Source organism: Pelmatolapia mariae, linkage group LG7 (assembly GCF_036321145.2).
Source record: "Pelmatolapia mariae isolate MD_Pm_ZW linkage group LG7, Pm_UMD_F_2, whole genome shotgun sequence".
NCBI lineage: Eukaryota > Metazoa > Chordata > Actinopteri > Cichliformes > Cichlidae > Pelmatolapia > Pelmatolapia mariae.
The window spans coordinates 45,875,212-46,383,947 of record NC_086233.1 but is presented as its reverse complement, the minus strand read 5'-3'; the positions used below and the strand labels follow the sequence as shown (position 1 = coordinate 46,383,947).

Here is a 508,736-nt window from a genome sequence, read left to right as displayed (position 1 = left end):
CCCCATCCTAACCCATCCCATCACTCAACTCACCCCAGTTTCTACTGAAAGCACCCAGTGTAAAGCCAGAGCACCGTCCTTCCAAAATGTCAGCGTCATCTTCAAGACATGAAAACAGGTGTGACAACAAAGTCCCAGCTGTTGGCTTTGTAAAGAAAAGTTTCTCTCTCTTATTCTTGGCCCTTATTTCCCCCTATTTCTCCCCGTTGTTCCTGAGTTTTAGCGCTGTAAGTAAAGGAAGCCGATCGGAAATGTTGAGTGCAGCCAGGAGGAGGAGGCAGGATTTAAGCTCTGCTGTGTCACATGTCGGCTATGAAGTAAACCACGCCCCCAGGACCATTCACTGGAAAATTGTAAATAAACATGCAGGAGGAAAGAACAGTGAGTCCTGACGGGTAATAGATCATCTACAAACAAATACTCACTGTATTTCAGAGCATCACTGCTATTCTGTCTCTTCATTAATGGATTTAACTGAAAGAGGGGGAGGTGGATGTTTAACAGTGGCATTACAGCACAGGCAGTTCATCACATACTCTGATTTCAGCACACCGAAGGGCCGCCCGGGCAGTGAGGCCTATCATCCCCCCTTATGCTCATTTTTATTTTCTTAAATACCTTACAATAGCATATGTTCATATCGAGCATTCCAGATAATGAGTATGTGAGCCAAAGATCAGGCTTCAGACTGCTCCACAAAGTCTCTGTGACGTCAAAGGCAGATATCCCTAATGTGATCATCTTAGGAGTAACATTCACAGGAGCAAAGGAACAAATACAGAAATGTCCGGTAAGAACGTCGCACTTCTCCTGCAGTTTACATAAACTTTAATTATCTTAGTGCGATGCGTTCAGGGTACATCTGTAGCTCCAGGTATAAAAGCATGGGTTGCGCTATTCTCAAACGGGACTGCTGAGATAATTGAGTCTTAACCAACATATGTTAAAATATGTTTTTAGCCACTCTGGTGGAGTCGGGAATAAAGAGGAGGATAAATGTGGAAATGAGTGGAAGAGCTTCACTCCATCATAATATTGCTGCAGACACTGGAAATCCAGGAACTGAGGGCACATGCCAAAACACCAGAGGCTCATTTATATTCAGTGTTAATTGTAGCCAGGCTCAAAGTGCCACCCCATGCTACCCTTCTAGAGCCGCCCCTGCTTTGTGCCTGAGATCACACTTCCCTGAGTTTCCACTAAGTGTTTCCAGTAGTGCTGACTGACTTGCTGTTACCTGCCCACAGACTGTGGAGAATGAAGAAGGCCTGGGTAAGGTCCTGGAGCAGGTGGGCGTGCAGAGCGGCCAGAGCATCTCCTTCGACAACTTCTGGAAGCTGATCAACAACCAGGCCCTTCAGCTGTTCGGCACCACGCACAAAGAGAAAGCCACCAAGTGCACCTGCCTGCTGCAATGAGTCCTGAAGCCAAAACGCCACCATGCCTGAGCCCGGAAACACCACACCTGTAGGGTTTCTCTGTGCAGACCACAGGGGGGCGCTGTAGGGTAACAGTGGACATGAAGACACAAAAAAAGAAGAGTTCTAAGGGTGATATTCAAACTTTGTTCCCATTAAAGACGAGTTACAACCTGCACTCTGTTTTAAACCCACTGAATATACGGAGGACCAAAGGTGACTTGTTGAAAAACAAACAGGCCAAATGAATAAACACATATGTAAATGAAAACATGTGTTTAGAAATAAATATAAAGTTTTATAAATTAAAATGATTTTAAGAGCCAAGAAGTTATTGACCAAATACATCGTAACACTGAAAAGTAACAAATCAGTAATAATATGTAACAAAATATTCAAGTAGTAAATTGATAAATGATGATAATAATAAAATAATACAACGTGAAATAGGGAAAACTGATAAAAGGAGAATTATAGTCACAGTTCTGCGTGTAAGTTGAAGCCTGACTTATTCAAACTGATCTTAAATCATAAAATACTGAAATAATATTTTTAAGGTTCTCTAAAAGTAATACATGAATTTAAAATGATGAACAAACACCATGAAAAAGTGTTTAGTTGTTTGTGTATTTTTTGCATTTGTATTTCAAAGTGTTTTATATGAGTTGTTTTTATCAGCTTCATTACTTTATTTTCATGAAGTCAGCTTTGGTCCTCCGTAGATGGATGGTCACATCTAAGTCGAGCTGAGGGAAAGGTCACCAACATGACCGCACTCCCACAAAAAACACAAACATGGAACAAGAATGTTTTTAGCTAATAAATGTCTTTTTTAATGTAATCCTGGAGTTAATACAGTCTTATAAATTACTTCTCATTTAGACTTCATTTCTTAAGTGAAACTGTTGTGTTTGTTATTAACATCATTTATATTCACTCTGCATGTTACTAACATGTTTTCATTGACTGTAAACATTCTGATCATCTCAATCTTAATAAACCTGTGACTGTTTTTAGTAAACAAACCTACTGCGGTGTGCCGACTGAATTATTATCTATATAAGAATAATTATTTGTGAGAAAATCAACGTTGGTGTGTATCGGCTCACTGAGTGGAAAGGAAGGATGGGCCTACATCCTCAGTGGTGGAGGGGTTGGAGTTTGCTGAGCCCTCACACTTTTATAGGTGGACACGTTCTCTGTGGACACAGCAGGCAGAGGATGACTTATTGCAAAAAATTGGCTAAATGAACAAAAAATGGTGAAAGATGCTTTTATTTATTTATATAAGTATTGATTTGTAGTCCACATGCATTGACTAATCACATCTTTGGTTGCATGTCATTACTATCCTTTTCATCTTTTTTGTTCACATGTAAACAACATTGTAAATCCACTGATATCCACTGCTATGGCTGCCTTTACACTCATAAGCTCTAAACATGGCCGTAACTTTGCGCTGAACATTGGGGAGGTCAAGATCACTGTCTAAATAAATAAATAAATTTGTTTTAACCGCCAGAGGAGCACCAGCATTTTTGCTTGTCAGCTCTCCACTGCTGTATTCAGAATCAGAATCAGAATTCTTTATTAATCCCTAAGGAAATTATTGCCAGATGGCAAAAGTACGACATGGCGACTCTGCTTATTTATATATACACTCAATCATTTACATCACTGTATTGACACCAATAAACTATACCAACAACTATAACTACATGACCTCGTAGAGCTAAACTTTGCCAAGATAAGTATTTGATGGAACCTACAATCTTCAGTAATCCATACCTTGCTTCCTCCTGTTGTCTGGCAAAAGCTAAAGAAAGCTGTGAAGCTACAGTGTTCCCATTTTGAGCACAGATGTTCATGGCATGGACTAGGGATGGGTATTGATAAGATTTTCACGATTCCGATTCCATTTTCGATTCTGTTTAACGATTCGATTCTTTATCGATTCTTTTTTAAAAAAAAGGGGAACACTAAGGTCGATTAGCTTAGAACTTTGTTTTATATCTTCTCTTTGAACAAGATAGAAATTTAGGAGTAACATGGCCTTACAAACCCAACAGTGAGATCTTAAGAGATCCACAGCCTACGGCTCTTCAATGGGGTGTCACAGTGTCCCCAGGAAAAAAAATTGTAAATGTAAAACAATAAAATAAATATTCTTCTGTAGCAATAACAAAGTATAACATAAATTATTCTGTAGCAATTACACAAGAATATCCAGTAATGTCCCTGCCTACAATTAAACACATTCACTTACCGAAAATCGGGGGCATCTGCTGTGGCAAATGGGTGCAAGCCTTTTACCACAAACTTAGTCACTGCTCGGTGACATTCGTCTATCCTGGCCTGAAAGGAGACCCTACCGGTAGACTGCAGCGACAACTGCCAGCATCTGAGCCAGCCTGACTCTGTCTGTCTCTCTCATCATGGTCACCTAAATGCAGCGCACAGTAATGGCAGGTTTTGTAATAAGGCAGATCGCGCTAACATAATATGCACTGTTAGTTGATTATTTACCTGCCGCATTAACGGGAGAGGACGTGCAAACGTTACCGCTGCTGCTGGGTTGAGATTCACGAGTCCGGAGCGGAATTAAAAACATGACATTCATTTAAGGTTATCGCGTGTTTTGTGAGCAAATGCTTTTGCATATTCGTAGGGTTTCCTCCCTTAAATGAAATATCTACTTTGCAAGTATTGCAAGTTGCCCTGTTGTCATCCGTTCTCGTAAAGTATAACCAAACTTATTAGCGTTTGAGCCGCCTTGTTTCCTGCAGGTAAATGACGCTCCGCAACATGGTGACGTCATTCGGGGAGACTGGAATCGATAAGGGAATCGTTTGCAAAAATGGCAAACAATTCCAAGAAATTGAAACAGTGGGAACCGGTTCTCAACAAGAACCGGTTTCGATACCCATCCCTAGCATGGACTGACTTTATGCATGTCCTGAGAACCTGAAGAGAGCCTTTTTCCAATTTCTAAAGCCTACATTCACAAAGACAGGGTCACACTTGCTTGGATTGACTGATTTGAATAAATTTTGGCAAAGTGAAAACACAGCACCCCTTGTAAAGTGGCACTGTAATGCAACCAAGGAAAAGTTGCTCTACTATAAACTCAGGATCAGGTTGTTTTTATTTATTTAACCTTTATTTAACCTTTATTTAACCAGGAATGTCCCATTGAGATTAAAAACCTCTTTTTCAAGGTTGTGCAGGCTTTGTGCAGGTGATGATGTCAGAAACATCAAATCCTTCTCTGTCCCTGTCATATCTGTTTGACTGGTTCCTGTCATGGGGCTCAAGTCCTTTTGGTAAACATGACATGACAACATGCCTGTTATCTGGTCATCCATGCCTCCTGTGCAGCCTTTCTCTGTGCTTTCTCTCCCTCTCCTTGGTCTTCTGACCCACTGTCACCTCCTCCTTTCTCTTGCCCAAGCTCTACACCACCTCTGCCGCCTTCTTCTGTCTCTCCCTTTTCAATTGCTGCAACGCCTCTGTCACCACCCTCACTCTCCTCTGCACCTCCTCTTTTGCCTCCTCTCTCTCTGAACCACTCCTCCTCTGTTGCCTGCTCTCTCTCTCTCCTCATCTCTGCTTCCTTGTGTCCCTCTTTGATCTCCTGCTCTGCAAACCTCTTGAACCTGATATTAAAAAAGCTCAGTTAATTTTTAAATGTTTTGACAGAGGTGGTATATTCATATGGTTTTGGAGAATCCATGTTCCCTTACCAAGAAGTTGGAAAGCATTTGAAACACCTATTGCCCTTTTACCAGCATATTAAGAAAATTTTCCTTTTAATGTTGTTTCTCTTCAACACTGTAGCCAGGCTGACAAAAACTCAGAGCACTGTTGAGCCAACCATTCCTTCAACATTAACTAGTAATGACTTCATGAATTTCTTTACAAATATAATTTTAATCATTAGAGAAAAAATTACCCATAATCATCTCACAGATGTAACAATATCTACAGCTTCTTTCAGTACCATTGATATTCATTTACAGTCTTTTTCTCCAATTGATCTTTCTGAGTTAACTTCAGTAATTACTTCCTCCAAACCATCAACGTGTCTTTTAGACATTATTCTTACAAAACTGTTCAAAGACGTCCTTCCATTAATTAACGCTTCAATCTTAAATATGATAAACCTATCTCTAATAATCAGCTATGTACCACAGGTCCTCAAGCTGGCTGTAGTTAAACCTTTACTTAAAAAAAACATCTCTAGTCCCAGCAGTCTCGGCTAATTATAGGCCAAACTCCAACCTTCCTTTCATATCAAAAATCCTTGAAAGGACAGTTGTCAAACAGCTAACAGATCATCTGCAAAGGAATGGCTTATTCGAAGAGTTTCAGTCAGGTTTCAGAGCTCATCACAGCACAGAAACAGCTTTAGTGAAGGTCACAAATGATCTTCTTATGGCCTTTAACAGTGAACTCATCTCTGTGCTTGTCCTGCTAGACCTCAGTGCAGCGTTCGATACTGTCGACCATAATATTCTATTAGAGCCATTAGAATATGCTCTAGGTATTACAGGTACTGTGCTGCAGTGGTTTGTATCATATCTATCTAATAGACTCCAATTTGTTCATGTAAATGGAGAGTCTTCTTCACACGCTGCGGTTAATTAAGGAGTTCCACAGGCATCAGTGCTAGGACTAATTCTGTTTACATTATACATGGTTCCCTTAGGCAGTATCATCAGACGACATAGCATACATTTTCACTGCTATGCAGATGAAACCCAACTCTATCTATCCATGAAGCCAGGTAACTGCAGGAATGTCTTAAAGACATAAAGACCTGGATGGCAGCTAACTTTCTGCTTCTTAATTCACATAAAACTAAGGTTGTTGTATTCAGCCCTGAAAATCTTAGAAATATGGTATCTAACCAGATTCTTAATCTGGATGGCATTACCTTGGTCTCCAGTAACACTGTGAGGAAACTTGGACTCATTTTTGACCGCCTCACTGGCTTAAAACCTGTGCTCTGCTTGTGCTGTTGTGGAGTTTATGCTGATGTGTACGGCTGGCAGCGGGAGAGCTGCAGCCGTTGAATGTACTGTTATAGCAATCGTGTAATTATTGTAAGAATAAATGATGCTCGAAGCATGAAAATGCAATCGGGTCTGCCGTGGTGGTTTACAGTTGTCTAAAAAAAAAAATTTCTTTTAGAAAAATCTTAAATAAAAAGTGACGCAAACCAGTAAACAAATTAAAAGAAACAAGTACTGTTGAGAGACTACAATACAAAAATTACAATTGAAATTCTCAACAACAAAAGCAACTGGTGAAAATATAAGTAATATGTAAACAACTTAACAACCCCCAAAGTGTCTAAGTCACATCACGTGACAGTGCAACATCTAAACACAAGAGGGGGGAGCAAAATGTGCCTACTCTGCGCTGACACAGGAGCGGCAGACTCGCCGACTTTGCCGAAAGCACTTTGCCGAAAGCACAGCATTGCAAACAAGAGGAGAAGAATGGATCTCAACAGGCTAGTATCGATGTGATACCGATACCGACTTGGTGTCGATACAATCGATATTTGGATCGATGTGCCAACTACTACTGCTCATCTGTTTGCAAATGTTCAACAGTTCTCTACAATGAGAAAATTCTCACACTGTTCACTCAAACCAAGAAAATCTCATTTGTGATACAACAATGGCAACACGCAGCAAAAATGAAAATTCAGTCGTGGTCACACCAGACCAGATTATGCCACCTATCAACAGGTGCTTCGAAAGGCTCTCTGAAGTTCAGTGGAGCATGATAGAAAATGGCACATGCGACTTGGGTGTCCGAGCGGTGCTCGCTGATATGATTTGTGAAATCATTCAGATTGCCTCTAGCAGAATCCTGAAAATAGCCCTTCTTATTATTCAGGATTGCATGACGAGGGAAGGTCCGGAGCCTTTAGATGCGGGGAAAATAAGCCCGTCCCTCGGAGACTCGATCTCAGCCGCCATCGCCAGCGCTCTTCATGTCCCGAAAAAGCGACATGAGAGCGCTGACGAACTGACACGGATGGTTGAGGAAGAGATCTCTGAAAAGATCAGCTAAACAGCTGAACTCATTACAAAAAGCCCCAGTCTCCCGCAAGACCATGCCGTTTATGTTAGCGGGAAATTTAGTAATATTGTCACGCTGCCTCGTGCCTTAAAAGGCATGTAGCACGTAAGCTGCGCTGCCGGTGCGATTTAAGAGGGTCTGATTCCGGTACAGAAAGTACGGATTCAAAGATCCCAGTGCAACCAGCAATCGCAGAGATTTCTGCGATTCTGTCGATCAAACGCAAGGTTTGATCTTTGGTTTCATTCTATAATACTGGACTTATTTTTCTACAAAGGTTTGAACTTTGAGAGTGTTTAAAGAAGAGAGAAAAGTGTGAAAATGTTCTTGCGAGTCTGAGAAAAGTGTATAAAGTGTGTAGTGAGGGGTTTTACAGCCTTAAAACATTTAAAATAATTGTAAAAAATAAAGTTCTACTTTGCGGATTTCACCTATCGCTGGTTATTTTTTAGAACATAACACCTCCGATAAACGAGGGACCACTGTATACAAATACTGAGAAATATAAAATTTGAATCCTTTCTCTCTTTTGCTCTGAGGCCCGCGGGAAAAATATCGACAAGACGATGAACATCATCTACAGATATATTCGGTAAATGCCCAAGGCATCTCGAGAAATGTAAATCGCCACTTGATTCATCCATTTGGTTGACTTGTTTTGGAAAACCCAACCGTAACGAAGCGCTATACAGGAGTTTCCCCACTGGAAGTAGCATATGCTAAGGTGCACATAGTCCAGGGGTCTCAAACTCGCGGCCCGCGGGCCATTTGCGGCCCACTTTACCTCTACTTGCGGCCTGCATATTGATGTGAAGAAATATATATTTTTTAAATTATTACACGAAAAATGATTTAATACGAGGGCAGAGTGTTACAGGCATGGCCCTTTAAGACTGTAGCCTCATGGGCGGTGTAGTCCTTGCTGCAGGGAGAACGTGTGGGACCGCCCCTCCCGCTGTGTGAGCGTGAGGGAGGGAGAAAAAAGTTAAGTCGAAAAGTCCGAGCTGTCACGGAGCAGAAACGGGAGCTAGAAGCATGTAAATATAATAATAACCACTGCAGCCAAACAGAGTGTCTTATGAGCCCAGCTGTAAGTAAACTATTAAGACTCGACTGTACACCGTGTTTGTGTTTTCCTCCGAAACAAGCTGTTGGAGCAGCCTTTCAACACCTCTCTCTGTCTCTCGCTAGCAAAGTTGACCCAGACAACAAAGTAAAGCTAGTTTTCGGCTACGAGCCCGACACGTATTAGCCAGAGGTTCGGAGCCGCGGACCTGGCCGAGGTAAGCATGTTGAAGGGTTGGCTGTGTTAGTTCAGTGACAGATTTATTTGTATGTGTACACTTATGCCTGCATTTTTATTTTGTTAGATACAAACAAAATTGTAGCAAAAGTGCTTCCACGTGTCTGGCCAGAAAGAGCTGTTTATTTGGTAGTTCAGTGAAACTACTGTACTATACTGCTGAGTGACTGTCTTCTGCTCGTCAAATACATTTCATTGCAATGTTGACCCTGCGCTAACTTGCATATGACAAATGAAACTGAATGGCTTCACATAGTTAAGAGTGAGAAAAATATTGCGTTCATGTTTGCAGTTTTGTCTTGTTACACAATATTTGGAATTAAATAAAACAAACAAAACACTACATTTTAGGAAATATTAGAGGGTGTTTTCGTGTTTGTTTTTTGTACTACTTGGACACTAAAGTGGCCCTCCAATGAGATGACGGTGCCAGAAGTCATTTGAGTTTGAGACCCCTGACATAGTCTATTAAGCAGGCAGGTGTGAGCCTGGTTGCTATAGCAACTCCAGCCAGTGGTACCACAGACACAGACATGTGCCTCTCTTCTGCTGCTTTAAATAAAGAGAAAAGTGACCCCGAAACAAATGCTTCCCAATAAAAAAACTACATGTTGTATTGACAAAATTCTTTCACCGTGAGCGCCAGCAATGTCCGGTCTAAAGAATTCTCAGTTTTCATGACTGTGGAGTTTATTATATGGATGTGGTGACAGTGTAAAGACAGTCAAAACATTGGACTCTATGGAAGAGTTGCAGGGAGGAGACTGTGCATTGGTGGCATTTATGAAAGAACCATAACATCTATTACAATAATAATAACATTAGATGAAAGAGGACAACAATGGCTAAGTTTTTCTAAGTTGAACGGCATTGAAGGAGATAGCAACCAAAAAACGTACGGAAGATGAAAAGTAGAAGAACAATACTGTGGATGCTTAATCAGCATCCACACTAATTATTGAACGTCTGTGTAAAGACGTCATCTGATCCATAGATGGAGACATATCACGCACGATTCTGGGAGCCTGTCCAGTCTGTTTTTCCTGCTCTTCTCTTACAAGAAGGATGCAAGGGAGAAAAAACGGAAGTACAAGGGTCAGAGAGGTGATCTAATTAATGCAAGTGAAATACTAGAACACCGTAAATGCTGACTTTAAGAAAGGATACAATTTTATGATGTAATTTAGCTACATAGCTACAATCTAATAAAATGTAAAAATAATGTAAATTTAATGGAATCAGGTTTAAAGAAATGTGCTTGGTTGATATACATTCAGTTTACACCAAACATGTTGTCATTGATGATTATTACTTTGAATAAATAAACCGTTGATTTTATATGTTTCAGGTGAAGTTTACTCAAGATTTTTGTATAATGAAGAAACTTTTTTGTGTGGTGTCATTAAAAATGGGCCAGTTGCTCATTCATAATGCTGTAAAATAAGTCTTTTGTTTTATAACCAAGTATTCCTTAAGAAAACAGGGGTTACTGCAGGACTTGAGGCGACTGTTGCTGTGATTCAAAATAGAAGTAAGGTGACAGGTTACAGGAGTAAGAAAGAGGAAGAGAGAATAAGTTATGAAATCATAAACAGTTTTGTTATGTTTGTTTTACTCTTTATGGGGAAGTTGAGAAGTCTTATTCGGAAGTAGCAACTCTCTGTATGACTGTAAAGAATAGCTTTCTCTGAAAAGCTTTGACATTTATTTTCTTGATTTGCTGATAATTAAAAAATAAAAAAAATGTTCACAAAAACAAATGTAGTGTGACAAAGAATTGTATGTTTTATCTAACAAAAACCAAGAAAACTACTGATAATCTGTTTAAAAAAGCAAAACAACAAAAAACATAGCAAGTCTGACATTTGTGATATAAAATCATAACTAATCAAAATCATGTTTATTGGTGAATAAGATAAAAAAAAAATATTTATATAAAACATAAGTAATTCAATTCTAAGTCCTGACTGACAGATAAGAGTTCACAGTATTTTGTCTGGCCATTATAGGAAGTGCCAGGATATTCCTGAACAAATTTCCTTAGAGAGTGCTCAGGTGTTTCTTTATTATTTTTCCGTAATCATGGATAGCAAGTAAAACAGCTTCCAGGATAACAGGCTAAGGGAAAGGGCAGCACAGGGAACAAAACACACTTTGGGTGTGATTTCAATGTCACTTCCTTTGCTAAAAACTGAGGTCTTGCAAATAGCCTACTATGCACCATCAAGTACTGAGAACTTGTTTGAGCTGTGTTCATAGTCATCATGTGGCTCCCCTGGACAGCGGGCTCAGTACAGTCTCAGGATCCCAGCTGTAAGCTTGATAGAGGACTCAGCAACACAATAAGGTGGGATAAACGCCAAACAGATGTTGCTAGCCTCCACCTTCCACCCTATTACCCCCACAGCTATTGAAGGACAAGCTAGGCTTTTTAGATCTCTCTTGCATTTCAAAGGGGAGGTCAGGGTTTAGGCTCAGAGATCAGCAAGATAGTTGCTTTGCTGAAGTGATGCTGTTTGAAACTTTGTGAAGGCACACCCAGGCCTGATTACTGTCAGACCTGTTCAATCAAAAAATTACTTAAATAGAACCTGTGTGACAAAATGAAGTAGGCTAAAAGATCTCAAATAGCTTCAAATCACGACACGAGCAAAAGAAACAGCTGACAAACAAATTTAATTCAGTTCAATTCAATTTTATTTATATAGTGCCAAATCACAACAACAGTCGCCTCAAGGCGCTTTATATTGTAAGGTAGAGCCTACAATAATACATACAGAGAAAACCCAACAATCAAATGACCCCCTATGAGCAAGCACTCTGGCGACAGTGGGAAGGAAAAACTCCCTTTTAACAGGAAGAAACCTCCAGCAGAACCAGGCTCAGGGAGGGGTGGCCATCTGCTGCGACCAGTTGGGGTGAGAGAAGGAAGACAGGATAGAAGACATGCTGTGGAAGAGAGACAGGGATTAATACAAGTATAATTCAATGCAGAGAGGTCTATTAACACATAGTGAGTGAAAAAGGTCATGCATCATGGGAGTCCCCCAGCATAACTAAAGGAGGATTCAGGGTCACCTGATCCAGCCCTAATTATATGCTTTAGCAAAAAGGAATGTTTTAAGCCTAATCTTAAAAGTACAGATACTGTCTGTCTCCCAAATCCAAACTGAAAGCTGGTTCCATAGAAGAGGGGAGTGAAAACTGAAGGCTCTCCCTCCCATTCTACTTTTAAATACTTTTAAATAAGAACAACAAGTAAGCCTGCAGTGTGAGAGCGAAGTGCTATAATGGGGTGATATGGCACTACAAGGTCATTAAGATAAGATGGGGCCTGATTATTTAAGACCTTGTATGTGAGGAGCAGGATTTTGAATTTAATTCTGGATTTAACAGGGGGCCAATGAAGGGAAGCCAATACAGGAGTACAGCCAATACAAACAAAGTAATTGACATCTATCAGCCTGGGTTACAGAGCCATGTATAAGGCTTTGGAACTCTAGTGAATCACAGTGAGAGCCATTATCCACTAACAAAGAAAACTTGGACCAGTGGTGAACCTTCAAAGGAGTGGCCAGCCTACCAAAATTACTCCAAGAGTGCGTCAACAACTCATCGGAGAGGTCACAAATGAACCCGGAACAACATCTAAAGAACATCTAAAGAAATCCCATGGGAGGGTTTTGAGGAGAAAATAACTTTTTGGAAGGTTTGAGTCTGGTGTAAAACTAATACAGTATTTCATAAAAAGAACATCATACCAACAATCAAACATGATGGTGGTAGTGTGATGGTCTGGGGCTGCTTTGCTGCTTCGGGACCTGGACGATTTGCTGTAATTGATGGAACTATGAATTCTGCTGTCTACCAGGAAATAATGAAATATAATATCGAGCCATCAGTTCATGGAGCAGGACAATGACCTGAAATACACTGGCAAGTCCACCTCTGAATGGTTAGAGTGGCCCTGTCAAAGTCCAGACTTAAATCTGGCTGAGATCCTTTGGCCTTTTGACCTTAAGCAGACTATTCATGCTCGGAACCCCCCCGGGGTGACTGAATTAAAACAACTCTGCAAAGAAGAGTGGACCAATGAGCCAGTGTTATGAAAGACTCCTTATCTTCTGGTTATCACAAACACTTGATTGCAGTTCGTGCCAAGAGTGGCACAACCAGTTACAAGGTTTGGATAACTTTTCCCCCCCTCTAACTAAAATAAACGCTCAAAAAACTACATTTTGCATTTACTCTGGTTATTTTTGTGTAATTAATTATTTTTTGATGAAATCTGTAAGTGAGACAAATAAGCAAAAAAAGAAAAAAAAACTCAGAAGGAGGCAAATACTTTTTAACAGCAGTGTATGTGTGTTATTAGTTATCTATGGTGTAAAAAACTACCACAGAGTATACACTCTGAAACATGAATCACCCAGAGTCAACACATGACTGTTGTACAACTTTACATTAAATATGTTTTCATATTTTGGCGCTTTGACATTCTTGTTTACAGAAACGGTCACACCAATAAAGCATATTTAAACTTTAATAGACCCATTAAGCAAAAAAAAAAAAAATGCAACTAATGCTTGATTAAAGTATACAACACCTGCAGGCGCTCACAGAGCAGTGCTGCTGTTAGGTAACATTTTTCAATCTAAGATGTGACTTTAGTGAATGTCTCACATCAACATGTCTTCGGCCTCTTTAACATCTATTTCACTGCATGTTCATGTGTGGTTTTTGACAGGTTTGGAAGAATTTATGTCTTTAAGCTTCCAATAATGCACTTACTAAAGAGAGAGAGTGTGTGGGTTTGAACAAGTTAATATTCAATGGCCCTGGTCATCAGTATGCCTGTCCGGTCTTGTTTTCTGCTTTCTCCACAGGATCATTGAGTTACCCTGCTGCCTTGGCCTTAAGATGAGGAGCTGAATTCCTCAGTCTGTATTTCCTAACACAGGATAGGTCAGTAATCAGCTCAAACCATTTTCTCTCTGAAATCTTACCACACAGACACACACACAGAGCATTTGGATCACTTAACTACCTGTGGTTGTTGTTGCCACTGCTTTTTGGTCACATGTGAAGTCTTTGAGAAGATAAAACTGATTAATTGGCTCCCGGAGTTGGATTTTTATTTATGTATTCACTTGCGCTCAGCTTTGGTCCTTCCTGCGCCATTCTTCCAGTTTTTTTCCCCCTCCACTCGGTTTCCCTAGCAACCAGGGCTCCAATCGCCCGGCCAGCTGCAGATTAGTTCAGCAGTGGGGGGTTTAGGTGGGTGGGAGGAGTTGTGGTGGTGGTGGTGGTGGGGTGATGATGGAAAATGAAGAAGGGGGAGAGAGAGCGAGAGGAGGAAGGAAGGGGAGGGGGTGGCTCGAGGGAAGGAGGGGTGGGAAAAGTTTGAGAAGGGGCGAGAGAGAGAGAGAGCAAGTCAGTGTCACTGAGAGATAGGGAGTCTCTGAGTGTGCGTTTAAGAGCTGGAGCGCATAAGGAGCCGTAAAGGTTTTAGTTCGCAGGCAGAAGACTGAAGAACAGAGGAGGAGGAGGCATATCCCCGACTTTGTGACTTTTTCAGAGTATTTTTTGTACCCTGCACCCAGTGTCTTTTCTCTGTGTGTATACGTGGGAGGTACTGACAAGGGCAATGCAAAGTGAGAGAAGTGAGAGGCAGGGGTAAGGCTGCTCAAACTTCAGGAAGAGAGAGAGAGAGGAAGAAAGGCAAACTACTCTGATGCAAAGGAAGCATGCAAGTGGATGCTGTCTTCTGCGGGGTCAGGATTCGCAAAATGAGAAACTGCCCCAGGAGCACTTCACCAGGGCTCACCCAGCTCAGAAAGGTAAGATTTCATTTCTCACATGTTTCTATAAATTATTGTTTTTACTGAACTAAGTGAAAACTTTTTTCCTGGGAAGCTACTGCTGGTTTTGTTTTGTTTTTTTATTAGTATTGGCAAAGGATTTAAAGCAATCTTTGTGCGTTTACAAGTCATCCTCACATATAATGTTTGTTTGTATAAAGAAAGCGCGTCCATGTTTCTTCAATGCAATATGTACGACAGAAGTTAGGGTATGGTTTCCTATGAATTTTTATGAGTCACCGGTTATCCCGGACTGCTTTGGCTGCAGTTAAGGTATCCTGAGTGTTGCTCAAGTAGTCAGTCAAAAAACATCTGAATCAAGTTCACGGATCTCAGCTCTCTGGACCTCTGTGAGCTGTTTGCGCACATGCGTGCTCAACGGTTGTCAGCTCTCAGCGTTTATTAAATGAAAACAGCGTGTGGGTAGATGGTCTGGTGACAATTTGGATAATGGTCAAAGTGTGTGCTGCATTCCAAACTTGGCTTGTTAAGGGAGAGAGAGAGACAGAAAAGAGAGGATAAGTGAGATGAGCATTCTTCGCGGTGAACAAAGGCACCTCTTCATGCATTGCTTGTATTGTTGTGAGGGGGCAAGCTGGGGTGGAAACCTCAGGTAGTTCCAGAAAAAAGTCAGCTTACCAATATCGGGAAATGATCTGTATGCACGAGTATGCATTAGTGAGAATTTGGAGCTGGGATAAAATGTCATTACACCGAGAGCCCGCAGTTCATATGTTATAATATACTGTATGTGCTGTAGTCATTAAACAGAGGTCCACAACAGTACTTTTCTTCTTTTCAGATTTTCCAGTTTAGCAAGCTTTTATCTTTGGACTCTGGTTCACAGGACAGTGTGGATTTTGTAGATATCCACATCAATAGCTGTTAACTATCTCTTTAAATATATAGACAAGTTTCACAGTAACCATGGAGAAACAGAAACCAACCAGAAGGAATCTTTTTTTCTTTTTCTTTTTTTTAAAAAAAAAGATGAATGAATGAAAATATAGCGCATCACAATGTTGGCTACGCTGCAAAGTGAATATGGGGCATGGCTGTAAAATTACAAGAGTATTTAATACTACAAAATCACCACCTACATATAAAGAGGTCACCGTGGTGAATTAAACTATAGTTAATATTAAACTTTAGTTAAACTATAACTTACTGTAATATGTTGATATGTCCCAGGAGATAATAAAAAAAGCACCATGATGTTAAATTCACTGTAAACAAACACAGTCTTGTTTATCTTCCTTCTCCGAATGTGGCGTAAAGGCTGAGCAAAAATCTTGAATGCATTTCCAACCTCTTAAAACAACATTACAACATTTTATTTGTTTGGAAATATTCCGAAACTCGCTGGAGAAACTTCATCTTTCCATCATTGTTGTACTGATGTTATGTGGTATTGCCAAGAAAGCGGAACACCAGCCGTAGCTTCTCCTCTCCGTTTCCTTCAGCAAATATGGTTGCTTTTTGTGTTGAAAGCCAGTTGAAGTAGAAATGCCCATATAAGGCGGTTATATTTGTCTGTCCTTTGCACCTATGTAGTCTAAAGATGCAGCTACCAACCATACGTGGTAGCATTAGCTCATAACTTTGCGCTCCACCTTGTTATCCAAACGTGAATACTTCTGTCTCATAAAAACAACGCATTCTATGGCGTGCACACGCAGGATGAAAAACACTGCTCTACTATGCCACTAGTGGTCAAAGAGACAATAATAACCCTTTAAGTTTGATACTTTCTGTTTCAAAGCAGATTGTAAAACAGAAGGATCGTCTGCGATGTCCTGTAAGCAAAGGATGGCTATCAGTCAGCCAATATAATCCATCCCAGTGGATTCCTCAAGTCTCCCCGAGTATTTCAGTCTGTTGGGTGATCATTAAACCCAAGAACAAAATCCTTGGAACATGCAGCACTGGAATATTTATATTTCTGACTGAGGCGCAGCCAAACTTTTTTTTTTCTGTACTTTAGGTTCATGTTGGGGTAAATGAACAGCTTTAGCAGGTCAATGGGAGTTTTACTGAGCACAAATCAGCATTCCTCCACTCTGTCTCCTGTTTCTGTCTGTTGTTGTGTTCTGTTTACTTAAATGGGTAAGGTTGGGACGTTTATTGAATTGAGAATGGCTGACTCCCCCGGCGTTGCAGAGAGAAGGTTTATAGAGCTGGAGATAAAGACACAGGGACCGTCTGTCTGCTAGTCAGCAAACTTATAATAAGTGGGCTGCCGTCTTTTCCTGTGAACACATTGTGTCTATCTCTGTGTTTGTGTCTGGTAGTAGTGTTACTATCGTACACACACTGGCCTGGCAGATTGGATATTTGCATTCTGAGTTAAGATCGGAGGCTAATTGCCTCCATGGCTGCGGTGTAAGACAATATGCACTGTAGAGGAAAAGTCAGCACTTGTGACTTTGCATTCATCACACAGGATATCTACCCTCCCTATTTTTCAGTCGCCCCCCTCCTCTGTTACTCATTTTTGCTCTCAGCCATTTGCTCCACTTTTCCCTGTTTGACTTTTCACACAAAAATCCTGACACACTCATATCCATGGTATTTTCACTCAGCGTACATCTATGTGCTCCCTCATGATAAACACACTTAGACACATCAACACATGCAAAGCACAAGGGCTTAAATCTACTCACTGTTGGCTCTGAGAATGTTTCATCAGTATGTATTCATTGTGTGTGTGTGTGTGTGTGTGTGTGTGTGTGTGTGTGTGTGTGTGTGTTGGGGGGGGTCCTGAATTCTGAAACACCAGATGTTTAGTATTGTGACAAATTGGTCATCTTTCATGAGTGCACTGGCTTGTTTTTTTTGTTTTTTACTTGGATGCATACCGAAGTGGAGAAATCAGTCTTGATTCATTGGAATGACTCACTAGAGTACGAGTTCATCCAGGAAAGCAGCGTTTAGCTCCGAGCTGGACCTGTTTTTACGCAGACCCACACTTTTCATGGATTTGTTTTGCAAATGTATCAGATAGCTGTGCACACATGAAGCCCACTGCACATATCTGTGTACTGCAGTTTCACTGTATTGTAAATTGTGTGCATATTTTTGCAGTGTTTCTATGTGTGTGTGTGTGTGTGTGTGTCCGTGACATCTGTCTCCTCTATTGTTTTCAACTCCAAAAAGTGACAGCAGGCCTTTAGGAGGTTACGGCCCATCCACCCCTCCTCTTATAGGCGCTCTGCTCTTGACAGGCGCTCCGCAGGGTGGCGTGCAACTTAAAGACCCCCCCAGGCCAATCTCCTACAGCCGCCGTTGTTACCACAGTGACATACCCTGAAAGAACAAGCGATGGTCAAAGAATTCCTCTGGTTTCCAAGTTGTGGTGGCAGAGGGCATTTATCTGTGATGTTGTTAGATGGCCATGGGTTTAATCATAGTAAAAACAAAACAACATTTGATACCTCCTCTCTCTCTCTCTCTCTCTCTCTCACTCACACACACACACACACACACACACACACACACACACACACACACACACACACACACACGGATGCAAGAATAATTCGTACCATCTTAGAGACCTGGAATCCTGTGTCAACTCACATAAATGCATATATTTATGCACTGATAATGCATACCATCACACTGGATACTGGAGTCATTTATCCAGTTGGCAGCTGGCCATATAGCTTTCAAGTTCACCCGTAACCTTGACACAAACACACACAAATACACACAGAGAAATTTGGGTGTCACCCCCCCCCAGCCTCTCGCATGCAAGCTGTCGCTCTGTCTGGCATCTTCTCTCTCTTTCAATGTCTGACTTATATTAAAAAGAGCTCTGACCACAGCCAGAGGGAAAATGGTTGCTGTGACACTAATTGGAACGTTTAACAGGACATGGCAGGCCGAATTTCTGTCCTGCTGCGCTGTTTACATAGACAGCGGTGCAGAATGTGAATCTCTAGCAGAGAGATGGGCATAGGCAGAGGCAGCTGCAGTTGGATGGCAGGTTGTTAGATGTGGCCTTGGAAAATCATCACGGGAAAACCAGTGCTGACAACCACCATCCAAAGCCAAAGTGCCAGCCCCGTGTGGCTTTGTAGCCTGTGCCCGTTGGTGGCGTGTGGCATAAACCCGAACACACACATGCACACACACCACGAAAAACACATGCAGAAAAACAGGCGCAGACAGATTCAAACAAAAACATGGAAATACAGGCGAGAATGTTTACAGCCTCACTGGTACAAAACCTTTCCATGCACATCTACAAACACTGTGTTTAAGAAGAAACATGCATTTACTCTTTGCTTAACACCCCCAACTTGGTGGGGGTAAAAAAAAAAAAACGTACTTGTAGGCGGAGAAGGCTGCAGTCTGGAAAGGAATGTGTCCATCTGGGTTCAAAGTGTAATTATAATGTGGCTGTACACCTCATTGATTTGGGCTCAGGTTGCCTTGTTATGATGGGCATTCCAAAGTGGGAAAAGTTTAGTGCACAGTTTGAATCTCTTCTCTTCTCTTCTCTTCTCTTCTCTTCTCTTCTCTTCTCTTCTCTTCTCTTCTCTTCTCTACATTTACAGGTTGTTTACCTGTGAATTTAGGGATCTACTCTAAAATGACAATTAAAACAATACTTTATCTGGACCTGGAGCTGGAGATTTCATCAAAGTGTAACAACATAATGAGTAGATGCCCCAGACAATCTGCAGACACAGAGCAGCTTTGATCATACCAAATCACATCTAAGCACTGTCTTGTTAGATGGAGAGAAAGTAGTAGTTGTCTCTTTGTCTGTCTCCAGCTTAATTACGGTTTTCATAATGTAATTTTTGTATTTTATTGCAATACAGTTCGAATTGGCTGGTTTGCAGTTCTTTATAAACATCTAGTTTAGCAATATTGAACTAAAAGAACAGAATACATTTTTGCACAAGTTTCTTCTTTGTAAGTTTCTCAGTGACTCTGGTATCTTACAGAAATTATAAATCAGTTAGATGAACTGACAAAATGAAACACCTTTCTTCTTGAAGACACGAAAGCGGAAATGCACGTCTTTACATCAGTTTACTTTGGCTTGCTCCGCTGGTGCTAAACTCTCTTCATCCACCGGCGCTCTCGGCCCAGGCTTGCAGTTGTCGGTCAAGGGGTGTGTGGAGGTCAAAAGCGTCAGCTCTGACTCTGGAGTTTACACTCCGGAAGAGCACTTTCCCAAGCTCTCGCCTTTTTCAGCTCCCCCAGGGATTGGCGGCGAATTACAAAAATCTGTTTCTGTGCAGGCACGCAGAGGAGCAGGGGAGCAGGGGATGGGATGGGGGGTGGGAGCTCTGGTGGGAATTCTCAAGTGGAACCCTTAAAATATGAAACAGTGAAAAAAACAGGAAGGAGAAAAAGAGAGAGAGAGAGGATTTTTTGACATTGGAGCTCAACTCAGAGACTGCGGCTTGGAGGAGAAATTTGATCAGGGGCCCAGAGGATAATGTTAGCGTGCTCAAGAAGCCAGGTTATTGTTGAAAGGATGTGTAAGTCCACTCACTGCAGCACATTCGTGCAGGCTGAAGCTTTCTCCGAGAGGAAAGGTTTTACCATTAGGCTCAAGAAACCCACATTGTGTGTCAGCACAGTATAATATCAGATAGCCATAAATGCTGCTTACTGTTGGATGTGTTTTCCCCACATGAATTATGGCGTATAAAGTGACGCTTCCTCGCATGTCTGTAAAATCCTGGCCCTTTGGGTGCTGTTGATAGCAGAGCCAGGTCTCAGGTGTCATGCCCTGGGATTGTTTCCATCTCTTCGAGGGCTTGGTAAAACATAGACATCTATGGTTGTGTGACAGCAGTAAGTGTGCGTAAGAGGCGCCTCTATCGCTATGCTACTTGCGGGTGTTAAGAAATCATCCGCTGAAATTCATCACATCAAATAGAAAGTCTCATTGCCTTTTGTTTGGCAAGATTTCCTGTCAAAGACCTTACTTACTATGTCAGTGATAATTTATATGAGCTGCAACTACAGGTGCTCCTAGACCGAGGCCTTGTTTCTTAGCATAGGGTGATCCCATTGTATTTGTGGGATAGGAGCTGAGTGTTTTACATTTTAAAGGGGTTTGGTGACTTTTCTGCGGATAAAACTTTCAAATAAGGGAGTTGCTAACAGTACTCATAGAGATTTTGAGAGTCTCATGAAGCTGAGCTATTTCATACGTTAAAACTTTGATCTGCTGGCGTGCTAGAAGACGGGATCAGTGACATCACATAGCCTTAATAAAGGTAGAAATGACCTTAACTATACATCATATTTCTGTCTGGACTGAAAGTGGTGCACTGTAAAAAAGAAACAGACTATGTAAAAAAAATGAACATTTCCTGGTAATGTTCTACCAGGAAGACAGAGGCTTCTGTAAATGTTAAACAACAATGTGATGTTAAAGCATTTCAAAAAAATTACGAAGTAAATAAGGAAAATTCCTTCATTTTAAAATGGACAGTATACTATATTTAAGTAGATTTTTTTTCTACTGTTTCATTAGTTAAAATGAAACACCGTGGCTCCACATGTTTCTATTGCTGAAGCTATGCTGCTCACTTGACTAAAACATGAAAAAAACCAAAGCAGCAGAATAAAGGTGAATAAAAAAGTAGCAATATTTAAAGAATTTGAAATACTTTGCTTGCAGTAGGAGAGAGCATGCTCTTGTACAAGGAAAAAGAAATAATAGCAGCTGTTTGAAGAATGAAAATAGAATCTTTAACCCTGCTTAATTTCTAACCTCTGCACATCTGGCGAGTCACTAAGTAGTTTGTGACTATCAGATTGTCTTTTTCTGACACTCCTTCTTTGAGTTTGGTGTTGAAAATGTGTTCTGTCTTTTTTCCTGTCTCTCTCCCCTCACCGCCAGCCGGTTGTGGCAGATGGCTGCTTCTCCCTGAGCCCGGTCCTCTCTGAGGTTACTTCCTGTTAAAAGGGAGTTTTTCCTTCCCACTGTTGCCAAGTGCTTGCTTATAGGGGGGCATGTGATTGTTGGGGTTTTCTCTCTAATATTGTAGGGCCTTTACATTACAAAATGAAGTGGCTCGAGGCAATTGCTTTGTGATTTGATGCTATATAAACAAAAATAGAATTGAATTGAACTGAAAAATTTCATTCTAGTTATGCAGAAAATCCCAAAAGCACTTTTATTTAAGCATTTTGAGGTTTAAACTACATTCTTCCAGGTTTGCTGAAACTAAAGTGGTGTATTAGCTGTAAAGGTACCCTATTTTGGACTTAACAGGGACATTGTTATGGGGGTAATGTAGGCCAAACTGAAAGCTGAAAATTGGCCTTGGAATGAGTTGGCAAGGTCTTTGGTCCTTGGAGCCAGAAGGGTAATTGGGAGCAGACTGGGGATGAGTCAGAGCTGTGCTGATGGGAGCTTTGTGTCAGTGGACAGGAGGGGCTGACAAGTCCATGGGAGGGATTTGGCGAACAGATGCTCCACCTCTGCAAGGAGAAGAAATACGACACGCTTTCCCAGATGGGGGGATAGAAAGAGAAAGAGATTTGTTTGCTATGCCTCCAAGTCAGACTCATCATCCTTCACTTCTATTTTTTCTTCTCATTTTGTTCACGAAGCTTTTCTTCACTGATGGAGATAGTTAATGCCTCTTAGTAGCCTCTCAGCTTCTGTTGCTGATTAGTAAAATCCATTGTTAAGATGGAGGAAATACTTCATTTTGCAATTTTCCACCGGGTCAGTTGAGTTTTTAAAAAGAAAGACTCAGAGGATCAATCTGATTTTCAGCATTTATCTTGCAAACAGTGTTTAAACGTTCTCCCAAACATAATCACAATATCACATTTAAGTCTTTAGTGTACGACTGACCTGCTAACCACATGAAAAATGGAAGCCACAAACTCTAATGGAGTTAAAAGCCTGAGATGAATCATTTATAAACTCTTGACAAGTGGAGATCAAGTGTGAAGGACTTTTGGGGAGGATTTTGCTGAGCTTGTGTGGAGTTTTCCTTCTGCTTGTTGCCATTTTGACCTTGTGGCAGCCAAAGTTGTCCCATTTATCAAAAGCAAACCCAAGTTCTTACTGTATGGGGTGAATTTGTAAGCAGAAACACTTTGTGCGGAAAAGCCCAATGACTTCATTTCAGGGGGTTGCTCTTACTTAAGCTTCCTGCGAACTGAATCACATTTCCTATTCATCTAAGTGCACAAAGACAAACAAGTAAATAAGTACTCACTTGATGTGTGAAAAAGCCTCACAAATGGTGTCGCATTCTGTTGCATGGCTGTGCCTTCGCACCATAATTGCGCCTGCAGTGGCTTTCTTTGTCACCCTAGTTATAATTAAGATTTGTTTACATTTTCTGAGGTAATATTTTGGTCCATGATCCCAGCTCCCAGTGGGATAGACTCTAGACACCAGTCATCGGGAGTCTCTTGTTAAAAATGACAACCACAATAACAAGAAATGCTATATATGCGACATTAGAAATATAACAATGGATACAATGGTATATTTAGAATGGACTGATAAGCAAAAACACACACACAGGGAGAAATTAATTGTTTATGGTATCCCCCCACAGTTCCTGTCTGCTTTTGAGGCTAACCCAGTTTCAATGCTGTCTCACGTCCATCCTCCTCTTACAATGGAGGGAGAGTGCCAAGGGGACACACCACAGCAGAGCAGGGGGATTATCAATGGGTTTGGACAGCACGGCGCACAATGTGTGTGCATATGTGTGTGTGTCTGTGTGTCGGTGAGTGGGCACTTTCCAGGCTTGTAAAATTGTTTCTGTGCGTGGCCAAATATTGTACACGGGCACTCATAGTCATAGAGTCTTTCTGTTTGGATTTTCTCCAAGACCTTGCTATGGAATCAGCTTGGGAAAGCAGCAGGGGCCCTGAACAGGACACAAAGAGAGAAGCAGAGAGAGGGAGACTGCAGAGTTGTGATAAAATTCCATTCTTTATTTGCCAGACCATCTCCTCCTCTTCCTCTCTATACATTTTTTCTTTTACCATCAAACCTTTCTGCCCTACTTCTTTAAGAACCAGGCACAACCTTTCCAAGCCCTGCAAGGGCTCAAGACAGCATGCCAGTCATTGGGATTCCTAACATATGCCTCAAAACCAAATGCTTCATGCTAAACACGTTCGATTTGACAACCTTGCTGGGCTCACAATAAATTGGCTCTACATGATTTCTGCTTTCTGTATGGAAGAGAGTGGGCAAAGAATTAAAACCCCGTCCCTTTTTTCCTTTGCTTCTTCCTCTGCATCATACTTTGCTCCCCGCAACTTTAAGACTAAGTAGGAATGAAAGAGAGGTAATGAAAGAGAGAAATAAAAGAGTGAAGGACGGGTAGGGAAAAAACCCACCAAGTTTGCCATTCCAGAAGAACCTGGCTAAATGTGCAGTGGTGTGTTAAATTGATCGCAGGCACGGCTTTGGCACGTCGTATACTGAACCACATCATGTAAGGGATACGGTCCCCAGCTCTGCCTCGGTTGCAGAAAGAATCAGAAGAACATGAATGATCGTCTCTTCTTTACTTGCTATAACTCACATTTTGAGCAATCATTTTTTTAGTGTTATGTAAAGGCTAACTTAAGTAGTTTATCCACCCAAAGTTACTTCACTGTATTTACTCCAAGCCGTGATATCTGTGAAATGCAGTGTGAGCGCTGAGTAATTTTGTCCTTTTTAGGTATTTCGCAGTGACAGAGAGAAAAGAACAAGTTTGGGGAAGGACAAGTAAGGAATGATGATGTCATGGTGTTAGCTGTTCCTGCAGGGCTGGACAGAGAGACGGAGAGGAGGATGAAATCTTTATGAGAAGCAGCTGTAGAGAAGAGGCAGACAGGCAGGCAGGCCTCCCGAGTTTGATAACAGCAGCCGGCCCACAGCTTGCTGACAGTGACTTAAAGGTCTGATAAAGCAGAGAGTGAAACACTGATAGCACCCCCTGCATAGAGTCTGATAAAGGTTTCATTCCAATAGCAACATTTTGTCAAGTTATCACCAAATATCAACACCTGAGATGATTCTTGGAGCAAAAGTACACAAAAATAATATTCTGCCAAGTTAGAAAAGTAAGAAGCAGACTGGTAATATCACTATCTGAATGCATAAACAATATATTTGCACTTCATAGCAAAGACTACATCAACTTCTATATGACTAGTCAAACAAGTAGACCCTTGTGTAGAAAATTTGGTGTGTGTGTGTAAGCATTAATACATTGTCATCAAATAATTGAGTTCAGCATCATCTATGAAAGGACTGCTGTGTGTCTAGCTGGGTAATTTTTGTGCTTGCTAACATATATAACATATAGCATACCTTGGAAAAACACTTGATGTAAGGATTACTCAAAATTCTTAGCAAACCACAAGACTTCTGAAACAGTGTCTCCAAAGTGGACATGTTTGGCCATAATGCACAGCGACACATTTTGCAAAAATCAAACAGAGCATGTCAGCACAAACACCTCACACCAACTGTCAAGCATGGTGGTGGAGGGGTGAATATTTAGGATATTTCACAGCCATAGGACCTGGGCACCTTGCATTCATTGGGTTGATCATGACCTCCTCTGTACAGCAGTATAGCAAGTATTCTACAGTCAAATGTGAAGCTGTCTTTGACAGCTGATAATGATAATGGATAATGATCCAGAGCACAGCAGTGAATCTGCAAAAGAATGTCCGAAAAAGAAAACAATCGAGGTGTTGGAATGGCCCAGACCTCAACCTGATTGAAATGCCAGGACCTTGAGAGAGCTGTGCATAAATGAATGGCTGCAAACCTGAATGAATTAACATCTTAAATAAGTGTGGGCCAAATTTGTTCCATGATGATACAAGAGAGTGATGAAGTCACACAAAAATAATTACTAATGATTATTATTGTACTTTTTCACAGAGTTTCACAGAGTGCTTCTGCATTTTGGCTTATTTTTAGTAAATAAAGAATGACACCGCGCAATATGTCACTTTTTCGTTGGGTTTACCTAATTTTAAGACCTGGTAAGCACTGGACCATTATACCTTAGAACTGAGAGGCTTTTTAGCACGACCGTAAACATGTTTAAAAACTGTTCTCTCTCTTATGTGTACATTTACCATTATATTCAGCGTGTATTTTTTGACATTTAGCAACATAAGCAACATCCTTCTCTCTGTGGTATATTTTTGGTGTGTTTATGTGAATCTGTCCGTGTCCAGATACCGAGGGCCCATCTGCTGATAAAATCTCCCACGGGGTTTGTTATGCAACTGATGCTTGGCTCTGATGCCCTACCTCTGACACCAGCTTCTGTTATCTTTTAAAGGTTTAAAGGTATTTAGCGCTGTGTAGTGTTTACCAACCACCAAGACTCTTTCCATCCTGAGTCCATGACTGCTTTGAAATTTGTCCTTTGTTGGATATATTTTTGTCATTGATTTTTTCTTGAGTTTGCTGGATGAATAATATAAATATTAAAAACAGCAATAGAGTCAGTGCATGACAGAATGCAGCAGAAGTACTGTTTGTAGATAAATCACTTGGTATCCAAAGCATAATTGTCATAAACATCAGAGAATCATCTCCATTCCAGGCGATTTTCCTCTCCTGTGGCATCCACGCAGCTGAGGATGAACAGTACCCCTTCCATTTCCTCTGCCCCACATGTGCAGCCTGTCACACATCACAGGACAGAGTCTGAAGGGGGCGGGGCAGGTAGAGGTCTTTTGGGTCGCAGTTTCCCCGTGATGTTTTTATTGGTCTCAGCAGATGACTTCCCTCAACCTCTGCATTGTTATGGCGGCCATCTTTTTTTCTAGAGGTCAGCGTTAACAATGGCTGCCAATAGATGTTGCAGACAAAAGCCTTAGCACCCTCCCAGAAAAGTTTCCTCAGTAACCGAATGCTGTAAAACTAGCAATGCTGTCGAATTTACCGCTTTTACAAGCTGTGAATACACCGCTGCTCGTCAGGTTCAGGCAAGTGCTGGGAAGCGCTTGCCTTAATGCATCAGTCAAAATGTTAGAATCCAGTAAGGCAGAATCGCGTGAAAATACCAAATTACCTTTTAAGGCTGAGAATTTTGGCCTTGGGGATCCTAACAATGAAGTGGGACAGCCTAAAAGCATGCACTGTTTTCACAGTGCAACAGTATACTCATATTTTTCTTTGCAATATCTACTTTCCTCTTTGACTTTGACAACCCCTGTCTCTCCAGCTGCACCACCACTGCTCTCCTCTCTTCCTGTCTTCCATCCACCCCACCCCCTTCCCCCTCGTGACATGCAACGCCCTTCTGCAACGCAGAAAAGAATTAAATCGTAAAAGTTTTACAGTTTAATTATGGCATAACATCCCTGTGGAAGTCTTCATGCTTCCCCGCGCCCACCCTCTTTTCCATGCTGGATTTCTGTTCTTCGTTTCTTTGTTGGGTTTTTCTCGTAAGAAGAAAATAATCAGGTGGGGGAGGAAGAAAAAAAAATCACTTGATGTTTCTCCTCAAACATGTGACCCCGCTCAGCTCACAGCTGAAAATAATTTGGGCCTACAGGCCAGTGGATGGCTGACGCAAACCTCCCTCCTCCTCCTCCTCCCTCGGGGGCTAGGCTTCGGACTGATGGGGAGCTAAACACAAAAGAATGAATGGCTTGAGCTGTGGGCAAAAGCTAGAAGCTAAAAAGGATGACACATTGTTCTTGTGGTCAGCTTCTAATCAGACAAGACCACAACTCTTCCTCATACTCCATTTGCTCTTTCATTCTCAAAGAGGAAAACACATAAGGCAAAAATCGTTTTAAAACACTGAGGGCTATTTATGCTATTAGCTCAGGGAAGAGTTCAGCTATTTATATTATTTTGCAATTTACTTTTTTTTCATTTGATATTTTGACTTTTTTTTGGACTCTTCCCCCCTCACTAGCAGTTAGGACAACAATTTGTGGAATTTGGGTCAATTTGGCTCACATACCCCTCAGAGAGGGAGAGCCAGGCCAGGAAATGTTTAACGGCCTGCAAACACCTCTAAGTATCCGAGCACATGTGGTAGAAGTCAAACACATAAATCCGCGTGTGGGCCTGGCATATGGACTCCTTGGCAGGATGTAGAAGTCTATGTAGGTGTGTTTTCATATGGGGTTTTGTGTTTGGCTATGCAGCAGGGTGGCAATGCATGTATGGCTTTGTGAATTTACTGTAGAATTAAAAGCATGAATACAGCAGGATTTGGCCCTGAACTATCTCTTTTTTTCCTTGCGACTACTTGCCAGAAGCAAAAGGCCAGGGCCTATTGCTTCATGCCAGCCCTCCACCAGTGTTTACAGGCCAAGCAATGAGCACTGTGCACCAGTGGCTCCAGTTCAGTGTTGCATATGGATGGCCTTGCTGCGCTCCAAGTGGATCTGGTTTCATTGTGCGCTGACAAATGGACCCAGTAATAATTTAAAACTGAGCATGTCCCCTCACCCTCGCCTCGGCACTACTTGCCTGTGATAAACAACAGCAGGAAAATGTGTGGCAGGAAGATAGACAACAAATTAAGGAAACTCTTGTCTGAAATGAAAGGAGAATTTGTAATGTGCAAAAACAAAATGTGTGTGTGTGCTGCAGTGCATCAGAAATCTGATCTGGCAAATGCAAAAAAGGGCAAAACGCTGAGGGTAACATAAAAAGTTGAGTGCTCCTCTCTCACCACCGCCGATATAATCCTAATGGATCTTAATTGCATTACAGTGTGGGTCTCTTTTCTTTTTTTGTATTTTTCCATAATGCCACATGGCTAATGGGAACCTAATAAGCCTGTTGGCTGTTTAGGCGTTTTTCAGTGCTGTTCTCCAATTACTGACCAAGTGAGGAATGGTAGTTTGGTGGTATTCCATGCAGTCTGTGAGGTCTGCTTCTCTGCGGCTGTCTTCAAAAATGAGTTTTAAAATAAGAGATTTGTTTGAGCCATTTGGTAGTTTACTTTCACACACCACTCCCTAACAGAGTCCTCGAAAGGAGCATCTTCTTTTGACCCAGTCCTCGTTCATCAATCTATATGTCTGCCTACTTATGAGAAAAAATACAAGCTGAAATATTTTTGCTTATACTGGTTTTTTTGTAACTTTTTGACCTGCAAGCTGAAATATAATTCTGTTTTCCTTTTTAATAGACACTCCATCTTTCTGACTGACTGGCTGACCGTCTCTCTCTTTTTTTTTTTTTTTACCTGTCTTCTCAGGATGCCAGCTGCTAGCACCATGACCGGTGGGAGGGCCCTGCTGCTCTGTACAAACACTGACAACTGCATCTACCAATCAGTCAACGGGTGGGTGCCTTAAAAGCCAATTGAATAGGTTGCCATTTTGCTTCTATGATATCCTGTAGTATGGTATCTGATTCCAACTTGTAAATAACAGTACGGTTAATGCCAGTAGTGGAACATACTAGCTGGCCAAAGCACAACTTCCTCCAAATTTCAAGAAATGGTCCCATAGCCAACAGAAAGCTCTGAAGTGGACTTAAGCAAGGAGGAGACACCCCTTTTCATTAAGGTCAACAGTACAACAATAGCAGGGAAGGGGAGCAGAACAGGGCAGAGGCAGCCATCTGGCATCTTGATACTGTTACTGCCCCCCTGCTGCCACTGTCTGACGCGTCCATGACCACTCTCCAAGGCCCCTTCTGTCATCCTTACAGCATTCATTAGTTTCTATTTAGATTATAATGATGGGATTTTCCTTTTTGTTTGTGCCAATAGGGGTGGAAGATTTTGATGCCTCTTGTTTTGAGGGCCTGCCATGTCAGTCACAGTTGCTCAAAAGGTTCCAGACATTTCTCTCAGGGAAAAGTCCAAAGCCGATGAACAGGAATATTTTTGTCCATTTCAAACACTCCTGCAGTAGCCTCCTTTCCGCCTTCAGAGACCCACTGAAAGTACCGTATCACCCTCATAGAGAACTTTGCTCTAGGATGGCAGACTTACTTGTAGTTCCTAGAGTATTTAAAAGCAGAATGAGAGACAGAGCCTTCATCTTCCAGGTCCCTCTTCTGTTGAACCAGCTCCCAGTTTGGATGTGGAAGACAGACACCATCTCTACTTTTAAGATTGGGCTTAAAACCTTCCTTTTTGATAATGCATAGCATTAGAGCTGTCCCATGTGACCCTGAATCTGCCCTTAGTTACATTGCAGTAAATGTCCGCTATTTATTGTTAGTTTTTCTTTATCAAATGAAAAAGACTACCAATTTTTTTTCTTCTTTGGCTCCACTTTTTCTGTAACTCAGTCACTTGTCTCCTCTACCTAATCTGACTCTCCTTAACTTAGCTTTTTTTATTGACCTTCCTAATTTGGAAGAGAATTATATCTTTTCCTCCGTGATCATACTTTCATCAAGTTTTGCCTTGTCTTTGAAGGTCTTTGAGGAAAGTAATTCCCCCCTCCCCCTCCCCAGAGATTTCCTCTAGATTGCATGACTGTTGGTTTTCACATCCAGCAATGTCATCAGAAGTCACCCAGCAAGGCCGCATTTCCTCTGTTTGTTGGAAATTCAAGTCATTTGATGAATAGGCTTTTGGGCCAGAACAGAGTTTTGCGGGTCAGGAGCAGAAAAGAAAAGATGCACGTCCACACTTAGCTCCCTCTCGTCATCTGCGCATACTTGCATCTCCCTCTCCAGAAATAGCTTTGTGTGTAGCTCGTAAACTTTGACCCCCAAACCCAGAGTTCAAACAGTCATGACTCAGTAAAGTTCCAGGAGTGAATCACAGCTGAGACAGAGGCACCCAACAGATGTTTGAGCTCTTTTAACAAGAATTCCTGTTTGGCCCGTAAAACAAAGCTCTGTTTGGGTGGAACCGTAAGCACTGGGATTGTGTGGCCAATTTTAAGATTCTCTGCTGTGTACAGTAAAAGCGGAAGTGGACAATTTAAAAAAAAATATTGCACAATTCATTATTAGATTTGACAACAGTCCAATGTAATCCCTCCCTCTGTTTTTTTTAATCTACATAGTTCTCACTGCTGCTTTACCAAGAAAAGTCTGCAGCTTTTGCCTTTCTTTTTCTTTCAGTTTCCTTTCGCTTCTTCCACACAGTCTGGTTGTATCTTTTGTTTTCTTTTTGTTCAAGCTTGCAGAGAACTTCCTTCCTAAAAACTGTAATACACTGTTTCAGAAGGACTGAACCTTTTCTTTTGTCCCACATGAAATAAAAGCTCTGGTTATGGAAGATCATAATCTATAACAAGAAACATTTTGTAGTCTTGTAGTCATGTGTCGAGTTGAATTTCTTGACAGATTTTTGACAGTTTTAAGGACATACTGTGTTTTGAGAGGGGTGTGGGTTTTTTTTAGATATTATTTCTGAATTATTTTTGTTTTCTGTTGGCTTTTTTCATAATATGGCTTTGTCAAAAGTGTATTAGTGTGTGCAGCTTCCTCTGATAATGTCAGGGCTTTAAGTCCTCATCTGAAGTGTCATTGCGCAAGACACTGGAAACAGACACTGACACATTGTGAGGTGATTTGGTATAAATGCAGAGTTTACCATGTGTTTTGCTATTTTCCTTCTGGTTCTTCATTGTGTCTGCATTAAAATCAAACAATAATGAGAGTTAATTTTGTCCTTTAGTTCTGTGTACAGGTTTCGTAATTAACGTATTTACTGCCATGTCTCTCCAGTATTTTTTCTCCTTTAATTTGTGTGCATGCTCATCTTTCCATATCTTTCCTTCCTAGGCTCCAGTGCTGTGGTTTGAAGCTTGGCGAGGCTCCATCAGCAGTGGTGCCCCAGCCCAAAGAGGTGTGTGGGTCACCAGTGGACAGAGACAGGAGGGACACCGCTGTGTCCATAAAGAATCACCTCTCTCCTCTCCTCAGCCCAGGTCCTCCTGACTCCATGCTGGCTCACAGGAGAGCCACGACTCCTGCTACTGACCCACGGGCTCCCAACATGGAAAACGGGCTGTGCGCTCAGCTGAACCACAACAAGAGCCCAGCAGGAGCCAAAACCGCCAGCATCCGTGATAAGATATCCCAGTGGGAGGGCAAGAAGGAGTCTGCCCCAGTAACTATTTCAGGAACATGTCCACTAAGTGCGACACTGAAGGAAGCTGAGACAGTGAGGAAAAAGGAATCCAAAACTACAGAAGTCCAAAGGACAGACAGCAAGAGGTTTGTCAGCTGGGACAGACAAGACTCAGGGAAGGAGAATGTTGGTAAGCTGGGAGATTCGAGACCTAAATCCCCAGAAGCCCCAGCAAACAAAGACAGAGAAGTGATGGTAGAGAGGGGATTTCGGGCTTCTAAGCCAACAGAACAACCCCAAGACAAGAAAAGTGTTTTAACTCATGTTAAGAAACTGGAGAAGGCAACAAAGGAGGTTCCTGACAGACCTTCACTGGCATTCCCAGGGAATTACTTCTGTCCTCCCTCTAAGGAAGAGCTGGAGGAGACAGAAAAGAGGGGAAATGAGCCCATTTTTGGGACTTTTGATATGGCTCGACCTAGTGGGACACGGAGATGGAGGGATGGAGATTCAGAGAATGTATACAATGAGCCAGGTGCTCCATCTATAAACCCTCTCCCTAAACCTCAAAGAACCTTCCAGCACCACACGCCGCCCGCCACCCCAGCTTCAGGGCCTTTCTTGGGGAAGGGAAGAAGGAACTTGCCTCCTTTGCCCTCCATTCCTCCTCCACCTTTACCCACATGCCCACCCCCAGGAGTTTGCAGGAGACCGTGGGCAGATAAAGCACGTAACAGTAGCAACAGGTAAGACACTGAAAAGAAAGAAGGGAAAAATATCCTTCCTGACCAAGAATGTTAGATCTTTACTCAAGTTTAATAACATGCTGAAAATGTGGAAAAATAAAGTTAACCCAGCCCACACACCGCAAAAGCTAAAATTTTCCAAAAGTTGTTAAGTGAGAACTGGATTGGCCGGTGATAGCTCGGTGTACATGTCCTTAAACCCTTCCCCCATCAGCACTAAACAAACATGGAGGTGCACAACATTTCCCACATCTGCTATAAATCAGAATCACCGGTGACTTCATCCTTTTTTCTAAATATCCCACAAAATGAGCTCATTGGTTTGATCTCAGGAATGTACACACCGACGCAACTAGTTCCTCCATCCAAAAAAACTCCACTGGAATAATAGAAGAGCAACATGAAGAGTCATGTCAAAGAGCTGAGGGAAAGAATCTTTGCTTTTTCACAGAATTACAAAAAAATGAGCTGTTAAAAATTCATTTGGCGTAATTACGTTAAAAGTGCAAAATCTGATCGATCTGAAAAGTAGTCTTTTGATCACAAACGGTTAAAGATGTTTGACTTTTCGGCTCTCGGTAGCCCTTCAGTTCAGATGGTTACAATCAAAAAAAGCAGGACTCTCTGTAGGGAAACCAAAAAATGTGAACTCTGCAGTATTGAGCACATCTATTGTTCGCTTTTTCCAGTGGTCTGAATTCTTGTTTCGGAGCTTGGCTTGGATCTGTTACATTCCATACCATATGTGGAGGCCTCGCTCAAGTGTGTGCTCAAGTGTGTTGCTGTGTCAAGCCCTTTGTTTGGTCAGGCTGTCTCCCTCTTGAGTGTCCATTGCAGGGTGCTTTTCCATAGATGTGCCTTCACCAGTCACCAGATCCACTTCATCCAGTATTGTTCAGTTTTGGCTAAAACTGCGTCAGAGCGGCGACACTGCATTTACTTTATCTAACTTTATTTCATATAAAAGGAGCAAGGCATGATACTGTGATGTACTCTGTTAAATAATTATTCTGCATAATCTAATGCAGTAAAATTGCACAGAATTACTTTGATTCCAAGACTTTTGATATACTGATTGTGCACGCATGTGTAAATGTATGTATTGTGCTCCAATGGATACATTTGGATTGATGAAACAGATGTGGTTATTTTGATGATACAGCTAACAAAATGAAATATCAGTTTCATGTTTTGCAAGTGAAAAGAAAAAAATCCAAAATATTACCGTGACACATGTTCGCTTTAAGATGTCAGTCAAAACTCCTTCGTCTCTGTGCTCCTCTGTCCACCAGGAAGTCCTATGAATTTGAGGATCTGCTTCAGTCGTCTGCAGAAAGCTCCCAGGTGAACTGGTATCATCAATCCAGACTGGGCTTAACACGCACTTTATCAGAGGAGAATGTCTATGAGGACATAATAGGTAAATATTACATACCAAAAATCATCTCTGTAACATTTTGCCTTGCACGCAAATTCATAAACTGACTCAAAATTTGCAAGAAAGTGTTTTGTGACGATGCTTTGAGACGCTTGAGTTGAATTTCTCATACAAGCATGTGTTACAGAGTTCACTGACAGAGTTGACAAAGAGGGCAAAATCTCTTTACTCTACTCTTTTTATTTTTTTTGTAATTTAGAGCTTTGCCGCTCAGCTTTTATTAAAAAATTATAAATAGAAATTCCTCACTTATTGTCTGTCGTATTATGCCAATCCCACCTAGAGCGCGTTTAATTTCATAACGCACAATAGTGGCGTTGTGTGAGGTTGCATTGTAGCTGAGGTTGGCTTCTGTGATTGTCAGGGCTCTGGGATAGCGGTGGGGGAGGGGTCGGGGTGGGGGGCAGACTGGTATGTAATGGTGGCTGTTTTTGCCGGCAACAATCAAATTAAGTTCAGCTACTTCTGAGTGATGCTGGAGCTTATTTTAACCTTGTTAGTTTCCTCCTTTTGTACAGCAGTGTTAGTTAAAACTCTCAGACATTGTTCACTGAACTCTCAATAACCTCCCATGGGTAAAGCGAGTCAGACTAACTATATGTCTACTAATAAAACTGTTCAGGGAGGCAGTGATGAATGCTTGTGATGTCCTCAAAGTCTTGCCTCCCTCCACCCACAAGCTTTTCACAAACACCCTTTGAACACACAGTCGCATGTCACTCTTTGCAGACAGAGAGGAAGGCAACTGTTGCCATTACATGTGTTCAGTCTTATGCCTCTTTGATGGGTTTGACTAGCTGATAGCACAGAGAAACACATTATGGAGATTAGTGTGACATTCTCTTCAGCAAGCAATGTGGAAAACAGCACACTGATCTGTTGTTTTTCTTTTTTTCCTTTGTCTTTTTCCTGAGCAAGAAGGAACAGGGAACTGAACGTCCCTCTTTATTTGCGTACAAGTCACATCTGGTGGATGGATTGATAGAGCAGGGGAGAGACAGAGGCAGATGGAGAGAAAGAAAGAGACAGGCTTTGGAAAGCTACCCCACTTCGTATACGCAGGGCTTGCTTTTAACTTTAGCTGTGCAAACGTCTTATCATGATGAAATATGAGCTGGGTTACACATACTGCTACTTGTAATAGCTCTCGGCACATCTGGAGTAGGAATCGTCTGGCAAAACAAACGTGAGTGATATGGAAAGAGTGCTTATCTGTGCTTTGGAACGAGCGCGCTATTGTGTAACTTGTGACGTTAAAAAGATGTCTTTTTGCTTCTAAAGATCCCCCGTCCAAGGAGAACCCCTATGAAGATATTGAGCTGGAGAGAAGCTGTTTGGGAAGCAAATGCATTTCACCTGCCTCTTCATCTCCTGTCCCCAGCACGCCAAATAAGGTACATTAAGGATGGATAAATATGGATAAATACGATAATCAAATAGATCCAATGGAATCGGAAAACCTAACCTAACCTAAAAGTATGCTAAAATGTGTTTGTCCCCATCAGCTCTCCTCCAAGCCCGGCTTTTTGAGACAAAACTCGGAGCGACGAAGCTTCAAGGTCCCCGAGCTACGTAAGACCAACAGAGACACTGGCATCTCCTCACCTTCCCGTATCAGCCCCCCCTCCACGCCCAGCAGCCCCGACGACACCCCGTGTCTCTCAGGGGACCCTTACAATCGCAGACGGAGGAAAATCCCTAAGGTACGAACTCCCACTTTGGGATTTATAGAGGAGCAAGAACATTTCTACTGTACGTTTCCTGTGTGGAAGAGTACCTAATGAAAAGGGCTCACTGAGGTTGCACTGAAAGGATCTTGGTACAGGCACATTTTTGTTTATAGTTTAAAGGGTTAAAGCCTTTGTGTTTCTGTTCTCAACTCCTCCAGATGGTGGTGAAGATCAATGGGATCTTCGAGGCGCGCAGAGGGAAGAAACGCATGAAGAAGGTGTCTCAGTCTGCTGAGTCCAGCTCAGGGAGAGGTGAGCCATCAAGTGTAACACCAGGCTACTGTCTATCTCTGATTTAGTGAAAGAAAATCGAAACTGACTGCACGGACATCTTCAACTTGTGAAACATTGTGTCCAGGGTCTGCAGCGCTTTCAAGAAGGAGGTTGCATTTTTCAATATGTCTGTTGTCTCAAGTAGAGACATGAATTCAATTTTACTTAATTCAGTGATTGTCTGGCACCATGTGGAGTTTTTAGTAATCTTCATAAGGGAAACTAGATTGGTAGTCCAATGAAAACAAAAGACAGAAAATAGGCAACTCATAGACAGAAAAACAGGACTTTACCATGCAAGGCAACGTTTAGACAATCATGGGTTCCCAGTTGCCATTAAATGCAGTATAACACTAACTAAGTCCACAGTGCGCTTGGCAATAGAAAGCCCATGTGGGGCCCACATTCAAATATTACGTGCTGCTATAAAACTTCAGTCGCTAATAGCTGTTTTCTGTTTTCTATTATGATAACTGTTTGGTCATGACTAGAAAAAATTTGACAAACTGGAAAAAAAAATCTCATACTACTTTGTGTTTGATTGTGATCATTGTTTTAAGAATATGTACCCTTTGGTACAAATTATATTATTGTTTTTTTTATTTCTTCATTTTTTTCTTTGTTGTAGTTTATTAATAGTTTACCTTTAATACTCTCAGCAGTCAACCCACTCCATGTGCTTTGCAGTCTTGCCTTTATGTGTCCATTCTATCTCATTATTTAAACAAGTATTGCATAGGTCATTTAATATTTTGGGGGCCTTTTCCAACTTTACTGGTGCTGTAAATCAACCAAAAAGAGGGCAAATATGTGATTTCCTGTGATTGTTATTTGTAGTCTTGTCACACTCTTTCCTTTTTTCACTCTCTTGTCTCTCTCACTCTTTTCTTCTGTTTTGTTTTCAGTGACAGACGAGAACAGCGAGTCGGAAAGCGACACGGAGGAGAAACTAAAAGGTGAAAATCCAAAAAGACATGCTACATAGTGTAATCTATAATGTAAATGTTTTTCATTCAGCAGGACATTTTAATATTAATGACACAGATTACAAAGAAGCACAATGTGAGCTTGTGTAGTTTTCTTCCAGTTCTGTTATATAGCTAAAGCTGGAAATGCAGGTTGTACTTTGTGGTTTCACTGCAACTCACACACACACATTATATATATATATCTGTGGATCGCATACATGCATGTTGATGAAATGTGTTTCTGTGCTCCACAGCTCATAGCCAGCGGCTTGTGTCGGTCCAGTCCATGTTGAGGCAGACGGGGCGGTACCGGACCTTGGAGAGGGATTTGATGGAACTGCAGGAAAGGAAACTCTTTGAGTATTTTATAGTTGTTGCGCTCCATAAGACCAAAGCTGGAGTTCCATACCTGCCGGAAGTCACACAGCAGTTTCCTCTCAAGGTAAAACAGAAGTGTTACTGGAGCAAAACGAGTGACGCTGAATATTATATGTAAACTTTTTGAAAAATCTACATTGTCTGCTGTCTGCCTGACCATTATTTATGAGGAAACATGTACACCCCAGTTTATGAGCAGTGTGGTGATTTGAGCAGTGATACTGCTTTAGTTTTGATTGAAGAAAAAGACACGGACCTTAAATTTTAATAAGTTAAAATCAAAGATGAAACAAAACTGATTGAACTCAGACATGTGGGGCCAAAATATGAAAGTAGTTTAACTGTGACTCTTTATATATTCAGTCATTACACGCCTGCTGTGCAAATGCCTGTCGCTGTTTCTTTCTTTAATTTAAAAGCTGCGTCTGCGAGATATGATGTCCTAATACTTTAATGGTGCTTAGTAGCCTAATGCTTTGACCTCTATTTGGAATCTCTTTATTTTATGTGGGTTTTTTTCTCATCCAGCTTGAAAGGAGCTTTAAGTTCATGCGAGAGACTGAGGACCAGTTGAAGGTCATCCCGCAGTTTTGTTTCCCAGACGCCAAAGACTGGGCACCCGTCGACAACTTTCCCAGGTCAGTTTGGATCTGAATGCTGCCACGGCACACAAGCACAAAGTGAAGTGAAAGCAAACAGGGACACGGGAATTTCCCTCTGGAGTGGTGACAGCTCACTCAGCTGTTTTCCTCACTGATTATCACTTGGTTGTTGAGAAAGTTGAAAGCTGAAAGTCCCAAAGACTAATCAGTCATGACTCACAAATTACTGGAAATTAGCAAATTTTTAGTGCCTTCAGGAGAAATGGTAGCTCTAACACCATGCACCTAACTTGTTATTACAGAAATTACTCTCCTTGTTTGCTCTACAAGCTGTATTACTCAATGCCTCCGGTCAATGTACACATTGTTCTGAGAAGTGATGATTGTGTGCTGATGGTGATGGCTAATAATTATCCAGAGGCAGATGTCTGAGGGGTGAGGGGCAACCAAGCATATGATTAAAGTGGACTGGCTGACACTCTCCCCTGTCATGAAGGTTAACAGCAGTCAATGATTACCTGTCAGGTAGAGGTTAGGAAGTGTTGTGCGATTGTTTTCCAGCGTGACCCTGTCCCGAGGGCTCTCTGTGTTAAGTACAAAGTAAGGTTTTGGTGGTAAAAACCTGACCCTGCGTTTTTTGTTTTTTTGTGATTTAACAGTTTTGAGATGTTTTTTATATGATTGTTTGAATTATCTTTCCCTTTTACATCCCCAGCGAGACCTTCTCATTTGTACTGACTGGTGAAGATGGAAGCAGACGTTTTGGGTATTGCCGTCGTTTACTGGTATGCTCTTAAAATGCTTCCGGTTACGGTCGCAGGTTTCTGCTAATTCAGGCTTAATAAAACTAATCCCTCATTTTAAATTAGTCTGTTTAAAGCCTTCTGCTGTTTTTTTCTCATTCCAACGTATTTCTTGAATATGGATGATTTTTTTATGTTTTTTTTTTTCATGAATGTAGCTGTAAAGTTTCTGTCAAATAAAGACTTTGGTTTGCTTCACTGCTCTAATCCTCTAGTTGTAGTTGGTTGAGCAGTCTTGTGTTATGAACCTGCCTGTCTCTTTCCTTCTGGCTGTTCACAGCCCAGTGGCAAAGGCCGAAGGCTCCCTGAAGTCTACTGTATCGTCAGCCGCCTGGGATGCTTTGACCTCTTCTCCAAGGTAGACATACAGCAGTGACTTAAGCACAGGCACAAATGTGCAAACTATACTCAGAGCCGTGACTTGCATTCAGTTACACTGCTCTGAACTGCACGTGTTAACACAAACCACCATTAAAAAGTACCACCATTGGTGCCCAAAGAACTCCACCCACACTTTCCCCAGTCCCCTTTCCCACAGGGCCTCGTATCCATGGCTACAGTAAAGCGACACATGTGCAACGCAGCTGATGTGGTCGCTTCAGTGGAAGAGCTCCCCTGTAATGAGCCTTAGATTTATCTGCATGTTGACCTGTGTAAATGCTTTGCAGCGTACATATGCTATAGCTAAAGTTTGATTACTAAGGACACATACATGGGCATGGAAGAGTTTTCTAAATATCTTCAACATGTAGTCAATCAGCTACACACGCTTTAATTCAGCACAGATGCGTAGAGTGTGTTTGTAGAGTAGAGGAGTACACATGATTGAGTCAGGGTGTTAGCTGTTTGTTGTGTTTTAATGTGGCGCCATATTCATACTGCATTATGGTCAGAATAAATGCATTTGGATAATAATATCCACTTTCCTAAAAGGAAATTAGGGATTTGAGTCTGGAACTATAGTGACAAGAAGATTGATTTTTTTTTTCATTTGCAGCAATTTATGTTAGATGGTCATTTATATTTGGCAGTATGGTTGCATTCTAGGGCCTTCTACTTGCACAGCCACAGGAGGAGAGAGCAGGAGCAAAATCCAGCACATTATTATTATTATATTAATTAAGTAAGAACCAGCATGTAAGGAGAAGCTGGTTGTTGTGGCTTTAACAGTGGGCACTACTTGAGATTTGCCAGTTGAATGTGTTGAGTGGCATCAATTGATCAGCTGATCTGTGCTTGACTTTGTGTGGGCTGCTGGGCTAATGAGATGCTTGCAAATTAATTTAGAATGGAAAATTAATCAAATGCAGTTTTAACAGCTTTAAAGTCATCTCTTTTTTTTTTACTGGTGAAAGGAATTCTATAAGAATAAATAGCAGGGAGGTGAGTAAAGTTTGATTACAGAGATGTTATTATATTTTATCTTTTAACTACATTTTGGCCCAAATATTTGAATGGTAAATTAGATTTGTATAGAGTATTGTCATTTTTTTGTAACACAATAACTACAGGTTGCTGGTGCTGAAACCAAAGTGTTCCCTTTCCTGTCTCTTACAGATTCTGGATGAAGTGGAAAAGAGGAGGGCGATCTCCCCTGCCCTGGTGCAGCCTTTCATGAGAGGCATCATGGAGGCTCCCTTCCCTGCTCCAGGAAGAACTATCACCGTCAAAAACTTCCTACCTGGCTCTGGGACAGAGGTACAAAGACATTTTTACAAAGGAGTCTCTTAACCAAATCAGCATTGTTTAAAACTATAGAAATAATCGCATTAATAGCTTTGTAATTTGTATCTAAGGGTCTTCTTTCTTCTTTTTGTGTGCCTTACACGCCTCTTTCTTTACTGCAGGTGATAGAACTGTGCCGCCCGTCAGATTCCCGCCTGGAACACGTAGACTTTGAATGTCTCTTCTCTTCGTTAAATCTGCGTCTTCTCCTCAGAGTGTTTGCCTCCCTGCTGCTGGAGCGCAGGGTCATCTTCACTGCTGACAAACTCAGGTTGGCTCTCGTGCTGCTGGGTTCAGCCACTGTGTTATTTAGTTCGTTTGCTTCATAAATCGTTGCTGATAAGACTATTCAAGACAGGGCTGTGATGCTAAAAAGATCAGAGAGTTTGAATGATATGACAGAGAGATTTCAAGTAGACAGGCAGTCTCGGGAAAAGAAGATCGCTGACCAAAGTGTGAGAGGAAGGAATGCTGTTGTGTTATACAGTCGCCTGGGGAACAATCAGTTTTTCCCTGGAAAACTGTCATGGATGCCAGACAAGAAGGAGTAAGGCTTTAAAGCATGGCTACTGAGCTAACACCATGTGTGCAGTTTGACGTCTACAAACAAACATGGTTCCCTCAAACCTTTCACTTCATACCGTCACAATAGTTGTCATCCCCCTCCCCACCCCACCCCACCCCCAAAGGGCTTTCTTACTGCTGTGATATACATGCGGTATCCACAGAAGTCCCTCTTAATCTGATTTAAACACCCTAAAGGTTCATGCTGTATGAATACATAAAGCTGTATTAATTGATGAAGCTCTTCAGAGTGAACTGTTTTGTGTGTTTTTGTTTTCTTATCCTTAATATTCAAACTACGGTATTCAGACAGTATTCCATAGTATTCAAACAGCTTACATTAAAAGTATTTTTACCAGAGCTGTTAAGCAGAGTTGTTGCACTTTCTCTGCCGTGAAGTGGAAATTTGGCCTGGTTAATTGTTTTTTTTGTTTTTTTTAAATAATGAATTAACTGCAAGCAGATGGAAATGCAGTGGCGATTAAGCCAACAGTGTGTGAGTGTGTCTGCTGTCACTGTATAGAGTTTGCAAGTGTTGCATCACACTCCATTAAAACACTAATTTTAGGGTGCCAGCGGGTTTGAATGGGGAAATAAGTGGTTGGCAGGGGAAGTTATTTTTTGAGAAGGAGGATAGCGCCATCTTGTGGTAGGGATTTTCTTTCTATTTTAGACTTTTTTTTTACTGTGATTTTGTGTTTTCCTTTTGTTGTGAATGTCAAGGATATATTATCATATATGAACCAACATTTCTCCAGAACATGTGACTCAAAGAGCAAAAGCTATTATTATCACTGCCTGGACATTATCCATGTTTACTAGCTATGATTTCTGGGAATTCCCAACATATTAAATAGGATTAGATATGAAAATAATGTTATCTCAGTACAGGAACAGCCTACATTGTGCTTTCATATTAAAATAGTTACAGGTTCTATGTATATATTCAAATATAGAAGTGTTTTATCTAATAGTACAGGGATTTGGGATTACATACGACATGGTGAATGATACTAATGTTAAATTAGTTTAAAGTTTAAATTTGACCTGAGAAACAAAATCTCCTAAAGGCGCTTTATACTATAACATAAATCGTAGGATAATAGAGAGAAAATCCAAACAATCAGACAACCCCTTATGAGTAATCAGTTGGCAACAGTGGGACAGAAAAACTCGCTTTTAACTGGAAGTAAGGTGGTTGGTGGAGGGAGGGAGGCAAGACAGAAGACAAATGATAACACTTGCCCATTTTCTGGTTTTATTGGAAGATTTATTCATCTGTTTACCAGATTATGACTATATTTTTTCACACTTTCTTTCTCTTTCCACAGTACGTTGTCTCAGTGTTGTCATGCAGTAGTGGCTCTACTCTATCCCTTCACCTGGCAGCATACATACATCCCGGTGCTCCCACCGTCCATGTTGGATATAGTCTGCACCCCGACTCCCTTTATAGTTGGCCTCCTTTCCAGCTCTCTACCTCGACTCAAAGAGCTGCCCATAGAAGAAGTAAGAGAAGGTTTTTCTTTCATTTTTTTGTAATTTACTGCCCATGATGCCCTTTACTCTGGGCACTTCCTATACTGAACAATAGCTTCAGGAAATAACATCATTCTCCCTCTTGTTAGGTCCTGGTGGTTGACCTCGGCAACAGCCGCTTCCTTCGACAGGTAAAAAAAAGAAAAGGATAAAAAAGAGATTAAAACAGAAAGAGCACAGTAAAAAAATGTCATTAGTCACACAAGAGTTCCTTGTTGTGACTGTAAAAGATGTTTTGTGGAGTGGGCTGCGTGTTAAGTTTGTTTAAATTAGTTTTCTTTCCTCTTCTATAGCTGGATGATGAGGACTCTATTCTTCCACATAAGCTGCAGGCAGCTCTGGAGCATGTGCTGGACAAGAGAAGGGAGCTGGCCTGTGAGAAAGGAGATCTATCCAATGGTGACTTGTCATACTTGTTATTTCTTGCATATATAATGTGGGTTTTCGGGTTTTTTGGTGTGTAAACAGAATGTACTATGAGCAAGAAAGTTTTCACAGGACTAGCAGAACCACCTTTACCAGCAATAACTTGAAGTAAGCATCTTTAGTGTGACTTTCAGTCTCTCGGGGAGGAATTTTGGCCACTGTCCTCTACAGTGTTGCTTCATTTCATTGAGGTTTGTGCGCATTTGTTTATGTATAGCTCTCTTAGGTCCCGCCACTGCACATCACTCAGGTTGAGGTCTGGACTTTGACTGGACCATTGCAACATCTTAATTCTTTTCTGTGTCAGACATCCTGTTGTAGATTTGCTGCTGTGCTTGGGATTATTGGCCTCAGTTTCTGCCAAGCTTTAGTTGTCAGACCGCTGGCTGTGCATTTGACTTTACAATACTTAATAACCTCCACTACCATGTTTGACAGCTGGTATGAGGTGTTTGTCTTGATATACTGTGTTTGGTTTTCATCAAACATGGTGCTGTGTGTTATAACCAAACATGGTCAAACACGCTCTTGTCTGTCCAATAGACATTGTTCTAGAAGTATTGTTGGTTGTTCAGATGCAGCTTTGCAAATCAAAACTCTTTTAGAGAGGAGAGACCGTCTTCTGGCAACCCTTCCAAACAAGTCATACTTGTTCAATCTTCTAATTGTACTGTCATGAACTTTAACATGCAACATGCTAAATGAGGCCTGAAGAGTCTGAGATGTAGCTCTTAGTGTTTTGGCAGCTTCTCTGAGAACAACATGGTCTGAGGTAAATTTCCTGGGGTGTCCACTCTTGCCAAAACTTGTGCTTTTATTGAGGTGCTCACAAGAGTGCATTTGGTTAGCAACTCCTGGCTACTACTTAACATCTTAATTCTTATGAAAGCAGTAAGGGTGCACCTAAGTACTGCATAAAGTCCTGTGGAAACTTTCTTTTTCACATTAATTGCCACTGCCTTCTTTTTAGTGATATTAGTCTGCACAAATCTCTGGTTTAGAAAGCTTTGAAGTGTTTTCATTACCAGTCATATCTTCCTGGGTTTCATGTAATGAATATTATGTACCACAGCTCTAATGTTCATTGCCAGCTGTTTTCCAATGAAATATATTAGGTACATACGAAACACCTACAACTTATCATTCTGCAACTTGATCATAGTTTTGTGGTACACTGAAGAATTTTTCCAAGAGAACATTCCCAGAGATTTTCATCATTTCCCCTAAATTTTTAATATGACTGGACAGCTTCATTCCAGTATTCAAGTTTTTCCTCCTTAATAATTCACCTTTAGCGTTAAAGGGTCCTTGAAGTATGACGAAATTCAAAGTAGAAATTTTGTGGTTAAAAATACAAAACCATAAATGTGGTGTAACTCTGCATAAATCTCATGTTCTTTGTGGTCGCGAAACCTTTCCAACAGAGTTCACTCCAACGCTGCTGGAACATTCAGTCTAACCAAAGTCTGTTTCTCAAACTAGATCAAGATCTAGATCAGTGTCAATACTTTGAAGTAGTCTGTGTGAAACAACCTTGTATGTCTTCTGATGTGTAGCAGTTTTTTGTTGTAATTGTTTTTGGGGGTGGCTAATTTTTACCCCTCTTCTCCGATGCTTTTCTCTGCCAGACTCTAGCTCGCTGAGCACAGTGGTGTCGGAGGCTTTTGTTCGTTTCTTCGTGGAGATGGTGGGCCACTACTCCCTCTTCATGGGTGGAACAGAGCGGGAGGAGGAGTCTGTCTCCTCCACCACCTTGCCCAGCCCCACTTCTTCCTCATCCTTTCAGCGTGAGGCCTTTCGCAAAGCAGTCACTTCCAAGAGTTTGAGGAGGTTTCTGGAGGTGTTCATGGAGACTCAGATGTTCACCGGCTTCATCCAGGAGAGAGATCTGCGCAGGCAAGGCCTCAGAGGTAATAAGCTATGAGCAATGTTAGTGCACTTTAACGTTGTTAAAGTGTATCTGCTCCTTTGTGCAAGTAGGAACAGGATGAGCACTGCCAGAGCTACAAGATAACCTAGGCTACTCCACTGGTATGAATGTCTCTGCCTAAGCAATCAGAAACAGATTTCATGAGGATGGCCTGAGGGCTTGATGTCCTGTAGTCTGCCCTTTGCTCACTGCCCGACTGTCATTTGTTGTAGAGTACCAGAACTGGCAGGTCCTGTGCCCTGTGCTTTTCACAGATGAGCACATGTGACTGATATGAAAGGGTCTGGAGAAGCTGTGGAGAATGTTATGCTGCTGTAACGTCATTCAGCATGACCGGTTTGGTGTGGGTCAGTGACGATCTGGGGGGGTATAGCCATGTAGAGACGCACAGAGTTCTAGAGTCTAGGAACAGCACCGTATCTGCCATTATGTATCAGGGTAAAATCCTTGGACGTATTGTCAGTCTCTACGCCGGTCCTGGACAATGCCCAGCCTCATGTGACAAGAGTATGTGGTTAGTTCTTGGAGGATGAAGGAATTGATACCATGGACTGACGCTCGCCTGACCTAAGTCCAAAAGAACACCACCAGGTTGCACTTCAGACTGTCCAAAAGTGATGCCCCAGTCCATATCTGGGAGGCGATCCCCCAGGACACCATTTGTCATCTGATTAGGAGCATGCCCTAACATTGTCAGGCATGAATACAAGCACATGGGTGCCATACGTACTGCTGAGTACCATTTTGAGACTGCAATGAAATTTCAGCAAAATTGACTAGTCTGCTACATCATTTTTACTCTTTGATTTGCAGGGTGTCTTTGAATTCATTTCCATCAAAGGATGTGGGGATGTTAGGAGTGAAAGGCATCATTTCATTCATACCCCATCACTCGGCCCATATTCGTACAGATATCCAGCAGTTAGTTTTTTTTATTGAGATCTAAAGTGTTGCTTTTTTGAGCAATGATATTATGCGATGTGATATTATGCTTTTTTTGGCCAAAAAATTAAGAAAATGATCAGAAACATTTCAGTGCACCGATGATTCGGACTTTGCTCTGACTTCAGTGTGAACTTGTAGTTACATTTTGTATACCACAGCACATTTGACTAGTTCTTTTTTTCCCTCCAGGCCTCTTTGAGGTGAGAGCACAAGAATATTTGGACTCGCTGCCTGGGAGTGAGCAAAGAGGGGTCAACAAGTTCCTGAAGGGCTTAGGTGAGAGTCTCTGCACAGCCTCAGGCAGTCAGCTTATCAGCTGATCAATTCATCATCTGTAAAATCTTCCAGTTTTTCTTTATGGAAACATGCTCTTTGTCTCAAATGTGTCTTCATGTAGATATGTTGCTTTTTCCAGGAAACAAGATGAAATTCCTTTCCAAAAAATGAGACTCGGAGTCATTGCTGAAAGCAGAACTAAAAGGAGGTGCACTCCCTGGATACAGAGCATGCACAGATGGAGATGTGTCTTTGGGTTACAACAAATGAAGACCCCTGAATGGAACTGGACTCATATGTAGTGCTTAGCATGAAGAGCTGGTTTAGCTCTCAGCTTCATCGCCGACGATTCTGTCAGTGTTGGATGGGGTTTACTTAGTGTGCTCCAAAACTCCCCACAAACACGATAAAGCAACAGTGTCTGGTCTTACAGTCTAAATGTTTTACAGATTACACTCATCTCCTACAGTGTATTACAGTATAACACAGTGTAAATGTCTTAGGAACAGTGTTCTCATCACTAACATCAACTGTAAACCTGTAAGGAGGAGTGTCCCTTAAGATCCAGTTTTGTATAATATTGTCCTATACATTCCATGTATTTTCTATAGGAACTTCTATAAATGCAATAGTACAACTTCTTTGTCAACAGGAGGCTGTTAAGTTAATTTATATTGCTTTTTTGTTTTGTTTTTTAGACCAACTTAATCTCTTGTTTTAATTTCTTTTAAATGAGTCCAAAGGAATCTCCTGTAGTTTCTAATACACTTTATTTAACAGAGTCTAGACTGTTTGTAGACCACTTTGGATTGTTGGGTATACGTGCCACTGTTTTAATTAAATGTACTGTTGATGGACGCTATTGTACCGATAAACACGTACTGATCAAAAGGAAATCAATGTGAATATGCCTGTGTGTGTCTTAGGCCAATTAGTATCAGTATGTTTCACAAAAACAACTAAGGTTGGCTTAATATGATCGAACATACAATGAAACTTCATAAATAAAGTGATTTGATTTAGACAAACGACTCCTGTTCTTCAAATCCCATTCCTGTGTTTTGGCAGCTTTACTCAATTAATCCATCATTTTCTGTTCATATTATCACTTTTTTGAAGACATAAAGTTATGAAGTGGTTTCAGTCTCCACTGACTAGCCAACAAACCAGTGTAATTTCTAAGAGGTTTCAGATTCAGATTTTTCTTTACATTATAGAAACTTATATATACACACAGGATGCTGTCTAAGAATTTGGCAGGAGCCAATGCACGAGCAAGAAACTTAGCCAGTCTTCTAGATCTATGCGGTTTTTAAAAGTTAAACACAGAGGCTATAAAACTGACAATATGAAGATCAATATGAAGATCTGTTTATCTCTCTCTCTCTCTCTCTTTCTCATATATGTATGTCTATCTATCTATATACATATACATATATATGTAAATATATATAAATATATCCAAGAAAGGGTCTCCAGTATGAAGTGTTGGACAGCATCAGGCCCCCACATGGTTCACGCCTACTGGCTGAAGAAGCTGACTGCACTCCACGAACGTCTGGCAGTACCAAAGAACCAGCTGCTAGTCGATGAGAGACACCCAGAATGGCTAACCAAAGGCCAGACAGTCCTGATCCCCATGGACCCAGAGAAGGGACCAGTCCCATCCAGCTACCGGCCAATAACCTGCCCAAGTTCCACAAGCTCCTGTCAGGCATCATAGTGGTAAGATGAATGGGGCACAATACATGAGAGGGGCCCAGAAAGGAATTGGCAAGAATACCAGAGGTGCAAAACACTAGCTACTGGTAGACCAAGCAGTCAGCTGAGACTGCAAGACTAGGCTGACCAAGCTGTGCACTGCCTGGATTGATTACAACAAGGTCTATGACTCGATGCCCCACACCTGGATCCTGGAATGCCTATACAAGATCAACAGGACCCTAAGAGCTTTCTCAAGAAGCCCATTGAGTTCTCAGGAACCCAGTGGGGATGTGGCATACAACACTAGAGGCCAACTTCAAGCCCATAGCACAAGTCATCATCAAGTACGGGATCTACAAAGGGGATGCGCTGTCCCCACTGCTATTCTGCACAGTCCTGAACCTCCTCAGTGGGATCATTGACAGGACTGGCTACGGATACCGGCTACGGAATGGAGCAATCATCAGCCACCTCCTCTGCATGGATGACATCAAGCTGTATACCAAAAATGAATGAGACACAGAGTCACTGATCCACACCACCAGGACTGTACTGAAAGACAGCACGGAGGCACTAATCGTGGCAGCACAGGAACAAGCTCTGAGCACAAGATCCATAGAGGCTGGGGTCTATCACACCAGGCAAGACCCCAGGTGCAGGCTGTGTAAAGATGCCCCTCAGACAATCCAGCACATAACAGCAGGGTGCAAGATGCTAGCAGGCAGAGCATACATGGAACACCATAACCAAGTGGCCGGCATGGGTATACAGAAACATCTTTGCCATGTATGGCCTGGAAGTCCCTAGGTCAAAATGTAAGATGGTGGTCAAGAATGACCGAGTTAAGATCCTGTGGGACTTCCAGATACAGACAAACAAAATGGTGATGGCCAATCAACTGGACATAGTAGTGGTAGACAAGCAGAGGAAGACGGCCGTAGTGATAGACATAGCGATACGAAACGACAGCAACGTCTGAAAGAAGGAACATGAGAAGCTGGAGAAGTACCAAGGGTCAGAGAAGAGCTCGAGAAGATGTGGAGGGTGAAGGTAACAGTAGTCCCAGTGGTAATCGGCGCATTCGGTGCAGTCACTCCCAAGCTAGGCGAGTGGCTCCAGCAGATCTCAGAAACAAATCCGAGATCTCTGTCCAAAAGATCACAGTCCTTGGAACAGCTAAGATACAGTGCAGGACCCTCAAGCTCCCAGGCCTTTATTAGAGGACCCAAGCTTGAAGGATAGACCGCCCACAGGGGCAAGAGGGGAATAAAAAAAAAAAGTTTCAAAGTCCTATGTAACCTTGTTTTGAAGTTATTGCATTTACACGATTTTCAGAAAACGACCTCTCACCTTGACCTTGACGTCACTGAGATTCAAGATTTTTAGTAGATACACCTACAGTATCGATTTAGAGCTCCTACGTCGCTTCATTCTCAAGTTAACCTATTTGCAAACTTGGGTGTCCCCCACCCACTCAGCAGGGTGATGACAATACACCAACAGCCTTTTACAGCTGAGGGGTGAAAAGTTTTTTATTTGAGGAAAAATGCTTCTTTGGTGTCACTCTATTTGGCTGCTCTATTACAGCATGACATAAACTGCGGTTGAATAAAATGTACAGCTGTGTGGTTCTTTCGGGTGACACAAAATGTTATCTAGAGCCGTCACTGATCTGTGGTGCTGAAGCAGAGCTTTGGACATCTTAAAATAGAAGCTCAAAATACTGAGAGGACAGCATCATATGGCTTTTATCACCAACATCACACATATTTTTTTATTGTTGTTGTTAATGTTTGAAACAATAATTACATTGACATTGCCTCTGCTTTCTGTGTACTTATACATAACCAGGACATCACCAAGAGAGAACTCTTCCTGCATTACCAAGTGCAGCTTGTCCAAATGAAGATGACTGTGAGTCTTAAAAACAGTATGGCTAAAATAAACCCCAGGTTACAACCTTTAGAGAAAACTGTGATGTCTTTCCAGTGAACGAACACGTCGCACCACACAGAATGTCCAGCAGGGGGCTCTGTTACCCAGTTCACGTTATTCCGCATATGTTGCCTTGGAAGAGTCCAAAGTTCAGAATTACATCTCAGACAATTATGCCTCCAGGCCTTTAATGACTTGCACAATATACCCGAGTCTAACAATATTATCGCCTTTTGGTCTGATCATGTGACATAATAAGCAAACTAGAGCTGAAAAGCAAAAGGTTACAAGTTATATGGGAGGGAAAAAAAACTTTTGAAAAAAAGATAGCCATCTTGGATAGACATTAATATGGGCAATTTGATTTTAAAGACATATTTAATATTGTTTCTTTAGTATAATAAGACATAAGGCCTGGAGAGTATAAATTTAATAGCAGCGCTTAAGGTAGCTTTATCTGTTCAGGTGTATCACAAGTGATAGAAATACGGTGGATAAAGTATAAGCATTTATTATTCAACAAGTCAAAGTGCAATAGTGATTCTTTATAGCAGGCAAAAAAATAATAAATGTTGAGCCCCTATAGTATGGATCTGAAATAATACATTTGTGGCAACAGTCGTTCATTGTACCTGATATAAAGCTTAATAAACTTTGAAGGATTAAACCAGTGATTTCAGTTACAGTGGGAATCCAGTGTAACACGGTTGTCCTATAAATGGTGTGTTTGTACACCCAGTGTCAGTGTTCATGAAGAAGTTGAGTGCTATAATATTGTGTATCCTTTCTGTTTTATTTAGTTCTTTTTAAATTATTCTTCTTAATGTCATGTTCTTCCACCCTTTCCTCTCCTTTCTGAGCCCTCCTCCCTCCTCCTCCTCTCCTCCTTTTCGTCATTACGTGTTGGCCGGTCAGACCTCCTCGCGCCCTCCCCTCCTCTGTCTCCCCCCCTCCTCCTTCCCTCCCTGGGTCTTTTTCTCTGGCTTTTTCCAGGCTTCATGTCATACCACGGCTAATTCCTGAAATTCCTGCCCTCCTCTCGCTTCAAACAAGCGGCTTCAGGAAGGAGACGAGGCAGCAGAAAACAAACAAAGAACAGAGAGGGAAAAATAAGAAGAAACCCCCCTACGGACTCCTTATTTTATTTTATTTTTTAAAAAAAATCATAATAATAAAATAAAATACTACTCTACCTGCCCGACTGCCTGCCTGCCGGACTGCTAACAGGAGTTTGACCAGGTAAGCCGGTGCAAATGTTTCACAGTTTTCAGAGTGTTGAGCGCTGTTCAGGTTTCAGTTGCGGGGTCTGTCGGAGTGAAACTTTCAGTTTGTTGAACAATGTGGATGTGAAGTCAGTTGTTTGAGCGCCTTCTCTCTGAATCAGCTCACACTCGCTGTCGGAGATAACATTCCATAAATTACTCGCATTTCTTCGCTGGAATTCCTGCATTTTCCCCCCTTCTTTTAATTCCAGCGGTGGAGTAAGTGAGCTCTGACTTCCTGTGCTTTAGCCGGAACCTTTCTCCTTCTCTCTCTTTTTTTGTGAGGGAATAACGTCAGGGCTGTGCGGTCAAACATTAGCGCCCGTCTGGGTAAAGTTTTACTCCGGGATCATTCAAACGGTGTATTTATTAACCCGCAGGATTAATTAAGTTGTCTGCCCCTCCACCACTCCCCTTCTTTTCTTCTCAACAAGTGTGAGTAGTGTGTAAGTGTTTTGACAGGGTAGTGTCTTCTCAGTCTGCTATTGATTGAATTGTATTTAAGTGTGATTAAAAGCTGGGATAAATGATGTCATCAGTGGGACGATTAGGTAGAACTTCAAGTAGAATAGTACTAGCAAAATAAAAAAAATTGCTTTGTGTCTTTTTAAACTATAATTTATTATGGCATGAACTGTGGGAATCCCGATGGTTTTTTATTTTATTTTATTTTATTTTTTAAATGTCTAATATATTTGTTTAGTTCGGCAAATAGGCTACAGTCAGCGGGATTAAAGACATGACGTGTTTTGCATGTATGCATTTACCCTGCGCTCTAGATTATAATCAAAGCAGTTTTTTGGCCATTTAAAATATCTGTTATGTTATATTTGTTGCCGTTTCTGCTGCTCTCTTGACCAGGTCTGTCTCGAAAAAGAGTTTTGAAATCTCAGACTTTTTTTTTAAGGATGTATAAAAATCACTTGAACAAACAATGATTGTAGCTTCTACCTTGTGGACAGAAGGGTGCTTAGATGACTTGATATCATTCACGAGGGGTCTGCTTTGATACCTTACAGGTCAACAAGCCATTTACAGCAGTTTAATTACTGCCAATACTTTATTTTATTTTTTATTTTTTTTGAATACTGGTGTTGTGCAAAAAAGTGATCAACTGTCAAAAGTCATTTCCGATGTATGTGTGTGTTTAAATGTAATTTTTTTAAAAATATCTACCAAATTGCTTATATTGGTAAATTGAATGTAGTCAGGATAAAGAAATGACATGTCTTGTTGGTATCTTTATGATTGTGCTTTATTGTAACTGCACTGTAATCAGTGCAGTCTTTTTTGGTTGTTTACCGGTAAATGTCCCCACAGAACTGTGATGTTGTATTTTTTGCAATCTCTGCCTTCCTCTTGGCCAGATCTCTCTTTAAAAAAGACATTTTAATGTTCTTTTTGGCTAAAATGACTTGATATCATTCATTAGAGATATGGGTTGTTTTTTTTGTTTGTTCTTTTACTTTTTGGCACATGTAAGAGGTAAGATGGAGCTGCCATTTGCTGTTTAGTGTATATCCACTTAATAGTTGTAGTCATGCTTTAAGGTGTAATGTAATCATCATAGTGTAGCACACTGAAGAGGAGTTGAGTTCAGCTTTTAACAGTTGTGTAAATCATTACATGACTTGTTGTCATACTCTTTATTTTTAAAGAAGCTGTACCTGAAAAAAAATTAATAAATGGAAATAAACAAGCAGAGAAGAAGCTCTGCGTATTTGCACTTAAGCAAAATCCAAAAATACAGTGTAATTAGTTGCTGTACACTGCTGTACATCAATGCACACATACTCCTCAGCTTTTAGTGGTGGTAGTAATGAAGTTTAAAATAGTTATGCAGTTCTACTTTATGTGTGTATTTGATTTGGCAGCTCAAAGTTTTGCAGATTATGACAAATTGGTGTGATATGAATCACAAAAAGCAGCATGTAGTGTGATAAACCTCTTAGAGTTAGAAAGCACCAGCTACAACTGTCTGCACTCATCAACGCACTATATTGTCTAAATTCTCGTTACACTGTAATGCATCAGCAGCAGTGTATCAGTCAACGCGAGATGTAAATGTGGTTTGGATAGGAGGCCTTCATGCTTATGCTGGATTATAGATTCTGGATCATGTTTCTCTTTGTAATACCCACAGTGACATGGGAATCTGTGGAACTGCTAGAAATGAAATACAAGAAAAGAAAATCTACACAAAGCAATTTTATAGTATATAAGTCTCTATTAATAGGTGAGCTGTGAAAATGATCTTTTAAAAAAAAAAACTAGTTTGCAAAGCTTTATTGATGTTTTCAGTTAAGTGTGTGTGTGTGTGTGTGTGTGTGTGTGTGTGTATGTGTGTGTGTACAGTGTGTACAGTGGCTGGGACAATTGCATTTAAGCAGCTTTGCTTCAAAGCGAAAAGAAAAAAAAGTATTTTATATTATTATTTTTGTCTCAATTTCTGATTTTAGCTTTACTGCGGTGTCCATTTTGAATCTGGCATCTAGATGAATACCTGTCATGTCCCTTAGGTCAGGCTGCTAAACACACGAAAAGGTCCTATCAAGACTTGTTGATTAGTTTGTCTGTTCTGGGCTACTGTAGAAACATGGTGGTATCTACCATGGATCGATTCCCTGGCTACTCTGATCTGCATGTCGAAGTATCCTTGGGCAGGATACTGAACCCTGAGTTGCCCCTGATGAATCCATTATCAGTGTGTGTGAGTGTTACACAAAGCAGTTATAGAAGAATGCATGAATGTGTGTGTCATTGAGTGAATGAGGTTTGTAGTGAAAGTTTTGAGTAGAAAAGCGCGGTCCATTCACTCACTACTTTGCAAAGGAGAACAGAACTAATAGAACCAAAGCAGTTCCTATTTTCAGGTATTAATACACAAAGCAAAGCATGCTTATCAATACTTTATTCCTTTCCTCCTGCATATCCACCAAAATCCTACACGCTGGATCTTTAAAACAATAAACATATTCAGATTTCGGCCTTATCTGTGTATTATAGACTTTTCATTGTTCAATATATTGTAATACATGTACAGTTCAGAGTGTGGATCGTGTGTGTGTGTGTTATGGTGTTTGTAGGTCAGATAAGTGAGTATATTTTTCAGAGGAGCAACAGGTGTGAAGGAGCAGGAAAATCACACCTGCCAGAGCCTCCTCTGAAGAGTCTGGCAGCTAGAGGAGTTGGCCTTTCTGTTTTCAAGGCTTTGGGTTCACTCTTGTCCCAGACACATGAATTATAATGTAATCTGAACTCTAAGGTTGCTTTGTTCACACTGGAGTAGCATTTGTGTGCGTGTGGGTGGATGTGGCGGGGCCTAGAGGTGGATGTGTTTGTGTGTTTGTGTGGGTGAATGAGTGGAACGAGAGGGGAGGTTAAAAAAGGTGTATGATCAAGAAGAGAAATATGTGCGCTTTCATCCTTGTTTGGGAATCATTGTGTGTTTGTGTGTGCATAGCTGCCCTGAGACAGGTCCTCTCCACAGTGGAGGAGTTTCTTTTTTTTTTTTTTTCCTGTACTCATCCCACATAGCGATCATTCCTCCTCCGCTTGCACGAGAAAAACGAATAATGCCTCAGATATGAGCCTTGTAGAACAAAGACTTTTTGCACAGCCCTCCCCTCCTTTTCTGCTAACGCTGCTGAGCACCCGTAGCACTGTGCAGTGTGTGTCTGTGTTGTCTATTGATTCCAGCCAGTCTGATAAATCTTTACATTTGGATTATCTGGGATTCATATGAAAGACCTCAGCTCTTTTCTCCGGTGGCCTGTAGAAAGGGCAGAAGTTAAGTCTTGAGGAGCGTTAACTGTGGGATTCTATATTATAATAACAAATTAACAAAAGAAGCAAAAGTTCAAAGTCTTTACCAGCCCTCATCATGTTCAAGCAGTTACGGAAGCATTTACACCTTGGACTGTTGAGAACAACCACTCCACTAACTTTTGGCAGCTTAGCATACCGCATGTTATTAGTGTTAATAGTTTGTTGTCATTACCTGCTTATCAGCCCAGCATTTGGAGCCCCCTGTTTTACTTAGTTTAAACCCACCATGACTGATTTTATTTGCACAGCTTCCTGTCGCCACAAGTCTATAACACTCTTGATTGATGCTGGGAATTTAGAGCAGCCTGCTGCAGGTGAACGCTACATCTGGCTGCAAGCGGTGAGACCAAATGATCATAGAGGGGTTGTGGACTGTGCAACCAGGCAGAGCTGTCAGATGATCATTTTCACTTTAAGTGCTAATCAGTCAACTGATCAATAAATCGACAGGATGATTGTGAAAACAACCTTTGGCTGCTGCCTGTGATGTGTAAATATACTGTGAGGGGTTTACATTGCCATATCAAAGTCGTCCTTTTATGTCTAATATGCAAAAGCCACTGTGTTGTGCATGCATGTGTTTGTTTAGTGTGTGGAGCTCGGAGACTCCCGCTGGGGCAGCCCAGTGGGACTCGGTGCCAGAGAACACGTGCTCTCAGCAAAAACCTAACAAAAAAAACCTGTTTGCAGCCGGAGGCTCTCACTGCCACTTTATTTCTATCACGTAGCCTGATCCCATACTACCTCCTTTTTGCCAGAATGTTTCCTGCCTGTCTTTACATTCCCGGCCCGATTAGTGGAGATTGTGACCACTTCAGCACAACGCACACACTCGCACACAGACACACTCTGTGAGTGTGGCAAGTACTGTGACTTCTGGATATCTACACAATATCTGTCTCAGTCTCTGTGTCCCTGTCTGGTCTCATGCTCACAGTAACACTGCTAATAGGTGAAAATTGTTTCCTTCTGAAGAAGATGAGGTTTTACGCTAAAACCACTAAGATGAAGTTCGGGGTGCAATTAAAAATAATCAGGACATTACCAAAGTCATTAGCAGTGTCTGTCAGTACAGTGTTTCCAATAACGGGTGTGAAATTTCCATCTGAGCCAAAGTGTTGAACTGCACAGCTGATTGACGTTGTTTATAAAAAGCCGCCCTGCTTGCCCACCTGGCTGGCTCTGGTCCAGAACAACCTGAGGCTCATCTACCTGCAGCTTCTTGTTGGCGTTTCCTCATGTTTTACAATATGTGTCAGTATGTGTGTCAGAGGGAAGGTTTCATTGTTTCTGTGTATGTGTGCCTCAGCCTTGCATATGACCCTGCTCTGATAAAGTCTTTGTTAGTGTTTTAACTTGTGTATGTGTGGGCATATTTTTGTTTTTGTGTGTCCCAAGTGTTTTTTTTCCCTCTGTCTCACAAGTTTTAACCGTGACCGGGTTTGCTTAGTTGGTCAGTGTGTACAGTTGTGTAAAGGAGTCGGGGCAGCCAAGGGGTTACGTGGCCCCTTGACCACAGCACCAGCTGGGGGATTATCCTGTTGAGCAGATCCAGGGTAGAGGGGCCACGCTGGGGCTGGTCTGGAGGCGTGAGGGAGGGGAGAGGGCTGTTTTAAGGCATGGCTTAGGTTAATTAACCTCCTGGACGCTTCGAGAGAGGCACAGAGCTCCACACTAATGGTTTATGGCCCCCACAGTTCTCACTTTGACATGCAGTGACCCTGAACTGGAGTTGTGTTTAGTTTAAAATCACGTCCACAAACAATAGAAATGTCACACTGGGATTATATCTGTCAGTTTCAGAAAGTTTAGTTTTATCGCAACTTTAGCAAAGCCATTAGATCTCGAGTAGCTGGTCAGCTTGTGATCGAGATTACAGCTTTCATAAGCTTTTTAACTAGTTTGAATTATGTGAGGGATTTAATTCAGAAAACTTAGGTTGGATAAGGCTGGAGGGATCGTTTAAGCGAGCCATGTTATGTGACTTAGTTTCCTAGTTTTCTTCTTAAGGGCAATAGCTCTGTTAAAATCTGTGGATAAACTAACGCCACTCCGTTACACTGCACATGTCACACAGATGCTTGGCTAGGCCGAGTATTTTTTAAGCATACGTTATAAAAGCAGTGCCACTTTGACCTTCACAGTGTCACAAGAGTAGATCTGTTAACTAGTTGATTATGAACAATGTCACACTTTGAGTGCAGGGTCAGGTCAGATTTTTTTCCTTGAGGGTTATCCAGAGTTCAAAGGTTTGACTCCTGTTTACAAATGAATCATCACCTGGACACATGGCGAGTGCGTTATGCATTTTATTAATGATTAAATCTTTAAAATGGGAATTCTCGCAATTTATAGAGGTGAAACCATGAAACCTTATCCAATGGATGGTTTCTGTAACTGCTTCAAATGCTTCTTTCACAAACCCTAATCCTAAGTAGAACCGTTTTCCTGAATCCTTTTTATATTTTAATCTTCAGAATTAAACACTGAGAAGAATTGCTCATAAGTTTGTGTATGGACAGTCTGCTCCCTTAGTAAATATGGCATACTGCTTTTAGTGTTTTCTGACTTTTTGCTTTTCATGTGTTGGAGTTTGTGTGGGTTCAAGTTGTTTTTAAAATCTATATCTGTTGTTGTTTGTACACATGTAAGTTCATGTGCGTGTAAGAAACAGAAATTGATGGGGCCGAATGGCTGACTGGCCGGACGCCTTGCAGGAAGCTTTGTGGAACATCGGGGGGCTCAGAGGAAGTGCAGGGGTGGGGAGAGCAGGGGGTGGGGGATGGCTGGAGAGTCTTACTCACTACCCAGATCTCTTGCCAATCACAGCCTTTTTCGTTTAAGATCCTTGTACTCTCTCAACACACGTTCAGGTTTGGCGTTATAACTGACGTAATGGTCACCGCTTTTCTTGTTGCTGCCCTAAATGGCCATGGAGAGCACCGGCAGGAAAAAAGTCAGTGACACAAACCCCTGTTTGTATTGACTCATGAGTGCGGAGCTCTTTCTTCACCGCGTCCTACTATTGTGGCCGTTCTCCCATTTTTCTCCTCCTTCTCCATTTGTCAAGAGGAAGCGGTGGAGCCGACAACTGTCTCGTTCTCCCCTCCCAAATATACATAAGGGCTGTGTGCATATCCTAAAGAAATTGGTGTGTAGGGAAAACAGGATGTGAATCTGCTGCGACTCAAACATCCCTATACTGTCACCCTTCCCTCTGGATTTCAGCACTGTTTAGAAGTTTGTTTGTTTTTCCCCCCTGTCGCAAACAATCACAGGAATGCATAAGTTAATCGTTTTAATAACTCATCTTGTTGTTACAACACTCTTACACCCCAAACAATGCATAAACACATTGATTAGGACCTCAGCTGAGGATTTTAATAACACAGTCACTTATAGCGCTGATGAAGAAATGGACAATCCTTAAAAAAGCCCCATGGCTTTAATATCCTGCTGTGATTCCACTTGGCATGTGGGTCTAAGTGTGTCTGAGGATGCAACTTGCAACGTGACGCAACTTTAATGTGTCTTCTCATTTGTCACACCCCTCCTCTCCTCCAACACCACATGCCCTCTGTTATTTGTTTTCATGTTGGCATTAAACTTATTATTAATCTTTTTTTTTTTTCCCAGTGAGGGTTAGCAGATGTTGAGCTGATGTGATCTAATAATGGCCCTAATGTAGCAGCTAGGTTGCTAATAGTGTAGCTAAGAACTGGGTCTCAGTGACATTTCCTCAACATGATTCACTTTTCTGAAGATATTATGAAGACATGAAGATATTTGGTCAGTATTAAGAAAATAATAACATCCCACTGCCTCTTACATCTTCAACATATCCCTTTTCCTTTCCATCCCTGTGATCTGTTGATGATGCTGTTGTAAATCAACATTTAGTACTTAAGCATCAGTTAGCTACTGAAAAAAGCGAGCAGAAACAGAATAGAAATGTTAAATTGCAATTAAAAAACTTTTTTAAAGGTGCCGTGTAATTTCAAACTGCAACTTTTCAAACAGCTCCAAAAATTTGTCACAAAATGTTTCTGTGAGCTAAATGTACAGTTTCTCCCAGGGAGAGAAAAACCCCCCAAAAACATAAAAAGGAGAGGAAAGGACAGGTGTAGCTGTTCAGCTAGTATATTTTTCTAATCTTTAAATTTTATTGTCCTGATTTATTAGTTTTAATTCCGATATTGGATCTGCATGTGATGTTGATAAATTGTGTTTTTGTGAAATGTCATGAAAAATAAGTTGTTACTAGTTTTGTGTTATTCACTGGTTACCAGGCACTTTAGTCCAGGCTACCTTTTATACTAACTTTGTAGTGTCTAGGTGATCGAAATCTGCCATGTAGCTCACTTAAGATCTGCTTATATCAGTTGTCAAAATCCACAAAGAGCAGTGATGTCGGAGTAGCAACACAAATCAGCGGATCACATTCTGTACACAAAGAACAATGTACTGGAATGCACAAAACAAATTATTATGTGACTCATTTCTGGTTAATTCTGCATTGCTACACCTGACCTTCAGGTTCCCCAACGCACCGAAGTCCATTTTAACCCCTGCTTCTAAATGAAAGAACTAAGATTTTGAATAATGGTCTTTATAGGCTGTGTGTGATAACTGTTGTAGCTGCTGACCATGTCAATTAAGCTGAATAAATGATAAAATTATAAAATATTAGTTAATAACAGTCATTGGTTTTGTGAACTGCTTATCATAGTAAATGTTCTATTGTTGCTGTTTTTGTAACAGTATAAATGATATCAAACGTTTAAAAGCATACATATAAGTGGTTGTCCTTGTTAGATAACAAAAAACACTACTGTTATCTCTACACTATTTTGGAAATAATGTAAAATCATTAAAACATTTTCTGTAAACTGACAGAGCACCACTTCAATTTTTTCCCCTTCTGCCTTTCTTTTCTGTCCTGCCACATCCAGACGCAGCATCACCATCACACCTGTGGAGTTCATACAGACAGATTTGCTCCCTGCGGACACCTCGATCTCCTTCCACGTCCATCTACCACAAAGCTCAGACCCTCCACCACTCGCTCTGTGGTCCTCTCTCTGTCATCCCACCACGTCTGCGGAGTGGGTGCCAGCTCCCTCCCCCAGGGGTGGGAGTGAGGAGCTGGGGGACGGACTCGACAAACCCCTAGAGAATGATGCCGAGGGTGTGTGGAGCCCTGACATCGAGCAGAGCTTCCAGGAGGCCCTGGCCATCTACCCACCCTGTGGCCGTAGGAAGATCATCCTCTCAGATGAGGGCAAGATGTACGGTACGCCCATCTCTATAGTCTACTCTCTGTGTGAAGGACAGGATGATGTTCTCATGTGCACCAGGGTTCAGGATAATTCTCCATAAATTAAACAAGTCAAGAAGTCTCCGATTTGGTTAAACACTATGTTACACTTTCAGACACACAGGTCCTTAATTCAATTCAATTCAATTCAATTCAATTTTATTTATATAGCGCCAAATCACAACAAAAGTCGCCTCAAGGCGCTTTATATTGTACAGTAGATAGCACAATATTAAATACAGAGAAAAACCCAACAATCATATCATATGACCCCCTATGAGCAAGCACTTTGGCGACAGTGGGAAGGAAAAACTCCCTTTTAACAGGAAGAAACCTCCGGCTTAATGCATAGTGTATCATATTTGATACACAGAGTCTTTATGAGTTGTTAAGACTTCTACATCATTGGTGTGTGTTTTTATTTCTTTTCTCTCCGAAAAAAATCTACAACTCTATAATATGTTTTCAAGCGCTAAACTGCAAAAAAAAATGCTGGATGTAGCAAATATGACACAAATTAAAACATATATATAGAAATGCATGATTTTTTAAATTTGTCAGAAAGTTTAATAAGCACTCCCCCCCCCCAAAAAGAATTTTATGGCAATTAATTCACAGTTGAGGCTTTAAAGGGTTAAGCCATATTCACTTGCTATATATATATATGCACTCTTGACTCTTGACAACCATGCAAATCATTTGGCTTACTTAGACACTCAGAAATTGGCAAGTCACAGCTGATCTTTTTATGTTATAGACTAGGGGTGTCAAACATAAGGCCCTGGGAACTTAATCAGCCTGGCAAAGACTCTTCTGCTTTATAAATACAGAACAGTCTGGGCAACGGGCTACCAGAACCTTTTCTGTAATTTTACACATTTATTTCTTAAGATTTAGGTCCAACGATTTCTGCAGCATTTCTTTAGCATTTGAAAAAACTGAGATGAAATTACATTTCTTTTTCTCATATTGACATTTCTCAGGGATTAAACTACTTTACACTGACAGAAAGGGGATTTTTTACTGGTCTTGCCACTTAAGATCAAAGTGAGCTGTATGTGGCTCATGATGTAAGATGAGTTTGACATCCGTGGCAAGAGTGTTAAAGTATTAAATTTATAAATTAAGAATGATTTTTTTTTCTTACATTCACAACACAAATGTTGGTCATGGCATATAAAGCAAATAGTGTGAAGGTATCTCCATGAATTAGATTTTGCCTCAACAGAAAAGACAGCTGAGGCGGGATCCAAATTCTTTGACTGTGCTAAATGTGCTGTTTGAATAATATATTGATTAATATACAGTTAACTTTACTGATGCATTCAAAGCTGTGAGAAATTAATGTGTTCATTGCTGGTTTGTCAGTAACATAATGATTTCTTGTAACTGGACTATTGTGAAAATCCACCTGTGAGCCTCTTTGAATACTTCCAAACCTTTATAACTTGTTGTGGGGCAAAAAGAGATAAATATTCACCCCCACACATGTCTCATTATAAACTGTACTGTATATCTGCTTAAATTAGGGCCAGTGACATTTTTAGATATGTGTTTGCATATACATGCATGGGTTTAGGTTAACTGGTGATCCAAAAACGCCCTTAGGAGTGAATGTGAGCATGAATAGTTGCTCTGCGACAGACTGGCAACCTACCGTGCCTCGTGCCCTTTGACAGCTAGATTAGGCTTAGATCAAGTCAGTGTCTTATTTGTAAAGTGTAACAAAAGCAATTGCAAGGAGGTCTCGGTGTGACCAGTTTCACACTAGTGACTGCAAGAAACCTAGCAACCACTTGCCAACCAGTTGCAAAATACACTCTTTTCCTTAGTGAACAGTGGTTACCGGGGGAATATTGACCAGTCTCCTAGCCAGTGTGACTAGGTCCTTACACACTCCCGCTTGTTATTAAACTGGATCGACATCATATTTAGTTGGTCTAAGCTGGAGATGTTGGTGATGCTTAGGTACAAAGGTTTTGAACACATCTACATATTAGTGTTTGGCAATTATCATAGGGCCACCAAGTGGATACAGGAAATATTATGTTTCATGCTTTGATGTACTTCTTCCTCCTGTTATATGACAGATACCCAGAAACCTTCAGACCTTGAGTCCTGGCTATATTTAAAAAAAATCTAAGCTTGCATAGAATGGTGCATCCTATCAGTATGGTAAATGTGAAGTTATTGTAGAGGTAATAGGGATGCTTAAAAACAGTATGAAATATCGAACACACTGAGATGTGGTAACAGCTTTTTAATTTTTTATGGGTCTTGTATGTGAGAGTGGCAAAATGGCTCTATAGCACCAGCACAAAATTTCAAAAAAGAAGCCCTACATTTCATCTTCATATATGAAATCTAACATCCCAAATTCAACCCTAAAATAATCGTCTTTAGTTTGTAGTTGCTACATAGCTACACTGCAGGTCTTTCCATAATGAATGTGTGGAAAATGTCATTCCCAAACAGGTGTTGGGAAGGTGAGGTGACATTCCTTTACAGCATTTTGCTGAAAGATGTTTGGCGACAGATGGTTTGGCCCCATGAGTGACTGTTTGATAGTAGATCTGGTAGGTGGAAAACAGAGAGCCAGAGGTAGTGGTGCTTTCAGACAGACTCTGTCATCGCCTTGTTTTGTCACCGTGCCAGACAGCTCCTTTAACTGTTAGCTTTGCCTGGCCTAGCTTAGTGACCTATTGAGGTCATGGCCATCCTCTGATCATCACTTAAACCCTTATAAAGCCTGTAATAATAGTTGGAGTAGGGCATGAGAGAGGGGCAGGTGTGTCATTCTGTGTCACGGGGCTGTGGCGAGGGGTGGGGGAGCACTGGATCAGCAAAGGTGTGGGGTTAGGGTTTTTTTTTGACAAGGAAAGCACTGAGGGACCCCTTCCTCCCTGTGGGGGTCAGGGGCAGGTGATGCGTGCCAGGGAGTGCGTCGGCTTGCCAAGAATGGCATGCACGCTTGAAGCCCGGGGGTTCAAGGCAGCTTGGCTGTAACCCTAAACCAGAATAGACGTTTACCCTTTGAGCGCCTGGAGGGGGGAGGAGGGGTGGACAAATAAACACCAAGGTGGGCAGCGGTGTCGTGTATGGCCTCGATACATGGCGCAACTCTCTCACACCTGTCTCAGCTGTGCGTATATCTGTCAGTTTCATTTTAGGTAGAAGTCATATTCTGTTTTTCTGCTATCTCTGATTTACCGCCCTCATATCTTTTTGTCTCAGTCTCTTTTCGTTCTTAATGAACAACCGCTTTTCTCTCTCTCTCGTGTCTGCTGGTGTAGCCGCCTTTCATTTCGCCTCCAGCTGTTCCCTGAGTTCAACCTGACAGCCTTGTGGCAAATCCGGATTTATGACTTGAGAAATGAGGCAGGACTGAGCCCATGCATGGCCCACTTTGCCCCCATTGCCTCTAAACAGAAAGAGCAGCCCGTCCCTTAAAGCCTTTGCAGCCCCTGCAACTCCCCTTTTATCGCCATCCCCGAGGTCACCGGTGGCCAACAACTCAAGTTATTCAAGCAACCACAATCGATGCAAAGCCACTTTGAAGGTCTTTAGTGTCGTTAATGTTGTTAAAGCGCAGATGGGTGGTCTTTAATCAGGTAGCTAAATCAAATATCAACTTAGAATATCTCTAAAGGCATACATGAAATAGTAAATCCATGACTTAATGCTTTTAGAAATGTCATTTAGTTGTCTAGTGCAGGTTAAATATGGATACATAGACAAAACAAACTGTTAGCAAAATAACTGTGTGTCTGTTGGCTGAGGACGACATGCTCCGAATTTCAGGTTGAATTCCACTTCGAAGAATGAATGCCATTCTTTGCTAAACAATATGATATTGAGTCTCCAGGCAGGCAAAACAGAAGCAGAGTGTTTGGATCACCTTCTGCATTGTAAATTCCTAAATCGAATAAAAGCTTTTTCACTGCATACTCTGCATATACGCGCCACATTTTTTCCCATAATACTATGTATTGCCCCGGCCCCCGTGCCCATTACTCAACAGACCTATTAGCTTGCTTATTAGGGACGGTGTCACGGATATTGTGGCGGTTATGTGCTTCAGCAGTAATTCGACATGCATCTGCCAAGGAAAACATTTCCTGCCTCGTGTGGCTCTCAGCAAGCGATGTGCCCCGTGGTCAGAACGAAGGCCCCATGCTGCAATAATGGAAAGAAAGTCCCAAAATGTGCTGACAGCTCTCACTAAAAGAATGTAGCTCTGGAAATATGATTATCTCCCCCCTTTTATTTGCGGCCATATATCTGCCACGCTAATTTATGTGCTGCTTTTGGAAATGTAATTGTTTTCTTTTAATGATGTCTTTTTAATACCTTTCTTTTTTTTAATTTAGCAGCATTATCTCTTTTTTATTATCTCTTGCGTCACACAAAGTTTTATGCAGCTGTTTGGTTTTGTCATTCTGGATTTCGTAACATCTGTGTAGGGAGCACTTTTCTCACATTTTGACGTGTCTTATTTCCTGTTTGGAAAAAAAAAATGTCTGTGTTAGTGAAGTGGATAAACTCAACAAAGCTCCCCACAGTAGTGACATATTCTTTCTGTCAGTTCAGAACAAAGAATACCCACACAGTGAATCATGCTCCCGCCGCGCTTGGCTTGCGCAACGTGTCAGCCCATTGTCGCTTTTTGTCAGGCGATGCAAACGTGTTTTTGTCTCAAGTCGTGCTCCTAATGAACATAATGGTAAAGGTCAGCGGAAAGCTAACAGCGAGTCCTCACCTAGGTCCAGACTGTGGCAGTAAAGTGAGAGATTCACCAGCAGTGTTGACCCGGTGACCTTTGAGGAAGCTGAAGGCCTGTGTTTTCAAGTGGTTTCTTTCAGTAGCTCTGCCTCAGTTGCCTGCTTGAAAAAGTGAGCTCATATATGTAAGTAGAGGTGAAATGAAGCCACTGATACAGACATAGTGCCATCGTTTGGAAAAATGAATAATGTGTTTTTTATTTATTTAGGTTTTTTTGTAGCAGTCCAGATTTTGAATTAGTGACGTTATCTGTTTAACCTGAAAATAATTTAGAAATAATAGAAAATCATGTATTTAATCACCTTAATGAACTTTATGATAATAGTATACTGCCACACAAGTGTTTGTGGATATATTTTTCCTGCAATTACATTGCATATGAATCATTTATGGGAGACACCCAAGCCTTAGTGATGATAGGATGATGATAGGATGACATGGAAGGTTCTCATGAGAAATCTGGAGTCTTTACTCCAGGCTTAAGGCTGTCTGCTGACTTCTGGAATCTTACACACTACTCTCTCACTTTTTTTTTTCACCACTGACTTCTCTGTCTGTCTCAGAGTGTAACCGGTAAGATATGGTGAGCAGCACCATCCATGTAACAGGGTTGCCTCTGCCACTTTATCTAATCTTTTCAGATCTACAAGGTTGAAAGAAACAAGTAGAAAGATCTGCCTGCAAAATTACACACACATTTCCCTGCGTAAGTCATAGCAACTCTTAAGACACCAGTGGATTTGAAATCTGTTAGATCTTCATGCCTCTGCTCTAGTCTGATCATGGAAGTTACTCTGATAGGACAGTTTGGTTTTTGGAAGTATGCACGACACATAGTAGCTCATAGAAACACACAAATACAAAGGAAGAGCTGCTGAAATCATCTAAAACAACACACAAACTTAAAACTGAATACTTTGATGCTGGTTCTATATATTTTAAGTGTTGTAATGAAGGGCTTGACTTGTTGCTGAAGTTGAGGCTTGAGAGCAGACTTTTCAGAGCTCAGTGAATCACTTCCAGTTTCTGTCAAAGGGGAAATGACATGCAGCCAAGACATTCCTGCAACCTAAATGTGACCTTTGTTTTCCTGAGCAGACACACACACACACACACACACACACAGCTGAACATATGTTTATTGGAGACAAACTGTATGGCTGGCAGATGTGTCTTTAGAGAGTATCATAGGAATTTCTATACAGTTATTATTACTATTGTTATTAACAATTAAATATGGCAAAGATGCAACACAGCGTAGTGTATGGATATTTGACACACTGTTTTATGTGAATATATAACTGTATAAAATATATACTTGCATAATTTATAAATGGGGTAGTCTTATCAGTTAATGTGATATGGATATCCATAGGACTTTATGCATAACAGGTTATTTCTTTACACATATATACTAGGGGTGCAACGATACTCGTATCGATATTGAACCGTTCGATACAGTGCTTTCGGTTCGGTACGCATGTGTATCGATCAATACAAGATTTTTAATTTATTTTATCAACTTTTCTTCTGACGATGCTGTCTGTGTTGAGAGCTCAGTGGATCTGCGTTCGACTACTCCGCCTAGGCTGCACTGTCGAGCGCAGATCCACTGAGCGCAGCGCAAGCTAGCAAGACAGAAGCTTAGCTCGTTGCAACATGGTAAATTGAACCTCCCCCACCCTCATTCAGATCTGGCCTTTGGAACTATTTTGGTCTTCATGTGAAGTATGACCCTGAAGGTAAGCGCATTATGGACAAAAGTAAAACAGTATGTCGGATGTGCCACGCAGTGTTCAATTACATGGGTGGGAACTACTGCGTTAGTGCAGTTTGCTCGTTAACGTGTTGACGCTGTCCAGCCCCACACACGGGGCGATCCGCGGTAGCTCGTTAACGGAGATTTGCCGTGTTGTGGCGTTAACGTCATTTCAGATTAACGCTGACAGCACTAGTGGGAACACAATGAATATGACTGCACATTTACTCCGACATCATCCTAGTGCAAAGACAAGTGGAAGCAGACAAAAACAACAAGCACGCATGCTACAGACTTTACCCGAGTCATTTAGACAGCCGTTAGCACATGATTCTCCTTATGGGGACCTGATATGTTTAATATGCTGCTGAGAATATACCCCAGAAGAAGCGTATAGTATAGCTTTTATTTTGGAAAGAGACATTTCTCTGTAATAAACTCTTTTCCAAAGATGAGGGATTTCTCCATCAGATATTTATTTTTTTATTACTTTGTCATTTCAGCAACATTAAATTTAAAAACTGTACTTTTGAGTTAAAATATATATTTATAATTTTAATAAATGACAAATTAAAAAGGCATGAACATTTTTTTGTATCGAAAAAATATCGAACCGTGACACCAAAGTATCGAACCGAACCGAACCGTGAATTTTGTGTATCGTTGCACCCCTAATATATACATACATAATGGATAAAGGAAAATGTCAAAACAGTCGATGCAGGACCCAGCACAACAGTCGGTGTCTATATGGTAATGTCATGAATGCAGTGGGTAGAGAGAAACACCGAAAAGCAGAGGGAGTGAGATCAGACCGGGCCAGTTATAACCGCATCTGCATCTGGGAAGGGCAAATTTATGAATTTTACGACCAGCCAGGCCTGGCGGTTGACTTTGGCAGGGTTGCGACAGACCTTTACAAAACCCGTCCACTTTTCCCTGATCTTTATCAACAGGCCTGAGGAGGAAGAGGAGAAGACAAAAGACAAAGGAAGGCAACAGCTTTTCTAACGTCTTGCATGACGTTTTTTTTTCTCCATTACTGAATACAGTTAAGAGATGTTTTCAATTGTCTGCAGGCTGGAACAGGGGCAGCTGTTTTTATGCTTCTTTTATACGAATATAGATGTTTCTTTTAAAATAACTTTATTTCAACACCAGTATTTTATTTGAAACCCACCTCCCAACTATTAGTTTGATAATCCAAACAACTAATTTGATTAGCATTTGGCATACAAAAAGTGTACATGTTCTAAGAATACGAAATCAGATGTGCAACATTCATAACTTATAACTCTACTTTGCTGAAATGTAACCACTTGTCACCGTTGTAAGCTAACTGTTATATAAATAACAAATCAGATTGATGTAGGGGGCACATGTATGGCGTTATTTTTGTACCACTATTCTGAGCGCACGTAAAAAAAATTTGAGCACATGTAAAAAAAGTTTGCAGGTGTAAGTGTTGCATTTTGAGGAGAAATTTATTTTGAGCGAAGAAAAGCTAAATTTGAGTGAACAAAATTCATTGCTGCATGCAAAAAATGTATTTCAGTGTTTGCTATTATCCATACACACACACACAAAAGGAGCCCCTCTCGCTCAGTTTTTGCATTTGCGCTTGCTCGCAATGTGTTGCTTGCGCTCTCAACATTTCTGCCCGTGCGCGCTCAACTCTTTGTGCACACCGTTATATTCGTGCCACAAACCAGCCAATCACAGACTTGGATGCAAAAAAAATCTGATTGGCTGTTTTGGTCTCCAATCAGCTCGAAATGACGAAATGCCCAGAATGCATTTCTTCCAAAACTCAAACGAGGCAGTGGCGGAGGAACACAGAGTGGCGGAGTTTGAAATATTACTCTTTCTGGGTCACAAAATAAACTTTTAAGATATTTTCATGCGAGAATGGTGCTGTGTAAACTTCAGATATCTGCTCGATTTATCAAGACATCACATATTTGCATAAGTGCTCTAACGTTTTCGGACCCAGTGACTCAGTATTGGCCAATGCCCTAAAATGAGGTGTCAAAATTCTTATCTGAAGTGAAAAAGCTGGCTCATGTCACACATCTTGTTTGCTGACCACGCGATTTTTACTTGTGCTACTGTTGCAGTACATGTTGGATGTTGCAAATACATTTTACTTTGGCTTATTCAAAAATTATTACGCAACTAACAAAGTATACATTAACCTTGTCTGTCATTCACTTGTCTTGTTAACAGTTAACAGGTGTGTCTCTTTGAATGGTGGTCCAAGTGTGAAATAATGTTATAGATTAATGTTATTACAGCTTTATAGAAGCTCTTCTAACTTACACTTTTCCCTCACTCATATGGTGGTGATATTATTATAAACTTTTTCCTACATTGCAAAGCCCAGCAGTATATCTTGAGCGCCGTAAAACCCTGACTTGGCTTCTTCTGCATCACTTTTCGTACCCTTAAGAAATGTTTCCAGAATCAGATTCCCCCTTAGACAAGTCCGTGACTGCAGGCAGTGTGATAAACAACATCAGACCGCTGACCGCTGGGTGATGGTATAATGTTCCTACTGACTTTCCTGCAGCCTTTGCTGGCACTGGTTCTCTGTCTGTGCTGGTCCCATTGGATATCATGATCTCATCGCTGTGTGACTGAGTCGCCCCTCTGATCTCATGGGTGTGTTGGAGGGTATTTTTGAGGGGCCCTTCCCCAAGCACACTAGGAGTGGCAGGGCATCTGATATGTGAGCATGAGGCGAAGTGTGTTTGACGGCTCCTTAATGACGTTGTGTAACGCTTGAAATACATACAATATTGTCATATTGTCCATCGCTATGGTGATAGAATAATTTTGAAATCATTCAATTTTGAATTGAATTGTTAAATTGTTTCACTTTACTATAGAACAGAATAACAATAGCTCTTAGGAGCTATTGTTTGTTTTTTTTAAACCATAAAGCCTTTCAGGAAGCTACAGCTCTAACCTCACTGTCTTTTGCTTGCTCTAAGAATGGCACTTTACAGGTTGATCAAGTTTTACAACAACTTACATTCAGGGCATGACAAAGGTTCAAAAAATCTGGCGAGAAAAATGACAAAATTGAAGAACTGCATTCATCTGTAGAGACATGCTCACACATCTGTGTCTGCTACTTTGAAAATCCCTATTGGATATGCAACGTACATCTTACTGTACACTGAAGATAAATCGGCGGGAACTGGAAGAACTTGCTGCTGTAATGTGAGGAACTCAATGCAGGCAACTTAATGTTCATTTGAGGTCAAGTACTGTGAGGACTTTGACAAAGCTCTGTGTTCGTCTTTTCAAGAGTTTGATTGCAAGGAAATGTGGAACACTTTCTTAATCCCTGGGGAATTAAAGAAATATGCATTTAGGGGCTCAAACAATCGGCCAGCGAGTGCACCTCCTGATAAACACTAAACGGTTGAGGAGTTACAGCCCTGAAAGGAAAATAAGATTGAGACGGAATGAATGCCGCAGCTGGGGCTGGAGTGTGTGTGTGTGTGTGTGTGTGTGTGTGTGTGCCAGTATATGTCTATATCGACTTGTGTGGTTGTGTGTATAAACTGGAGTGCAAAGCATTTTGGAGCAGGGTTTAGTCCACAAAAGCCTTATACAAAAGCAGTCCTACAGTTGGATAATACTGAATGTGTGTGTGAGTGTGTATGTGTTTCAGGGGCCTGAAGCTTTAGGCAGAATAATATCGACCATTTTTTCCTCTTTTGCTCTCCAAACCAACTCTCATTTATTCTGATTCATGTCCTTATACCTTGACCATAGCAGCACGTTAAGAAAACACATTTTCTGCATATTTCAACTGTGTTATATAATGTGTAACACTTTTAGAGTTTTTACATGAACTGTAGTCCTTTTGACTCAGACCACCAGATCAGTAAAGTCTTCCACATGTTTTTCTAGTGGGAAAGGAGGAATAATATATTTTATTGTTGATTCCACAGTGGCACCATAGACCTATAGGTTGCTCTTTATTTTATTTTATTTTATTTTTTTGTGCAGTAGGAATTTGTGAGTCCCACATTTCCAAAAGCGTTTCATCAAGCTGATCTAAGTTTAAGTCATTTATAGCTATTTGAGTTGGTTCAGGCAGCCAACAAAATCAAGCTTGGCCTCAAGTTGCCTGAGTTGCTTTAGTTGCTCACTGTTTTGTTTTCAAGCGATGTCTGACGTAATCAGTGGCAATGAATGTCCTGGCTGAAATACCTGAATACAAGAATATGAATATATATACATATGAAATCATAGATCTGCCTTTGAGTTTTTGCAGCGAGGCCATTAAGCCTTTGCTCGTGCTCGACCGCTCTACCAGTTTTCGTAAAAAGCAATTTTCAAATTTTTGCCAAGTTACACAAAACACTCCCACCAATCTCTCACTGTTTAGTATTTTACTACAGTTGGATTGCTGAGATCGGGAAATATAACACAAGTCTCCTGGGGTAAGAAACACATGCAGTCACAGAGTCAGTTTTTTAAACTGATTTGTAGTAGAAAACTAAAACTTTATACAAAAACAGACCCAGACAAAACTGATGGCTTGTTTTAAACTGGTTAGTCTGCCAGTTGGTGTTACTCAATGTCTGACTTCTTGGAATGGTGTTCTGCGCTGGTTCGAGATCTTAGCGATTACTTTGTTGAGTAGAGTGAGAGTGATGGTGCAAATGGTGAAACCAAGACAAGAACTTGTGATGAAATGTAATTCTAGTTTTGATTTAACTGATAGTTAATCAGTGCATCAAAGCTCTCCATCCAGAACACAACGTGGTTTGCAATAATACGTTATAATTATCTATTTGAGGTTTCAAGAAAGCGCTTTACAAGTGGCAGATGTCTGGTTGAAAGGTTGTCTGTTTGTATATTTAGCAGCAAAACTTTCGTTAACACATGCTTTCGAAAAGCATTAGGTGGAAATTCATGTCTGAGTGAACTGCTTGGGTGGGATCTAAGTTTACCATGATCTCCGAGTAGAAACTGTTTTGAATTCCGCACAAAATCTGATCACTTTTACTGGCTGACAAAATGTTTGATGGGGCTTGAGCCAGGTGTTAGGTTTCCATTTTTTCATCATTCAGAGTCATCTGATTGGCCGGTTTGAGTAGCGTTGTGAGGTCTGACCCAAACATCACTATGTGAGGGGAAAATCTGACGGGTTTATACCAGGTTGTGTGTCGTGACTGATCCGTGTGTTAATTCACATGGAGATGTGGTGCCAGGGGAAAAATGACCGTGTTTAAGAGGTGGTGCAAAGACTAGCGAACTCTTGTGTGACTGGTTGTGTATATTTTTGTGAGTTTGCGTGGGTGCATGAGAGGTCCTTCGAGAGTGATTCACTCAGTGTGTGAGTGATCCGGGGAGTTTGTCTGTGTCCTCGCTTTTTCGTAGTGTCTAAAATTATGTGAATGTGTTGCTGCAGGGTTTCCATTAATAAATATGTTTCTAATTGCTCCCTTGAATAATCAATTATGAAAAAGCCTCTTCGAATTTCCTAGCACCCACGTTGACATTAAACTGGTTATTTTGTGATCATTTACACTTACAAAAGAGTCACATGGTTGTGAAGTTGCAGCCAGGTAATATGTGGAATTTTTGCCCAACAAATGATTATAATCAAAGTGTACATTTGTATGACAGAAACCCACAAACACACAAGTTGAACCGTTTCCTGTAAAACCTTCACTTATTGTAGCAACAACAAATGAAGGCTGCATTTTTCATTTTAGGCCTTACACTGCAGTTTAATTTTGGAAGATGAGTTAAAGAAACCACATGATTGTTGGCCTCTATAGCAATCGGGGAATTTGGATGGGAGAGAACAAGCTCAAAATTTACTGCAGGCGTAAAAGCATATTCCATAAACATTGACACACACGCCAGCTGCCTTACAGCCTCACCAGACCCGCCCCCTTTGGTCAGTGGCCTGTGTCGTGTCTGTCCTGAGTCCGGTCTGAGGATCGCATGGCTGCAGCCTCCACCTGCTCTGCCAATTGGACCTGTCTGTCAGCAGTGGCAGAGCACAGGCACACACTGTGGGGATATGAGCTGAGCGTATACTCGGGGGGGGGGGGTCACCCCGGGACTGATGCAAGCTCTCTCACAGGCAGACATGTACACTTAGCGATATACTTACACTTTTTGCCTTCAGCGTTGACACATTTGACAGCCTTGTGGTTACTTCAGGCACGTGCGTTTGCACAGTTCTCTATACGTACAGCCATCTAAATGCTTACAACAATGTGCACACTCAGGCAAATCTGTTTCAAGCTATTCATTTTGCTGATTATATTCATGATATGTGAACACGTAAACAGAGATTGTCTTGCCTTATCTATTCAATTGTTTCAGTTTTCCTAACAAAGAAGCCGCGACAATCAATTCATGTCCGTCAGTACGATTGCAATGCACTGGACGATGGGTTAGATCTGTTTTAAACCTCTGTAAAATTTCCAGTAACTGGTCCTTATAATTAAAAAGTAAAAAAAATTTTTTTCTCTCTCTCTTTTTGGACCTTTGCAGGAAGAAATGAGTTGATTGCACGATACATCAAACTTCGCACAGGGAAAACGCGGACCAGGAAGCAGGTGAGTTCTCTGCAAATACCATTTGTAGCAGCCTCTATTTTTGAACCCCTTCAGAAAATCCACTCCTGTTGAGTGATGCGCCAACACCCTATACATCCCCCCCCACTGAACCCTCAATCCCTGGAGGGCTGGAGATGATGATTGATTTAGGGCCGTGGCCCAATGCACAGATGCTATAAGATCATGTGTCGGTGTTGTTTCTTCACCACCTCGTGGATCTGGTGCTTGTTAGAAGGGAAAAGAAGCTGGGGAAAACAGTGATCTGGATGGGAGACTGAGGCAGGACGTGGAGGGATTTGGAACCCAATCCTCAGTCCGGTATCTGATATGGAAGAACTGATGTATGGGGCTGTGATGGATGTGGAGAGAAAGGGTCTCTGCTAAGTCATCTGTCGGAGACACTGTGGGAATGAAAAGAGATGATTAGAGATGGAAACAGAAGGAGGGGCAGTGGCAGATCAGAGATGAGTAGTAAGACAGGTTGGAGGCAGAGAGGGACACCTGCTGGTTTATCTGTGGCAAACTGACTGCTGTTCTCCAGAACGACTACATAAGACTATAGACCTGAAATCACAAATTGGATTTCGTCCAAAATGTGTTCTGTAAATTTTTCATAATAATTATAGAATTCAAGCGAGAAATGGGATGAAAATGACAGTGTTTCAATAAAAATACATAAAAACAAATTAGTTATCAATGAGTTTGTTTAACATGTTATAACTTAAAAACTGAAACTTGAACTAGTGTGTAGTTTGTACACTTTTTAGTTATTGTTTTATTAAAGTATATATATTTCAGTTACATTTCTATCACTGTTTTTTTCTTGTTTTATAGTTTTTGTTTATTAGTGAATGAAGAGAATAAAACACATTTGAATCCATGTAAGCATCTCCATGTGGCAGAGGCCCAAAATGCAAAGCATTTATACCACATTGTTGTTAAAGCAGCTACGCACACCAAAGCTCTGCGTTACAAACATACATTCATCTCTTGGGATCTGCTTTTAGACACTGTCTCATGCACCACCACAGACAAATTAAAACTTCTTTTTTCTTTGACTTTAGTAACACACAGCACCAGGTTAAACAATTCAGTTAAATCCAATGTATTGTATGTATGTAGCATCAAAATACAACAACAGTCACCTCAAGATGCTTCATATTATAAGGTAAAGACCCTAAAATAGTATAGCGAAAACCCCAGTAATCAGATGACCCCCTATGAGCAAGCACTTGGTGACAGTGGGAAGGGAAAAAAGTCATTTTAACAGGAACAACCAGAGTCAGAGAGGGACAGCCATCTGCTGCCACCGTTTGGTGGTGAAAGGGGGGAAGACAGAACAAAAGACACACTGTGGAGGAGAACCAGAGATTAATAATAGCTAATTCTATCTCCAAAGTGAGAAAAGGAGCTGTGCACAATTTGAGTAAGTGGCACATTTGTCCTCTGGGGTTTCATTTTGGTCTTACATATCCAAACTGTGTTTTTTTTTTTTTGTGCACATCAGACAGCTGTGCTACGCATGTATTCAGTTCCTACAGTGAGATCATTGGGAAAACATGGATTGTGCTCAGGATTGATCCATCACAACTGTAGTTAAGTTTTAATTATTATTATTATTTCCTCGAGAGAATCATTATTCTTTAAAAGTGTTCAATTACTGAAGGAATTTCAGTTTTGCACCATAAATGCAGTATCATTTGCAAAAGTGATATTGCTGTGAGTATGAAACCTATCTGATCATTTAAGTATATAAAAAAAATAAGGCAACAGACAGGTGGTTAAGAAATCTATGTTCACCCTATAGGTTTACTTTAGATACCACTTTTGCTAAGATAGGTGCATTTTCTTTATATGCACACCTGGAATGTCAGAATTCCCAGAAAAAGAAAACAAATTTTGATACTAAATTGTATCTGGGAATTCACCGGGCTTTACAGATTTCAATGTTCCTCATTTAAAAGGCTGTTTAACCAGAAAGCACTGTACATAAATACATTTTTTTTTAAAAACACACCAAGAGAAAGCAGGACTGAAAAACAACACATAAAATTTTAGTTGCAACATATCTTCCCAGGAACAGTCTTTGCAACTCTGAGTATCCCAGAAGAAAAAAGTAACTACTTTAATAAACTCCTAGGCACTAAACTCAGTGGACAATGGCTCACTTTTCTCATAAACCATAAATCTCATAAATCCTAATTTAGCCCCTGGATATACCATACATATCCTATCAAATAACAGGTATCAAATAACAGTGACAATGTGAAAGGGATCTCTTATAGTGATGCACATGTGGCTTGAAAACAACTTCAGATGGATGATAATGTTTGTCCCTGACTACTGGACATGTAATGGTAATTAATATTAGTTGACCTTAGGTTTAAATTCACCCGTTCTCTAAAGTTGCTGATCGTGCACAGATGAGAAACAGCAGCTCGTAGTTGCCACACGGTCAAACATGTACACCTTTGGCCAGAGTTTCCAGTTCACCTGCCTTTGTCTTTTAAACTGTGCGAGGAAGCTCGACCAGTGGGAAAACCATGTAGACAGACCGTTGTGGTGCTTTATTACATTCAGTTGTTTTTGTTGTCTGTGCTTTCCAGGTGTCTAGTCATATCCAGGTTCTAGCTCGACGGAAGGCCAGGGAGATCCAGGTGAAGCTGAAGGTACGCTACGTGAGTCAAACTACTTTTATACATTCTCAAAATGCTTTTGACTATTCAAGATATTGTTATTATCACTATTACTGCTAGATTTGACTTCAGGCTATAATCAGACCAAAGTATCAGAACTGAGGTGCCGTTAATGCGGTGATATTAATCAGCTTGAACAGTAACAGATGGAAAAGAGGTGAAAATATTATTACCCTATATTATTTTCTCTCATACTGAAGTTCCTTGCTTCGTTAAAAGCGCTGCGCTGCCGTTCACATTCCATTAAAACAAATACACAAACGACCAGCTATCTTAATTGCACCCTCTAATTGATGCCGGTTTTAAATGCGATGCTGGTCACATTTCAGTGAAATGTGAACATGTTTCCCCAAAGCCCGAGGCTTTCTGTGCACGCCTGTGAATATGATGATCCAAACACAGTTTTCAGGAAATATATGAATCCTTGCATTATTACTGCCAGGTATTACATTTATTAAGTGCCACAGTAAAAGTGTTCCGAGTGGTACGCTGAGCATTTACACATCCCTGTCCCCCCAATACTTTCTCAGTTTGCATTTCTCATCCGCATGCGCTCGCATACTCGCAGTCACAGCAGGCAACAGGACTCTCCCTCGCCTTGGATGGTAGCCACGAGGGTTCAGCTGGCAGGGCTCTGCGCTGGTCACAGGGTTGGCCCCTGTGACAGGCCTTTTTTAAATGCGTCTTTGGTGTAACTGAGATCCCTGCCACATGTACCCCCCATATTTCAGCTATGCCCTTGTGTTAGCCAGTTCTGGGAAGAAGAATGCACCCCGTGGCCTTGCCCATTTGGGCTTGGCGGCAAGTGCTTGTAGTCCTCTGTGGTCTGCGGACTGCCGAAGGAGTGGATTCAAAAACAAGAGCGATATCACTTTACAGTATTGCTCATAGTTTAAACATTTTGTCCTTTATCTCTTTTTTAAAATAATTTTTGTGACATTAGAATTTACCAGTTCTGGGATTGTTATGATAAGCATATCAACATATCACCCCGTTGCCTGCAGTGACTTAAAGTATGACCTCTAACAGAAGCTAGTTGTCATCACTGGCTTGCCCCTGCCAAAGCAATAAACTTAACTCTTGACCTAAAGGACCTTGACTGTAATATCACCTTCCCTGCAGCTCTCTGACTGGCAGGGATTCACCGATGATGCAAGCTGGCCTCTGCCTTTCATTTCCCCTTTTAGGGCTCTGCTTGTGTTAGTGGAGAAGTAGGACGCTGACTTAAATGGAGTCTGATGAGTGCTGTCCCTTTGCTTTCTACTGTCTGTTTAATCTTACTCTCACTCTCTCGTCTTCTGTTTCTGTAGGATCAGGCTGCCAAAGACAAGGCCCTCCAGAGCATGGCCACCATGTCATCAGCCCAGATCATATCACCCACAGCCTTCCAGAACAAGATGGCTCTCCAGGGCCTGTCTCGGCCAGCTTACCCCACTAGTGGTGGGGTGAGTCTTCACGTCTTCCTAAAAACCTGAGCAGTAGCTCCATTTGTATAGAAAATATCAGTGTAGCCATCAAGGATTCTGTGGGTTTAATGCAAATGTTTTAAAAATCATATACTCGTACATGTATATCATATTCTGGTAGGCGAGTTATTTGGTGAATTCAGATTGTCTGCTTACAATTTTTACATTTCAATTGTGAATAATGAAGCTTGATTTCTTTTAAGAAGCACTTGTCAGCTCAGGCTTACATCTTGAATACATAATAAGCACCTCAGTATGAGGATTACTGTTATGATGCAACAATTTAACGTACTTTCCCTTCTTTCTGTTTTGTAAGTTTTGGCATGGGGCACTTCCAGCACAGCCAGGAAGCCATGAAGAGTAAGTAGTCATTGGTTGTTTTCCTGAGTGCTGTCTATCATTAGTTTCTCATGCTATAAGTTTAATAACCATCAGATAAATTTCACCTGTGGAATTAATCTCAGAGCAAATGAAAACACATCAGTGCAATTATAAAGAAAAGTCTTCAGCTGCCTGACATTCAGCATACCACTCTAGCTCCTGCGTCTTCAGAGGTCAGGTGCTCCAATTAGTATATGAGAAGTGGTCATGAGGCCAAGATGGTGCATAATGTCTCTCCCCCTCTCTTGTCTGTCTCTTCTCTCCAGCATTAAGCCCTTTTCCCAACAGAGTTATGCCATGCAAGCGTCTGGCCCGGCCCCGATAACAGGTGGGTGCTCTTTCTTTCCTCCGCCGCGTTGACAGAAGGCTGTCGTGTCAGCAAAGTGACGAGACAACCCAGCTCATCATAAAGAGCTTGCATAATGCTCACACAAATCGCAGCAATTTTGCTGCATTATCAACTTTTACTCAAGTCACACTCAAACGACACGTTCACATGGTTGCGGCCTTTTCTTCTGCAGTTTATGATAACACACAGGGGCTGTCCATGTCTCCCGGTGCCCCCCCTTGGCAGGGTCGAAGTATCGCCAGCTCCAAGCTGCGAATGCTGGAGTTCTCCGCCTTCCTAGAGCAACCTCAAGACCCGGAGACTGTAAGTAAAGTGGATCCATCAGTGGTTTAGTTAGAGTTATTATTACCATGGTTGAAACAAAGGCTTACTCTTAAAAAATGAAAATGAATAAATAAAAGAATCCTGCTCACTTCATTTACACCTGACAGTGGTCCTTATACCTTGATTAGGAAATATTTTTCTCCTATAAACAAAAGTAAAGCTACAAATTTTGAAGCCAATAACTTTTGATTTGATTTTATGGCAAAAGCCGATGTTAAAAGCTAATCTGGCAGTTGAAAACTGCATTGAACTATGCAAGTGTGACTGCAACTAAAAAAAGATCATGAGATGATCTCAAAGAATACACACAACACATCAGATGATCAGGAATGTTGCAAGTGGAAAGAAAAAGGGTGGGACCCTTGAGACAGGTGATGGGATATCACAATAAAGGCGATCAAATGTAGCGGCTGGCTTCTTATAACAGATGTCAGATAGCAGCCAACAGAGCTCGGCATTCAGCAAATGAAACATTTGCCATTTCTGGATGCGTTCATTTCCTGATATGCACTTTTGTTTCTCCAGTTCAACAAGCACCTGTTTGTGCATATCGGCCAGTCCAATCCGAGCTACAGCGACCCCTATCTGGAGTCAGTGGACATCAGGCAGATCTATGACAAGTTCCCAGAGAAGAAAGGGGGCCTGAAAGAGCTGTTTGACAAGGGGCCACCCAACGCTTTCTTTCTCGTCAAGTTCTGGGTAAAACATTTCTCCGCATTTGTTTTTTTTTTTGTTTTTTTTTATCTCTTTATAGTTTTATATGATCTTCCCTTGTTTCTTCCTTCAAAGCTCACTTCATTTATCTCAAACTAATTGCAGATGAAAATCTCCACTGTAATTTTTTACTCCATATAAAGCCCAGTATGATAGCTGTGTGTGGCATGTTTTATACATCATCATATAATCCTCCTGAAGTCATGAAGGTGAAGTGAGAGTACAGTGAATGCTCTTGTTAATGTTTTGTAGCACCTGTTGGCTGTTAATGGCCTTGCGGTGTTAACTGTGTTGAGATAGCTTAAGCATTGGAGTTAAATGAACTTAAGTGTGATTTAGGGCTAGAATGAATGGAAAGTCATGGCTCCCTGACCCGATTGGTGGTTTATATGCCAGCAAAGAAGGCCTTGCTGTCCAACATGCATTTGCCTTGTGCGTATTTGTATATTTGCCTGTGATGTGTGTGAGTGTGTGTGACAGGAACCTTGGGGAGAGTGGCAGGCCTGATCTTTCACTAGGAGAAATGTGATCCGAGACACCTGTCTCTGCACTATTAGACTGACCAACCCTCATACCCCCTCCTTATATTCTTATTTATAGATAAGCCCCACCAAAAGTGCATACATACACACACACACACACAGACAACAACGAATCACTCTCATTACCTCCACCATCACACACTGAGAGTGATTTAGAAAATAAAGCATGATAACAAAGTCAACATAAGATACAAGCAGACAAATAGATGGTAGTGTGGACTGGAAATCTGAGGAAACTCCAAGTTGAGGACATAAAAATGGGACAGAGAAGAGAGAAAGAGAGCAAGAGACACAGACATTGACTTTGTTCATTCTTTTGATTTGTTTCTCTGGCCATGTTGCTTTAGTATTTGCCTCACTTCTCCACATAATATCAAATAAAAACACTTTTAAAAGGACCAACTCTGAAGTAAATAAATGACAGAAAATCAAGGATGGACAGCCTCTTTACCAGTGGCTGTGATAGAGCAGGTCATCTGCTAACCTAAAGGTTGGTGGTTCGATCACTGGTTCCCTGGTTACTCCAGTCAAAGTATTTTTGTACAAGATGCTGAACCCCAAGTTGCCCTCCAGTGGATTCATCCAAGATAGGAAAATAGAAAAAAATGTGCGAATGGGTAAATGAGGACAGTGTAGAGTAGATAAAACAATCGGTCTATTTACCAGTAAGACTTAGTGAGTTTATAAGAATCCAACAACAATATATAACTTGGCTATGGGCAGACAGTTTAGGCTTATGCATTATTTTAGTGTGTGAAGGGTTGTGTGGGGGTAAATCTATGTTACAAACACATCCAAAGCAGAGGTTTTGCTGTCTGAGACAGACGGCAATGGTCAGTGTTTCCTACTGATGTTCAATAAACAGATCGGCATCCAACTGCCGCGGCAGGTGCCGAATCTGACACGGTGGGGTGGGGTGGAATTACCTTTAAGCTTAAAATGAGTTGAAAGTATGGTGTGTTTGAGGAGAAGCGTTGTAAACAACCATGGGTTTCATACAGCATTGTGTATACTTTCACCACTTTGCTGTGTTGCTTGCATGTTGATGGCTGAGGCAGAATGGAAGCTGAAGTGACAAAGTAACAAAAAACAATCAAATCTTACTGACTTAACAAATTACTGGATCGTTTCACACAAAAATATGCCCATGTCAAGGTGACACGGTATATTAAAGCATTAACTGCTGCTGTGTGAGGCCTCCAAAGATGCTGAATGTCAGGTTCAAAGTGCCGCCTTGCATCCGATTCCACCAGATGGCTTCGTATGTATGCCATTACCCTTCTCACATGCTTGACTTACATATTATTTATTGTAGACAGATAAAAGACATTGGTGAGTGGCACCATATTGGAAGTAGTTTACTCCAGGGTTGGGAAGAGCAGCTGGTCGAGCTGTGGCATTTGAATCGGGGGCGAGGGGAAGAAGGGGATGAGTAGCCCTGCCATATATCACTGAAAGAAAAGAGAGCAAGACAGCAATAACGGGCAGGAGGTAGAAATAGAGACACAGACGGTGTGAACAACAGATAGGGATAGCAGGAGAAATGCTGGGTGGCATTAACCCAACAAGTCATCAGTGAAATATTACTCTCTTGATTCATGTCAGAGCCTGGTGGAGTCAACAGTTATGACATATCCAACTTGCTAGAGGAAAACAAGCTCATAACACTGTCCCCCCCCCCTCCCCCCGAGCCTGTTCATTTTATCATGTCCCAAGGGGGTCCTCCAATTCTCAAGGCATCCATGACAAAACCCAGAAATGCTGCAAAAACAGCTGGGTATTTCAACAGCTACAGTGGAAACCCCCCCAGAAAAGACGCTCTTGGCCATGAGAATAAGCAAAATGAAATCCTTAACACATCTGAAAATATGATAACCTTATTTAAGCCATTGTAAAAGATGGAAAGAGGCTATTTGCTATCACTGCAGTCATATAGCCACATAGCAGGTTGTGACTTCGGGGTGTGCTGAGGCGCAGGTTGGCATGGTGATGGTGACAGGCGGCTGACCCGTCTCCAAAGCTATGGTATTCTAGATTGAATTTCCAGCAAACCTCCCTGTCGGCCACTCTCTGCCCTGCTCCTCTCCCCATCTTCTTCTCCTTCACCCCCTCGGCGCCCGTGGCCCTGTCCTAACGGATTGTCTCACGCCTTTGAAGTGCAGAGGGAATCTGATTTGAGCTGGCTCTGCTAAATTGTTACACAGCCAGCCTGCCCACCATGATCTAATCAGCCAATTGCACGCTGCTGATTGTAATTGGATGAATTCCCTCGCAGGCTGTTAGGGAAGCAGGGAATGGCAGTTTGAGGAGGGTCACTAGGCCCCAGGGATGAAGACAAATAGAGGAATTACATGAGCCAGGGATGAAGATGAACGGGGTGATGAAGAGATGAGAGGAGGCTGAGCGGTGTCTCAATGGCCCATTAGGAGACAAGAGCCCGACAGGGGAAAAGGTAAAGCAGCTCAGCTGTCTGACAGAAGAGGCGTCACCTCAGTCTGATCCAAAATCTGATTATGCTCACCTCAGTTCAAACTTGAGCTAGTGGGGGGATTAGAGGTGGGTGAACCTGCTTCATCTGAGAATAAAGAAAGTTGAATCTTTGAACTTGTGAGGCCATATTCTTCTCATAGAAACGGTTCAGCATTCCAGCACTTTTGGTTCTTGCTTATGACAGATGTCAAAATAACTTCTTTTGCACAATCTAAGCAACTTATCGTCTTGCCTCGGGCTGCTACATGTTATATAGATTTTGTGATTTTTGATTAGAAACACTACAAGTCCAAGATAAATCCAATGGACGCTTCTTGTAAGTAGAGTGAACACAATGCCACTGGAATGCTCAGCAGAATCATCTTGCACGCTTATACATACAGTGAGGTAGAGGAATTATATGAGCCATGAAGATGAACGGGGTGATGAAGAGATGAGAGGGAGCTGGGCGGTACATCTTGGCAATCTTTAGGCTGGATTTGACTTGGGTAAATGAGGATCTGTCCTCTAAGCACTTCTTGGCTTACCAAGGTTACCTCTCAAGCTTTGTTGAGCCGGAGCACCTTTGACGCAGAGATCCATAGGTGTGGAAATCTGTAGATTACAGAGCTGTATGAACTGTTTATCCTCAAGTATTTGAATGTGCAGTGTGGTGCATGGGTAGTGCACACATCTCCATTTAAAGGGGCTGAGGTTTGTAGGTCTTTATACACCACCAAGCTGTTTTAATCACCATGGTTCCCTTTGGCCAAGTATATATTAACACATTATCTCTTTCTTCCTTCCAGGCGGACCTTAGTGTAAACCTGCAGGATGACAGCAGCTTCTTTTATGGTGTGTCCAGCCAGTACGAGAGCTCTGAGAACATGATTATCACCTCATCCACCAAGGTCTGTTCCTTTGGCAAACAGGTGGTGGAGAAAGTCGAGGTAAGAATGCGATACTGGAAGGTGTCAAGTGTCATTTGTTATGTCAACTTTTATTAGAGTATATACACTTATGCTGCCATGTTAATGGAATTTTTGCACTGTTTTGCATATTTTTTCGGCACAATTTGTTTTTCTTACTTTTTCCAGCCTATTCATCCAAATGTGCCCACTGGGCAAAGAGTCAGGCTTCCTCTTATTTGTTTGGGGTCCCAGTAGAGATGTTATCTAACAGATGTGGCAAACTTCTTGGCTCGGAGCAATGCCGTCTTCAGAGTTTATTAAAGAGGCCCTTTGAAATATTTATGACATGAGCAGAAATGACATTTTATGATTTTATAGCTGTTCCTTTTATGAGAATTGTTTATGAAAAAAACTCTTGTCGGACCAATAAACGTCATATAACCTGTAATTCTAGCTGTTGTCACTCTGGAAATGTACCCAGCAACAGACTGGGATATCTCTACATGCTAGTCAGGAGTGAGAAAAATTAAATTTGCAGCTTTTTTGTTAAATAAGATAGTTATGTTTGAAAGATTTTAATCGCTATTAAAAATGTTCTATTGAGAAGATGTGAATTTCATCCAAAACTAGATTCAGCTGGAGGACTGTATTCTAAGAATATTTTTAGTCATCAGTGATTAAATTTTTTGTTGGTGAGATATTAATATTAAATTAATACATTAAAAAATGTGACCACTTATAATGTTTAATTGCTTAATTTTTAAGCAACATTTATTAGTCAGCCATTTTTTTCCTGTAAATATCATTTTTTTAGTTCAGCTGTTTTACAAAGCTGACACCTTCCACTTTTCCCATTTATCGGCAGTAAAGTATATATTGGGCTCCAATTCAGGAAGTTTGCGTCACCGATTGAATGATGGAGGAGTGATGTTACGACATAAAGAGGTCATGACCACATCAAAAGCCACAATTATCACACTGAGGAGTGAATAACCCCCACCGCAGATTCCAGTCAGTTACCGCTGATCTGTGGTCTGTAAACTGACGCGATTCACAAGTTTCCCCAACATGAATAACTGTTATGTTTCCCGTTAACCGTACACAATAGCCGCCCCGCCCCCACTCGCTGCTGATGGATTGTACAATATAAGCACATACACACATATCCCTAGGTAGAGCCATCTGCCTCAATCGGCCACATGATGATATTTAATGGCTTCATTATTTGATTACGGTTGTCACAAGAAATATGTTTATTGTCAAATCTGGCATGCCATATGCCGCATTAGGTATATTATATTACAAACAATACTGCTTATCACATACAGTAGAGCTAGACGTTCACATCCAATGCATCCATTTGAGTTTCAGTGGGCTGCGTTTTTGCAACAGATTTCACATTTCATCCATAAATGTGTTTTTTAAATTCTCTTTCAGTGTGATATATGTTCGCAGATATTAAACTTCACTCGTATGTGTCTGTTCCCCTAGACGGAGTACGCGCGTTTCGAAAATGGACGCTATGTGTTTCGGATCCACCGCTCTCCGTTGTGCGAATACATGATCAACTTTATCCACAAGCTTAAACACCTGCCGGAGAAGTACATGATGAACAGCGTACTGGAAAACTTCACTATCTTACAGGTACCAACTTTCAAATCTGTGTAGTACGTATAAAACTACAGCTTACCTTTCCCCAGGCTGTTAATGAGGAGAAATAAGCTTCTTCTCTTAAGCTGCACTGATATCTTATAGTTTGGACTCAAATTATGAGCAGCAGAGTGGAGTCGAAGTATTTCACATCACAACTCAGAAACTAGACTAAAAATAAACAGTTTAGCCAGCTAGTAAATACTAATGGAGAATACAAAACTATAATCACTTGTTTTAATAAAATCATATATTTCCACACTACTTCACCCTGGATTCACTTGCTAACTAATTACAAATATGCAACAACAGAAAATAAGCAGATTGCAAATTTTATACAGGGTGAGTGTACATTTAGTAGCAGTGCTGAGTTTAACAGCAAATTTTGGTTTTGTTTGAGTCGTAATTTAGGCATCTAAATTCTTTTTGTTTTAGTCTAGTTTTAGTTGAATAAATCAAATCAAGCAATTATTCAGCTGACTAAAGTATGAAGTGTAAAAGTTTTGGTCCACACAGTCAGTCTTCTTTTAAGGGTCTTATTTTCAATATCAAATGCAAACTGTGTCTACTCTTATCTTTCTCCCAAGCATTGACATTTTGTCATGTTTTCATGAGAAACAAGGAGCTTGGAAGCCAGCTGTTACACCCTCCCCCCTCCCAACCAAAATAAATAAATAAATAAAAAGGTGTACTGTTACTGGGGGCAGATAAAATGTGCATGTCTAACCATAGGAGATTAGTTCTGATTGGATAACTTCCAAATTCGTCCCACCTTTCTACACAACTTAACTAGTTGGATCTCATCTCTCCAGAATATTTTCATCTTATTATTTGTTGACAAGCGTGTTAATACTTGTCATCATAGTTTTTGTCCTCCTGCGTTAGTTTTTATTCAGTCATGGTCTTATTTTCATTGGAAAAAAAGGCTATTGACAAAAACTCTACATATATATATATATATATATGTAGAGTATATAGAGTGTATATATATATATATATATATATATATATATATATATATATATATATATATATATACACACATGTATTAACAACATTTGTGGAGGCACTTTTTCTCAAATTTAGAGTTCTTTTTGTAGACTTCACCCTGCTTTGTAACGGGTGTGAAACAGGAAATCCGTGGTCTTCAGCTAAGTACTGCTGTGGTATTTCAATTGGTTAACCATGACAGACCAGAAACAGCTGGAACCATTTTAATTTTATGCCTTCTAGTTGGACTTTTCTGAATGAGCCGGTGTGCTCCTCAGTGGATAGAGGGGCCTAAAAGACAGGGTTTTTAAAAAATGTGTTTCTTCTATTGGAGGCTCCATTCCTACACCCCTAGCAAAGGCACAATGACCATATTGAGCCCACACTGATGACTACATGGCAGCACGTCATTAGGCTTCTCAATGGGGTTATTTAGCTCATATGAACCACAAACATCTCATACACAGATGTTCACATACATATAGATGACAATACACACAGACAATACTGCAGGGCTGAGCACAATGATGTGACAAAAGTTGCTTTCAGTGCAACGTTGTTAAACATAAGGAGGTTTTTTTTTCCTATCATGTTATGCATGTTGCCTTTCCATGAATGCCAAGCAGTACTTTAGATACATATCAGCCTTATGTATAGAATAGCACCATTTCAGCCAAGGGATTGTGTGTCCAGTTACTCATTATTAGTGTGTATGTGTCAGTAATTAGTCAGTGTATTTAACTAATGAACCGGCCAGGGAGACTAGTTAGGGTTAGGTGTCTAGGCTCTAAGCTCATCACTCCACATGAATGTGCTACATTTAAAACTGGGAAGCGATAAGTAAATACGCCCTATCCACCATCCCCACAAGGTGGATGCTGGGCTGGTAGAGAGGTTGAAACGGCGAGCACTGATGAAGGGAACTGGTGGCAATGTGATGTCCAAGTGAGCATCGGGAAACTTTACTGCTTAAATCAACTGCCAAATTGTGAGGGTGTATTCGATATCGGCGTGAGAAGAGGAGGTATGTTACGTGGGTATGACGCAGTGGAGCTCGAGTTGCCTGCCTAAACTAGCTGGCAGCCTCACTTCATTAGTGATGTAGCAGAAAGCCACGGCTCTGCCAGAACCACAAAAAAAAATAAAATAAGAAGCTATAAAAATCGGTGTTGTCCAAACTGTGGGTAAATTTACATTGTAAGTAAAAACACGACAAACGAAGCTTCACAATATGACACCGGTTTGTGTTTGTCTACAGGTGGTGACTAACAGGGACACACTGGAGACCCTGCTGTGCATAGCCTACGTCTTCGAGGTGTCCACTAGCGAGCACGGCGCGCAGCATCATATTTACAGGCTAGTCAAAGACTGACACGGCCTCTCACTCTGAACTTACCAGTTCTAGACCCATTGTAGCACACCGGTGAGCAACGACACTAAACAATAGACTACTTCCTCTACAAGATGAAATCATATGAGGCGGTCGGGAGCCTGGAGAAGCACAGGCTGTGACGGTTTGTGCAGGAACACAACTACTGCTGAACAAGAGTTAGATTTGGGACTGTGGAAGTTGAAACTGGCTGTGTGTGAAGAGGAGGACCACTGTGTACACTGTGGTTTCTATGCCAAAGGAGCCAAACATAGCTAAGAAGACCTGCATGAGAGAGTTGTAATTGGTGGTGTTTTTTTCCATCTCATTTTTACTAGCGCTTGTTTTTAATTTAGATTCTTTTACACACATGCATGTGCAGGGGATGTTTGTGACAGAGACGTCTGGCTGCCTCAGGGTGCCATCTAGTGACTTAAATATAAATATATATAAAAATGGGAAAAATAATAAAAGTATACTGAGAATCCCTTATTTGCACATCCAAAAGAAAAAAAATCACTGTTTTTTGTGCCAATGTTTTGTGTTACTGGAGCGATTATGTACAGTGCCACAACCTTCTCTTAACAGAGTTATGTTGACAGGTGGCTAAAACGATTTAAAAGAACTTGTATTCACTTTGTTTGATGTTGAATGTTGAATGTTTCTTGTCTTACTGTTTTTTGATTGAAAACTGTCTGACTGCAACAAAAGGCACATAATAACACTGCTAACTTGAACCAGATTTGGACTTGTAAGCCGATTATCGAAGTTTTCTGCATCTGTAACTTGCCCTGAGGTGTCACATGAAAATACAAGTGTTTCTTACATAAGTCCTCGCTGGTTTTGTAGTATTTCCACTAACTGCTACACGCTGCATAAACGTGTTTAGGAAAATTATAAAATGTGCAGGATTTGACAGAGCTGTCAGAGAGACTTTCCTTTGACAGCTTTTTACAGCTTTCCCAGTATGTTGTGTGCACACTGGAAAGGTGATAAAATAAATATATTGAAAGTTTAAAGTGTGCATAGTAAATCAGTTTATTTTTGGAAGGTGTTGTTGATGAGCACCATACTGTTCTATAGTGGATGAACAGCCTCATGCTGAAGAAAGTCGAAACTAATTGCAGATGGCAATACTTTAGCTCCAGTGAGGCCCCGGAAACCAAAAAGGTAAGTATTTAAGGGTGCAGATTAAAATGACTGATTAACCTGTTGGTCATTCATTTTCTCTGATTGTCAATGTAGAGAGGATTGTGTAAGCAAATCATCACATTTAAGAGGCTAAAGTCAAAAATAATTTAAGCTATTTTTGCTAAATAGCTGACCAAAATCATGAATTAGTTATTAACATAAATGTGTAACAACATTTTACCTTCTCTTAGTGGGTTTTTTGGGGGGCAGTGTCACTACATGCTCACAGTTTTAATCACATCCACGCATGCATCCGATATTTTATATTTTAAAAAAGAACTACTACAGCAAGCGCAGAGAATACACTTTTTTAATGTAGTAGCGACACAGATATTGTTAATAGTAGTGACGATTGCCATCTAGTGGTGCTGTGGCAACATTAAACTTTGTTAGTTCGATTTAACTTGGTAGGTTCAAATCGGTGTAAATGTAGTATTTCTAGGCGCTATATTTTGTATTGTAAGAAACCTTACACATCATACTCCGATGCTCATGTGACTTTATTAATATGTGAACTCTGTTGTGTTTCCTGGAGAGCAGTACTTACAACTTCTTATCCAGTCCATGGTAACAGGGAGCTGGAGCCTGTCCCAGCAATCATAGTGCGAAAGGCAAAGTACAGTTCAACGGGGTTAAACCAAACCTTCTTTTTATTATTCATTTATTTATTTAAAAAAAAAATTCCACTAACGGTCCGTTTGATTGCTTCTATTTTTAAATCACTCTATCAACTTTAGTCTGCTGTGGTATTTGTTAGAGCTGCATTAATGCTATAGAGAGTGCATAGTTAAAATTAAATACACAAATAAATAAATACTGGCATACTTTGTGGTAAAATATAAAGTACGTACATTTTAAAGAGGGTAACAGATAATACAGATATGTCTTTTGGTGCCATTATTCTGGTAATGTCATTTGACTGACCTAACCCGTAAGAGCCCAGACCTGTCAGAAAAACTATGAGAGAGTCAATGTTAAAACGTTAACAGGAACTTTTCTCAATGCGTAAAGGGGCGTGGGTTCTTGTGGGTTAAACCAGATTGCGACAGTTATGGAAATACACTCAGATATATGACTAAACAGAAAACACATCACAGAGGGCCTTGTGGCCTTTTCTTTGATAACACTGGAAAACGAATGCAGATTATGTAACGTATTTATGGCCACAGTGTAAATTCACATAATCTGAACATCAACATTTGTTGATTTTATTTGTAAAGTAAGTTGATCCCATTCTGTTGGTCAAGCAGCCTAGTGCGCTCACACGTGGCACAGCCCTGGACACCTTACGCACGGCTGGGTCTCCACCTCCTGTAGGTGCGTAGTTGTGACACAGCTGGCACCAGTAAAACCAAAGCACTGGCCCCATTTCATGCCTGTCAACTCCAAGTAATCAGCTCCCAAATATGTCGAGGCTTTGTCTTGATTGCAATCTAACATGGTGTGATTTACAATATGCGCAATGAACGCCGCATGGGGTTTGCTGGCGGTTTTCAGTCTGGTGTGTCGCGTTGAGTCGAGGTGCTCGCCGACCTCCTATTATAAGAACTGCTGGATTAGACGGTTCCCGGGGATTTTCATCGATATTGAGGAGTCTCAGAGGAGAGGAGCGCAGCTTTTGAAGCATTATCAAGAAGAGACCGCGCTGAAATGCAGCCGCACCTGTTGCCTTACCAGAAACTGTGAGTTATACGATCATCACTGGTTTTCTCTTCTTTTACTCCTGATTAATCCTCTTTCTGTCTCTTCTCATAGTTTCCTGTAATCTGGCTATATTCCACTATGATACCACTCAAGAAATCTTGAACTGCTTTCACCTCCACTGTCCGACTCTGGAGAGCTGCATTCTGAGTCACAGAGACAACGTTGTTCTCTACAATATCACAAAGGGTAGGTCGCTTTAGTGTCTGGTAGAGGTGGACTTCTGTTCTTTTAATGATATGAATACTGTGCATATCAAATCCTTTTAGATCCTGTTAGATTCTTAGGGATTAGATGTAAATTTTGAAATATGCTACTGCAAAATAACAATTTCAAAATACTGTATCTTACAGTAAATGTCTATAACTATAGATGGTTCAAATTCTACATACAGTACTGTGTAAAAGTCTTGAGTCAACCCTGATTTTGTGTATTTTGCTTCCAAGGAGTCAGACTTCCTTGGAATTTTTTAAAGTGGTCTTGAGCAATAGTTCTCCAGGCTTTCTGAAGCCCTTTCAATTTTTTTTCTTTGAACAGTGCCTGCTTTTCACTCATTTGTTCCTGACCATTTTCATATAACTTTGTGTGTGTCTGTGTATTAAGTCACTTAACATTCAAATATAAAAAAATAAATGAACCAGTGACATCTTTGCAAAAAAAACAAAGCAATTTTAAATTGTATCTTTAGCACCTTGTTAATATCAGCCTCTGGCAAAAACACATAACATGTTCGATGTTCAAGTTATCATCAGTATTTACAGAGGAGGTCAGGAGAGAGGCATCGGCGTAACTTTGTGCTGAACATTGGGGGGGGGGCGCCTCAAGATCTCTGTCTAAATAACTAAATAAATCTGGGTAAATTCCCAGATGATTAAACATGCGACTATTTTGCTGGTAATAAAGAAAATTATGAATTATGCAAGATAATTCATAATTTTATTGGGGGGGTTATATTGGGTGGGTCTGATTATTGAGGGGGTCATAACCCTCCTGGAAATTACACCCCTGGAGAGAGGTACAGCAGCGGGTCGCTACAGCAAAACATGGTCATGATTTGGGGTGTGTTAATAAAAAAGTACAGTCAGATTTTTGATCCATCATGCAATGCCATCTGGAAAGTATCTGATTGGCAATGATTTAATTTTTTTGCATGACAATGATCCCAAACATACTGCCTAATGCAGTCGATACATACCTGGACAATAAAGTGTACAGTGGAAAACTTTTAGTCATGCATTGGCCTTCCCCAGAGCCCCCAACCTTAATGTCACTGAAGCAGGGTGGGATCATCTTGACAAAGAACAGAACTAAAGGCAGCCAACACCCAAAGAAGAGCTTTGAATGTCCTTCAAGAAGTCTGGAGAACTATTGCTGAAGACTGCTTAAAGAAATTACAAGAAAGTTCACTCAGAGAGTTCAGGCTGTGATGAACAATAAAGGTCATTATATCAAATACTGACTTTTGTTAGACTTGCACAAATACTGTTTTTACCTTGTATACTGTATTTCCATGTAGGTTTGCATATTTAGGTAAACTGTTGCGCCTACTTCACTTACTTTAAACAAAATGTAAAGACATGAGTTGTGACGTGAAACTTTTGCACAGTACTATGTAAAAAATATGATTGATCGGTCAATAAAATATTTATCCAAGTGACTAATAGTAGTTAAAACGATCCCCACCAACGGCAAAGCAAATATATACGACTGAGAATCAAATATTTGTAATATTTCTTCTTCTGATTTTAGCATGTTGCATAGGAGATTCCCAACTTCAGTGAAGTAAATTATCTGAAAATCGTTTTGCTTCCAGCTTTGCTTTTCTTGCAAAAGATGCATAGCATTGTAGTTGTCACTTATTTTGGAATAACAAAAAAATCACTCGCTATTAAACGTTTAGATAAAAACACCAGCAAAAACATGAAAAGCAAACAAACAAGCACATTTTTTCGTATTCTAGGTGTGGATCCTGATCTGTTGGTGTTTGGAAAATACTTCACCTCTAACGTGCGTGTGTTACCCCACCACTACAGCCGCAATAACGCCTCAGAGCCATTGCTGTCAGACAAGCGCCAATTTATTCATCCACCTCCGCTCGTTAAACCCTCCACTACAGCAGGTAGAGTTCATGCCACCACAGAGGCCTCTGTCATTGCCACCACAGCACTGCAGAGCACCGGTCAGCCTTTAGCAGGTTCCACGACTACGACTGCTGTGCCTTCCACTGAAAAAACTCCCCCATCTTCAAAAAAATATACACAAACAACAGCCGCAGTTGTCTCCACCACTTCTCTTCCAGATAGCATTACTCCATCTCCTTCATTCACCACAGTTAGCACTCTGGGCCATTACAATTCCAAGATTCTGTCTGCTTTTTCTACCACAAGTCCACAATCCCCAGTATCCACCCCTACCCGTCATCCCACCGCCACTTTCTCTCAGTTGGCCAGCAGCCCTCCAACTTCTGCAGCTCTTATAAGCTACACAGAAAGCAGCAAGCTGTATCTAAATGAGACCAAGGGCAACCATGGGAGGAACCACACAGTAAGCAACGAGGGAGCCAGTGGAGATGACACCCTACCAGGCCTCGGACATGGGTGGTATGTGGCTGCTGACACCTTGCTGGTTGCTGTGGCCATTTGTATCACAGTGCTGCTGAGCTGCTGTTGCTCTATCCTGCTGGTGGTGAGCTGGAGGGGTCAAAGAAAGAGGATGGGACGCTACAGTACATCATGGAGAGGGAAACGAGGCTCCATGCGTCTGATAAAATACGTGCTGGTCAAGGAGAGCTCCTGAAAGTGAGGATATTTTGTAACATTGTTGAGGAAGAAATCCAAAATGAAAGGACAATTTACTTAGAATGTATATGATTACATAAAGGATTATTTTAGGTTAAAGTATTTTGTTTTATTCTAACTAGATGGGGATGGACAGCTAAGGCAGCTCACCTGTGTTTTCCAGTTCTATAAAAGCTGGCCCAGATAAACTGCTTAATCTCTTTCTGCCACTCCGACAGGTCTCAACCTATTTGTGATGTTTATCTGTTGGTTAGATTATGTTAATTAAATTATTTTTTATTTCTGTAAACCTTTTGTGTGGACTTGCTCCTTATCACCTAATTTGTGCCAATTTGTCATAAATGGGGGCTTGTCCGGGATATTGAAACCTGTTGGTAAGATTAAAGTGTATGCAGTGTTGATGGCTAACTTTAACCTATGGTTTGATAAATGCTTAGCCTAGTTTGGATATTTAACACTGTGACCAAAGTTTTAGGGACTTCCACACATGAATTAGATTAATTAATTACATATATTAATTAATTTTGAGTTATTTTTTAGGCGATTAGCAGGATTAATCCCTATTTTTTTTTAATTGGTCTTCAAACCAAATGTCTTTATCTTTTTGAGTGAGTCTAACCACATGTGTAAGAGCCATGCATCCCATCAGATTAAACTGGCTTATTAGGAGACCAACCAAGTTTTTTTTTTTTTAGTGAGCCTTGAGGCACCTGTTGTTGTGATTTGGCACTATATAAATAAAAAATACCATGAATTGAATAGTGTGGTGGAATGTGGTTGAAGAAATTGTCTTTGGAACATTTCTGTTTTCTTTCCAAAAACTACAAAGTCTCTGGCTCGTTGGTGCCAGTGGAACTGGTGTGCAAGCACTAACAAGTATATGTCTAAAGACTGAGATTAAGATTAGTTTGTACTCAATAAATAGGACTAGATAGCCTGCACTCTGTGGTTAGTTCATCACTATTGAACTTCTTATGAGTAGTCCTCCCTGCTCTCCTGCAAGCCTTACAAATGTGTTTGGAATTCTCAAAGATATTTGTGGTACAATTGTGTGCAGTAAATGTACACAACTGGTACTGGTAAATGTATGATGGGTAAGAACTGCAATCAGTAGTTCGGTTCCCTCTTTGTTAACGTTTTAGACATCTTGATTGGTTCGATAGCCTTGCTTTGGAGGAACCTTGTTGTATGATACTTTGGTTCATACTAGAGATGGACCGATCCGATATTACGTATCGGTATCGGTCCGATACTGACGTAAATTACTCGATCGGATATCGGAGAGAAATAAAAAATATAATCCGATCCATTAAATATCAAAAAAGCACCTCACAAAACTTGCGACACGACGTAACTCGGGTCATAACCGTAGCATGTCGGAGCAGTATGCCTCATGTGATAGAGCAGCTGTGTGTATTTGTAGCCTCGCTACCAAACCAGCATTTCATCTCCGAGGAAGTTATCCCAGAGAGAAGTAAAGCAAGTGTGTAAGTTCATCTCTGAATGTTTGTAAAGCATTCCCACGTTAAGCTTAACAACCAATATATGGAGCGACTGCCTCTCCCTCTCCTGCTGCTACTTCAATCGTGAAACTGCTTAATGATCAGCTGATCGGCTTTTCTGTGCGAGTCAGTCTCTCTTCTTTGTTTTTGGTCCACTTTGCACCAGAAAGAGGAAACCAGCGGCTGAACAACAGCAGCACATTTAACCTTGATAAGCTGTTGTTAGAATTTATTTAATATTACTTTCTACACCAGGATCCTTTTCTACGTAGCTGACGGCTGGTAACTGTGCAGGGGCGGATCTAGCAAAGTTTAGCCAGGGGGGCCGATAGGGCATTAACAGGGAAAAGGGGGCACAAAGACATACTTTTCTTTATTATTCTCATTTAAAATGTCTAGCTTTTAATAAATAATTATCTGAGTCTTACACCCAAAGTTTTAATCTGATGTAAAAAGTATAGAAGTCTATTACTGTATATAGTAACTGTTAAGTCTAATATACCCTAGTAAGCTATACTACTTTTTCCTTTGGGAAGGTACCATCCATGCAGTCTGCAGTTCTGTTGAAGAAAGATGTTGAATCTATTTAATTATTCTTGAAAAATAATTTATTTCTGTGCATTTTTTTTGTCACGCTGCATCAAATTAAAGTTGATTACGTCGATTAAGCATCATGAGGTGGAGGGTGGTTCCCTATTTTTTTTTGCTGGGAGTTGGCAACCCTATTAGTTAGGTTGCTTAATATTTCTGCTAAGTACTCTTTAAAATACCAGAATAGGGAGGATGGAGTAGGTTTAAGTTTATTAGATTGATCAGTATTGCTGAACTATAAAATATTTTGGGTGCAGTGTATTTTTTACATACAGGTATAACAGAATAGCTTTAGTTTTGTTGTTTATTTAAACTTGAGTATGAACTTATACAAAATGCAGCAAGATATTAAAAAAAAAGTTTTATTGATTAAAAAACACACTATATCGGATTCATATCGGTATCGGCAGATATCCAAATTTATGATATCGGTATCGGTATCGGACATAAAAAAGTGGTATCGTGCCATCTCTAGTTCATACTCAAACTTTAATTCCAGGTTTGTTTGTAGCTGGAATATTTGCAAAGCAGTGTGATGTTTGTTTGTAGCTGCAGGCAGGCCATATGGTGCTGGGACCATTGTGAGGAACTCTGGTGTTCATTCAGGGAGCAACGCTTTGATTTGCTGTTGAAATTAACCAGTTTTCTTGCAAGATTAAAACTGCCATTTAAGGGAGGAAACTTGTTGCGCTTTTCTCTATGCCAGTTTGATTTTTTTCAAACAAACTGTTTTAAGCACCTTACTCTATAATACCTTCTTTACTGGTAGTTTCCTGTTGCCCTTCATTTGCTCTGACAAGGGAAAACCTGGGCTGGTAAGATGGGTGGAGCTGGCAGCGAGTACAGGTAGTTTGTGGCAGCCACTTTAATGACTGGGTATATTTTTTTTATATATTTTCTGTTACCTTGATTTATAATTTTTCAGGTTAAGTTCTAGTTTTGAGGTGGAACCTTGATTTTAAGATGGCGTGGGGGGTGACACCATCTCAATGTCTAAAGGAAATCCTGGCCTGTTATCAATTGCCTGACATGGGAGGATCGTCAGCTAGTGCAGATCCCTTGTGCCTTTCAGGCTATAGATGAACTGTTTAGTCTCTCTTAGACTCCACTTGGATTCAACCCATTTGTAATGTTTGTCTGTTGGTTAGATTATGTTGAATAAATTATCTTCTATTTAAGAAACCCTCTTGTGTGGACTCTCTCCTTTGAGCCAGTTTGTGACATTAAGGTTTAGGCGAAACAACCAAAAACATAGCTGCAATAGTTCTGGTTTCATTCTGATGCAATGAATGAACATAAGAGCTGCCTACAGCCATTTTCTTTAAGAAATTCGATATAGTGTCCTTTTGGCTGGCCTACATTTTGATGTACTTCAGTCACTTTAAATGTAATTGATGCCAAACCTCAAAACATTGGCCACTTGTCTACACCAGTAGTAGGTGGAACTTAATGGGCACTTTTAAGCAATTAATGACTACGATTCAAGGATTGTTTAGGTCATCAATTAATCGTCTTTAGTGGGATTGATGACAGATTGCTTTTGGATCTGTGGCTTTTAGTGTTTAACCTTTAATTCATCACACCTAAGCACACCAGGCTGCCCCTGACCTAAAAGTGCACAGATCACAGATGAAACTAAAGGTACCTTTCAACAGCTTGCTGGTGAAAGCATGCATTCACGGGGTGCTGTTCTCTAAATTCACAGTGCGGGAAAGGGATAGACGTTAGAGCAGTAACTCTTACAGTGTGTTTTTATTGTGTTAAAGCATTGCCTCGTCATGAAACACTGCGCATACAGTTTTATCTTTGTATTAATGACCTCCTCACATGCCAGTGAATATTTGTGAAAATATATACAACTAACACATTCAGACCCATGATGTTGAAATATCCTGATGCATTATGTACAGGGACAATTCCAAGTATGTAAAAATGTTTCTTCTTGTTGCTCTTGTTCACTGACATTACATATTGAATACTTTCTTGACTGCCTCTTTGTACTGCAGCATGCTGCTCTCGCTCTCCCCTTCGTTCTTCAGCCGTGTGACCGAGTCTTTATAGTCTTGAACGTCTTTCCTTCCCAGCAGCTGCTGTCGCACTTCTTCACCGTCTCCCTCTCCTGCCGCTTTCATGCGTAGGAGTACATCCAAGATATTCTTTTGAGACGGGCTGTCCTCCCAACTGTAGTCCTCCATGTCTGCCACAGTCTTCTCAGCCTCCCAGGCCTCAGTTTTCTAAAGAAAGAAAGAGAATAACATTTCTAACTTTAAACAAGCAAAACAAATGACCACAGGTTAAATTATGAAAATTTAAAAAAAAAAATGTTTTAAAAGAAAATTTGGATTTGTAATTCAAGCCACATTTTGATTGGGGTTCTGGTTCAGCAATACCCATTCTTTGAAGCTCCTCTCACAGAGATAGTATTTCCCATATGTAGCTCTCCGTTTGCCGCCTGTCTCGTTCTCATCACATTCCCTGAAGAACAATACGACCCATTGTGCAGCAGCTTAAAGCAGGGCAGCAACAGGGCCCTGCTTCCAGGTGTTTGGAGGTTAATGACCATCATTAGCTACATATATGTATATTTGATCCCCAAGCTGTCTCCAGCAAGTCCAGATCTAGTGACTGAAGAGCAATCAATACTTCAGAATAGGTAAGCAGCAGCTATTCTACTGTTAATCACAAGCATGAAGCAGTTCTTCAGCCTTGAGTCTTAATGAATAATAGCTTTACATTTTTTGGAGTGGGGCTCGCAGCTGACACACTGACGCTCTAACATTTTATTTTTCCACATTCAGAGTTTAATACAAAATAAAACAATGCAAATTGTTGTGATGTTTGCTGTATGCAATGCTCAGTAGTTTGATCAACAGGCAGGATATTTGATAGCTCACCAGTGGGTTAAATGCCCCCCAGTTTCTTGAAATGACAGGTGCTAGGCATGCGGGCACAAAAGCAGGCAGAGTGCCTCTTAGTGGTAAATGCGTGTGCATGTTGGAGGCAGCTTTGAGCGGTCAGCCCAAACGCTGGCCTGAATTAGCACACACTGGAATTAACAGGCAAAGTCCATCTCTCTGACTGAGGAGATATAATCACCTCAGTGGCTGCTAACAATTGGCCCCTTTGTGAGCTATCGTTACAACCTGATCAGTACGCCACTCTCACAGCTTCCACAAGCCTGCTGGACAAGCACTGTGCCTTCCATTGTGTGTTCAAAAGGGCAGTGGACAGTGTTTTGCTTCCTGGCTTTAACAGCCTTTTCTCAACTTAAACTTTATTTTTGGCTAAGCCATGTCAGGAAGAGCTCCTAAAGGCAGAGGTTGCACAATCATGCTCTTTTATGTGGCTGGCTGCAGATTCATGCCAACAGTGCCTAAGCTAATGACCTGGTGGCACACCTCTCCGATGTGGCATGGTTGGCTTAATGTGAATGAGTATCAAGGTCAACACCTGAGAGGGGAGTCTGTTTTCTCGTCTTCTGTGGGTAAATGTCAACTGGACAATGCTGCTGTTTGCCATCCTTCTGCCCATTCAACTCTGATACCTCCCTAATGGGCTTTAGTCTCTCAGATCGCTAAGCAAGATGGACAAGATTGCCCACAGTGAAAGGTGTGCCATGTTGCTAGTTGTACGTAAATGCCACCGAAGATGAAACAATATGAAAACATTTTAAGTTTTTGTGTAACTTAGTGTACCCCAGGCTTTGACCCAGTTTCTCTTCCTTACAAATGGCTTCTTGACAGCTGTCATTCGACTGAGACCATTTCTGAGGAGACTTCAGTGAACAGTAGATGGACCAACTGAAGGGTCAAAAAAATGTTTTGGGTCCATGTCGGATGTTTGCTGGATTTTTTCGTTTCTTAAGGACATGACCTTTAAATAATGTTCATCTGCTGTCGATAGTTTTTTAGGACTGACACTTCTTGTTTTCCACTCGCCCATTTTCCTCAAATTCTTTTAGGGAAACACTGCACACTATGTCAAGATATGCCAAGTTTTAGTAGCTCTTTGGGAACCACCTCGTGGCCACAAAAATACTTTACATTTGTAGATGTAACTGTAGATTCAACTAAAGAAATGGGAACAAGTTAAGCAGTTTTGTGACATGCTGTTATTAACAAAGTGCCTAAAAATACAATTAAAATCGGTTGTTTGCTAATTATCTGTTATGTGTAGACACAGCACTGGTTTAGCCCCTTGAGTTACTTGACCTGTTGTGCTTGAATGATTCATATTCTATCAAAATTTAAAACTAATGTCCTCATGTGTGGATCTGGCAAAAAAAAAAAGATATGGTAATTCTTTGTTTTTACATTCATCAGGTCCCAATCAGCCCAGATAGCAAAGAGAAATTAAAAATGCATGCCATGAAAGAGTTCAGGTCTTAAGAGGTTAATAAAAAATAAAATTTCCTTTGGAAATGGTCTGAAAATTAGTGAAAAAGTAGCCAATACCCGAAGATTATTTTAAAGACCTTCAAAAATGCTGCAGAACTATTGCTCAGGATTACTTTTAAAAACTGTATAAGAAAGTCAAAATATAAAGAAAGGGGGGTTACTCAAGATCTCAGCACTGCATTTATTCTAATCTGGGGTGATCATGATATGATCATGACAAAGAAGGGATGTCATATGAAAAGAAGCTACAAATATAAAAATATTAGAAATCTGAAAAAGAAATGCAGTCAAAAGAAGACTTCACTGGCTTTTCTGCTAAATGGTCTAAGGTACCAATTTGTTGGTACCTAGTGAAAGCCAGCAGGATTACCCTGCCGGCCCGTGCAGGAGATACTGTTAATTCAAAAAGCGTTTTTTCTAAAATATTGAAGTTTTGCCTCTTGTCCTCATAAACCAAATATACAAGACAACACACAAAATCTCCCCCACATCAGCACTGTGTTTATATTTCATATATCCACACTAAAAAGCAATTATTTTAAATTACATATCTTTTTATAATGGCAAATAATAGATCAAGTAAGAACCCTCAGCTGATGAAGGCCCTGTGACACTTGTACATTGCATAGAGTGGTGCATTAGGTAAGACATCATGATGCATTTGAACTAAAACCTCTCCAGGGCAAATGCGTTAAAAGTGACAGTGGGTTGTAGAGGGTACGAGTAATGCCAGACAGCACCTGGCCTTTAAATGAATGGATGCTTGTTGAAAGAAGACAAAAGGTCAGAAAACAAAAAGAGAAACTCAAGTGGACGTAGAAAAGGCACAAATATCCCATCTAACACCAGGTAGAGTTGCTGAGTTGGGCCGAAGACTTTTACCATGGATATCCTGTTTGAAACTGTGAGTTCAGTAAGTCCGACTCACTCAGTTTACTGCTCCTTCAGTATTCAGTCACTGAGGCCAATTTATCGGACCTCCCTTCAGTTGACACAAGAACTAGTTAGAGTGGAAGAAAAATGTACAACTTACCCAAGACTCGTGGTAGAGAACTGTGAGCAGATACATGGCATAGTCATAGTTCTGCTGTCTCAGCGGGCAGCTAGCAGAGAGGAGAAGAAAAAAAAATGTACGAGGACATCAGTTTAATCTTCTTTTAACCCTATATTTTCAGGAAGAGGTGTTTACCTGTCAGTTTTGATGGTGAGGACATCTGTGTTTTTGCAGTATCTCTCGCCAACGAGTTTGATCATTTTCTTCCTTGCGTGGTCATCTAAGTTCAAACTGGACAGCTTTACCTTGAAAGTTGAAGATATGAATAGATTACCACATAATTTAAATCTAGTCCTTCTGTGACACTTCACTAAATAAAGAGACGTTCACAACGAGATTAGGGCAAATGTGATGTGATTATGTGCTATAACTCCACCATACATCTGTCTCTAAGGATTTAAGAATAAAACCTAAAGTCTAAACTGCAATATGTAATATTTATTTTTTTAACCTTTGCAAAGCTTAGACTGCGTGGATTAAAAAAAACTATAATTTTTACAGATCAAACACATGCTGTGTCCCAGAATCACCTAAGCTGCTTGTAGAGATGATAGATTTGACCTCCACTACATTGTTTATGGCTCTGCTTTGAACAATGCAACATTACTCCATTTATAGGTATTACAAAGCACAGGTGAACATTTATTTTGTGCACTGCACTGAGGTACTGCTGATACAAACATGCAATGAGCTGCTACAATGGTTGAGACTACGTGTCCAGCATAAATAAACCTCTGTCACAGATTTGATTTCCAGGATTTTCCTCCTATAAAATATTAAACCACAAATTAAAAAAAGAAAATATATGTTAATTCAAATATTGATGCCCCCCACCCCTCTTACAAATAAGGGCTTAGTCAACTTGTTCTAGATTTGGAATCTAACTGTGTGAGATTTGCCCTTCAATCTATCTCCCTGCCTAATCCACCTGGATTACTGTTTAATTCCTACCTTGCTGATATAATCTAAGGCAATGTGTCAGGAGCAGATGGCTGGCGATTAATGGTAAGAAAAATAAAACAAAAAAAGCCAAACCCCAAACATTCCAGTCTGGGAAAGAAATCGCACATTTGTCAAAGGCAGTTTGTGATGCAAAGCAGGATTTCTTTGGCACTTTTTGGAGTTAAAATGACTACAGGCAGTGTGATAGAATAGGACAGGGAAACAACAGCTTTGTTTGTCAAGGTTCAGTTGAAGGAAGTTGTGTTTTTCTCTCCTCTACCCTTAACATCACCCTGTAAAATAGAACACAGGCCCAGTAACTTCACAATTAAGAGGGCATTATTTATTACATTTATTTGATTGATTCTTGCAGTTAAGTTAAAGAGACGTGCATTTCCATGTATGGTCCTGCTCATAGGGAAGGATTGCATATTGATGGATTAGTTTTGGGAGGGGATTAAAAAGAATATTAAAATGTCTCAGCAAATATTTTTAAAAAAAAAATGTTGTTACTTTTTTCATTGAAAACTAAAAAGTTGCCAAAGACCCCCATAACAATTAACAAGAATATTAACAGAGCCTTGGCACAGGAAATATAAAGTAATGACCAAAGACTAATCTCTCTGTTGACTCGATAGCATCATTTTGCAGATTTTAGGTCACTAGACGATGAAGATCTTTCTAGGAAGTCAGACAGACACGATGTCAGCTGGTGATTATGTATCCCTGTAAATCTTTAATCTCATTTTACATGTGAGGTTTTTGATCACTTGTACATTAACAAAACACAGTTAAAGTCAGCATCAAGTAAAAATGGCAAAACTCACTCTGAGATGGACGATACGAGCTGAAGGGTTTCTGAGAGAAGGGCCAGCGGACACATACTCTTTGCTCTCTACTTTAATGGGGAAATGCTCATCACACTTGGTATCAGTCTCCAAGGCAGAGGGCCACTCTGTACAGAAAGCTGATAGCACAGAAAGGCATTTAAATGTGCTGCTGAACAATAATGAAAGAAAGAAACTGCTTTTCTCTAACTAAGTAAGTAAAATATGAACTTACGTTTCAGAGCTTCACAGTGTTTCTTAATGGCTGCTGGTGTCAAATGTAGAAAGTTTGGTATCTGAAACAGAGAAAAAGAGAAACGTGACAAACTTTCCCTCTCTTGATTTCACTCTCTTGGCAAACTGTTAAATCAGCAAGTCTACAAACTGTGAAAAAGTATTTGCCCACTACCTGATTTCTTTGTTCTTTTGCATATTTGCCACACTTACATGCTTCAGATCAAACAATATTAGTCAAAGATAACCAGAGTAAATACAAAATGTCGTTTTTAAATTTGGGTTTGGGTAAGTTGGGTTAACTTGAACAGAACCTTTCTGACAAAGTGAAGTAGGCTAAAAAAAACAAACAAAAAATAAAACAAACCACAGTTAAAGTCATCCATAAATGGAGAATAACCCAAGAGTGACTGGCCAATAAACATGTCCAAGAGTCCATCAACGACTCATCCAGGGGGTCACAAAATAACCCAGAACAAGACTTAAAGAACTACAGTTCTCACTTGGTTCAGTTAAGGTCAGTGTTCATGATTCAACAATAAGAAAGAGACCAAAAAAATGAGTTACAAGGTGAAAACCACAGCTGATTGAGTTACTTTGGCACAACCTTAAACAGGCTGTTCATCCTTGAGAACTCTCCAATGTGGCTGAATTTATGGCAATGTGAAATGACCAGTTATCATAAACGCTTATAGTTCTTGATGCTAAAGGTGGCCTATCCAGTTATTGGGTTTAGGAGGTACTTTTCATATGGGACCAGGTATATTGGTAACTTTTTCCCATTAATAAATGAAACCATCATTTGAAAACATTAAATATATAGTTGTTGTGGTTTCCAAATATTCAAACTTATTTGATGATTTGAAACATGCCAGTGTGACAAATTTGCAAAAATCTAAGAAAACAGGAAGGGGCACATATTTTATCATAGCACTGTATGTCATATTATATTTGCACAAATACTAGAATAGATTTCTTTACTGCCAAGGCTGAGCTCCTTAGAACAGCCGAGTATGATCTGGATGATTACAATCTCCATAAACTATCATTCATCTATAGAACAGTGATGGCACAGGGGATATAGGCAAAACACTAAGCAGTAAAGATTTGTTGCGTTTCTCCTTAATGACAAACAGTTCATGACCTTTACAACAGAGCTTAAAATATATTTAGACATAAACATCACCCATTTCACGTGACTGTTCAAAAGCTGATTTGCAAGCAAGTGGGGCGCTAGAAAGTATGTGTTTAGAAGTTAGAACATCAACAAAAAGCTGAAAGATGCAGTTGAAGGCAGTTTACTAATAAAACATGAACATGGTAACAAGAAAAGCCAGATGCTTCGATTTTAAACCACTGAGTTGGTACAGATGTTTAAAAAAGGTGATTTTTCTTGGTTTATTTTTTATTAGGCATTCCCATATTTGTTTGAAAGATTAAATAAATCTTTATTGCGAATGAATAAGAACCGTTTTGAGGCACTTTAACCTCCATCTATCTGTAAATGAACACAAGCCTTCGAATTTCTCCCAGATGTAAGAGCTACAAAATGAATTCTGCATCACAGATAAGCATTAGCTGCTGCCATTAGTGAAGATCACATGAACCACAGACGGGCCAGTGGCAATGAACAAAAAGAATATCAGCTAACACCAATGTTTGGCCAATAAATCAAGTCATCCACATTTATTATACCTTATTTTTTGAACTGAGGAATCAGGGACCAACAACTGAACTGACAGAGGCAGTGAGAGTCGATTTCAATCAAATATAACTTGTTAACAAATGCCAGAAACAAAAGATAACTAAAATAAAAGCGGAGCCTCACTGTGTGGAGTTTCCATATTCTACCTGCGCCTGTGGAGTTCTCTCCTGGTATTTGATCTTCCTCCCACAGTACAAGGACATGCACATAACATTATTTGGCAATACTAAATTGCTGTAGGTATGAATGGCTGTCTGTCAGGCCTGCACGGGTGTAATAGTAGATGAAAATCTGACGTGGAAAATGTAAGAGATTTATTAGACTATAAAACAATGCGCATTTTATATTTTTCATTGTTTTTCTCATATTTTAGTTACTGTATTGAAGTCTGGGGGAATACATATGAGAATACTATAAAACCTATAAACTTATTACAGAAGAAAGTGATACGAATGATTCATAATGTTAAATATAGAGAACATACAAATAAATTATTTATAAAATCGAAATTATTAAAATTAGGAGATTTAGTGAAATTACGGACACTATTAATTATGTTTAAGGCTAAAAATAATGTTTTGCCCTTTAAGTTACAAAGAGTATTTTTAATGTGTTCGGGGGGAGAAGATAGCAGAAGGAAATTTTATTTTAAGCATCAGTTAGCTAGGACTACACAAAGATTAATGAGTCCAACGGTTAGGGGTATACGACTGTGGAACTCACTTCATTATAATTTAAAGAATTGTATAAATTTATATTGTTTTAAAAAGTGTTACATGCTTAAAACGATAACTCAATATGAAGAATGTGAATGAAATTGGAGTTCATTGAAAAAGGATCCATTATAATTTTTTGTTTTATTTATTTTCATTTTATTTTTCTCCTTGTTAGTATGTGGAGTGGTATATTCTGATTGTAAATTTGTTGTTTGGTTTGGGTTAGGACCGGAGATAAATGTTAATGTTAGCTTGTTCTCTGATTTTTGGTGCCCACTTGTTGGATTGTAGATAGGGGGCAGGGTTTAATAAGAATATTTTCTTCTTCCTGCTCCTTTTCACACATGGTTGTAGTGCTTTTTGATAGAAAGTGTGGTTGGTTTGTTTGAATTGTTGTACCAAGTGTGAAATAAATAAATGAAATGAAATGAAATGAAAGCCTGATGTTATCATTCCATATTAGCTTTGTCCCAATAAATTGGTATTGGCATTTACAATGGCCAAAAATGAAAATTTAAAAAGTAAAAGCAGAGGTGGGGATAAACGTTGATGTGTCATAGTTTGTCCATTAGGGGGCACTCTGTAACTTCCCTGTTTTTAAACTGCATCGTTATGTTATCTAGAGATGAATTATATAGATCTATGTAATATAATATATTAAACAAAAGTTATGACTAGCTATATATATATATATATATATATATCTTTTGTGCATCTGAAACAAAGGAAAAAAAATATCGGCCAATATATTAGAATATTGGAATTTTTAAATCATCAAATATCGGTATCAGTCTGAAAAAAAAAAATCTGCCTGTCCAGGATGTAACCCACCCCTTGCCCTATGACAGCTGGGACAAGTTCCAGCTCCTTTGCCACGCTGAATTAGATAAGCTGAAGATGACGGCTGAATGGATGATTTATACCCTTTTCTCCTACTGAAAGCACATCATTATGCTCACTGATCCACCACAACACTCCGCTTGCAGAGGGAGGCCACTAAAGTGATAATAAACAAAGGCCCTCTAAATTCCATTCTTTTGAATAGAATATATCAAAACCAAGTTCAAACCATCTTCACCCTTAACCCCTGTTGGAGGTGTTAAGTGTTTATTCTGATTTAATTAATGGAGGATGTTGGAGTACCAGAACAGAATTTGAACACATGTGACATTGCTAACCACTACATCACTGTAGTAAATACAGATATCCTAAATACAGATATCTTCTGTTTTTAAAATTTTATCGGTGGAACTTTTTGCTCATCCTTCACATATTCATGTTTTTGCTATTATGATCTACTTGCACATTTTCAGATCTGCATAAATAGTAATGGTGGAAATAAAAGCTTGGAAAAAACAAAAAAAAACTTATTGTACAAATCATATTAAGAGGATCCATAAAGTGTATATTAGAATAAGTTGGTTGAACCCGACCTTTCAAGATAAAAGGTCTGGATCTGAAAGATAAGCAAACCAAATATAGTTTAAGGCTTTAAATATGGGCAAATTATATAAAAAGGTTGAGTTTCTTAATGCCCCTAAAAATGGATTGCTCATCTTTTCATTCATAAAGTAAAACACAAACATATCCAATGTAAATGCTGGAAACTGTAAGATCTATAATATATAAATCAATGAGCCAAAATGTTGGACAGCAGTTACAGAAATATCTACATCCCAGAAAACAGAAGTGACACATTTCAAACACAGAATCATTATAATGCTCTAGATAAAAACATTCAGCACTGAATTGTTCAGAATACTCTGCTTTTAAAGGGCACGTAAACAAAGTGAAAAACAAAATCCGCTTGATCCTTTGAGTGAAGGATATTACATAAGACAAACAATTATATAAATTATCCTATACTGACACCAAAGTAAACTTATGGTTCACAGTCGTGGCAAACGATTACACAAAACCCCATCTATGACTTATAATTAAAAAAGAACAAAAAAAACAAATCACCAAGCGTAACCAAGGGACATACAGCAGTTTAGCTCCTCATGATGAGCTGAGAGAATGAAATCAATATTGTTATGCTGCAGATATCCAGCTGTGATGGGTGAAACTACCAGATCTGCAAGTGGCTTGAGTCCAGATGGAGCAGCTGGTGTCTGGACATAGCAGCTCAGTAATCCGGGCACAGAGATACAGCGACTAAAGCCATGCAGGAGAGCAAAAAGGGCTCAACTGGAACTGCAGGAGCACTCGCCAGCTTCAATTAACTCAAACCATCAAAGATAAACAAAGAGAATACATCCAGATACAGCCCAGAGTCAAACGTGTGCGCCTAAATGTTGTGTAAATAATCATTCAGTTCATCACAAAACCATTTGTTCTGTCATTCTTTATCAGATTAATTCATACGTTGTGCACATTTATCACTTTATCTGAGGAGAAACTGTTGTTTTCTTTAGGGCCTCTGTGTGCATGCTGGAAGTAATGAGGTCTGACCTTGATTAGCTCCAAATTGCCTTTCTTCTCTGGAGGAATGCCCCCCTTCACAGGGTACCCCATCCTCACAGGGAGGGGGACGGATCCTGGCCTGAAGGGCGCTGCCGCTGGATAAACTGCAGTCCAGTCCTGATCCACTGGCATCTTTCCTGTCCTGGGCTCCCCTGCCTTTAACCCCACACAGAGTGCAAAGGAAACCATGAGGAAAAAAAATTGTGCCTCTAGCCACAATGGCAACTTTTTATCGTATCATTCAAAGTGCATGCATTGTGTTACACTCAGTTTTGATAAAAGCTGCACACTCACTTCTCTTCTGGGCCTTCGAACAAAGGATCCTCTACCACCTCTGTCTGGAAGGCCTAAAATAAAGTATCATATACATTTTATTGTTATGAAAACACTCAAATAGAGTAAAAGTCACAACATTGTTAACCATCAGACTACATCTAGCAACTTTATCTGTGATCACACACTCTTAACAAACAGTAGGTTGTGTATTGTATGCAGGACCTTTGTTTCATTTTTGCTTTTTTGCTCTTAATTCAGTTTGTCAATGCACAGATAAATAAACCACTGTAAACCAAGAACTCAGTTAACTTTGCTTTTAAATAAATTTAGTATATGTATTTCTTATATGGATAAAGTAAATATGTAGCATTCATTTAATTAAGTAATAAATATCAAATAAAAATGTGTTTGACTGAGTTAAACACCTAAAAATTATTCTTATTATCACTCTACATGTATGTAAATGATGTACTTGAATATAACTTGTTATTATAATGAACATAACAAAATAAAAACAAAATGAGTAAACTATACTGAAAAAGTATCCCATGCCACCATGTTCTCATCAGTCTGAAAAGCTGTCATTTTAAATAGCTATATATAGCACTATTATCACACTAACCTTCAAAACAATCTACCTTGAAGAAGAGGTCAGAGGTCAAATGTGACAATTTGTTAAAATCTTTATACAGCACTTGCTATACATTGACAACACATACTACACTTGTAAGATTCAGTTTTTGCATTATAAGGCTTTTTCTCAATTTTTGATCAATAAATCATTAAGTTGACCTTGAAGACATTGGTGGATTAACATGTCCCTGCTCTACACCCCTACAAAGTTTTATCAAAATTCATTCAAAACTTTTTGAACTATCATGTTTACAGACAGACTGCCATGCAAACGCTACCAAAAACATAACCTCCTTGGCAGAGGTAATTAAAGTTTAGGACCATCTTTTGCTGCTACTTTCACTATTATTTTATCTGTTCTTTCCCCTTAGCCCCACAACGTATCATAGCAGGTGGCTGCCACTCCCTTAGCCTGGTTCTACTCTTCTTGTTAAAAGGGAGTTCTTTCTTCCCTCTCTTGCAAAGCACTTGCTCATAGCAGCTTGCCTGATTGTTGAGATTCTCTCTCTATTAATTGTAAGGTCTTTGCCTTGCAATATAAAGCACCTTGGTGAAACCACTGTTGACAGATGGAGCTATATAAATAAATATAGAATCTAGTTTTTACTTTTATTTTGGTTAATTTGATTTTGGTTAACTGAAACGTTCTTTTTAAATTTACCTTTACTTTTTTGGTTTTAGTTAACTAACCTTGGCATTCACTCTCTTTTCTCAGGCGTGGAATGAAAAATTGGATAAACGAGCCTCCTGATCAGGCGTAGTAGGGTCGAAATATCCAGGATGTTCTTTTAATCTGTATAACTAGGGTTCGTTCACAGACCGTCTGTAAGTATCTGTCTTTGTACTTCTGCTGCTACTGTGCCTACACATCTTTTTGCGAGAGCAATGGAGAGTTTTTTCTTGTAATGACGATCTGCCATAATTTACAGCAAGTGTCTATCTTTCGGTGGATTCTGATGAGCAGTGTGGTCACTGACAGCCCAGGTAGTGACACATGGTGAAGCAAAAACATATATAGGAAGCTCAAAAGGACATCAAAGACTTTCAGCAACCCAGACATGGTCACCAGACAAATCCGCTTTTCGTGTAACTAGTCACCTAAGTTTGGATGCTGCAGAAGTCTACACAGGAAGTGCTATAGCTACTCTTGTTAATAACAGCACTTCATGCAGTTAGCTTAGCTTGCAGCTATGGTTTTGAATTGGCATAAATTCCCTTATAGCGACAGTGAAACTCACCTTTATTTCCAGAAGAAGAATTTATAGACAGAGCCGTTGCATATGTGACTTTACCGGATGATTTATTGAATCCAAGGAGAGGGATATTTATTCGACCTAGGGACAGGAATGTCTTGCTTGTGCGTGAAGCCATGTTTTCTCAGTGAACTACGGAAGCCGGCGAGGGACGGTCAAACCCGATTGCGAAGCTTTTTACTCAGCGCGGAACAGCACAGGCGCAGTTAAGCGTTTAGATAAGCACAGGTGTGAAACGGCTCACCGCGTGTCGTAAACACTGGTTTATCTGGTAGGTTATACTTTAACAAAGCAGTCATAATAACATACTGCTACAATGTTAATGGAGGTACTCCTGTTTCTTTGTGAGTCAAGTGAGAGGACTCTGCCAGCTGCTGCTTTTTGAAACATAGGGTGCGTTCAAAGACCGTTTGAAAATATTAATTAGAAAGTTGAAGAGCAAACAAATAAACAACAACAACAAAAAGATGAAAGTGTTAAACATCTTAATATCTTAACGGATTGGAAGTGTGGAAGGCTGTATTTTAAAAAAGATTTTGAAATCTGTTTTCTGAATTTGGAATTTGAAAATGGTTTCTGAAATTCCTTTTTTATTCAGTTTTTTTGTGAAATCGTTTTTACGTATTTATTAACTGATTAATAATTCATTTAAAAGTATTGATTTATAATTTATCTTTGCTTTGTTTTAAATTAAAATATTGGAGAATAAATTACTATAGTAATATCTAAATAAATAAAATAATTAAAAATCAAATTTGTATTTGATTTAATGAGGTATTAATAAATGTTTATTCTAACTCAAATGACGATTAAAGGGCAACTAATTTCGTCATATTCGTCACTTTGTGGTCATGCTGTCACATTCAAAATATGTAGTAAAGTTTATGACTTCATGAACCTGTTCTGGTGCCTCCGAGTAAAAACTAATTCTCTTGGTTGTTCTCTTCATTACCATAACTAGATTTGCTTCTTCTTCTTTTTTAATTGGAAAAAACAACATGTGACGGTGGTTAATTGTAACAATATGCTAATAAAATACATTAGCCTTTCACAACATTAAAATATGCTTTGAATATTACCCCCAGCACACCTGAACAAGCAGTTTATTTATGAAATAACCTGGTATGTTCGTAAAATCAAAATGTGACTGAAAACTGAGCGTTTGTTATTTCGGCATCAGAATATATTTGAGGGCGTGACTTTCGATATAGACAGCACGTGATCGATTGTTTGCCATCGCTATTATTTTACTGAGTGACTGAAGAAATATCGATTGGATTAACACAACAACAACAACAAGAACAAAGTTATAACTGTTACTTGGTTGTTAGAGAACTTATTACAAAAACGATAAATCTGGTATATGTCCTATATTTTAATTATATTTTAATTTTGGACATATCCCAAGTTTGCATCCCGATTGTGCAAGATTTCCTCTCGCCCGTAAAGGCATCGCGTGTCCTGGCAGTAGCGACGATGCTCTTCAAAGGGACAAGTCCTGCAGACTGCAGCCGCTTAAAGAACTGTGGCATCCCCGTGTTTGCAGTGTTCCTTATGTGTTTGAGCGCTGGAGCATCATTTCTACCTGAAGGAAGCGAGTACCTGGAACTTGCTGTGACACAAAGCAGAAAAAGAGGAACTTGGTGCCCCGAAAACAACTTGAGTCGTGGTGTGTAAGTTAAAGGTAAGGTCTAACGCAATATTCTCACGTTGTTGTTTAGGACAGCAGTGTTTGTGTAGTGTTAAGTGATGGAGACAGCACTTTCATTTAAACAGAATTTACTCGCCTATGCTGCTTTCAGGAGTAATGTTTAACAGATGGACGGGGGACGGGGGGTTGGAGGTTTTTAGGTAGTGTGAGGCGTTTTATGTTTAAAACACGCTATCATTTGATTTGTTATATGCCCCCACCTGCCCACCCACATGGGTCGGTTCAGTTTAACGGAAAGTCACATAATACTCTGTAACCGTAGAGTCCCACAGCAGCCTTTGCATGTCTGGCAGTTCATTGTGTGCCTCATGACTGTGTGGTTTCCATTTTTTAAAGGTAGAAACTCTATCTAAAGGGAGACATGTGGCTCCTGTCATCACTTCCACCGTAGCCGAGGACAGATATGGACGGGGCTCGTTGCCTCCAATTAGATCTTTCTTTTTTCCGATCCTTTTAGGTAACATCCGGTCATCTATCACACCGCCTTGTTGAGTATCTTTCCAGAGAAGACACTATATCGCCTACCCGCTGTTTATGCATTCATTAATTGTACATATGATAGCAAACAGAGGCTTTGATTTGGTCAGATGGAAAGTTGTCGGCTTGCCAGAATTAGGTTGTTTACAGTATCTATACTTTAAAAAAGGCAGCTTATTTAGGGGAGAGCATGATTTATGAGATGGATCGTCCTCAAATTCTGAGCACATTTTAATGACCTTTAAATGAGTAAATTACTTTCCAAAATTATTAGTTAGTACAAGAAAACACCCTTTTCAGCTTTTTCAGGTATTTTGAAACTGAGTTTTTTGGAGACCTAGAATATAAAAATGTCTGCTTCTAAAGCACTTTGGTATTAATCCTATTACAATAGTATCAATCTGATAACAATACACATCTGTATCAATACTGTCAATATTTGGAACATCCACCAACCTCTAATGAAGAGTCATTACGAAGAGTCATTTAGCATAAATTAGTTTTATGTTAGAAGGGCTCTTTTTTTTAAGATAAGATATCCTTTATTAGTCCCAGAGGTGAGAAATTCACATTGCTACAGCAGGAGATTGGACAAGGCAAAAATAAATAGATGCAGCATAACCTAATTATAATAATACTGTGCAAAAAAAATACATAAAAAGGAAAATGTACAATATATAAAGTAGAGAAATATAATTTAAATAATTATGTATATATGATAAAACAATACAGATGACTACTTTTTTATGAATTTGTGTGCATCTTTAAGTAAAGACACACAACTTTAACCTTGATCTGACTAAACAAAAAACAAGTTGGAGAAAGGTGAGAAAGAAGCCGCAAAAATAATCATTCACGTGGTTGCAGCCACCCAGCGCTTTAATCGGTCTAATTTTTGGGCGGTTGCACGTTGATTAAGCATTTGCGGTGTGACACACTTTGTGTAACCAGCGCTGAAGGTCACATTGTGACAGCAGAAGCTTAAATGCCGTCACTGGCTGCTAAACACACTGCGTTTTTTTTCTCTGAATTTAAACTGAACTGTAACAGAGTGCACACCGCACATCTGCATTGCCTTCCAGATGGAAGAGGAGAGAGGTTGTGACACCCATCAGCGATACTCTTAACAGGATGCTGTTTTTTTTACAGTAGAAAATCTCCATCAGAATGAGCTGGTGGAAATGGACTAGTGTGTTGACCTGTCACTCCCACATTAACTAGTGTGCGCTCGGGTCTTGGGAATATTATGTGCCTGTTACACTTTCATAATGCTCACAGCTTACAAGTCACAGCACAGCGGTCTAAGCAGCAGGGAGCGCTAAAAGGAATATTGCTAGGAATTCTTTACTTTCATTTTCTTTCTGTCTCAAACAAAGGAAAAAAAACTAGCAATAGCCATGACGCTATACCTTCTGAAGGTGCATCTTAGAGCAAAAACTAGGGCAATTAGAGTTACACAATGGAAAGCTTTAATCAGCATCAGTGCCCTAAGCACAAAACATCCCTGATCCGCATATGGTCACAGTTCAAAAGCAACAGGCTAAAGGGAACCACATTTAGTATTTGTCAGATTCTAATCTGTTAATATTTTTAGAGTCAGCATGTTTTGGTTTTTGCTGTCAATGTCAATCATTTAATCCAGGTGATATAATACAAAAAAGGGCTTTTTATAAGAGTATCTCTCCTTTCCAGCATCCAATTATCATTTTGTCTTTCGACACTAAAATAACAAGTGTTATAATAAGGCTTTCTCTCAGACTAATGTAACATCTTCTGCTGCAGGTATGGACACAGATGCAGCCCAGCAAAGAGAACTCTTCTCAGCAGCAGGTAGCTAGCCATGCCTGGCTAGTTTTTTAATTTGGCTGCCCTGTTCCCTTCGCTAGAACAATCAGGATTTCCCAAGGCTTTTCATTCCCCTTTGGCCCTATTCTTTGAACTGGACCATCCCGCGGGGCAACATGGGGGAAAGACGGACACGCTCCTTTCACGCGACGTGCCGGGTGCAGCGTGACTGTGGCAGCAGGCTGGGGAGCTCCTTCATAAGTTGCAGCCCAAACGGATGCACCAGCACCAGCATCAGCCTGGACCAGGAGATGGACGTTGGCCTCGCGCCTCCCACCTGCGCGGCTACCAGCAGCACTGCCCTCAGGTCCCCTGCACCTGACAGGAGCCACTACTCTCCTGTTTCACTGGAACCGGAGCCCGCGGCGGTGAATAATGGATCAGGCATTCCCTGCTGTCCGCCTGCAGACACAAAGGACCCGGCCCTGCAGATTTTACAGAGCCAGCCCTCTCTCACCGCCATCCCGCCACCTCTCCCTCGTTCAAGCTGGCTGCGTCATCATCAAAAGGAATTCCACAGCCCTTACATCAAGACTAGCATGCAGGGGGATATTTACAACTTCCTAGAGAGGCCTGCTGGATTGAAGTGCTTCCTCTACCACTTCCTTGTGTGAGTACCTGTCAGTTTCTGTGCACACTGATTTAAGTCCACACTTCACAGGCGAAGTGAGTCGATTGAAGAAGACGATGAGCTTGTGTTAGGTACAGTTGGTAATCTGAGAGAGTTGGGAGTGCTCAAAATCTCAATCCACGTGAATTAGGTTAAAAATAAAGTCTAGTTAAGTAAGAATAGGCTCCCATGAAAATTACCTGGGTGACGATGTACAAACTTTCACAGAAGTGTTAGAAGATGTAAAAAATTCACGAAACAGACTCTGGTGTCATTTCATTAGCTCCAGACACTCTCTTGTTAATTACATCTAGCGCTTCTTCTTCCAGTTATAGGCTCTGGTTCCCGGTAGCAGGAGGACCAGTGTCTTTAGGCCTGCTGTGTGTCGGTGGTTGTTTTAAGAAAGCCCAGCAGAATCAGGTCAATGTGATCTGGCTAATCGCACGTCTGGTTCTGAGTTGCCAGGTCTTTTCTGCTCTTTGTTTTGTCAACAGATGAAATGAACTCATCCATAAAAGCAGAGTTTTTATGCTGTGCTGCATAAGCATGTTTTGTCTGACCCATGTCAGGTACTCTAGAAAATAAAATGAATTCCTTTGAATAGTAATTGAAATATTATAATAAAGCTTCATCCATCAATTTTCTTCCACTTATTCAGCTGTCACAAGAAAATAAAAATCTGCGGTTAGCTTACTTAAAACAGAAGTGGTAAGATTAGAAACTGTGGAACTCAAATTTATTCAGGAGCCCGCCATCACATCACATCACATCACACACCGAGTCCATAGATTTAATAGAATAGAATAGAATTCAACTTTATTGTCTTTGCACATGTCACAAATACAAGGCAACGATTTAGACCACATTGAAGGAAAATAGAAATAAGTCAGAATTTTAACTTCCTCCACTCAACAAAATAGAAGCAATTCTTTCTGGGAAAGTAATCTCAGTGATAAAGTCTCTGTATTTCAAGGATGTTTTCTCCTTTACCTTAATTCTGATTAGTGGTTTTAAATTGTCTGCAGAGATGACAGCATTTGGGCTTGATGTCGATTTCAAATAAGATTATAATATAATATATAATATAATATATAGCTTACTACTGTTCATCTGCCTCTGTAAAGCTGTGCTTGAAGAGAAGTAGAATTAGTCTGTCTCATTATTAGTTTTGTCCGTCACAGATAAGTGGAAACAGTGCAAAGATTCTGTTTGCATTGCTGATCGTCCTTAATTGAGGCTCTAAAGTTCTAACAGTGACAGTGAACCCGAGACTGCTCTTCATTCAATATTAAACCCTTCTAACCGATCCCCACTGACGCTCCTTTAAGTAACTCTTACGTGTCGAAGGCTGTAGCCGGCGGCCATTCAATCCCTCGTCCTCTTCTCAGATTTGGCAGGGGAGAGCAACGATACAAAGGACTTCATCCAGCACTCATGACAGCACTAATAGGTCAGCTTGAAAAGCCCTGCTCTACATCAAGATGACATACACACAAACAGCACACGCACAATGCAGCTAGTTAGTTAATTCATCACTGCCTTTATTGTGCAACGGTCAGGGACATTTCCAGCGAATCGGCACATGTGCAGATGCTGAAATTTGGGTGGACTGCAGAATAAAATGCTGGTAAATCCATATCTAAAAACAAACAATCAAACAAAAAAACAATCTCATAATATCTAGAATATATTAGTTATTTTTGTGACCGTTATAGATGTGATATTGCAGTATACCAGTGATGGTCTTGAAATCACGTGTTCAGAAGAGCCGTTTTTCCATTATTATGTAAGAAGAGACATGTGAAGCAAAGATAGCGTTACCTGAGCTGAAGTGTTGGTAATGTCATTTAAGTTGACGACAGGCGTTTGTGTTACTATACGTGTAATGAAAGCACCTAATAAGTGTTGGCACCTCCAAATGCTTTGCTTATGACCAGGTGATTGTCCACCTTGTCTCACGTTTTAAATCCGTACTGTGGATTTCCTCTTTCTCACTGGAACAACACAGAATTCTGTGTTCCAGGTCTTTTAATTTACACATTAAGCAGTGTTAGTTTGTCTCCTGAGCCGGTGCTGTATCCCCTTCTGTTTAGCAGAACAACTTGTCCCTGTACTGTACTTTCTGTCTTTCACGTGCACAGGGAAAGTACGGTGAAGGGACTACGCAAGCATTACTTTGAGGGACTTATTTTGCTTATTCATTTATGAAAAATATTTTAAGATTTTGGATCAACAGGTATAGTTTTTTTATTTGAAGGACTTTAACCCATTTTACAAGCAATCCTTAAAAGAAAGTTTTAAAAAGAAGCGAAGGTGAGCTTTACGAGGGTATTTGGTCTATTACAGTAGCACAAAGCATTTGTCTGAACACAGTTCAAAAAATGAGCTCTACCTGGATTTTACCTTGTGGGCTTCACATTACCACAGCTCATCATCCATTTTGGGCTAAAGAGAAATTTAAAATGGGCCCTGATAGATGAGATTTTTCTTTCTTTAATTTATTGCCAAAATTACATAATAATAACTCCAGGTGCCCTATGTAAACTTGGGTCATACAAACTTTAGAGAAGGATTACAGAAATTTATGAATTATTCACATTCACATAATCATTAGATAATTAGATGAAATATATAAACAGTTATATTTAATATGGGCCCAGCACACTGACAGGAACACAAGCAGGCACATGCCACACTAATGGTGCCCGAGTTAGTCAAAGTGGGCAGAAATCCTTTGGACCCCGGACAGCATACGTGGACATGTGTCCGAAAAGAGTCTTATGCAATACACACTCACCAGTGTACAGAGAACCTGGGGCAATGATCCACTCCATGTTTGGGCCACTCCCTCTGAGTCTTTTACATAACCAGAGGGAATAAACATGTATATCCTCATGATTTCTAAATGCCCTTCTCGGACTGCAAGCTGGATACCTCTTGGTCCTTTTATCAGTCAAGTTTATCCATCAGTTTCTTTCAAACAAACCTGGACAAAAAAAAGTTGAACTTGAAACAGTGGAAGTAAATAACATCAACTTATTATCAAAGCCACGTTTTATTTTTAACTACCTATGTGTGTGTTAAAAATGTTGGCGTATGATTAAAAATAGCTTTAAGAAACCCAACCAGTTTGCGGTGGAGGAAGAATTGCAGCTGTTTATCCTCTTGAAAAAAGCACTGGGCCAGATGTTGTCTTAAATACTGGCTTTTGTTGTGTGTTTTTATATCTGGACAGATTATTGAAATGGCTATAGTGAATCCTCAGCTTCCAGGCATTCCCCTCTATCTATGCAGGCAGAGCGGAGAACTCTTGTGTCTGCTTACGAGAGATTACTGTTAGACTGGAGTGAACTGTATGTCTCATGTCCATTTTACTCTAAAACACCAGTGTATTCAGGGAATTCTTTAGGGGCACGTTTCACTCATCAAGTGATTCGATTTTTAATAGTTTAGTGATATTTTTTGAATATATAAATAACATATCCATAGGCTTATTTTTAACAGTCAGTATTGTTTACTAACTACAATAACTACTTACATGGAAAATGATTATATAATTTAAAATGATTATTATTTTTTACATTATCCTCCTCATGACAGATTGATCACCCAGCATTTTAACATCCTGATCCGGCTAATTCAGCGGGAATGACACACGGTTCTAGAAACCTAGATGTTACAGTTACATGTGTTACAGTGTTTTGTAGTAAATATATTGTTGGGTGTGTACATTTGCAAATGAAATGGGTGTAGAAGCTAAGGATTTGACTTTGGGTGCTTCTGATGCTAAATGTACATTATATAAGGTTCAGTTACGTTTTTCCTTCATTTATCTACAGTTAATATCTAAAGTTCCACATGTAAGGCATATCAGTGCATGAAGGCATGTAGACATGGTGGAGATGAGCTGCTGAAGTTTAAACCTAGTAACAGAATGAGGAAGAAAGGCGATCAAAGTGACTCTGAACATGGTGGCTCTTAGAATAGAATAGAATAGAATAGAATAGCCCTTTCTTTTTATTGTACATGTACAACCAAATTGTGGGTGGTTCATACCAATGTGCGGGAATAAAATATAAATAGAAAGACAGCAGGAATAAATAACAAATGCAAGAAATATATACAGGCAGAAGAATTATGTACAAACAGGAGGGAGGACATATACAAAAAAAAGCAAACGGCACACAATAGAAAAGGCACCCATTAGGGGACAGGTTGCATAGTGCCAGGTTGGATTGGTCTGCCTTGTTGATGTCAGAGGTCAGAGGAGAAGCTCCAGGTCACTTTCTGCTAAGGCATTTGGATGTCAGGATCCAACTCAACAGTAAAAAAGTATACCTAATAAAATATCTGGGGAGTTTATTCAGAGCTTTTATCTCGTGACTTAAGGCACTTTTAGCGGTGAGTATAGCTGAGTTTTGTTTGCACGGGGCAACAAGCATTGCGTCCCTGGATTTGGGTATTTTCGGCCATTGGTTTGGCAGTCTCTCGAGCTCAGTTAAGCTGGATGGCATCTGTCGGCTGTCAGCCAATTTTAGGAGCCATTTTCTAGAAATGTTTGTGAATTGAAGTGTGTCTGTTGGTAGGTGTTACAGTGTAACAAGTCCCCCTCCCACTTACCTGGTTTTCCTGTTCACTGCCTGCACTTCTGACTAACCTGAGCTAAATGTCAGTCTGTGTCTGAATAATAAATGTATTTTTCCCTTTTTAATAAACAAAAAAATTTGGCTTTGTTGCCATAAAATAGCGAGTTTAGATAAGAGAAAAAAACACATAAAAATCTGTTTAGCATAAGCAGCATAAATGTGAAAAAGAAGTGAGGAAGTCTCAATGTTGAACTGTATACTGGTGCATGATACTGGTTATGAATGACATGGCCATGTGAACTATTTCTCTATGATTGATCTTGTGCTCCAGCCTATGAGGAGATTTTTCTTCTCTATTTTCCAAGTATTTGATGGACAAGATGATAACTAAGCCAGGATAGAATATCCGTGTTTATGGCCGGTGGCTGATGTGGTGTAATCCACCTTAAGCTCTTTCATGGATGGGATGGGGAGGGCACGTGGGTTAATAAAGAGGGTTTTGGAGGGCTCTCTGACCGTGCTCTCTAGCAGAATGGTAAGGGCAATTTATGTTTGTTTAGCTCGAAGTTGTTTTGTTTTTTGTTTTTTCACTAAAGTCACAGATGTGATGTTGGTCTGAGACTCTGTGCTTACAGGCAAATACAGACCTTAGATGCTAAAAAAAAGCATTAAAAAGCACCTACAGTGAAGGTAAAAAGAAAGCAGCGTCTCCATCAATTCTAAGAGTTTATTTAATGTGACGTAGTAAAAATAATCTGGACATCAGGACATCTTGAAACAATCTAAATACAACCTCGGATAAAATACAAAACAACCAAGCCAAAATGCTGTGTTGTATTTCTGTCAGTGTCTTTTTCCGTCTTTGTTATCATTTGTAGTTTCACTCTTCGTGTTTCTGAGTTTAGTGTTTTTCTTTTGGTTATTTCCTGTTTTACTGTGAAAGCCAGCTTTCTGTTGTGTTTCCTTTTCCTTTTTAGCTTTTCCTCCTGTGTGATCGCCATCCTCCCCCTTACTGATTTCACCTGTATTCGTCTGCCTTTTTAGGTTAAATAGTCCACTGTGTAGTCCTGTGTTCCTCTTTTAGGCTGTCCCCTGCATTTTCACTTCAATATTGACTCTTGAGCCCATGTTATAGGTGGACACCTGATTGGTTCATGGATTTAGGAAATATGGACATTTAAAGAGAAACTTTAGTCTGGAAATTGGGTTACACTTTCATAGGTTTGCCAATCATTCATAATAATCATGACAGCATAATTAGTGTTTAAATTTGGAAACTTATTTGGGAGTTTAAAACATTACAGCAAACAAAATTAGAGTATAACCTAAACTACCTGTTTAAATATCAGCTTTTACAAATTGATCTCTTGTTTGAACTTTGATGCAGGGTGTCATTGTAAAAAAGAGGGTGTTTCTCTTTTAATTCTAAGGTTTCTGGTCCTCATCAGTTCTTAAAATGAGGTAAATGCAACCTTGGATTAACAAGAAGATGACATATTACACCATGTCATTTTTTATTTTACAAAAACTAAGCAAAATGCAGAAGCCGTGTGTGTGAAAAACTAAATACGACAGGATTAAGTGGGTAAGTTGGTTGCCAGGGTAAGAGTTTACCAGGTGCTGCTAATCAAATGCACTTGATTAACTGATCATCAGAAAGTATGACCACTTTTAAAAACAACAAGAGCAACATCTCACTCTGCATGTCTCAGTTAGCATGTTAAATGTTAAAGTTCATGACAGTGCAAGGAGAAAAAATTGAACTTGGAGCTTGTTTGGAAGGGTTGCCAGGAGAAAGCCCTTTTTCTCTTGGAGAAAACATGGCAGCACGGCTTAGGTTTTCAAAGATGGATGTGAATAAACCACAAGACTTCTGGACAGACGAGACCAAAGTTGAGATGTCTGGTCTTTAATGCACAGCACCACGTTTGGAGAAAACCAAACACAGCCTATCAGCACAAACACCAACTGTCAACACGGTGATGAAGGGGCTCATGATTTGAGCTTGTTTTGCAGCAACACCTTACAGTCATGGAGTCAAGCATGAACTCCTCTGTATAACAAAGTATTCTAGAGTCAAATATGAGGGCATCTGCTGAAATTAGGTCATACAAAAGGACAGTGATCCCAAGAACAGCAACAAAATACGGCAGATTGGCAGAAAAAGAAAAGAGTGTCAAGGTGGCCCAGTCGGTCCAGACCTCCACATGACTGAAATGCTGTGGTAGGATCTTAAGAGATTAGAGAGATTGATGAAGTCACACAGAAAAATGACCACTTGATGAGGTGCAGTTAGTTTTCCACACACTGCTTGCATTCTTTGGCTTTATTTTCATTAAATAAACAATTACAGAGCATGATATATCATGTTGTTGTTCATCTGATGTTATATAATTTAAAATTTACTATTTTTTTCATTATGCCCTGATATGTAGATACTGAAAACCTAGGGCTAAACTTTAAGTTACCACCAAGTCCCCATCGTGCTCTGTAATACAAGCCTCAGATCTCTGGCTTCCTATTGGTGCATGGAGCTTTAAGCAGCCTAAAGAAAAACATGGCTGACTCTAGTTAGTCCTCTTAGGGTGAGTCGATGTCTAAAAGGCATAGTTATAATCACTTCAGTTATTGTTTGTTGTTTGTTGAAAGTGCTTTTGGATTGCCATTATCAGCTTTACATATAAACATCTAATCTTTGTCCTGATTATGAAATTGTATTATCTTTGTGCTTTTTTTTTTTTTTTTGTGCTACTCATGGCCCTGTAGAGTTATGAAAGAACATGCTAGTTAGAATAAAAATGTTACTTGAGTCGTTTTGATTAGCATATTAATGTCCGTGTGAAGCCTGGCTGTTTTGAACTTATGTTTGGTGATGTGTTTGATGGCGGAGATAAGCTGCTTTGATGAGTAGCAAAGAGAGCCCTTTTAGGTTTCAAAGAGTTGTTGGCCACACAAAACTCCTGCTTAGTTTTTTGATTGCGAGGGCAGTAGTGAGTGTGTGGCTGCAGATAAAGGGGGTTGGGAGGTAGTTCTGGTTTGGTGTAATTATTCAACGTAACAAAACACCTGTTATTGAAAAGGGTCCCAGCTGATGACCCAAGTGTGGCACAAAACAAATCTAGGCAGGTAGTCCTCATTACTGCATTTATCTCCTGCACTATAGAGAGCTTTTTTGTGTACTCATGCCTTAGGTTTTTTTTTTTGGTTGCAGTTTTGTAGGGGTCAAGACTGTAATGGACAGACACTTGAACTGGCCATTGCTTCCCAGCAGAGAAGAGACACAAACCAAATGCAGCTCAACTTAAGCAAATACGAGGCTAATATTTGGCTTGTTGATTAAGCTGGCTTTTCCTTTTGCATGGACACTCAGAAGAAATGCAAATGTTTAAACGTAGGTTAGATTTTGGTCGGCACGGAACTGGAGATAGTTTTATACTCAGTTGGCGTCACATCAGTCAGTAATTTTAACCATTTGTGCTTCACAAACACCAGTATTTGCATGATAATCATCATTATGTAGTACTCTAAAACTGAACAAGCTTTCTGCCACCTGTCAACTTAAACTGGATGTGCTGAACTGTAGTGATGAACCTGATGGTTGAACAAAGGAAACTGAATAACCTGCAGTGATTTACAAGCAAATTTCCCACTGAAAGGGTTTTTAGACATAACTTAGTAGGCCGTACTTTTTGTCTGTTTACAGTGTAAAAAGTGTGTTTCTGTGCTCACATTATTTCATAGACGTGAAGATGTTCTGTTCTCATTCGTTATCAGTGTTTAGGTGACGCTTCCTGAGCTCATACTGCCGTAGGTTTGCTGCTGATTGAGCAGAGGGTTTGGCGTGGCTTTATGCTGTACTTATTTTAGAGAAGCTGGATGGATCTGCTGTCAATAATGCTAAATCACTAAAGCCCCAGCTGTTTTGTTTTAATCAGATCCCAGGGTTTTTGGCCCGCCTAAATAAGGTTGGCTGGGTATGAGTGACCGAGTCCTGTCCTGCAAACACCTCTGGGGGGGGGGTTACTGCAGAAAAAAATGAGATGTGACATGAGGAGAATCACTATATCTAGCTGTAGTCATGGTCAAAGCACATTAACTTAAGACACTGGACACACTGCAGACTACAAAATCTGACATTTATGGTCACACAATCTGATATTGTCCTAATATTTTTGTTTAGTTTTTTAAACTTGCATGTGTAGTAAATATATCATAAGAAATAAAATTTGTTAGGCTCTGTGTTTTTTGTGATCAATTACAAAAATCTTGATCATTTAAAAACACATTTTGATTTATTTTAAGCAGTGGAATGCTGGAAAATATAACGATTTTACTTATGTGATTTTTGAGTTTTCTTTTCTGTTTAAATGATCTGCATTGATCAGATCTGACTGCAGCCATATGCTGGATGTTGCCACCACTGATACAGTATATGGAATCCCAGTGATATTACATTGCACTGTTATCCCTACAAAGCAAAACAAATATAATCTAATGCGCTAAAGGAAAACACGGATTACATGGCCTCGTCAATGACCTACATGACTATTACATCAACATCCTGACAGTATCATATTTATGCTCGTCCTAATAATATGATCCGATCTCAACAAGCAGGAAATGGACATTTGGCTTTACCTGCCCTCTTCTTAACCTGTATCTCTGACTGATCTTTGCTTTCCCAAAAGTCTGGCATTACCACTGTTTGGATCCCTGGCAGCAGCATGACACGAACAGTTGTTTCCTGTGACCACTTACTGCACAGCATAGATCAGATAGCTACTAAAATATAGATGCCATACCACAGGGGTTTACCTTATTTGCCTTGTATGCGTGGTCTTATTTGTATCTTATTTGGTAATAACTTAAATCGATCTACCGGCCTATCTATCTGATCTCACAGTTTGATTTAGTGTAAAATGCACCCACTGAATTTAAATAGTTAACATAAAGTAAGATAATAATTTAATCCCATATTTAGGAAATAATTTTATAATAATAATAGAAATATTAGATAAATAAAACCACCAAAGAAAAATGCAATTTTAAATGGCAGTAAAATGTTAATTAAAGAGAAAACTTTCTTGTATGTGCCCTGATGACTTCACAGGAAGTTGAGCCTGCTTATATTTTGTATACAGCCTCTGAGTTGGTCTTTTGTTGCCTAGGTGATAGACAGATAGATCGATAGATAGATCTTTGGTTTTCAGGTCTTGAGGTGGAGGGTTAGGATGTGAACTCCTACTACGCCACTTCCCTAAAGCCTCAATGAGACTTCTGTATTTCTGCTGCTGTCCACTCCTGTTATGCCACTATAGCAGTATCATCAGATTATTTTTGCATTTCTCCAGGTGTCTCCTGTCCACTGGAGTTGGTGAGGTGTAGTTAGGTCTGAAGATTATTGGAGGTGTGTGGAAACAAGAGGTGTATGGTGGTGGCAGCAGAGGTCTGTGAACTAAAACTGCTGAAGAAATAGTTGACCTCATGTAATCTCTCTCTTCTGCTCCAGTGTAGCCTTTAGGTTCCTGTAAGAGGCCTTCTATTTCTTAAGCTTCACGCTCAAGGCTTAGTTCTTTTTATTGAGAAGTGTTTCAAGTCACTTGTGAACCAGGGCTTGTTTTTCAAAACCCAACATACAGTCATGGTCAGTATTGCGGTGTATCCACAGGACTTGGTTGTTCTGTGATAACAGGCCATCAGACTGTGTCCTCTCCATGTAGTTCATAAAAAAACAATCCAGGCTGTAGAGTCAAAGCAGTCCTGCAGTGCCTCCATAGCTAACTTGAACGAGTCCTAACAGCTCAGTCTGTGGGTACAGGGTGGACGTTGAGCAAGAGGAACGTATTTTGGTGTCAACAGGACGAGAGTTGGATGAGACTTGCTGAAGGGTGAGAGGTGGAGGTGGCAGTTGCACTTTGTACATTAGCAGTGTTAGCATACAGTGGGTCTAGTACTGCTTTCTCTGGTGGAACCGTTTATATAGTCTGTCTAGTGGAATGTGGTTCAAATCACCAGTAATAACCATAAAAGCATACATACAGTGTTGGGTTAGCATGCATGCTATAGTCAAGCAAGTGATGTTCAGTATCTGGACCACAGAAATGGTCCTTCACAGTAACATCTCCAGGATTAGACTACTTTTCTTTAACCATTCCTCCCTTCATACAGTTCCTCCATCTTTCTTATCGCCGGTCAGACTAAAATCTCTATTCTCCTGAAAAGTTCCAGGAAGGATTGGCTGAAAGCTTAGTTTTCAGTTAGAGTTACAATAAAGTCAAACCTAACCATGGCACAACATGTGACTTTCTGATGCAGGCATCCAAGCAAATAGCACATCTATTGCCATCTATTGCCCCACGCTGGCATCCTTTTATGTCCTGGAGTACCCCCAGAATATTGTATATAGTGTTCCAGTGCTTTTATATTTTCTTCTGAACAGAATTCAAAGAAAAGTAAGAGGGAGGAAGAAATGCTTGTGTGTGTGTGTGTGTGTGTGTGTGTGTGTGTGTGTGTGTGTGTGTGTGTGTGTGTGTGTGTGTGTGTGTGTGTGTGTGTGTGTGTGTGTGTGGTGAGCAGTAATCCCGAGACAGTAAAAATCACTGTCCCATCTGGCTTGTGGTCTAAGTGTAACGGGGAATCCTCGTTTACGAGTCGCCCCTTCATCACCCTTTACATGAATGTAATTCTAAGATCTGTCATACAAGTGTTGAGCGTGATCTTTGAAGAAGAGAACACCTTCAAAACAATGTCACAAAGGTGTGGCTCGCATGAGGGAGTATTTTGCTCAGATGGGGGAAGAAAAAATAGATTTGCAGTATAGGGACCTTAGCAAAGTATATACTGCCTTAAACTATGTACTGCTGTATATATGGTGCATTTAGATGATTAAAATAACCCTTCCAGCATATGGCGTGTAATCCAGCTTGTGGTGCACAAAATCTTAATGCAACCACACACACCGCTTAGAAGAAATGTTTTTAAGTGAATTTTATGATAAACATTAATAGAGTGTAATGGAAAAGCTCTTATATGTATCAAGGATTATTTCTGGCTGGTAAACATTCAAACAACCAGCCGCACTTTCGGTGCTGGAGGTTCAGTAAAGAAAATTCAAAAAAAATTTCTGAATTTAATAAATGAATATGTAAAAAAATGGGTGAGGAGGTTAAAGGCGGAAATTTTTAGTAACTATAAATTTAGTAAAGACGAGACCCTGCCCCAAGTGGAGGAGTTTAAGTATCTCGGGGTCTTGTTCACGAGTGATGGGAGAAGGGAGCGGGAGATCGACAGACGGATTGGTGCAGCGGCCGCAGTGATGCGGACGCTGTACCGGTGTGTTGTGGTGAAGAGGGAGCTGAGTGTAAAAGCGAAGCTCTCAATTTACCGGTCGATCTACGCCCCTACCCTCACCTATGGCCACGAGCTGTGGGTAGTGACCGAAAGAACGAGATCGCGAATACAAGCGGCGGAAATGGGCTTCCTGCGAAGGGTGGCTGGCCTCTCCCTTAGAGATAGGGTGAGAAGTTCGGCCATTCAGGAGGGGCTCGGAGTAGAGCCGCTGCTCCTCCACATTGAAAGGAGCCAGTTGAGGTCGTTCGGGCATCTGACAAGGATGCCCCCTGGGCGCCTCCTGGGCGAGGTTTTCTGGGCATGTCCCACCGGGAGGAGGCCCCGGGGCAGACCCAGGACACGCTGGAGAGATTATATCTCTCGGCTAGCCTGGGAACGCCTTGGTGTTCCCCCAGATAAGCTGGAGGAGGTGGCTGGGGCGAGGGAGGTCTGGGCTTCTCTGCTTGGACTGCTGCCCCCGCGACCCGGCCCCGGATAAGTGGAAGAAAATGGGTGGATGGACCTTTTAGTAGTAGTGTAAAATAAAAAAAACATATTCAATTGGCTTTTAGCGGTGTGTTTGAGGTCATTATTACTTTGTAGTGTTTTAAAGAGTTAAAAAAAAAAACGAGTGGTTCATTGAAAAACATTTTTCCATTAATGAGCAAGAATTTTTTTGTTTTTGTTTTGTTTCATTGTATTCCATATTCATTCCCCTTTCCTCTGCTTTTTATTCATTACATTTTTTGTCATCTCTCTCTGCTACCCTCTCTCCTCACTCCTGTGGCCTGTGGATTGCCTCTCGCTGAGCCTACTTTAGCCAGAGATCTCCTGCTAAAAAGGAACCACTTCCTCTCTGCTTTTACCAAGTGCTTGTTTGAGTTCTCGTTCTAATATTGTAAGGTCTTTCCATCATATTGTAAAGCACCTTGAGATGACTTTTGATATGAGCTATATAAATAATATTGACCTGATTAGAGGAGAAAACCAGACTTTTATGTGGCTCTTTTACTTCTATTATCCATAAAATATCACTGAAATGTTGCTCAGTCAAATAAACCAAATTGAATGTGCCAACTTGGGCTTCGTGACGATTTGAAGAAGGGAACTGTTTACTTTTTTTCTGACGAAGATAAAAATCTGCAGGTGAATTGCTCATTAAAATGCTAATCACGAGTTGCGGCACTACCGTTCCTTGCCCTGTTTGACTCCTTTGCTTTCTCCCTTCACTGTCACTTTAACCCCCATCCACCTTTCTCATCCTCATTTAGTCGTGTGCCTGGTGGATGTTCAGCTCACAGGCCTGTATTTGTAGACGATGTATGTACACGGACAGATGGACTGTCTCGTCGGAATGTTTCACAGTTGCTAGGCAATGTGGAAACATCCTGTCAGCTGTTCATTTAAACAGAGTGACGAAAAACACCTTAAGTGCCTTAAACTTTGTACAGTAACTGGGTGCTGTACAACTTGTTTTGTAACAAAAATTATTTATTGATTGTTGCTTTGAATCCATAGATGTCAAGGCGATATATGTAAGCATATTCAACATTTTTCTGACTGTGTTACAGTTCCCCTTCAATCATAGTTTTAGATCCTGCTGTCATTTTTATATTTTATTCATAAAAACTTCAAAAATGTGTTATTTTCTACATTTTTACTTTGTAGTTCTATCAAATGTTTGCATGCTCTGCATTTTACTTCTGTACAACCAAATGGTAAAATGAACTGGTACTTACAGAGTGCTTTTGTAATCTAACTGAGCAATCATGGCACTTTTTACAAGCCTTATTCTCTCAGTCTCACACACGCATTCGTCCAAGCACTTTTTCTGTACCTTAGCACTTTGTCTAACATTTGCACACGCGCTCACATGATTGGTTGGTAGAGTGGTTGGCTGAATGATAGATTACCCATTCCTTGTGAGCCACAGCCACCAAATGTGACCAAGTTCTTCAGTCGTGTATTTTTGAAATGCACTAGAAGAAAATGAAATGCAATGAGGAGAAATATATTCAGGTCAGAGTTATACAAAGCCTTAATATGTTCACTGTGTTGTGTTGTTTTACTGCATCGTAATACGATGCTTAGTGATATGTGGTGAGTGGTGGTAATGGACTGGATGTGCTGTGTCTCTCTCTGCAGCTTCGTCATGGTCCTGGTGTGTCTAATCTTCAGTGTGCTGTCCACGATAGAACAATATGCAGACTTTGCCACGGGTACCCTCTTCTGGATGGTGAGTAGTGATACACCTAAACGAAACCTTTAGCAGTGTTCACCACCAAATGGAAGGCTTATGCCACAACAGCCCTAAAATAACAGTTATGGTAATTACCCAAATCATTTTTTGTGATTGTGTGATGGTCCATCAGAAAAACCAGCAAAGCATGTCTGTAATTGTATAATAAATGAGCTGCAGGCTGTTAAATACCTTAGCAACAGATCCGAACCCAGCCCGTGGCACATGGGTGACTGCAGAGGAGAAAGCCATACCTTACATTAAACCTCTTGTATACACATACATTATAGTGTTGGTCTATAAAACATATTTAAAATATAAACTTGCATTTCTTTTCTTTATCTTTAGCTAGTGTTTGTATATATAATATCTGGCGAGTGGTGTAAAGCAAGCAGTACCTTGAGTTGTCCACATGATGGCGATATAAGATTGTAGCTGTGAGAGATTTTAACCGCCATCTTATAGCTCAGTCTGATATTACGGCACTTAGAAAGAATAATCACTTTCATTTATTGAAAATACCACGAAACACACTCATCATCTTGTACGGCGTTCATCTGAAAGCCCGTGCAGTAACATGTGTCTTTTGAACCTACAGTTAAGACACTTGTAATGTGGAATCATGTGGCTCCACAGAGACTGTATTTGTTGATACATGCTGGTGGATTGCCTTTTTTGTGGCTTATTAGGCTATTAAGGCTGCTAAGTGATGCAATAAATCGGGGGATTACAGCAGGTAGCGAAAATTATTGCTTCTGTTTGGAAACTCTACAAAGAGGCCGGATCATCTGTCTCCTTCTAGCACACTGTGAACATCGGCGCACACACAGCTACTGCATGCTCACACCCGGTTTGCACATATACAAAGGCTTCACAGATACACAACGCACCACCTCCTGGGTCCTGCTGCAATCAGAGAACATAGTGGACACTATGTTCTATAAACTTTGAAGACTTACTATCACAGTTATTCATTTATTTTTATCAAGAAGAAACAGATTTTCTTTAAATCTGAGTCTCCCTGTCTCTCAGTCCTTCCCTTCATTCACCTTAAATTTTTTTTGTTTCAATCAAAAATGAACAATATATATCTATATTTTTTAAATCTTTTTTTAACCCTGTTTGTTTGTGCACCTGGTTGTGCGTTTGTGCATTTGTATGAGTGTATAATGGCTCAGCGCTAATACTGAGATAAGATAAAGCCTTATCTGTTTTCTGTGTGTTTGCATGTGGGTGCACGTGCAAGTGTGTTTGAGGGTGGGTGTGGAGGCAAAGCTCCGACTGGTGTCACGGTGGCACGTACTGGTCGTAGTAACTATACTTAGAAAGTTCAAGGTTAGCTAACATCCGTGAATCACAAGCTGCTTATTCTGGATGGCAGAGGGGACATTAGTCCTTGAGGATATTTGGCCTTAAAAGCAGCTGCCAAAGTAAAGCTGACCAGGCTAAGCAGGAGGCACAGGGGGAACGTACACGCTCGGTGATGTTAATGAGCTATTATTGGGCACCGTCACTTCCAAATCCCCCCCACCTGACCAAAAACCTCCATGACGTCCCCAGTTTATGGTCAAAGAAAAAGAGGGACCTCTGGGTCATGGTCTAAATGACACATTCAGGACATTTCTAAAGAATGCATTTGAGATTTAATGAGAGGTTTGGTAAACTAATATATAAACTTTAAATGACACTTGTGGGAGCAGTGGCATCAATTATGCAACTGACGGCAACATGTTATTTGTAGACTGAAAGAACAAACTCAGTTGGCAAGAGTAAATTGCTGACATGGTGTCATTTTGTCATATGGTTATGGTTATTTCAATATTCATGAGCATAGTTTGCAAATTAGAAGAAATAAAAAATCCATTTGATATAATAAACTTATGTATGGCATGTCAAATAACTCAGAGAAAGCATTTTCAGTTTGAGCTGATGGGCCCACGAGTGTGTGTTGATATACATAAGCCTCTCGTGCAATGTGAAACGCAACGATGAAGCGATCTAATCACATTTTCATGTGATACTGTAATTCCCGAGTGGGTCTTTGAATGAGCTTCATCTTTGTCTGGCTTGATGAGATTATCGCTGCACCAATAGGCAGCTGTTTTCAGTAAACACATAGTTGCCAGTTTAGAATTCACGTACAAAATACCCCAACATCTGGGTGACCTATTTTATGGCATTATTGTGACTAATCCCTTTAAATTTCCCAAATTCATGCGTACCTTTGACTTTCAGATTTTACCTAGCTGTCATAAATACTAAGCTCAATAAACTGGTATTCTGTAGGCTGTTTTGTGTTGGGTGTTAGGTATTATTAAATGACAGTTTAAGACTTGGTTTTCAGGATGTCCTGCAACAACTAACTTTGTAGTCCAGCATACAAAAATACAGCCTGATCTGCTGTCAAAACTGCAAAGCACTGGGGGCATGGAAAATAATCTGTTTCTGTCCTAACACAAACAAAAACCTCCTACAGCTTGCTGGAGAAAGTTCAGCTGAAATGGATGTAACAGGCAGACTGGTTAGAGACATCTGAATTCCTGCCCATGTCTCCGATTTGTTTGGTTTCACCGAATGAATGCAGTGAAAGCAAAAAGGTTATTCAGTCTGATTATCAGGCTATGTTATAGAGATTTGCTGGACCATTTCTCCCCGTCTCTGTCAATTATGCCTCCTTAGCGGCTTCTTTCTTTGTCTTTAACTCAGTGACAGAAAATGTGCAATTCATGCGGATGAATGAGAAGCGCAGGATTCCCAGGGGCTGGACGACTCAGGCGTAAAAATGAAAGTTGTAAACATATTCGAGTGGCGATAATGAGTAAACAGATAATTTAGAGAAGCGAAAAAAGAAAGACAGAAAAGAGAAAAGGCTTTTGTTTAATATTAGAGCGACACTTCTTCAGCCGAGATAGAGTCTGGCGTGATTGACAGGTCATTGTTTTGAAGTCTTGTGGTGCTGGGTTATTGCAGCAGGGCTCATGGTATTAAGTTTCATACAAGGGGTGGTCAGGGAGCAGCCAGTTTAAGCAACTGAACTCAATGAATTGACCACCCACATCGCCCATAGGTCCTGACAGTAAGGTAGCTGAGTATTATGGATACTCGGTGGCCAGGAAAATGATCTCACGTCAGTTGAAGCCGATTCATCTATGACTCCACACTTGCGTGCATGTGTTACGAAACAAGTACACAATGACACAATGCAGATATGCAGGTGCACATGATTGCAACTAATACTGAAGTTGTTATTTGGTTATTTTTTTCTTTCCATTAAGTAAGCTTTCTCACTTAATGGTTTTTCATCCTGTGGCTTTAATCACTTAGCCATTGACCCTGCCTCATGTATGAGCTGTTATCAGCTGTGTTGTCAACCTCCATCTTTACTCCTGGGTGGCCTCATTTGGTCCTTCTAGACCACCTTTGTGTCTCTCTTCTTCTGGCTCATGCACCTGTCATTACCCACTCATATCAATGCTGTAAATCTTGGTGATTGATTAAAATAGCTTTAATGCTTTTAAATTAGTGGCAATGCATAGCAAAGCATCAATGATTTAAAAAAACAGAAAGATAACGTATCTACTTCCACATCCTGTATGTGTTTCAAAGTTATAGTCTATGTATCAATGGATTAACGTAACCCTGAATCCGTGTTTGCATTGTTCTCCGCAGGAGATTGTGTTGGTGCTGTTCTTTGGCACGGAGTATGTGGTCCGGCTGTGGTCGGCAGGCTGCCGCAGCAAATATGCAGGCATCAAAGGACGCCTCCGCTTTATCAGGAAACCCATATCAATCATAGGTGCACCTGGCTTTTTCCTTTGTTCTCATTTAACACAACACATGCCATAAAGTATATTTGTAGATGAACATCTCAGATAATTCCAGCAAGACTTCACTTTTGTATCAAACTAAAAGTAATTGTAGCCCTTATTTGGTTGTGGGGTTTTTTCTCCTTCTTCTTTTTATGTGTCTTTCTCACAGATTTAATAGTGGTCATCGCCTCAATCATTGTGCTCGGTGTGGGGTCAAACGGCCAAGTGTTCGCAACATCTGCCATCAGGTAGAGCAGTGATTTTCTTCTGCATTTTACCATGTGCTCATAGCTATAGTGGGATGAAACAGCTGAGATGATGTTGTGTGTTGCAGAGGCATCCGTTTTCTCCAAATCCTGCGTATGCTGCACGTGGACCGTCAGGGAGGAACGTGGAGGCTGCTGGGGTCTGTAGTCTTTATTCATCGACAGGTAAGATAAGAAGAATCTAGCTAAATATATTAGCTCCACAAATCTGCCTGTATGTTATTATTTATTCATTTTAAATGTCATTGTTTAGAATCACTTTAACACATAACGGCCAATCAACAGAAGATATAACAGTAAATGCACAGGCCTTAATTGTGCTTATACAGGGCAACAGACACGCTAGTTGACGTACTCACAGTAACATTTACTGCTTATGACAACAAGTCCAATGCACAGAGGTGCATAAAACAATCAGAGTAAACCTGGCTTTATAAGGAGAAGAACAGAAGTTGTCAAGGTTGGCTGTGCTCTCTTTTTTTTCATTCTGCTAGACTTGTTTTAGTTCTTTCTCAGGCCGATACACAGTGAAGTCAGATGATGTAATGTTCTCTTCTTAATCCTTCAAGTACACCAAGTTCCTAGGTTGTGGTCAAACCTGACGTTCATACCTCTTTGATGCATAAGAGGAGAAGGGCTTATCGGTGAGGATTGTGTGCAGAGAATCATAAAAATACATTTAAGATGTAGCCAAACTGAGCCTAATGTGATTTGGTGCCATCTCCCTGTTGTCAGATGATCGCCTTATTAAATGATATGCTCTGTTTAGTGGAAACACTTTGTAATGTGAAGAAGCTGATGGGATCTATGCTCAGACTGCTATCTCTGATTTTTGCACTTCATTTAATCATATTTATGAATTTATTTACCATTGTTTTTTTAGGGGGATAGGTTTAGGCTCAAAAAGCTATGGCAAAAAACAGGTACATTTAAATGATCATTTTTGTACATCAAGTACAGATCAAGTTCAGTCCTGTATAGTCACAGGCAACAGTTTCTGGTGAGTTAATTTAAGGTAATTCGCTGAGCTGAGCATGTATATATAGCCCAGTATAGGTTGTGCTATGGCATGGTACTTGATGGGCTGACATTTATTTAAAAAAAAACAACAAGTTGACAGTTGCAAAAGAAATTAGTACATTTTCCATTAGTCATTATCCAGTCATATTTGAAGGAAAACCATAGCAGTGACGTTTAGACCTGCTGAAAACCAAATACAGTCCCGATCAAAAGTTTAAGAACACTTGAAAGAGGGCAAAAACAAATCACATTTTGCTTGGTTAGATCTTAACAAGGTTCCAAGTAGAGCTTCAACATGCAACAAGAAGAAAAAAGAGTGAGGCAAAATGTTATTTTGAGCATGCATTTTATTGAAAACAATGCTTAAATTGAAACAGGCTGTTTTACAGCTGATCAAAAGTTTAGGACCACACCTCCAGAAAGACCTGTACACCCCCCTGAAACAGAAATCAAAATTCCAAACATGAACTTGTATATTGACATGGAAATTGTAAATATATAACAAGAAGTAAAAATATAGCATTCTAACTATTGGTGGTACCCCTTATTTTTTTCTTATACAAAATTCAATCAAGATGAAATAAATTACAAATATCAACTCACTAAAATAATTTTAGCAGGAATAAAACTTAATAAAAGTGAACGCCAACATATGCAATTTAAGTTTAATAAAAACTGCTGTAAGATCACAAAACAAACAGCCACTTCTGGCCGTTGCATAATAATTGAAACATGAATCATATATATGTACAACTTACCACATATACTTGAGTCACCTATCATGACAGCTTAGTTTTAGGGAGGATTGAATTGAAGATTGTATTTGATCTCTTCAGAGAATGAGGTGCACTATGTACATGATCCACTCTATTATTTCTTTAGCGAAGCCTGTGAGCAGAAAATAGCAATCCCAGTTTGTGCAGAAATTCTCTCATCTCATAGTGAGACGTGAAACTGATCTCTTTATGTATGCCGAAAAGACCCAAAAAAATCATTTGGGGTAAACTAGCCTGACATGTTTAGGCTGACTTGCTTATGTCGGCCAGCAGCAGTTCTGTGACTCACTGGTCATTGTGAAACACTGATGTCTTTTGAAAGCGACGGAGCTAGATCATTAGAATACATTTAATGTGATGCCATTAAAAAAGCATATCTTAAACCTTTTTGCAGCCCAGAATTTAGCTTTGGCACTCACAAGGATCTCCAGCTATATGTGGAGTCAAAAAGTGCCTCGAGGCACAATCAGAGTCGAGTTCTGGATACCATGGTAAGTCTTCCATATTAGATTTTCATAGTCTGATCTTTGGTCAAATGTTGTTTTATTTCAGGAGCTGATTACCACCTTGTACATTGGCTTTTTGGGCCTGATCTTTTCCTCCTACTTTGTCTACCTGGCGGAGAAAGATGCTGTAGATGAGGAGGGCAAAACGGGCTTCTCCAGCTACGCCGATGCCCTCTGGTGGGGTGTGGTAAGGCAACTAAAAGAGAAGACAAATACTTTGTACAAAAGAAAGTCCCTCACTGATGCTGGGCATATATCCTTGTGCCCTTTTTTAATATTGTTCAAAATGCATATATTAGTGGGATCCTTGAATGCTACATGAATTTGCAAATTTCGCTTGCAAATTTAAAAGGCTACAAAACGTGCACGTCAAATGAGATTCTTCTCAATAAAGAGCTGAAACCAATTATCTGTACAATACCCACTCGAGTCCTAGCTGGGAAACGGAGATGGCTGACCACCCTGGGTGGACTTATTATTTCTCCCTCTTGTGTTTTTATTCTCCTCATTGGATAGTATGCATGTGTTGCTGTAACACTTGACACAGAGACAGGTGTGTTTATGTTTTTCGTGCGTGGAGCTGGATTTGCCCATTCTCCTGTGTGTGGAGGCTCAGGTTTCCAGAGCAGTTAATTAAACATTTGAATTGAAAGCGCAGAGTAATGAGAAACCTATGGCAGCCTTGTGCAGGGGATCAGTATGCCACAAAGAGACGGGTAATAAACCATTCACCTCTGGGATCTTTGACTCAAAGAACTTTTAGAGCACCAACATAAAGTGTCAGTTCCCTTAATTAAAACTTTAATTGCGGGATTGCTACCTTTATGTAACGAGGGTTAGAGAGGTCACGCCGCTTCTAACTGCTCCGTGGAAGCGGTTATTTGTGTTGCTTTGTTCACAATGCAAAAAAAGGAGAAAAGAAAAGAATCGCGCTCGAGGATTTGCACCTTTTTTGTGTTCCTGAGACTGTAAATTCGAGTGTAACGATATCTTTTCTCACCAGTTTAGTAAGCTTTTGCTCAGCTCTTGTGCATGCGTCTGCTGAAATGCGATTGCACTGATTGGAGCTAAGCTCTCGCTCTCACAGAGTATTCCTTCGCTTGGCATGATTTTCACATTCGGATGTGCAGGTGCACGGCGCAGCTGGAGGACAAGCCAATGCCATGATTCATATCCCCTTCTCTACCTCCCTCCCTCACCTTCTCTGTTCTTTGTCTTTTTTTTCAGTTGATGGTTAGGTAATGGGGCTTTTATTCATAGAGCGACTTTGCCAATCTCACTGGTGATAAAAAGGCAAACTGGCATGTTTGTAGATACAGGATGGTGCACATGTAGAAATAGCTGGGTGTGATCACACATACTGTACATACAGTACACTTCCCTTCATGTAAGCATGTATGAGTGATAGGTCTGGGACCTTTTTGTAGGCATGATGTGGTTTTTGCCCCTAAACCCTACATACTGAATGAAATGGGTGTTTTTGAGCAGACCAGTCCGCTCTGATGTCAGGAGGACATTGTTTAGTCATCGGATTTGTGGATGAGGGATTAAATCCCCCACCACTCCACTCACTCCCAACATACACCCACCTGCCCTTCCCACCTCTGCTCCTTCTTCTTTTTCTTTTTTTTGGCTCTCAAAGCTCTTTAAAGAATCTCACCTTACATCAGCCTCTTTGTATTAGTGCTCAGCGGCAGCTCACGCGCCGATACCCCGCAGGCACTCACAGTAAGCTAAAGTGTGTACTGAATGTGTCACAATTGGCTCTGCTTTCAGAATGGGTGTACATGCAAATGCAAGAGGTATTTGTTTTTCCTCCTCACCCTAGCAAATTCCTACACTCACTAGGGATTAGTGGTTGGGAATCTTATTCCCTTTGAGAAGCAAGAGCCTCAAATGCCCCAGCCATCGCTGACAGTGGTGGAGCAAATCCAGGTCGGCTGATGAACTTTTTCTTTATCGTCTAATTCCCCTTATAGACTGCAGGGGTAAAGCCTTGAGGACTCCGCATTGACTGACATTTTCATTACACTGGCAGTTTATTAAAAAAAAAGAAAAAAGAGTGTGATCTTTAATGTTGAAATAGGAATTCAGTACAAATCTACTTTATCCCCGTCCCTCTTCTCCGCTGTTTTTTTTTTGTTTGTTTTGTTTTTTCCCCCCTCTTTCTTTCTCCCTTTTCTTTTCCCCTGTCAAAAAAAATGAAAAAAAAAAAAACAAATCTACAAAAAAAACCCCCCCAAAGCTATTGAATTAAAAGCTTTGACAGTTATTCTTTAACCCTGACACCTCTAAACACTGTAATTACACTGCATAAGATGTGATATCATTTATTACACTCTTCGTTTCGTGCCTCATCGGTGAAGGGCTTTGATCACTGTGTGATTTCTTTCTTCCATAGAGCTATTATATGCAAGTTTACGTACACTTTATATATCATAAGAGGCACCTCATCCACTCTTTGTCTTTAGGTCACCGTCACCACAATCGGCTATGGAGACAAAATTCCTCAAACCTGGATAGGAAAGGCCATCGCCTCCTGCTTCAGTGTCTTCGCTATCTCCTTCTTCGCTCTACCTGCTGTAAATAAAGTTTTCAATTTAATTCATATGAAATCCATGAGTTCAGCTTTAAGGAGATCATTTTTTTAATGTTTCATTTATACCAAACTGTATATACTTTCCTTAATTCTACAGTAAAAGTTCACTTTTTCATATTCTTGCAGTCTGGACAGTAAAAAAGTAAAATGTATTTCTCTTTGATCAGGGTATCCTGGGTTCAGGTTTTGCCCTGAAAGTCCAACAGAAGCAGAGGCAGAAACACTTCAATAGACAGATCCCTGCTGCAGTTGCCCTTATCCAGGTAAATCCCTAACTCCCAGTGTTAGAAATGCATTTTTCTTTTGTAAAAAACAAAAACAAACAAACACTGGAAAGCACAGAACGTATCAATGTTTTGTGCAGAATATTTGCAGGGTCTTTATCGTACGATATAAAGCGTCTTAAGGCGACTGTTGTTATGATGTCATGCTATACAAATAAAATTTAAATTGAATTGAGAATGTTTTGATTACGCTTCTAATAAATTAAGCTTTTCTTTAAGTTGCCTGGGCAACACGTATGCTGACAGGTTATTGCAGGAGCCTGGCTTTGATGCCACATCGGGTTGTTTCCTCCATGTTGTTTCTTTGTTCTCTTTCCCGCCTTTCCTGTTGTAAAAAGAAAAAGGATAAATGTCCCCAGAAGCAATTTTGAAATGATCATATGTTTTATGCTATAAAACAAAAATTAATTTATATGATTAAAGAATGATAAAATAATCAGTACACATACTCAAGTTTTGCATAATCAAATCATTACAAACTGGGTCAGATACAGTGATTTAGTGGAAGACAAATGTCCTCTGTGCCTGGCATAAATAGATGAAATTAAATATACACTCCTTTAAATTTAAGCCCTGATACCATTAATAAAAACAGCATAAAGGAAAATAACGTTGTTCAGTTAAAGCTTATTCACAATAGATGCCAGTTAGCTTCAGTCGAGGCCTTTGCTAGCACTGCAAAGGCCCGTTGGCCTGTCCAGGGTGGAACCTGCCCAACTGGCAGCTGTGGGATTAATCTCCACGAGCCTCTACAGCCAGATTTCTTAAACTGCACAGGACAACAGGCCAGTGGTGGCCCTGGATAAAACTTAGTGAAGCCAACATTACAAACACTAAAAAGTAAAGACTAAAAATGTTACAAATAGTGACTGAAGTGACCTTTAAAAAAAAAAGTGTACAATTTTGCTGAATAGAATAAGGCAAGTATAGCTTATGAAGGATTTATAGCTGAGGTGTTCGCATGACCTTTAAATTCATTTCAGACTATATCATCATAAATATAATGGAGAGTTTTCCATCCATAGTTTGGGGTATTTTAAATGTAATTCGTTAAACACGTCTGTGGTTTGTCCTGTATTGCCTTTCTTAGACACTGTGGAGGTGCTATGCAGCGGAGAAACCAAACGGCTCTGCAGCTACGTGGAAAATGTACGTCCTGACTCCAGAGGGCGTTGCTGCCGCAGAATCTGACAGAAGGAAACGGAACTTTTCGGTAATCGCTCACCTTTACTGAAGCCAAAGCTGTTGAATAGTTATGTATATTTTTCCGTTGTGATTGATTTGCTTTTCTCAAAAGGCATTTAAGGCAGGCCTTTAAACGCTAAGTATGTCTTTGTGGGGGAAAAAGGTACCAGTCTTGTGATGTCCTGCTTTGAATCCAGCCTGACCTTTTCCCCCCCGCATCTGAATCCTTTTCTTTCTTATCAATTGCGTATTGTGTCTCTTGACTTTGATCTATACAAAACAGGCTGCGAACCCCACCCTGAAAATATCGTGACGGTGTGTTTGATCATTCCTGTGTGCCGTTGTCTGACTTTGGAATTCTGATAAGAATTTTTAGTGTTTCTCAAAAATTAGATTTTTTTTGACATAACAATTTAACCCTTTGAACTCAAAATGCCAGCATATGGACTGTACTTGCTGACAGTGCAGTTGGAAAAAGCCGTTAGACTGCGATACCCTGATTTGCATACGTGTGGCCCACACTCCATTGTCTCCTTGTGTAGTTCACCTTCTGCAACAATATTAGCTATATTGCTCCAAAAGCCGTACAGAATAAAAGGGGAGGCCGAGTTCCCACAAACAAACACACACATGTAAGGACACAATGCGCACAAAACACAAATACACACAGACACACACACAACAGCCCCTTTTCCCCTTAAAGGCCTGACTCCACCAGGATGACTCGAGGCCTTTGTCTCTCCTGGACAAAGACTCAGTCAGTTGAGATGATGTCACCACCGCCTTTCTCATGGGAGTAAACCTTTGTCTAGTAGAACAACAACAAAAAAATCTTTGTGTAGCATTGAACCCACATGCATTCGGGAGAATGAAGGCTTCTTCCGCTCTTTTCTGTTTCAGCATGTGACTTTCTTCTCTGTCTTTCCTCCCTCTCCCCTTTCTCTCTTTCAAGATCCCTGCTTTTTTTTCTCCGTCTCCCTGTTGAGCACATTTTATTTTGCTCTTTTCCTTTTTCATCCCGGCTCTTCCTGTCTCCTCTCTCTGAGAATTTTCACCTTTCTGTTTTTTGTTGTTGTTTTTTTCACTTCCTTGCTAACAGTTTTTTCCCCCTCTCACTCTCCTTTCCGTGTCCGTTACTTTAGATTTCTATATCTTAACCCTGCTGTTAGCTGCACATTCTCTTTACGGTTTGTCTTCTCTTTTTTTCTCTTTAGTCTTTCAACACCCAACAAAGCTTCCCGCTCTCCTAATGACTGCTTCAAACATTTGGATTCAACTGTTGGCTACTTGGGAAATGCCAAATTCTGATGCACTGAGTCCAAATAATTTAGTTTGTATAAAAGGCCATGTCAATAATGTTGATGTGGGTCAGTTGGTCTGTGGAATGGACTTGGGCACCAATTAGGTTCTCACAAACTCACTGACTCACATAAAATATAGCTCTTAATTCACTCAACTGTGATTACACAGGTATCACTTATCTCGTTTGTACCCAAGAATCAGTACCCAAGAAGGAATTAATTAGGGCAATGATGCATAACAACAATGGCTTAAATATAAGGCTGTGTTGATGACATTATTTCCGTGGCATTATTTTGGTCCATTGTCGAAAAAGCATTTCAGCATACAGCGTGAACCACTGTTGCAATTCTTTAAATACTTTTTAGAAATGCAGTTGCCATTGTTTCTTTCTCATTTCCTGATTGTTCTCTTCTGTCTGTTAGAAAAAGTTGAACAAGAGGAGAACGAAGTGCCGAGGAAATGGTTCTATGGGTGTCGGTTCAGAGAGAGCTGTGTCGATCCCCCAGATCACCTATGATCATATTGATGACTCTGAGGAGAAGAAGGACGTCTCGTTTTTCCGTGAAGAGCAAAGGGGAACTGTGGAAGGTAATATACTTAGAGGACCACGTCTCTTGTGTTACTGTAATGTGCACTGACAAATTTACAATTCATTTCAAATAGACATCACGGGTTATTGTCACTCCCTAATTTTTGATGTGCTAAATTTGATCTTCACTCTGTGCAGCAAGGTTTTTCTAAGAAAAATGGCTAACCTCTGTAAAATGCCTTTCTTCCAAGAAATCGGTCTAAAATCTGTGAGCTAGCCAAGATAACACGTGAAGACTCAGCGCCTCGTTTTGATTACTCTTTGATCAGACTGACTCAGTTTTGGATCTCTTAACAAGGGAATTTTTGTTTTAAGCCTAACACCTTAGACTGCTGTTCTGAGAAGGTGTTTAGAAGAATTACATTTAATATCTTGTGAAGCTATATTTGCTCCGCAGCCAACTTGGAATAAAGTTGAGTCATGTAGAGAACATTTGATAATGTGGATAAATACAATAATAAAGCTCTCCTTAATGCAATTTTGTTTGATGAAATGATGTGTGCTGAGAATTGCAAAGTGATTTCAGGACTTTCAAGTGGCCAAAATAACACCATGAAGACTGTTATTATTTATGATACTTGTGGTAGTTTAGAGCTATTAACTGTTGGCGTGGTTTTGAATAGCTGTGATAATAAATATTGTAAATAAAATGTTGCATGCAAATGAATGCAATCTGATATTGCCATGTTGCTGTTGCTCCTATGTTATCATAATGATGTTAATTCAGGGTCAGCATTACAACTAGCCAGTGATGTTGTCTGAGCGTTTAGATAACATTTAATTAACAGGTAGCCAAGAAGTTATCTAATGCTTTTATAAACAAGCAAACTAATATGAGTAACCTAAATTTCACCAACAGCAAACATAACTTATGTAATAATAATAATAATAATAATAATAATAATAATAATATATTTATTATATTGTATAAATTAATAAATAAAACACTTAAAATGTTTACTATTTCTTCCAGAAATTAGACTTACTGGCTGGCCACAAAATTATATCACAACAATGTGATTGGTCCATTTCAATTCTGACCCTGAACCAACATTTTCATGAAGATGCAGGAACATGATGCAGGAAGACTCTACTAGCCTTAAGGTTTATGTTTATCTTAAGGCTAGTAGAGTTGCCATAAAAGCAATGCACATCATGAGGATTGACTGCCGCTCAGCAGTCGTTCCTCATGATGTGCATTGCTTTTATGGCAACATTTGTGGCCAGCTAGTAAGTAATTGCACTCTGCATGAGAAAAGAACATATTAAATAATGTTAAATCATAACAGTCATCTCATTGTTCATTTTTGTGAAGCTTTGTATTGGTAGTGCTAAAAAGTAGTGGTCATCATCATCATCATCATCATATTGTGTCTTCTAGAGCCTCTTGCTTCCAAAAGATAACAACTTGGTGCTCTCAGTTCATAAACCAAATTTCAAAATTTCATTAGGGATTATTAAATTATTCTGATTCTGATAAACTGTCACCGTTAGCTAGCTAACTAACTAGCTAGACCTAACATGTGGGTGGTTTATGCCAGGCCTGTTGTGCTTTAAAAAAAAAAAAATCTTTATGTTGTGGTGACTTGAACAAAATTCTATCGCCAATACAAATTTGGAATTTATGCAACGTACGTTTAGTGTGCCGTGAAACAAACTCAAACGGAGAACGTAACATTGCATTCGCAGGGAAGAAGCTCGAAACAGTTTGGATTTATCGTAAATCTTTAAAAAAAAAAAACCCAAACAAAACGTCTAGATGCTAATAATCACTGAATATGTAACAGTTTTTGTGTAAAGTTTCGTTCAGATTTGCCCACCCGTCAAGGAGGAGATAGAGTAGATACGTGAATATATACATACCTGTATATGCGCTACAATCATTATAGAAAGAGGTTTATCTGAGCAGCACTAGTTCCTTCTTTTCACATAGTAAACAGGGGCTCTATCCTGATCCCTTTAGAGCCAAGATGGCTGCCAGGTGTAAGCCATATGGAAGCCATTACAGCTTCAGTGGTGATTAGAGGTCATGGTTACAAGCTCTTTACTGCTTCACTTGTCCCCCGCGCTGGCCACAGAAATTCACAGTGGGCTTAAATGGAAAAATCTTTAAAACACCAGCTTGTCAGCAAGTTACAAGTGGGAATTTGTTGTAATGCCAGTTGCATTTTAGTAATTCCTTGGTCATACCAAAGCCATTATTATTCATTATTCACATAGTGAAAAATCTGGCCTGGCGGCACCCAGTTCATTGCAGCCCAGTTCATATCAATAGGGACGTCTACTTTAAATGCAGGTCTACAGACACAGTTTATGATTGATAATTAGTTAAAGAGAGAAGTGGTTTAGCTTCCTGTGTTGAAAGCCAACCCCACTAAATGAACTGACCCAGACGCCAGGTTAATAAATGCACTTTATGAGTTTTTCCTGTCAAAGCATGGAATCTTAAAAGGAGCTGGAGTGACATAAACTTGACATAAAGGCGAGACCATCGCTAGAAGAACAAACTGCACAGAGGAAAACATACGTAGTTGTCTGCTTAATTAGGTGGATCTCAGATAATGAAGGAAAACATATGGCTGCACGTATGTGGGGATAAAAAGCAACCAAATCAAAGTTGATATTAAACAAGTTATTTAAGAAATCTTGTTTAGCATCCATCCACTTATTTACACATAGCCAAGCAAATTTACAGGCCAATAAGCATTTAAATGTTTTGCATACTCTGTGTAAACAATAAATAATACTAAATAGATACACATGAAAGACTGCAAGACTATGGAGTGGAAAACGGAATTGGAACAAGTTATGGATGACATAAAACCATTGAAAGAAGCCGAAGTCTACAGCCTGCTGTCACTAATTATAACGTCTGAGTTTAAACAGCACGGCACTGTATGATCTCTGCTTCAGATCCACCCATAAAACAGACATCTGCAATGTCAACTGTCTAAACCAGGGCTGTTTTATTGTTTTAACCGACACTCTTTCAACTTGGCACCGGGCTGGATTTCTTAAAAATAATTTACCCGCAGTCATTCAGTAGTTGTTGCTAAGAAATGTCACCAATCACTGAGGCGTCTTGATGATCCTAAGTGAAAACAGTGTTGAAAGAACTGTGTATACACGCATTAACATTTACAGCACTAAAGAACTTATTTATAAATTTATACTCATGCTTTCTGGGAAGTTGGTCAATTTCACTTTGATGGTTTATTGCCGTTGCCGCTATGGGGTATCTCTTCCCTTACCCACAAGTGAAATGCTTAGCAGCAGGAACTAGATTTACAGGGTAATATTGCCTTCTAGTAATAATGCACATTTGCAGCTGTATCTGGCTTACTTTTAACACAAGTTACTCATTTTTCATGAAAGGAAAAGATGAAGGTGTGAAAAATAGTTGAAAACATAGTCAGATTGTGCATTTCTTTGTTGTTTTTTATAGGAATCACCAGGATGCTCAGGCAATCAGGTGAGTATACCACCAGATCATTTCATCTCATATGTGATAATGTCAACAAAGTGCTTTAAGCAAGCTGGTTCAGTGGTTGATGCCACCATATCTGAAGTTTCCGTTGTGTAATCTTTTTCATTACAGTGCTGAATTTGAAAAAATGTCACACTATGTTCATTATTTCTATAGAAACCAACCAAAAAAACTGAGCACATGCAATAAATATCACTGCACTGTAACCAGTAGCACCTTTCACCGGCTAAATAGTGCTTTTTCTTCCACTTGCCTGTGTTAATCATTAGCTAGCCTGTCTATGTAATGTGGCCCAGACAGTATTTTAATTAGACTTACTGGCTGGCTGAGCCTTTGTGCTCAGCTAGACCAAACCAGAGCCAAGCAGATAGACTGGGCCCGTGTTGACCCGTCTGTTTTCTTTACTGGGTGCCCTGCCAACATCATGGGCGAGGAACGGGGCTGGACAGGGGCCTTGGGGACCGTGGGGACCCAGACTGGGACGCTGAAAAGAGGCAGGGAGGGAGCGGGGTTGTGGAGTTGATAAGCTGCCATTGTGGAGCTCTAGTGGTTAGAAATAAACTGGTCATTGTTTGATTTAGTCAGTGTCCAGCTTATCGCTCCACTTATCTGTCTGGCCCCACCCGAGTCCCCGTCTGTGAGAATCTCTCAATGGATCGGCTGCACTTTCACTCTGTTTCTATTGCAATCTTGTTTCTGCACTCCGCTCTCCCTTTCTCCTTTTCCTGTGGACCACGGCCTTCACCGAAAACATTCAAAATGACGGAGCAGATTAACCAGATTGTGAATAAACCCCTGTCTTGTTTTCATAGCCAATAAGCCCGTTAATGTCTTCTTCAGTGATGTGAAGTTGCTGTTAAAAGTGGCTCTGGGTAGAATCTATTCCTCTCACTTCTCTCCACTATCTCTCTCTGGCTATCTCTGCTTCCACGTTGGACAATGTCAAACAAACTCGATGATGGAATACAAGAGAGGTTGAATGCCTTTTGCTTGAATTGGAATGGTCATTCTGTTCTTGGACGAAGATTTGCCTCTCCATTCTTTATCACAATAGAGGCTCGGTGGTTTGGAGGAGAGGCACGTCAAACTCTGCTGACAGCCTGACTGCAGGTCAAGACCCTGCTACACATGATGTTCTGTGCTGTTGTTTTTGCCTGCACCAGCAGCCAGCTGGCTAGACTGTTGAAACAGAGAACTGCAATTTCAGCTTCTCGTTATGTTGTTTCTCTTATACATTTTCTAGAAATGGGCACTTTTCCTCTTAGCTGGTCTGTGAAAATTATTTCAAACAAATTGCTACATGTTTGATTTATTTATTGAACCTGTATTAATACTGTACACTGTCACAAAAAGTGTTTTTGCATCCTTTTCTAAAGTTCATTCAGAACTGCAGCGCCTTTGCTGTACTGTAGCGAGTATGCTCTTGAAATGCCATTAAATGCATGATGAGTGTGTTTATTTCTTATATTCTTAAGTCTCATTTTTACCCCCTTTCCTCTGTTTTTCTCCCTTCCCCTTCTGGTTTAATTAATTTTCATGGCTTCAGGCCCTCCTCAACATTCTTGGTCATCTTTCACTCTGAGCTGTCCTGGCTCTCCAGGTACCTTTCAGTTTTTTCTGTTTTCTCCCCCCTTCGTATCTCTGCCTTAAATCATATCACAATGCTGTGTGTCTTATATTGTGATGAAGTCTTACAATGAAATCTTACATCATACATTTTCCGATCAACCCACAAGGTACTTTTATTACTGTGTGACGCATACTAGAACTCACAGACGCCAAACTGTGTTGTGGTAAAGTGTCCGTGTGTTGTTGCGAGTTATTATGCATTTGGTACCGCAGTGTGTGACATCTTCACACTCTACAGCCACTCACAACTTTAAAACCTTTAAAAAAAAAACACCCTTTCACTCGACCCATTTAAAAACATCCCTTTTGTATTAGTTAACTGTGTATAAAATTGTATCTGGAAATGTAGTTGCTGTCCTATCACACTCCCCTCACCCCTACCCGGTCATGGCAGATGGCTGCCCCTCCCTGAGCCTGGTTCTGCCGGAGGTTTCTTCCTGTTAAAAGGGAGTTTTTCCTTCCCACTGACACCAAGTGCTTGCTCATAGCAGGGGCGGATCTAGAGAAATTTTCTAAGGGTGGCATGAGGGTGGCAAAGAAATCAAGTGGGGTGGCAAAATCAAAGCCTTTTTTTCCCACATATGCAGGTGGTTACATATGGTTAAAATAAATGCAGTTAGCATACACGTTTTTTATTTAAATATAGTCTATAACTTAATTATTGTCTGTAGCCCACATAATTACACACTTTAGTTACATAAAACATGTGAGTTTTGATTTTATGTACTGTATAGCCTGTATAATAAATAAATACGTAGCCCAATAAGTATAAAATCCAGAAAGCTACACAACATGGGGCGGTTCATTTACAAACACAATTCTAACTTAAGTTTCACACTGTTTTTTTCTTTTTAGAAAACAATCACATTGTTACAGCTTAAATTACACAAAATGTCAGAAATCTGCACTGTCATGAACAAAAATTTAAACCTAATTTTTCATGATTTGTTGGATTAAACCACTGAGGTCTGAAATAAAACTGGCCATTTTTGACTCCTTTTGAGTTTACATTTGTAGTTCACCCTCAAATTGTTTCATTTTATTTTTCTCCTTGCCTTGTTTGGTATCATTCTTTTCAGCTCAACTGAATTTAGTTGTTTTTCTCACTGACATACTGCATTAGTATTACTGATCTGAAATCACACAAAGAACTTAAATTCTAGTAGTATTTTTTTTACAGTAAAAAAAACACAGACATGTTGAGTAAATATTTATAACTTGAAATGCAAATATAAATTGTAAAATTTGTAAACATATACAACTATTTATCTAAAAATGCAGCCAATACACCTGCCGTTTTTTTCATTTTGTACAATCATTTAAAAATATTACTAAAACTAAAATGAGAGAACAGTCAGGTTTCACAATAAGATGCCCCACAAATGATGTGTGCCAGTAAAAAAACATGTTTTTCCACCAAAAGACAGAGGAGACCAGCACAGGGATAAACCTGCAGACCTGACAACAGGAGGTGTATCACTCCGCTGGTTTTCTACTTAGTGACAGTGTTTACATTGCAAATGTGCCTTTGTGACATAAATTAGTGCCCTCACCGAGACACAAAACAAAACGACTACACAACAGAACAACTACACAAGACAACACAACACACTAAGTATACACTCAACACTAAAGGTCACAAATCTCCCACATCTAAAAACTCGCTCGCTCTCTCTCTCTCTCTCACTCGCTCGGTCTGTCTCGCTGCCGTTACCATCACTCCCCAAACTTTCCCCTCTTCCTAAACAACCAAATCCCATGTGTTGACTTTTTTTTAAAAATTGGTGGACATGGTGCATTTTTCCACCGATAGGAAAGAGGGGGCTTTTTTTCTTTCTTTACTGTTTTCGCGCTGTCCTTAGAAAATGCTTAAAACACACACACACAAAAACGTGACGACAGTATTTAGAAAAAAGCGTATATTATCATAACTCTGGATTTACTGGCCTGTAATTAAAATTTAAAAACTTTGAAGTCCGAACTTTAAATGTGGGCTGAAATAGAGACTCAGCGTGGCTGCAGCGTGTTGCTATGTCAGCTTAAAATAGTCATGTGATTTGGAGGTGCAGCGTGTCCGTGGACCACGGAGGGTTAATAACACTCACCTTCCTTCCATTTCCAGAGTGCAACAACCAACCACCTGTGTAAAATCCGAAATTCCCATGGTGTTGTTCAAAATGTGCTCTGGCACAATCATAAGCATCGCTTGCTACTGAAAACAAGAAAAAAGCCGGTCCTGCTATGGGCTGAACCATTTGTTAATGGTGGAGGGGGGGAACACTGTGCAATATATTCAGTTTTAGCATTTATATTCACTGTTGACTGTAACTACACTCAAACTGTTAATGCTATCTTATTTTAATAAACAACACTGTCATATGCAAAACTGGGGTGGCACTTGGGGTGGCAAGGGATCATTTTAGGGTGGCACTTGCCACCCCATGCCACCCTTCTAGATCCGCCCCTGGCTCATAGGTGGTTGTCTGATTCTTTTCTCTCTATTTTTCCAGATATAAAGCACCTTGAGTCGTCTTTTGTTGGGATTTTGTGCTATAGAAATAAAACTGAAATGAATTTAATTGAATTGAAATGTTATATTTCTGTCATTGCAGTGAAGAGGAGTCCTAATAACAGCACGTCCATCGATATCTCCCGAGCCAACAGCTTAACTGATGAGCTAGACGACATGAGCGAGGATATTCCACTGCCTGTGGTAACTGACAAAACTCAGTAAGTCCCAGAGAGCTTCGCCTCCTTCTTTTCTTAAGGCCCCATTTTCTTCCCATCCATCACCCAGCTCTGACCTTTATTCACTCATCTATAATATACTGATTTTCCTACTGGTCATTCAATTGAAAGGCCTTTTGTCAAAACAGAGAGCCCCTCTAGCTGCTTTCTAAATGTATTTGTTTTTTTCCCAACTCCCTTGAGGGTTAAAGAGACTCAACGGCCATATCAGGTACGTAGTGGTGTAAAGGGGATTATCCCTTTAGTCTTGTGAGAAATGTCAAAGAGATCCTTCTCAGCTGATTACATAACACATTATGGAGCAGCCGGCTTGTCGTCACATGCCCTCAGCAGAAGAGAATTCACTAATGTTGTTTGCTGGTCCAATGTGTGTCCAAGTGTTCAAAAGCAGGAAGGTTTTGCACAGATATATCAGTAGGGTGTGTTCTAAATAAGTCTTAAATAAGTGAGGCATCATTACCTCCAGATTGGTGTTTACCTGCTGCATTGAGAAGTAATACAGAGTCCCTAAAGACTAAACTCTGAAGGCTGGAGGCTTAAAAGATTATAGGCGGTAAAAAGGTTGATTCCTACTTTAAATATGTAGACAGGCCAAAGTGTGCATTTCTCAAAGTGAGCGCCAGCATTTTTTAATGCAGAATTAAGAGCTTGTGTACTGTAAACATGTAGTAATTTTAATTGTACTGCACTGAGGCACTTGTATGGTTTTGTCCTTGGAGTGAAAAAACCCCCCAGCTTCAAGTGTCTTAGCGCGTTTTCACACCTACAATTTGTTGTTGATGATTTGAGTTGTCGAGTTGCAGCGTCCTCCTGCGGTTTGGTTTCTTTTCACAGAGAAAACACCAAGTGAACCAAAATGTGACCATGTCACCATGCAAGAACTTTCATTGGGTGTTTTGGCCAACTAAAGTAAGTACAGGAAGAAGGTGCTGTGTTTTGCACCATGTGGAAAATGTAGAGAATTTACTCCTGGCTACAGGAACGCGATTGGCTCAGATTTTCACTGTACACCTGGTAGTTGGGTTGAAACTAAATCCCAATCTCAACATAAAGGAACTCTGGAGTTCATTTGGAACCGGACCGCCTCAAAAGGGTGTTGGCGAGGTTGCTTTGCTCCTTACACAAGTGCTGTTGCCCTTTTTACATCTGCACAAACAAACCACATCATGGTTGGAAAATGAAGTTCCATCTAATGAACTAAGTACCTCAGATGTGAAAATGCTCTAAGTAAGGTGTTGGACAACCATGTGTCACAAGAACAGCTTCACTGACTCTTGGCAGTGATTTTCCAAGTCTCTGATTTGTAGTTTGAAGATGTTGGTGGAGAGTGTTGTCATCCAGAATCTGCTGTTAAGTGTTCAATTTGGTTGAGATGGTGATGGGTTAGTGGTGTTATTGTTATTCTGGAAGAAACCGGAATAAGTTCTGAATAGGCGTTCTTCAGTCTGCTATGGCTCTGTGAAACACATCCATCACTCACTGCCATATCTGGTTTGCCTGCTTTTTTTGTTCTCCTTTCTCTGCTCTCTCGAAACCTAAAAGCTTTGTGCACTTCTGTGAGGAATACAGAATCACTTCCATGGTAGATGGAAACCATACAACAATATCCATCAAGTTCTAATTCGAGTTCAACATATCTGAGACGTAATAAAATCCTCTTCACCCACAGTTGAAGCCAATTCTGGTTCTTAATTGAACTTTAACAAAACCAATTTCAATAGCAAGTTGCACAAGAATGCTTCCACTCTTTCTCTTGCAGGCTTTTCCCCTGCTTGTTTGTGGCGTTGGTCCAGGATTGTTCCTCCATAAAGCACTTGAATTCCACTGACTCTCCTGCTGTTTTTCTTCATCTCTTTCCTTTCTTTTCTTTGTTTTTCTTTTCTTAACCTCGTCATCCCTCCATGCCCCCCTGATCTTATCTGCTGGTCAGAGGGACGCTGTGGAAAATGTAAGATTTTGCAAGTATAGTCTCCGAAACTAACTAAACCCCTATTTATCATTTGATGTGTTTGCCACTCCTGTAAAAATGTGATTACGTAAAACATATATTTTTATGATAAAAGTACTGATTTACTATTATCTGGAACTCTTGGAACAGAAAAGAGCTCATCTTGTTAGTACATGCTGTGTTGATTGTTCATTGCTGTTGTCTAGTGTAGAATAGATTGACACCATTATTATATGATCAGTGGAAACAAGACAGGTGTGCCCATGTATAGTGACAGGCTGAGTGCTAACTACAGATACCATACTAATTAACTGTTAAAATGACGCACTCTGAATCCAAAGAGCTTTTACAGAAGTGTTCAGGTGTATGTTTAAAAAATATGCAAAGAAACTTTATTTATAACTCACATGAACTTAATCTTTCCTGGTTTTTTTGCAATTATCTATTGTAACACATAGGGAACATTATGGTATACTATACAGATAAGTACAACATTATTAGCCTCACTATAAAATTTCAAGTTTGTGTCAAAACATTTTAAAGGTACTTGATGATGTGTTTTAACTTTGTAATGCTCAAAACTTGTAAAATCAAGTTAACCTCTTAAACCCCAACGCCCCCTGATACGGGGGCAAAAGGCAGGAAATCAGTTAGGCTTGGGGCTTAAGAGGTTAAAACTGAGGGTTTTCTTCCAATTTACACACAGTAGAAAAACTTGAATGAGGGTTTAAGCTGTCACTTGAGAAAGCATCATGCTGAAAACAAAATAAATCTCGTTAGACTTGAGAAAAAGAATTGCTGACAAAGGAGGAGGTAGATATATAAAGTTATCACGTTGTTTCCAAGTGAAATTCAAAGAGAGCAACACAGCCTGGCAGAGGCAGCAAGCAAAATATTTCAAAGATTGTAAAGAAATCTAGTGAGAAATGTGTCCAAAGACTCTGGAACAACTGCTAGTGACTTATCTAAGTCAGAAATTGGAGTCTCAAAGAAGTTAATCACTAGAATCCTTCACAGGAATGGACTGAGAGGTTGCAGACCAAGAAAAACTCAAGAAGCACAGATACCTTTAAGCCACACTGAAGTATGCTGAGGACAACCTGGACTGGAAGTGCATCCTTTGATCAGATGAGACAAAACTAGAGCTCTTTGGCCACAGAGACGCTGCTTATGTTTGGAGAAATAAGGGAAAGGCCTACAACCACAAGACCTCCATCCCCACAGTGAAACAGTGCTGGGAATATTAAGCTGTGGGGACACTTCAGTATGTCTGGAACTAGGAATCTCAACAAGGTAGAAGGAATAATGAGGACAGAAGGTTATGTGAAGACTTTAAAAGAAAACCTCAAGCAGCAAAACTCAGTCTGAGTCATCGCTTTGTTTTCCGACACCACCACGACAACTCAAAACATACGTCGCTCCTGGTGATGAACCACCTCCAGTAGTCCAATGCGAAAGTTATTCTGGATATAGTTTAATTTATTCAGAAATAGTTTAATTTACTTTGCACAGAGAAACTAAATTAAGCATCCCAATAGCCAAACTAGTATGTTTGTAAAAGCTTTGTTAAAAAACTTCTTGCTCTATTTAACTGCACTTGGGAAATACTTAAATGAATCTGATAAAAATCTGGACTTCCTTAGCGACAGCTATGTTTATCTGCGTCTGTTTATCTTCCACATGCTCTTTTTTTTGCCTTACGTGTGTTTGTGCGTGACAGTTTGCGTGTGGGTGTGAGACCCTTTGAGTGTGTGAGAGTGAGGTCCAGAGACAGACAGTAATTTGTTTTCATTTGTATCCATCTCAGGGCTGCTGTGCCCATAACTTTCAGCTGTAACAGCCAAGCTCATATTTGGGCCTCGCTGGGCACTCCCATAACAGCGGGTTTGTTTTGCCCCTGGTGTCACGCCACCAAGGACAGCACTGTCATTTGCCATCCTTATCTGGATTTCTGCAGCTACTAGATCCACCCTTTCTGCCCTGGGCGACTTGCGTGCGCCCACGCTATATCAGTTTTCTGTTACTTTATATTCTGAAATGTTTTGGACTTCCTTCCACAGCTTCCAGCTGTAATGTGAGTTTAACTCTTTCTGTAGCGACGGTTGCCACTTGTTCATTCACTCTACATTTCTGGTATCTCTATCGCTTTACTTTTTCAGCGACAGCAGCGTCTGGAACATTCCACTGTTTGTTTGGCTTCACTAAAGCAGACTACCCCCAAAATGTGCATGCATGTATGTTTATTCACATGTGAGAGAGAGAGAGAGAGAGACATCAATACAGCTGGCTGTGATGTCTCTGGGCTTCTGAAGAGGAAGTGGTGCGGGGCAGCGTCCGCACGCAATCATGTCTTTGTTCCTCTGAACCCCAGACATGCACAAGCTCACTATTTTTTGTTTTTTTCCCCCGCTGAGAGCATACGTCACTGTTGTTTGCCCTGTTTGTTTCAAAGCGTCTCACTGTGATTCTTTTATAGGTCCCATGAAATAAGTTTTTTTTAAAAAAAGGAACACAAAGTGAAGAAACGCAGACATTAAATGCACTTGTTTCACAGTCATCAATGTAACTCTTCCTTTTTTTAAAAACATGTCCTTTGCTCTTTGTTTACCTATCCTCCTGCAAATGAGACTTGGTTTTGGTACGATTCAAGCAAACACTTGTTTCCGTGGATTGTGTACACACATGTGAGAACCTAGTGGCTTAGTGGTTTTGATGTGATACTGTGTGCTGTGTGTGTACTCACGTACTGTCGCGCACTCTGATTTTGTAAATTTGTGAGATTTAGTGGTTGGCTGTTTAATGAAATCATAACAAACCCCAGCAGGGCTGCTGATCCTAAACCCAACCCCGCAGCAGATTGACATTTACCCTCTTGGAGAATGAGTAAATGTTTCCAAGTACACTTCTTAGCCCCTAAACAGAGGAAGGCCTTGTTTAGCTGATTGCAGTGATTGTGTCCTCTCTCCCCCTGGTTTCTGCTCTAATTTACTTGTTTCTTTCTGTTCTCCTTGACTCTTTCCAGCCTCTCCGTGTACCCAATAACTCCCCTAGTTGCAGTGCCAGATCTAGAATATGTGTCATCTTGTGACCTGAGGCTGTCACCCCTTTTCCCTTCCGGGTGTGGCCTCCTACTCCTTTCAGACCTGTAAAAGTCAGCGTGGGCCACCTGCAGGCAGATCTTAATTAGTTCCCCTCTCACAAACTAAGACGAGAGAAACAATGAAAAAAAAAAGCCACTGCAGCACCACAGGAGGGTTTGAAGGCACAGACGCACATGTATCACGGCCTGCTCTCTTCAAGTAGGGGCCTCTCACTCCTTAGGAACCAGCGTCTTTTGTGCAGCTCTCCGAACAAATTGACTTTTTGTCCGTGTGGCCTCAGTATCCCAGTCTTGTCTACTGTACTCTGATATTGACGGCATGATTTCCAACATATGGTACTCAGTAAAGAGGGGAAAAATCTCCAATGTATTGCTGTCTGTCGTGGGAGTCTTTTTAAACACTGAGTAATGTCACTTGCCCCCCCCCCCCCTCACCATTCTCCTCAACTGTTTGCTTCAAAACATGTGTAGGCCAGGTAGTTTTATGGGACCTTATGTAAGATTCAACAGTGAATCTAATGTTAAAATACCCAGTAAATCCTCTTAAAATTTTGTGGCCTTTCTGCCAAGTATTATAATGACAAATTAGACTAGGCAAGAGCCCTGCTTTGGGCACATGCGCGAAACACACACACGCACACAGACAAATGGACGAGGTAAGATCAGCCTCCTGCCCTGCTACAAGAAAAGCTGCCTGAGTACTGCTCCTTTATGACTAGATAGAAAAAAAAATGAGAAAGAAAAGAACTAATTGTGCATGGCTTCTTGACTCTTTGCAAGTTTCTAGAGCCTACAAAAGACAGAAAATAGTCTTGGAGCAGTAAAGCAGCCACACACTGATTCATATCCTCTGGATAACAGAGCTGTATGGAAGCATATTCAGTATTTAATCTTATTACAGACTCTGGCTTATTATATGGATGCTGACCTCCACACGGCATTTACTCACTTGGACGATTAGAAATGCTTTAATTCTTCTCAGTGACCCAAAAAACTTTGCACCATAAATGCTGCAGCTATGCTGGCATTAGAGAACAATAGAAGTTTAAATTGGCTTCCTTTTTACAGGCATGGTTTTAGCTGGGTGTCTTGTGGTGTAATTGCTGCAGTGTTCATAACTCTTTTGTCAATTTTTTTTTCACAGATTCTAATTATCCGCGTGCATGCCGTGTCTGCTTTTGGTAAACGGAGTCACGCAACTTGTGGGTAAACTTCCAGCTTTCTGGATGTACCAGAGAAACGTTACACTGACTCCAATTCAGTCTCTACTGACTCTACACTGACCTTCAGCATCTTTCCTGTAGTGCAACAGGAAAAATACAATTTCAGCTGAAAACACATTAAAAATGCAACATCCAGATGAAGACTATCCACTTTCTGGATGATTTAGCATTCATCAAAACAAGTTAGATGATCCTTCTCCTCTTTAGCTCAGAGTATGCAGTGTCCATGTTTTCCAAAAAGAATTTCAAATTTAAATTTGATCCATTTTTTCACTTTGCCTCAGTCCGTTTTTAATGAGCTTTAGATGACAGCGTTCCTGAATCATGCTACCATATGGCTTCTTTGCATGATAGAGTTTCAGACTGTATTTGCAGATGGCATAGTCAACTGTGTTCACATACAGTAATTTCAAGAAGTGCTCCCGAGTCCACGCAGTGATTTCCATGACAGTATCACGCCTGTTTTTAATGCAGTGCTGCCCGAGGGCCCAAAGCTCACGGGTATCCAATGCTGATTTTTGGCCTTTTCCTTTGCACACAGAGATTTTTGCAGATTGACTGAATCTTTTGATGATATTATGTGTTGTAGAGCCTTTCCAATATTATGTTGAAGAACATTTTTCTGGAGTTGTTCCAGAATTTGTAGACATAGTCTTTTGCAGATTGGGCAACCTCTGTCCAATTTTAAAATCTGCCTCTCTAAGATGAAGATTTTACTGACCTGCTGCCAGTTAACATAATCAGTGCCAAAATGTTCCTCAAGTTGTTGTTTTTCTTATAATTTAATACCGCTCACTTTTCAAGGCTTTTGTCACCCTCAAGATGCTCAAGGTGCTGTGTTTACAGTGTTCTGTCATGAATAAAATATGGTTTGAGGAGATTTGCAAATCATTTCATTCTAATTTTATTTACAATTTAAACAGTGTTCCAAGTTTTTGGAATCGTGGTTAAGGCAGCAAAAAAAAAGGTCCTAGTTCTTTCTTCTGCACGGCATTACACTAAGATGTTACGAGTCATTTATGAAGTAAACACACTTGTTCACATATTTCTTAGCTACAAATGCCTCTATATACCCTTACTCTTTCATTCAATACTTTTCAATATTGCATGGTGAAAATCTGATAGCTGAGAAAACTCATAAGCAGAATGCAAAAACAAAGCTCCATTTTGGATAGATGTAACTTCTTTTTTTATTAGAAGTAGCTTTGAGGCTTCCTCTTTTTTTAGCATGAGATTAATTTTGGTAGCAGGAGAGCACTATGCAGAACCTGAAAGCTCTTGTTACATGCCAAAAGCATGTAATACAATTACAAAAGTTGGCAAACCTGCACAAAGCGAGGCATGACCTTTTTGCCTACATAGTTTTTTGTATTTATTAGACAGTTGATAATAAAGAGTCAAACAAGGAGAAAGAACCATATTGAGATCATGGACTGTTTTAATGCTTTCACATAGTGAATGAAATGATAAGTCTGCTTTTGCTCTACTGCCAAATAATGAGCAAATTCTCCCTCCAAGGCCAAAAGGAGAATCTGAAGGCCTTGTTTTATGATGTGCAGGTCACACACAGAGCAATAAAGAGAACTTTCAGGGACTTTTTTTTTTTTTTTAAATTAAAGAGTGTATTTAGTTTGGCTTTAAACTAGCCATCCTGCATTAATGAAGGCACCTCATGCTGCTCTTATTAGGGATGAATGTTTACTCCCCCTCAGTGGTGTTGGTGATTGTAGGACGGTTTTATGGTGAGGGGACCATCAACAACTAAGCGAATGGCCCTCTTTATGGCCTCTTACCGCAGGTTGGGAAAATCCAGCGAGTCAGCAGGCAAGTACTGCATAAATAACCCATCCAGACAAAATTTTAAACAAAAAAAGCAAGATTCGCTCATCAGCACGATGTCTAACTGTGACATCCAGATTATTTCCAGGTCCGTATGAAGTGGCTTTAAAAGATATGCGTGCCACTTTCGACCCCATTAGCGTTAATGAAATCTGCAATCTGGAGCGCAGACAGAGGTGGACTAAACCAAGCAAATCACGCAATGCTGTTTTTGGAGGTATCCCGGTGTGGTGCAGGGTTCAGGCTACAGTTAGTAGCATTTGAAGCTGCAGCCAGACTTCACTGAAATGATCAGATTTTTTGTAAAAATCAATTAATGTGCAAAAACAAAACAAAAGAGAAAGTATGTGGATGTTTCCTATCTCTTATATGAGGATTATTTCAGTGATTACTGCCCAAAATGTTTTAAAAAATGCAACATTCTCACTTATTTCTGGTGACCATAAAAAAAGTCAGTGGAGATGCTTGTGTTTGCAGGTCTCATCTATATGCGTCCGAGGCCTCAGGGCCACGTTTAAAATCCTAGGAATCTGCCCTGCACTCCTTAATTATACCATCAGTTTCTCTTCATTTCCACTGCAAAGACACAATTCCCAAAGAAGAAGGGGAAAAAAAAGGAGATCATGGAAAAGGAAAATGACCTCAGGAAATTTCTGTTTTCACAGCCTGATTCACCGAGCAGCTCCGTGACGTCACGGTTGCCGATCCTTTTGTTTAGGGACAGGAAAATATTGAGAAAAAAGAAAGAAAGAAAAATGTTTGTTTTCATTAGACCAGAGCGCTGTTAACAATTACACACCCGTGAGGACAAAGGTAATGACAATTTGTGTTTTTGTTAGCTGCCCTCATAATTTAATTGTTTCCATCCAGAATGTCGTTTGACCATTTGGTTCTAGTTAATGATGTTTGTACTAATGGGCTGTAATGCATGCTAACATTCAGGCTGAATATACATTATAAACTAATGAAACCAACATAATTACCTAAAATTGAATTATTAGGATGCCTAATAATGGAAGTCAAGATAAGGTAGCTTGGGGATATTTTTTTCCCACTTGAGCACAGCCATTAACAAACTGAAGATAAACTCCAGATGGTTTGGAACGGTGCATTTATTTCATTTGTATTTTTTTTTTAATTATTCCCAAACAAGGTTACTTTATGAAGAAGAAGAAGAAGAAGAAAAAAAATCACATTTTGGACCAAAACAGAAAAAACCCCCGAAGCCAATAATAATTTTAATAAACATGTCAAAACACTGTAATTAAATCATGTGATTAATGGCACCGCACAGCTGGTATGGTAAAAATAGTGAAACAGTCTGTAAAATTACTTGGAAAAACCTCCCAGCAAAGACCAAAAGTATAAAACCTAAGAACAAAAAAAGAAAATGTGTGGCAGAAATAGGGGGTTATTTGTTTTACCTCCACTTTACTTTTAATTTCACTCTGTAGCTTAGACATAGAGAGCGGTGGGGGGGTTGGGGGGCGTTACTTTATAGTAACCAGGAGTAACTAACCTACTGCGTTAGTTGTATTAATATGCCACAAAAAGGATGAAAAGTGACTACACTGCATTTATGTTTTTTTTCTTTATGTGTTTTGTTCCATATATCTTAGTTGCAAAGCAGGTCTTCCATGCTTGGTGTGCGACTGTGTGTTTAGTTTGCCCGGCAGACTTCACAGCAGTCTTTGCACTAATCCTGACAGCTTCCACTTTAACTGTAGTGAAATCAAAGTAAGGCCCAACCCAGTCCCTACTTGGAGGACTCTGTGCAGATGCTTGGCTGTGTGCTCGAGGCACGCCTCCCTCTCCGCTCGCATTAGAAGCACCTGTATAAATACGATCTCTCGTCTTCTACGTGTGTGTTTCGCTTCGTGTTCTTGTCCCCTACGCCTCCCACCGCCACTACCACCACCACCCCTTCCTCAGTACAGGGCTCAGTTTCTTCTCTGCTCTCGTTAATAAAAACAGTAATCTGCAGCAGCACCTGAGTGACCTGTTTGTACAGCCAGTCCCGTTGCCTTGCGAAGCTCTTTGGCTACTGTTTTTTTTTTTTTTTTTGCTCAGCTCTCCTACTCTCAGGTTTTCAAATAGACCAGTCCTGCTATTTGATGTGGGCTCGAGGAAGGGGGTGGGGGTTTATTCAGGTGTGGTGAGTCTGACGACCGATGCTGCCACCACCCTGCCTCTGATGTTGTGTCCATCGGCAGCCAGGTGCTGGAGCTCCATCAGAGAGGCCACTGTTCCGAACCTGCGGATGAATAGAGGGCCCATTGATGGCGCTCGTCTGTGGGGCGCTGCGGTTTCTCCCCTCTTACACGCACAAGCAGGGGTAGATGGTGGACCAGGGCGTTTACCTGCTGGAGAGAAAAGGGGCTGACCAAAGGGGAACTGCAACATTCTGGCCTAGCTTTTGGCCGCCGGGGAACTTGTAATATGGTTCATGTGTCCACATGTCCCGATGTGTTTGAGAGGGTATTCACTCCCACTCTGGGCGAGTGCCTGTCCCACCTGTTTGAATAAGACTCACTCTGTTTGAACTAAGGCTGGATTCAGGTCGCCAGAGGTTGAATGTGGATATGTCCTGACATCATGTCAAGGATACATCCACTGAATATAAGGTTGGAGGGTTTGGGTGTAGTTCGATTAATAATACTTCCCTTTAGAGTGAAATATTTCTGGCCACATTATTATGTACACATTGCTATTTCCAAGTTGGACCCCCTTCTGCCTTAATTCTTCATGCCACATTCCTTAGAGCTTTTGGTCCTTGTTGACATGACAGCATCACACAGTTGCTGCACATCCACGATGTGATTCTACTATTCCATCTCATCCCAGAGGTGCTGTATCATCTCATCCCACGGTCAGCAACAATACTCAGGTAGGCTAGTGTTAAAGTGATGCTTAGTTGGTGCTATGGTAGTACTGTTACACACTGTCTATTCTACTGCTTTAGTCCAAGGTAGTTCTACATGTTGTGCATTCAGAAATGCTCCTCTACTCCTTCCATGGTTGTAACGAGTTACTGTTGCCTTCATATCAGCTTAAAGCAGTCTTGCCGTCCTTCTCAGACTTCTGACACCAACAACACATTTTTGCCCACAGAACTGCTGCTCGTTGGGCATTTTCCCTTTTCCTGATCATACTCTTTAAACACCAGTGATGGCTATGTGTGGAAAATCCCTGTAGTTTATGAAATACTCTCACAGGTTTGTCCAGTACCATCTGCCATTCCACATACAAAGTCAATTAAAAACCTTTCTTCCCCATTATTGATTTAAAAATCATCAGGTTGCTTTAAACAGGTTACAACCCTAAAGCATTGAGTTGCTGCCACGCGACTCACAAATATCAAATCATAGCAAAGTAGATATTTGTGTTAACAAACAGTTGGAAGTTGTACTTTGTAAATCTTTAGGGTATTTGAAAGTCTACAAACAATAAACTATGAAAAATGAAAGGCCATGTGGAGATTTTTTTAAGAATACAGAGAAATATGGAAGTTTTCATATGAATTTCACTGTAATAAAAATTCAGCAGATAACTGAAGGTGTAATTGTCCATATTGACTGTTGTGTTCTGTGAATTGGGTTTTAAATGACATTTTTTTTGTGATATAAAAACGTCTTAAGAAACTCTCTTCTTATACTTGTTGCTGAATAGCATGAGAAAAAGCAACGATTCACAGTTACCTGACCACAAATATGTTTTTCCTTTTTTTTGAGAACGGGTAGCTTATACTTCCTGGTAGTTCAACTTAGCAGAATTTATGTGAATTCTCTGAAAGAAAAAATCTGTCTTCAGTTGAAATCCACTCCTAAGAACGTTTCTTTATCACACTGACCACTGTGACATCAAGCCCTGAAATTAGTTGCCCGAGTATCGCTTCTATCATGACACCATCGAGGGAACTTTGCGCTTTGCAAGATTTATAGGAGGCACGGTTTCACAACCTCACACACTTGCAGCTTTGCCACTGAGAAGTTTTGCCTTTTCTTCTTAGAGAAACCCAACCACAGTGCTTTTCTGGTTGCGTTTCTCACTAAGTGTGGCGTTAGAAGTTTATTTTACATGGCAGTGCGAGGAAAAAGGTAAGCCATTTTGAGGATTAAAGTGAAAAAAGAGAGAAAAAACTGACTTTCTTGTTGCTGTATATTATATAGCCCTTGTATCAGCAATAAAGAAGCAGTCAGCAGGTTATCGGTCAAAGACTTAAAATATCTCTGGGAACAGATGTTTTAAATTAGTGGAAAGAAAGAAAAGTTGTAAATCATGAAAAAGTGGGACCAGGTAAGCCTTGGTGATGTGTCACCCAAACCCCTCCATGCACCTTTATTTTTTTCTACTCTTGTTAATAGGAGCCATATAGAGCCCAGTTCTTAATTAAAGGCCCCCCAAGGGGCTGTAGCAGTAAATGAGACTAATAACCTTCCAAATAAGTCCCTGCTAGTGCCGAAAGGCTGGTCTCTTTATACTGCAAGTGTATATGTGCTATAAAGCTTTTTTCCAGCACACTAAAGCAATTTTATAGCTCGGTTTTATTCTTTTCTTTTAAAGCCCGTCAGAAGAACAGGGGAGAAAGTCAGCGAGGGTATCTGTGGATCAAAAATAGTGCAGTGCAGTGCCACTGGTTCAGGGTTGACCTCTGAAAAGTGGTAAATTCACAACATTTACATGTAATACCCTACACTAATGTGTTATTCACTGCCTTATTTATTGTTCTGAAGATGTGTTAACAAAGTTATACAGCATAATTAGATACAATTTGAGATGTAATTCAATTTTTTCATACTTTCTACTGAATGAGTGTTTGTATGACACTAGATGGATAATGTTTTCTGCTTGTGTGTGTGTGTGTGTGTGTGAATGCACTTGAATATTTTAAATAAACCATAAACCCCCCCAAAACAAGAAATGTAAAAAAAAAAAATTCAAATTAATTTACTGGTCATTATTGTCGGGTTTTAAAGTTATGTGGTGTACACAGCTCGAACACTGATATGAAAATGAAACAAGAAGACGTTTCTAAGCATAGATTAGAAATGAGAGGGGCATAAATGTGGGTAGTGTGATCTGATCAGAGATCATTTGATGGTGACAGATGATAATGTTCGTCAGTGAGCTGAAAAACATCAACACGCGCTGGCGTTTGTCAAAGTAGGTTATTATGGTAAGGCTTTGTGGACCGTTATGGGTGCGTCTCAAAACATACTCGTGGTAATCAAACACTAAACAGATCTGTAAGATAGACAGGGTGTTGTTTTGGGAAGAATTTGGATGTAATTACTAATAAAGTCAGGATTTAGTTTAGCCAGGACTTTACAAATACATTACAGAAATACTACTAGTAATACAGTATTAAATGTAATAATTCCTCAAAACATATAAAAACATTTTACATTTTTTTAATTTATTTTTTAAATTTCTGATTAATTTTTTTAACTTAGTGTTTAAATAATCAGGACCTTTTCCTAAATTGTAGAACGAAAAATACCCAAAATGTGTAACTTTTAAATTGAGACTAAAAGAAGCGCACACTGCTGCACTTTATATTTATTTTAGAATAGTCCTACAGAAAATGCAGCATCTTACTGTAATATAATGACACATAAAATAAAGTATGTACCTGTACCTGGCAAATAACATCTTATTTAAATTAAATTACATCTTAATAGCAGATTCACATCTTGGATGTGCAGCCAACAAATCTAGTAATCAAAGCCTGTGACCTGATTAACAGTGTTTTAAGAAAAGGTTTGTATTTTTTAACGGCATGTGTATAATTTTTTTTTTTTACCCATGTGGAATAAAAATCCCAAGGGAAAGAAAACTGAGTATCTCAGCAGAGCAAACAAGAAAAAAACAAACAAATGTCAGCAGTACAGAGGCGAGTGGAGGATGGGAGCTATGATTCGGGGAGGTAAATAAATTCCTCTCATTGACCAGCAGGCTGTACTGTAGCGACATCACTCCTCCTTGGATGGTCTGGCCTACGGTCTCGGAGCTCTTTCTGTGTTTTGACGTTTTCGTGTAGATTTAACAATTTCATCCTCCGAGAGTGAGGAAGAACGGAGGGGACAGGTTTGAGCTCAAGTGGAAACCTCCACGTTTTTTAGGGGTTTGGTGTCTGCAGTCGGGTGTGGCCCCCAAACCACCACATTAACACCACCAACCGCCATCATTGCTATTACCATGGTCATGTCCCTCCATCACCCCTCCCTCCTTTTTTCTTGTTTTCGAGCAGGAGAAACAGATAAAAGCGCAGATTGACAAAACCACAGTTTCCTTACTTTATCAGAGCTGTGCCATTCTTTCTGCAGTCCAGTACTGCTCAGTTTGTTTGTTTGTTTTCCCCTCCTCAGACATTGTGCTACGGTTTCCCTGTGAACAATAGGTATGGTCTGCCAGTTCCAAAAGAGTTGATAACGGGCACTTTTATCTCCGTTGTAGCAAAGGACGGATCAAAAATAATGTGCTATCTGTTTGGATGTACAAAGTGTGTGCTGTGCATTTCTCTGAATCTGCAAGCTCTGCTTGGTGTGTCACTCTAGTATTTACATAACATTGTTTTCTTTTTCCAGACTGTAGTTCAAGTCACACATATGCTCTCCTCCCCTCTCCCCACTGTCTCTCTTACTCTCTTTCCTTCTGCCTGTTTCTTTCACATTTTCTCTCTTGGCCTCAGTACAAGTACTAGCAGTTGTCAGTTTCAGGAAATGCACTGCTCTCTTTTGGGAAGTGAGGTATCTGCCTTTGGGCTGGTTGTTTTTTTTTCTTTTTCTCTTTTCTTTTTTCCCCTCTTTTTCATAATTTGTAACTTTTATCGTCTGCTTTACGGGAAGCGGAGTTCCTCCGTGCACACAGAACTGTTCACTCGGTTCTCCCTTGGTGTTGTTTTATGACTGTACGCAGGCTGATACACACTGCCCGTCTTTGCAGATATGTATTTAAATGAATGGATAGCTAGGGAGATTGGATGCAAAGCGGCTCTTTTATTGCTTTATTACTCTGTGTGCGAACAGTGAGAGGTTGTAAGTGTGTCCGTGTGTGTGTAAACTCTTGCTGCACACGTGCTCACGAACACATGTACACACAGCTTAGCTCACTCAAAGCGAGCATCGTGATTCTCTCCTAGCGACCCAAACGCATTTACACTGAAGTGTAAAAGCAAAGGGCCCGTATTGTTGTCACTCATTAACGACATTAGCCTGCTGTGTGTCCACCCACTCGCCCACCTGTGCACCTAAACAACACACATACACAGAAACACAAACACCTCATTGTATTAGATTAACAACCCACGGAACCAGGCGCACGTGATGTGCTGATCAGAGCCGTTAAAAGTGTGTGTGGAGAAAAACTGTGAAAACAAAGCTCTATGTTTTAGGGTAGGGGAGGCGTTGAGAATGTACGAGTGTGTGTGTGTGTGTGTGTGTGTGTGTGTGTGTGTGTGTGTGTGTGTTTTTCTGCACAGGAGTGAGAAGAGCCGCTTCAGTCCAAACAGGATATTGTATACAGGAGCACAGATTCTTCTGCAGGCCCTTTGGGTTCATGACGTCGACAACAAGTGAGCAGGCAGCACACCCACTGCCCCAGCACAGTCACACAAACACACACAGACACACACGCACACCTCATAACTGACTCAACAGGCTGCATTGCTTTCTGTGACGGGACCAATATCATTGGACTCAGTGACAGTTTCCTGAGGAGAGATTTGGATCATATAAATTGTTTATTTAATAATATTGGAACACAAAGGCAAATATAATCACGTGAATCCGAATAACTTAGACTAAACAAATTATCTCAAGCTATGTGTTTTAACTCTTTATATCCCTGAATAACTTGGTAAAAGTAATTCAACATTTTGGACATATTGTGAAGCTATTGTTCCCTCCCAGGCTTCAACAAGGTCAACAAGTTAGCTTTGAAATTTTCATTGATGAGGCTTTTCTCTTTATGAATGACACCACAGTGGGCATCGGTTCCACCTAAACGATTTATGATATATATATTTTAACTTCAGTTTAAATGAACAACTGCAGAGATGTATTTTAAAGAATAATTGTAGTCCGGTGTGACCTACAGGTATTTGATGCAACTGATTCAGCGTCATTTTTAGAGAGGCAGAGGTGAAGGAAAACGTCTGTGCGAGGCAGAGGGGCGGGTGAAATTGATTCACGTCGTGTTTGGGACTCACGAGGAAAAGACAAGTGTGTGCCCGTGGGAGGCAGGGGCTCGTCTCACGGGGATGTCGAGAGCATTAAAACAAGCTGTTTGTCAAGTGGCAGTGCCGGCAGCGTCCGCCCACTTCTCCACACTTGATCTGTAAGACTGCGGAAGCAGACCAACTCGAATGTGTGTGCCACTGCAAGCGATTCCTGTGTGTCACATTCTAGATAGAGAGAGAGAGGCATTTTTGTACATTGTAGAAGGGAAAAAAGCACATTTTGAATATAAACACTGAAGCAGTTAAGGGCACAATGTGTGACTCAGGGCTGACTAAATAATTCGTTTTGGTTTAGCACCAGCAGTTCCCATTTTCTTCCATCCTCCCCTGTGTTTTTGCCCCCCTTTCTAGTAGCTCTATAAAATGTTGTTTCAACAAGAGCAGAGAACATTGTTTTTGCTGAAATTTTATTAGTAAATATGACTTTATGAGCATAATTTTCACAAATGGCGTTTGTGTTGGTCATTTGTGTTCTGCAAAATCTAAATCAAGTCCTCATTTGTTGTGAAAGAAAACAGGCGTAATGCTGTTATTAATTCTTTATCCAACAAAACTGTTTATGGAACAATCATCAGTGATCATCAGTCTCTTCCACTGTTATCTGGAAAGAGTTTTCATCCACTGTTTAGTGTCTAAGTTGGCCCAGCAAAGTCGGATTATTTAGTCAGTGCAGTTTAGTCGTGCATACGGGTTCATGAGTTAATTCATTTTTTCCAGTATTATACATCGAAGCGTTGAAACAAAAGTCAAGTTTGGTTTTGGACATTTTCAGTGCACCTTTTATACACACACACACACACACACACACACACACACACACACACACACACACACACACACACACACACACACACACACACACACACACACACACATAAACATGTTTTTCTATATAGGGGTTTAAAGCAATCACATTAATGTTCAGGGTCTGTGTGACATTCCTCAACCCTGAAGTGAATGCAGAGCCTTTTATCCCCACTCGTATGGTGACTTCTGAGTCACTGTCAACACAGATATGTTTTCTTTTCTATTCATCGCAGAGAGGAATGGAGATACAAAACAAGCCCTTCCTCCAGCCCACTTAAAACAACCCGTGACCCCGTCCCCTTAAATCTCAGGTCATTCCTCATGTGTGTACTTTCTTAATTGCCAAGGTTATGACTGATGAAAGATAAACCCATCCCCACTGCCTTTACTGGGAGCAAATTCATACGCACCCCCAAGCAGGGAAAAGCAATAGGAAGCCAAAGTAATAAAAGGCTTTGACATTGATGGGCCTGTTTCCCAAACACTAAGGACCTCGAGTCTGGCTGGAGAGGCCGAGGCTCCATCTTTTTATTGCTGTGTCTGCCGAGAGTCGCCATGCCACTGAGAGGGTCGACGCTCCGGTCTCGGCCCCTTAGTTCCTGTCTGTCTGATTGTCTGTCTGGCTGTCTCTGTTCCCCATTGAATGTACTGCAGATGTTGGGGTGGAGGTGAAAATGGTGGTGATGGTGGGCCAAGTGGGTGAGGAATTTCTGTGTAAGTCGAAGGCCTTCAGCAAACAACCCCTCTTAGTGTCAAAGCAAATACAGAGGTCTGTTGTGTTGTTAGGAAAGCCCTGTGCCTGCACTTTGGCTAGACATTAATGTATTAGTCTAGTGGTATTAACCAGAAAGTGATATATATATATATATATATATATATATATATATATATATATATATATATATATATATATATATATATATATATATATATATATATGTATATATATGTATATATATATATGTATATATATGTATATATATGTATATATATATATGTATATATATGTATATATATATATGTATATATATGTATATATATATATGTATATATATGTATATATATATATGTATATATATATATATATATATATATATATATATATATGTATATATATATATATATAAGTGTAGTTGTCACCTAAGAATACAACAGTAGAGCATAATCGCTGTAAGCGCAGCAAAAACGACTGCACTTCATTTACGTATCACTTTGAGAAGATTAAATAAACGTAACCCATTTTTTTCTCTTCAGGTTGCTGCAGAACAACTTCCTAACCCCCCAAACCCTCCCACCCATTCAGCCCCACACCCGTCCGTCTGCTTGGTTTGCTTTGGCTTTTGACTGGATTAGGTACATGCACAAGGCCGCTACTCATGCCACGGGATTGCTTATGACAGGCCCTTACGCAGACACCTTGACTGCCATGAGCAATTACTTTAAATACACAGGAGAGGGCCAGAACTGGACCGACCTGTGGGAGGGTGAGAGGCAGAGAGGAGAAGGAGAGAGAGAGGCGAACGTGAATTGGAGAGGAAAGCGTAACAGCACAGATCTAATTCTAGATTATGTAAAAATGCTTTGTTGTCCTGCTGTTGTTGTTGTTATTTTTTTCTTAAAGCCTCTCTGTGAACTTCTAAAGTAATCACGAGTGAAGTGGAGACTAAAAAAAACAATGTTTTTTTTTTTTAACTTGTGATTTGACCTGCAGTTCTGTTAAACATCTCTCTTATTTTAAGCTGTCGTTTGCAATTAGATAACCGAAACCGTGGCGTCCGTGTTGCTGAAATCCATCCACGTCTCTGTTCATTGCTACAGTTTAGATAGACTTACCCGCCCGTGCATGCTGACAGTGACAGAACTGACAGCAGTCCAGATCCCTCCTCTGCTCGGGCCTGGCCTGCCCATCGATCAGATTTCACGCAGATCTGGACCTGGCTCCGTTTACACACAGCAGGTCTTGTCCCCGCTGCTGCTGTGTTTCTGCTGGCTCTGTTTCACCTCAGAACGAGATGGTGGGCTGTGCTAAAGTGTTTTCATACCACACCCATTCCTCTGTTAGTCCCAGCTGCAGCTATATAAAAAAAATAGCTAATGGCAGTTGGATAATCATATAGTTTTAAACAAATATCATAATAAGTCATATGATCACCTGTCTGTTATTACCCCACCCCAACTCCAATGTTAGTGAAGCACTTGCAAAAGTTTCCTCTAAGCCAGATTGACCCTTTTACCTAAGCGTGAGCATGACTTATTATTATTTTTCCCTCCTGCCTGTGTGAGTCTTTGTGTTGCCGTTTCCTTGTGCGTACGGCAACTGCGGGAGAGCGTCTGACGAGAGCACCGGATCTGTGAGAGAATGAAGAAGTGGTGAGGGCCAGAGTTTATGTGAGGTGAACCAAAGCTTTTGCACTCTGCTTTGCTTCGCTTCTTTCTCCGCAAACATCTTTCTCTCTAACTCTACCTCTGTGTCTCTTCTCTTTCTGACACACACACACACACATGGAGTCACACAGTGTAATAAGTAGGAGTGTGTGGAGCTGCTGAGCTGTTCCACATGTGTAGGGTGCGTCAGATCAAATTAGGCCTCGTTGACAAAGGGCCTTTTACACACAGGTGCATGGTGGGTGAGCTGGAGCTGCAGTCAGCCAGAGAATCAGCCCAAAAAGCCAGTCAGTCAACAAACCAGCCGGCCAGTAAGTTAATCAGTCAACCTGCCATTCAGGAAAGTGAAGACTTCGGCTTCACTGCGCTGAATGAGTGTGACTTTGACAGCTTTCTGGCCATAAGGCCATTGTCTTACTTCATTGTTGTCCTTTTCGGAACACCTTTGGAACATCTCCTTGGACGCTAATACGCTTCCCCTTTTTCTGAATCTAACATCAGCACATTTGCAGCTCACTCCAATCACATCCAATCACAATACACAACCCAAATCACGGCAGCGTGCCAACTGACCGTCTCCACGGAATGAAAATGGCAGTTTTCAAATGTTTGGGATTGTGTTTACTTCTCTTTCCCAAAGTTTATTACATTCTCTCTTCAAGTTGTCACTTTTCATACATGAGCATAAATCCTTCAGTGGCACACATACACCCGCGCTGAGCAACCTCCCCGGGTGCTGGTGTAACCATAATGCAGCTGCGGCAGTACAGGCTGAGTTATTACGTTTAATCCGTCTAATTGTTGAATTTCACAGAATGGGACCCAGTGTGCCTTGGAACTAATTCTGTCTGGGCATTCTGTTTAATTCGCCACACTGGGCCCTAAGCTCTTCTGAAGGGAGGCTGCCCCCTCTCTGCTCCTTCCACCCCAACCTTTAAGAATATAAACCCCTTATCTTCTGCGCGCCCTCACCCTCATGCATGACAGAACACTGGGTGACTTGTGCAAGAGAGTGATTTCTCAACAGCCCATAAAACATTCTTCTGACATTTTGGACATCTACTCTAATGAGGCGGGGAGGCTGGGAGCTGAGCGTGAGCAGCGACGGGAGCCCGGCAGCGCCAGCCTCACCAGCCGACACTTTTTAAACAACAATGGGTGAGGCATGAAACGAATGGAAATTGAGATGCATGTCTTGGGTGGTTAAAGAGCGGCATATCGACAGCGTCACGTGTGCAAACAGAATTGCAAAAATACTCGTGTTATTACAACAAAAAAAAAAACACTTCCAAAGTGTGGTGTTTATTTTCAGCTACTTTATCAACACGAAACGTCCAAATTCAGCACGGACATTGTTGCGGTCTCACTCGAAAACAATGCTGCTTTAAACGGCTCAGATTGGCGGGGGGTTGATTGGCTCATTGGTTGGTTGCGTGGCAGAACGGTGATAATCCGTGCTCACAAATCCCACACGTTTAGTCAAATTATTCCAGGCCTTAAGGCTCCCATTGTGATCACTGGCTGTGGTGTGCTGCTGTCTGAGCCCCCCCATGGGGACAACAATGCCACCATTCAGGGCCACTCGCTGCTACAGGCCGGGCAATTTCAGGTGTGAATTGGCTGTGTAGTCAGTGGCTTATATTAAATGGCCTAAGGCGTGACCTTGAGGGCTAAGAGAGGACAGAGAGGGAAGAGGCTAAAATGGTAGCTCTCCAGTTTTGTCAAGATCCGTCATCTCTTTGCTCTGATGGCCTTAAAAACGGACAACAGCAGTTTTATCTTGGGGGAGAAAAAAAAGAATTATAGGGAAACTGATAATATTTGTGAAAACTAAAGAATGATCTCTTCATCCCGATATGCTCTTTTTTATTTTTCCCCTCTCCATTCTGTTCCTGCTAAACCTCTTCTCTGTCCTCCTGCCTTTCCCCAATAATATGCTTTTAATCATATCTCCTTGGCTGGTTTGCTTGCGTGGGTGAGTACTACATCCAGGCCCTTTGATGGGAATCTGCGATGCACCCAGAAGCCTTTTGAAGTGGCCGGCTGGGGAGCTATGGGGGGGGGGCTAGCTATGGGGGCCGGGAGCTTTGATGTGCCAGGGTCTGGAGGGGCCGGCTGCACGCTGCCCTGCACTGATCTGTCAGTAGCACAGCTGCACTCCTCGCTGGGTAGCCCCTGCCTGACCAGTTGGCTCGCTTTCTGACTTACTCACCTAGCTGACTCTATCTACCTACAAAAATAAGAGCTGCACACTTAGATTAGTGCAGTAATTAATATATTGTTTGGGGGTAAACATATCTCCAGAGTTTGTACAAGTCCAAATGCTGCTGCAGAGCATTGAGTTGTTGTTTTTTTTTTACTGCTTTTCCCGTTTTATTTTCTGTCAAACAGCTCACAGAGAAAGAAAGAAAGAAAAACACTTAGCGGACGGCTGTTTTCTGCTCGAAGCTGATGTAAATGCGCCACTGGGAATTTTTGAGTTTGAATTTTGCCAAGTGGAATCTGTTTTCTCCGCAGCTGCACGAAACCATTAAAAAGAGACCATGTGTTCTAACCTGTTAAGTTTCAGTCAAGCTCAACCTTGGCTCAACTCTCCACCTGGAGAGGAGAGCGGTTTTCAAGGCCGAAGCTATTGACACTTAGCTCACCGCACGGGCTTTCTTTTGCTCCACGAGGACGATGCATTAATTGCATGACAGCAACCAAGAACATTTTTCAATAGCTTTTATATGCAATACAATCCCACGTGTCTTTTTAAGCACATTTTATTTTTGTATCATATATTGCTGTACATAATAAAGAGTGTGACATTATGATGGATAGAGTATGAGGGTACATACTCTATCCATATGTAGCAACACCCTTTTTTTCAGTTTCTAGTTAGATAAGTGTCTCTCTAGATCAGGGATGTCAAACTCATTTTACATCATGGGCAGATAATAGTGAAATAGTGAAAAAACTTCTGTTATGATTATTTTTCTGTTTATCTGTTACTTATTTACTTTGGTGTTGTATAAATTGCCGTGGGGGATGTCTTTAGCAAGAGGAAAAGCTGTAAAAATAATGAAAGTACAGTTACACATCTAAAATTTTGTTGCCCTTTGGTGGACCAATTCAGGCCCCCGGGCCTTATGTTTGACACTCCTGCTCTAGATCTTTTTTATTATGTGTTCAATTCTTACTGACCACAGAATTGCATTGAGCACTCACTGACACTAGAAAAGCTGACTAGCCAGCACAGAAGCTAAGTGTGTGATCTAGTGCACACTTATGTTAGAGGCCTGTTGTGATTGTGCATGAAGTAGAACGTTCCATATGAGAAAGCTGCAGATTTCCTCCCTATGTCAGAATTTATAATAAACGTTTTCAGTGTCAGTGCAGTATCACTCAGCACAGTCTCTCTCTTATCCATCATGTCTCTCCTGTTCTCGAGCACTTTTAAAGAGCTTGTGTGTTTGTTTAGCTGTGAAAAGTTGATGACGCATACATTAGGTATGCTTTTTTTGACGGCTATACTGGACAACACTTGGGAGTTGTCCAGTATAGCCGTACAGTAATTATCCAGTAGTAACTGTGAGAGCGTGTTTTACATCCTGTTTTCTTTTTCATGTTTTTTCTAAACCACTCAAGGGTTCGACCTGCACATAAGCAGCCACATGCCAGTGTTTGATTTAAACCATTTTTGAACACTAAATCTAGACATTGTCAGCAGAATCAAATTTGCCTTTTTTTCCTTAAATGCATGCAGCAGGTCCGTAGTCCTTCCTCACAAATGGAAATACTCTGTTTGTTTTAGGTGCGGGTGCTTCCTTGGCAGAGCGTGCCTTGAATCAGGGCACACGGCGCCCAGTGGCTCGCTGCGAATTGACCGTTACTGCCTCCGTCCTCACATGGACACAGTCAGACATTATACAGACTCTGTGCGAGGGAGCTGGCATGTCAAAGACCTGCATGCGACTTTGCCAGTTAATGTGGAGGAGAATTCAGGGCTGCAGTGCATGCGTGTGAAAACAGCTTTAGCTAACAGTCACAAGTATTTTCCTCTGTAAATCCTGTGACAGGAGAGGAGTGCGGACTGAAGGGTACATAAATGATGAGAGAATAATGCGAACGCTGCCTCTGCAGGAGTAATTTATTCCTGAAGGATTAGCTTGACTGCAGTGAAAAATGATAATAGTGAACGACTCTCCAGTGGCAGTTTGTTTGTTGACATTGCCTCAGGATCCTTTCCTCCTCTGGAGGATGGATCATCCTCAGTTAACCTCAGCTCCTTCTAAACATCAGCTAAATTTATGACTCTCCTCCTTTCACCTATGGTGGAAATTCACAATAACATGGCAAAAGACAGATGCAACAAGTCAGCCTTGACTGATGACAGCCACTGTTTTTAGCCTTACTTTGACAGTTTGTTGGACTCGTTTAAAACATTTTATTTTTGATCAGTTTAATGACTGTAAAATGCATTGCCTCACTAAAGGCTTTTACATTATGCAGACAAATCTCATCCTGCATGCCATTTCATTTATTTTAAAGCTCTACTTATTGTTTCACAGTTTATGTACCTGTGAAACTCCCTTTTAACAGGAAGAAGCCACCGACAGAACCAGGCTCAGGGAGAGGTGACCGTGTTAAGGTGATATAAACATTAATCCATTTATAATGATGATTCAGTTTTCATCCAGCACTCTGATCGTTCACACCTCATTCTGCATAGTGAGCAGAAATACTTTACTTTTTACTTCAGCTACTTCCTTATTTGGTGATAAAACTGTTGTAGTATTTTTTTTTTTTAAAATTGGATTATGACTTTTATTTAAGTAAAGGGTCAAAATACTTTTTGCCACTTTTTAAATTTCTTATCTTATCTTATCTTATCTTATCTTATCTTATCTTATCTTATCTTAAAACAATTATGTAACCACAAAGCAGTTTTCCTGTGCAGTGCCATTTCTAACATAATGTATCTGTATAAGGGCGCAGGGCTGCACACTGTGTTCTTGGCGAATTTTCTACGCTGTATTTGTTTCTGATAAAATATTCTGATTCCTTGCAGCGCCACCCCCCGCTGTCTTCTTTGTCTCCCTCCTGTGCCATAATTGAAAAAACCCCCGAAAACCCCTTAATCAGCTTGTTCCACTCCTTTGTTGAAGTTATATGAGGTTTGTGCCGGACTCATCAGATGCCCTTAGCATGACCTGTGAGCGCAAACCCACTATCTCCAACACATCTGTGCCTAGTTAAATGAAGGTTATATTTTAGGCCTATTATAGTCCGGGAGACAACGCACGCTGACTGCTAGCTTGACCACTCACCCCTATCTGACTTGCACATGTGGTCAGTAACTATAGCAACATGCTGAAAAGGCTGCTTCCTGAGACTTTGTTGTGTTTGGAGCTTGGCACAGCATTGTAACCTAGATATTATTTTTAGTCTGTCAGCAAAGGCTCAGTGTGTGTTGATTTAGGATGTGAGCTGACAGTCTCTCTCGCACGCGCAAACACACACACGAACACACGGCCCCTCGAGTATACAAATTCACAGGCTTTACAAGGCTGGACAATATCAGAGATTCGAACTTTGCAGATCTATGACTGCAAACATCATCTGTTGACATTTTGCATCTCTGAAGGCGCAGACATCTGTCAGCCAATCTCAGGTCACTGAAGTCATCAGCAGCAATGACGGTATGTGAAAAGCTCTCTGTTTCTCTGTTCGTCAGCTGTGTTGTCCCACACCCATCTGTGGCCTTTTATTGCTTTTCTCTCTGACTTTCTTTCTTTCTGCCTCCCTCTTTCCCTGTGGCAGCCAGTAATAAAGGTTTGACAGGCAGAGCGTGAAGGTCATGGTTATTAGATGGTAAAGGCAAGAGCCACAGCTGGGCTGGGCAGGCCTCCTCTCTGGCAAAAGTGATGAATTCTGTGTAAGTGTGTGTTAGTATGTGTTTGTGTGTGAGGTGGGGAGGGGGTGGAGTTTCTTCTTCTTCTTTTTTTCTTTCCTTGCAGCAGCCACCTGGTTTGGCCTCAGGGTCTTTTGATAAAGAGTGAGGTGCAACTGAGAGGAAGGGGTGGTGATTATAAGCACGCCAACAAGCTGAAATACTGTCCAAGTGGTGTGCATGTGTGTGTCTGTCTGCGCACGTGTGTGTAAACTTGTCTGACAAGCCCAGAGGCGTTCACACCTGCTGCTTCTCTAGCTCTGCACTTCTGTGGGCGAGCTTTGCAAAAGCTCAGCTGTGACACATGTGGACGTGCAGACTGTTCAGTCCTTTTTTGATGAGGTAGAAGCTTTTTTTTAAACCCTTAATGACTCAACAACAAAACCAAGCTGAAATATTTGTAGTATAAAATTGAGCAAAGGGCATCTGTGTATAAGAATGAAATTACATCAAGTTTTGCTGGTAGCACAGTTGAATACAGCGGCCTTAAAAGACTACAGTAGCTCATAACTGTCATTGTCACATTCAAGCTACATATTGTTGCTGTAATGCAATTTGTATTACTCGTGAGTAGTTGTACTGTATTCATTTACAGCATTTGTATATATTCTTATTCACCATTTAAGACACTCTGCATTGACACTGTGCAAATATAAGCTGATGTCCCAGTGTACATTAGACACTTAGTGGCTTATTGCTTGAATGTTGATGTTGTAGTGTTCACTGAAATCAAACATGGCGAGTTGTGCTCTTACAGGACTTTAGGTCATCAGCATTTGATCGGCATTGTCACGCTAACTCTTTTTCCTGTGTAAAAGTTGTCAGGCCTCTTCCTGCACATACTGAAATTCCTTAAATGAAATGAAAATGAGCACAACATCTGGATGCCGGTCATTAAAGTTCAACCATTATAGCATTTTTAAGACAGATGCTAACACAACTATATTTGTTGATGTAAAAATCAGGTATATTGAGTCCACCATGTGGGTGGAGCTTTTCTAAGTCAAGTTTGCATGTGTCTGCGTGGGTTCTGTTTGGGTACTCTGGCTTCCTCTCACAGTCCAAAGACATCAGTTAGTGGGGTTAGGTTAATTGATGATTCTAAATTACCCGGGTGCGAATTACATAGATGTGAATGTGAGTGTGAATGTTTGTTCGTTAGCCCTGCGTCAGATTGGTGACGTGTACATGGTGTACCCTGCCTCTCGCCTAATGGTAGCTGGGATAGTATATTTGTATACCCTGAGAGGGACAAGCAGAAGAGCATGGATGTATATATTGACTGATTGATTCTATCTACCATATATAAAACTTTGCACAGGAAAGAGAATTTGCAAAGTGCCCACTGGTCAACAGAATATGAAACATCAACACTTATAACAAATGGTTGATGGGTGTTTATCTCGTCTCTTTACTTTGTACATTTTCATTTATCAGCTGTTATAAATGCCAACACCAATATATCAGAAAATATCAGCTAATACTGTCTGATATAGATCAATCCGGCTGTAGTTGTCATGACCTACAGGATTTGTGCTTGCGTATTGCATATTTTTTAAAAGGTAGAATGCTTTAAAATATATTTCATCTGATGAGTAGCATTTTATTAACCCAAAGTAACATCCACATTGGAAAAGGCCTTTTTATGTTTATGTCATATTCCTCTAGTAGTCGCACATCCGCTTTGACATCCCACCAAACTGAGAAGGCAAAGCCTGTATATCCTAAGCTGTTTTCAGAAACAAGGTCTATCAACTGCACATCTTTCTTATCATATAAAGGATGCCAAGCTCTTATCCTTCTTGAACTTCAGTGATCTTGAACTTGGCTCTCATTTCTGCTGCAGTTTTTGATTGTCAAATCTCTGAAATAAATAATTGGCCAAAATCTAAATATTTACTGTTGTGCAAACTTTATGGAAGCTAGCTCCAAGGATTTTGTTTAAATCCCAATATTTTAAACGTCGTGTGCAATTTGTGGTCTCCGAGGCAAAGTGGTGTAAGCTATATATGTTATAAGGGCATACTTGTTATTATCACATTTGCTGACTGACCTTATTGAGATTAAGCACGAAATGTAAAACCACTGTGTTTTAGAATTCGTTGAAATAGTATAGTGCTCCGGCTGAGAAGAGAAAAAGCGTTTGCACATTTTTTGGATAAGACCTTCTTGTTGATTTAGCGCACAATAAAACAATAGCTATAACTTGATACCCATATAAGTGGTGCTCACTCGGGAGCTGAATGACAGAAAATCAAATAGAAATGTAATAAGTATAGATGGTTTGTACTATGTTCTTTTATCAAAAATATTGTCTTTGGCGGTCGTCCAACTTTTTTTCCTAGCCACTGCCAAAATTTGAGGCTTCCAAACCTCAAGTATCCTCAAGTGGGCTTAGTGCTGTTTTGGAAAAATAGTAGAGAGAGAGAGAGGGAAGTGGAGTAGCTCCACACTGCAGTGATGCATTCAGCAGAGGCTGAATCAGTCTGTTTTTCTCTACACAAATTCCATCTTTAAAAGTTCCATCATCTCCCAAAGTGTTCTAGGAAACTCTTCTCAAACCTCATTTGCACTGATATGAAATTTGGCCAAAATTCAGTGAAGTGGTGACACGCCTGTGTGATTATGGCATCACTAGACAACCATAAAGAAGAATCCCTTCAAGCTGCCAGCATGGCCAAAAAAGAAAAACACCTCATTGGGCAAAAACAGGACTCAGACTAGGACTCATTGCGTCTGCTATCTGTTGCTGCACAATGACCTGTGTCACTCTCTGGGATGGGTGTCAGGAGTTCAGTCCTTTAGAGCCATGACCTGCGTTTGACCTCACTGGAGGGTAGAGATGCAGCTGAGGAGCCTCATGATAGCTGCAGAGACATAAAGGCTGCAGGTCACAGATGAGTGACATGTGACATTATAAAGAAATATATAAAACATGTTATTCTGTCCCCACTGCTTATATATTGGATAGGAAGGGTAAGTAAACACCAAGAGTTACATGAAGACAAACAGCGTTACACACTCGCTTCCTCAGAGCTGAATTTCTTTATTTAGAGCTTTTCACAGACTGGTGTGACAAAATGACTCACAGCATGAAGCAGTGAAATTGAAAGAAGCCCCCCCCCCCAAAAAAAAATGAAAAGAAAAGCATAAAAAACAAAAAGAGACAACATTAGAGTTAAAAGCACTTAAGAAATGGGTAAAATGAAATAAGTATCAACTGTGGAATAATTAGAGATGGGATTAGAAAGAACTGTATGTCCTTATAGACATTTTTTTTAAATTGTATTATTCAGTAACCTATAAAGTGACAACAAAAGAAATCAAACTTTTAAAAAATGTGAATCTGAAACAACAACAATGAAATACTGGAAAACTGACACATTTAGATTTAAATGCCTGCAGTGAGTGTTTGGATAGAAACAGGCTCTAATTACTATCTGCGACATGAAAGACAACATGAAACACACACACACACACACACACACACACACACACACACACACACACACACACACACACACACAGCAGTTGCCAGTGAAGAAAATACTCTTGTTTTATTTCCACTGGTTTTGGAAAAGATAAAACACTCGTGCTTGGGTGTCGGGTCACCACCGGCGTTCATACTGTGTAAACATTCCACATCCATGTGGCGGCAGGGTGGACCTGCTGTCAGTCACAGAGAGTGGAAAACAATTTCAGTCTCACGCAGAAACACACTTCCGCACACACAAAAGCACACACTTACATATGCATGGCCTGAGGATTTGCAGAAGGCTTTTGGTGTCTGCAGCGGTGTGTCTGGTATCAGTAGTTACATTCTCATCACTTAACATATAAACCAGTTACGCTTCCTTTGTCATCAGGTGGGTTCATTCTCTGTGCATTGTTTGATGTTCGGCGAACTGCTTCGCGTCTTTGATCCGCTCCTGAACCAGCGAGAGATTAAAAAAAAAATGTACCCAGCTACCACCGGCATCAACAGGTGGCCCTTCGCAGCTGTTTTACTTTAAACGCTTGACGTCTTTCCACTCTCTCTCTCTTTTTATATGTTCACAACACTCACCTTATCTGTTTTCATTCAGTGTTTCCTTCACTGGTAGCTTTTTTTTCTTCTCGTTTCTCTCTTCTGTGTCTTGGATGTGGTTCTGTCTGTGTTCACGTCGTGCTGCATGTACTCATAATCTGCGGTCTGTTTCGTGTTGTGTTTATATATGTTTCTACCTGTCTGTGTCTGTGTGCATTATATATATATACGTATATATATATGTGTGTGTGTGTGTCTCCAGCTGTGAAGATAAGTGGGTTGCACCGTCTTTGCAGATCTCTCAAAGGCAGGAAGAGTTTGCCACATTAAACAGCTCTTCTGTGAGTTGTAATTAAGACAGTCGGCTTTGGGGTTTTTAAAAAAAATCATTTTTGATACAAGTAAAAAATTCACAGATTTTCAAGGACTTCCAGTATATTTAGGGTTATTGTTAAATTTATTGTCCCTTTAATGCACCCTTATGTTGGCCTGATATGACATGGCTTAACGGTAATATCGTCTTTGATGCATTTCCTGTTGACACAACAGCCATACGCCCTCCATCACACTCCAGCTCATGTCTGTTAGTGTAATGCAGGGAGAGGAAAACCAACACACAGTCCCAACTCTGCCAGTTCACTCCCCTCGTCTCTTTTCAGTGCCACTAGGCAGCTCTCTTTATTCAGTACCCTCTTTCTCTTCTTCCTTTCCTGCATCTGAAAGGGGTCAGTGCCTCTGCATGATGGAACCACAGGGCTGAAAGTCTTTGGGCCAGACACTGGAGGAGTCCACTACTAATTGCTCTCAGCGAATCCCCAACCATTGTCCCCCACTAGGTTTCAATTTGAATTTGAATGGTGGTAGCTAGCTGGTGCTGAGAGTGTAAGGTACACAAATGACTGTCACTGAGAATGGATCGCAGCGCTACGGAGATTGTGAACTTGTCCCCTAAATAAGCACTGTTGGCTTTTTGGCTCTGCATAAGTAACGGTCTGTTTACACTAGCATATTCATGTACGCTTGGCTGAAGTAGTGTTGGGATAGAACGGCAGATGCTTTAGGGTGAACAATTGTTTTTTCCAGGTTAATTTTAGATTAGCTCTGAAGAGTTATTCCTTGTTCATTTGCAGCATTGCAACAATTCATTAAACACGAGCATGAAGAAGTGGTTAGTAAAAAAGACTGAACAATGTGTTAACAAGTTCCACTTGATCTTCAGGCTTCTTTAAAATATAACCCATTTACCTTTTTCTATATCTGTGATTGTGAGGACACAGTAAGACAAATTCAAGTTGCCCCTCAAGTGCAAAAGCTAAGTCAACACATCCAAATGAAAGATGGAAAGACAGTGAGACAGACAGACAGACAGCTGAACAAATTGCCAGACCTTCCCCCTCCCTGCAGTTTACTTGTTCTCTCTCTATAGAGGCGAGGTTCTTGGTCCATGTCCCCCTCTTCTCCAACCCCACTAGTGGTTAATTGAGCCCCTGCCAGGCCTCGCCCCTTTATTGCCTCCATTTGTCAAAGCCTGAAATCTTGAATGGTGCCAGAGACCTTATACAAATCGAGAGCCTCGTCGCCTCTCCAAGTCTCTCCATCTCCCTCCATTCCTTTATCACTCTCTCCATCCCCAAAGAGCAAACAGTTCTGGGCTGGGGCAGCTCAGGGCAAACAGTGGTTGAACAAAGGCGGTGGCTAAGTTGTGAGGGGTGGGTGGGAGTACGAGGGCGGGTGGCTGACGCTGTCCGCTACATCTCCAAAGTCAGCGATGCTAAATCTCACTGTGGCAGATGCGATGGTGTTCTTATAGGGTGTCGACATCTCCTGCCTAAAAACTGGACTGTAAAATAACTCATGCATGCTCCGAGAGCGTCCTGGTTCTTATTTTGGATTAGTCTAGACATTGTAGACGCCTAACTAGGCGACAGGTGTACAGTGGAAGGTATTGTATTGCGCCAGAAACTGTCCAGTGTGAGGCTGTCATCAGCACATGTGCTGCTGCCATCCCGTGGCCTGCATACTGCAGATAAGACCAGCCATTCAACCAAGCAGGCAGCTTTTCACTATAGTCATCATTGTTTGTCCAGACCACAGACAGACCTGTAATGTACGGGGGCAAAGACATGGGAGGAGCCGGGGGCTTTTATAGGCAGCACTAAATACAATAAATAAAAGAAGAATGACAAACAGAGCTGCTTTGGTGCCATATGGAAGAAAAGAAAGAAAGAAAGAAAAACCCAAAGGAGACTTGTTGTCTGTAATGTGTATGTCGGCTGCCAAATGGACCATATCAGATTTCTGCAAAATTAGAATGAAAACTGATGTCAGTCCAGAGGTTCATGAGGCCATGGTATGGTTGGCTGACTGTTACTGGTATGGATATTGCAATACTATGCCCATTTTGTAAGAGATACGTAATCTGTGATAAAGATTTAAACCCTACAGCATCGCTAACACTTGCCTGTTTGTCTAAAAGCACATATAATGCCTCCTTCAGGCCAAGTCAGAAAACTGGGGAATTTGTCAATTTTGCGTAGTAGTGCTTGAAAACAAAACAAAATAACTGCAGTACATGCTGTACTCGTAGAATGAGAAAGTAAAAACATAAATGTGCAAAATTATATCACCAAAAACGGAAAAAAGAAGAACTAACTCAACAGCTCGCACAGTGCATGACTCCATTTGTGCCTGTTTATTAAACACATTAATGTTTCATACAAGTTTGGTACATCAGACTATGAATAACCTTACACAACCTTACAAAAAATGTAAAGCTCACCCAAAAAACTCCCATAAAATAGCAAATAACAAACATTTAAAATGTAACTAAAACTAATAATAAAAGTAAAGGGAAAATTATGGAGAATTAAAAAAAGTTTTAGTGGATTGCTTGTGCTTTCGGCTGCTGCTGACTGTGGTCGAATTAACACATAGACTTTCTTTAAAAAAAAGTGAAAAATCACCATGTGGTATGGTAAGAACTCATAGGCAGAAACTTGCACTCCTGGGCAACAGTTGTGCCATTGTGATTGCATTTGCTAAATGCTAATCTATTGGCCGTATCAGTACAGTGGTGTTGTCAGTGTTTGCCATAATGGGACTTCTTCTCTGTAAAGCAGGAGAAATATATTTCGATGCTTCGACCTCACCGACCTCACGTCCAAAACAATGATAAAAATGATGGTGCCCTTTATTTTTATTTTAAGACCCAATAACAACTCTTTTTTTTTAGCTAGCCTTTAAGTATTTTTATTTTGGAACTGAACACAGTTCAAAGAATTCAGAGGAAATGATTAAACACTGTGGCCGCTACAATGGTGCTGAAGTGGGAACGAAATGCTTAGATATTAAAATGAGTGTCATCTGGCTTTCAGCTTCCCACGCACTGGATTTGGGATCAGCTTCTAATGCATCATCCATTGATGTTCATTTTACTAGATGGCTTGAGACGTTACATCATATGCGCCTGTCCTTTCAATGGGTTCAATCCGCAAAGCTTTTGAAGTTCTAAGTTCATCACCAGGATCCCGCAAGTTCATGTCCGAGTGCATAAAACTTTGCATTGTTCTTGGCATCATAAAAACTTTGGAGCATTTAAATGAGCCAAGAGTGAGATGTATTTGCATGCGTGTGGATGGGTTGACAGGCTCACAACAGAACACAATTTTGAACATGAATAATCAAAAATCAAGACGTTATATCATGGTGACTTTGCGCCTCATGTTTGCTGTTAGAAGAATGTTAGAATTAATGCATAATATCTGCTTTCTCCTGTTTTCTCAGCCCAAGTCTCTGTAGTATTGTGAAGTTATAAATTAATTTACAAAGCTGCAAAAATATTGTACTTACCATAACTCTTTAAGCACGGTACGCTGTGAAAGCGTGTTAGATAATGTCCACATGGATGTGTTGCATTTGTTTTCATGTGTGTTTGTGCATCCGTCTGCTTCACACGCTAGGGTGCCGTGCCCTGCTGCAGAGGTCTTTGTTGGAAGTGTAGAACCATGAGTCAGGCCTGTGGGAACAAGCCCTGCTCCTCTCCTCTCTCTCCCACGCTTTCACACTCATCCCATCCTGTGTACGTCCGTTTCACCCCTGGTGATGGGGAGGTGGGTTATAGTGAGCATACGCTGTGAAAATAGTCACACGCAGATGTGTAAGGGTCATCAGACCCTGAGAAAATGGAGCTAGCTGTATGTGATTTTTTTAGTTAGGCCATGTATGGCGGGATTAGGAGAAAATCATAAACAGCCTGCATTCTCGTATACTGTATGTCTATGAATTACCAGGAGTGTCACATATATTATGTGGAAAAACATAAAGAGGGACACAAAGGCTTCAGCCTCATATTTTCTTCTTTTTTGTGTGTGTGTGTTTTGTGAGCGATAGACCAGCACCTTGCCAGTGTTGTCTCCCAGTCTCAGTCTGTCAGTACCCAGTGAACACCATGCAATCAATGGGTGCCATCTGGCTGACTGTACACCAATCAAAGAGCCCATTCTGGGTGTTACCTTAGGAGCAGCAGAGCAGTGGAGGAGGGCATGGAGAACAGAACGAGGCACCTAGACTGAGCCCAGTCGAGGGGGCTTTGAAGCCCCTTACTCTAACTCAAAGACGGGAGGTCTGGGCCAACCAGAGAGAGAGAGAGAGACAGAGTGAGAGAGCGAGCGAGTGGAGGCCTTTATCAGAAAACCCGAGCACAATTGTGGTGTGCGGTGTGGGAGTTGGGGGAGTTAATTCTTTGTATAGATGAATGGATGAATAGAGGAGAAGGGCTGAAACACTAGCATCTCCCCCCCTCCACCGCCATGCTGGATCTCTGTATGTTTTAAGTTGGCCATCTCGGGGCCCCAGGGCCCCTCTCCGCGGACAGACCGACAGATACCATCAATTACCAAGGCCAGCCACTGGCCACCATATGGCCAGTGGCTGCATAGGAAAAAAGCTTGTTCCCTTCACAGCACCAGCCCTACATATGCTGCAGGCTAACTAGCTGTATGAACAGTGTGTGTTTTGGTAATAGGTGTGTGTGTGTGTGTGTGTGAGTGTGTGTGTGTGTGTGTGTGTGTGTGTGTGTGTATGCGTATGTGTCATGTGTTGCACTGGCATAGGTTTGGGTAGTGTTACAGGACTGACTTATGCATCAGGGGGTCGGGATTGGATTACAGGATTGAGTTACACCTTTTTGTGTGCGTTTGTGTGCTGTTGCGTGCCCATCTGTGTTTTTTACTGAACTTTCTTTTAGTGAAGACAGCTTGAAAAAATGAGGACATTTTTATATGTCCTCAGTTCTGTAAATTGCTCTTGAGGTTTATTGCTAGTTGAAGAATAAATGTGTATTATATGAGTGTAGGTAAGCCCAAACCTACATTGGAAGGAAAAGTCACCATTTGTGCAAAATGAAAAATGCACCTTCATATAACTTACATGACATCACTGGTGACATAATGTTGCTGAAAAAACCCCAAAAAAACAGTTATGGAGTTGTTTCAGGTTTTTCTATTGGTTCACAGATCTCAGTGAACCTTTTCTTCAGAGGTGAAGTCTGATTGACTAAAAGTGATTATCTTTTGGGAGTCGACCTTCTCTTTACGTCTTTACAAATAGGTTCCAAATTAAAATAAATCATCTTATGTTCTCAAGGAATATCACAAACTAATCCAGATCCAGATGCTTCTGGATCCAGAAACTCAACCCATGCATGGTGTGGAGTGAATTTTCAGCCTTGGCAGAGGCATGCAGTCTGTTTTTATGAGCCAGCCAACAAATCGATACAGTGCCTGTGAATGCCTGTGTTTCAACTTTAAAAGTCTGTCACAATCCAAAAAAACCCAAACAAAATTAATGGATTCAAAAATAATTCTTCAGTAGAAATGAATTGTCCCTGCAATTGTCCTACATAATGCTTTGTAATTGCGGCTGTTGTAACCTTATATTAACTTCGACCAAGTTAGAGTGCAGAAGTACTGTGCATTTAATCTGGCGTTTTGCATTTAAAAAAAAAAATTATAGCAGTAGTTCTCGTCCCACTCTCCAACTGTGTATCAATCAATGACAATTAAAAAAAAAGATCCAAGTTGAAATAAAGGGCAGCAGGTTTGGATCAGAAAACACTCATTTGATTATTTTTCACTACTTAAATCATATTCATTCAACTTTCTCCCGCTCGCTGGTTGTCGATGCCCCACCTGCAGTGGCTCTGTTACGCACCAGTGGAGATCGTCCCGCAGTGCAGGAAACACTGATTTCATCTGTTATATTTAACAATGTGCTGTAGGAGGGAGGGCCACGATGCTCTCCTTTGAATGCCCATTTGAATGCATACAAATGGGCATTTAAAGGATTGTATTAAATGAACTGAAAACGTGGACCCATTGTTAACATGCTTAAAGTTAGGGGATGAGGAATGCATGTACAGAATTACAGTAAAGCATACCCACCGTGTATGTGTGTGTGTGTGTGTATGTGCGCACAACTGTGAGTGATACTTCAGTTGCCAGAGCCACCATATTCACCTGACCTCCAATTAATACATGTAACCAGACACCTGTGAAGCAGATGGTAAAATGAGGGTTTTGTTTTTGCAGAATAAAGGCGTACGCTGCAGAGGAGTGACAGCCAAGCCGTCTCTCTGCTCTGCTCTCCAACTCCTTGAAAAGGACAAATCTTCCCAAATGCACCGTAATTTAATTAGACACGTCTGTTTGAAATCAAACTGTAAGTGGAAAAGAAATCCTACACTTGCTGGTACGCCTCCACTCACTACACGACCATTAACGAAAAACACATTGCCTCATGGCTGGGGAGGGAACGAGGGAGGTGAAGCAAGAGAGAGAGAGAGTGAGAGAGATGTTTCTGTTTGATATATAATGTGAGAAAGAGCCAACAGCAAAACAAGGAAACATCTGGGTGATTAATCTTTTGGAAGGGAGGAAAACAGGGAGGCAAATAGTACCAGCCAGAATAGGCACACACGAGCACACACAAGTGCACGCACAAACAGCTGGGAGCCAGAGACAGTGAACCATGTGAGTCATGATCCTCATTAATATTATATCAAAGCCTCTTTGATTGAGGCTTTTGTTGTATTACTTGGTCAAAAAAAGAAAAGAAAGGAAAGGAAAACTTAAGTGTAACCATTTGAGAGGTTTTGTCCACCATTTACTCAAGTTTCATTTAATTGTAGGTTTTGAGACTTTAATTACTTTTTTTTCTTTTTTTTTTCATTTTTCTAACCTCTACCCAGGGCTGTTTTTGCTGAAAACATGTGCTATTCTCATTCAGTCAGTGACACACATTAACACTTAAGGAGCTGCCCAGTACGACCACAGCCGTTATTCTGTTTGCTGTTGAAGGCAGCTGCGGGCAGAGCACCTTGCCTAAAGGGGGGAAAGTGTTACTCATTCGTTTAAACTGCTCAAATTGGGCCTTTCTTGGGAATAAAACCGCATACTTACTTATCACTCACCAGCCACTGTAACCTCGAGGCTGTTATAAAAGGCATTCAAGGTCATGGTAGATGAATTTCATGACTGGATAATCAGCTTTGTGGCACTGTTTTTACTCAGCATATATTTAAATATATATGCTTATATACATGTTTATTTATTAGCGTACAATAAAATCACCAATGCCTCTTTGTGGCATTGATGTGCACAGGTTATTGCAGCACATTGTAAGCAGTGGTGAGCGGTTGTGCAATATATTCTTCCTCATTCCCTCAGGCCATCCAGGCTGTGAATCTTTGAGGCAGGACAGGGCACTGCTGTTTACTTTACCTGAAGGTGACTTACAGTAACAGTAACAGGCTGCAGCATAACAACCCAAGTGGGGATGGGCTGAAACCAGCACATATTTGCTGTCTTACCTGATGAGATGGACAGATAGACGGGGAACATCTGTTAAGCTGAGCATACATGCACTCACAAGGAGACACGTATACCCAGAAGGGCCCCAAAAAGGATCTGATCCTATCGTAGTAACTGCAGGTGTCCTGTGATAGGCACACACTGACAACACATGAGTAGACCACACACACACACACATACAGTAAACACCAGTGACGTTAAAGCTCAGAAAGCATGAAGCCCATCTCACGCACAGTTGGTGCTGTGATACTGTGACCAGCCCATATTGGCACCATCTGTTCAGACGCTAGTGATTTGACATGTAAATCACTGCTATTTTGGTTTTATGTATATATCTGCAGCACTGAGCACGCCTAAATTAAAGAAAAGACCAAGGAACTCTCATTTTGTACGTTCTTAATCATGTACATTTATATAGCTATTGAGCAGTACCCACAATGCGACAAAACAATTCTGGTCTTGTTTGATAATTGTCATTTCGATGCACACTGTAGTGCTTAATTCATTTTCAGTTCAATTTAATTTAGTTTTAGTTATATAGCACCAAATACCAACAAAGGTAACCTTAAGGCATTTTATCACTTGACGACAGTGGCAAGGAAAAACTCCCTTTTAACAGGACGAAAGCTCCGGCAGAACCAGGTTGAGCGAGGGGCATCCACCTGCCACGAACGGTTGGGGGTGAGGGGAGGGAGACAGGACAAAAGACTTGGCTTGCAAGGTTTGCAAATACACTTCCATGCCTTGTTTTTAGTCCACTGTATAGCAGGTAAGGTGGAACATACACTTGCATGCAAAGACAAAGTGAAGCATCATACTTGTCCTTTGATAGTCTAATAAATTACATAGATAAAAGCACATTTTTGCCCTCAACCAGTGATTGATTGCAAAATAATTACTCTATCCTCATACACGTTGATATAAACACACTCATGTCAGTTTAAGTGTTGACAGATTGCCAATTTGAAGTCTAGTCCAGGTCCTGTTGCCCATTGTGTTGGGATTTTCCCACTCAGACACACTGGCACTTACACAGGGCCTCAGCAGCTTTATATGAACTCTTCTACGAAACCAGAGCACACACACACACATTTTTCTGTGCTCACACAGAGAAACGGTTGCACACATGCACTACACAATGTAGTGCAGAGGATTACACAAAGTGTAATTAGAAAAAGCACCTAACAAAACATATGCGCAGAGGCAGGAAGTGCAACCAGTGGCCCTTGGCTGCCAGTTCAAAACTCTCCTGTTTGTCATGAGACTGGATCTTTTATGCATGTGCTCACTCCAGTGCAGTGGATGTAGAGTGACAGACAGGCTGCCCAACTCCTGGGGGAAAGAGCATCTATAGTCCTGTGGGTGTGTATTTTATATGTGAGCACAATGTGTGTACTTAACCCAGTGTGTGTTTCCTCTCCTAGGACTGGAGAAGGCTTCCCCTCTTCTCATATTGTGGATTATTTTCCTTTTTTAGTCTTTTAAAAGCATTACTTTTATGCTTTATAATAACACTAATGTTTTTAATAATTCAGAAGGTGAATTGAGAAGGAGGCCTAAGGGCCTGATGTCCTCTAGTGGCCTTGTGGTCACTGCCCAGCATCGTGGAGCATGATTGGCATTTGCCATTGAATATCAGATTGGCTTTACAGATGTGAAAAGGTATGGAAAAGCCATGGAGAACATTATGCTGCCTGTAACATCGTTCATCATGACTGGTTCAGTGGTGGGTCAGTGATGGACTGGGGAGGCATATCCATGGAGGGACGCACGGACCTCTACAGCCTAGTGGGCCCTGGGTTCCTTCTGGTGCAGAGTATGCAGGCAGTGCCTGGAGGATAAAGGAACTGATACCATCAAATGGCCCCAACGCTCAACTGACCTAAAACCAAAAGAACACCTCTGGGACATTATGTTTCAGTCCATCCAAGGCCACAGGTGAAACCTCAAACTGTCCAGGAGCTCAGTGATGCCCTGGTCCAGATCTGGAAGGAGATCCCACAGGACACCATTAGTCATCTCATCAGGAGCATGCCCCAACGTTGTGGTGCAAGCACACAAACTACTGAGTACCTTTTTAAGTTGCTGCAATGGAATGAACCAGTAAAACAGACTAGCCTGCCACAACATCTTTTCACTTTGATTTTTAGTATGATGTTGGTTGATCAGATTCATTTGCATCAAATGATGTGCTGTCTTTTCATTCCTAACACATATCAGTAAAGATATCTGGCCTTATCTTATTCCTCACTGAGATCTGATCTGTTTTCTAAGTGTTCCTATAATTTTTTTTGACCAGTGTACATCAGGATGGGGACCTTTGCTTTCAGCTGAACGATGTCAAAGTCATTGTTCTTGGTGTTTCCTCGGTATTGTCAGTGCTGCCCCTCAGTTACTGCCATCATTATCCCAGACTTGCCTCGCCAGCATCGGTCACTCCTGACAGCCGCTGCAGTTTGTAGCAACAATAACTCTCCCACAATCAGTGAAGTGGAACAGTAAATGTGGACCTGGAATCCCTACTTCCCCTTCTCATTCCCATACTGCTTTCTGTCCCATTCCTGTTGTGGGGACAGAAAGGAATCCATCCGGTCACACGCTGTGCAAAATCACTCAGTTGGGTCAAGGGGATTGCTGCTGGCTGCGACCGTGCCAGATTGTTATCACTGGATAATCCCTACGGAGGAGTGGCAATAACACACAGACTGGGTTGTTTTGTGTCACTGCAGATGATCTTTTTACTGGATGCTCACAATATAAGAACTGTTATGTTGCTCCGGAGGCAAGGGACACAAATGCGCGAATACCGGACACTGAAGTAGAGCGAACAAAAAAATTTGCAGTTCGATACTGGCGGATGTAACAAAAGCCGACAGCAAGTAAAGTGTAACAAAAGGCAGCTCCAGAGCAAATCAAAGCCCATAAATTTTATGAAAACCAAATTCAAAGTCATCAGAATCCAGTAACGCAAAGAAACAGGGGATAAACACAGGAAGACACAAAAAGGCTAGGGAAGAAATGCAGATGTACTAAAAACTGGCAAGGAGAAGGGTTAGATTACTGTGTAAACACCCAGAGATCTGATAGGCAAGCACAAAAATTTACTAGATTTACTAGATATAAAGGGACACAGACTGGGAATCTATAAGTGAGTCACAGTGGCAGCTATCAGGCCAAATTTCCAGTGACTTCGTCAGAATGGTGACTCTGGGAATCATCATAGGTGAAGGCAAAAAGTATAGGCTAGCCAACTTGGTAGCAGGCTGGTGGGCAGCTGTCTCAGAGGCATCCAGCGTGGCCTCTGAGCTCATCTTGTGTAGTTGTATCAGTCTAGGCCAAAAGGTAACATTCTCTCTGTTACAGCCAAATCCAACTGCCTGGCTTCAGTGGATATCCAAGAAATCCTGTGGCCACGGCGTGTCCAGTTTTGGATGGACCCAGAAAAACATGATTACAGGCCATCACCCAGGATAAATAAACAAATGGAAAGTTACTGCTGGATGTAACAAAAGCAGACAGGGAAGTAAACTTGGCTGCAGAGGCCAAGCAGAGGTTAAAGTCTCCAAATTCAAAATAATTAGAATTGTCCAAGGCATCCTTTAGGTAGAAAATGTCATATAACACTTTAATAGTTTGTCTATGACTGTGGTAGTATGTACACTAATAATACTACTGTTTTAAATTGAGCACTTCACTTTCTTTCTTCTTTTTCCTTCTAGTTTCAGTTTTCTACTAATAACACACTTTGATGAGAGTACCAGCTGTGCAGCATTTCTTGTGAAAACATGAAATATCTTGTCATTATTGTCTCAGAAAGATCGATGTAGTGTGTATGTAAGAGTAACAGATTTTTCTTTGTAAGGGTGCCTGCATTTAAGATAATACAGAAAAAGGCAGAGGCATGACATCATGCTGCTCACATACACAAAGACAAAGAGGTTTGCTGCTGTTGTGTTCACATTAAGTCATGTAGAAGTAAAATAATATTCACAGAAGATGATATCATGGGTAGCCCTGTTACAGATTAGCGACCTGTCTACGGCGTAGCCTGCCTTTCACCCACAGTCAACCGGGATAGGCAGGCCTGTTTATATTTAGAAAACGGATGGATGAATGGTACCACAGACAGGTTAGCACATCACGACGAGAGGAGGATCAATGTCATTGTCTCTAGGAGCTCTGGCTCTGCTGGGCTTGTTGCTTTAAACAAATCCCCGGTGTCCCTATCTCAGTCACAACACTCCCACTGCTGCAGAGTTTGTATGAGATCAGTGTATATGTGTGTGTGTGCGCACACGTGTGTGTGTGGTCCAGGTTTTACTCATGATGTAGGGCCCTTAGTCTGTTTGCACAGAACTCATGGGGATGTGTAGTCCCTATAGGGAGAAAAAGCACGCTTCTAGAATGTAACATGTTACATTTTGAGGTGAAAACATGCTGTAAGGTTAGTATAAGGTTAGTGTTGGCCAAGTAGAAGTTTGTGAAGAAATGAATTGAGGTCAGTGTAATGTCTTCAAAAGTCACAGGTACATGATGAAGAGTTTGGTGTGGGAGGGGATAAAGAAAAGCACGTATCACTGAGTTTTCTTGCTGTTCTGTGTTTGCTTTAGAGTAGCTCAGAGTTCAGCTGGACAGAGCCAAAAGCAACAGTGTTTTGCTTGTCTTGATGTATCACCGTATTGATGTAAAATCTCCCTAAATAGTTAAATTTCATGTTTTTAATAACCTTATCTAAATTTTTTTGAGCATTTGTGAAGCGCATGTTTCTCTCAGTGCTCATCTTCTATAGCAGCACCTCTAAATCCACTTACCAAGGGGTGTCTCGGCTAATTAGCATCAAACTAAACTAGTATGAACGCTTCAGTTCCAATGCAAATTCCCTTTCCTGGGTCTTGGTCCTGGGAGATTTTACTACGTGGCCCAAGTAAGCAAACTAAGTCAACGCCACATATGTCTTGCATTTGGACATTAAAGCAGACTATTATGAGATTAAATCAGAGACTTGTGATATTCGGTTCAAATCTCAGCTCCCACCAGCTCCAGTCACGCAGAGGGAGCATTCGAAACTGATATTGTGTTCAGGTTCTGCCAAAGCTTCAAAAATCAACCGCGATGGAAAAGGAAGTGAATTAAGGTGATTTTTGTATTGAATTGTAGCTCAGATACATGTTGGATCACAGAGAAGATTCAGATATAATGTAAGATTTTTGTAGGTTAGAAGGGTCACGTGTCTAAAGGAAAAGAAAGCAACAGCCATACTGTACTATCAACTTCTGTTATTTTCCTTTGTGGGGTAATTATAGCTGACTGGACAGCAAGAACCTAATTGCCAGCAAATGAAATAAAAAAAATGCTTTTATAGCAGTAATGTGCCATCATGTATATTGAATTATCATAAAAATGAAGCCCCGAGCAGCATTGTTATCCTTAAAGGGCTGTTTTTTTTAATTACAGGGTAAATTTATATGTACACTAAAAAAAACTACAAATATGAGAGTGAAAATTGAAACGCTTAGTGAATGAACAAGCGTGCTTGTGATGTGTTAGCATTTGTTTTCTCTTACTCCTTTATATACGTTGTCACCTTCACGGTATCTCACAGTATCAAACACTTATGGTTTCAGGTTTTGAATACAGGAGTCTATTATTGTATTTATAAGTGTGTGACACTTTGTGTGTTTGTGTGTGTGGAAAACTGAGAGCTACTCTTTTGCTGCTAGGTGATAAATGACCTTCAGGCCTACTAGTGACAACTCGGCTCCTGATGACTAACTGGCTGCCTGGCTGTGCTAATGGTAGAAATGCAGAGCCCTGGGACTCACACGTGCACATGGGAGTTTCCGCGTGGGGGCTCATTGTGACATGTGATCTTCCGTTAAACTGTTATACATTACTCATTTCATAATGTTAGGAATATTCTTTGCTTTTTTTCTATTCCCGGTGAAAGAATTACATGAGAGATTTTTTTTCCCTGTTTATCAATGACACAGAGTCTGATAGTGTAAGATTACGTTGGCCATGGCCCTGACCTTTGAGAGGCTTTGAATTTGATCCTAGATCAGATCAGCAAAAGTGAGCAGCAACAAGTCAAGAAACAATGTTTTTTTTCCTTTTTCTTTTTTTCCCCAAGTCCGTATTTTCCTTTCCAGCTCTGAGTCCCACTAGGTCTTTCCAAGGAAGTTGAAGCAGAAGGTGGAGATGCAGTGAGATGGGTATTAAGGAAAGGAAAAGGGGGAGGCAGAGAGGAAGAAAGCAGAAGAATAAACTTCTAGTGAGAGAAACAGTCTGGTTCCTGCCATCAGTAAGCCAACTGGGCTCAGTCCAGTTGGTAGGGGTTCTGGAAAAAGTAGCCATCATCTGCAAACCATCATCCAGGCCCAACATACTTGGACCAGCTTTCAGCACCTGTCACCCATCTCGTCACTGTGACCAACTCAAATAAACATGCAAAATTAATCACAGCATTACCACCGAACCCAGCACCCTATCTTCCTCCTGATTTTCCATTATTTTTTTCCATTTCTTCATTTATGTTTAAGTGTTACGAGGCACATATGTTTAAATACAGAGCTGTCAAAATGTTGGGTGTGGTTTACAAGCTCTTTAGTGAGTGAGTGGCTTGCGGTTGTTAGTTCAAGGCAAGGATTAAACTAAGGTCTTTTAATACTGTGTTGCACTATATGAGCCCATTAATTGTCTTTGAAAAACTGTAAGTGATTGTCCAGACTTTTAATTAATAAAAGTGGTCAACTGGCTGTTAGGTCAAGTAAAGGAGGCTACTGCAATGTGCAAAGAATAAGTGCTATGTGATATGTTCCCTGTGTGAATTTGAGCTAACCATAAGTATCCCATGTCATGGAAGTCAACCACAATGAAAGTTCTAAAACAACCCAAACTTATTCAAAACCAAACTTATTGTATTTAAGTGTAGCCTGTGATATATTGTTCAGTTCTTTAGTTTATAAGAAACTATGTGCAAAACTAATTACATTAGGAAGGAAGGAAGGAACACAAGAAAAATATAAACTGTTATATAATGGTTGGGTAAAGCAGTAAAAGGATTCGGACGTAGGTGGTTTTTTCTTTTTTGTGATGGTAAATTTTCATTATTTAATGGTATTTTTCCAGCAACCCACACCCCACAGATTTTTCTTTTTACAGTGTAGCTGGAGTCCTGACTAAAATAGTAGTACTCTCAGGTCTTTGATGTAAGTCATGTGTGTTGGGCTCCATTAAGCCATCTCTACAGAGATGAGGGAGATACTGAAATGGTGAAGTTAATGTCTTCTCCTTTTTTTTGTCTGCAAAGTTCTTATAACTTATACTGTCTGAATTAATTCTCAATAATGTCTGATAGGTCTGACCAGTTTTCATCAGTCTTATGAGACATGCTTATACAAGAAGGAAATTTTAAAAAAGTGAAATGACAGACTCAAATGAGTCCAAAATAAAGAAAGCTCTAAGGTTAAGATTTATGCTCGTAATAGGAACTTCTGTGTCAAGCAAAACGCTTTTCTCTGTATTACATTGTTCTATAGACGGCTAAAGACCTCTTTGGGCCGTGTTTTGTTTTGCTGCCCTGGTTTTATTGCATTGCAGGTGTATGTGCAGCAGGTGTGGCTGGCTGCTGTGCAGTGCAGTAAAGGAGGAGGGATGGTCATGGTCAATATACAAGGAAAGAACCTTTTACACATGGCTCCAGTGCGGTACGCCTCTGGAAAATCCATTCAGGCACTCACGTACCCTGACACATGCTGACAGCAGGCACTAGACGTGCACATAAGTCACATAAATACAAAGATCCACACATTGAATGGAAGACGTGTGGACACAAGAAGACCTAATAACATAAGCATGTACAGGGACCATTTCTTGTTGAATAAAAGGGACTTGTTGAGTACATGAAAGTCCAAAAGAAGGTTACTTTTCCTTACAAAGCATATGACAATCACAAGGATGAAAACAAAAAAGCTGCCATTATGGTTGCCACATATTATTATCAGTAATATATAATATATAATAATATATAGACTACCTTTCTGTACCAAAGTCTTTATGTAGAAATAGTTAGCTGCATCAAGCAGGACAAGTCAGAAGTCCATTTGATGACCTTATACTGTATTTAAAGAGAAAAGAGAGGAGCACATTTTTTACACACAGTGTGGCACAGTCTCATCAAACCTTACAATCCACCAGACAGTGAGTTTCAAGTTTATCCTTATACTTATGTCATGATTCTTTAAGTTCCTGAATTTACTCTGTAGGCTCAGGTTTTCTGAACCTTTAATTCGCTTGTTTTAAAAAAGCAATAGCAAGTAGACATGATTAAAATGCTGATTCCCAGTTTACTCCTACAGTGCAAGAGTAAAAGTAAATGTAGCATTATTAAGCTAGTATGCTAATGTCCTTGGTATACATGTAGCTTAAGCTTAAGTAGCGAGCTAAAGTTTGCTAGACCGCTAGCAAACACAAACACAGAAACTTAGTAACTTGCTGCCAGTACCCTGTAAACCAACATCAGCAAACCTAGCGGCTAATTCCAAGTGAACTTCTGTGGCTAGAGAAGTTAATTAACTTACTTGCATATGCTCGGCAGCTGGGATGTGGAGTTTTTGTAGGCAGATAGCTCCATGGTTCTGCCCAACAGAAGCTAACGTAATGAACTGTCGCTTTTATTGGCCTTGAAGTTTAGTTTGTGGATTCTAGGATTTAGATTCATTTAGATCTCCAATAGAGTCTCACATGTCATTTCTTGTTCTTTTTTACTTTTTTTTTTTTACACATCTGTGGCTTTTTCCTATTGACAGTCTGGCAGTGAATGGGCAGCTGACTTTCTGTCTTGCCTTGACAGATTTATAATTATTCAGCTGTTGTTGATATACCAATAACTGCTTTTTGTAGCACCGGGCACGGGATGAGGAGCTCTTTCTGTCTTTTTCTTTCAATTTTTTGCCCTTCTGTCTCTTTCACTCATTGTTAAGGTCACTCCACTTAGACTTTTCTTTTCCCTCTGCAGAGGGCACTCTCCCTCTTTTTCCTTCCTTCCCCTGCTTTGTCTTATTTCTGTCAATCCATAACCTTTTCTCTCTTATTCTGTTTTGATTTTTCTCATTTCATTATAAACATGTGCCACTTTCTTTGAAACTTTCCTCTTCCTGTCAGTGTTTCTCATACATGCAGACCCCACATGTCAGTGTACACGGCATCACAGCGCACAATATAAACAGAGGAGGTGTTTGTGTCTGCATGGCTACATGCTTTTTTCCCTCCCTCAGTAATTAACAATAAGCTGAATTACTACAGGCAGAGATGTATAAGCTGTATGGCTCTGAGACCTCGGGGTTGTCTGAAATTGGAAACAGCAAACAATTGCTATCACTCTCCTTTAATTGACTCTCTCTCACACACATACACACATTTTCTTCGTGAGTGTGAACTTAAGTACTTTCCCTAAGCAGCATTGTCATCCTGGCTCTCGACTGTTGTGTCTCCCACTCAAATAAATCTCCTCCTCTTTATCACAGAGCAACAAATATTTACGTCTACCCTAAATCACAGAGAAACATTCTCATGGCCTCCCTGATTAGCTGTGTCAGCCTCAGTGCTGGCGTGCCAGCGCAAGTTCATTTTTTGCCATGAATCATTGTCCAGCAACAGCCAATAAGACTCCTTTACTGACTCCCCCTGGTGCCCATGAGGCTTGTGAGTAATTACTATATTTACATCCCAGTGGATGGAGCCAGGCTGGCGGTCACCTGGGTAGCTACACAGGTATTCCTGTAGTACTGTGTAATTTTCATTTTATACCAGGGGGCAAGCTAAATATTTGCATTCCACCACAGGATGAGCCTCCCCCCTCGAAATACAAATTCCCTCACCGTTTAAGCCTTCCAGTGGCTCTTTTGGTACCTTTGAGAAATTTCTAGGTGTTGGTGGCCTCTACCCTGTCAGTGTACTACTGGGTGATGTCATAGGTTAAGTTGTATTTGAGAAGGCATAAACAAAATTATCAGACGGTGTACTTGTACCCATAGGTTAGTGTTCCCATCGTGTGTCAGGTGTAGTGGACAGCTTCACACAGAGTAGGGGGAGAAGAGTCACTTCCTCCTCAGGCTTTGATGTCAAGACTCATTTCCTGTCGTCGGAATACTAGAAAGACTCGGGAAGGGGAGAAAAAACATGTTCTTTTGAATTCCCTGCTTTTGTTTTGGCTAGGAGCCTTGCTTATTACATGCCGAATAGTAATCACAGCAGCTGGGATTGTGTGAACTTCAAGCTCATCAAAGCTTGAGAGGCTTCCACGATTCAGTGTAATGTTTTTCCGAGCATAATTTTATGAATAACTACTATGACATGGGAAAATATTACGATTCAGGACAAACGAGCGCTCGTTCCTCTCAATCAGGCTGTCGTTTGCTAGACGCACGTGTCTTGAGGACTCAAAACGGGACCAACGTCCGCATCTATAATCCATTTGTAAGAAATGTCAAGGCCGAGAGCTGTTAACAGGTCCCCTGGGAACAAAGCGGAACATTCTGTTATTGTTTTCAGAGAGGAAATAATCCGTTAACAGTAGGATGCACTCTGCTGGTTACCCTGTTTATTTCTTTTCAGAAGCAATTAGGGCCTGTTAATTAAGGCCATAAAAAGCGGGCTGAAATCACGCTCCGGGCATAGTCACAGCACTTAACCTGGCACATTCTGAGGAAATGAAGTGGCGAGGTTAAATCACACGCTGGAAATGGAAAAGAAAAGTCAGCTAAAGAAAACCTGGTTTTCATCTGTGTGTGTTGGGGGCGGTTATACCTACTTTTTGCTCTGTCAAAGAGGAAGTTTGCTCGGGTAACATTATTCAAGCGGCAGATCACTCTAAATTGAAATGTGAAATGAAAACATTGGAGCGTTTAGGGCAGGTTTGGTTACCATTTCCTGAGAACCTTCATCAAGTTAAAAATGCAGTAATGAAAAATGACACCACCCTGCTAATAGAGTAAAAAACTTTATTCGGGTGTCTCGTTAGTAAATAGAAAATGTGAGGCAGAACACACAGATGTGTGATTATTGTTTGAAGGATCTTGACTTGTAGCAGGGCCAGGTGACGAGTACTCATGGGTGAGGTTCTGATGGCACACTTTTTATTAGCGCTGCCAGAGCTGCCACATCAGGCTCAAACATCTCTGTCTATACGCGAATGCAAATGTGCCCTTTCGCTATTGTCTATGTTCAGTGTTGGGAAGGTTACTTTTAAAATGTATTCCATTACAGAATACTGAATACATGCCCCAAAATGTATTCTGTAACGTATTCCGTTACGTTACTCAATGAGGGTAACGTATTCTGAATACTTTGGATTACTTAATATATTATCATGCTGTTTACAACTACGTGAATGTACTATTGCTGTGATTTATTACTGTTACTGAAGGTCCGCGGCTCCGAACCGTAGTAAAGGGACCTCTGGCTAATACGGCTAATTCCGTGTCGGGCTCGTAGCCGAAAACTAGCTTTACTTTGTTGTCTGGGTCAACTTTGCTAGCGAGAGACAGAGAGAGGCGTTGAAAGGCTGCTCCAACGGAACTTATTTTTTCCGGAGGAAAACACGAACACAGTGTACAGTTGAGTCTTAATAGCTTACTTACAAATGGGCTCGTCAGGCACTCTTCTTGGCTGCAGTGGTTATTATTATATTTACATGCTTCCAGCTCCCATTTTTGCTCCGTGCCAGCTCGGACTTTTCCTTTCTCTCCCTCCCTCGCTCACAGACACATAACGTGTATGGTAGTCCATTCTCGCTGCAGCACGGACTACACTGCCCATCAGGCTACATTCTTTAGAGCTATGCCTGTAGCATTCTGCCTTTTAGCTTAGCACAACAACAACAACAAAAAGGCGCTCTCTCACCCAGGAAACACGCAGAGAGAGAGAGCGTCACCCTGTAACCATGGCAACCGTAACGCTGCCGCCTGGAACAACAGAACATAGCTGTCAAACAAACCCAAACAGTCCTGACCCGCCACAATATGAAACAGGAAAGTACCGCCGTGTAATCCATTTATTTCAACAAAGTAACTGTATTCTGAATACCACCTTTTTAAACGGTAACTGTAACAGAATACAGTTACTCATATTTTGTATTCTAAATACGTAACGGCGGTACATGTATTCCGTTACTCCCCAACACTGTCTATGTTACATCTGCGTCAGCCTTCCTCTAATGTATTGTTAACAGATGTGTGCACGCACTTCTAATGTGCATATGAAACCATGTTTGAGTGTACCCTTTTGTGTAAAGGGAGGTACTTGTGTGCGAGTGCACGCATGTGTGTGGAGTTGTCTAGGGATCAGCACACCTGTGGGTGGGTGTTCATTACAGCAGGCCTGAGTGATGGCTTGGACCGCGGGAGGCCCTTGTTCATTGTCATCTCCATTCACTTAATTAGCCCTCGCTTTACAGGTCAGAGGAGACCACCGAAGACCCCCGCTCGTGTTGGCGAGAGCGCACACATGCATGTGGTTAAGATCGAGGTTTGCACTTGATACGGTGCCAGGAGGCAAACAAATGTGCATGTGACCTTATCATCAAACCACCTGCGCATAATTGTAGGGCCGATTAGACTGGCACTGGCCGGCCCTTGTTTTTCGCTGATACATTGAAATTACAGTTTGGTGCTTGTTCAGGAACAGCGGTGCGGAACCAAATGTCTCTTTGTTTCTGGCTTTCACTTCAGGAGATTAGAAGCTGACCCGTTACTGGAAATGCGGTAAGCAGACCTCATTTGGTGTGGTGAAATGACACTGAGCTCAGATGCAAAAAAATATTTAGGGAAACTTTTTTTTTCTCCCCACCCCCTCCCATTTTAAGACAATTAATACTTTGAGGTCGGGCATTTTTGTGTGTATGTGCACATGTGTTTCTCTGCGCTCCCCTGTGCGTGTTGGATTTAAGCTACTTATTAAATGACACAGCTATACCTCACCTTGGGCCTGGATCCACTTGGCCTCCAGCGATGAGAGAAGAAACAGCATGAAAGTGATATAGTAGCAGTGGTGGTGGTGGTGAGGAGGGAGGCGGGAAGGTGTGCAGTATGTTTTTCGAGGGGGGAGGATGTTAAGAATAAAAAAAAACAGTCTATGAAACTGAGAGCGTGCGGTTGAGGGTGTGTGCCGTGTGTTTTCACTATGAGTGTTTGCTTCAGTTTGCGAAATTGTGTCTCTGACTAAAAACATCACACCCGTCAATGTCATACTCAAATATGTCTTAGAATTTCTTTGCCTAAAAACCCCCCAATATGACCACAATTTAAAACTGAACACACACAACATAAGAACCTATTCGACTGATGTCCCGATGTGTCTTAAAGTGTGGTACAATATACATTTTTAGATGCGTTTTCAGAATGAGTTGGTTTCATTGATTTCATTACAATCTTTCTTTTTTTTGTTCACTTGAAAAAAACAACAGATCTTTTCCGGGTGTGTAACTGACTTGTCAGCTAATAACATTTCATTTATTGGAGTCAGTAGTATTTCTGCTCTTTGCTCACTGACTTACACCACCCCGCTCCCTCCACCGTGCTCACATGTGTTCTGGCAGCGTCTCAGGGCCTGGGGATGGTGAAACCAGGGGAGGAGGAGGAGAAGAAAGAAGAGGGTGGGTGGTTGTATGGGCGGGCAGCCTCCCTCAGCTCCTCTTCCCTTCCCTCTTTCGGACCTGTCAGGCAGGCAGCCAGGGAGTAATGTGGAAATGTGGCTGGCTGGCGTCGACTTGATTAAGTCTGCGCACGTGTCTCTGCAGAGAGGAGACTCCAGGCTTAATCACCCTTAGCCCTGACACTCTCCACCTCCTCCTCCACTCTTTCTTTTTCTCTCCATATCTCTTTTTTCCTCTTCTCCTCTGTTACTTCTCCTTTTTACTCCTCCCACTCCAATGCTGAAGGCAAAAAGTTTTTTCTCCCCCTTCTCTCTCTCTCTCTCTCTCTTCCTCTTTCTGCTGATTTTTGTTTTTCAGAGCTTTTCCTCTGACCTCCTCTCTCTCTGTGTAACTGACTTTTCTTTTGTTTGTGAAGCCCCTCTTTCACTCTTTTTTTCCCTATCACACCCCCTCCCCCATTGTTTCACATATATGCCACATATCAGTTGCTATATGTATCCTGTGTTTCCCCTAGCACAGCAATGTGCGCCACGCACAGTTGGACAAGCACAACTCCTGACAGCTCCAAGTTACCTCACCTCCTGCATGGAGACGATTTCATGTATGAAATATCCTCCCTCCCTGGACTGGTCTCTGGCCAGCTATAGTATACAAAAGCCCAGTCTCATGGCAATTTGTGAAATGGTCATGAAATGTAATCTATTTTTTATGCACAGGATACAAATTTTCCATTTCTGAGTGGCATCCAGCACAAGGTTAAACCTTTTTTCTCAGTTACTTGAGCACCTAGTGGTCTAGCAACAAAAAGAGTTCTGCTTCCTCCTCTAGGAAAGCATCTAGATCCAGAGCAACAGTTGTAAGTCAGGGCTGCTCTAAGGCTGGGGTCAGGGATTCAACTATGCTCTACCATTTGAGGCATACATACTAATATCTCTTCATCATATTGGCAAAAGGGCATAAAATGCACTGGTGTGACATGTAATTCAAACCAGCACCCTGTGATTTAAAAAGTTATGTTTCATCTTGGTGGATAATGCAAAAGTATTACTTTGTTTTATTAGTAGTATTTGTGTTTATTTTTTATATCCATGAGGTATCCATGTATATGAATGATTAGATGGGGATTACACACTATGACACTGGACTGAGATACACAAGTCTTTCCTCTAGTATACTATACACCTAGTTATATTCTGACTATTATACTAAGCTCTTAGGAGGTACAGAGGGTATGGATTAATAGGGTACGGTTTAATATTAAAGCAGAAATTTGCTGAACAATAGTCAAAATGGCATATGAGGTCAAAAGTGATTATTGCAAGATTCTTATGTATTAAATTTGCACTGAAAGACTACGATTGCTAATGCAACAAAAGCAGCATTACTTTTGTCATTATCTTAATACAGTCCATTTTTTTTGTCCGAGATGACAGCCAGCTTAATAAAATTTTAGTTTACACTAACACTTGCACTCTTAACTTTAGGATATCCCTTCAACAGTTTTGGAATATGTGCTAGAAGCTAGTGATAGTAACTTTGCCACTTTGCTAACACAATCATCAATATGAAGGCACAACATGTAAACAAAGGAGTTTGCGAAGAAAAGCGTCTGGACTTCTTTAAGTTGCTTGAAGACGTTTCACCTCTCATCCGAGAAGCTTCTTCAGTTCTAAGGTCAAATGTCCGAGAGTCCCAGATTTAAACCCAGTGGGAGTATCCCCCCAAAGAGGGACAATGGACCCCCTGGTGATCCTCTAATCACATGAGCCAAGGTGTGAAAGCGGGTGTGGGACCTAATCAGCCAGGGTTTCGGGTGAGCTCATTGTGAAACCTGGCCCCACCCTGTCATGTGAATTCCTGAGGTCAGATGGCCCAGAATGTGAGTGGGCATTAAGGCGTCTGGGGAGGGAACTCAGAGCTGGATTATAGATGGCAGACAGTTGGTGTCGTAAACCACCGCCTCTGTTCAAAGATGGTCCCTCACAGTGGACATAGATGTCCTCTTTCACTCCTCTTTCAAACCATCTGTCCTCTCCTATTGCTAGGTCTTCAAGCAACTTAAAGAAGTCCAGACGCTTTTCTTTGCAAACTCCTTTGACTACGATGACCTGGATGACTGAGAACCTTCACAGACACAACATGTAAAATTCTATATTTTACTCTATACACTTAATAGTTTTTGTGGCAATATAAAGCAAAGTCCAAGTCTTCTGCTTTTTCTGTAAGCAGTGTTGTGAACAGATGCCAGTAAAAGTCATATATCAATAAAGGCAATGGACTAGCTAGCTTACTAGCTTTTAGCATAAGTAGTAGCTTGGTCTTTTTCTGAGCTGTAGGCTAAAGTGTATTTGTTTCAGTCTTTTCTATGATTTAGGGTTTTTTATGTTTGTTTGTTTGGGGTAAATTAATAACCTTTTAAATAAAGTCATTTTTGTTCTGACAGTTCAACAGGTGGGTTTTAAGTTAATGCCTTGAGGGTCTTTTAACAAAAACCAGGAAATTTTATTTCAGAATCCTAGTTTCCTGATACACCTCCTTTCATTTCGCCATTCTCTAGGTGAGTATATATAGTACTTGTGCAACATAAACTTCATATGCTTACTTTGCTCCAGTAATGACAATGGGAGTGAGGGAAACTTTTTAATTATACCAATTTTCTACACAGCCTTTAACTTTGAAGCGGTGAGCTGGTGTAGCATTCTATGTTAGCAAATAGAAAGCCTGAAATTATTACATTTCTAAATTTATTGTTATCCAAAGTATATTTCTTTTGCCTGTTTGAGTTTTTAAACTTGGAGGTCAGTGGCAAGTTGTGAGTGACAGTTTGTTTTGTGTAGCATGGGAGGGCAAACAAGGCAGTCCTGAGCTTTCCAAAAGCAACATGCCTAGTCATCATTTTACTCACTAACTTCGAGATACACAAGGCTCTGTACATTTTGCCAATAGGAGCTTTGCCATGGTTATGTACACATCTTGGTTTAAACACACGCATGAAAAGACTGCACACGGAGATCCAGCACCTCTGTCAGTGCTGCCTGCTTCTGCATTGAGTCAGCAGGGTAAATGTAGAAGCAACAGCATATGCAGGGTCTTTGCTTGATCCATCACATTATCCCAGCGTGATAAATGATTCTGTTAACACATCAAGTTGGCTCTTCAAAGCTCCCAATGTTCCCACCTCCACAATGTGGTTCCAGCAATCCAACCCATGCGTTGATAATTTGCCCTGAAAAAATTGGCCGGGAACAAGCGTCCAATTATGGCTTTGCACCCTGTTCCCAGCGCCTCATAACCGAGCTCTTTGAAAACAGGATGAATCCCACACTTCTTTTGCTTCTCTTTCTTATTTCAGTATTTGTGTTTTTTTTCTTTCTTTTTTTAATCACTGTCCCCTGTGATTTCGACTTTTTCTTTCGGTTTGATGTAGATGTGACAAGCTCTGTCATTCACGGTTACCTCACACGCGTGTTAGGTAAAGAATGTTAACAGATATCAGCTGATCTCAAGTTAGTTTAGTATGATGACAAATAAATGCCTTTGAACACTACAGTCTGTCATTTAATGCTCTGGGCGCTGAGCCAGCATTTTGGTTTTTCCTGTCTGTCAGCACGGAGCTGTATTGGAAAGTCATGTTTCATCATTTCCTTGCAGACTGCATCATGTTGTTAGGTCAGTGTTTGTTATATAATCATAATACTATATTATTTACACAAACAATGCATGATTCTCTACATCGGTTTCAAATTTGTGCGCTAAAATTTACACCCTAAGTTTCTCAGTTCTCAGGTTTAAAATAACTTTGCAAATATAAAGGATTGTTTGACATGTTGTTACTCTAAGGTATGATTTCAATGGATCACATTATTTCTTCTGCATTATGTTTCAATTTTGGAGTTTAGTTATTCTTCTTGGCTAATGAACTGAACTCTCAGTTTACTGTGCTTTGTTTTTGGGGTTGGCAGCTGCTCCTGTTTTCAGCTTTGTCCTGAATGTTCTGGCTGTTGTTTGTTCTCACACTCAAATTAGATTTCATGTCTTTTGGAGCTCAATCTGAGGATCAGCAGATCTGGCCGCTCACTGTTGTATAACGTGGGAAAACACACAAATATCACTCAAAATGATTTCAAAACGCGCTCAAACTATATTCCCACAAACATTCGAACACATTTGATTACTTCACGTGTCTTTGTTGATAAGTTGTTGAAATGCAAGTTAATAGTGATGCCGTTTACTGTATATTACTGCATAAAGTCCAAATCCTAAAAGCATATGATGATGTTTTACTTTATTTTTACTTTACTTTATATCTGTCTGTGAAGGTTCTCAGTCATCCAGGTCATCGTAGTCAAAGGAGTTAGCAAAGAAAAGCGTCTGGACTTCTTAAAGTTGCTTGAAGTTTGAAGCAACTTTAAGTTGAAGTTTACTTTATATCTTTTTACAGGATGTTAAAACAGCTGTCCAGCAGCTTTTGAATAACACTTAAAACATGTAAGGCATTGGAAGCAAAGGCATATAGTTTTTAAAGGAGCTTAAAAGATCTGATACAGGCCCATAATTCTCCCTGACACACTCCCCTCTCACATCTCATTTCACCAGAGAACATTAGGAAGGTCAATTTGACCAATCATAGACCTTGTTGCACCCACTGAGCCATCTGATCATCTTTCACCTCCTCCTGGGCCCATGAACTCTTAGTGTACAGTCATCTGATCCCACTATAGCAGTGAGCAGTAGAGGTTCTGACTTGGACCTCTTTTTAATGCAACACTGTTGCTTCATTTTGCTGCATTGGTCTCTGATCACATGAAAAAAAACTGATATGGATTATCATGTTTTCAGACTTTCCTTGAAGGTTTACATTAAATTACAGGGCTTCTGAATCTTTTCACAGCTGCATTATGGAGTGATTTTTGCATACCTGAGACCAGTTCCTCTTATATATACAATGCTGTGAAAACGTAATTGCCCCCTTCCTGATTTCTTACTTCTTTGCATATTTGTCACACTGAAATGTTTCAGATCATTAAACACATTTTAATATTAGACGAAGATAACCCGAGTATATCCAAAATGCATTTTTAAAGTGATGTGCCTGTGTGAAAAAGTTAAATCACAAATTAACTGTGATTAACTGTATATTTTTTAAAAGATTATTTTAATTTCAGCTAACAACATGATTACTGATTACTGCCAGACTTGCCGAATCAATAGAGCCTGTCTGAAAAAGTGAAGTAAGCTAAAAGATCTCAATTAGGAACACATCATTACATGATCCAAAGATCCAAAGCTGAGAAACAAAGTCATTGACATCTATCAGTCTGGAAAAGGTTACGAAGCCATTTCTAAATTTCTGGGACTCCAGAAAATCACAGTGAGAGGCATTATACACAAATAGAGAAAACTTGGAACAATGGTGAACCAACCCCAAGTGGCCAAAATTACTCCAAGAATGCATCAACAGCTCATCTGCAGGCTTCACTTGCCTCAGTTAAGGTCAGAATTCATGATTCAACAATAACAAAGAGACTGGGCAAAAACAGCTTCCATGGGAGAGCTCTGCTGAAAAAGAACAAAAAGAACACAAAGGCTCGTCTCACAGTTTCCAAAATATGATGATCCCTTAAGACTTTTGGGTAAAATATTCTGTCAACTGACAAGACAAAAGTAGAATTTTTTGGAAGGTTTGCATCTATTTCTTTCATTTCATAGAAAGAACATTATCCCAACAGTCAAACATGTTGATGGTAGTGTGATGATGATCTGGGGTTGCTTTGCTGCCGCAGGACTTTGACGACTTGTTTTATTTGATGGAACCATGAATCCTGCTCTCTATCAGAAAATCCCGAAGGAGAAAAGTTGTCCTGAAACTTAAGCTCACTCAGGTTGTGTACCCGGACAATGATTCAAAACATACCAGCAAATCCACCTCTGAATGACTCAAAGACACAAAATGATTATTTTGGAGTAGTCTAGTCAACGTCCAGACTTAGATCAGATTAAACAGACCATTAATGCTCGAAAATCTCCAATGTGATTGGATTAAAACAGTCCTAAAAAGTAAAGTGGGCCAAAATTCCTTCACAATGGTGTGAAAGACTCATTGCCAGTTCTCACAAATGTTTAATTTCAGGGTGGCACAACCAGTTTTCACTCAGGGCCAGGTATGTTTTGATGACTATTGTACCTTCATAAAAGCAATAATCATTTTAAAACTGCATTTTATTTACCCTGGCTATTTTTGTCTAATATGAAAGTTTGTTTTGATGATCTGAAAGATTTCAGTTTCAAATATGCAAAAACTAAAAATTAGGAAGGGGGCAAACAGTAACACTAGGGCTGCTCAATTAATCGAATTTTAATCGTGATTACGATCTGGGCTTTCAACGATCATTAAAAATGACTTAGCCGATTATTAGCTCCTCCTCTCGCGCTGCTCCGTGTGGCAAATCGAGCGCACCTCTCTGTGTTTCGAACACGCGTCACAACAATTAAGAGGACCCGAGGGAAGCTCGGAAAGCTAAGCAGAAGTTATTTGGTGAGGAGAGGATAATGGCTGCTGAAGAAAGAATGCCGTTGGTTGAAAAGAGAGGTAAAACGACTTAAGTGGTGTGGAAACATTATGGGTTCGCGGAGTCAGACGTGGATCAAGTAGACATAGTGTGGAAACTTTGCTACGGTTTCGTAGCTGCACCACAGAACAACACTACAAATTTATTCAATCATTTGAAGACCGCTCACAAAGTGACATACGATCAAACAATGAAGGAACATAGAGAAAAAACTCTTGACAACACCTGCTTCATCCTCACAGACTTCCATTCACGCTACCCTGTACAACGCGACTAAATATCCCACCAGCTCCCAGAGACACAAGGAGATAACAAACGCGGTAACGTTTTCCTCGCCAAAGACCACTGCTCAATTAACACAGTGAACAACCAGTATTATGCAGTATTTTGAAGTTCACTAAACATAGATGTTTACATTTTTCATTTATTTTTTATATTGCAAACATTTGCACTGTTATCAGTATTTGCACACTATTTTATATTATTTTTTGACATCTTTAAAGCCATTATTCAATACATTGTTATTGTTAAATAAATATCGTCAAATAATCGAGATCTCAATTTCAGTGAAAATAATCGTGATTATCATTTTTGCCATAATCGAGCAGCCCTAACTAACACACATATACGCACGTGTGCTAAATACCTCACCTAGGAGGTGTCCAGGAGGCATCATAGTCAGATGCCCAAACCAGCTCGACAGGCTCTTTTTGATATGGGGGAACAGCAGCACAACTCAAAGTCTCTCTTGAATGACTGAGCTCCATACCTAAGGGTGAGCCCACGTAAAATGAATAATTTATGCATAGAGAAGGATTCGCTTTTTTGTTTGATTTTTACTTTGACGAAACTATAATCAATACCACTCAATCGACACCATTTCTATCTAAGCCTTTAAAGTTGAATCCCTCTCGGTCCACCATCAAATGGTGAAAATCGTAATAAATGGATGCAAGGGTGGATGATTTAATATTTATACTGTATGAACAACAACAGCAGATCACTAATGAAAACAGTACTTCTAGATTTAGTGCAGACTAAGTGTGTCAGTGATACAACCTCATTGAGGCTTTCTCAGCTTTCCTGTCTGTCTGCCTGACTGACTCTCTGTCTGCTTTTGTGTGTTTGGACTGCTGCTATAATTACTGTCCAGGCAGGGGTGGACCTGGAGACAGAGGCAGTGTGCTAATTGAATGTTGGAGCAAGAACGGAAGCTATTAAAACAAGCCTGCCAAGACGTTCTCAGCCTCATCTGCTACCATAAATCCATACCGACCATTACGACTGCTGCTACCACTTCCTCCACCGCTCCATCTCTTTTTGTCTCTGTCATTCCCTCCAATAATGTTCCTTCTTCTCTTTCAGTACTCCCAGTCTTTGGATGAGGTATTTTATTAACCAAGTAGGCTCGTGTGTCTCATGTGTTTTTATTAGCTTGTCTCTTGTTTTGTATCACTGCACAGCTAAATGAAGACCAGAGCTAGACTAAGGATATCGATGGATCTGCTAATAAGCCAACCTTTTCCCACTATTTTCTTCTCATGTTTTGAAAGAAGCCTTGCCTCACAACTGTATTTCTCTTCTGAAATCCTCCCTTTCCCTCTCCCATCCCAACAAAAGTGCTGTTGCAGTGATTTAAAGATTATAAAGTTCTAGTTTTCCTTTATTTTCAGCATTTAGACTATGGGGAATATGAGAAGACAAATGGCCTCTGCAGGGTTTGACGAGCAGGCTCCTTAAGCTTCGGGATTGCAGTCTCTCTGCAGACTCTCTTTCCATGTCTTTTTGCTAAATAATCAAAACGAATCTCTGTGTGTCTCTCCATGTTTGTAGTTTGTGCACGAGAAACACAAACAGGATGTACCATGAGGAAAGTAAAATCTGTTCAGACTGAAGCTGCCTTCTGTTGGACCAGCATTTGGGTTTGGCAGCATTTTAATTTAGAAAATAAATAAAAATACTGTACGCTGTGTCTGAACAAACTGGGCTTACAAATGCAATTTGGTTTTTACTTCTTAATGGGTTTTTTGGTTTTTCTGTGTTTGTTGACTGGTTGCTTAGTCTTACGTGATTAGTCACTAGTTCTTTGACTTTATGTCTTTCTCTCAAGGTAAACAGATCTAAAATAATTGACAGTGACATCCACTGACTGGATGGCTTCCCATAGTTGAAATCAGGAACAAAAAGCCTAACCACTGTAGAAAGGCCTAATTAAACAGCGGTCTTTAATGTCACCCCTTCCACCCCTCCACTGTAGCCCCAGCCACACATGAATGAAAAATAATTCCCTTTTGAAAGCAAGCTCTGTTTTATAATCTATAACCAATGGAAGGCCTTTGGCTAAGCAGGTCCTCAGGTCACACTCCATCTCTTCCTTTCTCTTTTGTCTCTTTTCTCCCATCTCTGTTTTTTCCCCGTCTTCTTCTTCTCTGTCTCCCTGCTGCTTCCATGGTCTGGGTAAGCAAGGCAGGGCTGTGACAGTCACCTCTTCGAGACCTTGCTCCCTCAAGAGCGAGGTAGGGCTAACTGTCTTTGCATACATTCACGCACAACCGCCCATGAATGACCATGTGTTGGCATGACCAACCACTGGGCTCATGTGCTTGGATTACTGGACTACTATGAATGAGAAACAGACAATTTAATCCAAAGATGGTGGCTGAATTGAGGAGGTGGGGGTGGGTTTAAGTGCTTAGGGGCCTTACTACCTGGGGTTATTCCAGAAAAAAAAGGGTCCATGCACCCCTCACCTCACTGCTGCCCACCATCCAAAAACCTCCCCACCCAGGCAAGAGGACCCCCCTGACTGGCAGCAGTAAATAGATTCTTTCTCTGACATCCTTAATCCTCCTAAATAGCAACAAATCCTATTAGGCCATGAATTATAAATCCTCTTCTTCAACTAAACTCAATCACCCATCCATCTTCATGTATGTATGCACATGCATTACCCATACATACACATTTTCTCGGGAATGTTGGTCTAAACAGGGCAGGCTGTGAATGTGATGGACGTCCACATGACATGTTAGTGTGCCTATATATTTGCTGTTTGTTAAATACTGGCACATGTAGATGTGTGTGGGGCCACTAGTGAGGCTTACTTCTCCTCCCACCTGTCATTTTGGGCTGAGTCAGTCACCCAAGCTTAAACACAGATATAAACAGCAGGCGTAGATTAGTCTCATATACACCAGAGTCAGGAACTTACCAATGCTTGTGAGAGTGTATGCTTTTATACATTATCCTAAATTACCTGATTGTGTCAGTACACTCAGTGCTTACTTTAATTTTTATTGCTCTAAAGGACAAGAGCATAATGGTGAAATGCAAGCCGTGTCAAGCACAGAAACAACTACATTACACTGCTAACAAAATTTAGGCTATTTTTAAGCATCTGCACTGATGGCAACCTGCATTTCAACCTCTACATGCTTCTATAGTAGAATCACTTTGGCTATAGCTGTTGTTTCTTTGGGCTGTTGTTTTTTCCTTTTAAAGCACATACCTTTTTTTCAACTTTGGTTTATTTTTTTTGGCTTTGTGTCATTAGGATAGTGTGTGGAACAGTAACCTAAGATTTATACTGTTAACTGATATTTATGAGACAGTGCAGTCAAGGTCATCTTACAGAGTAACGAGATAGTAATGTATTGAATGGTGTAAAGAATTATTTTCTTTGAGTAATTAAATAATGTACTGCATTACTTTTAAGACGAGTAACGAGTAATGTGTAGCATGTTTTTTTAAAATAACCACATCACTGCATATAAACTACACATAAGGAAATTTACTCTATAAAGGAAACCTGTAGCCTGTACATGCACCACTACAGAATATCCATTTTCATATGTGTTTCTATTACACTACTGGGACCTCGTTCAGGGACGTTTTTGCACTCACAGATCCACAGTTACCAGCATCATACTTACCACTAATGTTTGGTCAAAGTTTTGTCAGGTAATGAGTCCAGTGGATCCTTCACCACCAATGAAGCAGAAAGGCCAGCAGGTTGGCAGAAATCTGTTCCTGTAAACGCTTGCGTAATCTCATGGCCAGCACCAAGTTCCCGAAGATAATGCAAAAGCAGCTATTTAGACCAGAACAAGGTCTGACAGAAAATAGGGGATCATTAAGTACAAAACGATGCAGTTCTCTAATTAGACTCTCTTTGAAGAATAGTTACCACCACATCCCTCTCTTTAGGCTACACCTCAGGCTGGAACATTAACCCCGAAACCCTGAATAATGCTGGTCTCATCTTTGAGGTTGCTATTCCCAGAGTCGTTCTTACTTCTGAGTTTGTTGATGACAGGAACTGGGAAAACGAGTCAACCAAGTTTTAAATGTCATGTTTAACCAACTTAAATTAGCATTCTTAAAATGTCTGCGTACATGATTTTGTCTATATTCTTTCAGAGTAAATCTTAATTTTTTGCGGCTTATGTACTCGAGTAAAAATCAAATCTCCCACGGGTTTAGTTAAAATTGGTTTGGCTTTTCCAACGGAAACCTCGTCACCCAAATTGTTTTGATCATTTGGCATTTAGAACTACACGGACAAGAGTTCAGTGGTCATTACACGACTTGTTAAAAGTGTGCTCTTCTCCAATCTTCTCTCTGTGTGGTGGGAAAAGAGCTGCGACCGTCTCTTTTCTCTGCAAATAATGACAGGTTGTGAGATTCTGCATCATTAACGTTAAACGTGGGTGGAGCTTTTCCGAGTGTGCTGGGACGTCAGCTGCCTCTCGAGACGAGTAATTTTGCTTGGTGGGATTCTTTCACACGCTTCGGGAGAGGAGACTTTAAGGCTTTGATATTCAGAGAAATTCTGTGGCAGTGAATGTGAAAGAGCAAATTACTGAATTTATTTGTATTTTTTTTGCTTTATACATTACTCCATATCTATATACGGAAACATGAAAACAGTCATTTGATTGTGTGTTTGCGAGGTGACGGTGAAGACAGATTGTAAAGTATCTCTGGCGTCTCCCCCTTGTTTTTTCTGTCTCCGAGGCCACACACATCAAACAGGGCTCGCTCGTTCTGTTCTCTCTTTGTCATCAGGTCTTAATGGGTGCTGGTCTTTGATGTGGTTGGGTTGCTGCTATTGTCTCTGGCATGTCTTGATCAGTGTCTATTGATCTGGGAAGAGTGGACATGAAAACAACTGGAGCAGGCCCATGGGGAGAAGGGAACCTATTGTAGCAGAAAGCAGATTTAAGTGGTTGCATCTGACACTATGGCACGTATGGCAGATTTTCAGGTTCACATTCTGACTGAGTCGAGTTTAAATTAAAGATTAAATTAACTGCAGCCAGACTGAAGAATAAGCAAAAACATGAAGCAAGTCAGAATAATGGAGGAAGTCGTAAAGTGAGTCAAACAGAAACTCAGAGTGTGGAAAATGAGTTTGCAGCTATAAAGAAAGTAACCAAGGTTAACTTAGCCTTCATACTTATTTGGTTGCCTGGTAACAGAAAGAGAAAAGAAAGAACATGGTTGTGATGAATCAAAGGTTGGGTGACAGTGGAGAACAGGCAGAGGCAGAACTGGTTTAATAGTGGGTTCCAGTTGAACTTGGAAAGTTGGATTTCATACTTGGACAGAACGGCAGAGACCGCACTTGCCCTGACCCCAAAATCTGTTTTTTACCATTACCTGTGAGCTCTAGATTTCAGTCATACACAAAGCTGTCCAGTGTGCATCTGCGGTAATGTAAGTATGTGCAAAACGATTTGCAGTGAGTTTCAGTGAACAGATACTGCTAACAATGGCTACCCTGGTTTGTTTGTACTGCTCAGCTCCGTGTAACATCATTCCCAGCTCCAACTTCCAAGATAAATGGAAAAAAGCATATGTCCTATTCCCCTTTTTTTGTATGCCATGGAAATACTTGGGAAAATTTACCCGAAACCTTAGATTGTGGTTACACATATTAGGCATTTTTAGAAGTCATTGAAGAATTCTGTATTTTAGAGAAAACGTGGTAGCATTGCTTAAATTAGAGTTGCAGTCCTCCTCATTTTAAACACTCGGTGAATGGCATGCCATCACTTAGATCAAACATTTTTGAAAGAATGTAATCATCTTATCCTTCCAAGATATGATAAAAGAATGCCTGCTTTTGAGGAGAACTGAAGAAGAGCACATCTCTTTGATGGACCAAAGCGCCAGTTATATAAAGCTTATCTCACAGAGACAGATGCAGACACACAGAGACACACGCACACACACAGGCCAGCAGACTTGCTGGGCCCTGCCTGTAGTGTAGCACATGCGTGTCTAGGGTTGCTTTCTCCTGACTGACTCCAAGGTTATTGCTGCACACCATGGAAGCACAGGATATTTGATGGTCCCCTGCCAAAGACAGAGCTGGGGTCATGGGGCATAGGAGGGTAGGTTGCCATTGACAACTCAGAGGTCTCCAGAGTGACCATTTGAAACTGGGGAAGAGAGAAAACTTATTAAGAGAGAAGGGTCAATGGGAAGCCATGGGGCTAAATCTTTCACCAGTTTTGAAGCGAGGGTCAGGGCTAGTTCATAACTGCAGCAACGATGGCTCACCTATAACTTCTACAGTGGACCTGAAGAATAGCGAGTCTGTTGAGAAGAACTAGAAACCGGGATTTAATCCTCACAATTAAAATACACACAACCAAGCACGAGTGAATCATACAGTGCAGGACAATGGAAAGAATATTGAAGTTGTCGGGGGTAAAATCTGAGCTCTGCTGGCTCAAGAGAAGTTCCCAGGATAAACTGTGTGTCAAATCTTCTGCACAGATACACACAAAGATGGGAAACAAGAAGAGAGAAGATATTGTAGTAACACTTTATTATATAGCCTGTAACTGAGGGCGTTGTTACCCTGTAATTTTCAATATGTTTTACTTAAAATTAAAATATAAGTATATTTACCTAGAGATATTTAAAAGTTGATACGCTAGGGGGGTCTGGAGGAAACAAAGAAATTATTCTATTGTAAGTAAATGTAAGTAGTGTGTAAATAATTTTAAGTACTGCATAAATTTGCTGACAAACAATATTTTCCCATCTTATCTCATAAATACTTTTTTGGTCATGGGCTATATTAAGGAGTTACTTTTTATATATTTATTTCTTTTATGGTGTTTGTTAATATTCATTATATTGGGGTGCATGTTGGATTTTCTAATATTCAGTTGTACTGTACTTAAAATTACTTATAGTATTATATGTGTCTCATTTTCCTTAAAATACCAAGAAGTTAGGCAAGTACAGAGTAATTATGACATAAGATGGAGAAATGTTGTTTGTTTTTACCAGGTAATTATGTAGTACTTAAACTTAGTTACAGTATTATTATTTCTTTGTTTTCTATACATTCCAGACTTTTTACCTTCGTATTCTAGTGTGCCTGCCTTTAGTATTGATATGTAAATATAAGTACATAATTGAATTTCATATAAAATGTATTGTAATATATTATGAAGACTTGCACAAGATACCTGTACACAGTTTGATAGAAAAGGATTTTTAAGATTTAAGATTTTAATGGCAGTGTCAACAAGTAAAGTAAAAGTAAGAGAGGAAAGGAGGAAAACCAATCCAAGGTGCCATGTTATTTCATAGTGGATGACTACTTGTCACTATTAGGGAAGCTGAAAAATTGGACGACAAATGGCTTAAAAGATTTTAAAAAATAAATCATTGTCGGATCTGGACATGAAAGAAGACGCGTGCTTAAAGTAGCATTAGAAGTCTGTCAAGCCAATGCTGCAACACCCAGATGGACTTAAGATAAATATTACACCACGCTATAATTTAAAAAAGAAATCTGAATGTTGCAAAAGTCTCTGATTATCAATACTGAATCAAACTGTAATGAGTTGTTAAGTTTTAGGAGGTTTTGACTTAATTTATATGTTTTATTGCTGCTCTGGGTCCTGTTTTTCCACCCAGTCCTCAAAGTGCAAGAGAGAAGTAAGGCAGGCTGTCTTCTTTGGAGCTTGTAACCCTGGAAGAAACCTGAATACTGTAACACTTTGGGCTCCTACATACCACTGTAGTCCTGCAGGTCAGGGTTGGTGGAGCCTGCATTTTATAAAAAGGAAATCTGGCTTCTTTATCTGCATTACAACTTCCTTATTACAATTTCTTCTTTCAAATGTTACGCTAACTAATGTTACCAGCAGGTCATCATAACTAGAATACAATGGTAGACAATTGAAGATGACTTTTAGGTGCTGCCATCGTTAAAAACAAGATACCAGTATTGCGTGGTGAGCGGTTAGGCAGACCACGCTTTTCTAGAGAATCATTCTACATGTTTTAGTGAGTAACCGAAACAGAAAGGGCGGGAAAGAAAAGACTGCATGACAATATTACGAGAGCCTGTCCGTAGGAGGTCTACATTTCCCACTTACCTCTCAAAAGCACAGGAGGAGCAAGCAGAGAAATGTGGGATTTGCATTCTTACATTTTCTGTGTGCCAAATGTTTAATGGAGTGCAGAGTGGGTTGGTGTTGGACAAAAAACCCCCCCAAAAAACACCCATCCGTGTTGTTCTTTTATCACACTTATCCACTGAACATGTGTGTGCATTTGTGTCAAATGCAGGAAACGGGAGGAGGGCAAGGAGGGAGCAGGGTACAGTTGTTCAACGATCAAAACCACACATGTTTTTTGTTTCCTACGTGTGTTTTCTTTCCCAATTATGCTTGAACCCTCCAGTTCACACAGAAACGAGGGGAGAAAAAAAAAACACATCCTTCTCCTCTTTGACGAAGGAGAGCAGCAAAGGGGTGGGTGCTAGACTTTTTTTTTTCCTAAAATAGGGACTCGTGCTCTTTATGTTTGGTATTGTTTGCATGCATTTCCTCCTATAGCTTGGGCAGGCCCTGCATGGAGGGCAGGAAGAAAGACGGCAGTTCAACAGCCTTTGATGTTCCTGTTTTATGGTCCCATGTCAACGCATTGTCTGTTAAGTCCTTTTGTTGTCCCTTTGCCTAATTAAGACCTCAGAGCGACTTGTTGACTCCACAAAGACCCCCATGTTTAGGGAGACGAGGGTGGAGGCTGTGTGATTCTGTGTGTCAAGGGTGTGTGTGCGCTTGTATGTGCGGGTCTGTCTGCCTTGACTGGGAAGTAGCTTGAGAGAACTCTTCAAAACAATACACAAAACCCATATACTGGCTTTGACTTAATCCACACTCTTTGCAGACGCTGGGCGTATGCACATGGCCCAAAGGCTTATCAGCACATACCAACAGATGGCTGAAAGGTCACCTTTGTCTGAGACATGTCCTACATGAAACAGAAAACCGATATTAAAATTGACACAAAAAACAGGGATCAAATAATACCCTCCTCACCCAGACTTTGCACTCCATTTCTGTTTGTTTTTGCGAAACAAATGTTGCATTGAAAAGAATAATAGCTCATGTATTCTTTTATTTAATTCTGTGTGGGATTTAAGTCTGTAATTGGACAAATCCATATAATAGTTCTTTTCTGTTTATTTTGGGAGTGTGGGAAAACATCAGTACAGAATACAATATTGCAGTAATATGTATGGTGACATTGTATAGATCCAGAGAGACCAATAAGAGATATTTTTTAAATAAATTAAACTCTTTGAACAAGGGTCTCGTCTCATACACCACCATGCTGAAATAACGAACAAACTTACATTAAATTGGCTTTTTCGAACGATCATCGAGCACTGGATACACTTAGCTTGACCAAGCTGCCTCCTACTTCAGGGCAAGCTAATGGCTCCGTTTTATGAGGAAAAACAGGACAATAACCTGCTTGCACCTACCAAAAAAGCCCCTATTTCTTCCATTTCTGCAACCAATTGCAACTTGTGGTAACTAAGTGTTTGCCCAGAGTCTGAGCTATTCAGCTTAAGGTGATTTGCACAGACAGGCAACCTGTCTGCAAACAGTTGCAGTCTGACTTGGACTGACTGCAATCACTCCCAGAGAGATTGTTGAAGGTTTGCAAATAATTGCTGTCTAATTTATAAATGCAGACAAATTGCCAACATGTTGCCATCAGTCTGAAATAATCTGTGGGAATGAGTACAGCTTAAGGCCAATGAGCTGGCTGTCAGCTGGTTGATTCTGGTTGAATTTCTGTCTATAGAGACAGCAACCGATAAGTGATTTTTGACAATTTAATCACAGTTAATTGCTGTATTGTCAGAAATAATTAGCATAAAATTGCCAGCTTGACCCCATTTAACTGCAGACTGATCAGACTGATTGCAGGCTGCCTGTCTCTGTCTATTGGAAACATTTATGGCAGGTGTTAGTATTTAGGCATGCTTGACAATCTCATTTTCCATCAAACAATAGCTGAAGCAAAGAATGTAAGTTATATATTGATACTAACATTTCTCTTGGAAGCCCCCTAAATGCCCTTGAAAATGTTAATACCTTTTTATTATTATTATTATACCCCATGCCTTTTCCTAATTCGCATGACAGTTTGACATGACTATTAAACTGCTGCGGTCTTAAGATTATGGCGATCGCAGCCTTGACAAAGGTTGAGACACCTTGTCCTAGGTTATTACACTTGATTTTACTTTGCAGCATGTTAATGTGCTTCCAGTATGTGTTTGCAAGATTTTCTGATTAATGAAATGCAGTAACATCCAAACCCAGTGGGCACCAATGCACAGCAGAGCACAGCACAGAGCGCCTGCTTGAAAAAACAAAAATACATGCCATATAGTCACTATGGTATGCAAGTAAAAGCTGTTGTGTGTTGTGTGCATCAAGTGGTTTTGGTTTCAGTGCTTCATAACAGCATTTTTGTGTGTGTACATGTGTGTGTGCCTGTGTGTTGACACAGATGTGCTTCTTTGAACTCAGAAACGTGTGTTTTGGGACTCCTCTTAAGGCAAACTGAATTGGTTTTCTTCTCTCGTTTTCGCAGTGGGTTGTGGATTCACAGTTTTGAGTGAAAAGGCAAGCACCGATACAGAGTGTGGGTTAATCTGTGTTGTTACACTTGTCTATATCAATGCATATCTGTCAATGTACGTTTGTTTTTCCTGTTTAGACCCACATGTGTTTTGCAGTTGGGTGGCATACGCATTGTTCATCGAACCTGAAAAGCAGCAAGGGTCAATTAGCGCTGAGCACGTAGACTTTTTTGTCTCTCTCTTTTCTTTTCTTTTTTTTGTCCCTTCTTTTCAGGACAGTTAGTCAAGAACAAACCACTTGACCTTTTACAACAAGCTAAAATGTGAAGTGTTTTTCTTTTGTGGCCTAAATTAGTCTCCTTTATTTCTGTCACAGGTTGTCCCATGCCCAGAGATCTGCGGTAAAAGTCCTCCGCAGAATGCAGTACTTTGTGGCCAGGAGGAAATTTCAGGTACGTAAAGGGAAATCCAGCATAGTTAAAGAGAGCGAGGGAGGGGTGACAGATGAAGAGAAAGACAGATTGAGAGTGCAAGAGGGAGTAAGAGAAGTGTGTAGTAGTATGTGTGGCTACACAGGAAAGGGGGGGGGGGGGGGCTTAAGGGTATATATCAGCTGTGGTGCTGGTGTGTGTGCTTGTGTGTGTACACATGAATGTTTGCGTGCATGCCTGAAACTTGCACCTGCATGCCTTCTTTGTGCTCACAGTCCAGGCACAGTATCATGGGAAATCTGCTAACCTGTCTCTGGGGCTACAGTAGGAATTCACTTACTGTGCTGCGCACGCAAAAGTCGCTCGCAGTGCTCACGAAAGCGCCCACTTGTATCCACGCTGCATGTTTTTCAGAACGTTTCTTCGATTCTTCCTGTTTCCAAGTGTTCTATAAGTTTTCGGTTCATGCCTGTGTGGTGTCAGCTGCAGAGGGCTATACACTGTGCAGTAAAGAGTTCACTGAGTTCTTTCTGATGCTCCTTGTGTCAACGTCACACTACACAAAGCTATGAAAGGGCTTTAACACGATTGCTTTCTACTTGACCATGCACTTGTCAGGACACACACACAAACACATGCACGCACACACTGGGTTAACAATGAACCCTTTGCACCCAAGGGGGTTGGGGATGTTTTGGGGACCAAGCAACAGAGACTGTTGTTGACAATGGCCTTTGTGTCCCACCGTGTGTGTGTGTGTGTGTGTTTGTTTTTGTGTGTGTGCATGCTGGAATCAACAGCAAGCTCGGAAGCCCTATGATGTGCGAGACGTGATCGAACAGTATTCCCAGGGTCACCTCAACATGATGGTCCGCATCAAGGAGCTGCAGAGAAGGTGGTGCCTTTGACTTTGTTTTATGCTGTTTGTTGTTCTTTCCATAAGCTTTATTAAGCATAAAGCCATTAGGATGTCTCTATGTATCCAATGCCTCAATCACTGATATGCCTTTACTTGTAAAACCATATTGTTCCTTGTTATTTGTCATGTCTGTTAACAAAGAAATACAATCCCAGATCTGTCGATTTCTCCAGAATTGGACAAAAAAACATGTAGATTTTCTACACCAAGCTTCAAACTTCAGATTCACACCCTTGTTACACTGAAGAAGTTTACATTTCTGGCGGAATCATTACATTTGTCTCTCATTTTCTGTGAGTAAAATGCAATGTTCTTAATCTGATGGCTGTTTCTATGTAGCTATGTTGCTGCCCTATTGGCCAGGTCTCACTTAAAATCATTAATCTTTATGGGAGGAACCTGGTTAAAAAAATAAATAATAAAAATAGATTCTTAAGTACCGAGTCCTCATTGGGCCATTTTTCATTTGGTAAATTCTGGCTATATTTACGCTAATAACGTTTTCATGCTCCGCATCAATTCTTAAAGACTCAGTTTTAGGGGGTCATAAAACACTGGGGTTGTGCAGCCAAAACAGTGTGCTCATTGCAAATGCTAGCACTTTCTATAACATTTATAGACATTTATCCTATTCTCTGCAGTCTTCATCGGACAGACAGGAGCCTCACTGGTCCCATATTTGTTCTGCCTTGTTGTACTTTATAACAAGAGCAGAGTCATTATTTTGAGTTGCAGTGAAATACAGTTCTTGTGAAAGTTAAACCTTTTGTCCTCTCCGTGCGATTTTCTCTGCTTCACTTAAGAAGATGTTCTTTCTTTGACACACACACACACACACACGGCTCTTAGCCGTTATAGGTCAGTGAGAGGTGATGTATTGTGTCTGATTCATGCAAGTGCATCGCCTGGACCTCGTAACACCTCCTGCAGTAATTCACGGACCCGTGGCAATGCACTGTTACGTTTTTAAGTCATTATAAAGCAACACTAAATCATGAAAGTGCTGTTAGGCTGACAGTTTTTTTTATTACCCCATAAAATCTAAAAGAAAAAAAAGACACTATTAGACACTATCCCAAACACACCAAAATACTGCAAAGACCACTAGTCTGCCAACATAAACGAATAATAAACACATAAAGACGTGTGATTAAGGTGAGGAAAAGATGCAAATGGCTTACACTGAACACTGTATTCAAATGCTTTCCTTCTGCCTCAGTGAATTTGTAAATGCCAGTCGACATAAGAAGTGAAACTGTGAGTTTCAGTGTTTATTTTCAAAGCTTCACATCTCAATAAGAGGACAGCATCCATTTGTCCAACCCCTTTAAGGCTTGCATGTGTGCGCTCTCTGAAAGCAGTGATGTATAAATACAGTTGAAGCGGATGACATTTGTTTAATTTTATTGGCACTATAAAGTGTTTATCCAGCCGAACCTCTTCTGTGTCTGCTTTGTGTTTTTGCCTTTCGCTGTCTAATTCCTTCTGTCTTTCCTTGTCAGGCTGGATGGCACTCTGGGAAAGCCGGGCATGTTTCTTCCAGGTAAATACGCAACAAACGCCAGTGGTCTCCATCTGATAGACAGCCGTCACTCCTCGCTCCATCCCTGTGTTTATAACCAGCTCATCAGTTGTGCCAGACGAAATATGCGAGAAAGAGAGCTCCCTGATGCTTGTGTGTGTATATTTCTCAGTTTGGGTGTGGGCAAGACTGCATGTACGTCCGAATGTTTGCCAGTATGGGAATTTAAGCACCCTGCTCGTGGTGGTATTCTGGTGAGCGCATATTAGCGCGCTTGTGTGAGTTGTTGTCAGAGGAATTACATAAACACATTTCTTTAATTAATTGTGCAATGTTAAATTAAGTGCCCCAAGCAGCAGCTCCCACAGCTTCCATGCCAGCTAAAAATAACAGCGGCGCGATGGAAACTTCACTGCGCCACTAATTGGATGGGGCGAAACAAAACAAGAATAGCTCTCTTTTCCAACAGGAAGTCGGTTAGCGTGGATGTGATGTAAGGCAGGCTGAAAAAATATGAGGCAAATTAACACTGAATGGGGTCCTTAATAAGTTCTAATTACTAGAACTTCGTTAGTTTTTCTTGTAAGGATCGTACTTTTAATGGTTTGATTTAGTCTAAACACTCCTGAAACTGTTGGGTATTTGCTCACTTACGTCTTTATTACAAGCTTTTACTGTGTGCACGACTGAATGAAACTTTAAGCTGTCACTGCCAAGTGTGAAGCACTGAACAGTGGCCTATCAGGCCTTTTACTGGAAGTTATATCACCTTTGCAATATGTAGTGGACTATCCGATCGTATTATATATTATTTTATATATATTCCCTTCTTTTATCTTTTTTTCTTTTTAGGAAAAGGAGAAGATAAAGAATACCCAACTATTGGGGCTCGTCTCATCAGGCTGGAAGATAAGGTAGGCACACTCGAGCGTGTGTGTTTTGTCTGACAGTAAGAGTGGTAAACTGATTAGATTATCTATCTCGTTCATAAGCAGAATGATGTGTGAGTCTGCCAGCATGTGTCTCTGTATCAGATGAATGAGTGTACTGCAGTCGTCTTCCTTTTTTTTTTTTAAATAGCTCTATTGTGGCTGGCTTCAGTCAGTCTGTGCCAAACATGCACCTTATCAATATCAGTGCTGTGTTTACACTGCACTTGTGTGTCTGTTCATGCTGTATTTTTAGTTGACCTTACTGGGTAGCTTTTAGGATTTTCCACACCACCCCTTCTTCTTTTTCTTTTTTTTCCTGTAGTGCTGTGTAGATTGGCTTGTGACAGCTCTTGGATGTTTATGTTTCCATGAAGAATATAAAAAAATTGGAAACATAAAGGAGGTGCAGAGAGGCATAAGCCAAAAGGCAACAGCTATCTTACGAAGCTCATGTGCGACTAGGCGTGCTCTCCTTTAAACATAGTGGAATGAGCACAACATCGTGAAGCCAGCGCGATGCCAGCCGTGATAGACGTTTCCCCTCTGTGAGTTGTATCAGCTGGATTGCGACGGCGTGCTTCTGATTAATAATGTCTTTTAAGTCGTGTTGTATGAAATGTGTGGCTGTGTGGTCACATGTTGTTTGAGCCGTTGAATACTTGGATTTGAACGTAGGTTTGTGGGTTTTTTGGGGTGTTTTTTTTTCTTTCCATGGGACCGGTGTACAATTGAAGACTAACCTTATACTCAAGTCGTTCTCACATGAAAACAACTCCTACACAATAGAACAATGCATTCTGCTGCCACTTATTTTCTATTCAGCTCAGCCAGCTAAGGATTTCCCGCACTTGCCTTTGGTATTTACCTTACCATCTCTGTGCACTCATCAGCACCGCTGCTCTCTAATGTTTGCAAGCGCTCGCTGTTCTCAGAGCCCCTTTTTTGCAGAGAGAAGTGTAATGATCGTGAACGAATTTGCCCTCCAAGCCTGCAGACCTCCCTCAGAGATTGAGTTACACCCCATTTGCTTCAGGCTACATGTTGTGATCGCAATCTCCTGATTAGAAACACAAACCCGTGTTGAGAAGTGCCTTACCTACCTATGACACACTTTTTCTCTCTTACCCTTCTTTTGTCTGTGGGGCTCAGCATTGACAAAAAAGGTAAAAAAGGGGGAACTGAGAGGGACATAATTGGGAAACAAATCAGTGGAAGCCTACGGATGCAGGTTACTTTTCCTCCAAAACAATGTGGAACCAATCAATGTTCCTGTAATCAGAGCTGCATTCGTATGAACTGGTATACAAAAGTAGCAAGAGAAATTCATTATTTCCCAAACTGCCAGTCCTTCATAATTACTGTTTTCTTTGAATATGCACCCGCTCCCTATCCTTTCTCGCTTGTGTGTTCAGGCACCTGTTATAAATGAAAAAGGTGGCTTCATCTTCCTTTCTTTGAAACAGCAGGTGAATGAACCTGGTGACCTTTGATACATTCACTGTGAGGCCTGCATCACTGGTATGGTACTTTACAGATATCTTTGTTCATAGATAAACTTGATACAGTAAATACAGTATTTTGCAAAAGTCTCAAGTGTTATCACTCATTTCTTTATATTTTATTTCTACTTAAGTAACCAGACTTTCTTTTATTTATTTTGGACTTCAGCAATAGTTCTCCAGGACTTCTGAAGGGCTTTTAAAGTAATTCTTTAGACACTGGCTGCTTCTTCAATAATTTTCAGTCCAGCCTTGTACCTCAACCATTTTTAAAGAAATGTCTTTATTTAGTTTGTTGAACCATGCAACACTGACCTATGAATCACCTGTGAATCATCATCAAACATAAAAAGGCACATCTCAAGGCACGAACCAATGTAGTGTCTAAACATAAAAGACAATTATGCAAAGAAACAATTTAACTTCTGTGCTAGACACTTTGTTATTAACAGCCTGTCGGGAAAAAAACCATCATTATTTCCACTCCTGTAGTTTAATCTATAGAGATCGAAACTTCAGCAACACATTTAGTATAAAAAACAACTTTATTGCTTTCAGCCTGTGACCCTTCATCAGGATCATGAAGAACTCTGTAGAAAGAAAAATTCTAGTAGGAAAACTTGAAAACAGCCAACCATTGTGCAACAAGTATATCAGTCCACTCAGTTAGTTGAATCTATAAAAAGTGCCAAAAGCCAGTCTGATTGGCAACAACTTTATTTTTCAGCATGACTGCCAAATTACTTGAAGCATACCTGGGTAGGAAAACACACATTAAAATGACTGAATGGTGTAATCCTGGTTATCACTAAGAACGAAATGTCTTTTGTGCTCTGTCTAAAAGTAAATATAATTTTTTCCCCTTTTTCTCCCATTACAATGTTTAATCTCGAGTATTATAGCTATGCTGTAATGCTCACTATACACTGACCATGCCATTACTGGTGTAGGCTGGACATGAAGGTGACAAGAGATTTTCTACCTTTGTATTTGTCACGTCTGATAGCCGTTGTTCACTTGTCAGTTGCACATTGTTTGCCATACAGTCTCCCCCGCTATCACTTGTGTTTATGTTGCATGACTTCCTACATTTCATAATACTGTGTAATGTCCAACTTGCATCATCTCCTGTATGTTGCTCATAATGGTAAGCCACAAGCAAAGTGAAACCTTTCTGAAACCTTGAACAGGATCTCTTCAAACAGCTCGAAGGAATTATTCACCAACCCTAATGTTACCGTGTTCCCATGCCTCTTCTGAATACTTGCTCTCGATGACCCTCGGGCTACATTCATTTTCAAATTCCCACTTTCTCCTCTCCCCTGTAAAACACCACACATACACCTCTCTGACAGCTCTTTATGCTGCAGCTGAGTAAGTAAGATGGAACAATTTTCCTGTCTAAGTATTGTCAGCATATCACTTGTAGATGAATTTATCTTCAGCGGGGTGAAGAGTGCTCTGGCATTGTGTGTCCTGTACAGGGTTAGACAGTGATTTATCACACACAGACAAAGACACGTATACGTCTCTGCGCTTACACTCGCACACACGAGCAAAGAGTTGATTAATCACCAAAGTGTCTAACCCCGCACTCTCAAGATTGAATTCTCCAGAAGTGACTTGGAAACGAAGATGGATGAGTCCCCGTGACAGCGTGTTATCTCTCTGTCAGGCACACTCGATGAAAAATACCCAAATGACAAGCTCAAACAGTGGCCAGTGTCTTTAAGCTTCAGCGTGTCCTTTCAGAGGGGAGCTCGCTGCATGTTTTTTGGATGATGCCACAGTTTTATAGCAGGACTGTTTTTTCCCCTTTACAGACAAAAAGGACAGGGAAATTACAACAGTATGCTTTTATAGACTGTGTAAAAGCCAGCCTGTGCAACGAGCTCCTGCTTTTTAGTTCAGATCCAGTGTAACAATATGGTGAAGTATGTTGTTCCCCGGCAGCAGCTCGGCAACTAAAACTAACGTGTAATCCTTACATTATTAAATTATTACATTATAAGCCTAGAGCAGCCTTTAGTAAAGTAATATGAATTTTGTTTTTGTGAAATTCATGAAATTTTTTTGCAAGATTTAAAAAAACGAAAAATACTAGCGCCCGCTCTACCTTCACACAACACTTTTTAAATGTCAAATCCCTGACATAATCATTTGTCATTCAAACCCAATTAAAGATTTTGTGAAATACAAAGAAAATACCATCACTGGATCACTATCAACTAATGTTTAATATCATTTTTTTGAAGTACTAATTTTCAGTTTTTAACGTAATTTTTTTTCTAATTACGTCACATTCTGCATGTGTTGAAAATCTGTGCTGCATTAACAGTTTACATATTTAGACATGAACTTACACAGAAATTAAGGGAAAAGAGTGAAATAATTTCCCTTTTTTCATTTAACATTTAGTGCTGCCTAATTTAGCAATGAAAGTGTCAGTTGTGTTTGAAAATGTGGATGTAAAACCGTCATCGGCGTCTAGGAAAGAACCCCCTAATGTGCCCTCCAGACCTGAACAGCCATGTGTCTGCTCAACACATCATTCATTATTTGCGTTGCTCTAAGTAAACTACATAGACCATAGATCACACTTGCGGTTAACCTTCCTCGGCTATATTAGGGCAAATATGCTGTGCCGTGTATGTCACGCTTATATCATGTGCATTAGCATGAGGCGTACACAGAAGAATTCATGCTCTGACCTTAATAGCGTCTCAATTAGGTAAGTATGTTGTAAATTACAGCAAAGCCAAATACTGGGAATACTTGAGGGCCGAGACTGAGTGTTGTGTTTGTTAGGAGTCCATCTGTAAGGCATTTAGGGCCCCACGTCTCTAAAAGCATAGCTCTGAGGGGGGCAGTAGTTTGTGTGTGCGTGTGTTTAGACTGGTCAGACCCAGAGCATTTGCAGGGCTTTAGAGACAAGGGCCTGGTACTGTAAACATGCAGGCACATATATACGTATTTGAACATTAAGGCAAATACAAGTGAATATTCAGGCACACATAAATATACAAATGCACACACACACAGAGAAAGATTCACAAAGCTGTTCATCCCCGCTCAGATCTCAACAGCTTCATTATATGTTGAGCCGGTGCAGGACGGCCTGTGCCTGAGATGAAATGGCTAGAGGGGGGAGAAAAACAGAATTTCATGCCTTAAATTGAATAATGATTTACATTGCACGCATCAATAAACCCATTGTATCCAATCAAGTTTCTCTCTGTTTTGTGTGTGGGCTGTAACAATTTGAGCCCACATCAATATGAACTCGTTATTCCCTCTGGACTGTCTTTGTGTCGTGGATTTTTCTCTGCAAAAACGTTACTTTTAAAGTCACAACAGAACTAATGCATAGAAATCAAAGACGCTAATAGAAAGAAATATTTCTTTACAGACAAAACCGCTACGGCATAATGAGCTGCCTGTATCTTCAGTCTCATTTTGGCCTCAGTGGAAAAGGGGGGGCAATCGGCAAACCTCAATCCTTGTGCGACACTTCTGATTTGTGATTACTGCAATAAAGCGACTTAATGATGCCGAAACATCATTTGTGAGTTTCACCGCTGGTATGAAAAAAAGGCAGTTTAATCTGTCGTGGATTTTGAGTTATGTCTCTTAAATTCATACCTCGTCTTATCTTTGGGGAATACAATTAAATACTTATCTTAACTAAGAGTGATAAAAGTGCCCCGTGCATCCTCCTTTTCCTCTCTCTGGGTCATTTGTGTCACTCCGTTTGCTTGTCTGTCTGCCTTTATCTTACGAGTCCCCCCCACTCTCGTTCTGTTTTGCTTGGTGTTTCATCCCCTTTGCTCTTGTTTCTATTACCTGTTTTTCTCCAAGAGCACCCTGTCTGTTGTTGTCCCGTGTTTTGATATATGTGTGTGTTTGGTTGCTCTGCACTCAGTGGGGGTCGGACTGACCGGACCAGTCCAAACAAAGAGAGGAAACTTGGCAAAGGAAGCACGTGCAACACACACATGCACACACACGCACACAGTTATGCGTCCATTGACTCACATTCATTTCCTGTAGACTCACTCCAGACTTTATCATAACAACTACTTGCCTAACCTTTTACTGTAACCTTAACCCAGACCTAACCTTTAAATATGTATTTGCGTTAACGTTGAATGATTTGTGTTATGGAGGCTCGCTTTTTTTCCGCACAACATGATGTCCCCATAATGTCACCGTGTAAACATGTTTAGGTCCCCACGAGCGCATGAGCTGTACCCAGACCACACACTCAAACATTACAAATCCTGGAGCTCGCGGCTTCGGTGTAGTTGCTGCAGTGTTGCTGCCCGGTGCCACGGATAAGCACATGCAGAATCCCCATGCCTGTCTGGACTTGTCTTGGCGATAGTTGCAGAACACAACATCCCGGCAGCTCCTGCTGTATTCCTTTAAATCTAGATGCTTGAATTGTCTTTTGTACAGATGTCATCTAAGTGACTGCTCACAGCTGTGCAAAACAGATTTATCCTAGCACATGTGCTTGTGCAGCACACAGGAAGCATTTTTTAATTGTCCTAGCTAGGCCCAGTAATTCTCTTCTACACCATCGTCTTTTTTAAAAAATAATTTATCTCCAATAATTTCAGCTGAGAATCCAGTAACACCTATCTTGGATTGACATGCTGTGTCATAGCAGCGGGTTTAAAGCTCCTGCAAATCATCAATACAATACAAAGAAGCAAAATGACAGCAATTTTTAAACATTTTCTATAGATGTAAAATGATTTCTATTAGGATCATAAATTCCTGCGCCATGTTTTGAGGTCTAATAAACACACAGTGTTACATTTAATCTCCTCAGTGGTACCTGTAGCAACACACATACAACACCGCAGCCCTTCGTGGCTATTTTTGCGGCCTTTTTTTCAGCCTCGTCTCTGATCTTGGCGCCCTTTCTTTGACTCACTTTGCCTCCCTGTAGCTGAAGTGGTCTTTCTCACATCTACACTTCCCACTGTTGATGTGGTATCTTTATAGCTCTGCGAACTTGATAGCATGCAGTGGGTGGTGTGCTGCTGAGTGAGCTAGATAGTGCACCAAGAGCAGCAGCGTGTTGTTTGTAGTGCGGCCCGGCAGTAAATCATGTTTCGGCAGTGCGCTGGGGATGCAGCCCCTGGCAGCTCCCAGACGGCCCTTGGCTCTGGCTCCCTTCTCTTAGCGCCACTCTCTAATTTCAGAGCCGGGACCCTGCCTACTACTGTGTCTTTACCACATTCCCACAAACCAGAGACGGACAGTCTGCCTGCATGTCTGGCTACTCGCTCTCCATCTCGCAGTCTCTCTCTGCCTTTGTGTCTCTTTCTCTCTCTATCTCTGTTTTGCTCACACTCCCTATTTTTTTTACCTCCTGTCACAATCTTTTCTTTTTTTTTTTCCCCTGTGGCTCTCGTTCCCAGAGCTTGCCCCTTCATCTTTCCCTGCGTTTGCATCGTTCTGTGCCTTTAGGATTATAGGTCTGCAGTCTCAATCACGGTTTCTAAATCATGTTCTACCCTACCCTACTGTGTCTTGTCAGCTGCCCCCCCACCCTCTCCTGTGAATTGCTTTCTGCTTTTCTCTAGAACCCACTTTGGGCTAGTTCATTGGCTGCGAATACCCATGCTGCATTTCCATTTTAATTGCCCAACTTTTGCAGGGCCCTGGGATATATTTTTTTGCACATATATTTTATGGCCTTGGCAAAATGCCCCCTGCTACTTTTGGTTGGACCTGACCACTAATGCACTACACGGACCAGTTCATTATCAGCATGGAGGTGTGAGCTTATTTAAGTAGGTTATGAAAGGGTCAATATACAGTTCGTGAAACAGGGGTCTGTGTTTTATTGGGACCTGCAGTCTTGCTAATACACACTGCTAAGTAGCCCTGGTGCCACCCTACTTTGGAGTGCTATTAAATCAGTCTACTGCATGGAACAGTAAACCAGCTGTGAATAATACCAAGCTGTGTAAATTACTCCAGAAGCCATCAGTGTAAATGTCACTGCCGTTAAGTCAAACTGGTACCCGGGGGACGTATAATGGGCAGTATATGCATTCTGTATGTGTTGCTGTAACTGTGTATTTTCTGCCTATGACTGCCTATACCCCTTATCAGCTGGGTATTGATGAATCAGCATTTCCTATCAGCAGTAATACTTTGTTAAATCCTTAATTTTGTTTAATGCTTTTTGTTTTAATTCCAGTTTTTGTTAAAAACCTGTGACCTGATTTTTTTATATTAGCAGTAATTCAGTTCTGGCACTACTAATATATGAACTTTTATTTCATTCTTCATTTGTAGGCCACTTAAAATAAATGTTGGGGGAAAAAAGATTTTTTAATCATCTCTCCATTAGCTATCCCAACTTTATCCTGTAGAGGGTGATGGGGGGCTGGAACCTATTCCAGCTGACCAAATGCAAGAGGTGGGAGGTGCTCTGGACAGCTTAGCAGTCAATCATCAAGCTAATACAAGAGACAGGCAACTGTGCATGCTCCCACTTACACCTAAAGCGAATTTTCCTATTACCCTAACATGCATGTCTTTGAACTGTGGGGGAGAAGCTGAGCACCCATAGAAAACACAGTTAGAACATGCAGACTCCAAACCCCCTAAAGGATGAACGTCTATAGCAAATGGATGAATGAGTGACATTGTTGAGTCCACAAACTCTTGAGTTACTTTAGCTAAATGTGAACATGTGAAAATGTCGACTCTAAACAGACCTTATGAGTTACCATGTTACTTTTGTGTGTTAGCACATTTGGTAATTAACATTAATTCAGACAAATTTTCAAGTCCATGATCGCACAAGAGGAAAAGGGATAAGGTCATCTGTTGGCCTTATTGTCCGTGCAGCATTTCATTCCACTCCATATGCTAAGTGCTCGGATCTTTCACTCTGAAACCAAGTGGAGAACCGTCTGACAGGCAGACAGACGAGCATTTCCACCCCATTATGCAGGAGAAGATTAAAAATAGGATAAGGTAAATTTGTTGCTGAGTGTTGTGCCATGCAGGCTCGAACCTTAGTTCATGGAATAATTTTAAGTGGCTGTTACTAATGCAGGCGTGTTTATGGCTGTGTAAAGATTTGACTAGGCCACTTGTGGTTCAGACATTGGCCCTATAGTACTCTGTGCCCAGACATATCCTTCAGGCAACAGTAGGTTTGCTACTGCCCATAGTAACGTGTGTGTGTGTGTGTGTGTGTGTGTGTGTGTGTGTGTGTGTGTGTGTGTGTGTGTGTGTGTGTGTGTGTGTGCGTGCACACCTATGTGTTTAGGCCAAGTCAAGTTTCCCATTTGCTTTAATAGAGTCAGGTTTTTCAAAACACCTAATAAGCCTGCCTGTATCCCACGTTGAGTTTTCTTTTTGGTAAGTGACTAATCACTTTATGGAAATGGATTTTTTCTATACCTCGGGGCAGTGCGGCACACCTTTCAGTCTTGTGCAATTAACATTGTAGTCCACACAGGATACAGGCCTTTCTTATAGTCTAGCATAATACAATGGATAAAATCAGGAAACTGCTTTTTGAGGCCAAATCAGTAAATGGAGCCATCGGTGGTAGAAGCATATTTACAACCCTTCTAAAAAGGTCCCCCATCCTGTGTTATAAAGTCATCATCAGCAACTGTACAGAGGTAAGAGCGGGATCCTGTCTTAAATGTTATTCATTAATAATCATATCATTACTACCAAGTCCATTTTATCTGAACTTCCTGCTTTAAGTCCTGTGCTACCATTTTTTAGTCACAACAGCAGTTGCTGCAAGGCACTTTATATTGTAAGGTACAATCCTACAGTAATACAAATATAACCCCAACAATCAGACACCTCTCTATTAGCAAGCACTTGGCAACAATGGGAAGGAAAAACTTCCTTTTAATAGGCAGAAACGTCCAGTAGAACCAGCCCCTCACCCCAAACCACTGCAACTGGCTGGGGGGTGAGGGGAGGGAGACAAGACAACAGACACACTGTGGAAGACAGCCAGAGATTAAGAATAACTAATGATTAAATGCAGAGTTCTCTGTAAGCACACAATGAGGGAAAAAGGTGAGTGAAGAAGAAACAGTCCCCAGCAGCCTAGACGTACTGCAGGGAGCATTCATGGTCACCTGATCCAGCCCTAACTAAATGCTTTTTCAAAAAGGAAAGTTTTAAGCCTAATCTTAAAAGATCTGTCTCTGGGAGCTGGTTCCACAGAAGAGGGGCCTCAAAGCTAAAGGTTCAGTCACCCATCCTTACTCTCCCCGTTCTTACCGTCACCTAGCCGGCCTGTTTTCCCAGCTGCTCTGGACAATCTGCTGGGGTGACCTACCCTCCCTCTTCACCTGCACCAACTACAGGGGTCTGGCTGGCTACAGGATTTTTTTCCGGAGCTGCGTCTCTAATTCACCAAGCCTAGCCTTCACAACTGTGTTTATTACTTAAAATTTCACACGCTGAACAGGAAAGTGATGGAGGGAAAGGTGAAGAAGCCATGCTGCTAACAACTCAGCTACGAGCTATGCTATTTAGCAAAACAAAATGAATGAATACTGTGAATATAATTAGCAGGTAATTTCAACAGAGAGCATGTGTTGGATAAAGCACTTGAAGATTACACTATGAAATAAGAAAAATAAATGTAGCAGCACTGTCACAAGAAGCTGTAGTAATACAAAGTCTTTTCAATTGTCTGCTGTGAGTTGCGAATGTTATTCCTGGCCTTTGGTTTTCAGCGATACAGATAAGCTCCTTTGTTGTGCTACAGTCAATTTTCCGTAAATGACACTATGCCCACTTGCCTTCCTGAGGGCCCTCCTTCCAGGAAACTTTCGACATAGTCCAAGCATGGATAGAAGCACTATTAACGGCTAAAAAAACACAAAAACAGTGTTGTAATATTGATGCCTTTGAATAGAGATGGCATGAGAGTCACAAGAGAAGTCTTGCACAAACTTTACATAATATTAGCAGTCTCCTCGTGTCATGTGGGTACCAACAGCATTAAGAAAACAACCACCGCTGTCCTGTTCCTTATTTTGCTTTTATTCTGAGTGGACCACACAGTGTTTCCACTGCAGAAAATGCACATCAAGACTATTGTGAATACTACTGTGATGAAATTTTACCTTACTTTTTAGAACTCTTAGCACTTAGCACCTGTGTAAATGCCCTGTCAGTTAGTCTTATATCAGTAGTAAAATAATAAACACAGCAAGCACACACACACACACACACACACGGAAACATGAAGTGTATTCATAGCAGCTTGTGGTGAGAAGTGAACATCAAAAAGGTCAGCATAGTGCCAGAGGTCATTCCCACCAGTCTCTACCTCTAGCCATGCAGGCTGTGTCTGGGGGGTTGGTCAAAGGTCATCACAGCAGGCTTGGTCATTAGAACACAATAGAACCCATTTTGTCCGTCTGTGTAACTGTGTGTCTTGTCTTGTCAGTTTGTCTCAGCTGACAGGAGGTTGTGCACAGCTTGAGAGGGAGGTGAAGAGGGAAGCGACAAGAGTTTCCTCTGAAGGAGCGAGGGTGACACAGGCACTCAATCTCTGCGCTCTTGAGTGCCTGTGTGCACTTGTATATTTGCACGCATCGGAGAGTGTGTGTGTGCACGGCTGTGCGTTTGAGCGTGTGGCTATGTTTGACTTCAGGGTAAGCTTCTGTGCGCGTGTGTGTGTGTGTGTGTGCATGTGTGTGTGTGTGTGAGAGAGAGAGTCTGTGCGTATGTGAGCCTGTCCTTGGCACCGGGCCTCTGCTGCCTCAGCTGGATCGCCATCTCCTCCCTACATCCTCTCGCTCTTCTCTCCCTCCATCGCTCCCCTCCCGCGCTGCTCTACTCCCACCGCTCCACCAGGCCCTCCCAGCTGCCCTCACCCATGGGAGAATGGTTTAAATCACTGCCTTCTCTCAAAGGGTTTCTTACCCCCCCCTCCTTACACAAACTTGCTCCATCCCTCCCTTTCTGATAGTGTCAAGAGGGGGATGGTCTGTGAGTGCTGACTTGGACTACTGTGGGAATGCAGGTGCTCTGCGTCTGTGTACACACTTGAGAAGCTCGTCGGTGACCTGCTGGCCAACAACATGTCCATCAACTGTCACAGCAGCCGTTGAGACCGGACCATTTCTGCAACAGCGTGCTCAGATGGCAGATGGCTGCCAAATTATGACAGCGCTCTTTTCTTTTTTGCTCTTGTGCAGCACAGCAAGGATTTATTGATAGGTAATTAGGGATGCCTATTTTCATTTTCTTTAACAGTTTAGTTAGAACTTTGACAAGAAATTCAGGGTGTGAAATGTTGATTAATTTGCTTGATTAACTGCTTATACACCTTATATACCGTAGAGAAGCAATTCTTTGATGCCCTGCAGAATTTATATGTTTGCTCTCATTTTTATATTTGATCTAGCTGAATTACTCGATGTCCTGCCACCCAGCCAGAATGCTGCCTCCCACAGATTGACTGCGTGTCTGTGTGGCATACCTGCTTGCAGAATCAGTTTCTTCCATTTCAGCTTTTCCACCACTAGACATGTCCAAGATGTCAGGGTGTTTGTTGACTGAAATACCGAATATGACCAAAAGAATGCCATCTCCACGGTAAAGCACAGAGGTGGAAACATTTTTCTTTGGAGCAGTTTTTCTGCTAAGGGTACAGGACTTCACTACACTGAGGGGACAATGGACCAATGAGCCACGTACCATCAAACTTTGGAGAAAAACCTCCTTTCCTCAGCTAGAAAACTGAAGATGGGTCGTAGATGGGTCTTCCAACATGACAGTGACCCAAAACATACCACCAAGGCAACAAACAAGTGCCTAAAGAAAAAGGGCATTAGTCATGGAGTTTGCTAGACAGACCTCAGTCCTATAAGATATTCTGTGGAGAGAGCTGAAACGTTTCTGTAAAGAAGAGTAAACCAAAAATGTACGCAAACCTCATGAGAAACTACAAGAAAAATCTCATGCTTGCCAACAAGGATTTCTCTATCAAGTGCAAAGTCGTGTTTCGCTTGGGTATAAAATGCCTCAGTGACATGCAAATCAGTTTATGACTTTTATTTAATGTGTTTTTTGTTTTTATTATTATTGGTCGATTTTCTGTCTTTCTCCATTAAAGTTAAGCTGTCATAAAAAAATTAGAGACTGTTCATTACTTTGTAAGTGAAAAATTTCAGCAGGGGATCAAATAATTATTTCCCTCAAACAGTATATTTTCAAAGCCAGAGGGACTTTATTCTAAAGAATATGAATGCATAAGCTTACCCTGATCACAAATGAAGAGAAAGCACTAAATAAAACTAAAGAAATCTGATGTGTCAATGCCTCTACTGTTTCTTTAAGGTATTATAAGACGCTATTGTCAGGACGGGCATTTCACAGCCTTTGTAGCCTCATTGCCCATGGCTCAACAATGATAGATTGTATCTGTTGCAAGTCACAAGCCGTCACATTGCCATGTGCAGTAAGTCCTCCTTCCGAATACCACGTTCCTCCTTTGACTGTAAACAACATGTACAGAAAGCACCAGCATCGCTGCTCCTTTAAGCGTCTTGCTAAATCTGTCTCCTCTTATGTTTCTTTATTACTTCAGTTCTGTTTCTTTCATTTGATCCCAATGCTTCTTTTGTTTTGGCGTTCTTTTCTTTCCTTTACCCCTCTCACTGCATCTCTTCTCTTGGCCTTTGAGGTTAACCACCACTTGTATTACACTGCATTACAACTCATCAACAATATGCTGGGCAGAAAGAAAAACAACCCACACTTGTTGTTCTCTTTCTCTCTCTTGCTCTTTCTGCATCTCTCCCTCCCTCCCTTACTCTCTCGCTTTTTTCTCTCTGTAGCTAAATCACAAAACAAGCCGGCCAAAAACAGTGAATTGCCTAGAAACCCAATATGGACTCCACCCTGGAGATTACACGGTCAGTTCGGCCAGCCTGTACTAGAATAACAGCCTGGCCTGCTCTCACTGTCATCTGAACAGAGTGTGTCTGTGTGTGTATGTTTTTGTCCCTTACCTTTTTACGACTTTTGTGAGGCAGTCCTCATATAAGTATTGTGAGTTAGGGCATACCTGTATGCTAGATACATATAAAAGATCATCGTTGAATCTCTATTATGTGGATATATGTGGTTATTAGTCACAAGGGCCTAAGCTTGTGTCAGAGCTTTAGAGGTGAGTCTCTTCTCATCAGCTGTTGGGCTGTTGAAAGGTAGTTCAGCTGAAGAAAGCACACAGTGTTGTCTAACAAAGCTGCACTTCCACCTGCCAAGAACGCTTGGTGGCTTAGCTGCTGCATCCTTCGTCAATTAGTTTCCTGTCTTCCGTAAAATGAAACTCTAATATCGCATTTCTTTTTTTTTAACAGCAGAGGAATAACAGCACTTATGAATATTTTTAAATTACAGTAAGTTTTCTATAATGTCTTACATAATGCCTAGGTTATGTAACAGTGACCTACATACCACTTTGAAAAGACAAGAATGCATACAGCAACAGAAGTAGGTCAAGTCTAATTAGTCAGGATTTCTACAACACAGAGTTTGGAAAACAGAGCGTGTTACTTAGTAATATAATTTTTTAATTATGATTTATCTATATTTTAGAATATATTTTACGTGAAGTTTAAAAATCTGGTTGAGGAAATTATGAGAAAGTGATGTGATGATGAGATCATGATATCGTGGATCCTGAAAGTATTCCCAGCGTTTCCCTAGTTCCACATTTTGTCATGCTACATTCCCAAATAGATTACATTCATAGATACATTCATTCTACACACAGTACCCCATCATGAGAAAGTGAATAAGTTTGCTTAAAATTCTTGCAAATTTATTAAAAATAAATACAAAAATATAACATGTACATAGGTATTCAAAGCGTTTGCTGTGGCACTCAAAATCGAGCTCAGGTACATCCTGTTTCCGCTGATCATCTGTCAGATGTTTCTACAACTTGATTGGGAGTCCGCCTGTGGATGTGATTTGAAAAGGTACACACAAAAGCACAAGCCAAGTCACGAAGTCCAAGGAATTGTCTGTAGACCTCCAACAAGATTGTATCGAGGCACAGATCCATCATCCATAAATGGTAGAAGTTTAGAACCACCAGGAGTCTTCCTAAAACTGGCCACCCAGCTAATTTGAGTGATCTGGGTAGAAGTGTCTTAGTAATTGAGGTTACCAAGATTAAGCTGGTGTTGCTCTGAGTAAAAGATTGAGAAAATGTTTCCTAGTTTGAGTCTCGATTTCTGCTGTGACATTCCGATTGTAGGGTGAGAATGTGGCCTAAACAATGGGGATCCATCCTACAGTACCTTCAGGTTGATGGTGGTACTGCATGGGGAGGATATTTTCTCTGCATACAGGTGAATGTTGTTTAAACCACACAGCCTGTCTGAGTATGTGACCAGAGTGCACCTATCTTCTGGTGGCTGCTTCCAAGAGGATAACACACAATGCTGCAAAGCTCAAATCCTCTCAAACTGTTTTGGATTAAGTGAAAGAGGACATGTAGAGGGTTGGTGTGACAGAGGAGGGTCCTAAGCATAGGCTGAGATGGTGGTAGATGATTCACTGTGGCAACCCCTAAAGGGAGCAGCTGAAAGAAAAAGTCCTGTGCTCTTACATATTGCATGATGGTATAAGCGCATACAGAATATGTGGCACTACCTAAGCGCTCTTGTATACCCGTTAGATCCATGCTTTAATAGCCTTCACAAATCATATTAATAATACATTAATAGTGGCTGAACTCACTTTTTCCAAAGCTGAACGTAAGAGTTGCATGCTGACAGTATATGGCAATCAATATATTTAATGTCAAGGCATCCAGCATGTATGGTTGAAATGGGGGGAAAGGGCTATTTTGATTTGGGTGTCTGAGATTATACTGCTAGTTTAGAAAGCTGGATCCAATCTGAGGCCAGCCAGGCTGTGGTGATCGAGGCTTCTCTAATGCTAGGTCTGTAGGTCTGCAATGCCTGAGCCTGGCCTACAGCTCGGGCAGAGTGGCTGATTGTTTCCAGCCATGATGGAGGTAATGAGGGGGTGGTGGTCATTATGATACATGCTTATACACAGTAATACGCACACGCAGACACAGACTGACCCATAAATGAACATTCGTACATGCATATGCGTGCGTGTGTGTGCAAATTTTTTTTCAGCCGCAGCACATTGGCTCTTTCAGGAGACCACAGGGTCACTCTGCTAGTCACTTATTAGTGGTCACCTCTTTTGGATTACACACACACTCATCACGGCTATTGCGCACGGACATTTACCTAAGGGTAAATCCACTCATCCAGTTCGCATCACTGTGTCTGATGTACGCTGCGCTAGCAGCCTTAAAGCGAAAACGCATGCAGCCTGGAGCATATCTGCTGAACCTCCATGAAAGAGGTGTCTGAGTCACTGCCTGCACTGGGCATGCAATCAGGCATGTGTGGTTGCTGTATCACGGGATTTTCTGCGGCAGGAGAAGAGCTGACACACACATGCAAGCATCCCTTTTACCCCCACCCCACCAACCCATCCCCCAAAGACACACACACACACACACACACACACACACACACACACACACACACACACACACACACACACACAAACATGTCCAAACAGGCATTTACTCACACATTATTTTTTCTTCTTCAACACAGATAAATGTAGCTCCAAGCTACATTTTCCATGTTTGAGTGTATTTAGCTTGGTGTGATTCATCCAGAATCCTGTCTGCAAAACCCTGCTCCTTTTTTTTTTAAAAAAATTGATATTACTTAAGTTTACCATTCAAAAAGAAAAAAGCTCCTGAGACTTAAGTGTAATGGGACTGGAAGTGTGTTGGGACTGTCGCGACCTCGGTACTAATTCAGTTAGTACACGGGACCACTGAGCAACAAGATTAATCATTCATAGTCCCCAAATGGTTAATGGCCTGCAGTGTGTGTGTTTTTTAAAGTGCAACCTTATCTTATGGCTCTTATGGTTGTAGCATGCACAGTTGATTGCTTAGCATGACTGTGACAAAATACCCACAGGCTCAGTGTCTTTCTATTTTTGTCTCTTTGCAGGCCCAATGACTAACAGCCAAGAGGATATTTTTATGGGTCTAAACAAGCGTTCTAATGTGGGGCAATTAATAATGCAACCCCAACTCTGTCTACATGTCAAACAGATTTATAGTTATGAACCCATTATTCTTTTTGGTGGCTTTTTAAAATTTGTTTTAAATACAATTGCGCATAGTTCAGCTTTAAAGACGCAAGAAAAACAAACAGTGGTTTGGATTGATTGCTGCCTGTTTGTTGCTGAGCAGCCTGATCACTTAAGGAGTGCATTGCATGGTGTGTTTTCTTGGCTTTGTCTGCTGGAAAGAGTAATTGTACCAGCCTTAAGTGTTTTTTACGAGGTGTATTAGTGTTTTCCATCAAGCCGCAATTAAGGGCTTCTTATACACAGGGCAGGCCCTCCTGAGAGTGCAGTGAATAGAAGCAACTAGTCACCACTGTGCGGTACTGGGAACGTCTAGCAGACACAAGCTGTCCATTGATATGCAAAACAAATACGTGTTGGTATGCAAACATAGTTTTAGTATAGATCAGGGGTGTCAAACATAAGGCCCGGGGGCTAGAATCGGCCTGCCAAAGACCACAGTTTGGCTCCACTGGAAAGCTTTGGAAAATGTGAAAGAATAAAGTGCATTCATTTTGGACTTTAAATAGTATTTTCATAAGTTTTAAAGCTTTTGGTACTCATAAAGAACAACATCTCCCCCCACAACAAAGGCCATTTATTCTAAAGTAAATAAGAAATAGATAATTTTTTCACTGTCATCTAGTATTGAAGTTATTGATTTTTACAGTGGCTTTAGATAAAATAAAGAAGAGGAAAAAATATTCTGTCAGTTAACAAAGATGTTCTGGAGTTTTTTTTGTTTGTTTTTTTACCACAGTGTCCACAATGAGACAACAGTACTTTTTCTATAGTTTTACACTTATTTGTTTCTTACAGTTTAAGCCCAAAAAGTCATGTTGACAAATTTCTTTAGTTTACTACAAGGGTATTTCTTTATTATGTAGAAAAACTAACATGTACTGTCAAATTTCACGTATTTTTCTTATATTCAGACATGTTAGGGCAGTTTTACTGGTCTGATTGTGGCCCATAATGTATGCACACTGAGGGGTACACTGCAGACTGCAGAGCATGCAAATATGGATCTGAAACGTTGAAACATGTGTCAGGCTCCACATTGAGGCGTCCATGTTGGTGCTTGGTGAAAGTGAAGCACTGAGCATTACATTTCACTCACTGAACCTGTGTCTCCGCTGCACAGGGTTTAGTTTATTCTTCCAAAGAATATCGTTCCAAAACTATTCAATACCAAAAATTACTCCACACCAATATAATATGCCACAGTCACACTTAACACCTAGATCTGGTGCTCCATACTCTTTATAAAATAGTGGGATTGTGAATTTTAACCAAGGCCTAAATTAAAAAAACAAACAAACAAAACGATCACACGTTGTTTTTCTCGAGGACTAAAGACTTTGAATGCGCTATTTATTATGTAGGTTTTAAGTACTGTTTATTTTTTTTAAATAATTATCCCAGCCTTGGTTTTATTTCACTTTATCTACGTACTTTATGGACTGAGAAAAGCCCAGTTGCAATGCCTAGTGCCAGTCAATGAATAATAGTTGTTACAACACAATAAAAACCCTACTCAGTCATTCAAACAAAGAGCCATATACCCATAAACAATAATAGCATTGCAGACGTCTGTGTCTGTTATTTAAGTGCCAAATTTTATATGCCTTTTTTTAAAAGGCGCAAAGGCTGTTTTGAAGCCCTGTCGTTCTTAATATGTCACTTGAAGCAATTATATTGTACATGTAAAACCTTCCTACCCTATAATCCCACCCTGGAGTGGATTATTTTGTCATAAAAGATGCTGTAAATGACAGCAGAGAAGCAGGAGCTAGAGTAGTGTGGTAGACCAAGTTCGCGTGGCTGGTAATGGTATAACCCATCTGACTGGGTGTGTGACAGGTGACAACCTGCTTTGTTGGTGGCCTCCAGATCCTCTTTGACATCCCCAGTGACGCACGTGGATCTCAACCAACTAGCACAAACAAAAGCTCACTGATCAAAGGCTTTGTGCCAGTGCTCAGCCTGTACAAAGATGTTGCACTTGAACACACAGTGAACTGCTGACCAGCTGACCACTAGCGTGAATCTACATTCTGTGCAGAGAAAAGGAAATGACCCATGACTTTGCTGTCTGCCGCCATTGTGAGCCAGTGGTCTCTGCTGATAATAGGAGAAGATCTTGAAAAACAGGGAAAAACCAAACTAAATCCAAGACCGGCAACCTCCACCACACAGCTCAGTCTCTGGGCAGATTTTAAACTTACTTAAAGGAATAGTACTGCATTTTCTATATATTCAATTTTCTTTCTTTGTTCTTTTTAAACATTGCTTTAAAACGTTTGTTGTCCAGTAAAAACATGTGCAAAGTGCAAGCTTTTGTTATTTGCCCTGTTGAAACCCATTTTAAAATACCTGACAGACAATAATTTTTTTTATTATTTTTTGTTTATGTGGACATAAATTATGTGCAGCATTTATTTGTTTAAATTGTTAGTAATAAATATGAAGTCAAAATGAAGTTTCTAATCACAAATTTATTTTGCTTTCCAAAAAAATTCTACTTTTTCTGAAACATTGTACATGTTTTTTTTTTCAAAATTATTATTTTTAAACACTTAATGTAACTGCCATGTACATAAAAACTCATATTAAAATAACTTAATATTAATTTATTTTAATATTTAGAATCTCCAAATATTGTTCCCTATATGCTTATATGTTGTCAATACAGACAATGACAGTAAGAAACAGGTTTAAAGAGCTCTATATAGCATTATTATCACTTTGACCTACACATCAATCTATTGACCATGTAGGAGAGGTCAGAGGTCAAATGTGACATGATATTTTAAGTTTTATATGGTACTTTCTATATGTTGACAATACACTCCACACTAAGAATTATAGGTCCAGTTGGCCTTGAAGATGAAAGGCAAATTTTAATGCTATACGATGCAAAGTTTTATCAGAATTCACTCAAATCTTTTCGAGTTATCGTGCTTGCAGTTAGAATGATGACATGCACGTATGCAGGTGAGGTTTCCTAGATGTACTGCACGTGTAAATGCAGTGTCTCCAGTTTGAATTCAACTGGGGACCTTTTTCTGCATGTTATTCCCTCGCTTTCCCTTCTTCCAAATTAGTAAAATCAAGGGATTATATCCATTTGAATGCATTCATTCAGCCACAGATGAATGAACGAAATATGATTCTTGCAGTGAAATTTGAATTATAGTTCTATTAAAAGGGAATGAGCACTTCATACAACAATGTTAACGCGAAAGATTTTACTGCTTTGGAAAGCTGTTTTTCGCTGAGGCAGGTTTATTCGTGGATAATGAGCTGCATTTAGGTCCACATTTGCACCCTCTGTGATGGGCTCAGTAAATAAACAGTAAAATGACATACTGACAAACATATTGGCAACGGTGCCGTGCTCAGCAACCAACATTAAGCTTTTCCTGGCACACCAAATTTGTGACATTTGGCTGGAAGGGATGAGTTTCACTATGGGAAAATCTTAACAAGTGCTTTAACAATTGTTAAAGTGTGGGAAAATGCTATCCTGTGTTACCACGCCATTCACCCTCAATTTCATGGCACTTCTTAAAAGTATCATAAAGTGTGACTAAGCTTTACTAGTAGCTTAAGGTTTGACGTTAAAAACTTAACATTGAACAAAGAAGAGCTTAAATAAAGTAAAACTAATTTTTACTTAAAAATGATTACTTATTGTTGCCTGTGGCTCTCTCAGAAGAGAATATAGGAACTTATACCTTGGCAATGTAATTCCTTGAACACTTTCAGAGTTTTTACACATAAAGATTCCTTTAATCCTGTACAGATTTGACTTGAAGTTCAACCAATTTTTCTAATGTACTTTTTTGGTATTAGTCAAATAGCAGTGTCTGAAAGCAGTGTCTTAATATATTCAGTTCCTTATTAAAAATGTTTACTTCTCCAAATGCTTCTGTCACCGGGCAATTTAACATGAAGATTGTGTGTTTGCAAGTGTGTATCTGTGTTTGTGTGTATGTGTGCTTGGCGAGTCATTAAAACCTGTTTGTGCTACACTCTGCACACAGACTGATGACTTTCCCTGACTCAGAATTCCCATGGACTTTTTTCTGCTAACTCCCGCCTCTTTTACTCTCTTTCTTCCTTTGACCGGTTTTGTCCTTCCCCACTCTTTGTTTTGACTGATGGCACATTATTTTTACCCTCTTTTACTAATTATCCCCTGTGATGATGGTAATGAGTGTGCGTCACTTCGAGCAAAGCCTTGTAGGTTTTCCCACTCCTTCTGCTGTGTGTCCGTGTGTGTGTGCTTTGTCCTCAATTGAATTTATGGGTGCAAAAACAAAGAGGAGCTTGTTAGGCAGTCACATTCAATAGATTAGAGTTCCGTTGTTTGAGTGAGAATGAAAGAGAGTGAGAGGGAAGAGTTTTTGTCAAGTAAAATTATGTGTGTGGTTTACCATGCTTGTATTTTTGAGTGTGAACTGGTATTTGTGTCATGTGTCTTCAGTACTTATTTTTGTGCAAAGGTTTTTGCATAATCGCAGTAAACTCGAGGCCAAGTTTTCTAAAAATGTGAATGCGATAACTGGACAAGAAAGTCGCCTAGGATTTTCAAACTGATACTATAGGTGCATCTACTAAAAATCTTAGACAAGTTGGAATCTTAGTGATCTCAACTTCAAGGAAAAGGAGGTCAGAGGTCAAGTGTTCTGAAAATATTGTGAATGCAATAATTCAAGAATGAGGTAATGTAGGATTTTCAAATTCATACTGTCGGTGTGTCTACTAAAAATCTTGGAAGAGTTCGACTCTCAGTGACCTCGACCTCAAGGTATGTACGTTTTCTGAGAATCTTGTGAATGTGATAACTTAAAAAGGAGGCAACATAGGGTAGCACTGGTGGCTGTCATTATTTTAAAATTTCTAAATGTAACACACTGATAAAAACAATTCTAAGGGGTTAAAACTAATTACAAATTCCACAGAAAATAAACCTTCTTGGGTTTGAACCCAAGAAGCTCTGCATCTCCCTTAATCATTAGGTACTTTCTGTGTTTACCTTCTACCCTTGGAAATAATAGTTGTACTTGTAGTTCCAGAAAACCATTGTGGTCTGCACTGGGCAGTGTTGAGGTTGGAAGAGACTAGCAATTTTCTCGGAAGTCTTTCTTGTTAATTTACATCTGTAATGGCTTATAACTTGTGAAATGATATTGTGGACTTTCCCTTTGCATGTTACATTATCAATAACCTAAGGCATGTAGGCTTCAAATGCACTCTGCCTTCATTTCTGTCCTCTGCAGTCTTACTGCACAACCCGGCCCTATATCACATTCCCACTGGCCTGTCCATCACTGGCACAAGGCCCCCACTTAGCAGCAGAGAAAGTCCTTGGGGTCAGCTCATAATGGACCTAAATGCAGCTCATTATCCTGATAAGGCAGGGGCGGTGGCCAGGCAATGGTTGCATGACTGGCTGGATGACAGCCACAGAGCTCTGACAGGTAGACAGAGCTAGACACAGGCATGGCAGCTATCTGATGGACCCGGCTGACAGATCCAGTTGCACACGCCTGCTGCTCTGAGGCTATGGAAGGGGGTGGAAACTGAATACCACAAAGCTACACAATGAAATCCCCAGTTCTGTCTCCATGTTTTTGTAATGGCGTGTTATGAATGTGACTGTCCTTCCCTCTGGTTCAATGCACTGCAAAACCTGTAGCTTAGCAAGTCAGTTTACCGCAGTTTACTGGAAATAATTAGTTTACATTTACTGGTATACTTTTTTGTTCTGCTGCCATGAGGTTTGATGTGGGATCTATCAAGTCCAGTGAGATACTGGATCTGTGTTTGTTTCGATACATGTTACATGATATATATGGGGGGGTTCTTTTGTTTGGTTTGGTTTTTACATTTGCGTTTTCACTAGCATGATGGTGATTTTAGTATTAAACTAGAATGTTAGGCCTTTGTGAAATATTTCCAGACTTTCATAGTGGTTTGGGGAAAATTTCCCCCTTTGACCACAATGTAGTATACATGTAGTATACTATGACCACAATAACAGAAAAGACATGAATTTATGAGTGTATATATAGATCATATTTTATATGGATAAGACTTGTTTATACCATAGACTGTAAAAAAAATAAAAAAAAAGAAGCTTCCCCATACTTCCAGGTTGAAAAATTTAGCTCAGGCTGTGGCTTTAAAAAAAAATTCTGGTCTTAAAGAATTCTGAGAAAGCGTTTATGTTTCTGTTTCGTTTATTTCCTGGTAATTTCCTACCAATCATTTACATACCATACAAAAAGTAAAGGACCAAGTACCGAACCTTGTGGAATGCCACATGTGATTGTTTATAGTTAAGACTTTGTATTATTTACAGAAACATATTAAATACAGAATAAAGTGTCAAACTGGGGAACTATGTGCAGTATGAATCTACATGATTATTGGTTAAAGACTTGTCAGTAACAATTCAATAACCAATGAGGGCCTTGTTTCCCAGTCAGACCCACCCCTCCTTGTCACCTCCATTTTTTGGTAACCATGATGGCGACAGTTGAAATGCTGATCCTGCGGCTTCTAAGCTGGACTTCAGAAACAAGTGGGTGACTTTATGGTAACTACATCCATCTTTTATGCTATCTATGGTTTTTACCATTAGTCTAACATTTTACATGATGGTATTATCCTATAGATAATACAATGGGTAGTAAAAAGGTTAAAAATAAATATGTTCTTGAGGTAGGTGTGATTCTCCTAAAAGTAATGACACTGCTGTGTCTTTTCCTGAAGCAAAACAGATTCCCAGGTTATGAAGAAAAATAAACTGGCAGGTAAATCAATGTTTCCTTTTGTCTGTATGAGCTGAAGATGATTTGACAAATCATTTGATCAGGAAATTTTTTTTTAGTCTGTGTATGTCTATGATTTTGATTCTGACCATGATTAAGTCACAGCTGGTAAAATGCCACATTTCCCCTTCTCTGTCAGACAGAATGAGGTGAACCGTCAAGTGTCAACAAGCTCGAGCCTCTGGGCATCTAATCAGCCACAGATTCTCTTACAACCAGATGTCAGGCAAAACGGCACCACATACTCCACTCACATATCAACCTCTCTGTGTCTCCCTCACTCACAGCACTATGACGGCATCCTTTCTTTCTCAGTGCTCTTAGGTGTGTCAGTTTGCCTATATGCGTCTCTGTGGTCGCGTATGAAATCGTGTATGGGACATGTTAATACACCCATTGGGGGCATGCTGGGCCAGTGCTGACTTTCTAGTGACAGGGGCAATATGGACAATGAGGGCATGAGTGTCATGCAGTGTATAAATTTGACTCCCCATTTTTTGCCTTTAGCATACAGTGCTTGAGTATAGGGTGACAAGGTAAAAGATAGACCTAACTGGTACACTTTGGGACTTGCACGCAAAAGTGCACTCTTCTATTCAGACATTTACAGCACACATAAGTGTACTTGTTCAGTGGGTGCATTTCATGCATTCATCCATTTGTTCGTCTGTCTGTCTATTTGTTAGCAGTCTAACATCCACAGTTTTCAAGATATAGAATTTTGCCTGATGGTAGAAACCAATAACAGCTAAATCTGATTTCATTTTGGAGGCAATCATAGTCAAGGTCACACCAAATGTCAAAATTAGTAAAAACTTTATTATATCCACAGTTATTTATGGATTGTCTTTAAGCTTCACAGCAATATACTAGTCCTTGTTAGGCTAAAGATTTGACCTTAGCCTTCATTGTTAGCTCCCAAGCTCAAAGTTCATCTTGAAAAAATATTTCAAGAACCCATATCGAGTAATATGTCATATGAACGGGCATTGAGAGAGTGGTGCAACACACTATTTATTTTTCAACACAACATCCTGCAACATCACAATGATGCCAAAACAGGCTGAAGTCAGAATTGTGTAATAAAGACATCATCAAAGTTCAAAGTTTTTTGAAGATAGACTCAATCCTCCTAGGTGCTGTGCAAACCTCTGAAGAGATGTTCTGTCATCTTCAGAGAAGGGGATTGTTGCTCTACCATTCTTTTTTAAATGACACGATAGATGTTCAGTTCATTCATTCATTTTGGGTGACATACTGCACATTTTCTTTTTCAGAAAGAATTCTTGTGTGTTTTCAGCAGTGTATGTTGGGATGTTATAATACTTAAAATATATTTGTCGTCTTCCAGACTTCTGGACACAGGGACTCATCTTATCACCATATATTTTGGTAAATCACTTATACAGATGCTATCTCACCAACAATTATTGCACTCATTCAGCCACGCTATGCAAGTAGGCCAAGCGTTAACTGATAGTCCTGGCATGGTTTATGTCAAGCTTGCTGGACCCCACCTGAGCTAAACACAAAAGTTATCATTTTCAAATTTCCAACTTCTCTTTTCCAGTCATTGTATATGTGAATCCCTGGTGCAGACATGCAGATCCAGAATTTAAAAAGTTAATTTTCTAACTATTTTCATGCAGTTTGTCAAATAGAAAATCAAAGTGGACCCAGGTTTATTTTAGTGATCACAGGTTTTACAGTGTGTCACTGAGCAGTGATTTATGCACCTTTTTTCCCTTTGTCTTTTTTGAGGTTTTTTTTTAATATTTGATTTTAAAATTTTAAGAAGAATTATCAACTTAAAACCCTGCAACTGTTAATTTTACATTATGCAAAATGTAAGTAAGTCTGCACAATGGTCTACTCATTCCTGTTGTACACTCTATATGCTACTTGCAGGATTGCAGGGTGCTTAAGTAGATTATGGTGTGGTTTTTCTTCTTAAGTGATCCTGCAGGTTTTTTGATGGTATACTGCAGACTCACTCCCCTCCACACCTTAGTAAGATGTTAAATACTTAATTACAGCGTTCTCTCAGACGTACAATTACGGCTGACTGCTTTTGGTCTATTTTTGCAGCCACCAACAAAGGCATAGAAATCACACAAAAGACTAAATTGCTATTTAAGACCAAAAACCAGAATTATCATGAATATCAGTGATATACCTTGAAAGGAACCATGGTTGTCTTATATAGCTTTTGTCTTGTACATCCTTACTACCGCTCAAAAGTTTTGGACCAGAACCAGAAAACTTCACAATGTTCTTCTTCCAAAGGGTCTCAATGTGGTTATTTCAGTCTGCACCCATGTGCAATTACTGTGTACACAAATGACCAGGAGGCATGAATGAGTGTGCTTTAAACTGACTAAACATCACAGGTGTGAAAACACCCTTATAACTTGATACAGTGGATAGTTTGCGTGGCAGAACCAGTTCTAAGATAAGATAAGATAAGTTGAAGACAGCTTTGGAAACAGTTTGAAAAAGGGCAGGCAGTATAGTATTTAGACTATTTCCTCCTGCGCTGGATGGTGCATTGGGCGGCAAGTATATGACCAGTTATTAACCATGCATAATAAACCATTTATTGCGAGCTAAGTTCAACCAATAAAACTTGCCAGGTGATTGGAAGAATCACCTATGTATGGTCTCACCGAAAACATCCTGTGTGTTTGTCAAGACCTACTGATTGACACAAACCAGCTGTGGTTTGGCTACAAGCTTGAAGGCAGGCAAGATGGATTCTCCCATGGTCACGACTGTGACTTTGAATCCTGATGCCTAGCAAGATAAGAAACAACGCTCTATTAACTTTTGGCACTGAATTAGATGCTTCACTCTGATACTTTGTAATGAAGTAGCCATGTGAGGACCTGGGTTGTCAGTTTCTCACACTAGATACTGTGATGTACTTGTTTTTCTTTACTGGGGTCTTCTTCTTCTTTTCTCGATTCTAGACAAAGTTTTTCTAGTGACCATCGTCTAACCCTTAAAGGCTGATGCTAAAGCTTGTTTAATTATGGGTGATCATGGGTTCACATGGTTAGACTAAACATGTGAATATACTTTTTTAAAAAATTATTTTTTAAATCAAAAACATTTCTAAGTGACCCTAAACTTTGGAGCAATAATGTACATTGAAATGTATATAGCAGTTACCACTGTTTCTCATATATATGTGAAATAGCTCCTTGTTCACCTCTGACGGGCGTGGTGGGGGAGGTAACGTGAAATGGCAAGAAGGGAGAGAAATGCGAGAAAGGGTGAGAGTTGACCTTTGGGTCTTGCTGAAGCAATGTCTGTAAGTAAGGGGGCGGGTGGTTGAACTAAGTGCCTGATTCATTTCCCCAGAGACCGCCTTCCCCCAAGCCTACACACACACACACACACACACACACACACACTGGACACCCTTTCTTTTGCAGTTTGGTCCAGCGATCCAGGTGCTGGCGTCTGTAGAGATGGCAGCATGACCTCTACTGACCCCAAGGGAGCCCAGTTGAGGTGAGAGGTCATGGTAGAATCCTCCCACTGCCTGTCCGTGTATGTTTTTGGCCTTGAAGGCCACAGGCGGAGCCTCGAGAAATATGGCCGCCACTTTGCCCTGCTTGAACCCTTGTCATTTATTCATGTTTTGACAGCAGACAAAAACTGGTGAATGAAGGAACTGAGGCTTGCAACAAAGTTCAGAAGTGTATGTGTAAATCTATAAGTACCTAAATATATCATAAAACAGCTGAAACGAAGGTAGTATTTTACAGTCACTTAAACAAGGGGTTATTTAGGGTCTCATAAGATTGATTGTTGAGAGATGTTTGCTCATTTTCTTTCATTGTAATACGAGTAAGTGCTAGAGTCATGTTTGTTTCATTCAGGTTCTGAATGTAGCCCATGTTACTGACATTTTAATTAATTTCTTATAAATGAAATCAAAATATACCTTCCTAATAATACTGTATTTATTCAAGCCTACAACATTAATCATCCCTCAGATGAACTTGGCATGCAAATGAACTCAGTCTCCTCCAGATCAACTTTCTCTTCTGCATCTCTTTCTTTATTTCTCCTCATCACTGCCTACTTGGTGTTACCTTTCATCTTCATGGTGAGTCAACCAGCTGCCTGTCTTGGGTTACAGCGAGTGACGCTCAAGTAACAAAAGCTCAATGCTGACCCATCAGCATTCTCCTTTTTGTTAACAGTGTGCTGAGGTAGATGCTAGCTAAGGCCACAATGCCAACACGATGTCTGGAATGTACAGAATCAACTGAGGGCTTTGTAAAATAGATATAATATTGTGAATAATAAAATAATCCTGACTTTAAAATTCTCATTTGGTAATTGAGAATGATATTCGATGTTTAGCAAGAGTCTGTCAAGTTAGAAATAAATGTTTTGTTCTATCGCAATGAGCACTAGAAACAGAAGTTAATAATTTGTAGAATGATTGAAATAAATCCATGCAGAATACAGAGTTTGCTATACAACACTTTATTTTAACAGACTGATAAAGAAGATGAAACAAGTGAGGCTGGTAATGTCCCATCAATTATTTGCTCAAGGTGCAGTGTTTTCTTGCCACTTGATGTCAGGAGAATGCAGTCAAGTATTGTTACCCCTCCCAATTCAAGTGCATAAACCTTTTTGGTAGTTACGGTGGCTGCTTTAGGACCAACACTTTATAATCAGCCAAGAGTGTGAAAGGAATCAAATATTAGTCAATGAGTGAGTTATTGAGGAAATCCTAAACTTTTCTATTACTGAGTCCTGCTGTTTTGCTAATGTTAGCTGTTTTTAGCTTCTGATAGCAACTGTTAGCCTCTGTTATCTGCTGCTAGCTTGAATTACTAAAGATTTCTTTGAAGTGGATCTAACATTGTTAGACTCTGATACTTAGTGAATAAACTCTCATACAATGTGAGAATGTGATTTTTAGGACACTTGAGCCTGATATTAACAGGCACAATGTTAGCTTACAACCAAATATTTTTGCTTACCTGTTTGTGTTTAGGAGAGTTTGAAAGAGCTATTTGTGATCTTTACATTAAATGTAACTTATAAGGCATACTACGTAAGTAGCTAGTCTCTAACCACTCTAGAGCGATCTTGGTCATTGAATTCAAGATGGCAGGGCAACATAGTGACTTCTACAAACCAGTGCCGGCTCATACACTATGTTGCCAAAGGTATTCACTCACTCATCCAAATCATTGAATTCAGGTATTCTAATCACTTCACTGGCTTTCTGAAGTCAGGCCCTATAGCTCTCCAAACTTCATGTGGCCTTTTTAGTTCCAGTGAAAGGAACTCTAAATGCTTCTGCATACCAAGACACTTTGGACAATTTAATGCTACAAACTTTGTGAGAACAGTTTGGGGATGGCCTCATTCTATTCCAATATGTCTAGCAACATGTCTGCACACCAGTTCACAAAGCTAGCTCCATAGACATATGGATAAGTTTGATATGGGAGAACTGCACAGAGTCCTGACCTCAACCCGATAGAACACCTTTGGGATGAATTAGAGCAGAGACTGGGAACCAGGCCTTCTCATCCAACATCAGCGTCTGACCTCACAAATGTGTTTCTGGAAGAATGGTCAAAAATTCCCATAAACACACTTGTAAACTTTGGGGACAGCCTTCCCAAAAGAGTTGGGAAGAGCTGTTATAGCTGCAAAGGTTGGGCCAACATTATATTAAACCCTATGCATTAAGAATGGGACGTAACTTAAGATCATATATGTGTGAAAGCAATATAGTGTATCTATTTTTTGGAAAACATTACATACTATGTAGTGAGTACAATATTTCCATTTTATAAAATTAAATCACCTCAAAAAATGATTGACCATAAGTCTGAATGTTAAAATGATGAGAAATACAATAGAAGATGACAGTGACGAAGCAGCAATATGTTTGCTTTACATTTAGGAATTTTCAATAATTGGACATAAAGTATCTAAATTTCAGGAGCGGGACCACGCCCCCAAACACGGTTTTTATCTATATATGATCCCCCAGTTCTACAAACTGTTTGTTCTTGTTTACGTGCCCCACTCTCCCTCCCCTTTTCAGTTCTTTCACTTCTTCACTTCTATTTAGTACATGTGGATCTGTCAGGCCGGGGGCAGCCGTCAGTCCCCTTCGAGGCCTTCCCCAAACTGCAGCTCAATTCATGTTTAAGCCATTCACCTTTACCTACTAAAACGCTGTCAAACCTAAAATGAGGACACTGGCCCAGCAAGTGAACTGATATATAGTTGCAGAAAAAAATATATGTCACACTGTTATGTGTGCTATAAAGTGTAATATCCTCATGGTGGTCCTAAAACCCAATTTGAAGTTGCTTGGAAAATGGATGCGCTGAATTCCCCGTGTCTCAAATGTAATGAGCTCGCTGAGTGAAGACAGGATGCATAGATGCACAAGCATGACACTGACAAGGGTGGAAGCAGGAAACAGACGACAACAAACACACAGGGAGCATATGCAGACTGAATAATTACAGACTGAACAGAGACAATGATGATAAAGAGGTGTGTGCATGCAGAAACACACACACAGACAGACACACACACTTAGTGTCGTGATGATGGCGGCAGGGTTTTAGGGATAAAGAAGGATAGACTTTACACAGTCGAGCTCAACTCCCTCCACTCTGTGGTGGTTCCAGACGGGGGCACCCAAAAGATCCTCTTCACAAAGATTCTGAGTGACAGGTAAAAAAAGGGAAAAAAGAAGCTCAAAGAGAACGACGGAGTGGCACCTAGTAAAGGAAGAGACAGCGTGTCTTTACTACTTCCTGCTGCCTGGCAGCTGAAGCTAAGAGGAAGATCCTCGTCTCCTTCTGCCTCCTTTTAATTATGGCCAATTACAAGGTTAGCACGCCAGGACTTATTACACGGCAACCAAAGAGCCCCCCTTGAGTATATTTGTGGGGCCGAGGCGCATATTATGGAGGGTTAGCGTAGCGAAATTTCCAAGGCCTCGACTCTGAGGGGCCTTTGCAGTTTTCTTTTTGTGGTTTTAATGAGAACTGAAAGCATGAAAATGCAGCAGTACAAAAAGACCCCCCTGCTAAAAGTGAGTAGCACCCTCGTTCACTGCGGGCTAGCATCTGAGGTAGTAGGGGAGGAAAGTACTCCTACACATGTGTCCTTCCTCAAAACTGTGTTGCAGTAGATGGTAATGTGTTCAGCATAACTGCGTGGGATAAACAGGTAAAGGGGCAAAGAGAACCTGAGATGTTTCTGAAAGAAACCAAAATAAAACTCATGTTCTCACATTCTGGTGTGGAATCATGGTAGAGTGTTTTTGTCACTGTGTATCTTCATATGTGTCTATCTTTTTTTGTGGGTAATGCTGATTTAACATTAACACTGCTGGAAGGAATTTAACTTCAGCGTGTCTTTTATATGAAATGAGATCCATTATGGGACATAATTATTAAAACTGTTTTTTGTTTGTTACTTTAAGTGTTTTTCGTAAGCAAGCGATGATAACGATAAACCACACAAAAAAAATCACAAAAGTTTAACTACTGGATAAAAGTAATCTCCCGAGACTAAAAAAACAGTTATTCTATTTATTTTCTTTTTGGTGTCAAACTCCATGCAATCGTTTTTTTGCAAAGTGAAGCTGGAGCATTTGGTATGTGGTGCGTCACTGCTTCGGCTGGCAGGTGTAAATAGGGCCGATTAAGCTCCCTCTTGGCTCTTTTGTGCTTTTGAGTGTTTGGACACCTCCTTGGCATGAGGTAACGAGGGCATGGCCGCTGAGTAGTGCCAAGTTTGCGCACTGTTGACACAGATTCAACAGAAGAGGGTCTTCTCATGTGCCAGCATGTGATAATACAGCGTGACGTCAGGTGGGTGGCCGCTCTTAGGCCGCGTCATTCCTTCCATTCTGTGAGTTTCTCGCGTCCGAAGCTGTGGTGACTTCACCTTGTCTGTAAACACTGACCTAACCTACGAGCAGAGTTTTCCTTCAGTGACATGTCCTTAATGTCATGCACCAATGGCATTTTATAATTTGTACAACAACAGCGTACAAGATACTGTTATTCTGTTGTTATACAACCGTAATAAATGGTGCAAGATCAATAACCTTTTTTCCCTTCCTTTTCTCCCTCTTCCAGCTGGAGGTTGGTCTTAGCATTAGCTTTTAGTGGAGCTGGGCACCTCAGTGGCATTTTATCAAATCACTTCCTCCCCAGCTAACTGGGCCAGTTTGTGGTGGAGGAGGTGGTCCCCGGGGTTTTGCGAACATTTCAGGCCACTGATTTATGTCCCGGTTCCTCATAAAACAGATGAATGGCTCATGATAAGAGGACGCTGTTGAATGTGGACTGGAGGACTGCCCAAGAAGGGGGAAGAGAAGATATCCAAATGGGGCGGTGTCAGAGCATATAAACTATTACTACTATTACTTTCCATAAGATAAGATAAGACTTTATTGATCCCACGACGGGGAAATTTTTGCGTTACCTCAGCTCAGGTACAGATATCAGAAGGAAAATACAAAAAATACAAATAAAATACAAACAAATAAAAAATAAGTATGATAATATACTATATACAACAGTAGCATACACAGTATGTGATTATGGATATGGTTGTGGAAATATGCAAGACACAAACTATATAGCTTAAGCTTGTTTATGTGATAAAAAGTAGATTCAAAAAACTGCATTTGAACCACAAAGATGAAAAAGGAAACATTAAGAAAATCCACACAGACACATTTCCCCTGGCTCTCAAAGGATTCCTATATTTGCTTTCAGCAGTCCACAAGTTTTTGGTTGAAGTAAGTGTTGTCTCTGACATTATCTTTGATGTCTTTGTGTGAGAGCAGGGCCTTGCACTAGACAGTGAGTTCAACATACCCAGGGTGTCTTTTTCTTACCTGGGTTCACTTTTACCCTAACTGTGGCGATCAGGATAAGCGGTCACAAAAAGCTGGCTAACGACTCGCTAAGTTTTCCAATCTGGGTAAGAGTGCGTTCACGTGAAGGTAGCTGAGTGACTGATTTTACAAAGCAAGACTAAAGTATGATGTTAGAAAGATATGCAGAATGTAAGTAAAGAGAAACACAGTGAATAAAACATCCAATTTAGAATTACTATTAACCCAACCCCAGTAACCTCATGTCTTTGGACTGTGGGTGGAAACTGGAGTACCCAGAGAGAACCCAGTCACATCAGGACTTTCTTGCTGTGAGGCAGCAGTGCTAACCACACCACCACTGATGCTAACTTGGGAAACACAAAGACAATATTAAGACACAGACACTATTAAAAAGATTTAGACCCTCCCCCCCACTGTCCACACAGAGAGGTCTGATAGATCTTCGAGGAATAGTGACTTGATTTGTCAATATCTGGTGATTTCCTACTTGTCAATCTCTAATCTGGAATCTAACCTTCTCCGGAGGAGGTTAGGAGAGCAGCATAAGTTACTACTAAATTCGTAGTACAGAAAACCCAGGGTTAACCCTGAAGTTACGTGGATAAGATGAAATCCTGCTTGGTAGTGCGTGCCTCAGAAGTCCACACTTGTCTATTTTTAAAACACGAGTTGCAAATTTGGCTCCGCCGGCACTCATCATGGCGTGGAAGCCACTCCAAAAGGAAGCTCACACCGGACATTACCAGAGCTCTGACGTGAATTACACATTACACATCCTGACATGAAGTTCAGTAAGATCCGCTTGTTTTCACTCTCATTTCATCCAGCGTCTCTCATTCTCTGCAGCTCTTTGCCTTTCTTTTCTTTGCCTATTTGTCCTCTGCTTCCCTTCTTCCATCTCTGTCACACACACACGCACACACATTCCACAGACTGAGCTCATCTAATTGGCATCTTATCAGCTATCTTGTGAGCGTGTCGTTATTATGACTAGAGTTGTTTCTATTCCCAGGACACGGCTGACACTGAAATAGAACATTCACATGTAGCCACTCCACAAAGTCGCTCAGACATTCTTCCAATACCAGTTTCAATAAATCATCATCATCATCATCCTTTTATAATCTCATCCCCCTGAGCTCATCCCTTGGAGGATGCTTTGTTTTCAAATACATGAGATTCATTTCAAACAGTTAGTGGTGCCAGGGTGAGATTCCTGTTAGGCTAACAAAATCAGCATTCTTCAGAGTTATGGGATGTGGGAGTTGTAAATGTTTAGCTTAGTAATAAATACGATATGCAAATGTTTTTGAGAGATCTGAAGGTCGTGCTTGTTCTTGCATTGAGACCTATTTATTCTGAAAATCGGGGATTTATGCAACTTCCGTGTATCTTTCTTCCGAATTACAAACATGATGTCATAATGTAACTCTTATCTGGTTCCAACCAGAAATAAAAGAAACACTTGCAGGCAGACTAGAGTACAAATGCTTTTATTTTACCCTATTTTTCTTCTTCTTTTCATATCATTGTGGTAATGATTGTTAATCACTGCCGATTAGCGTCTGTGCTCCCCAGACGTTTTGATTGTTTACCCACACACGTTTCTCCTACAGTTTAAGTGGTGTTCCTTGACTTTTCCTGTCTCTCCTCTTTCTCTCCTTGCCTTTCTTACACAACATGAACAGTGGCCTCGCGCACATGCACTCACTCACACACAGACTAATGCTTCCAGCTATTAGCAAGAGTGCAAAAACAAGGAGCCCAAGGCCTGACTGTGTTGTCTCCACCCGGTGGATCCTTTGATGGGGCCAGGGGCAGCCAGGGAGTGTGGAGCCCAGAGGGCCAAGGGGTGCTCAGGGGGCAGCAGGCAGCCGTTCCTCCCCTAAACCCCTGTAACTCCATCTTGGGTCGTGAGCTGGGGGAGCTGCAGGCACGTGTCACGAGAGCGCGAGAGGCCCCTCGGTCCTGCTGTTGCTTTTGGGTGATGCGGCGGCGCTAGCCTGATTCTGAGCTGTTTAGAGGGCCTCTGAGATGAAACAATGAGATTTTGTACAGGTACTGGCGCCCAATGAACACCGAAAGAAACGCACGCACACACACGGATACACACAGACATAATTCTCAGAAAGATTTGCACAGCTGCGTGAAGGGGACCCCTCCCTTCCCAAATGCAGCGGCAGCCCTCTGTGAAGCGCTCTCCAACACACACAGATGACTGCTCCTCACTGAAACACGACTCCCCAGGTTACATAGGAAAAATAAAGTTGAAGGAGACGTTGCTCTGCTGTTGCTTTAATTACTTTTATTTATTTATAAGCTCGCACTAAAAAGGAGTCCTCAGAGTTTTGGCCTGGCTTTCCTTATCCTTCCTTTTCAAGTTTTTAGGATAATTTTGGTGTGCTTGTGTTGTTTTGCAGCAAAGTGTGCACATCTGTGACAGTATTCCTAAATCATATGTGCATACATGAGGTATGCTGGGGAATCAGTCTTGCCACGCAATCGGCTCACGACGCATGAAGTACGTGGAAATTTCCTGCCCATCTTTAAAAGGATCTCAATCTGGGAAATGATTCGTCATCAAGAGCTGCAGTTTCACACCTCGCTGCCACTCGCCAGGCAAAGCGACACCTCTGGCACATCTGTTTCTTTTCTCCCTGCAAGGAACTCCAAGCCATCTTTTTTTTGCTTCTTCCCCCAATGTAACAGCCATAACTCTGCAATGATGAGAAGGGGCATAAATACAACATCTTAATTTTGTAGATGACTTTCATACTAGAGCTTACCTAGACACGCTCATTAAAATTACTTAAGTAACTTACAGTGACTTCACAGGGGGCGTGGCTATGTGCTGGTGGTGTTAAGCGTAATTTATGCTCCCGCAAATCTATTTGCCCGTCTTTGTACGGATTGCCATTCAGCCAGCACATGGCGAGGTTTTTTACCCACTGCTCCCATGCAATCCTCCAAAATCCAACCTGCACATCGCTGAACACAGATGGCCCATCTGTCAGTTGAATGTTTATTGGTTAACAAGTAGGCCAGGATAGGGGAGAGCACGACAGCATAGTTTTACCAGAAATGGGAGAAGCACGGAAAAATCATCAAAGATCAAATACGGCGTGGAAAAACACAGACAGCGGTCACAGTGAACACTTTTCATTGTTTTTAACAGCACAAGCGACATAAAAGAAACACTCACTGTAGGTAGACTGGCTGTCTGTGACTGCCCTTGGATTGACTTTGCACTAACTGTGTTAAAGCATAAAACAAGAATTGCCGAACACACTTTAAACAGAAAGACCTACATCACCTCTAAGTTGGCCACAAACTAGTGTAAGGTTTGTGACATTGATTAAAACAAAAAAAAAACAAAAAATGAAAAAACAAATGCCTGACTTAAAAGCTAAGTTAACACTGGAAGCGATTTACTCATCACCCATTACTTTGAAGGTGATTTGCTTGTGGATATTTTAGACTCTGGTTGCCTTGGTAACCCTCTATCATCTTTGCCACCAAGTCATTTGTAGTCCACCTTGCCACACCAGGATTGTTTTCACCTATAGTTCCTTGAAGTTTCCGAATATCGTTCACTTTCTGTGGTCACCACATCGCTGTAAATTGCGTCCAGTGTGAAAGAATCTCAGACGAGACATGTCCTCGATTATTGGGGGACACCCAATAATAAAACAATAAAACCCTTTAATAACTTAATGTACACTTTTTTAAACTATAAATTGCAATATTTTACAAAAAAATTGATAAATGAATGAACGGCCTACAGAAGCCTCTCTGTCTTCGCCCTTCACAATTGCCCTCACATCCACAGAAACGAAGAGATCACAACCACACCGCGCATATCATGACGCATAGACACGCACACTGGGTCTTTGCATTTTTGCCTTTCGCCACTCCCCACAAGTCTGCCTTCCCCTCCCTCCATTCAGCCCACTCCAGATGTGCGAGGACACAGGGAGCCCAGTCATATTTAGTCAGCCAGTCACTTTCTCCTCAGAGAGAAAGTGAAACACCACCTGTGTGTCTGTCTGCATGTATTTCAATAGCCAAAGCCATAACCCTCTGCCTCACCACAGGCCAGCCAGAAAGTCTCAGTGATGGTTTCCCAGGCTGGAGCTGAGATGATGTAGAGAGACATCTGTACACTACAAAAATCCCCCTCTCAGCATTGTTTTTGCTTACTGTTAGAAAACCTTTGCCAGTGACATAACATCATTTATTTTCCAATCAGCTTGGTTTAAGAATTATATGTCATCTTTGTTTTTTTGCCATTTCCTCTATCTATCTATCTATCCATCCATCCACCCACCCATCCACCCTCCCTACTTTTTGCAATATATACTACATCTAACCACATCTAGAGTAAGCCAGACATGGTAATAAAATGGATTTAATGTGGTTCTTAATCACAGACATCCCACTGAATTTCAGTTTAAGTTGTAACAATATAATTGTCTAATAGTAACAAAACAAAAGGTCTTAAAATCATGGCCATTTCAAATGTTAAAGAAAAATGTTGTATTCGAACAGAAGTAAGTAGGAAGCAGAGGAAAATAAGTCCCAGCATATGCACACAGTGTATTATAGCCCAGAGAGTCAAACTTGGTAAATCTGTCACCAGGCCTCTTCATGTGCACAAAAAGTGAGTGCATCCATCAGCTATCACGGACCGGACAAGCAGTCCATAATGGTAAACACATTGGTGATTTCATCTTTGTGCCATTTATATGAATCCTGAGCTCAGCATACACAATATGGACAAAAGTGAGCCAAACGTCTTAATTTTTGAATTCGGATATTTTCAATCCCATTGACACAGGTGTAGCAAATCAATAGAATAGAATAAAATAGCTTTTTATTGTTGTCATTGTACATGTCCAATGAAATTATGGGTCCACACCAACTGCGCAGGAATAAAATATAAATGGTAAGACAGCAGGAATAAATAGCCAACATGAGAAATTCATACAAAACAATAATAATGCACACACTGGAGAACAGAGTGCCTGGAAGTAGCGCCAAAGACTTGGCCTGAGTGATGGGGGTTGCTCAGGTATGGCCCAGAGGAAGAAGTTGTTTACAGGAAACACATGCAAAAGCCAGGAATCAAACCCAGGTGACAAGAATGGGAATTTTCACGATACCGCTACACCAGCAGTGCTCAGGCAATTGTCAAGCCAAGCAATAAGATTATATAATGTATTGTTGGATGTTGCTGCCCTGGAATAGAAAAAGTGACTTTTGTGTTTTTTATTTTTTCTTCTTTTTTTTTTAATGGATTACATAATTATATAAAACACAAATAAAGGAAACTTTATAATAATTAATAATAATAATAATAATTAATAATAATTATTGTGATTTAACCTTGTAAGACATGAAGCAAAACTATCAAAGAAGTAAGAATTAAATGAGATAAATGAGAAAAATAATATAAATGATAAGTAGACCAATAAAAAACAAGTATTAACACTTCTAGACTGTTTTAAGGTGTATAAAAAAAGCAAATTCAATTTTATCTTAAAAGAGTAATTTAATGCTTAATATTCCTAGGTCAGATTTCTTAGTAGGAGTCTCTAATCTGTCTTGTAATTGAACTTTCAGGTTGTAGTACTGACCGTGTAATATACATCCTCTGCTTAGATTTCACTGATTGCTCTTACGCAGGCACAGAACGCTGTAGGTAATTTACCACATGATTCTTTTCAAGTCACGTAACTTGTTAAAGTTCTATGAATAATTACTGAAATCGGAAGCGTTTGATAAGGAAACTCAGCTCTTCTTGCTTTTGGCTGATTGAACAATGACAGTGTGTCCAGAGATCAGTCATATGTGCAGACAGCCACTAAAATATTTGTTCCCAGCCTGATTTAGGTTCTTCTCTAAAACAATGACTTTGACCTTGAAAGCTAACTAACAGCAGCGATAGCACTAAAAGAAACGTGCCCTTTCAGAGTTGTCTCCAAGCTTTGGATAAGTGACAAGCCGTGGGGTAAACAGCTTTGTTCTTATCACAAGTTTTCTGTCTCTTCTTTAGAGTGTTAAGTAAGAAGGACTAACTGAATAAACATGCATTAAATATGATGCATAACCACAACAAGAGGCCATCTTAAAATGTGCAGCTCGCTATCGCTCCATCAATCCTGTCTGCTAAATGCAGAATAAACTTGCTAACTCCACAACAAATCTCTGAGTTTGTGCAGGTCAAGAGGCCAGCGAGACAAACAACCCCTGTCTGTCTGTCTGTTTGGACAAGGATTTGTTGCGGAAAAAGCCTTCACTCCATCTGTCTCTGTCCTGAGGTGTTTATTTGTACTTAGGACTCCCATCGCACATCAACTGTTTACAGTGTTTATTTGAATTGTTTCATTTTATTTTCCAAAAGGAAAAAAAAGCTGTTTTTAGCTTCCTCTTGTTTGGACAATGCTAGTTTGTTTCTTAGCCTATAAATATTTCGACGCTGGCAGCCGGATAGACATCCTTCCCATCACTGGAAGTTGACCAGTTAGCTAAAGGAACAAACTGGTTCTGTTATTATTTATCTATCTTTATTGCAGGGATTTTTCTGAAAATATCACATTCAGATATTTGAAGATAATTTGAAGATAATAATTTTACATCCATTGATTTTTTTTCCACATGTACAGTTTAAGATACAAAGGATTGCATCAATACTCCGTTTTAACTGTTCTTCAAATATTTTAATTGTTATATCAAATAAATGTTTGCACATATAAACAAATACCATGCCATCCCACTTTGAACAAACCTGACTGAAAATCATAAAAAGTTTATGAATATTCTTTTACAACGTGACTGAAGAGGCTGAGGAAATAATATTTCATAAAAGCCTTTAAAATGTAGTAAGTGTACAAAGAAATTTAAAAAAAATCATTAAGCTGTCAATGTTGTGAATGCATAAAGTAAACTGGTTGTGTAATAACGTGGTTTAAGTAAGTTTAAATGTTAGGAAAAGTAATACATTTTAAGATATCTTGCTGTCCCAAAATGCCACTTCTACTTCCAAAGAAGCAAATCATCTCATTTATGAAGCTAATTAATGGCTCAGGCCATGTTAGTGCTTCAGTGCTGCACTGTATTAAACAGAGATGTGGTAGTTTTGCTACTATGCACGGACTGCTTGCATGCGGTTGGCTGTTTTGCTATCCAGGCTTTAACCCTGTAAAAAAATGCTAATTTTTTGAAACTAGAGCGTTTATTGAACCTTCTGACAAATTTGTTTGTAATTAATTAATTCATTTATATATGTATTTAATTTGTTTAATTTTTTACTTTTGTTTAAAACAAATGTGTTGTGTGCTTTAGTTAAATTTTTTTGGGGGAAAAAAAAATCCCTGTGACGATGTAGAGGTCTAAATAATGTACTAAAAGTTATGTTTTAAACGTGTTACACTTGGTGTTACAGCGTTAAGATATGTTACTGTCCTCATTGCAGACTTCCATGGATCAGAGGTCTCGTAGTTTAATTCCCTTAAATGTACATTACTATCTGCTAATCAGATTGACTCATACAGTACATCTCTTGCAAGTGTATTTTGTAATTCGTATTTTCATTAACTCAGAGTGTGTCTCAAAGTGTCTTCTTAGTTCATATCCACGTCCTGCTTCCAATCTTGTAGCATCCTTCCAGGTATTTAGTTGATGGTTCACTAGTGTTCCTGCAGGAGTTGTCCGGATGTTAAGGGTTGACAACAGAAAGGTTAATCAGCATCAAAGCTCAGACCCTCCGGCCTTGTTCAGAACCAGCAAAGCATGCTGCTCTCTGTTTTCACAATACGTCCTCACTGCCATTAGTGCTGTGTCAGCAGGCAAGGCCTTGTATATGTGTACGCAAGAGAGAGAAGAGTTTCAATTTTCAGGAATAGAGAATGCACACCGACACGCTTGCGTATTCTGTCGTATGAATTCACCCAAACAGCACTTTCGTACAGTCTGATTAACTACGTCCTGACTCAGGTTGTGTTTTGAGGAAGTCGGGCCTGGTGGACCCCATTGCTTACTCATGCTGGAAGTGACAAAACAGAAGTGTCCTGTTCAGACATACACTGAAAGGCTAATATTCCTGTTGTCCCCCCATATAAGGCTGTGTTCACTTGCTTCCTCTTATTGTGGCTTTTGATCCACTGGTCTCCTAGTAAATATTAAACATAGTCAGAGGAAGAAGGAGTGGTCTGAATGTGTGTGTTGTGGGATAGTTGTCAGATTTATTTATTTTTTGCTATGATGTTCATCTTCTAGTATTTTTATTGTTTATATGTTTGATCTTGGCTTTGAAAAGGCTGGTGAGCTATAGTCTAAAAGCAAGCAGTTGCATGGTGAGCCAGACAGCAAAGATGCATCAGTAGTGAGTCATCTTACTTGGGGGCAGCTTATGTGGCGCTATGTGTGACCTGTACAGGTCCCTGTGAAAGGGACTGCCGTTGCCCAGCTTGGGTGTTTCTTTCTCATTGCATGTGCATACCCAGGAGAAAATTTGCACAACATCACATTAACCAAGTCTTCATATTTTCCATACTAAGTTATGAACACTCAGCCGTGCATGTGGAAGTTTGATTTTCCTCGTACTCTTTTCCCACAAACTGCCCTTTTTTTTCTATTTACTGGTCCCAGAATAGATTTAGTTTTGGGGGTGTGGGTGGGGGTTGTTTAAGTCAGAAATGAATGTTTCTCTTATATTTCTCTCACCCTCTCTGACAGTGGACACTTTGTGTCGAGCTTGTGTGTTTGTTAAAAATAGAGTTTACTCAGCAGAGTACATGAAAAGATTGAGCTACCTGCAGACATTTCCTGACTAGAGCTGTATTTCCTACCCTCTGCTAGATCAACAGGCCATCTAAATAGGGACAGTGACCTGTCCGGTCCTGATTGTTTCCTTTTAGGAGGCTGGATCAATGCTTGATGATGGCATAGGAGGAGTCGTGTTTGATGTTTACTACAAGCTAAAAATACTACCCAGCCGCATTTGTCTGAGGGGGTGGGGGTTCATGTCTGTGTCTGTTGCCCCAAGTCCAACAGCTGGAGACTTGAGAGAGCCTCCATGATTTCTGAGGGGGGACAACAGGTGGGAAAGTAGGCGTGGGTGTCTGTTGTACTGTGCATACTGTCTTTCTAAATGTGTGGAATGATTTAGGTGGGTCTGCGCGTGTGTGTGTATTATGGCAACTATGTGATTATGTGTGCAGACATATGTGGTTACATGTGTTATTCACACAAACACACTATTAGTTGGATTACACATAAAAATGTCCATGTAATTTTGTTACATATGTACTTTGTAAAAGATCTAAAGGAATCTGCTCAAATGGAATTGATTAATTCAGTTTCAGCCAAGCACATTTTCCTTAATGATTAATTATGTCAATAAATTAATCTGTGATTTCATATATTTCAGTTGCATTCTTCTCAGAATTATTCATTCATGTTTAAGGAGTGTGTCATGCAAAACCTGGATGTATAGGAAGGCTTGAATTGTCATATTCATCGTCATATTTTCTTACATATTGAAACTATGGCAGTACTATGAATTAAAATGAACGATCTTATTGTTGATGCCAGTGTAAAACTGCGCACCTTTCTACACCTCTTGCTTTCACCCTGATGAAACCAGGCATTTGGCCTTCCCAAAGGACAGGGCTGTTGTACCTTGGCAGCTATTGTTCTCTGTCCCTCCGTAAAATTCAAGTGGTTACAGATTCCTTGATTAAATACCTCCTTGCTTGTGTAGCAACAATCAGATAAGGGTTACCATGTAGGGAATGTAAATGATGATAACAAGGTAAATCCACCATCTAGCAAGTGTCCCTGGATTATTGTGGGCATACCTGATGGTTACAATAAAGCAGGCAACTACATGCATATGGCAACCACCGACAGATAATTCATGTTTTAAAAATTTCCTTTAAAAATAAAGCCCAACATCTTAATCTTAAATAAGTAGTTATTATTTAAGCTAGCATTGCTCACCCTCTTCTTAATCCAATTTATTTTACTGTACACCAAATACAGTAACATCGTTAAGGCAGAGCTAGGAAGCAGGGGATCTTTGGCAAGCCGCGATGACCAGGCCGAATGTGTGGAATAGTTTCATCTGGTCTTATCAGTTTCATGTTTTGTTTTGTCTGCTGAGCCTGGCAGACCCAGTGTTGGTCCTCAGTAAAGAATGTATGGGTCGTGAAGCAGAGCCGATGGAGTTACTATGAAATCTGGCTCTGAAATAACATCAACTATCCCTGTTCACTATAAATGGGAAATAGTCCAGCGATCATTCCAGCAGCATTCGATCTTGCTGGAAGGGCGTGGTTTCATTCACATTTTCGAATATTTCGCTTTGTGGTTACGTTATTGTTAAATTTGCACAATCCTGAGAACTCTCTGAACCCCGTGACCTCACCGCAGTTTCCCCTCACACCATCGCCGATCACATGTCTCTGAACACAGTCACTGTCTAACCAGGCATCTGTGGTCTGCATACTGATTCTCCTCAGCTTCCCCATGACATTTGCAGACATCATCAAAACATCACTTCCCAAACGCTCAAGCAAAAAAATTAAAAATATAAATTAAAAAATTAAAAAATAAACCTCTACAGAGTGAGACTTGCCAAACAACGCCACTTCTAGTGTCTGCATCACTAGAAGTGGGCAAAGTGCCACTGTAACAAAAACAACAGGCCGAGTGCAATGGAGAAAAAGCTATATTTGGAAACAGATATGCAGGCGGCAAGCCGTCTCTCTTTCTTGTTCTGTCTCTAGCTGACTGTTTCCTTTTGAATTTGTGTGTGTGTGTGTGTGTGTGTGCACATGTGTGTGATGGCGACTGTTGTAATATAGTATAAGAGTTTCAATTGCAAGTAATGGATTTAATGCTGGTTAAAAGGGAAGAGGTTTTCCAGGGTCAGCCTGGCTCCAGACCCTGTGGATCAGCTGGCACATTGTTGGGGCTCTGGCTCCAGCCATACGGCCACTGTCTAGGCGGGACAGACAGCTCGTTGAACATCAGGCATGGGGGATTCTCTATTTTAGATACACAAAGCCACTTGTTCTGCACGGTTTTAGTTTTTATTTGTTTTTTGTAGTAGAGTGCAGTTTACTTCTATTAAATGTTAGTATATATAGGGTCTGGCATACATACTTAAGCAGGATTTTATGTTTTTATCTTCTGTATTAAGCACATTGAGTTTAGATGTAGTGAAATGTGTTGTATAAATAAAAATGACCATTGTCATACAATTTACAACAAATTGATTATTAGTGATTGGTTATATATTGGTTTAATTTCAAACATTGAAATATAAATAATATATTTACAACAGAATACATTTAAATCTGAAAATAAGTTGTCATGAATAAATTAATATACGTATATTAGGAGATATGTTTTGCACTTATTTAGTCCTACTCCCCTTAATACTATTTTTAAATTTACAAGTCAGTGTTACTCCATATAGTATATAATCTACGCACACAATACACACATAAAACAATATATACCTCATCAACCAGGATAACAAACTCCATATTTTACAGTGAGCTAGATACCCTGTGATTAACAACCCCCTAAAAGAGCCAATCAAGGGTGTTGAAATGTAAGGAGAGGGAAGAAAGAAGATTGTTACAATGTCCCCAAATGTTTTTGATCAAGTGGATATGGCTCAGAATGGTACAGCTACTAACGTGGATATGTTTTACTTTCATATATAAGTAGCTGTGTAGGAGTCGACTTTTGGACTTCTGTATTGCTTGGCGAACACCATACACATAGGTTTGTCTACGAGCACTGCTTCTCAACCATATCTTTATTTGTTGCTATAGAAAGTTTAAACATTCTTTAAAAATTATCGACAGAACAACAAGACGGGGAGATTCGAGCGCATAGAGATCCACCTTTGATTCCTTTATAGTGGGACAATGAATAAAGCTGGAGATGGAGGGTGCCCACTTGAGAGCCTCGACCTGTCAGCCATCTGTCAATCCCAACTATAGGGCGAATCTCCTTAACATCACTACTATTACTAGGAATTCTAGCTTCCAGGTATTTATTTAGAATAAAATTGAAATAAATAAATAAAATTGAGTGCCTCCACTAGCACTATAATAGTAAAGAGTAAAAAAATCATTAAGTGAATGCTGGTTATCAGAGGTTTCAGTGCTACCGTATTTACAGATGCTCTATGTTAGTATTTTAGCTCCTCAACAAACCTGCAGTGTGTGTTTTGTTGAGGAAAATTCTTTTCTGTGCACAAGACAAAATGCCATCTATTTCAATAGTTGCCCTCAACCTAGACCAAAGTGCTGGCACGCCCCCTGCCATTTATAATATCAGGCTGACTGGCCTATTGATGATGAAAACAAAGCCACAGTGTGACTGACCTACAGCAGTGGCTGTAGTAACATGGCACCTCCCTGGTGACTGACGATGCCACGCTGGCCACCACCACAGCCTGGCACAGGAGGGGGAGCATGTATGTGTGTGTGTGTGTCTGTTTGAGGGGCTTGAGGGTCTTTTGGTGTTTGTGGCAGCTGGTAGTGAGAAAGGCGCAGGGGGTGGGGTGGGTGGGTTTCCCTCATTTATAAAGACACTCCTGTGTGAACACTGTGTGAGTCCACACCCTGGATGTATGCAGTCGCATCCAGAAGCCGACCGGCAGATTACCTTTAAACACGCAAACGAAAAATCCTTGCTAGAACACTCTGAGGTTTGTATCTATATGTGTGCATGCGTGTTCCTCCTCTTCAGTAGATCAGTGTGGGTGATTCAAAGATTTGTCACCTTGAGTCATTGCCTGACTGCTGGTGAAATTTAGAGCAGCGTCGTGTTATTTAGCAGATTTTTTTTTTTTTTTTTTTTTATAGCTCCAAGGACGCTATGAAATGCCATCAAACTTTCCTGATTCAATCATGTGATGGCTCTTCATCATCCCACATTAGAGAACAGTAAGATGAAGAAATCTTAGTGTTTGCGTCATGGTACGTGGCGAAATAATTCCTCAAAAGGAAGAGGCCTCAGAAAACTGGAAATTTTGTTCAGGCAGACAAGCACGGAGTTATTTGTGTTATGATCAAACATGAAAAAAAATTATACTTATATGTGATTTTTTTTTGTTTGCTTAATGTAAACAAAACGTATTCAAACATGCTTGCAGCCGTATTCGGTCTTTGTGGGGGTCACCACACTGGGGACCAGTTAGGAGCAGATCATGTCCAGCTGTCTCTGAAGACAAATGGTCCATCAGGCAACTGCTCACTCCCCAAACCTGTCCTCTAAACTCCCCCTAGCCTTCCCCCTCCCCTTCTTCAAGGGTATTTACTTGACTTTATGTAATAAAAATCACTGTGAGTGCCTTTATCAGTTTGGTCACAGGATTAGCATAGGTGTGCGTGGTGATGGCTCCTGCAAGCAGATTGGAGCAGCTTTAAGTGTTTCTAGATGGACAACATTTTGCTTTATGGGTTTCACATGTAATGGACATTTGAGGGGGGTTGTTTTTGTTTGTTTGTTTAACATTTGTCCCAACTCCAGCCTTTGATAGGTATCATTTACCATTCCACAGATTTTCATAGAAGATTGAACTTTCATAAAAATGAGACACAAACATCAGTCAAAGTAAAACCATTACTGCTTCATGTGCAATCTTTGTTTTCTTTCCATGTTTAAAGCAAAATATTTCAAAGAACATAAGCGCTTTTTTTCTTCTTCTGGCCCATTCTACTCTATTTAAGCGCTCATTAGTATCATTTTTTCAGTGTTTCAAATATCAACATATTCTCAGTCACACATTATGTGACCTATGAGTCACATTTTTTTTAGCCAGTCGAGCAAAACCCAGACCTGTACTCCTTTGAGCTTCCAGGAGCAGTTTAATCTCTTCACAACTCATAATTCATCTCAATGAGTTTGTTTATGCTTCACATATATTTTTTTCTGCGCGTAACATTTCCCTGACCCACACAACTCTCAATGGCGAAAACTCTAATGTGCCTCAAACGTGATATCAAAGCCTCTCCCACACTAGAGCGAGCGATTTGATTTATGAATTTTTTTAGCCTTTGTACAGCATGAGAAGCCCGTCAGTGTTCCCCACCAGACGTGCTTATATGGACACACTGGTGGATGTACGCTAACATGTGCATGTGCTCATGTGTGCATTACAAACATATCCAAACAGAATCATCAGTAAATCAAGTAAAACACCCGCTGCGTTTCAGCGCACAAGCGTGAGCGTTGAACAACAGAGAGATCAAAAGGGAAAAAAAGAAGCGGAGGGGAGGAGTGGATGCAGGGGATTGTACGTCCTTGTGAAAGCAGCCCTCAGAAACAAAAGCAGCTTTGAGTGCGCACCCACTCAGAAGAGAGATTAGCCAGTACACACACCCCTCAACACACCACCACCATCACCAGCAGCACCACCCCTGCTGAAAAAAAAAGAAGAAGCTTTGGCTGCAGTTTAGCGGCACGTGGCGCAACCCTTGATACTTACCATGTGCGTCAGGTGCTCTTGCTCGGTTTCCTGTTCTTTAAAAACATACCCACCATTTCCCTCTTTCGCTCCCTCCTTCCCTCAGCCAAAAGCAGTCCATTCACACTGCACCCATCCAGCCTTGCCCGTCATTTCTTCTTACTCTGTTTCTCTTTCTCTTTTTCTGTCCATCTCCTTTCTCTTGCTTTTACAAATACAAAGAACATATTGTATCTGCCAGCGTTAAAGTGAATCCATTCTCTTTGGCAGTGGCCCAGCCGGTGGTGAATCTGAGCTGGGCAAGCTCTGTTTTCCAGTTGGCACCAAGGCCACTGGTGGAGCAATTTGGTCGCTCATTGGGTTGGTGAATTTGAATCTAGCTGACACATTGGTTTGGGATTCATTCATGCAGTCTGTCATTTTTGCTCTCTCTCTCTTTCTCTCTCTCTGTCTCTCTCTCTTTTTTTTTCATTCATCTTGCAAATCGTGACCTCAGTTCACCTCTTATAAGGATTTTGAAATGTACGCTTTCTTGGACACTGTCTTTCTTTTCACAATGTGTTACAACATATAGGGATTTCTGGAGGATCACGAGCTCCTCGGGGTTGTACGCAGTTATTTACAATATTATTCAGTTCTCCAGGGAACGTCTATAAATGGGTCACATGAATTTAAACCCAACACTTTCACAGATTCATTGCATTAGTTGGTGGTTTTCTGTTGCCTTTTTCCATCTGATTGGAAACCAGCCTGTTGAGCCTTCAAAAAAACACAGAGGAAGAATATTTTAAGGTCATGATACTATTCAGATTTAGTTGTGGAAAGTCTTGGAGAAGGTTATTGAATTTTACATCAGGGCCACATCAGCAAAATGCAAAACCCAGAAACACACGCTTTTGAATGTACTAAATAGAGCTTGTAATTACTGAAATATACTTCCTATTGCCACTCCTCTTAACACTCCACATAATCCCGAAAACATTGCCAAAGCTGCACAGTTTTGCACAAAAGTCCATATAAACACGCACAGACACAAACATGCCAATAATGAGACGCTATCATATTTCGTAATCATAGTTCAGGCCCAGAACTACCCTCTCCTCAGACATGACAGAGCCCAGAAGATGAGTCAACACACTCATACAATAGCAAAAACAAACTGGTGAATATTTGAAGTTCATCTGACTGTCTCTCCTTTCTTTACTCACTGAATTTGATTCCCCTTCCTTTAATAGCTGGCTAATACTTGTCTTTTTCTGTCAGTAGTTCTCTTTTACTGCATGTGTCTGTGTATTGTTTAGGGTAGAATGTGATGATAATTATGTAGATGCATTGCTAATTCTGTTGCTTAGTTTTTTAAGGTAGCTGCTGTCGATTTAGGGGAAATTTGGCTTTTTTTAGATCAGCATTTTTTTCAAGGTGCTTTCAATAATGTTATAATTAGTATCCTGATAAGATTTAATGTATTGTGTCTCGTACATGACATGTTTGTGTGTTCTTTCCTGGAGACAAAAAGCAGCTTATGTCCTTTTTTCATTCTGTGTGAATTTATAATCTCCTTTTTTCCTGGCCTTTTCAGTTTCTCTTTCTCACCTCTAATTTTTATTCTCCATTCATTCATGCCCTGTCACATTGATGATAAAGATGACCTATGTGTAATGCTAGCTTATTATTGGCCCAACAGAAAAGCCAGTGTATGCCCCCTCTGCTGCTTTTCGGCATTGTCCTTTGTGTAAAGACAGAAATGCTGGAGCCTGTGTGTGTTCATATGTGTGTGTTTGTGGTGTAGGTGAAAGACAATGCACACGCAGTCTGGGTGAGCTGCTCAGGGTATCAATAGAGACTCTGAGAAATTCACCTAAACTGACCCATTGTTAATGTGTGCAAATATACAGTACACATTACAGTACACTACAGTATACATTAAGTTTAATTAAAACAAGGTTATAAAATATTGCCAAATGCTGTCCTCAGTGTTAAACTTGTATGAAAAATATTCCAAAGTTGACATTTTAACCCTGGAGAACCCATGGGGTCAGATCCGACCCCATTGGTTTTCTAGGGAAACCATGGGGTCAAATTTGACCCCATGGTTTCTCCAGGGTTAATATAGTTTATGTGGCATTTTTTTCTGATTAACAAAGCTAAGTGACAACAGCAAACAGTAAAGGTTAACTTTAACTCATAGGCAGTGTAAAAGATGGATATAACCACTGTAGTATGTCACACGGGGGTTTTGCTCTCTGTATTTTTAAGCTCAAATGCTAGTATTTTGGCTTCTGCCCTGTTGTTGTTTTTTTGGGGGGAGACTGAAATTAACTTACATGGATTAAACGGTCTAGCTAACTTTAGCAAGCTACATAGAAACTGTGCAGGTGTTATTGTGCAGACAAACATATCAGCTAATTATTGCTCCTTTTCAACTCACCTGTTTTGTTAAACTGGATTTGATGGTTCAAATTTTCACAATGCACGATCTACTCTAAATCACATGTTGCCCAAGGTAGTCAGTACAAGAACAAAGTATCTGTTACGACGATAAATCAGACAAGTTTTTCTGTTTGCTGATGCTAGCTCTGTTTCTACACCAAGTGGGACTGATCTCAGAGCCAGTTGCAACCATTGTTAATAGAAGATAAGTCCATAAAATAGAGACACACTACAGTTTCTAATGGGATCCAAGACAAGCGTACTTCCTGTACTTAATCGTGACCACAAGACAGCAGTATTTTAAAGAATAGATTAAAAAAAAACAGGCAAAAAGCTTTATGACAGAACACTGTTTCTGATGTCAATGCTGGACCATTGGTGAGTTTTACACACCGTGCACCTCAGAACTCCACCGCCCCACTTTGAAACTTTATGTAGTCTGAGTAGCTGTGGCTCCTGATAAGTTCCACTTTGCAATAATGCCACTTTCAGTTGAATGTGGAATATATAGAAGGGAATACATTTCATGAACTGATTTTTCAGCCGTGACATTCTATTACAATATAACACTTTAATTCTGTGAGCACTTTTGAAAAATTCATTTTTTCACAAAGATTTGTGGCAGGCACCCCCTGCGCCTTTCTCACTACCAGGCTGCATGGTTAGGTGCCTTATTTTTTACACCTATGGCAATGATCTCGAAAAACTTGAATTAAAAATTTAAGAGGTGTGGTCCAGTACTTGCCTATATAAAGTATGGCAGAGTGTTTATGTTAGGCTTAGGTCCTAAGATTAGGCTCAAAACTTTGCTTTTTGTCATATGATTTGTCAATCATATAGTTAGGGCTGGATCAGGTGACCGTAAACCATCTGTTTGTTATGCTTCAATAGGCCTAGGCTCCTGGAGGACTTCCAATGATGCCCTGGGCGTTTCTTCTTCACCCACCTGTTTCCATTCTGTGTGTTTATACGTCATTGCTGTATTTAATTATTTGTAATCATCAAATTATAGCCTTTTGTCCTGTCTCTTGTTGCCTTGTTTCCCCTTACCCCATGCAGTTGTGGCTGACAAGCCTAGTTCTGCTGAAGGTTTCTTCCTGTTAAAAGGGAGTTTTTCCTTCCCACTGTTCCCAAGTGCTTCCTTATAGGGGATTATCTGATTATTGGGGTTTCTTTCCAATTTTGTAGACTCTTTAACGTATATTTTAAAGCACCATGAGGTGCCTTTTGTAATGAATTGGTGCTATATAAATACAGTTGAATTGGGTGTTAACGCTCTTTGTTCCGCAAGACTGTCAATACAATCTCTTGCAATATGAAAGTGTTTTTGTCGTAACAGTAGTCTTCACAATATTGTTATTATACAAGAGGGTACCTTTTAATTAGGAAAAAATCAAACATATCCCCTTTTCCTGCCTCCTTGAGCTATCATCAGCTGACTTCAGTTTCTGTAGTGGGAAGAGCAAATAATTGCGCAGTCATCAAGTTTTTGAGAAATGGAGTTATGAGCAACACTTTTATTTTTAGTCAAGCTCAAACTGCATCCAGTCTAGAAAAGACTATCTACTACTGCTGTATGCCAACCCCCAACGAAGCAGCCAAAGCCTGATTTTCAGCGCTTCATGTAGCCTGAGGTTTATATTGTAAACTAATAATAATGTGACAATGAATCTCAGGCTGTGAGAGCAAAGCAAAAGTAGTGTAGAGAGCAGTGTAAAGACTTAATTTCTTCAGGGAGTAAATAAGTGACATAATGTATAACTTTTTGAAAAAGTAACAAATGATTTGTAATACAATACCTTTCTGTAATGACCCCTCACGGTGATTGTGAGTGTGCAATCTTAGAAAAAAATTAAACAGCTACTTAAAATCTAGCTTTGTAATTCACACGGGAATTTTAACGGGAATTGAAATGAACATCATATGAGTCATTGTCTGGCTGTATAAGTAGACACTGTCTTAACAAAAGTGAGAAAACGTGAGACTGTAAAACTGGTGCTGTGCAGGTTAAGTCAAGGGGCTTTTTGAGGTCAGTGTGGTGGGAAAACACTACATATTCATTACAGCATGCGAGGATGGTGACAATTGTTTCCCTCTTGTCTTATCTCTTTTTCTGTCTCAGCTCTGGTGCTCATGCAACCAACAGCGTTTCAATGACAGGAATCTTGTTTTGTTGAATAGCGCTGCCTGGACTGACACAGATGCCAAGACATTCCTGGAGCTGGTAGTCTTTCCTTCTTGGCTACTCTACTTTACTCTCCTTCTGTTTTCTCTATTTTCACTCCTATTCCCTCCTCATCTTTCCCTAGTCCTCCTCAAGGTGACTGTCAACGTGAGAGAAACAGAAGAAGAGAACGCAAGTGGAATGGACAGGTTTATATTAAAGTTTTGTTCCCTTCTTTCTTTTTTTCTTTCTTTCTTGCTTGTGTGTTAGGGTGTTGAATGCTCAAAGAAAAGCTGTGTACTCGGCAGTCCAGTCAGGATTGCGCAATACAATGTATATCCCAGTGTTGTTTTCCCCTGCTGAATAAGCCACGCCACTTCACAACACCTAATTACCATTCATTACATGTCAAGGTTAGCATACACTCCCTCGTTCGTACGTATCTCATGTCCTTCTTACATTTCCTACCTCCATTTGTCAGTAATCCTGCGATGGTAGAAGTTGGCAAGACTCAAAGAATGCAGCGATAGCAAGCCTGAGCTTTTCTCCAGGCTTTATAAAGTCCCCAACAGATGGCAGTGTGAATCATCCTATCTGCAAAGACCAGCTTGTGATGAGTGAATCATGTATTACTAGGCTTCTTGCTATGAAATTGTAAAGCGGGCACAAATCTTGTGAAATTATTAATTATACCTTGTAGCATTTTTAAACAAGGTTACAAAATTCTGCTTGAGACAAGCTGCATCTCCAGAAATAAATGAAAATGTAAAAAAATAATGAACATTCAATCAGCGTTAGGCCACATACTATTTGTGGTGAGAAGGCTTTATGAAGCTGACACATGTTAAACCAACATGTGATGTTATCTGTCCTCATTTCCATCCTGGGTGGTTTTTACTGCTCTTTGTGCTGTGGCTCCACTTTACAAAGTTGATTGTCTTGTGTGTTATTTTATCTGATCATGAACTTGGTTTGGGTCCAGACTTTGAATATAGCCACGGGGAGCGAATCATCCTCTATTATGAGCGGGAGAATTTCTCTACTCCAGCTGCAGTTAAGTCCATAAGTATTTAGACAAACACACATTTTTTCTGTATTTTTGCCCTCTCTACACTTCTACAGTGGATTTAGCTCAAAGGATCAAGATGCGACCGAAGTGTCGAAATAGAAGTCGCAGGATCAATTGTTGAGTGCGCAGTGCAGTAAAGGCATGGCAGAGCATCTCAAAGGAGGAAACGCAGCATTTGGTGATGTCCATGTGTTCTAGACTTCAGGCAGTCAGTGACAGCAAAGAATTTTCATCCAATGTAAAATTATGTTTGTTCTATTACTACATACTACATACATTTTCCTGGACAGTCTGTTAGACTGGTGACATGACGACTTTGGTGACAGTGTTAGCGTCTCAACAAGGGCGTGGCTTCTTGTTGGCTCCATTTTTTTTGTTTGTTGTTTACTAGGTGACAAGAGTGGAATTTATGCACATTGTATGTGGCTGTACTTGTTATTGTGTACAAGACAACAGACAGTCCCAGGGGAGGGCAGGAAGGTGGTTCAGGAAGGGTGTTCCTGTGTGAACGGGAGCTCTATGCTCTCCTCGCCACTATGGTTCATGTCTCGACTGATTGTTCTTATGATTGGAAGTACATGAAGTACTGGTGAAAGATAGAACAAAGTGTACCTGCTTTGTTTGCTAACTTTCTATAACATCCCTTTGTGTTCCCCACAGTCATGGATTTTGACATTTTCTGTAAGTTAGATGATATTCGATATTCGATTCGATAACATTTACCAATTGCAGCCTTTACACTTTTTTACTCTCTCGCTCACTCTCTGAACTGGCTCAGTCAGTCGAAGGGACCTCAGTGGAATTCAGGGAAAGCCCTGCTGCTGTAGTGTCAGGTTTGTGACTTATCCCATGTGTTGTCTGTGGTCAGAGGGCGAGGCAGGGACAGCTGGAGCATCACCTGTCACTGGATCGCATTTGTTTTTATGACACAGCAGTGGCTCGATCATAGCCCTAGTACAAATCACTGTGGACACCTATATAAATAATGGCACATTACAAAGTGTGCCACATTTAATTGGTATTTCTTCTGTATGTGCACTGTGACATAAATGAGCAGTGAAGCAGAAGAAACTTTCTCAAACTTTATAACCACATGGATTATTGTAAAGGCTAATGTCCGTATGATAATATGTAGATTCATATGTAAAAAGGAAATTTGTGTATTGAATAACTTTGTAAAAAGGCTTGTTATCATCTCTCATGGGGTCACGTAAATTGTTTTAACTATTATGTTTTTTTATTACACCTCAGCATAGATTCCAAAAGAAAAAACACCTCTGACATACGCTAGTGATATATTCAAACACATGCGCTTTGTCCCCCTCTCACCGGCACCGGCCCCCTTTCGACCCCATAAAGCGCACACATACAGTCAGTAAAAACCATCCAGTCAGTCAGTTGCAATAAATAGGTCCGCCGTGTTTTTGAACACGCCTGTCTAATTATGTTTTTCTTGTCTCTCTGTGGGTCTCCTGGGCATTTCCTTTCAGATTCACAACAGGAGGAATTCCTGATCCATTTTAAGCTCCAACGAGAATGTTGATAAGTCTGTAGATTACCAGCAAACATGTTTATGATACCCTATTATTCTCTAAGCTTCATCCAGGCCCAGCGCGTGCTTCATCTACTTAGCACAGCTATTTAGGTCATGGGACAATCTCAGAAAAGTCCAGTGGGTGGTGAAATATAAGCAAACCTTAGCAGAAAAGGTCAAAATGAAGTTATTGTTGCACAGTCATACTGCAGAATATTGGGAACACAATTCAGAGCAATTCAAACTTTATGAGTAAGTGAAGGTAGCGCATTGAGGCACGACTGGGACGCTACTATCTGTGTAATCTTTAACTTGAAATGTGTATCATAAATTTCAGGGTAAAGCCATCCTGTCTTGATGTCTAGACTCTTCTGATTTGGCAGTGTACAGTTATCTGTGAATTATGGCCATTGCCGTGCTGTGATGTGATTTCACTCTTCCCTGTGACCTACTCTGATATCTGAGATTTACGCTTCCTATTATGGCTCATATTTCAACAACAATAATAGCCGCTAAATGTCCTACTCTACCATAAAAATGTCTCGGCCATCAGACACACACAGTAAAAGATGGGGAGGGAAAAAAAAGGCACATACCCTTTATCCTAGAAAATGCCACTGATGTTATGATGTTAACTGCACAACTGTGCCTTGCCAGTAACACAACAGCGCTGTGTAGAGACCACAGTCTGAATCTGTGTGCTCTGCCTGATGCTTGAGATGCTCTTTGATGTGAGTTGCTGTTTAGGCTTTGATTTATGAAGCACAGTCATTTTCTACAGTTTCTTGAAGACATCTGAGCCATCAGAGGTTTGGTTTGTGTGTGTATGTCTGTAAATGCTTTTGTAGGGATCGCTAGATAAGTTTAAAGGTAAAACCAAGGTTAAGGCTACGAATATGTGAAGATATAATCTATCACATTTACTTACACAGTGACCCGGGCCTTTGTATGCTTTTAGCTGCAGAAGATATCAGGCCTTTATTTGAAGCAGTATGCTTATATTTATAGGCTGGCCCTTTTTTTTCTAATTCAGGCGATTAATAATAATAGGTTATGTTAAAGCATATCATTTTAAGTCTTGATCTCCCTGTTAAAGTTACTTCTTAGTGCTGTTGATGCTGTGGAGAACGGTGAATCTTTATCAGAAAGAATCTGGATAAGGTGTTATTTTAGCAACAAGCAGATTGGGACAGAATGCTGTTACATGTGCCAACACAACTGCCATCAACACAGAAGCCCACTGCACTCATAGTGTCACAGTTGGCCTAGTCTAACACAAAGTTAAATAAAACACAATGTGAGGAACTGAAGTAGAGCATGTTAGGCTTTACACTTTATGCAACTGACTTAAATTCAAAGCTCAGGCTTTATTTCTTAACAGGGCTTTTTATAATTGCAGCATTTGCAGGCTTTGGGGGGCGGGCCTTGTTTCTTTTTCGGCCAACCACTCCAACCGTCATTATCAGACACCCAGCTTTTAATAGACTGTTAGTTTTTATTTAACTTCTGTACTTTTTTCCCCTAAGTGTGGCATGCTAATGTCATTAGCAAGCTCCATATGCTCATTAATTCAGTTTAACTTAGTGACTGAGTGTTTCTCATATTTAGTAGAGTATTTAGACACATTGGGAAGCTGACAGAGAGTCTGGAAGCAAAAATTACATTTTAATTCATGCTCTTGGTACTGCACTGCTTAGTGTTCTTTTTGACATGCAGAATGAACAGAAAAACATGATCTGTCAGAAACCAAGGTTAGTATTACTATTAGTAGTAGTAGTACTTTTAGAAGTAAGTGGTGGAAAACAGTGGTGAAACTATTTTTGAACCTCGAGCTCCTCCAAATAATTAAAAAGTATAAATAGAAGTCTTTTGTTTTTTGTACGTCCATGGATGGGTTTAAATACATATTGTTACAGAAGGAAAATTCACAGTGTTTCACATTTTGAAAAAAATGCTTATTAATTTACAACTAGATGTAAGCCAGACAAGCCTATTTTTCATTCTTAATACCCAATAATTCACAGCCTCTCAGATTCATTTATGTTCTTTTTGTGTATATGAAGGTATGTTTACGAGGTCTTGTAAGTAGGTGCTGTACATACATACGTCTGGATGTGCAGTGCTCACTGCATTTGCATGTCACCAGGCAGTCTGCGGTCTGTTTACTTGTGCAACTCAGGTGGAGACATTTATGTATTCACACCATGGCTAGACTGGCTACGCCCTGTTAGGTCTGGTAGTATCTTAGTATCTGTTGGGTGACACACCTGTGTTTACAGTTGGGAAAGCATGTAAATAACAGTGGCCTTAATGTGTGTGTGTATGTCTGCCCACTTAAGGATCATATAGCTCAACAGCTTTTGTAATGAGTGCCTTTAGCAGGTAGATGGCGACTGGCAGACTAACGTGTCATTATGCAGTCTGTCATTGGGATGACGACTATATTAAAGAGGCAGATGGATATGAAACAAAAGAGCAAACCAAAGCTGGAATTGTTACATAGTGCAGGTCTACACTATACTTATGTTGTGAGTGTTCATCTCAGAGGTATTCAGCTAACCTAACCTGTTTGGTTTTTTTGCTGCTGTCAGATCCATCAGATGGACGAGAAAATGGACTCGGTTCTACGGATCCTGTTGGAGCAGTTCCCACCCAAAGTAGAGCTGACGTCCAAGCCCTCTATCCGTAGGGTGACCATCCAGAAACGGATGGGTGGCAGCACCGACGAGGGCCCCTGATGTCGCAGAGCGGCTCGCGTTGGCTACGATGATGTCATCACCAAAGGACAATTAAAGGAGCAGGAGTTCACATAAACAGCCTAACCCCTTATGTGGGGACTTAATAAGGGGGTTCAGTCTTCCGAAATCACCCGTCCCCCCACCCTACCTCTATTCCTTTCACAGTTCCAAATTTTCAAATTAACTTTTGACCCTTGAGAAGAGAACAACTTCTAATTGTCCACTTAACTGTGATTTTGGACACAAGGGCAAAACAACCACTCGAGTGGGATTGATGTGTGGAAAGCAGACTGACTGGTTGACTTCTTCCTTAGGGTGTTTGCTGGCAGTGTATGAGTGTTTTTTTTCTCAATGTAGCTTTGTCTTCTATACTAGTCAGTCTACCCCTGCAGCACAGTCATTCAAGCAGCGACATGCTGCATGAATTTATTTCACTACATTAGCCCTCATAATCGCACTACTCTGTGATGTTAATTTATGTGTGGCCTGTCAGTGAGCTGCATTCCTCTACTGCAAATATTATTCCAAAGCTAACTAACCCCGTAATGAAGTCGTAATGCAATCAAAGCCCTGAAGTTCCCAAAGACATAGGAAAAAGAAACCCAACTCAAAGTCCAGCCATGGTAGAGGAATTCCACAAATCCTTCTGATTATCTTGGCACCACCAATGCCGAGCACACAGCGGAGTTATATCCATAGATACATATCCATCTCGCCTAGCTGTACTCAAACTGTGGCAGGTGTTTGTTGGTAGTGATCGAATAACACGAGGAGGGTAGACGGTTTATCTGTTGACTTTTTCCTACGTTGGGACCGGAGGGCTGGAGTGGAAGAAATTAAGCTAACCAAATGTGTATGGTCCAGGCTGGGTGGCTAACACGGTGCTGATTTGCAGCTGTGTTAGTGATAATAAAACAGTCAAACCTCTGAGACAAGATCGGACACTGTACAGTCAGGAGTTGAGGCATGGTCTGTGTGCTTGCTCGAGGTTTTCCTGTAGGTATCAAGCTCACGTGTTTCAACCTTACACCACTGCTAGGATTCTGCAGGACAGCTTCTGTTACCCTCGTCACGGCGTTCCCACTGCTGTATTGAATTTGAGATAAATTTGCCCCATTAAAGCTCTGATTATTTTTTCTCTCCTGAGCTAATTAAGTGTCGAATTCGCGGTAAGGAGAGATTTCTGTCAATAACCAGGTAGTAAAAAAAACACAGTGCAGAATTTAAACAGAACGCTTTGAGGAGCTGGAGTGCTAATTCTGTGTGAAAGCTTTTTGGGAAAAGTCGGCTACCACCGAGGGCGATCGTCTGAAAGATAAAGACAATGCTCTCATTTTGTTTCTACACTCACATTATCTATCTGACAGAGGCCACTGAGGCATGGAAGAAGTAGAAAATAGAAAATAACTCAACTATGGAGCTGTAGTATGAAAGGCCTCCCATAATTATAGCATGCACATTCCTAAAAAGACGAATGCACACACAAAAAGAAGGGCGAACAAGGGAAGCAGAAAGCTCTTTCTCTGCACAAATGTGTGTTTTCTTCTTCTTCTTTTTTTGCAGTGGTTAAAAATGTACTATTATTTATTATCTATTACCTAAAGTGGGTGTAATTCTTCTCCTGTACAGTTTTATAGAAGTTGTAAATAGAAACATTGCCTTATTGTTCTGTATTTATTATAATGTGTAAAAAGAAAAAAGATCAGCCTGGAATATGTCTGCTTGTCTGATTGGTTTAACACATGGTGAGGTTCCTGTTGTCCAGATGGATGGAAATGATTGTAAATGATACTCTCACACACCCTGTGCACTGTAGCTCTGCTGTAAATAATAAAACTCCATTTCATTAAAGCTCTGCCCTCCTGTCTTAGTTTGGGAGAATTTGATTATCTCATCTATGCCATAATATAGTTTATAGTTATATAAGCTTATAGCTTATAGTTTTTGTTGTTGTTGTTGTTTTAAGCTATTTCTTCAAACGTCAAGCCGAGAATGGGTCGAGGTAAGTCACGAGCTGACGTTTCCATCCAAATAAAATGTCTCCAAAGCCTCATTTCACTAAATTCCTTTTTAAGCTGCAATCACCACTAAGGAGGAAGAGAAGGGGGAGAAAAAAAACATGACACTTTCACTGTACCTACTTTGAACTTCAATATTCCATAACCCATTGAGCCAGGCATGCAGAGGAAGAGGGAATGCATCTCGTATTACCACTCAATTATATTTTCCTTCAAAGGCCAAAAAATACTGGGGATGTCCCAAGATCAGCACACTTGTGCATTTAGAGAGCGAGAGAGAGGCTAGAAGGAGGCAGGGTCATCCTGGGGGAAGGGTGGGGAATGGGCAGAGTAAAGTGGAAGAAGGAGGAGATTCAGGAGAACAGCGGGGGCATAAGTGACCTTATGTGAGGCGGAGAGCAGGGGCATTTTCAATTTACCAGAGGGACTATGGGGCGTAGTGCTCCGCTGCTTTTTGTCCTCCTTTGGTTTCTATCACTGCTAGGGGATTTTGGCAGAGAGAGAGCTGGGGGGGGGGGGTGAGGAGAAAAAAAAGGAAAGAAAGCAAGACCCCATGGCTAGCTCCGTCTGCAGAGGCTGCTCTGTGCCTCCCCGTGCTGCTCTTTCATCTCGAGACTAGACAGAGAGAAGAGAGAGAGACTCCCACTTCAAAAGGCAGTTTGATCTCAGAAGTACACAGGAACGCAACTAAAAGAGGATCTGAGGAAGCAGTTTAAAAGGAGAATATAAGGGGCACACTGTCACAGACGCTGGACAGTGAAATCTGGCAGTCCTGGAAAAAAAAACTCTGTGCAGAGGAGGAATTCAAGGAAGATCATGACCGGACTCTGAGCTGAATCGATGATCCGTGTCAACTTTGATCCCGCCTCCCGACAGAACCTCATCATGCAGCTGAATATGGCCCCGTACAACACAATATCTCAAATCATACAAAAGACTTGCAGTATTTTATGTACTTTGTGTCTCAGACATATCCAAATATCTGAGGATGAGCATGATCTTCTAGAATAGTGTTCATTTAAAGTAATACAATCTAATGGAATTAAAATAAAATTCCTGCTTACCCAAATCAGGGTCACTAGGGCAGGGGGGAGCCTATCCCAGCTGTCACCCTGGATAGGTTGCCAGTTTGTCACTGGTCTAACACACAGAGACGGACAAGCATTCCCACTCACAGGCAATTTAGAATCACCAGAATCATCCTAACCTCATACGTCTTTGGACTGTGGGAGGTGTCAGAAATTAAAAAATTTCTATCTGTTCAAGCAACTGAAAACTTTTAAGAGGGGGAAAACAAGCACACTGAAATCCGAGGTTAGATTCATTACTCCCTCATATACTTGACCATGAGGGGCACTTGTAGCGTGGTGGTGGTGGCCGGTGACTGGGTGGTGGTTTTCATGTTTGGGGCGGCTGGTGGTGCATGTAGGCCACCTGTCTGTAGAGGCCCAGCAGCGCTATATGAAAGCAGATATGTTTCAACAGGTGTGCGTGCATGTGTGTTTGTAGTGTATCTTTCAGGATTGTGACAAACAATGTCCACAGCAGCTGATGCCAGCCACTCTGTCAGGAGTTGTCGCTAAATAAATGAGGCCAACAGTTGCCTAGAGGGCAGTTGCTGTAGTTCCTTGCCCTCCCCCAACTCTCAGTCACCAGAGAATATTTTTTGACCTTTAGCATAAAATTTTCTTGGTGACTTAGTCAAGCTGTCATGAAACGCCTGATGTACGCACCCCTGTGATCCCATTAGAGTACAGCCTTTTTAGGAAATGAAAGGGGTTGCTTGGAAGAATAATTTTCATATTCACATTCATATTGTGTTGTAGAATGATTACTTGCCAAAAAAGTAAATAAAAACAATGCACATAGCATAGCACATAGCAGATAGCACCTCTCTTATTACTTAAAAATGTTATAAGTATGGTGAAGCATGCGTAAATAAATAAATAAATAAATCTATCAACAGAGGTTAAAGCACATTACTAGATAACTTGGTGCTGGGGACTTACGCAGTTTCCCAAATATCTAGCTAGCTTAGGCTAGCTTAGCTTAGCAGTTTAGCAAGAAAACAACTACCGCAAAAAATATATTAATGTCATTTGGAAGGTTTTTTTGGTATGGGTTGATGTGTCAGTTTTTACACTAAAGATCACTCTTGTATGACCCAAACAAGCTCAATGCCCGGGTTATGTGCTATAAAAGCTATGTTCCACACTGTATTCTTCAACTTTAAATGTTTTAAATGGTAAATGTTTTAAAATGTTCCTTAGGCAGATTGTGCAGTGCAAACATCTCACTTAGCAAAGATATTAAGACTGCCAGTAACACTAAATGAGATACTGCCAGTAACACTAAATGAGATACTTTCGTTGCTATATATAGCTCACTTACTGCAAATACATGCATATTATGTTAACTGGTGATTCTAAATTGGCCAAAGGTGGAAGTGCATGGCTATACCCTCAGATGCAAGATGGATAGCAAAATGGATAGCTCTTACATACTGACCCTTTAAGTACTTACTTGTTTCTATCTTTGCGTTGCAGCTGTGCGTTTACATAAGTGATCCCATAATTATTCAGTTGGTCTGTAGGCTTTTCTGCATCCTTTTATTCCTAACTGACAAAACCGTGTTGCTAAGCCGGCTTTCAGAAAAGGAACAGATACAGTATGCCCTTTGACCCCTGTTCTGTTTGGTCCAAGCAGGGCAACATTGCCCCATGGGATAATAAATCAACCAGAGGCTAAGAGGTTAGCTCGACCCACTCTGACCTTTGGTCTTATGAGATTTTCCTCAGCCATATGTCTGTGGCTCAGCAGCGGCCCGCCCCTTGCTGTGACCAGAGGAAGGCCGAGCAGCCAACAACAACAAAAGCTCGGATCAACCCTGTTCAGATCCAAAGATGTGTCTGAGCCGCTCAATTTCACGTCCTGGGTCCAGCCAGTCACAGAAACTCCGCCCAGGGCTGGCTTTGGTAATTGTGACTGGAGGTAATGCGTTGTTAACGGCTGCTGCAGATTCGAGGCGATGTCCAGGCACACTTCCAGGCCGAAGGTGGTGTGTGGGTGGGATGGAGTGGGGATGGAGTGGGGGCGGGGGGGTTACATAGGTCATATTATTGGGGACTTTTCTCCAGACAGGGAGAGAATTCCTGGCTGCAAAGCAGAAGGATTTCAGCGGTGCGATGGGGTTTGGCCAGCCAAGGCAGAATGTCCGGCATGGTGGACAGCTGCAGCACCGAGCTACTGTAACGAGAGGGGTGGGGGTGGGTAGTTGTTGGTGGTGGTGTATTACTGTAAGACAACACATATTCTAAAAGCTTTGACCGTCACTTCATTGGTATGTTTAGATGTTCTGAAGTAATTTTGATTAGCAAGAGGAAGTGAAAACACAACATGAACACCAGAATTATTAGAAAAAACTTGCCTTGCAGTTCTTTGTATCGTGGTTTCACAATTAGACACAATTTCACAGACACAAAGGAGGTGTGGTAGACACAGCTTCTGTTTAGGTATCATCAAATGTCAGTCACCCTCAATTTAGTATCATTTCTATTGTACGACTGTAGCAAGCTGCAGAAATCCCAACACTGTCATTTGCCGTGAGTTAAAATTGAAAACAGAGTGAAGAATTGAATTTTGTGAAGTCAGTGTAACACATCTACAGCTGTGGAAAAGCAAAAGGTGGGTTTTCATATGGTGAAAAATCTGCTTTTCTCATCAAGGTCCGTGTTGAGGAACATGCTCATGCATTCTTATGACAGCAATCTTTTCAACACCATAACAGAACCGTGCAGTGTGGAGGCCCCGTGAGCCTCCTGATGATGAGGGCAGCAGAGAAAGAAAAAAGAAACTCAGAAAGGAGGTTACAAAGAAGTCTGGGTATACTGTCATAAAATGTGGGACGCGTTATCGCAAGTGAAAAGTGGAAAGTCGATGGATTTCTGGTTCGGATCCAAAGCAACACTGAAGACAGTTTTCCACTTGGTGTCACACTTTAACCAACAGTGTTCCCTGTGTCAAAGGTTTAGACATGCTGGCAGACCAGCTTGGTGGATGGGATCTAATTTGATGTATACTGTGGTCCGTGCTGTAAGACATATTTTGAGTGACTGGAATTATTGCCACATACGGTTCTTCAAGAGTTACGCAATGTTGCATCATATGGAAATATTTTTGCATCATGTCAAATACAAATCGTGACCTAACACACCCATGCTGCGATCGACTGTGTTCAAAGCTCTTCTTGCTTGTTTACACACAGTTACTGTACACATGTGTAGTTTTCCGTAACAACTATACATTCTTTTGGGGAGGGGGGTGGGGCTTAAATCTCTCGTACAATCACATGCTCTTTCACCTCAGTGAACTTCCACATATCGCTGCACACACATTTATTCCTTTGGTTATTTATGGACTGACTTGCTCCTTTTACTAAAGGTTAGCAGATCAACCCAAGTGTCAGTATTATCGATACAAACGCCGATATGGGTATCAGATCAATACTAGTGCGATAGGATCGATACTTTGTTTATTAAACATTAAAAAAAAAAAAGATAGACATCATGAAAAATGTCTGAAACTTTTTGTGGGATTTATTGTCTATACCAAATTTAAGCAATAGAAGTTGACCCAAAGTGTTTTAGAGGCAGGCACATTGTACACTCCAGGTCTCCAAAGAACCCAGTTTCAAAATACGTGAAAAGTTGAATGGTGTGTTTTTTTGGGTAAACTAATTATTGTAAAAAGTAAAAATCACAGCGATTTAGTGGTCATTAAAATGTGTTATGTCATAAATCATGACACGGTGCTCTCCCCTACACAAGCTGCTTTAAAAGGTTCAAAGTATCGGTATTGGTAGTGATATTGGCAATACTGGTCCTGTATTTACTTGGCAGTTTTCTCGAGGCTCTGTTTCGACGTGCTGCAGACATGAAGTTAAATAGGTTTCTTTGCAATCAAAGGTAGTTTGGAAACTTTTGATCTTAAGAGCTTTACAGTTTGATAACACCATTGTGTGAGATTCCTTGAGGTCAATGAAAAAGGATCTGACATGAAACTGATGAGAGGAAAGACTGTGCTCTGCACAGATGTTTCAGCGGGAAGAGTCGTCTCTATTTCTCAGCCAAATGCATCCAAATACACCCCTCAGCATTCCTGACAGGATTAGTGCGCCAGGTACTATCCACTGGTCAGAAGAAACTGGGAGAGGGAAAGAGATAAAGAGACTATGAGTGAGCATGCAGCACAGTCTGCTTGTTTTGTGCGTCTAATGCTGCGTGCTTTAGCAGATTTCAATTGATAAGAGATAAAGGCTCTTTGATGGGCTGCAGGTGTGCTGCTTTAATGAGCATTACCCCCCACCCCAATCCCACCCCCCGCCCCAAACTCCCTCGCCTTTCTGTCCCCCCAAACTGCGCCGCAGATGCACATCTGCGCATCTGTCATTCAGAGCTCTGCAGTATCTCTGACCTCTTAACCTCTCCTCCCTGCCTCTCATTCACGCTAACTCTGCAGCATGCAGCCTTTGCATACGACACCAGAGTATGTGACATACTGAAGTTCTGACAGTGCATCTGCTATTCAATGAAATCGTTTCCCTGTATTGAAACAGCCCTTCCTTGCTCAATTAATCAAATTCAGCAGTCCAAAAAAACTGTTGAAATTCCATCCCGGGCTGCAGCAAACGCTCAGGAAGTAAAGCAATTTGTATGCTTGCGGACTGTTAGAAACTACACTGGAGAAACCAAGAAACAGACACAGAACGAGACAGAGAGATAAATGTAAGGTGTTTGTTTGTGGCCACTTGCTTTCTCCTTATTCACAGCCTAAGGTGCCAGGGGAACAGCTCGATGACGTACGTTGTGGCCTGGGCAGGAAACACAGGGAGGAACTTGTGGCTTTATATTAAGTGCTGGGGCGCTTAACAGGAAAAGATAACCTGTTTCTGTTGATATAGCAAGGAAGTGTGAATTCTTGGCACATGCAAGATGTTGCAGAGAGGAACAGGCCAACGATGCCTTCCACATCTTTGATTGACTGGCTTACAGGAATTTCCTCGAACTCAGTGCGGTTTTTGTTTGGGTGGCTGTGCTGGAGTGTTACAGGAATGTTTTCTGGGACATTCCCGTTGTTGCAGAATAGGTGTTTCTGACGCAGAGCTGGATGCTGCTGCGTCACAGCGGTCGAGGTGCACCCTTTTTACTGACCTTTTGAATAAGGAACCCTGTTATTCCCTGTCATTTAGAATATATATATTATTTAAGTGTTGATCCAATAGTGTAAACATTAGATTACATGAAATAGTAACAGCATAATAGAAGTATGGTACAGATAAGGATGCTCAAGCTGTTATACAATTTATAGATATCTATATGAGAGTTTTACAAACAGTGTAGCATTTGGGAAATGTGTGCAACTGTTACACCAGCATTGTACAAATATACTTGAAGAAATTTGAAAAATGCACCCATGTAATAAAAGGCTGGTGTGAATATGTGGAATGATGTCAGTCTTATGCATGCAAAAACACCTGCGACTGTTGCATTTTCCTGGAAAAAAACCCCAACAACAAAAAACTCTTTTGCCATTTTTTTATTTACATTTCAGAACATGTCCCTTGAGTGCCTCATCAGCCTGCGTCATTTCACAACTTACAGCACTTTGTTTTTAAATGATCACCCTAACTGTCAAAATCCCACTAAAGCTAATGCATTTTATACATATTATGATAATAAAAAACTTATTTGGTATTTCATTCATCATACGTTTATCAGTATCACGTATATAAGTGACACTGGTGTACACTGAGTATTACAGATTGCCTGAAACACAGTACTTCCCCTCTTCTGCTCCATCCAATCAATCACTCAACCAATCAGGCACCCAGTCAGCCATTCAGTCAGTTAGTCAGCCACCTAGTCTGTCAGTCAGACAACAAGTCAGTCAGTCAGTCTGCTGTTTGGGTAGGGTGGAGGCTCATAGACGGGGCCTTTGTTTGAGCAGAGAAGCCCCAGACACAACAGTGGCCAGCCCTGGGCCCTTACAATGGCTGTCCACACAAAAGCCCGCACACTGGGACAATGGGACAAGCTCAGAGTGGGGGTGCATGGCTGAGCTGAGGTTACCCACCTGCACACTTCAGGAGTGGACCCACCCCCCACACACTTTACCGTACCACACCACTCACACCCCCACCACCTCTTAGGCACACTCAAATGCACAGCCTCCACCCATCCAGCTTTAAAATGCTCTAAGCGCAGGTGTCTTCCTGTGCTGCTGACACAAGGAGGAAGCTGGGAAATTCTGTGCAGTGAAAACATTTAGTGAAGTTACTAGAGGTCAAAGAGCATCTCAGCACAGGTTAGGGCTCCACTTTTAGCATACATCACTCAGAGTGACAAGAAAGCTGAAAAGTACAACATTAAGACACTTCTGTTTAATAGAAAACACCAATTTATTTCGAGTAGGATCACTGAGTCAGTTTAACACTTACTCTGAGGAATTCTCTTTATATTGTTATTACTATTATTATCAAGTACTGGATGAAAGTTGGTGTACAATGACACATATGTGTTGCCTGATAGCACCTGTAAGAACACCTTTCATTTACTAATTCATCCTTTATTTTATGTTTTTCATGTTTCAAGTGGATTACTGTAGGTGGTTTAATTAAAAAAAAATGCAAATTATAATTTTGACTGATTAAAGGTCAAACCAAATCAATACCTATGTGAATTAATTTATTTTAAACATATAAAAGACATAATTCTGATTTTTCAGTTCGGAGATTAAAATGTATATAAGTACAATACTGAGCTTGTGTGCACATTGCATTGTACACATTCAAAAAATTACTTGAAATAAATCGAAAATCTATAAAAATTAAAATTTTGATGAATTTGATATATTATAGAAGACACATGTATGAAAGAAAAGTTTAAAAAAAAATCACTCTGGGTCTTCCAGTTACACACTCCCTTATTTTCTTACACACACACACACACACACACACACACACACACACTTTTTATAGACACAGACAGATGCAACTAAGGCCATGTAAATAGTGAAAAATAAAAAACAACAAAAGGTAAAAAAAAAAAAAAAAAGCCTAACAAAACAAAAAACCTGACTTGCCTTGTTTTACTTTGCATTCAAAAGACTCTTGTACTGAGGTTAAAAGCAAATGAAAGCCTTATCCATAAATTACTAAATGTTACTGGCTGCAGCGAGTGGTCTGCTTTCCCCACTGTCTTTTTGATTGGATGACTAAAGTGTCAACCTGCTGCTCATAGTGCTGATGGAATTATATTGGGAGTGTCACTGTATTATTCCAGGAAGTCCACCCACACAGCTGTTGCAAATACTTTGTACATCCCAGTGATTTGGGGAATGAACAAAGCAAAAACTATTTTCATCCTATTTTTCTACAAACCAAGTGTGTAATTTACACCAAGTGTAAGAAGGAACCACAACTCATTTTTTTCTTTTTTAATTGATTGCAATACATTTTATAACCACACATTAAAAAATGCACATCAAATATTTTACCAGGCTCAGTTTGCAACCTTTATAAGAAAAAAACAAAACAAAACAAAAAACTACCAAAAATATGGTTTTACAAAATAAAACAATTATAATAAAGTAAATGCCACTTTGGATAACCGTAATCAAAAACCCATATTTTTTATTCTACATAAAAAAAAAAAGGCTTGACATAAATAAGTTAGTATATTTCTCAGTGTTTTTACAAAATTATGTACAAAGGTACATTGCAAAGATTTACATAATACACAGGCATGGTGACTGCATTTCAGAGACGAGCTGTTTTCTGTCTCCATTTAGGTGTACCCTGGTCTTTTTCAAAAAAAAAAAAAATAAAACATAAAAAATAAAATAAACCACACTTCAGGCAAATAAAGGGAAGCTTTTAGATGCTCATGTGCATCCTCAGCAGGCTAACAACATTGATGAGAAAAGTACAAACATCTCTAGGTTATCACAAAGTAACACAATGTGAAGTCAATTGAAGAGCACAAGCAGTGCTGGCAAACATATTGATGCAACCATGTATTTGGTATTGTAGGACATTCAACCCTTTAACAAAAAAAACAAACAAACAAACAAACAAACAAAAAAAAAACAAAAAAAAAAAAAAAACACCACTCACAAGCCTTAATGTTCATCAAACAATAGGAACAGTCAAAGAGAACTCAACCTGTGCAGTTTGTATAGTCTTTGTCCTTCAATATCTGAGTACCTCGCAACTCCAGAGCGTGGGAGGGGAAAAAAAAAAAAAAAAAAAAAAACTTATTCCAGGATTCAGCTGATGCTAAAAGCACCTCAATTACAAAATAAATATCAAGGGACTTAAAGACTGTCCTTACACAAATATTACACTTCTTCCTGTTAAACTAGATCGTATAGGAGAATTTACACTTGGTGACACTAGACTGATCAGAAAAAGGGGAAAAAATTATTAAAAAACAAAAAACACTACATTTGTACCATTCTTCAATGCTGAGTTAGGACGATGACGAGGGAAGAAACACTATTAAGAAACTGTAAGAAGCCAAGATTTTTGTTTTAAATGTAGCAATTAGGGACTGTGTCAACACCCACCCCCACCAAAAAAATAAAAAATTTAAACAAGAGAACAGCATTTTGGAAACATTTATCAAACATTGCAATTCAAGTCAAATCAAAATTCACACCGTTTTACATAAAGGATTTCTTTTTAAATCATAATGTCTTATGTGCTACATATGGAGAGAAATAATATATGTTTATATATTTATATATATATATATATATATATTTTTTTTTTTTTATTTACACACAGGTAGTAAAAAAAAAAAAAAAAAAAAAAAAAAAAAAAGGAGCAAAAAAGTAAATTAAACCTAATTGCACACTGCTACATCGACTGCTTTTAGAGGCAGTAACTTTTAATTAAGTGCCAAAAAAAATTTAGTGTTTCTATTCAGTGCTTCAACAGCGTCCTCCCCAATCTTCAGGAAGGTTGATATGTTTCTGATGCTGTGTAGATCCTCTTCCAAAAAAACAAAACAAACCCCCCCCCACAAAACAAAACACTAGACTAAAAACAAACAAACAAAAAAAATTACAAAAAAACCCCTAAAACAAAACCAAAAAACAAACCAGCCAACACTGAGGTTTCTCCATGTTAAACAAGGAGGGGGGGAGGCATTCATCTTCAGTTCTGTGGGACAAAACAGATGAAAGGAGAAAGAAAAAAAAGAAGCATAAGAGGTTGCAATCATGACACTAATGTGGGCATTGTGCAACAATTTCTGCAAACAAATAAATGAATAAATAAAATAAAATAAATAACTTAGTGTGGTCTAAGGGGTAAACCTCAGAGCAGCAGGAGACCTGAATGAACTAATCAGTTTTGTACATGTATTAATACATAAAGACCTACCTGAGGACCAAAAAAAAAAAAAAAAAAAAAAAAAAAAAAAAAAAAAAAAAAACCTGGTATAGTTTTACATTAGCACCCCTATTTAATCATGAAAAGATCTGAAAATGCCTATGAGACAGCCTAGTTTGGGGGTATTTTTTGATTTCTACAATTAAAAAAATAGAAATAAAATGCATTAAATAGAAGTGACCACCCCCCAGCTTTGACAGTTAACATCCTGCCATAACAATGCTGATTTCATGCCTATTGGACGTCGCCCTGGCCAATACACACACACACACACACACACACACACACACACACTTGCTTTCAGACCTGCACGACTCTTCTGCACACTCTCCACCGGCAGGGACAGATGTGTGTTGTAACGTTAGTGTGCAACGCGTGTGCAGCACTGCACAGAGACCAGCCCCTTCCCGTCCCTGCTCTGCTCTCAGTTGCTGACGTGTTACACTACTACACTGTTGTTCAGCACTTGTTGTTTACAAGTTTCGACGGAAACTCAACGGACTCACCGTGTCAGACAGCGGTTAAATGTTAAAGATCTTTAAAATGTACAGGCATTATTTGTTTGTTTGTTTTTCCTTCCCCTGTTTCACCTCGATCGCAGTGTATCGACAGAGCTCTCTCTGTCCGAGTGGAAAATTAAAAACCAAAAAAACCCCCAAAAACAAAAAAAAAACCCCAACAACCCTAAGAACCCCTTTTACTCCCTTATGTTTCTGTCCCTGCTCATTAATGAATGAGACAGACTGACAGCACATTTGAAGGGCGTGCACAAAAAGTATGCAGACTGTCAAAGCTGTGCAACATCCAAATCTTATTTAAGTGAACTGAAAGGGTGTTTAAGCTGAATTAGAATGCCTCCTAATGGTTTATAAGCGGTATCAAATTTTTAGTAAATGAATAACCAGATGTTTTTGCAGATTTACTCGTTTTCCAAAGGTACCCCCCAGTTGGGAGATGGAGTAGCCAGTAAACAGCCTACTGTAGTTACACTATGCACAGACCTTTTTTTTTTTTTTTTTTTTGTTAAGAAATCTTTGCTTTTCCTTAAGGAAAAAAAAAAGATTAAAAGAGGAAAAATATTGCATGAACAGTCTTTACCTTTTCTCACGTTTTCCTCTTGGGACTGGTCTTTCTGGGCGTGTGCTCTGCAGAGTGACTCCGACTTGGACAACTAACATCTGAGCTGCTGTGTGACCTCTTGCTCGGAACAGGGGATTCTGCAAAAAGCAAAAAATAAAAAATAAAAATAAAAATTCGTCATTTCTTAAAAAAATAAAAAATAGTGTTGCAGGCAAACCCCACTCTTTACAGTGCTTTTTGGGGCCACGATTTTCAAAATTTTATTTTCGGTGCACAGATCAATACGCGATCAGCTGCGTTGCTCAGAAACAACTGTGATGTAAACGGGTTAAACTGGAGCGTATGTAGTACCGTGACACGCGTGTCTTTTCCTCAGCGCTGTGCACTGTTCCGTGCACTCCATTTGCCCGTCAGCCCTGTCGGGATCTTCGCTCGGAGGCACCACAACACAACTGTGATTCCCGTTAAGATCCACATTGTTATTCCCAGTGGAGCAGACGCCTTTCTTCGTAAGCGGCTGCCGAGTGTAGAAGCCCGGCAGGTCTCTGCAATCCACTAGTTTCCACTCGAACCTGGAGTTGGCCCTCGGCGTGTCAGTGGCGAAGTCGAAGCCCCACTGGTCGGAGGCGCGCTCTTCCAACTCCCGCAAATGTCCCTTTAAATCCCTCTTTAACTCTTCGTGATCCACCGAGCCGAAGAGGCTCCTGCAGGCTGACGGTTTCGGGTGTTCAGACAGCCGAGAGTCCGTCCGCTCCAGCGTCGGGCTCCCGTTTGAAAGTCGAACATCTGACATTTTGCTCCAGCGAAACACGCAATTTTTTAAAACAGCCCGGAGCGTCCAGTTTTTCACGAGGAGGAAAAAAACAAACAAACAAAAAGGCAGCACACACACACACACACACACACCACTCAAAAACAACGGTTATCTCCTCGTCGCTGAGAAAGCTCCAAAACAAGCGTAAAACGCGTTATGCCATGCATACGTCGGAACGCAGACGCGAACAGCCGCCGTGTTGTGAAGCCCTGCGTAGTCTCATCAAAACAAAGTGCTCAGGAACTGAAGGCGCTCTGTCAATTTTGTCCCGTAGCGAGAGAAACTGCAGACAACCCTTCTCTTTCGCCCAATATGGCGAAAGGTTGATGTGGGGGTAGGGGCATGATTGACATACTGAGCTATTTAAATTCCAGAAGAGGTCGCTCATTGGTCAGAGTTTTTAAGCCCGCCTACTTTACTTAAGGTGGACCGGCTAAATTAAGCCGCTCTGATTTCTTTTTTTTCTCTTTTTCCCTTAAAACAAAAATATCAGCGTGTGAGTGTCATGTATATATGTAACTCTGTATTTAACGTATAATAAATAACTGTTGAGTGGGGGAAGAGGATGTACAAAAAAAGGTCATTGATAATAAATGTTGTCATGGCTGTGCCAAATAAGAAAAATTATAATCTTTGAAATAAAAAATAGCATAACAAATCATTCCTAACAGGTGCAGAACAATTAACTTAAAAAAAAAAAAAAATAATAATAATAATAATTGTGCCAATCTGGCTAATGTGTATCTTTATGACATGCCATTTCCACCAATTATCTGCACCTCAGTGGTTAAGGTCAAGGTCAGCACACATCAGACTCTGTCCACACTGCCACCAGAACCCAGAGCAAAAAAACAAAACAAAAAACACAGTGCTAAAAAAACCACACAGTATCAGAAGTCAGCAAATTTAGAATTTTTTTTTTTTTTTTTTAAAAAGAAGAAGCTAAAAGTACTCAATGCTAAAGTTTTTTCCCCGACACCTCAGGAAAAAACTTGGCAGGTTCGCACAAATCCCTAGCGTCATCCAAATCCCATTAGAAATTACCAATAAAAAAAGAAAAATATGGAAAATTTTAATTTTATGTTTTTAACCCTAATCTGGAAAAAAGTAGGCAGGGTGTGCAAAAGTGCAAAGCAGTGATTTCTAAATTTACACTGACTCTCATATTGAGGACACTAGATTAAATGTTTTGATCATTACCTGCAAGGAGGAGGGATCTATTAGAAAAAAACTAATCTGCTAAAAATGAGCAGATGTGTTGCTTTCAACACAAGTCAGGTCAACAATAATGTACAAATCCCTGCTTTGAATTTAATTTGAAAATAATAGTCCAAACTTCTTTGTTTCTTATTTAAGGCTCTATTTAAAAATGTGATCTTCAAGCAAAAGTACTGTTTGTTTTTAAATTTATCAAGCTTTTTTTTCTCCAGCTTCTTTTTCTTTATCGTCCAAGTTTTACACTTTTCCACTGAAGGGGAAAAAAACCAGAAAAAACCAAAAAAAAAAAAACCCAAAACAAGAGTGATGTCAAAAAAGATGCTCGCCTCAGGTTCTGATCAAGATGAAACAAATTGGATTTGCTTAAAATAGAAGCAAGCAACCTGCAAGAAATGATGCAATTTAATTTTACTGTGAGCAATTATTTACTTAAGAGGTCACAGCAGGCTATGTGCTGCAGCTGTGGCTGCTGGCTGGCCACCATTAATTCTGGGGCAATGATGCCCCCTAGTGGTCATCACACCGCCTCTCAATATCCATACAAAGTAAGCAGGAAGACATTGTGATATCAAACGCTTTTAATAGAATGGTTTTAAATAAACATTTAATCTGTACATACACATATTTATATCCAAAAAAAGGGGAAAATGATCCTTCCTGACTCTGCTGAGGTGTAGTCGCCTACCTTCCCAGTTAGCCCATTATAATATAGTGGTCCTCCTGCTTGATAAGGCACCGTCAGAGGCTAAGCCACTTGATAATGTAGAAGTTCTTCTTGCCCACTCTGAGCAGCGTGAGTCCATTAGCCAGGATGTGGAGTTTGGGGATCAGTACCTGCTCCGGGTTGTCTGTACGTGTGTGGTTGATCCACACTGCTCCATCTGAAACCATTTGATACCTGCACACAAACATTTACACCATCAGTTAGGACAGGGTTTCATCTATAAAAAGAAAATCTAAAAGTCATGTGAAAAAGAAAGTACACCCTGTATTCTTCCATAGGAATTTAGAGAGTGAGGAGGATCCAGGTGCTGCTAATCAAATGGGCTTAACTGATCTACAAGTGTGAGCACCTCTATAAAAGTTTTGGCAGTTTACTGGTCTGAGGCATTAGGGCACATGTTAACATAGTGCCAAGGAGGAAAGACAGCGGTGGCTTTAACAAATCAACACTGGAACAAGGTCATAAGGTCATTTCCAAATAATTTCAACTCCATCTCTGTACAGTCAGAATGATTATTCACAACTCGGAAACATTCAAGGGAGCTATCAATCCTCAGATAAGTGTACATCCCAGCAAATTCAGCCCAAGGTCAGACTATGCAATGTTCAGAGAAACTCCAAGAGATACATCACAGACAGCAGAGGCCATTGTTAGCATTTTTAAATGCGGAAGTTCATGATAGTACAATTAGAAAAGAGTTAACAAGTCTTATTTGGAAGGGTTACCAGAAGAAAGCCTCCCCTCTCCTTAAAAAACAAGCAAGCTGTCCTTTGAATAAACAAGACCAATGTGGATATTTACTTGACCTTCACATTTGGAGTCAACCAAATACAGCATATCACAAACACCTCATACTGACTGTCAAGCACGGCGGTGGAGGGCTGATGATTTGGGTGCGTTTTGCAGCTTTGCACGGCTTGGGTAGTTGCCAGAAGAAGGAAACAACATACTTTTCAACAACATTTTTGAAAATACGTTAATCTGATCATGACATTTTTATGCTGGTAAGCTATAATTATGACATATTTAACTGTTTACATGTTGCAGGGCTGTTGCTACATTATACACCTTAGATGTGGCAGTTATCTTGGCTGTAACTACATGACAGCAGAGCTAGAATCAAAGAAAACGCTTTTGTTTTCTACAAAAGAAGCTTTTTGAAATGTGGCGGCGTGAATGTGACTGGTTGCTATCGTTGCACTAAAGGCACACATCAAACTGTTACATGGTTACAGGCTGTAGGGGCAGCTGCAACCCGGCTAACACAAGCAAAACCTTTATGCTTATTTTTTTCAGGAAACCAGCTTATGAAATTCGACTGCGTGATCGTGACTGGGTGTTATCGTTACACCTCGGACACAAAGAAGTTGTTGTGGCTACCCGTGAGCGGTATCAGTGAAGAACAAAGAGACCACAAACTCCTGCACCTGCTGCAAAAAACACTACTCTTCAGCACTTGTGTTCTACAGGATAGAAATAAAATAGATGTGACAGTCAACTCAAAAAGGTTCAGATGTTTTTCATTGAAGATTATAGCTTCATTTACTAAAAAATAATTTGGTTAACAAAATTCAGCGGGCTGCAAGCTGAATTTAGAGGATAGAAACAAAGTATCGATCTTATCTTGCTACTCTCGTTCTGATACAAATACCAACTTTGGTATCGGTGCTATCGACATTTGGATCAATCCCCCCACCTCTACTACCCAGAATGTGTAACTGCATTACACACCATACACAAAAGATTACACTGTGGATCTCTGGGTGCATGTATGCTCACACTAACAAGCTCTATCAAATCACTACATACCACTCTGGTACCGCATTTAGATAAAGGAGAACTGGGGTGCTTACCCTCTGGGACCCTCAGGGATGGCGCTGACCTTGCGGCAGGCATCGATGACAGTTGTCCCCGGCTCCAACAGCAGCTCATGGAAAGGTGCCTCCCTGAAGAGTTCCTGAAGCTCCTCATCACTCATTTCCTCCAAGGCTTGCACGCTGCTGTGATAAAGTGCATTGGTGCATCTGCAATGACGACATTAAATATGACCATTCTTTCCACATGGAAGACAGAGGACATGGGCAGCCACAGCAAGCAAAGACTACAGCAATGAGCACTGTATAGTTAAGGATTTGGAATCTTCCTCTTACTGTACTGCAGGTATAACATTTTCCACTTTTTGGTAGAGCATAATCCTGTGGTTCTAAACACAATGCACTTTGACTCTAATAAGTTACAGTGTAAAAGAGCTCTAGATGAGGATTCAAGAAAATAAAATGTATAATTTAGGGGAATAAACACACAGACGATCAATTCTTACCTCTTTGCACTCTCCAGGCCCTCCTTTCCATGCACCAGTTTTGTCACTTCAGCAGCCAGTCTTTTGAGGGCGAGGCGTTTACTTGGATCTTCTCTCTGTTGCTCCATCAGTTTCTCTACCTCTGCCAAAGGCAGAAAGGTGAACAACTTCAGATACCTACAAAAAAAAACAAAACAGCCCACATAGTACACCTCAGCATCCTATGACTGTGCACCGAATACTTACTTTCGGATATAAACAGGGTTGCGATGAGATGTTTCTGGATATTGCACTTTCATTAAAACTCAACAAACATGATCAGCCTTCACTTCCACATACCCTTCCACACTGGCATCAGGCTGCCTGAGAAAGAACTGGTAGAGTTCAAAGGGTGACGTCTTATCTCTGTTGAGCCACACTGCATTGCCTGCAGTTTTCCCCAGCTTGTCCCCGACAGTGCTGGTAACTAACGGGATGGTCAGGCCGTACACCTCCTCGCCGCTTACTCTGGAGAAAAATAACGTTTTCAGTGTTTCAAGGCAGCCTTCAGGGTAAATCTGGCAGGCATGTGTGTGTTTTGGTTGGTAGAGAGAACAGCAAAAAAAAAAAACAACCCAAAAACATCTTGGTGGTATAACTGGGTGTAGAACTTAATGTCTCAAAACAACTTGATGTATGTGCATCTAATGATCAAGAATATATAGTGAATTTGCAGATTTTATAATGGAGTCTGAAATTATTCTACATACAGGGTTTATCCACACAAAAATAGCCTAGTCCTGTTTCAAAAGGTGGTCGTGCTATGTTCGGATGAGCATTGTACATGTGTATTTACTTGGACCCAGACAACGAAGACCTTGGATGAGAAGAGAATGATTTCTAAATTAGATTGTGGATGTAACAGAGAGCCAATGAAGACAGGCCAAGATGGGAGAAATATACCTGTCTTTCTAGTCCCTGTCAGTACTGTCTCTACAGCATTTTGGAACGACTGCAGGCTTTTCAGGGACTGGTAATTATGAATTAATTAGCCCAGTACTGTAACAGTAGTGGGCTTGGAAAAACATTTACTTGTGAATGTACTCATGGCCAGACATCAAGTTGCCCAGTTGGTCGGTGCCTCCAAGCTGAATCTTGCAGCCGTATATTTGGTTCAGGTGGTGGAAGTCATAAGCTTGGAACACCTGGTAGGTGAACTCTGTCAGGCTCATGCCCTCGGCGCTCTTTAGCCTGGACTGCACGCTGTGGCGGCTGAGCATGGTGCCCATCCTGAAGTGTCTTCCAGCCTCCGACAGAAACCCCACCACGCCCCAGTTCTTATACCAGCTCAGGTTGTTTAGAACAGTCACGGTTCCCAGCGGCCTGGAGCCGTCGTGAAAGTGCAGCTCGTGGTTAGTGAAGATCCTCTGAATGCTCTCCCGGATGCTGTGGGTGTTCGCCTCCACCACGTCCGCGGACAGCTGCTCCCGCTCCCTCGTCTTCCCGCTCGGATCTCCGATTTGTGCCGTGGCTCCTCCGAGCACCGCGATCACATGGTGTCCGGCGCCTCGGAAGTGCAGCAGACCGATGAGAGCGAGCAAGTTCCCCACATGGAGACTATCGGCTGTGGGGTCAAATCCGCAGTATACCGTCTGAGCACCGGACTGAAGCAGCCGGGGGAGCTGGTCTTGGGCTGCGTGTTCTGGGAATGAGTCTTTCAGAACGCCGCGTTTGTGCAGAGAGAGAAGCAGCCCGTGGTGCGCGGAAGAAAAAGAGTGAAATTTAGACCTGAGTGTGAGGCAAAGAGTGGCTGGCCCGAGAAGATTACAAGATCCACGCCGCCACACATAACAGCAGATACCCACCATGGACGCAGCCATGTTGGACAATGTGACAAGAACACGGAGGTGGAACTGAGTAGAAGCTTGGGTCGTTTGGTAGGAGCAGAGCGCCCTCTGGTGCGGTGGTTCTTAAGGAAAGGCTTGGGTGTACTACCTGCAGTTTACATATACTCATCGTGGGCATGAATGTCATGGTCAGTTTGGACTTTTAATGATTTCTTTGAGCTATTTTCCCCCTCTGATGCGCAGGGAAGCAAAACAACGAAATTACTTTGCTTGGACCAAGAGTGTTCATCTTTAATATGCACACAGAGGAATTTAAAGTTATAGGCTCTTTCAACAGCCTCTTTGTTGATGTACACAGGACCTGTGTCTGTTCTCTTAGACGGTCTGAAGTCCACCACAATCTCCTTGGTTTTGCTACCAAGGAGACAGTGTGTGTGAGGTGAGGTTGTTAGTGGTGCACCACTAACAGTTTTAAAATGACCCACAGGGTCAAAAGTATACATACAGCTCATCTAATATGTGGTTAAATGTCCCTCAGCAGTCTTGTTGATGGCACCTTGGTTTTGTATGTGCACATCTTGGTGTCGTAAAGATGCATCTGAACTAGAAACCTAGCTTTGGAATAAAATGTAAATAAGGCAATGTCATAATAAAAATAACTTGCACTGACTGGCGTTACCCACTAAAATCTGAACACACGATACGTAGCAGATTTTAAAATCACTTTATTTTTAAATCCATTCAATCTCAATTTGTTTCATCGTTTAAATGACTAAATATACATTCATCAAACATTTACAGTATTGTTATCAAGCCACAGTACACATTAACAACACATCGAAAGGGAGACTCCGTTGTCTCTTTGCATGACACTACAGCCACAGAAACAAGTTTAACTCAGGAGAGAAAAAAAATCCTATAACTGCTGCCCCAGGTAAGCCCAAGTTTTTCTTTTCTTTCAGTTCTGAAAAACAAAAATAAAGGTAATCTTATTGTTGTTGGTGTATGCGTATTGTAAGGCAGAGCACTCTATACTCACTCCAGAGTGAATGAGGAAGGGAAAACAGTACTGTCCTATATCCTGAGCTAGTTCAACAAAGGAAGACTACGATTCCCTGATAAAAGTTTAAAAGTCCCTTGACAGTTCAACACACAAAAAAGACATTCTTAAGGGAAAGCTGACTTTGCAAATTTACATGACATCTTGTTGAAATTTTGAGTTGCCTTGTTGATAAAGTTTCTAGCAGTTTTTTTATGTTTAACATTTTAAAAGTCTGTATTTTTGAAAAGCAAATCCTTCACTGTTACTGCCCAAAAGGGTGCACATTGTATAGAATGTACAGTGACATTATTTTCCTGCCTGCGGGACCCTTTTGTGTCACAAACAGCTAAATCTAGCTGAAGATGCCAACAGTTTACAAGTGTGTGCACAAGAAACTTTTTTTTTTTTTTTTTTTTAAATCTGGTGTTTTATGGCAAACACTAAGGCACACACAGGTTTGTGGTTTTTCCCCGAGCACATCTGGGATGAGCGAGTCCCAGGAAATCTGCAAGGTTAAAAACTGAGCTGCGCTGAAGTGGGTCTGACATTCTGTGACCAGATATATGCAAGTAGAGGCAGTTTAAAGATCAGTAATCTACTTATGGCATAAGAAATGCTTGGTGAGTTAGTACAATATAGCAGCGAGTGAGAAAAGTCAGACAAAAACAAAGAGAAAAAGCATGATGAGATCAGAATTGTAAAACATATATACGTGTTTTTCTCATTGCTGCAACACATTTACTGCTATAGCATGTGATTTAATGGCAAATTACGAGTGCATTCAGTTTCTCTATAAACCAACAGAGATATTATGTGACACCCCCCCAATCTGTGCATATATTACCCCCTTTGTTTTCTTATGTACAACCTGAGATAAAAGCATTAGAAGAAGGGATTAGTATTGGATGATCAGTGCTAAGCTGTGCCTTCACATTTCCTATGAAAATTTTATTTTATTTTTTTACTTTTCATGGTAATCAAAAGGTCACGGAGGTCAAGTTTATAACTAACCACTCAAACATGTAAGCTAGTATAGCCCTGCGCAGACCACGCATGCTTGCAGTTTAAAACTCTAGTGCTTAATTCGACAGATAAACGAAGTGCAACTTGAAGGAACTGAATGCACATTATGGTCTAGATGACTCTCCATTTCAAAAATTCAGATCTATGGATATGGAGATTACCAGTTGCCCTGTTACACCTTAAGTCTATTTACAATGTACTCTTCAGCTGTGCCATTTCAAATAATCACATGTGAGATTTTGTTATATATATATTTATACTTCAGTATAAAAATATGATTCGATTCAAAGACAAGCATGACGCATTTAGACCAAGAAAAAAAAAAACATACAGTACATAACTACATTTACTGTAAATGTTCAAACATCTGAAAGTATTCACCCAACTTAGGAATACAAAAGTCAATCATCATTAGTACCTTGTTTACCACGAGAGTTAAAAGCTGGGGTGAGCAGTCAGTGTGAAAGCTTCAGTTATGTAAAGCCCGCTCTGATGTTGCGATGTGTTACAAACATAAGGAACATTTCTCTGAATGAAATGATCATTTCAGGACAGTGTGAGTGATGAGGCAGAAAAGGAGTAGCGCTCTCTCACAGAGAGTCAGATGTGTATGATCCGAACTATCAGAAAACTGCATGTTTTCAGCATTCCCTTAACATAGGCCCTCTGATGTCCACCGTATGCATTTTATATTAAAGGCAGTACGACAACAAAATGCAGGAGCGGCACTTTCACATGGAAATGTGCCTATTTTGTTAGATAGCAAAAACACCAAAGCCAGAGAATAACTGGGTAGGAAAAGGGCTACAGACTCATTTTTCTTTTACCTGCATACGTCCAGATTGACTGTCTTCTATAACTGGCCAAGTGATTTCACAGAGAAAACTAAACAAATAAAAGTGTGACAACCTTTCAACTAACAAACTAGATGTTTCACCAATGAGGCCACATCACTGTGGTTTTCTCTTAGCTGGGAAAAATAAAAACAATTACATTTTCATCAGGGAAAAATGTGCACATAAGATTGTTAAATCTTAACTAACACGTGTGTTATGAGGACCAAACAGACAGTTAAACACAATAACAGAGAGAGATAGAGATTCGCTGAGTGAATTCATGTGTCTCCTGTGTCAGAGTTGTATTGTGATTAATAACAGTGTTAGCCCTTTAATACCAGAACACACATCAGGAGGGAGTGCCAAACACCTGTGCATGTCTTTTTTCTCCTTTGAAACCTCCATTAGAAAAGTGTCACATTAACATATCACAGGCATGTTTGTGCTTCAGTGCATTGTGGTGCATGTACACAGTGAGTCTGAACTTTGGAGTCTGCTACCTAATTTGGAAAAAAAAAAAAAAGCATTCCCAGTACAGTTTGTGGACAACTTAAGCACTAAGTCGTATTTCTTGTTAAGAATATTAAAATAAAATAAAATAATAATAATGATGGCAATTTTTACTGTGTCATTAAAAAGTATGGCTTCGGGGACATGCAGTACAGATAAAATGTTATGTTCAGGAGGTGACTCCACAGAAAAGTCTGGTTATAAAAAGCTTGAGAATCACGGTGGCGGGCTGGTGTGCTGATAACCACTGGCTCCTCAACCGGCTACATTTTGGTAGCCAATTGAGGAGAAGCTGCCTGGATTTAAACTGCATAATTGCTGCTGTTATTAAGTTATTTGGGCATATGGCTCGTTGCTGTAAAACAATCTGCTGGAGTGGCAATTATAAAGTTCACTTTTGTTCTTCAAATTAGGGTTCACTCAGGGTTTCACCAAGGAGGTCACCTTACAGACGTTTTAAAAAAAATATGGAAAAAAGAACATTTAGAGTTTGGTCAGAGATTGCATTCAGTGGTGTCTGGACAGGGGCTCAATCAGCTGTACAAAGTATCTTAGCATACATGATTCTTCTGCCTGATAAGGTTCACACACAATGAAGTGGAGAGCACTTTGTCAAATCAAATGAATCATCAGCCTCCTTTTTCTTCACCTTTAGGTTCCCTTACACTGGACAGACACCAAAGCTAACCCTTTAGGGTCGGAGGTTAAGTGGTTCAAACCCAGTATGTGGACGTCTCCTCTTCTTTTCAAGTCCCCGCTCAGAAGGAGATGGTTTCTTGTTTTCCTACTGTGGTTATACCTCCAAAGTCTTCAGTACATGTCTCTGTAGATCTCCTGCAGGAGCGGATGCAGTGAGGTGTCCTCTGTCTTTTTGATCTCCTGCACAAGCTGTGCATGCTCAGTGACTAACTGCCTCAGGTCAGCTAGTTTCTGCAGCAGCTTGGGGAAGAGGAAAGTGTCATCAGGGTGATTGGCCAGCAGATGGCGCTGCAGGACCTGGACGATGCTCTCCTGCATCACCTCGATGTGTGCCACATTCACCAGGCCTGGCCGGTCTAGCCAAAATGAAAATGAGAGAAACATCATCATCTCTTGTAAGGTAAAAAGGTTTTTATAGGATACTGAAGAATGCATGCAACAAATTTCCTCACCGCCACAGCAGATGATGGCAGCCACAAAGAGAGCCAGATCACTGTCGTCCAACTCCAGCGCATTAAACTTCATGGCAAACTGGAACTTTGGCTCCATCATGTCGCTAAACGGTCGACGCAGGCTCTTGAGGAATTCCCGGGTGATGAAGCCCGAGCCGTACGCTACAAGAAGCCCGTCCTTGTTCATACTGGAGGCGAGCATGGCGAAAATGGCTTCGTACACTCCGTATTTCAAAAGAGTCACCTGATCGTTGAGGTCCAAGCTCGAGAACCCGGGGACGGACTTTGCAAACTCTGTGAGCTCTGTGACGGTTTCCACCGACGTGCACTGGCAGCAGTGGAAAATCCGAACCTCCACCTCCTTGTCCTTCATCGCTCCCACGGAGCCGACCATCTTGGCCACCAGTGTCTGCTCTGCCAGCTGGAGAGTCTCCATGTCGTGAATGACAAAAGGCTGTGGATGGTAGGGAAATAAACGTCACTATAAAACTAAAAATATAATGCTTTGTTAAAAATGTGTCTCAGCTGAAATGCAACACAGGCTATAGAAGCGAGAACTGGGATTTTTGCCTGTTAACAAAAGACGATTCGTGACAGACGAGACCTGACATGGACCATGCCGACTCAGCAAACTTGCCAACGTGAATAACTGACTGACTGGAGTGTTTACAGATAATAATCTTCACTGAGAGGAAAGGCTAAGCCTAGAGCCCTTATTGACATCTGAATGTTTTGTTTCCGCGATGACACGCGTACTGTCCTTGATTTTACTGCTACACACACACCAGCCACATTAAACCCACAAACAGGCACAAAGTGCAACAGTGATCATCTCATCACAACGCAATGCTGGAATTCATGTGGAAGTTACTTGAACAGCTAAAACCCACTTAAACTTAGATGCTGATGCACACATTCCACTAATTCCAAATCCGAGTGAACCAAGCGGGGACATGTGGCCCGGAGGATCCGCCGCCAATGTTCTAGTGCCAAAAACCGCTGGACACCCACAGAGGTCCCACATCCATGCCCTGAGTCAGAGCTGTTTCGGTGCTTGAGAAAAACCAGCTCACTATTACGTGCTTGAAGTTCTGCTGAATTCAATTATATTTATATAGAAAAATAAGAAATATATGATTGTAGGTAACTATAATTATAAACTTCGCACAAAAAGTAAGGAAATTTGTGTTTGATCAATTATTTCTTTGTTGTAACAACTGTTCTTGGCAGTAAATCTGGAAAGTAAAGATTTGGCTTTTGGGGTTTTTTTTGTTTTTGATATGCGCAACCCACATGCTCAACTCTGCTGCGCAACCCACAAATGCATTTTCTGTCATTTTCTGGCGCCATTGTTGGGGAAACAAACAGGCTTTCCAACAGTATAAAATTTATTTCCAAGAAGCATTGTCACAACAACGAAATCATCGACCAAGACAATTTAAAAATTTTTTTTTAGATGTTACTCACAATATCCACAACTGAAGGCACAGTTAGAGCTCAAAGAAATGCAGCGTAAACACAGAGTTTAATTCAAAATGTCTAAAATTAAAATGTTGACACTGTGCCCAGTGCCCTGTCGACAGGTCTGTTTACAGTGAGTGTACCTGTACAGAAAGCAAACAGCAGCATTGTGGGTGTTTCGGTTATGTCACTGTTCCCACAGAGGACAAGTTACAGCATTTCAATGAACAGCTTTACACCTGCTGCTGCACATCGGAGCTCTGACTCATGAATGCTGCTCTAACTGTGGGCTAGAGTAACAAGGGAAGGTATGCGCAACACGACGCTGAGGTGTTTAATTTTGTACTTCTACGTCACGCTAACATTCCTTGATTTGATAACGGAGGTTCAGATGAGGAGAAGATCAAAAAAGGTTCACAGGTCCAGAAGTCAAAGCGTGTATACTCTGCTTTTTGAGCACAACATATTTTTGAGTAAACCTCGCTAGAATTATTATTATGATGCATTAAAAGAAAGACTAAATAGGTGGAATTCTTTTAAAAAGTGTCTTTCTATTTCTCTTAAGTGAAATAACAAAACTAGTGTTTTCCAAAACTTGTTGCTGATTCCAATTTGTCACATGATACACTTTTCAGGAACTGTCCTTATATTATATCACTGCTTGCCAAACTCCCCAGTCCACATGAACTACACAAATGTGTACTGGCATTACAATCATTTGAATTGTTTTCTAAACAGAAGACACTGCAGTGGAGTAATGCATAAAGAAGAGGGGGAGATACTAATCTTCACTTATAAAACTTGCATTGGTGAGACCTGGGTTTAGGCCTGGGTTGAAGTGACAAGCATTTGTATCCAGATCAATACATACAGTTAAGCCCATAATTATTCATACCCCTGCCAAATATTGACTTAAAGTTACTTTTGTTCAATATGCAAGTTCTTTTTTGAGCAGAAATGACACAGGTGTCTCCCCAAAGATAATAAGACGATGTACAAGAGGCATCATTGTGGAAAAAAATATTTCTCAGGTTTTATTTATATTTTAGCAAAAAGTATCATGTCCAGAATTATTCATACCCTTCTCAATAATCAATAGAAAAAAGCCTTTATTGGCTATTACAGCAATCAAACGGTTCCTATAATTGCAGACCAGCTTTCTGCATGTCTCCACAGGCATTTTTGCCCATTCATCTTTAGCAATGAGCTCCAAATCTTTCAGGTTGGAGGGTCTTCTTGCCATCACTCTGATCTTTAGCTCCCTCCACAGATTCTCAATTGGATTCAAGTCAGGACTCTGGCTAGGCCACTGCAAAACGTTACTGGTGTTGTCTGCTAACCATTTCTTCACCATGTTTGCTGTATGTTTTGGGTTATTGTCGTGCTAAAATGTCCACTGGTTCCCAAGGCCAAGTTTTTCTGCAGACTGCCTGATGTTGTTGTTGAGAATCTTCATGTATTGCTCTTTTTTCATGGTGCTGTTTACTGTGATTAGGTTCCCTGCTCCATTGGCTGAAAAACACCCCCAAAGCATTAGGTTCCCACCACCATGTTTGACAGTGGGGATGGTGTTCTTTGGGTTGAAGGCTTCTCCAATTTTATGCCAAATGATCACAATGATGCCAACATCATTGTGACCAAATAATTCAATTTTTGTTTCATCTGACCATAACACTGAAGACCAGAAACCTTCTTCTTTGTCCAGATGAGCATTTGCAAAGGCCAAATGAGCTTTTGCATGCCTTAGGAGTGCCTGGAGAAGTGGCTTTTTCCTTGGTCTGCATCCGTGGAACCCAACAGTGTCCGTTGGACTGTCTGGCTTGAGACATTGCCACCAGCAGAGCCCAGATTCACCAGAATGGCCTTGGTGGTGATCCTTGGATTCTTTTTCACCTCTCTCACTATTCTCCTGGCCAGCACAGGTGTCACTTTTGGCTTCCGACAACGTCCTCTGAGATTTTCCACAGTGCGGAACATCTTGTATTTTTTAATAATACTTTGCACTGTGGCCACTGGAACTTGAAAACATTTGGATATGGCCTTGTAGCCCATTCCTCACTTGTGAGCAGCCACAATGCACAGCTGCAGGTCCTCACTGAGTTCCTTTGTCTTAGCCATGACTGTCCACAGACCACCTGCAGAGAGCTGCTGTTTTTCATCTGTTGAGTTGATCAAAACAGCTATTTCCAATTAATCAGGGTAATTGGGATGCTTTAGAACAGCTTTGACTATTTGGAATGGTATGGAACTTTGGATTTTCCCAGAGACTGTGACAGTTTGTAAAGGGTATGAATAATTCTGGACATGATACTTTTTGCTCAAATGTAAATAAAAGCTGAGAAATATTTTTTTTCCACAATGATGCGTCTTGTACATCATCTTATTATCTTTTGTGAGACGCCTGTGTCATTTCCAGTCAAAAAATAACTTGCTAGTTGAATAAAAGTAACTTTAAGTCAAAATTTGCCAGGGGTATGAATAATTTTGGGCTTAACTGTATATATACATATATATTTAATAGTATCTGTATGAATAAAGTTAAATTTGACGAGACTTATTGAGATGTACATTTAACATGCCGCACTGTTGGAATTTGTACACAGACCCCTGGCAAGAATTACAACATGACTTTTATGGGCAGTTACGAGTTGTGTAAAAGTGCTGCGATAGCAAAGGTAGGTTAAAAAATATTCAGTCAGTGAGTACTTTCTACCCACTCTGCTTGTTCATCAGGAGCTTTGAAGCAGTGGATAAGATCTGTGCCTGAACTTGGATGCGCACTTGGACCGATCTGTCCCTCTTGACCCATTTTACACCTACACATCCATCCATGGAATTCACAGACTCTCTGGGCTGCAGTCCATGAACCTCTCCTTTTCTAGCCCCCCCCCCCGCTTTTTTTATCCCCCTTGGTAGGAAAGAAGCACATCAGAGGGGGGAATGCTTTTAGGGTGAATGGGAATGGGTGATAAAAAGAGCATACACATTAAGGGAAACGCACAGTGAAAGGCTAAGTAACAGGCTTGAGTAAGTACTTGCCCATCCTGTGTGCTGAATTGCTCTGCTGGTTGAGCAACTTATTTTTGTCATTGGCTGGCTGTGTCTAATCTCTAAGGGAGTGATTGCCAGGTCATATTGAGACATGACTTTGCAAAATGTATTTTATGTGCTCAGAAAGAGACTGAAATCACTCCAGCTGGGAAAAAATAAATTAAAAGTTACAAAACCGCATGACCTCGCACTATGAGGAAAAGCTGGAAATGGAAGAACGTACGAATATGAGGTCTACATGTGCAACACCTTTCACTCACCAACCCATTACTTTACTCACTAATCAACGTACAGCAGTGTTGGTCTTGCCCATGAGAATGGATCGAGCCTTGGCCTTGTTCATGTTGAAGTTCTTCAGGTAAGCCTCATAAATGTGCTTGGCCAGGGTCTTCTGGTCAGCTAGCTGGGGGTTTTCCACCTCCTTGTCCACGGTCACCATCTCCGCCTTTAGTTTTAGCTTCTCTGACTGGGGCATCCGACCAAACCGGATGGCTGCGGACAGCAGACAGAGAGATGGAGATGACTTTGTGGTGACATAAAAGTTTCGAATCATAGATTTATTTCAGTTACACCAAGTACAGTTCCAGTAAAAGCACCTTGCTAAATACAACTGTTTCAAGCCAACTTAAAAATGAAGGCAAAACATTAAATGTATCCAGAAAATTTAAAGGTTCTCTGCAAATTCAAAAACCTAATACTTTAATACAGTAGTACTGCAGAAAGCAAATCTGGTGCCAAACACCACAGAGGATGTGCAGACAGCCTTATATTGTATTCTAAAGAAGGGACTCTTGAATAACATACAAGCACAGGATGAATTTAGTGGAAGAGAATAGACGGATGGAATGGACAAGTTAAAACGGCATTTATAGCTGAACACAACAGAACGCATTCCACGATAACACCATAAACTTCCAATGCTGAGCTCAATCAAAGATGTAATTTAACTTGTATCTGCCCGTCTCAGTGCCAGCTTAAATTCAGTGGCTTATAGCCGGATGAAAGTACAAACATCGAAGAAACAAGAGACTTGTTTCATGAAGACAATTTAGTTCCCCTGGCTTTTGCCAAAACATCTCGCTATGCCTGAACATGTACAATAAATCGCTAGCAAAGAAAACAGTTTAAAAGGTCGGGAAAAACACTTTACCATAGAAGGTTCAGTCAAATATGTAACAATTTTCAGTGCATCAGAAATATCCTGTGCTATATGAAACATTATGCAAGGATAAAAAGAAAAAAAAAAGAGATGGTAAACATGTCTGCTTGCCATTGAAAGGCAAATGGACTTTTTGTGCATTACAGTCATGACATAAGTTAGCACAAATTACAAAGTGGGCAACATTTGCTTGAAACGTTCTTCAACAACATGTGTTAATAAGCGCTATTTCTCTATGAGAGGATGCTGGCATCGCTCAGACTGTCTGATCCCATTTGACTAATGAGATTAGAGGTGAACTATTTCCAACCCCTCTTCACTAGTTTAAATGTGCACAAGCTGTTTTACTCAAACACAAATCTGCACGTCTATGTGAGGAGACCAGCTGTACTAACTGCCTGTTTTTTATGAGCCCATAAAAGCATAAAAAAAAAAAAAAAATCAGATATTTATTGATGGTTGCTTACAAAATGAATCCGAGCATACTGAAGAGGACTGCGCAAGGATGAGACCTTGAGCTGGCAGGCAGCACGAGGGCCCATTAGATTACTGCTCAGAATGTGGATGGATCATCTGAAGCTAGTAAAGCTCCATGGTGGGCGCCTGGCCAGGAGCCAAGTCCAATTAAGATGTGAGGAAGTGATTGATGCTAAGCTTCCTGTAAGTCTAATTCCTAAGAGACAGTATGAGGGGATAAGCGTGGAAGGGAGCTGAAGGTGGGCAGGGGTCAGTCCGTCAGTCTGCTGAGCCGTCTGCGTCTTGTCAGCAAATGAAATACGTGAGGAAATAAGTTGCTGGATTTGAGAAAACTTTCAGTCCCTTTTGCTAATAAAGAGTTTTGCTGTTGCAATGCTTAGAAACAAAGTGTTTAGGTAAAGAAAAGTGTGATGTGTGTATTTTTGGGTGAATGAAGCTTGTATTAAAAAAGTACTTTGAGTGTTCATTTAGAGTAGAAAAGCACTTTAAACCATGATGAAGTATAACGTTATGACCACCGGCCTAGATATTGTCTTGGTCCTCTTTGGCTGCTAAAAACAGCCCTGGCTCCTCAGGGAAAGACTCCTGAGGGTGTGCTGTGATATCTGGCACCAAGATGTTAGCAACATATCCTTTAAGTCCTCAAAGCTGAGAGCTGAGGCCTCCATGGATCAAACACCTCAAACTTGTGCTCAAACCATTCCTGAACCATTTTTACTTTGTGGCAGGGTGCATTATCCTGCTGAAAGAGGCCATCAGGGAATCCCGCCTCCATGAAAGGGTCACGTGGTCTGCAGTATTGCTTAAGTAGGCGGTATGCATGAAGTAACATCCACATGGATGGCAGGACCCAAAAGAAAAAAAAAATCTGACTGCCCATCCCTGACTCATTTGTGTATTCTGACACCTTTCTATCAGAATCAGCATTAAATATTTTTCACCAATTTGAGCTACAATAGCTTGTCTGTTAGATCGGACCACACTGGCGATCCTTCACTCCTGTGCATCAGTCATCCTGTCACTGGTTCACCACTGTTCTTTCCATGGACCACCTTTGACAGATACTGACCGCTGCAGACTGGGAACACCCCAAAAGAGGTGCAGTTTTGGAGATGCTCTGACCCAGCCGTCTAGCCATCACAATTTAGCTCTTGTCAAACTCGCTCAAATTCTCACGCTTGCCTGTTTTTCCTGATTTTAACATGTCAACTATCAGGTCAAAATGTTCATTTGCTCCCTGATATATCCCCCCCACTAACAGGTGAGTCAGTCTGATCACTGCCTGATCGGTGTACCAGTCCATTTTTCGATTACGTTTTGGAAATAAAGACTTTTACATAAACTACATGCTGAGACTGAAATGTAAATGTAACCATTTTTATTCTAAACTTCTTCACCTTTCTGTTGATGCTTGAACTTTGAATGTCTGATCGGTTTACATTTCAAAATTAAAAAAAAATTTAAAATGCAAACCTTGGTGAGGATCTTCCATTGTGGCTACTGTAAATGACTCTAAATCGATACAAAGAGACATACAAAAATAGCCGTGCTGTGGTCCTGTGGTGTCACCACACCTCCAAAGATCAGGTTGTAAGGTTGCGACGGTCTCACATACCCCCAAGTTCCTGTCCTCGCTTACATTTTGCTCAATGAAGTCAATAACATAAACCATAAGAGGAGGGGTAACCTAAACTATATCTCAACAGAGAAGGCTTTATTCGGTCAATCTCTCCAGAGAGAAATCAAAGCTGTTACACGTCCACAGGTTCGCTACCACCAGCGTGGAATATCGGCAAAGTGTGCACACACTCTGTGTGCACGGACTGGCTGCATTGACCTTTTTGATACCTTTAGCAGAAGTCCACTCATACAAACACATACACTCATGTTTTCGATCAGTACAATGACCTTAGCCCAGGGTCAACATGACATGCTATATTTTGAGTGTAAATATCATTTCACACATAATATTTTTGTATTTAAAAGAAAGACAGCCCACACCAAGGAGGGAATCTTTTAAGCTTTTCCAATTGTGAAATCCTTGTGTTCCAACATGCATATCTCCCCTTACACTGAGAGAGAAATAGAGGTTATTGCTGCAAAACACAATATTTCTTTTCAGTGTCCAAGTGAATAGAACTATGCGGAAGTTCAACGAACTAGTAACGGTGATAAATTAGCAATACTGAGAACCACTTAAACTCTTAATAATTTGCTCTCCTGATGTTCTCCATGTGCTAAATGTGCACAAAATCTGACTATTAGTGAGCTCCAGGTATTTGCAAGCTGAAAATAAAAAAAGATCGGGTGGAGGGACGCACAAGGTCATGTGATTTTCCCTTCCTGTTTGCACATCTGCACCAAATGGGTCAAGCAGTTTCAGCCAATGTAATTATAATGCAATACGATTATAGCACTGCCATGACAGAGAACGGGCGTGCCTTCCATCTGCAGGTTTGTTTCTGGTCTATTTCTGAATAAAAAGAGTGGAAATTGTCCAAAGGTTAAATGAAGACGGCATATAAATCTATATTCGCCTGAATTAGGTGTCAGTTAGGGACCTGCCTTAACATGCATCTGAACACCCAACTGTCTGATGGCTTATTTGTGCTAATTATGTGGGTACGTGCCTGTTCAATCTTTCCTGGCAGCAGCACAACTGTGCTACTCTGTTAAGTAGTCTGTGTTTACAAGTAACAAGCACGATGGACGTGTGGATGTGTGCTTCTGAGCTCGAAGCACTGCCCAGGACTCACCATTGTGGGACATTCCCACTGACAGGCACTTCTGGAAGCGGCAGTATTGGCACTTGTTGCGGTTCTTTTTTTGGATTTTGCAGCGACGTTCACACTTGTCATACTCCAGCTTCAGACGGATGGTCCGTCGAAAAAAACCCTGGAGGGTTGAGGGGAGGGGTTAAAAAAAAGAGCATAAGAAATGTAATTAGTGCTCACATGAAGCAAACGTGTTTTCATTTGACCAGACTGCTCAGGCACAAAGTGAAGTACTCTTTGAGAAAGTTCATAAAAAATAAAATAAAACAAAGTAAAGTTTACATTTTACTTTTAATAAAGTTAGCCGATCAGCAGCCAGTTTCAGAAATAAAATTATCGGCTCCCCACTGTATTAAGACGATAATCATGGGAAAAGCAGCTCTTTGTTCACAAAGCAATACCACCAGTTTCCTTCTGTTTACACAACCTTAACACAAAGCAATATTTAACTTTGGTTAGGAACAGATGGACCAAACAGCACTTATAGTTCATCGAAGGGTAGGAAAATGTCCTGGGGAGGTGCTTCATAACACATTTATCCTTTACTTACTAACAGCAAGCTTCAAAGATTTCATCCAAAACTCAGTCAATCAGTTTGCTAAAGTACGTACGGAGCAAGAATACACAGACGTGTGACAGTCATGTGAGCTCGCAACGCCGGCTGACTTTCACCTACTAACCCTGAGCCTGACACTGGCACACAAGCAGGTATACAATAACACGGTGATGGAAAAGAAATTCAGATTCGCTCAAGTGGGCTGCATGCTGGCTTTGCTTACATCCAGTGTCATCCTGAATGAATGTCCTGACATGGTGAGGGTCATGTTTCTATTACTGATCGCTGACCAAACATCAGAGAAGAACTAAACAAAAACAGGTGTGCGTGTGTGTGTGTGCGTGTGTGTGTGTGCGTTACAAGAAAATTATTGACAACTATTGGTTTCCATGGTTGTTGTTTCCTTATTTTTTAATTAATTAATTAATTAATTTTTACACAAATAAAAAAATTATATTTGAAAAAAAAGCACTTATAAATCAGTATATGGATGAGGCAGGGTGCTTAATGGTCATGCTTTACATTAAATATGGATATTTGTGTATATAAAAAGCAATACTTTTAGATATGTGTATTTAAATAATTATTGGTCAATGTACACAGATATATATAAAGATATTTTAACACGTTGACGCCGTGAAGCCCCACGCACGGGGCGATCCGCAGTAACTCGCTAACAGAGATTTGCCACGTTAATGCGGTTATGGTGTTAACGTCATTTTAATGAGATTAATGCTGGCAGCACTAATATATATTAATCTAAAAAAGCCTGTGTATTCAATAAGTATATTTATTTAGCACATATATGTATAGATTTGATTGTATAATGAAAACTTTTACACATATAACAGGGGTGGGGGAACTCCAGGCCTCGAGGGCCGGTGTCCTTGATCCAACACAGCTGATTCAAACAGCTAAATTACCTCCTCAACATGTCTTGAAGTTCTTCAGAGGCCTGGTAATGAACTAATCACTTCATTCAGGTGTGTTGACCCAGGGTGATATCTAAAACCTGCAAGGCACTGGCCCTCGAGGCCTGGAGTTCCCCACCCCTGGCGTATAATGACCTAAAGCACGGGTGTCAAACTCCAGTCCTCGAGGGCCGGCGTCCTGAAGCTTTTCTATGTGTCCCTGCTGCAGCACACCTTAATAAAATTAGTAGGTCATTAGCAAAACTTGACTACATGCTGAAGTGGCAATTCAGTCATTTAATTCATGTTACAGCAGCTCATTAGTGAATTAACGTGGTACAATAATAGTACTTTTAGAAATACAATTTTCCAAACACATTTATTTAGCAAGCAGTCAAGTTCTACAGAGTCTTGTTAATGACCCATTTTCACTCAGCTGTATTGCAGCAGAGAGACATTTAAAAGTTTCAGGACACCAGCCCTCGAGGACTGGAGTTATACACTCCTGACCCTGGAGCTTCCTACTACTCCTTTTCCAATGGGAAATCATTTTTCTTTTTTTTCACGTGAATATGATAGCTTTCTTTTACTTCATGTTCGTTTATTTCTTTTGTTAATTAACATTTCTTTCTTATATCTTTGAAATAAATACTTCGATTCCATGGTTTGCCTGTGCAATCATCAGTAGCTTGTAACAGAAAAACCTTTATCAACATTAAACGAAGTTAAAATCATATCTTCATTCATTCATATTTTTTTAATTTTGGCTAAACTACTGCTGTTTTTCCTCAACTGTAACTTTGATTGTGGCTTATTTAGTCATACATATTTCAGAATTTCATTAAGTTTCTCGAATACTTCCTACAGTTTCTTCCACCAGTCCAGTAACCCTATTACTGCCATCATTGTCACTCACTCAGCTCAAGGTGACAGAAGGACTCACTTTCTTCTCACAGCTGCCATCAGCAATGTGAGAACTCCTGCTCTACATAATCGTTTCTCAGTTATTGAGTGCTTTAAGAGAACGTGAGGATAACGCTGTTTAAATTCGTAATTAAAGGCACAATTTCTAGATTTTCTGGTTATGATCAAGAAATGCTGACTTCTCCCATTCAACTCATGTTCAAAGTTTGGGGCTTAACATTAACCTTTAGTACTTTCAGGCCACCTCTTATAGATATGCACTGACATGACTTTTTCCTAAAAGTATAGGCTGAACAAATTTACCTTGACTTCGGAGAAATGTCTTTGATTTATTGTTTTACAGTCTTAAGACTTGCTGTAAAACAACTCTGGCTGACCTGTGGACTGACCTCAGGTAGCATCTACTACAGATACATCTGTATCAAAGCACTGATCTACAGTCACGCAACACATATCCCACACATGATTATTCCATTTTATCTGAGTTTTACTATCACTTCCCCAAAAACCATCCTCCCCATTGTGGCTGATACATCTAAGTTAAGTGTATTTACAGAGCGCCAAAGTACAGACGTCCTCCGATTTAGCCGCTATTTCTTCCAGATTGTTTACCTGAAGTAAGCGACAGCCAGCAGTAGCTGAAAAACATCTCAAGTCACACCGTCTTTGACCCTTAGTTTATCTTAAGACGGCCTTGGTTTCCTCTTCAACAACTGGTAAACAATTAACTGAATGACTAATAAGCAACCATGTGTAAAGGCCAAATGTGACATTTATGATGTTGTTATAAGCCATCATTAGTCACAAGACACACACTGCACCTGGATTCAGTCTGGATTTTCCTTCTTTTTTTAGTGTTATACCTAAAAATAAGAAATAATTTACTCTTTTGAAACTGGTTAACTTGGGTTAAGCTGACTTTCTGTGCCTCACTGAGGGTGGCGTATGGAGAAGGAGATTGGATGGATATTGGTGGTAAAGATTAGGCAGGGCATAGGGTGAAAAGATAAGTGCGCTCATCTGGCAAGAGTGACCTATGAAGTCTCTCGAGCATAATGGCAGAAACACTTTTTCGACAATAGCTACATTCGCCAAGGAGGTTTTGACTTTGTTAGCATTGCATTATTTATTAAACATTTAAAGGAATTTTATACAACAATTACATGAATGCTACACATGTAGTATAGGCACATATGAAAAAACTAATTACAGTACTCCTGCGATTATCCGAGGGGTTACATTCTGGAATGTAGAAACCATGTTTATTTTATTATTTTTATATATTTAAAACCATAAAAACCCTCCTCACACTCCTATAAAACCTTTCTACCCTAAACACTTTTGAGATACATCCTTACGTATTTTAAAAACATTTGTATGTGCGTACATCACAGCATACCTACAGGCTGCAGAAACCTGCGATATAACAAAATTCCTGTGATATAAATTTATAGATAAATCCGGGATTGTAGCGAGTCCGCAAAACGTGAACCGCGATGTGGCGTGGGAATACTGTACACTCAAAATCTGAGTATGTCAAGTATATTAAATTCAAAAAGGCAAATAACAAAAGCCTGCACTTTACATTTGTTTTTACAGCACTACAAACGTCTTAAAGTGCATTTAAAAAGACCGAAGAAAACAAAATGAGTGCTTAAAAAAATACAACACAATTCTCTTAAAAGTAAATACTGCCCAGAGAGTGAGCTGCCTTGCCGTGTGCGCTCTCAGAGCACTTCTTCTTTATTTTACAAAATCTTTATCTCACCTTGCAGCCCTCGCAGGCATGGACTCCGTAGTGGTAGCCCGAGGCGCGGTCAGAACACACTCGGCACTCCAGGTTCAGTGATGTGGATGAAGATGACAATTCCTCCTGGCTAGCCACCACGCCGTAAACAACCGATGATGGGCTGGATGCTGGCGTAAGCGCATCTAATAAAACAAGCATGCACATGATTACATTTTTTCCTGATATATAATAATAGATTGCTCTAAATGACACTAATATTTAATGGTAACTAAACAGATCTGGGTTTTTTACTATTTGTCGACAAACGCTATTATAATTTTAAGTGAAGTAAGAAATGGCACAAAAAAACTAAAATGAAATGAATATTCACAAGCTTGTACAGAGGACGGAATCACTGAGAACCAAAGACAGAAGTGGCCGAGTGTCTGAAGGTCACAAAATGAAAAGAAAAAGCTTTTCCAAAAATCCTAGTTTTTGGATCCTTGCATTATTTTACTTTACACACAAACAAAACCATAGTTTCGTCTCATCTGACCAAAGGTAGCACTTCCAGTTTGCCCGCATACTTCAGTCTGGCTTGAAGGTGTCTCTTCTTCTTGATCTGCAAGCTCTCAGTCCATTCCCGTGCAGGATTCTGGTGACTGTCTTCTTTGAGACTACAGATCCTGACATAGCTGAGTCTCTCACTAGTGTCTTGGCAGTTGTTCTGGGGTCTTCAAACACATTTCTCACTAGTTTTCTTTCAGAGTCTTTGAAATCTTTCACTTCCTACCTCTGCCAGGCTTGTTCTGTACTTTGTAGCTCTCTTTGAATTTCTTGATGATGCTTCTCACTCCAGTTCTTGTTCATATGGAAATGCTGTGATAACTTTCTATATCCATCTCCTGCTTTGTCAGACAATTCTTTTTCTGCTCTGTTATTGTGTGCAGATAGAAATAATTATTTCTAAAGAAAACTAGTATATTTAGAAATGCTATGTTGAAAATCCCTCGATCTGTTATAAGAGCACTGCACAAAAGTTTGACCCCCAAAAATGTAAATTTCACAGAGCCGCCTCATCCTATGTATAAATAAAATTGCAAGCTTGAGAAATTTGAACTACATGTAATGATTGACATCTGCACATTCACCTCTCTCTGCCAAAGAGCTGGTGAATCTGAAGCGCAGTTGCACCTCTATGACCCAACAAGGACAGCCCACTCCATCACAGCATTTACTTACAGATATTAACACGCTGTGATGTACTGCCTGTCACAAACATAGCATCATTATGTAGTACTATTACAGATCCTCGTCATGGATGACAGGTCATGGGGTTTGCTGCGTGTTGCCAACAGCTTTCCATTTCCACACTGCAAAGGGAACGTGGTTGGTAGAACTTGCTTGGTACACAAATAGCGCAGATGAAATGGTACAAAACAGTGGCACTAAGTCAAGCCACATGAGTTTTGGCGAGAGATGCCAGCACAGGGATAAGCAGCATTTGGCAGTGAGCTGTGTTCCAGCTTGGGGCAAGTGCACATGTTTTGACTGAGAGCAGAGAGTGAAAGCATATGAGCTTCTGCTCCTGTCTTTCACCGTGTTTGCGCTCCTAAACACCCATAAATCGCATGCACCCTCACACTGCCTTTTCCGTGATGTCATCAAATGTTTCTCTGATGCTCAGTGCTCTTCCACCCCCCTTCTTCCAAGTCTTACATGTACTCTTCACAGCTCCTTCACTTGTTGCATTTCTTTTTTTTTGTAACATGTAAATTTCCCAGACCCCTTCTATTCAGGAGGAAACACAGAAGCAAATTGGATGTTTCCTGAGAGGTTTTGCATGGTGGTTTAGGAATGTGTAAATTCCTTGTTGGATATGGGGCAAAGAGAAAAGCTGGAAGGGGAAGGGAAAAAAAGAGGTAAAACTAGAGAGTCACAAGGATGACAGGCGAATAAGGCCAGAGGAGAAAAACGGAAAAACGGTGGAAATACTGAATGGAAAGAAAGGAAATCTATAAGGAGACTCAGATATCACACCGATCGCTAAAAGGGCAATTTCTCAAAGCATTAGAAAGTGTATTAGTCTGGAGAGAGGAGACTGAGAAAAAGTTTGTCAGGACAACAGATAATGTAGTACAGCCTTGTAAGAGAAAAAGGTTAAAAAGGCCAAAGTGAGTTTCTTATCTAAACCTCAATTTGGAGCAAAAAAGGGATTAGGGGGCTAAACTGAAGGACTCCTGGTTTGACAACAACAAGAATGGCAAGGAGATTACACTGAGGTGCTGGGATATTGTGAAACCAGCGCGAGAAAGCAAACCACTCATGGTCTGACTGTAACTCTTAAAAACAAAAAGAAATCACACTTAATTTACCGAGGACGGTGGACCCATCAGAGCCGTGGCTGGAGGATTGGTATTTTGGGACACCAAAGGAGCTAAGAGCGTCGTCGCTGATGGACTGGGAGATGTCCTGGAGCTGCTCCATGCTACCCATGAAATCATCATCAGCACACAGGGGACTGCCCAGCACCGAGTCCTCCAGGGGAGAGGGGGGATGGTACTGGGTCTCCATGTCGACCATTGTGGTGATGGGAGAAGGCTGGCGGCACTCTCACTCATCAAACTGGAGACCAGGGACAAGGGTGCAAGGGAGGGGAAACAAACATAGGTCAAAGAGGTCAAATAGAAACACGGGCTGGCCAACAGAGATTAAAAAGTCACCCCGATTTTTACATTTGTATTTGTACTAAAAGCTCACATGAGCTTGCCAATATGGCCACGACATCATGCTGATGTTCTGCAGGTATAATGCTTATTATGTTTATCATTTTTGTATAGCAGTTAGCAGACATTGTTAACAGATTTTTTTTTGACCTGATAATACTAACCAGCTTTTTCTGGTCATTTTGGTTTTTAGGGTCTGCACAAAATGTAAAATGGCAATCTAAAGAAAAGTAAAGGCTTCTGAGTAGACATCTCAGCTAATGAGTCGACGCTGAAATGTCCGAGGACTGCCAGAGAGCGAGGGGTCTAAGGATTTAAACTCTCACTGTGGACATCTATATAAAACTTTATAGCACTCTATCCAAAGGTTGCTCAGATATCTCAGTATGCCGACAGACTAAGAGACCAAACACTAACAGTACCTTTATCATCGTCAACACAGCTGAGTAAAACTCCATTATCTTTCACTGCAAATGATTCAAAACAGCTCTGAATAACACGTTCAGGCCTCATGAGAAGGGCTGACGCAACATGTGGCCATCAATACGCTGACCCATGTGCAACAGCTGTTGCACATGGGTCAGCAGGCCATGAAGGAATGAAGCACACGGAGTATCTTATGACACAACACGGGCCTCTCTACTCCCCTTAGCTATTCACCGCACGTAGAGTAACCATATCCACACAAAACCTTAGTGCTGAAATAAGAGAAAGACTGAGGGTAGAAATATAGACTGAAGACATGTGGAGGCACGAATGTAGGACAGTTACTCCAGCTATAGGCTGTGCTGTAATAGGAAGGCTGGGTCTGAGGTTGGCTAGAAGACACATAAGAGACTGGCATGGCGTATAGATGGATGAAACTTTGCTGAATTGCACAGTGGATGCTGGGAGGAGCTACACAGTTGCTTCTTAGGCTTAGCGTAAGAATGGTATTGGGAATGGACCCCGCATCGCATAATTCAACTTTGTAAAGTGGGTCAATCTTTAGTAAGCTCATTCCATCAGGCCATGCTAAGGACATGAAACAAGGGGAAGAAGAGGGTGACAGTGAGATAAGGGTGAGGATATGACCACAAGACAGCAGCTGCTGGATGTTCTCAGCCAATCCTCGCCTTAACACTTGACTGCCTAGAGCAGGGGTCGGCAACCCTAGGCACGCGTGCCACAGCTGGCACGCGAAGGGTTAACTGATGGCACGACCATAGCTGGACTGGCCATCGGGCAAACCCGGCATTCGCTCGGTGGGCCGATTTTTATTTTTATTTATTTTTTTGTAACGGTATAAACAATGAAAGGAGGTGGATTGGCCAGATGTTGGCCGGTGTGTAAAAATAACTCAGTTGTTTGGTGGTGGCTATGGCGGAGCTTCCACAGATTCAGTAACATTAGCAAGTGGTGGAGGCCAGCAGGTGGATGAGGGAAAGGGGAGGCAGGAGGAGGAGAGACCCGAGGCAGCACTGATCCGAGTGCCAGGTGAACTGAACTTCAGGTAAGAAGTTATGTCCTGCAGTCTATCTGGGTCAGATATAAACCAAGTTTAGGTGTAGTTTATTTTCGTTGTGCTGACTTTTTACAGTCAGTTACAATAACTCGTACTGCATACTAGCTAGCATGACGGAGTTTTCATCAGCATTGTTGTAGCGAACTTTATTTTATTCATAGGGTTAATTAGTAGAGTTGCCAGCCGTCCCCTAAAAAGACGGAATCGTCCCGCATTCAGAGAAAATATTACGTGTTTTGTATTGAGCTGAAAAGGAACACAGTTTGTCCCGTACTTCAGCTAGTATGGAAAAAGACAAAGCTGGATTTATTCTGTCTTTACGCTGCACAGCTGCCTCTTCTTCTCTCATTCTGTCCCCCTCCTCTCCTGTTGCTACTTCAATCATGAAACCGATCAATGATCAGCTGATCGGCTTTTCTGGAGCAAGTTCTGTCTCTCTTGTTTGTTTATCGCCCACTTTGCGCCAGAAAGAGGAAACCGCCGGACAACAGCAACAGCACCATGTTTAAGCTTGATCAGCTGTTGTTAGAATTTATTTAATATTAATTTCTAGTATCAGCTGATGTTTGCTGGAGCCACAGCTGTAAAAGCTGCTGGTCGTGATATCGGTTTGGTTATCTGGTGAGAGGGAAACATGAAGATGAAACCAGGAGATGTCCTTACTGAATCATCAGAGCTGAACAGGTGATGGAGAAACAGGTTTACCTTTTAGGTGACATGAATGAGTTGAAGGGAAGTTATGAACTGTTTCTGAGAGACAAATAATACCAGGATCCTTTTCTAAGTAGCTGACAGCTGGTAAGTGTGCAGGGGCGGCTCTAGCAAAGTTTTGCTAGGGGGCCAGGTAGGGCATTACCGGGAAAGGGGGGCACAAAGAAATACTTTTCTTTCTTATTCTCATTTAAAATGTCTCGCTTTTATTAAATAATTATCTGAATCTTACAACCAAAGTTTTTATCTGACGTAAAATGAATAGAAATCATACATATACCAACAGGACAGTGTACATCACTGTCACAACAGCGTTTGTTTTCATTCAAAGGCTTTATGGCTTTAATACCTGGTGGGGCGGTCTTTAGTCAAAATTCCCGGGCTGATTTTTTTGTCCCAGTCCAGCCCTGGGCACGACACGCAGTGAAGTAATCTGAGAAGGTGCATTAAAAAATAAATGGCCGCGCCAGCGGTGCACATCGCAAATTAGCTCGCATAGAAACATTAGTTGTGCCGCTTCTTAATGACGGTATCTTAGCTAACAACCCCAACTACCAGATTCAACTTGTAATTGGCTAAAAATAACTTAGCCTACTGGTGAGGGGGATGTTGTTAGCTTTCCACATTCTGACACTTCAAAAGCTTCAGGAGCTGTCCGCTCAGCACAGCATCAGCACCACGGAAATACACGGGTACATCCGTAGACTCGAGACAGAATTCACAGTGCGTCTTTGGGACTTTCAGGTGTATGGACCAATGTTTTATTTTCTGATCAAACCAGAAATCTTTAATGAGCAGCTAGATTTGTCTTGCATTAACTGGCTGAGTTAATGCCAGTTAATGCAACATCGAAGCAGCTGGAATCCATGGATGTGCGTGTTCATGGAACTTGCATTTTCACCTGCTGGACATCACTACCTGACAAGTTTAACTGTCTTCAGAACATTGCAGAGACCTTATTGACAGTACTTGGCTCTACATATCTGTGTGAGCAGATTTTCTCTCTCATGAAGAGTGTCCTCAGGTAGCCGTCTGAATGCTGGACACTCGGAGACCTGTGTCTCTGAGTGGGAGACCAGAGATCACATTAACATCCCTGTGTATCCCTGTATTAACAAACATGCCATATTAGCCCAGTTTATTTTACTTATCATTGTTGTGAGGAGACCATAAATAGCATTTGTATTTTCTGTTGTACAGTTCATTTGCTTTATGGAGTTCTTGTTATGGATAAAAAGTGTCTTTTTTTTGTTTCGAAACAGCTGATAACTATTCGCTGATAGCTGCCAACATCTGCAAACAAATATAATTCTATAAAGTGGTTCTATATAGTATGTAACTGTTAATATAGAGCGTTATTAAATTTATTGCTAATGCAATCATATGGCACACTGGCTTCTGAGGAAATTTTAGATGGCACTCGCCATCAGAAAGGTTGCCTACCCCTGGCCTAGAGTTTAACTTGAACTCGTCCTTTAGTTTGTTAAGTACTGGTGGTTTTATTGAGAAGAGAGAGGGACTACATACCCACACTGACTACAGAGATCATTTGCATACCGTTTTGTCTTCAGTGCAGCAGACATTAAAAAAAAAAAAAAAAGTGGTTATACATATGATCTTCCTCTTGTCTTCTATCTGGTGCTTCCGTTAGGGGTTGCTACAGCGAATCATCTGTCTGCATCTAACTCTATGCCTAGCATCCTCTTCTGTCACACCAACCCTCTGCAAGTTCTCCTTCATTACATCCATGAAACTTCTCTCTTTTACTCTTGCCTGGCAGCTCCATCGTTATCTTTGATTTATATATGCACCATCCTTCCTCTGTGCAAGTCCAAACCATTTCAGCCTTGCCTCTAACTATATATATATATATATTAGTGCCACTGTTGGTAATAACAGAAGTCATCCCCCTTTTACTGACATTTTAAGCCTTGAAGTAGTATGAACTGAATGGAAAAACCCAAGGAGAGTCCCTACTGGCTCCAGGGTTGGTGAGCAACAAGCCAGAAGCAAAACAGATCAAAAGCAGATGAGTAACATAAACGAAACCAAAAAAAGACGAAATGTAAAAACAAGAACACCAAGATAACCACACCGAGCTCAGACTCCTGTCATGTTCAACAGGAAAAACCACATAACAACAGTTATAATGCATAAGCAGGGAAAATATTCACAATACAGTGAATGAAATGTTGAGATTCAAGATTCAAAGTCTAGAGGAACTAAACCCAATCGGATAGTAAAGACCCCGTATATTCCCACTCTTTCAAAGCACTTCCAAACATGAAAAGAGGCCTGGCATCTCAGCAGGAAACTTTACTAAGCTACTTGGTCTTCAATATACTTTTATCTGAATGGAGGCAGTGTTAGCTCTATTAGCACAAAGTAAACCTATTTAGCATTCAGCTTCTCACTCCTGACCCTCAAGTCTTCCTTCCGAAGATATCCTGTTTCATAAACTATTTTTTTCCCCACTCAGCACCATCTTATTGTAATTCCTCCTTAAGGGGAAACAATAAAGAATCCTCTTGACCACAGCTCGACTAAGATCTAGACAGGCTTTTGTGTAATCGAGTAATTGAGTGACAAGATAAAAATCCCATTTGTAAAAAGGTCACTACTTGCAGCTTCTTCCACAGTGCAGATATTGATCAGTCTGAAGTGGACTAAATGGCAGGGTTTTGTGTCAACATGCCCAGAGCATGCGTGGCTTTGTATTTAAATAACATAGAAAAAAGGAGCCCTTTACTGAACTCGTGACCTCTCAGCCAGTAGCTTAGATGTAATGGACCACACTAAACCTCATGTTGCCACCAACATGCATAAGAATGTAAACACAGAGAGCGCTGATTAGCATCAGACTGCACAGCTCTGGTGGACTCAGAGAAAAACAGAGAGACACACACACGGAGGGTGGAGAGGAATGTCTGTTAAACTACACTCGTGGGTCTGTATCAGCAGTGTGTGAGACAGATTGAGCATATGAGGCATGGAAAAAAGGAAAACAACAGTCCCTATGGTAACAGAATACCTTTGTCTCGTAGGTCAGGACCTCTCTCTTGTGCTCACTCAGCCAAGCCTACTGAGGGTACTCTGCACACAAGGTCATAAGTATTTTTGTGTGTGTGTGTGTGTGTGTGTGTGTGTGTGTGTGTGTGTGTGTGTGTGTGTGTGTGTGTGTGTGTGTGTGTGCGCGTCTGTGCGTGTGCATGCACTGGGGTTGGAATTAGGGCCTAAAGCAGACAAGAGGGGGTTACGCTGAAAAAGAAAAAAAAAAAGGCTGCCAACCTCCCAGGTTGCTATAGCAATGCCATGGCAATTATGACACACAACACATGCTTTGAAATCAGAAGTGTCAAGCTGATATAAAAATCAATCAAAGCCATTATGATTTGCTACAAAAGAAAGAAAAACAAGGGTTGTGTGTAAGTGTATTTGCAAACTGGACCAGTGATCCCACAGCTGGATGTGTGGGCGGAGCATAAATAATCCATACTGTCTGATGGCTTTCTGCTCAGCAGTATCACCCAACCCCCACAAGGCAGCAAAGGTCCACTTTAGACAGACAGGCCGTGAAAACTGCTAATAAGCTTTGGCTAAAGTATTTGACGCTCTGAACGTCACTGAGGCGTGCAGACCACTTTCTTGCTGAAGCAGGTGTGCACAGCCCTCTGAAATCTGCAGGAAAACTGAAACTACCAATGACCTTGGAGGCTCATTAGTGACACCCATCACTCAGGCGGATCATGTCATCTAATCCCACAAACATTATATACACGAACAAGCACGAGTAACGTGGCCACAGTAAATGTAAGCATCCAGCCTCCATGACTAACTACCTGGCTGAGAGACACTCAATGAAGCTTGAAGCTTTACAAATCCCACATTAGAGCAAGATGCCAAGAAAACACGAATTAAACTGGCAATAATCCAAGACATCAGAGGTGTGTATGGACTTGTCTCACTAAGGGGTGAAGAAAAAAATATGTAGTTCTTTGAAAGACCAGAACAACAAAAACCTGCGATTGGAAATGGAAGAAACCGCCAAACTGCTCACATACAGTGGTAGAACAAAAATGTTTTAAAAAATTCAGACTAGCTGTTATATATAAAATATGGATATGAAAGTAGAAGTATATGAAAACAGAAAAATAACTCAAAACATGACAGAGCCCCTACCTTCCTCATCAGCAAAACTTGAAGTCTTCCATGCAGATTTCCAGACAGCAGTTTAACATCCAGCTCTAACAGTTTGTATGATCAGAGTGTGTGCATTTCAGTGTACATGCATGTATGTATGTATGTGTGTGTGTATTAAAGAGTAGTCCACAGGTTTAATGCTTAACCCATCTATCTCACGGCCTGAATGCTGTCATGCCTGTAAGGAGGAGTCTACGAGCTAATGGTGGTCATAGAGAAAGAAAATGGGCTGATGGGGCTGCCCCGTACGCCTGCCCCTTTGTTTAAAGAGTTCACCACGATCTTAGTCTCAACCATGCCTGCAGTGTAAACACTCGAGTGAACCCTTATCGCTTGGAGCTGATATGCAGGCCGGCACCCTCTTATCGTTATGGTGATTGACCAAAGTACAGGTCGTGGAAGTGATTGACATTGGACTTTAGCTGTTCCCTGTGACAGATGAGCCACATGACAGCTAACAAAGCTGTCCTATTATTAGGTAACTGACAGTTAAATACACAGCTAAAGCAAATTTTGTCTGCTATTTTTAGTCCTGAAGATCAATACCAGTGTCTGATCTGATTATATAACGTTTAATAATTTTGATAGTGACCAAGTGCATTGCACAAATTTTACCTGTTCTGGGGCACATTTCTCCAACCTGTCCATTGTGTCCATTGATTTTTATATAACAAAAAAACCAGTCAGCAGAATCACGGGACACGTTAGCTTCTTATTCAAAGCACCTATTTGAATATTTGAATGAAAGCAGAAGTTCACTTGAAAATGAGTCAACTGCAGAAAGTGGGTAAAATAGTGCATTACTTTACCTGTTTGTCAGACATGTTTATGGGCAAATCCACTGAGATGTTTCTCACTCTTTTGTAAATAGACAGGACGGGAGGGTTACTCAAGATGCTGCTTTGGCTGTCAGCTTGCGAGCTCACGGCTGCACAGAGTTGAGAAATAAAACATCAAGTTACACAAACTCTTCTGGACTCCGACCTCTGCGGTGACAGCACGTTTAGTGTCAGAATAATAATTAAATGCCGCTGCACGCTAACATTAGACGAGCCCTTACGATCTGAAGGGCATACTGCCGCTTCTCTACAGGCAGAAGCTGCGGTGTGGCATTGTATCAGGTTACCTCAAAGGTCTATGTTGACCTGACCCTTGACCCTGGCTGTTAATAGCGCACCACTACATGGTAGTAAATGTGCCTGCGTGCATGTGTTTGGTAGTGTTCAAACAAGAACATGAAAAAGAATGAAATTTTAGATTTGTGTGGCAACAGGTACATATACAATGGATCTGTCCTCTAAACTTTATGATACGTGAATAATGGGAGTTTTGGCCAAAGGTAGCTTTTACTACCAGTACCTTTGTGTGTTTTGCTTCTGATAAGGCTTAAGTGTTTGTTATGTTTACATTTTGATACATTTTATTGTGTAACCTGTTAAAACTACAAATGCCAAACCAATAAGATCAAATCTTGAAGCATTCTGAATTTATCAGGGAGTCAACTTTGCAAGCATGTGATTTGCAATAAACTGATCTCATGGGACATCTTTGGCTCAGAGGAATACATCTAAATGCTATTATCAAATTTGAAGAATTTCCCAAAATATGACATAAAGTATTTATTATTATGCTTTATTATTCTTAAATGACAGCAACGGTGAGGTTATATTGAGCAATGACACAGCTGTGCTACAGCCCTGACCTGCAGTATAGCCACAGCTATGACTCCAGTATTCCAGTGAGTTAAATGCATTAACAGCTGGATCAATGGTTAAAAGACAGCTACTGCTGTTTCCAGCTGTTAAGATGATCAATAACAAACAACGCCGTGGTTGTCCTTGAGCAACATTTCCTTTCTTTGCCAAAGTCTGACTGCTGGCTGCCACTTTGTACCTATTTCCAAATCAGTCACAAGGATCAGACAGGCCAGTATTACAAATCTTCCCCACAGTACAATGCAATCTTTTCCAGCGGCGTTTATCACTTGACAAATGCAAAGCTGGGGGGTGAAGAGACACCAGGGAAGACTTGTATTTATTAAACTAGGCTGAGAATATCACACAGCTCCTTACTGAGTCATGTGTATTCCCTGTAAGATTTACTCTTTTGAGTTTGTGATCTACACTGTTGTTGCTGATTTGCTGCCTTCCAGGATCCTTTCCAGGTGTCAGAAAGTAATTGTGGATCGGTGACTATGCTGGATGGCCGAGCTGTACAATGCTATCACAGCTGATCAATCTATTAATGCCCATGAAAAGCAAAAGTGTCAACATTTTCACAGTGGCTCATAATATTTTAAGGTAAAAATGTCAATTCTGCATAACTTTTTGGCTGCGATTTTTTTTTCAATTAAACAGCAATAAAAATGACCAAAAGTGGGATCTTCACTAATAACAGACCATCAGCAAGCACGGCCCTCCCCCGTCACCGAGAGTTCTGTGGTTTTAGGGTTCCCATTAGTGCACGTGTCTATGTGTGTGCGCTTCAGCAACACTGTAAATCTTTCCATAGCTGGATCGGTATTAGAACAGGTCACCCAGATTAAATTACTTGGTGTTACCATAAACCACCACCTTTCATGGTCTCAGCACATCAACTCTGTTATTACGAAAATGGGACAGGGCATAGCTATAGCTAGGAAATGCTTCTTTTATATTACTTCTTCAATTATGAAAGATGTCATTAATGCACTAGTATTATCTCATCTAGAGTACTGCTCAATCATTTGGTCAGCAGCTAATAAGACAGATCTGAACAGACTTCAGTTAGTCCAAAATAGGGCGGCCAGATTAGTGTTAAGGTGTTCATATTATACAAATATTGATAAAATGAACGATAAACTTTCTTGGCTTTCTGTACAAGCTAAATTATACTATGGCTTACTTGTATTTTTAAAGAAAGCAATACTGGTAAACACACCACACTTTTTTTATGCTCAGTTGCAGTATCCAGATGAAATACATAATCATGCTACACGATTCTCAACTAACCACAATTTAGTAACTCCTCGAGTTAAAAGTAACTTTTTGAAAAACTCTGTTATATTTAGAGCATCTTTTCAGTGGAATAAGTTGCCTTATGCAATTAGAGAATTGGCTTCTATTCATAGTTTTATAAATCACCTAAAAGCCTATTTAGGCAGTTTTTAATTTATTTGTAAATATTGTAAGAGGGTAATGTCACTTGTAATGGAAATTGTGTATTTTGTTTGAGTGTCTTTTATATATTTTTTTTATATATTTACATGCTTATATTTTCAGAATTGTAAAACCTTACTGTGGATGTAAGAGCCAAATTATGTGGATATTTTGCATCTACTTCATTGTGTAAAAATTTTATTTGATGGTATTTGATGGTTTGGGCCCCAGGAAGACTAGCAACCACTGTTGTGGAAGCTAATGGGGTTCCTTATAAATAAACAAATAAACAATAAACAATAAACAAACTGTCACACAAAATATTTCTACAGACAAAAAAACCTGCATTTAAACATTTTTAAACTTTAAACCTGTGCTTAAGGTCATTTGACAGACTGCACATAAAATATAACAGTGACTGAGCTCTGCTTTGAATGTAGGAGTCTGAAAAACCTCCAGCTAATAACAGTAAAACTTTTGTGTATGACAGTGACTGCATAGTCTACTGTCATAGCTTTCCCCTGATCGCCCCAACAGCGTAATCGAGGGAAATCAGGAGAAAAACATGAAGCTTAACTAAATCGAATAAATATGGTTTTTTTAAGGGGGGTGGGGTCAAGAATTTTATGATGCTAATTTTAAACTGTATGTCACTAAAGTTCAACCCAAAGGCTTGTTTTTCATTGTAGAGATGGATGACAAATTATAAACCAGAATCCCTGACCCCAACCTACTACAATGACAGAATCCAGTTGATGATATTTTGGTGGTCTGCTTTGGATCAGCTTTCACCTGCTAATAGATATAAAAATGATTCACCTTTGTACTATCACCAAACGTTTCTTTGGTGGTGTGACTGGTTTCTTCTAGGCTGACAGTGGCATGTTTCATTAATCAGTAGGAATCCCCGAATGAATAATCCGTTGCCTGACTTATAAAAGAGGAGCTGATCTGTAGGGTGGCAGATCAATAGGTTACATCCATTAGCAGTACAGTAGAACATTTGATATTCAAAGCCTTTTAGAGTTAGTTGCGGTTTGTCTAGAGATTGAATGGTACCATTTGTCAAAATATATATATTTTTGGAGACGAGTGAGCATCCTCAAATATAACAGCTTTAGTCGACTTTAATCAAAGAGTTTTCTGGTAAACAAAGAAAAGTTGATTATTGCAGTTTTTCCACCAAGTCTTAACAAACCCAGTGAATGCACGTCCTTCAAGGTTCTTGCAAAGTTGAATTCCTGCATTATTTAGGTCAAATTTATGAGCAGGCAGCCATCTTTCTTTGCTGGTGCATTGCTGCACCTATAACACCACCTGTAGCTAAGTGGAAGTGGTATCCTTGTGCATGGAAACTCTTAAGCCTGTGGATGACATAAACCTGAGACCCACATACTGCTACCACAGTTGTAAAATTCCACAGGGAAAAAAAAATGTCTATTGGAGTACATAAAGGTAGTAAAGTGGTTGCTTAAAAAAACAATACAGTGATGAGTACTTGAGTACACGTCAAATCTAAGGTGAAGCTGGGAGTATTTCTCAGGCAGCTGTGTATCTCATTTCATTTTCCAGCTTGACACTGGAGTCCTGAGTTCCCCTTTCTGGCTGCCAAACCAGCCTACGTGTTTTGTGGGGAGGCATGCAGAACACAGTCCTAGTGACAGATCAACACTGACTTGCTACTGTAGTGCAACAAAAGACATAAAGCTCTTTCAGCTTTTTTTATGGGCAACCCTTAAGCAGGAGCTGCTATTAGCAAATCCTAAAGAAGATGTGCGCAGCGCGAGGACAAACAGTTAATTTTGATCTGCTACACAGCTGACATATTTGTGGATAAGTTGTTGCTTTGGTAGCAGTAGTAGCAAGCAGCAACCTTCATCCAAAACCACTCTGCACTGCATTTACCTTTGGTCATCTGTCATGTTAAAAAGCTCTGCGAGGTCCCATAAATGTGTCAAACACCTCTGTCATACCAAAACAAGCAAAAGTAGTTAAACCAAAAAAGTAAAAAACATTTTTTTTTGTTAGCAACGCAATTCCAGTGGGAGAGTAGATATGGTCAGTGACAGATGATTGATGGGGATTTCTGCATATCTTGTGCCTCCTACTGAGGCAGTTGCAGTGGCAGTGGAACTTGTCAAAATGAGACAAGATAGTTGGCAAGAAAGAGAACACCTTCCAGCAATCTGTCTGTCTATAAGAATTGTGACACCAACATAGGAAGACTGGAAACAAACAAAGATATTGTTCAGGGAATCAGTCAAATCCTCTTGTCCAGTCAACTTACAAATTCAGCTTACATACGGCATCTTTCCTTGACTATTAGCAAAGACAATCTCCTGTCCAGAGCTCCTTACTGTAAATCTGGCAGGAGGGCCCCAATCCTATTCAACCCAGAAAGGCTTTACAATAAGGAAGGCTCAAGGGGAACAGACCCGGCTCAGAGGAAGGTCAACCCTGACTACGAGAGGACGAAAGATGCCAAACAAACAGACCATATAAGTGATTAGAACCAGCCAAAGTGCAGTGTTTCCCTGCACATCATAAATGCACACTATATTTACTTTTGTTTAATTTTTGTATTTATTTTTGATGGTGCAGGAACTTGAAAAACAGGCCAAAGGAGCTATGCGGCGTTTCGACATGTCTCTTTTAGGCCCACAAAGAGATACAAATGATAAACTTCTGAACCTGAAAGTCCTGTTTGAGGAGAAAACGCTGCATCTCCCTCTGTTGTTTTCTCTGTCTCTACAAGCTGTGAATGCAGCCAGGCAGAAGCAGATTGCAGGTCTCAGGTTGCCTGAGACAAACAGGGTGCAACAGCTCAGCCAGACAAAAAGTAACAATGGAAAAAACAACTGACGCACAAGTTCTCCAAGACTGACATAAAGAAGTCTGAGCAGGAGAGTTCATAAACTTTTATGCTGTTTAATTTCTTTTTTATCACCATAAAAACTGAGGTTATGCCTTCTATATTTGGTCCATTTTTGTTACAGCAGTGAAAATAAATACCAGATCAAAGCCAAAAAGTTACATGTTAGTGTTTGTCAAGTGGACACAAAATTAAAGGGGAAAAACACATAACGCATCCCTGATACACGGTACTCACTCACTTATATTTTGTACTTTTAGCAAAGGGGTTTGCTTTTATTATTTGATCAAGGTTTGGCTTGCTGTATTTGATATGATCTTTTGAAACACTTTTAGTCAATCAACTGAGCCCCCGCCCATAGGCAGTGCCCGAGATACAAATGGAATTTTAACGATACACACCAGAATGATAAGACCTTTGCCCCTGAGGTAAATGGCACATCAATGCATAGATTTAGCACACAGCTACAAGTCTGGTGTGCAAAGAACTTCACGTCTCACAGTGCAGTTACAAGTGGATTTCAAAACAGAGGATCTGTCTTCGGTTCATCCTCAGCAAAGGTCCAAAATTTCAGATGTGATTTTTTTTTCCAGCCCTTACAAAAGATTCTGAGGTTGGATTCTCTCTTTAAACCACGTGTATTTCTATCATAAACAAATCTTAAAGCATCGCGCATCAGTCACGATTCAGTGCGGTGTCTCAGGCAGCCCCAAAATGCATTGAAGAGTGGACTGTTGCCACGGTTACAAAAGAGAAAACTGTTATTAGTCACTACACAACAACAACATACATTATTATTAATCTCAGACAAGGACATTTATCCTTAGTGCACCACAGGAATGGGGGTGTTTTAAAAGTGTCCTAAACCTGGTATGCCACAGCGGGAGTAAAAGTGGGATGGCAGTAATATATACTGATTCTACAGTGAGCATCCCCTCCTCCTAAACTGTGTATCTGTTGGTATTTCTATTGAACTGGGATGACTTGACTAACCGTAGCCATGTTAACAACAGTGATATGAAATTTATGAGGTTTTTTTACGCTACAGAATTTATGCCACTAACAATAAATCACATGCTAACAGGCCGATTTTATCATGGGCGGGCAGCGGTGGCATCCGCTGGTCAAAAGTGGCTCATGCTGGGATTTCAATCAACATAAAATAGTGTTTTTCAGAAATGAAAAGTGCCAGTTGGTCCATTTCCTTCACTACAAAACAGATCATCTAACAAATAATTTGGAGAACAGCAACCAACTTCTGATTTTTAATAAATTGTCCATGTTCAGACACATAAATGAGAAGGAGAAAGACATAAAAACTCTAACTCAGTGTTACTTTAGGAGTTACACAGCACCTGCAGCCACACACTAACCACTGCTTCACTCATTTAATCCCTCCACCGTTGTGCTATAAAAGTACTAAACGCCGCTAGTGGGCAATAAAAAAAAAACCCTAATATTTCTTGGCTGCACATCAAGTCTGCAAGTGAGGCCTCCGTAAGATCACTGTTACTCATCCAACCATGATCCTTGTCACACCTTCTGACCCTCTGGCCGTCACAGTTATTTTGTGTATGTAATAAAAAGGCACACGATCTTGACTGCACAAGCAGTGATCCCACCTCTGAAACAAAACCTCTTGATTGACTCTATGAAAACAATATTTACATTATATGCAGGTGTTTACCTTTCATTGTGCTGAGTATAGAACACAGCATTAACCCTTTGGCATTACTCTTCCCATCACTGCATCACAGATACACCAGACCAGACCTGACCAGAGGCCTTTATAAAGGACTGCTCTGACAGCCGGAGCAATCTCTGCTTCTTCAACCGCTATCTTAGAAATGGGCCGTGCAAACAGGACAATAAACAGGCCGTTGTGTTGAACTAAATGAATAGCTTACATCACAGGGAGATGATGCCTATTGATGAGCAAGAGCTGTTCTCCCTGCGCAGGCGTGCAGGCTAAAAAAAACACAGCTTACCTCCCCCTCCTCCCCTCCATACAATAACAATAATCCTGGAGGAAATTAGTAATTCCCCCTCCCTGTGACTGCAAACTAATAATGTGCATATAACAGTTGGGCAGAGTGTCAAAGTGGGAGACGTGCACTAGTCTGCAGTTTGCGCTACACAGCATTCCCTCACAGTCAGTGTCAGCTGCTGCAAAGAGGACTTATAAATAAAAGGCCACATGAAGACATACATATATATGTATATACCTTACAGCAGATAGCGCAAAACGTCGGCGCCATATCTTCGGAAATATCTCGGTGGGCTGGGAAGCGTTCAGTGCAACAGCGAGAAAAGGAGCGACGAAGGAGCGAAAACGTTCCCCGGACACCGACCGCGTCCTCGCTGGCTCCCCTCGCAGTCCTGCCGCTGTCAAAAATCCCCCAGCACGTCCATACAAAGCAGAGCCATGGTGCTCACGCCCGCAGGAAGTGACCTCATGACTGACAGCTGGCAGAGAGAAAGCGCACACCCCGACACACCTATGGTTTCAGCGAATGGAAACAGCGCAACAGTTTCCCCTGAGAAGGACGCCCCCTGAGCCTGGAGAGAGAGGGAGAGCAAGACCGACCGGAAAAGCCTCTCCTTCTAAAAGTGACCCTCCGCACTGCAGCTCACAGAGAAATTTCTTCCCCTTCACTGGATTCCTTTATTCCTTTATTGTATTCAAGTGCACAAAAATGCGTTGTTGGCGAATGTTATCAAATAACCTAAGCAGCAAAGGATAATAAAAAAGTACACACACAAATAAATCAATTAATAAAAATAAATGAATAAATAAATGTAAATATATATATATATTTTTTTAAAGTTAACCTGGCTATTTTAAATGGGGATTATTGAATATATACTGTTAGTCTTTGAGGTTTTTTAAAATTAAATAATATTAAATAATAATAAAATTTCTGGAAGGTTCTGTCAAGAAAAATTGTAGCAACTGCAAACAGCGACACGTTGCAAAGGGAGGAAGTTACAGATAAGCAGTCTAAAAACAAATAAATGAAATCAAATAACATAATAATAATAATGATAACAATGATAATACAGTTGTGTAGAACTGAATGAACATGGAATGACAAAATTTGCTCCCCCCCCCCCCCGCCGCGGTACTGTCCTCACCCCCCTGCCTCACCGCCCACGTGGTCATCCAAGGTTCCTTCCATCTTGGCCTTCAGTTCAGTGTTTAATTCAGTTTCGACGAAGCTGCAATGCCCCCTTGAATCGTACACCTCGCTGCTAAAGCACTCAGTAAAAAGCGAGTGATAATGGTCAATATGAAAATTGTAGTGATGCATAAAAACACAGATGCAAGATCATAGAGAAAAGCCAAATCACAACCATGAAACAAAAATGCAACATGACTTCTAAATTTATCCTAAAAAATATCAGTTTCATGTTGGTTGAAATTCAGTAAATGGTAAAATAAGAGCATTCAGCCAAGGCTGCTCAGAGCTATGTGACATAGATTTGCCCAATGTAAGCACTTAATCACAATAAACTTCATCTGAGTCGATTTTAATCTGATTCTCAAACTGACAAACAAATACCTACAGTAGCAGGGGTGTCATGTCTTTTACTTACAAATAATAAAATGAACAGTACTTTACTCTCCTTCACCTTAAAATCTAATATGTTGCCAGTACTAAACAAATGTATGCAAACTCATTGCCATAGAATGACAAACTACTACGTACCTAAGATGGTCAAGTTAGGACAGCTTGTTTACTGTGAGTGCACAGTACTTAGAATATAGGGATATTGTGTCAAGATGTGGGAAAGTGGGGAAAGATTACAAGTGCTGTGCAGTCCCACATAAAGAAGGACATGTGGTCACCTTACATGACAGTGAGGAGGCCCAATTTTTTAAAAAGGTATGGATGAACTTTATCCTCCTGCGGTAGAAAATTAGTATTACAGACCAGAAAAAAACCTGAAAAAAATCCTGACAACAAGAAAGAGAGAGCGAGAGAGAGAGAGAGAGAGAGAGAGAGAGAGAAAAGATAAAAAGTTTATTTATTTGACAGTTCTCAAAAAAAAAAAAAAATTAAAGAAGTTAGTTGAACCGGTGGGGTGTTGATCTGGTCAGTTGAGGGGGTTGTTGATCAGTTTCAGCTCCTTTGGTGTTCATGAAGTTAACAATAGATGCCCTACAGGGTGAACAATGAGACAATACACAAATCAGGAATGGTTTTACAGGTGGAGGCCACTAAAATTTTGTGTGCGTGAATGTCTCTGACCAAAAAATCAAAAACTGACTTGAGAGTGGCCCAAGGGCCTGACGTCCTCTAGTGGGCCCTGTCCTCACTGCCCTGCACTGTGGAGCCTGATTGGCATTTGCCATAGAATACCAGAATTGGCAGGTCCACCACTAGCTGAGAGCAGGTTCATGCTCAGCCCAGGTGACAAACGTGAAAGGGTCTGGAGAAGCAATGGAAAAAGTTATGCTGCCTGTAACATCAGCCTTTCAGACACTGATGTTTCATCTGGATCAAATAGGATTATTTAAAATGTGGTAATGAGACGTCTTCAGCTCTCAGCTCCTCCTCTGTGGCTGTGACTATGTTTGAAAGAGCAACTGTCTCCCTGCTCAGAGCCTCCATCTTCTCCTTCATCAGCCCACTCTTCAGCTTCTCTGTAAGAACGACTCACACAGGTTCTTTAAAGCCAGATTACGAGCTGGATCTTCCCTCGAAGATCTTCTCATACAAATTGGACACTTGTTCGTTGGGTCTGCTCTCCACCAGCTCTTCAGACAGCCTCTACAGAATCTGTGGCTACATGACAGAAGAACAGGATCTGTGAAGATGCTCTGACACACCGGACAGTGAAGATCCTCATCTGATCTTGAAACCATCGAGTTTCTGAGTGAAGCTGAAAACCGAAAGTACAGTCAGTCCTGGTTATTCTCGCTCCTGCTGACTTAAACTTCTTCTGAATCATATTTTCAGTCAAACTTACTTTTAGTGTATGCAACATGTTGTTGTCTTCCACTTTTCTCTCCTGCATCTGGGCTCACTCAGTGAAAACTGGTAATTTAATCGAATTGTCTTTGTGTGTGTCTTCAGTAACGAAGAATAACGAGGTGTTTCCTGGTTTCTGTCAGGTGAGTTAGGTGAGGGGCTCTAAGAAATACGGACCAGAACTGTAAAATCTGTAACTTTACCTAACATTTTTGATGAATAACTAATTGTCTGTAAAAGTACCAAACAACAACTCTATGTAGGCTGTATAACAATACATTAGTTCATAATAATAGTTAATATGATAATAATTAAATTATTTCCAATTACAGACAGAAATAAATAGTAAAGAATTTCCAGCTTTGTTAAAAATGAAACTGATAGTTGTTATACTCAATGAAAAAAGTGTTTTATAATGTTTTTAGGCTATAAAATTATTTAAACTAAAGTAAAATAAGATTAACATGTTTAAACCTTGCATTTTAAAATTTAAAACAGTTCTTTGTTTTCAGAAATAAACAGACAAAATGATATCATTTTTGTGAGCAGCTGGGGCTCTCTTCCACAGTGAATCTCCCAGCCGGTGGTGGCAGATGGCCGCCCCTCCCTAAGCCTGGCTCTACTGGAGGTTACTTCCTGTTAAAGGGCGTTTTTCCTTCCCACTGTCACCAAGTGCTCATTCATGGTGGGTCGCCTGAGGTGACTGTTGGTCCAAACTGGGGCTATATAAATCTAACTGAGTTGAAATTCAATTTGTGATTTGGGTTTCTGTAAAGATTTGAAACATTGTTACTACTTGTTCATTCTAACCCTAACCCATCCAGTCCGCTTATGATGACCTGTGGTTAATGTGCTCCTCCAGTTGTGTTTATGTACTTTAGTAAAGCTAAATTTAGCCTAGCTAGGACTAGCTGTTAGCCTAGCTGAAGAAGATGGTTTGAATTTACATGGTACTGACATTAGTGATTATTACTGCCACCAAAGAAGTGTTGTTTTTGGTAGCGTTTGTGTGCGTGTCAGTTACTGGAGGATGTAGGAATTGATACTATTGACTGGTCTCCACGCTCGCCTTACCTAAATCCAACAGAACACATCTGGGACATTATGTTTGGGTCCATCTGACACCACCAGGTCGCACCTCAGAATGTCCAAGAGCTCAATGATGCCCTGGTCCAGATCTGTTTTCCTTAAGTTTTTTTGAGCAGTGTATATGTGCTTGGACTTCAACTTTCCTGAACACAGTTATTAAAATTGCATTCTGGATCATGATAAAAATAGTCAAGTAAGAAACTCACGCTTGTATGCTCTTACCTTAAACTCATAGTTGAGCACAGGGAAACTTTCAGCTTGGAGAAACTAAATGTTTCCCAGTCCCGCATGAAAATGACAGGAGTGGAAAAATCTTACATGATCCCCCTATTTGTGAGCAAAAGGACAATATCTTTGCATTTCCAGATGGCTTGGCAGCATTGTATCTTTTTTTGTGGGATATTTAGCTTTTCAAGGTTGTGCTAATTGTGCACATTTTAGGACGAGAAAAGCAGCTGGAGAAATCCTAGTCTTTCACACTGACTACAGGCCAAGTTATCAGGATTTCCAGCTAAACTGTTGCAATAAACTGCCCATTACTGTAGCTGCTCTGTTTTCCCAGCTCATGCCAGATGCTGAGTGTGCGACCCTGGCTGTCAGTTGCATCTCTCTGCTCTACTGTTTCTTCACCCCTATTCCCTGTCCCAGCTTGCCATTACATGTCTTTGCAACGTGGGCGTCACTCCCTGGACTCGAGGTCTGGAACCAGGCGCTGGCTGCTCTGCATGTGTCTTGGGACTAAAGTGGACTTTCACAACCTCCATGCACACTCAGCATGTACAGCATAAGCTCAGTGATGGCTGGTGTTCATATTATTCAACAAAATAATCTAACCCCGTTCATTTTTAAGACTGTAAGTTGCTAGCTGATGGTAAACAGGCATTTATTCTACAGTCCTAATCTATAACAGGGTTGTTAATGTATTTTACATCGAGGAGCCCACTTTGAGCTTAAGTGGGCTCCTTTCTGTCTCCTGTCTGTCAGCTTAAAGGAGTTTAACTACACATTCAATCCCTGAGATACGTTAATATTAGAAAAAAAAATGACCAAAAAGGTCTTCACCAGGCTGATTCTGACCCCTGAGCCCTATGTTTGAAACACCAGATCTCTAACAAGGCCACACGTGCATGTTTGTGTATATGTGTGAATAAGCTCGTGCATAATCTGTTTTCATCTAGGTTTTCAGTAAACCTGTTAAATTCTTTATAACCAGTGAAGCTGCATGAAGATACCAAAGAATATTGCAATTATCAAACGCAAAACTACTCAGTGTTCAGAAAACAAAACAAAACAAACAAATATATCTATTAAAAAAACAGCTCATGGCTCCTGTTGTGTAATATGGTATTATACTGGTTCTTAATTTGTAGCAACAGCTACTGTATATGTTCATGCTTGGTCTCAATAATAAATGCCTAAAAAACAACATAACCTGAAGGCTTATTCACTACATTATCACACACAGCGATTTAATTTATGACATAGTTTCAGTGGGTGTGTCAGCCTTGACCTAACCTATCCCATGAAGTGCTACAGCTGTAAACACTATAACGTTTGTTCTACCTATGTGTGCGTCTGTGTGTTACTCTTGTCATCCCATTGCCATCTTCCACGACCCTTGATATTATATCTTTTGTCTTTTTTTAGCACCCACAGCTAAATCATACTCTCCACTCCCAGTCTCCTGTGTATCAGTATAACTGTGATGCCTTTTTAGTCACTCAGGCTTGGCTTACCTTATCTAACAGCCCAAATTATTAAGAGCACTGTCCATTGTTAGTCCAGTTATTCCCAGATTACTCACTTCTAGGAACAGTTAAGGCTTCAGAAAAGCCAAATATGGTAAGTATATTTTAATCTTTATCACGAGAAGCTTTTAAGAAACTTTTTTAAAAAAGTCAAGTTATTACATGGGAATGACTTTTTGCTCCTATGGACATCCACATTGATGCCAGCTCCAGTTTACCAGGCTTCTCCACAACTGCTGGCGACTTCACTGTGTGAGGAGGACACGGAGAAACATTAGACCGAGAAGATATGGCTCGTTGCAACACAGCTCAGTAGAGCAGGCAGAGTCCACAGTAATGGGCTCCGGTCAAGACTCTCTGTCTGGATCACAGCTGGTTTCCTAATTAAGGGGAGACTTTCCACATCTAGATAATTTAATGACAGCTGCCCCCATTTGCTTACAACATGTCTGTCCATGAAGTGAACCTAGCTGTAATAAAACAAACTCTGAACAAGCAACTGTGTGATGAAGTACTTTGTGGTTACGAAAGAGAACCCATCCTTAGAATTACAGCTCTTTCGAAGACTCAGCGCTCCACAGTGAACATCATGGATTTGTCTGCTTAATACTGTGTTTTCTTCCCCAACTGGAAATCAGGAAGAACATGATCAAAAATGAGTCCGTAATTACATCTACATTGTGTTTGCGTGTTAACAGTATGACAGTATGATTCTATGACATGTGACCCAATGTTGGAGGTAAAACGACTGAAACAAAATGTGCTAGTTGATGCTAGAATTGTCGACCTCGACCAGTTACACAAGTTAAGTTTTAGGCCCTGGATTGGACTTTTGACAGCAGGCTGGGGATTTTTTTGGAGTCCTTATGGGAGTTTTACGCGACCTCTACTGCCACCTGCTGGTAAGAAACAGCAGCTGAAGAACTTGCAAGGACATGACATGTTTTTTAAGCATCTTCTAGAAAAACTGTGGATTTGCACAAATACTTTGTAGAAAACAGATTTTGTTTTAATCAGCCAGTTTTGTACTATGGTGCCAAAGATCACATCAGGCTAAACTGCCCAAAATGTAATCTCCACTATCAGCAACAACAATGTCTGTTTTTGTTTCCCTTAGGACAAACATTCACACTGACAGAACACTGACGCCCGCAGTATTCATTTCTTGTATTTATGATGTAGGTGCATCACTGTTGTCTGCCCACTCACGAGAACAGAACAGCCGCTTTCCCAGGCTGCCTGCATCCAGTCATCCAGTCACAATCACCCCTTTGTGGTCAACTTATTGGAGGCCTACCTGGTGTTACTGCAATACTGCAATGATTACTCGATTCACTCATCAATATATGGAAAGAATATGAATTTGCAAACGGTCAAATAATTCAATGTGGCCAAAATGGTTCATGGTTAAGAAATAAATAAATTAACATATAATTAAGTGTTATTTTATTTTTATTCATTCATTTATTTATTGGCTATTAGCATGGGCGGACTATGGATAAACCGCTCCACAATAACAAGAATGACACATCGTGACTGGCAGAAATAAAATATTCAGCAAATATGGCACAAAGATAAGTGTAGAGCGTCCACTAGGTGGCGCCTTTGCCATGTCTTTAAAGAGTGAGAGAGGTCTGGTGACTGGAGGGATCAGTGTTAAATGTGATTAATTAGAAATGACTCTGTGTGCAGAAAATATAAATACGCAAACAAAATAATTTCATTTCCTTGGTTCTATACTTCAAACTCATTTTATCATCGCATATTTAATGTGGTGGCGGAAGCTATTTTGAAACCACGCTTAGCTTTGCTTCATTTCAGCAAATGTAAACTGCTCAGTGGTTTATTTGCAGGACCTGCCCACACAGAGCTTTCAATCCTATCCACTTACACTCAATCAATAACACCATTCCATTTATACAGGCATGACATCATGCAAGCTCTTATAAAAGCGCTGCTGCAAGTATTCTTCTTTTCAAATTCCTGGCAACTTTGGAAAAAGCAACAGTATATTATTGAATTCTGACTCATATGTGTCAGCCTGAGCCTTGCAAGCATTTCATTAGTTCCTTATTGCATTGGCATGGGTGGGGGTGGGGGGTATCCCAAAGCGGATGTCAGAGCTTTTTGTAGTGTTTTGGGTGAAGTGGCAAAGCAGGAGGAGATGAAGGATGGTGCATGGCCTTTAGAGATGCAACCCAAGAGACAGGATGCACACAGAGTCATTGTCTCAGCAGGCTTAGTATTCAGCTCCCTTTTGCTCCATCACCATGGCCGAGGATCAAATCAATTCAGCCTGTTGGCTGGCAGGGGTACAGCTACCCAGTGGGTGCAGCCCACATACAAATACACCCAACACTGGTCTAGACACACAGAATGCAGTGCTGTGGTAGACTTCTTCCCACGCTACAATGTTACAGCTCTGAGCAGTGTTACTCCAGTGATGTGCTGTCAAGCCATTCCCCTCTTTGTGTCAGAGACATCTGGTGGCTGCACAAGAAGCTCAGCATGGCTGATAACGTCTGATATGTGTGAAACTCTGACATAGGAAATGATATACAGGTGGCAGTGCAACACACTGGAGTTTTAGTGCCTGTAGGGACTGGATTATGTCAAAAATGAGAAATAGTTGCTTTTTGCACAAAGCTGTCACTTGTTATGTGACAACTGGCTAAAAAAATCCAAGGGTGTGCAAGAACTCTCGCTGTGAGTGACAACTTCAAGCCTGACCTTGATATGAGATACCAGGCTGCAGTCTCAGACAGTGAGGTATGTCTGATGTCCATGTTGGGATAGCGGCTGGCACTCACCTTGTTATCCATCTGTGTGTGTATTTATATGTGCTGCTGGCCAGAAAGAGAACACTGAAAACACCTTCTACTGCCATATGCTTCAGCCCCCTGTAGTGCCAAGGTTCTTCTTTCCATATCTTGTGCTCTGCAGTTTTAGAACACACCGAGGTCACCGGCTGATCCCAGGATGCCACTTGTGTTTCCAATATTTCTTGAAAGATAAAGAGGTCAGAACAGACCAATGGCGTTCCACGATTTTGCATAGTTCCGATTAAGTTCTGGCTTTTCCCCATAAGAGACCCAGCACTGTATGTAAACTGTATGTAAAGTTTACCTCAGGAAGATACTTTGAAAACCAAAGGAGCTTCAAAAGTTTGAAACATCCGATGAGAGAATAAACCAAAGAACACCAAGGAGCAATGATCAATCACCTTATTTTTTATTATTAATTTTGAAGCAAAAAAATTTAAAAAAATCTGAGTCAAAGACATTTTCCTTACTGCACAAACTTTACCTGCTGGATCCTTCCGCTGCTATCGTCTGATTTGACATCTTTGTATAAAATTTCTTAGACTCAAATGATTCATGTGGTTTAGTTTGTCGATATGGATTTTTGTTTAATGATATGAACAAAATGCTTCCTGATGTGTGTGAATGGTGAAGTATTGCTGCCCTTCAGGGAAGGCAGTAGGTTGTATAGTTATCTCCTGATTGGGCAAAATCACTACCCTGAAACCACACAACCTACTACCTCACCCCGTACGAACATCAGTAAAGGCCCTACAGGCTGGGTAAAATCTTTGGTAATGATAAAAGCGTTATGACGACATATACAATCTGTAAATGAATATACAGAATTTGACAAAAACCATACCTACATGAAAAGCAAACACTGAGATTTTTGTCGAGTTTTAATTACTAAAACCCCCCAAATTGTGACGATTTCTTTTAGATTTTTACAAGTGCAAAGAAAATAAACAAAGAGACTGGCGGCTAAACAGGAGGAACCTTTGGAAACGATTATGCAGCGCAAAGTGTCTGCTGAGATATGAAGAGGACATTTTTGCTGTTGTTGTGTTTTACACAAAAAGAATGAACACTTACAATGAAAACACAGTTGTACTTTATTGGCAATCAACGACTTGCACAAAGCGGCTACAGTCCTTAATAACTTTCTGCTATCAAACTCGTGCTACTGAGCCGTTAGCAAGCAGTGCGTCGATCTGGATCCGTGCACTCCACCAAAGGCATCTGACGACATTACAGCCACTTCAGGAAAGACAGTAAGTTGTATAGTTATCTGACAGGAAGGGTACGACCCTAAAACTATACAACCTACTACCTCACCCCAAAGGACAGTCTTTAAAAACAAAGTCCTTTCAGGTCCCCGTTCATGCAGGTAATCCGCTTTGACACGGCTCACTGAACACAGAACAGCGGTTATGATTCACAGAAACATGCCACTCTCCTCTGGGACACCTCACCACCGGGGCCAGAGTCTGTGCGCTCAAAACACAATGTGACAACTGGGTCTCCGGGTTCATGGCCCAGGCTGAGGGGGGTAATTCAAATGACCCAACAAGGCACACATGTCTCAAGCAAATTGCGCAGCCAAGACATTTCCATATTCAAAGGCAACCAGTAAATAACTTAAATGGTATATTCATAATGAACATTGTATAGCAAACACGCTAACCTCAAAAACACTCAGAAACATTATTATATTCACAAATATCACATAGCTTTTAGAAGCTAGGGTGGGTGTGGCCAGTCACATGACAAATAAGCAAATAAGCAAATAGAATCATTTTAGATCAAGTTCTGGCAAACCTATATACTATTAAGATCAGTGTTCAAAGTAACGTATTGAAACAAATTACACAGAGCTATGCTGTTTCCAGTTTGGCAGCACTGTTTCCTGTGGTTCTGAGTGGAGAGCGATAACCTTACTCACTAAAGTTGAGAGTGGGAGAGCTCAAGCTAGCTCATATCCTGGCCCACATGTGTGGAGCAGAGGTCTGCAGCTGCTGCTGCCTCCGTTAATGTTTCTCACCTGCTATATAACATGCATCGAGAAAAGGGGCTGGAAGGGCCCACTGGCCTATAACCTCCTCCCTCCATCATGGTTTCAGCAGCATGTCAGGTAGTCTCCATGTGGAAAAACCCAAGAGGGAAAATCTGTTACTTCTGCAACAAAGACAAAAGGGGAAACAGAAAAATACTCCAGCATGATGACTTTTAGATTTGACATATGTGAGATCAATTGCAAACACTGCAGCCAGTTCAAACGCTGCATTTTGGACTTTTGGGTGAAGACGTGTCTGGCTTTGCTTGCAGTTTGTATATGGGGGTTATATTTATTTACAGTGCGGTTCATGCTCATGTGTTCTTTGATAAAACCACACCATTGTGCGTGTTTCGTGCCATACAGTCGGCTGATTACTGTATATAATCTAATGTACTGGGAAGACAGAAATGTACAGCACAGCACAATACAAAGCAGTATGTCTTGAGCTGAGAGGCCCCATTGTGTCTGCTCAGTGGTGAGTCTGAGGCTCTCTGCATTATTCAACACTGCCTTACTTACACCATAGAGCTGTGGGTTGTAAATATGCGCAGGCACACACCTGTACAGTATAACAGACACAAAAGGACCAAACAGATACTTTGCAGAAACAACCTGAGAGAAGAAATATGGCAACCTACAGTTAGCACACATATACATTTGCACACACATTTAGTAATGACAAACGGAGCTCGCATAATTTACAAGGACTTAATTTACTTATGATGGACAACACTTAAATTCATATATTTAGACGCTCTAGAATAACATTGCTTTGCAGAAGGCCTGAACTTAGAACAAACTCCATTACAGAGCTCAACTTGCAATGATTTTAGGAGCTAAATCAGTCCCTACATAGAGAAAACCGTATGCTAAAGCATGTAACTCATTTTATTGTGCAGTCCTGCAAAACGCTCTGTGGCGTGGGGCCCAGACTTCATAATGTAGGGTCAAGACACATTGTCCTCTACATTTGCTGATTGAACATACTTTAATCTAATATAGTATATGACCCTGGGGTCCTGACCAATAGAGTGCTTATCCAGGAAAGCTATCATTTTCAAGTGAAGTCAGAGCCAGTTGCTATCTTCCAGTGACAGGAAAATATTCACGCTTACACCCACGCACATGTACTGTAGAGAACTAACATGAAATGCAAGCATATATACACACACCCACAGGTCCATACTCATGTTGCACACTTGGTTTTTTTACCGCAGTTATAGAGGACAATCTGGAACTCTTCTTTGGTTGTCGTGCAAACTCAACAAGCTGGCTCTGTAACTAAAGTACTGCTTCAGCCTCACACTTCCCTCAGCTCAAGTCCTGCTTTCTGCACATCTTTGTCTCACAATGTCCCATAAAACACATATATGGATGCACACGTGAATGCATAACCAAATAACATACAGAAGGTCACAGTTTGAAACACATGCACACAAGCTTGGAAAAAAGAAGTAAGGTAAAACATTTTACTGATTTACCTAATCATATTTTCACACAGTGTTCACAGCAAAGCTAGGCGCTGCTTAAAAACTCACTTTAACTTAATCACACTTGAGTCTAAGTGCTACATTGCCAATCAGTTCAGCTATAACCTTGTAACCTGATCTTTGAGGTTCTGGTGGTTTAAGGTCAGCGAGTGGGTAGATTTTTTTTTTTAAAGACCACTTTAATGTAATATCCAACCTCAGATTCTTATTATTCATTCCTGCAAATTACAAATTTCCATCATGTTTTGTCGTTTTACTGACCACTCAAAGCTTTAATGTATCTCATCTATTCTGCACTTACAGAACATACCAACATGAATATACCGTGGTTCATTACCAGAACCTTCTGGCTGTGAGGCAGCAGCACTAACCTCTGCAACATTGTATCACCGACATAAAAGATGGTTACAGAAAGAAATGTCAGCATATATTAAATGCTCTTCATTTACCTAAAATAAATAAATGATAATACAAACCACTACAACAGTAAAATCAATATTTAAACCTTCTCGTCTTTTATTTGGTCACAGTCAGACTGACTTCTGATGTTTCACCATAAAATCTAGAGGTGACAGTGCAGTAGCACTAGCAATGTAGTTTTTACTGCAAGGGGATATTTCTGGCACTCAGAAGGATCTACAAAGTTCATTAAAGTCATGCAATTTGCATTTTTTGTTTCTATACTTATGTGTAGAGGCAAACAGTTGACTTTTGGCCAAAGATGCAATAAAGTTTACGATGCACAAGTACAACTACGTTGCATATCCAGTGACCTAGTCAAACCGACGAGATCTGCAAGTAGCACAAAATTTCAAGCGGTAAATTTGAAATCATATCTAATCAGACAATTACTACATCATCTGTACTGAAAGTCAATGTGGACACAGGTTTTCTATACCATTCATTTAACCGCTTGTTTGATAACCAAAAACTACCAGGCCAACCTTCATGAATAATAAAATAAAACAAAAAGCTTCTCACTTGCCACAAGGGGTCACCACAGCAGGCGGCTCTGCATGCTTTGTCAGAGTTAGATGCCAGATACAAGCCCTAAAGGGATGTATGTCTCCAGCTGGAACTGAACAAGTGCCCTTTGACTTCCCAAGCATATGTGTTAACCACTACACCACTGGAGGGTCTTCCTCATGTACAAAAATCCTGATGGTTAAAAAAAATAAAAAAAATTTAAAAAATGAAAAAATAAAATAAAATACAATAAAATCTATAAAAAAACATTGTATTCAGGGTAAAAAGATCACTCACACACTATACTGACTGTATCCACTCTCCGCTTTAAAACACACAAAACAACATGCCTCATCAGACAGGTGATGGGTGATTGACAGGTGCTCATAGTTCAACTTTGCAAGTACACCCATACACACTCAATATGGTGACATTAGTGTGCAAATGATATGGTCAGAAATACCTGTTTTTCTTTTTATGTCCTGCTGCAGCAGAAGTGGTGCAGACACGAGGAATCTTGTAGATAGACAGGGTGGACTATTCACCCCCCACCACCCCCACCCCCTCGATACAGATAGCACAGCAGGCATGACCCATCTATTTATACCAGGGCCAAGGGGCAGGCAGCAGTAGGAGGAGGACAGGAGCTGGGGGAAGAGGAGAGGCTGCTTGGGCAGGTCCTGTTACACATGCCAGGGGGAATGGCTGGGGCAAGCCACAGGGGGATTCTGCTCAAAGTCAGACAGGCTGACCTCTCCGTCACCTCTGCATGAGGCAGATACTGAGCTTGCGAACCTTGTGCAAGTGTGTGTTAGGAGTGAAAGAACAGGGAGTTCAAAGTTCACATGAATAAGTTTGAATGTACAGTGTGTGCATAGCGCGTGTTTGTGATGCTGCAAGAACACATTAGCGCATGTGCACTGAACGCACTTGACACTTGTGGTGTTTGTGCATGCAGATGAGCAAATGCATACATGTGCAAGTGTGCATGTACTCACGCCAACTTGGTTAAAGTGTGTGTCTGCCTGTAAGACTGTGAGATGAACTGGCCCCACTGACTTACACCCCTCCAACCCCTCCATCCCGCAGCAGAGCCATAAACATGCCAGGTGAGGAGGGCTGGATTAGGCAAACTTAGCTCATTCCAGTGTGGCCCTGCGGCCCCAACTCTAGGGGTAAAAAAAATGAGACCCCAATCACTGTAATGACAATGTACACAGCAGGGGTTTCCCACACCACTCAGCCCAACCTTGCCAGCTGCTTCTCATCTCTCTCACGCAGTGTACAATCGCACATACACAAAGAAACATCCACACATTTGCATGCATATACACACAGGCTGCAGGATGCACAGCAAGACAAAGGTCTACCCAGAAAAAAAGCTTGAAAGCAGGTGTCTCACACTGTCGCAAATCTGGGCCCCCTGAGCAATGGTGCCTGTCTACGTTTTCAATGACTCTACAGATTATTGCTCAAGACTTTCAAAATTAGTTATCGGAGGGCACTTAACAATGAGAATTTATTATTTATTCAAAGGTGGATTTTTGGTTTTATTTTGCATAGGTGGTACAGAAGTGCATGATTTTACTTTAAAGTGATGTTAACCCTCACGTTATGCTTTGTGGGGTTATTTCTATGTATGCTCCTTCGCCTTCTTCTGCTTAGGACACTGGCATTTTTATAGATACAGGTCTTAAGAAACTTGAACTGTGTTAGTTTCCCACAGTGGGTTACGTCAATACCGAGTTAAATAAATGTATAAAAATACAAAAAAAGCAACCTTTTTTTGCTCATTGAAATCAAAGTCTTAATCTTCGTACTGCCACTCTAAAGAGCTCTGGTGAAATGCGCACTGCCATGTGGCTGCTGGTGACCTACAAGGCCTCTGTCTATTAGAGGAAGCCTATAGCTCTGACACGTCTACATGCACTGTGTTCTGCGCCGGCCTGCTCGCAGGGCCCCTTTCAAATGGGCAGTGCCCCTTTGAGCGGCATCTGTCACCAGCTATATTTAGAGGGTTGAACAAATACCTTTCTTCCTGAATATGAACTTCAGCTGACAGACAGCAGGCCAGAGCAGGCAGACGGGGATCTGCACAGTTTGTAACCTTCAAGAGCCTGTAACTCTCAGGCTACAGCTGCGTTTAGTCAGGCTCACCACTGAAATCTAACGCTGTAAATACAGCGCAGTTAACCATAGTTAGCATTGATTTGGCAGAAGGTTTTAGCACCAGCTCCTATAGTTCCAGGATAGCTGCCAGCATAAATGGGAATATACAGTTATATACCCTGATAACAACTTTTAATACCCCCCCCCACACACACACAGTGAAAAATGACTGAATGAACTCCTGTGCCTTCAATCTCCTTCAGTGCTTTGAAGATTGCTACGTTTCTGCCTATAGGGGTTTGTGCGTGTGACAGTACAAGTGAGGCAGCCAGTGCGTGACTATGTGACCCTGTTGCATGGCCATCTGCTCTATATAACCATAAACAAATGCAGGCAGGCACAGCTTCACAGTATTATTTCCAAGAGGTCTAGGCCGGGTAAATGTATTCAAGCTTTGGTCTCTGGGTAGATGTTGTAGTGGTATGCCCTAGAAGCAGGCCACGGTTATGCAACAGGATTCATAATTCATACTACAAACACAATATGGAGGCCTCTCTGTCCCATATGCAAGCACATGGGCAGATTAAGGAGTGAGCAGTCAAAGGGGACAGAGTGCATTCGGAGCTGCCGCTGACTGAGTGGCTGTCTCATAGAGAGCGTGTATGTGACAGGCCTAAATAGGCCAGGTTTTACTGCCAGAGGGACCTCTGCTATATTTTGCACCTACTGTCTAAATCAGTTACATGGCAGCAGTGAGGCACAATGATACAGTAAGGGAGGTTTTATAACACTTGACGCTATTAACAGGTACAACCCGATGAGCGGTGTCGATCCGCTCATTTATTTTCTGGTCATTTACAATGTCGTGTAGCTGATGTTTGCTGTTTTTCCGTGGAACACTTTAGCCCCTTTCTACACACACACACACACACACACACACACACACACACACACACACGTATAACAAAGTTCTTGGAGCTGGTGCGATGAGGTTCATCCAACCTTGCAATTACAAGCAAGTCTTTTTCCCCTGCTTTTTAGGTCAATTTTGCTTTTTCTAACATAATTTCTGCTTTTATGACTTTATAATAATTATATTATGTATGATTTTTTTCTCCCAACCCCAGACTTTTTTTTTTCTTCTTTTCTTTAACTTGCTGTTGCAATACTGGGCTGCTAACCTGAAACAGTCCCAGAAGCAAAGCAAACAAAAATGAAAAGAAATGGTGTGTGTCATTTCAGACTGGTAGTGGGGGATCAAGAGAGCTTTATACACCTACTGAACACCTGCTTTAGTGTCTGTGGGCTGTAAATGAGAGAAGGGCTTTAATAACATCTGCACTTATAATCAAACGTGGAGCGCACACAGAATTCCAGAGCCGCAGGCAGCTAGTCACTATAGCTATAGATTGCAGGGTGGTCCCTGGGGTTACTAAGTCCGTACAATACAGCCGCAGTTATGGGCTGAAGCTCCAGCTCGGTGCACTGTGGTTAGGGTGGAGACAGGTTAAAAAGCAGAGGTTAAAGATTTTATCCATTCACTGGCTTTAAGTAGCTACAAGACAGCAGGTTATGTTGGGAGAAAGCAGGCGGGGGTTGGAGGCAACGCGCAAGGGTGCGACACAACTGTGGCCACTGCCAGCGCACATTTGCCCCTATGAAAAAAAAGGCACTGTTTATGGTGTCCACTCGAGGTCAGCTTGTTGAAAAGAGGAGCTGGAAGTGATCCAGAGTGGAGGCCGCTTGATTTTTATCTAATCAGCCAACAACAATTAAAACATTTCCCCATAAGAAATAGGCACGCTAATGGTCCTGTCACTGTACATTAGAGCGCTACTTTTCCTCAATTTGCACACCTTTTCACAGTTTATTAGACCTTTTTTTTTTCCTTTTTCCCCTGAACCCAGCATCCAGTTGCACCCACTTTGTTCTTTCCCACTTTACTCTGTTCCTCTGCTACCTGACTACTTTGGCAGCGATGCACAAAATGGCGGCAGGGAGCTGAGAGCTGGAAGGCACAGAGTGGAAGCCATTTTCCAACAGTTTCAGGACCATGCATACGGAGAGAGAGGGAGAGTCGAGTCGTTGCCTAGCGGGCAGTTCGGATAAGTGTTTTCTGCGCATGTGCGCGAAAAGATTATCTTTGTTTTGTTTTTTTTCTTTCTTAATGTGCTGCACTAATAAAGCCATCGGGACCTTGGCCTTTCTAAAAAAAGGGATAAAGGCACAACACATTATGATTTTAATCTGTTCCAGGCTCACATCATAATAAGTCTCACAAAGAGAAAGAAAATACATGTAGACAAAGCGGGGACGTAACCTGCACAGCGTTTAATTACAGGCCCCTATCTCAATGAAATTGAAATGCAAGACAATCCAACACCATCAGAATACATCATCCTGTACAAAAAAAGCCCAAAACATTTCTAACACGTTGGGGTACTTACAATCGCCAGTGTGTGTTTGCATAATTTCTCTCTCTGGCCAAAACTGTTTGCGCTTGGAGCTCAAAACTCTGTCTCACTGCCTACGAGAAGGAAAGACAGAGAGGAGGGGGGGGGGGGGGGGGGGGGGGGATGGAGTGAGAGACAATTTACAGCAACGTAAACAGAGAGAAAGTGAAAAACACAATCGAGAGGAGCAGAGACAGAGAGCCTGATCGGTTGAGTAGCCTGCAGCAGCAGTAGCAGCGGCAGAGGGCTGTAGGGTCTTTTCTCTGTAGCCTGTTTACCAATAAGCTCGCCCTACACTTTTGCCTAGCCAAGGAAGCTCATTAGCGAAACATGTAACACACCGCACCCTCTCTGCTGGCCTGTACACCAGCCAACTCTTACTGCCGCATGCTCACCCTACACCAACACACCCGCACACTTCACACACACACACAAGCTCCTCTGTGGCCTCGGCCTCGCCCGGTAGCGCCCACTCGCTGCATACATGTGCACGCTTTGGCACACCGTGTTACCGAAAGCCCACAGTGTCATGTGCGTGGGTGAAGTGGTGCATCTGCACGTACTTGTGAGTCTAATAAGTCTTTTTTTGTTTTTTTCTTTTACACATGCAGTACAGTATGCTTGGTTCGCAGAAGAGGGCATGTGCGGGCTGCGCAGAGTTAATGTACAAGGTAGCTTTTTGGTTATTGTGCGTCGTGCACATGTGACACTATCACGTGGAGGTGGAACAGGAAGCGAGGCGACAGAGTTAGGCGTTGTTAGCCAAATCTCAGATTGCGCAAGTAAAAAATAAGCGCAGAAGAGAATAAAGAGCAAATGTGACAATTTTGCGGGCCCAGGAGGACACTGCCGATTTAAGGCTTTCACTCGGTGTGGCGGCAGCTGCCGAAGGGTGATAATTCTGGACACGGATGCTAATTGCAACGCGGAGCACGGCCTTGTCGGGCAAAGGGTCTTTTATATATTGTTTCTAACGTTTGTAATTACAGTGCAGTACCTCGGAGTGTTGCCAGCACATGTTTATGGGCTCATGAGTAACCCAACTCCTCCATCCTCCACGGAGAGAGATTCATGTCCGAGCTGTGCACCCACTGCACTCTGTGCGTGTGTGGGTATGCTGTTTGTGTGCATATACATGTTGATGACTCATGAAGCCTGCCTGAGTGTGTGCAGATGGGACAGTCAACATGATATGAGAATATACCACATGAATGGCTGTGAGTATAGAAAGAAAACTACACATACATTATGTCGGTGGGTTTTGTGTTGGTATGGAGGCTTTTGTCGTATTTCACTCGAAATTCTAAAACCTTTTGGTGAGTGCAAGCGAGGAAACCTGAGTATATGCACATTACATAAACATCAAGTGCTGTATTTGCTGTATTACATGGCACAAGTCAGCAGAAACTGTAGTCAAACAAAATGAGCAAAAAAACCCCCAAAAAAACAGCCCAAACCAATCCAGTTCGCTAAACGTTGCCAACAGTAAATGCAGCCAACATAATTTAGCTCATCAGTGACGAGCAGTAGAAAGTGATGGAGTGGAGGTGAGCTGAAGGAAAGGGATTTACAGTATTTTGATAGTTGGGGGGGGAAGGGTTGCAGGCGAGGCTTTTCAACACTTCCAATTTTAACTCCGAGTGGAACGAGGTTGCTGATTCTGCAGTTTTTCTCGGACTAAATTGCCTTGGCGACAGCAGAGGCCAAAAGCTGAAGAAATATATGAGTGCTGGAAAAGAAAAAAACGAGTGGGTGCAGCTGAGCATTATCTGGAATATCGCTTTGCCTGGCAGGTACATAAAACAAGCATCTGTCCCGACGATGTGTGCCGAGAGACACTCGCACGTGATGCTGTGTATTACAGCCTCAGTGCGTTTGATTAGGGCAGGAAGAGAAAAACAATGAGTATTTACAATGCTCAAACATTACATGTGTCAAACTTCTAACAAACTCTCATGAGAAAACAGTGCTCAGTTTTCAAATGTGAGAGTTGTCCAATTCAGGGGAAAAAAGAAACACAAACTTTTGCTCATGATGTAAAGCAAGCATGTGAATTTTTTTTATTTATTTATTTTTTTTATTTATTTATTTTTTACTTACAGAATGTCTGGAGGAAAAAAAAGAGGGATACGTACAGGGGAGGAAAATTCTAATTTTCTGTCATGCCTTGAAACTTTGTCCCAGTCCAATATTATGTCATTATGACTGTACTTACCGTCTCTGTGGAATTGCTGTGGTTTTGTGGATAAATTACATGTGACACTCCCAGCTGACATCCTGATTAACACAGGAAGGAACTAAAAAAAAAAAAAAAGTCCAGTCCTCAGTAGTCAGCAGGGTAATGGACTAATGGCTTCCATGTATGATGAGATGGGTGAGAAAAAGCAGGATTTTTTTTTTTTTTTTTGTGCAGGAATATGAGTGTAAGAGCATCAGCATATGTGCCTGTGATTGTGTTGTAGCTGGCTACTGTTTGTAAATGAACAGAGAGAGAGAGACAAAGAGCAGCAGTGATCGAGCAAACTAAAAAGTGAAAAAAGCGGCGAATTAGAGAAATGAAACAGTATTTTTGGATAGCTTCACGTTGTTAAAGTAGAAGCGAACAAGCAAACGCACTTGCGCAACCCTTCGAAAAGATGCCGCGCTGCCAGATTTTGCATGAACGCAGCGCATGCTTCACAAACAGGAAAGGACACACGAGCAGAAAAACAGACTTGGAGATACATTCAACCCCGCAAAAATGTAGCAAACTGAAGCAAACACAAGCATCAAAACCGTGGAGGTTGCGCATGGTCTCTGTAACACGAATGGGTTTGTATGTATTAGTATACCGAATGTTCTCGTGGTCGCTGTGTTATCACAGAGTCCCGCCCTCACACCCTGCCTGCAATCACTGCCCGAGGACTACACACCGACACAGACTGCACAAAGGTTCCGGTGCAGAAACATCCAAACATAACCACAAAAAAATAAAATACGGATAAAGTAGGAGTGGTGCTGCAGATAAACACACCTCAATACACAGCTTAGGTGTTAATCTATACATAGTTTGGGTTTTTCCCCAGCATTTTATAACATTTTTTTAGTTTTTATGACATAATTTCAGCACTTATATAGTTGACCAGAACACTGAAAATTCTTGTATATGTTTTTTTTGTGTGTGTGTGCGTGCATTGAGGACTTTTTCCTCTAGATTCTCTCCTCTCTGTTTAGGCCTGGCCTACTTTCTTGTGTACTGTAACTCTGATCCTGTGTGTGCCACAGCCTGTAGTGGCCACTGTAGATCCACTCATGGATTCTTCCACGTTGAGGAGAGCAACAGGGGGCCTGGTCATTTTCTAATACAGAGAGTCGGCATGACTGCACTAAAGGGCCCCTTTTAAAACTTTTCTAACTCTAATGTTGATGCCTACACGAGCACAGTGAAAAGCATTTTATTGCAGGTTTTGGTGGAATTCACCTTGACCTTTAGATGCGCTGCAGTAACACTATGCAGACCTGCTGCATAGTGTTACTGCTTCAGTAAGAATCCTGCACCTAAATATAGGATGGATCAATATATTGATGCTTTGAACTCATTTTAGATCGACATAAAATCACATCAGGTTTAATTTTTTATGTATTTTGTTTAATATACACGACCATTTACTAAAAAGTGGGAAAGTAGTTTAAAAAGTTTAATAGAAACAGACATGCAGTTAAGAAATATCTGATCACATAATAAACAGTGAGATAAACGTGCTAGAAAATTTCCATTCTTTAAACATAGAAAACACTTTTACAGTGAACCTGTGAATACACTCAACTTAAGAGTGCTACATGCGTTTTTGTAGAGCAAGCCCAGACAGCAGAGTATGACAACAAAATCCCAAACCCTGACAGCTCTCCAGAGAGCTCAGACATACAATATAACTTCCATTATGTTGGCTTTCTCAGTTTTATTGTATTTTTAACAGCACACTGAAGCCGCTTTAAGCAGCAGAATTCAAAGCGGCTTCATTATTATGGCACAAAAATATATTTACAGTGAGTGGTGACTTGGCCCCCATTCATCACTCCAATCTGGATTTCATATTAGCCAGGAGGAAATTGGATGAAATTCACAACATCACAGCAAGCTCATAAATGAAACAAAATCACATAATCTAAAATACCAATTTATCCACTTAACAAATGAAGCACTGTGTCGGTGGCTTATTGCTGTGTTGTACTCATGAATGACTCATTTTCACTGAGTTGCACTAGTAAGAATACGCTGAGCACTCGCACACGACCTCAACCACATACTCAAAACTTCAAACTCAAACACTCAGACAGCAGTCTGCACAGGGCTGCCTCACCACACACACACACACACACACACACACACACACACACACACACACACACACACACGTCTGGTTTGCTATCCTCGTGGGGACATCCCATTGACATAATGCTTTCCCTAGCCCCTTACCCTAACCCTAACCATTAAAAATGAATGCCTAACCCTAACCCTTACCCTAAACCTAACCATAACCTAATTGTAACCCTGACAGTAAAACCGCATTTTGAGTGTGAAAATTGCTTTCAACCCCGAGGGGACCTGGATTTTGGTCCCCACGGTGCAGAAAGTCCCCACCAGGATAGTAAAAGTCAGATTTTGGTCCCCACCAGGATAGTACGAACCCGTACACACACACACACACACACACACACACACACACACACACACACACACACACGAGCATCAAAATGTGCAAAATGAAACAGCAACACAAAAGACAACAATATTACACTCCATGTATTCTTGCTGATGTGAAACATATTTTTTTTAAATTATGTATGATTCAGAAATGTGAAAATGTCCAAGTGTGTAAAAAGAGATTATCGCAATTTTACACACAAAAGAAATTATGTATTTTTACTGCTACTATATAAATGATCATTTGGAGAATACTTCATACAACAATTGCCTTTTTTACACTAGTCGAAAGGTAGAACTAAATAATTATGAACTACTATTATTATTATTAATAATTTAATTCTGAGAATTGTGGCAGTTATAAATAAATTTAAATTTTTATTGTGACACTTGAAAAGTCATTGAATAATAAAAGGGTTTTGTGGTCATATATATATATATATATGAATTTTTAAGAAACAAAATCATATACATGATGCAGCAACAAGTAGAAACATGCTCAATCATGCCTTGCACCATTATTTTACTGCAAACACACTCACTCACACACTCTCTCTCTCTCTCTCTCTCACACACACACACACACACACACACACACACACACACACACACTAAAAAAGGCTGCTGCTGTGTTTTATCTATTCGTAAACTGATCTCTACAGTAATGTAAATACTTTAAAAACAGTGTTTTAGCATACACATTTTTCTTTTACGCTTTCTGCTTAGTTTCCTCTATGAAGACGTGTGCTTACAAAAAAAACTTCACGGGACAAACTTTAGATTTGTTTTAAACAATTACACTTGGCAGAAAAAAATGAGGACGTGCACATGTGCACATATTCGTCCGTTTTTATATTTTCTTCTCTTTTTACTACGCGTTACGACATATTTGAGTTTCACATGTACAAACTCAAATATAAATTAAACTGAAAGTGAGTAATAAATTAAAAATAGCAGGGTTAGCTCAGTATGATACATATAATAAAAATAGTAATAAATTACTTACAGAATTGCTGCGAATATTGTAGAAAAATAACTGAACATGACAAATAATTTTTTGCATAGTGCACCCCCTTTCCCCTCACACACACACACACACACACACTTTTTTTTGCTTATCTATTAAAAAATGTCCCACGTTTTTTCAGATGGATTTTTGTTAGCACCATATGTTTTAACTAACATACTTAACATACTAAGACTAAGAATAATTGTTGAATTTTTTTCCCCCATTCAAGTTCAAGGACAGTCAAGTTCAAGTTTGAGAACTTGGTGTTGTAGCTGTGGCATGCAGTTTTGGTGTCTGCTTTGCTTCTGCATTATATTAAGTACATATTTCCATTTACATAAAATAAAAAAAAAATTAAAAGAAGAAGCCATTTGAGCCACTTTGCTGTTGGTAATTACGTGAAAAAATGCTTCTAACCAACTATTTGACTAAACCTCACATCATACACCAAGAAAGCATCAACAAAAAAAAAGTACAATTATTATGAACTACTATTAACTACACGAATACATTTACACGCACGTTTGACTGTAAATTTGTATTAGCGTGTAGTGTGTATGTGTGACTGTGTCTGTGTGTGTCCCATTGCTAGCTCTGCTGTGTAGATGCAATAAACTGTTAGTTTGCTTCAGTGCACCCACTGTGGGTTGTACCAGGCTGTTGTGTTGTTGTAGGTATGCTTTTACACACAGAGAGAAAATGCTGAAAACCCTGCCATCTGCCTCTCGACATGCAACCTTCCACTGCACTCCTGCCATTCAGTGCCAAAAAGGCCTTGGGGTGGAGTAGCGAGATACTCCTCCAGCCAAAACCATGTGTCCACAGCTAGTACAGCAAAGCTTACATTCATATGAATGAGCATAATAAGCTACATATGCAACAGTAAGCCTCACTCTTGAAAGCTTTGTGTAATCATTTTGACTTTGTCCTTCAAAAAAAGTCATCTTTTATGTAAAACCCGACACCCAACATAACACAGCACATCTGAAATCCAAAGCAGAATATTCGACAAATACGCAAACTTTTGTTGATTAAACTAGAAAATTTCCGCAATTTTCAAAAAACGCAATCAGAAAACAGCTTTACTGCAAATTTGATTATACTTTCAAGCAACACCTCGAAGAAGATTTTTCTCATTAGACTTGGGAATATACTTTGCTATTTTAATGTCTTAAAAACATTCAAGCAGTACAGATTTCCCATGATCTTGATCATTAAATTCACAATATCCACAGTCAATTTTTATAAATTCTCTTGTTGGTGAAACTGCTGCGTTTGTTGCTCATTCAGGTTTGTTCTTCCATAACAAAAGCATCTGTAGTTGTATGTAAAGCGCTTGTATCAAAAGCACAAGTCTTGTAAAATCTGTATTCAGACATGTAAGGTATAGATCCAAAAGTGGGGAAAAAATATGAAGGAATCCTCCGATTAACAAAAATTATGTATACAAAAGCAAATGATGAAGAAATGGTGAGTTATTCTCGATTCCGTTTTCTTGAATAAAATATAAGCTTACCAAGTACAAACTGTAAAAGCACAAAGTCAAAGAAATTTGCCATTTAAAAATAAATAGTTGTAAAAATTAAGACGTCCTCCAAGCTTCTGAAAACATTAAACTGATCGAAATGATCAGCGCACCACGTGCTTCTCTTCATACAGTGCATTCTAAGCTCGGACAGCATCACTCATATGAAATACCTCCACAACTGTGGCCTTGCACTTACTCACTGATTGCCATAAAGTAGGACTATCTGGTCAACAGAGTGCTTTTTTGCCTTTTTTTATTGCTAAACTATGAATGAGTTTGTAGAAATTTTTAGTGGGAAAATGTTCTTGAAATCATGAGAATAGCTGTTAACGCTCTGATATCTGCTGTTCTAAGTGCAGGGCTTTAAATTCAGATGCATAAATGCTCGCTCAGGTGAAAAGAAACTTTGTGCAAGGACCTCAAATGCATCGAGATGTTTATTTGTACAGGATTCCTGCGAAAACTGAACGCCCAAAATGCAAACACATTGATAAAGTACATCGGAAACCATGCATCCATAGGCATATTTTAAATGAAAATTACTCACCAGTTACCAGAGCAAAGACGCTAAATGTCCGGTGAGGCTCGGCAGCTCTTCCCGCTTTGATCCACATCTCTGTCAAGAAGAGGAGAAAGCCATAAGCTCCAGTTTGGTGCTTCTTGCATAACCCCGTGATTTCCCTCAGACTGTCCCGTTCACAGCCGTGCCTCAGCCTCAGCTCCAGCCTCAGTGCCCACGTCAGTCTCACCTCCAGGCACAAACCCCTCCTTCAACCACAGTCTCAACCCAAAGCTCAGGGCTGCACGGCTTGCCTGCCACCAGCTGGGTCCAGGCCCGGTGAGGCCTGAAACAATAGGAGGCCATGAGGCTGTCTGCGAGGCTCCAGCTAAGCCCGCCTGCTAGTTAACAAGTCTTTGAATGAGGAATGTTAGCAAACAGACAAACAGCATGTCTGATGCATGCAAATAGCACAACCAGTCCAGTCTCAGCCTTGGCTGAGCACATGAATAATTCACAAGTCTATATGCTTCTCTCCCACATTACTCCCTCCCTCTTCTCAAGTGAAATGCCTTCACTGGAATAAGTGAAGCAAAGTATTCAAACCTCTGTTTTACTTTAATACTTGATAACGTAACGCAACAATAACGCAAACCGGTCATGCGGCGACGTAACGTGCACAGCTACTGGTGACATCTCAACAACTTGCAATTCAACAATTCGCTCCCCCCCCCCCTTTTTTCGCTTATTGCCTGTTAATTTCTTTTGTTTGCAATTGGCACCTGTCCCAGTAAGAGCTCCAGCTCAGCGCACCACTCATTTGCCCTCGAGAGCAAGTCGGCATGAAAGAGAGAGAACAAGAGTGAGAAAGAGACACAAGGAGACAGCGAAGGAGAGAGGACATGGAGAGGAAACAGGAGGAGAAGCAGAGTAAATACAAACAAGGTGCAGTACTTCACGCCAGTCGCTGGCATGGATTACGAAACATCTCCTTTAAAACGCACACGTATACCCTACTGAGACACTGGTCACTCTGTGACTGCCATCCATGGACATCCCGGCCACGAGCCCACCACCACAAACAGGTTACCCGTCAAAAATGGCGCCCCTGGCATTCCAGGTGGATCAAGGCCCATCAGATGGAGAAACACCACCTTGGAAAATTTTGATCCAAAATGAGAGAAACCAAATAAACATGGCTAGAAACCAGCAAGGGGAAAAAAACCTAATAAAACAAAACAAAACAAAACAAAACAAAACAAAACAAAACAAACAAACAAACAAACAAACAAACAAACAAACAAACAAAAAAAGAAGAGGAAAATGAGGTACAGTTTTAGAAAATAAGCAACAGAAAAGCAGAAGAAACAGCGATCAAAAATCCAGAGCGGTGCAAAAATCAATGTGCCAAAAGTAAGAAAAGGGCCCCTAAAAAAAGCCACTTGTTGCCAGGTTTTGCAGAGCTGCTGTGCAGCTAGTTGGATGCAGAGGGTTAAAATCCAGCTAGTAGTGAGTAAAAAAAAAAAAAAGATCCATCTATGGCAGGGCGGGCTGCGGGGAGGCCCTGACTGTAGAAATAGCAGCAGACTTTTTTCTTTTTTTTTTTCTCCCCTCGCAGAGCTCAAGTCTCCCCCTTGCGTGTGGCTCTAGCAGAAAGAGAGGAGCGACCGATACAGAGAGAGAAGACGAGGAGAGGGGGAGAGAGAGAGAGAGGGAGAGAGAGAGAATCCGAGAGGAGGAGACAGACAGGCATACAGTGAAGGGGTAGAAAAGCTCGGCTGATGATGAAATAGGAGGTGTAGCAGAGCGCGCGAACCAGTCACTTTTTCATCACATGTCCAACACGGCAAGGAACTGTATTTGCACTGGGGCCTGGGGAGGGAGGGAGGGAGCATAAGATGGGTGGGAGATGGAGACACAGAAGGGAAGAGAGCGAGGCAGAGTGGGAGGGTGGAAAGCACTAAATGTGGGAGGGGTGGAGGAAGAAGAATGACACAGAAATCCACTCCTCCCAGGCAGCGCGCAGGCTCAGTGCCTGCACTCACACGCCATACTGGGATCCACTATAATGTACGTCAGCAACTATATCAGCTAGTGCAAAGAAAAGCAAGGAAAACGGGAGAATACAGAGTCATTCAGCATAAGCTGCCCCCGCTGAAGGATCCTTGAAATATGCAACACTTCTGAGATCTCCTTGAATTATTAACCTCATCTCTTACCGTGGTGGAGCTTTACAGATCTGGAAGTACACACTGAAAGGAACACACGTACACACACACTCAGAGTGCATTAACTCTTTGGCATGCCTAAGCAGCCTGAATGGATAGAATAGACTACACACACACACACACACACACACACACACACACACAAGGACGCAAGCACACAAAGTGAAAAAGAAAAGCACGGAGAGTGTTAATTTCAGTAACATGTGGCAAAGAACGCATGGCCAGGACGCCTCCTTCTTGCCCCGGCTCTGTCACAAAGCAAAGGCTGTAGCCGAACCCTCGCAGCTATTTTGGCACAAAGTCAAAAAAGGCTGATAAGCATTTTTGGGTGAGACTCTGCTGCTTTTTCCTCGAGGAAAAACAGCTGCTACATGCCCCGGTATTCAATGTTCAACAGTTCGGAGAACATTTTAGCGAAACCCCCCCAGAGATGCCGATTTGTCTTGTTTAAAATGGAGAACGAAAAAAAAAAAGATAACATAATGGTCCACACATTTAGTTTGAACCAATTTCTTGCACAGATTTACATGAAGCGTAAGTGAGCCTCAGAGGGAACTAGGAGAGGAGAGGAGAAAGGGGGGGGGGGGGGGGGGGGGACCCTACTAAACAGCAGGGCTGTTTCCACCATCTTAGATTGCATTGATTATGCTTTGCTTCTCACACGCTAGAGCTCTTTCTCTCCCAGCCTGTCCCTCCCTCCCTCTTTCTGTCTGTTCTGCCACCTTCTCCACTCCGCGATCAGCATTTGGCTTTTTCCATTTGAGGCAGATTACTGTAACGCTATTGTACAACAACTTCCTGCCTCTTTTGGCTCTGGTTCTAAAAAACTGCAAAAGGCAGACCTCGTGGCTTTAACTTTTTTCCCCCCTCGGCCTTGAACCAGGAGCTCTATAAGGGAAGAAAAGGAGGAAGGAGATATGTAAAGTGTATTTATTACTGAGGAGCTATTTTTTTCTCTTTTTTTTAAAAAAAAAAATTCATTTCTGCTTTATAAACTGCTGAGAATTAAAGAGGGGACTTCATGCCTAGCAAGAGACAATGAGAAAGAGAGAAAGAGGGAGACAGAGAGGAAAAAAATAAGGTGGGGGTTAAACTTTTTCTTACGTTTTACTCTGTGAAAACTTTCTGTCGGCTTTAGAGAGCACAAATACAAAAGCGGGGCTCGAGCTCACGGAGACTTGTTTAACATGGCTGCTACTGCTTCAGGCTGCACAGCTTGTGAGGGCTGCTTTCACTGCACGGCCACCACCCCGTTCCTCGCCGGCTCTCTCTTCCTTACAGCAGCACAGGCTGGATTGCACAAAAAAACTCTTCTCCTCTCTCCGCGCACTCCTCTTTGCTAGACGGGTTTTTAGTAGAAACACATACGGCCAAAGACAATTAAAGAGAGAGGGGAAAATGCCAGTATTATTTAAACTAACAAAGTGCAGGAAAAGGCCGCTTTGCACTGCAAGGTATTTGTTCGCTTTCTTTCTTTTTTCTTCCTTTCCCTAAATGAGATACTAGCTCAGTTCAGTCATGCACTTTGGCAGGAGCTATAGAATCCTATTAGAAGGAGTTCAAGTTATACGTCACATCTCGCCATGCGTTTTAACCAATTGAGAAACTCATGACTTCATTATGGCTTCAATGTATAAAGATGTCTTGGGTATATGTTAAGATTTTGGGGGAATAGCTTGTGAAAAAAAAAAAAAAAAAAGCATATGTTAGAACTCCAAGGAGTATTAGTCTTTAGTTTTAGGGAAGCATGCTCTGTGAATTTATGCTTAGTGTGCATACTGTACTTTGCATGACATAAAGTTCATTTGAGGATACAGTTTTGGCTTTGGGACTGCTGCCAGCTCTTGCCGCTGTGTTGCGTGTCTACATTGCCGCTACATTGTGCCTCTGTTGCGTGTTGTAATTACCTGTCACATCTTAATTGTGGAGTCATGATTTGTCGGACTTTAGAAGCAAATACAGACTATTTAAGGCGGCTGTATAAAATCAGTTTCCGTTTAAAAAACAAAACGCACAAAGCAGTTCTTACTACTGCCAACATCTTGCTTTTTTTTCCAGATTAAATGATCAAAAACGACTAACGTTAGATGAAGCACTAACAATAACACACGATGCAGCCGCACTTTAACTGACATCCGGGAGGGAGAAAAGGCAGGGAAAAGCCACAGCTTTTCTTCTGGAGTACTAGGCTGCTGCAGCTGTGTGATACAAAGTCAGTCGATCAGGCCAATTGATATTGCAATGAGAAACAAAATGGCAGACGGCGCCATGTTATAGCCTCTGCCTGACAATTATTTTACAACTAATAATTTTAACATATGATTATGCTTCTCTGTTTCATCAAGGTTTGATGTAATGAATCGAGTTGGGAACACTATTTTACGACAGAGAAAAAAACAGTTTTGAAGCGGTTAAAATATAAAAATAGCATAGCAATAGAAATGCAGCGCATACGTCTAACGCCTTTATAAATAAGACACATTTTTTGTGGCTTAAACAAACTGTCTGCTGACGGGCGCTGATTGCATTCAGAAGAAGGCACGTTAAAGTGTTTTAAAAGACATCTGCAGGCATTTGTTAGGGTAAACATTGCATTATAGAATTTAAATGGTGGACTGGATGAGCGTTCGTCCTAGTGCTACATGAAACAATAAAACAATGAGCACAGCAAGAGCGATATGGAATTTCACTGGGCAGGGAATCCACAAAGACAAACAATATTTGCACTTAGAAACATCGAGGAGGCATTAGCAGGTGGGAGTAGGGGTTTGTGTGTGTGTGTGTGTGTGTGTGTTGGGGGGTGGGGGTAAGGGATGGCTGTGTGCTTGGTCAGCAACCACTACAACGTCGACACTTAGATATGACATGCGGCACATAAAAACAGGTTATTCTAATGGACTTATTGAAGGGGATAAAAGCTAACCACAAAGTATCCCTTCTGTATGAGGGGAGAGTATACTCTCCAGGAGAAGAGTCCATGAGGTGGTCGAGCTTAAACCCTGCACGTGTCTAAACAACTTCTCTATTACACCCAGGACCTTTGAGGGCACTCCCCATCGAGGAGGGAACAAAGGCCATGACCCCTGGGTCAAAAGCGTTACATGGGAGGCCAAGCGAGCTCATTGAATGTTCCACTGTTGTTTGCTTTAAGAAGGTAAAGATTACTAACACATTAACTAATGCTGATTAGGGGGTTATCCCTCATGGGACCGAGGTCCCGGGGCAGCACATCACGTCGTATTAACACAGCCTGACCTTTGACCCCCACCAGTCACCTTAGGCAGCCGACTGTGACCACCACTTTCTCCGCCTGTTTGACATTTATACGCATGCATGCACAGACAGGGAATGCAGGCTAACCTTGCAAGGTGCAGCACAGCTCAAACAGAATTATTGCTATGTGGAAAAACCTGAAGAAACGACTGAATGCTATCACTGCACAGGATTTGCAATGTTAACACACCCCGGTCAAAAGAGTTTTTAACTTTACTTTAGCAGGCTGTGCTTCATCCGTGTACCGGTATTTCCAATAAGTACTCCTTACTAAGTAAACATTGTCAATTCAAGCATGTTTTCAAGGCCTCTGACCTAAAAGACTGTTTTATGTTGAAGCTCATAAAATGGTTGCATGTGCAATGAAATGGTGGACAGAAGACATGCGCAGTAATGATTTTTCTAATACAAGAAAAAAAGAATTGTAATATTGGTGATTGCAACCGATAAGAAAAAAGCAGCTTGTTCAGGATCTGTTTCTGTGACTCCCTTCAACGTATACTTTGATATTAGTACAGAGGTGAAAGCATGCTGCACAGCTGAGCTTACCTAACCTTGCATTTCCTGCAAAAGCGAGCCGATAATAAGTTATAATGAAACATAATTCAGCTATATCATTTTGGAAATGTCTGCTAGCAATCAGATCCTTTGGAGAATTTTATGCAATAAAACACCTTGGGAATATCGTTTTATCAGGATTAAGGATATTTTTCCAGCAATGAGTTCCCAAAAATATCAAGTTCAAGTTTATCCACAAGTTATCTTCACATGCAAAACTCTTGACTGAGCACTTAATTGATAACACATTATCCACCAATATTTGAAATGGACTGTGACATATATAAAAGCATGTGTGCAAAATATTATAGAATATAAACAGAATGGACTTTTGTTTGTTTCCTTAAAATGCCGCCCGCTTATTACAGAAACCCAAAAAGACATAAATAAATAAATGATTAATTAATAGTTAAAGTTAATAATTTTATCATAAATGTTGACTATTTTATATATTAGCTTCGTTAAAGGAACACACTGCCTAAAAACCAAAAAATGCCAGGGATACTAATTTAATTTTAGGAAATGTTTAATAATGCCTGAACTTTATGGATTTGGTGTAAATTACTGTCACGATTTATTCAGGGGAAAAAAACAAAAAACTTTTCCAGAAATGCATTTTTTGTTCACTGAGTAAAAATCCACATTAAAATGTTAATATGAACTGTGGAAAAATATGCTTTACAAAAGGCAGCTCATCCAGCCTTTTGTTATACAAATAATAAAGAACTGATATTCAGTCATGGCGCACACAAGTTGATTTATTTAACATGAACATGTCACTAAATTAAAAAGTAAGAGAAAAACTGTTAGAAATCTGTTTTGGGTTTAAATAATACACTTCATTGTGTGTGTATAAATCATTTTTTTACACTAGTATTAGATTGTTAAACATGGTGTACTTAAACACTTCATTCCTAATAAATAGTTTTATATAAATAAAAATATTAATTTAATTTTAATGTATTTGATTTCTGTTTAATCAGCTTTACCTGAAATGTTGTGCTGATATGAAAGCACAAAAACAGAGCACTGATTCCCCCCCCCCTTCATCTGCCACATAGCTCAGCAGGCATTTGATCTGGTGCTTTCATGAGAACAATTCAAAAGTACCGCAATAAATCTTGAATTTCAAAATATTTCTGAGACATATTGCGAAGAAACAGAATTTGTAGATATGCCACATGCACAAAGAAACGATTCGTCTTAGCAAAAAAAAAAAGAAGAAGAAAAAACAGGAATAAAGACTTTTTCAAAAGCAGGAATGAACTCACCTTGCTGTTTCTCACAGGATTCTGAAAGAAGGAGAGGAGGAAGAGAGACACAGAGAGAAAAGAGCAAAGGAGAGCTTCTCCTGGGAACAAGCTGGAAATTATGGACCTATTCGATATCAGACCTCAGAGTGGACAACCTATCCTAAGAGGGACGCGCCCTAACTGTAACTAACAACTACTTCTGGCAGCCCTTCAACAACCAGACATATTGTCCTGGATCAGGGCCGTTTTCAAAAAGGCAGCAATGAGCAAGGGCAGCCTAGGCAAGAAATCAACATCGACCTTCAGCCTCATTAATATCAATTAATACTTTTTTCCTCTAATAAAAATACAGAATTTTAAACTATGATCCCAACGAGACGTTAATTATCAAATGTAGCATGTTAAGGTGATACATGCTATAAAAAAAAGAAGGATTTCCACACTAAAGTGGGGCAGCATTAAGGGGTCAGCACAGCACTTTTTTAAAAAAAAATTAAAATGTATAATGCGTGAGTTAATTATTTCACCTACTGTTTTAGTACTGATATATTAAAAGCTCAAAATCCAACACGAATGCAATGTTGCATTACTTCGTACTGTGTAGGTCTGAAGATCTGCATTTAAAGTGTGAATGTAACAAAACTGCCTTATGGTGGAAACGAGCACAAGCAGGGTTTGAATGAGTGTAACAATGTAAAAATATTCAATTAAAAAATATTTTTGACTGAGTATAATACCTGTGTCATTTTTGTCATTATAGCAGAGATCGCAATGTAGTAACCAATCATTTTTAGACATGCACAAAATGGGTATTATCTAGTTAAACAACAATGTAAAAATACTGATCTGCAGCACTAAATAATGTACTGAGACAAATTTCAATAATCAGTGACACATAAAGTAAATTCTCCTTTTCTGTCCACTTAACTATCAGGTCTCTGCATACTTCTACTCTTCCTTCCAGTTTTCTCATGCAGGTTATTAATTCCTACTTAAAAAAAACAACAACAAAAAAACCTTGGCCATTTTGTTTTGTTCTCCCTAATCACTACGCCAGGAGTGCACAGCCCTGGCATTTCAGGGGCCACGTCACAACGGCTGTTTCTGTGCCGCAGGGCTGCAAGGAGTCCAACACAGCAGAGCCATACGCACTCAGCGGTTCGCTGCCTCAACAAACACTTTGTGCGCACTGTTTTGTTGTCTTACACAATCTGTCTAGCATCCTTGCTCCACTGAGAACAGCAAAACATGTAACTAATAACATTTAACAATACGTGTGCTTTTTTTTTTTTCTGGTACCTTTTCCAACACGACATCACACACCTTTCAGCTTCCGAATCACTTTGCAGCACTTTCCCTCTTATGATTACTACAGTAAAGTAAGCTTAGTGACAAAACAGAGTTACTCGAGCACAAAAAGTAAATATTTGAAATATTCTAGATATTTACCACTTTGATATCTGTTGTTTGGCAACCTTGAAAAAGGGGAAACAGCGCTGATATTGATGTCATGGATTAAAAAAAGAAGGACAAAAAAAAAATCACTGATTAGAGAAATCACACTTGGGTTACTGATGAGTAAAACTGCATTGAATGGCGTTTATCTATGTGGGAGAAAAGCAGTGATTTATAGGACAGTTGCATAAACAGATGTTATACTCTGTGGGCTATTTATGCAAATTCAGTGGCTCTTCTGATTCATGCAAAATATTATTAATATTTATTTTTTTTACATAGAGCAAAGTAATATGTGTTTGAGACATATATCACTGTTCAGGCAAACCAGACCACATGCCAGCAATAAAAGTAAATGTCCACTTACTACTGTGAAAAGTCATTTAAGTCTGCTCATTTGATTGCATGTACACATGTGTGTAAAACGTTTGTCTTCATAACCTTCCCTTAAATTTATTTTATTTGTAATCCTGTGTGTTGACAACTAGTTGGTTTATTAGTTTCATGCAGAGGCTTGTATCAAAAGCACAGAGAGCATTTAAAGTATACACTACATTTATTTTGTCTATTTTGACTACAAGTGTCACGCATTGTGTGTTTTTTCAATTTCGCGTCAAGCGTGTGATAAAAACAATGTTTATTTTTATTACTCTCGTTATCATCATTATAATCATTATGCCTCATTATATAATACTTTTGTGGGAACAAGCAACTCTGTTCCTCGTGATTATGACCGCAGACACTTAGAAGGGTAAACACTTGCGCAAAATGATTTCAATGCTAGTCTGTGATTCAGGGACCCTCTGTGTAAACTCTGTGCTCTCTTTATGGTAAACTGTGCTGACACTGATGGGGTGTAACATGTTCTGGTCCACCCATCAGCATAATCATCATCAAGCTAAAGGTGTTGACAGCACGTATTCGATGGTGTGGCAGCCTCTGACCTCTCACACCAACTTAGTAAGGCAGAGGGTCATGTGGAGGACATGGCTATGGAGGGAGAAGTCAATCTTATCCTTCCGTTCCGCCACAGGCCTGTGTGCAGCGACAGCAAGATGAGCTAGAGGGCTTTCCAAAATCCACACACGTTTGGCCGGGAGTAAGGCATCGGGGCCGTGTGTGTTTCAAAGGAAACGCTGAGGAAAGCGCTTTTTTGTGGCAGCACTCGTGCACTTGACAGTGTGTATTTGCCTGCCTCTATGTCTTTGCTCCGTCCCCACCCTGACTCAATATCCCTCAGCACCAATATGTGTCATCTTTAGTAGCCAAAATGGCATACAGCCCACTTGTCTCCCAAAGGTAGAGAACACTACCTTGTATCTCTTGATTTGGATCTCACGTGTGCAGACAATTTTTTGCCATTATCTCTACACATTACAAATACCTCGGGCTCTCCAGAGCAGCGTGGGACTGAGAGGTTAAAAGGCAGGAGGCACGGAGATGAGAGGCACTGAAAAGCCTCAGCTCTCGGACTGTTGTCAATTGAGCCTGTGCTTCTCTAATGGGGGGGGGGGGTTGATAACCTGGCACACAACCAACCACTAATGCCACTTAAATGTCAGAGACTGCAGAAAGAAAGGGAGATAGCAAAACTGGGAGCACATTCATATTTCAGCATGGCAGATGCTATAATACGTTCATGCCTCACAATGAGGACAAACAAAGACCCCAGAAGTTTGAAAAAAACAAAACAAAACAGAGAAGGCAGGCATGATAAAAGGGAAATGAAAAAGAGGAAAAGGGATTTTGTAGAAGTGATGGAGGCAGCTCCATCTAATGGTTGTCTCTATTCGACAAAGTTTGGAGTAGATCTGTCTCACTCTTTCTCTCTCTCTCTCTCCTGTCTCTTTCTCACTCTCTCTCCGCAGATGAAAACCTGACTGGGTGGGGGTCGGGGACAGGGTTGAGTCTGGTGTTGGGGGTGGGGTTGGATTGCTGGAGAGAGTGATCTTTTTTTCCAGCGGGGTGAAAGGCGGACGGTCATGTGTGCAGAGCTCATGACAAAAGGCCCTTTTATGTGCAGCGTATGCAGATAGAGGAGGCTCCTTTGTGCACAGATGGAGATCCCATGCCTGGGTCTGCCTGCGGCAGAGAGGGAAGGGAGGGCGGAGAGGAGAGAAGAGTGGTGGTGAAGGGAAGAGAGGGGAGGGAGGGGTGTCTCTGGCACTGAGTGCCATCACTATGTCTGGTGGGGGATGGGGCACAGAAAAGAAGGACCGAGCGGTCCCGGTCCTGCCAGGTTCATACACAGCGAGGAGGGGCCTCGAGCCTCGCTAAGAGGATATAGAGACTTGTAACTCAATAGTGGAATCGAAGAGAGTCCATCAAGTGAGTAGCAAGTGGCCCAGGGTCAAGTATTACATACAAATAATCTCTGATTTTTGCTTCTTTTTGCTGGCTATGGAAAACACGGTTTGTCACATATAGTGCCAGAGAGCTAATACAAGTACAGTACAGCATGCAAAACTTATCTGATACCAACTACGGATTACAGGCTTAGAAAAGCTTAACCTAGTTTTTTTTAATGCCAACTATCACATGTTCCTAACAGGTAAAATGTTCAAACACAACTACAGTTGCACTTTTGACCCAATAACGAGGGGTCAATCATTCACGTGAACCATCGAGCCCCAAATGAAACTGACTGACAAGTTCAAGTTCTAGTTCATTCTCAAATAAATGCCTCTTCATCTGTCTCAATCACTATTATCTCAATGTTGCTGCTTTGAACCCATCCTGACTGTTATCTATCAGTGTCTGGATAAGAGCATTAAATGTATATCCAGGTGGCAGCTCTCCCCTGGGAGTCGAGGTGACTCCTACTGACATCTAGTCTGCTGAGAAGACATCATATCCTTTAAGTAACCTCCTTCCCTTGACCAGCACATCACAACACTCAAGTCAGACAGCTTCCTATCCTCCTGGAGGCCCACGGCTCTTTTCTCCAGTGGACAGATAGATACCACACAACGACAGACCCTTTAAACTCTTCACATTGGGCTGAAGCTGCTGATGGACGTGCTGAGAGCTGCTACTGTTTGAATATAAAACAAGAGCAAGATGGAAATGCACAATTTCCTAAAGAAAGATTTCTGTCAAGGGATTTATTAACTAAAATGCCTGATAGCTAATGAGTTAATGTTAGCTACCTATTGGGTTCATTATCTCATGATAGTATGCTTGTTAAGTTTCCCAAACACTGAAATTCTTGCTGAGTAAAAATGAGTATAAGATACAAACGAGTATTATTCTGTATTTCATATTTAAAGCAATTTTTACATTTTATTCTTAAACAGCGCTGTATAAAAAACCCCCTTATTTTCTTACTAAAATAGTTTTGTAAATGGGGGTCCAAATTAGAGCCAAACAGACCCAGTAGAACAAGGTATGCTTTCAGGTAGGCCTTCCTTGTGATTTACATGTCATTCTGAGTCAAAGTTCTCTTACTTCCCATGTCTGGTTTCAAAATACTAACACAGCAACAGGCAAAATGCTGTTCACTGAACCAATGGGTGGCATCACAGTCCATTTTTGTATACAGTCTATGCTTCTCCCCAGGAAAGACTTTGCCAACCTGCCATACTGAAATCAGTGGACCAGGGAAAAAATCTGGAGTGAAAAGAAGCTGAATTAATATGATTAATGGGGAAACAAAGCAAACAAGACTTTGCTGATGCTGTTGTGCTGATCATTATGCCATTAAATTACAAACTGTACCCTTTTTACTGGTAATGATTGATAAAAACTGGATGTGCAGTGTACACTTTTCTAGTTTATAAGAGGAGCATGCCAGAAAAAGTGTGAGAACCACTGGCTCAGGCTAATTAAAGTGATCAGGTGTTTTTGTCTGAGTCCTGTCTTAACTTTGGCCTAACTGCCCAGCCTGTCTGCCTGCACTCTGGCTGCCAGGAGGCCAGGAATGAAAGCCTGGCACTTACCCCCCTCTCCTCTATCTGATCCCCTGTTGCTACCCTAGATGCCAACAAAGGTATTTCTGGCCCTAATCAACATGGAGTGGTAGAGAGATATGAATGCATGCTTGTTTTTGTTTTTTTACACAAAAGCAGAAAGGACTTAGGTAAACAATAGGAAACATTTTCTCAAGATAAAACTGCATTCCCAAGAGCTACTACAATACATTACGTTGGTTTATCAAGCTTTCTTCTCTATTCAAACTTCAAATACGAGGAAAGTCATCCCTTTATTTCTGTCCTTTCTCCAACAATTTTATACTGTAGCACATTCATGGTACATCGTGGGAAAAAAAGATAATTTGGGATATGTTAACATCATCATGTGAAAGCATTGTACCTTGTGCTAACATAGCAAGTTGCTAACTTATACCGTACCTTACTCTGTTTTGATGTAATGTCAAATGTGTTTAGTTGTAACAGCCATAACGGTTCCTCTGTGTGATATTCTGGCCAGTTTATCTCTGACACCCACAAGAAAGGCATAACTATCTGTTTAAAAGGGAAATGGGCAGCAGCAGATAAAACCAAGGGGATACAGGCATGATAGATTAAACAAATCGTGTGTTATTATAAGCTGAAATATGAAATGTGAGAGTTTCATAAACAGGAAAATACAATGTGTGCCCTCTTAGTGTATTTACTGCCATCAGCACATGATCTGCTGGATCCATCGGATCTGATGATTTTTTTTACAGAAAGGCAGATTAAAATGACTAATTTACTAAACTTCAGTGAAAGAAGAGGCAGGAAATCTGGGAAAATAATCAGAAATCCCGACTATGAAACAAAGACGAGGGTGATGAAGATGATGGTGAAGAGAAAAACTGTAGCGTGTTCAACATGTGGCTGTCTCAGCTGACCCTTTAAATCTTACAGACAATACAAATAACGATGATTTTCTTGCACTCGAAAGGATTGAAGGATTTTCAAGTGAGCTCACTCTCACAATAGTGGGGCGTCCGGGACAGGAGGGATACGCAACCTGGACCCCGAACAGCACAATGTGCAAAAGCAAAATGGGGAGCATGAAATGATGGCTCAAAAACCTCCACACCGCTTAGCTTTGAGTGCTTCGTCATAACAAAGCTGACCACCACTACTCACCAGGATTGAGACAATACATTCAGCAGTGACAGCCAGTGCTATTGTGTAGGCCTGTGTTAAAATGAAATTTAAAAAAAAAAAAAAAATCAATCATGAAAAAATGGAACACAACTATGAGCGAAGGCACAACCTTACAGTAGGATTACAGGACCTCCGTTTTATTTTTGAGCGCCATCAGAGTGGGTCAGTTAAAATAAATTCCCGATCAACATCCTACAGTGCCTGTAAAGTCTCTCAGCACATCCACAGTCTGAAGCAAGTTTTAGCTCCCCTCCCTAAAAGCTCACTGTCTTCTGACTAGCAAGCTTACACCAGGCTTTGCTTATTGAGACCGTCTCATCCTCGTGTCATGTGGAAGCTTCAAAAGCAAAATAGAAAACTCTGTTTCTCTTTCTTGGTTGCAAATTGCAATCTCTCAAATCCATCTTTGCCCGTTCAGATCTGATCTGGAATACAACCAGCATGAATACCAACAGCAAGAAAGAGTACAATGGGATCTCTTTTTAGAGAAGAACATGTATTTTACTCTTTTACTGGAAAGTGAGCAAATATACATGGAGTGCCCACTTGTTCACAAACCTTACAGTACATAAAACACAAAATTGTACTAGAGCCAGCCTTGGTTTTTTGAACTGTCTTCCAGTCACTACAGAAGCAATGAAAAAAAAAAAGAAGCAAATACAATCTCTCTCCTTTTATGACCAAACAATTTTTGTAATTTCAAAACTTACTAAAGAAAAAAGGGAAAAAAAGATCGACATTACTGCTTCTCTTTAACTGCAAATTTTAATGTACCTGAGCTATCAGCAAACAAGTGCAAAATTTAATTAAAACTAATAATTGAATGCCCGATTAAAGACAGGCAATTCACCTCTAATATTTATACTACCTAACTAGATGCTCATAGTACATATGTTTGAGGTAAATAGGTAAAAAAAAGTACATGAAAATCCAACATTTTAATATCACATTGTATGAGATGGAACTTATACTTTTAAGAATAAAAGAAAATGCAAAATTTCTTTGTAAACTTTTCCAAAACAAGAATTACAGATGACAAACATAAACATACATAAAGCAGTTCAAAAAGAGTTACAAAGATATGATCTTCATGAGTTATAAAGAAAGGGATCATGTGGAAATTCAGTCGATGTCTTTGTTTAGGAAATTGTATTCATGCTTATTCGACAATTAACTGGAGGTATTGGTGCACAGGCAAAGTTAAGGGATCACAAAAACATAATGATATGATGTGGTGCATAAATTATATTAGAAATATGTTTGTTACTATTACTGCAGATTATATCAGTAAGGAAGCTGCTTAAATATTGACTGATAATTTATGGCAAAGGGGTGGGATTAAATAAGTGTGTACTTCTTCCCTCTTCTTTTCGATATGTAACTGAATCAGAACAGGTGAAGCAATATTGAAATGTATTAGCTTTATTTTGTATAGGATTTCTTTTCTTCTTTTATTTGCTAAATGAACTTTGTATATGGTTTACAATATTGAAATAAATTAACAAACAGCAACAACCTTAAAATCATAAAGAAGGATCTTTAAATTAAAATGGTTGAGCTCTCTTTGTCTGTTAACTCAGTCATAAGCGATACTTATTTTAGTGCCCTTGACTAAGGCTCTGGAGCTTGTCTTTGACAGCTCATTTTTTTAAATAAAATAAAGCAAAACAAAAATGTATAATATATAATATAACAAGAACATACAATCTAATGTGCTTCACACACAACCTTCGCTTCATTAATTCAGTTTCCTAATACTAAAACCAAGCTGTACTGTACTGCAAAAAAGGGTCATAGCAAATTACAGGAGAGCAATTTAAAGCGATATTTGCTGTTACTGTGAATGCTGGCACGACACCATATGAGCCATCTGCAAAAATGCCCCGTTTCACAGTGCATTTAACATTTCCAACTTCCATGTCCGTGTCCCTTTAAGAGAAGGCTGAGTCTGCAGCTGTGAAAACTCTGCATTGTTGCTTCTCTTACTTCTACTTTCAAACTTCATTTTCAGCCCTTGCAAAGATTTTCGGAGCCACTCTCTGGACACTGGCAGGTACTTTCACCAGGAGCCAAACTTCCCAGCATGCCTTGTAGCAGGGCAGGCTTTGTTCCTAAAGTTAACTGTGAAGTTGCACTGCTTAACATGTGATACGACCCTGCTTCGTTCTTACTCAAGCGGGTTTACATAAGATGCATACTATACTGCCAGAAAAATGAAGTTTTCACTCTTTAATTGCACCAATATTGAAAACTCGTGCAGAAATCCTTTACAGCTCTCGAAGCATGCGTGGCTATAATTTAAAAGCCAGGCTGCTGAGAAAAAAAATCATCAAACTTCAAAACAGCGCTTAATAACAGCCATATAATGTTTTATATCAAACATTTCCTTTCATCATCTCTCCAGAAACTTGAATTAAACTACTGGAATTAAAGACACATCTTTAATCACACTGGCCTCAGTGTACTTTCTGTAACAGATGCATCATCAAAGATACTTAATGGCTTAAAATGGGACCCATTTTCTATGATGCACAGCTAAATAACATTTATTCCTAATACCATGGAAACAGTTCCAATCTTTGCTCCAAAGTGGATATTACAGCTATGCTGGATAACATGTGAGGGACAGTGCAGGCTGCCTGCAGCATCTGGTGGACACCTGTAAGACTGCAAGTCACTAGATTAAAAAAAAAACCAGAAGCCTCTTTGATTTTGCTAAGTCACTAAAATTTCTGGGCGAATGTACGCTGACCTTCAGTGGTAGTTCTGCGGACATGTGGGGTTTTCTACCTATCACTAAATCAAAGGCAACATACACAATGATGAACAGTCAGTGAAACACAAATCTGGTCAGCCAGACAAACCAGAATACATACTAGTTTTTAGATGAACATTTTATTTTATTTTATTGATGTTCAAGTCATTGTGTTCACCTTGTGTATATTAAAAAAAATACAACTGTTCCTGAGCTTCTGCTTCTTTCTTCACCATCTCCAGATAAGCTCTGATGTGTAAACAGTTTTAAAAAGTATGTCAACATATGTGGAAGGTTTTTCTTAATAGCTCTAAAAGACAAAAAAAAAACCCCATTAAAATGTGTGTTTAACTCAAGCACTTATGAGCTATATCTAGTGAGCGTTGTGAACTCAATCACTGCAAGTAAAGCTGATCACAAAGGGGCAATCACTGACACCAAAACAATTAGGTTGCATGGGTCTAATCCCTTGCACAGCACTTAGGACACTTTTAAAAGCCACTAGGGCACACTGCAGAGTTCCCTTAACTTTTAGGGTGCAGTCTGGTCCATTTTTAAAGTCACTGGGGCACAGGCCTGATTGTTAAGACCAGGGAAAGTAATCCCTGGAGTCAGGCCACTAAACCTGCTCTGTCCTTGTAACCATAGCAGCAGACAGGTAGTGTCTGGGTCACAGGGCAAACATGGCCAGGCTTCAACTCTGGCTGATGCAACATGTTTACACATTCATTTATTTGGTTCTAAGACATTTAAAAAGTCACCCTTAATAAAAATGTACATGTATGCTGTATGAAGTGCGTTTTGCTATCAAAGTATGACAAACTTTTCATCAGTAAAACTCATATCATTATTAGATTACATAACAAATTATATACTGTAAGTTCATAACTCTAAGTAGTTCCTCTGTGAAGAAAATATTTTAAGACTTTACAGTGGACTTCAAGAACATTAGAAAACAGATGCTTCTATTCAATCAACAAAATTATAAATCAGCAAATTGAAAATAACCTTCACATTGATAAGTGGTGAATATAACTGTCATTAATGCAAAATTACAACTCTACATCTTTTACAAGATGATCTTTGTCACCACACCAAGTCTAATTATCTCTATGTTTATTAATACAGTTCAATCTACTATTCCATTATGTTCATGTACAGCCTCATAAAAGTCATAAAATACCAAAAATATACATTTAAAAAATTATCATATGAAAAAAGATAAAATAAAGCAAATATAAGAAAACACATAATGCCACATGAGGATGAGACAAACTGTCCAGTTGAATTTTGCCTCTTCATAAAAAAAAATGCCCAAATGATGGTCTTGCCCTTTTGAAAGGAACACATGATCTCCTGTGGCCTTTTCAGCTTTCCCTCTCTCTTTTCAGTTGCTATGAGACACTCGAGATGAAGCCAAGGCTTCCACAATTCATTACTGGAGGAATAAAAGCCAAAGCACTGGACAAAGCAGGGCAGACCAACTCAAACTAGCTCCCACTTAACACACACATCACACCTCTGAGTGCTCTGCTGACATACAAATGGCCAATTCAAGACTTCTTCTGTCTCTCTTTTTTAGTTTTATTTAAAAAAACCGGGATATGGATGAAGGAAAATGGCACAGGTACAATGTGAAAAGTTATCAGGTCAAACATTTCTTACATTAGAAACCAAATAAGACATTTTTCACATCAAGATTTGTTGTTTTATTTTGTTTTAAAAAAAGGTTTTCAGGCAATAAATTTTTATACGTCCTCCATAGTGTAACACACCGCTTTTTATTGAGTTTGCGCCAAAGGTTGAACAGGCTACAATGCAGCATCACCTGTCTCTGGCTTCCCACCAGCTCTGACTCGCCAAATCGTGAAACATCTCTTTTCTCTTCAACCAATCAGATCTGAATCTCTAGCTGTTCTCATGCAAAGAAAGGAAAAGGAAAGCCAATGAGAAATGTCCCTCCTCCTTCCCCTCACTCACACACACACACACACACACACACACACACACACACACACACACACACACACACACACACACACACACACACACACACACACACACACACACACACACACACACACACACACACACACACACACACACACACACCAATCACCATCTGAGAAATGCCAACAGACGGGCAATCAGTCATTGTAATTAGGCTTGCTGCCATTCCCGGGCCTTCATAATTCAGGCTAGAGCTGGAGGACATAGGTAGCGAGATCCTAGCTGCCATAGCCTACCGCTGGTTCGCCCAAGCCTCGAACCAGGCCACTCCCCTCTTCCATCTCTGCTCCCTACATTGGGGGGGGGGCAGCACAATTATAAGGGGTAGCTGGATTACTGCAAAATTACTCCCCTCACCCCAGTCCCACTCCCACTCCTTTTTCACTGCACTGCAGTTTTTTTTTTAGTTTTTCTTTTCGCCAAGCTGCATTAGAGCAGATACATTTGGCTAAGAAAATGGCTTTTAAAAGAGAAAGAGTACTAATCTAAACACATAAAAACACTATAAAACACAACTTTGTGACATTTAACCCATACAACTTTGAAGACGCAAAGGTGTAAGGGGGACACTGGATTTACAGTACGGACACAGCAGACTGTTTTTCCTTGGAATTCAAAGCTAAACAGGAAACTATGGCAGTAATTTGCAGAGATTTATTTTATTTGCTTACAGGCTGTGGTTTACTCAGAAACTGGCTTTGCCTGTTCTATAGGACATGAAGTTTTTTTGGCAGTGAAATGAAGAACTGCAAGTTCAGCCAAAATAGACAATAAAGCAGAATGGAGAAACATGCCAAATTGCTCGGGCAATTCAGTCCAGAGGCTCATTTTTCCAAAATGATTCATACTGGAAAGAAAAGCATTTCCCTGTCCTTAGATGAACTTAGTGTGCTTGCCGTCGGCTTTACAAGGAAGAGATGGGGGAGGGAGGCGGATGTGTTCACACTCGGTACCACAAACACACGTGTGTGCACACACATATGACTGCACAGCCATGACTACAGATTCTTTGCTCACTGGGGAATTAGGTAATACACATGTAAGTCTCAAACACAGACACATATAAACATATGCTACTTTAAAAACATATTTTTTACATAACCAAATCGAGTCAGTCCTCATTTCTTTATATTTCAACTTTCTTACGATTTTAGAAACTGTCTTGTACAATAATTCTCCAGGCTTTCTGCAGGTCTTTCAAAGTTTTTCTTTGGACATTGGCTGCTATTTCACTCACTTTCAGTCCAGTCCTTGCACCAGAGCATTTTCAGACAAATGTTTCATTTTTTGTCTGTTTGCTGAGCCACTGAATACTGACGTATGATTAATTCAAGCATAAAAACGCACCCAACTAAAAGGATGAACCCGTATTGCATCTACACATAACAGACACCAAAGACCCAGTTTTAAATTGCATCTTTAGATATTTTGTTATTGGCAACCTGTCAAAAGAAATAATATGTTTAATTTTAAAAATTAAACAGTGATTTAAACAATATTTAATTTGTTTGGTGTAATGTATTAGTTAAGTCTGCAAACAGGCAGAAAATAGCATGTCTGCACCAACAAGGTGAATCCCAAAGAGCTATTAGCTGAACATCTCAGCATGGTGTGCAGTGTGTCCTTAAAAACAGTGAGGAAAGTGGAGGACAAAGTGGCAGGTCTAAAAAACTATGTAGAGCAGGTGAACAGTATGTGAAAGTCATGTAATAAAATAGAACAAAAAAATCTGACAACTGATCCCTCCACCAAAGGTAAACAGAGAGAAAAGGCAAACATAAATAAACCACAGACATGCATTTAGAATGATGAATCCAAATCTGAAATTTTCAAAACAAATTGTGCCTATAGGTATGAAGGTCAGGAGAGAGGTACAACAATGAGTATCTATAGCAATCTGTAAAAAATGGTGGAGGCTGTATCATGGTTTGGGGCTGAATTTCAAACATCCTGTCCAAAAGTGATTAAATTATGTTGGTAAATTACTTAATTTTTCCCTATGACAATGTTGGCATTGCAGTAAACACATACCTGAACAAAAAAAAAACAAAAAAAAAAAACAACAACACACCAATCAGTCATGGACTGGACTCCACAGAGCCAGGATCTCAACAATATTGATGCAGTGTGGGATCATCTTGACAGAGAACAGAACAAAAAGGCAGCCAACATCCAAAGAAGAGCTTTGGGTGTCCTTCAAGAAGCCTGCAGAACTATTCTCCAAGACTACTTAAAGAAATTCCAAGAAAGCTTCCTAAGCGCGTTCAGACTGTGTCAAAGAAGAAAATATGGTTATACTTTCGAACAGTGTTTCTGCTCCATATCCTCTACTTCCATCTATGTTTGCATGTTTCAATAAACTGCTGTACAGAACACAAAGAAATGAGGAAATGACTTCTGCACATTGTTGTATTTTATTCAGCTTGAACCATGACTGCACGACAAACAGCACTTTTTAGACTGTACTTAGTGTTCAGTGCAGTAGCAGCAGAGTTTAGAAATGAGAGAAAACTAAAGGCAAGTTTTGTATCAGTCAGCAGTGTCCTGAGGCTGGTTTATTGGCCTGTCTGGCTCAGCTGGCTGACAGTGTTCACCTGTTCCTTCTTTCCACTGCAGGATGGCAACTAATAGTCTGCTGCAGCACAACAGGGATTAGAACCTAAAATTCTTTTGTTAATATTTGCTTACTAGACGTGACACTTTTCTGTGCTAATTAGCTACTTTTCAATAAAGAGAAACAAAAAGACATGATGGGAGCATGCTGATAACTTATTGTATATCTCATGCATCAAAATTAGACCATGCAGTAAGGAAACATCTAAGCATTGGGTTACATGAAAAATCCATTATGCTGCTCATAAGGATACTTATGAATCTGTTTTGTACATCATTAGTGTTATGCAGCAGATATAAAAAAAACCCCAAAGCAATAATCAATAATGAACAGAATAGAAATATCTAATTGTTATGATTTAAAGTTATCACACTGTTTTTTACTTTGAGACTAAATCATGTCTGCAATGACATTTTTTGTGACCTTGGCTTTCCAAGTCAGGCTTAAAATTAATACTCAGAATGTAGAGTGCAGCAGCATTAAGGGACAAACATAAACATCTCGCCTGTGACATATTTGGACAGCGGTATGAAGGTTGAAAACGAGAATAAGCCGGCTGTGTTATTGCTGACTCGTGCAAAATGTGGGCAAATATGTAACAAAGTGGCCATTAATAAGACAAATTCACTCAGGATCAGTCGAATGACAGATTTAAAATAGTAACAAATCTATGAGCGACACAGTGGCAGAAAAATGGCGATGAGGTCTCTACACAAGGGTGTGACACAAAGCAGGAATTTATTTCAGCCCCCGAGTCTTTCAAATTGTTGCTCCAGATGTTGCCATTCTGCAAATGTAAATAAAGGAAGAAAGCAGCACTTGCCATTTAAGATATAAACGATGTTAGTTTTCGTTAGTTTTCAGCTGTTTCTGTAAAAATCCAGCAGTCAGGCATTAGTGGCAAGTCATTATTCAGACATAACATTAGATTGATTCCACTGCTGGTGAATCACACAACTTTGTTTTTTTAGCTTCATACAAAGGTCACAAGTAACATCTAGCTAAACCTGATGTGAAACAAACCAAGATGAAGATAAAGCTACAATGACGAAGCCAAGACTCGTGTTTTTTTTTTTTAACCTCGTGATTCCTTGTGAACATACGTCACATACTTAGATTTCGAGTGACTGCGTTATGCACATAATTTCCTTAGGGATTATTAAAGTATTCTGATATGCATGAATTTATTTACTGATTTATGACCAAGTAGTCTCCTTAAACTCCCGCAAATTATGTTTTATCCTGTATAAATCTCTGTCTCTCTTTTATATGAAATGCATTTTGGAATATTGTCCCTTGCCAGTACTGTATCCCTCTTCATATTGTCCAAAAAAAAAAAAATCACAAAACTATAACTCCACATATGGAGAATTATTATTTTTATTATTAATATCATCATTGTTACACAGAAACCAGACTACTGTTGTGCTGCATGAACTTCACTTATCATCATCATCAGAGTTCAAGTAAAGCTTGTGTGTGTGTATGTGTGTGGTTTTTTCTCCCTTCCCCATGGCAGTGAACCTGAAACCACATGACACCTAGCAACAATGGGCGCCTGTGTGCAAATAGAGGAAATAATTTTTTTTAAAGAACCACAACAGAAGTAAACTTTATACCACAGCAGCGTTCAAAGCCTAGTTTTAAATATGTGTCAAACTTGAAAACAATTTAATAAATAAATAAATAAATAAAAAAATCCCACGTAACCCACAGCAAAAATAAAACACGCCACTAAATACAACACAAACCAGTTATTAGCGCTACACAGGAGTGCTGACACCATAAAAGCCACCTTAATCATGGCGCTAATATACAAGCCACGCTATAAATATTACAATATCACTTTTCCCCCCTCCGTTTTAGCTTCTATTGATATAAAAGGTGAAATCATTTCTGGGTCTATTAAATGTCGGCTGACACTTCCAATCGTGCTGCAGAACAAAGAAAAGTTTCGACTCACCACAACAACGCACCATGTGCAGCGACTGTCCACAGCGCAACAGGCGAGAGGAGGGGAACCGACAAACAGCCGTTCTTTTAAGGTGTTCAGTCCAGCCTGCTGCAGCTGCTCGGTACTGCTTTTGCTTCTGAGGGAAACTTAAGAAATATCTATGTCACCGCTGCGCTTCGTTAAATACAGATAGCCCGGGGGGGAAGCGAGAGAGAGAGAGGGAGAGAGAGAGAGAGAGAAAAAGAAGTGATGATCCGCCGGGTTATAATCTACGTGGTGGTCTGACGGCTTTGGTGAGGACAGGATTATACACATCCCAAAGAAAGCTTTTCATCTGTTTCATCCGCTGCTGCTGTCCCCAATATCCCCACAAGTCTGCATGCATGGCGATCCTGAATCAGTTTACTGTGCGTGAAGGTTGCTCTGCAAGTTATTGCAGCCGACAGGGGTTGACTGGTTGTTTTATGGGAAGTCAAAAATATTTATTTGCTTTTTTGTTATTTTTGTTGTTGTTTTTTAATTGCTCTGTTGATATGTTAGGTGCTGATGTATATGTGGCTGCAGTGCATTTCCTGCTGGAGCACTTGCATGCCTTGGTGCATGCAGTGAGCGACCTGCGATACCTGTAAAGTTTGTGTAAGCAGAAGCAGTATAGTTTTGGACTCTTATATTCAGACTGAGCAACTTTAGCAACCTTATTTCTGTCTCTATACGTGCTCATTTTCACTGGGATTCACTGCTATTTTACTTATTTAGATTCCAGTTAGAGCATTTTTACTCTTGCTTCTGTGCCCTTTGGCAGTTTGCTCCGAGATTTTGGGTGGAAGTTGTTTTTTCTGGGGGGTGGGAGGGGTGTCATATTTTGCATTTTAGAGATTTCAGCACCAGGTTATCGTTTGTCATTAGTGGAGCACTTAGCATGCTTCTTGTAGCTTGCACTTGAGCAGTCAGTAACTCACTCTGCAGCCGTTTGAATGCTGATTTGAGCTATCACTCAGAATAGCTCGCTTTCACAGAATCTTAAGTTGCACCTGTTGCATGAATAGCTCTGAAATGCCAGACTTGACAGACGGTAAACACAGGCCGCTCTGCACTTTTCCATCCGGGGCGCTCATAAATGATTTTTGCCCAGCAACATGTTTTGCGGCCAAGCCAGGCCGCTTAGGTCTCTCGATAGCAAACAAACACCACCTTTCACACTGAGGTGACTTTAATGATCATTTTGATCCTGGCGCGGTGCGCTGGCACAAGCAAGGCAACCCTGCTGACCCCATACTGCATAGAGACAAGGGTAATGAGATTAGCTTTGCATGAGTGTGGCTTTTGTTTGTGACGTGTCCTCTCCAGATTGTGCATGCACAGCTTTTCAAGCTCTGCAGTTCATGTGACAATATAACTGCAGTTAAGGGAGTAAGGATTACTGGGTGAGGTGATCGGGTTCACAGAGCTGTGCGCTCAGGGCAAGAGTTAGGTACCGTGAGTGCATGTGGGGAAGGAAATGATGTGAAATGTCCAGGATTTCTCACCGTTTCCAGAGAGAAAGTGGTGCAAATGGTTCACCTTTGTGTTAATCCCTAGTTATGTTTCAGTGTGTGTACTTTTCCTTTGCTGCACCCAAAAATGTTAAGAATGGTCTTATATCTGTCTTATCTTTTTAAATTTGGAAAAACTTGTTTTCTGTGTGACCTCATATCTGCTTTGTTTCAAACTAACAAAAAAAATATGTGGTTAAAATCACACTTTTGTCTTTAGCTGTCACCAAGACAACATCGATTACATCAAATAGTTACAATATTGATTACATAAAGTAGCTGAACCATTTGCTGGTCTTCAGAGCACTTGCTGACAAAGAGGATATGTTCAGACCACTTACACAGAGTCTGCACAGACTGTCTCTGGTTTTGCCTTCAACAGTTGCTCGTCAGGCTGTTCCAGAAACAAATGCAATGACAAAGACACAACTGTGATTCTGCTTGTCAAATCAAATGAAGTTAAACTGTTTAAGAGAGACTTCTGTTCTGCCACGTGACAAATCGCACGTTATCCACCGGATCAGCAGAGCACTACCATATTTTGAATTCAGCTTTGTTTTGTCAGTGCACATCATTGCCCTTTTGTATCCTCTGCTGCTTGATCGAGAGTCCCAGCAACAACCGGCTTACATATACAAAACAAAACAAATACAGATATTTTGTTTGGGGGTTAACCATGTTAACTGTCATCCAGGGGGATGTGAATTCCCGCTATGGGGTAGATCCTTGAGGCTGCCTGTGATTCTGCTGAGATGCTTGACCTTGGAGGCTCTGGAGGCTCAAAGTTCACTAAGAAATGCTTATTTGTACACAGAGTGTGTTGCTCAAGTTGAACAAGGCTGCTTTGCACAAAGAGACAATTCTCATTGGTGTCTGGACTCCATTTCTGCTTTATATATTTATAAATTTGTAGCAGAGCTGTTAATTTGCTTAGGATTGTGAAAATGGGACTACAGTTTTTATATAAATTATGCATAAACTGGAATTGCCTCTGAATGGCTTAAAGGTAGCTTCAGTCGTTTTTTTCAGTGCTCAGACCACCAACCTTACAAACAAGACATCCGCTAAAATGCTGCGTGAAATCTAAAAGATTGTAAAGCAAAACTGGCGTCAGATTTCACATTTCTTGGCTGTCATTAACTTTCTCCCATTCTCCCTCTTGCTAGTCTGTTAACTTTTAGAGGTACCCCTGAAGGAAAACATGTTCATTAAATTCCCAGCAGGATTCCGTACACGGGCTTCACCCCGTCATTGACAGATTCATGAATGACTCAATATGCGTCTGGATTTGTAACCTGCGAGGGCTTAAGAAAAAAGTCTGGGAACAATGGCAACTGAGGCAAAGCTGGAGAGCCTTCAGTCTAAACAAAATCTCATTGTTCGTGTTTTCCACAGTCAGGGGGTTAGGCATTCCCTTACCCACCCCCCACACCATAGGACTCCCAGAACCTTAGTCCGCTGTCCCACCCCAGTCTCAGTACTACACCAGCTTGTAGTGGGGCTAGTAATTAAACAGGCTGCCTCTCAGTTTCTGCAGCTCCACAGGGGGAGTCCCTGCATGAAATGCACTCCTCATTCTGAGTCCAGACAGCAGCTGATGAGGGATTATCTGCTGGCAGAGGCATGGCATACTCCCCACCATAATCTTCAATTAGTTCAGTTCACGGTCATATGTTGGGTGGACCTGACACTACCTTTCCCACGGCTTTTTCATAAACAGCAGCACCGTATTAAAAAAGGTACATGTTTTACATATCACATGTCATCTTTTTAACGTACAGTTTTCAGACCTGGTATATTACATGATATGTGGTTTTTTTTTTAATGTATTTATATATCCTATGATAATTACGTCCAGTATATTGAATCACAAAATGATCACCTCAGATGGATAACAGGTACTTTTCTCTTACTTTTTATTTCTTCTATTTCTTTTATTTATTTCTTCAAATCTGCAACTCAGTTTTCACAAGGCTCTACTTCCAGCTAGTAATCACGTGTATTCATGCTAACAGTACCTTAACCTTAATAAGACTCTGAAATATCGACTACTTTGATTGTGGAGCTTTGCCTGTATTGGACTATTTAAGCAAAAATCAAAATCTGACAAATTTCATTGATCTCTTGAGAATTCTAAAAATAAACAGCTTAATTTTAAACATGCTGTTGCACAACCTCTTATAACTAAATTCAAAGTTAGAACTCATTTTATGCCTTTGCCAACCAGTCAGAGATGACCTTGACTTTTATATAAATAACTCAACCAACTGACAATTTGATTTCATTTGATATTTGTTGGATTTTTTTTGAGGTATGTATTTTTGGGCGGGTATGGTTAACTTATGAAACCTAGCTCTGAAAAACGTGTGCTTCAAACTTGGAAAAGGTATAATCAATCAACGCCATCCTCTATGGATAACGTGGTGAACAATGAAAGTATATTCTTTCAACGAGAAAAGGTTCAGTTGGAATCCAGCATATTTTGGTGTGAATCTATCCAGGACTACCAAAGTGAAAGTGAGTAGTCCCAACAGCAACATGGTATCACAGTGTGATATTTGGCTGCATAAGTGCAAAAGGTGTTGGGGTGTTTATAGAAGGCACCATGGATGTTTTTGGATATATCAAAGTGCTGGTGGAAAAGATGACTCCCAGTCTCTCGAAGCTTGGCAGAATATAAATATTCCAGTGCCATACCAATCCAAAGCAGACTCCCAAAAGCTTTTGTAAAGAAGAAAAAAGTGAAAACTGTGACCTGGCTAAGCATACTGTGTGTCTTTAATAGACCTTGGGAGTATTTTAAAGCAACAGAGCCCCTAGAAAAGAGCAGCTGAAAAACAATAATGTCCAAAAGGACTGAGTCTTGTCTATTACATGTCATGTAATGGAAAAATATCTATTTTAATCTGATATATAATGTAATTATAAGATTTTTTTTTTTACTTACCTAAAATTATCAGTGCAGTGTGTATCTTTTTCTAATACTAGCTTGCATCTTGTTTCTTGTGTGTCTAGCATGAGAGTAATGGCACTGAAAGAGCACTATTCTAAAGGCATTTCACATCAATACTACTGTTTGGGTCTAGCATCATCAGAAAGTGCTACAGCATGAAAATCATCCAAAACCCACCTGCATGATGAACTTCAGTTTGTTGTAGGGACCAAGCTTCCAGTCTGGAGATAAGCCAGTGGCTGGGGAAAGGAAGGTAACAGGCATTGTTTGCCAAAAGCAGAAGTTCAAGATGGCTAAGCCAAAAGGTGCTAGGCTAAAAACAAACCCTATCTGATCAGCTCTCCCATTCATCCTACTTTCCAATATCTGCTCCCTAAACAATAAATTGGACTACATCTGACTTCAGCAGACTACCCTGTGGGAGTTTACAGAATGCTGGCCTTTTGTTTTCGCAGCTCAGTTCTGAATGGAACGCCATTCGCTTACAGGGGCCCGCCTCTTTCATGCTGATAGAAATGGAGCTATGTAAGGCAAGAGTCGTGCTGGTGGCATAAATGTCCTTGGAGTTTTTCTTGGAGTTTTGCTGTGATGGATTCTGCTGAGTAGCAGATCAACTTTATGACCCTTTCCCGTGCACGTGTTTTTTGGAAAATGTAGCTTTTTCTACTTGATTTGGTCTTTTGTCCATACATAATTACATCTATACATTTTAGGTAATCAAAAGTGGAGCTTTTTAAAAAAAAAAATACCTTTTTTTTTCTTGCAACATCAATGTGCTACATTATCTGCATGAGACAGTTTTGTCCAGTAGCAGAGACAAAATGCTACTACTGTTTATATTTCTATCAGCAACTTTTCCAGCTTACACATATACTCATAGTTACTGTACTGACATTTAAAAGATGGAGGTGTTAGAGTGAGCTCCAGATGTTGGTACTACATTCAACTTAGAGACAGTTTCCCAGCTCAGGCCCTGCTGCTGCAGTTTGTCCAAATACTCGTTCCTTCCCTTATGCACCATCTAATTCCCCCCCCCCCCCCCCCCCCCCCAAGCTTCTGATTATTAACATACAACACCACTTGTTTTTTTCAGATGTTGACATCACATTATTGTTTTTTGTTTTCGTGAGGATGGAGATTTTTTTTCAAAACAGTGCTGGTGGACAGGATTAAAAAAAAATAATTAAAAAGTGAAAAATGCACATTTAAAAAAGTGTTGAAACACTTACAAGTTTAACACTATACAGTACTGTCCAGAAGTCTTGAGTAAGTTTTCCTTTCGTTATATTTTCCTTCCAAGGAGACAGGCCTTCTTGTAATTTTCAGAGTTCTGGATGGAACTTGAAAAATTAAAGTACTTCTCATTGGTTTCCAAAGATCTTTCAAAGATGAGGCTGCTGGTTTCAGCCAGTCATGTTGGGAATCTTGCCAAAGCTGATGGAATTATGATCGTAGAAATGTATTGTCAGATTCGAACCCATCACGCAACACTATGAAGTATCTGATTTGCAACAGCTTCATTTTTCAGAGTGACAAGGGTCCTAAACTCACCATCAATACCTGGATAGAAAAATACTATCAGTCATGGATTGCCCTCCCCAGAGCCCAGACCTCAACATTATTGAAGCAGTGTTATTTATTATTGAAGCAAGCCTTTTGTTCTGTTGACAGACAACAGAACAAAAGGCAGCCAACATCCAAAGTAGAGCATTGAATGTTATTCAAGAAGCCTGAAGAACTCTTCTGTGTTGAAGAATAAATGTGGTCATACCAAATATTAACTGTCAAGCTTTTTAGCCTTTCAAGCTAACAAGCTTGTTAGAATTATACAAAGACTGTATTTGCCTTGTATAAGGTATTTCCACGTATGATGGTAAACATTTTAAAAAATGACTTCACCTATTTCTTCTTTTCCCAGTAAAATTGTAAAGACATGAGGGGCGACTCAAGACTTTTCAACAATGCTTTAGTTCAGATTGGTATTACTATTTACTTACTGGTATGTTTTTCTAGTGAATAATAATTCATATAGGCACTATGGTGGCTCAGTGGTTAGCACTGTTGTCTCACAGCAAGATGTTCCTGGGTTCAAACTTGAGTAGGTCCCTTCTGTGTGTAGACTGCATGTTCTCTCTATGTTTGCACCAATGAAAAGCATAAGAGCTACAAAAGAGCTTCACTCCCTGGTTAAATAAAGGTTAGAATAATATGATTATACCTAGACATTTAAGTTAATCCACTAATGTAGTCATGTGAAATCCAGAAATACCCATCTAATCAGGAAAAATTGACATAATAAAGAAACCTGTTTATAACTAACTAACTAAACTAACAAAGAGAGATAGCATGTGGAAAACACAGCAACCCTACCAGTCTGAATGCATATAGCTCAAGTTACAAATTATTTTGCAATAATTACCTGACAGTTTGTAAGATAAAGCCTTATAACATGCATGGTTTACAGTCATCAGCAGTCTGCTCTAATTGTTGACAGTAGCTCTCAAATGACATAAATGGAAACCTGTTAATTACTTTGACTGAAATACCAGTTAGAAAGTTCACATAATGAAATCCGTGTGCAAATGCAGAGCAAAAACTTCAATAGTTTAAATACAAACCTCACCTATTAATAGCATACAGCACGGATCCGAGCTACTGTCTTTGTATTTACTAGGAAAAAACTATAATTGTGTTTCTGATGTAAATGTCAAATTATAGGCTTAACTTAAATTCCTGCTTAACCGGGTAGCCGAAGTATTATCCCTTATTAGCCTTAGTCGATATTTGATAAACTCTTAATATTCTGTAGAAACCATCCAGGAGACAAAACACAACCATTTTAATCATGTATGTTTCATCAAGCACATCTAGTTTTTGGGGGGCGTACATGTTAAAGCGCAACATGAGTCTGAGTTTAATTAAGAGCAGTGTTTGGAAAGTAACACTATATTCTGTTGAGCCACGTCTCTGTGCTTTAACATAACTTAAGCTAATAGCTCCAGTGCTGAAGTTAACTTCCAACAGCCTGCCACGAAGCTGTCAAATTAGAAATGGGGTCTTTCAGTACATAAAAAATATGATCTGGATCCACAAGTCCATGTTGTCTCCGTGAATGTTATTTAATCCAATCATGAAACCGCTACCTTGTCACTTATTCCTCTCTCTTGTTCATCAGCTTGAGCTTGAGAAGATTAATTTGACTGTCATGCACAACCAAATACCAGACACATTTCCTATAGCAATGCAGGTAAGAGGACGTTAAACTAAACTTGTTTTAAATATTTGTTTTACAAAAGGGAACACAAATTTAGTCAAGACTTATTAAAAGTACCTCACAACTGATAGACATTTATGGTCCTGGTGCAAACCAGTTAGTTTCGTTTTATGTGGAGAAGTTCATATTACATTCTTATAGGAAGCAAAGTCCAGTGTGAGTCATGTGTATGTGGGGAAAGGTCATCTCAGGTAAAGTGATCACATGGGCTTTCATGGTCTTGCACTTCACCCTGTTATTGTTGACAAAAGCTGCGCCATATGCTGTTTCCTGCAAGAAGTCAACCTGACACAGACACAGCACCAGAAATGCCGTGACACAAACAGGCTATGGGATTCCCTTAGTTCATCTGTGACCTGCTTTTAAGGACAAGACTGAAAGGATAAGCACCTATGCTACCAAGTGCGTTTGTGGGTGTGTGTATGTCGGTCTTGTTTGTTGCGCAGTGATAGGCTTAGATGGGCTGGCAGACGTGCCTTAACAAGATGTGGGGCAGGCCTTGATAACACACTCAGTTGAGCTCTCTATTTTCGGTCATGAGACTCTATGAACTCACTCACCCCAGCCAGTGCAAATGAAAAACAGTTGGCTTGACATTGAAATATCAAAATGTAGCAGGAAATTTTGTTTTCTTTGTTATATTCATGCGATCATGTGCAGCAGGAATAACATTTAGGCTGAAACACGTGTACGTGTGTTTTGCATCCATTCTTGCGTTGCATGTTTGTAGCATGCTATATTCTATTGTATGACATTTGTGTGGACACACACACTCAGAAGAGATTTTTGCATGTGGCATACAGTTCATTTATTGTTGAGTGTTTGTCAGGGCATTACTGCATCTAATCCCTTTCAGTGCACTCGGAGGGTCTCTATTTGGGGGTTTTATCCCTCTTTGCTGTTGCAGATTGTCTGTTGGGCCATCCCCACAACCCTGCTGCAGCTCTGTTATTCATCACGGCATATGTTATTCATCACATGTTGTAATGAGCTGTCAGAAGGAGCCTTGACAAATGCTGCCTTTCTGTTTATGAAATGATCATGTTGGCCTCACACTTCAAACCACTAGTATCATCCAGTGGTGACTGCACCTCACTTGTAAAATCTGTTTTGTGGGCATGAATCACCATAACTCAAAGGTAGGAAGGTAGGAGGATGTTATATTTGAAAAGTCAATGAAATACAAAATCCTTCATTGCATACCAATGGTCTAAAAAAACAAACAGGAAAGACTCAGTCAGGCTTGTGGATTTATCACTGGACAACATGCTTTCCTTTACAGTAAGTGACCTCAAAGAACTTACAGCATGGAGCAATCAACGCTGCGCACTGCACAATACAATACTGTATATCTCTTGCACTCTTACTCCCCTCGCCTCCCAGGCCATAAAAAGACCCCCCCCAAACAAACACACACACACACACACACACACACACACACACACACACACACACACACACACACACACACACACACACACACACACACACACACACAGATTCCTTCCAGAGATGACAAACACACATTGTCCTTGTGCAAGGCCGAAACAATCACTTCCTTTGTGATGGAATGCTCGCAGGTCAGGCAAGGTCAAGGATCTTTTAGGACTGTAAAGCGCTAAAAAAAAATGCACATATGTGTGGAAAGGAAAATTGGACTCATTCACAAGAAGGCTATTTATAGGAGTGTTTTCAGTGTATGTTACTGTAAACACCTTATCACCAAAGGAGATTGAGCTTCCTTTTTGTGGACCTCCATTTTATTTTTGTATTTAAATGCCCAAAGTCTTGTTCATACAGAGCGCCATCTCTGGCGCAGAGTTAAGGTCGAGATTTCAGTTGCTGCATGGAGATGGTTTTGTTCCTCCCTACCTCTGTCTTTATTCCCCTTCACCCCTCCTCTGCACTGGCTGAATCAGCACACTGGGCCTCCTGGTGTCACTTTGCAACTTTGCACTTTGTCCATGTATCAGTGGCAGAAACTTGTCTCCCCCAGTGACAGAGCTAGAAGGGGTACGGTGAGCCAGAAATGACTTTGGAATCGGAATGGTGGCACAAGTGAAAGAATGATCAACAAGAAAAACCTTTGCTTAACTGAGAATTGAGGAGAAAAAGTCACAATGAATCAAAAGTAGCCCATGGAGCCTTTATGTAACATTTTGGCTCTTGTTCTCAATTTAATCTTTAAAAAGCATCTGCATTCACTTTCAGCTGCGTAAAGTGCAGCATTTGACATGGTGAAAAGTATGGCCAAAGGGTAAATTTTAACCCTGCGCAGTGACTAAACAGCAAAGGAAGGAGATCAGCTTAAATTGGCACACATGTGAATATTACTCACTGAACTTTTATCTGACCCGTATGATTAGAAAGGAACTTGAGTAGTGGAGTTTACACATGCAGCGGGTGTCATAGTCGAGCAGTTTATAGCTCCGGGGTCTGCTCTGTTAAGAGGTGCAAATGGGTCTAGACGCAGCAAGATTGATTGTATATGGATAGAAAATTTGGTGCACACTCAGAGAGTATAATTTACTGGGTCAGTGGACCTTGATTTTTATCTTCTTGAAATCTTTGAAGCATTTGGACAAAACATAATCTAATTAGTATCAGTATATTTTCTTGTCGCTTGCATCAGGATATCTGAAATTTCCCACTCGTGGGACTAATAAAGGTATCTTATCTTATCTGCTGACACATAAAGACAAAGCATAGGGAGAAAGTTTTTTAATTAAAAAAAGAGTGGGAAATATGACAGTTATGTACTAATTTGCCTACTACGTTAAAGGGTGGTTACAATTTTTCACAAGCTTGGGTTTATCCTTTGTAGTTTTGGGATTTTTTTTTATTACCGATTCAATATCATTACAATTATGCACGAAACAGAATAAGTGAAATGGATTGATAAACTGTGATGAATATCTACAGTGGGAAGAAAAGCGGGAAGTGCTTTTGTTGTTGTCATTATAAAGAGTGATTTAAAAATAACTTACCTATTGAATGAACCATGAAAGGTGATATTACTGTTTTGAAAGGGAAACAAGCTGTTATGGTGTAGTTCCTGGAGGAGCCGTAGGTGTCCATTACTTTGTTGACTCGGTGGCAGTTAACGCAGGCCTTGGTGATTGAAAGAGCCCCAGGAGAGCCCCTCCTGAGCCCAAGTGCGTGCATGAGTTCAAGAGATATTAGATACAACTGGGCTCAAATCATTGTAAAGTTGCCCTTACTTATATCCCTGTGGCTTGAACATTGGACAACCCAGTGAACATAAGGGTTGCTTACCTGTGCCTTTGGGCTGGGAAGTGTGTCCTGATTGTTGTGCCCAATCTTCTGCGAGTTCCTCAGGCACTTTCCTGCATCCCACCCAGAAACCCAAAGTAAATGTAGGGACTCCAATAACTGGACCATATCCTGCACCTCCATTGCTGAGGCACTTGGACAACTAAAGTGGTTAGTCTTGTCGTGGTGGCAATCCCCAGACCAAATAGTGGACATCAGACATCCGTCGAGTTTCCTTGTCTTATGGGATTCTGGACAAAGTTACCAACAGCTAAAGCAGGGCACAAGTTATGTCAAACCACAAAACAGTCATCCTCAAAGCTTTTCTGGGAAACTGGCGGGGAACTCAGGAAAAGAAAGAAGGTTCCTGCTCACACTCTATGTTCTAGTGATGGAGTCCTGCTGACCTGAAATGAGGCTATAATCAAGTGTTGGAAGGAATACTTTGAGGATTTCTTCAATCCTACTGACACACCTTACATAAAGGAAGCAGCAACTGAGTAGAAGGGAAACAACTGGCCTGTTATTGTGGATGAGTTCCCCAAAGTAGTTAAAAACTCTCTGTTGGCTAGGTTCCTTGGGCAGATAAAGTTCGCCCCAAGTTCCTCAAGGCTTTGGTGTGGCTATAAAGGTTGACAGGTCTCTGCAACAATGTGTAGAAGCTGGGAACAATATCCCTGGATTGGCAAGCTTGGGTGGCGCTCGTTCTTGTCAAGAAAGGTTACAGAAAAGGGTATGTACGATATCACAAGGATAACGCTCTTCACCCTCCCTGGGAAGGGCTATGCCAGGGTATGATTGAGTCTGGGATTAAGAAATAAAAAAAAGCCCTGGTCTTAGAACATTGGACCAGCTTTTTATCCTCTCAAAGATATTCAAGGATATGAGAGTTTGCCCAACAAGTTGACATATGTTTTGTGAAATTGGAGAAAACATTTGACCCCATCTTGGGGTCCCATAGGGGGTTCATCATGAGACTGGCCTATAAGGCCTGTAGTGAGAGCTTGGTTCACATTGATATCACCAAGTAAGATTTACTCCTGGTGGGTGTTGGTCAGGGCTACCCTTTGTCACAACTATGTTCAGAATTTTTATGGGTAGAATTTCTAGGGACAGCCAAAGGGTAGAGGGTGTTGGGTTCAGTGGTCTAATCTTTTATCAGCTTTTTACAAATGATGAGGTTCCCAAGTCTGTTTGTGCCTATAATCTATGTTACTTTTAAAATGATTAATGGTAAAAAGTATACACCATTTTCTAGCAAAACAATCAAGTCAAAAAATAACAAAACTAAGCATTAACTTTTAAACTAACGTGAAACAGGAGTGAAAACTATGTTGGGGTAATATTTTCATCTGTAAACTCAATGCACCATTGAGTATGCAAAGCAGGAGTATCTGGTATCTGGAGTAGAGCCAAAGTAAGCAGAAGTGCCTTGAGGCGACTGTTGTTGTTATTTGGTGCTATATAAATAAAAGTGAATTGAAATGAACTGAAGTGAATTAAACCCCAGAAGCATGCCATTCGTTGTAAAATTGTTGCTTAATTGATTTAAGATTTAGAACTTTGCTTTGAGACTTTCAGAAAAACTTTAGGTCTGATCTTGGCTACTCAACCAATACTTTTTGATTTTAGTTTCTTCATGAGATTGTGGAGAATAAGTGTAGATAAAAATTTAATTTAATATAGAATCTTTTCTATTAAGACACATACACAGAGGACAGTTTGTCTATAATGGTTGAGGAGCTCTTAAGCAAGCAAGCAAGTTCCTAAGTAGTATTGTGGTTACAGAAAGGCTGTAGTTAAAATGCATGGTGCTGATAAGAACCATGCTGCTCTGCAATATTTAAAATCTTTACTTCATGCACTCATGGATATGAGTGACATTTCCTCACAGGGGAATAATCAGGTCACTGAGTGCACTTGCGATTGTTATTCAGTTAGTGAAAGTTGTGTATAGCACTATATATGCATATTCCAGACTTTTTATGTCAGTTCACACACTATGAGAGGAGACAGGTTCAGCTCTTAATTACAGTCAAGCTCCACCAGAGGTTTATCTATTAAACAGAGTATTAACATATGTTTGATCTTTAAGTGGTTTGTGCTCCACGCTAAAACAGAACCCGGCGCTAAAATGCACTTTGATTCAGAGCAATGGCCACAATGTTTATCTCTGATCAAGCTCCTTTTGAGTCTTAATAGGGGTACAGTTACTGTACATTGATATGTCTGGTGGGATTTGGAGTGTGGTGTGTCCGAGCCAGACACTGTTTCAATCACACGGCGAGGCTGGAATTGGAGGAGATGTGTTCCTCTGAATCTAGAATGTGGTATGCAATCAAGATTCAAGCCCCCACCGCCAACCCCTTACAGTTACTTACACACACATATACAATCAAGTTGGCAATCCAATCCACAGTGGTGTTGGCCATAGTCAGGAAGTGCTAATGAAGTTATTAATGATATTCATGTGTGCAATAGCGTGCAAGCAGGGACTGGGTCTCCATTAGCCAGCTGGTCAATCTGTCTCAACTTTAGTTCATGGTGATTAATAAAGTGGGAAGAAAAGAGTAAAAGAGGCCTTTTCTCTGAGCCTTTTCAAGTAAAAAGCAGACAAAAAATGTGATCAAGACAAAGAGAGAATTCAAAAAGTCACATCGGCACAGGAGCATTTCTGCCATTGGATCACAGACTAATAGCAAATGTCCCGATATAAACTTTAGTTGCATAGATGGCTTTTTGCACAGCTGACACTTTTCAATACTCCTTTTTATTTACAAATTTAATTTAACTTTACAGATTACTTTGAACAAAAACACAATTGCAGACCAGTGACGAACAGATATACAAATATAGCATTTACATGTTGTCACAAAGCTTCATTAGCAGCGCTACAGTGGTCTGTTATCATAGTCATAGTTTAAGAGATGGCAGGAGTTAAGATGGAGAAAGGGCAAGAAGTGTGTGGGCTGGATCCAGTTGCTCTGCTACGGGGACTGCTTAAGAATCTCCTTCCCACTTGTAGCTCTAAGCTTGTGCAACATCTCCCTCTGCTGGGCATCCACTAAACCGTAACGCTGAGACAAGCTCTCTTTAACTTTACTCCTAAAAGATTTAATGCATATAAAAAGCAAAGCTCTGTGATCAGCTCTCTTTCTGTGGAATCTGTGTCATCTCTTTTCTGTTTTGTCTAACAGCTTGTGTTCACAGTTCTGAATTAAAAATCACTTCAGCACCATCACTGCTGCTTTTTTCCTCAATGGAAAAAACTCTTTAGTTTCCTGTTTTCTCTCTGTGTCCATGTACTTTATAGTTAACTGGAAATTAACAAAAGTAGAAAGTAGACTGACTTTCAAATAACAGCTTATCTGGCAGGAGTTTGTGTTGCATACTTTGTCTCCACCTACTGGAAAGGCTCAGTTGCCACTTTGCTTTGCGTGTCTTTTTAATGGCGGCTTATAATGTTCACAAAATCATTAAACCATAGATATTCGACCACAAGTAGAAAGCAGAGAATCAAATTTGCATTGCCTAAAGCTTTACAGATAATCTCGGTAACATCTGGAGATAGAGAACTATTTTGCAGTGTTCTTAAGGGTCATGTGTTACTCCACATGACTGTTAGAGAGAGAGTCTTGTAGATAACACCCCACAGATCAATATTTTAACAAAAGTTTTTTTTTTCTACGTCATATGTATCTAGATTATAATGTCCTGGACGGATTCTTGACATATTGCTCTAATTTATTATACCACACACAGATGGGCATGGATTCCCAAACACATCATCATTCGAATGGGTTCCTGATGACAGCGGTCAAATCTGAATTTTATACAGGAGTGCCAGGATCCAACCACCCATTAACCACCAATATATCCCTAAATATATTTAATCGCTTGGTTATGAATGATTTATCTGTCCGACAGCATGAGGCGCCAGCACTGTGTACGCTTGGGAGCCATTATTCTGTTCGAGCTAAATGTAGATAAAAGACAGACAAATTTATTGCTCTCGTGCACCATTGATATAATAGGAGGAATTGCATTGTTCACATGTGCTATCTGCCACTTTTTCTGAGCTTTATGTGCATCTGTGTCTCTGCCAGCAGGCATTTTCTACAAATTCTGGTAGATTCCAGTAAGCAGTGTCAGACAGCTTTCCTAGGCTTAACGGGAAATCTGTCTTTGGGGTGCAAGATTATAACCTCTGCAAACCGCTGGTCAATGGAAAAGTTCTAATCCACTCATACACCAACCACTCCTGGGTGTAATATTGGCTCAGGGAGATACGGAGGTGGCCGATTTGACCAAAAACAAATAAATTCTGTGAAGGATAAAATAAATGCTCTGAATACTCAGCATATGGGGAATGGAAGAACATTTTTTGGTCTCTGTTTTCTTAGAGTCACTTTTGATTATGTTGCAATTGAATTCGGAGGCCGGAAAATGCGACGCGGTAGATGTGGCTCTAATAATAATAGTGATCTCCAGTCTACTCCCTTTAATCCCTTTTGTTCAATAACTAATTCCAAATTACAGTGTGATCTGAAGATTTTTCGAGTCATGTCTATATCGTCCACATCACCACAACACTATATTACCACTCCACAGTTACAGTGCAACAGCCTCTAAAAGAATCCCCATAATGACTTTTGCTCTTGGATGTCCTAAACGTTCTAAGATGGTCTAAACAAAGGAGACCTTCTGTTAATTCTGAAGGAAAGCATGCAGTAAAAAAAAAAGTGTTGTACCGCAACAAAATAAAACCAAATGGAAAGCCTTTCATGTCTCTGCAGCTATAGTTTATAAAAGGGTTTATGCTAAGACTGAAAATATCATTGTCATGCTGGTAGAGGCTGAGGTAATGGCTCTAGCCTCAGCGTGGAGTATGGTTTCTCTTCTCTAACTGTTGTAATCTTCACCCAAAAAGCCTCACACCAGATGAAAGGAGGACCTGAACGAGGTTAGAAGAAAGAAGGAACTTCTCAGAGCAACCACAGACTCAGTCCAAAGGAGCTGTGAAGTGTCGTCCCCCCCCCCCAAATGTTGTCAAGCAGCACAAGATCCTCTCTGTTTTCAGTTCCAGTGGAGATGAGAATGCTGACAGGGAGCTATGGCTTTAGCAATGCTGCCTGTCACTCTTCTGTCTCTGCGGAAATGTCTTCTTCCTCTGAGTGCCGAGGGGAAACTTGAGGGCAGACACACAGACCGACAGACAGACAAACCGCAGGCAGACCAGCTCTCGAGTTGAAATAGCAGTCACTTTTTCACAGGAAGTCATTCCTCACTGCGATGCTTCGCTGCTCAGACACAACAAAGTGGTCTTTTGCAGACACAAACATGCAGGAAGAAAAACGTAGGGTTAACGGGAGGCCAGCGTGAGAGTTGAAATGGAGTGTGTGTTGACAGCATATGCAAATTGTGTGGAATCTTGTGTCCTCGAGGCAACTTGGAAAGCGATCAAGTGGAAGCAAACAGAAAAAGACGTATATATTCATTCATATTTTTTTCTTTAGGAAAAACAACATCTACGCTGGGTCTGCTTACCCTTGAAATGCATGACAACTAAGCAAGACACCAATATTCCAGTGTCTCTGTACCAGTGTCACCAGGGCAGGGACGTTCACTGTTGTCGACAATGATTTCTCTCTCTCGGCGTCTCTATCTCTAGAATTCTTCTCCCAGCTCTCTCTACACACTGTCCAGCTTTTAGGAGCTACAAGAAGTTCCTCGACCCAGTTTAGATGTCAGATTACTGTTGTGGAGTCAAACAGGCAAACAAGCCGTGTGTGGCTGTGTAACAGATCCATCCAAACATTCCTCTGTGTACGTGAGGCCCCTGCAAGGTTCAGTGTGTGGCTGACACAACAAAGAGAACCTGTGTTTGACAAGCAGCCCGATGCCAGGATCAGTCTGGGGATGCCAGAGAAGCTCTTAATGCTCTGAACCTACCTGAGACTGGAGTTTCATTTAAGTAACTCACAATACAGACAGAGTTTTCATGGCAACTGATAGAAATTATTTACCTTTGATTGCAGCGTGATTGTTTTTTGTTGCTAACTTCTTGTCACTTCAGAGATCTTTAACTGGGATAATAAATTAACAGTCTATAATGACTGGAATTTAAAAGGAATTTAAAAGGTTGTTTTAAAGGTGTGCTTTGCATAGTCTTTCAAATAAGGAAAACATGCTTAGAAAGAAGAAGAATGGTTAGATGCAACGTAGGCGTAAACGTAATCCTCTAATTTATGACAGAGATTCTTCATTCTCGTCCTTTTCCTTCTTCTCCATTCCGCTTCTTACTCCATACTGTTATGCCGACTTGACTCGAGGCCAGTGCCTCATGCCTCAACATGCTACTTTATTGTCTCGCACATACTCTACATCCAGCTCTCATGCAAAATCAACCTACAGTAATGCGTACCAGTGGAGCCTGCTGTCATGAAATGGCATATGAATTACACACCATTCAGTTTAACTCAGTGTTTCTGAAACAGTTTCTTTTGCAATTCAGAAGATGAAAAATGTTGACACGCCCCCAAGCCCACATTTCATATTATTCAATAGCAATGATAGGGTGAGGAAACTTATTAAAAAAGACATTTGTTATATAAAACAGTCAAATAACACAAAAAAGTGCTGTGACTGGTGTGGTTCACATACTCAACATTTTATACCTTTTATCAGTATTTTCTTTTTTACTGCAGATGGACATGTGGTCACATCGGTCACATGACATGTTACCGTGTGACTGTATTTCTGTGCTTCCTGACTTCAAACTTCATCTAATGTGAAAAAACGTCTACATTCAAACTTCATAACTGGTTATCTTTCACTGGCTTTTGTAAAGTTACCAGGTGATGGTTTACAGCATTTATGACAATAGTCGTGGGTCATGTGTTTACTGTGGCTTACTATTTAAAATTGTTGTTGCTGTATTTACCGAGATTATTTTCACAAATTGTTTTTCGTCTTCTTTATTTCTTAAAACTGAAAGGTTAAATCACATAAAAAATAAGGAAAATAGCTGGCTGTGACTGCCGTCCTGTGTAACTGTAAAACTTAAAAATAATAATAACAAAATGTACCGGCTGTTGTATGTGCACTTTAAACTCGCAAGGAAGAAATATAACCATTGCATAACATGAAATCTTGGCATGCACCACAGAAGAAATTTTAAGGATGATTGGTCAAGCTAATTGCTCTCTTATATCAACAGAAATCTAGCTTAAATATCACTTTACGTCAACAAACCTGAATAGGCGCACAGCAAATATCACACACTGCAGTGCATCAGACCACTATTATTATGCCTCGCTATACAACTGCCAAGCCATCAGCGAGCAGTGGATGCCGCAGATGGCCTTTACATATTACATATGCTGTGTTTGGTGCTGGGATAGTATATGAAAAGACCCTTTTACATACAGTGCCAAAAAAAAGCAAAACCACATTCTTATATCCAAACATATCAGGCCATCAGTATAGAGTCAGTCAGTCCTCAGTCTGCCAAATGCAGTGCTGAGGAGAAACAGCGGGGATGGATTGAGGAGAAAGGCATATGCAAAGATGGAGTGGCCTGAGAACGGTCAAAGATTTTCAAGAAGATTTTTTTTAAAAAAGGACACTTAGCTTATGCACTCACATCTAGAGTGATTTATGCTGGGTTTGTCATCAGAAATAAATAATAACAAATTTCCTTTGAAGCTAATTTTACTTAAATATAATTTCATTTTCAAATACTGAATGATGTAATGTAAGACAATAAAAGAGAATGCTTTTGTGAAAATATATTTTATTCATTTTGCACAGGGAGTCTGGAGTTCATTGTTAGCCACAGTTTTATGAACTGTTCTGTAACCGAGTGAGGACGATGAGCTTCCACTGGCTTCGTAAACTCGCCGTGCCAGCTTCTTCCCCACAGCACGTTTGTCTTTGTGACCGCCATTGAAAAGATGTGTGGCCAATATCTCTGTGACCCTGACTGGAATGCCAAAACATTATCAGAAGTGTGGAGAAAACACTGGGAGAAATGTATCAGGTACATTTCTAAGATTCTGCTTGATTTCTCAATGAACTTGGCCCTTGTTTTCTCAGTGTGACCCGAGGCCAAGCCTTCCCAGTTCGTGTGAGCTTTCACAAAAGCAAGCCTCAGAGTGTGCTTGAACGGCCATGGGACGGAAACGCACGCTGTTTGAGTTGGGAGAAGTGCAAACACAGACAGTGCATGGGTCATTGTGTGAGACAGAGAGGAGAACGAAAGACCCGCTCGCACTGCAAACACTCCCAGCTGTTCAGATCGATGTTTGCGTTTGTGTGTGTGTGTATGCATATGTGTGCACATGTCCACGCACTTGTACCTGTCCATAACTGCGGCCAGATACAAATATAGCACCACACCTTAAGTCAATGCAGTCCATTTAGACTTCATAGGTATGTAAACTCCAACACCAAAGTGTGCATTTGATGTGTCCGCAAAGTTTACCTGAAAAGTGGAGGAAAGTTAATACCTAATGAAGTTTTGCAATGTTATCTCATTCATATTCCTGCCTATTGAGGCAAAACGCAGTCACTAATAGCTCTCAGCCAGTGGACCAGCATGCACTGGAATCAATTATGTAAGCTGCTTATTTTAAAGTACTAAAGAGAATGTTGCAGAATTACAAACACTGAAGTCCTCAAGCAAACCTCAAGCTTACTTGTTATATTTGATTTATTCTTTATTGATGAGTTGTTTTTTTCTGATAGTGTTGGGTTTAAAAAAATATATAACAGAAATTATGCAGTTGAATTGTTGCTTCTGGGCACAGGGAACAAGTCATGTTAATATTATAGATGAAATTGTGTCTCAAGTGCCAAATTGATGTGGACTCTGTCTGTTCAGAGCTTTTCTCATATCCACAGGCTTATTAGAGGGCAACAAAGAGCACTACTTGTATTCGCTCCACTGCACACAATGTCTGGGGGTTCTTTGCTACAGACACAAGCCACATGTCTGTCAGATTTTATTGTGAATGTAAATGCTAGGGTTCCATTCTCTGACCAAGGAAGCTAAAATGTGATTGATATACTTTGTTTTTGGTCAAATTTATGTGTTTTTAAGCCATGAAATAAATTGTCCCTGTGTGAAATTTTGCTCTCACTTCCTGTTAAAATGCAGTTTTTCCTTCCGTCTGTCGCCAAGTGCTTTCTCAAAGGGGGTCATTTGATTGTTTTCTCAGTATAATTGTTGGGTCTTTACCTTGTAATATAAAGCGCCTTGAGGCAACTATTGTGATTGACTGATTTGGCACAATATAAATAAACTTGAACTGAATTGTATTTGTATTATAGCTTTTTCAGTGTTGCTAAATGTATCTTGTAAGAGAGATTTTAGTCCCAATAATATTGATCCAGTGAACTAAAAATGGAAAAATATAAAATAACAACAAATAAACAAGATATATGGATATATATCCCGTGCTCATTCCAAGTGACAGGCCCATGCTTAGACTGTGGCACACAAGGGCTTCCTATCCATCTGATTTAATGAAAACAACTGAAGGCAAAATGTTTGCCCAGGGCAGTCAGACCAATCAAATACTATTGAAGAGTGAAAAGGTAGCATTTCATTTCCTTCTGGAGGTTTCTTCGAGTGTGTGGCTGTGTGTATTATTGTGCGTGTATGAGTCAAACTGTGTTTGACATACTAGGTCTGTGTGCATAGACATTCATTACATTATGATCCCCGGATGACATATAATTTTGAATTTTTAACTTGGGAAGGATTCTGGAGAGTCATCAAAACACGTGATTAAAAAAACAACAACAAAAAACCCCGAACTTTAATACTGAGGGAGGGGATAGACGTATTTTACTGATGTGACTTCACTGTGTTTTTTGGTCATTAGCAGTATCAGCTGGAATATCAGTAAGTGTTTGAGCAGACAATGTAAAATCTGAAAAACAAACCGTGAATTATGCAGTCTTTTATGTGACACATGCCGTTTGATGAACATGCTAAGATTTGTTCCAATAAAATGTATTCCTGCCGAACTACTGCATGCAGTAATTATCAAGTGTATATTGTATTACTTTTGTGCAATTATACATCCTCAGCTAGTCGCTCGCGTAGACACATGGAACAGTAGCAACAAATCTTAATTTCAGTCATTCTAAGACCTCTCCAAGTTGAAACCGGACTCTTTTCTTTCCTCTATGTCATTTCATTCATTTTACTGAGTGTGTTCTTGAATATAGACTACAGCTTTGGCATGGTGTCCCAGACTGTCAGATTTGGGAAAACTGATCCTGCCTCCCTGCACTGTCTAAGAACCCTGGCCTGATCAGGAAAACACCCGTGACAGTTTGGCTAGTGGCCTTGCAAAGAAGTGAAACCTATTTAAAATAGCAACATTGCAAATTAATGTTTGAAGGTTTTAACATGAGAAAAAAACACTCCCCCCGCTTTAAGCTTCAGTTCAAACTTCATACAATCTCAGCAAGTGTGGTGTTGGGCACTGCGGAGAGGAACCAGCTGTCGAAAAAACCCCTGCCTTCTATCAAGAGGGCATGGTGCAGCGTTTCAGCTTCCAGGAAGAAGTGGGCCCGGGATTCATGCAGACCCAGCCTAGCAGATCTATGTTTGCACACAAATGCACACAAATGTAGCTTGTAAGGAACTGATATATCAGTAAGCATGGTGAGGAATTAATCAAACACACCCTGTTTCCCTACCTGCAGCTGTGCCTGAACAGGAGAGACGAATAGGTCAAATCCCTTCAAAAGGATAGGAAGAATGACGGGGTTGGTCTAACCTTTGACCTCACAGTTCCATGTATGAGTTGACATTTTACTCACAGCATGCTTCTACAAATCTCCATCACTGTATTCACAAAGTGAGGCTGAGCTTGGCTAATTGAAGGAAGTGTTAAAATTAAGAGGAACAGAGAGTCAGAGGGAGACGTCTGATGGAGATTGAAAGGGGGGACTTTGCGAGTACAATATAGCCATTTCCCCTCTCTTGCCTGGGGCCCAGCGTAGATGTGGTGGACCCAGCCCCAGACGCCACTCCGTGGTTTGGCACGCTGTGCATTTCAGCCTTCTCACTGTTTCCAGCTGAACCAGCTCCCATGCAAACACATGGGCAACCGGTGGGTTTTCTTATTTAGTTGTCGGTCAAGAGTACTTAATAATATTCAAAAAGACAGTGCGACATATCATACCACGCTTGCCAAAATATGATCTGCTTTTTTTTTTCTTTTTTTTTCCCCCTCCCTCCCTTCCCAACAATTTTCCCCTCTGCAGTTTGGGAAGAGAGCACGGAGATGAAAAGGAACAGATACACAATGCTCCAATCTAGACAAAGTTTGGCTGGCACTTATTAAAGTAATAGAGCAGACTGAGAAAAATGGCAAGCACAGAGCAAAGACAGTGACTGCCTTTCAAGAGGCTGCAAATGGAAATATTTCAAATACAATGGCCCTGAAATCCAGCACAAAGCGGAGGCAGTGATGTGGCGTATGACTTACGCAGATTGATATGTCCTCGTTGACCTAAATGCTGTCATCCCTGCCTCCTCTTTTTGAAGTTAAATAAACAGTGTGTCACAAGATCTTCCACATGCCACCCAAGTGCTTCAGTGTGTGAGAGATTCTCTGTGTGTGTCCGCAGTGCTTGTGTCTAACGGTTTAATTTGTGGCTCCGTACGCAGATTTACTGCATGGACGCAGAGGGACGAGGAGTGTGTGTTAGTGCGCATGAGAATGTGTTCGCCGGTTTGGATGCGTGTGACACGTCTGTGATGACAATGGCGAGTGACAAATAATGCTGACGCACACTGTCCCGGGTCTTGAGCCTTGCTTCAATAAAACAAAAAAACAAAAAAAAAAACAAAACGAGTCAGTCCTTTGAACATTTTAATTAAACTAAACAGGACCATCTCCACCCAGGCCTATGAGTTATGTACATTTTGAAGACAAACAAGACCATCTTTTACAGGGCAGACATCAAAAACATGTCTTTTTTATGTCACCCTGGGCCTGCATGTTGACTTTCATTATTTCTAAAATCCATCTGGAATTTTGATGGGCATGTTTTGAAGGAAAAGGCCTTGAAACCACAATGCAGGGATGTCTTGAAACAAAGGTCTCTGCGGTTTTGTCTGTTTCTCGTGGCGAACAACAGCCCGACAGTCTCTGTGCTCAGATAGCTCATGTCTGTAATTTTAGTTTATGCCATCATTATTACAACACGTTAGCTATTTTTCATGTACTTTCTTTGGAAATATACTGAACTGATGGTTTATGCGTTCTTTAGAGAAACATACCAGGGACAATAAAATTTAAAGAGTAAAGAGAAAAAGGGTTCCTTGGACTGTGACTAGCTAAAGTAAGTAAGTAAATAAATCACTCTGATTAAATATGATCAGTTTTGCCTAAAAGTGAACAAAGGTAAATTCTATGACTGGAGTGGCCTCGTCAGATTATCAGTTTTATTACATTTTCTCCAGTAACCAAAAAGGAAGCAGGACATGTAAAGTGACACATCTATCTATCTATCTATCTATCTGTCTATCTATCTATCTATCTATCTATCTGTGTGTGTGTGTGTGTGTGTGTGTGTGTGTGTGTGTGTGTGTGTGTGTGTGTGTGTCCTTTTGCCACCAGAGGGAGTCCCAAAGGATTTAACTCCATAGTCTGAATATCTGCTCAAAATTCACATCACCCTGGCTCATAGGCAAGAAATGCGAATATTGATGTTTTGTTTATGTTTTTTGTTCATGCACTTCACTGTTAATCAAAATCACTGACAGAATCCTACTGAACCAGTTCATTATTATTAATTATTAGTCATGCAGTGGTATTTTTTTTCACTCAAACAGCTGGAAAGCCATTCCTCCTCTGTTTCATTTTATGGGGCTTACTGTTGTGGTGTAGCCCATCACTTGTGGGGCAATGCCTAATGTTGCAAGCGCCTAGCCGGGGCTACAGGCCTATAAAAGGCCATTTCACTTCGTTCCTTTTAGTTTTCCATACAACAACTGCACGTGTTGAGCTCAGCATTGAAGCCCGTCCCATCCTCTGCATATCCATGCTGCAGGAGGAGGAGGAGGCAAGGAGCCCTTTTGTTACCTGTATTAGACTACCTGGCGGTTGCAAGTTAGTAACGCGGTCTGTGTTTAAGATGTCTTCAAAACATAGAAGCAGCGCTGTTCCAAAGCTTTAAACACCACGAAATCCGCGTTTTTTTTCCTTTTTTTTTAGGACACTGCAGTATGCGCAACTATTCCCCCCTCCCTCGCTCTCTTTCTACCTGCAAGGCACAGCAAGTAGGAATTGTTAATTAGGTTTTACCGTCAAAGTAAGGACGAATAGGAGGCACTTCCTCCAAGAACTCATTCACCTTTCAAGTCCGAACCTCTCTCGAGTTTCATTTTGGAGTTCTTAGCCACCTTTCAGGTCGTCATCAGCATCTCACCTGTACTCGCGGACCATGGATTTCGCACGGTCGATTATTTCCAAGGAGCTTCTGCTAGATGTCGCGGGAAACAGACGGTACACGTGCATCTGGAAGGGCTAAGAAACCTGCCAATGTGAACGGAAAGCGTGGCCACTTTATGTTACAGTGCATGGCCTCCGGACAAAGTGGCAACGATCATGCACGAAACCCTCCGAAGACGGAGTCTCTACGTGTTCCTGTGTTTTGGCATCATATACCTCAGACTTGGGTGAGTATTTTGCCGTTGTTACTTATCGAGACACTGTCGCCCGCGAGCCTCGGTGTGAAATTCGTTGCGACAGTCAGGCACGCTTCAGAGGGGAAAAGCATTTTAGAGGAAAGATTCGACTGCCCTCTGACCTTAGAGTGAAGCATGAGGATGAAAAAGTAAAACCAGGTGTGTTTAAACATGTAAGAATCATTGCATCATCAAAGTGCACAGCTATAGCTCGGAGAGGGGTGTTATGCGTAAAAAAAATTGCAGGTCTGTTCTCGTTCCAACGGACAGTGCGATCGATCGGCGTTTACCACAGAAGATTATTTAATTCACCTCCCGGGGACTCCTTCTGCTTTGTTGCAGAGGATCATTTGAGCCGCTGTCTCTGCCTCGGATTCAGCTCGGCCCTGCATACCTTCATTAATAGCGGCAGACTGAGTTGTAGTTCCACATTCCATTGCCCAGACGGAGTTTTTTACCTGTTTTGCAATACCTCACCTTGATACATAAACACAGAAGGACGTCCATGCCTTCATTCTCTGCTGCCTCTACCGCAGTGCCTCTCGGGCATGATCGTGTTAGGATCTCCAGGAAGATAAGCAGAAGTTCATTTTTTTGCGCATTTTAAACATCATACTGTTAATAAAACATCAATTATTAGTGAAATGCTCAGTGAGCCGAAGAGTACATGTTCTAACCCATCTGAATCCAATACACTGAAACCAATATAAATTAGCTGCTATAGCCATAATAAGGCCCAGGGGTCCTGTGCAGCCCTGCCTACCGGGAACGTTGCGCTGCAGAGGAGACAGATCCAACCGAATCAGAGCAAAAGCAGGGCCTACGTTATAAAAAGTAGACTCTATAACAGGTTCTGTTGTTTTTAAGCCACACTGCATTTGCTTAGTGGGTTAATTCTAGGCAATTGCCCAAGAAATAAATAAAAGTTAATAATTAAAAATGAAAGCTGGCACCAGTCACACACGACCACACCACATAATAGTATAGAACATGTATTTATGACTCTTTTATTCTAATAGTAAGACTGTTTATGTTTGTCATATACATCAAGTTCAGGAGTGCTTCTAACTTTGTTGTATGCTTGTGCTTAGAATGGCAGTAAAGTAGATCTGATCTTATCCTGTCTTACATTTTCAGCTGTAAAATGGAACGATTGGGCCCCTGCAGCTTGATGTTAATGCTCCGACTGCGCAAATCTCGGATATTCGTGCGGTCAAAACGAATCAAATAGCCAGAACCTCGTGAACTGACTTCAGATTTCACACGGGGTTTATATCACATGACAGTAGCTCCTTTATGGGGTCTCTTGTCTTATTGTTTACTAATCCTGAGCAGTTAGCTCATTCCTTCCATCCTTTTACTCCGGCTAAGTCTTTCATGGTACCCTCTTTGTGTACAATGACTGGAGCCTGCAGGTGTTGAGTGAAAGTCACGATGTTGAGAAGATAAAAAAGCCTCCACTCACCAAACCATGTCAGAAAAAAAAGAAAAAAGAAAAAAAGAAAAAGAAAAGAAAAAATCAGTTTATGGCAACAATAGTGCAGTTTTTACGCCTTTACTTCCATCAATCCTGCAGCCTGAGCATAGAAAACCCTGCCTCAGAGCAGGGTCTCAAAATAGGATGACAGCCATCAGAGCGCAGCAGACAGGCAGGCAGAGCAGAAATATTATAGACGCCTACAGAAATGTTATAGTGTTACCGCAGTAAAGAATAAGGTCACTGAACCCCTTTTTGGCTTCTGGGAATTATGCTTTACGTTTCCATGGAAATGTCACAGTAGACAAAGACATTTCTTTACAGCAGCATGGAAAAATAGCTAGAATCATATCTGCCATTCACAGACAGATAGATAGATAGATAGATAGAGTCACTTCGTTAACGTGATGCCAACTTGTTGATTCTTCATACACATGGAGCCTCGCTGATGGTGTGAGGCTGAAGCAGCCAGCCTCTGTGTTTGTTTATTTTTGGCTGGATGGTGGGGTTGGGGGTGGAGGTTGCGGGGGTGTGTGGCTGTGTCGGTAGGTGGGGAGGGGGTGATAATGATGAATGAAACCTTCAGCGCTGTCCAACGGGAATCAGATGAGTGTCACCCTATTGTCCCACTGTGGCAAAGTGGGCGGATAGCAGTGTCTCTCCCTGCCCAATGGCAGGCACGACTCTCATGAGAGCGGAGAGAGGCACTTTTCTGCCATGCAAAATCCCTAAAACCATCATCATTCCGGCTCGGGAACCCACAGTACTGTGTAACAGCCTCCGCTGCTGAGAGATGACAGAGCCAATCTCGGCGCACACACGGCCCTGGGAGCTTGGAGCTGCGTAGAGTCGCTGCGCAAACACAAGGCGACGCAGAGCGAGTTTTTTTTTTTATTTTTGTGCGGAAAAAGGGATTTAAAGCCGGGGATTAAAGAAGGTTTTTTTTTATCCCTCCTCCTCTCATCGTAGTCCGTCTCGTCTCACTCAAACCGAGCGTGGCCGTTTTGCTCAATGTCATCATGATCCTCTTCTCGTCGCGCAGTGTACTGCTGTCAGTCTACTACCCGCAGATTTTCCTGATCCTGACGAGTGGCAGCTACCTGTAAGTTTGAGCCAATTAACGAGTCCTTCACTCCACAGGGTGCGCGCTCTCATCCTCAGCAACACAAAGATGCACGGGTTAGGCTTTCCTCCTCTCACAACCCTCAGTCTTCTCAATAGGGGATATATTTTCTTCGCCCCAATATTCAAAAGCCGATAAAAGTGGATTATTTCGCTCATCCCTCATCCTCAGGTCAGAGTTATTTACACCGTGATACCAAACTGTATCGAACACGGACCGGGTCTAACAGAAGTGCAGCTCAGGCGGCATATTTGATTGTTCAACTGAACTAATATTATCCAAACTCAAAAAAAAAGAAAAAAAGAAAAAGAAAGAAAAAGAAAAAAGATAATACTCATCAGTAGAAACACCCGGGTCCACGTGGGAAAGCAGTAATTTGGCGTAAAGCTCAACGCTCTAATGTGCCATCCCCTCAGCGAGCATGTCTGCGGAGTAAGTAGGGCTCGTTTGGGTCAGGCTGTTGGATTTAAAACATTTTACAAAATCGAGGAAAAATAATACTGTAGGAACTGCAACATTGGTCCATTTTGGCCACTGAGTGGCAGAGATGTTCAAGACAATTAGATGCGGAGATTCTGTTTTCTTCCCCCTGTGAGAAAAACTTCGTGCAACGTGGGTCATTTTTACGCATGGAAGCACCTTTAACCTGCCAGAGCGAGCGAAAGACTACCACGCATTACCTCACCTCTCCCCGATTTCAAATATTTCGATGTTACTGTTTGAGCCCACATCTTAAAATATCCCCTATGCAACACGTACGTGATTGGCACCGCAATGCGCTGAGCTCTGGATTAAAAGTATTTCGCAGAACGGCGGCTTTCTTAAAGTTTCCAAAATAATTACTGGAGCATGGTCCTTTGCTCCATCCTTTGCTGCCCGGAGACCCCAAACCTGATGCTGGAATAGATGTGGGTTTTTTTTGGGGGGGGGGGGGGGGGGGGGGTGGGGGTCAGTTAAAAGTAGGCTACGCTGCTAAGTATAGTGATGGCTTGCACATCAAAGTTACATACCATTATTTGTTTGGATTATTTAACTATGTTTTCAGCGGCGTATTAACCGCAGGATAAGCCACGTGGAGAACATTTAAACATAGGTTCAAAATAATACAATACCCCTTCATCAAAACTATACAGGAAATGTTTTGGCATGTAAAACTGTAAAAACAAGTTTTTTGTGGGCAGTAAATACACCCCGAGCCAAAGTATATATCCATATAGACCTTTGGAGTCACTGCACACCTCGCCTGTGGAAACAGTCTGAAAACTGTGGGTGTGCGTAAGGGATTTTGTTTTAAGTAAAACCACTCTAAAATGCTAAAATTTATAAATGCTGCTAGATTTGCTGTTCATTTCATCAAGGTGTGTGTGTGTGTGCACGCGTGCGTGTGTGTCTGTGTGTGTGTGGTGGGGGAAATAAGGAGAGTATTTATTCACTTGACTTGAGTAAGTTGTGCCTCAGGCATTTTTGCGAGGGCCTTCCTCTTGTAGAAAACACGCCTGGGAACGTAACAGCCTGTCAGTTAGGTTCAAAGTGTTCCATGTGATGAAGCAGGTGGCTGTAAGCAAACTGCATGCCATGACGCAGATGATAGTTCCTCTTAAGGCCACCACACTGCACTGTGATGGAATCTTTAAGCTCCTCACCACATAGTTAAGATTTAAGCTCTTCCACAGAAATGACTTCACACTGACCTAAACTAGTGTTTCGTTTACATTTCCTGGTGACTGTTTTAGTCTTGAAGTTTTTGGGATCAATGTAACATGGAAATGATCATGTTTTATCAGGGCTAAGGTTAAATTATTAATGAAAAATCAGCTTTACCAGCTTAAAAATCAGACTAGAAAGAGCAATTAACGGTGGACTCTAAATGTTTTAGGTTTATGTACAGTTTGTGGTAACATGATCAGACTTTCCACCTGCTGCTTTAAAATTAAAACCCACCTTTCCTCTCATCTCTCTGCAGCATCACTGCTAAACCACAATCCAGTGACGCTGCCATTAGTCGATTAAACAGCACACAGTTTGCACGAAAAGACACAACTTTTGCATCGACTCTCATCCTGTAAACCTGAGGAAGCTACACAGGCCGGGGCTTTGAAATTCATCAGCTTACTTTTAAGTTCATGTTGACAGTCTATCTTATGGGAGATCTGTGTGGCTGTGGGTGAGCTGTCCCCCAAGCTGCTGGCACACACAGAGCATACACTAAGCAAACAGATTCGCATTTGTGCACTTTGATGATGCGGGGATTTAAAAGCTTAGCCCTGGAATTCTCTGTTTGGTGTTGTCTGTTGGTCGGGTTTGCCCATGGTAGACTGTGATTGTGCAAATTAGCATATGAAGGACATGAGAAAGAGCTAACAAAGGAGGCTGAAAAGAGATTTCTTTGACAGAGCTAAAAATATCACCTCGACGCTTGTGTTGGATTTTTATCGCAAACTGACCTTATTCATCTCTAAAGTTCATTATGGAAGGAAGCAAATTTCTCTAGTTGCACATTAAACTTGGCTTAATGAGCCCGCCCTTTCACTTTTGGACAAACTGGATGTCGTCGTTGCCATGAACTACCATGTATGCAGCGGAGGGTCAAAGAGGGTCAGAGAAGTTCGAGCTACTTTACAGCTGAGAAAGCAAAGCAGGATTGAAAGAAGCAGCAGGCTGTAGTGTTCGCTGCGAATGCAGAAGGCACCTGATGAATGTCCTCTTTTCTTTCTAACAGGGGATTTTTAAAAAATATGATTATTTTTTAGAAGTTAAATCCCTGTTAGATAGTAAGTTTGCATCTAGTGTAGTGATGCACACATTTCGCAGACCAAATTTAATTCTTCTTCTTTTTTTTTCTTCTGTCTAATAAACATCAGGCTCATGGTTTTCGATTCTATTCTATATGAAAACGTGTATCCTAACATGTTGACATTGATTGATTTATGGCAAGTTTGAGTGTAGCGTTTGTAAAATCAACAAGCATGCCCATTTTGCGTGTCCCTTTTCAATGTTATAGTCCACCAAGAGAATGTGTGTAGCCCTGTGTTTGGTAACAGATACTCGCCCCACTGCAGTTAGGATTTATTCTAAAGTTTGTCTTTGAAATTGAGATTTATGTTGTTCTTCCATTGCATAGGAACTTAAACAACAATCAGAAAAGAGAACACGGTCGTCCGAGAGGTTTTTAGCTATCCCGACTCAAATCCACGCTCTAAGTCAGGGCTTCTCAGAACAAGAGTGTGCTCCGAGCTCTAAAATCGACATCTCCTAGAGCTCCGTTTCTGCAGTCTCTTCCTCTCTCTTCGTTTCCTTCATCCATTCTTCCATTTCACCCCTTATATATGTTGCCATTTCTTTTCGCTGACACACAGCTCGCCTGTGTTAGTTTGCCCCGTTTGTGGTCAATACTTCGGAGGTCGACGTCATACTTCAAAGGCGGTGTTTGCCTCCGCGCTCATTTATGGCTCCCTGTCCCTGACATGTTTGAAAAGTATGTATCTACATGGTTTCAAGGGCTATAAACAGAATCTTGGAGAAAGTCTGTGTTTTTCTTTTTCTTCTTCTTTTTTTTTTGTAATCTGTTTTGGTGTTCCCAGTGGCCATAAAGCCATCTCGAAAATATGCTGTTGTACCTATCAAATATGTTGTTGTATGTTTGAGGTGAACCAATAAGGACATGTCCTGGGTCATACAAGACGCTACCACTTTAGGATTGGAGAAAACCAGTGCTGAAAACCTTACATGTGTTTAATGCAAAGCCTCTCATGAAATTTATGGGCAATTTACACCCCAAGTATTCTTCAAACGCATACTGTAATTACACAAATCATACAAATCGTACTTTATATGAGATTTGGTTAAAAAAGCGATTTCTGCAACTGCGCCATCAGGCACCGAGGAGGTCTGTACAGTGCGTATACAAGTCTGGAAGCCATTCACACCAGTATGTTACCTAACAATTGACACAAAAACCCAAACAAATTACTTAAATTCACGTCTTCCAAACCACTGGGGAATGCTGTTGTGAGCAGCCAAATAAGCATCTTCTTGTCTCTCTCTGGGCTGTTTTTAACATTTTTTATTTTTATTTTTTATATTTCTTATGTTGGATTAAGCTCTCAGGTTTTTCATTTACCTCTAATCCATTAAATAGTAATACTCTCGTGCAGTACAGCTTTCACTTTACTATGGAATGTGCATCAATCACGGGCTGAATTGAATCCTGTTCTGGAGAGTCTCATGAAAGTGAGTAAATCTCACCGTCCTCTGGAGGCTCTAACTGAGTTTGTTTGTGTGTGTGTCTGTGTGTGTGTGTGTGCGACAACGCATGCATGCATCCGTGCCTCTGCGTATGAATGCATGTCTGCGTGTGTGGCGGTGTGTTTTTCTTACTTCGGCAGGGCCCTGTCCTCGGTGGTGGCTCTGGGTGCCAACATCATCTGCAACAAGATCCCAGGGCTGGCACCTCGCCAGCGGGCCATCTGCCAGAGCCGCCCGGACGCCATAATTGTTGTGGGCGAAGGGGCCCAGATGGGCATCAATGAGTGTCAATACCAGTTCCGATATGGACGCTGGAACTGTTCGGCGCTGGGAGAAAGAACAGTCTTCGGTCAGGAGCTGCGAGTAGGTTAGTCTGCGTTCTTTCACAAATTGAAGCGGGATAGTGTGTTCCTGTATCCATATCTGTGTGCTCTGTATGGCTGTGCATGCGATAAACTTACACAGGCTTTGCTTATGGAGCTGCAAGGAACTTTTGCCACTGATCACGTCTTTAATGAGCAAATTGAATCAGTGTAAGACCTTTGGATTGGGGTTAGGTTTTTGTTTGCTAAAGTTAGGTTCAGTGTTATGGTCTGCTACCCTACAGGACTCTGGTGGAAAAAATCATAATAACCATATTCTATGCAGAAGAGATTAAATAAAACTCTTAGACATCCCACTAATGTACACCAGTTAGAAAAAAAGCTAAAACAGCCAAGATCTTATAATTGGATTTTGATACTGAAAGAGGCCACAAAGATACTTAACAATACAGCTTAAATGATATTTTACATTAGTGGCACACTTTCCCAAATAAATTTATAAACATAGTACTTCACTACAAAAATGCTCTCACTCATAATAACTATGGCTTTGGTATCACATTGGTTTGAATATAACTTAAAGGTGAGTGATACACCGTCTTAATAAGACAGAGGAACAAACCATTTGAGGCACTGTTGTACAGTACTATGGATTTGTGACTTTCCAGTCAACTTAACAATGAAAATATGATACAAAACGGGAACTACAGCTTTGAGGCTTTGTGTAGCCTCAAAGTTGTGCGATGCTGAGCAGATGGTGGTGAATTTCTTTTTCTGCCTGCAATCGCAACTATTAATTTGGTAATGGCAACGTAGCTGACAACAATAATACCAGTAATTTTCTTATTAAACAAGAAGTTACATAATGCATGGTTTGAGCCATCTTTATTGTCCCAGTTTTATGAAACAGTACCACGAGAGCATCGAAAATGTGGTACCAGGCCCTGACCCTCTGAACCCCATGAAATATGGCTCGTAACAAGCCAAACCCAAGCTGCACACATCACACAGTCAGTTCAAACTCAAACCAGTAATGCGCAGTCTCTTTTGATTTTCTATTGTATAACCATTCATGTTGCTCAAGAGGATCTCACATACCGCTGATTCCACCCCATCTTTTGCTGTTCCTCATTCTCAGCTGAAAAAATGCTGTTTCTCTAGTGTTCCCTGCAGCTGATTCGCTGATGTAGTTTGTGCAGTGTGGGGTGTTGGTTAGCAGCATGCCTGCCATAGCTGGCTGTGTCCAAAATTGTGGAAAAGCTACCGAAAAGAAGTGCGGCTCTGATGGGGAAAGCGTATGGATGGAAAATGAGATGGCGAATGAAGAGACAGCTAATCGTGTTATTGCAGAGAACTCATGTCAAACCGAAATAGATGGACACATCTGTTGTTAATTGGGCTAAATTGGTTGTGTCCATGCCTGGCTGGTTCACTTGAGTGTTCTCATATAGGCAGAAAAAGCCCCAAAAGAGGGCAAACGTTTACATTTTAAAATGCTTTTGCTTGAGGGACTTCTCAAACTTCTGCAAATCTCTTTTGCGCTGCTTTTGTTTTACAGGGACTTTTATATATTTCCTTTCATTTAGATGCTTTGTTGCCATTACGTTGCGGTTGGGCTGCGCATTTAATCCAGTGGCTCTGTTCACAATCACTCCTCTTAAGCAGCAGCTGAATTAGCTCCAGCTCCTTTTAGCAAAAGCATTTTTTTTCTTTGTTGTGAATGTGGCGCTTTCTTTGGTAATGAAGCTCATGTTGTTTTCCTCAACAACATCCCCTTTTCGCTTTCTTTTGTTCTTGTCTTTTATGGCCTTTTGAAGCACTTGGAGATTTATAAATGGCATTCGGCAGTGGTTCTTTGGACGCATCTCATGTGCATTTCTGTGTGACGGCTATTAATGTTTTCATGCATTATGCTGCTCACCCAAAGTAAATTTTACTATTAAAACATATATTCAACCCTATAGGGGGTCTTCTCTGGTTTATTATATGTCATATTATATATTTAGCAATGGCGCCATTTGAATTTGGTGCTAACTTGTTTGGTTTCCATAGTAGATCTGCACAAATAAATGCTCCGTGCGCCCGCACTGAGCACATCACTGTTGGTCGTCCAGTTATAGTCAGAGACCGATGACTGCTGGGCCTGTCATGATTGTTCTATAATGATGGGACTTGGTGGCCTTCTCAATAAAGTATCCCTACAATGACGTCTTCCTCTAGACCAACATGGAACTTGATTTAAGTTAGGGTTCCCAAGGCAGATTTGGGGTTTTTCAATGAATAAATAAAATAACCAGCCAACAGGGGCTTATTTTTCAACTTATTTTCCCTCATTTATGTTAGAAAATAATCCCCATAAAAATCCCCCACCTACCCACCCCATCTTCTATTGTCATATTTGAACCACACACAAAGTTAATGAGCAGTAAAACAGGCCGAACTGTGCAGATTTATGCGAACAGAGTGGCGCATCAAAAGAACACATGACAGTAGAGCTTCAGCTTGCTCGATTGCTTCACATTTGTAAACTGCAAGAGGACATATTATAAGGCATCCTGCGTGTCAGTACAGTGACACCAAATCCTCTCAGTCTGCATCTCTGCAAATGATGCAATGTCATGGTTTGTCTGGCTGGGCTCAAACGCAGGACTCAGGAATGAAAGTTCAGTGAGTATATTTACAGTGTTGGTGATAGTGCTATATACAAAGTCTTTGAAGTGCTTAGTTCAAAAGTCCAATATGTACAAAATCCAATGGATGGAAGGTTGCATGAATCCAAGTCCTCGATCTCCTCACTCTGCCAAGTAACAAACACTCTTTTGGAACCCCGCTGGGCCGTCCCAGGCACAGGAAAAGACGCATTAGAAAGCTTCAGCAAATAAACTGAAACAGAGAGGCGACGTGACCACTACTGCAGTTAGACAACACTGAGGCGAAGATTGAAGGGCAGGTCCCAGCTTAAATAGCAAACAGCTGATTGCCAGATGATCCACAGGTGCTGATTGAGTCAGGTGTGTCCAGGAGAGGGCGGGGATCCCAGGAGGATCCCGCCCCTGTAAGGCAAGTAAACACACCCTCGCACAGAGCAGCAAGGACACAACAGAGAGAGAGAGAGAGAAGAAATGGGAGAGACGGTGGAGGCACACAGGAGGACTGGAGGACCATGACATGCGAACCCGATTAGTAATCGTTCCAAATCGATTCCTGTTCAGAGAAAACGCTGCACATTTCGAGGAGCTGATGCCTCAAAGAAAAGTCTGTGCAGGCTGATAGTTTATCCCTTTGAAACTTTAGAAGGTGCAACTAGCTCAAAAGACTTAATAAGAAATTGTTTAACAGTTATTTCTTACTATCATTGATCCAAGTGTGATAAAAAGAGTAAGTATATTCCATTGAATTGAACATTTCACATTGTACCTCCATTAAAAAAAAAACATGGAAAATTTAGATGTAATCAGATTACTTAAAGTCAGCATTTGGACTGGTAAATGGTTGCAATCTGTGTGGAAAACATCTGGTCATCGCCCTATTGTAGCATCTAAACCACAACTTGTTGCTGCAAGCTTATTGGCCAGTAGTTAGTCATGCGATGCTGACTGACCGCAACTGTGTAGCTTGAAGTCTGGCAATATGGTGTTTTTACTTCTGATCATGACCTTGTGAATCACCCAAATCTCTCCCTCCGGGTCTGTGTTTGCACCATAAAAGGTAGCATATGATGCACCTTCATTCATAGAAACATGCTGGCTATGTGAGGTGAGTCTATAACCCGTGTGCCAAACATTATCACAGTAGTACTTAGAGTCATACACAAAGAGCTTGAGAATTTGAATGGTGTTGTACATTAATGTTTATGTGTCAGTGTTGAGCGGTAATGTATTTTAACCCCAGTTCAGTATCCCTGTCAGTAAACCTCTAATGAATTTCTTGCTGTGTGTACATAAGGAGTAGGATAGCTCCTCTCTATTCATAGGTTTAACTCTCTGGACTGATTTAAGATGGTCTAGCAGGGAGATACAGCCTCGCCGAGTCTCCATTTCAACTTGTGTTAAAAGTGCAGACTTCATACTATAACCTATTTGATGTTTAATGCATAGAAGTCCTGCACCACAAAAATAGATAGAACCCAACAAAATAACCATGCTTTTTGTTTTCTATGTTGTGGACACAGCTAACATAGAAGCTTTTTAGATACTTAAAGATGTGACGATGATACTGAGTAAGCTGTGAATCACATTTAGTGTTATATGTAAGATCATTTCAATAGATATTTGGGATTCATGTATTTGCATTAGTTTGATATTGCATAGCACCGTTTGCTAGCAATGGTTGGCACTGCTCTTCCAAAGCGCGGGATAGGGTTAGGGTTAGGGTATATGATGACTTAGACCTCAGAGTGTTAATATAATAATATTTATGTTTTTAAACCTAAATCTAGCGACGGCTGGACAGAGGTGTGTGATTACTACGTCTTGAATAAATGAGATCAAGCACGCTGCTGGATTCGATCTAAGTGCTGTGTTTTAGTTTAGTAGCGTCCCACTAGGTCATCGTAGGAAACCACCGACACCGCAGCTACTCTCCTGTCTCTCTCACACACACACATACACACACAGGGGAGAAGCGGGTGACTGTATTTTGTCTCAACACCTGAATTTCAAGCTGCCAGCAGCCTGCATGCAACCTTCGCGATTGTGATCTTTCCAGTGACTATTGCCCTTGATTGAAGATGTAACCATGTTTTCTAACCGCGTCCGTATGTATTATGGAATTCTTTAGCATGGCATATGAAATCATGGAATACACCCCTCGGAGAAAATGTTCCGATCCCTGCTTCAAATCTGCAAATTCCAACATCATCATAATCAAATGTAGAGGGAAAAGCTGTTCGCGTTCTGCTCCTATTTAGGTTCCTTGTTCAAATCCCCCCAAATTATGAACGCCAAACCTCCCACCCACCCCTGTGCTCAGTGATGCAGTCTTAGTTCTGGACTGAAGGGAGGAGATGTCGGCAGTTTTTCAAGAAGTAAAGATCAACCGACCACAAGTCTTATGCATTCTCTCTCTGTACTGCCTTCTCTTGGAGGCAGTCTTTCTCTTCTGGAGCTGGTCCAAGATATTACATTCGCTTTCCAAGGGAGCACACATTAATAACTGGGCTATTGTGTATTTTTAGGACTTGAGATATCGTCATTTAGCAGAGATGGTTCAAAAATGGTCTATTTGATATTTACTTCACTTTTATTTCAAGTTTTCAAAGTTGGCTGCTGCCGGCATCTCCTTTGTTGCTGACACGAGACTCTACAGTAGATGCACTGAAACAAAACAACAAAAAAATGAACCCACATATCTCCTCCAGCTCTACCGCTCAGCATTTCCACTGTTTTGCAAAGAGTGTGAGCTTGCTTATTACGCACCAACTGACAAATTGGAGTACAACGCCGTAAACTCAGCGCGGAGATTTGAAACCAGCAATTTGAGTGTGTCTCTGTTTCCTCTGCAAAAGCAGATTTAGCATTCTTCCCCCTGCCCCGCTAACAGCGTTGGCATGAGCCGGTGCCATCAGCCCTCAGAAATGTGGAATGAATTATCCTGTGCTAACAGAAATGGGTGTTATTGAGTGACTTGTTGCAGTCTATTAAGAACCAATAATAAAATTAGAAACACATCCATCAGCAGCTTAGGAGAAAAAAGAGGGAATTTCAGGATAAGAATGGCAAATGTGGTCTGCCCTCCGCTCCAATCTGGCCTGCTTTCTGAATGAATCATTCTATTTTAAACACTCCTGTCAAGACTCGATCCCGTAGCCGTGATTTGTTGATTTCAATTTACTGTGCATAATTAAGTGCCGTGCTACAGATTTCACATAAAAGTTAAATCTCGTTGTTCTGTGCCACATAAATCAGCCTTAGCATGCATATTCTGCGTGAACTGGCTTTATTTTTCTATTGCATTTATGCTGCTCATCAGCCGTGGTCAGTGCAGCTTTTGGTTATCAATCTCCCTATCAAAGCATATTTGAACTTCTCCCCTTGTTTTTAATGACATGTTTTGACTTGGTAAAGCCTCATCCTGTGTGCAATCAGACATTCCTTTGGCTAACTACCTGTAATAGAGATGTCCTTCACTTAAACAAAAAAAGAAATGCCTATGAATACCTTACAGCTCTGTTCAAATTGCAATGCACTTGAAGTCAGTGATTAGAGCCTGAAAATGGACACCTTTCAACAGCTACACTCAGCATCAAAGGCCAACACTGGCCCCCTTGTCATAAAATGGCCTGCTCTGGTTACTCTTTGTTTGACTTTCCAACCAGTTTGTCACCATCCTGATCCACGCTTTTTCATGTGAAAGAGGTTTCTTGTATTGTGCTGCTAGTGAATTATTGCAAAAGTTCAATCATTCTGCCTTTGGCTCATTGCACAAGAATGGATGGAGCACTTGAGCAGGTGAGCCGAGGAAACCCGACAATTTGGTTGGTTTTTTATTGTTACTAAAAAAACAAACCAAACAAAAAAAACGACAATTTAAATTTAAGCATACCTAGGTATAACTGTGCACAACTGCTACAGTGAAACAATAAGACCTTTTTAAGAAAAGATGTAAGCAAGTCTTTTTCTTTCATGACCCCCCCTCCTTGTTTTGCTTTTTCACTGTGCTTCTTTCCCCCCCCCCCCCCCCCCCCATTTTGTCTCCCTTTCTCTCTCTATTTTTTTTTGTCAGGTGCAGAGAAGTTGCCCCAAGCTGTGGGTTACAGGAAAAACAAAAAAGAGAGAAAGAGAAAGAGAAAGAAATGGGAGTAGTGTAGAGGTGTCAGGGAATTAAAGGTGTGTTCATGCCATCCTCCTTCTTTCTCTTTCACCCATTTCCTCTCACAGGATCAACATTGTGGTGAAGGTAGTGGTCAGTCCACCTGCTAGAACCTACAGGGCTGCAGGGACCAAACTAGCATCCAGTCACTAGAAAGGATGTTTAAGTCAGCAGGTTTATTGAAAACCATTTGTGTGGAAAGAACTCCCCGGACAGGCACATACTTGATCGGGAGCTGGAGATGGCAGGGCTACCTCTCGGAGGAGGGGAAAGGTCACTGCAGACACCAAGAGCCAGACATAACTGAGGGAGGCTGTTTTTTTTTATCCACAGTGGAGTTGGATAAGTAAGTGCAAAGAGGATGTGGTAGACAAAAGTTTGGGAATTTTGGCTTAGTGTTATATACACCATTCCCGTTTTTATAGAAAACCTGAATTCACAGAGAATGGAGTGTGCCAGAAACAACAGATGAACCATTTTTGGTGTCTTTTCCCATTCCGAATACAATAATCAGAGAAAAACAAACTGTGTGGGACCATCTTTTCCACATTGTTGCTCAAGTTAATTATATATATATATATATCTTAAATATATATATAGATCTTAAAAATGACTTTGGTGTGATTTGAGAATCCCTGTGGTGTCCTTAAATTTCCTGAACAGTCATAATTAATAATTATTATGCCAACATTTTATTTGCTGTTGTCAAGACTTGAAGTAGCCATTAATTTGCTTTTCCCCCACACGTCTACAATTCATCCGACGCACCGCACTACAAGCTCCTTGGCCGAGGACAACAGAATACTTGCAGATTATAAATTCTTTGGTGGAGCTCCTTCCCTTTCTCGGAATCAGCTGATGGTCGTTTTGTGGTGAAATCATATCTCCGCAGAATGGAGGCACAGCATCAGTCTAACCTAAGGGTAATAATGAACGGACGAAAAAATCTGTTTAAAATGACCACGCGGTTCGGTTATTGCTTTGTTTTGCTCATTCTGACAAAGCGAGAGCTAATACAAGCTGAAATATTCACTCTGGCCAGATGAAGATTTCCAGAAAAGTCCCCTTTAAATCACATGGCGATTGTGTCTCGAGAGCAGACATTCAAGGACAGTATAAACAAAGCAAGGCAAAGGGAATCAGTCAGCATTGTAATTTCAGCCATCCACACTGTCAACCCCACAATTATTCAAAATTCAAAGAAGAAATAACATGGCATAACTGTGTAAACTTACATCTCATGTTTTCAAGGCTGTGATTGGCTGGGAGTAAAGCTTGGCAGAAAAACAACAACACACAAGCTTACTCAGCTGGCAAGAAGGTGTCATGCCCAGGACTAGCTTAACAAAGGCAGTCAAAAAAGCCATTCTTCAAACTGTTTTTTCCTTCTTCTTCTTTTTTTTTTTTTATCAAGAGCCACAAGTGGATACTTTGACACTGGTGAACTCTCCCGAAATGCCATCAATCATCTCACTGCCACTGAGGATTTTTCCCCTTTGTGGGGATTACTTCTTGTTGGTTCTACGCCCTTCAGGCATACTGCAGCTCGACTACTTAATCATTCACCCAAATCTCGCTATCCCACAGAGATAAAGAAAAATAAATATTGTTATCATTAAAGGACGGAATATTGAAGCTGATAAAAGATCTGATGCATCACCAGTGCTGATCTGCCAGCAAAACAGCAGATCCACTCCCAGGCAGCCAAGCAGTTGGCACCGAGCGGATAACAGCGTGGAAATGACGCGTGCATTGTGTTATGGTGGAACGGTGGTGGATAAAAGGCCTATTTTTCAGCCCGTCATCATGTGGGTTGCGCTAATCCTCTCTGCCTTCCTCCATGTGAGCCCAGAGAAGCTGGAGCGGTCGGACGTGCGCGCGTCCCGCGCGTAGGATCTTTCACTAACTTTATCAGATAGCAGGAGAGTCCGCTGCTTTGTTGTTCTGCAGCGTGTGGGCTGTGGTCATCATCGGCAGTAAAAGGTCATGTCTTACGCTTTTTCTTCCCAGCGTTTTGCCTCACATCCTCTGCCCACAGCATGTGTCTGTATCTAGGGTGTGGCCTGTCGTCCTACGCAACCAAACAGCACTATCATTGCCGGGTCCGCTTTTCTGCTTGTTCATTCATCAGCTCTGTCTCTGTCTCAGAGTGTGTGGGTGTGTCCGTTTGCTGGGGTCCCTCACCTTTTCCTCACCCCATTTCTAATTCTCTCTCCCCCGCCCACCCACAGTCTGTCTGAGCTGTTCAGAGACCCGACCCTTGCGGCCCCCCTGCACACGGGGCTCCCCGTAGCCTCGTGTTATCGGTGGGATCTGCGTCTGTCTGTGTCTGCCAGTGCAGCTAGACGCAGGAGGAAGCAGGATGCAAGAGGATCAACTGTAATCTCACTCTGTGCTTTGTTCCACACAATCCCAGGCCCATCACTGTATTCTCTACTTGCTGGCCCACCACTGGACATTTACATGTGCCAACAATCACATCGCTCCTGGCCCACTTAGGTGAGAGTTCAGAGAGAGAGAAACAGCGAGAGGGAGGGAGTCTTAGTGGGTTTTTAAGGAAGAGATACCGGTTTGGAGGGAGAAGATGCTAAGAGACGTGGGGCTTTATTTTGACTGTGTGATGATGAGTATCACCAAATATGAAAATGTCAAGTCTGGAGGTTTCTTTTGTAATGAGAAGGGGAAACATGTCATCAGTGGCATATTTGACTCGTTGATTATAGTGGTGAGGATAATGATATCTTCGTTGATGCGCTGTGGGATCCGCACACATCTCGGTAAATATGTTTCCGCTGAAGATGAAACAAATTCAAGTAAAGATTGAAATTGAGGAAAATCCTCAACATTGTCCTCACGTGAACTTGATGAATGCTTCGTAGAGCGCGCAGCAGCCTACGTTTGTAGATGTGTGCAGGTGAGGTCCTGATTTGGGCTCATTATTAGGATGAAAGGGTGGGAAGAAGGATTTGTGCTTGTTTTAGCAAGCCTCAGCATTCAGTCAAAAAGCTTTATCTTCACCTCAGGCAGATCAGAGGAGAGAAAGGATGCTTTTGAAACGGTTTTGTGCCAGCACAATTTTCTGTGCCTGGGAGGCAGCTTACCTAAATTCTCAGAATTTAATAGTGCACCGGCAAAGTTAAACCCCCTTATAATTGTTTTTAGCTTTTCTTCTCAAAGCCCTCCTCATTATATGAATCAAACTGGAGGACCTACAGTGAGTGGCCGTGCCAAAGCGTGTCACTTCCTCGGCTCTGTGATGTGAGTTCTCTGAGAATGTGGAGCCTAGTTCTGGTAAAACAATATTATTTTATTGTACAGGAACACGGCTGTGCTAATTCCTCAAGCTGCAAACCTCACGGACCACAACTTTGTCTATAATTTGCTGGGAGCATATGTTCATAGCAACGGTACATAAAGCGGAACGGAAAACAGTAGTAGAGAGCGCAGTAGTCAGTTCAGCGATTGGTACACAAAGCGAGGGGTTTTCCTCCAACTTTCTTCCCCTTCCATGGGGCCCTGGAGACAGGATTCCAGCACCAGTATGGCTTTGGTTAGAGCTTATTCTCAGTATTTTTTGGTGTCATAACTTTATTATATGTGCACAGTGACGTAAAATAACTTTGTTATGTAGTATCCATGAACTTGCATGTGCTCACAATGTTTTAAAAGCGGTATCATGTTTCCATTTGATTCACCGGAGCTGCAGAGTGTGTTTCATGTTCTGATTTTAATGCACGATGCTTTGTTTTTGCTTTTGAAAATGATGACCTGGAGCTTTTATTTCTGGGTTTTAGTGTTTTGATTCAATTTCTATAGTTTTGCTGCAAGACAGGGGGGAAAAGTAAGAGAAAAAAAAAACATGATGTACATGTTACTTGAGAAACAGCACTCTGCAACTTCCATATCTGCTTTAAAAAAGGTTTGGTATCGTGTTTTTTATCATTATTATTATCATTATTGCTATTATTATTTTGTATCTTGTGAAAATCCCACCATATGTGTAAAGACTCTTGGCCACCAGCAGGTGACACTTTTCCCTTTGTTCACTGTGGGCTATTTGTCTGTGACAAGATGTTCTTACAGGTAATGTGTGAATGTGATGTGAAACTTGAACTTCGAGTGTGTCGCTGTGTTGTGGAGATTTTATTTCTTATGCAATTTACTCTCCACCCCCCACCCCCAATCCCACCCCACTCCCTTGTGTCCCCTGTGGGAGTGAGTGCATGTCTGGGATGAGGGGTCTTTAAAAGGCTTTCCCCTTCACTGCTCCAGCAACAGCAGGCTTGGCCTGTGTGGAGAGGCAATTCAGCCACCCTGCTGGAAACCTGCCGGTTTCTGTGTGTACTTCTGTGTATGTATGTGTGTGTGTGTTTTGCTGTTGTTTGGCACCCCCTCCCCACCCCTTCCCTACCAGGAATCCAGCCTAAACTACTTCTCTCCAGTCCTTTTAGTCTACTGCATGTCTTCACCCATCCTCTGGCTCACCTCACCTTTACCGTAACCGAATCATACCTTTGCTGTGATGTTCTGTAAAGCTTGATGTCTGCATGTTTCGCTACATCTTTCTTAGGCTGTACACCTTCCATATGTATCACATTGTGCAATCGGAATTCTCAGAATCCCAGACATGTTTTATGGGGAAGCGTGCTGACGAGGACAGAAGGAATTTGTTTCTGGCTGGCAGGATTAGTAAAGGAAATTAGCTCAGCATCTCCACTAGCTGCTTTGTAAAACATCAGGTCAGTCATAATAGTAACAGATGAATGCGAGAACTTTTAGCAAGTCTAGGTTGTCAGGCCATTTCTGCCCTCACTTGGCCTTTTTTTTTGTATATTTTAACCATTTGTCCCATGATGGGGCAGACACACAACATGACTGACCTTGGCCTGGTTTTTGGAGAGAAAAGGGTGCTCTACAGCCAATTCTGTATCCAAGTCCCTTCAGTATATCTTTTCCCTTTCCTCCCCTGTCAACAACATATCTTTACTATGGCCTGTGAACAGAGAAGAAAGCAAGGCCCGTTGAGGTCAGCGGCAATGTTACTACATCAGCTTGTCTATAGTACACAAGTGCTGCCTGTATAGTATCCCCGGTTGTAAATCTTCTATGCTGTGTCATGTGAATTTTGGCTAGCGGTGTGCCTGCCTCCGTCTCTAAACACAGATTGCAGTTTTAGCGGCAAGCCACTACATCCAGAGACTTCTTTTTATGTCCTAGTTTCGGCAGATGGTCAAAAGACACGGCGGGCCATCGCAGCGGGGGCCGCTGTCCAAAGTGGTGTGGTCAGGTAATGTGAAGGCCAAAGCATACTGCGTCAGTATTTCTGGTTTTAGCCCCCAACGCAGGGCTGTAACAAAAGATTTTATGTCTGCATATGAGCTCCCTTACCTGTTCTCAGTGAAACAAGCCTGATCTTCTTGCCTGCTTTCTTGGCTGCTACAGCAGACACTTGCCACTAAACTCCATTAGACATCTGGTTTAATATTCCCCCATTCTTCTCTCCTGGATGTTTCCAAGTTCATTGAGGTTTTTTTGGTCACTCCAATTTTCCACTGGCAGCTAGCAAGGCTATCCCAGGGTGGTTCCTCCTGGAGTGCTGTCAGGACTCTGGGGCCAGCCTCTTTTGGGGCTTTTTGCTGCTGTTATGGGTGCATTTTCTCCTTCAAAATTTCATCAGATGCACATCTGTTCGGGGGCCTCTTTCTTTCTCCAGAACACAGGCGTTTAAAAAAAAGATGTTGCACACGCAGGATGCACATGCTACACCTTTGCATTGCTATATTAATGTAACTGAGCCAGGCAGTTCAACAGCAGAATATAATCTTTGGTGTCTAGACTCTGACTCATCGCCCACTCTAAATATGATACAGAAATTGGGAGTGATGAGTAAACATCCACACAGAGCCTACAGGTTGGGTTGGTGAAGGGGGATGACATATCAGGGTAGTGCACTGACATGTCGGAGGGAGAGATGGGAAATTCTGCAAGTAGACCACCAAACTGAGAGGAGGGGTGTTTGGGATATGACATGTGGAGACTGAAACATGCTAGCGTGCATAACACAGTGTGGCTGGAGTTGCCTGTCTGAACTGGCTTCACTCCACTTATTTTGTTCGTAACCTTTCCATCTTTGATTTATGAGTCAGTCACTTTCAGGGAAACAGAATGAAAGCATTCTCTATTCTGATTGTCATCATTGCCCCACTAATAGCATAACTCATTGAGTACCACCCTTTCTCTGGAAACTGCCTTTATCCTGTTTTAAACATTACAGTGATGCTCTGTTTGTGCATCTATGTGTAAACGAGCTTTTAACAGTGTATGCGCGCAAGGGTGGAGGGAAGTGGAAGTGTGTCGTGTTATTTTATTATGTGGCCGGTCAGGGAGCGTTTGTATGTGTGTGTGTGCATGTGAACAGATCTACATTGCAGCTGTGTGACTGCATTTGTGTATGAGGTGGGGGCAGCAGAATGTCACCACAAGCTGGTGGGGCACAGCTCTGCTGCTAACCAAAGAAGCAAGTGGTTGTGAGTCAGTGCCCACCAGGCAAACCTGTGGCTATGGTATTAAGTCTACAGCACCAGTGCCAGGGTAGGAAATTAACAGTGGCTTTGGGTGAAAACATCTCTGAGAGTTCAAAAATGCCCCCGAGACCAGAATAGGAGGTGTAAAAAGTCCCTCTAAAAAAAGAAGAGGAAATGAAATGGAAAACAGCTGCAAATGGCTGCATATTAGCAGTATATTTAGGAGTACATAAAGCACATTGCTTTTGAAATGAAAAAAAAGTTGAATAAAAATTTGTACACATAAGCTTTAGCGGATAACACAAGCTATCGAGTGTTTGCATGGCGTCCATAAAGTCGTTTTTGTCTTGTTTCCTTATAATTTTCACTTCATTTGTTGTATTTTTGTATTTAAAGGCTAATCAGTGTTTAGAACATATAGTCAAATACACTGAAACTGTCTACAATGTATCAAAAATAATACATAAAAAAATAGAATTCTATCCAAAGCCTACAAGGATGCTACCAGAATTTACTCATAAATAAATAGGTTTCTACAGATGATACGATCAGTTATTTTGGCCCTTTGAACTCATATTTTTTGCAGTGTGTTTTGGCATCCAGCAGAAATACAGGAAAGAGGGGATTCTTGAGTTCATGTTGCCTGCAAGAAGCATAAGAAAAACAGTGGTTGCAGTGACTCCAGACATGCTTGCAAAAGTATAGGATAAGTTTGACTATCATATCCGTTAGTTTGGAGGCGGCTATATTGAACACTTGTGACAAGTTCTGTATGTACAACTTTATATTCGGCCATTCATTTAAAAATTTACATCAAGCTTTTATGTTCACTATTTTAAAAAATCGAACCTGTTGAAACCGGATGATTCTTTTTGATAGGTCATGTACTGTGACGTTTGCAAACTACGAACACGATGAACCTCTGAGAACCGCTGGAAAAAGAAAATGATAAACTGGCATGGAGCTTTTGGCCCTCTGAAGTGCAGAACAACAGAACACATTTTACCTAGAGTGATTCCAATAATTGCGACTGAGTACATTACACAACACACATCAAAGACTTACAAAACATTCTTCTCCACAGGCTGAAAGGCCCCTTAAAACACTCTTTGGTTAGCCTTGTTTCTGAGGATTGCCTCCTTCTAGATTACTGCCACTTGGAGGGAGACCAGGGTTGTAATAACCCCCAGTCCTTCCTATACCCAGAGAAGATGTCTTTTAAGTCAGATCCCTTTGTAGCCATTAGGGGAATAGTACAGTTCCTTCAGATATGCAGGAAGTGAGTGGAATTGTATGGTATGGTTATTGTCACCCTCCTTTTAGCTAAAGTGTACCCAGGTCCTTTACATGTTGTTTATTGTATATATATATATATATATATATATATATTAGGGGTGCAACGATACACAAAATTCACGGTTCGGTTCGGTTCGATACTTTGGTGTCACGGTTCGATATTTTTTCGATACAAAAAAATGTTCATGCTTTTTTTGAATTTGTCATTTATTAAAATTATAAATATATATTTTAACTCAAAAGTACAGTTTTTAAATTTAATGTTGCTGAAACAACAAAGTAATAAAAAAAATTAATCTATCTGATGGAGAAATCCCTCATCTTTGGAAAAGAGAGTTTATTACAGAGAAATGGCTCTTTCCAAAATAAAAGCTATACTATGTGCTTCTTCTGGGGTATACTCTCAGCAGCATATTAAACATATCAGGTCCCCATAAGGAGAATCATGTGCTAACGGCTGTCTAAATGACTCGGGTAAAGTTTGTAGCATGCGTGCTTGTTGTTTTTGTCTGCTTCCACTTGTCTTTGCACTAGGATGATGTCAGCGTAAATGTGCAGTCATATTCATTGTGTTCCCACTAGTGCTGTCAGCGTTAATCTGAAATGACGTTAACGCCACAACACGGCAAATCTCCGTTAACGAGCTACCGTGGATCGCCCCGTGCGTGGAGCTGGACAGCGTCAACACATTAACGAGCAAACTGCGCTAACGCAGTAGTTCCCACCCATGTAATTGAGCATTGCGTGGCACATCCGACATACTGTTTTACTTTTGTCCATGACGCGCTTACCTTCAGGGTCATACTTCACATGAAGACCAAAATAGTTCCAAAGGCCAGATCTGAATGAGGGTGGGGGAGGTTCAATTTACCATGTTGCAACGAGCTGAACTTCTGTCTTGCTAGCTTGCGCTGCGCTCAGTGGATCTGTGCTCGACAGTGCAGCCTAGGCGGAGTAGTCGAAAGCAGATCCACTGAGCGCTCAGCACAGACAGCATCGTCAGAAGAAAAGTTGATGAAATAAATTAAAAATTTTGTATTGTTCGATACACATGCGTACCGAACCGAAAGCACTGTATCGAACGGTTCAATATCGATACGAGTATCGTTGCACCCCTAATATATATATATATGTATATAAAAAATTTTCTCTTAAAAAAATTATACATATATATTTTCTCGGGCATTGGCATTCTCAATTTTTTTCCCATGACATTGAATCTATTTTTTGGTTTTTAAGTGATGACAGTGCACATAGTATTTTATCTAGTGACATAAGCCCAAGTAGAACTTTTTAAAGCCAATAACAACTAATCTAAACCTTCAGTTTGAATGCGTTCATGGCCAGTAAGCATGCATTGTCTTTAAAGCCTGAAGTCAGACTATGAAACATAGGTAGAATTAATCTTGTTAGGTTTAGCAGCTGCTCTTATCTTCTGAGGTCCTGGTATTACCTGATTTAGGCACCACAGGGCTTCCTTTCTTGTCAGTGATCAGTATCAGAGTCAGCGAGACCTGCAGACCCCAACTGTGTGCAGTGTGGGCAGCAGTACAAGGTGCTCCTGTGGAGGAATTCAGCACTTTGGACAGCACCTACACCAGCTCTCCCCACACTGGAATTCCAACACTGCACTCTTGCAGGCTAGGTCCAAGGAATTTGTGGTGGGAAGTATGACCACATTTCTACCAAGGTACAGAAGGCAAGCTGTTCATGAGAGGAAAGCAAAATGGTGGCTTATCGAATGATGGGAAAGATTCTGAATATCTGTGGTGTTGTCAAAAATCAAATTCTCTGCGCTGTAAAATGCTGTGAGTGGAGCATTTATCAAGCGGTATCTGTTTTTCTTTTTCAGGCAGCCGGGAAGCAGCTTTTACCTATGCCATCACAGCGGCTGGGGTGGCCCATGCTATCACCGCAGCATGCAGCCAAGGCAACCTCAGTCAGTGTGGATGTGACAGGGAGAAGCAGGGTTATTATAATCAGGAGGAAGGCTGGAAATGGGGAGGATGCTCGGCAGACATCAAGTACGGCATAGAGTTCTCTCGCCGCTTCGTGGATGCCCGCGAGATTAGAAAGACCCCACGTCGTCTGATGAACTTGCACAACAATGAGGCAGGCAGAAAGGTAAAGAAAGATGTCATATACTTTCTTCTTTCTTTTAGCCTCGAAGTCACAAAAACCCCAGAAAATGCTTAAACAAATCTTACTTAAATTACTTACTTAAATATTATTTAAACTGTGCACAATAAATGTCTATCCTCAACAGAGCATACTTATACTTTTTGCATTATCTTGATGACCTAACTTTTGTTTTTACCTCCAAACAAAGAAGGTTACACATTGGATTAAGCTTGCGTTTGGCGATCACGCTGATAAATGATACCGCAACGAATAAATGGACGTCTGGAGCAACTAAATAGAGCTAGCAGCACTATGGAAGTAGTTACAAAGAACAATTGTTATTTATTCTTTAAGTCACTTGATAGCAGTTGATAGCATGGCATAACTGCCTGCCAAAGATACAAACAACTGGATGAATGGATTTAATGGCAAACATGTGTTTATCCATAGATGCAGAGATGTGTCCCAGACAAGCGGAGCTCTCCCAGATAAAGAGCTCAAAGTCGCAGACTTGTGACAAAAAGCTGCGATCAATCAACAGATCAGCAGTTTATTTCTTAGAGAACAGATAGCAGAACGTCATGAAGGACGTTAACGACCAGGAAAAAAAAGACAGAGAGGGTGTGGGAGGTGAATAAAAGAAAAAACACAATACTAAGTTGAAAAATGGATCTAATTAATAACTTCAGCTGTATAATGTTCACTGGGAAAATGGAGCCTTCCCAAGTGGTTGCCAGATGGAGGACTGCCATTTATCCTTTCCAGTTCCTTTCATGGAATTATGAAGTGTAAAGTCAGGAACAGGATATTATTGCAGTTGTCTGCACAATACCAAAACATGTCACTGCCATTTGACTGCATCTATTCAGGGTGTGAAAGCAGGCCGACAATGCTAGTGTTAACACAGCAGACTGATAGGGTCTACGCTGCATGCCATGGTACTGGCAGCTCTCTAGATTAGAGCTGGCACTATTGCTGTTCTCCCTCTCTTTGTAGCTCAAAAAAATGAAATGCTATGAGGAAGTGTCAGATTCTTTTTTTGTGTGCATACTGAAGGAAAGCTAAAAATCTTTATTTCTTCGAGTTTAAGAACTTATAAGGACACAGAGATTTGGGCCTTTTCTGATTGTACCTCACTTTGTTTGATGATGCATACACACTTACTCCAAGAGTGTCAACTGCGTCGCATAGGTATTAAATATTAAAAAAAAAAACATCCAAAAGTTAAAGACAGATAGGAGTCTTATTGGAAAACCCACACTGATCCGATCAGTCCATCTGCAATTTGCCAGATGAAGGCACATACATATGCATCGCTATATATGTAAACTGGATTTTATGTAGTTACATCTGGATTTTGTTCAGATGTGAAGCCTTTTAAATGACGAGTGTGAGAGGGCTTTGTTGATTGTTACTATTACTCTTATTAATGAAAAAACAAACCAAAAGAAGTCTACATGCAGATGTGTGTTTGACAAGCCATCTCAGGGCATCTCAGTGCATCTGTATGCGGTGATGTGTATCTGGTCATATTGGACTAATCAGTAACAGATCAGAGGCTTTGATGGACACACTTTAAGTAAATGTTTCCATACATATGTCAGACTCCTTATGCCAGACATTCCTTGTGGTTTTTCTGCAGTGCATTTTTGGAAATCCTCACTCTGAATTAATACTGGAGGCAGGCTTGACATCTGATCCCAGCTTTTATGTAGTCGGGAAGGCTCAGTTTTTTTTTTTTTTAAATCAAATTTCCTCAAACCACATGAGTGCGTAGACAAGACAGAGAGAGCTATAGAACATCACTTGTGTACATTTCATAAGTGTGTGATAGAAGTGATGACTTGTGCTGTTGGCAAGGCGTCATTCCAGGAAAAAGCTGCACAGCCACCCAGCAACAACAGAGACGCCCGCTTTGTTCAAGCAAATGAAGAGTTTTTAGAGTCATGGCAGATTTGTTAGCAGCGGGTTAATAGGACTCAACTAAACGACACCCCCGTGATTTCTCTGTTCCTTTGTATTTTAAAAAAAAAATACTTTTTTTGTTTTTGTTTTTTGTTCTTTCTTACTCTCAAGGGACAAAGGATTGACACTTGAATACTGACAACAGCACGCAATATTTACCATATGCCGCGGGATTAGGGAGCAAAGAGAAGACTTTCTGCCCTGTGTGTACCATATGTTGGAGATAAACCAACAAATCTTAAGACCAAACCTAAGGAAGGGAGTTACACAAAATAAACTGTCATATAGTCACGTCTTATAATTGTAATATAACATAATACATCAAAATCTTACCCATAAGGGAATAATGCTTTATTTTTTTGTCATAATATTGGTTAAGAACCCACTTAAACCATGTGTGTTGTCCAGCTGTAAATGATTAATTGAGTTTGCCTGTTTGTACACTGCATGCGTAACACATTTAATTGCACAATGGATTCAAATTTTCAATGGCGATAGAAAACATATGAGATATTTTTGTTTCTGCATCACTGATATGTTTTATGGAAACCACAGGCAAAATTACTACTATAGGATATTTCTTGTAAAAGCTAGAAAAACGCTTTATATTGTAAGGAAAGGAGAGAAAACACCAACAATCAGATGACCCCCTGTGAGCAAACACTTGGCAACAGTGGGAAGAAAAAACTCCTTTTTAACAGGAAGAAACACAGAGGGGCAGCCATCTGCCATGACTGGTTGAGGGTGAGGGAAGGGAGACGCGACGGCATGCACAATATAAATGAGAGCAAGAGACTTATAATAACTAATGACTAAAATAAAGTATCCACATCAAAACAAAAGGTGTTCAAAGATCTATATATTGGTCGATTGGATATCAATGATTTTCTTATGGACTTCCACTCTAGTCAAACTATGCAGATGTCTTGAGCTTTGCACTCATGTTGAGAAACAATAACAATACTACTACTACTACTACTACTAATAATAATAATAATAATAATAATTAGACACTTTAAACATTTCTACCTTTATCCCAGCACACTGGAAATCCATAGAGAGAAAGAAAATTGAAATCTTCATCTAGGGGTTCTATTACCTGAACGTCCTATAACTGCTAGAGCTCTACAGCTGACTTGTTGTCTCTACCACTCCCCAGGTTTTAGAAGAAAGGATGAAGCTAGAGTGCAAGTGCCACGGCGTCTCGGGATCCTGTACCACTAAAACATGTTGGACTACTCTTCCGAAATTCCGTGAGATTGGCTACGTACTCAAGGACAAGTACAATAAAGCTGTGCACGTGGAGGTAGTCCGGGCCAGCCGACTGCGCCAGCCCACCCACCTCAAGGTAAAGCAGACTCAGGGCTACCGTAAGCCCATGGAGACAGACCTCGTATACATTGAGAGGTCGCCCAACTACTGCGAGGAGGACGCAGCCACAGGGAGCGTGGGAACCCAGGGACGCCTGTGCAACCGCACCTCACCACATACGGACGGCTGCGACCTTATGTGCTGCGGTCGGGGATACAATACACACCAGTACACAAAGGTGTGGCAGTGCAATTGTAAGTTCCAGTGGTGCTGCTTCGTCAAATGCAACACATGCAGTGAGAGGACGGAGGTGTTTACCTGCAAATAAGGACATGAAGAGCTCAGTGCCAGAAAAAGTGACGCGCAAAGGACTAGCTAAATGAGGAAGACGCGGGAGAACGAGCAGGAAGGTGTGTCTTCGAGATTTTGAAGCGAAGAAATGGAATTTACACTATCAGCTCTTCGAGGCATCGTTTTGCACAGCAGAATCTATCTAATTGCTTTTCCGAAAGTAAATTCTAATTATCAGTAGGTAATACCCCCAAAACTTTACTGTCACATTGAGGTTGTGCTTATGTACTGATGTATCCGCAGTGAAGTTGGGACTACGTGTAAAGAATGAGACCCTCGGTGGGAACTGTGCTTTGCACTCTGGGATTTGTAATTGTTCGATTGCAATATAACCAGACTTGCATGGAGAGGAACTCACAGTAACCTGGGAGTTGATCGAAGTGACAGCCATTGTTAAGTGTTTGACGAGAAACTCTTTGTGGGTTTTGTCATTTTTTCACTAACGGGTGAATCTTGACATGAATGAATAAGTGAATCTTGACATGAATGATACCCCTAGCTTGGCTGGGGCTAATGGTGGAGGTCTGTAGAAATGAAGAACATTTTGTAAGTGTGGTGCATCACGCTGCGCCAATATCTGAGTGGAGAACTCTGTTAAAACCCTCTGCTGCCAACTGGAATATGGTGGAGTATGTTAGTTTTCCAGTCACACTGGAACTGTCTGTTCTGAACACTGAAAATAAATTGTCTATTTATGTTATAGTATCTTAAAACAAAACACTAACGGGTAGACATGTCTTTTTTTTTGTACTAAGTGTAAAGAAAAATACTTTTTAGAAACTCTGACTGGAAATGTGTGTCTATTAGAACATGACCCCCCCTAAAACCCCTACAAAACCTAATCTTTTCTTTAAAAAAAAGAAGAAGAAAAGAAAAAAAATCATAGCTACTGGTGTGTTGACAACAGAAGAGATCTTTACAACATGTTTCACATGTTTCAGACACCTGGGCTCTACTATGTTGTAGTTTAGCTTGTTTGCAGTCCTTTTTCGCTCCCTGAGCAGTAACAACTATTTCAATGGTTGTGCAATTGACAATGCAATTGACAGTAGCATGAAAACACTGCAGAGATTCTTCCTAAATTCATTAAACATGAACATTAAAACTGTGCTGGATGTGGATGTGTTAAGTGCTGCACCTATATTTTCTATTTTAGTCTATGAGAACTAAATGACTCCCATTTTACTCAGTTTGATGGTTCAATGCTAAAATATCAACTGAAGTTTAACCTGCAGTTCATCTTAATTCTTTTTTTATTGATAATTTTTTCAAATTCAACCAAAGACTAACTTGGAACTGTTGATTTGCTTTTGCTTATTCCCATTTTGGCTATAGGGGCATTTTACTTCTGGCTAAATAAGCTCTCCTCTGTAACAATAATAAAGGATATTTCCACTTTATTACAACTTGGATCTTACTTGAGGATTCATGATCACATTGTGTTCACTATGGTAACTGCTGAGAGATGATAACATGGTGGCAGAAAATAGAAATTTGAAAGCAATTGTAAAAAAAAAAGTACTTTATTGGTAAGGGCACCCAAAGTATACTATATGGATAAAATTATTGGGCCACATTTCTTCATCTTTAATTCAGGTCTTTTCAGTCCCATTGCTTCTTGTGCATAAAGTCAAGCACCTAGACTTTTTGCTAGTTATTCAGCCTGCCTTTAAAAGCATTTGTGAAATAATGGGTCATCTCAGTGAAGCTCAATGAATTCAAGTGTATTACTGTAATGGGATGCCACCACTGCAAAAGTCAGTTAGTGAAATTTCTTCCTTCTTCGACAGTTCATGATGAAACTGTTTGTTTGTTTGTTTGTTTTTCAAAGAACCACAGTAACTCATCCACAAAGTGTCAGACAACGTAAAGCACACAGCATGGTTGCTGAATGTGGACGCGTACTTTGCATAAAAGCAAAAAACACTCTGCGGACTCAATAATTGCAGAGCTCCAAAGCTCCTCTAACATTAACATCAGCACAAAAATGGTGTACCGGGAGCTTAATGGCATTGGTTTCCATGGCTGAGCAGCTCCTGTAGCTATAATGTGGAGGTTTGCCCATATAGCGTATATCTTATAATATGTTGTTTCACAGAGTACACAGAAAGCTGCTTGCTGAAGTTTGTTGAAGTTCAGTTATTATTATTATTATTATTTTTTTTTTTAATGACAGATGTTTACAGCAGAAAGATGGGGCAGTATTTGTTTTTCTTTCCAGATAAATTCAACTTGAGACAAATTTGAGATGTTTCATTGTCGTAAAATGTCACAAATGAAACCGATAGAAAGGTGTTGCTATAAAGTACAAAGAGAATCTACATTGTGCCTGAAGGTGTTAGCACATCCAAACCCCTTTAAGACCATAAATATTTGGTTTCACAACCTGTATTCAAGGTTGCTGTTTAGACCTGCTCTCAATCTTTATGCTAAGCTAAGCTTTTACACCTCTCGGCTCTAGCTCCAGACTTGACGCATAGATAATGAGCGTAGAATCTGCCAGTCTTCTCTAACAATTTAACTGTTGTGAAGTAAATGAATCGGGGTAATTGGCAGGGATAGCTCAGTAGGTAGTGTGGTGGCCCCATGATCGGAAGGTCAAGGGTTCGAATCCACTGAACGGCTACCTCTGAGCAAGGTACCATCCCTACGCAGTGCACCCAATGGCTGCCCACTGCTTCACTGAGTGAATGGGTTAAATGCAGAGAGGAATTTCCCCACGGGGATCAAGAAAGTATACAGGCATTAAAATGTCAAATTACTCCTTTAGTACGCGCAGTATGAAAAAGGTAAAAAGTTGATCTATCCTACCAGGTTATTTTAACCACTCTGCTTTTTGTTTGTTTGTTTACATTTAATCTACAACACCACATTAAAATCATGTGACAGTGAAAGAGTGTCTAGGCCAGTTTATCTTCATTTACATGTTAATTAATAGATTTGAGATGTAGAATGACTTTTGCACATTTATGATTACACATAAAACCATGTAGCCTAGTCATTTAAAATGTAGTATTAGCTTTTCTTTTTCATTTCAGCAAAGGCGCAACTCAGATGGATTAAACAAAGCAATTACATTCATAACTGTGCACATTTACTCAATTAAATAGCTTATTATAACAAAAAGTTTCTAGCATGTATTTTTACACTGCCATGTTTTCATTCTTCCTGAAATAGTGCCTAAAATAACTCCAGTTAGAGCCATTAAAAGAAATAGACTCAGATGAAAACACATTTCCACACATAAAAAGCTGATGCGTCTTTGATTCAATGATGAATTGCATTATGAAATATAAAAGAAAGCTTACCCCTGAACCCTAAACACACATTCTTCACTTTATTGCTCACTGCCTGTTGGTACAAGAGTGTTCCTGCTCGGTGTTCAGTTGCCCGTATCGGTTGTTCCAACAAACATCCAAAGCTATTATTTTCATAAATTTTCTCCCTTCGAAGGAAAACACACACATTAAACTTGTTGATTGTGTGTGTGTGTGTGTGTGTGTGCGCCTGTATGTGTGTCCAGGTTTGAAGCCAAACTTTATGTCGAAGTCTGTTATTCAAACATTCCAACCACGCTTAATATAGTAACTGGCAAGTGCATTAGGAAGCATAAATCATTAAAAATCAAAAATAAATAAATCAAGCACTCTGCTGACTTTGACATTATTTTGTACACAGCACATGTTCGTAATATGCTGTGGTCTGCTGTCTTGATTGTGGCACGCATGGAACAGAAGTCAATTATCTCGCTCCAGTATGGAAAGGAGCTTCTTGTCTGTGTCAAGCCGGGCAGTGATCACAACACAGAAAGAGGAGGGGAAAAATAGTCAAATCTGTATTAGTAATATTTTAATTCTACACACAGTTAAAGCTCAACATTATTAAATGGAATTATTAGGGCCTTTATCCCTGTTTTCTATTATGTTTCCAAGTGTGGATGATATTACTCTCAAAACCCGATGTGGCTGATAAGAAGAGTCGAACTGAGGATTTTAGCATGCAGAGTGAAAGGATAGCTGTCTCCACCCTCAAGCCTCCTCATCCACTCTGTGTTGGCAAAAGCGTTTTGGAGTCACTAAATGGGGAGAGATCCCTCATGCAAATGACCTGATGTGAATAGGAAGTTACTCAGTGTGCCTCTTTGTTTTTGGACACACAAACAAGAGTGTAGTTCTTTTGTGAGGGTGTTTTTGAGATGGATGGGATGGCTTGATGAAAGGAGGTGCATGTGAAGCCGGAAACAGCAAGTGAAAAGGGTGGGTATTTAAGAGAGGGCCTGACTGAGAATGCATTGGAGAAATAGTGGGTACACTGTATAAGAAGGAGCAGCTGCCGGTGCGAGTTGGCGACAAACTAGGGCAAAGCTAGTAAAAAAAGAAGATATTCTGTGTATTGTATAAACGATTAAATCCAATGTTTAATTTATATTTATTATTATTAAATGTTCAAATCATTCATAACTTTACATAATTCACAAATGACCTTTCCAGACTTTTGTCGGCTTTCGTCTATTTCTATGTAATGGATATATGTATGAGACCCATGCTACTTTGTCAATTAAACGGAGGCTCGCGCTCATCCTCCTGTATGTGAAAAGCATTGTGGACGGGCAGCAGAGCAGAAGTAAGATGTGTTTTGTTAGTTGTCTGAAGCCCAGGGGACCGGAACCATATAAGCTCCTCATATTATTCCCTGGATTGAGAAAAATAAATCCATTTGTTTCCGACAAACATTTTGTCATTAAAAATATGAGATAGAAAAACAGAGTCTGCTGTGTGTGCCTTCTTCTAAAGCTGCTATTGTTTGGGTGTCAGGATCATTAGTTCATTGGGATATATTCTGCAAGCTAATGCTTCTGGTCCATTTCACTTCTGGGAGCAATGTGCCCACTTTTCCAATTCATGGAAAATGAGTTATGAGGTAACATAACTGCTGGAATGGATGAACCTTGCCTGTGTTAGGGCCAAGCATTTACCTTATGTAAATTTAACACATTATCATACTGTTCAGAGTTCACTGCATGGCGAAATGTGTTAGGGACATAAGAGCTTTGTGAGCCATGGGAAGCTTTTAATTTAGGTAAAGGAGTCACAAGACTGCCGGCTTCCATTCATGAAAGCTGAAGAGAAGAGGGAAGACAGAAACATGGAAAAAATCATAGTCCTATGGGGTCATTTACTTTCTTGTCCTTTGGATATTTCTATTAATTTGAACCAATAAAAAGACTCAACACAGTCCAATTCTCAAATCCGGTACTGCAAAGAGATTTTAGGGTGTCTAAGTAATGAAATGGATCTAAGCCAAAGGTGTACAAACCAGCTTTTAATTTAAATTTGATAGGATAGTAAAGAAAATTGTTTTCCCCAGCTTTTGTTTCTGTTATTGTGATGTTAGAAGGGCGTTCTTTGAAATATCTCCAGTATCCTGCCTCCTTCGCTAATTTGTAACTTTCATAATGGACATTCAGGTTAACAGCTTGGCCCTTCACAGATACGACACGTGATGATATGTGAAGGGACAAGAAGGGGTGGCAAAAAAAAGAAAGAAAGAAAATGACCCAAATGAAGGGATGAAATCTAAGATCAAGGAGTAAAAGATCTACTGAGCTGATTCTTGAGATTAGCCAGACACCAAGTGAGAAGGATTGTTGTCTTCCAGACACCGCACTTCAATTACAGACTTCTCCTAAGTAGAGGCAGGGGATGTTTAACAGCCCCGTGGATGACAGATTATTTTGGGGCATTCCTTTGAACCTTTTTGTTTGTTATTCTGGGATATAGTCTGGATTCTGGATGAAATCATAAAAGTGCTACTGTGCAGAGGGCATCTCTTAGCAGCCCGTGCGAACAGAACAGAAATGCAGCCAGTGCCATGATGATGCAGGTTTCAAATTAAATTTTCAACAAAGCAGAGGAGCAGACAATACAGCATAAGGCCGCCCACAGCACAGCCTGCTGTAATTAAGAACACATAGTCTTTCTTTGTCATGTGATCACTTGGAGTGGTGTTTTTCTGTGTTCCTATAACTTTGTTTTGACTGCTTGTCTTTGTGAAAGACCATCATTTGGAGGTTTCTCATCATCTGTTTGATATTAGTGGTGAGGAACACATGGCCATTCAAAGGCAAAACCCTGTGTGACATCATAAACCGCAAGGCAAAGTGGGGATCATCAAGACCCCAGACTGAGGACTCTGAACACTACCTGACTGCCTTCATCCATCTTTAGCTATATTGTTAAAAAAAGAAAATAAAACGGACCATCGTTGGTCTCGGCTTCTGATGTGTCTTTGGGCTTTTTTGCCGAACTGTCTCTTGCCCTTTCTGCAAAGACAATGGAGAACTTTGTGCATGACGACTGAAGGAAAAAGAAGAATATGGCCAAGTCCCACAGATTTTTTACCTATATATAAAAACAAACCAAAAGGAACATTAAAAATGTCCAGTTAAAGAACTTCAAGTACCTTTAGAGTCACAGATATCAAAATGAGCTATATCTTTATAAGCAGACAAGACAGCCTGGGGAGTAATGACGCCCAATTTGGCATGCACACCTGTTTATATTGGACTGGGGCACTAAGCAGTGCTTGTAAAATATGAGCAAGGTTAATACTTATGTGGTGACGCCCTCGGGCCTCACAGCTACATTAAGGACAGCATCAGCAGTCTGAGATGATGGGATGGGTCTAACCCCAGGCGCTGCTGTATGTGTTCATGCGTGTGCGAAGCTCATTCGGCGGATTTATTTGTCGGGTACTTTGTGTTTCTGTCTGCATGCATGTGTGTGTGTGTGAGAGAAGACCGACACATCTCTATGGGAAGTGGGTTTCTACGTGGACACATTTGGTGAAGGGAGTTCGAGGACAGCCCACACGCGCTTTTGTGCTGCTCAGTGTCCAGTGGTTGGCTAGGCCACGACTTCTCCTTGAGGTTATTTTTCTCCTCATGTTTTGTTTTTCGTGAAGTGAGGTCGGGGTTCTATAAGCAGACTCCACCTAGGGGAAAAACTACAGGCCACTTTAGGGAGATTATCTTAGCACTTCAACCCCCCCGCCGGCATCTGTGAAGCAAAGCAGAGAGACAAGCGTCCTGAAAGAAGCGAATAATGAATTTCACAACGAAAACTGTAACTTGGTAATACATTTTCCAGGCCTTAAGCACATGTTATTTCCTAGGACAAAAACTGACTCATTATTTAGCAATTCATTTTTTTTTTTTATAAACCATGATTTATTTTTTATAAAATGGAATTTGGCATATCCCAGCATGCAAATAATAAACCGAACTGACTGAAATTACAACAAACTAGCTCAGTCCAAACCATAGAAAACCAGAACGGCTTCAAGTGCTGGACTTCATGATCTGTTCTGATAAAACAACATCAATGCACTATGCAGCTGAAACCACAGAACTTGACACTCCACAGCTGTGATTTGTAATTTTATTTTATTATTATTATTATTTTTTAGTTCTTTGTTAACTTATACAGCATCGAGTATTCTCAGCAACTACACCAAAAAAATCCACAGTTATTTGTGCACCTTGTGCCTACTGTAAACTGTCACATTGCTGCATCTGCAACAAGGTTTTAGCTCTTTCCTCCACTAAACAGCAACACTTTTGAGTCAGTTTCAGAGGATAATTCGGGAGTAGCCAACCCCACTAGACAGCCAGGGCCAGTGGAATTCAGTGCCAGTGTATCATCCTTCCCTGTCTAGTCTGTGGAAAGAGCAGTGGTGGTGGTGAGGAGGTTTCATGATGTGGGTCACATACATGGAAAATTCTGCTGAATCCATTGCTTTTCCATGGGGATGGAAGGTCACCGGAACAACACACAATCGGCTCCAGCTCAACATGTAGCTAAGCGTGCTGCATGAAACACTGGGCCCTGTTGTTCAAACAAATTATCTCGTGACATTATGACATTTAATGGCTTTCTCAGCTGTGTCAAACCCAGCGAGTAGCAGAGGTTTAAGCATTTCTGGCAGACAACGAGGAGCAGCATGTAGAGAAAGTTTGCTTAACGCCAGTGAACTTGTCCATCTCCTGCTCAGAGAGTCGATGGCTAACTCAGTCTGTCAGCAAAGTGCACCACAGAGAAAGTAACATTAGAGAAACTGGTTGCCCAGCACTTGTATATTTCTATCTCCATCTGTGTCATGGGCTGGAAGTGGGCTAGTGTACATGCCTTTGAATATGTAGGGCATTGGACACCAACTTCATGTGGTTTGGGAGAAGTTAAAGGCTGGTTGGGGCTTTAATCCAGCAACCCTCCTCCCAGTTTTCCCCTCTTTTTCTTGTCTCTGTGGGTCTCAACCCCCACCCCCTCATCCCCACCTCACCCTCACCACTGACTCCCCTTTACCACACAGACCCATAAGCACCCCAGGTCCCAAAGACCGTCATCTCCTCGCCACCACCCCCATCGCTGCATCCACATCAACTGGGCCTTGCCTCAGCCGTGGCCTCCTAATGGCTGATGGATGTGCCGAGGTCAGAGTCATGATCTAGACAAGTCCTCTGGTCCATCATTGAGTCTTTGATCAACATACTTAACCCTTTCTTCCTAAGAAGCCATCCCCCTACCCTCAGTGGATGAGAATGTGGGGAGATTGAGTTACACAGTGCTGGGTAGTGGGCAGGCTGACATCCCTTTGGTAACACATGTCTTTGTTTAAGGCAAGGCTCTGGCACTGACAGTCTTCTTCTAAACCCCCGTGCTTCTATAACGCTCCACCAAAGTTACCAAGGAGAAAGTCTGAAAGAGAGTTCATAAGAAAATCGGCAGTTTTTTACTGAGTCAACCACACTGGTAAACCAGTCGACAGCAATTTTGATTTTCTTGGAAACCAGCTTGAATGAGAAGATTAACAGAAGATTAATAAAACGTTTATTTGCTCTATTCTAATATTCAAACTAACTTCTGTTATTTGGAATGAACCTTTAGAGTTTCTTTATATTTTAAAAGGCTTTACTACTGCTGCGGATATCTCTGTTTGTTTGAATGCTGCTCGGTGTGTTGGAGAATACACTTTAAATGTGTTCCATAAGTCGGTTTTTGTGTAGCAGGTGTCAACTTGTTGAGCAGAACCACACAGCCATCAAAACAACAGTGTGTTTTTTAAACTTTTTTTTGTGATACCACAAAGTAATTGAATTTAACGAGGCCTCTTAGAAACCGAGTACAGATTTTGCTTAAAGCCAGAACTTGGTGATTATATGGTCGTTATTTATAGATAATCTGAACAATATTTATTTCCATGCGAGTCTATGTATGATACTTGTTTTATAATCTATCTTCTGTGACACTTTAATATGGCTGTGAAGTGCCATATGCGTTATAAATCTAATTAGAGGATAAAGAAATGAGATGGCTCATTGAATTATCATTTCAGATATTCTGCTTTGAGTTCTGTAAACACAACAAATCAAATTTATGTCTGTACATAATAATCCCACACATTTTGTTGAAAGCTGCGAAAGATTAGGAAAATATTTATTGGACTTTGAATTCCCTCCTTGATGATTTTAATTAGCCTCTGACCACATACAGACTGAAACTGCGGTTTGAAAGAATAGTTGCTCAGTATGTTCATCTCAGGATCACCTTACCAGATTTCGGATATGTTCTATCAATTAGCAGACTTGGACAGAAGGCAGAGGAAAAATTAATATGGTTCTAATTTTAAGTGTCATGGTTTCTGCATTTGGACCTACATATCATCCTTCCAAAGAAAACTTCTACCCTGATATTTTTCTGTTTTATTGAGCTGAATTGCAGTAAAATGTGATCCACAAATACATAAACGCATTAGACCTCATTGGGAAGTGCTATTAGGTCTTGGAGCAGCAGTAAAATCCATTTTAAACTCCTGCCAGTTCTCTGGCCTGCAACCTGCAGTTACACCTCTCATCACTCGGACCATTAAAGAATATGACCTGCTTTACATGCAGCTGAAGTGATGGGGTGCACAGACACCAAACGTGCTCCTGTCCTCTCATGTCCAAAATGTCTGCTTGGCCTTCAGTGGACTTTTCCCAAGCGCACAGGTTGTCGAGCCAACGGCAGCTGTCAGATGGTGGTTGTTGGCAGGGTGTGGTGCCTGACTAGCGGGTCTGACCAGACACTTGTGCTGCTGCGCTGAGCCATTAGCAGAAAGTTGACCCCAAAGCCTTCCCTCAGACTACTGGTTGACGTACTGTGGTTGTCGGGGTCCATGATAGCATTGGTGAATCACAGCCGAGTGGACGACCCGACCTTCCAGTGGTCACGTCAGGATTGGCTAATTCTGACAGAAGATGTCTGGGCTTCTTTTACATGTGTGTTTATCTTTTGAATTTTCTTTTCTATTAATCTTTTATGCACAGCCCGAGTAACTTCACAGCTAAACAAACAGTGATTTGTGACCCACAGTAATCCTGTTCTTGAGTCATATCCCTTCTTTTCTCTTTCCTTAAATATACTACTCGAAGTTCCCTCCGTAAGATCTTCAGATTTGGCAAAAGAGTAGTGAACACATCTTAAACCAGAGTTGGCTTAAGTGGTGACTGTCACTATGGCAACGTCCTCATGTTTTCAGTTTGAAACTGGCATCTCAGTAGGTCCTGTTGTGTCCTGATATGTGGGGTTAGAAGCTGTTCTACATGTATGAGGTGAGTTATTAGGAAGTTTGCTAATTACAGGGGGTGAAAAAGGTATGCAGTAAATCTTGCAGATTAGAGGCTGGATGTAGCAAACTATCTGTAAGCTTAAACACACTGTCACGGGGACTTTACAGGCCCCATGATGGCAGAATTGGACAACCACAATGCCAAGACATGGCATGGAAGAATTACTTATCAAAGTCATGAAAATGAAGCCGATGAATGCAGGTTTATGAAATACTAAGGGATCAGCCAAATGCAACGAAGGAACCACTGTGCCTCATTCCATGCTTTCCATGTTGCATTGAAATCTTTCCACATGTTATGTGACCTCAAATCAATTAATTTTTTATTAAAAAGTGCTGACATAGTGGCAGAGGACTCAGGCTTAACACAGGCTTAACCCAAAGATTAAGGTTAAAGGTTAAAGTTTACAACTTTAGTTATCTAAATATGTGGGGGGGGTATTTTCGCTTTGCAGCTAGGATTTTACATATCATGGAAATATTTTTAACAAAATGGCAATACAGTAAAATAAGTATATCATAAACACAATAAATGCATGTGTGTCTGTGTGTATTCGTTGAAGGATGGGAGCAGGGTATGGGTATTTTTTTGATTCTATGGCATATGAGGCACAAATTTTTCCTGGCTAGTGAGACTGTGCAGCCCACTCTCATGGCTCTTAGAAATTAATGTATTGCAGTTGGAGTTATGTTTTGTGCCAGCACCATGCATCCTCTCTTGGGACATGAAAGGCAAAGTGGAAGAAAAGCTGACATTTACATTTCTGAATACCTTGCGTTATATGAAATAACTACATTCATATCAATGTCTCAAAAGGAAAGCCCTGTCATGGGAACAGATTTCCATCTAAAGTTCCAGTCACACAGACTGGTTGTTAACCTCCTGACAGCCACCCTCCCCCAGGGAAAAATCTGTACTCCAACATCAACCATCTAGCTAATGAAAATTCAGTCGTATGTAGCACTTGCTGGCTCTCCCAGGCATTTGGGATTTCCAGTGGGTCGCCGACTGCTCTATCGGACTATGTGTTGCTTGTTGTAGGCTTTTAGGTTTAGGTTTGTTAAGAGTTCTTCACAGTAGTACTGAACGAAAGTGTCCTAGCTTAGGTAAATTAGATATAGAGCTAAGGTCCTATTAAAGTTTTTAAAACATGTTTTGGTCTTATTTCTACAACTTTCTAAAATCAATTCATCCTTCCTAATCTTACAGGTATATATATTGTTCTGCAACGTGAGTTGTCAATAATCAGTTAATTTTCTTCTCTGTGAGTATTGTTAATAATTATTCACTGATATTTAAGGTTTGTGACTTATTCCATGTCCAGCATTTTCATGACTACCCACTTGAATATGTCAAAAAGGTTAGTGGCAAGCTGTAGCGACAACACAATCAGATTGACGTCTTGCTGCCAACTCAACTACTCTTAAGATAAGATGGGAGTAGGCCATATTAAAACAAAGGCAAAATCCATAAAACAGTACACAAACATATGAGTTGGTATTGTCTTGGTGACTACATATTGATGAAGACATGAGAGCGGTGGCCTTCTTTTCTAACTCAATTATAGTGCCAACAGAGTTACTGATTATAGATTATACTGAACTTGCAGTGAACTTGTACAGCAAACACAGTGACAGAAGGTATTTTAACTGTTTATTGTTGATTAAAGTCTAATATCTGTTCAAGGTGTTGCTGCATTTAAAGACATTAAAGACATTTATCATTAAGTAGAGTGTTATTACTAAAATTATGAGCAAAGATCTAGAATTATTTAAATCAGAACTGTAACTTGAGCTGTTTTACATGCACATATGTATGCATAATGCAAACACAGAATATGAGCATAAAGTAACACAAAAATATCTGTATAACATCAAGCAAGACATATTACAGATGATAAAAAAGTGATAATACTGGATGAGAGCAGAAAAAGAGAGTGAGTGAGAGTAGGGCAGAAGCAGGCCTGTCTAAAGGGTTGGCACATTTATAAGTAGTGACCATGAGAGACTCCTTTCTGGCCTATGGTTGGCTCTTTCACAGGTTCCTCCTCCCCAGCACTGAAAAGTTGTTACAGGGTGGCGCTGGGTCTTATTTGGATTCATTTACAGCCCCCTGCCTGAAGAGCTTGGTTTTGTCAGGGCTGTTGTGGTAGCTTGCTCACTCTTTGGTTTAAAATATGTTGCATGTCAGTTATTTGATGGTTTGGCTGTTGACAAGTGTTGGTTAAACTCATTTGGCTGCTCAGAGAAAGAAAAAAAAGGCCTCCAATAAGACTGAACACTTGAATACATTTTTCAAATGTGACATATTTTTTCAGCTCTGCCGTTTCAACATTGCATGAATGGTTTCCTTTAACCATAATATAATGTTGCTGGCACAAAATGTTCGAAAGAAATATTTCCTAATTATGACTGGGGAACATAATCTGTGATCAGATATCAAATGAAACCAACGTGGCATGTTTTCGTGTGGAGAGCAAAACTCCACTCTACAATTTTGGCGAAGCAATGAGATGTCTGAGATGCTCACTGACACTTTGCTCTGACTCAAAAAGACTAGAAATCATCTGCCACAGCAGCTCTAACATTTTCCTGAGCTTTCGATAAACAGGTGCACCACCGCGAATCTCGTGGAAAGAGTTTAGAACTAACCCTCCATCACTCCCAACCCACATAAAGACCTTGTGGATTGCACAGGAGGACAGTGGTAGATATATCACGTGGAAAAGTGATACGGCATACTACTATGGTTCTGTGCCAAAGGAGCTAGGAGAGCCATGTGCGGTCAGAGTGGTGAGGGGAGGCCTCACAGTGTTGGCAGGCACGTGCGCTATACTGCACCAGATGCTGGTTTATGATCATTTGTGTTAGACAATTGCAGATTTGAGTGTTTACCTGCTTGCATTTTAACCATACTGACACTTGTGTATGGTTGTGTACTGTGTAACAGTGACGCTTTGGATTTGATATCAGTGCAACTTTGATCTGTTTAAATTTATAATAAAAATATATCACAAGTTGAATCCGTCATTACAAAGAAAAACACTTAGTAGCTAACGAAGTGCTTTTGGACTGAATAAATATTAATGTCTTAGCTGGACTATTCATTTGAAGATTTTCCAGTTGCCATGTATTTTATATTTGGACATTCCTAAGGAATGCTTTTAGTGGTTGATATATAATTAGTTGCTGTATAAACCTGTTTTAATAGATGTTTTATAGACCCCTTCCCACAGACAAAAAAGGTAAAAATAAAATAAACATTCAAAGAAGCATTAATCTATCATTTGACAGATTATCACTAGTTAGGCCTTTTGGTTTATTCACTTTTTAAATTCAATAGGTTATACTGATTTTCAGTTTAAAGATATCAGTTCAGTCCAGTTTGCTCGACTGCAACCCAGATAAAGACAAGCGGAAGAGAATGGATGGACAGTTCAACAAATCACTCTTACAAAGTTGACGAATTAAATGTGGATTCATGACTTGTCAATACCAGACCTAAACGCTTCCACACAGGTGCACAGAACAATTTAGATTCAAAACGTCAATAGATGATATGATCTGACCGTGCCACCACAAAGCTAACAATGTGACAATAAATGACATTGTTTAAAAGACCATTCATATTTTAACCATTAAAATATGTAATGCCTAAATCAAAGTTGTGCCAGTGTAACCTGGCCATCTTGTGGCCATCCTACAAAAACGTCTGCCAAACACGATTCTTTGACTTTCTAGCAAAAGGGAAAGTTGTTTCCCAGAATTTTTGGATATTATCTCTTTGTTAGTTACACATTACAGAGAATTGTACAGGCAAGTTCTGGTTGTTTGTTTTAGGGTCCCCTTGCTCATTACCAGGGAAGGTTTATAATAAATCATGACAAAGTTGTTCATTGATTATGTTTATCCTATGAAGAATAAAATCTATCTTGACTGGAATGGTCTCTTCTGGAAGGACAATCCTACTATCCAAGGGGCACAAGGAGTCACAAAGTAGTTTTATATATACAAAAGTGATGTGAATCGTGCTATGGCCTTTAAAGTCACCAGATCTCAACCCAGCTGAACATCTATGTGAGTTTTTTCTTATATTTTAATTTAGACAGCACTTTTCGCCACCCTTTTGAAAACATCAAATTAGGAAATAGACTATAGTCAATGCCTGATACAGCCAGTGTCAAGGTACACTGAAACAGAAGGAATATGGTGGTTCGACCTCTTACAATACCAACCAACCCCTGAAGATATTTGTCTCTAGATGCGCTTGTGTCACAATTAAACCAGACAACAACAAACTATAGATCTCAGTAACAAGCACAATTCTTACAACTTTGACTGTGACTATGAAGACTTAGAGTCTACCAGGTTACTGAAGGTCTTTAGAGCTTGAAAAGAAAACAATTGGACTTTAGGTTTGGGGAAATATTTCACCTCTCATTGAAGAGGTTTTTTGACTTATAAAACAACTGATGAAGAGTCCCAGGTAATAAATTTAACTTAATAATTTAACTTAATTACTTAAAAACTCTCTGCCCACGTAATCAAGGTGGAGAGTCCTAGGTAATCTGGTTTAACTGGGACTCCCAGTTCTAAAACAACTGAGGGAAACAATAAAACCATTCTACAAATTCAGGGTAAGGGTCCATGGCTTTTCATCTAAAGCAAGACTTGATTACCTTGGACTCTTGATAAGTTGTTTTAGAACTGAACCAGCCTTTTAGGCAAAGCATCTTCACAAACCTAAAGAAGATCAGTTACCTTCTCTTCAAGCACTCAAAAACACAATCACTACCACGGGGATAACACATACGTTAAGTAGTCTATGACAGTTGGAAAAAAATACCAAATGTGGAGTCATGATCGTAGGATTTCCCTGCCTTAAGTGCCCATTGCAGTCATTAGTCCTGGGTCACAACAGCTATTCAAGTCAGCAATCACCATGGTCCAGTTGTTAATGATTGTGTTCCCCATGCTGACACTAAGTGTTGAGTCAGGTCAAATGGACATTCAGAGGAATTCCATCTTGGAAATTCCAATGCTCCTGTTCCCTCAGGTTCACATCATGGAAAGTGCAAGGGAAAAAAACTGGAACAATGCGATCTGGAATCTGGGAGGGAGTTTGTCACTGCTTTTTCACAGCTCCTGAGATATGAGTTAAACATGCGGAATGTTAATCTGTCAATGTGTGGTCATGGTGCGTTTTTGTAAGTGATTGTGATTTGAATCACGAGGCCCTGTGGCTGTGGCCGGGCCCTCTCTGCCTATCAGGAGCGATTAGAGGTAACTGTTTCTGACACCCTGATGGCCATGAGAGACATCCCTTGCCCGCCAACAAAGCCGCATGTCACACACGGCCATCTTGTTTTCTCCCAAAAGGCCTCTGGAATGTAGTTCATCCCCTTGGTCTCCTCAATAAGACCATTCTACAAATTCAGGGTGAGGGTCTATTGAATCTTAACCCTCCAGGCCGATGGATGCAAAGTAGCGCTCAGCATGTGAAACTATGTAGAACGAATGCATTTTAGCACCCTTTATTTGGCCTTCAATAGACTGTCTTCATTGACGTGGGCACTCTAAAGCCCGTCTCAGTAAACGTGTCTCCAAAATGAAAAGGTGAAACAGCAGGGAAGACATATGTGATCATCAGCTGAAGCTCCAGAAATCTGAACAATACAACTGGAAGCACAGGACTGTTTAAAGACGGACAAAAACATCGTACAAAACTGTTTGAATGAAACGTATCTGAGATCCCAAAGCCAGAGTGTACCAGTCATAACCTTCTCTGGTAGCTCATTTGAAGTAAGTGAAAAATGCATTTTTTAATCCCAGTATGCAGGGATAAATCCATGCCATGTTGGAAAAACATTTGCACCACAGCTCTGGTTTGTGGCTGGCTATTGTACGGGGAGTGGTATTTCACTTATGAAGTGATTCCGTTACAGCTGTCCCCTCAACCATCCCCCCTTCTGCATGCACTCACTTACTCCCATTCAACCACACACACACACACACGCACACACACACACACACACACACACACACACACACACACACACACACACGCACACGCACACGCACAGAGGCAGAACTATTTAAACACAGTTCTCCATAAAGAACTTTGGGAAGGTTTCTTTTGAATTATAAAAGGTTACAGATTATAGGCTAAAATGTGAGAAGAAATGTAACAATTTCAAGCTCTAACCATTTTCATCAAACTAATTACAATAGTAACATTTCAATTTTTTTTGATTACTTTTCTTACCAGTATTTTAAATTGGTCAATAACACAGACATGTCCTGTGAAGGCTGTAGATGTTTTGTATCAAGCCTTCAGGTGTTGACAGCATTTTCACCATAAACAATTTTTACACTGTAAGTAATGCTAGAGTCTGTCATTTTTCACCCCTCATTTTAGAAGGAAAATGTTATTTAATTTCCAGCAATAAAACGGCCTTCTTGTCCAATGAAATGGCCACCCATCTACATCCAGTCACAGACATGGCAAAATGGTTTTATTTAGAGCAGTGTGCATTGATTTAATATGCAGTTGCAGAACGGCAGCCAGTGAAGTCCTGGTTGACTGTTGTGGCCTTTGCCATCTTGGTGTTCGTGTAAAGGTTAAACTAACAGACAACACTGCATGCTCATTTAGTAGCAACGCCATGCTTTTGTTAAATCCGCCATAAAGTCCTACAGCACACCCTGCTTTATCATCTACTTAACTCTAACTATACACTCTGTGGATCACAGGGTTGTTTTCCCATAGACTCCTATATCGTACATCTTATTTCTGAAACCAAGGGAGATACCCGCTTTTGGCCATTAGGATGAATACAAGTATCATGCAATGACTGTTGATTTCAGGAAACAACAACATAGTCCAGATTCACAACACACAAGAAAAGGTTATTTTAGACGCAACATATGCCAAGATGCACATCTGCAGTGAGATCCAGCAAAACTGCCACGTAAAACACAATCTAGTCTGGCTTCCTAGATCCTGTGGAATGACATCTTTTAACTAATATCAGCTGAATAATATATTTCACTTAGCTGGGTTCACTTAGCTGGCTATGTGGGAGGAAACTAATCTTGAAAAGATTATTATATTTACTTTTTTTGGCAAAGCTCTGAAATGGTATGGGAGGTAGTTGTGGCTTCTGTGGTCAGATGTTTATTGTTTATGCTTAGTATTTATCCCTAATTAATGCTGTGCTGATGAGCCCTGTCACAGACACCAGTGAACAACAGCATGGTCTCACGCAATGTGCGGATGATTTACTCCCCACATACAAGGCCTTGGAGGGCAGCAAAACGCTGCCTCCAGCTTGTCTCTTTGAGTCAGAGCAGGAAGACAGATGCTCTAGAAAAACACACAGAAAAACCGAAGACTTCCTGCAACTTCTCAACTGCTCATCTTTTTTTGGAAGCTCTACTTGTTTTCAGCATGTGCATCAGAGCAACATGCAGTTCAAAGACTTGTTATTCAGAATCACAAATTGTTGCACGTTTTCCACAGATGAAGGTTTGGGACCCACATGGAGACCAGTAACAGAGGTCACTGCAAGGTCTTTATGACCCCTTTCCATGTGGCTACTCCATCCAACAAATCTGTGTCATTATATTATTGTGTTCAAATGATTTGCTCACTGACAAATGATGTGTGACTAATTTCAAAATAATGTGACTTGTCTTTCCTAAGAAATGGAACTGTTATCCAGTTGGAAGTTAGAAAATATGCTGTGTGAAACTAAAAGTGACTGACACTGATATTTATTATGTATCACAGCCTCCCTTATTTATCATAACTAACTTTTTTTGAAGTACAATGCACAGAAACTGTAACTTTTGGTTCAGTGCTCTAAACCAGGTGCATCATAGTAGTTTTAGTTCATAAGCCACATAAATCCCACCGCATCATGTTGTGGGGCAACATCAAATTGGGATATTTCACTGTCCTGCTCTAAACTCTTGATGCATCCTTAAGCAAATGGTGGTATCAGAAATAGAATATGGTCAAGAATTAACTAAAGGTGTGAATTCATTTCCACAACCTAGCCACAGGATTCCATGAGTCAGTGTACTACTATTGCCTGTCCCAAGTCTGGATAAATGGGGAGGGTTGTGTCAAGAAGAACATCTGCCATAAAATCTTAGTCAAATTCAGCATCCGGATCCTAAAAAAATGAGATTTCCACATTGGATTGGTTGGGATAACAAAAAGCACCTCCAGTGCTGATGGCCAACAGGATGCCAGAGGAACTCTTACTGATGGCTAAAGACAAGGGAGAAGGCGTGTTAGGGGGCAGCACAAGAGAAGAAAGGGCCAGAGTGTGGAGGTGAAGGTAGGAACTTTAGATACACCTGCCAGAAGAAGGTGGCACTAACAAAAAGACAGGAGGACAAGCTGGAGGTGGCAGAGCTGAAGATGTTGTGAGATGTTAAGTGACCAGAAAGGACAGGATCAGAAATGAGTAAAGCATGGTGACAGTTAAGATTCAGTGATTTGGAGACAAAGTTAGAGAATCAAGGTTGAGATGAATGGACATGTGTAGAGGAGTGGGTATATTGGACAAAGGATGTTTAATTTGGAGCTGCCAGGTAGGAAGAAGATACAAAGACCGCAGAGGAGGTTCATGAATGTGCGTCAATGTGAATGTTTTTGAGTTTTGTTTTTTTAAAAAAATCATAAATAGCACAGTCATAAGAAAGTTTAGTTAGTGCAGCCAGTTTAAAAATTATAAAAATCAACCAACACAGTGAAAGGAATGCCCTGTTTCTCTGACAGCTTTTTCATCAACATCATCCATAAATTCAGCTTCTTGCACACGTGCAACAGACATAATAAGGGCTGCAGATCCTTTGGCGAATTTGACTTCATCAGTTTTAGATACCTTTTGTGTTTGATTAGAATCAGATTAGATGTGTCAGCATGACCAGCTTTGCATTTTGCACCACAAATGTCAGAGAGGGCAATGATTAAGTCAAGTGTAACCACACCTGACACTGCTTTTGGCTTTCCACGTGTGTGTTGTTCTTCAACACGTCACAGGAGTGACATCAGATTTTCTCACTCTTATGCATATGTGCTCTGATTTACTGTGAGTTGGTACTTGGTGGTTCTGATGTAATTCAGTCAGTACCCTAAAAAGTACCATGTTTGATAACCAACTCATAAAAAAAATATAATGCAACATAAAACATAAAAAGCAAAGAAATATATGCTTTGCGCACCAATGCAATTAAAAAATAACGCTGATAAAATTTTATTGAGAATACAGTCCTCAGCTAGAGTGACAGTCACATGTGCAAAATAGTCAGATTTCTATTAAGCAATTAATTCACATACTGCATTGTTCTAACAGTTGAATGCCAGTATTAACTCTACTTATACCCAAACAATTTGAAGTTTCTGCAGTGCAGTGTAGAGAAAATGTAATCATATTTCTTTTCTCTAGATTTTTTTGGAATTAGATCTGTTCTGTCCAGTTATGGTAAATATGTTAAAGACGTGTGCGGTTTGCTAAGTCAAGCATGGGAGGCTCTTTACCGGACTCGCCCTAAATATACTTTGAAGCATTTAACATGTTACGCTCCTCTACCCTATAGAGGAAAACACCGCTATACTTGACTATTGCCTGGACTAAGGATCTCCCCAAGGGACAGAGTGGACTGCTCCCTTAACCCGTCCTATCAGCGGGGCTCCACCAACATGTATAATCTGCAATGCGAAGCTGCCTTTTACTGCATGCTGCTGTTATACCACTGAAGCCTGACAGTGCCAAGGCCTGTGGTGACTTGGGCGTTGCAGGCCTTGCAGTTTGTTTTTATCTTGCTCATGGGCACCAAAGTCATATTTCACCACCTGAGGACAGGAGTACTTGGTTCCGAGATTCATTTGTCCATGTAGCTCACTGTAATTCATGCACAGTGTGTCACAGTTATGATAAGCAGAAAACTGAATGTGCTATAAATCTACCTAATTATGCCATTTTCGATCAGTCCTATACATTAAATCAAGCCTACATCTCAACAAAGAAAGCAAATAGATGAAAGACCAAATACAAAGAACAAAATCTCATCATCTCGTCAAGACAGCTCAAGACAGCTGGCAGAGCACAATACTGAGACTCCACAAAATAGTCTGTCATCTATTTGTAATCTGTTAACACATTTGAGCGTCTAACAGAATATTTGTGGATTTATTTCCACACATAAAGTGTACTTTGAGGAGGGATTGGAAGTCCTCAGGGCCATGTTGAAAGACTGGGCCTATATTGACATGTGGTGAGATACAGAACCTGGAAACCAATCAGGTTTACTCAGGCTAGGCCAGACCAAACCAGTCTGAAGTAGTGTGATCCAATTGAGAATGAAGAAAAAACAAACATTAGTTCAAGTCGCCAGTCCAAATATAATGCTTGAAAGAAAAGTGTTAGTCAAAAGGAACTTTCTTCCCTGCGTAAAAATACTGCTTTTTTCGGCATGCTCACTTGAAGGTATTATCATAATTACATTAAGTAATAAAGCCTGCTAGTTGCAGTATGTTGACAAGACAATAAATCTGTTTTTATTTGCAAAAGGAGAAAAGTGCAGCTTTCATCAGTTCTTCCACAGTGCCCAAGGCAGGTTCCTTCTCCGTGGTGTGGCCAGCACCCATCTAGCCACACAGGAAGCATCTTCTACTGCTTCCCCTCTTTTCTCTCTCTCCTCATTTCCTTTCTTTTACTTGCAGTCTCCTCCTCACTTGCCCATGGTGGAAACTATTAATAGGGCAGGGTTCCATGGAGCAGTGTGGCTAGGTTATCATTCACACAGCTTTCCTTTGCTCTCTCTCTCTTGCTCTCTTTTACTCTTAGCACAGTAATCCTCAGCACACAACCCAATATAGCGGGGGGAGACTCATTGCCCTCTGTTTTTAGACCTCCACAGCCACAGGATAACGATTTTTCCTGATACACGCGTGGTGAAAATGCGTAAGACTTGACCTTTTTTTCTTGGGCCTTGGTGTGTCACAGACAGGGGTGACATGGGAAGGAAAATGTGATGGCCAACCAACTGTAAAACAGTTTTGCAGTGTCAACAGAGGAGCAATGTAAAGACCCAAAGGAATCCTTTGTAAACAGACAACTTAGAGTTTGCAGGAGAAGCAACATTTTAAGACGTATGTTTGCTCCTAGAAAGAGATATGTTTAAGATTGTCTTGTGACTGTTATTTAATTGGTGACATACAGTACAGATAGACAAGAAGTGTAAGGAAAGAAAACAGGAGAGTGTTTTGCTGATAAAGACCAAAACAGGGGATCAGTTGCTAAGAGCATTTTTATCTATGTAGTATGTACCCGGATCACATGTCCACTGGTACATTTGTTTGTTTTTTGTGTAAAAATTTGGACATTTGAAGCAACTTTTTTGTGCTTGACTTTAAGCTAATACGCCAAATACAGATCTGTACTTCAAATATAGCCAAGAAACAAAAGTAGGAACAGTGTTGTGAGAAAGTCTTTACCTTCCAGATTTCTTACGAAGAATTCATTTATTCTTGAACTTGTTTCTCACCAACCAAATTTTAATATAAGACAACAATAACATGAGTAAATACAAAATACAGTTTTTCAGTGATGATTTAATTTATTAAGGGAAAAAAGTTATCCAAACCTACCTGGTCCTATGGTAAAAAGTAATTCCACCTTAAACCTGATAATTGTGCCACCTTTCACATCACGGTGGAGGAATTTTAGTCCACCCTCCTTTGCAGAATTGTCTTAATTCTGCCACATTGGAGGGTTTTCAAGCATAAATGACCTATTTAAGCTAAAGCGGGACGTTTCATTCCATGGATTTAAGTCCAGATGTTGACTAGGCAACGCCAGAACCTTTTTGTTTTTGTTTGTTTGCTAAGCCATCCAGATATGGACTTCCTGGTGTGTTTTAGATAAATGTCTTGCTGCATAACCCCATTGTGCATGAGTTCCATTGCACAAACCGATGGACAGATATTCCATCACGCTACCACCACCATGTTTGACTGGGTGGTAAATCTTCCAAACTAAAATCTTCCAAAAGATTCAGCTTTTCTCTCATCAGTCGAAATAATATTTTCCCAAGATGTTTATAGGCAAATGTGAGACGAGCCTTTGTGTTCTTTTTGGTCAGCAGCGGGTTTTTTTCCTTGGAACTCTCCCATGGATGCCATTTTTTCCCAGGCTCTATCTTATTGTTGAATCATTTACACTGACCTTAACTGAGGCAAGTGAGGCCTGCAGTTCTTAAGAAGTTGCTCGAGGTTCTTTTGTGACCACCTGGATGAGTCATTGACGGGTTCTTGGAGTCGTTTTCCACTTGTGGATAGTGAGTTCTCGCCATGGTTCGCTGGAGTTCCAAAGCTTTAGAAACAACTTTGTAACCCTTTCCAGGCTGATAGATGTCGATGACTTTGTTTCTCAGCTGTTTCTTTAGATTGCAGTATGATGTCTTGCTATTTGAAATCTTTTAGCCGACTTCACCTTGTCAGACAGGCTCTATTTAACTATTTTCTTGATTTTCTTGAACTTGGGAAATACAAACGTCATCATTTGCATTTACTTGTGTTATCTTTGACTGATTTGTGAGTTTGTTTGATGATCAGAAATGCTTAAGTGTGACAAATATGCTAAACAACAACAACAACTAAAAAATCACGAAGGGTCCACATATTTTTTCAGGCCACTGTACATTTTCCATGATCAACCGTTGTATCACTGGATTGTATGCATATTGTGAATATGCAAAAAAAAGTACAAGTGCATCATGATGTATTCATCTCTGTATTTCCATTCCTCCTATGCATCTTGAAATTCAGTTTTACAGATTGTAATGTACCTTCTAAACATTATGCACTCTTGTGCAGTCTTTCCTCTCACTTTTAATCTCTCAGCCAGCCTCATCATCCTCCTTTCCTCCTCCTCCTTTTCCCTGGGCCGCTGAAAAGCTGTCATTGATGAGAACACTGTGAGGGGGTGAGAGGTGCTCGGGCCCCACGGGCTCGTGTAGCAGCTCCAGTGAAAGACTCCCATTTAAGCACACACACCTGTTAACAAACACCAACAATGGCCTGTATGGCTGCCAGTTCAGTGAGCTCCATACTCTGACCCCTCTCCCACCTCTCACCCCCCTGGCGGATATTAAAAAACCTCTATTTACCCATGCTGGCAAACAGCGCAAAGGCCCCAGAGAGGCTGGCCTGCTCAGGGTGTCCTCAATCCACTATTGTCCGATGGAGAACTAGCCGGCTGGATGGGAAGGAATGCTGAGGTAAAACTGAACTGGATCGGAGTTCTGTTAAATTGTTTAATCTGTTTAATTTTTGTTTAATTTTTGAGCATTGCATACAGCCCCTGTGTTTGTCCCTTGTTATTTTTGAGGGTGAAATGGACTTCATGTCACTTTTACTGCTTCAATGTGGAAGGGGTTCAAACTGTGCTATAGCTCGCAAGCTATGGCTGATCACACCTTGAATAAAGCATTATTGTATGTCTAAATTTTTAGAGTTTCCCAAACTTTTTACCAAACACATGTTTAATTTGTAGATTTGCAAATGGAGCTTTAAGCGAACAACAAGCAAGAGAGCAAACAACAAATCAAAAGATTAAAAAAACAAATTTGCATCTAGAGTACTTGTGGAATCCACTGAGGTCATCATGACCCCTTGACTGAGCCAATCATCAGTTAAGTTTATTACAAAGTAACAAATAGTGAACCCCAACATCAATAATATCCCCGTTTGGCCCCATGAACTTGCAAAAGTGAAAGGCATTCCTTTTACAATTTACAGTTAAACAGTTGAAAATTGTTTATCAATTATAGACAGACAATTTCCTTTTTGTTCAGGAATTTTTTCAAGGTGAAGTTTTGGAGTAAGCCATTATTGAGACCAAACGTTTTTGCAGGGTGAACATCCTCAGGCATAAAGCCAGCAGGAACCAGCCACCCCTGATTGTTGCCATTCTTAAGATGGGGCCGCTCTCCAGTTCAGCTCTGACCACTCCTTTTGTGTTTGCTGGGAGGGTGAGGGGGGGACAATCAACCCTATGTGACAGATAATAGCCTCACTGGCCTGCTCACCCTTCACTCCCCACTACTGCTCTATCCTCCCATAAAATTCCACACTATAATTGCGTTCCCTGGAAGCCAGTAGTAGAAGAGGAGGAAAAACTTAGAGGAAGAAAAAGAAAGATTTCTATAGTGAGGAGCCTGTATTCATCCAGGGCCTATGCACAGCAAACAACAAACTGCGAACCACAGTCTAGAAAGAAAGAGCCATAATAGTCAAAAGCAGTGAAGGACTGGCCCACCGGTCTCCAATTCAGTAGGCCCTGGCTTCTTTAATAACTGAGTGAGTTCACAATTAAACCCTGCTTGCTGGTAATGCAAGTCTTCTTAGAGTTTCAATTGGCATTGGTGGGAGACAGGGCTACTGTTGTGTCCTGGGATTAAAGCAGGCAAGGGGAATCAAAAGCCATTTTACAATACAGTAATCAGCATGTTTTCCCTCTGAAAGGCCCTCTGCTCCCCCATTTAGAAAACACAGAGCATTACCTCTTTTCTGCTCTATACAAAACCCATTCAGCCACATGCTTTATTATATGCATTAATCCTATGTGTTGTTGGGGTTCTGGGGCTCTATGAAGCAGGGGGGGTGAAGGTGAAGAAGTGTCCATTCCACACAGGTCGGTAAGAAAAAAAAAAAATCCATGAACTGACCAAGAAACAGAGTTATATCCCTTGTATCTTGTTTGAAAAATGTTGAAGGCTGCTATGATATAATAAATCTAGATTTGTTTTATTCCTTTTTAACGAAAGATCAAATTCATGATCTCACTATTCATTTACACATTTACAAGACATTCTTTTCACATACTATCTGCAACAAAGGGAAAAAATTCTTTAGGTACCAAGCAGTACTTTACTTTTTCACTATTTATGCGAATTAGTGGGCAAAAGTAGCAATAATAATAATGCACACATCAGAACGTATAAGATAAAACAAAGACGAAATAGAAATATATGCTGAATAAAAGAGATGGAAGATAAAACCAGTGAGTAATAAACACTAAGTAAAAAAAAAACATGAATAGCACCAGATCTGAATGCTTTTAGCAAACTTCTTAGTGTTTCTTTTTTTCTTAAATTGAAATGCCAAAATTGAAAATTCCAAGTTGTTATAGCTAGTAGAACTGTAACCTCATGCTTGTGTATACATTTTACAAATACAGTGCCAGAATTAATTCGTCTTACAGCCTTTTCTATAAGAACATCCGTTAAGCTCTTAAAGCCACAGAAAATACCTGCAGAGAGTCAAAGAACCAGATATAGGATGACTGAACAATATAAAATGTTTTGACATACTAACCTGAGAACTTCTTACGACATGATTCCACTCACATGGATACTAGAATATTAAGCCATATAAAGGCCCATTGGTGTACTTGTAAGGTTCATCAAGAACTTGATGCTACTATAGAAAACAACTCCAAGACCAGTGCAAAAGTTACCACCAAGCATAGCAAGGTGATAAAATGTTCCTGTTGCTGTTAACCCTCACCAGGAAGGGGTTTCAGGATGTCATTTGTAGTGGTGTGGCCAAATGTTGGCAAAGGAATTTGATCTGTACTGAAGTGTTTTAACTTAAGGCCACATGGGGCAGCTACAACTACCTTGGGATCCCACAGGCCACTGAGGACCATGATGAGAGTGCAAGGAGATTGACCACGGCTAAATGGCTCCAGAATAAGAAAAGAGGCACTTACACGTCAGCTCAGTGATAGAAATACGATACAAGCCACTATCCAGTAGACATACCAGTCATCAGATACCCAGATGGAAGGAAACCTGACCAAATAAACAAACCGATCCCACTGATGTCAAAACCGGCAACCTCCTTGTAATGCAAGGGGTGTTTCCATCCAAAGTCTAGCACAATGAGACTCTAGAAGCAACAAAAGGAGAGCGTGCAAAGATTTGTGAGTGTCAGAACCACAATACAGAATGAAATGAGGAGCTAGCCTCATTTCATTCATTGTGATGAAATGCTATGAGATCATGTCCTGATCATAACAGGACAAAAACAGGTCTTAACCACCAGATCCACAGAGGCAGGAGTCTACAATACTGGTCCTAAGTTTCAAGCTGTGAAAAGACACCACAGATAGTCCAGCACACACTAACAGGATATAAGACGCAAACTACACCATTCAGGGAGAGGCATAACCAAATAGTACACAAAAACAGAAAGATTAGCAGCTGAAAGAATAAAACTAAGAAAGGAACAATACATTAAATCACTCAATCAGAATCGACTGAATGGAACTGAAATATATGGAAAGACACTTTAATTACTACCCTTTTCACTGTGTTCTCACACCATTATTTTCTACCAGAAATGTTATTTCAGCAAATATCTCCCTAAGAGACTGGTGAATTTCTTTTTTCCAAGAATGTTGAACAAGATTATTCTTAAGCAACAGAAATAAGCCAACAATGGCATGCAACAATGTTACATTTGAAAAAAAAAATTAAATGATGTCATCAAAGGTTTTATAATATGGTCTATTTTAATTGTGTCTGATAACTATCTATTACAAAAGATTCAAGATTCAAGATTCAAGAGCTTTATTGTCAATACAACAGCATACACAGTATACAGCGTACCGAAATGCTGTTTCACCCCAAGCCCCCCATGGTGGATTTATAAGTATATAAAAAATATATCTCCAATATATCTTCCTAAAACTAGGAATTACAAATAAATAAACAAATGCTAAATTTGGGTAAAATTAAGGGATAAAAGGGTAGTAATTATTAACTATACAATACTATACAAGGGCAAGATCCACGCATTACCATGTGAAGAGGAAATATTCCATGTTGCTGACCTTCCACTTCTTGATTCAGAACAAGTTAACCAACCAATTGAGTTTATCCTGAATCATCCACAGTTGTCCATGTAATTGATCTCTCTGAAAAAACCCCTGCTCCATGTCATGGACTTTTGACTCCTGTGTGAAGAAACACAACTGTTGACTTTTACTATGGGGTATCTACGAATGTACACTGAGGTTTGAAAAACCCTGAAGCTAAGATCTATAACCTGCAAATCTAAGCATCAAATGAATAATCACAGAAACTAAAAAACTACAAAGGATTGGGTAGTGAATGAAAAGCTTCCTATCTGTTGCAATTAATAAAGACTGAATCCTTTAAGCACAGTGATTCAGTTTTCAGAATAATTGACTTTGAATGAACGTAGTCATGTGCCGTCTTGGTGGGTGCTTTGTGATCAAGACTCTGGGCATGTTTTGTTGGATCAGAAGCATAATCAAGCTTTAAAGAAGTGTCATACAATGCTTTCAAATTGAGAATGACAATATCTCATGATTCAGACATTTTCATTCATGGTTAATTTAAGGTTTCTCTACAACATCTGCTTGTGGAATCAGAGTATAATTGTGTGCAGTTGCTTCTGCTCTGGTTCAAAATTATGTTATGTTTGAAAAGCACTTAGCAGAGCATTAAAGGAGTAGAACTGTTTGCACTGACACTAAGCCTAATGGAAATATTGACACAAATTTTTAAATGCTCATCTGTGCTGCTGGAGGCCAGTATGCTGAATCACACATTCACCACATGTCTGTATGTTATCTTCTGTATCTTAAAACGAACCTTTGCAGAAAAACAAAATGTAGCACAGTAAAGTACTGATCCATCTGATGCGTGGGTAGAATGGCCCAAGACAAACTTTTATCAATTTAAAGAAATCTCCCACATTCCCAACCAGCACCCAACCCCCAATTGCTTTTTGTGCAAGCCTGTTGCAATAACCTTACTCATGACCTCTGTGTTTAAATCAGAAAAGGAAAACTAAATAACAAGGAGATCCTCTTGAAGTGCTTTTATGCAACAGGAAGGATGATAATATGGTACTTTGTCTCCAGGCTTGTTCTGTGTTGGGCACAACATATACTGCGACAGACTGTCATTTCACAAACATCTTATATGTCTATTTTCTCTGTCTTGGGTTGTGTCATTCATAAGGAACTTAGTGGCAGATTGTTGAGGGAGGAGGGAGGGTTTAAGGGCATATGCTCTTAGAAGGAGAGAGAGGGATGGAGAGAGATGGGAAAGAAGAGAGTGAAAAGGCCAAGAAAGTGGGAGGGATAGATGGAATACAGAAGAGTAGAGGGGAAGATCTTCAGTGAGTTTGGCAGCTTTCCACAGAAACCATTAAGCATGAAGTGCATGTCTATGTTCGTGTATGTGCATGTGTGCTTTTGTGCACTGTGCACCAGGTAACCACTCAGTCCACCTGGCTGGAAGAACCACACACTGGAAAGTGGTAGTTGAGTTTTGTAAGTCTTCTTCCTTGGGCAAAGTTTGTTCTGTACTGTATACCTAAGGAAATGTCAGCACTGACATCCATCAGCTTTTAACAGTGACACAACAGCTCTGATGACTCAACTGGGTCTGTCACACATATATTCTTAGTGCATTTATATTCTTACATAAAAGCACTAAAGAAATGGCTTTGATGAACCTTATTATCATGAGAAAGAATGTGTAATACCAACATGTATATGTTACAGGTTTGATGCATTGTGAGACATTTAAAATACACACACTGCTAAAAAAGAAATTAAAGGAACACTTTGGAAACACATCAAATCCCAATGGGAAAAAATCATTTAAGATATGTGCCACATTTTTGGTGTAAATAAAAATAATCAATCTGAATTCAAAGACAGTCAGTTTTACTGACATTTCATTGCAGGATTTTCAGAAAAACACTGTGATGAAACGTATTCCCCACTGCTGCGTAATTCATTATTGTACATTAAAATTTTATTAAGAAATGATTAGACAAAAGAGGGGTTTTCAGGGAATACTCTTAATTCTCAATTCTATATGTCAGAAGAAGACCTAGAGTGTGATTAAAGTTTCATTGTCTATCTATTAAGCAATAGTCATAATGGACAAAAAATATGATAACAAGATCCTTGATGACAAATTTTTTTTTGAGAAACAAATCCAGAAGAACTGTTTTTGGACCGCCTTAAAAACAAACTAATGAAATGAGTTAAAGTAGCAGTTAGTGTGCTGCTGTTCAAGTGTAGACGTGTCATGAATGCTGATACAGTCCTCAGCCAAGGCACTGGAGAAACTAAGGACTGTGATTAATATTCCATGGCTGCACTTGTTAGCATGCATCATCTGGTCCTTGCTCATTCTCTTACAAATAGACACACGGACTCACGCCCAGACCCATGCTATCCTCCCACTCTCCTGCATGGCCTCAAGTGCTGAAGGGAGATTAGATTCTAGGAGAGGCAATGCTCCCCATTACTCTCTTGTTTGGTGGCCCAAAAGCAAAATGAAAAATAGCCCTGTGGTCCTAATCCTGAAGACACTCAACACACTCTTATAGTCCTCCCAGCGTGCACTTCATTTGGCTTCCAGTGCTGCCATGGTGACTGGTGGCTATAAAACCATTAGTGAAATTGCTATAAAAGCAGCATGAATGCACAAATGACAAATACAGCGCATGCAATTTATAACCACTTCTAGACAAACATTTGGTTTTCATTTGAGCTTAATTTATGTTTTGCCGTGATTACAATGATAACTCTTCTTTTAACATGTGCTGTCAGGATGAAAACATATGAGTTCAGTGCAAGAAAAACACCGGGAGGTTAGCTGAAAATCCCCTCGATATGGGTTCCCAAAGACTAGTGGTGCTAGAAGCCTGGCTCACTGCCAAGAAACCATTACTAATCCCTCAGGACTGTTAGAGTAAGGAGTGCTCGTGTGCGTGTGTGTTACACGAGTGCGACTATCATCTAGCATATAGCATATAGCGAGCGAGTGTGTGAGAGTGTGTCTCCCGGCTCCTTCCAATTCCTCATGACCACGTTCCCTTCTAAAAAAGGTCAAAATCTAGATAAACTTGGTAACACATGGTAGGGGCTGAACTAAACTGTTCCTAAGCGTTGACAGTATTTCCATACAGATAATAATGTGTGAGTATGCGCGCATGCGTGTGTCTGTGTGTGGACTTGGGTTGAAGGTTTTAAAACCATGATTTAAAGCAACAATCAGAGTACAATTCCATATAAAAGCTCATTTTAAACATGAGTAACTAATCAAAATTGTTTATCCACCGTTAATGTCATTTACGAGTTCCTTTACAGCCTCTGGCACTTTTACTGTATAGCAAGCGCAAAATATGCCGTGACAGCTAATGTGCGAATAAATATATATCTTTCAGTCTCTTTTTCCTTACCGCCCCCGTGACAGCCATAAAATGTGTTTTTGAAAACATGATTGTGTTTACCAATTAAATGCTGGCTGCAGGCCCTTGAACTTTGTCCTGCAACTAAACAAACCCGAGCTAACCATGTGTTGCTATGAATAAATGCACATCGGGCCGCGACAAACCTTTCCCATGCATGTCTGCATGACAGCCTCCAATAGCCTCACAGCAACCACAGTAAGATGAATGAACACCCACACACGTATACACAGACATAGCACAGCACAGAGGAAAATGGAGTGCCAACATCAACCTGGTGGTATATAGTCAAGTTCAAAGGTCAGCGCCGGACTGTCTTGTGGTTCAGTTTGGCATGCTGGCACTAATTCACAACATGCTCGGTTGTTATAGCTGAAAGGTTCACTGGTCTTTAAAGAAGTGCATAAGACCATTTTAGACTGTAGTACAGATTGCACATTAAGATCATCTGTCCCTAATTAGCTAACATGTTTTGATCATTCTCCAGTAAAATTAAGAGCAGGTGGTTAGATTGTCTTTTGTCGTTTCATTTCCTGAAATTCAACCATTAGCTATCTTTTTTTCCCCTGAAATAAAATTTGCCTACCCAGAAAGCAAAATATATTTTTTTGTTGTTTGCCAAGAGCATAACATTTGCTTATTTGCTAATCATGTGTTCAAAACAAAATCCAGAATACATGCTGACCTCACAGGCTCGACCGCAGGCACGACAAACACATTAATTCACCCAGCGTCATAAAATGCACCTCACAAGAAGCCAAGGCAAAGACAAACACAAATAAAATAGCGTGCAAATCTTTCTTTCCTCCCCTATTTTGGGGAAGGGCAGCCCAGTGCTCTGTGAATGAACCCTGTTTAAAAAAATATCCTGTCTGCCAGTCAAAAAATTTAAGAGCAAAATTACAAGGACACCTCCTGCATCTGTCTGGCCAATGCTGCTAAGCGTCCACATATTTAGCCTTAACTGAACTAGCTGTACTGAAATTCTCCATTGGCATCAGATCACTTTGCAGGGGAAATGTCTCCTAATTCACTTATTTATTACCACATTTCCACTGAGCCAAAATTGTTTTACACACTCACACTTGTAACACACAGTTACCCCGTACTATCTTTTTAACCATGCTGCAAATATACTTAAAATATACCTATATGTCTAAAACCTGTTAGATCTCCCTATTTTTCACAGGGTCTGAATATTCCAGTCACAATGAAGAATTATTAAACAAAGATGCATATCAAAGAGATCTGTGTGGCCATACTCTTTAATGTCTAAGATCTTAAAATGATCTATGAGTTGAAAATGTTAAACAAGTTGTATTAGATACGGGAAGCAGGAGATTAGCCGCAGTCAGAGAGGTATATTTACTATCAGTAATACAGACATTTTTTTTTATCCTTCTTGCTACTAAACATGGGTAAAGCTCTGGGCAAAGTCTCTTTTGAGCAAAACTATTTTATAATTTTCATGTGTAGCCTGTAAGGACAAATATCCCTCCTTGGCTGTCTATATAGGGTTGTTTGGATTTTAACCATTATTACATCTTTAGAAAGAGGTGTATTTCTAATGTCTGTGAAGGTCATTGTAGTCTAAGGAGCTTGGAAAGAAAAGCGTTTGGACTTCTTTAAGTTGCTTGAAGACGTTTCACCTCTCATCTGAGAAGCTTCTTCAGTTCTAGGGTCAAATGGTGGAGAGTCCCAGATTTAAGCTCAGTGGGAGTAACCCACCGAGAGGGACAATGGACCCCCTAATGATCCTCTACCCAATCACATGAGCCAAGGTGTAAAAATGGGTGTAGGTCACAATCAGCCAGGGTTTCGGGTGAGCTCATTGTGAAACCTAGCCCCACCCTATCATGTGATTTCCTGAGGTCAGATGGCCCAGGATGTGAGTGGGCATTAAGGCGTCTGGGAAGGGATCTCAAAACTGGATTATAGATGGCAGACAGTCGCTCACAGTGGACATAAATGGCTTCTTTCACTCCTCTTTCAAACCATCCGTCCTCTCTGTCCAAAATATGTACATTGGCATCCTCGAAAGAGTGACCTTTGTCCGCCGAGTCTTGTCCCCTGGAGGTGGCTCTTCTATGTTGTGCCATACATTTATGAAGTGGCTGTTTGGTCTCTCCAATGTAGAGGTCTGGGCATTCCTCGCTACACTGTACAGCATACACCGCATTGTTAAGTTTGTGTTTAGGAGTTTTGTCTTTGGGATGAACCAGTTTCTGTCTGAATGTGTTGCTGGGTCTGAAGTATACTGGGATGTCATGCTTGGAGAAAACTCTCCTAAGTTTTTCTGATACACCGGCTAAATAGGGGATGACAATGTTGTTGCGTTTGTCTTTCTTATCCTCCCTAGTTGGTGTCTTTTCTTCTTTTCTGTGCATTTCTAATCAGATGCAGTTATGATAATTAAAAGGTTAATGAGCCAGAAGATAGTGCAGGTTATTTACCAATCGGACAGTTAGTGGTTCCATCCCCAGCCACCGCAGCCTATTTGTAAGTATCCTTGGACAGGATACCCTGATTTGCTGTGTGTGTGCAAACGTTAGGCATGGAAAAAAGTGCTTGTCTGTGTAATTCAGTGAATGAGGCTTGTACTACAAATCATTCTGAGTGCTCAGTTAGTGTAGAAAAGACCTATGTAAGTACCAGTCCATTTACCATTTTTAATGATAAGTGTAAGTTGGGGCAGTCTCTGTAAGACTCACTATCAGTCTCACAGATCAACAAATCGATACATCCATTTGCTTCCACTTATCGATGGCTGGGTTGCAAGGGAGGCAGGTAAGCAGAAAGGTACAGACCTCCACCTACCACCTCCAGCTTATTAACACTGAGGCATTCCCTTGCCAACCAAGAGATGTTATCTCTCCAGCATGTAATGAGTCTGTCGCAGGGCTTAATCCCAGTAGGACATGCAAAGAACACCTCACCCAGGAACTACCCAGAAGGCATCCCAGTCAGATGCCTGATGCACCTCAAGCAGTGGCTCTACTCTTGGTCCCTTTCATATGACTGCACTTTTCACCCTATTCTAAGGGAGAGGCCAGCAACCCTTAGGAGAAAGCTAATTTCTGCTACTTTTAGCCACAATCTCATTCTTTTCAGTCAATACCCAAACTTCACCATAGGTGAGGGTAGGGACGTAGATCAACGTGTTAATCGTTAGCAACCCATCCCTGATCCAGAGTGCGGACTAACCTTTTCCGATTGAGCACCATGGTGTCAGACTTGGAGGTGTTAATTTTCATTCTTGCAGCTTCATACTCTGATGCAAACAGCTCCAGTGCATGCTGAAGGGCATCACTTAATGAAGCCAACAAGAACCACATGAAGCAGTGATGAGATTCTAAGGCCACCAAGCCAGAAGCCTTCTGCCACTCAGGTACACCTGGAAATTCTGTCTATAGCAATTAAGAACAGAATCATTGACAAAGGGTAGTCATGATGGAGTACAACATCCACTAGAAATAAGTCTGAGTTACTGCCTCAGAAGTTTATAGGTTTACCACAATGGCGATAAACCTATACACTCAAAATATCCCCACCGGGATACCCTGAGGGATGCAGATGAATGTCTTCTCTAAGTCCAGAAAACACATGTAGGGTGGATAGGTAAACTCCCACGCACACTCAAACATGCCTGAGAGTATACAAAGTTGGTCCAGCATTCTGCGACCAGGACGAAAACGGTATTCTTCCTCCAAAGCATGATGTTTGACTAATGTAAAATCTGTACTTTCCAGCACCCTGGCATAGGCCTTATCAGGTAGGCTGATCCCCATGTAGTAGGGGGACACACTACGGTTCCGCTTTGTAAAGATGGGAACCTCGCCAGAGGTGCTGCCAGATCTCCATGTGACATTGCAGAGGCATGTCAACCAACACATTCCTCAGCATCCAGAGCATGAATGGCATTCATTTTCACTCTGGCTTTCTTAGCCAAATAAAAGTATAGTAAGCATTTGTAAAGATGAGCAGCTTGGTTGAGAAAGAGCAGCACCAGCACTGGTGGTGATTGTGGTGATACATAGAACGTCAAATATATGGCAATCCTTGAAATGAATCTCATGCTCTGTAGAAAGATATTTGAGCTTGATCTTTCAACCCTACCTGAAATAATCAAATTATAGACATTACAACTAAAACTGTTATTATCTTTATGAAGCAATGCTTTGGACTGCTTTATCCTATCCTCTATGACTCCATTTTCCTGACAACACTAACATGCATATTGAACACCTTTGATTTGCAGTGTGAATTGCCAGTATCTGCAGGCATCGATAAAGGAATTCATAAGCTCAGGAGAGTAGGGTGACTGTAGCTCAGATAGCACAGGTTGTCTACTAATTGGAAGGTTGTTGGTTCAATCCTTGGCTGCTCCAATCTGCATGCCTCAGGCAAGATACTAATCCCCAAGTTGCTATTGGAGTGTGATTGTTAGATTCTTAGGCACAGAAAAAAGTGCATGGAAGAACGAGGCATGTATTGAGCACTTAGTTTGAGTAGAAACGTGCTTTGTACTAACCAGTCCATTTACTACTCAGACATGTATAATTTTGATCCTTTGGAGAATTTGGAACCATTTCTCAAGTGGCACCAGTTTTCAGTTCGCATCGTCACGCATGTGTCAAAAATCTGACAGAGATTTTGCATGCAAACTCATTTTATGCACAGAGTAAGAACATTTCTATGCACTTATTAGTAAATGAAGTCCATTGTTCCAGAAGTCTTGTGGTTTGTTCAGATGCAACTTTGCAAACCTAAGCCATGCTGCCATGTTCTTTTTAGTGAGAAGAGACTTTCTCCTGGCAACCATTTCATACAAGCTATACTTGTTCGGTCTTTTTTAAATTATACTGCTATGAACTTCAACATTTAATATGCTGAGGCCTGTAGAATCTGAGATGAAGCCCTTGGATTTTTTTGCTGTTTCTCTGAGCACTGCATGGTCTGACCTTGGGAATTTGGGAAGACCATTCCTGGAAAGATTGTGGCATTGTGTACTTAGTTCCTCATAAAACAGCACAGAGTCCTGTGAAAACCTTTGTTTTTTCACATGACTACACATCATATCTGCACGAAAACAGCCCAACCTGAAAACTGTAGGGCACTGGGACTGAAATGGGTGCAAGACATAACAATTTATTATGTATCCTGTGTGGTGTATCAAAGGGATGACACCCCTGTTGATATGTGCTATTATATAATAAATCCAGCTGATAGTTCACCATGGGAAGCATAACATTTTGCACTATCGTATACATCAAGCTGACATAATTTTTAGGTTTTCATGACATTATATACAGAATGTAAAACAATTTCTTTAAATGACCTTAGCCTTAAAAATCTGCAGCACAATAATAATCCATATAACACTGATGGGGAACACATTTCTGCAGATAAATTCATTTCTCTTTTGAAGCTTCATGTATAATGTATGTTTCCACTAATACAGTTTTATAATGTAGTGAGTTGTTTTCAGTGTTTTATTTTTCATCTTTGTAATAGAATGGTTCTAAAAATAATTTCTCAGCCACTTTAATAGTAAACATTTAGATAAAAAGTGCAGAAATAACAAATGTTACAGTTCTTCAGCCACAAAGGAGTGCAGAAAGAGTGCAACAAGCTGCAGGAGGTTGTCAGAGTATATAAAAGGAAAAAAAAGACAGGCAAGACAAAATGGTGTGTTTTCATCTGCTCCAATGTCTTCTGTTAAACAGTGGAGTAAGGGGGTGGGAGGGTCATATTATCTTGTTGTCTTCCTCTAAAAGTCACTGTACACCACTGCATCAACTAATATTTTCTATAAAAGGTTATAGAAAATAGTATATTTAAAGTTAAAGAAAGCATCTTTAGCAGTAGGAAACAGAGCTGCTACATTTAGGCGTTTATTTTGACATATTCTCACACAAGCAGAATACTAAAAGAGAACCAAATGTATACAAAGCCTGTGATTACGGGAACATGTTGATGTTGAAGATGCACAAATTCAGCGTCACGGAGTGCAAGAAGCGTGCATTGGTCCATGTAAATGAGTCCCAGTGGATGTGATGACAGGAACGTATGGCGTGACTGCAGGTGTGCCTCCTCTTCATGCACTGAGAGTGGATGCGCATGACTGCAAACAATTCCAACAACACCAGATTCTAGAGCTCCCATCAGTCCTTTACATTATGTGTTGATAAATCTATATTGTTACAGTGAGCCTGTGTTTTGTAACATTGTATAAGTGAGTGGGTTAGTGCTATTTAGTTTATTTAGGCTTGGTGGAATTTACCTCAATGAGTGTTCGGCATTAGATCTTTTTCATTGGATGGGAGATTATTGAATAAGAAAAAATACAGTAAAATGTAGTTGATTTTGTCTTTCATGTATCAACTCGTGAGGAAAAATTAATAAAGTGGCTATGGGATCATTGCCGTGCGTTTCTAATCCTTTTTAGTGGTAATGGGTGGTCTGCAAATTTGCATAAGACAACTGCTCTCAGAAGGATTACAAACTGGAGCTGGCAGCCTTTTATTGCTGGATTGTCAGCTGAATGTCAGTACCTCCATCCTGTCAGCTTAGCTTCAAACATTAAGAATCATTTAAGTGGAAGAGTGAACCAGCATTAAGCAAGGATTAGAGAATCCTAAAGGTTTAACATTGCCTGACCCGGGCCTTGTTTCCACCAAGAAAAGAACTGACAGGATGTTTTGCTGACATGCTGTAGGATTTTTAGTTTTGTAGTAAAAATTGTTATTGCAGAGATCTTTATATTGGTCTTTGTGTAGATAAAATATTTATCAATAGTAATATTTTTCCAGATTTTGTTGACTTTTGTTGTAAATATGGTGAATCATGGCTGTAAATTAATTTTACCAATAAAATCATAGTGATGCCACTCTGTACATTTTTATGAGTCATTTTGTCCTTTGGCCTGCTGAGAGAAAGTTTGTATTATGAAAAAGTGACATCAAAAGTGGAGGTGTATTAAAAAGCTCTTGGCTTTATATTAGACGTTAGTTAGCTCTGTATAAATATGATCTTATCTTATTACTTTATAAAAAAAAACAGGGAATTAAAGTTAGTGGTTGAAGCTCAGTGAAAAGAAAATTAAGATAGGGTTAAGGAATATTATAGCTATAATAACTTAATCTTGCTACCTAAAGTTGTCATTGCCATTCATATCTCACTAAGAATACTCTTAATCTCACCCTTAATTCTGTCTTTTTTGTTAAATCATCCACCCTCTTGATCTCTCACTGTGCCAGTAAGACAATGAGACAGGCAGGCGGACTTGTAAATGGTCTGTGCATGGAGTTAAGAACTGAGCCAAGCATGGTGAGTCAAGCTGCAGGAGCATGCTAGTGGATGTAAAACAGAACCGTTGTTTCCTGCTGAGTCAAACCCACAGCTCTCATTAAGTCATTAAGACATAATTAGTCTGTGTGCTAGTGAACAGGTAGTAAGAGAGCAGTAGAAGTAGTAATCTGCTTCTGAAGTCTGTAGCCATACCAAGCAGATCTAAACTCTGGTTTCATAATATAGTCCACTGGCAGCCGACCATTGTTTGAGCTAGGATCTTTATCTAATCTGTGCTCACTTTGATGCCATGCTGGTTAAGGCTTGTATTATCTTATAATGGCATGTTAAGCAGCGGTTACTAGAGGTCAGGTTATGCACACGTTATCCGAGTCTGGACCGGGTTCTGGCAGTACATCTTCTCCATTCGGAGTGATGAAGATTCCACAGCGCGCATCCGTACCCAAGCAACAGACAAGCCATAAATCAGCACCAAGGAAAGGGGCACACAGGACAAGCTGAAGGCTAACAAAGGTCTTTTGAAAGTACAAGCATTTTTCAAACAAAACACTCCCCTCTCTCGTCTTGCATCTCTCCTTTCTCCTCATTCTCACCCATCCATAGCAAGAGCGCTGTGGCCTTTTTGTGTTAATGCGTAATAATATGCAGAGAAGGAAAGTAGGCCTTTTTTTTCTTTTTAGAATGCATTACATGCTGCACATAAATGAATAATTGGGTTAATATAGTTTGATGTTTGATGTATGCGATACTGCTTCTAGTTTTATTGGCTAAGTAAAGTGTGCAGCTTCTTCTTACATTGCAACTGGTATTTAGAACAATTGCGCTTGGGCTCACAACTCAAAATCAGAGAGATGTCAAGATCACAGAATTGTATTGCTTCATTCTTTCCTGTAATGCCACCTGTTTGCCCTAATGAGCTTATCTCTGCCTGGGAAATCCCGAATTGCACATCAGTAGAATCATCCAACATTTAGACTCCATTTGCGGTTAATAAGGCTGGCAAGCATCAAAGCCCTGACTGGTACGATATGTTTAAAGCTGCCGTGAGCTGTTACGAGTTGCTATGAGGTGTTACGATGTGGTACAATGATTTGACATGACCTCGGGGGTCATTTGTCACCAACCTTAATGTGGTATCTCTGATTGAGTGTTGATGGTAAAGTGCTTCAGGGCTTGGAACTAAATCAGCAATCGGCCAGCCAAGGCAGCAGCTGCACAAACCACATGAGGAGCTGATGGCAGGTAGAGCAGGTGCTCTCCGCCAAAGAAGGGCTTTAATCAAACCTTAATGACACAAAGATTATGACTGGCTGGGAAATATAACTTTTTATTCAATAAGAGTTTCAAAGATACTTTAATCGTGATGTGGAAATGGGTGCCAAGGGGAAAGGTGAGGAAAGAAAGACAAAGAAGGATCCAAGAAAAACTGCTAATTAATTAAACACATGGCATCCAGTGAGATCAAAAGCAAGACTTCTAAAACTGAGCTTTTTCTGTCCTCAGGCGATGATATGAAAATCCTTATTGTGTTTTAACTCACTGGATTGTGTAGTTAAGGTGATGCTTTTTCCATTAGATGCTGGATAATATTAGTCACAATGTATGTTATTTCTGCAGTTTCCCTCCTTGAAAACATAAGCAGGTTTTTCAGAAATATGCAATTGGCACATCATTTTGTTTTCCATTCATTAGTAGCAATTGTTTTGTTTTTTTTACACAAAATGTGAGGTGTAACGTTGACATCACACACATGTGAGGGCAACAAGCAACCTTTTTAGAAGAGTACGAAAATATGTGCAACAATGCCACCCCAGCCTCCTCACAATCACAGTAATACTGACACACATCACAGAACAACCACAGATTATAGGCCACTTCTTCAGTAATTACTACTGGCCAGGCCTAAGGCATAATCTTGCAATTTCCTCTATGACGTGCAAAGCATGCAACTTCATATAGGTACCCGAGTCCGCATGGATCGCCACATTCTTTTCAAACTTGGAACACACATACTTTAGATTCTTCAGATAAGCAATTAGCCATTACATCAAGTGTGCCTGTGATTCAAAAACAAACACTGCTTATATGGGTTCATTTCCTCGCAGTCATGACGACTGAGCACTTGCTTTCCTCCTCCTTGGCATCACACACCTTGCTGAATCACTGTGGAATGCTAGCTGAGCCACATGACCTAATGATGTGAGAAATGTATACTACCAGGTCTTCTTGTGAAACTCACAAACTTGTGATAGAAGTTAATTTCCTGGAATAGGCCAGTCAATGTCAAAGCTTCCCATGACTACAGTCAGTTTGAAGTTTCATATATACGGTTGATTCTTTGGCTATCAAAATAACATTATAAGGATTATAATAATATTAAGGTTTTGAAAGTGCTGAATATTACTCCTTATGAGTTAAAATTTCTGCTTCTTGCTTGATTGAACCTGAGAGATAGCAAGTGTCTTCATTTCTTGACATCAACTCATTTAGGAATGGTCCATTTGACTTATAAATACATTCCTATACAATCTTTGTATTCATTTTACTAGTTTATAAACAAAAATACTCTCATAGCATTCTTTCTGATGGCCAGTAGGAGGTATTCACATTAGAACTTTTCTGATTTAATTTTCTGTTTTTGTTTTGTTTTTGGTGTTGTTGTCAGACAACTGTACAGGCACATAGGTTCACATAGGTGTAACTGATATCCTCATGTTGGTGTTGTTCTTGCATCATCATCATCATAATGTTGGATCAACATTGCAACTGTGGGCAAAAAGAGAAGAAAACCCTTCTTTATATAAAACTCTCTTCTGGAACAAATGATATTTTATTTTAAATGTTTTCTTTATTAATGTATAAAATATAATAAATATACTATCAAGTTAAGTTTGCTGTTGGCCAAATTTAGGTTACTCATGTTCGTTTGTTGTGATAGTTTTTAAAGGCATTAGCCACTGAAATGTTGATCTCGCATTGATGATGATGTAGGAACAACACCAAGATCCACCACAAAGAAAACAGATTGTACTTTCAGTTATAGTCACATGTAAAATTACCAATCAGAAAGAAATTTGAAATCCCCGGAGGCCAAACCTTCTTGTTTACAGCAGACAGTTGGCGTTGTTACTCAAGAAAATTTTTTTCCTTTTTGCTAAATCATATAGTTAGGGCTGGATCCGGCAACCCTGAATCCTCCCTTAGCTATGCTGCAATAGGCGTAGGCTGCTGGGGGATTCCCATAATGCATTGAGTGTTTCTTCTTCAGTGACCTTTCTCACTCACTAGTCCTCTCTGCATCAAATCATTACTTGTTATTAATCTCTGGCTCTCCCGTCTTCCTTTTCTCATCCCAACTTGTCGTGCCAGATTGCCGCCCTCCCTGGTCCTGGTTCTGGAGGTTTCTTATTGTTAAAAGGGAGTTTTTCTTTCCCACTGTTGCCAAAGTGCTTGCTCATAGGGTGTCATATGATTGTTGGGGTTTTCTCTGTATGTATTATTGTAGGGTCTACCCTACAATATAAAGCACCTTGAGGCGACTGTTGTTGTGATTTGGTGCTGTATAAATAACATTGAATTGAATTGAATTGAATTGAAAACCTATTCTAATAGCTCGCCAAAAATAAAGTTATGATTTTGTAAAAGGCACACTTCACCAGATTCCAAATATTAAAAAGGCATTAAAGAAAGAAAATGGTTTGGGTTAACAAGAAACACTCCAACATTTTTAAATTTTTTAAATAAAATTGTACAGTTGTTCATTTTTACCCTATAAGTCATTTATAATTCTGATAGTAAAGCATTTTTTCTTTTTTCTTTTGGAATAATGAAAAATAGTCTAATTGCAGGTGATTGAGTTTATTGATTTGCATTAGCACCAAAGGTCCAGTCTGACTCAGGAAAAAACCTTTCCAATCCTAATGAGGATGCACAAGATCTTTCTATTCAAAATCAAAAGCCAGGCCAAAAAGCACTTCACAAAGATCAGCACAGTGAAAGAGTAGAAACAAGAAAACAGAAACACTGTATCTGGCATGGACAGAATTTGCACCACTTTCATGCATGTGCACAGATAGACCCCAGGTACTCCAGCACCTGCACTTTTGACCTATTACTTGATAAGTATAGTTTCTAATTTACAACTTGAATGTTTTATTTTTAATTCACCCCATGGCATCAGTTCTCAATTAAAAGCATGTAATACCCAACAACTCAACTAAAATTCTGCTGGACTGCATGTGCTGCTTTGCCTCTTTTCTTGTTGACTTTGACTCTTCTTTGTTGTCAAAGCAAGTTACACATGCCATTCGAGAGCCCTGAGGAACAGCATCACATCTCTGACCTGGTGACAGCCAGGCCATGGTTGGGTTTACCCTAGCCTCATCCATGTGTGTCACCCTTATGAAATAAAAATACTATTACAACAATGTCAATGCAGTCAGCCAAGCCAATAAGCAACAATAGTCCTCCATTAGCTTATAAAATCATTAAAATGTACAAATAAACTCTGTTAGGCTCCTTGCCTGAGAGGAGAATGCAATCATTAGTCTGTGTAAATGTTTGGATGTCAGATATGTTAGTACTCAATCAATATATCAAGATTTGTTCATGTTTTCTTACAGGTTTTTAATCATTTTCATTGCTTACATACGTAGTCAAAATTTTTTGGATTGTTAACTCACAAGAATATTTTATGTTGGATGAAAACATAGTAAAAAAAAATCCTGTTGCACAAGTGAACCACATGTCTGGGGCTGTGGGCACTCCACAAAGAAGAGCTTTCTCTCTGAGTGGACTGTTCAGCAGTGCAAGCAAGATGAAAGAATAAGTTTGTGCTCAAGCCCATGAGTCATGATGTGTGTGTGATTCTGACCTGCCACAGATTAAATGAGAGGGCCAAAGATAATGGAGCTAGTTTATGTTTGATGGCCAAACTAGTTTGAATAATTTGTGCTCTGGCTGATGAAAATGTTACCAGCATTAAGAGAGTAAAAGTCCAAAAATACAAGTCTAAATCCAAAGTGCACATTTTATTTTTTTTTTACCATATTTAATTATCTTACACAGTATTGATTTTGCATTTGCCAATTGCTGAACAATGCCAAGGAACCCCCCAACACACCCACACAAAAGTCACCTCATCCAACCAAAGTGAGTTGATTGTAGCCCAAGTGTGCAGACACAAGGAAGATTTGTGTAAGTAATGACTGATGGCTAATGTGATTACTGAATATAGACAGTTACAGCTAGAATACAAATCCTTTTCCCTGTTCAAAAACAGCTTGTAGTCCAAAATTAATTATTATGCCTATAAAAATGTCAGCAAAGAGAAGAAAAGATTGATTAAATTCATAAGGAATTGAAATGAGACAGGAGAGGAAATGAAGTTGGGTTGAGCCCATGTGAAAGGTCAGACATCATGTCTTGTTAGCTCAGGATGCTGTTGCCCCATAGTTCACGGTATGTTGTTGACATTCTGCAGACCCATTTTCCTTGCTGTTTTAACCGGTAATATAGATATAATGGAGTGTGTTCTCCTCAGTCCTTATCAGTTCTTTAGTAAGAAGCCCTTGGAAAGGTCAAACTGTTAATGTACATTTTGAATAAAACAATTTGTTATATTTAAAAAATCAGACATTCAGCAGGTCATGCACTTTCTTGCTCAATGTTTTTTTAATAGCAAAATAATAAATAGGCTATAATATGAGTTTGCATTTTATGGACTTGAAGAAAGGAATCTAAACCAGTTGTAATCTATAAATGAGTTTTAATAGAGGAATTTTGTTTTAAAGATGTGTTTGGCTTTTTATGGGGTGTTTCATAAAACTTGAGAGAATGAGAAGTACAAGCTTAACTGATGAATTAATCAGTCAACACAAAACTTCAAACGCTTTATTAACAAGCGCATGTGTACCACTTTATTTGCAGGTTCTTTGTTCTATGAGGGACTTTCAAAGCGGTTGAACGAACAGTCAAAACGGTGTCATGCCATCACCAAATTTTCTCCAACAAGAATGGTAATAGTAAAATTTAAATCCGAACATCTCCGAGTAATATCCTTTCTCCCTCGTTTAATGACAGAGACAGGAGAGTGAGAGAATTTCAAAGTCTGAAATAAAGGGAGGAATGTAAAGTTGTTGCTGGTATTAGGAGACTCAGACACAACACTGACACCTAGTGTTAGAGCAAAACAACCTAAAGCTCATCTAACAGCTGTTCCCATTTGCTTTATTAATGATGTGCTGCGGGAACACAAGACGGTACCTGCAAGTGATACTTTATAACACAGGAAGATTCATGTAGGTATGGAAAACACGGGGAGTGAACAGTTCTCGTGTGTTTGTGTTTCCCACACCGAATTGTCAAAACAAACAGAAAAGAGGCTTTAACCAAAATATGAATTAGCAAAGAGGTGAGTGATGCTGATACAACTGAATGTGGCATTGTTCCCGAAACCACACAAAGACAAATACACATGCCATCGTATGTCCTACACACACACACACACACACACACACACACACACACACACACACACACACACACACACACACACACACACACACACACACACACACACTTATACATGTACGGTGAGCCTTTAAAAGCCATTGAGCAGAGAGTGATAATTATGCGTGTGAATTCCAGGACCCCTCTCAGCAGCTCTTCTGGCTGGTGTTGAGAGCTGTGTCCTACTGGCCCTACTGGTAACGCTAACCCACATACTGTTAGCTGTCACTGCTTGTGGCCCATATTATACACTTTCACTGCGTCTCTGAAGCTCCTGCACAATCTTGTATAAACATGTGAGCGCAAGAGTTGGCTGTGCTTGTGCTGGAAAAAAAAATACTATAATGGTGACCACCCATAGACACTGATACATGTTGCTGAACAATAAAGCATGCTGATGTTTGTTTTCAGCGCTTACTTTTATTTACAAAAGGTTTAAATCAAACTAAATGAATGATAGAAACACACAAAATGAGTCAACCCTCATTTCTTTATATTTTACATATAGGGAGACAGACTTTCTGGTAATTATTTAAAGTCTTGACAAATAGTTCTCCAAGATTTGTGAAGGTCTTTCAAATGTTTCTTTGGACATTGGGTGCTGTTTCACTCATTTTTATTCCAGTTCTTCTGCTCAATCATTTTCAGGGAAATGTTTTTGGTTTGTTATGAATTTAAGCATAAAAAAGCCTAACTCAAGGGGTGAACCAGTGCCATGTAAATGAATACAGTAATGGACAACTTGGCAATAAAATCCATTTTAAATTGTGTCTTTAGTGACTTAGAGTCCAACATGGCGAAGTTACACTCCGATTTAATTGGCTCCATTTTTTTTCACATGACAATGATCCCAAACACACTGCTAATACATTGAAAAGATACCTTGATAGAAAAATTCACAATGGAACACTATCAGACATGAACTGGCCTCCCCGGAGCAAAAGGCAGTCAACATCCAAAGAAGAGCTTTTATGTGTCCTTTAAGAAGCACGGAGAACTGTTCCTGAAGACTAATTAATGAAATTACAAAACTTGCAAACTTGTTAAAATTGTACAAACTCTAGTTTTGCCTTAATATGCTGTATTTCCGTGTCTGTGTAAACCACTGCTTCCCATTTTCAGAGCAAAATATAAAAGAAATAAGGGGTTGCTCAAGTATTTTGCACAGTACTATATATCTACCATAGATCTCAGAAAAATCTTTAACAAATACCAAAATTAAAAGAAAGGAAGACATAAACTAATATATAATATGAAAGTTTAGGGTGAGTTATAGAATAATCAAGGGTAGGAGGATAGTGTTGGTCTATAAATATTTTTCTTATAAAAACATGTATTTGTGAGAGCATCTATGCTCTTTAAGAATACACTTGCAGACTTTACAAAGACAGGAACCCCAGGAAAAGGACCATCTTTAGGTAGGAAATGTTGAGTATTTGCATGGAGTAAAAGAAAGATAACTGTGTAGTGGTGGTAAAATTATTGCATCAGTCCAAAGCATTACAGTGAACCAAAAGAAGTGCCAGGTGTCTGACGCATGGTTCATGCTTTTCAAACCTTTTAAACATTTGCCCAATGACAGATTTGCTGTATTGCATATACAGTATCAGGACACTATCATGCAGTTTACTTACTGTGAATCATATCAACAGATAGCTTATCTGATGGTTTATTTTGCAATCACCTCCCCTTTGTGAGACTTTTTAGTGAAACTTGTTACATTTGGAAAGGAAAGCTTGTGCACACCACAGGGTGAAGTCATCCTGAATGAAAAATCACAATGAGTGAGATAAGCTATGAAGCTGGTGGTGAGAAGACAATGCACATCCACCGTGCATTCTTTTTTTGTCAATGAGGTGCCATAAAAAAGACTAAACTGAGATCTTCCTTTAATTATGAACCCATAAATTCCATGAGGTCGGCACAACCACCACAAATACACAAAGTTTTTTCCTCCTTTGTCTTCTCCCATGGGAATTACAGCATTATGTTTACCCTTTCCGCTGAATGTCTACTCTAGTGGGTATGGTGGTGGTTTGATGTCTGAGGTGCAATGAGCCAAGACTGCCGTGAACACACTACTGCCTATACCCAGCTGATGAATGTTAGGCATGTAGATAAAGCGAGTGCCGCTGAACCAAGGCCACGCTGCTGCTCTGCGTCCCACTTAGCTGGAGAGAAAATTGTGCGTGACAAACATCAGCCTGAATTCACATCTGCATCTTAAGGCAGGGTGTCTGGGATGCCGAAGAAAAGAACGCAATTTATTGAACACAGCTCATGTCTGGCTGGGCAGATGGCAATCACATAATGCAACTATTTTAGCATCACAGTGGCAAGAAGGAATCAGCTGGTTTAGTCTGGGAGGTGACTAATAGGCAAAAAATAGGAGGGAACAGAGAACTCTGTGGCGACTGCCCTGGGCTAACCTGGCCTATACCAAGCAGCTTGTCAGCAAAAGAGGCAGATGACAAACGCAGCATAGTGGATGGTGGGTGGCGATGTGGGGAGTGGGGGTTTGTTTCCTGTTACATCATCGGTGGCTGACAGACAGTGTGGCAGACTTATCTGTCTGTGGTCTGGACAAGCGGTGAGTCACACTTTCTGTTTACCTCAACGTGAACCCATCCCTGAAGCTTCTCATTTGCCATCCAACAGCCTCCATTCAACAGCCACATGAGGGACAGTAGCAGGGTGGCTTCCACCAGCGGGTTGGCATTCAAATCCAAGAATGTGCTATGCCCACACCTTGCTAAACCATGACACCTTTCCTGTGGTGCAGAAGCTGGTTTCTTTCAAAAGGCTCTCAACTGTAACCAGAAAAGTAAATACATTTCTTCTACTGTAGGCCTGTTTTTAAGTCGAGTGGACTTAAGTTAAAGAGTGTTGGTACTGATATACTGTTTCTTTTAGCCTACTGCGGGGTGAGATTTGTAGGATTTGAGATAATACATTGATTAAAGCTGCTTAGACAAGCACAGGAAAGAACTTAGAAGAATGTTTTACTGACAACTTCGTGTCAAAACTAACCTGATGTGGCAAAACTGAGCCACCTGGTTCCCTATGAGAGATTTATACAAGTACTGACATGTTGACACAGTCCTAAGAGAAGAGTGAATGCACAGTAAATCTCAGGGTTGACTGATTAACTATCCAAGAATTTTGTAAAATTATTTTAAAAGGAGGAAATAGCATTAAACCCATCACCCAATTCTTAGTTTACCATAATTACGGACTTACAAATATATTAAAGTGTGTGCTGGGTTCATCATAACATAGAAAAATCTGTTGTTAACCACCCATCTGAAATTTGAAGGAAAAAATAAACAAAAGTACATAAAAATAGTTCTCAAAACTGTAAAAATACAAATAATATGATGGAAAATTTGCAGTATTCTCTGCTCTCAAAAACTGCAGCATTAGTTCCTGCTGTCACTGAAAGGATGTGCCAACACATTGGGAGGGAACCTGGAGATTGGGAATTTGGAGTCCTGACAAGCATGTGGATTTTACTTTAGCAGATTTTAGACCACATACACCCCTTCATGGCAACAGTTTGTCCAGGCACATGGCAAAAACTGCTCAGGAGTGGCTGGAGGAATATGAAAAAAAGTTTAAGGCATTTAAAGGACCTCTACGTTCCTCACAACACAATCTGATCAAGTATGCATTGGCCTGATCTGCTGCTACTTACTTAGTGCTTGATACCACAGGACACATTCAGAAGTCTTGTGGAGTACATGACTGCAACTGAGTTTTTGAATGAAACCTTCAAGAATGGCTAAGCACCTCTGTCCATCACATTCCTAGCTCAAAGCCACTCTCCCCTCCCCTCTCTTCCTCTGCCTTGCATGTGATGACTGCTTGGCTGTGGTTCCTGTGACACCCCACCAATCACCACAACCTATGACCAAGTTCAACAATAACCAATGATGACAACATCCTCAACTAGTCAGGAAGTCCCATCAGTGGGACACAAACTCAGATTAGTGGCTCATCCCCAGTGAAAAGAGCTTCTGGCACTTTGCCTTAGCTTCCAAATCTAAACCAGCAGTCTCTTGTGAGAATGGGCTTGGGCCCCTGATGTGTTAGCTCTCCTCATCTGTCAGGCAAATGTCTCACCAATATCCTTTTTTATATTCCTTCCCTCAGCCTGTGATTTTAGTCATTCATCCAGATATAAAAACCTGTTGCAAGATGTTTGCAAAATGTGTTGGGGAAAAAAGCCTAAATATGATATTGGCTAATATTCCAAGAATACCAAACTGGCACATTCTAAAAATTATTTCTTACTAAAAGTTATCTGTTTCTATTTCTTTCAAATTTCTGCAACGCATAATTTACTAATATAAATGAAGAAAATCACAGCTATTGAGATAATAACAGAGCCATAGAGTAACGCCAAGCTTTCCATATATTATAAGAATTTCTAAAATGGCCTTGGATTCATGCCACAAAGATGAGGCCATACTTTCAGTAGAGCCAGACTAATCACAAATGCAAATAAGCACAATGAATGGGAGCAAGAGAGCACTGCAGCATCCTTTGATAAACTTCTGGGAAACAGCACTTGGCACGTATTGGGTTCTACTTATCACTCAAAGGGAGGCTGAAACACACATGCCTGCTGAGACAGTCTTATATATCTGCCAACAAGACAGAGATTAAGAGGGTAAATGAAACTGAGAGGCAGAAGATTACCAGATAAATTTGGCAAAAGGGCAGCGTAATCAGCTCTGCCAATTTGTACATTACAGTTCAGTGCAACCACACACTCTCATTAGCAAAGGAATATCCTTGGACCTGTAAAGAGCAATAAAGCTGTGTATATCTTTAGGAGAGATGTCACTTAACTTTGATGAAATGTTTTGAAGAGATAAGCAGGCTGTGAGGAAGAACTTTTTATGTGTGATGTGACAGTTGTATTAGGACTGATTGTGGTTTTTTGGTTGTGTGGGATATTGGTAGCTAGTGTACAGCAGTGCAACCGATATGCTAAAATCTCATGCTAAACTCTAGGCTCTGAGCCTGGAAGATGCACTCAAATGCAACAAGATATATCAACGAAAAAGAAGCCTTTAAATTGCAGACGTCTGCCTCAGACACAACAAACACCATATAGGCACATTAAGTGTGCACGCACGAGACCTTATGTATATTGTCCAAGTGTACTGCCTGTTATTCCAACATAAAAAACAAGGTGCACACACATATTGACTGAAAAAGTTTAATCTGAATGTTTGGAAACAAAATAATATTGGTATCAAATGAGGATGTCATTATAGTTTATTATCTGATTTGGACTTTTGTTTATGTTCAAAGAGTTTAAGTGGTTGTTCAGTGCATGAGTCAAATTTAAAATCATTGTAAATCAATAGCTAGAGGTTTAGAGAAGTACACAATAGCTCCTGGCACAGAGTAGGACCATTCAGAGCAGACTATCTGGAACACGGAAGAGTGTGCCAGTTCACACTAAAACATAAGCAAATACTCAATGAGTGAGCCAGCTTCCAGGAAAAGGCAGAGCCCAGTGGAGATAGCTGCTAATCTGAGCATGAAGCAGAAACCCAAACAGAGGGCGACCACAGAGCGGGCCAGCCGAGCACAACGGCCAAATACATCAGACACCTTTGGGTGATACCAAACCACAGGATGCGCAAGAATCCTGGGAGAAATAGCATAGGCAGAGCAGCTGTAACCCACCATTGAAATAACTAACCACACAGAGAACATCAGTGAAAAAGAACACTTCAAATTCCTGAGTGCAAAGAACCAAGACTCTATACTAGTAATACTTCAAAAGGATGCATAAAGGAATCACTGGTGGCACTGCTGAATATTTCACAACTGGTTGTTATTCTCACATTTTTTTTTTTTTTCAGTTTAAAAAGAATACTAGACGGCATTAAAATACTTGTAGAAATTCGGGGAAAAGCAGATATTATTAAAGGTTTGTTTGCCAAATGAGACAGAGCGTTCAAAGGGGAAACCACATCGTATTGTGTAAGAATCTGTGGTACTACAGGCCATCATTAACATTTTGTCACTGGGCAATACATATATCTTTGGGATTAGTTGTTTAGTGCCGATTTGAGCCTGAAAATGTGTAGAATTCTGCCTTGGGATAGTCCTATTCACTGACTCATGAATGCTGAACAGCCATGTGTCTGCTACTTCACTGGGTCATAAAAATGAAGACTCCTAGAAATACTGATGATCTTTTCTTTTCAGTAATCCACAGCTGGTAAAGTTAAAGTCAGTTTAACTGTACAGTTCATTTTCCTTTTCTTGAGAAACAAGAAAGCAAGATGCAGATGTAATGTACCCATAGTTCTTTTCTTGCACTGATTCAACAGAACACTTTGTCAGCATTGCTACAGTTCTTTAAAGAAACCTGTGGTTGTACTTGTTTTCATCAATTAGTGATGTATCGTGAGATGTCCCTGCTTCACTGGGCACATTAAGTGTGCACGCAGTGAAGACTTTTTTTTTTTAAGACTTTTTTTTTTAAGCGACATTATCCCCTCTCCAAATTAGGGGTTACCTACTTTAATGTATGCATTTGTAAGTTATAACAAGGAGTCAAGCACTTCTGATTTTAGGTCTTCTTTTTCAGAGGAGCCACAGTACGTAGTCACATCTGGAGTCATAGGCAGTGAGGATTTAACACTATTAGTATGATAATCAACCTCAGGGGGAGCAGAGTTTAGGTAGAGGTAGAGGTGTTGGTGCATGGCATTAAAGAAGGTAACAGTGGAGAAATCATATCCTTATGCTTAATTATAGCATTTTCAGAAAGACATCTACTGTAATGAAATTTATTCCCCACATCTGCGCAATCCATTATAGTAAATTTAAATGTTTTTCAATAAATTACGCATTACAGGGAATACTGTTAAATGTTCAGTTTCTATGACATATGTCACTACAATATCCACTTGTGGATGTTTCAGAGAAGTCAAATGAGTTTAAAAATTAAATGCATGTTGAAGCTGTCATGTTCAGGATGAGGATATTGTCCTGTCTTTGTGAATTTTTATGCTTAAACAATTATTTTACTTATTTTGGTTTGTTTTTTGGTGGTCTGGGAGCAGACACAATATGTATGGGAATGCGTTTTTGGGTGGATTAAATGAGAAAAGAAGTTGCAGAGAGGTGTAATAAATTTGGCCAGATTTCTAGAAATGCGAGCTACTCCAACTAAAATGGGATGGATGTTGTCTCCCCTGACAAGACTGGGTTTTCCCCAGAAAGTTTCCCAATTATCTATAAAACCTACATTTTGTTTTTTTGGACACCGCTCAGACAGCCAGCAATTTAAGGAGAGCATGTGGCTAAACATCTAACTCCTGGTCCGATTGGGGAGGGGACCAGAGAAAATTAGAGTCCAACATGGCAAAGTTACACTCCAATTCAAAATAAATTTTATTCAGGTGTCATTACTGCTGATGTTGCCTTATTATGGTGAATTATTATGGTGGCTTATGGTGCTGGTGCATTATAATCCTCCAATGTTTGCAAAATTCCAATCAAAATCAAAATGAGTAAAACTCACAAACACAAATAAAAATGTAGTACTCTCCCAGTAAAGTCTATTTGACTGTGTCCCAGCAAGTATTTTGCAAGTAAATGGGCAGTTATAGAGAAGGATTACTGTAATTCACAATGACACAAAAACAATAAGTGAGTGGCTGTTTCACAAACAAGTGGAAAAAAACAAATGTGGATTTTCCCTGTATTTTTGTTTGTGGAAAAGCCTGTTTGTCCTCAATCTGTCACATTCTTCACCATCAGTGGCACAACACACCACATGGCCTTGACCTAATGTTGTGGGTTTCCTCGTAGGAGCAGTCAGGCATATTCAAAACAGACGCATTTCACACGTGTTGCACTGAATTTCTGCAAGCAATTTTTCCTGAGTGTTTACGCCTCTGTTAGCAACAGTTATACTGAATAATTAAGCTAAATTTCTAAAAAGAAGAAACCATACAGATTTATATACAAGAGCAGCACAAAAATGCATCTAAAGAAATTATTGCTCACCCATAAGGAAGTAAGCAGAGAAAAAAAATACCGTAAACAGGAAACATGGGCATAAGAAAATGCATTCTGCAGTTTCAACTCCAGTCTGCTCTCAGCACAGCATCTATTTTTGGAAACACTGTGAAAACACTCAGCAGGCATTGCTTAAAAAAAAACTACTCCTGGTTTTGGAGTGAAATAATACTACATTATATGGTCAAATAAATGACAAGTCTAATGAGTGATAGTAGATATGTTACTATGATTTTTTTCTAGAGCAGTAAAGACCATAAAGGAGGCCACTTTTCCACTTTATTGTCCGCAGCTGTCTAGTTGAGTCACTGGTACTGAAGACTGGCAAGTGGGTAACGCTTTTTTCAGACCTGGCGCATTGCCAGCGTTTGGTTCCTGTCATTATCTATGCTTTGTGTGTCAGTGATGGCTGCATGCATGTAATGAATATTCAAAATCTTTTCCATTAAAATAATAGCCTCATCAAGAGGGCTCCTTTCAGCAAAGCTGCATCAGTGCCCAAATGAGCTCTGTGATTCAAGACAGCTCACAGAGTGGAGAACAAAGGCTGGAATTTTAATTGTTTCAAAGGAATCAGCTAGTTAGCCTTCTGCACAGACATTCGAGGAACCACTTACAAGAAAGATGATGCACAGATAAAGATTAGGTGTTTAGAAAATGTTGCTGTAAATTAATCCGGGACAATCCATAGCTTTGATAGGTTTTGCTTTGCTGTGATAAGCTACAAAGGGTAGACTACAAAGAGTGGTGGACTTGAAAGAAGAGTGGTTGGTGGTTATTTGTAAAACTTTCTAAAAAAAAAAAGGTGCATCCTTTTTAGTCGCAGGGAGATTAAACCTTTTATTCAAGTGACAAAACACCTTATTAACCTCCACCTGACCTCTCAGGATTGACCTTTGACTTGTGACCCTGACACCGCTGTGCTTTACTCCGGCTGGGAATCGACATGAGCCTTTTTCAATACAAAAGTTGTGCCAAAATGGAAAAAAGTGCTGATTGTCTGAGTGTATGTGGAATAGAAGATTGAGGGGGGTGGAACAGAGAGAAGAGTTTAATTAGTGACACAGTACCCCCGGTAATCCACTCTCCCTCAGCTCATAAAAAGAATATGGGAGGGAGGGATGGGTGGGGAGACATGAGCAGTTTTTAACAAGAGGTCAGGGAAACTTTGGCTTAGAACATGGGCTTTTATCAAATCCACTGGCAAATCTGCAGATTAGTCCATTCCTTTGTTTTCAGGAAGTCTGCTCCCACCAACCCAGAATGGTCCTAAATCCACTTAGGACCGTTGCAAGAGCTCCAAGTCACTGAACTGGATGGCAAAATACGCATGTGTCTGTCTGTTTGTGCGTGCACATGTGACTGCATGTGCAAGTGTGGAAACACATGTGCACGAGTTTCTATGAGCCGGGGGGATGACACAGTCAGGAAGGGGTTGTCAGGAAGCCTTGAGCTCAAACAAGAAGCGTTGACCAAAAAAATTCCAGTGATCGCTCATGACTTTCTGGCCACCAGAAGAAATGCAAAAGGATGGCAGGCCACTTTCCCACTGTGACCTCTCCATAGATAATATGTACTTTGGAAACTGTCATCCCTTGTGGTTTCATTAAAGGTCTTTTGATATTTACATGGCCTGTTGAGCTGCTCTCTATACAGAGTCAATTTGGTCAAAATGTGAAATTCTCCCCCTTAAGTAAACACCATGCTTTCTTCCCTGCAGAGTCATTTTACCACAACCGAAGTCACTGGCATTTGATATAGGGTTATGGTCAAAACACTTGTGGACAGCAACAAAAGTCAGGGTCTTTAAATCCAATATCCATTCCCTGACAAAAGCCCTTTTCTTCTTCAGTCTTCTCCTCTCCTTTACCTGTTACTTTCACCAAATATCTCTAGCTTTATGCTTCCTGTCCTATTCAACCTGGGGAAATGGGGCATTGGAGTGATGACATGGAGCCAGAATCACTGAGTGTGCTAAGACTGCACGGGATGCTTCTTCATTCACTCCTGCATATATTTAAAGTAGGTATCTTTCAACTCCAAAACCGAGATCTAGAAGAGAAAACACATTAGCAAAATTGGCAGAAAGCTGAGACACAAAAGGCAAATGATTTATTATAGCTTTCAGCAGAAATACCAGAGTAGTGCAGGCCCTCAGGTGCTTTTTTGGCAGACTATAGTGGAGGATAAGAGAGTCAGTGCTGAGAGATGTGCTGGAATGATGAGCCTGGGAAGCAGAGAAGGTGTAGGTAGCTCTCCTTGCAGGTGGGGAAAACTGAAGGAAAATGCCAATGAGGGGGTACTTTTAAGACTTCAAAGGAATTTCAGCAGGTTTTGCAACAAAAAAAAAAAAAAAAAAAGCCACATATTTTTCACCTGCATATCTGTCACCTGAAACAGAAAAAATATTGAAGGTGTTTTATTTCTCTTTAGTTAATCTAAATTAAGGACCACAATTTAGATTTAGATTAATTAAAAAGAAAATTAGAAATTACAGTCCTCTGGAGAGACTTGCCTGTGACTGACCTAGTTGCAGCCTAATCATATTTGTTATTGGCCCATGTGATATCAGATATTTTCTTACAGTAGTTCCACCCCTTCCACAATTATGCTGTCCAACCAACAGACTTCACTGCAAATCCTGGCAAAGTTGGATCACTAAGTCAGTGTCTCATTCACTGCTGGAATATAGGTTGAAATTCATATTTAGGAGCTGGCTGACTGTCAGTCGACTTATGGACATTGCACTGAGCTGACTGGGGTGATCGTGGTGTATGCAGAATAACAACAGGAAAAATATATCATCTTGGTACATTCTGCATTTGTTAGTGACTTGAGACATTATAGTAGGTTCCCAAAATGTTTTTCATGGCTCCAGTAAGTTGTTGAATATTATCAGTGCAGAGTTACCTTTGTGTGGCACCAATCATTGTAGGACAATTAGTACATTTTCATGCAGTCAGTCAGTTCAATCAGCTAGAAGCTTGTGCTTTAGCCCTCTTGTGTTTTTTCCAGTGCCCTCTCAGCTTGGCTATTATGATACCCAAGAGAAAACGTCCTCATTGTTGTAAGCGGGTTATCAGCCAGTTATTTTAAGATTTCCTTCATGATTTTTAATTTTAATTTTAAGTAAGTGTTGTTAACAGGTCACTTATTTGTGTTGTCAGGAAATTTTGGCATGTTGTTATCTTTTTCAACCAGAAGGACTGCTTTATGGCTGTCCAGCGCTTCATGCCAAATACTCACTATTGGATCTCTTCCTCTGTTTGGGTCTTGTTCTGGGAGGTTATTTGTAGGTTTATTAGCCACTTGGCATTGTGTTGGTGGATAATGCCTCTTTCTTCCACAGAATTGCTCAGTCTCATTTATGGGAGGGTTGATCTTTGTTCTGTTTATCCTTTGGAGATGGGAGTATATTGTAGATGGTTCTAAGAGAGATGGATGAGATGGAAACAGATGATGTACTGTGGTGACGTCCAGGAGGAGCAGTTACTCAAGAGGAGCAGCTGAAACAAGAAGACTATTGTCATAAACATAAAGCTAGATCTTGCCTTTATTTTTCACCATTCAAGTTTCATAGTTTCAAGGTTGTTTTTTGCACTTCTAGGTCACTTAAGTGCTTCTCTACTCCTTCGCTAATCTGTAGTGTTTCCCGTGGTTCAGTCCTGGGTCCATTACTATCTTCTTTCTACATCCTTTCTTTAGCTGACACCATTCAGTCTTTTTCTAGCATTTCCTATCATTTCTGTGCCGATGATATTCAGTTGTATCTGTCTCACCACCTGGATAAGTTTTCCACCCTAGTCCACTGTTAAACCTGGGTTCATGACTGCCTCTTTAGCAGTTACTTTAGCTTAAACACCAACATAACTGAAACCATGATCATCACTCCTCATGATTTGTAATGCCTTGTGCACTGGATTGGATAAATTAGCTCTTATAAATATCTCCTACACCCAAGAGACACTTCCAGAATACTGCAGTAACACGTTCCAGCAAGCGAATTCATGTCACTCCCATTTTATACACTTTATATTGGCTTTCAGAATTTGTTTTAAAATCCTTGTTCTCACATACAGAGCACTAAACAGGATCTAGACATTTATCCCCGCTAATACTGATACTATTGCTCATAGACTTTGATCTTAGGCTCAGAATCTGCTGATTGTTCATCATACAAGAATGAAAACAGGGTCACAAAGCATTGTTTTTAATGTTTTGTTACTTACTTTCTTAGTTACACTGGGATTATGTTACTATTACCTGCTGTGATGTGTTTTGATATAACATATGAACATGAATTAATGGTTTAAACGTGCATTAGAACCAGAAGGAGATACAAGGAAGCTATAACTTTTGTTATTAAAGATTAAGTGCAGCTTTATTATAGAAGTGCACAGGTGAAAGGATCCTTTTTTGCAAGTGATCGTAGTTGTGGTATAAAGGAGGAACCAAAATGTAACATTTTTATTGCTTTTCCACCAAAGGAAAACTGAGTCTTTTTTGATTTACATTGTTCTAGAAATTATATTACTTGGCCATTTTAGAAGGTATGCCCAAACAGTATAAACAATGTTTGTAACATGTTATTGTATTAAATTCAGTAATTACGTCATCGTTACAGTTATGTTGTAAGTTGCATTACAGAGATCCCTAGATGTAGAGATAGAGTTAGCGATAGAAAGAGAAAAACATCAACATTCTTCCACTTGTGCTACAATCCGCTGATTTCAGTTGGTGAGGAAGAAGGAGGAAAATAGCATAGTAGTTGTGGAGTGACACAAGAAACTGTGTCCAGGACAGAAACGCAGATGTTTCTGCATTATGCTACATTAAATTCATTTTCACCTCAAAATACCTCAAATTATTTGCAACTTCTTTAAAAAAATTTTTTTGAACATGTACATATGTATTCACAGCCTTTGCCATGACACTCAAAACTGAACTTAGGTGTTCCTGTTTATATAAAGTCCCATAGTTGCAGTACATGCCAGAGCACAAATCAGCCCAACAGTGTCAGATCCACTTTAAAAAAAAAAAACACGGCAAAACAGTCGCACTTTATTAACAGAAACGTTCAACATATCCTCAATAACTCATCTCATCAGTCTTGTAAGTGACTCCTTTCACAAGGATAGCTGAGGTAAACATCAAGGTAGCCAGACTGAAGAGCCTACACTCACTACAGATGAACGGGGACCAGCATTGCTAGGATTATGCACTTAAAATGGGTGGGATAAGAAAACAGAATAGACTGCAATCTACTGACATCTAGTGGTGAGATTTTACAAGTCATTTCTTCTTCATGTCCTGTAGACCCTGGCCTCAAACTTACGACCTTTTGTGCTGCCATTATGGCCTGGCTGTCATATGTTGACAAGAGCCATGTTATTTTCATGTTCTTTCTCTTTAAGGTTGGGGAATCTCTTTCATGGATTTTGTATCTCACACAAAATTTCCAGAATACATTTACAATTCTATGTTTATCAGTAATTGTGCTATGGTTCAGGTATATCAAAGATTAAATGGTCTTTATTTGTCGCTTTCATTGAGGCTAACTTCTTTACAAGGCTGGAAAACTACACCAACCTTTGTACTGCAGTTAAACCTAGCCAAACAGAGTTGCCCACAATACAAAGTATTGGTCAGGCTGACTAAACAGACCAGGGTTTTTGTTTGGGTTTTGCCATAGTGTCACGGATGCCAAGTTACTCATTTGTAATGTCTGCAGCTTTGTCTGTGTATTTTTTCAATGTAAATCCTAGATGGGGAAAGGTTCAAACACTGTTGTGATGAAAATAAACATGACTTTAATTGCTTACAATTTGTTGTTCTCTCTTACAATGTAGTGAGCAGGCCCTGGAGCCTTCCTCCTTTTGGGTAGTAATGCTTTTGCTCATTCATAGGAACGCACATTAACATCCACTCTCAGTATTGGCTTTCACACACACCTCACCAGTGTCAAGTCTAGTAGTTCTAAAAACGTCATTGGCAGCTCGAAGGAAAAGCAAATATTTAACTAGAACTTAAAAATAATTTTCCACCTCACTAAGAGGACCACACACACATACACACACACGGATGCACTCACACCAACACATATGCATGAATGCGTGTTAAAATCTTCTCCTTTCCTTGTGCACTCTCTCTCCCTTTCACAAACACACACACACACATATGCACACGGACTTCTGCTTTCCTTCAAACCCACATCCTGAATATCCTTCCCCAGGGGAGAAGATTTACACTGTGGTTGTCCTTCAGGTAAACCATAAGAGCTCTGCACTGAAGCCTCTACTCTCACAACCCCATGATTTTTGACTTGGTTTACAGTCAAATGAATACAGTGGAAAGAATGGAAAAGTGGGAGAGTTGCATTTGGGTATGAAATCATATTAGTAGCTTTACAAAAAATTCAAACTTGTATCCACAGGGCAATTAATAATTCCATTCAGACATAAAAACACACCCTCACAAACACACAAGACAAGAAAAGTGATACTAGTTGCAACACTCTAACCTATATAGTGTTCTTACTCTAAATTCTTTGGCTGGGCTGCTCTAGGGGTCTAGCAGGAGAATTGATGGGTGCTTAAAGAAGACCAGCAAAGCTAGGCTACTGGAGGAAGCAGTGGCAACAATTAATTCAAGCCCTGTAAACGATCCAGATTAACTATACTCACTTGGCCTCTATCATTGTGGCTTGAGAGTATAAAACTCTATTCTCCACAGACTTGGTTGGCACCAGTGTTTAAAAAAAATCCGGCATTGTAAATGTCCTGCAGTACTAGATTTGGTTGTGACTACAGCAAGAATCTAGCAGTTTTAATGCATTCCAGAGTGGACCAAAGGAGACAATTGCCACAGCGCAGAGAAAAACATTTGTGTAGGGCTGCTCTCTCAAAACAAGTGAGTGCATAACGAAACCCAACTGATGTTTACTGAGAACACACTTGGTTAGCCATGATATAAAAATGAGCTTTCTACCCAAAGGTATTAGAAATACGAAGAAAATATTTCTCTGGATAAAACACAAGGACATTATGTTCACGCTGTGCTTACATGTAAGGTAGGAAGGAAACTGGACTACTGGATCCAGTTTAGCTAGTAGCTAAGCTAATGGGTGCGTAACAACTGTTTTTCTGCATTCTTGTTCAGTTCAAATGTTTAACCCTTGTAAATTTGTAGGTTCATTTATTTTTATTTTACCACTTGTCAGTGCTGATGTTTAGTTTAAATGTGACTACTTCACATTAGAATTGTAAAACTTTAAGCATCATCCATTAAGTTCATAAAGTCTGACAGTCTTCCATAGCCTAATGAATGAGTTGTGAAATCACTTGTGAAGAGTGAATATGGAATACTATATGTAATACAGTGAACAAAATTACACAAACTTGGTGTTAAATGGTCCACAAATGTAACTGAACCTGACGTCAACAGGCTGGTTGGTTGCTGTCAATAGATTAATAGCGAACAGTATCAGTACCAGTTATTCATACAGAGTATTTTTTAAACAAGGACTACACTGAGGAGAGCCACGATGTGAGGGGGAAAAAAAGTCTGGCATCTCTTCCTCAGAGCATCCATTTATTTGTTTTTGTTATCCTTCGCACAGGTCGACCTATTTTCCTTGCAGACGTGCTGATGGGATTCCTGATCATGCTCCTGTAAGAAACATAGTCATGTTGTGGTGCGATGTGCATGCAGTAATCTGTTACATTGTAATCTGTTTGGATGTACTTGGGAAGACAAAGATTATTTTATTGCATAAAATAGCGCTGGTTGCATCAGCGGACTGTGCCACTCGGTACACCTGGCAAGATGAGGAAAAATCAGAGTTACATTAACCCATTGTCACTTAGGGCAATAAAGTTGAAAGCAAGTAGTTGTCACAAAATTTAGTTTTTCCCACCATTCTGCTTAGAAACATTGTCCTGTTGCATGACCTGTTTTTGGTCAAGCTCTAGCTGACAGATGACCTCAAATTTCAATCTAAAATACTTTGCTAGAAAGAGTAGTTCATGACTGATTCAATGCTTGCAAAGTCCCCAGGTCATGTGGCTTCAAAGCAAGCCCTGATCATCACCCCTCCACCACTGTGCTGTTGGTACCAACTGTACAGTTGGTATGAGATGTCTGTGCCCATATGCGGTTTGATTTTCGCCAGACATGGATTTTTCAAATTATGGCCACAAATCTCCACTGTGGTCTTGTCTGTTCAAAGGACATTGTTTTAGAAGTCTTGCAGTTTGTTCAGATGCAGCTTTGCAGTCCTAGCAACCTTTCCAAGCAAGCCACACTAGTTGAGTTCAGATATTTTTTAGTTGTACTATCATGAACTTCAACTTTTAACTGCTAACTGAAACCTGTAGAGCTTGGGGTTTTTTGTAATTTCTCTGAGCACTGCACAGTTTGAGGTTGAGGTGAATGTGCTAGAATATCGACTTTTGGGAAGATTGGCAGTTGTCGTGAATGTTTTCCACTTATGAATAATCGTTTTCACTGTAGAATGATGGACTTCAAATTATTTAGAAATGGTCTTGTATCCCTTCCCAGTTGAATTATGGCTGAAGTCTTTCCTCCTTGGGTTTTTTAACACACGCCTCAATGCTGCAGCAAACCAGGAAACTCACACTTGTTGATGATTAATTAAAGTTCATATGATCAGCAGCACCTGACTGGTACTTATCGTTTTAATTCCTATGGAATCATGTGAAAACTTTCTTCTTCATGACTGTATTTAAAACCTTCCACTCTGAAGAAGGAGAATTAGTGATACTTTTCACATTAGAGGCATCCTTCTGAGTGCAAATTTCAGTCTTGTCATCTGAGCTTTAATGTTCTCTTGTCTGTAGCATCTGTCATTGCATTTCATTACAAATTATACTAGTAAGGAGAAACACTTAACTAAAATAAGAGGTACATGGCACATAAGATTGTAAATTTAAAAGATTAGAGAATGCCTTAAAGGGAAGGAAAAAAAATTGACTTCGGGTGTGAATTATTGTGCATGTTTCCAAACCTATTATATTCAGTTCATGCTGACACCAGTACCGTTTTCCCAATCATTTTATGAAAGACTGTTCTGATAATTGGCTGGTGATAAACACCACCCACCTATTACAGGGGTTACCAATCTATAATAAATGATACTTTAGCTTCCTACAGCAGGCAGGGTGTCAGCTTACACATCATCAGCATTCCTGAAGTCTTGCCCAGTGCAAAGGTCTATTTACACTGCCATAATAACACAATTGTTCAAATGGGCTGTATGAAATATGAAATGAAACAGGAGATGAATGGAATCCAGTCTGATATGCTTGGTTTCAGAAAGGAAAGAATTGCCTCTCTCGCCTTGTTTATCATATGCAGGCAAAATAAGTCATAATACTGACAAATGTACATTTCTTTCCAGCCTATGAGCATATGATGCCGTTGTGTGGTTTCTTGTCACAGGGCACACTGTCAGATGCAATTACATACAGCAAACCTTCTTCTTAGAAATATACCACTCACAATAGAGGTACTAGTGCACTCACAGTTAAATTGTTACCCTTTAGGCTAAATTTAATGTTGTTTACTTTGTAATGCAGTGGCTGTATGTGCAGATTTTGAAGTTTTACTTACCTTGGGTTTAACACAAACGTAGCACTTCTGTTTTTTTCACACAGAGTAGTGATTGCATACCATGCTATAAAAGCACATAATTCCTTTGCAGTACATTTCAGTTTTGATTAGAAAACACCCCATAGTGGTGTCTTGCAGGTCTGTCATGGGCTTCTTACTTTAGATTATTTTTATATAAGCCTCGATAAAGCATGGCAAGCTCAGACTTGCAAGAGTCTCAAAATATTGCCAAATACTATGAACACCTTAGATACCAAGGCTTCCAGATGTAGTTTTTCTGCAGGGCATCAAACAGGGAACTTGATCCAACAGCACAAAGCTGAACAATGCAGAGAAAGGGTGTATTTTAGTCTCCTCTGTTTTTGTCAAGCAGGAGAAAATCTCTGTATACTTTTTGATGTATAGGTATGCATGGCTTTTACGCTCAAACTATTATAACATTGCTAACCTAAACCTGTGTAAGTACTGACAGGTGACTGCAATATGTGGTATACTGTGGTATACCACAGTACTAGCAGTTATTTACATTCAAGTTCCCTGTGTTTTTCTGCAAAACTCTTCCATTGTAATGCCCCAAAATAGTTGTGTAAATGTCACTCTAAATCCTTATATTGCCTGCCATTACTCAACATCTCCCCATGAGGTTGAATGATTATGGATAGTTTTACAATATTATGCTAAGCCAGGCAATATGTCACGTAATATACAAAACACCAGGGTGCGCCAAGCAAAAACCATGTTATTGTCCAGCTGTGGTCAGAGAGTCGGCTTCCCATGAAACAAGGCTCCAGGGGCCAAATGTTGCCGGATTTGTGGCCAGGGCCACACTGCAGTTTAGCCATCACATGTGTCATAGATCTGCCTCGTCCCCCGATGGTGGAACAGTGTGTCCAGGACTAGGCTGAAAGAGAAAGCTTCCTGAGGTCAGATGAGTATAATGCACTAGCTGGCTTTGAAATAAAACTGGTTTGTTTTTCTTAAAAGAAGGTTGAGGTTTTGGGGTTTCAGTCCATCACCCCCACACAACACCACCTCCACTCCTCTCCATTTGTTACAATGGAAGCATTATGACTTATGTATTTTGACCTTTTTGATCTTAACACGAGATGGTGATTGGCACAAAACTTGTTTCATCATAACTGGAGCTCTGGTTTGGCCCACTTAAATGTCAGCTATGTATAAACTGTGAACATAGTGCTTTTGTTAAAAAAATTAAAGCAGTCATGAAACACTACATGTATAAAGGCTCATTTATACCATGGAGCCAGTTTTAACACTGTCTGTGAGGCTGGATTTAATGAATAAGTGTTAAAAGGTTTTTAGAGCATGTGTAGCAGCATCTTGTGCCAAAACAGAATGTGATGTCACTAAGTTGGTTTGTTGGTTGCTACTGATAGACTTATAAAAGTTTAAGTTAGCTAACTAGTGACAGAACCAATAAATAAGTGGAAAACAAGGAGACTGAAAGTATAAAATGGTCTAAGGGAACTGTCGCTGACTGCAACAATGAGTTTTATGTTAAAAAAAACAAAACAAGGATATACTGTCACTTTCACTCTCTGTCTCTTAAGCAGTAAGTGGTTCTTTAATGTTGGTTAGCGGCACCTAGCCGCTAATTCTCCTGTTAGCCATAATGTTAGGGTTTGTAGAGCACTTCATAAATGAGGACTGCATAAAAGAGAGCCCACTGTGTCAGGTCTACTGGTTGTTCACAGGACCAACAAGCCAGATGGCGACAAGCTGGAGACCGACACTGTCCCCTCAGTTTACAGACTGAGCGGTGCTATAAGTTGACAGAGCAGAAGTGATCAGTGCTGTCTTATTCAATAAAATAATCTGTTTTCACATCCAAACAGTTTACAACTTTCTGGTGAATCACCGGTGCACCTGAATCAAGTGCCCTAAAACCCCTAACATTATGGCTAACAGGTGAATTTTCCTGTTTCTGTGCAGCTAGCCAACAACAAAGAACCACTTACTGTTTAAAAGACAGGGTGAAAGTGAAGAGTAAATTCTTGTTGTTGTTGTTGTTGTTGTTGTTGTTTTTTTTTTTTGGGGGGGGGGGGTATCAAAAAACTCCTTGTTGGACCCAGGGGCAGTACAAATGTGACCAGCTTACACTGATTTTTAGTTAGTTAGTTATTGGTTCTGTCACTAGTTAGCTAGCATAAATTAAAGTAAATCTATTAGAAGCAACCAACCCAGTGACGTCACATTCTTTGGCACAAGATGGTGCTACAAATGCTATAAAAACTTTAACTTTAAACATTTATTTATGAAATCTTGTTCCACAGACAGTGTTAAATCTACAACAGATTTTTAGACTAGGACTCCGTGGTCTAAATTAGCTTTAATACATGTAGTGCTTCATGTCCAGTTTAAGAATATTGCATAGAATAAGCATTAAGATAAACATTGAATATAAAAAATGTTTTATTTATTTTTTCATCAACAGTAATTTAACTGTCACTGAAAAAAGTTACAGAGCTGCTTCAGTCTTCAGAAACAGCATGGCCCAAAAAAAGAAAACAGAGTCATCTTATTTTATAAGGTCTAACCTATACTGAAGGCAGTGGCAGAAAATGGAAGACATTATGAACAAAAAGTTTATCTTTTGTCACACACAGGGATTATGCATAAGTGTAAATGTACTCTCCTAACCTAGAGATAGCCAGGATCCAAAAATAGTTAAAGCTCATTGGGTGTAATGGTCAGCAATGGTCAGTAATGGCCAGTGGTTTGGCCCGATCTGCTCCTTGTTACACAGCTCTTCCTGTCCACACACATACTGTATAATAAAGACTTCCTCAACAGGCTGGAAACCGCTCCATTCTCAACAACAGTCTTGAGGTCCGCTTTCTCTCCTTACCCCCCTCCCCATCTCATTCTTTCTTTGATTCTTGCTTTCTCTCAGCCTTTCCCATCTCTATCGCGCTCTTTCCTTCTGCATACTGACCTTCCCAGGCTGGCCTGAGTCTTTATATTTCAGGCTTTGAGGCTACATCTGAAACAAAAGCAAAATTATGGGTCTGGTTTGGCTTGGGGAGAGCGCAGTGACCCCGGCATGCGGTTTTCTTAGGCCAGACCAGAGAGAGGTGAGGTGGGGAGAAGAATTTGTGTGAATCTAGCTGTGTATTTGAAGAAACCCCTAACCACACCTAATTTGAATGTGTCATTTGCAGGAGGGGGGCGATCTAAACTTGGGCTAGCCAGTGATAGACTAAAATCCACATACTACAGAAGGCACCCCTTGTGTTACCTTCTGTGTTAAGAGGTTTTCCGAGGGGCCATAGTCCGGAGAGAAAACATACAAATTATCACCTCATAAATATGCTCACCTCTTCGCCGTTTATCCAATACATCATTTTTTAAATTTCCATTATTTCTTTCATGTTGCTTAGGGCCATCAACCTGAAATAGCAAAGCATAATCTGAATGCTTTTATTGTCAAACTGTCACATGTTCAAGCATTCACTCATACAGTTTATGTTTTTAGAAGATTATCAACACAAATTTTGAAGTAACAAAGAAAATGCTTTAATGCTAACATCTCATTGTTTGTATTCATGAAGAAGAGGTGTAGCAATGAGAAAGATTCAAAAAGACATATTTTAAGACCATACACAGATGGATCACCCTAAAGCAAAACAATCGGTGAATAAAGCTCACAGTTTCATCCTGTGTCTCTGAGAGTTTCCTACAGTGGGTCTGCATCGTACTGTGTGGTCTTGAACCCTATTTAGACCTAGTGGGTGACCACTGTACAATTAGGTATTCCATGTTTCACAGCAGCAGCAGAAAGTGGAATTCCTGTCAATGGAGGAGACCTTCTCATGTTTACTGCTCACATATTCCTCCTACGATCCATGGCAGTGCACCCAAGCCAGCTTATGGTTGATTGTAACACTCAGTATAAAAAAGAAACAGAATTCAAAAACCCCATAAGACACTGTGTTGATCTAAAAGTAGAGCCTCGAAGGGAACATGCAAGGATAAAAGTTGACGACTGATGTGGCAATTCGAGAACGGGCAGCTTGACAGTGTTTGACATAGCTAATTCAAGGATGACGCAGGTTCATGTGATAGGGAGAAATCATCATTTTGTCCTTTTTTTTTCTTTAAGTTGTATACATATAATGAGAGCAACGCAACACGCAATCATCAGCGTTTCTCATTTGTCTACATTTCAAGACAAACCTCATGTAAGCTTATCTTGAAGTTTTATTTCTAAGCTAAAAATAAACTAGAATCAACAGTCCGGGGAAGATTTCACCAAACATTCACACAGTCTTGAAGTATTTCTGTTTGAACTTTTGCGGAGAAGTCAGTTGCCAAGTATTCCGTTTGTTTACTGGTTTAAGTCAGTGACTGTTGATAGATGACAGCTCTAGACATCTCCTAAGACAGACCAGATAGTCTTGATTCTTTGGAGTGGGTGTGCAATTTGGGGAAAATGTATAACAATGGGGAGAAATCACATTATGGTTTTCATCCATTGAGCCAAACTGTGCCATGCGTCATTCATAATGGTGGAAAGGAGATTTAAAGCATCAAAGTATAAAAGCAGGACTTGAATCCATGACAGTTTTAAGAAAAAAAAACAGAAAAAAAGCCACAGCTTTGGATTCATATGCTTAAATCATTATAGAGTAAGACCCCTTACCACTGCAAGCGTGCTCTAATGAGAAATCTCTCCATGCTGCTTGCTTGCTGAGTGGTGTTGTTGGGAGGTTTGATGACAGACCCTTGTGTGAACAACTGTAGCTTCATCACCGTTACATCCTTGAGATTAAGCTGTATAAGCAGCAATGACCTCTTAGCAGAAACCAAACAAATGCAATGGCTTTTTAAAATCTATAAGAAAGGGCCCTTCTCACTTTTCATCATGATTGCCATACACCACAAACTCACTTCATTTCAGAACAAAGCTGGCATCCATAAATTGTAGGGTTGGTTGATTGGGCATGAGCTCTTGGAGAGCAAACAATCTAAAATCTACATACTTATACTTAAGTGATGAGAAACAGTCACAGACTAATGAGCTCATATGTTATTGTAAATCCTTGGAGATCACAATTTCAGGAAGGTGAATATAGAAAGCCTATCCTGCAAAATAAAAATAAAAAAAGAGCCAAACAACTGGACAGATTAATTTTTCTTAGGTTTATCTGTCAACTAAAGATAGATTAGTCTTTGTCATAACATGCATTTCAAAAGCAGAGAATAGGAATCGTGCCATTATTGAGACTTAGGAGGTAATGAGCCAAATCTTGGCAGAACCACCATTAATCAGTTTGAGGAGGCTTCCCACTATAAAAGATAAACTGGTATGTAGCCATCTTCGACCAGACTCACAACAAACATGAATTGGACTAGATTTGTTCAATCAGTGCCATCACTGCATAAATGTAGTAAAGACCAAGAGATTTGTTGATTTCACTTCTCAAATGGAGTTTACTATTAGTCAGTTAAAATCTTAAAACATGGGCTTTATTTTAACATCCTTTATTTGATCCAAGAAACATTCCTTCAAAAGAGCCTTAAACAATTCAATTCATTTTTGTTCATATAGCACCAAATGACAACAACAATCACGTGAAGGTGCTTTATATTGTGAGGTAAAGACCGTACGATGATAATAACAGTGTTCCTTCCTTTGGTAAAGGAACTTGTTCTTGTAAATTTAAAATGTTTCTTTTCGGCTTCACTCTCAGCAGGTGCACGGTTTCCTGTTGTCCAGCTGTTTGGCCATGGTGTTCAAAACGGTGAGTGGTAGAGATTGCCAGTTCTACCCTCTTCCCACACTTGGTTCCTGTGCAACTGGGCAGTGGGCAGAATGTGCTCTAGTCAAAGGGCTGTGTGTGGTCCATGGAGCTCCCACGACAGCTCAGTGTTGCCCAAAAGAAAGCCAATGCCAAATCCACAATCTACGTAAAATTGCAATAATATTTCTTCAAATCTGGAAAATCATATTTAGAAAAGTATACAAAAGGACCGCTAGCTCCCTGGTCACCCTGGTCTGGTCAGCTATCGTTGCTCAAGTCACATTTTTTGTGACTTGAAAACTTTTGACATGATACAAAGTCTAATGGAACTGAGAAAGAAAATAATAATAACAATAAATAATCTTTTCTTTTCTCTATATTTTTGAAGTAATAATGAATGCTAGGACAGAACGATAGAACAAAATGTCATGGCATTTTCTAAGCTTAAATACTTTGCCCCTATTGTCATGTCTCAAAGGACAGTGCAAAGCCTGCTTCTTCATCTTGTGCATTCTCCAGCACACAGCGTGTCTGCTCTTAATTGTGGTAGGCGGAACATCAACAAGACTCATTCTATTCTTCATTTAATCCCACAGACACACCAGAAAACAGCTACAGTAGTTTCTGCAAGCTACATTTTCCACGGGAAACGGCCACAAGCCCAAAAAAGCAAAGCGCAGTGTCATCACCCAGGAATCCAAGAAATACCAGAAAGTCTGAGTTTTATTACAAAAATCATCTATGAGCACAAACAAATGTGGAGCACAAACATGCCTATTAATTGAGAAGGCAGATGGTCCTGTTGTGGGTGGGACACAGTGAGCAGGGAGTGTGGAAAACAAAGCATCTGCGGTGACCACGACCCTCCATTTCTGTCGCTCCAACTGGGAGACAGGGTCTGAGGTTGGAACCCACAAGACTTGAACAGAATTTGCCAGTGTTGCCTCAGCGAGACACACAGACAGACCAATTCACAGGAACAAGTTGTATTGGGTTTCCGGGGGGACTGTTGTTTATCCACTTCATCATCAGTGTTGTGTTTTCGATTCCGTTTTTTTCCTTGATAGCTTTGGGCTTGAATTCACTTCCACTCTGACCTAAAATCCCCAGTGCAAAGGGAATATTCACAAAATCAATTTTTTAGTAGTAATATTGAAACATGTAGACTCTGGAAGTGACAAGCAAAGCAATTATCAAAAGCTCATTTGTCTGTAGCCTTCCATAATTTGGGGAATTCCACTGGGTGCTTGATTTAGACAACACATATAAAATAGTTTTCTTTAGGGTGGGATCATACTGACGCATCCCAAGAAACAAAATTCCCCCTAAAGATGTCTTTTCTTCCAGACATAGTAACCGGATCCTCTGTTTAATAGTTTGCCGTAGCAGGGGACTGACAGAGTGGTTTCCATTCCGCTGGGCTGTAACCGATTGTCCCAGTGACCACAACAAAGGATAAAAAAGGAAGGAGGGTGAGTGGATAGAGAATAACTCAGGGCTTAGTGTGGACTTGAGAATCCTGAGATCAATGACTCAATGGCTTCCAGAGTCTCCTCCAGCTTTTAATCCTCAGCACAGTATCTGTAAGTCAAGGCTGCGTGATACAAGTATAGCATAATCATATGCACAGGATGTGGTGTCCTACCAGTCAATCTGGCATTTCAAAATGTTACACGGAGATGCGGGAATCAATGAAGCTTGACCTATTTAATTCATCCAGATATGAGTTTAAACCGAGAAAGAGACATCACCACAGTGGGCTACCAACAGTGCACTCCATATGTCAAATAAGTGGCATTCAGCCCTGCTTTGTGGGGTTGGGTGCTCACATGGGTGACTTTGAAGGCAACAGACAATTTATTTCAGTGTGTGTTGATGGAGCAGTGTTACCTTCGCAGACTTCCTCTCCAGACGTCCATGGGTAACCATTAACCAAGCCTACTTTCTGTGACCTTCTACCACTACAAGACATATTATGATGGACTTCCTCATCACTCTGAATTTACAAAGGGTGATAAAAAAAAATAATTTACAACAATATTAATTATTGTTGGCAATTGTGTGCTACATTAAGCCACACAGAAAAGCTCCATGCCAGGGTGCCAGAGTCAAAGACACTCATTAATATCACAGATGACCTTTGTTTCCTTGTGGTTTCTGGAACTCTAAATCACTTGCCTAGTCATGCACAGAGTAAAGCAGAGCACTAAGTAGGTCGAGATGCAGTGATGTTAAAAGGAAAGCAGGCAAACACATTTTGACTGTCATCAAATTAAAAATACGCCTTTTGATGCCCTAAGTCCTTTTACCCACGATGGTGTCTTTGAACAATTGGATAATTAATTCTCTAAATCTCTCTTCTTAAAATCTGAGTGTATACAGAGACAGTGGTTTAGGAACAATGACATACAGATGTGCTCTGGAAGACTGAGCTTTGCTATTATAAACCCATAAATAGTATTTCTATCAAAACTTATTTTTTTCCCTCGCTCAGCTCCAGCACAAACAATTGTGGATTTTAAATTGTATGACAGCAGCTAATATATTCTTCCCTTCTCTTTTTCAGATTAATATTGGTTCAGAATGAGTGTGGCAGGAGGCTCATTATATTTAAATCTGTTTTACACTTTAGCATTATGATTATGGCAATTTGAAGTCTAGAGGTTTTAATACATTTTGTAAATAAGCGGTGACCCAAGTCATATAGATCAGGGGTGTCAAACCTAAGGCCTGGGGGCCGGAATCGGACTGCCAAAGACTCCAGTCTGGCCCCTTGGACAACTTTAATAAATATGGGCATAAATTTTGGACTTTTAAATGTATTTTCATAAGTTTTATGGTTTTTCCTGCTCATTAAGACCTCCCCCATGGCCATTTATACTGCACTAAAGTAAATAAGAAATAGATATGCAGAACAGTTAAATGACAGAAAGTTCATGTTTTTTCACCAATTACTATAGAAATCCGTGTATTTTACAGAGTAACAAAACAAAAAAAGAAAGTACACATTCTGTCAGTTAACAAAAATGTTGTATTTTATAATCACAGGACAGTCTGAGCAATGAGCAAACAGAATATTTTCTGTAATTTTACACATTTATTCCTTGTGTTAGTTTGGTGTATTAAAAGTGTTTTAGTGATAAAATAATGGCTATGGTTCTGATCATGGCAAGTGCGTCATAGTCAGAAGTATAAAGTGAATTCCCAGCCATTACATACATGACACCTAAATGCAAAACATACAGTACGTATTGGTCTCAGATGAAAATGCAAAATTCCGCTGATAATTTCATATGTTTACAGAGTAAACCTTTCGTGTTTTATGTTCACTATCTGCTCACTGCTTAGAGACTCAGAGGCATCTGAGAAAGTGAGAAGTGTCCACTGAGGGGTGACAGTTGGGTGTATGTGCTTAGTCACAGACAAAACAAGACCTTAGCAGACACTGAAAACTCAAAGCTCATTTTCAGATACAATGAAAGCTCAAACATTTGAAGTCTAAAGGCTCTGAGATCATGCGCATTAGTATATAGATACAGCCCTCAAAGGTCAAGCACATAGCTGAGCGCTGGAAAGTGAAGACAGCTATAGTTAATGATGTAAGTTTAATATGGGACTGGAATTCTTTTAAAATCCTTGTTTTGCATTGTATTCAGTAGAGCAATTGGCATAACATGTCTATTATGGTGTATTTTCTGAAAATACACAAGTTTCTATAAACCCTCTTCCAAAGAAGTTGGGCAGCTGTGTAAAATGTAAATAACAACAGAAATATTAACAGAACACAGAAATTTGCAAATATTATAAACCAGTATTTTATTCAAATAGAACATATGTGATAACATTTCAAATGTGTAAACTGAAACATTTTCTTTTTTTTAATGAAAAGTATAATAAAAAATTTTTTAATTTGATGGCATCAACACATCTCAAAAAAGCTGTGACAGGACCAATAAAAGGCTTGAAAAGTAAGTGGTACCAAAAAGAGACAGCTAGAGGAACACTTTGCAACTCATTAGATTAATTAGATTGATTGGGTATTACAAAACCATCTTAGACAGGCAGAGTTTCTCAGACGTAAAGGTTGGCAGAGGTTCACCAATCTGCAAAACTGTCTACAACAGTTTCTCAATTTTAGATTGCATAATTTTTTCTTTATCGCATAAAGAAAAAGCAATATGTGAACATGATCCAGAAACACAGCTGTCTTCCCTGGACCAAAGCACATTTACAGCGGCCTGAGGCAAAGTGAAAATTTGTTCTATGGTCGGATGATTTGAAATTAGAAATTTTCTTTCAAAACATGAATGCCACACCTGCAAAACTAAAGAGAAGAGGAGCCATCCGCTGTCATTTTCAATTCAATTCAATTGTATTTGTATACAATGTTTAAATAAGTAACAAACAATTTTAATAAGCGCTATAGAATTTATAGTATAGAATCAAAACAACAGTTGCACTTTTCACATTCAAGGCACTTTACAGTGATTTGAAAAAGTATTTGTCCCCTTCCTGATTTCCTGTTTTTGGTATGTTTGTCACACTTAAATACTTGAAATCATTAAACAAATTTAAATATTAGACAAAAATCACACAAGTGAACACAAAATGCAGTTTCTAAATGAAGGTGTTTATTATTAAGTAGAAAAAACCTACATGCCCATGTGTGAAAGAGTGATTGCCTTCTAAACCTAATAACTGGTTGGGCCACCCTTAACAGCAGTAACTGCAATCAAGCATTTGTGATAACTGGCAATGAGTCTTTTACAGCACTGTGGAGGAATTTTGTCACACTCTTCTTTACAGAATTGTTGTAATTTAGCCACATTGGAGGGAACACATCAGAGCATGAACCACCTTTGTTTTAAGGTCATGTCACAGCATCTCAATCAGATTCAGGTCAGGACTTTAACTAGGCCACTCCAAAGTCTACATTTAGTTTTTCTTAGGTCTTTCAGAGGTGGACTTGCTCGTGTGTTTTGGATCATTGACCTAAAGCTGAAGCCAAGTGCACTCCAGCTTTAGGTCATGAACAGATGGCTGGAAATTCTCCTTCAGAATGTTTTGGTAGACAGCAGAATTCATGGTTCCATTTACCACAGCAAGTCTTCCAGCAAAACAGCAGTGGTAGTGTGATGTACAGACCGTCACACTACCACCACTGTTGGTATTTTCTGAAATGCTGTGTTAGTTTTATGCCAGACATAACGGGACTTAAACCTTCAAAAAAGTTCTGTTTTTGTCTCGTCAATCCACATAATATTTTCCTAGATGTCTTGGGGATTGTCAAGATGTTGTTTTGGCAAATATGAGAAGAGTACTTTTCTCCTTGAACACTCCTATTGATATCATTTTTGCCCAGTCTCTTTCTTACTGTTGAATCATGAACTTTGACCTTAACTGAGACATGTGAAGCCTGTAGCTCTTTAATATTGTTCTGGGTTCTTTTGTGACCTCCTGGATGAGTTGTCGATGTGCTCTTGGAGCAATTTTGGTAGGCCAGTCACTCCTAGGAAGCTTCACCACTGTTCCAAGTTTTCTTCATTTGTGTATAATGGCTCTCACCATTAATTAATGGAGTCCCAAAGCCTTAGAAATGGTGTGCAACCCTTTCTAGACTGATAGAGGTCAATGACTTTGTTTCTATGTTTTTTCTTTAGATTGTGGCATTATGTGTTGATGTGTTTTTGAGATCTTTAGCCTGCTTCACTTTGGCCGCAGGTTGTATTTAAGTAACTTCTTGATTCAACAGGTCTGCAGGTAATCAGGCCTGAGCGTGTTTAGTGAAACTGAACTCAGCTTTCCAACAATTAGGTTAATCACAGTTAATTCATGATCCAACAAGAGGGCTATTACTTTTTCACACAGGTCCAGATAGGTTTGAATAACTTTTCACCCTTAATCAGTGAAATCATCATTGATTAATCATCACTGCATTTTGTATTTACTCGGGTTATTTTTGTCTAATATTAAAATTTGTTTGATGCTTGGTCTGTAACATGTCATTTGACAAATATGCAAAAATGCAAAATGTATATTGTAAGGCAAATACCCTACAATAATACAAAGAAAACTGAGAAAACCCCAACAATCATACAGCCCGCTATGAGTAAGCACTTTGGCAACAGTGGGAAGGAAAAACTCCCTTTTAACAGGAAGCAGAAGCAGGCTCAGGGAGGGGCGGCCATCTGCTGCGACCAGTTAGGTCAGTTCAAAAGCCTGTATCTCTGATGTGGTATGGGGTTTCACCAGATGAAAACAATGGGTCCCTCATACCATGAAATATACAACAAAGAAGACCCGGGAATTTGAAGCAGCTAGAATTCTCTATCAGGCACAAAATGGGACATTCCTCTCCCCAAAAATGACTTTTTTAAAGGGTTTTCTCAGTTTAAACATTTTATATGTTTTTCTGTGTTTTTATTTACATTTCCCTTCTTCTGTTAAACTGGGTTTGTAATCTTTAAGTTGTCATTGGATATTTAAACCTTACAGTTTGAGTGTCATTACACAAAAAGCATATTGTTCACAATAAACAATGTACTTTTTGTGCTTATAAAGAGCATTTTATTCAAATGTTAAATTTTGCAGCCGGTAGTAAAAATTGTCTCAATACGTAACAAATAAAGGCCACATCAAACAAAACCATGTCTATACAGTCTAAGGTCAAGACTATCACACCAAGACTGTATGCGGTTGGATTGATTTTCCCTCTTTCCCTACGATATGCATCCACTTAAGCACTACGGACGTCACAGTGTGTTCTGAGCTGCTTGTAACAACAGAGAGAGTGCACACTGAATTTTCATGAGT

The 508,736-nt window shown here is 40.5% G+C and overlaps 9 protein-coding genes and 1 long non-coding RNA gene across 21 annotated transcripts; 6 read left to right on the top strand and 4 right to left on the bottom strand.

The window, feature by feature from the left end:
* Positions 1 to 14,266: 14,266 nt before the first annotated feature.
* Positions 14,267 to 47,019, top strand: si:dkey-82f1.1 (DENN domain-containing protein 2A). The gene is made up of 20 exons (XM_063479291.1): positions 14,267 to 14,657; positions 28,883 to 28,969; positions 31,381 to 32,415; positions 33,708 to 33,835; positions 35,135 to 35,247; positions 35,359 to 35,556; positions 35,742 to 35,835; positions 36,762 to 36,812; positions 37,079 to 37,266; positions 37,731 to 37,840; positions 38,520 to 38,589; positions 38,888 to 38,965; positions 40,165 to 40,305; positions 40,455 to 40,603; positions 42,228 to 42,405; positions 42,525 to 42,566; positions 42,729 to 42,834; positions 44,490 to 44,771; positions 45,926 to 46,012; positions 46,152 to 47,019. Exons 2-20 carry the CDS (start codon positions 28,884 to 28,886, stop codon positions 46,181 to 46,183), a joined length of 3,168 nt encoding a protein of 1,055 aa, XP_063335361.1. The 5' UTR covers positions 14,267 to 14,657; position 28,883; the 3' UTR covers positions 46,184 to 47,019.
* Positions 47,020 to 51,065: 4,046 nt separating this feature from the next.
* LOC134631200 (transcriptional enhancer factor TEF-3-like) lies at positions 51,066 to 88,030 on the top strand. 4 transcript variants are annotated; one of them, XM_063479288.1, is made up of 12 exons: positions 51,066 to 51,132; positions 59,694 to 60,034; positions 73,134 to 73,198; positions 75,805 to 75,867; positions 77,205 to 77,339; positions 77,677 to 77,720; positions 78,008 to 78,069; positions 78,263 to 78,393; positions 78,940 to 79,113; positions 82,949 to 83,089; positions 84,542 to 84,694; positions 86,949 to 88,030. In XM_063479288.1, exons 2-12 carry the CDS (start codon positions 60,028 to 60,030, stop codon positions 87,060 to 87,062), a joined length of 1,089 nt encoding a protein of 362 aa, XP_063335358.1. In that variant the 5' UTR covers positions 51,066 to 51,132; positions 59,694 to 60,027; the 3' UTR covers positions 87,063 to 88,030. The 4 variants fall into 4 exon arrangements, with proteins under 4 accessions (XP_063335358.1, XP_063335357.1, XP_065327398.1 ...); XM_063479287.1 differs by lacking the exon at positions 51,066 to 51,132 and having other exon boundaries at positions 59,924 to 60,029; positions 75,805 to 75,876; XM_065471326.1 differs by lacking the exon at positions 51,066 to 51,132 and having other exon boundaries at positions 59,931 to 60,034; positions 75,805 to 75,876.
* Positions 88,031 to 89,650: 1,620 nt separating this feature from the next.
* LOC134632324 (MANSC domain-containing protein 4-like) lies at positions 89,651 to 93,442 on the top strand. The gene is made up of 3 exons (XM_063480999.2): positions 89,651 to 89,932; positions 90,006 to 90,140; positions 91,912 to 93,442. Exons 1-3 carry the CDS (start codon positions 89,713 to 89,715, stop codon positions 92,745 to 92,747), a joined length of 1,191 nt encoding a protein of 396 aa, XP_063337069.1. The 5' UTR covers positions 89,651 to 89,712; the 3' UTR covers positions 92,748 to 93,442.
* A 3,115-nt stretch (positions 93,443 to 96,557) lies between these two features.
* Positions 96,558 to 109,477, bottom strand: mrps35 (mitochondrial ribosomal protein S35). The gene is made up of 8 exons (XM_063480998.1): positions 109,331 to 109,477; positions 107,478 to 107,530; positions 107,172 to 107,339; positions 102,298 to 102,358; positions 102,063 to 102,202; positions 100,429 to 100,538; positions 100,273 to 100,342; positions 96,558 to 97,076 (listed from the first exon to the last, which is right to left on the bottom strand). Exons 1-8 carry the CDS (start codon positions 109,461 to 109,463, stop codon positions 96,807 to 96,809), a joined length of 1,005 nt encoding a protein of 334 aa, XP_063337068.1. The 5' UTR covers positions 109,464 to 109,477; the 3' UTR covers positions 96,558 to 96,806.
* Positions 109,478 to 110,822: 1,345 nt separating this feature from the next.
* kcnq1.2 (potassium voltage-gated channel, KQT-like subfamily, member 1.2) lies at positions 110,823 to 295,304 on the top strand. Of its 2 annotated transcripts, none has more exons than XM_063479285.1 (19): positions 110,823 to 111,029; positions 113,316 to 113,988; positions 128,049 to 128,139; positions 131,812 to 131,938; positions 132,121 to 132,199; positions 132,286 to 132,382; positions 134,566 to 134,706; positions 136,991 to 137,101; positions 137,286 to 137,381; positions 138,493 to 138,615; positions 140,312 to 140,477; positions 143,924 to 143,950; positions 145,512 to 145,565; positions 148,207 to 148,324; positions 217,228 to 217,303; positions 218,083 to 218,177; positions 219,704 to 219,744; positions 220,576 to 220,637; positions 295,171 to 295,304. In XM_063479285.1, exons 2-19 carry the CDS (start codon positions 113,495 to 113,497, stop codon positions 295,183 to 295,185), a joined length of 2,013 nt encoding a protein of 670 aa, XP_063335355.1. In that variant the 5' UTR covers positions 110,823 to 111,029; positions 113,316 to 113,494; the 3' UTR covers positions 295,186 to 295,304. The 2 variants fall into 2 exon arrangements, with proteins under 2 accessions (XP_063335355.1, XP_063335354.1); XM_063479284.1 differs by lacking the exon at positions 295,171 to 295,304 and adding an exon at positions 277,421 to 279,418.
* cdkn1bb (cyclin dependent kinase inhibitor 1Bb) lies at positions 289,503 to 292,303 on the bottom strand. Its single transcript, XM_063480997.1, has 3 exons — positions 291,470 to 292,303; positions 291,137 to 291,255; positions 289,503 to 289,807 (listed from the first exon to the last, which is right to left on the bottom strand). Exons 1-2 carry the CDS (start codon positions 291,909 to 291,911, stop codon positions 291,143 to 291,145), a joined length of 555 nt encoding a protein of 184 aa, XP_063337067.1. The 5' UTR covers positions 291,912 to 292,303; the 3' UTR covers positions 289,503 to 289,807; positions 291,137 to 291,142.
* yars2 (tyrosyl-tRNA synthetase 2, mitochondrial) lies at positions 293,724 to 298,125 on the bottom strand. The gene is made up of 5 exons (XM_063479286.1): positions 297,245 to 298,125; positions 296,513 to 296,680; positions 296,195 to 296,350; positions 295,728 to 295,898; positions 293,724 to 294,048 (listed from the first exon to the last, which is right to left on the bottom strand). Exons 1-5 carry the CDS (start codon positions 298,030 to 298,032, stop codon positions 293,889 to 293,891), a joined length of 1,443 nt encoding a protein of 480 aa, XP_063335356.1. The 5' UTR covers positions 298,033 to 298,125; the 3' UTR covers positions 293,724 to 293,888.
* Positions 298,126 to 298,723: 598 nt separating this feature from the next.
* On the bottom strand, positions 298,724 to 381,594 carry pparab (peroxisome proliferator-activated receptor alpha b). Of its 7 annotated transcripts, XM_063479278.1 has the most exons (12): positions 381,373 to 381,594; positions 358,213 to 358,281; positions 350,439 to 350,518; positions 343,412 to 343,545; positions 335,026 to 335,543; positions 334,833 to 334,916; positions 317,979 to 318,228; positions 315,643 to 315,806; positions 311,466 to 311,604; positions 307,366 to 307,565; positions 302,562 to 303,015; positions 298,724 to 302,465 (listed from the first exon to the last, which is right to left on the bottom strand). In XM_063479278.1, the coding sequence occupies exons 7-12, from the start codon at positions 318,184 to 318,186 to the stop codon at positions 302,221 to 302,223; spliced, it is 1,410 nt and encodes a 469-aa protein (XP_063335348.1). In that variant the 5' UTR covers positions 318,187 to 318,228; positions 334,833 to 334,916; positions 335,026 to 335,543; positions 343,412 to 343,545; positions 350,439 to 350,518; positions 358,213 to 358,281; positions 381,373 to 381,594; the 3' UTR covers positions 298,724 to 302,220. The 7 variants fall into 7 exon arrangements, with proteins under 7 accessions (XP_063335348.1, XP_063335350.1, XP_063335347.1 ...); XM_063479280.1 differs by lacking the exons at positions 334,833 to 334,916; positions 335,026 to 335,543; XM_063479277.1 differs by lacking the exons at positions 343,412 to 343,545; positions 350,439 to 350,518; positions 358,213 to 358,281; positions 381,373 to 381,594 and adding an exon at positions 335,728 to 335,891 and having other exon boundaries at positions 335,026 to 335,187; positions 335,419 to 335,640.
* LOC134632321 (uncharacterized) lies at positions 361,087 to 366,200 on the top strand. 2 transcript variants are annotated; one of them, XR_010094493.1, is made up of 3 exons: positions 361,087 to 361,473; positions 363,428 to 363,546; positions 365,512 to 366,200. It is a non-coding gene; the product is annotated as an uncharacterized LOC134632321 (long non-coding RNA). The 2 variants fall into 2 exon arrangements; XR_010094494.1 differs by lacking the exon at positions 361,087 to 361,473 and adding an exon at positions 361,561 to 361,846.
* A 26,611-nt stretch (positions 381,595 to 408,205) lies between the features above and the next one.
* Positions 408,206 to 434,945, top strand: wnt7bb (wingless-type MMTV integration site family, member 7Bb). The gene is made up of 4 exons (XM_063479275.1): positions 408,206 to 408,691; positions 413,098 to 413,324; positions 429,763 to 430,034; positions 433,156 to 434,945. Exons 1-4 carry the CDS (start codon positions 408,609 to 408,611, stop codon positions 433,633 to 433,635), a joined length of 1,062 nt encoding a protein of 353 aa, XP_063335345.1. The 5' UTR covers positions 408,206 to 408,608; the 3' UTR covers positions 433,636 to 434,945.
* The last annotated feature ends 73,791 nt before the right edge of the window (positions 434,946 to 508,736 follow it).

Bases quoted from the DNA above. Each gene is read 5' to 3' on its own strand.
- pparab (XM_063479278.1), bottom strand. From the start codon at position 318,186: ATGGTCGACATGGAGACCCAGTACCATCCCCCCTCTCCCCTGGAGGAC. The intron at 311,605-315,642 runs GTGAGATAAAGA...TCAACCCTCCAG, and splicing joins ATGCCTGCGAGGGCTGCAAG to GGTTTTTTTCGACGGACCAT. The intron at 307,566-311,465 runs GTGAGTCCTGGG...TGCTGTCCGCAG, and splicing joins AGTGGGAATGTCCCACAATG to CCATCCGGTTTGGTCGGATG.
- LOC134631200 (XM_065471326.1), top strand. The intron at 78,394-78,939 runs GTAAGTAAAGTG...TTGTTTCTCCAG, and splicing joins AACCTCAAGACCCGGAGACT to TTCAACAAGCACCTGTTTGT. The intron at 84,695-86,948 runs GTACCAACTTTC...GTTTGTCTACAG, and splicing joins AAAACTTCACTATCTTACAG to GTGGTGACTAACAGGGACAC.
- cdkn1bb (XM_063480997.1), bottom strand. From the start codon at position 291,911: ATGTCAGATGTTCGACTTTCAAACGGGAGCCCGACGCTGGAGCGGACG. The intron at 291,256-291,469 runs GTACTACATACG...TGCTTTTTGCAG, and splicing joins GAAAAGACACGCGTGTCACG to AATCCCCTGTTCCGAGCAAG.
- mrps35 (XM_063480998.1), bottom strand. From the start codon at position 109,463: ATGGCTTCACGCACAAGCAAGACATTCCTGTCCCTAGGTCGAATAAAT. The intron at 107,340-107,477 runs GTGAGTGTGCAG...GTGGGGTTAAAG, and splicing joins TTCGAAGGCCCAGAAGAGAA to GCAGGGGAGCCCAGGACAGG. The intron at 102,203-102,297 runs GTAAGTTCATAT...CTGTGCTATCAG, and splicing joins ACACTGTGAAGCTCTGAAAC to CTTTCTGTACAGAGTGGCCC.
- si:dkey-82f1.1 (XM_063479291.1), top strand. From the start codon at position 28,884: ATGCCAGCTGCTAGCACCATGACCGGTGGGAGGGCCCTGCTGCTCTGT. The intron at 33,836-35,134 runs GTAAATATTACA...TTGCTTCTAAAG, and splicing joins TGTCTATGAGGACATAATAG to ATCCCCCGTCCAAGGAGAAC. The intron at 37,841-38,519 runs GTCAGTTTGGAT...TTACATCCCCAG, and splicing joins CCCGTCGACAACTTTCCCAG to CGAGACCTTCTCATTTGTAC.
- LOC134632324 (XM_063480999.2), top strand. From the start codon at position 89,713: ATGAACGCCGCATGGGGTTTGCTGGCGGTTTTCAGTCTGGTGTGTCGC. The intron at 89,933-90,005 runs GTGAGTTATACG...CTCTTCTCATAG, and splicing joins CTGTTGCCTTACCAGAAACT to TTTCCTGTAATCTGGCTATA. The intron at 90,141-91,911 runs GTAGGTCGCTTT...TTCGTATTCTAG, and splicing joins TCTCTACAATATCACAAAGG to GTGTGGATCCTGATCTGTTG.
- kcnq1.2 (XM_063479284.1), top strand. From the start codon at position 113,495: ATGGGGGAAAGACGGACACGCTCCTTTCACGCGACGTGCCGGGTGCAG. The intron at 113,989-128,048 runs GTGAGTACCTGT...CTCTCTCTGCAG, and splicing joins TTCCTCTACCACTTCCTTGT to CTTCGTCATGGTCCTGGTGT. The intron at 220,638-277,420 runs GTAGGCACACTC...TGCTGCTGTCAG, and splicing joins TCATCAGGCTGGAAGATAAG to ATCCATCAGATGGACGAGAA.
- wnt7bb (XM_063479275.1), top strand. From the start codon at position 408,609: ATGATCCTCTTCTCGTCGCGCAGTGTACTGCTGTCAGTCTACTACCCG. The intron at 408,692-413,097 runs GTAAGTTTGAGC...TTACTTCGGCAG, and splicing joins CTGACGAGTGGCAGCTACCT to GGCCCTGTCCTCGGTGGTGG. The intron at 430,035-433,155 runs GTAAAGAAAGAT...ACCACTCCCCAG, and splicing joins ACAATGAGGCAGGCAGAAAG to GTTTTAGAAGAAAGGATGAA.
- yars2 (XM_063479286.1), bottom strand. From the start codon at position 298,032: ATGGCTGCGTCCATGGTGGGTATCTGCTGTTATGTGTGGCGGCGTGGA. The intron at 296,681-297,244 runs GTAAATGTTTTT...ATTTTTCTCCAG, and splicing joins GGCCATGAGTACATTCACAA to AGTAAGCGGCGAGGAGGTGT. The intron at 295,899-296,194 runs GTAAGAATTGAT...TCGTCATTGCAG, and splicing joins GGCCTGGAGAGTGCAAAGAG to ATGCACCAATGCACTTTATC.